The 542,229-nt window shown below is 42.7% G+C and overlaps 13 protein-coding genes and 3 long non-coding RNA genes across 52 annotated transcripts; 8 read left to right on the top strand and 8 right to left on the bottom strand.

The window, feature by feature from the left end:
- Positions 1–39,939: 39,939 nt before the first annotated feature.
- Positions 39,940–53,390, bottom strand: LOC310702120. 4 transcript variants are annotated; one of them, XR_014523262.1, is made up of 4 exons: positions 53,092–53,390; positions 51,051–51,134; positions 47,431–47,493; positions 39,940–40,367 (listed from the first exon to the last, which is right to left on the bottom strand). It is a non-coding gene; the product is annotated as an uncharacterized lncRNA (long non-coding RNA). The 4 variants fall into 4 exon arrangements; XR_014523265.1 differs by lacking the exon at positions 47,431–47,493 and having other exon boundaries at positions 53,092–53,373; XR_014523264.1 differs by lacking the exon at positions 39,940–40,367 and having other exon boundaries at positions 46,432–47,493; positions 53,092–53,379.
- Positions 53,391–53,423: 33 nt separating this feature from the next.
- On the top strand, positions 53,424–76,244 carry THUMPD3 (THUMP domain 3 tRNA guanosine methyltransferase). Of its 7 annotated transcripts, none has more exons than XM_083492654.1 (10): positions 53,424–53,540; positions 66,055–66,361; positions 66,950–67,027; positions 67,554–68,054; positions 69,480–69,610; positions 70,160–70,229; positions 71,359–71,474; positions 71,666–71,773; positions 74,145–74,268; positions 74,756–76,244. In XM_083492654.1, the coding sequence occupies exons 2-10, from the start codon at positions 66,104–66,106 to the stop codon at positions 74,864–74,866; spliced, it is 1,497 nt and encodes a 498-aa protein (XP_083348780.1). In that variant the 5' UTR covers positions 53,424–53,540; positions 66,055–66,103; the 3' UTR covers positions 74,867–76,244. The 7 variants fall into 7 exon arrangements, with proteins under 7 accessions (XP_083348780.1, XP_083348774.1, XP_083348775.1 ...); XM_083492648.1 differs by having other exon boundaries at positions 53,481–53,540; positions 66,086–66,361; XM_083492649.1 differs by lacking the exon at positions 53,424–53,540 and adding an exon at positions 61,218–61,642.
- A 10,018-nt stretch (positions 76,245–86,262) lies between these two features.
- Positions 86,263–90,685, top strand: VHL (von Hippel-Lindau tumor suppressor). Its single transcript, XM_083493571.1, has 3 exons — positions 86,263–86,693; positions 88,013–88,135; positions 88,740–90,685. Exons 1-3 carry the CDS (start codon positions 86,480–86,482, stop codon positions 88,946–88,948), a joined length of 546 nt encoding a protein of 181 aa, XP_083349697.1. The 5' UTR covers positions 86,263–86,479; the 3' UTR covers positions 88,949–90,685.
- Positions 90,686–93,106: 2,421 nt separating this feature from the next.
- On the top strand, positions 93,107–126,537 carry IRAK2 (interleukin 1 receptor associated kinase 2). Of its 14 annotated transcripts, none has more exons than XR_014522949.1 (14): positions 93,107–93,559; positions 97,146–97,325; positions 107,507–107,614; positions 109,677–109,786; positions 110,340–110,534; positions 111,810–111,859; positions 113,292–113,406; positions 115,496–115,605; positions 117,109–117,304; positions 118,972–119,034; positions 120,874–121,074; positions 122,450–122,951; positions 123,058–123,624; positions 123,828–126,537. XR_014522949.1 is itself a non-coding variant. In XM_083491821.1 (14 exons), the coding sequence occupies exons 1-13, from the start codon at positions 93,337–93,339 to the stop codon at positions 123,087–123,089; spliced, it is 2,085 nt and encodes a 694-aa protein (XP_083347947.1). In that variant the 5' UTR covers positions 93,107–93,336; the 3' UTR covers positions 123,090–123,117; positions 123,925–126,537. The 14 variants fall into 14 exon arrangements, 11 of the variants coding, with proteins under 11 accessions (XP_083347947.1, XP_083347946.1, XP_083347945.1 ...); XR_014522950.1 differs by lacking the exon at positions 123,058–123,624 and adding an exon at positions 123,673–123,752 and having other exon boundaries at positions 122,450–122,959; positions 123,925–126,537; XR_014522951.1 differs by having other exon boundaries at positions 122,450–122,959.
- Positions 126,538–127,278: 741 nt separating this feature from the next.
- TATDN2 (TatD DNase domain containing 2) lies at positions 127,279–137,831 on the top strand. 6 transcript variants are annotated; one of them, XM_083491319.1, is made up of 8 exons: positions 127,383–127,432; positions 127,494–128,005; positions 128,233–128,745; positions 129,581–130,951; positions 131,893–132,774; positions 133,939–134,066; positions 135,198–135,381; positions 136,271–137,831. In XM_083491319.1, the coding sequence occupies exons 3-8, from the start codon at positions 128,251–128,253 to the stop codon at positions 136,409–136,411; spliced, it is 3,201 nt and encodes a 1,066-aa protein (XP_083347445.1). In that variant the 5' UTR covers positions 127,383–127,432; positions 127,494–128,005; positions 128,233–128,250; the 3' UTR covers positions 136,412–137,831. The 6 variants fall into 6 exon arrangements, with proteins under 6 accessions (XP_083347442.1, XP_083347444.1, XP_083347441.1 ...); XM_083491316.1 differs by lacking the exon at positions 127,494–128,005 and having other exon boundaries at positions 127,279–127,399; positions 128,369–128,745; XM_083491318.1 differs by having other exon boundaries at positions 127,293–127,997.
- A 1,609-nt stretch (positions 137,832–139,440) lies between these two features.
- Positions 139,441–143,503, bottom strand: GHRL (ghrelin and obestatin prepropeptide). The gene is made up of 5 exons (XM_083493665.1): positions 143,406–143,503; positions 143,046–143,194; positions 142,673–142,786; positions 140,687–140,795; positions 139,441–139,596 (listed from the first exon to the last, which is right to left on the bottom strand). Exons 2-5 carry the CDS (start codon positions 143,151–143,153, stop codon positions 139,577–139,579), a joined length of 351 nt encoding a protein of 116 aa, XP_083349791.1. The 5' UTR covers positions 143,154–143,194; positions 143,406–143,503; the 3' UTR covers positions 139,441–139,576.
- Positions 143,504–149,488: 5,985 nt separating this feature from the next.
- On the bottom strand, positions 149,489–160,488 carry SEC13 (SEC13 homolog, nuclear pore and COPII coat complex component). Of its 2 annotated transcripts, none has more exons than XM_083493262.1 (9): positions 159,937–160,488; positions 158,321–158,365; positions 157,108–157,223; positions 155,797–155,948; positions 154,760–154,893; positions 153,931–154,064; positions 152,419–152,539; positions 150,709–150,855; positions 149,489–150,263 (listed from the first exon to the last, which is right to left on the bottom strand). In XM_083493262.1, exons 1-9 carry the CDS (start codon positions 159,937–159,939, stop codon positions 150,153–150,155), a joined length of 963 nt encoding a protein of 320 aa, XP_083349388.1. In that variant the 5' UTR covers positions 159,940–160,488; the 3' UTR covers positions 149,489–150,152. The 2 variants fall into 2 exon arrangements, with proteins under 2 accessions (XP_083349388.1, XP_083349389.1); XM_083493263.1 differs by having other exon boundaries at positions 159,584–159,939.
- A 2,046-nt stretch (positions 160,489–162,534) lies between these two features.
- On the top strand, positions 162,535–184,099 carry LOC310699365 (cullin-associated NEDD8-dissociated protein 1-like). The gene is made up of 15 exons (XM_083487050.1): positions 162,535–162,919; positions 167,330–167,473; positions 167,960–168,114; positions 168,686–168,809; positions 169,162–169,418; positions 170,187–170,292; positions 171,255–171,403; positions 172,304–172,596; positions 174,140–174,281; positions 174,938–176,443; positions 178,393–178,488; positions 179,817–179,986; positions 181,276–181,440; positions 182,004–182,111; positions 182,978–184,099. The coding sequence occupies exons 1-15, from the start codon at positions 162,852–162,854 to the stop codon at positions 183,203–183,205; spliced, it is 3,711 nt and encodes a 1,236-aa protein (XP_083343176.1). The 5' UTR covers positions 162,535–162,851; the 3' UTR covers positions 183,206–184,099.
- Positions 184,100–185,150: 1,051 nt separating this feature from the next.
- Positions 185,151–189,388, bottom strand: RPL32 (ribosomal protein L32). The gene is made up of 4 exons (XM_083487051.1): positions 189,257–189,388; positions 187,493–187,593; positions 187,154–187,335; positions 185,151–185,332 (listed from the first exon to the last, which is right to left on the bottom strand). The coding sequence occupies exons 2-4, from the start codon at positions 187,586–187,588 to the stop codon at positions 185,203–185,205; spliced, it is 408 nt and encodes a 135-aa protein (XP_083343177.1). The 5' UTR covers positions 187,589–187,593; positions 189,257–189,388; the 3' UTR covers positions 185,151–185,202.
- Positions 189,389–191,920: 2,532 nt separating this feature from the next.
- Positions 191,921–209,395, bottom strand: EFCAB12 (EF-hand calcium binding domain 12). 4 transcript variants are annotated; one of them, XR_014523013.1, is made up of 11 exons: positions 209,022–209,359; positions 206,009–206,522; positions 203,823–204,011; positions 203,033–203,195; positions 200,521–200,717; positions 199,460–199,673; positions 198,398–198,542; positions 197,599–197,697; positions 195,411–195,512; positions 193,427–194,181; positions 191,921–193,321 (listed from the first exon to the last, which is right to left on the bottom strand). XR_014523013.1 is itself a non-coding variant. In XM_083492087.1 (10 exons), exons 1-10 carry the CDS (start codon positions 209,138–209,140, stop codon positions 193,923–193,925), a joined length of 2,001 nt encoding a protein of 666 aa, XP_083348213.1. In that variant the 5' UTR covers positions 209,141–209,395; the 3' UTR covers positions 191,921–193,922. The 4 variants fall into 4 exon arrangements, 2 of the variants coding, with proteins under 2 accessions (XP_083348213.1, XP_083348214.1); XR_014523014.1 differs by having other exon boundaries at positions 200,521–200,711; positions 209,022–209,336; XM_083492087.1 differs by having other exon boundaries at positions 191,921–194,181; positions 209,022–209,395.
- Positions 209,396–211,778: 2,383 nt separating this feature from the next.
- On the bottom strand, positions 211,779–222,329 carry MBD4 (methyl-CpG binding domain 4, DNA glycosylase). 4 transcript variants are annotated; one of them, XM_083481189.1, is made up of 8 exons: positions 222,193–222,329; positions 220,049–220,309; positions 218,063–218,865; positions 217,170–217,244; positions 216,101–216,235; positions 215,031–215,180; positions 213,474–213,577; positions 211,779–212,060 (listed from the first exon to the last, which is right to left on the bottom strand). In XM_083481189.1, exons 2-8 carry the CDS (start codon positions 220,288–220,290, stop codon positions 211,980–211,982), a joined length of 1,590 nt encoding a protein of 529 aa, XP_083337315.1. In that variant the 5' UTR covers positions 220,291–220,309; positions 222,193–222,329; the 3' UTR covers positions 211,779–211,979. The 4 variants fall into 4 exon arrangements, with proteins under 4 accessions (XP_083337315.1, XP_083337312.1, XP_083337314.1 ...); XM_083481186.1 differs by lacking the exon at positions 222,193–222,329 and adding an exon at positions 221,045–221,270; XM_083481188.1 differs by lacking the exons at positions 217,170–217,244; positions 222,193–222,329 and adding an exon at positions 221,045–221,272.
- Positions 221,251–278,904, top strand: IFT122 (intraflagellar transport 122). 2 transcript variants are annotated; one of them, XM_083481165.1, is made up of 30 exons: positions 221,251–221,715; positions 223,806–223,872; positions 225,447–225,531; positions 225,861–225,939; positions 226,549–226,625; positions 227,308–227,374; positions 229,445–229,591; positions 231,502–231,669; positions 233,176–233,251; positions 233,860–234,051; positions 235,408–235,546; positions 237,541–237,743; positions 238,813–238,950; positions 239,806–239,970; positions 240,319–240,516; positions 246,098–246,238; positions 249,710–249,763; positions 259,174–259,335; positions 262,857–263,023; positions 263,867–264,038; positions 264,888–264,990; positions 266,917–267,057; positions 269,223–269,320; positions 269,668–269,768; positions 271,310–271,475; positions 274,252–274,363; positions 274,700–274,828; positions 276,280–276,359; positions 277,297–277,461; positions 278,301–278,904. In XM_083481165.1, the coding sequence occupies exons 1-30, from the start codon at positions 221,675–221,677 to the stop codon at positions 278,388–278,390; spliced, it is 3,723 nt and encodes a 1,240-aa protein (XP_083337291.1). In that variant the 5' UTR covers positions 221,251–221,674; the 3' UTR covers positions 278,391–278,904. The 2 variants fall into 2 exon arrangements, with proteins under 2 accessions (XP_083337291.1, XP_083337292.1); XM_083481166.1 differs by lacking the exon at positions 231,502–231,669 and having other exon boundaries at positions 221,356–221,715.
- Positions 278,905–281,208: 2,304 nt separating this feature from the next.
- RHO (rhodopsin) lies at positions 281,209–293,749 on the top strand. The gene is made up of 7 exons (XM_083493640.1): positions 281,209–283,357; positions 285,327–285,495; positions 286,131–286,296; positions 287,719–287,958; positions 288,979–290,206; positions 291,822–292,016; positions 293,650–293,749. Exons 1-5 carry the CDS (start codon positions 282,997–282,999, stop codon positions 289,099–289,101), a joined length of 1,059 nt encoding a protein of 352 aa, XP_083349766.1. The 5' UTR covers positions 281,209–282,996; the 3' UTR covers positions 289,102–290,206; positions 291,822–292,016; positions 293,650–293,749.
- An 8,296-nt stretch (positions 293,750–302,045) lies between these two features.
- On the top strand, positions 302,046–426,440 carry LOC310702235. Of its 2 annotated transcripts, none has more exons than XR_014523386.1 (3): positions 302,046–302,158; positions 304,588–305,197; positions 425,781–426,440. It is a non-coding gene; the product is annotated as an uncharacterized lncRNA (long non-coding RNA). The 2 variants fall into 2 exon arrangements; XR_014523387.1 differs by lacking the exon at positions 302,046–302,158 and adding an exon at positions 304,039–304,395.
- Positions 309,125–312,028, bottom strand: LOC310702271. The gene is made up of 3 exons (XR_014523423.1): positions 311,781–312,028; positions 310,488–310,577; positions 309,125–309,746 (listed from the first exon to the last, which is right to left on the bottom strand). It is a non-coding gene; the product is annotated as an uncharacterized lncRNA (long non-coding RNA).
- Positions 313,988–464,487, bottom strand: PLXND1 (plexin D1). The gene is made up of 36 exons (XM_083491025.1): positions 458,780–464,487; positions 419,417–419,593; positions 415,515–415,646; positions 410,768–410,868; positions 408,520–408,649; positions 403,923–404,097; positions 401,715–401,823; positions 399,815–399,917; positions 392,790–392,894; positions 389,586–389,675; positions 388,886–388,979; positions 385,311–385,474; positions 382,979–383,130; positions 379,406–379,505; positions 376,276–376,415; positions 374,816–374,983; positions 372,099–372,189; positions 370,426–370,692; positions 368,865–369,014; positions 362,594–362,708; positions 361,489–361,596; positions 360,229–360,341; positions 356,911–357,018; positions 354,637–354,767; positions 352,738–352,936; positions 337,926–338,072; positions 334,956–335,112; positions 333,716–333,819; positions 332,521–332,584; positions 329,686–329,720; positions 328,554–328,658; positions 326,450–326,613; positions 325,135–325,282; positions 320,906–321,046; positions 320,379–320,453; positions 313,988–316,651 (listed from the first exon to the last, which is right to left on the bottom strand). Exons 1-36 carry the CDS (start codon positions 460,367–460,369, stop codon positions 316,535–316,537), a joined length of 6,069 nt encoding a protein of 2,022 aa, XP_083347151.1. The 5' UTR covers positions 460,370–464,487; the 3' UTR covers positions 313,988–316,534.
- Positions 464,488–542,229: the final 77,742 nt, after the last annotated feature.

Below are 542,229 nucleotides of genomic sequence, written 5' to 3'. Positions count from 1 at the left end.
GTTTAAAACTTTCAACATTTGTTTTTGAGACTAAATACTTTCTTTTTAATCACCTTCTCAATGTCCATCAATCAAAGCTCCAACGTGATGGACCTATCATACAGCAATAAGGAAAAGTGGTGGTTGGAGTGTTCCCCATGGACACTGGAAGACGCTAGAATCATTCTCAAAAGAGAAATATAAAAGGTAAAAGTAAAGGGACCCCTGACCGTTAGGTCCAGTCACGGACGACTCTGGGGAGAGATATAGGAGTCATAAAAACAGTGGTTTTATTTAATCTCTACAAGTGCTGTTCTTGAAAGATATGTACCGTATTTTTCGCCCCATAAGACGCACTTTTTCCTCTCCAAAAATGAAGAGGAAATCGGGGGTGCGTCTTATGGGGCGAATGCCTGCAAGCCTCGCGCCCTCGGCAGGAGGTCCCACCGGGTGCGCGAGGCTTGGGGCGGCAGCCTGTCGCCCGAAGCACGGGGAGCCCTCGGGAGGGCTCCCCCTGCTTCGGGGGAGTGTCAGCAAGCCTCGCGCACCCGGCAGGAGGTCCCACCGGGTGCGCGAGGCTTGGGGCGGCAGCGGACTTCTAGCTTCTAGGTGCGCGCAAGCAGTCCGCTGCCGCCCCAAGCCTGGCGCACCCGGCAGGAGGTCCCACCGGGTGCGCGAGGCTTGGGGCGGCAGCGGACTGCTTGCGCGCACCTAGAAGCTAGCAGTCCGCTGCCGCCCCAAGCCTGGCGCACCCGGCAGGAGGTCCCACCGGGTGCGCCAGGCTTGGGGCGGCAGCGGACTGCTAGCTTCTAGGTGCGCGCAAGCAGTCCGATGCCGCCCCAAGCCTGGCGCACCCGGCAGGAGGTCCCACCGGGTGCGCCAGGCTTGGGGCGGCAGCGGACTGCTAGCTTCTAGGTGCGCGCAAGCAGTCCGCTGCCGCCCCAAGCCTGGCGCACCCGCAGGAGGTCCCACCGGGTGCGCCAGGCTTGGGGCGGCAGCGGACTGCTTGCGCGCACCTAGAAGCTTGGGGCGCACTGAGCTCAGCACGCCCCAAGCTCCTGGTATAGCGCAGCGATCCGCTAGCCCTGGGAGAGCCCCGGGGCTCTCCCAGGGCTAGCGGACTGCTTGCCGGCACGCAGAAGCTTGGGGCGCGCTGACCTCAGCTTGCCCCAAGCTTCTGGATTAGCGCAGGAGTCCGCTAGCCCTGGGAGAGGCGCCCGGCTCTCCCACGCTAGCGGAGACCTTGCCTGCACGCAGAAGCTTGGGGCGCGCTGAGCTCCGCACGCCCCAAGCTCCTGGTGTAGCGCAGCGCACCTGGGGGGGAAATAAAATTTTTTTCCTTTATTTCCCCCCCAAAAATCTAGGTGCGTCTTATGGGCCGGTGCGTCTTATGGGGCGAAAAATACGGTAACTGTTTCCCTCATTGGACTGGCTACTCTTTTAAGGCCAGAAGTGGCCAGTGAAGACACCTTCCTTTCTGTGTGTCTTTATAGCGCTTTTTACACTCCATTCTGGAGCCTCCAGATCCTACAACCATAAAAGGTGGCATGGAACAGTCTGCCAATCCAGATAGCTGGCCATATTAACTGTTCATACAGCCAGCCTGTGACTTCAGCCAGAGAGACTGCCAAGAAAAAAAGAAAAAAAAAGATTATTTAGGAAGTGTTTCAAACTATTTCTTCAGATAATAGTCTTCTAATGTACGGAGTACAGCATATAGACTCATATGGCAGGAAGTGTTCTTTGTGGAAGTAATATATGAAGCTAGTTATTTTGTTTACTTTAGTTAAAAGGAAAATATTTGTATTTTAGAACTTGTTTTATGGTTTTAATTGCCTTTGGGGGCCTAAACTGTGGCTGGAGAAACCCAGCCAGATGGGCGTGGTATAAATAATAACAATAGTAATAATTTTATTTATTATTATTATTTATTACTAAAATGCAGTGCATTAAGTACTTTTAAGTAGGGCTTGTTCACACTTCCACTTGTCCTGTGCCTAGAAAGCATGGGTTACCCCGCTCCTTTCCCAGGGAAAACCCACTCTTTAGCGATAAGTTGGAACAAATGGCAATCTACAGAATACCTGAGTTGCTGTTTGCTCCAATCGAGCCCTAAAGAGCAATTTCCCTTAGTGGAAAGCCACAGGACAAAGGGAAGTTTTTAAGCCCCTTTTTAAAGCAAAACATAAACATAAGGAATGCTTATTATATAAAATCAGACCAGTCTTCCATCTAGGATAGCACCAGCTATCCTGACTTACAGGCTCTACACCAGGGATGGGGAACTTCAGTCCTCCAGACGCTGTTGGAATACAACTCCCACAATTCCTGACCATTGGCTATGTTGGCTAGGGCTGATGGGAGCTGAAGTCCAACAACATCAGTTGGTCCACAGATTCTCCATCCCTGCCCTAAACAGACTTAGGCTTGATCATGAAGCAGTACCAAGTACATTAGTTTTTCCACTGAGCTATGCTCCTAGTAAATTAGAAAAATATAAAGGAAGCTTGTTATGTCGATCAAATTATCTTATATTTTGTTTTGGAAAAGACAAAAGAATTTCTTCTCTCTGAAGGCATTTGTTCAGTTTTGAGATAGCGATACACTTTTTACAGAAGAGTCCTATATCCAAGTTCCACAGGCACAGCAAATGCATATCTCATTTTCCGGCCCCAGCATATTTAGAGTTTAGAATTGCTCTGCCTGACTATCTAAAAAAGATGTACAGTGGTGCTTCCGGTTACATACGCTTCAGGTTACAGACTCCGCTAACCCAGAAATATTACCTCAGGTTAAGAACTTTGCTTCAGGATGAGAACAGAAATTGTGCTCCGGCGGCGCAGCAGAAGCAGGAGGCACCATTAGCTAAAGTGGTGCTTCAGGTTAAGAACAGTTTCAGGTTAAGAACGGACCTCCGGAACAAATTAAGTACTTAACCCGAGGTACCACTGTAAAGGCATTTGCTGAGGTGAGGACACCTGCATCAGATTCTCCAGCTAACAAGCAAGCTCTACTGTAGTCCTGGATTTGATTTCTTCTGGCAGTCCAGACGCCAGACTCAGTCCATGTCTCCCCCGCCCCCACCCCATCTGAAGCATAATATCCAAGGCCCATCCACTTCCTCAAAGATTTGTGACTATTTTACCAGGAAAGCAAAATCAATATGAAGGCAATAACATTGCAGTTATATAATCTCGGCGAGCCTGGCTGCTCTTCAGACATCACTAAAAATAAAGCAGCAGCATCTGGAAAACTTGTTACTTTATGAATCAGTGGTCTTGACTAAATATATTAGTATCTGAAAAGAAAAGGGAAAGAAAGGGACACTTTGCATCACTTACCAAGCAGACAATTTTCAAATAAAGGAGTGTGGGAGGAGAGAAAAGCATCTCGTTGTAAAAATAAATACTTTACAGCTTCAAGGTATAAGGAAGCCAATGGTAGCTATAGCAACATGGTCACTCCAGTAAGGCTAATACAGATTACTTCCAGGGCAGTAGCCTTGATTATGCTCAAGAAGCAGAGGTAATGCTAGCTCCAAGTGAGTCCTGAATGAAGGAGAATTCCTGAAGCTCTGGCTGGCAAGCATTGTATATGACTTCAGAAAGTAAGTATTCATGATATACAGATCATGCACACTTTAGAGAACGAGGCAAAGGTTACTTGAGTTACTTGCGTGGATAACCACACATGCCTGAAGCGCTCCATCTCCTGACACTAGAAGAGAGAAGAGTTTGGATTTGATATCCCGCTTTATCACTACCCGAAGGTGTCTCAAAGCGGCTAACATTCTCCTTTCCCTTCCAACAACCACTCTGTGAGGTGAGTGGGGCTGAGAGACTTCAGAGAAGTGTGACTAGTCCAAGGTCACCCAGCAGCTGCATGTGGAGGAGCGGAGACACGAACCTGGTTCACCAGATTACAAGTCTTAACCACTACACCACACTGGCTCTCTTAGGAAAGTATGCTAAGACTGAAGCGCACAGGAGAACCCTGTCATAAAACAGATGACAAAGACACATATCTTTGATCAATCCATTCAGGTTCTAACGCAAGCATTAATGACGACATTATTATTGCTCCCACTTGACGGAAGACGATAAGCTGGGACGGAAGAACCTTGATTTTTCCTGATTTGCGTTTCCAGTCACAGCGCCCGCCTCCCTGTGCAGTGGCTAGAATGTGCTGAAGGTGCACTGCAGTTGGATTTCAAGTGTCAATGGTGGACCAGAGTGGAAACATCCGATCCACAGCCCACTAGAGGACCCCTGATTGGCCATTTCAAATTAATACTTTTGGCAGGGAATTCTGTCCTGCAATGCAGTTGGCTGGATAGAGTCTCAACAGGCCATGCTCATGCATCCTGGCTGCTGGGGATGGTGACTGTCCCACAAGGGGCCGCAACTGCCACTCACCTGGAATCAGGTAAGTGGCCAGTCTTTCACATGCATAGATATTCAGGCAGTGCACAAACCCCCAGTGTGACCATGTTTCACAGTGTCTTGCAAAGGGTTAACTCCAAATTGTGATTTGCCATCTCCACGGGCTGGTATGTGTGTGTGTGTGTATGTGTGCGTGCGTGTATCTCAGTTGATTGCCCTGGATGATTACTGCACACTTTTCGTCTGGCAACTGAATATATATGCACCAAATGACTCAGTGGGAATGCACACCATGTTTGAGGTGATATAAAAGTTCCTGTACATGGAATATATAGCTGTGACTAGGGATGGGGGAAGACATTCGCTTCACATACGGTATATTATATTATTATTATTATTATTATTATTATTATTATTATTATTAGAATTTATATACCACCCTATACCCAGAGGTCTCAGGGTGGTTCACAGAACAAAATCAAAATACAAAACCACAAAATACATAAACAAAATAAAAATAACCCACTAACCCCCCCCCAAAAAAACCATATTTTACAAGGGCGTAGGATTTTAATGTGAACCTACCTAATATGAACTTTTTGAATCAATATGCAAAGTGAAAATTTAAAATTCACACTTTTCTGAATTTTGCAATGCAGGTCTCCTGCCAAATGATGTCAATAAAATGCCTATATAAGGGGACAGTATACTTAAAATGCATATATATTTGTGAAAATAACATACATATATTGGGAAAAAATGCTTGCAAAAATGTGTGCATTAGGCAAAACTACAAATAAAATGTGTCTGTTAAGTGAAATGCATATTGAAATTATGCTGGACTTTTCTGAGGACCTTTTTAAAAAATAAAAAACAACTGATGCAGAAATATGATGAAGCAAACAAGACTGGAAAAATAAAAATCCAAGAAAAACGGAAAACAACAGGTTTGACCATTCCTACTTGAGACAACTCACTGCTGCACACAAGTCCTCACTTAGCAGTCAACCTACCTATATGAATATGCATGTGTGAATCCACCCTGTTCTACAACAGAGTCATTACAATCAATATTCATGGAGGGCTAGTTTGCCGTTTCTCCACTTTCAATCATCTTGGAGAAAAGAGGAACAAGTCCAGTGCTCCTCCCTCCCCCTTGCTCACTTCGAGTTATTCGAGCATCTAGCCACAGGCCCTGCAATCACTGCACAGCAATCTCCAAATAAAAAGGCATTTAATGAATAATACTCTGTTTTGTAGCACACTTCTGTGATTAAAAACCTTTCCTGCTGAAGTGCATCTGCTTAACATGCTACCCCCTTTGGAGAAGAGACCACTATTTTGACTGTTCTCCCATCATGTTTGCAGTCTGTTCTATGCTCTGTGTCTTCTCAGTCGCTTGATTTTTTAATTCCTCCCCACTCTCTGCAGTTGTCCCATCTACTCATGAGAGTCTGCTAATATTCAGAAGTTAGAGGTTACTTACTTGTGTTTGACAACTGGCTGGTGGACACAATAATGCAAAACAGGGAACTTTCCCAAACTCTGAGGTCAGACGTATACAATTTTAGGAAAATGGGAAGCTCCTCGAAAACATAATATCCACAATGGTTTGCAGGGCTATGATGTTATGGAATAAGGGATGATGTCTTCAGATCATGAAGGGAGAGCTGGCATCATTTGTGAGGTACTCCACTGCTTACCTTCTAAAATGATAAGATGCTGGGGTTCTAAAAGCTCTGCAAAGCACACCCTCTGCTTTGGAAGCCTCCAATTCTCTAAAGTTGTCTTGCTGATTACAGTTCTTCAAAGCCAAAGTGGATAAAACATTAGAAGATCAAGGGTGAAATTTGATTGGCACTGTGACACTGAAAAGGAGCAAACCATTTTCCCCATACTGTTTTTCTGATTAAAACAATACCACCATCCAATGCGCTATTTGCTCTATGGGGCAAAGTATACAGGTACCACATTAGTTAGGCTAAAGTATCCTAAATATAGCGACGCGGGCGGCGCTGTGGGTTAAACCACAGAGCCTAGGACTTGCCGATCAGAAGCTTGGCAGTTTGAATCCCCGCGACAGGGTGAGCTCCTGTTGCTCGGTCCCTGCTCCTGCGACCCTAACAGTTTGAAGGCACGTCAAAGTGCAAGTAGATAAATAGGTACCGCTCTGGCGGGAAGGTAAACGGTGTTTCCGTGCGCTGCTCTGGTTCGGCAGAAGCAGCTTAGTCATGCTGGCCACATGACCTGTAAGCTGTACACCGGCTCCCTTGGCCAATAAAGCGAGATGAGCGCTGCAACCCCAAAGTCAGCCACGACTGGACCTAATGGTCAGGGGTCCCTTTACCTTTACCGATCCTAAATATATTTAAAATCTTTCTCTTATTTATTACAGTGGTACCTCGGGTTACATATGCTTCAGGTTACATACGCTTCAGGTTACAGACTCCGTTAACCCAGAAATAGTGCTTCAGGTTTGCTTTAGGATGAGAAAAGAAATTGTGCTCTGGCGGCGCGGCAGCAGCAGGAGGCCCCCATTAGCTAAAGTGGTGCTTCAGGTTAAGAACAGTTTCAGGTTAAGTACGGACCTCTGGAACGAATTAAGTACTTAACCCGAGGTACCACTGTACTTCTAAATATGGTAGCTAAAGCTTGACATTGGAAGAGGTTCCAGCTAAACTTCAGTCAGTCCTGGCACAAACTTTTGAGTTTATCTGATTTTGCAAAATGTTCTGTGATTGCCTAATTGTATTTTTTCTTTTCTTTGAAGAGTGCTGTAGAAATGAATTGATCGAATGGACAAAAATCCATAAGGAATTTGCACAGGCAGGATTGCAGAAGACTAATTACCATGGTTATGTGAAAACTAATCCAGAACTGAGAGATGGAGGTGCCATTAATATTAGCAAAGATAATTACTGTGAGTCAGTATCAAAATCTTTCTCATTGTTGAGTCTGTGTTTGGAAGGCTTCCACCTTATTCCTCAGAGAGATATGCTGAGCTCCACATGCCAGTTGAAAAACTGTTTATTAGACTGCAGGCATGTCATGTCTGTTCATTTCATTGCTATTGGATCTCAGGAACAACAGAAGCTGTCGGCATCTAAGGTCAACCTTCAGTATTTTTCCCAGTTTTGTGGCAGGGAGATTTTCAGCTGCCTTTAACTCTGCTTCCATTGAGAGACAAGCACTGTACGGCTTGCAAGCTGCATATGATGTCTCACTAGACCAATTATGTCGCTACAGGAAAAGTATATTTCTTTGTTGATCCTGAAATATTAAATTTTGTCATAATCACAATCTCGCTATAAGGCTAGGAATAGCTTTTAATCTCCAAGAAGCAATATTCAAAATTAGTTTCTAATCACACAACTTTGGTGTCTCTTGCCTTAATCTGAGCAATCTACCAGTGTGGTGTTTTAAATTAAATTTAGGTATTTAAAATTAGCAAGCAAACCATAGACAGGTGTATCAGAACTATTATTTTAGACAGAACACCTATCTGATATTCCCAAATCCTCATCATTTTGTTCCTCTGATGCAGGGGTGGGGAACCTCTGGAAGTTGGACTACATATCCCATCATCCCTGACCACTGGCCATCTGGAAGGCTAAAAAAATCCCATAGTCTGCTCTAAGGCCAATGTTTTGACAGGATAGGTCTGAAAGCTAATCAATCTCATTTTTTTTATTGTGCAGTAGAACTGTAAGTGAAAGCTGGACCATAAAGAAGGCTGATTGCCGAAGAATTGATGCTTTTGAATTATGGTGCTGGAGGAGTCACTTGAGAGTCCCATGAACTGCAAGAAGATCAAACCTCTCCATTCTGAAGGAAATCAGCCCTGAGTGTTCATTGGAAGCTGAGGCTCCTGTACTCTGGCCACCTCAAGAGAAGAGAAGACTCCCTGGAAAAGACCCTGATGTTGGGAAAGATGGAGGGTACAAGGAGAAGGGAACGCCAGAGGACGAGATGGTTGGACAGTGTTCTCGAAGCTACCAGCATGAGTTTGACCAAACTGCGGGAGGCAGTGGAAGACAGAAGTGCCTGGTGTGCTCTGGTCCATGGGGTCACGAAGAGTCGGATTTGACTAAACAACAGAACAGTAAGAAGAACCCTCTGTATAGAATTCAGAGTCAATCTAGTTCAGAACTCTATGTTAATGTGGGGTTGTTTATAAATTCTTAAACAAAATAAAAATAACCTGTGTCTTCCACATTGTCCAGCCAAGTTGGTTCCAGAAAACAAAGGCCAGGGCATGAAGAGAACAACCTGCCCCTGCTGTCTGCATTCATTTTCCTGTGAAATCACAGTAGACTGAATTAGGCACTTCAAATAACAGAACTATTGCTGCCCCATAATATCATGCTGCCTATTTTCTCAGCTCTTTCTTCCCACTTCAGAATAAGACAACAGTCTATTATCTGATGCACTAGTGAGGAAATGCCATAGGTTGTATCCAGTGTTCCACAAACAGATTTCTACTCTCCTCCCAATTCCCCAATATCTGCTCCAGAGAGTCCTTCAACTCTTCAGAGCGAATTTTGAGAGCATGGGGCTGGGGGGCTGCAGGGGAGAGGAAGGGAAAGTTCTGTTCCACAGGTGAAAGACACTTGAACTAGTGGAACAGAAATGTTGAATACAGCCCTATGTGCTGAATTACACCACATATTACTAGGAAGATGTGACAAGTGTCTGCTCTATATGCCATGTAACATGTCATCCCACCTTAAGTGATAGAATATTCTAGGTACAACCCAGCAAACCTTTGTCCAAAATACTTGTTTCATGGGGCTCCATATAGGTTTCTTTTAACATTTTCTTGTTTTAACCATAAAAAGTTAAAGGTAAAGGGACCCCGACCATTAGGTCCAGTCGTGGATGACTCTGGGCTTGCGGCGCTCATCTCGCTTTATTGGCCAAGAGAGCCGGCGTACAGCTTCTGGGTCATGTGGCCAGCATGACTAAGTCGCTTCTGGCGAACCAGAGCAGCGCACGGAAACGCCATTTACTTTCCCGCCGGAGCGGTACCTATTTATCTACTTGCACTTTGGCGTGCTTTCGAACCATAGCGGCCTTCAATACTTTAGCAGTAGAGAGGGGTGGTTGATTAAGTCTTTCCCTTCTGATTTTCCAATCAAAATCACACACACATTCCCAAATTGCTTTTCGCTCCACGTAGGAAGGGATACAAGCCCCTGGATCTTTTCCCCAGCTGTGAAAAGCAGCTAGAGATGGGACTTTGAACAGAAAATAATCTAGAAGCAAAAGCCTATTTTTTACTTAGAAGGAATAAGCTCATTGAACTTCTGAGTAAACACACTTAGGACTGAACAGTAAGGTACCCAGTGGGACTTTCTTGAGGGGAAAACTACATGCAGGCTTAGCACATAGCATGAAGCTACATGTTCTGTTTCACCTTAACTAATAGCACACACATAGGCATCTGATTTTCACTGTGATGGCAGCAAATGGGAGGGGAGGCTTATTCACCCCTCCAATGGGATCACAACAGAGACCCCACAGGCAACAGTACTTTCATAGCGAGAGACAAAACCATCTATCTCTTTTGAGGATATGCTTGGTTGAGAGCAGCACCCCTCTTAACATCTGCAGGCAGTGATCATCCTGCAGGTGATCAATTGCCTATAAAGAGTCGTTCAGAAATGATTAAAATAGCATGGTGTGTGAAGTACAAGAGCTCTTCTTCTCCTGCTCCAGTGCTGGTTCCTTTTTTTGGTATGTTGTTGCTACAGCAACTATGCACCAAGGAAAAAAAGATGACAGAAAGTTATTAAATTTTGTAGCAATTTAATTTTCTCTGGAGGGTTTTCTTTTTCCTTCCTAGGAGAGAATCCTACTCAACTAATCACGTTACAGATTGCAAATGGAAAATATGAGGCACAAATTCCCTGCACTGCTTTCCCCTTCTTCCCTTTAGAATCCAGTTAGACCAGATGAGCCTTGGTCAGAATCCTCCACCGGTTTCAAATATCTTGGGGGTTCTGTGTGTGTGTGTCCAACCAGTCTTGATACCCAATATTAGAAACAAATCGTGTTTTCATGCACTTTAGTCTGTGTTAATGAAACTGTTAAAAGTGCAGAATAATGAAACTAGATATTATCAGGTTTGTATCCAATGCTAGACCCATTTAAGTTAGTGGACCAGATGAACTTAGGTTCCGCTGAGAAGCACTTAGTTGGATACAACCCATAGACTCTTTAGTGTTTTTGAGGAGTCAGTCAGGACTAACAAAGGGCTTGCCAACACCGCTTCCATTCTCAGTGTGCAAAAGCCATACAAGAAGGCCAGAAAGCATAAGAAAGGATCCATTCTGCCAATTTCCACCCATGTTAAGGGTGTCCATTGAGGGTGCGTTTCCTGAGAGCTCCCATGCTCAACAACTGGCATTACCTCAGCCCCAACTGCTACTGAATACTTGGAATTGTCCATGTTGGAAGAGCCACATTTTAGATGACTACACACATGATTTCCCCTCCACGCGAGTTCAAAGCAGCTTACAAATATAAAAGCAAAAATTAAAAGAATGATCCGATTGTTAAAACTCAAATTATCAAGAACACAAAAGAGCAGCACTCACAGACCACTAGATGAAACAGCAACATAATAAAAATTAAGTTTTAAAAGGAATGTTTTCAACTGCTGGTGGAAGACAAATGAAGAGGAAGCTCACCTAACTTCGGGGGGGGGGGGGAGTTCCAAATACAAGGGAGTCACTGCAGAAAAAGCCCTGTAGAGTTTGCCACCGACTGTGCTTCAGAAGGCAATGGCACACACAAGAGCAGTATAAGAGTTTATCTTAAAGGATGGACAGAATTGTATGATGGAAGATGGTATTGGCTAGATGGTCCTGGAGGTTGAGAAGGAGGAAGGGAGCAATTAGGAGTAGAAGATAGCTACATGTTTTTTTTTTCCTTTAAGGCTTAGTATGATACGGGCATACCAGACTTAATGAAGGTTGTAAAAAATTCAGAAAATATTATTGGACTTCTAGGATGCACAGACAGCCTGATTTGGTAAGGATTTGTATGTGTGCGTTTCCAAACAAGTGCATCTGATTATGTTAAGTGGCTACAGCATTGTCCATAAAACTGGAAGTCTTCAGCTTCAAGTCCCTGAATTGCTATGGACTTTCTTGCTTTGATAAAATCATTAGCTCTCAGTCTTTCTTCAACATCTGCAAAATGGGGCTATTGCATTACCTACATTATAGGGTTGTTCTGGGGGTAAATTACAATGTGTACTGAAAAGTGCTATATCATTATCAGCACTGCGAAAGAAAATATTCCTTTGTAGGAGGAAATTTTAAACTACTAGTTAGAAAGAGAAAGGCAAAGTGCTGAAGTTTTCAGTGATAGAGCTCTTGATAAAATGTCACAGCAACTTTAAAAAGAAAGGCAGAAATGTGAGGAAAACAAAACTGGATTAAATAACTAAATACTGAACCTTTCAGCCTTCATGAGAGTCAGAAAAAATGGAAGCATATAACAATAACAGAATTACTGTTTTGTTCTTTCATATCCTTGAAAATATTGGCAGAGGAAAAGCTCACCTACGCAAAATGTAGGATAACAGAAAGAAATCTGTGGTGTCAGGACTGCCTCTAGGGTTGCTCTTTTGAGATTAACAACCCTTTCTTGAAACTACAGAGAGCTTTGTTGCATCATAACAAATGTATGGTTGCATAAGTTTTCATGAGCTACAGCCCACTTCTTCAAATTTATTAGACACAATTTATTAGACATTAAGATCCTACAAGACATTTTGCCATTTTTGCTACAACAGACTAACACAGCCACCACACCCCTGTCCCAGAAGCCAGTTATGGTTTACCAGTTTATGTACACAACGTGAAACATAAATGCACACTTAACATTTGTGTGTGTGTGTGTGTGTGTGTGTGTGTGATCATCTGCAAATGGTTTGCATACATTTCCCTATACAGAAATCTTTTGCTACATAATCTTTAGACTCAGAGAGTTCAATATAGCGAGCTTTTCAAACATTTTGCCCTTAAAACAACTTTATGTAATATTTCTAAATTTGAATCTTGACATTGTCACTGATATTTACTGCAGAAATTTCTGAAACACAAGTCACTCAAGTCAAAACACCCAACATCTGTAGAGTCTTAACTTTTAGGCTACAACCCTATGCCCTATTAGGTAAAGGTAAAGGGACCCCTGACCATTAGGTCCACTCGTGACTGACTCTGGGGTTGCGGAGCTCATCTCGCTTTATTGGCCGAGGGAGCCGGCGTACAGGTTCCGGGTCATGTGGCCAGCATGATTAAGCTGCTTCTGGAGAACCAGAGCAGCACACGGAAACACCATTTACCTTCCCGCCAGAGCGGTACCTATTTATCTACTTACACTCTGATGTCCTTTCAAACTGCTAGGTTGGCAGGAGCAGGGCCCGAGCAACAGGAGCTCACCCCGTCACGGGGATTCGAACTGCTGACCTTCTGATCGGCAAGCCCTAGGCTCTGTGGTTTAACCCACAGCGCCACCTGCGTCCCTTTTACCAGTGCCTTTTACCAATGCCCTATTACCAGGGAGCAAACCCTACTTAACTTCTGAACATACGTGTGTGTGTGTGTGTGTGTGTGTGTGTGTGTGTGTGAATTGCACTGCTAATCTCTTTCAAAACTCAGCTATTTGCAATTGCACAGATTAATTTCGACAGTGCTCTAGCCACCGTCTCCAGGTTAACAATAGCCACGTGCGAATGTAAAATTTTCTAACTTGTTGTAGGAAACCTGGTTTTGTTTTGATGGTAAAATAAACCTTTAGTGGATTCTGAACTGTTGCCTCTAAGAACCTGCAACAAAAGCCAGCAGCTGTGGGAGGGTGAGCATTCTACAATCTGGCTGAAGACCTCAGGATGCCCTCTCAAACTCTTGGAAGGCCTCTCTCTTTTGTCTAACAGTAAATCACTGCAATACACTCCCTTGGTTCCCCTCATTACTAGGCATCTCGGGGCGAAAGAGAGAGAGAGAGAGCGAGAGCGAGTGGGACGAAGGGAGCCTGGGAAACTGTGACTTCACTGTTTTTATCCTACAAAGCTCTATTGTTCAGGGGCTTCAGCAATTCATTTTAGTAGGCCACAGTGTACCCTTTGCTCACTCCAGCCAATGGGGCGCACACAAAATGAAAGGAAGCTACATGCAGGGGTCTTCTGTTAAAGTGACAGCAATTGAAAAATGAAAAAGGGGCTGAATGGAAGACGTGCTATTGAGTAAGAATTTTGCACTCTCATTAGACCTGAATTAAACTGGTGAAAGGGGCCTTCCCATGGCAAAACCCAGAAGCTTCAGTCACTCTATTCACAACTTCATTGTGAATTCAAGCACGATAATGTCATTTCCTGAAACACAAAAAATGCAAACTCCCCCCCCCCCAGCCGCCCAGTAAAACATGCCTGTTTTATTAAGAAGACCTTCGCTTTAACACCCTCCACACAGAGTTCATACAGAATCAAAATGGGTAAAGTTTTGCCACTTTCTTTTTCCAGTATTGATAGTGCATCTCTGCTGCATTTGGCATCAGTTGAAACTGGGATACTGCGAGACACCTGCTGCTAGGGCTAACTCCAGCTGGTTTTGTTCCATCTCTCTTTCTAGCAGCCTACAAATTACGAAACCAAACTGGGGCTCTTCCTTGCAAGCTCCACTCAGTTCCCTGTCAGACTCCAATGCCCCCAAACCATAGACATACCTGAGCCTTTTCACTCCTCAAAAGTCCTTGCAAGGGAGACAGGTTTGGAGGTCTCCTAAATATATCCCTGCTTTGAAGTGGATTGTCACAAATGACAAAGTTTCTAGCTATTGTATCAGGTGAGTGGGAGATGGGCAAGAGCAGAAGCAAGCGCCAAGGTAGATGACCAACTCACTAAGTCATTTACCTGTGTATTACAGACAGCTTTTTATGCACTTGAGCAAATACACACAATTCGGATGTTTCTACGCACCCATGGGCATCTCTCCATCTAGGCAAGCAAGAGGCATTATCACAGTTCAAATACACATTCCAGCCAGGCCAAAGCAATTGAGGAGGCCATAGAACAGGGCCAGTGAAGCAGGGTGGCCTTGAAGAGTCCTGGGAGCCAGACAGAGAGGCTTTGAAGGCTGCATTCTTCCTCCAGGCCTGAGAGTCCCCACCCCTGCTGAAATTCTAAATTAGGGTTACCATATTTCAAATAGTGAAAATCCGGACTCACACACACAAAAATGCTGTTTTTAAGGGAAATTGGCAAAAACAACATTGCCGACATGGGTTGCCATGCACCCAGATTTCTCTTGATATTTTGCTGATTTCTTCTCGGAAACTGCTTCCAACTGTAGTATTCTAGGTATGTCCGAGAAATTCCGAACATATGGCAACCCTATCTATCCTATCGTCCATTTCCACTATACATTAAAAGTACTATTATACCACTTTAAACAGTCATGGCTGCCTCCAAAGAATTTTGGGAACTATAGTATGTTAAGGGTGCTGAGAGGGTGTTCTCAGCACCCTTGACATACTATGTTGTTGTTGTTGTTTAGTCGTGTCCGACTCTTCGTGACCAGAGCACGCCAGGCACTCCTGTCTTCCACTGCCTCCTGCAGTTTGGTCAAACTCATGTTCGTAGTTTCGAGAACACTGTCCAACCATCTTGTCCTCTGTCGTCCTCTGTCGTCCCCTTCTCCTTGTGCCCTCAGTCTTTCCCAACATCAGGGTCTTTTCCAGGGAGTCTTCTCTTCTCATGAGGTGGCCAAAGTATTGGAGCCTCAGCTTCAGGATCTATCCTTCCAGTGAGCACTCAGGGCTGATTTCCTTAAAAATTGATAGGTTTGATCTTCTTGCAGTCTTTGGGTCTCTCAAGAGTCTCCTCCAGCACCATAATTCAAAAGTATCAATTCTTCGGCGATCAGCCTTTTTTATGTTCCAGCTCTCACTTCCCAAAATTCCTATTTTGGGAATACTACCCAAAATTCCTATTCCTATACTATACTATACTATACTTCCCAAAATTCCTATTCCCCTCAGACAGCTACAATTCTCAGTTCCCTAGGAAGATGAATTGATTGTTAAACCACTCTGAAAATTGTACCTCTGTGGCATGAGAGGCCTTCTTGCATCCCTACTTTACAGCAGGGTTAGAATTACTTTCTTAGACTATGCACAATGTTTGAGGTGCAATAGCAAAAAACAAACAAGATAACTGCAGTATTGAGAGACAGTTACAGAATTTATTAAAGAAGTATTAGGAGATGAATTAACAAGGAACCCAATTGTGTCATCATTAAATTATTTAAAGTATAGGATTGAACAGTGCAATCTGAAATTTGTCACATTTTTTATATGAGCTACAAGCAGCCAAATGGAAATAGAATGAAGTACCCACAATTGATGGCTGTTTGAAAAAGGTTTGGCCTGGCAGATCACAAAAATGTTAAGCTAACTAATTTTGTTAGAGTCTGAACAGCATAAAGATAATTTTTTGAAAATTTGATAGCCTGTTCTCCATACTGTACAGTCATATCTTGGATCCTGAACGCCTTGGTACTTGGATGTTTTGGCTCCCGAATGCCGCAAACCCGGAAGTGAGTGTTTTGGTGAACATTCTTTGGAACCCGAACATCCGACAGGGCTTCCACAGCTTCCGATTGGCTGCAGGAGCTTCCTGCTTTAGATGTCAAACGGACTTCCGGAAAGGATTCCATTCGACTTCCAAGGTACAACTGTACTAGTATAATGAATCTGTGTATCCTTTTTCTTGTATTACTATATTCTGTGATGTCTGACATTAATGCATCCAGACCTCAGTAACTTCAAATTTCTGATGTTGTGGTTCTAGAATGGTTAAACAGGCTTCAGATAAGAGATCTTTCCCGGTCCTACCTGAACCTTCTAGATGCAAGTACTTGCTCCACCACTGAGCTATGGCCAGTAATAATAATATACAGTGGTACCTAGGGTTAAGTACTTAATTTGTTCCGGAGGTCCGTTCTTAACCTGAAACTGTTCATACCTGAAGCACCACTTTAGCTAATGGGGCCTCCTGCTGCCGGCGCGCCTCTGGAGCATGATTTCTGTACTTATCCTGAAGGAAAGTTCTTAACCTGAAGCACTATTTCTGGGTTAGCGGAGTCTGTAACCTGAAGCGTATGTATCCTGAAGCGTATGTAACCCAAGGTACCACTGTACAGCCAAAACAGTTACTCCCAGTGGTAGACTACATTTTGGGGGCCTTGGAGTTTGAACTGTTATGGGGGCCCCTTCAAAATCAGCAATAAGTTCTGGGTAGACACTGTTCTCTTCTTCAGTGGGGTTGTTCCATGACAGATCACCACAATCTTTTGGTGGGTTTCTGATATTTGCCATGGAACAACTCAATTGAAGAAGCTAATAGTGGTTACCCAGACTTCGTTGCTGGTTGTGAAGAGTCCTCCCTAACAGTTCAAGCTTCAGGGCCCCCAAAATGTATGTCCACCACTGTATGTGTTTGAGGGTAGAGTTGCAGAGAGTGTGAGGTGGGTCAGTTGCTGAGATGCAAGGCAGTTCCTAGATACTTAAAAGAGTATGGACACAAGCCCATTTCATCTCACAACACATGACAGCTTCCAAATGCACATTCCACTGGCTTCCACCCACCAACATCCATCAGCTTCCACCCGATCCATTGTCCGTCAGCCAGATTCCAGTCATGGATATCTGCTTCCTGCAGTCTGCAAATTGGCTGACCACTATCCTATGCACATTCCAGCAGCTTTCATTACCAAACTTGCCTGTTCACCCCCTCCAGTGCATGAGACACATCACCCTGTTGAATGATCACCTGCTTACATGCGCCAGATCATCTCCTCCATATTACGGCATCCCTGTAGTCTGCCTGAGAGAGATAGGCAGAATGGGTATTTCAATGTGGCTCATAATAGGCTTATCAAGGAAGGCAGGGGTAGCTCTATCTTTGCCATCTGGATAACAGACAGCACACCTATGGAGAAGAGGCTCCCATGGTTTAAGCATTCTTGGAAATCCTTGACTAGGAAGAAGACCAAGCGATGCTGATCAGCACATCCATTGCCCACGGTGTTCTTTTAGGGAAGAGCAAAGGAATAGAAAGAAGGCCTAGCAACCTCAAGGAGAACGGGAGCTGTCCTCGCATTGCCTAATAAGCCTTGTTGTGGTTCTTTTCATTGCTGGCTTCAGATAACTCTGGAAGGCACACACAAACACACATGGTGACTGGGACAGCTCATCTGCTGCCACCCTCCAGCATTACCCAACCATATCCACTGGCTTCCATCCGGCAATATCATCCTCTAGCTCCTGCCTGCCAACTTCCACTGGCTTCTGCTCACTAATATCCACTGGTTTCCTTCCATCTACCACATTCCCTCGGCATCTGGAGGCTCACCTCTGCCAGTCTCTGAAAGCACACATGTTTCCTGCTTGGCAGGGGGTTGGACTCGATGGCCCTTGTGGTCTCTTCCAACTCTATGATTCTATGATTCTACATACACCAACATTCACTTTGACTACTTATGTTGCCTCCCATATATTAACACAAACACACCTGAGAACATTCAGCAGCAACCAGCCACTCCATCACCACTCTCCTATCCATTGACATATGTGTTCCAACCTCAATCCATGAAGATTCAATGAGCTTCCATCAGCTCAGTTCCAAAGGCAAACTTCCACTAGCTTAAATCCACAAATATCAGCCAGCTTCAACCTTGTGACATCTTTCAACTTCCAAATGCACACTCCATCAGCTTCTGTCCACTAACATCCACCAGCTTCTCCCAAATCCATCACCCAATATCAGTCAGATTCCAGCTGTGCATTTCTGCTAGTTTCAGCCTCAAACTCACCACTCCTATATGCAATTCCACTGGCTTTCGCTAGTGAACTTGCACTTTCACCTCCTCTGCCATGAGCCACATGCCACTTCCAGATGATTGCCTGCTACAATCTGACAATTTGTCTCTTCCAAGTGGTGTCACCTCCACAATCTGCCTGCAAAAGAAAGGTGGAACAGGCACATTAAAAATATTGCAGGGGCAGCTGTGTTTCTACCTACCAGATAACTTATAGCACACCCAAGAAGAGGTTCTTGTGACTACATGTTCTTAGGTATTCCCATTTGCCTAACAATGGAAGAAGCTGTTGCTGTCAGAACTCTTCCTCCTTTGTATTCCAAAATGGTACTAGACTATTTTCTGCGCTGGGTAACCTAAACACTATCCCATTGCCTCAAACATTTACTTGACTGCTGGTTTCTGCTGATGATTGGCATATGATGCCGATCCTGGCCCAACTGCACTGGTGACCATTTCTGGGCCCAATTCAAAGTGCTGGTGCTAACCTATAAAGCCACACACAGCTCAGGACTGCCTTTCCCCATCCGAACCAACACTTGTCATCCAAAGGCCTTCTCTATGGCCCTGCTCCTTGAGAGGTTTGGAGAGCGACAAGAGAATTGGCCTTTTCTGTGGTCGCTCCCCATTTGTGGAATGCTTTCCTCAGAGAGGCTCATCTGGTGTCATCATTATATGACTTTAGGTGCCAGGTGAAAATATTCCTCTTTAACCAGGCCTTTGGTCATTAAACAATCAATAGCCTTTTAAAAGTGGGCAGACTGTTACTGAATATTTTCTGTGATCTTTTTTATTGTTCTTTATTATCATGCTATGTAAGTTAAATTTTTAATGTTGTACACCACCTTGGGAACTTCAGAAAAAGGGTGCTATATAAATTGAATAAATGAAAGTATAAATAAATAAATGAATAATGATGCAAAAAAGCTTGTAATTTGATTTTATGTGCTTATTTTCCCCAGACCCAATCTCTCCTTGGCCCTGTCTTTTGTAATGGATTTCCTATCAGATTGCTCTAATCATGGCTTTCATTGTGGACTGCCCTAAAACCTGGCTGAGATCTCATCCATGGCAAAACTATGTTAATAACCCATATAATATCCAGGTTGCCTGTCTCCACAGGAAATCATCCTTTATTAAAATGTTCCACTGGAAACTAATATAAACTTCTACTGAACTATTCTTACATTAAATCCATAGTGGATGATTTAATACGAGCCAGTGCCACTGAGCTGTGAATTCTCTTGCCTCCCCTGTCCCACTTCAGTTCCTTATTCCATACAAAAAAATGCATTATGTATAACTTAGTTTGCCATTAAATTATTGTATTTGGTGTCGGAACATGCCGGGGGGGGGGCACACGCAACCCCTAGTATGAAACAAACCTCTCCGGGCATCTTCCTGATGCAGCACAGCCCGGGACGTCCATAAATCTTCAGTCCCAGCATGCACCAGCAACACATATCAGAAGACTATGTGCATGCTCATTCAGCAGAGTATAGCAGAAACGATCATGGAACGTGAGTGTAGCATTCTAAGTAATTATTAAGCAATATATATAGGACAAAGCAATAATGGCAACCTCTCTGTTGTTCTCCGAGAGAGAGAGAGTAAAGAAAAGTACAAAAGTACAGTACAGACTGACTTCCGTTCTCACACTTTCCAAGCCTAGAAAGTAAACACTGACATGTGATGTAACACATCCAGCAATGGAGGAGTGAAATGCTAACATCTGGTATATTAAAAATATAATTTAGTCAGTCAATAATTACAAAAATAATTATTTTTTTTGTTAGTAATGGAGCTATAAGTTGAACTCTTTCATTTTGCCAGTTTATGAGGAGCTGGCAAAAATCAATAAGCACAGGAGACACCATAAACATTATAGAAAAAAAATATTCTGAAAATTATAATGGGTTGTATTTAACCAAGTCCTACTCAAAGCAGAACCACTGAAATTAATGGACCTAAGTCTGTCATGTCTATTCACTTCTGTGGGTCAAGCCACCGCTTGTGCTTTGTTGGTATGGATCACACACCAATCCAGGTTTAAGCTTTATAGAGCAGGTTTTCACAGGGAAAACTCCAGAGCAAAAAAGGGTGCCTGGACACAGAGCTTTAAATCACAAACCATGCCTGAAAGGTTAAGACAAAATGTAAGTGTGGATAATGTTGTGGAGTGTAGGAGTGATTTTTTAAAAGATCAATTTTCCTGTCAGACTGGGAATAGCCCCTCACTCAACCAAGTTGAGGATACTCCACCAGTCTTTAGCAGAGTTTCTTTTCTTTCAGCGAAGTAAGCGGCTCACATATATATCAAGCAAAGTTTTAGTGATAAAGAAAATTGAAACACAATAACATACTGCCTGAGAGAAACTAAAACAACATCATGAGGCAAGAATGACAGTTGGCCTCTCTAACTGAACTTAAGTGAACACCCAAGGGGAGGGGCTGATTCTGAAGCACAACGCAAAAGCCCCACCCACCAGATGCCAGACATTCTACTAATCAAATTAGGCCCCAGGGTTTTTCTAACAGATAAGCCCTAACTTGTTCCATTAGTATGAGTTCCACTTCTACAAGGGAACATCCTCCTCTTTCCTCTCTCCGCATGGTGGAATGGGAACCAGTTATAAGTCAAAAGAAAGAAGCTGAAGAGAGAGTCAGGTGATCAGAACCCAAGAAGAAGCTAAACCCAGTAAATATTATTGTAGCCCAAATCCACTCTCAACCTAGGTGGATGGAATCACTCTGGTAATTGGGAGCCATCTACTGTCTAGGAGAAATACTCCAAACTATAGCTCTGGTGGCTTGCCACAACAGTCAGCTGTGCATCAGTTTCCACTTCTAGCTTCTCACAAAGGGATATAAGCGTCATTCTGGAACATGTCCCAATTCTTTTGGTAAAACATGGGGGTTTCTTGGCTGACAAATCAATGTGAAAGGGTTCCCTGAGGATAAGAAGCATGAAAATGAATAGTCTAGGTCAGGGGGGTCCAATGCGGCGCCCTCCAGACATTGTTGGACTACAGCTCCCATCAGCCTCAGCCAGTGGTTTTTTCTGGGGGGGATGCAGGGGTATGCATACCCCTAAACATTTTGCGAATCTTTGTACTTTTGTTCATTTACTGTATTTATTTTTCCCGATTTGAACTATAAAATGGTGGTTTTCTTGAGTCAAAATGAGAGTACCCCTAAACATTTTTTTGGGGGGGCAGTATGGCCAATGGTTGGGGGTTATGGGACTTGTGGCCCAACACTATCTGGAGGGCACCTGGTTGACTATCCTAGTCTAGGTGATTGACATAAAATATACATCAGTAGAGAATCAGGCCGGCACATCTCTGATGTTTGAAATTAAAGCATTGCACTTAGTAATAATAGAAAGCTTTAATTATTGTAAATTAGTTGTGGCTGTACTACTGTTGTCTGCCTAGAGCTTCATAGTTGGGGGTAAGCTGGAAGAACTGAAATGGCCGAATTATTCATTAATGTTTCATGCTGTGGATTAGAATGTGATTAGATCTCTCTCCAAACTAGAGACACTGCCAGTATTGAGTTGCACCCAGGGGTTCTTGGCTTCAGCATTTAATTTGCCAGGCATCGCTCTGTTGAATTCCTCCCCCCCCCCCCATTCAGTCAGATGTGAAATAGTATGCCATAATCACAATTCCATCTTGAGCCATAGACAGTCTTTTGCAAATGAAGAATGCAAGACTGGGTATAGATTATTCACTACACTGCCAAACTGAAGCAAATCTTGCTTTGAGAGCAAACTTGCTTGCATTCCCCTAAACACCTTATTTGCTTTCTAAAGCTTAAGTGTCTACCCATTCTTTTATTTGTTGGATTGAAGCAGGGGTCTGCAAAATAAACGTTTTCATTTTGTAATTCATTTAATTTTGCTTCTTAAAGACTTCATTCATTTTGTTATTCATAGAATCATAGAATTATAGAGTTGGAAGAGACCACAAGGGCCATCAAGTCCAACCCCCTGCCAAGCAGGAAACACCATCAGAGCACTCCTGACATATGGTTGTCAAGCCTCTGCTTAAAGACCTCCAAAGTAGGAGACTCCACCACACTCCTTGGCAGCAAATTCCACTGTCGAACAGCTCTTACTGTCAGAAAGTTCTTCCTAATGTTTAGGTGGAATCTTCTTTCTTGTAGTTTGGATCCATTGCTCCGTGTCCGCTTCTCTGGAGCAGCAGAAAACAACCTTTCTCCCTCCTCTATGTGACATCCTTTTATATATTTGAACATGGCTATCATATCACCCCTTAACCTCCTCTTCTCCAGGCTAAACATGCCCAGCTCCCTTAGCCGTTCCTCATAAGGCATCATTTCCAGGCCTCATAGGCGCCGACTCCATGGGGCCTGAGGGGGCCCGAGCCCCCTCAAAAATTCGTTTGGGGGGCTCTGCCCCCCCCAATAATCTCGGGCGCCCCTCCAGCAGAGCGCCACCGCCGCCCCTCCCCCAGCCCAAAATGCACAGGGCCGGGCTGCATGCCTCCTGCCCTCCCTCCCAAGCAAAAGCTCCACCCAATTTCCTTCGGAGCTGATTAATAGGCGCAGCACGCTCTCCCCTATTCGCTCACGAGGAGGCGGCGCCGCTTTATCTGCATATTCATGAGCTTATTTATTATTCATGAGCTTTCGCGGGCTCCCCCAATATTTTTTATAAGTCGGAGCCCCTGCCAGGCCTTTGACCATTTTGGTTGCCCTCCTCTGGACACGTTCCAGTTTGTCAGTGTCCTTCTTGAATTGTGGTGCCCAGAACTGGACACAGTACTCCAGGTGAGGTCTGACCAGAGCAGAATACAGTGGCACTATTACTTCCCTTGATCTAGATGCTATACTCCTATTGATGCAGCCCAGAATTGCATTGGCTTTTTTAGCTGCCGCGTCACACTGTTGGCTCATGTCAAGTTTGTGGGCAACCAAGACTCCTAGATCCTTTTCACATGTACTGCTCTCAAGCCAGGTGTCACCCATCTTGTATTTGTGCCTCTCATTTTTTTTGCCCAAGTGCAATACTTTACATTTCTCCCTGTTAAAATTCATCTTGTTTGTTTTTGCCCAGTTCTCTAATCTGTCAAGGTTGTTTTGAAGTGTGATCCTGTCCTCTGGGGTGTTAGCCACCCCTCCCAGTTTGGTGTCATCTGCAAATTTGATCAGGATGCCCTTGAGTCCATCATCCAAGTCGTTGATAAAGATGTTGAATAAGACCGGGCCCAAGACAGAACCCTGTGGCACCCCACTAGTCACTCTTCTCCAGGATGAAGAGGAACCATTGATGAGCACCCTTTGGGTTCGGTCAGTCAGCCAGTTACAAATCCACTGAGTGGTAGCATAGTCAAGACTGCATTTTACCAGCTTCTTTACAAGAATATCATGGGGCACCTTGTCGAATGCCTTGCTGAAATCAAGGTAGGCTACATCCACTGCGTTCCCTTCATCTACCAGGCTTGTAATTCTGTCAAAAAACGAGATCAGGTTAGTCTGACATGACTTATTTTTCAGAAATCCATGCTGACTATTGGTGATCACAGCATTCCTTTCTAGGTGCTCACAGACTGTTTGCTTAATGATCTGCTCCAGAATCTTCCCTGGTATTGATGTCAGACTGACTGGGCGGTAATTATTTGGGTCCTCTCTTTTCCCCTTTTTGAAAAAAGGGACAACATTTGCCCTCCTCCAGTCTGCTGGGACTTCGCCTGTTCTCCAGGAATTCTCAAAGATGACTGCCAGTGGTTCTGAGATCACATCTGCCAGTTCTTTTAATACTCTTGGATGCAGTTCATCTGGCCCTGGAGACTTGAATACATCTAAACTAGCCAAGTATTCTTGTACTATCTCCTTAGTTATTCTGGGCTGTGTTTCCTTTGCTGAATCATTTGCTCCAAATTCTTCAGGTCAGGCATTGTTTTCTTTATCGGAGAAGACTGAGGCAAAGAAGGCATTGAGGAGTTCAGCCCTTTCTGTGTCCCCTGTTTGCATTTCACCATCTTCTCCTCTGAGTGACCCCACTGTTTCTTTGTTCTTCCTTTTGCTACGAACATACCCATAAAAACCTTTTTTGTTGCTTTTAACCTCTCTAGCAAGCCTGAGTTCATTCTGTGCTTTAGCTTTTCTGACTTTGTGTCTACACGTGCTGGCTATTTGTTTGAATTCCACTTTGGTGGTTTCCCCCCTTTTCCATTTTTTGTACACATCCTTTTTTTAATCTTAACTCAGTTAAAAGTTCTTTAGATAGCCACCCTGGCTTCTTTAGGCACCTTCCATGTTTCCGTCTCATTGGTATTGCCTGACGTTGTGCTTTTACTATCTCCCTCTTAACAAACTCCCAGCCATCATGAACTCCCTTTCCTTTTAGTATTACTGTCCATGGGATCTCACCCAGCACTTCCCTAAGTTTTATGAAGTCGGCTTTCTTAAAGTCAAGAAATTGAGTCCTAGTATGCTTGGCTGCTCCTTTCCGCTGTATAGTAAACTTCAGAAGAGCATGATCACTCGTGCCTAATGATCCTTCCACTTCTACCCCACTAACCAGGTCATCAACATTGGAGGGGACCAGATCTAAAATGGCTGTTCCTCTTGTTGCTTCTCCCACTTTCTGGACAATGAAGTTGTCTGCAAGGCCAGTGAGGAATCTGTTTGACCTTACGCTCTTGGCTGAGTTTGACATCCAACAAATATCCGGGTAATTGAAGTCCTCCATTACGACTATCTCCCTTCCTTTTGCATGCTTGGCCATCTGTTCCAGGAAGGCATCATCTATGTCCTCCGTTTGGCTTGGGGATCTATAGTAAACTCCCACAATGAGGTCACTGTTATTCTTCTCTCCCTTAATTTTGACCCAAATGCTCTCACTTTGGCTTTGAGGTTCTAAATCTTGGATCTCTTCACAGGTATACACATCCCTGACATATAACGCCACTCCTCCTCCTTTCTTGTCTGGTCTGTTTCTCTGAAATAGATTGTATCCCTCCATTATTACATTCCAATCGTGGGACTTATCCCACCAGGTTTCAGTGATGCCTATTATGTCATATTTAGTTTGCTGTACCAAGAGCTCAAGCTCATCTTGTTTATTTCCCATGCTTTGTGCATTAGTGTACAGACATTGAAGTCCATTAATCATTCCCCCGTGACTCTTATTTAAGGATTTTTTCCTCCCACCACTAGGTCTGTGTGCTGTTTGCTCCATTTGGTCTATGACATTTGGATGATCATCTTCATCAATTGATAGACTCCTACCTTCAGGAGCACTGTCTCCCTCCCCCACATTAGTCAGTTTAAAGCCCTCCTGATGAGGTTTCTGAGATTTTTGGCAAAAACATTTCTCCCAACCGTTGTGAGGTGCAGCCCATCACTTGCCAGAAGTCCATCTTCAAGAAACTGCAGTCCGTGATCTAAGAATCCAAACCGTTCCTGTTTACACCATTTGCGAAGCCAGCTGTTCACTTCCACTATTTTTCCCTCTCTCCCTGGGCCACGTCGTTCAACTGGGAGGACAGATGAGATGACAATTTGTGCATTTAGTTGCTTCAATTTCCTGCCGAGAGCCTCGTAGTCTCTTTTGATCTTCTGGAGGCTATTGCTTGCAGTGTCATTGGTTCCCACATGAACCAAGAGGAAGGGGTATTTGTCAGTGGGTTTTATGATTCCTTGCAGTCGTTCAGTTACATCTTGGATCTTAGCCCCGGGGAGACAGCACACTTCCCGAGACATCTTGTCAGGCCCACAGATCACTGCTTCTGTTCCCCTCAGTAGGGAATCCCCTATCACCACTACACGCCTCCTCTTAGGTTTGGTCGGGGTTCTTCCGTGAGCTGTCCGTTCCAAGGTCGCCTGCACATTCCCTGAGGACTGACTTTGCTGCTCGTCTTCATATACCTGATCGACTGTAATGAGGGAGAGATCCTCAAATGGAGTCTTCTCTTCGTCTTCCATGCTAGGGGAGAGGACCTCAAAGCGATTGTGTATTTCTAAACAATCAGAGCGAACCCTGGGCCTCCTACTTCTTTGAGTCACGTTTCTCCATATATCTGGCTCCTGTGTTGGTGAACTAGCCTCCTTCTCAGGGGAGTCCCCTGTCTCCTCCTTGGTGGAGACAGTGTGCTCTGTTGCTTCCAAGAAGACCTCCAGCTCTCTAATTCTTTGGAGCGTAGCCACACGTTCCTCCAGTTGCTGGACTTTGTCTTTTAAGAGGGCAATCAACATGCAATTGCTGCAGGTAAAGCTGCCTGCAACAGCTTTATTAATTCATATCACATTAGTTTTCATTCATATTTTTATTTGTTTGGGTTTTTTGCTGCCCCTGGTAACAGTGACATCAGGATTTTAGGAGGCAAAAGTTGATTTTCCTGTCATGACCAGGATATTGCATCATTCTGGGACATTCTACAGAAAAAATGGTAGTCCTTACTGGTGCCCATCATTATTTTCCCAGAATGCCTCAGAAGTATATGCCATGTGGGAAATTCGGGGGGAGAGAAACATGACTGGGGCCTCTTAAAAGAGTTAAACCCCAGCAGCCCTAAAGGACTGACAAAAGAGATAATGTTACCCATGGCAATCTTTTATAATAATGGAAATTGAACCAAATTGGGTCCATTCACTTCCATGTATAATTCAAACCTGGTGGAGGTGTCAAGTATTGAACCCTGGGGCGTGCTGCATGCAAGGGAAGTGCTCTGTCACTGAACTATTACCCTCCCTTTACATTTGTCATTGCTAAAGTTCAGTTTCTATCCGCTCAGCCCCACAACAGATCATTTTAAAATTTTAGTCTATACTTGGTACAGCAACAAAAGCCCTTTGTAGACATTCAGTGTGCTTCTAGCTATTCATACCTGAAGGAGCGTCTCCACCCCCAATATTCTGCCCGGACACGGAGGTCCAGCTCTGAGGGCCTTCTGGCAGTTCCCTCCCTGCAAGAAGCGAAGTTACAGGGAACCAGGCAGAGGGCCTTCTCGGTAGTGGCGGCTGCCCTGTGGAATGCCCTCCCATCAGATGTCAAAGAAATAAACAACTGACGTTTAGAAGACATCTGAAAGCAGCCCTGCTTAGGGAATTTTTTAATGACTGATGTTTTAATGTATTTTTAATTCCTGTTGGAAGCCTACCAGAGTGGCTGGGGAAACCCAGCCAGATGGGCGGGGTATAAGTAATAAATTATTATTATTATTATTATTATTATTATTAATGGAGGAAGGCTCTCTATCCCTGATGGCAAGTCCTGCCTGCTCCATACACCTCACATTTGGACTTCAGCATGTGCATTTATTTCCATGCAAAAGGTTCAGCCAGTGTGGTGTAGTGGTTAAGAGCGGTGGACTAGTAATCTGGTGAACCGGGTTCGTGTCTCCGTTCCTCCACATGCAGCTGCTGGGTGACCTTGGGCTAGTCACACTTCTCTGAAGTCTCTCAGCCCCACTCACCTCACAAAGTGTTTGTTGTGGGGGAGGAAGGGAAAGGAGATTGTGAGCCGCTTTGAGACTCCTTAGGGTAGTGATAAAGCGTAGCTCTGAAATGTAGTAGAGTGGCTGCTTGCTTTTTTGTACAGGCATCCCATCTCATCTCCACAATTTCCCCCTAACCTTGTGCTACATTTCAGAGGTACTGCACAGAGTCAAGAACCTGCTTCTTAGAGGAACAGAGTTATGGGGGAAGGAGATAGATATTTTGTTGGCCAGAAAGACAGCTGAAAATGGTTAGCCTTTGGTGTAGACCCATGAATTCATAGGCATGTTTTGCATGAGCTGCTCGCTCACTGTGATCTGAAGCACTATGGAACTTGCTGGTTAACCCTCAGGCCATGTTGTCCTGATATTACTTGTGTACCTGACAAATCATTGATGCCTCTCCAGATTCTTTAGGCTCCCTTTGGCAGCTTCCTCTTGTCATTTATTTAAGCCGAGGGAAGTGAGCTGACACACGGCTTTGGCTTGGAAAGATTACATTATCCAAGTGTTGTCCTTGGCTGAGAGGTGCATTCACGATTTCCTGATAAAACAGTCAGCAATCACGATGCCAGGCCAGTGTTTTGGAATGCCTGGACCCTAGATAAAAGACTAACAACTAAAACAGTGAAGTCAGAGCCCTTGAAAAGGAAGAGCAGATGGACTAGCTCCCCAGGGAAGAAATCTCTGAGGATCCAGGGGCATCTGTGGAAACTGTTTCTTCTTGTGCTTACCCAACAGATCAATGGAGAAGAAAAGCGGGATATGTCTGATGGATAATCATAAGGAAGGGACTTGGCTCCCCTAGAAGTGCCACGCCCAGAAGTGCCCCATCTAAATCAATGGCCGACAGACACCTTCCTTCTTTGCAATAGCTGCTTGCCTTCTCCCCTCCCTCCTGTTTTTAGAGTTGTACTATCATTGTTTTAATTCTGCTATGATCAGCCGCCTTGAGCTCTGTCAAGGAAAGGTGCTGTGTAAATGGCTTGAATAAATAAATAATGGCAAATTGGAGCCTGAAATGAATCAGTTGATTTGCAAGGGGCTAGTGGGCGAAGATTTATAGCGTTGGGCCTTTTCATCTCATCCAACTTGGTGTAGACCTTTTAGTAGTAGTTGTTTCATTGAGGTGATGACATGAGCCAGTGTCGTGTCATGGTCGAAATGTTTAAATAGGACCTGGGAGCCCAGGGTTGAAATCCTCACTCACCCATTAAACTCACTGGGTGATCATTGGGCCAGCCACTATCTTGTAGTCTGATCTACCTCACAAGGTTTAGTGAGGAGAAAATGGAGAGTGGGAGATGTGTGTATGCCGCCCTGAGCTCTTCGGAGGAAAAGTGGGATATAAATATCAGAGATCAATAAACAGATAGACAAATAAATAATGCAAGTGGGCTTGAAGTATGAGGCAAACCCAAATACGCTGAGATTGTTAGCCAGCTTGAGATCAACACATCTCAAAAATTAAGCTGGCCAAATTTAGGTTACTTTTTATATTAAAGGAAGGTAAAGGGACCCCTGACCATTAGGTGCAGTCATGACCGACTCTGGGGTTGTGGCGCTCATCTTGCTTTATTGGCCGAGGGAGCCGGCATACAGATTCTGGGTCATGTGGCCAACATGACTAAGCCGCTTCTGGCAAACCAGAGCAGTGCACGGAAATGCCGTTTACCTTCCCGCTGGAGCGGTACCTATTTATCTACTTGCACTGGTGTGCTTTCGAACTGCTAGGTTGGCAGGAGCTGTGACCGAACAACGGGAGCTCACCCATCGCGGGGATTTGAACCGCCGACCTTCTGATCGACAAGCCCTAGGCTCTGTGGTTTAACCCACAGTGCCACCCAGTTTTTATATTAATGCATCTTTAATCCAAGCCAGCTCTGGACTGCAAGAAAACTTAGCGATATGAATCGACACAAAGCCAACTAGCAAATAGCAATGATGTGAGAACTTTCCCACTGTGCTGAGACACAGGTAAATCAGGTTCTCAGAACCATAAAATAAAATAAACAAAACAAAACCCTCTCAGTGTTATTCTAAGCCATTTTTAATGGTGCTCTGTGTTTCACAGTTAGGATCCCCACAGAGAGTGCCTGTCTTGCTTTCCACTGCACTTCTTCACCAGAGGGAACAGCAGTTGGCCCTCTCAACATGCTGTCAGGTTGTATCATGTGTATAAGACTATCACATTTGAAATGCATAATGCAATAAGAGGCTATTATGATGCACCTAACAAGATCCATAATATGAAAAGTATGTTTATAACCCAGCTGTATTGTCTTCACTTAATATCCTACAGCTAGCATAGTATCAAGAGAAAACTAAAATTAAAAAGGACGGCCTCTACTCGGTGTTACAGCAAAGCACAGCAATATATATGTATGCATCACATTAAAAAAAAATATTATTCAAAGGCTGCTGGGAAACACTTCTCTTGGCTGGCATCAAGTGGAGCCTTGCTGTTGTGTTTATGATGTTAGGAACAATTCCTTTAGGAGAAATTGGGCTCAACAGAATTTGTTAAAAATGATCATATTCAAAATTGTGGAAACTGTTTTTGAAGGAGAAGACCATAGGATAAGATCCGGTATCTTACAACCAGACAGTGTTGTCAGAGGTTCTAAGGTTTATCCCTCACAGAATTACTCCAATGTGATTTTTTTAAATCAAAAGAATGAGAATTAAAGACCCTGGAGCACCTGGAAAAAACCTTTTAGTTCACCCAGGCTTTTGGCCCTTAATTTGAAAGGTACTTAGGTATTTTAGGCCTCTTTTTCTGCTTGTCTTTTCAGTGGGGTGGCTTGAGTTGGATCTGCCATTTTATATATTGCTATAGGTTTTGAGTGCCTGAGTTTGTGGGTGCAACACACGCTTACTGCCTACATTTAGTGAATGTTAGAATATAAGCAATGCTTGGAGTAGTAAGAGAATGTGCCAGACATTGAATTTAGCAGTGCAAAAATACAGGCTAAACTTGTATTTTCCTGACCAGGGAATTACCTGGAAATAAGCCATTATGAAACAAAGACAGAGTCATGACCCATCAAGATTGGAAGAGACCCAAGGGTCATCTAGTCCAACCCCCTGCAATGCAGGAATCTCAGCTAAAGCATCCATGACATGACCATCCAACCTCTGCTTAAAAACCTCCAAGGAAGGAGAGTCCATTACCGCCTGAGGGAGAACATTCCATTGCTGTACCAGATGTAAATGGGGGGGTATTTAGTAAGACAAAAGACCAGTAGTTTCTGTTTAGGACTGCAGTTTGCCTGATGTAGGTGAACAGAGGAAAAGTGTCAGTTTTGCAAGCCAGAGGACCAGAGTACAAGCCAGGCTATCTGTTTTATGCTGTAAAGAGGGTCAGACCCAATATTTAGGGTCTCTTGGAATCTGAGGCTGCAGCAACGGAAGGAACAGGACCCCCCTGGGATATGAATGCTCTGCACTCTCTCCATCCTGGCTCAGGTTGTAGGTATGTATAAATAAACCATATATCATAAAGACACCACAGACTCTGCTGTGCCTCAGTGTTGCAAAATGAAACATGTACCCTGGTTAGCGTGCCTGATAACCCTGGAATCTCATACCGCTCAGAGAATGGAGTAGAGTGCATTGTGGATGAGCAGTTTAAGTTCTTATTCTATTTTCATTTTTACACCTGATTTTAATACCTGCTGTTATTTTGTGAGATGCTTTGAGTCACTTTTGTGAAAAAAGTGACAAATGCAATTCTAACTAACTAACTAATGGAGATCAGGAACTGTATGTAGTGGAAGGGCAGGCCTCCTTTCATATTCTAGGAGCGGACCCAAATGAAGCCTGCTGCTCAGTTGGGCCAGCCCTCCGGATGAGTGCCTGCCCCTAAGCCTGCTCACCATTGGCCCATTTGGCAGCAGGCTTGAGGTAAGTGGGCTTCGGCAGGGATGAGGAACACCTGTGGTTCTCCAGGTGTCTCCACAGTGGCAAAAAGAGAGACAGAGAGAGATTTGGGAAGGTGGGTAGGCAGAAAGGAAGAGTTTTGCCAACTTTGGCTTTAGCCCTACCAACCACAAGCTCAGGCCTTGCCCACAAAGGACCTCTGAAGGGTATGCAGCCCTTCAGCAAAAAAAGGTCCCCCCAGCCATTTGCATGGATATGTTTAGAGCTAATGCAGTGATTCGTGATAAAAGCTAATGCATATATTTATCTACTGTATAATATGCAATATAACCGTAGAGCTAATCATCATGAAAGCTCTATCTTACTCAACCCACTGTAGAAAATGACCCCTAAAAAGTGGGTGAGAACAGCCAAGTCTGTAGAAGCAGGACCACAGGAAAGATCTCGTTATAAACAGATACATTTTCTCCCAGACCTTGAAATCTAATCTGTCGTTTCAAGGAAGAAAGCAAATAGAATGAATGTTCCCATTCTTATAGTCATATAATTCTGAAGAGCTCCTGCAGCATCCATATTTAATGTAGCAACTGGAAAAAAGAAACAGCACATTAGTGTTATGGCTTTGAGCTGCAATTAACCCATTAAGTCCACAGAAACAAGGCCAAAGGTCCCAGAAAAGCCACTAGAAATTTGCAAGAGGAAGAAAGGGTTATAAATCATAAAATAAGTTGGTTTCTGCTCTGACTGACAGACGAACAAGATATTTTAAAATGGCATTGTTCTCAAGAACCAAAGTCTCAAAGATGTATTAATACTTCACCTCCCATCAGCCCCAGTCATAATGGCCAATAGTGAGGGAAGATGAGAGTGTAGTTCAGAAATGTCTAGAGGGCCACAAGTTCCCCATCGTTGCTTTAACATGGCAGAGATGTGAGCTAAATTATAGACTGACGGAACTGAGGAAAGAACTTGAAATAATTTAATAAATGCACATCTGTTACCTGATTAAAGAAATTTCAGCTAACTAATTGTGTGAGCTTTAATGGGCTAAATATCCATGCATTTGCATATAAATAAAATACTTATGAAGGGGAAGCTTTTATTACTTCCATATTGTTGTGGTGGTGGTCTCATTTATATACTGCTCTTCATGAAATATCACAGAGCAGTTTACAGAATAAAACCATACAATACAACAACTTCTAAATAATAATTAAAACACAAAATGGCTCAAAAGCATGGGCCATCCACACTTTTGTTTTTTCTGTAATTTCAAGTTAGTTATCTGGGAGTGTTTCTTCTCTCTCTCTCAGTGCTTTCCCTTGGAAAACCTGCCATATACACCAGTAAGCAGTGGGTTTTCTTGGGGAAAGTGATGGGACAAAACAACAACAACAACCCCATCTCAGGTGATGTGACTTAAAATCACTTGAAATCATTGAACAAAAGTGTGGATAGGCCCTAACAGTGGTTTTGCAGAAAAAACAAAGAAAGAAATAAACTCGAAAGAGCAGTGTGTATACAATGCTATAATCATCCTATAACAACAAATGTAATACAGACTCCTTAGCAGTGCCCAAAGGTCCTGCTCTGCAAACAGGACAAAGATCCAAGTGTACAGAGATTTCAACAGCAACAGAGATTTCGTAGATAAAACTGTGTGCACGTCACAGCAGGTGCATTGCGCCTCAAGCGACAACAAAGGATCCAGACAAGCTACATACCAGCTTCCATCAAGAGCAGGCAACCTCCCATTTATCTGGATAACCACCCACTAACAATGCTTCGGTCTTATCTGGATTGAGCTTCAGTTTGTTGGCTCTTATCCACTCTATTACTGAATCAAAACAACAGTCCAGCACATCCACCGCCTCACCTGCAGATGTAAAGGGAAAGTAGAGTTGTTTGTCATCAGCACATTGCTGACACCATACCCCAAAACTCCTGATGACCCCACTCAGCAGTTTCATGTAGATGTTAAAATAGCATAGGAAATAAAATTGAGCCCTGAGGAACTGCGCAGAGAAGGCTTGATGGGGCTGAAATGAACTCCCCAAGCATCACCTCTGGGAACAACCATCCAACTAGGACCAGAACAACTGCAAAGCAGTGCCACCTACTCCCAACTCAGACAGCCACTCCAGAAGGATACTGTGGCTGATAGTATTGAAAGCCACTGATAGGTCAAGGAGAATGAACATGGATATATTTCCCCTATCTCTCTCCCAACAAAGAAGACCAAAAGCAGGGCGACCAAAGCAGTTTCAGTGCCAAAACCAGGCCTAAACCTCAATTTCATATCCTTCTTTCCCAGATTTGTGGTAACATTAAAATGCAAAAAACTAATCAACAGGGACATCAGTCAGCCTTTTGACCAGAAAAATACATTTGTGTACTGAATAAAAATCATATTTTTTAAAAAATCATGAGTCACGTTCCACGTGGCCCAGTGGTCATAAGAGTGCCAAAAGTTACATTAGTCACAAACATTCTTAGCCAGATTGTGAGCATTATTTGAGAATACATTCTCCATTTTGACTTAGGGGAAATGATGCAAATCTTTCAGTGTTGTTTAAAAGTCTTTGCATAAAATCAGACTACATTGTATATCAATAGCAGGGACTTTTTGTGCTCATTGTGTCTGTTTTGATTCCTATAAAAAGCTGTCCCAATTTGGTCTCCCTTCTCCACCCCAAACCACAAAAGACATATGAGCAATCATAACAGATGGTTCATTCAAATTTGTTTTGTATTGTTTTGGCAACATCTAGCTTTCTGACACTGCCAGAATGGGGTGGGAGAGGTGGGAGAATCCACACTGGTTTTCAATTAATACAAATTTGGTACAAACGTTTTATGTCTGCATGTGCGTGGTGTGTTTATAGAACTTCCCCCGTTCCATTCCAAGTGCCATCCAGGAACAATATGTCTGCAGAATGCAAGTTGTATTTAATTTTATGTGACAGCACATGAATGTTTATCTTTCATTTTTATAAATACGCTAGGGACTGCACCCCCACTCACTCCACTGCCATTCCAACCACTTTAACCCCCTAGAGTTTCCGCTTCCCACCCCATGCAGCTACTAAGCTTGCTTTTCACCACCCCAACCCCACTTCTGAAGTCTCTTCTCTCTTCTGTTTTGCAGCCCTGCTATGTACCCGGGTATTCACTTTCATCCCTTCATTTTGTGCACCCCCTGCACACAAACCAACTCCTGCTAACCTCCTGCATCTTTTTCCTCCCATACATTCCAAATACAGTGGTACCTTGGGTTAAGTATTTAATTCGTTCCAGAGGTCTATTCTTTACCTGAAACTGTTCTTAACCTGAAGCACCACTTTAGCTAATGGGGCCTCCCTCTGCTGCCGCACCGCTGGAGCACGATTTCTGTTCTCATCCTGAAGCAAAGTTCTTAACCCGAGGTAATATTTCTGGGTTAGCGGAGTCTGTAACCTGAAGCGTATGTAACCTGAAGCATATGTAACCCAAGGTACCACTGTACCAAGCACCCTTTTCACCTTCTGCCTCATTATGAAGCCACCATCCTCTCCTATTCTTCATGCCCGCAGTCATTTTCAACCAAAGGCATACCTAGGCTCCCTTGCGCCCTTGGCAAGGAGCTGTACTGGCACACACAAAGACGTCCCTTGCATTCCTCTGCCAAGGCACCAAGATAAGCCTGTGTGCCTCACCTGGCCATCCAGAGTAGCGTCCTGGAGAGCTCATGGACATAGCCACTCCAAGCCAGAGTGGAGAGGTGTGAATTTTTTGTTTCTCCAATGGGGGCTGAGTGATGACAGCCTTACATTCGTATATCTATGAGAAGATATGGCAAACAAAAATAATGGGCCACTGGATTTACAGAACGAGCAAAAACAAGCTAGCTGCCTGTCATCCTCCCACAATGGAACTATTCTCATACTGGATATTCATTAACCATTTGGAGGGAAGAGTTAGTCGAGGAACATTATCCATCAGTGTGATCACTATGACAGAAGCAGAAAGTCTGTGAGGCTAATGGGGAAAACCCACACCGAGCATGGGGATAGTAATGGGAAGGAGCCAAAGTGGTGAACCAAGGAAGTAAGGCGGCTTTCTTGGAAAGTTGGGGGGCTGCATTTCACACACTGATGCAAATAATTGGATGATTTCTTCCCTACAGGGCATTAACAGGGATATGATATCCAAGACGAAGTGCCACTAATACATCTCTGTTGTATGTATACAGCACCGCCAATGCATGGGGCAGCACTGAGAATGAAAGGATAGGCTCCTGCTTCAAGGGCCTTACCATCTAAAATCTGACACAGGAAAAACAACAGAGGAAAGGGGGTAGGAAATGCATGGTAAATAGGGTAGGAATATGCAACTCTTTCATTTACATATGCTTAGGTTTGGTTCCCTATAGTACAGTATGAGAACTTGGGGGTGAGTGAAGGGCTATAATCTCTATTATCTTCACTACTACCCACTTAATTTCCTAATTGAAAAAACCCTGAGGAGATGGCAGTTAAATAATAATAATAATAATAATAATAATAATAATAATAATAATAATAATTTACTATTTATCTGCCACCCGTCTAACTGGGTTGCCCCAGCCACTTTGGGCGGCTTCCAACAAATTATAAAACCACCGTAAAACATCAAAATCACCCACCAGGTTCTTGACGGAAGAAAGAGGCCAAAATGTACAACACCCTCAGATAATTGCATTTTGTTGGGAAGTTTTCCCCACCCATGCTGGTTGTGGTCACTCCACCATGCTTCCCCCCTTGTCTCTTGACCTTCTTCTGCCTTAGCCCCAACAGTCTCCTTCTCTCTTTTGCCTTTGTTCCAGCCCTGCATGCTTTCCATCTTAATGGTCCACTCCTTCCAACTCTCCTTTCCTCTCCTCCCATTCCTTTCCTTCCCCTCAGCTGGAGCCAGTCAGAGCCAGGCTTCTTTCTTCTTCTTCTCTACTCTTGTCTTCTCACTGCTTCATTCACTTGTCTCCTTCACCCTCTATTCCTTGCTTTCACCTCGTTCTCTACCTTCTACTTTAATGTGTTCCTAACATCCTCTTATGTCTTCCATAGCTGTGGTCCCATGGCATCTTTGAGACCTTGCCCACTCTGTAGCCAACGGTTGCTGTCCAATGACCTTGTCTCTAAGTGATAGCTGCCACAATCAGGCTGGCCTGCTTCTTCCTTGCTGTATACCAGTGAGGATATCTTGATGCCAATCGAGTGAACTGCATTCTATAGAAATGAGTGCAATGTAGGCCACCAACTGTCTGAACTTTCACTATGCTAACACCTGCAAATATGGTTTCCATTTTTATCCACAACATTTTTAAATGAGCTTCCCTGTAATCTTAAGATCAGCTGATACAGCCCTACAACTTATTTGCAGACCCTTGTTGGTCTGCACTAGAAATAAGACCTTCTCAATTTCCACCACACTGCTTGGAAAAGCTTTCTGTCCGAGCAAGGCTCTCCTCATCCAATATCCTTATGTCTGTTAGGTTCCTCTTTTTGCTTTGCTTTTGGTTTCATTGTGAATTTGTTGTGTTGTCTTGAGTCTATTCAGAAATCTGGTTTTTAAACCACCCTGAAAACCAGTGTGTGAATGTTGGTATCCAAAGTTTGTCAATTAATTAGATTAAAGAGATTTTTTTTCTTCTCATATAACCCAAGTATCATTCAGTCTCTTCCACCCACAGAAAAGTTCCAAAGGATACGTGGCTGCATCTGGTTTTCGCAATGTTACTTTGCACAACTGCTTCAGAAGCACACAATCTGCAATAAATTATCCAAAGATGCAGCATACGTGCGTATTATCTTCCTATGACTTACCTCAGTAAAACTGTACAAATACTTGATAAAAGAACTGCTGGAATTCACAAAATTAAAATCATAGCACACATACCAGCTTAGCCACATTACCGGTTTTAATCAGAACACCCATGTGCACAAAAATGATAACGTACTTAAAGCGTATTCATATTTAACAACCAGGTTCAGGGAGAAAAAGGGGGTTCTTGTGGTCAAAGAGAAAGGTTTAGCAGCAGAACACACAGAGCCTTACAAGCAATGCATGCCAAAGTTTTCAAATAAAACCTACTAAGAGAATGTAGAGGAAATATATGAGTCAGTTTTTTCTCAACTACTCAAAACGCTTTCCAGCTGGGCATTACAGGCATCTTCCATCTGCTTCAAAGATTTTGGGTCATGTGATTTGGCAGACTGTGGCTCTCTCCCCGCCTCCCCCCCCCCAACCCACCCACACTTTCCACTTTTTGTAAAGACGATGGACTGTTATTACACCCTTGGATGCAACTTCTTCAGGCAAGCATTCTCTTCAATTTACAGTATCATGTACTGCTCAAAAGATAAGCAAGAAGGGTAATCTTGTCACATGAAGGGAAGCAGCTGAGCTGGAGGTCTTTTCTTACTAAGCTCGGAAAGGCACAGTTTACACATTAGCAATGCTAACATGTTCTATGAATGCCAGGACAGGATTTGGAATCAGATGAGAGGATGGGACTTCCTCCTCAATCCCTCATTTACTGCCCCAACCCCAATCTTAGTTTTTATCCCAGGTTTATTTCCATCTGCCCCCCATCAAAAATGTATATCCCACCTTTCTCCCATTTATAGAGCCAAAAGCAAAAGGACATGCGATGCTGGAAAAATGAAAGTGTGTTTGTGTCCTTCTTAAACTGACAATTTTTTTCACTCCAAATTACCCTATAAGTGCTTTCTGGTGATGTGAGTGTTTTATGAGGGTTCAGAGCTCAGTGGGGCTTGATCTCTGCAAAACTACATATGATTGCAGCAAAGAAAAATTTATTCCCTACATGCACACACTTTTTTCAGACATCTCTTTGATCTTATTGACACATGGATCATATTATTCCCTTTTCATATATAGATGGCTTTCAAGTTTTTAAAAAAACCTCAATTACCTTGGTTGTCTTCCATACGCTATCTATCACTTTTAAATATTAAGATAAAGGTAAAGCTCCCATTGCTCGGTCCCAGCTCCTGCCAACCTAGCAGTTTGAAAGCACGCCAGTGCAAGTAAAGAAATAGGTACTGCTGCAGCAGGAAGGTAAACGACGTTTCCGTGTGCTCCCATCACGGTGTTCTGTTGTGGCAGAAGTGGTTTAGTCATGCTGGCCACATGACCTGGAAAGCTGTCTGTGGACAAACACTGGCTCCCTCGGCCTGAAAGCAAGATGAGCACCACAACCCCATAGTCATCTTTGACTGGACTTAACCGTCCAGGGGTCCTTTACCTTTTCAATATTAAGATGGTTTGTTAAGAAATGATCTCCCAGCTTTCAGAAGGCTCCTAGTTGGCTTTGTATCATTTATGTTTATTGTGATTAAATGTGAGGTGCATCTCTATTGCAAACACAGTTTGCAAATGAATTGCTCTGGAAACATTAGATTTAAATAGTAAACAGGGAATGGAGTCTGTCATTTGCACAGCAATGGTGGTGGACAATCATTCTTATTCCAGGGTGACATAATGTAGCCCCACAAAAAAATAGGTAAACTGATAGAGTGTTTTGAGCAAAGGAGGCTGGTTCATAAGGGCAAATGGGGCTCTACTCCACCAACCTCAGTCTGCCAGTCAGGGGTGGTTCTGCCTGTCACTACCTGTGGTTCAGCTTTCTATTGGCCTCCCTGACTTCTGCTCCACCAGTTCCAATGGGCACCAGCCACAACTGATTTTCAGAAAAACCTGGGTAATACAAGACAAATTATACACACTCCTAACTATCACTGGGATGCAGGTGGTGCTGTGAGTTAAACCACAGAGCCTAGGACTTGTTGATCAGAAAGTCGGCGGTTCAAATCCCCGCGATGGGGTGAGCTCCGATTGCTCGGTCCCTGCTCCTGCCAACCTAGCAGTTCGAAAGCACCTCAAAGTGCAAGTAGATAAATAGGTACCGCTCCGGTGGGAAGGTAAACGGCGTTTCCGTGAGCTGCTCTGGTTCGCCAGAAGCGACTTAGGCATGCTGGCCACATGACCCAGAAGCTGTACGCCGGCTCCCTCGGCCAATAAAGCAAGATGAGTGCCACAACCCCAGAGTCGGTCACGATTGGACCTAATGGTCAGGGGTCCCTTTACCTTTAACTATCACTAGCTCCTACCTGTTGATTCCCTTTGTCAGCCCCAGGCCATCAGATTATTTTGAGGAAACTAAGTTGTTAGTGAACTGCACCATAGCTGTCAATGTTTCCCTTTTTTTAAGGGAAATTCCCTTATTCCAATTAGGATTCCTCGCAAGAAAAGGGAAAAGTTGACAGCTATGAACTGCACTGAAGGAGTGTGACTCTAATATTTGAGGAGTGTCAATTGTGGACCCTTGGGTATTTAATGATGTTCACCTATTGCACTGTGTGCTGATGCGGCCTCTTAAGAGAAAATAGTTTGCATTTGTCTTGGTTCACTTTTCTTCTTGTTGTTGGTAGTTATAATTTATTTCCAGGCAGACTCATAAATGGTTCGGCCTGGTTTCAATACAGGTCTCAAAGTCTTTATATTAACAATAGGGTTGGCATCCATTTGCTTCAGGAGTGCACCTTTGGGGATGAAGTTAAACCACTGGAGATTTACAGTGCCTGCTGTGGCTGTAGAGACCGATACAGGAGAGACATGTTTTGTTGCAGGTGGGGCAGATGAAGGCGTCTGGTTGTGCTGCTGTAGATGCACCATGGCATTTCTTCTCTTTGCACTCCTCTCAGCAGTCATTTCTCCTCTGGTCACTGCTATGGATTAAACAGCAACAACAAAATAATATACCACTTACTTTCTCACTTGCCTTTCTGGTACTCAGCTGCAGTACTTCAAGAACAAATTCGAAGGAATCTTTAAGGAACAGTGAAAATGCCAGTGTGTGCTGCCTTATTTACAATCCTAGCTACGTTCTGTGTGATAGTTCTAATAATAATAATAATAATAATAATAATAATAATAATAATAATAATAATAATTTATTTATACCCCGCCCATCTGGCTGGGTTTCCCCAGCCACTCTGGGCGGCTTCCAAAAGAATATTAAAATACTGTGATACATAAAACATCAAAAGCTTCCCTAAACAGGGCTGCCTTCAGATGTCTTCTAAAAGTCTGGTAGTTGTTGTTCTCTTTGACATCTGGTGGGAGGGCGTTCCACAGGGAGGGCGCCACTTATCCCAACCCTGAGGCCTGAGACACTTGGCCTTTCATGGTTGAAAGGTTTTTCATTGGATGGATAGCACAAGGCTGTAATAAAGAATGAAAGAAATTTAATGTTGAGAAAATGTGCATAAAACTTGATGACTAATGGTTTCATCCAATCATGTAGGAGGCTGAAGCCTTGGCGGTATTAATGAGGGTACCACGTAGTTTCCGTTAGAGTTTCCAGATTACTGTGATTACATTCTGGCACAGTAGCTTTCTTGAAGCAGTAAAGCAGGCATAGGCAAACTCGGCCCTCCAGACGTTTTGGGACTACAACTCCCATCATCCCTAGCTAACAGGACCAGTGGTCAGGGATGATGGGAGTTGTAGTCTCAAAACATCTGGAGGGCCGAGTTTGCCTATGCCTGCAGTAAAGTCCAGAGAAAAACTCAGTGCAAGACAGCTCTGATTAAGATCCCTTTTTATTGGGATCCAAATTTAGATTCATATACAAGCGGGGGCAGGAAGCAGCTCATAAGTTTTTACTTTAAGCCATTTATGATGCATTATACCTGTGCACAAGAAAGATTTTACAAACAAAATATGTTTTGTGTTTTTCTGGACCATCTTAGTTTGCAATCTACATATGAAGCAAAAATCATGCAGTGCTAAGTGCCACCCTGCTCTGCCGCTGGCACCACCACTGTGCCACCCGCAGCTGCTGGCACCACACGCCTCTGCCAGCACTGCCACCAGAGAAGCGGTGCCAGTATTGACAGCGGTTTCCAGCCAAGATCTCATGAGATCGCATCGGAAATCAGCTCCGATGCTGGCACTGCTTCTCCGCCGATGCCAGAGACAAAGGGGCGCCCATGGAGGGACCACTTCATAAATAATAATAATAATAATAATAATAATAATAATAATAATAATAAGAGATACAACGTCAAGAGACTAAAGCTTATGCACATTGCTCTAGTCTTCTGTGTTTGAGCACAGCTGTGTCTGAGACAGTTTCAGTCCATGCAGGTCCTTGTCAACACACACAGGCGTGGCCTAGTTTATACATCTGGCTGCAAGTGGTGCTGTAATAATGTGATGGTGACATGCAAGCCTGTAGTTTGAGCTGGGCCCTCAAGTGGAGGCCTGCCTATTGACAGGGGGAAGCACCCAAATTGGGCATCTATGTAATTAGGTGCTCGCATGGAAAATTCGGTTCATATTCCAGACCCATCTGCATGATGGAAGGAAGGGGCTTCTGCCATTTCTCTACCACACCACTGCAGCGCTGCAACCCTTCACCCAAGCCCACCACTTAGAGCAAGAGGGGACTTGAATTCAAATCACCAATCCCTCTCAGCCCACCTGGCTTCCTCTCCCCCGCCCCCCTTTGCTTTATAGGGTTTCCACCTCTGGGTTCCCAGCTGCCACCATATAGGCACTACTGTCTCTGACTAATTTTTGTCACATCCTTGATAGCTTGACCAAATATGAGACATACCGTATTTTTCTGTGTATAACACACCCCTGTGTATAAGACTATTCAGGGGGACTCAAAAATAGTTGTTGAGCTTTTGGGGGGAAAGGTTGCCCACAATTGTTGAGCTTTTTGGGGGGATGCCAAAAAAGGCTCACCCGACTGGCCAACGCTTCCGATCGAACGCAACACAGAAGCCTCCATTTCCTCTATTTCTGCTCACCACAAGCAGCCGCTAATCACCTGTCCAATTGCTGCAGCAGCGCCCAATGGACAGCAGCCATTGACACAGCCTCCAATCTCCCGCTCGTCACAAGCAGCCGCCAATCACCCGCCCAATTACCACAGCACTGACCAATCGACAGCAGCCATTGATGCAGTCACCAATCTCCCACACTAATGCCAGCAACAATTGACTGCTCGTGGCAGGAAACAATACACCCTTTGCCACTACCCTTTACCTGTATAAAGGTAAAGGGACCCCTGACCATTTGGTCCAGTCGTGACCGACTCTGGGGTTGCGGCGCTCATCTCACTTTATTGGCCAAGGTCATGTGGCCAGCATGACTAAGCCACTTCTGGTGAACCAGAGCAGCGCACGGAAACGCCATTTACCTTCCCACCGGAGCAGAACCTATTTATCTACTTGCACTTTGACGTGCTTTTGAACTGCTAGGTGGGCAGGAGCAGGGACCGAGCAACGGGAGCTCACCCCGTCGCAGGGATTTGAACCGCAAAGTCCTAGGCTCTGTGGTTTAACCCACAGTGCCACCCGCATCCCTTTGACGCCCCCAATTTTTAACCACTGTTTTATCATTAAAAAACCTCATATTATACACAGAAAAGTACAGTAGTTTGAATGAACAAACTTTTTTTATAATCTAACAGCTGAATGTAACATGTTCTTATGTGGTTTGTTTTCAAAAACAGCGTTTGGATTTTTTTGTATGTCATGACATGTGTTCATAACTCTATTCCTAATGCAAATGCAAATCCTAATCTTGTCCTATTCCCTGCTTCTTGGCACCCACACCAGCCCCCTGCCCCCGTCTCCTCCCTCCCGAAATCCAACTCTCCCCTTTCCTCTCGCACCCCTCTTCTAACTGTCACACTCCACCCTCACCAAATCAACACATGACACACTCCTTCATTCCACCCCCTCTCCCCCACTTGCTCTCACTCCTTACCTTACACCTTATAAATATCTTCTTAGCTACATAACATTTTATCATATATCTCTTAGCATGCAAATCTATAGAAGTCAGATATCATGAGCGACGCCACACTGCCCTTATCTGAATGTTCGAAGTGGGGCAAGTCTTGTGAGACACATGACATGCTTTCTTTAAGACAATTCTGTTTGGGTTCCTTTTGTAAAACAGATTTTATGCCCTCCCATCAGATGTCAAGGAAATAAACAACTATCTGACTCTTAGAAGACATCTGAAGGCAGCCCTGTTTAGGGAAGTTTTTAATGTTTGATGATTTATTGTATTTTTAATATTTTATTGGAAGCCACCCAGAGTGGCTGGGGAAACCCAGCCAGATGGGCGGGTTATAAATATTATTATTACTACTGCCGCTGCCACCACCGCCACCGCTGCTCCAGTGGTACCTTGGTTTAAGAACAGCTTAGTTTATTAACTCCATTCTGAAGGAAATCAGCCCTGAGTGCTCACTGGAAGGACAGATCATGAAGCTGAGGCTCCAGTACTTTGGCCACCTCAAGAGAAGAGAAGACTCCCTGGAAAAGACCCTGATGTTGGGAAAGATGGAGGGCACAAGGAGAAGGGGATGACAGAGGACGAGATAGTTGGACAGTGTTCTCGAAACTACCAGCATGAGATTGAACAAACTGCGGGAGGCAGTGGAAGACAGGAGTGCCTGGTGTGCTCTGGTCACGAAGAGTCGGACATGACTAAACAACAACAAAAGTTTATAAACAACTTGGATTAAGAACTCTGCAAACTCTGCAAAGTTGGTGTTTTGGTTTGTGAACTTTGCCTTGGAATAAGAACATGTTTCGCTTCCTGTCAAGTGTGTTCCATTTGTAAATTGAGACCCCCACTGCTATGGGAAAGCAGGCCTTGGTTTAAAAATGCTTTGGTTTAAGAACGTACTTCTGGAACAGATTAAGTTCGTAAACCAAGGTACAACTGTACTTCACTATATATAGAAGCATTTGCCATCACTTCATTCTTGACTCAAAAAGTGTTTTGTCTGGGTGCAGCCGTGGTTGGAAAGTTTAGGTTTGATCGCTATCATATAACCCCTTTAACCATGTATACATAGGATTAACAAATATAATTCCAACAAGCTCTTAAGTTAAGAATCAAGAACTTTGCATGAAGGGTTTTAATAGGCCTTGAGTGCTGCTCTTACGGTCTGCCAATCTCATTTTATCTTCACTCAGCATCTAAAAATGCACTTAACCCACGCTCATTTTTCAGTGCTGTATGTAGGAAGTTTTCAACAATGTTGTAAGGTTTTGATTACCTGACAAAGCCAACAGTCGCATGAGTAATAAGAGAGTGGCTTATTAGCGGGCAGTGAACGTGCTCAAAAATTTCCTCAACACAGAACTCTGAATTCAACCTTTCCAGTTTAATACTGAAGGAGCCTTGTTGCGAATAGAAGGAAACTCCCCAGAGAAATATACTGGATGAATGAAACCAGGGCATTATTCACAGTGTAATTTTTCCTAGTTTATATAGAGAGACTCTCCCATCAATATGGTCTTTATGGGTGCTATCAGCACAAAATATGAAATTTTAAACAATTTCCTGGCCTTGCAACAGGAAATATTAAGGAATTCATAGGACTCATCTGTTTAATTAACATGTGTTGTGCCAATAACCATCAATCACTTCCTGCATGCTGGGCATGGCAGCATTATTAACAGGATACTGTTTTTTCCCCTCTCTCTCCCATTTTCCCAGTAAAGTTTGTTTAGTTAGCTACCTCTCAGTTCAACCTGATGTTCAAAATGTTATTAATAATTTTTATCCTGGTATAAAATTTGTCTTGATTTATTCTTTTCCTCTTTGGAGAAGGCAGATTTTCCAACCTGTTATTGTATTCTGGCATTTCTATGGGGGAAGATAGATACAGACACACATTGTGCTGAATCGCTGGTAAAAAACTAAGTTTGACTAATTACGAAAAAAGATCTGCTCACTAAATTCCAACCATAATTAATTTATAATTCCAAATTATTATTAACTGAACCTGATGCCCTCCATGCAGCTACAGAGCATGCAAGGATTTTATCAGCCTCTGGCCCATCATAGGACTTTTCTACTGCCGTATCCACAACTTCATGGAAGTCTCTGCCCTTGTTTGAAATATTGTATAAACATGAATTCCCCTTTACTCTTTGTTGCCATTGTTAGGGAAGTGGTTAAATCCTCTATAATGCTTCTTCTTCCTTGTCTGCTAAGAAACTGGAGCTATGATTATTTACCTCGGATCCACACAAAAGTGGTTTTAGGACAACACATATAGAAGGATATTCTTCCATTCTCTCACCAAAAAATCAGCTCTCATTCTGGAGGCAGTGCCATCAGGTACCACCATGGTTTATGGAGATAGCAAACTGGGTGGGAAACTGGGCAGAGAGTAGTAAGCAGAAGGAAACATTGGTCGATCACAGAATGCAAATGGATCACCTGGATTAAAAGCAGCCAGTCCAGCCCGATGGCCTGTTTCTTTTCACAAGGAGTTACGTTAGAGCATGTTGCAGAATGTGTTGAATTTGCCTTATGATTCAGCAGAATACAGCAAGACGTAGTGACTGATGTGATAGCCCCAAATCAGCACTTCAGTATAGCTGTACCTACACAGGGATGCGGGTGGTGCTGTGGGTTAAACCAGAGTCTAGGACTTGCTGATCAGAAGGTCAGCAGTTCGAATCCCCGCAATGTGGTGAGCTCCCATTGCTCAGTCCCTGCTCCTGCCCACCTAGCAGTTCGAAAGCACGTCAAAGTGCAATAAATAGGTACCGCTCCAGCGGGAAGGTAAACAGCGTTTCTGTGCATTGTTCTGGTTTGCCAGAAGCGGCTTAGTCATGCTGGCCACATGACCCGGAAGCTATACGCCAGCTCCCTTGGCCAATAAAGCGAGATGAGCGCCGCAACCCCAGAGTCGGCCACGACTGGACCTAATGGTGAAGGTTCCCTTTACCCTTACACAGCAGCTCTGGTGCCCAACACCCTTCAGGTATGCCCTGCCAAATCAAGTGACTCAGCGATCCACTCATGGAAATGGGCATGCCTGAACTAGAGGGAAGCATTTGCTGGCCTCGCCTACTTTTACATTCACCAGTCCTATGACCTGTACATTCTTGGAAATTTGGATTCGTCCCCTGAAAACATAGTTCTCCAGATACCTATAGAATTAAACGACTGACTCTTCGCCCCCCTCCCCCCTACCCACCCTGTGTGTCTCATGAGCACACGGCAAATGAAAACACCCATAGTTTCCCGCTGCAAAGACGCCACACGTTTCTGTTTCCAACGCTTCCGTGTTCTGTCAAACAAAATCTGGATGCCTGGCGGATTTGCAGTTGGTCCCGAGGGAGGGGAAATCAAAGTGGGAGAGGGAGCAATGGAGCCCTGACAAGCGCTGTGTTGCTTGCTTGACTTGCTTTTAAAGGCACTTTTGTGATGCAGATCACAGCAGAGCAGTTATTCAAGTACCACCAGAGATGGATATGAGCCATGATTTTCAGAGCATGGAGGAGGAGGGGGGAAACAAAGGCAAAAATGTGGGGGACGATGACAAAAGGCCTCTTCCCCTTCCTTCTACCTTGCTTTGAAATTAATGGGAGTTCCACCACTTACTTCAATTCGGGGCAAGGCTCCCCCACATAAGATCTTGAAATGTATTTTGGTTCACTGAACGTTGTATTCAAAAAGCTATTTGATATGGCAGACAAGGCGAGAGAGGAGAGAGAGGCAGCCGAGCTTCAGGAAGCCAGATGCCAAACAGCTCTTTCTTCTTACAGGCTCTCTGGCCGTGTTACAGTCCTCCCCCGACCCATCCGCACTCATTCACTTTTCCTATCCACTGAGCACAAACAATTCTGCATCTGAGCCTGGCTGCATTCCTCTCCCTCGAATCCTCTAGCAGTTTCCACACAAAGGGAAATCTCCTACTGTAAATGGTTTTTAAAAGCGGACTTCCTGCCAAACCTCGCAAGGGTGTTGATTTCTGTTTGGAGCCGATAAGTAGCTTTCCAGTCCTGAGGAGTGAAGCTATGGGAGGACAAAAACAGATCTGTATTAATCCTCATCCTCCCTGAGCTTTTAACCGTTTTCTATTTGTAATGAGTAATGGGTGTTCCTAGAATACAGAGAATGCTCTTTACTATCAGCTGGTTCGTATTCTGAGCTTTTAAACTGCAGCTGCTTTTCCTAAGAAGATGCATTTTAGACCTGCCTTGGGCTGGCCCAGCCAGTAGGCAGAGTGAGGTGACCAACTCAGGCAGCTGATTTTGGTAGCTCCACCTTAGACAGCAGAATGGCTTGGGCTTGCCCTTCTTCAAAGCACCTGTTAAAAGGAGTTCCAGACAATGAGACCTTAGCTTTGAACCTAAGGTACTCATAATAGGCCCTGCTTTGAGGCTCAGTATCTTTAATCAGCGACACAGATGGTGCTGTGGTCTAAACCATTGAGCCTCTTGGGCTTGCCAGTCAGAAGGTCGGCGGTTCGAATCCCTGCGACGGGGTGAGCTCCCGTTGCTTGTTCCCAGCTCCTGCCAACCTAGCAGTTCGAAAGCACACCAAAAAATGCAAGTAGATAAACAGGTACCACTCCGGTGGGAAGGTAAATGGCGTTTCCGTGTGATGCTCTGGCTTTGCCAGAAGCGGCTTAGTCAAGCTGGCCACATGACCTAGAAAAACTGTGTGCGGACAAATGCCGGCTCCTTTGGCCAGTAAAGTGAGATGAGCGCTGCAACCGCAGAGTTGTCTGCGACTGGACTTAACTGTCAGGGGTTCTTTACCTTTACCTTTTTTATCTTTAATCAACTTCCTAATGTTGGAGATACAACAGTGGAGGGTGCTCCAACTCTCTGGAGCCAATGTTTGGGTTTGGGGGAGCTCCAGGGGAACAGGGAATCGGTAAAAATGGCCTCCCCTCTACTATTTGTGGAGCCATCCACTGGATCAGATGCCCTTCAGATGCACAAAGACTCCACCCTACATTTACACACTGCTTTGGAGTAAAGATTAGCTCCCAAAAGAAGTTCACCATTAAAAGCCCACCATAAAAGTTCAGTGTGCTAGGGTAGAGAGGGTGTATGGTCGCTGGCATCTGATAACATAGTACAGATTCCCGGCTATTCCCTCCAGAGGGAGAGGACAGAAGGCACTGTAGACAGAGTATGTATGTGAAAAATTGGGATTATATCCAGACAGCAATAATTGTTTGAGCAAATGCCATTCTGACATCAAAGTATGCAAATAATAGTTAAATTAGATGCAAATTAAGTGCCCATCTTTTGGGATTCTGGCAACACTGGCAGTCCAAGTTAATGTTTTGTTCTCAAGAGTGAGCGAGTGATTAGGCCTTCTGGAGGAAAAGCAACATAAAACATTCTGGTGCCAACTTTAATGATTCTAGCTAGTCAACAGAACATGGGCCATCACAAGTGGAAATTCATGCATATATAAAAAAGAAACAACACATTAATCCAGGTTTTACTTTTGCAAAAGAATAATAATTGAATTCTCAGGAAAAATTCAACATAGAACTGTCGTATTTTAATGCCATTGTGTTCCTAGACCTAATCAGAAGGTAAGCATAATTATGTTCTGTGCTGAATGGTGACTAAAATGGGTGATTTATCCCTTCACCTCAGTTGCAACTCAGTGGGTCTTCATTTTCTAAGCAAAAAGCCTTCGCTGTGTTGCATCTGCTTCAGCTGCAGAGGTCAGAAAATATTCTCAAGCTCTGATTAATCTAATTGTGATGCAGTCAGGAGGCTTTTTTGGAGAGTAGATCTCTGATTAGACCCTGATTGGACTTCCTTCCCTGTGTTCAATTGCACAGCAGAGCTCAGCACTGTAAATCTGTGATTCATTCAACGGCTCAACCACTGAGCTCAGAAATCAATGCACTTCCAGGGGGGGAGAAATATGGATAGGAAGATGGCAAGAAGGGGGAGAATGCAAGAAGATCAATGTTCTGCTTTCATATATTGTAAAATCGATATTACCATGCTCATAAATTATAGTGGCTGATGTAGCAACCCTAAGTCAACTTCAGCCCCGGCAGTCTTCCTTTCTCCAGAACTAAGAAGGTAAATGAACAAGCCAGTTTAGCCTCTAATTCAGAGCTTTCCAAACTATGTGTCATGACACATTAGTGTGCCAGCTGCAATGTATAGTAGGTGTGTTACACAAACGCTCCTCACACTCCTCCCAGGGCTGGAAAGGGTTAGTTTAACCTCTGGTTTGCTAGTCAAACTGAATTACTGTGTCGTGAAATGATGCAAAACTGACTTACTGTGTCGCGAAATGATGCAAAACTGACTTACTGTGTCGCAAAATGATCCATGTCCAAAAAGTGTGTCACCAACTTGACAAGTTTGGAAAGCTTCGCTCTAGTTCCTTTTGGGCATTTCTTCAGTTAATAATAGAGTAAAGGGACCCCCCCCCTCTTTTTTTACCTGAGGTAGAAGCTGCTTTGTGTAAACTTAGCAAGTGGAGTGCTCCTGTTCAGGGTTCCACCAACTTTGCCTCTTTTCAGGATACTCCATTCCATTCTCCTTCCTCCTCCCTAGTTTTCTGCCCCGCCTTTCAGCCTGTGTTCTGTGGCCACAAAGCATGCTCAGTACAGGTTGTTCCATTTAGGGAATGCAGGTGGCCCACTTAAGTTTTTTCTCCTAACTCTCCCCCCACCCCCTGATTCTGCTGATACCTGCCTCTTGCTTCTCAGTAGTCCTGTTTTGGTTATATCACTGATTCACTACTAGAATACTGTATGTGACAATTAGTTGTCACGTTAAACAGGCACTACATGAATACTTCTTGTCCAAAAGTTAGCAGCAGTCCAAGTAAGCTGGACACAGTCATTTTCATAAGGCATTTTAAAACGCTGTGCTTTTGAACTGCTAGTTTGACAGGAGCAGGGACCGAGCAACGGGCGCTCACCCATCACAGGGATTCGAACCACCAACCTTCTGATTGGCAAGTCCTAGGCTCTGTGGTTTAACCCACAGCGCCACCTCTAAACACCAGCAGTGGAAACACACTGGAGAGGAGTAAACCAGTAGTAAGCTGGTAATGCGTACACAGCCTAATAAAATAGGTTTTGCTGCAGCCAGACTATCTAGTAGGAAGTCTCTACTATATTTTCCTAAGTTCTGATGTAAAATGAGAAACATTCATAGATGCTGTCTTAAAACATTGAAAGCAGACGTCTCATATCACCTATTTAAAGGATCAAATGTCAATATTTTTTAGAACTAATAGAGGCCGGAAGCCAAGCCTATGAAACATTACCTGGAATTTCATCATGAACAGATCTGAAGCCACAAACAGCCTAAACATTATATCAAAATACTTTTGAACAGGAGTCTCCAAAGAGCTGATAGCTCTCAAAATAAAATTCCACCCCCAATGTACCTTTCATTCCTAGACTTTTGATGCATGGCACTAATGAACTGGTAAAGGGGGGGAGAGAAAAAACTTTGTTCCTATGAATATGAGGAATTTATGGGCAGAAAAGGTGCCGTCCTCCAACCAGAATTCGTACCACCCTATCAACATTTATTACTTTTTTGTCCAGCAATATGATATGTGAATACCTGGCATGGTTTTAAATGAAGGCAGGTTTCTTTCACTCCCATAGCAATTCCTCCTGGTTCCATATCTACTCCTTGAATTCTAGACTAGTGAAGAAATAAACTGCATTAGATGTGCAAGTAAATGTATCTGAAGGTTAACACAAATTTAAGGGTAGGCCATTTGCAGGGATGGCTCTAAGCTATCTTTTTCCCATACATGTTGTTTTTTTCAGAGCCTGTCTGGATAGGAAATGATCAAGGGGCAGCATTTAAATCAGCCAATGTGGAGCCCTTCAGATGCTGTTGGACTCCAACTTCCATGAAAACCAGCCAGCATGGCCAGAGGCCAGGTGTGCTGGGAGTTGTAGTTCAGCAACATCTGGAGGGCATCATGTTAACTACAGCTGTTTTACTGCCATGCAACCTCATATATCCAACATACTGTCATGTGTTTGTGGGTGCCAGACACTTCTAAATTCCTGGATCCAGTAAGTGTTAGAATTTAATCAAGGCTTGGGGTGTTAAAATGAATGCTAGACACTTCTAATCCCCAGATTTCGCAAGTATTAAGAGCTAATTAAGTCAGGCTAGCCCCCTGGGTGATGGGCTATTAAGAGAACGAAGCATCAAACGGCTTGTGCAAGATGGCAAATGGCTGGAGCCCCCATTGCTCAACAGATAAAGGTAGAGAGGGGAAGGAGTTATATGACTGAGAAGCAAGGCAGCAAGCAGGAAAGGCAGAGAAATGGTAGATCTCAGCTTGAATCCAGGGCTGTGGCTATGGGAGAAACAAGACCCTTTAGGGTATTGATGCTGTGAACCCTTCCATCGTAGGCTCAGGTTGTATATATGTGTAAATAAACCATATATCCTAAAGACATCACAGTCTCCACTGTGCCTCAATTCCCAAGGAAACATGAACTCTGGGTAAGCGCCTGGTACCCCTGGAATCTCACACCGCTTGGAGAGTGGGGTGGGGTGAAACAACACTAAAATGTTTAGAAGAAACTGGTGGTTTGCCACTCTTTTTAAAGTGGGAAGGTATGTTAGAAGCCACCAATGTATACAAAAGGTGACCATCTTATGTGATGGGTGGAGCTATAGTTCATATAACTTTGTTTCTTTAAGGAAGCTTTTGAGTTTCACTGAGCTCTTTGTTCAGTTAGAACAGGTGGAAGAAAGGGGATTCTTCTTCTTTCTGGTAAGTTCCAGTCTCGTCTCCATTCAAGCTGGCTCATAGAAAATAATTTGTAGGTTCCATAGCTTCATTAAGTATTTTTAAAACCACTAATGAACCACATAGCTTCATTAAGTATTTTTAAAACCACTATTTTGAGACATTGCAACTTTTATTCTGTAAAGTTATATTAATAGATTAATCATTTGATATACTAAATCATTTGATATACTATGATATACTAAAAAAGGGGGGGGGGCTTTGGAAATCAGTTGTCATCAATTTTAAATTATAGCTGTCCAAACTGGTTTTCAATTAGCACAGCTATAATGGTGCTCTGTTGTAAATGGCTTCCTTGGTGCCAAATAATATGGCAATAATGGAGCAATTGAAGTTTTTACAATAGAACAGAGGAAAATGCAGAGAAATATGGCACCGTCACATTACAGTAGCTGCACACAGTCAGCAGTTGATCCTCTGCATAATAATCGTAAACTACATCTATATTAAAAATGTCCAAGGTATAAAGTCTAATTATTTGATGGCGGATGTGGTTTAAAAATGCCGGTGTTGCCTATCCAGTGGTATAAACACCAAATTATAAAGAATATTTCAAATCAAACGTTGAATGCCAAATATGCGTCAAGTATACTGTACTTGTATTTGTCTGCCTGCAGGGGAAAAAACAACCTAAGAGGGCAGAACAACTTTGACCCGGAAAACAGTATGGAAATGATTACGCATGCCTCCTTCCTTGCTGGAAAAGCAATAAGATTTACAGCCCCTGATAGTCATTGATGCAGTTAGGTAATTTTAGATTCTTTGCTTTGACTGCAATCATTCCACTCACCTGGAAGTAAACCCATTGAATTCAATAGAACTTACTTCTTACTAGAAAACGGTTAAGGGTTGTGCTATTTACTGTTTTCCTCGGCCCACCTTCTTTAGATGTTATGGAGAAATCCTGTTCATTTGTATGGGTATTGTATAATGCATAGTGACATTTGTCTTGCAATGTATTTGTCTGGTCCTGTAAAAATCAGTTTAACTGTCGCTTGGAGTCTTAACAGACTCATGCAAGAAAGGTTTGGTGTCAGAATTCTCAGTATGAAGAAGGGGGGAAAGGAGATTTTGATTAGTGGAGGGCAGTATAGAATTTTCAGTTAGACAGTGTGATTGGCTGGAGCTGAACTAGAGGGACCTGAGGAAGTGTATATATGAATGGGTGCTGATCAGCAGGGAGTTAGTTAGCGACGTTGGAGCTTGGTGTTCATGAAGTCATCTAGAAGATGAAGATGGAAGAGGACCAGGGAAGAAGAAGGAAGATCTCAGAGGCAGGCAGAGTGGCTTGATGATGATGATGATGATAATTGGTATTTATTAAATTTGTATACTGCCCTTCATCCAAAGATCACAGGGCGGTTTACAACATAAAAATATAAAATGAGAACACAAAATACATAATAAAATAAAAACAAATCAATAAGCCAAAGGCCTGGTAATAGAGAAATGTTTTTGCATGGTGCCTAAAGATATGTAATGAAGGCACCAGGCGAGCCACCAATGGGGAGCCACCTCAGAAAAGGCTTATTCTCATGTTACTCCCCTCCAGGCCTCTCATGGTGAGGGCACACAAAGGCAGGCCTCAGATGATGATCACATGAGGAACCCGGCCACCAAACCATTTTTGGAGGCAGTCCCACACATAATGCTTTGCAGTAAACTAACCTAGAGGTTCAAATCACAGGCAACAGAAGTTAGGTGAGGCATCCCCAACCTGTGGCCCTCCAGATGTTTTAGCCTACAATTCCCATGATCCCTAGCTAACAGGACCAGTGGTCAGGGATGATGGGAATTGTAGTCCAAAACATCTGGAGGGCTGAAGGTTGGAGATGCATGAGTTAGGCTATCCCTGTCCAGATAAGGGTCAGCTGGGCCACCAGCCAAAGCTGATGGAAAGCACTCTGCAGCACCAAGGTCATCTGAGCCTCAAGCAAAAGCAAAGGATCCAGGAGTACCCTCAAGCTATGTACCCATTCCTTCAAAAGGAATGTAACCCCATCAAGAGCAGGCAACCTCCCAGCCATGTGGTCTAGTGAACCACCCATCAGCCATGCCTCAGTCTTAGCTGGATTGAGCTTCAGCTTGTTGGCCCTCATCCTGTCCATTGCCAAGGCAAGACAACAGTTCAGCACATCCACTGCTACACCTTCAGATATAATGGAGAAGTAGAGCTGTGTGTCATCAGCATATTGCTGACGTGCTCCAAAACTCCAGAGGTCCAGCGGTTTCATGTAGATGTTAAGCAGCATGGTGGATAAAACTGAGTCCTGAGGAACCCCACATTGGAGGCTACGCAGGGCCACCCCCCACCCCAAGCATCACCCTCTGGGAAATGATCATCCAGGACCAGAACCACTGCAAAATCAGTGCCACCCACCCCCAACTCAGACAGCCATTCCAGGTGGTGTCAAAAGCTGCTGAGAGATTGAGAAGAATTAACAGTAACACATTTCTTCCATCTTTCTCCTGACAGAGGTTATCGTGCAGAGTCCAAAGCAGTTTCTGGGCCAAAACTAGGCCAAAACCCCAATTGAAATGGATCGAGATGGCCAGAGACTTGCTGGGGCCAATTGAATCACTTGGCTTAGATGGGAGAGACAAGGGGAGAAACTGGGGAGAAGAGAGAAGCAGCTTGGGATGTTGGTCTCTAGTGGCTGGTAGGAAGGCCAGAGGGAAGATTTCCAGGGCAGTAGCGCCAGACCAGCTTGAGGTTTAATAGGCCAGTAAAAGGCTGGGGGGGGGGGAGGCTTCCAGCCCAGCCCTCAGTGACAGTGTTTGTGAAGCTTAATTGGGGTGCATAGAGAGATAAAGGGAGCATTTTGGGTAAGGAGTTTTTATAGGGTAACTAACTGCTTCCTTCAAGCTGTCTTAGTATATCATTAATACGTACTGTAGTTGAATAGAAGCTGTTGGTACTTAAAAGGGCAGTAACAAGTTAACAAAGTGTGTGCTCGTTTAAATATGCAGTACTATTTTAAAATAACCAGATAAGCCTGTGCACTTAATGATCTTGTAACAAATCAGCATAAATACATTTGTTAATGGTAACATCTGTATCCAGCTGGCTTTGTACCACTCCTCTACCCCACAATTCCTAGGTTATTGTTAAGAGCTCACAGGGAATAAGTGAGACTGAATTGTGTAGTATCCTGGGTCTAGGAGAACCCATTGGAGTGGAACTTGAAGTTTGTTAGTACAGAGTAGGTAAGTAAGTAAGTAAGTAAGTAAGTGCCAGTGCCACTGCCCCTTTGCTGTTAGCTAAGCTATGGTTTGGCTTAGTGTCCTGTGTGAATCCAGGTTCCTGGTTTATCTCTCCCAGACAAATCAAGTGCATATTTCAAACATTTCAGCAATTTCCACCCAGACACTGCTTCCAACTGCAGTATTCTGGTTATGGCCGGGAAATTCTGGATGTATGGCAACCCTAAAACTATAAAACATATCTTGGGGTTGTTTTTGTCTTCCCTCCCTCCTACACTGCATCACTTCCTCATACCCTTTTAACTATAGCAAGCTTTCTTACCGTTCCAATAAGAAGCAAGTGTTTAGGACCATGGTTGTAAAAACAACAAGTCAAGAAGATGATATACCTCTCCTGTTCATCAGCATAATTTTCCTGAACATGGAGGCCTAGATTGTAGCAACCAAACAGACAGAAAGATCATCATAATTTTTTAAAGAAATAGCTCCAGCAGCAATCTGTTGTCATGGAAACAATTCTTCACCTTAAGGTGCTTGGTATTTGTCTTTCTGTTTAATGACATTGCTTGTGTGCCTCACAGCTTCCATTCTCATTTGTTCTCTAACTCCAACAGGGATTCCTTGAGGCTGCTATAAGTTAGTTCCTAATTGCTGTATTTTATTTCTTAATGTTGACCTTCAATATTTTTTTGTCAATCATAAGTGCTTCATTCTTTTTAGCATGTCTGTATTTCACAGTGGTAATTTTTTATGCTGAACAGAGAATAATTTAAAATTCTCAAGTGCCCAATTTCCAAAATGAGATGAGGTAAGCTTATGTTCCCATTTTAGTGGTGAATAAAGGATACACAGAGAGATTCATTCATTGGAGCTAGTCTTGCCAGGGCAGAAAAACTGACTAGCAGCTTTGTACCACCATATCTGTTTGACTAACTGGAAGATGAGTTAAAATTACAACAGTTTTACACCATCATTTGTAAACAGACTACTGGAGTATAAGGTTCTTTGATTGCAGAAGTACTTCTAACAGTCTTGGCATTGCAATGTACAGTTTCTCCAAGGCTATATATGCCAGCCCCCTCATCAATGGCACATTGCGAAAGCTGTCTACACAAGCTGCTTGATTAACAATGGCTCTGAGTACACAATCATTTGGATCAGAATGCTACAAAACCATCTGAAACCAACCGCTTGAGACAATAATTTTTCCTAATATTTGGCTTGGTATAGTTCCTCTTGGCACAGTACGCATTTTCACATTGTTCAAGAGCCAACAAGGGCTGCCATTCCTCTACATCGTCTGAATATTAGAAAGGAGATATTTCCAGTCTGAAACCCTCTGCATTTGAAATAAAAAAAATGCTATTGAGACCATTACACTGCAAAAGTCGATGAAGAAGCCAGATATATTAAGTGAGTGGAGTCTTTAATTTGATTGCGTTAACAACAGGGATATATTTTCTCATAATGGGCCTGATAAGGACAAGGTAATCCTATGCTTTGCTTTTAAGATAGCATATAGTCAAACCTGAGCACAGAATGTACATCTGATATAGGGCACGGCTTAAAGCAAAAACCAACTGCTGCCATTTTGGAATCTTATCAGACTACCTTTGATTAAAGTGTGACTAGAAATGCTGGACTTTATTATCTGAAGGTGGTGGCAGAGAGAAAGTGTGATTGTGCTGTAAATTGGCTGAAGACTGAGGCTGCAACATGGGGCAGCCTTGGCAAGGGCCATGGATTAAGAAAAGCCTACTGGCCCCTGTTTGGTCCCCCAGCATGAGTGAATGGCTTCTAAAAAATGTTTTAAAGGGATCCCCCAACCCAGGCTTAGGGGATAACATCCTTTGAAAACAGATAACAGCTAGATTGCACAAGCATGTGGTAATGAGCAAATATAAAATCTGGGAGTCACTGGGCCACCAAACCAAGCCACTTACTTCGAGAGGGTGGGGAGAGATGGCTGACAGGGGTGGAAGTGGGAATAAGCAAGAAACATAAGTTGAAATGAGTGGGGAGATGTGTGAGGACAGTGGGGAGAGGAAGTGAGGGGTACATTTGAGGCATAAAACATTGGTGGTTTTTTTAAAGAAAAGCCAGAGGCCAATGAGGAATGTTCAGTGGCCAAGGCATGTTATCAGTTGGCAAAGAAAAACGGAAAACCGAGGAGAGTGGAATGGGGTATCCTAGGGGATGCCTGTAGTCATGAACAGAAGCACTCTACACTACAGCTTTTACTGTATTTTTATTTAGTGGGCCACACTTGTTTTGCAACTGCCAAACTGACCTAACAGACCTATTAGATGGTAAATATCATGGAGAGTTGTCCTCAGTAAGAGTTTTAGATGTTCAAAGCCCTCCAGAATTAAAATCTCAGCCCACTCTGCTGGTTTTACCCTGGATACTAATTAGCCGGACCTATTGATGTGGTTGTGAGGTTTATGATTGATATATTCATGCAATACTGCCCTCTAGTGAGCCATTCAGTATCATTCTCAGAATAAATATCAGTTTTGAGGGACTCAAGCTGAAGTAAAACGAGCATTTCAGACTTGGAGCAATATTTGGAATAATCCTTTAACAAATCGCATGACTCTCAGCTAAAGTCAACACCTGTTTATTTTCCTGGTGGATTTCCAACTGATAAACTAGTCTTCAGACTGTTGGAACATATTCTCAGATTATAATGGTCTCCATTTTGGTACAACCCATTTCCTCCAGACTTCTGAAGATGTGATGAATGCTGACCCTGGACACGCATGTTAAATCATTCAGTGAGCATCCTGAGAGCCAAACCACATATTACACACAGGCACATTCAGCTGCAGCTCAGGTCCCCGTTTCTTGTTTCAACAGCCACTTTGTGAGGGTGCAGTTGATAGGGGAGAAAGGCCAGCAGGAGGCACGCTTATCCCTTTCCCCACTCATCATTTCCTCATTGCAAACAGCCACAGGTGGCTGCAATTAAAATGCTTTCTTCGTGCATCACCTTGGTGCAATCACCTTTTAGTGCATTTTTTAAAACAAAAATGTTCTACATGACCCTAAAAAACACTGAAAGGAATATATGGAGAAAAGGACTAGAAGAAATAAAACATTTTAGAAATATAGACCAGGACTTGTGAACTATTATATATGTAGCATTACACTGCATGTAGCATTTTACTTGTTACTGTGAGTACAGTGTTCTTTAATATATTTGGATTTCTGCATCTGAAAGTTGAGACTGTGTATTATTTCCACCTTTAAGTCAGAGGTGGGGGTGCTGCCCTTTCTCCCCTTTGATAAACGCATCTAGGCCAGCTGCTGCCTCCTTGCTTGTCTGCCTGTTGTCATGCTGGAAATTGATGTGTCTTCATATTGGCAGCCGCACAAACTACTGTGTGATGACAGCCTTACATTTTACATACATAGGAAGATAGTTTACAGAGCAACCTTAACCCCCAAATCTGGTGGCTGAAGGCATTAGGCTGTAGCTTAGGTGCTTTTTTGCTGGAGAGGAACATGGCTGCTGGAGGCTCCTACTATGTGCACGCGAGTGGTTCAGAGGGGAGGAATCTGTGGCCCTTCAAATGTTGCTGGACTACAGCTCATATCATTCCTAACCATTGGCCATGCCAACTGGGGCTGATGGGTGTTTGCATCCAACACCAGGAAGACTACTAGTCAGTGGCATAGTGTGGGGGCACCAGGGGAGCCGTTGCCCTGGGTACACATTGGGCAAACCAGGCACACACACCCCTCCCGCAGAGATCAGGTGCACGAGCGCCCACCGTCACCAGCGGGGGCTAGGGAGTGCAAAGGGTGAAGAACACTTTCCATGCCCCACACCCTCCCGGCAGCGGCAAGGGCTGGATAAAGTGTTCTGCCCACCCTGGAACATATGCACATGCAACCTCCCTGGGCGCTGGCAGATGGCGCTACGCCCCTGCTATGAGTTAGTCGGCCTTAGTGCTGTTTTCATTGGGAGTACTTTGCATTAGGCCGCAAAACAGGTGTGGCAGAGTCAGCCTTGGATTCGTAGCCATTCTTCCTAGAGGCTCAACCACTAGCTTGGAGCTGGCTTGGTTATATCCCTCCCACCCCATTGTCAGTGCTGTTAATTTTTCAAAATGGAGATCTGCTACGTAAAATGTCACATAGCCCCCTCACCTGCCATGGCCAGCACAAGCCAGCAGAGCTTTGGAGGACCATATACCACTTCACTGCCCCCTTTTGGCATTGCTATGCCCATGTATTTTTATTTGTTATATATTTTATTTTTCTGTTGGCCACTTTGAACATTGCTTGAAAAGCAGGACACAGATAACTTAAACAAATTTATGTAGGTGAACTTAGTCAGAAGTTTGGACAGAGAAGAAAACAACTTTCAATGTGATTTCAATTCAGTTTCATCAGAACACACAGGCAATCCCACCAGGCGCATTCTGAGGGATTGGGCACGTTGCTAGTCCCCATCCAGCCTGGCATGATGTGTGTTGTGGTGCAACAACATCTGTAATACCTCAGGAACCGCAACTCCCCATATTAAGTGACCTAGACTAAGCGATCATCATCTGAGGCCCTTCTTTGTGTGCCTCCTCCAGATGAGGTCCGGAGGGCACAAGAGAATGGGCCTTTCCATGGTGGTTCCCAACCTGTGGTATGCTCTCCCCAGGGAGGCTCACCTGGCACCTTCATTACATATCTTTAGGCACGCAGCAAAAACATCCCACTTCTCCCAGACCTTTGGCTAATCAGGCAATCTATGGCCTTACAACCTGAGGGAGAAGGGATTATTTTGTTTGTTACTATGTTACACATTTTTGTGTTTCTATATAACTCAAAGTGATCTTGGGATGAAGGCTGATTTAGAAATTTAATAAATAATAATAACACCTGGAGGGCCAAGCGTTCTCCATCCCTGTTGCAGACCCTGTCACAAAGCAACGAACATAGGTCGGGGGGGGGGGGGCAGATCCACACTGCTGCAACGACAGAACCTGGTGTCAAAGGTTGTGCAAATATGTTGTTTGATTGGGAGCAAACCTTGCCCAGTGCAATGGGGCTTGCTCCTCACAGTAAATGCAAATGCGGTTGTGCTGTTGTTGCCCGCAGAGGGCAAATAAGGTGATGCGGGGGCTCCAACGGGCCCTCGGCTTATTATTATAGGGTCATACGCAGGGCCGGATTTAGGTTTGATGAGGCCCTAAGCTACTGAAGGTAATGGGGCCCTTCATATGTCCAGCTGTCCTTTGTCAACAACAAATTGTCGCTGTGTTGTGTTGAATATATGGTATATAGTAATTTATGGACCTAATAGGTATCTAAAGCTATTTGCACATAACAAAATATGTATTTTATCAAAGTAATTGATGAACTGAAATGCAACCAGTCCATGCAGAATGTAGGCACCCTATATATAGAAATGAGGAAACCAGTGATATTTTAGGGAGCAGGCTAGCAGGCGGTGCCCATTACTTGCATCATAGGAGCCTTCACAACACAAGACACTGTTGCTGTATGTTGGTTTTATTTTATTTGTTTTTTATCTTATATTTTGGAAATGTACATCCACGGTTTGTTTTCTTTAAATTTGGGGGGTCTCCAAGAGAGTGGGGCCCTAAGCTACACAGTACAGCTTGTTTAGCTTCTACGTAAATCTGGCACTCACACGGAAACAAACGAGCGCCCCTATAAAAACAAAGGCAGTTGACAGCGGTTGAGCCAATGCCTTGGTATCGCGCGAGGTCGGTTTCCATAGCAACGCGGGCCGAAGTAACCGTTGAGCGCGAGCCCTCCTACAGGCGGCAGAGTGGCGGCGGCGCCGTGAGCGGAGCGCGAGAGCAGAGCGGGCGCCTCGCCGTGAGAGCCTCCGACTCAGTTCGCTCCGCAGGAAGTGCTTGCGAGCGAGCGAGCGCGCTCCTTTTCTTTTCCCCGGAAGAAATTCCCGGTGCTCCTCGTGTGCAGGCCGGATCGGATGCTTGCTGCCGTTTCGGCTGAGGGGAGAGGAGCGGAAAACGGGCCCGGCTGTTGCCTTACCTGAGAGAAGAACTTGAAATACGGTCTGTGTCTGTGTCTCACGTTTCGAGCGGCCCCCGCTCTCCCTCCGCGGCGCCTGGACCGCGAGGGCGTCGCGAAACGGGCTCTCGGAAGGAAAGGCGCTTCCCTCCCTGCCCCCTCCTTCCTTGTAAGACACGAGAAACTTTTCTTCTTCGCTATTCCTTTCGAACTTCGGTACCTATTTAAGTAGTTAACTTTTCCGGGTTTGCGGGTGTCACTCTTGGGAAGTTGTGGATATTTCAGCTTTATCGTCGTCGTTCTAAAAAATAAGGTAGCATCATTTCTATCACACACACACAAAAAGGTTTGAAAGGAATTTGTGTGTCTCATCTCTGGCCAGGATATTTTATATGCCACGATTCATCCAGATTTAAGCATTGTAAACCCATTTATTAAAATAGAAAGGGACTTAACAATATGCTTAACTTCATTATGAGGAAATCAGTGCTTAGCTTTACGTGGATCATTTTTTTTAAGTATACAGGTGAAACTCAAAAAATTAGAATATTGTGGGAAAGTTCATTTATTTCAGTAATGCAACTTAAAAGGTGAAACTAATATATGAGATAGACTCATGACATGCAATGCGAGATATGTCAAGCCTTTATTTGTTACAATTGTGATGTTTATGGCGTACAGCTGGTAGACAGCTACATTGACCCTGGACTCAATGAAGCACAGTGGACCAACACCAGCTGATGACATGGCTCCCCAAATCAACACAGACTGTGGAAACTTCACATTGGACTTCAAGCATCTGGCATTGTGTGCCTCCCCATTCTTCCTCCAGACACTGGGTCCTTCGTTTCCAAGTGAGATGCAAAAGCTGCTCTCATCAGAAAAGAGATTTGGGGAGCCATGTCATCAGCTGATGTTGGTCCACTGTGCTTCATTAAGTCCAGGGTCAACGTAGCCATCTACCAGGAGATTTTGGAGCACTTCATGCTTCCTTCCGCAGACGAGCTTTATGGGGATGCTGATTTCATTTTCCAATAGGACTTTGTCACCTGCCTACACTGCCAAAAGTATCAAAACCTGGTTCAATGCCCATGGGATTACTGTGCTTGATTGGCCAGCAAACCCACCTGACCTGAACCCCATAGAGAATCTATGGGGAATTGCCAAGAGAAAGATGCAATATTTTTGTATGAGACGGAGCAATGTAGAAGAGCTGAAGGCTGCTATTGAAGCTTCCTGGTCTTTCATAACACCTCAGCAGTGCCACAAGCTGATAGCATCCATGCCACGCCGCATTGAAGCAGTAATTGATGCAAAAAGGGCCCAAACCAAGTACTGAGTACATGTGTATGCTTCTACTTCTCAGAGGTCCAATATTGCTCTATTTGCAGTCCTTGTTTTGCTGATTTCATTTAATATTCTAATTTTCTGAGATTGTTAATTTGGGGTTTTCATCAGCTGTATGCCATAAACATCACAATTGTAACAAATAAAGGCTTGACATATCTCGTTTTGCATGTCATGAGTCTATCTCATATATTAGTTTCACCTTTTAAGTTGCATTACTGAAATAAATGAACTTTTCCACAATATTCTAATTTTTGAGTTTCACCTGTACTCTTCTGCAAGACTCAGTGGTTCATGTACTGTATATAGTATTAATTTTATTAATGTTTGATTGTTTTTTAATGATTTTTTAATGATTTTTAAATGTTTTTAGTGATTGTTTTTACAGTATCTGTTAGTAGCCTTGAGTCCAGTCAGGAAAAACGCTGGGGTATAAATAAATATGTAATGATAATAATTCATTGTGTTACTTGTTTTTGCTGTTATTCTGTGACTAGTAGCTGTAACTGCTTTTAAGTCCCATTAATTTTAGTGAAAGGCTTAAACATATTTAAAAACATTTTATGTGCACACATGAATAGAAGAAGTTCCACTATGTCTAGTGGGACTCACAAAGTTCTAAAGTTCCTCCCAGCCAGAATAGAATGTGGCAGCAGGTTTTTTTTTATTTAAACCATTTATAGACTTTCTTATGTTATAAAAACAACAAGGTGGTTTGCAAAATAAAGCCAACGCAATAACATTTATAAACAGATTGCCAAAGTTCAATAGTACTGGTACAAGGGATCGTTGCCCAGGGATGCTGGCATGAAGTTTTTAGCAGCTGGTAGAACACCTGCACCATAGATGCCTGGCACATCTCTAAAAGTCGGTAGTTACACAGTGTTGAGCGAACCACAGAGAAATTTCTCCTTTCAGTCACCATATGGTGTACTTCCACTGGACATATTACAGCTAGAAGAGCTTCTGATGATAACTTTTGTGAGTGAGCTGGGCAGTATGGAAGGAAGCAGTTCAAAGGTAATGTAGCTAGCACCAAGTTGTGCAAGACCTTGTAAGTCTATGTGAAAACCTTTGAAGTATTTGGTTGTGAGTTTAGTTGTGCCTGCTCCACACTTGAACAGCAGTGGACCTGGACTGGGTCCCTTTTCGGGACTTGACTGGCTTAGGATTCAGTAGGGCCTTCGCCAGCCTAGGTTCATCCCAGTAGGGCCCCAGTTCAATTACTTGTGCATATTAATTCCATTTATTTGGGTGTGTAACTTAGTGTATATTTCTGCCATGTTGAATGCTACCTCCTCTTAAGTAACTGCACCTAGGAGTGCTGAGTTTGGCTGTAATTTGGCATGAAGCAATATCAAATACAGTGGTGCCTCGCAAGACGAAATTAATTCGTTCCGTAAGTTTTTTCTTCTTGCGAGTTTTTCGTCTTGCGAAGCACGGTTTCCCATAGGAATGCATTGAAAATCAATTAATGCGTTCCTAGGGAAACCGCCTTCAGACCAGGTCCGGGGACAGTCTGTCCCCCGACCTCTTCTGAAGGCTGGGGGGGGGGGGACAAGGGCTTTTCTTCCCACCCCCAGCCTTCAGAAGGCTGTTCTGAAGGTTGGCGGTGGGAAGAAAAGCCCTTCTTCCCACCTCCCGCCCCGCAAGCTCCGGGGACAGGAGGGCTTTGCTGCCGACCGCCAGCATTTTAAAAGCCCCTGCTGTCCCGGGGCGATTTTAAAATGCTGGCGGGCGGGAGCGAAGTCTCTGCTGTCCCGGGGAGATTTTAAAATGCTGGGGGTCGGCAGCGAACGCTTCGCTCCCGCCCGCCAGCATTTTAAGATCGCCCGGGGCAGCGGAGAAGTCTCCGCTGTCCCGGGAAGGCAGGCGGGGGGGAGCAAAGACTTTTGCCCCCCGCCGGCCTTCAGAAGAGGTCCAGGACCTCTTCTGAAGGCTGGCTGTGGGCCAAAGTCTTTGCTCCCGACTGCCAGCAATTTAAAACAGGTCCCCGGAGATTTCCCTATGGGCTTTCGTCTTGCGAAGCAAGCCCATAGGGAAATTCGTCTTGCGAAGCGCCTCCAAAACAGAAAACCCTTTCGTCTTGCGGGTTTTCCGTCTTGCGAGGCATTCGTCTTGCGGGGTACCACTGTAGAAAGCTGTTGCCAAATAAAGATTTCTAGTATCCAATATACATTTTATTGGACTATCTATTTATCAGGTTTCACAGAGGTTTATTTTTTTGTGCAAGTATCTGAATAAGCAGATAGGTGGGAATTAAAATAGAAGTGAAACACAACCCTGTGTTTTTGGAGTGCTATTGTCAGAGGAGCCTTATCCTTGTATTAATTTGCAAAGCCCTGAACTACTTAGGTCTAGGATACTTCAGGAATCACCTGACCCCTTCTATCATAGCTCGATCACTGAGATAATCTGCAGGAGCATTGTTGCTCATTCCTCGAGTTGGCGAGGCTCACTTTATAACAACATGAAATAGAACCTGTCACGTCATTGTCCCAGTATTGTGGAATGCTGTGCCAATAAACATTCAGCAGGTGCTTGCTGTTTTAACTTTTGAATGCCTGCTGAAAACATCTTCATTCTGCCAGGCCTATGAAAGAAATTAAGAATACATTTTTATACAATGGTTAATTTATACCTGTTACTAACTTTTTAATACAGGCAACTTCTCATTTATGCACATTCAATATGTGTGTGACAGTACTAACAAGCATCAGCCCAAACCCAGAAGTGACCTGAAAATGTCACAAAATAAGGCAGGGGTGGAGTGGAGTGTTTGCAGGCTTTTTTCAGTGGTGTACCTCAGAACGTAACCCCCACATAAATTGGGGGGGGGGGTTTGCCTGTACGTTTTTACTGGATGGTTTTATGTATTTTTGTTGTAAACTGCTTTAATCCTTTTAATTAAATAGTGGTCTATAAATATTTTAAAAATAAATAAAAATAAATTATCTTGAGATTATGACAAGTATCTACTTGCTTGAAATTTAGGCAGCAATCCTGTGAATGCTAATTTGGAAGTAAGTCCATCGAATTCAATGGGATCAGATGGCTCTACGTAAAAAAAGGTGCTGTTTGTTACAAAAACATCTTTTAAATTGTAATATGCCTATAAATAGGGAAGAAGTAATGGCTTTGGAATCTGTACTGTTTACTGTTTCAAATACCTCAACAAGTGAATTACTTGAATTACATTTGCAGATTTGCTTAAAGACTTATTGTCCTTTACAGAAGTTCTTCTAAAACATAAGCCTCTGTGCAGGCCATATATGCTACCAGAATGTCTGGAGCTGAAGATGCTGCTGCTGTGCTATCTGAAGTGAACATTGGTGATTCATGCAAGCCATTAGATGAGCACAGAGAAGCCAATCCTGATGCAACCCCTAAAGATATTGTGGTCACTATTGGAGCTACCGTGCCAACTGGCTTTGAGCTAACTGCAGCGGATGAAGTACAAGAGAAGCTAGCATCAAAGTCTACAATTAGCAAGGACCGAGGGAAAATATATTTTGAAATTCCCGTAACCAGCCTTCCAAAGGTTTGCAGATTTTATTATTTGAATAATATATCCTGTTAATCTGGAAACAGCCAAATACCAGCACAACCGCCACTGTATGTTTCGTTTTCCTGGAATGGGGAAATGTGTGATCACTGTGTGATCAATGTGTGATCACTGACACGTACAATGACCCAGAATGCAACCTTAGGGAAAAAAGGGAGTTGTTTGCATTTTATTTTGAAATAATGGTACTTTTATGCCAATCCTTACACATCTACATTCTGTCCTATGAGGCTTACTCCCAAGTAAGTAGATACAGGACTGAAGCATTTAATACCACATCACACTTAATTCTGAAGAGAGGTGCATGTGCATTATTTATGCATTTCTGCAAATAGAAACTACAAAAATGAAACAAAAAATTGTATTTAAAGTTTACAGTGATATAACACAAAATGTCCTCAAGACATGAAATGCCCTCAGAGACAACACATGTTTTGTTTGACATTTTTTAAGATAAAGACAGCCACTACAAATTGTTGGCCTACTGCAGAACTTAAGTACAAGTGACAAATATCAGAAAAGGAGAATACAGCATTAAAGAAGATTGTCTCTAATTTCATTTAGGTTCACCAGTTAAGGTCCGTGGACAATTTATTTGTTGTTGTTCAAGAATTCAAAGATTATCAATTCAAGGAAACTAAGGTAGGTTGTTTCTCTCTCTCTCTCTCTCTCTCTCTCCCCCCACCTTGTATGTAACCAGTATGTAAAGAGGTAGCCTAGTTAGTCTCTTGCAGCAAAAAATTGTTCGTCGTTTTTCTTTTTGTGTATATGTACCCACCACTTTTGCTGCCTCTTTGACACATCTGATGACATTGACATCCTATGAAAGTATTCTAAAGAACTGCAGAACATTATTTTCCTTCTGAACACACCCCATCTGTGCCACATGTGAGAGTGCTTTTTAAATACAGGATAATTTCAGTAGTTGTCTTTGTGATATGAAGGTGTGGCTGTTGGTGAATGGGGTTGAAAGCTTAATGACATACACGAACCATTTCACGTACCTAAACTTCCACTATGGTGGGCCCAATCTCTAATGTGCCATATCTGCAGCAGGGCAGCAGCTGCTCCAGATAAACTCAGCTACTCTTCTGAAATTTAGCAAACATAGAAAATAATAAGTTGTATTAAATGACTTTTATGGATACTTTCTCCTGATACGTTTTAGGAAGAAGCTCTGAAGGATTTAGAGGACTTGGTTAAGAAACTGCCATGGACTGACCCTTTGGACGTGTGGAGGTTAAATACAAGCCTTAAGAAAAGAAAAACAAGGCGGAAAAAGGGCAATCAAACCAATGCAAAGAAAGAGAAACAAGAGGATGATGGGAGCAGGGAGCAAGCTGTTGATAAAAAACTGCACGAACCTGTGCAAAATGTTTTCGAGGCTACTGATGTCCAAGACCCAGAAAATACAGATGAAATTGTGCAACCAGGTGATGATGAACTGTCTGATTCTAAAGAAGAATTGACATCCAATGGCGAAAGCAAAGATGGATCAGGTGACTGCAAGAAGTGTGAAATGAAAGCTGAGACGCTGAAGTTCCGGGTAACATGCAACAGAGCTGGTGATAACCACAGCTTCAAATCAAATGAGGCGGCGAGAGATTTTGGAGGAGCTGTGCAAGATTTCTTTCAGTGGAAAGCAGACATGACAAATTTTGATGTGGAGGTGCAGCATACTTTTCTCTCCCCCGCCCCCATTAAAATATTACTATTACTGCATTAATAGTAGGGGTGGGTTAAAATATGACAGAATTTACATGTTTTAGCAATAAGCAGTAGTCTGCTTCTGACATGATAAAGTTCATGTGATCAAAGTTTTTGCTTATGTGTGCTATTAACTGCAATTTTAACATTATGCCCTAACCCTAAAGTGGGGTTATCTTAACAATGACTTATTTGGAACAAGCTAGCTTCAAAATCATTATAATTAAGATTAGCCAGAGCCTATTGTATTTGGATTAAAAGACAAGCTACAGTTAACAAAAACAACAACAACAGATGTGAAAACATCTGATCTTGCAGCTGTGTCAAATGAAGAGAGGAGAGTGGGGGAGCATTGAAGCCCAAGGCTTGCTGTGTTCTGTTCCCATCATGGAAAACCATAGCTTTTCTTTATCTTGATGTCTGAACCAGCTCAAACTAAAATGGAGGTGGCTATGTTAGTATTAATTTATGTTGAGATTTCATACTGGGACCACTGGTCACATATACTGGCCAGTCTAAAATTACATCTTTTACATTAGATATAACGTAGCCTTCCCAGTTCGAGAGATTTAGGGTTGGAATGACTGACAAACAAGTGCTGACTAATGGTCTCAAGTTTGCCCAACTGCAAGATACCTCATTCTATGTTACAAGGAAACATAGTGGAGGTTGGATATAGTGTTTTCTATCTCACTTCCTTGTAATCTGCAAAAGTGGGGTGGGAAGAATAAATGTTCTAAGAATTAGTTGGATTGCTGTATATTTTAGTGGTTGGCATATGTTTTCCTAGTTTCCCCCCCACCTCAGACTCCACTTCACCTAGCAAAAATACACCAGTAGATGGTCATTGCTTTCTTTGCATTACCTCAGGCAGGGGTGCTAACTTGAATAAAATATTGTGGGGGCCCAGGGAAGCCCTGCCCCGCATAATAAATCATGTGACACAGTGCACACACACCATTTGAATGGCAATGCCTATCAACTTCATGGGGACCCAGCCCCCTCAAATATTTTATTTTGGGGCCAAAGCCCCCACAGCTCCTAGAAGTTGGCTCCTATGACCTTAGGATTTCTAATTCCTAGAATTCCTAGCCTGGGATGTTTCAGCTGTTTGCCTTTTTCAGCTATCCTGTCATAGCTGTTGGAAGGGACAGGTAGCAAAGGATGAACTAGATCCTGGGAGACTAAACAGGTTATGTGGGTCAGATTGTTCATCTCCCAAGTATAGGAAGACTATGGAAGATAGCTGTTTAAAGGATAAAAATTTGGAAAATCCTACATTAGCACTTCAGTGAGGTAGTCTATTCTGTTTTTTGTCTATATATCATTGTTTACCTACAGTGAAAGGGGGAATGTCTATATTAAATGTAAGGGACTTTTACTCTAGGTTCTCCTCAACATCCACAATAATGAAGTGGTAGTGGGGATTGCCTTAACAGAAGAGAGTCTTCATAGAAGAAATATTACCCATTTTGGACCCACAACTCTTCGATCTACTCTAGCTTATGGTATGCTCAGGTAAGGAAACTGGAACAGTTGCAAGATCTCTTAAAACATATGTTCTCTGTTCAAACTTGTTGTGTAACTGCATGTTCTGCATATTCTGCTACTTTTAAACATCAAACAGAAGACAGCCTCGGTGTACCTTACATTAGCGGGCAATTAAGTATTTATTGTGGTCAGTTCCTGAGTGTGGAACTCCTTTCTTTTAGAAATAATCCTCCTCAAATGAAATACTCCTGTGTATCTCTTCCCCTTTTTGTAAAAAAAAATTATTTTAATGTTGTTAAGGGCATTAATTTTTTTCTATTATGTCCTACAGCCTATAGGGACCATATTTATACAGTATGCTTGGGATTTTTAAGATCAGACATGTATTTGGCAGTGTCTTTTGTGTGATTCACTATTTAACACTTTTTCCCTTGATTTCTGCCCAGAAATTCAAAAGAGGAAGTTGGATGTATTTTTCAAAGAAACAGCATTTTTTCATTTTTTTATGTTTGTTATAATATTTTTATATTTTGCCTTTGTCTTTATTATACAAACTTTGGTCCTAATTTTGTTTAGGCTTTGTGATCTTCAGCCAGCGGACATAATAATTGATCCAATGTGTGGTACAGGTGCTATACCAATAGAGGTACTGTAGCTTTTTATCTTTTCAGTTTTAAAGTAAAGCATAAAATACCTTACCCAGCTTGGGTTGCAACCCTATTATTAGGAAGTACGTACTGTTAAATCCAGTGGTACTAGGTTGTTCTTAGACATGCATAGGATTGCACCATGTTTACTGACAATCTGGGGCAAAGCAGTCTGATGGGCAGGGTGCAAATAATAAAATTATTATTATTTATTAGTAGCAATATCTTCAGATTTGATAGTAAACTACGAAATCGCCTAATCCCTTGAAGTCCCAGAAATGTCCTGGCATGTTAATGTATTATTGTAACACATTGTGTAGGATTTGGTGTACTGGAACAAAAGGCTGACAAAACAGCCTTAAACATCTCTACATGGAAATCAGACTGGGTTCAAAGGGATTTACTCCCTTGTTTGATTAGGATTGTAGACTTTGATTCCTTATGCTATGTTGTGTAAACATTATGACCAGATAAGTTGCACATCCTCAGGATAGCATGATGTATAAACCATTTCTACTTCCACAACTATGATTAAGTATAAGTGCTTGGTCATCTTTAATGTAGTCTTGGAAATCTTTGTAGCACCCCTAGGAGATAGGCCAATATTACTGCAGTGCTGGTCCTGTATAAGATCCCACAGCTCAATGTGGGAGGTATTTTCAGCAGGTGTCAGATACAGAATTTTCTCTCTACCTGTTGTGACTCTCTGGCTTAAAGGTCTTTCCAGAATCTAAGCAAGGTGAAAGAACAAATTGCTCTCCTCTGAGCTGGGATCACAGTGTGGAAACCTCATCTTGGTTAGCTTGGGCTTTTGTCTAACGATCCTCCCTCCCACAAAGGGAATAATTTCTTAGCTGCCATGCAGAGACATAGAGTAAAAGTTCCAGTCCAAAGTCATTTTACGTGGGTGGCTTGCACATCTGCTTTCTGTTTGTTTGACCCTTGTGATTTCCTTGGCACTACAGCAGAGAAATCCCCACCCCCTTACTTGGGGTCGTAGACTAAGGATCAGTTCCCCTTCTGATAATTTGTGCCATATAATTCATTCATAGATGTTATCTCCTAGAATTAGATTTCAGTTGCGTTCTTGCATTGCTGCTAAGTTTGCTGTTTCTTTCTCATTGATAGGGGGCTACTGAATGGCCTAACTGCTACCATATGGCTGGGGATAACAATCCACAGGCTGTGAAGAGAACAGCAAATAATATCGCCTCTTTACTGAAGCAAATTCAAAGTAAAGAAAGGTGGGAATTAAGTACCCAGTGGTGGTTTATGCCATATATTTGTTTTGCCGTTTGTTTAACTTTTTCATAGTCACTTGGATATTTTTTTAAAAAATGTTTCCCAGTTCATTAACTTGGGCTTGTTGGTATGGTATGAAAAATTTCTTCCAAGTAATAACTCCTTAACTTATCTGGTTTTTTGTTCTTAACAGCACACCTGCAGGCAAACCTATAGATAGTATTCAGTGGGATATCTGTAGTCTACCTCTGAGGACTGGCTCTGTGGATGTCATTGTAACAGATATGCCATTTGGAAAGAGGTAAATGATGGGTGTTTTGCAGCCATGTTTCTGATCCAGAGCCTTACAGGTACAATGAAGCTTCCAAACGAGGAAGGAATTGCTGGATTTGAGTGTAGAACTGCATTGTAGAGTTACCAAGTTGAAAACGATTGCATTTCTATAGGTCTCCATCTCTGTTCAGGTGATGGTCAACATAGCTTTGGGTCTTGATCTTTATTCCTTTTTTCTTATTTTTTAAAAATTCTTTATTAGCTCCAATGAAGTAAATACATAAATATTTGGACAAATAGTCGTAATATTACAACAGGCTGAAAGCAGCATAACGTTGAACATTATCATTAAGCTTATTATTCCAAAATATTATGAAGAAAACCCACAGATTAGGCTGGTTCATATGTATTCTTTTATAATAAGTTAATGTAATTATTGTTACTATAGACCAGATTTTTTTCCAAACCATGCACATAAAGTAGGAGATAAACATTTTTCCAGATTTTGGCTATAACAGTCACAGCAGTTACAAGGTTGAATAATATTTCTCAGCCATTTTCCTGGATAACATCATTCAGATACCCAAGTAACAGTATTTTAACTTCTAAAGGTATGTGATATCCCAACATACCAGAAATGTAGCCTGTACAAATTTCAGAAAAGTTTGTATTTAAGAGCAGTTTCAAAAGGTGTGTACAGTGGTACCTCGCTTTTCTAATATCTCCGTTGACGAAGATTTTAGTTTTTGCCGTAAATCCGGAAGTAAATGCTTCGGTTTCTGAATACGCCTCAGAGGACTTGCTGTCGGCTATTGAGTTTCCGGTTTTCGAACGTTTCAGAACTCAAACTGTCTTCTGGAACATATTACGTTTGAAAACCGAGGTACTACTGTATATACCTTGCTTTGCTCGATCCTCATCACCAGCGTTTATCTGATACCCACTTATATATAAAGTTTCTTTTGTGGGGTGTTAAGTAGCACTGATAAATGGTCTTAAAATAATTATTTGGATCTGCTGAAATGCAATTCAATTGTTTCCTAGTTATTCTTTGACCTGAATCTTGTTGCCATTTTTTCATGTATGGAACCTCATTCCAATCTAAACCAAAGGTCATTAAAAAATCCATTTGTTCTCTTCCTGGTTTCCCCATATTTATGTACTGCGTAAGAGGTTGCACCTCTGATCTGAAAGTATTGGAACAGTATGACTCTTTCCTTCCATAACTCCTGTAAACCCCTCAGTGGTCAAAATGACCCAACCCTGTAACATCTTATTTATACACTAGTGGCCAAAATTGTGGAAAGTGTATTTCCAAGGTTTGATGGCTCATAACACCACTTTTTAATTTATTAATACCATAAAATTATATATCAATGGAAAGATAATTTAATGAAGAATGTAATGCAACAAGGTTTGTTCAGTTATCTTTATTCTATCAAAAATTATAGCCAAATAACAAAAAGGAGTGTTTAGAGAGCCAATCAGGTATCATCTTGTAATGAATAATCCTTCATAAAATTTATTGCATTACATTCTTCATTAAATTATCTTTCCATTGATAAATAATTTTATGGTATTAATAATAAAAAAGTGGTGTTATGAGCCATCAAACCTCGGAAATACACTTTTCCAAAAGGTTTCCACAATTTTGGCTACTAGTGTACTTTTTAAACTGGTATTTTGCCATTGCTTTAAATCATTTAAGTACTGTATTCCTATTTCTGGATTTAGAAATTCATTGTAATATTTAATTATTTTATTAATAATAACATTCTGCAGTGAAACTGTCTTAGATAGGTTCATAATCTTCTTTAGAAATGTGTGCGGATTTCCAAGACATTGTTGGGCCCATTTCTTCATTGTACGTGGCTGATTTTCCAGCATGGTATTTAGTGTTAAAATAGCTCCATAATCAGTTTCTCTTTTGCACCTTAAGATGGGAGGAACATTCCCTGCAAATATTCAGTATTTGTTCAGGAAATCCCTTGCTTTAAGATGCTTAAAAATTGCTTATACGGGAGGTAGAGGGTAGGAGCAAACAAGAGGGTAGGAGCTGCTGACTCAAGATAGGAAATTCTACCGTCTACAAATCTTTTTTGAAGTTTAGTTAAATGTAAGATTATCAAGGTTCTACATAACCAACCAGATTCCAAACTGGAGACCTTATTCTTCACTTGTATTCATGCAACCCTCTACGCAATGTTCATTCGATAAATTATTAAAAGCAAGGCAGTATGAAAGGCTTGGATTCTCTCCCCACTCCACCTCGTTAATTTGAAAGGAGTTGCCGTTGATTAAATATATGGATAAACTCACTACTATGGGCAAGAAATACTGGACAATAGACTATTTGTACTTCTAAGTTTCCTTTCTGTTGCTTCTCAATTTCACTCTAGGATAGGGTCTAAGAAAAAGAACTGGGATCTCTACCCATCCTGCCTTATGGAGATGGGCCGGATCTGCAGACCAAGGACTGGCAGAGCTGTGCTGCTGACTCAAGATAGGAAATGCTTTGCCAAGGTAGGTAGTGACTAGCTAACCCCCAGGCATTTGTTAACAGTGCCGTTTGTTCTTCACTGCTGAAGGCAGGACAATGGTATTGCTGTTACCTAGCATAAATGCTGCCAAAACTGAAAGTCAAATATTACTGTTACAGTATAGAGCAATTTGCTGCCATTTAGAAAAGACTAACTCTCTTACAGCATTATCAATTTTCATTGCTCAACTGTGTAATATATATTATTCTAGATCCCAAATTGTGCTTTTAAACTAAGGATAAAGAGCTCCCTCACCTTCAAAAAAAAAAGTCAAGAAGGGGGGTGGACAGAGGGAGAAACTGATTTTTCTTGTACACTATGTGACTGACAAAAAAAGAAGAAAGAGTTCCAGATAGGGGCTGAAGTAAGTAACGTATAGACGCATTTTCAATAGCAAGTGAAAATGGAAAAATATCTGTAACTTTCATATCTGCTTGTCAAGGGAAACTTGCCACTCGTTTGCATTTCAGGCCTTGTCAAAAATGGGACACCTATGGCGAAAGTCTCACACCATCTGGGTGAATGTTGGGGGACTCCATGCTGCTGTGTACCTTTTGAAACGCTCTGCAGAAAAAAATTAAAGAGACAAGATCATACTGGTAACATCTTGCTCAATTCACTGACCACACATGCACTCTTTCTGAGGGCTATCTGTTTATTGTTTCCCTGTGATTCTGAGTCAACCCATCCTTATGATATTGAGTGGAGTAAAAAAAATAGGAGCAAGTGAGCAAGCTTGCTGGTCCAAGGATCAGTTGTGTCATACCTAACTAGAAACTCTTGAAGGAGTTTTCAGGGCTTAAATAGAAAAGAATAGCCAATTTATTAGTGAAACTAGTAACTCTTCAATGTGCCTGTGAACCTGAGTTACTGTTTCAGTTTGGGTGCAAAAGTATTTTTCGTATTCATAGAGCAAGTTATCCAGTTTCCTACTACAGGACAGCTAATTTAAGATGAAAATATTTTGCCACTGGAGAAGCACCTCCGCGTTGTTTTGTTTAGTTGCCAAAAGTAGGCAACTCGTTAGTTGCTTCTGTTCATTATATGATAAGCTGTATCCCAGAATCCATTTGTTCAACAACTTCAGAGCTCAATAGTGCTGCCTGTTTTCTCACCTGCTACCTCAATTTATGCCTCAATTCACTTGTTTACTTTGATCTGCCATGTATATTGCTGAGAATGTGTACTATCAGCCTCAGCATATTTCTGTAGTCGTGGTTTTGATTTGGAATAAGACTTGAAAAATGCTGTAATAGCCTTCCCTGTGTACTACTACTGTTGGTTTTGGACACAGGATAGATTTAGATGAGAATATTTAGTGTGGAGAATATTTAGTATTTAACCTGATAATATAGCTAGTTATGTCATCTCTTAACAAATAATATACTCAAAAGTTCCCTAACAGTAACCTATAATAATGCTTATGCACCATCCAATGACCAAGGTTTATTACAGCTGTGTTCAAGAGATGTTGCCTGTGGGTTGTGTCCATTGTTTATATGTGTACTGAAACTGATTTGTCAAATTTGGGAGCCTTTTCCTGTGAGCTTGAAAAGAATAGCTAAAATACTACTCTAAAATATATGTTGAATGCACTGTTCTTCAGTCTAGAAAGCATTTAGGCGGGTGAAACATATTATACATGCTTGAAATTTTTAATTCAGATTTTGAGCTAAAGGTTTAGGAGGGAGAGAGGAATTAATGCTTGTGAGATAAGAGATGAGCTACATGCAGCTGTAAAAGGCTATGAATGAAGTTCTTTCATGAGAAATAAAGCACCAGCACTGTTCCAATTACTGTAAAAAGGTAGCTCTTTGTCATTAGAACACTTTTGCCCTCCCAAGTTGCCATTTCTTTCCTATCTATGGGGGTTACTTTGGTGTTTCTCACTGTTGTTGTAGCATTTGAATTTTGATGTTATAATTTTACCTCTGTGTAATAAAGTTTTTACCAGAGCTATCTGCCTTTTCTTCTGCTGTTCACTTGGGTCACATAAAATGAGGTTAGTACCGTATTTTTCGCCCTATAGGACGCACTTTTCCTCCTCCAAAAATGAAGGGGAAATGTGTGTGTGTCTTATGGGGCGAATGCAGGCTTTCGCTGAAGTCTGGAGAGCGAGAGGGGTCGGTGCGCACCGACCCCTCTCACTCTCCAGGCTTCAGGAAGCTCTCCGCAAGCCTTGGGAGCCCGCGGGAGTTCCCGCCGGGCTCCCAAGTCTTGCGGACAGCAGCCTGCAGCCCGAAACCTGGGGAGTGCAGCGGAGCGCACCCCGGGCTTCGGGCAGCTCTCCGCAACCCTTGGGAGCGCGGCGTGACTTCCCACCGGGCTCCCTAGGTTTGTGGATAGCAGCCTGTTCTGGGGTCTGGGGAAGCTCGGGCTTCCCCAGCCCCACGCCTGGGGGGAAATATTTTTTTTTCTTTATTTCCCCCCCCCAAAAAAAAAACTAGGTGTGCCCTATGGGGCGAAAAATACGGTAGTTTATTTTCAGGAAACTATATTTAATAATTTCTTAAGCCGCAAAGATTATCAGTGGAAGTCTATCATCTATTCATCCATATTTATGACTAGCTCAAGTGACCCTTGAGTCTAAGGCCCAAGCCTGCAGTATTTTAAACATAATGATACAATTGTTGAAACCTCCAGGGGGTGAATCTTAAAACTTTCAAGTTAAAAATAAAAACCCTGCTTCTCCCCCCCCCCCGAAAAAACTAACTCGAAGTGACTCACAACAATAAATTAATAACACATACATTAAAACCAGCATAAAAAATCTGAAACATTCATTTTTTAAAGGCAGAATTTAAAACATCTTATTAAAATATATTACTGTCAGTTCTGGTGAGTGTTTGAAATTCCCCAGGCGCGTTTTACGACTGGCGCAGGTCTGATTGTGACCACATGGAGAACTCTGGGTACCAGGTTGCTGACTGATATCTACATGCTGGCCCCTCCAGCTTTCTTAAGCAGGTAAGCAGAAGAGTTTATTTACTGCATTTATATCCCACCTTTTTCTCCAAAGAGTGCATGGTTCACCCCCCCCCCTTCTCAGTCAGTCCCTACAACAACCCTGTGAGGTAGGTTAAGAGGCTGTGACTGACCCAAGGTCACCCTGTGAGCTTCATGACTAAGCGAGAATTTGAACCCTGATCTCACAGGTTGTAGTCCGGCGCTATAACCAATACACCACACTAGCTTCCTAGAGTACTTCTGCTATTGGACACCTATATAAATAAATATGGGGAAAACAAAATGTCACTTAGAGAAGGATCTGAAATATTTTCCTTGGAACTCAGGTTTGTTTTATTCTGGACTGTTTTACTTGATGCTTTAATATGTTGTAAACTGCTTTGAGATTTTTTCTTTATAATGTGGTATAGAAATGAAAATTATTATTATTATTAATAATAATAATAATAAACCCCACTGTTGATAAGGCACCTGGACATCCCATTGTGGCGACCGTAACCTATGTTTAAGGTGCCATTCGATAATTAGCTTATATATCTGAGCTTCTAACATTGGTTCTGGTAGACTTCTGTAAGTATAATGGTGACAGCCACAGTGTAACAACTACAGTGGTACCTTGATTTTCGAACAGCTTAGTTCTCGAACTACTTGGAACCCGAACACTTCAAATCCAGAAATGAGTGTTCCGGTTTTTGAACTTTTTTCGGAAGCCAAACATGCTCCGATTTGAGTGCACACTTTGGTTTTGAGCGAGCGGCTTGGCCCCAGCAGGGACTGCCGCTACTTCCCTTCCCTTCCCTCTCCTCCCCTCTGCTGGGAAGCGCCTCTTTTCGGTACAAAGTGGAGTTGGGCGGCTCCTCGGAATGTAAGTGACTCCGGAGTAGGGAGACTTGGAAGTTGGCAACTTTACCGCAGCGCACAGAGAGACAGGGGGGGGGGGATCATGTGGTCAGTGTGGGTGCCGCATTCCCGAGCGGGGGATCAGGGCGGTCGCACAGGCTCCACCCCACCCAGCTCAGCGTCAGCCAGCTAGGAGCACAACTGAGCAGCCTCTGCCTCCTCTCCACGCTTTGTTGCTGCTGCCGCTTCCTAGTGCTGCCATGCCAAAGACATGCAGGCAGCGCCGCCCCAACCAGCCTGCGGCAGCCGCTTTATCATGCTGCCCAAAGTGGAGACGGAAGCCCTGGGACTTGCCCGAGCAAATGGGGAGCGTGGACAGATGCCGGAAAACATGCAGGGGGGAAAGAGAAAGAGAAAGGAAGGGCTGGCTTGGGTGCGGGGAGAGAACTTTTGCCTCACTTTCCTCCTCCCCCCCCTTAAACTGCCCCCCCTGCCTCGTCCCTCCAGTGGCAATGGGTAGAGGATTGGGGCTGGGAGAACACCTGGGAGAAGAACCTTCCTGCATGAGAGCAGAAAGGAGATGCTCTTGTCTTGAAGTGGGCCAAGCTTTCTTTGGGAGCAATGTCAGGGCAAGGGCACTGGGCATCCATTCCCCATGTCTGCCAGGAGGATACCAAGTCCTCCTTCCTTCACAGGGCCACACTTCAAGAGAATGGTCTCCATCACCAGCACCCAAGCTGTTGGACAAGAGTGAGACTCCATCATCCGTGGCATTCCAGTCTTTCCTTTCTGGATTGTAAAGCCCTTCCAAGTCGCTGGAGGAATCCATGCTGCTCAATGCCTTGCATGTCTTCTGGGATGTCACACATGCTGTCTGAATGTGCCAGTCCCTGACAAGAGGAGAAGGGCATCACTGGCATATGTTAAAACTCAATAAAGAAATTGGAGGAACTGGTTGCTTTCGATATGCCAAAGATTAAATAATATATTGTGATAAAGATTGTTAAAAAGAAAAAGTAACAAGCACTTTCCTTTCCTTCTCTGCCTTCTGCTGGGAGCTCTGCTTAAGAAGGCTGAAGCCAGCTGGCTCTCATCAGCAATTTCTCCTTGGAGTCTTTGAAGCTGCAGGTGAAGTCACTCCCCCTTCTCCCCCTTGAGACTGCTGTTCAGCAGGGGAAGCTGATTCCTGCCCCATGACACTACCCCCCTCCCCAAGGTGCACCTCCACCTGCCGGATGGGTGCAGCATTTCAGGGAGCACGACAGTGGAAGTGCTGGACCAACCAGACGTTGGGGGAGCATGGACATGCAAGGCATCTTCCCATGAGGATTTTCCATTAAGTCCATGTCCATTAAAAAGGCCGTAGCCCCCCAATTTCTATCATCTTTGGCGAGCACACGTAGCCGAGTAAGATTGTCTTCCATGAACACGATCTCAACAGTGAGTCCATAATGGACTGTGGAGGCCAATTCTGGGTCCACACATCCTTCCACAGTGGGGACATAGGTTTCCTGGCGGGAGTCGATCACAGTGAGGGTTTGTCGAATGTGCCTTCATCTTAGCATGTTTCTCCCTTTCGTCCTGGTTTTGAGCGTCTTCAAAGTCCATGACACCTTTGGTAAAGGCTGTACTCCAATTGGAGATCTCGCAGGCCAGCCTTTCCTGACTGTTTATACTACATTTCTTTTAGATTTGCCTTGAGAGAGTCTTTAAACCTATTACGTTGACCACCAGCATTACATTTTTAAGTTGCTTGGGAATACAATAATCAGGTATAGCCCAGGTCTGTAAGCCAGCTTTCCAAGTAATTGGAGGGGGTGGTGTGAGGCATCTGGGCCTCAGCAGTACAAGCCAAGCCCTAGCTCCATGGATCTCTTAAATTGACGGAATTCTGTTCCCGGGCAGCTGGCAGAGCCCCTCTTGTCAGGGAACGGCCACATGCCCTGGGCAATGGCGACTGGACTACAGTGGTACCTCAGGTTACAGACGCTTCAGGTTATAGACACTTCAGGTTACAGACTCTGCTAACCCAGAAATAGTACCTCGGGTTAAGAACTTTGCTTCAGGATGAGAACAGAAATCGTGCGGTGGCGGCAGCAGCAGCAGGAGGCCCCATTACCTAAAGTGGTGCTTCAGGTTAAGAACAGTTTCAGGTTAAGAATGGACCTCCAGAACTAATTAAGTTCTTAACCCGAGGTACCACTGTATTGATCCTAAGCTGAATAGCTGACCTGCTCAGCTTCAGGTCCTCCACCCCTTCTAGAACCCACCGCTCTCAACTGCCCCCCCCCCCCCGCAACATTCAAACTCCTTTTCCAAGCCTCCTCCAATCTTCTCTCTCCACCAGAATTCCACTCTCTCCCCCCTTCCTCCCTGCTTGAAATTCCCTTTGGAATTCTAATATCACCTCAATTATCCTCTTACACAATTTTTTAAAAATAGATTTGGGGGGATCCCACTAAACCCTGGAAATTGAGAAATGGTAGAGTTTGGGATTATTTGGGTTTTCAAGGGAGAAATAGAAGCTGCAAGGGCCATTAAGAAACAATTCAAGGCCCCTGAAAGACTAACTCAAAATGAAAGAGAAGTCCTTCTGCCTTGCCCTGCAGTGTGAACAGAGACAAGGGATCTGGAAGGGGGCCAGGATTACTGGGTGTGAGGTGGCAGGAAAAGAGAGGCTTTGAGCAAGGGGTGCTGAGGAGGAGGAGAGTCTGTAATCCAACTTGGGAAGGCTGGCTGCCCTGCTGTGGGGAACAAGTCCCTCTTGAAAGGACCCTGCTGTACTCTTTCCTAAAGCTACAAGTCTCCGCCATGTCTCAGTTCTCCAAAGGCGAGAGCCTGGAACCCTTTGGGCTCTTGCCACCACTCAGCAGAGAGAGGGGAGGCACCCAACTTTTGGAGCAATACTTTCTACATCCTGCTCTGTCAAGTTATCCTATTAGATGCACATAAGCTTCCCGTTTCTGCTTCCTAGGAAATTGGGGGAAGTGAGCTGCAGGTTCTCCTCCCTGTTCTAAAAAGCAAGTGTCTTCCCCCAAACAATCTCAGGAATTGTGGTTTGTCAGGGGTTCTGGGAATTGTAGTTCTGTGAGAGGGAAGCTACAATGCCCAGGATCATTTGGCGGATGGCATGTGCTTTAAATGTTCATTGGATGCATTTTTAATCCTAGGATCATAGAATTGTAGAGTTGGAGAGACCCAGAGCATGGGTTACTATAGCAAGGCTGGCTTCATCCAAGATTGACCATAGCTGGCATAATGACTGGAGCTGAAGATAGGCACAACTTGCCATGGATGACATATCGGGCTTCCAGTGATGATGTTGAATCAAGGAGCACTCCCAGGTTACAAATAATAAATCAGGTGGGAGTGCAATTGAAAGTTACAGAAATGAAGTTCCTCAAACTTTCCTGAACAATTTTTCAACCAAGTAACTTCCTAAAGCTAATATATGCCCTGACAAATGGCATTTGCTGCAATGGCACTTTGGAGAGTGGTGAATTTTGGTAGTGAAGTAAGCAGGGGTATTCTGATAAACAACAGACAAATAGAGTTCAAGGAAAATCACCTTTATTTCATAAGTTATGGTCCCCAGTCCAGGCGGACTGAGGCAAAGTATGCAGCTCAGTCCAGGATTTTATAGCCTGTAGTCACTCTCCCTCCTTCCTCACAGAGTAATTGTGGAAAACTCTTGTTGGTCAAAAGACAAGCCGTATATGATGTGGGAAGTCCCAATTGGTCAAAAATAAGCCGTCTATGACGTAAGAGCAATTAAAACAACCATTCTGATATGATTTATGACACAAGAGGCACATGCTGCAAGTACACAGTGCCAGTTTTCTCACATGGCTTCCATCATTCCTTTTTAGATCCTTTGCCAAGATTCTCGCTTGTTCAAGGGGTCAGGTGGGCTTAGTTCACTCACAGTTCATTCCTCACATGTTTCTAGCCTGGGTCTTGCATAACCTTTGCATGAACTTTTTACCTTAAAGTGAACTGTAAGCTACATCAGAGGGAATGTTTCTCGTTTTACATCCCCGTTTTTATAGGCTTGGGGATCATTTGCACTCAAATTGGTGGTTCAAAATAAATTCTGATCGACATCACCTACAGCAGGAAAATAGATCAGGGAAAGAGTCTAATCTTCTTTCCCCATATATTAAAATCTCAGTACAGATTACAATGATCTCTGCTGTTGTTATTTTTAAAGGAAAAATAAACCCAGGATAGATTATCATATGGTAAATGTTTCATATGTTCTGGATCTTCGTAAACCAGTCTTCTGTGTCATCCAATTCCCACCAAGTAGTGATTTTTTTTTTCTGTTCAGGTTTTTGACTTGTGGCAAAATTCTTCTAATTTATCAGGGGCAATACTTACTGTTACGCCTATGTCATGGGATCAATTACCATTTGGTACCTAGTCATTTGTACTTGCCCCAAGTCAATGACTAAGTTAGGATAGATGGTCATCCTATGTTCCGACATTTAAAGTGCAACCCTCTGCATATATAAGGTAAAGGGACCCTGGACCATTAGGTCCAGTTGTGGCCTACTCTGGGGTTGCGGCGCTCATCTCACTTTATTGGCCAAGGGAGCCGGCATTTGTCCACAGAAAGCTTCCGGGTCATGTGGCCAGCATGACTAAGCTGCTTCTGGCGAACCAGAGCAGTGCACGGAAACACCGTTTACCTTCCCGCCAGAGCGGTACCTATTTATCTACTTACACTCTGATGTCCTTTCGAAATGCTAGTTTGACAGGAGCAGGGACCGAGCACCGGGCGCCCACCCCGTCACGGGGATTCGTACCGCTGACCTTCTGATCAGCAAGTCCTAGGCTCTGTGGTTTAACCCACAGCGCCACCTGCGTACTCAGATGTAAATTCCTTTACCTCCCACATAAGCATACCCAGAATTCCAGCCTGAATTCAGGGGATTCCCTTTGTTGTGAATTCAGATCTCAGCACACTGTTTGCTTATGCAAGTTTCATTAATTTCAATAAATCTTGAAACTAAAGTCCTTTACAAATCAAACTCTGTTTTGAAGCCAAAAAAAGCAAATAAAAATATATTTTAGCAAAAAAAGAACCACTAACACAGTATGATGCTCTGTAAAGCAAGCAAAGAATGACTGCATTTGGATGCCTTTTAAAATCTATGCAGAAGATTTGACTGAAATGAGAAAGCAAATAGCATGTCACTTACAATTGGATATAGATTAATTTCCAGAAGCACCCCTGTACACAGATGGGACAAACTGATTAATTTATACCAATTATACATATGAATCACCAACCAAACTTCAGTGCTAAAAACACTTTAAAGGTTTTAAAGTTGGCACCTCCCACCCACATACCTCATTGCTAATAGCATCCAGATAAATTCATTCTATTTCCATACAAACAGGAGCCCTTCATTTCTTCATTGCCAAGCTTACTGCTGTTAAAACAGACTTTGGAGGCTACTTCCTCATTTACTGCAGAACTGCCAGGCTACGTTCACTTTTTGCCCTGTAAAAATGTGCAGGCATCCGCATGACGTAGCCATCATAATGTTCTGCTCCAACATCTTCCCTAATCAGACTCAGGAAATACGTTAAATTTTTTAATTTTTTAAAAAAACAACCACAGCAACCACAATAGCTGGTTTCCACAGGTGTAGATGACCCATCACATTTCTTAAATTCTGACTATACAGGCTGCTAGTTGCTAGTATGCTCTAGTCATTTCCTTCTGTGTATCTCCCTGCTCCCTCTAGGAATCAACTCTGTGCAATTAGCATTACTTTTCCAAATAACATTGCTTTTAAAGATTTTTAGAACATGCGAATAGCCCTGCTGGATCAGGCCAGTGGCCCATCCACTCCAACATCCTGTTCTCACAGTGGCCAACAAGATGCCAATGGAAAGTCTGTAAAGCAAGGTCTGTAAGCAGGACCTGAGCACATCAGCCCTCTCCCCATCTTGAAATTAGGGACTGGGTCATGATTGGGAATGGATAAAGGGGCAGCATGGTCCCAATGAAAATTCAGCCCACCTCAACATTTGAGCCTGTGGGAAATGGGGCAGATCACATGGATTTGGAAGAACAGCCGCTAATCCACTTCTAGTTTAAAGAAGAACAATGACTGGGTGCTACTAAATCATCCACCTCTGGAAACACCAAGAGAGACCTCTGTAGCAGAACAAGGAAGTGCTATGTTACAACAGCAGGAAATTCTGCTAAATTTAGGCCTGAAGCTATGAAAATGTTAAGTAAATTGAAAATTAACATCTTGGAATTACCCTACCTTTTGAGATATATTTGCCCCACTATCAATAAAGCTAAAGAACCGCACCCATGTTTCACAGAGAATAATGCACACACACAAAAAGCCTGCAGCAAGATTCTGAATTAATACTGTCTGGTCTTGGCGACATATAGGGTACTAAGACTCCATGATGCATAGGATTGCACTGTAAAAGAGATACTTTAACCCAACCCTTCTCCAAACAGCCTGCTTATACATTCTGATTTGTTTGCACAACCGTTATATTCTACTGTATTAATGGAAAAATCCGAGGGCTCCCTTGGACAAAAACAAAGACACCAACCAGGATAACTTGGAGCAAAACAGCAGCCTGTAGGCTTAGCCTTTATTGATCAGTTGCAACAGGGTGCTCCCCTCACTTGCAGGAGAGAGGAAGGACCCAGAAAAATGGTGCGCCAGGCCTTATAAAGACTTTTGAAATTGCCACCTTGTAGATCAAGACCACCCCCAGAAACATCATACATACATCACAGAAAGGAGGGGTTGAGGGAGGAGTTGTGGTGGTAACATGAGTGTCCTGTCACCTGGCTGGTTCCCCCTCCCCACGAGTACTTTCCAGGTGACAGAGGGGAGTTTGCAGTTTCCTGCCCCCAGAGGGAAGAGCTGATTATTGTCCTTTGTTCCAGTCCGTGCTGAATCCACTCCCATATGAAAGTTCTTTGTGATCTTGGTGGTCTTCTGTCTAGGACTATCAGGGTTGGCATAGCAACTGGGCAGGGCTCCTGTGTATGTGCTGGTATGCTCAAGGGATTATGGCTGCCCTGTATCAAACCCCCATTTTGTAGTCCTTCCTTCATGGAGTAAAATAAAAGTGGAACAGTGCAAATCCGATGTATGGTTGATTTTCTATGAATTTATAGAGAAAGCGTAGCGTATGTAGTGTGTGTGAAGTTTGTACAAACTGAATGATTGGGGGGGGGGTTCCTGCAACAACTGTTAAATTGCACATCCATGTTGATCTGCTTGTGCAGAGAATATACAACTCCCCATCCTATGATTGTTACTTCCCACTTTATATTGCATTTTATGTCACTTTTCTTACTGCAAAAAGCCCATTTTTAATTTCCAAAAAGCTTTATCAGAACAGGGTACAATAAGCAAATGCCTGAAATAAATAGAACAAAGACTAAACCTTTACTGTAGTGGATACAATAAAGGTTTCTCCAGTCCATCACCAGGCCAACAAGGACAACTAAGTCTCAGCTTCAGCTGATCTAGGAATCCTAAAAGGGAATTTAGTCAAATTCAAGAAGGATAAGGTTATTAATGACTGCTAATCATGACTATATGCCACTTCCAGAATTGGAGGCAGCATCCTTGTTGGAGCATGTTGTTGTCTGCTGTGGTAAGTGGGATACTGGGCTATACTCACTGACCTGGGAGTAAGCACTATTGAATTTAATGGAGATTTATAGGGCAGCACTGTAAGGACGCTGCCAATATCGTCATACAAATCTCCTTAGCTAAAAGGGAAACCATCACTATGTGCTCGAAACCAATGGATTGTTGTACTTCTCGAAAAGAGGTCATACAATGCGTCTGCAGCCGTATTTGCATATCCACGTTCTGCTTTTGACACGCACACATATTATATAGAGCAACTCATTGAGGAAACTCTAATTTCCCCAGCCTACTCTCTGTTTCCTGAGGTTAACATCCCTTCCCCTCCCTCATCGGTTTTAATGGAACTTTTACCCCACCCCAGCCCCCGCAAAAAAGAAAGAAAAACCTCAATTTACCATTTTCAAAATGGCTAATTATGAAATGACCATATCATAAACTGGCTTGGCATGAAGCTAAGGGCGCAACAGAGACCCTTCCCCTAAACAAACGAAACGCCGAACTGCGCAGGCGCCCAGAGGAAGTGAGCGGCGGCGGCGGCGGCGCCTGCCTCTCTGGCTCCCCCACAAAACAATGGCCGCTGAGGGTGCGCATGCGTAGTGTTGCTCTGGTTCCCCCCTCCCTCAGCCTCTACAAAGCAATGGCTGCTTGCGCACGTCTAGGCCCGGCGTGGTAGGCCTCCGCTTCACTTGGGCTGCGCGGCGGAGGTGCTGTTTCGTGTGGTTCCGAGTCGCCAGAATGCCGCAGAAACCCGGGGAGGAGGACGAGGAGAGAGGGGCGGGAGAGGCCTTGGGGCGCCTGCGCTCGGTGAACACTCGGGAACCTTGCCAGGTCATTTTCTGTAACCGCAGCCCCCGCCTGGTCAGCCCCGTCTGGCTGGACTTCGAGGGGAAGCCGCGCTCCTATCCGAGCCTGAAGCCCGGCACGGGCCGACGGATGCACAGCTACCTGGGTGGGTATTATGACGGGGAGAAGAAGGGCGACGGGGGCAGCTCAGGAAAGCATCGCCGCTGCTTCGGTGCCTGAAGGTTAGGCAGGCAGATATTCAACAGGTGGAGCTTCCTGGCACGAACCTTCCAGCGAAACCTGCGCCTGCAGCCGGGCTTCTGCTCCCTCTTCCCTCAGACGTTAGAAGGGCCTCGGCCGTGCGAGAAGCCAGGAGCGGAAGGGTCCGGAGTAGGGTTAGAAAGTGGGGCGGCGGGTGCAGGAATTGGGGGGACACCAGAGTGGGGTGGTTTGGCCACGTTGCCTTTGGAGAAGGAGGCCTGGACTGCCTCGAAGGCAGTGGTTGGGATGGCCGCTCCTGTGTGCAGAGGAGCGCAGCTGGGTGGATCTCGGAAGACCTCCTTTCGGCCCCAGGAAAGTGGTGGGAGCAGCTGTGAAGGGGATTCGGCACCTTCCAACTGATCCAGGATGCGGCTGCCAGATTGGGGACTGCGAGCCTGCATTGGCTCCCAGTACTGTACATTTCCGAGCACAATTCAAAGTGTTGGTGTTGTTGACCTTTAAAGCCCTGAACAGCCTCAACCCCTGGATCCCTTAAGGAGCGTCTGCAACCCCATGTCCATCCCAGACACCGAGGTCCAGCTCCAAGGTTCTTCTGACAGTTCCCGCAATGCGAGAAGTGAAGTTACAGAGAACCACGCAAAAGGCCTTTTTGGTAGTCACAGTCGCCCTGTGGAACCAATTCCCTTCATATGTCAAAGAGATAAACAATTATATGGCCTTCCTTAGACATCTGAAGGCAGCCCTGTATGGGGAAGTTTTTAATGCTTGGTGTTTAGTTGTGCTTTTATATTAGGTTGGAAGCTGACCACAGTGACTCGGACAACCCAGTCAGATGGGATATAAATTATTATTGTTGTTGTTGTTGTTGTTGTTATATTTATTGATAGGAATACTGTATCCCTGTGCAGCTGCTCATTTGTTTTTCTTTAAACCCAGTACTGTATAGCCTTTTCTGCATTCTTTTTGCAACTTTCATATACAGACATAAGTTTCAGTGAACCACATTTGACTCATCAGTAGTTGCATACCATTTGGAATCAGTCTGTAAACATTGCTGAGCTGTTGAGCTTAGATCCTGCTTATTTGTTTGTTTTTAAAATTTGTTTATTAAATTTCTATACTGCCCTTCTTTTCTGGCTTTTCGTGGGCATCTGGTTGGTCACTGTGAGAACAGAATGCTGGACTAGATGGGCCTTTGGCCTGATCCAGCAGGGCTCTTTTTATGCTCTTATGCCCTAACTTCATTTGTGATTTGTTTTCTAGAACATCTTTGGCTGTTCAGAGATGCTGGGACAGATGATAGTCTTCTTGTCAACCAAGCAGAGCTGTTTGTGGCTACCCGCAATATGAATGGGCAGCCTGTATTTGCAAATATTACACTACCAGGTAAAAATCCAATTATAATACTAATGTCTTTATCTCTTTACACTGTGAATAATGTTGTGCAATTATAGTCAGATTCCCGTTTGACTAAATAGTAATCAAGTAAAATGTCTGATTATTTTTATTTGTAGCAGTGTGACACCCTCAAAACAGTCCTTCCCACCTACCCAAGGTTCATTTAAGATACTCCCAATTCTGTCCGGTTACAAATAATTTTAAATCATTTGATCTTAACCATAAGAAAAGCCAGTAATGGGGCATTTCAGAAATTAAAAAGTGATGTTTCTCAAACAGTGTATTCCAGTTGCTGCTATTAAAGGTTACTTGTATAGTTTCTCATTCTGTGCCTTCATAATGCTTCATGTTTGCCAGATGTTATTGGAGTACAGTTACCATTAGCCCCAGCTGGCATGGCCAGTGAGGATGGGAGTTGTAGTCCTGTGACATCTGTAGGGCCACAGTTTCCCATCTCTGGTCTATCAGATTAAGAATGAATTGTATTTCTTTTTCTTACTGATTAGCAAAACATGGTATTCCGGTATTTGTGATCCATGCCTCAATATCTTCAGCATGACATTTAAAATCTCACTTTACCATCTCTCTGCAGTGTACACTCTGAAGGAAAGATGTCTCCAAGTTGTCCGTGCTTTAGTAAAACCAGTGGACTACAGGAAATTAGACATTGTTCGGTCACTATATGAAGATTTAGAAGATCATCCAGATATTAGGAAGGATCTTCAGCGGCTTTCTCTGGAAACAAATGATAGGCTAAGGAATAGAGTTGGAGGGTCAGCAGTGGAAAACTACTCTTACTAATAAATTGTTGGGTATAAGAGGCATTAACTGCTGTATGAACTGAAAAGACATTTACATTCCATAGTGTTTTAGGAAGCAGACATTGCTTTGGTTTAGAACTTGTAACTTCATAACTTAGAGACAAAGCCATGGGACAATGAGGCAGAGTGGTAGAATGCTGCGGCTGAAAATACTCAACGAAATCCTGTCCTGGGAAAACCTATACAAATTGTATTTTACATTAGACCAAATACAAACACATATGTCAGTTGATAGAAGATTAGATTGGCAAAAGCCGTTTCATGTGATTTTCCACTTATTTAAAATATCATTTTATTATATATGTGTTTAGAAAACACCCTGTATGTGTGGTCTTTGGAATTTGGGCAACTTTAATTTAATTATCATACCAAATGATAAATTATCTTTAAACTGCAATTTGGTGTGTGTCCCCCAATAATTCAGATTGCATACTGTAAATTAGAACTCTCTTGATTTACTTTTTCTTGTGCCAGCGGTTTCCTACAGGTCATTATTTCCTATGGTGGACCAACATACTTCCAATGTGCAGGAACTGCACTCTGTCACACATTTGCCCTATGTTTGTCTATGCTGTTATGGGAATTTTGGTGTGATGGGAGCTACTACTGTTCCCACTTCAGCTAGAGAAAGAGCCTGGCAGCTCCGTGGTGCAGACAAAGTTTTTTCTCAGATCACAATTTCACCCTCAGTCAAAGGTTGCTATCGCATTGAAGGTGAATTTTGTGAGTATGAAAAGAATATTCTGTCGCTTAGAGGTCCATCAAACTCATTCTTTGCTACTCTTTTTTTTTTAACACTCCCCAAGCTATATATTGCCTTCTTAAAAATTATCTGCAAAATTTTGAGGCAACAGTTATGAAGCTGACTACTTTAGAACCTATTTTTGCTTTGAGCTACACAGATGATCAGTGGAACACTATTTTCCTATTTTCCAATATCCTGTGTTTGCAACTATTAAAAATTGTTGGTTTTGGGTGTCAACCCAACATTTTTACTAGTTGATCTTGTACAGTTATTTCCAAGTATCTTAATAGGACTACTGTGAAATGAACTTGTTGAAGACATTACGGTGTATTGAATGTGTTGTAAATTGTTACCTTTTGTAAAGTCACCGGTTTGTGATGTAGCTGTGTACTAATTTTTTTGTATACTTTGTAAATTTCTTTCTAAAAAGTTAAAGCTTGAGAGATTTCTGTATATATGATAAATCTGTACTTTTGATGTTGCCAGACAAATATGTGCACACAACCAGAACTTTCCCTTAGGAGTTCTGCAAGAGGAGGGAAGAGAAAGGTTTACCCTTCACAGAGCTACAGTTCCCAGCATCCTTAACAGACCTACAGTTCCTGGGATTCTTTGTGGGATTCTGTGTGTTCTTCCAGGTCTAAAGGAAGAATCAAAAATGGCAAAATGAAGAAGAAAGTCTGTGAATTCCATGCAAGATAGATTGCAGTAGCTAAGCTGTCAGTTTTGTATCTGAATTTTTGAACATGCTGGGGCACATTTGGAGCATTGTTAGATTTATATGGTTCTTTGTTTCTGATAAATACCTAGTGAGAAGATCAGCTGCCCAGACCAGATTATTAGAATTGCAATTTTGATATTTAAACATTGCTTTTATTATGTATTCAGCTATTGCTCAGCATTCCATACAATGCCATTTCATGTATTATTATTTTTTAACCTATGAGGCATTAAAGCGGTTTTTTCCCTTAATTGCAGCACTATTATTTCCCCCATTCTTTACTTTGTCTGGTGCTTTATTATATGTAAGCAATGGTGGCAGCCATTATGTTTGCTAATAAAATATACTAGGATGCATGCCTGTTCTTAAAGTTCATGTGTGACTCTCAGGTTCATTTCATATACGGTGGTACCTCGGGTTAAGAACTTAATTCGTTCTGGAGGTCTGTTCTTAACCTGAAACTGTTCTTAACTTGAAGTACCACTTTAGCTAATGGGGCTGCCACACCACCACTGCGCAATTTCTGTTCTCATCCTGAAGCAAAGTTCTTAACCCAAGGTACTATTTCTGGGTTAGCAGAGTCTGTAACCTGAAGCATCTGTAACCCGAGGTACCATTGTATTTTGTTTTGTTGGTGGTAATGTGTTACTCCCTTTTCAATGTCTTATTTAGCAATGACCCCCCCCCTTAGAATAATAAAACTGTAGAGTTGGAAGGGACCATGAGGGTTATCTAGTCCAGCCCCCCTGCAGTGTAGGAATCTTTTGTCCAACATGGGGCTTGGAACGCATGACCCTAAGATTAAGAGTTTCATGGTCTGCCAACTGCCAAAAATGACCAAGAGGAAGAGCAGCTTCTTTTTCTTAACCAATGTTTCAATGTTGATTGCCTGTGGAACAGATGGATTTTTAATGTAGGAGTCATTTCCCCCTTTTGTTTTGCTACTGTATTTTCTTTTCTTAAAACAGTGCAAGCTTGAGAGTCTTAGACTTTAGGCTGGTATGCTTGTTATCTTAAACATTACATGGGTATCTAAAATGGAATTGCTACAATCCTAATCCCACTTCCCCAGGAATAAGCCACATTGAATTCAATAGCACTTATTTCAGAGATGGCATGATTAGGACTGTGCTATCTTTGACCACAATAAAGATTGATGGATGATTGCTGTTAGTCTGGAATCTGTCTCCTTTTTAAAAAAGAAATCTCAGACGAAGATCCTTGTGTATAAGCAAGAATTAGGTTAAAATCAGCAATATTTACATTTACTATTCACAGCCGAGCACTCCTAACATGTGGTTCTTGATGCTGGAGAAGGGAAAATATGTAAGTGATTCAGTATTAGATTACGGTATGTACAATATTAGAATATCCTATTTGGAATATTTTTCATAGAATATTTTAATGGCACACAATTTATGTTTCTGTATTTTTGTAATCAGAAGTGTGAAAGTTTTACACGCAGAAGCAAACGGTGTATTATGATGGATTTACTAAATCAGGGCCAGTCCTACCATTAGACAGTGGGGCGGCTGCCTCAGGCAGCAGAAGCAGAGGAATGGCACAGAGGTGTCGGCGGGCAGAGCTATATATACCACATGCATCCTAACCAAGCTAACCTGCTGTCCTCAGCTGTAGTGGGGGATAGTGGCCTGTCACTTGTGGTGAAGATTAAATTACAAATCAGGTTGACTGGTACATGGAAAGGGATGGGGTGCAAGGTTGCCATCTTGTCCTTCAGCCGAGTAAACAAAATGTATTGGGACTAGTCCTGAATACACCAGAATGGATAGGTGAACATCTTAGGACAAGCCTTCTTCATTCTAATACCATACCTTTTAATTTGTGTTCCTCTGTTTATATGTTTGTTTTGACCATTGCATCTAACGATGGGCTTCATATTGTAAAAAAAAAGGGGGCTTGCTACAATAACAGCGCAATCCTATGCATGCCTATGCAGAAGTAAACCCCATTGGCTTAAACCCACTCTAGCAATGTAGAGAAGGCTGCAGTCTAAATTGTTTTCCTAGCAGCTGCTGCTTTTTCTATTTTTTCTCTCGCCTTTCTGGTGCCACCCTTTTGCTGCTTCTTGCTGAAAAGTTGGGCGGAATGTTACTTGCATAGTTTTCCTTCTCCACAATTCAATCGACTAGTCACTACTGTTTTCTGTCCTATATTTTCCCCATTTTATGTTTAAAAAAAGAAATGAAAAGATTGCACACTTCAGTTTAGACGCTAATAATAATAATAATAATAATAATAATAATAATAATAATAATAATAATAATAAATATACCCCATCCGTGTGGCTGGGTTTCCCCAGCCAAGTTCAAGATTCGCCCATCCTAGCTCCCCATCCTAACTCCTTCAACTCACAACCAGTTGATTGTTTCCGGGAGCTAAGTTTTTCGCCAGAATACTGTAATTTGCTCGTCTATTCACAATCGTGCACCTCCTTCCTTCCCTATTTATTTTATTTATTAACCTTTCCTTTTTAAAAACCACACATGCCCTGAAGCCAGGGAAGTCGAGGCTTCAGCTAGATCAGCCCGTTCCCTTGTTTTTTTTTACTGCTGCGCACCGATCGGCTGGGAAAAATCAGGTGCGAGCTGGTTCATAAAGAGTCCGGCCGCGGGAGCGCAAAGTGGGAACAAGCGCGCAGCCCTCGAAGAAGGGAGGCGAGCCAGTCTGGTCCTGGCGTCATTGAGAGAACTCCCCGGCGTCGGGAAACGGGGCAGGACAGGGCGGAGTCTGACCGACAAAAATAAAGCCGCTGACAAGTTTTGTGAAGCGAGGAGTGGCTCCTTCAGACGGGGAGGAGACCAGGCTTGCTGGCTGGAGTCAAGGAGAAAAAAGAAACCCATTTCCTTCCTCCTTCAGGCCTTTGGGTGGACAGCCGTCCATGGCCAAAGGAGAAGAGAGGGGAATTCCCGCGGCTGTGACACAGCAGGAGAAAGACATGGCCCTGCAGCAGCGGCAGCCGCCGCCGCAATATCCCTCGACGCCGTTTTCCTTGGGCAGTTCTGCTGCGCAGTCTCCTTACATCCACAGCATGCCCGCCTGGGTGCTGGAGGATTTCTGCCAGAAGATGGACTGCCTCAACGACTACGACTGGATGCGCTTTGGTGAGCCCGGGATCTCGTCGCCTGGCGGGTGGGGGAGCAGCAGCGCCGGGTTTGGGGGTCCCAGGGCAACTTTTTTGGCCTGTCGGATTTTGTGGGACTTCAGCTCCCATCGGCGGGAGCGAGTTCAGGGATGTGGCCCAGTAAGAGCAGTGGGGGGGGGGATCACACCCGGAGCCCCCGGTGGTGGAGGGAGTGCTGGTTTTAAGGAGATAGATAGACGGTTAGATCTATGACAAGCACATGTGTCCCTATGTTTTATCTGAACCCTGAATCAAATCTATCCCAGGGACCCTTCTCCTCCCAAAAGCCACAGCTTTGATAGCACCGGTAGAGTTCACAAGCTGCTGGGTCTGATTCAAGGCTTGTGAACTCTACCGGTGCTATGAAACTTGTTGCTTCTTGGATAAAAAAGGGTCCCAGGGATAGTTGATTCAGGGTTCAGCTAAAACATAGGGACACCTGCACTTGTCATATGGAAGGTGAAAGGACAGCGCTTGCCAATAGGGGAACCTGTGGCAGCCCTTCATATTTCACTGAAGCACATCTGTCCGGCACTTAAAAACTCCACACATCATACAGGCCCCAGATTTATGGATTCAACTGTGCACTGTCACATTAAACTCTGTAATCAAAGGTTAGGATAGACATTGGTTTATTTAGCTTTCCAAAGCATTAGAGCAGATTACGAGGCGACTGATAAATCATTTTTTTCAAATAAGTACATCCATTTAAAATATAACTTGAAAGCACTGTTAAAACATCTTCTGGCAAAATAATTCATCTGAAGCATTTTTAAAGCTATAGTGCATTTATCCAACTTGTCAAGTCCTTCCATGCTCTGTTCCTGCCCTCTGTACGCAATTCTTACTGCTCTTGCCCTGCGTCTGAACATTACTGCTAAACAGCAGCTATTGGTGGTCAGTGTCCTGTGTTTTAGTACTTCCCAGTCCCTGGCATCTCCAGGTAGAGCTGGGAAAGGTTCTGTCTTGCCTGGAATCCTGGAGAGCTGTCAGTCAGTATATACTGACTGGTGTGATGGATAGATGGCACTGGGCTAGATGGAGTGATGGGCCGACTTGGTGTGAAGCCACTTTTTCTGCCTGGCTGTGGAGGAAGGGATATTGGTGTGGAAAAGATGGATACAGAGACAGCTTCATAGAATTGTAGAGTTGGAAGGGACCATGAGGGTCATCTAGTCCAACCCCCTGCAATGCAGGAATCTTTTGCCCAGTGTGAGGCTTAAACCCACAACCCTGAGATTAAGAGTCTTATGCTCTGTTGACTGAGCCACAGTTTCCTCATCCCACTCTCCTAAGACTAGAAACTCAGGGTCATCCAATGGAAATTATAGGCAGTAGATTCAGGACAGATGAGAGAAAATACTGCTTCTTTCCACAACACATAAGTAAATATATGGATCTTCTGCCCCAAGACTATTACACCTTTAAAATATTAGACACAGTGGTGTCCAGTACAGGTAGAATAAAGTCTCTGAACACCAGCTGCTGGGGAGTAACAATGTGAGAGCTGTGACCGTAAGTCCTTTTTATGGGCTTCCGGGAAGTGTCTGGCTGACCATCAAAGGAAGTGTGATGCAGAACTCGAGAGACCCCTGACACTGTTGTGCAATATTGCGAAGGAGCACTGATGTAATCTAATGCTGACAGCCTGCTCTGGCTAAACTATATTATTTATCACATGCCCTGCACCCTAAGGTCCTGGGGCAGGTTACAGCAATTAAAAGACAGTGTTAAAAACCATTCAGAAAACTTATAATAACAGAAATAAGTTGGGTCCTAAAAATATTGTTATGTGCCACCCCAATGTCTGAGCAGTGTGAGATTCCAGGGGCACCAGGTACACTTGCTAGGGTCTGTGCTTTCTTTTGGAAATGAGGCACAGCAGAGACTGTGGTGTCTTTATGATACATGGTTTATTTCCACAACCTGAGTCTAGATGGAGGGAGCGCAGAGCATTCACATTCCAAGAGGTTTGGGCTTCTTCCATAGCCACAACAGCTTTAGTCACCAACCATTCCTCTGCCTTTGCCCCCCCCCCCCATCCCATTGCTTACTAACTCCATTGCATAACTCGGGTTTATTGTCTAAACCCTTTGCTAACCTAACCTCTAGTTTTTTGTAATACAGGGAGAGGCCCCACACCTTTGATGTGCTAGATGGCTCATTACCCCCAGGCTATTATCTCAAAGGAAATTAGCTTTTACACATGTTGTTTGCCTAGGATTAAATAGTTAAAAGATGCACAGTTTAAGCAGTTTGCCTAAATTGCATTAGAAGGATTAGAAGTGTCTAGACTCCAGCACATATTTCTTAATAAACACTAATGCACGCAGGTCCAATTTATATTCTGGCACTTGGTAGTCTGACCCACAGTTTTACATGGAAGCCTTAATTAAAATCTAGCACACCTTAATTAAATTCCAACACTAACTTGATCTGGAATTTAGGGTGTCTTGAACCCACAGCTTCATAACATTATACATCCCGAGTGTGAAAAGCCAGGGAGGTTAGATCTCATGTGGGTTTTTACATAAGTGCAGTATATTTTGTGGAAGAGGTTTAATGCATTTTTTGGGTAATCTTTCTCTTCCCCGCAGCTACTGTTAGCCGTTTGGGAAGAAAAATGCAGATACCTGTAAAAGCATACCTGACAGTGTCATGGAGTACTTTCCTAATGCACTGAATGATTAGTCCTTGCAAGCTACACTGCGCAGAAAATCTTGTATTGTGATCCCATGCCAGGGGGAATCTAGCCTGGGACAACAAAACAGTGGCTGAATGTGATTGATTGATTGATTGGTTGGTTGGTTGGTTGGTTGGTTGGTTGCTTAATTGCCTACCCTGCACCCTAAAGTCACTAAGTCTGGGTTACACCAATTAAAAATTCAATAGTCACATAAAAAGTACCTCTGTCTAGCTTCTGATGCAAAAACCTGCAATCCTACAACTGCTTGTCCCACACTGTTTATTCTGAAGCTTCAGGAGTAATAAGTCATCCAAAGATTGCAGCATTGTCATAGAAACACCTAGGCTTGTTACTGTTTATAGTGCAGGACTCTCATGTTAATTATTTCCACCTCTGTCACCAGGTTTGGTACCTTTTACAAAAATTTAAGGTAGTGGACTCCCGATTAGAATTAACCTAAGAATCCTTTAGCTGCCAACATTTTTGCCTAGGTTATCACATTTCTGTTCTTCCTTGGAAAGAATGAAGCTGCCTTGTGTATAGAGCAGCAGGATGTGTTTGAGACTTTCCTTTTCATTCACTGTGCAATATGAGTCAAGAGGTAGGAGTTGCTGGACTACATTCCTTGAGGGATGAATGATGCGAAAGATAAATGCTTGGTTTGCACGTGTACAAGTATCTCTCTAATTTAGGGTTGCCATGTTTCAAACAGTGAAAATCCAGACAGAAAAGTTGTTGGACATATGGCAACCCTGCCCTAATTACAGAAGAAAAAATGGGTGCCAAATTCATACGAAAGGGAATGTGTGTTTCTCCTTAAGCTACACTTGTGATGCCTTGGATTTTACTTCTGAACCAAATCTGCCTGGTTTTCTTTTAGCATCCCATGTGATAACTGACCAGACCGAGCTGAGGAAAATCAAGTGCATGGAGAAGGCAGGAATCAGTGTAACAAGAGAGCTGATGTGGTGGTGGGGAGTGAGACTCGCAACCGTCCAGCAGTTGTTTGAGCTTCTGCAGGAACTTCAGCTCTATCGGGCAGCACAAGTAATTGCAAACTGTGAGTAGCTGGACTTCTTTCTCTAGAACTACCTAGCAGTTGCTTATAACAATTTAGTGAAAAGCTTGTTCGTCAACGCCCATTGCCATTGTCGTTCCTTCTAGAGCTGAACTCCATTCCAGCAGGGGCTGCTGATTTAGCAGCCAGAATTGGGTCACTAAGCAAAAAGGGAGCCTGCTTAGGTGAACCCTGAAAGCAAAGAACTAGGGGACTACAAACAGAAAAGAGGAAATGTACATATGCTTGAGGCCATGCAAAGGAAAGGGGAGGGGGAAGGAGCAGGAAATGAGTGAAGCTGAATGTTGGAAGAATCAGTTCACACAGCGTACAGTGGTACCTCGGGTTACATACGCTTCATGTTACATACGCTTCAGGTTACAGACTCCACCAATCCATAAATATTACCTCAGGTTAAGAACTTTGCTTCAGGATGAGAACAGAAATCGTGCTCCGGCGGCGCAGCGGCAGCAGGAGGCCCCATTAGCTAAAGTGGTGCTTCAGGTTAAGAACAGTTTCAGGTTAAGAACGGACCTCCATAACAAATTAAGTGCTTAACCCGAGGTACCACTGTATAGTTAAACTTTTGAACTTGTTCCCCTATGGCGCAGTGATGGCCACCTACCTAGATGGCTCTAGAAGATTAGAAAAATTAATGGAGGAGATGGCTGTCAAAAGCCATGATGGTTGGAGACAGTAACGCTTCTGAATACCAGTTGCCAGAAATAAAAATCCAAGCAATATTTTGTTAGGGGTTTCACTACTTCTCTCTAATAGCAAACTCAGGAGGTTATGTGTCGACAGGTTTGGAGCTAAAACCAGATGACTGAGAAACAAGTGGAAGATGTTTGTATGCTTATGTGAAGCTCATGATATGCCAAAGTATGAAACATTTAAAAACAAAAACAAAACTAAACGGGGCATGCACTCCAAAAAAACAAACAAAAAAAACCAGCCCTGTGAAGACTGAGCATGCTGTGGTCTGTGGAATGTTATGTTTTAGTTGGAAAAACAAGATAGAAGGCTTGGAAGCGGAAAATGAATTGGGCTGATTCAGTGGCGTAGTGTGGGGGGTGCCAGGGGTGCCGGCCGCACCGGGCGCAACATCTGGGGGGGGGCGCGCTCGCTGCCTCCGGAGTCGCCGAAGAGCCTCGGGCGCAGGCTGTAGCGGAGCCGCATGTCTCGCGGAACCGACGAGCTGTGCGTGCGTCCGGGCTGAAGGCACCCGGTAGGCAGCGGCTCTCAGCGCTCGCCGCGGAGGACGCGCCAGGCAGCCCCTCCTCACAGCCCCGCCTCCGCCGCTGCTGCTGCAGCTGCTGGGCCGTTGCATTTTCCTCGCCTCTCTCCCCCCTCCTCCTCCAGGCAAGCGGCGTCGTTTGGGCGGCAGCGCCAGCGGCAACTCGCAGGTTAGGGGTTGGGGGGGCGCAAATTACTTGCCTTGCCCCGGGTTAGGGGGCGCAAATTACTTGCGTTGCCCCGGGTGCTGACAACTCACGCTACGCCGCTGGGCTGATTGTAGTTTGTATGGTATCCTTGAAGAATATGTAGCTATCCTGAACAGTAACAGTTCTGTTGGAGATTGAGGATACACTGCAATGTTTTTTGCTGTATTGAGTTTTGTTTATTATTCATACCTTCCTAGCGTGGCCTTTTATAGCCCCTCTTAAAGGTAGAGGTACCCCTGCCCGTACAGGCCAGTCGTGTCCGACTCTACGGTTGTGCGCCCATCTCACTTAAGAGGCCGGGGGCCAGCGCTGTCCGAAGACACTTCCAGGTCACGTAGCCAGCGTGACGAAGCTGCTCTGGCGAGCCAGCACCAGCGCAGCACATGGAAACGCCGTTTGCCTTCCCGCTATAAAGCGGTACCTATTTATCTACTTGCACTTAAGAGTGGTTTCGAACTGCTAGGTGGGCAGGAGCTGGGACCGAAAGACGGGAGCTCACCCCGCTGCGGGGATTCGAACCGCTGACCATGCGATCGGCAAGCCCTAGGCACTGAGGTTTTACCCACAGCGCCACCTGATGACAAATATTGTTTTCTTTAGGCAGACCTTTGGTTTGTCAGGTTGATTGCTTTCCCCTGTTGTTGGTTGGCAGTTTTAGTTAAGTTGGTTGCTTTTCTTTATCTGTTCTTTTTTCTGTTTGTTGATCCATTTGTTTTCATTATATTGTAATTTGTTGTTTTACTGTTGGCTCCCCTGCGCTCTTTATAGTATGGAAAAGCAGGGGGAAATACCCAGGGTACAAGAACCATTGTTTCTAGGTATGTCTGTATAGGCACCAGGGTTGGGGTCAGTTGTAACAGGAACTGTGGTTTCCCATTATGAGCATGAACCGCAAAAAGCTTCAGGCTGCCCCCCTCCCCACTCCTCTTTTGTACACCAGAGGAGAGTGTATACCTCTAAATGTGATTTTAAACTAACCACAGTTCCTGTGAAGCTAAGCCAGACTATGAGCCTTCTCTGTGGAAACCTTATGTTGTGTAACTCCCCCTGCCACACACACACAATTACAGTATCCGTATTTCAGTGAATGCTGAATACTATTTTTTTGTACATAGAAATATGGTTTACTGATATAAATCCCCCCTTCACTGCTTTCACACCTGCACATTGGTTAAGAAGGGGAAGTAGCCCTTCTTTGAAAGGGGAAAGAGGGCTGCATTGCCATGCTAACCACAGAAAATAATTTTCTGTTTAAAATATTTTAGATCAGCTTTTGCTTTAACCATTTTCTGTTAACACCATTTTTTATTTGAGCTCATCGTAGCATATACGAATTCCTCTGCATTGTCCTTTTTTGAATGAAAAATAATGTGAATGTGGCCATTGAGAGTGATGCAAATTGGGTACATCTGATTTAAATTTCCTGTAAACTTTGATACACACACACACACACACACACACACACACACACACACACACAGTACTAGGAAAATATTGCATTCATGTAGAAATGCCCATAGTGATAAATTTCAAAAATTAGACAGGAAACATGCTGGGATGTTTTCAGTCTTTTCATTAAAAAAATCTGTCATCTACTGGGTTCAAAATTGTTGCAAAACATGATTAGACAATATGGCAGTGTGCCTTCAATGCTAATGTGAGACACTAGCAGCTAGAGGAAGAATGGATGGTGGTGACTCATGACTTCCCTATTATGCTGCTGTTCTTCGTTGCAAAATCTAGAATCCCCCAATTAGATTACTTCCAGCATGCCAGCAGAGCATTGCTTTCTGGTGGTGAAAGAAGAAAAAAAGGGTGTCATCAGGCTGACAGAAAAATCTTATACGTACATCGATTATAAGGGAGGGCAGTTTCAGATTTCAGTGGCACCCTGTGTGATGCTGAAATCTGGCTCCCCCCTTCCTCTTACCTTCCATTGGACTTCACAGTTGGTGTGTCCAAGAAGCTCAGCATCCAGTGCAACCAAACCAGTCACCCTCCCCTAGATCCATCTTTGAGGGCAGGGAGATACATTGCTATTATCCCAGTGGAATGGCTGCCCTATTCTGTACTTGCTGAGACCAAGTGCAGAAAGGAAAAACACCCTACAAGAAAATGCAAAATGGCTTAACAATTCTGGGTATGCCCTCCGCATCTCTAGATACACCGCCAAATTCCATAAGTCAGGGACAGGGGCATCTATGTCACCCACATGATGCCCACCCACAGTGGGAGCCAGTTAGCACAACAGACATGCACCCAGCACATACCCATTGAACAAAACACACACACAATACGCAATATGCTACTAGAGTATTCCCCAGGACGTATTTGCTGTTTTGTTGTATGTGGTATTTTCTAGAACATTTGTCCACACTGTTGGGATTGGATTCTGGGTTACATCCAGAATAACACTGTAGACCTGTAAGCACTTCCCTGGGAGTGAGTTCTGTTGAATTTGGTTGGGCTAACCTCTGAGCAGAATAGGATTTGGGTTAGTTGTACAGTGGTACCTCGGGTTAAGTACTTAATTCGTTCTGGAGGTCCGCTCTTAACCTGAAACTGTTCTTAACCTGAAGCACCACTTTAGCTAACGGGGCCTCCTGCTGCCGCCGTGCCACTGGAGCACGATTTCTGTTCTCATCCTGAAGCAAAGTTCTTAACCCGAGGTACTATTTCTGGGTTAGCGGAGTCTGTAAGCTGAAGCGTATGTAACCTGAGGTACCACTGTACAACTAACCTTGAAGGCCCTGGTTGTACTTAGGGTTCCATTGAGCCGGTTCTGGAATCCCCCACCCTCGGCTGCCTGTTTTGGTGGGTGGGTGGGGCTCATCTACCTATCAGCCACCTAATATCATTAGGGTGTCAGGTGACCCACTCTAGCAAGCCATGCTAGGAAGGAGAATCCAAGTCCAGTCAAGTGGTGCTTGAAGTTACCACCGATCAGTTGATAGGCACTGACTTCAAGCTCCCCTTGCAGCTCTGGTGTTTTCTGAGATTGGCTGCATTTTGGAATTCCCCAAGGGGAATTCTGTAGCAAAGCCTGTGCCAGGTGACAGCAAGCTTCCCTTGGCAAAGCACAGTCTGGAACTCGTGGGATGTTGGGTGTGGAACAAGTACTGTATTGTGGATTGATGAAAATGGCTTAGTGGGCCATACTGGGTTTCCCACTGCCAGTCTTGATCCACTGTTTTTGCGGAATCCACCTAGGAGTACAAAATAAGAAGCTTCATTAACAGTAGCTTCATTATAAAAAAATTCCTTCCAGTAGCACCTTAAAGACCAACTAAGTTAGTTCTTGGTATGAGCTTTCGTGTGCATGCACACTTCTTCAGATACACTGAAGAAGGATTTTTTTTATTTTGACTATGGCAGACCAACACGGCTACCTATCTGTAACAGTAGCTTCATTGTTCATGCTAACTCTGAGGTGCCAGGGTGCAAATGAGACTGCATATTTAAATTGCAACTATTTTTAGTTTTAAACTGACGTTTAAAAAATGGAAACTCGTTATTGCCCAGGCCTTAAACAGGCCAACCAATGTGACCATTGCAGTGATTTGACAGCCCATGCTGAGAATTTAATTGTTCCAGTTACTTTTCCAAATCAAATTGCTCTCTGTGCACACTCATCCCTGATGCACAGAAAAAGAATTCTATTATCTGTTGTAATTCACGCTGATTCACTCCTAGAAAATGTGAACAATGTTTCTGAGTACTCTTAGCATATAAAGCATGCCACTTTACCTCTTCGAGAAAAATAACCTGCTTTTCCTGCTTTTTACATGCATCTATACTTCTAAACATTTTTGGCATATAGTGGAGAGGATCTATTCAACAAGGTTTCATATTCCTTTAGCAGCATGGGACTTCTTTCTTCTTCAGATTTTTTAAAGTTCACTACAAGGAATGCAGCACTTCATTAAAGATGTCAATAGCTGCACAAATGTTGTTGTGTTTGCTTGGGCCACACAAAGAAGGCCTTAGCAGAGGGACTAGCTGACCTCTGCAAAAATATCGGAGACACCGGCCAAAGAATTATATTTGCTGTTCCACTTTGCTTTCCTCAAGGGAAATTTATTTGGATCCAGCTGAAAGGATTGAATCAACTCAGTTCAGCTGAGTCCGTGTGCTCCTGATGTGTACCTTAATTAGGAAAATGTTGAAAGCAAACACAGGGTTGTACTGATCCTCATTATCTTTTATGATTGCAAGTGCCTCAGTAGTCTTAAACCTCTGGCTTCAGGAGAGATACTGTAAAAGTCCAGTTTATTAAAATATTGTCCCTTTTTTAAAAAAAGCATCAACAATAACGGCAAAGAGCGATGTACACGTTTTTACTTATGTTGTAAAGTACAGTGTCCTTGGCAATTGAAGTGTAGGCGGGTTCATGCATGACCCAAGAGGTCTGCAATGTCATGCATACAATCTGGCTCCGGCCTACAATGCCTGGTGTCAGGAATGAGCCAGCTCCTAGTGGAACTTTACAGCCGGCTGCAGAACAGAGAGGGTTAGAATTGACGCAGGCTGAACAGTGATCAGCACAGACTCTCCCGGACTTTGGAATGCCAGTTACCAAGGGAATGACTGAGAGCGGGCTGGAACACAGCCAAAGCTCTCGGGAAGTCAAACAGGCGCGAACAGAGATGGAAGCAGTCTGTCAGAACTGGAAGAGGTTGGAGCTGATCCAGTCTCTCCTAAAATTCATTGAATGGGAGGGCTGTTCGACAGGAAGCAAAACAAGAGACGTAAGGGGTGATGGTTCAATATATTCTGTAGGAACCGGAAGGAGTCTTCTGAAGGGTCATCTTGAGTGATAATGTAGGCGGTTTCGTCCAGAGCCGTCCAGAGCTATCTGTTTTTGCAATAAATATTCCTTTTTAATTACCTACGCTTACTGTGTTATTAAGCCAGGAACTGGACTCCTGACACCTACATACATAACAGCAATCATTATTTTTCATTATATGATGAGGAACACCCTGTGGAATGCCCTCCCATCAGATGTCAAGGCAATAAGCAACTATCTTACTTTTAAAAGACATCTGAAGGCAGCCCTGTTTAGGCAAGTTTTTATTGTTTAATGCTGCATTGTGTTTTTAATTTTCGGTTGGGAGCCGCCCAGAGTGGCTGGGGAAACCCAGCCAGATGAGTGGGGTATTAATAATAAATTATTATAAATTACCGGTATTTTTATATTCAAAATATTTTTAAATTGACTGTAACAGGGCAGAATGGGGGCAAGGTGGGCTTATGCATTCTCCACTGATGCACGCAGGGGCCAGGAATGGAACTCCCATACAAAATTGTTCCCGGCTGTATGTAAAAGTATGTAAACTGGTTAAACATTCATTTTGATACCTTACAGCTAATTCATTATGCTCTGAACAAATAAGCGGTTCATGATACTCCCCTCAACTCCAAACCTCACAATTTGAGAGATTGCTGTTCATTCCTTGCGCTACAATTTGACAGCAGCAGGACCTAGTATAAAAAAAATTAAGATGACTTTGTGAAGGTTCCCTAAACATAGCAGACACGCATTGTGTTAACATAAATAAAAAGAAGAAAAGCAGAGAATCTTTCATAACTATAAAACTGAGACAAAACTCAAACCCTCCCTACCAGTGATAAACACGTATCAATATCACTCATAATAAAACCACAATCCTGCAAACAAAAGCTCGGCAGTGTTAATCCAAAATAACAAATTATATTTTAAAAGCAAATTCTAATGAGAATTGCAGTTTATGATCTTCATTTCACATTTCTCTTTCTTGATTGTTTTCCTGTCTTTTTGAGTCTTCAGTCAAAAAATCAATTGTATAAGCAACTTGGCCAAGTAAGGCTTTGCCAGTGTCCTTGGTCTGTGTTTGATCCTACCCCATCTCTGTGAGACTTACAATGCAACTCAACAGAGGCATAGCTGGGGGTGGGGGGGGAGGGGAGAGCGCTGGGAACGCCCCTGCCCCAGGGGCCCAAGCGGCTAGCTACACCACTGACTCAACCTAGGCACCTCCGCTATGGACCTCTGCAGACTTCTAGGGAGGAAAAGCAGAGCTCATGCGTGATTTTTTTGAAAGCGGCAAAACCAGCATACTATACTGTTACATGCCACCCCCAATCTCCACAGCAGTGTGGGATTCCAGGGAGTTTCAGGCGCTTTTTACCCACCAAGGTCTGAGTTTCCTTTTGGACAATGAGGCACAGCAGAGACTTACACATATTTACAACCTGAGCCTCCAATGGAGGGGTTCAAAGCATTGCACTCCAAGCAGGTTTGGTTTCTCCCATAGCTGCAGCCTTGGATTCAAACTGTCAACCTACATTGTGCTCTGACTCCCGCTTTCTCCGGCCTGCCACCACTTGCAAACTGCAACTCTCCCCCCCCCTTTCAGTTTACATCATCCCCAAATGCAATCCTGAAACTCCCTCCTAGAAACTGGCATTGTGTTCTGCTCCACCTGTTTGCTGGCTGGCACATAGTCTTAGCTTTGCTAATGCGTTTCTTAATGGCTCATCACCCTTCACTTTGTTAATGGCCATCTCTCTAGGCAATTACTTCATCAGTAAGGCAGCCTGGCTTATATTTGAATGTTTGCTTGGTTCAGGGGTTAAAAGGTCTGTAACAATACCTTCTTCCTTCTGTTAGCAATTCTATTGGAATATCTTTATGCCTAGGCCAACCAGTGTGGTACTGATGGGAAGAAAGGCTGGATGAGTGAGATCTTGACTGCTGGGGGGGGGGATTGCATAAACATTGCACAAAAAATACCTGTGTGTGTGTACACCTTTATATCCACCTTCTCCAACCTGGTGTCCTCCAGATGTGCCAGCCAGCATGACTAATTGTCAAGGATTATGGGAGTTATAGTCCAAAACATTTGGAGGGAACCAGGTTGTACAAGGCTATACAGTGGTACCTTGGGTTAAGAACTTAATTCGTTCCGGAGGTCCGTTCTTAACCTGAAGCACCACTTTAGCTAATGGGGCCTCCTGCTGCCACTGCACCGCCAGAGCACAATTTCTGTTCTCATCCTGAAGCAAACTTCTTAACCCGAGGTACTATTTCTGAGTTAGCGGAGTCTGTAACCTGAAGCGTATGTAACCCGAGGTACCACTGTATGTGTGTGTAAGAATAAATAGTTATGCCCTTCCTCCTATTAGTGGTAATAAAATTACCAGTGTGGACCCTCAACATCAAAACAACCCCAAGACCTATGTTAATTTGATCAAATATACATACATAAGCTTCTTACCTCAGGCTCTGACCACTCCTGGAATGTAGCCCCTGCCAGGTTGTCCAGAAGGGAAAGCAGCCCTCAGGTTGGGAAAGGTTTCCTACCTCTGATGTATAGGATTACAGTTAGTCATCCAAAGCAAACATTAACTAATTGGTACAGGTGAAAGATTTCAAGGTGCATTGGATCATTGTCATATCATAGATAATTATGCTTGACTCTTTTGATTGCTTCCTTGCCTTGAGGATAGTGTCAGAAATCTCTACTGGATTTAAGTGAATTCAATATATGGTGATTTTCCCTCACTCATTCTCTCTCTTTTTCTCTCCATCTCTCCTGACATGCAGTATTTTTTTAAGTTGTTGATTTTATGATGTAATTCTGGAATTTCCAAAGTATGCTCAGAAGGGCAGGTGACCAGTTTTCTTCCAGCGTGGTCTTTGGTTGCTGCGGGGAGGAAAGGAGGAACGAATGAATCTTCAAGCTGTTTCTCCCCTCAAAAATATATCAATGTACATTACTTCTTCTCTGCTTTTCTAAGAAACTTGCATTAAAAACAAAGCCCAGACAAATTGTAGAAACAATAACCTACAATACAAAGATAATTTAAAAGTTGGCAGAGAACAATAAAAGCATTGGACACAGCCATAAAACACCTTATGAGATGGTTTCTTGTGCAGTAAATGTGCTGCTGCTGTTCGTTGCAGGGAATCCAAATGTATTTCCCAAAATAGCAGTTGTGCTTAAAAAGAATCTGCATTTAAATTACAGCATTTTGTTACTGGAAAGATTACGCCCCCCCCCCCAGTCAAGGATGTACAGTGGTACCTTGGGTTAAGAACTTAATTCGGTCTGGAGGTCCGTTCTTAACCTGAAACTGTTCTTAACCTGAAGCACCACTTTAGCTAATGGGGCCTCCTGCTGCTGCTGCGCCACGATTTCTGTTCTTATCCTGAAGCAAAGTTCTTAACCTGAGGTAATATTTCTGGGTTGAGTGGAGAACCCCACCTGAGGGTATGTTCACATTACCGCTTTAAAGCTCAAGTTCTGTGTGTTCCCCTGCTGCCCCATGTGTAGGAACACTTAGCAGGCTTCCTCAACCTCAGCCCTCCAGATGTTTTTGGCCTACAATTCCCATGATCCCTAGCTAACAACAGGACCAGTGGTCAGGGATGATGGGAATTGTAGTCTCAAAACATCTGGAGGGCTGAGCTTGAGGAAGCCTGACTTAAGGACTCCAAGCTGGTTTGAGAAAAAACCTCTTTATACAGTAGTATTTTATAAAATAAAAAGGAAGTACAGGATGCATATGTATTTTGGGTGACATTTGAACACGGATTAGAAACAGCACTGGAAATGTGCAAGTGCAAAGGAACTGAAAACGCGAACACAGCCTGAGTCACATTTCCATTTCTCTATGTAAGTCTGATCCATATCCTGCTACTTTAACTCTGTGTGGTATATTCACTCTGCGTGTGTTTTGATGCTGCTTTCACAGGGAACTCACTTTCGTTACCTACTGATTCTGCAAGGACTCCTTTAGAGACCCCTCAACAGGAAAATGCATCCCTGCATCCAACTGGGAACAAAAATAAGGCCACAGCAGGTGAGACAGAAATGCCAGCACTGCCAAATTCAGGTACAATACCGGCAGGGATGAAAACAAAACAAAAAATGTTTTCAAACTTTGGTGAAGTTCTACAAGGAAGTGATTCTCAACTGGTGTTAACCACATGCGTGCAATGACTTAATTCCCAAATGTGTCATGCCCTAAAGTTTCAAGAAAGTTCTGAGTATTCTCAGCTGACTATTTACTTAACCTTTGATTCTGCTGGAAGAAGTGAGAAAGTTGTCTGTGCTGCAGTAATTCTACAGATGCAATACTGACCCTGGTCATTTAATAGTTGTGTAAAAGAGAATTTCAGCAGATGGTGCAGAGCTGAGAAAGGCTCAAAAGTTCTTTTTTCTATGTGACTGTTGAAGGTACAAGATCCCTAAATATAGTAGCACCTAACCTCTCCCTTCATCAAAGGAGGGTTATTGCACCTTACACATAGTACCTGAGTTTAAATGGCAAAATAATTGTGTTGTTGTTTAGTCGTTTAGTTGTGTCCGACTCTTTGTGACCCCATGGACCAGAGCACGCCAGGCACTCCTGTCTTCCTCTGCCTCCCGCGTATGATTCATCAAATAAATGACACGTGCATATTTAAATTTCCTGAAATAAATATTTGGGTGCTCATTGGGAAAATAATAGGCCCTTACCTTTTCATGAGTTATGGAGAGACTTAGCCATTTAAACCAGCGGTGGGGAGCAGGTGGCCCTCCAGATGTTATTGGACTCCATCTCTCATCAGCAGCGTCAGTGGTTTGGACTGACAGGACTTGTAGTCCGACAACACGTAGAGCATCACAGGTTTGCCCATCCCTGTGTTTAATTTATTTATAAAATAATAATAATAGTAATAATTTATTATTTATGCCCCGCCCATCTGGTCCAGTTTCTCCACCCACTCTGGGCGGCTTCCAACCGAATATTAAAAGCACAATACAGCATTAAACATTAAAAACTTCCCTAAACAAGGCTGCCTTCAGATGTCTTTTAAAAGTTGCTTATTTCCTTGACATCTGATGGGAGGGCGTTCCATAGGGCAGGCACCACTACTGAGAAGGCCCTCTGCCTGGTTCCCTGTAACTTCCCCCATGCCTTACAAATGTCATACAATGGTGATCAGTGAGGGAACCTCCAGAAGGCCCTCGGCGCTGGACCTCAGTGTCCAGGCTGAATGATGGGGGTGGAGATGCTCCTTCAGGTAAACAAGACCGAGGCTCTTTAGGGCTTTAAAGGTCAGCACCAACACTTTGAATTGTGCTCAGAACTGTACTGGGAGCTAATGCACGTCTCTCAGGTCTGGTGTTATATGGTCTCGGCGGCCACTCCCAGTCACCAGTCAAGCTGCCGCATTCTGGATTAATTGCAGAAATAATAGTAATACAGTCATACTTTGGAAGTCTAACAGCTTAGTTCCCGAATGTTTGGACTCCCAAACGTTGCAAAGTGGCTCTTCCAGTTTGCGAACTATTTTTGGAAGCCAAATTTCCGATGGGGCTTCCGCAGCTTCCGATTGGCTGCAGGAGTTTCCTGCAGCCAATCAGAAGCTGCACTTTGGTTTTTGAACATTTTGGAAGTCAAATGGTCTTCTGGAATGGATTTCTTTCGACTTCCAAGGTATGACTGTAGTGATCTTTCACTAATCTGAACACATTTTTTTAAAAAAATAAAGTAATAAACGCTACAGCTAAGCAGCCATGAAGTGGTTTGTAATACTGTACTTCAAATTAGTGCCTTAAGGTTTCCCCGCTAACCAATATGTCTGAAAGGCTACAAAATGGTCAGATGATATGTAACCACATTGATAGCAGAGAATGTTCCATTTCACTCTGTGGACATTACTTCCAAGCAAACATGTAGAGGATCAGAGTGGCAGAGAACATGATAACGTGTTCTTTTGTTGGAACAACTGCTGTGAAATGCTGGAGGACTTCTAACCCTGTGATTTTTTTTCAGCGGACACAGATGTTCAGAACAAAACAAATCTATTTCTTGTGGGGCCCTCGAGGTTGCACAAATAGCCTGTTCTTAAAGTACCTATTTTTGTCACTTTCAGATCCTGCTCTAAAACCAGAGGCACATTTGTTTCCTCTATCCCCACCTCCAACTTCTATGGACCTTCCACATTCTTTACGTTCAAATCCACCAGTATTGCCGAGTGTCAAGGTAAACGTTAAGATTCATAGATTTAGAAGGGAACCTTAAAAATCATCCAGTTGACCCCGCTGAAAGTTCTGCTATCAAAGCGGCTTGCACCCAAGTTCTTCCTAATTTTCAGTCAAAAATCCTTGTTCTTGTTTGAATTTGAACTTGTTGGTTTGGGTGCCGATTTATACATATAAATAAGAAATTGGTTTTTTTTAAATCGTGTCCAATATTTTATATATTTTTGTAACTTGTCAGGAATAAGCAAGGACCAAACTACATGTTATATTATTCACTCCTTTTTAAAGGCGTGACTAAACTAGCCACTGTTGCTTAAAAGAAAAGAAGCCACATGGCACCTTGATTCAATGTCCTCTTGAAGTGGATCAGAGCACAGCAGTGATTTCCCATTGAAATTCACCCTCCCTCCCCAGGTGCTATTTGCCAATAAAAATGCTGTTTCATATCCTTCAGGGTCAAGTAGCAATGGATCTGTTGTTTGACAGGTGTGACATCCCCTTGGTGGTGTTCAGTGGAGTAACCCTGCTATGTCTTCTCTCTCTGAAATCTCTAGCCTGGCAGTTCTCCTATCGCTCAACAGGAAGCTATTCCTAATCTCCTCACTGCAAGCCTTTTGTGGGCTCCAGAAGAAGTGGAAGCTGTCACCAGTGGCTTCAGTGAGGAAAACCGAATCAGTGAAGGCATGTTTGCCATTGCCTACAAAGGTTGCAGGGACAACAATTTATACGTGGTTAAAAGACTAAAAGAGGTGGGTGACTTTCTTCATTTAAGCCATAAATTCAACAAAAATTAGAAAAGCTGGTTAGAAATAGGTGTGCCACTGAACGCTTACAGTGGATTCTTGAAACTCCCCCTCTCAAGACCTCTGTTGATTTGGTGGAAGCCCCACAAGCACAGAATTGGAAAATCCTATGGAAAGAAAATAAGTACAGTGTAATTAAACCCAATGTTAACCATACAGCGAGGATGACTTAGTGTCCAGGCCCTAACCAGTCTGACAGGTTAGAAGTGCAAGCAAGTACATGTGAAGCTAAGTACACGCTAAGGTGTCAATCCAGCAAGCAACATGCTCCCCTCCGCACACTTTCTTTTCGATACGTTGGGTGGGCACAGCTGTTAGCACAGCAAGCAGCTGGAGTCCTGAGATATTTGGGGGGTGGGGACACACACCTGAGTGGCAGAAGGAGGTGGCAAAGGCTCAGCAGAAGGCAGTGAACTGAGTGTATCTGGAGGGATGGCATGCTCCTCTGCTAACTGCCTGATCCTTCCCTGGGGTCTTCCTCTCCATGCCCGAGGCCACTGGGTTCCCCCTCCCCCTGGATCAGACTCCTATTGAGGTTTGGAAATAATAACCTGGAACACATTGGGACATTCCCTAAGACTGTCCAGCACCAGCTCTTTGAGTTTCCCCACTCATCCTCCGGCTCTGATCACCCCCTCTATGACACCTCAACAGGGCTAATGGCACTTAGTTGGATATCCTCTGTATGGATTAAATGACATTTGTAAAGTGCTACAGGGAACCAGGCAGAGAGCCTTCTCGGTAGTGGCACCCGCACTGTGGAATGCCCTCCCATCAGATGTCAAGGAAATAAGCAACTATCTGACTTTTAGAAGACATCTGAAGGCCTGTTTAGGGAAGTTTATAATGTTTGATGTTTTATCACTTTTTAATTATTATTAATATTCTTTGGGAGCCGCCCAGAGTGGCTGGGAAAACACAGCCAGATGGGTGGGGTATAAATAAATTATTATTATTATGCACAAAGGAGCAGATTTCTAAGGGGTTGGCATACTGATTAAATTAAAAGATATCAAAGTTAAAATACCAACTGCATCACCTCCATTCTCAACTCAGCATTTTAATATTAGGCTCAGATTAGTGCTACTGAAGCTTAATTATCTGCTTAAGATAGCGGACAGTGGATATATGGTTTATTAGAATATATACATATATTCATCATTTAAACGGAGTTGACTATTGGGGCAAAAAATAAATGTATTCTCTTTTTATGCTTCACAGCAAAATCAGACACAAAAACTATTCCGTACAGAGGTACAGATCTGCTTCCGGTATGTAGCTACACAAAACTTGATGGTGTCTGCTCAAATGGCTTCAGTTTACTTTGTTTTTGAATTATGCAAATGAGCCTTCTTCTTTTTTTAAGAAGCTCTAGGAGGCATTGGATCTTTTAGCCCCTGCAGGATATGTGTGTGTTTGTGTGTGGAAAATTTACCATTACATGACAGAGAATGGTAAATAAGTGGAAGCTGTTTTGGTGTTTCTCTCCTTTGTAACTCAAATGCGCACATTCCAGGCTGTTACGCAGTCTTTGAATATTTATTGCTGTGCCTTTGCTTGTTTTAAAATCTTTGAAAATAATTAACTGCGATTAAAAGCTACTTGTCTGTCAGAATCAAAGATTTTCCCCATTATGTCCACTGCACTCAAGCTCTGGGCATTTCCCCAGTCTGCTTGGAAGAGAAACAGATGTGCATTTTTTGGACAGCCAATGCTCAAGGAATCCCTGATCTAGCAAGATCCAGCTCCAAAGCATGAGACCCTTCTCCGACTCATCCAGATTGTCCCTGTAATTCAGGGTACAAGAACTGATGCACACCCCTAACAAATACACTGAGATGCAACTGTTTATTTATTTATTTGATTCCATTTATGAATCACTTCCCGTGAAATATCTCCAAGTGATCTCACAGTAAAAATGTTAACAATGAAGACAGTTTTTAAAATCCCATATCTGTCTGTCTGTCTGCCTCCTTGTGCACACTTCATATGTAAAAATATTTTCAGATTCAATACAGGTACCAGCTCTTAGTAACTATAAGAAATAATTTTGTGGTTCTTCTGTAGCATGCAGTAGAAAAGTGTCAAGTAGGTATGTGTGTTTGTATGCACAGTTTGATGGAGCTCCACTATGGTCTGTATGTAAAAATAAGTCCCTGTGCTGCCTAAAACACTTCAGTTCAGTTTTGACATAGCAGTGAAGTTGTAATGCAAATATAAGCATGTCAGAAGGGTTGCTGACATACACATATTTTTAGACTTTGAAAGTCATTTCAGTATTTGGAGCAGAAGTCCTTGACTGGTTAGTTTACTTCACGTGCAGGAAGCAGTAGTGATGAATTGAGGTGGGGTGTGTGTGCATAAGCCTGAGGCATATTTCCGTTCTAATCTCACATGGCAGTGTGTAGAGCGAGAGAAACATCCAAGACTTAGTACTCTCTACTGATTGAAAAGATTGCATACCGAACTGTGAAGATCAGAGCTGGCATAACCCATTTTGCCGCCTGAGGCAGAACAGGAAATCTACCCCCACCACTTACCTCCACTGTTGCAGTATGCCTCTGAATGACAGTTGCTGAGCATCGCAGGTTCAGAGAGTGCTGTTTTGCTCAGGTCCAGCAGGCCTCTTCTTATGTTCTTAAGTAGGTATCTTAAATTCTGGCACATTACGTTTTCTCACATATCTGTTCAAATACCCTTTAGGAGTTGCCATCCTAACATTCTGCGGTTGTTAGGCTTTACTGTAGAAAGTGGATTTCACTGCCTGATATACCCTTACATGCCTAATGGATCATTGATGGACAGACTACAGTGTCAGGTAAGCAACCAGTTTGCATGCTGTGTCACAGTTCCACAAAAATACTGTGTTAAAAGCTGACATACTCTAATGTACTATACCAGGAATAGCCAACATGGTGCCCGCCAGATGTTGCTGGACAACAACTCCCATGATATCCAGCAGCTGGTCTTGCCGACTGGGGCTGATAGGAATTGCAGACTTCAACAACTGGAGGGCATCATATGACTATCCTTGTACGATGCTAATGTTGCCCTGGCTGCACAGATGAGAGGAAAGGCACTTTGGCCACAGTCACTGGCCAGTTATTTGCTTCCCTGTTCCTTTTAGAAAGAAATCAGCTGCAGTGCCCAGTCAGTTGCTAATCACTGTAGCTGTGGAGATGAAGGCAAGAACAAGAACACCGTGGCCCCAGGTGCTAGCCATAGGGGCTGTCTCCTTTTCAGCAATTTATTTATTTATTTATTTATACCCCACCCATCTGGCTACGTTTTCCCAGCCACTCTAGGCAACTCCCAACAGAATATTAAAAACACGATAAAACATCAAAGATTTAAAACTTCCCTAAACAGGGCTGCCTTCAGATGTCTTCTAAAAGTCAGTTGTTTATTTCCTTGACATCTGTTAGGAGGCCGTTCCACAGGGCGGGCACCACTACCGAGAAGTCCCTCTGTCTGGTTCCCTGTGACCTCACTTCTTGCAGTGAGGGAACCGCCAGAAGGCCCTCAAAGCTGGACCTCAGTGTCTGGGCTGAACGATGGGGGTGGAGATGCTCCTTCAGGTATACTGGGCCGAGGCCGTTTAGGGCTTTAAAGGTCAGCACCAACACTTTGAATTGTGCTCAGAAACGTACTGGGAGCAAATGTAGGTCTTTATTTTTAGGACTTTAAATTGAGTCTCCTTTAAATGTAATTGTGTGTGTGTGTGTGTGTGTGTGTGTGTGTGTGTGTGTGTATTGCTCAGAACTTTTGAGATGGAGTGGGACTGTTGAATCAATGAATGATATTAAACCAAGTAGACATGCTGACCCACATTCTTTTCGTAACACATTGTCTGCATACATACCATACATTTAAAGCACATTCTCTCCCCCCCCCCCGGCACCAAAGCATCCTGGGAACTGTAGTTTGTTAAGGGTTCCAGGAATTATAATTTGGTGAGGGAGTAAACTGCAGTTCCCAGGATTCTTGTGTGTGTATAGCTGTGTGCTTTAAGTGTCTGGTTTGTACACAGCTCCGGTCATTGGTCCATCTAGCTCAGTGTTGTCCACACGGACTGGCAGCAGCTGTCCAGGGTTTCAGGCAGGGGACATTCCCAGATGTTGGGGATTGAATTTGGGACCTTCGGCGTGTAAAGCAGACGTTCTGCCGCTGGACTACAGGCCCTTTCCCAAAGGTCATTGAGTAATTGGTGGTGAAAGGGGCAGAAACAAGTTCAAACGTTTGCCTGCGTCAGGTATTGAAAAGGTTACACGTACTTTTATGTGGGGAAAATATTTACTGCCACAAGGTGAGTCAGGGCAGGATTTGTCTGTCAGCTTCTGCTTGTACTTTAAGAAACTAAAGAAGTGTATGACTAGTTCTTTGGACTTGTGATTTGTGAAGTGTAGCAGCCCCCACCTGAGCCAACATTTTTTGAATACTGGGGGTGGGTGAGGTTAAAAAAGCAGGTTGTAGCATAGAATCTACTGATTAAACCGGGGAAATACCATAAGAACTGGGCAATCCTAGGATGTGCTCAGCATAGTTCTCTTGATGCCCAGTTACGGAATCTGTGCAGTATTGGAGTTCGAAATCTGTTCTGCTCAGATAATCAATCCAAAAGTAACAGAAGTGTAATGACTTTTATTAGGTATTGTACTGCTGTTACCTTTGGATTGTACTGCTGTTACCTTATTCCCCTAATGAACCAACAACCAGACAAGTCCATGTCTGTATTTTAAAAGAGAGAAACTATTCCCTCCAGTCCTGTGAATTGTTTGATTCCTGCGTTGAACCAGCATGAGATTTAATTGTCCACCTATCAGAAAATTTGGGCCAGCAAAGAGCTTGGTTACTCCTACAGAGAAAGGTACGTTGATGGTCACACAATCTCTATCCTTATGTTGCAGGGTGGTTCTGAACCACTAACATGGGAGAAACGCATCAAAATTTCTTTGGGACTTGTTCAAGCTGTTCGGCACTTGCATCACTTAGGAATTATTCATGGAAATGTGAAAAGGTGGGGAGCTGACTTTAAAACACCGTTCTCTTCTTTATGCTATCAAAATATATATTTTAATAAGCTAGTGAACATTTTCAATTGGTTAAAGATTTTGTTGCAAGACAAGAATGGAAATTGGTTCCATTTCAGTTCATTATTGGTTTTTGGATAGAAAAGCATATGTAATTGCAAACTATTTGTGCAATGATGGACATGCCTACAGCATCTCTTGCTTTGTACTACAGTTATAATTCAGCTGTATTGAAGAGCAATAAGCTTGAAATGTGCTTGTGATAGGATTAGATATCTTTGCACTTACTGGAACTTTCTGTTTTCTACTTCTTTGAAATACTTCTTTCTTTTACTAGGACTGGAAATCAGAATTTATCATCAACAGATTTAACATCAAATAGTATACTTATTGTAAATGAAAAGTACATGTTTCCCTCATTTGGCTGGCTGAGGGTGCGTTTTCCAATGCAGAATCAGCAGGCAGCGTGGAAGTGGGAGGAATCCTTTTCCTCTGACTGATTATCCCTTGCTGGTTTTAGCCCATTTCCATCCCAGTCAAAAGTAAGCCCCGCTCAGGGGGCAATGACTATAGGACACTTATACAGGGAAGAATTAGTGGTTGCCAGAAGAGTAACATTCATTTCTTCTGCCCACCAATTATTGCTACAAATGTTCAACTACATTCACATTTTCTTAGGATCCAGGTTTTGCAAAATCCACCATTTGGGGTGATGTATTATTTGCCCTAGGGACGTGGGTGGCGCTGTGGTCTAAACCACTGAGCCTCTTGGGCTTGCCGATCAGAAGGTCAGCGGTTCGAATCCCTGCAACAGGGTGAGCTCCCGTTGCTCGGTCCCAGCTCCTGCCAACCTAGCAGTTCGAAAGCATGCCAAAAAAAAAAAAGTGCCAGTAGATAAATAGCGGGAAGGTAAACGGCGTTTCTGTTCACTGCTCTGGTTTTGGTGTTCCATTGCGCCAGAAGCGGCTTAGTCATGCTGGCCACATGACCCAGAAAAACTGCCTGCAGACCAGCTCCCTTGGCCTGTAAAGCGAGATGAGCGCCGCAACCCCAGAGTCGTCTGCTACTGCGCTTAACTGTCAGGGGTCCTTTACCTTTACCTTTTTATTATTTGCCCTACAATTAATAGGAAAATATGTGTAAATAAAACACTGTTCAATAAGACTGATACCATTTCTTCCTCAGTATATCTTTGCAGTATTAGCACTTTGTCAGGACACTCTTATTAATTAAAAGGGTACTTAAATTAGTTTGCATTATCCCAGGCTACGTTATCACTTTCAGATGTGAATGACTACAATTTCTTGTAGCTCAGTAGTCTTCAGAACTGAGACCCACATTTGTTTGTTTGTTAAGATTCATTTATATGCTTTACTCAAGGCAAATATTGCATTACACTTCGATTTTATTTTATTTTATAAACTTTATTGAAACTTTAAACTTGTGCTTTATTGAAACTTTTACTTGCACTTCTTATCTTGCTTGCACAGTTCCAATGTCTTATTGGATGAAAACTTTGCACCACAACTTGGACATTCTGGTCTCAGGTTGCAGCCTGCAGAGAAAAAATCTGAGCGCTCTGTGATGAAAACCAAAGTCTTGCAAGCTTCTCTCGCTTACTTCCCGGAGGATTTTGTCAGGCACGGGCAGCTAATGGAAAAAGTGGACATATTTGGTTGTGGAATAGTAAGTTGCCCACCTGTTGTGTGCAATGCTATATATGATCCTCATCTCAAGAGTTTGGCAAGTTTTCATGGAAGTGAATTTCATATATTGCTTTCTCCAAATGAGTTAGCATAGTGTCAATTTATTTTAAAATCAGATTCTGGGTCTGGAAAATTATAGGTCATAAATCAGTGATAGGACACACTCTTTGCAGGCAAAAAGCCAGATTTTATTCTAGACATTGCTAGTGAAAATTTTTTTGGCAGATGGCTCTCGCCCTGACCTAGCCACTGTGATCCACGCGACGGTCACCTCCAGACTGGATTATTGTAACTCACTCTATGTGGGGCTGCCCTTGAGACTGACCCAGAAACTCCAGCGGGTACAGAATGCCGCGGTGAGACTCCTTACGGGGTCCTTGCTGCAAGGTGCTATACCAGTTGCACTGGCTCCCGGTGGAGTACAGGATCAGGTTTAAGGTGCTGGTTTTAACCTTTAAAGCCCTATACGGGCCTAGGACGCTCGTACCTATGGGACCGCCTCTCCTGGTATGCCCCACAGAGGAACTTACAGTCTTCAAACAAAAACATCTTGAAGGTCCCATGCCACAGAGAGGTTAGGCTGGCCTCAACCAGAGCCAGTGTTTTTTTGGCTGTGGCTCCAATCTGGTGGAACGCTCTGTCACAAGAGACTAGGGCCCTGTGGGACTAGGGCTCTGCAAGACAGAGCTGTTCCACCAGGCCTTTGGCCAGGGCACAGCCTGACTCCCTCCTTTGGCAATCTTCACAGAATTCTAGCCCAATGGTTGCCATTAATTTGATTTGAATTAATTTTATAATGAAATGATTTTAGAATGTTGTATTATTTTATTGTTGTTAGCCACCCTGAGCCCGGCTTCGGCTGGGGAGGGCGGGATATAAAGAAAAAATTATTAGTAGTAGTAAAGAGCTCTGCCTGAGATGTAGGATAGAAACTGTGAGTCAGAGTAGATAATGCTGAGCCAGACTAATTGGAACACTTACACTGAGTGGTGTAACCAACACCAGTGGTTTGCAACCTTTTTGGTATGGCAACCCACAAGTCCAGATTTAATTGATATAGTGACCCATTGATTCATTATTACATGAATTCTAGACCTTAGGTCTCAGCAGCCATCAGTCGCATGCATTTTAAATGCACATTAACCAATTTTATAACTTGAGACATCCAATAGGAAAGTGTTCTTAGCAACTATGAGCACAAGTATTTGGGGCCTGAGTCATGTGAACACCTTCAATTGGTGTGAATGGTTGTGAAAACAGACTAAAAGTGCTGGAGGCAATGCTTGGTGAGGTCAGGAAAAGGGCTAAGTAAGACTTGCCAATTTTCAGAGGCAGGGTTTCAGTGTTCTTAGTGGCTGTGGCTGTCAGAATAATACATTAGGCAATATTAAACATCCACCTGCAAATTGGCATCCTTTATCCACAGATTTCAATTTCTCTGAACACTGAATTTATTTGTTTACTTCAGTTCAGAAGCTGTGCAATATACACATCCCTCAATATAGTAATTGCACTACTTGTAATGACTGTTTGCTTAATGGACATCTCGTTTGAGCGCAGAGAATGAATACTGATATTCCTTTGATCTTAAGGAATAATCCATTCTAAAAAAGGAAAGTATGTAATTATAAAAATAATGTTTTCAAGGTTTTAGCAGAGATACTGACTGGCATGAAGGCAATGGATGAAGGAAGGCATCCTTTTTACCTGGTAAGTTAAGTGTGTGTGTGTGTTGGTGCTTGAAGCAGGATCATTCCCAATAGAAGATCTTCAACCTGGTCCAAAGAATACAATCCTTATGCCAAAATATGTTTTCCCATGCAGATCAGTTCTGCAGTATATGCCAGATATTCTCTTTTTAAAATTATTTAGTATTTATTTAACTTACCGTATACCCAGAGGTCTCAGGGCAGTTTCACAGAACAAAATCAAAATATAAAACCACAAAATATATAATCAAAATAAAAACAATAACCCAATACCCCCCCACACACACACCTACTGCTAGCAATGGGACTGCCACATCCAAAATCCTAGTACTGCCTTTACAACCCTTAGACAGCTGAATGCTGAACTGGATCTGATTGAACATTTTTTTAATACATATACTTAGCAAAGTAAACAAAAAAAAATATTATTTTTACATGCTGCATAAATACAGGGTCCTCTTAAACATATCCTGCGCTGTGGTGTAAAGATCCCTCCAACACCTCCCCCCCCCCCACGTTTCCCAGAGTTGTAGACCTTTTTTAAGGGGGAGGGAACCCCAAAGTTGTAGGAAAGGTTCCCCAGAGTTGTTGACCTTGATAAAGACACAGAGAATGAAGTTCCCAGCCAATTTGTGTTTAAGTACAAAGCTGACGTTTTCAGATATTGTGGAGGTGGGGGGGAGTGTAAAGTGAACCTAAAAAGGACCTGAAACTTGGGTCACAAAGGCTGCAGCTGCACTTACCTGAGAGTAAGCCCTGCTGAATCTAAAGGACTTTTTGTTGGTGTTTGTTTGTTTCTAACCACTAAATGCATGGAGAGCATGCTCTCGAATCTATCCTTACCTCTGAACTGAGTCCTAATGGTAGTGCGCGCCCCCCCCCAGCTTTCTCCTCCCATGCCCCAAATCTGACTGAATCCCTCCTCCACCTTTTTCCTCAACGGACGGGGCAATGTTCTCGGTGCCCTTCCGCCTCGCCGTCCTCCTCGCACCCTGTGCTGGGCAGCTCAACGCTCACTTGCCGGGCGGGCTTCCTCAGCAGTCCCACTACTGTCGGGGGCAGACAGGAGGGAGATGGGCGCTGCGTAGTTTTGCACGCTGCTGCCTCTGCCTCCTCTCCTAGGCAGGAAGCGAGAGAGTGTGGCTGGCCGTAGGAAGAGCCGCTGCCACCCAGCGTTCCCTCGCAGCCGTTCCCGGTCAGTCCTGGACTCCCGCTGCTGGGCACCCTGATGGGTGGGCGCCATGGCACAGGGCGCCACTAACCCTAATGGGTAGCACGGCCCAGCATAAATATTTTAAGAGTTTGTTTCCCGCAATAACCAAAAGTACTTGAACTGGAGGGGAAATCAGTTTGGAAACTCTCCTCCCAGTAAAACACACATAGGACTCATCCAAACTTCTGATTGTTCTGCCACTTTCCCTGGGAAAACCTGATATTTACTGTTGAATCATAGCACACATTAAACGGGTTTTCTGCAGATTGATGTTTGTTCTGATTCAGTGCTAAAGAGTGGGTTTTCCCTAGGCAAGCTATGGGGCAAACAGAAAACTTATTGGACCCATGCTTTCTAAGCACAGGACAAGCGAAAGTGTGGACAAACCCTTAGAGAGCAATCCTATGTCGCTGGAACTGATCCATAGTAGTTTTTAAGTTCTCGTGACCTTGCCATTTATTTTTTGTATGACCTGCCTTAATTATATGAAAATTAAATATGAACACTGTCCTCTGCTTCATAGTGTAATTTTGAGGCAGTCGTCTGAATTAGCTAGCCAGCTTAATATTGTTCTCGTACAAAAGAAGCTGAGCACACTGCATTTCTCCTTCTCATTTTCTTCCATAGAAAGATGTCTTCCTTGATGAAATCCAGGCGGCAAAGGAACTATCCAATTCTAAGGAGAAAACCTTTGAAAGACTCGCTGCCACAGAAATATGTCACAAATATCAAGACAAGCTTGCAGGTCACTTACCAGAAATGACTGCTGTTTGGTTGGCCACTGCTTCCTGTGTTTGCCTGCGGAAAAAAAATGCTAACATGGCAGAGGTAAGTGTCCTTCTCTTTCCACTTCCTGCAAAGCTTTGCCCTGCATTCTTATAGCTTTGCAGCCGAGTAGTGCAGGTCTGTATCTCTGCTATTGTCCTGCATCTGGCTATTATTTGGGGTAGGGGAGCTAGTTTGTGCAAAATCAGCACACAGAACAGATTCTTGATTTATTGGACACCACGAGTACACACACTGGTCTTAGCTGCAAAGAGTGACAGGAAGATATATATCCCTAGACTTGAGGGACGTTTGTTTGTTTATACACTGTTCCTTAATAAAAAGATTCACGAGACCGCTTATAGAATAATGAAAATATCTGTTGCGATAAAGCCACGAAACACGGCAACAGATAAAACACTAAAGATTTGTTTGATCAGAAAGGAAACCAGAATCTGCAAACAGACTCTTTTCTTCACATTTTATGCATTTACTACAATAAGCACCATGATGCTACACAAACAGTGACTTAGATCATTGTAGAAAAGGTGGATGTAAGATTGTCCAAGTTTTTTTCCATATAGTGGGCAGACCATACATCTATAAAGGATTGAGGCCAACAGATGTAGGGCAGGGGGCCACCACCCTCACAGCAGTAGATACAGGCTGTCTTGCTGGTGATGAGGTGACAGCATAATACTCCAGACTCGTTGCTAGAATGCCAGCACTCATAATATGTCTATAAACCATATCCCTCTTCATGAATGGGGTGGGGATGAGGGGTCACACATGGAGTGGGTTGAGATCGCAACCCCTTGGCCTCACTTCTGACCTGCTGCTCCTATGCCTCTGATCTTTATGAGTTTGTCTGGACATCTGCAAAGGGTCACCTACACACATGCAGTTGGAGGCCTTTCACACAACTGGGGCTCCTGTGTGTTGGTGGGCATCCCTTACTATACAGTGGATGTACGCTGGAGATGAGGCCAGCAGGACAGGCAGTGTCATGAGTGGAGGCAGCAGGCAAAGTTCCACTCCTTTCATTTTCTTAGTACTTACCGTATTTTTCGCTCTATAAGACGCACCAGACCACTTTGGAGGAGGAAAGCAAGAAAAAAAAATTCTGAATCTCAGAAGCCAGAACAGCAAGAGGGATCGCTGCGCAGTGAAAGCAGCAATCCCTCTTGATGTTCTGGCTTCTGGGATTGCTGCGCAGCCTGCATTCGCTCCATAAGACGCACACACATTTCCCCTTACTTTTTAGGAGGGAAAAAGTGAGTCTTATAGAGCAAAAAATACGGTACTTTTTTGCTTAAGTACTTAAGTACTTACCTGTTTGCTTAAGAGTGTGTGTCCCTAAGTGTTGAAGGAAGCAGTTGCATTCTTTTAGTGAGGAAAATCTGAATAAGCTGTTTTAACATTGCTGTTAAAAAAACAGATGCATGAAATAATCGAAATGGCAGATCATCAAATACAGTGTCAGAAAATGCCCGAGTGGAACAGATACCATGGACTCTCCATGAATACTCCAGAAGAAAACGATGAGTCCGCCAGCCCCCTTCATTTTGGTCTCTCAAATGAAGCAAATCCCGGGTCTTTGAACTGTGGAGATTTGTTGCCACCTTTGATGAGCGCCATGTCTCCTGAAACATACTCTGGGCAGATATTACGGGTCCCTTGCGAGTCAGATGAATCAAGTAACTTTTCGTGGGACCCTACAGATGCTGCTGCTGCCTGCCAGCCACCAAGCAACAACTCTCAATATCTAGAAAATGTTTCTCCCACAAAGCCTCTGGCAAATGATTCAGAATATAGCAGTGTCTTCTCAACAAAAAATATGGACTCTAATAAGGAGCCACTAGAAATAACTGGTTCTTTAAATAAAACAACTCCATCAAATACAAATACGGAAAGCTCTGGTGCTGCCTGTTCTTCACAAGGTAACAAGGTAACTTTTAAATATTCTTTGAGGAAAATTAGGAACATTTATGAAGTATATAATAACAGTAATACAAATATTATTATTTCATCAATTTGCATGGCAAGATGATCCCTGTCCTGAAAACCTGACAGTCTAAAATTGGCCACAGGGCAGCCAAGAGAAAGGTGAGATAAGTGGATGAAGGGTAAACAGGGAAGGAATATGCGGCTGTTTCAGATGCTTAGGCGTAGTGAGAGTATTTCATTAAGGCTTGGGAACTAGATAGTTGTGTCAAAGGCTTTATGGAAAAAGTGGACTTATAGGAAGGATTTGAAAGAGTAAGAGAAGTGGTATCATGCAAGGGTTCTAGGATAGTTCCAAGCACATGGGGAAGCAAGTTCAATTAAAACAAAAATAGGTAACTTCAGAATTATACTGTGACCTGGACTGTTGGAGCTAAATTATGTGACATGTAATTAACACCATTTTGGTATCATGTAGGATGTGGTAGATGGGTTTCATGTTGTCATCATACTTCGCTTATTCTGCAATAGTTTCGATTTTGTAGTGGCCCTCAGTTTTTTTTAAAAAATGAATCAACTCTTGGGGGGAAATGGATTCCTTAGCAGTAGTTTCTCCTGCTGTATAACATAAAATCCCTGGGATAGATCATCCAGGGATTGGGCAATGGCGTCCTGAGTATGCCGATGACATCCACCTCTATCTCTCCTTTACATTAGACCCAAGAGTTGAGGGTCTGAAAAAGTGCCTGGAATTAGTAATGGACAAGAGGCTGTAAACAACTTCTGGAGGGCCACAGGTTAGCCCCTCCTAAGTATAAGCAACTTTTCAGCAATTCCTTCAGGTTAACTCAAAGAAAATCAACATTCTATAGCTTATTCAAAATAACTTTTACCTCAGTAATTAGTGATTGTATACATTGTTTGTAATGTCACTATATTACATTGCTTATTTGCGCTTTCTTTCAGCAGGGGTGAAAGAAATAAAAATCAACGATAAAAAGAAAAAGATGATGGAACGATTTTTATTGTATGAAGAAAATAAGATAAATACTTGTGAACTCCTTGAAGATTTGATGTAACTAAATTATCATCCATGCAGTTTGCAGAAGATTAAACTTTACTGGCAGTAGAAACAAAAGCACGGTGCATTTTTTGAAGTTACATTGGGTACCTATACAATATATAGGATAGGATGGGGAGAGCATCCACTTGAGGTGATTAGTGTCAAGAAGATTATATTCACAGCTTTATGGCTGTGATTGAAATGTATTTTGGTAGACACAGCTCTCTTGAAACCAAAGGCTGCAGCCAAAGTGAAGCACAGAACAGAACAAGAGGGAAAAGCATCCTTCTCTAGCCATTGTATAAACTGAATTTTATGGTACATTTATAGTGCTTGCCTGCACTATGAATAAAATGCTTTGGGGGGGGTCTTCTCTTGCTCATGGTTTTATCATTGTCTTTTTATTTTACACAAACCTCCTCTGACATGGCAAGAGAATTATTCTTTACAACATGAAGACTCAAGTTACTTGCTTAAGGAACTGCTATGGTCAGAATTCTATTTGTATTTAGATTTTATTTATTCATTTCTTACATGTATATCCAATTACTCAAGACAGCACACATGTTTCTTCCCCTTTTATCATCACATCTCTGCAAGTTAGGTTACATTGAGGGATGATGACTGGCTCAAAGTCACCTCAGTGAACTTCATAGACAAGGAGGTTTGAACATAGGTTACCCTAGTGTGATGCAATATACAGAACTGATGTTGTGCTTTGCATCCAAGCAGACAAAACTGGTCAGAGTTCTGATTGCTCTAAATTTAAAATGCATCTATAGCAGCTAAAATAATATACATTTTGCAGGACTGTCTAGTTTGTACATTCCTTAGAAATATAATTCAGAATACAGTAACTCACACTAACAATGCAGTCCTATGCATGCTTATTCAGAAGTAAGTTCTACTGAGTTCAATAGGACATATTACCAGGTAAACCAATAGGACATAATTCCAGGTATTAATATTGTAGCCCAAATTTGGCAAAATCCTGTGAATGAGACATATTTCAATACTATAGAGATTTAAGCAGTCCTAAATCCAAGATATGCAGATGACACAACCTTGATGGCAGAAAGTGAGGAGGAATTAAAGAACCTTTTATTGAGGGTTAAAGAGGAGAGCGCAAAATATGGTCTGAAGCTCAACATCAAAAAAACAAAGATCATGGTGACTGGGCCCTTCACCTCCTGGCAAATAGAAGGGGAAGAAATGGAGGCAGTAAGAGATTTTACTTTCTTGGGCTCCATGATCACTGCAGATGGTGACAGCAGTCACGAAATTAAAAGACGCCTGCTTCTTGGGAGAAAAGCAATGACAAACCTAGACAGCATCTTAAAAAGTAGAGACATCACCTTGCCAACAAAGGTCCGTATAGTAAAAGCTATGGTTTTCCCAGTAGTGATGTATGGAAGTGAGAGCTGGACCATAAAGAAGGCTGATCGCCGAAGAATTGATGCTTTTGGATTATGGTGCTGGAGGAGACTCTTGAGAGTCCCATGGACTGCAAGAAGATCAAACGTACCCATTCTTAAGGAAATCAGCCCTGAGTGCTCACTGGAAGGACAGATCGTGAAGCTGAGGCTCCAATACTTTGGCCACCTCATGAGAAGAAAAGACTCCCTGGAAAAGACCCTGATGTTGGGAAAGATGGAGGGCACAAGGAGAAGGGGACGACAGAGGATGAGATGGTTGGATGGTGTTCTTGAAGCTACCAGCATGAGTTTGATCAAACTGCGGGAGGCAGTGGAGGACAGAAGTGCCTGGCGTGCTCTGGTCCATGGGGTCATGAAGAGTCGGACACAACTAAACGACTAAACAACAACAACAAATCCAAGATTACTCTAGCTGATAGACTTGGTACTTCTGTTTCATGTAGCAACAACCTTTTGCTTCTTCAGCAAAACTGCATTATTTACCTCCTAATGGTAAGTGGTTCAAAGGGATGGTTGTATAGAAAATATTAATGCTGTATTGGTGATTTTGGGGGTTTAAGTTTGCTAGTAAGCTAATGGTATTATTATAAAACTATTTATTCACTGACAGTGTTTAGCTTTTGAAGCTATTAATGAATACTGTATATTGGAAATATTTTGTAGCATATTTTGTATTTTATGTATTTTCAGAACTTTGATATTTTTTAAAAAACTAAGTTTTGAAGTATATTTGCATCTATTGTGTTCTATCCTTTTTGGCATTAATAATTTTGCTTGCTGGAGTTTTGGGGTTGCAGGGGCAAGTCTTGCAGTGCAATCTTAAGACTTGTGTACTGAAAAATAAGTGTCATTAAGTTCAGTGGGGCTTACATCTAAGTAAATTTGTATAAGCTTCCGGTCTGAAGCATCCAAAGAGATGACAGAAATAGATTATTATGCAGTTCCTTGGCTTTATTGAATAGCTATATTTCCCCCCCCCCTTTGAGCTCCATAACTCATCATTGCAATATACGTGCTTTTCAGGTTTATTGCTCCAAATGCTTAAAACAAATTATACATTTGAAATAAATTATTGAAAAAGGCTGTTTTGTGAATGTGGTCCTTTTAATGGTCTACGGTGTTCTGTCTCCATATAAATTCTTTCTCTAGTTATATGTGCCACTGTTTATGGTACTGAACATACATTTGTTTTGTTTATAATAGCCTGCTCTACATCTATCGGGACCCCTAGCGGGTTGCAGCACACAATCCCATAAAGTACAATACAGTACACAGTAAAACTCAACAGTAACATTTCAAAAACCATCTTCACAGCATTTCAAGCGGTTAAAAAGGTCAGAATTCCACAATGCTGGTAAATCAAGTGTGGGCCATATATAGCTATCACTAAAGTGCCTTGTATTTTCATACTCCACACTGTAGGGCCCTAGCAAGATGGTTCAATTATCTGAGTGTCTCTCTGCAGATGGGGTTGCTTGGATCCCAATTGTTTGCTCTCAGCACGTGACTAAGGCCCCAGTGGTCATCTCCAGTTGCATAGAAATGTCTGAATACCACAACCAGCCACAATTCCCCACGGAATTGGGCGTTCTGGAGAGGACGGCCTCTCTCTGCGGGGTCTTCGCCAGCCGGCGACAAGAACGGAGCCTGCGTCCGGCGCGGCCCCATTCACGCCCAACTTTAACCAGCTGCCGAACAGGTTGCGCAAGCGCGCTTCTTCCCCCCGCCAAGCTCGCTTCCTCTTCCCGTTATGTTGCCCTGCGCTTCAGTCACGCGGACCCCTGCGCCGGGCACGCGCCCGCCCCCTGACCCTCCTCTCACCCAATCAGAAGACGAGCCTGTCCAACACCTTCCCCCTCCCCCCCCCCGCTTCTCCCGGCGTTCGGTTGCCGCCCCTAAGCTTTGTGAAGAACAGGGCGGCTGCGAGCGAGAGGAGGCGCGCGCGGTACTGTACTGAGCGACGAGAGTGGGGCCCTGGGCGGGGTGGGGGTGGGGGAGAGGGAGGCGCCGCGCGGCCTTGTAACTGCCAACCGCCCTAGTTTGAAAAGTGGAAGCCGCGCGTGGGGCAATGTTCCCCCAAGGGGGGGCGGCTGATGCGGGGAGGGAAAGAAGGCGGCTTCGTCTCCGAAGGGGCGGGCCCCCCAGTGAAGGCAGCCAATGGCTGCCGGCGCTTGGCAAGGAGGGAGGCCGCTTGCAGCCCCTGAGGAAATCTCTTCCTGGCCTCTTTCCTCCTTCCAGGAGTTAGGCGGGCTGTGGCTCCGGCGAGCCTCTTGGTCAACTGCCCCGCCCTCGCCCGCATTCCTGCTTCCCACTCAAGGCAGGCTGGGAGCTCCGGCCTCTTCCTCTGGTCCTCCTTTATGGGTGTTCAAGGGGGGGAGGATAGAAAGAGGCGCCCTGGCGAGTTGCTGGTGACATGGGTGGATCAGGGCCTTGATAAGCACAGGTACCTGAGTTCTGTGGGCACTAGCCTGGGTGCGCTTGAGAAACTCTGTGGTGGAAGTCGGGGAGCATGGCAGTCTGTTCTCCAGTCTTTGCATACACATGTACAGTGGTACCTCGGGTTAAGTACTTAATTCGTTCCGGAGGTCCGTACTTAACCTGAAACTGTTCTTAACCTGAAGCACCACTTTAGCTAATGGGGCCTGCTGCTGCTGCCGCGCCGCCGGAGCACGATTTCTGTTCTCATCCTGAAGCAAAGTTCTTAACCTGAAGCACTATCTCTGGGTTAGCGGAGTCTGTAACCTCAAGCGTATGTAACCCGAGGTACCACTGTATAAGTTCATACTTTAAAAGGACATGTTTCTAACGCCTTGCTGTTCTCACACATTACAGAAATGTGCGGTCTCTCTGCGGCGCAAGCTTGGGCAGCGTGTATGTGTTAAAAACTCTGGCTTTTCTCTCTTTTTATGCTCAGGTAATCCAGCCTCAATGCAGCCAAACAGGAGGCGTAAAATAGAGTGGGACAGCTTGTCTGTTGGATCGCCCGCCAAATATCGCAGACTCGCCAAAGAAGCGCCGTCACAGCCTTCCCCTAGCAGTAGGTCTGCTACATCCATTGAGACAGCTACATTCAGGAAAGCTCCAGAGTCTTATAAAGCGTTCTCGAGAACTTCCTTCGCTGCAGCGGATTCTTCCTCTGATGAGACTGAAACGAATGATGGAATTGACAGCATTCTTAGAGAGAGCCCAGACCGCCCTCTTTCCAATAAACTGTTCCTTGTAAAACGTCCCGCCTGTGACATGTCGGAGGAAAATGTGACGTCTTCGCCTCAAGAATCCTTGAAACAAAAGGTAGATAAGTGATGACAAATATTGGAATATCAGACAGGGTCGAGGGGAATTGCATTTGTTTATAATGTACTTGTGTTTGTTTGTTTTTATAGTTTTTATCATGGATGATGAAATCCTACCTTGGGAGTTTTTGTTGAAGGGTAGGATAGAAATTGTATGAATATTTAAATAAAATGTATTCAGGTTGCAATTCTTTGTCCCTTGGGAAGTGTCTTAGAGGGAGCCATATATACCAGAGCTTCTCCAGTGCTAGAACTTATGTCTGATTCCAGTGCCACAGTGCCTCTATAACTCTGGCCCTATTGTAGTTGTTGGGCCAAACGGGGCATGTTTAAGCTGTTTGTGGGCATGTTAGGGGAGGACTGTGAAATACTTTGAGTCTTTGGATTTACAGTCTTCTCAGCAGCTTTGAAGCGCCTCCAAACTGGAGAGAGAGATATTCCCACATGGGACCTGGTGTAAGTCTGTCCTGTACTGTTTCCAATGAGAAATCTAGCCAATGGGAATCAGTAGCAGTGTGGATTCATCAGTGCTTTAAATATGATGGTTAAAACACATTTCTCTCTCTCTGCCCCTTAGGATTGCAGCCTTAGTGGAGCATCCTTGGTAGCTTTTCATACTTTTTGAGGATAGTCAGGTTTTCAGAAATTTGTTAACTTATGTCCAGTTGCTTAGGACTAATTTGCCCTAACCAACCCCCCCCTTTTTTTTTTTTTGCAAACTATTGTATGGTTCTTTTAGGCTGGCCTTTTTAACCTACAATGTGAAGATATCATTTCTATGAAATGGATACTAGGTATGTTGTATGAAGTTTACACTGTTATTTACTGTTTAGATTAAACAAGATGGCTGCAGTGAGACAGGTCCAAGCCTCACACCAAGCACAGAAAGAAAAGGTGCTTCAAAGGAAGCAGGTGCTGAATGTGGCAGGAGGAGAATGAACGACCAGGACCAAGGATCTCGACTAATATACCGCAAAGCTCTGCTTGCTATACTTGGGGGACCACTGCGACCTAGAAGGGAGGTGGCACCTCCAAATGGAACCCTGGAAGAAAGCGTTCCTAAAAAAGTGGCATCTGAATCAACTGGCCACCTGAGACGTCCCTCAACAGCATCAAAACTTGGAGAGCAGCAACCTGGAAAAGAGTCAAACTGTCTGAAAACCATAGAAAAAGAGCACATTAATATTTCTATCAGGCAGGATAGAAAAGAGTCTCATGGGTCAGATGGCAGCTCAAGACGTGTATCTGTAGTTTCAAGTTCAGAAAGAGAAAAAGACTTTAAACAGGAGTCCACCTTTCGGAAAGCTGCTGCAGAAGATGAACATAATATCTCTAGGCATTGTGGAAAAGAGGCTTCCAGATCAAAGGGTAGCTTGAGGCATATTCGTGCATTATCAAGATCTGAAGATGAACCAGAAGTTGAACAGGACTCTGTCTTCCAGAAAGCTGCTGCAAAAGAAGAAAAGAAAACCTCTAGGCATAGTGGGAAAGTGGCTTCCAAACCAGGTGGCAGCTCAAGGCACATTCATCCATTAACAAGATTTGAAGATGAACCGGAAGTTAAGCAGGAGTCGACCTTTCAGAAAGTTGCTGCAAAAGAAGAAAACATTATTTCTAGGCATAGTGGAAAAGAGGCTTCTAGACCAGCGGGCAGCTCAAGGTATACATTATCAAGGTCTGCATTATCAAGATCTGAAGATGAACCAGAACTGGAAAAGGAGCCAAAAGACACCAACATTTCTGTTGGACGGAGTAAAAAAAAGGATTGCAGAGAGCATTGCAGATCAGATGGTAAATTTAAAAGCACATCTCACCTTTTACTGGTTGAAGAAGAACAAAAATATAAGCAAGAGTCCAGCAAACAGCAAAGTCAAACTGATGATGAAAATGCCTGTGCCAGTCCATCTAAAAAGGAGTATGGGAGACCAGGAAACCAGCTGAGAAGTGTGTCTGAAGTGTCCAGGTATGAAGGTGAAGAACTGTTCAAGCAAGGTTGCAGCAGTGAGAAAACTACAACAAAATACAACAGTACCTTCACAAAGCAGAAAACTGTGCCAAAAGAAAAATATGTTTGCCCCAGTTCATCTGATGCACGTTGTGTTACTGCTGCAAAGGAGTTTGTGAATTTCCAGAGGACAGTTATTGTGGAATCTTCTCCAAAACCTGTGTTTGTGGATGACCACAGTTCAGAAGTAAATGAGAAGGTGAGGCATTCTGTTGTGGAATAAGGTTTTCAAAATGAAACCGTAGCTAAATGTTCCTGAAATGTAATTGATTTCACACAAATGAAGAGCCAGCACTTAAAAGTAAACACATTCCCAAAAGTTTGAGAAATCCTTAAGATAGCTTCAAGGATTCACCCTTGAGCTAGTAGGAAAAGAATGTAGTTTAAGGAAACTTTAAACTTAAATTTAAATTACTAAAAGGTGCTATTTAAACACAGAATCCTTCCAAATGGTTGTAGAAATGTTTAGTAGCGGTTTTCAGAGGTGCAGGATGTAAGACAAAATAGTAGTTACAAATACAACCTTTGTTGTTTGTATGATTCAGGATTAAGAGATAGTTTTCTGAATTCCATTAACTTAGAAATTGCCATGTAGCAATGTACAAAACTGATTTAATCCTTTTTATGATGTCATGTGGCCTTTTCTGGATGACACTCATAATAATAAATTGTGTCCCATATAGCATTGCTGATCAATACAGAAGTCTTCAGTGATCCTCAAATTTTACTTACCTTTTGTGGTCGACTACCAAATATCCGAAACAAAGTGGTGTTTGCTCTCTGTGAATAACAAACGCAAGACTAACATGCTTTTATTTCAATGTGCCTTTTCTACCAGTTGTCTGAATGGCATGTTACAATTCTTAAGCATTTTTCACATATTGTTGCCTTAAATTATACAAAAAATCCCTCATATCTTCCTTTACTTTTGTTACAAACCAGTATAGGTATGGCAGGCCTAACAGAGATTAGCTGGAGAGCCATGTCTATTTTTCTTTTAAAAACAAAATCTGCATACCTCTTGTATTTTTGTCCTCTTCCCCTGTGACCTGGTCATCTTCCCTTGCATATAATTTAAACTAATCAGATGCAAGATAACCAAGCTGAATTGATTTTTTCATTTTATTTCATGACTTGCAGTTAATGGGGAAAGAAAGAGAGTCCTCGGCTGAAAGTGATTGGTCCGACATGGAGGATGCAGAACCACCTAGTACTTTCTCCCAGGAGGATTCTATCCCAAACCACAGTACGCCAAAAACAGTGGAGACTTCACAGTTGGCAACAGAGTTGGTGATGTATCCTCCTCATTTGTACAATCGCAGAATGAGCGACTATACAAAGTATTGGACAAGCTGCAGCAAGCCAGTGGATTGTTCTTCTTTTTCATGTTCTTCTGAAGATACCTCATATGCCACCCATCTTTGTGATGTTTCATTAGATACCTCAACTGATAGCCCATCAACTACACCAAGGGATAAAGAACCTTGTATGCGTATTAGGCCCCGGTCACTTGGTTCTCAACTGGGCGATGAAGAGAAAAACAGACGACGGAGTAAAGAAGTAGCATCAAGTGTTCCTATTTTCTCCACATCTCGCAAGTCAGAGTCTTTTGTCAATCATTGTGCAAACCAGGATTTGCCTGATGACCTGCCTAAATATTTAAAAGAAGGGTTTATTGATACTCACTGCCATTTGGATATGTTATATACAAAGACAGCTTTCAGGGGCACTTTTTCTAAGTTTCGAAAGACTTACAGTAGCAGCTTTCCTGAAGAATTTCAGGGATGTATAGCTGACTTTTGTGATCCTCGTACATTGAACAACTACTTATGGGAAGATTTATTAAAGGAAGACATGGTTTGGGGGGCATTTGGCTGTCATCCTCACTTTGCACGTTATTACACAGACCTTCATGAAAGAAGTATCTTGCAGGCAATGAGGCACCCCAAAGCTATTGCCTTTGGCGAAATGGGGCTGGATTACTCTTACAAATGTAGCACTGAGGTCCCAACGCAACATAAGGTAAAAGAGAGTGCTGTTACTTTCTGTGCTCAGTGTCTCTTAAGATTTGTGAAGAAAAAAGTCATTCACTTTGTAAGATGTCATTGGTCTGTAAAGTTGTGAAGCAGTTGTTCAAAAAACCCACTAAGTTGAGATGACAGTAGCTTTCTTTTGGGAAAAAAAAAACCTTTCCAGTCCATTGCTCGGAGTATATTGCAATCCACAGAATAAGAGGATTGGTGGCTAAATCATTTTGTAGTGCTGGTTAAATGTATTAATGTGCAGTGCTGACCTAGAACACAGGGGTGATACGAAGCTGAAATAATTCTTAAGCATTTCTGTTATCTAATCACTCGTAATGGGCTTTGGTTTGAATACATTAGCAAAAGAGACATACCCCATATTTTGGAATTTCAGCAGCACGTGATTTCTACATCCAAAAAGTAGTATTGCAGTGGTGTATGGTAGCAAACAACCTACTAGCAGAAATGTTTGGTCAATAGCTCAGGTAAGTGGTCAGAACAGGAAGAATGCAAGAAAAATGCATCATCGTGTGTAATATTTGTTGGCTGCAAAAGAACAATTCTCAAGAAAATGTGTTCGAAAAACTTGCTGTAGACACAGAACTATACATTGAACGGCTTGGATCCAGAGTTGCTGGTTTCCCCCCTTGCAACCCCCTGGGACTCTTTTGAAGAGTCCCTAAGTTTTCTTGAGCAGCTGTTCAGTGGCTAGGGAGCTGCAGGGAGGAAGAGGAACTGGTAAAAATTGCCTTCATTTCCTACAGCAGCTGTTGCATGAGTGGAAATCTATTGAACATGTCAGTATCTACAATTTGATCTGTTTATCCAGTGTTAAATTATTCATACTGCTTTTAGTTTAGTATGTGGTGTTTCCTAATTGCATCAGCATCATGTACAATACTGACACTGAAGCTCAGCAAGTCTGCTCCTTTAATGCCTTTTAAAATGAAATAAATGAAAATGTGCTCCTGGACAGTTTTCTCTCTCTTATGTCCCCCCTGCCCCACTCCCTAACAAAATGGACTGTGTTGATAAAAGTAGTAAGATTATAAATGGTAGTGGTGGAGTGAGGTACTAGATTGTTTTCCACACATCTTACAGTTTTGTTCTCGGGGCAGTTCTAATAGCATTTGAAGATATACTCCTTTCTTGCTTGCTTCAGGTATTTGAAAGGCAACTGAATCTTGCTGTTTCCTTAAGGAAACCATTGGTAATTCACTGCAGAGATGCTGATGATGACTTGTTGGAAATCATGAAAAAATGCGTACCCAAAGACTACAAGATACACAGGTAATTGTATTAAATAATTTTAAGTCTACCCATCCTTGACTTTAAAAAGAAGCTGAAGGCCAGAGGTCCTAAAATTCTGTATGGCTGTGATTCCCTGGTTATGACTTACAAAGACCTATAGGGCTTAGGTACAAGGTATCTGAAAGAATGTACAGTGGTACCTCGGGTTACATACGCTTCAAGTTACACTCAGCTAACCTAGAAATAGAACCTCGGGTTAAGAACTTTGCTTCAGGATGAGAACAGAAATTGTGCTCTGGCGGCGCAGCAGCAGCAGGAGGCCCCATTAGCTAAAGTGGTGCTTCCGGTTAAGAACCGACCTCCAGAACAAATTAAGTACTTAACCCGAGGTACCACTGTATTCCCTCGCAGAAACCCGCCTGGGTTCTGAGATCCTTGGGGGAGGCCCTTCTCCTGGTCCTGCCACCCTCAGACATACTTAGTGGGGATGCAGGAGAGGGCCTTCTCGGTGGCTGCTCCCAGACTTTGGAATTTCCACCCTAAAGAAGTTAGGCTGGCTCCCTCATTGTCTTTCCACTGGCAAGTGAATACTTTCTTGTTCGAACATGCTTTGGGGAACTGGCTGCTTTTAATTTGGGGGCTGGTGCCATGCAGTTTGTGTTGTGATTGGATGTTTTTAGTACACATCTCAAAAAGCTATGTGTTGTGTGTTTAATTGTTTTTTAATTATTGTTCCCACCCACCCCAACATTTTTAGCTGTTCTTATTTTATCTGTAAGCTGCCATGATTTCCTGTCAGAGAAAAAGTCGGTGTATACATAAATAAAATCTCCCTTTCTATTTAAAAAGTTACCATTTAATTTTTCAGACCAGCATTCTAAAATCATAAGTGAAAATTAAGACATAACTTGAATGCTTCGAAGGTCTCTATTTCATTGAAATTAGATTCTGTAATTCCTTGAATATAGTATTAAAATTATAATCTGCAGCTTCCGCAACCAATTTTGGCTGAAGTGTGGCTTTTATTCCAAGAAGAAATTAACAACATAGCAGCCACCATTCTGTGTCCAGCTTGCTGTGTGGTCTTTAGCATGGCCAGCATTACTGTTTTCCTGTTGCTGGTTGGCCATCGTATGTTGCAGAATGACCATTGTTTTCTCTCTATCTTAGGCATTGCTTTACTGGCAGATACAGTGCCATAGAACCATTGTTGGACCACTTTCCAAATCTTACTGTTGGATTCACAGCACTGCTGACATATCCATCTGCTACAGAGGCTAGAGAGTCAGTTCAGAAAATCCCTTTAAGTAGAATAGTTGTAGAAACAGATGCGCCATATTTCCTTCCTAGGCAGGTAAGGTATTTTGTTTTATTTGGGGTTGTTTGCAATCCTTTGTCCCTTTATTGTGTGCTGATTGATACTTCATTAAAATAATGTCCTTTCTTGTTTTGGGGTGTAGTTTGAAAGAAAATGTTAATGGTTTAGGGTGAAGCAGGCCCTTCATATAGCGTAATGCAGTGGGGTTTTTTATCACTCCTTCCTGTTGAAAGTCATGGTCCAGGAAGAGAGGGGGAAATATCAAAAGTCAAATCACTGCCCACACAGGTGGGGTCATCAGGAAAGGTTTGGGGTCTTGGACCATGGTCTCCATTTCCTCAAGGAAGGACTTCTGGCAAGAGATAGGCTGCACCTCACAGTGGTTGGCAAGAATGTGTTTGGTAAGAATCTCACAAACCTGATCAGAAGAGCTTAAAGTAAATCCTGAGGGGGAGGGAGACAATATTACAGATGACAGGGAAACACCTGGTACTGGGGATAGTAGCTTCATAGATGCGCAGAAAACTGAGGCGGTGCTACCTGTTAATGGGCAGGAAACTACAAGAAAGAAGCAGCTGCAGGAGGTCTGACATGCCATCTGGACTTTAAGAAGGCTGATTTCAAAAAGCTAAAGGAGCTACTGAGGCATAGCTCAGTTGGTAGAGCATGAGACTCTTAATCTCAGGATCATGGATTTGAGCCCCGTGTTGGGCAAAATATTTCTGCACACCAGGGAGTTGAACTGAATGATCCTTGTGGGCTCAACTTTACCATTCTATGATTTTGTTGGGGGAGATCCCATGGCCAGAAATACTCAAAGATAAGGGAGTCAAAGATGGATGGGAGTTTGTTAAATGTGAAATATTGAAGGCACAAATGCAGACAATAACCTTATCTCCTAAAACTCTGCTGCTTCTTTTTCCAGGTTCCCAAGACTGTATGCCAGTATTCACATCCAGGAGTAGCTCTGCACACCGTTAAAGAGATTGCTCGGCTCAAGGAAGTGTCATTGCCTGCCATGTTAGGCATTCTAAGACAAAACACAAAAAGAATATATGACTTGTAGGGAAGCACCAGGGAGTGTGGAAAAGAGCTGATGAGGAAATACTTTTTATGTAAATATAAATTTGGAACTTGCACATTAATGTTGACCAGCTTGGATATTGTGACTTCTGGAAACAAGGAAAATATTAATAAGTGCTTAATTGAACCACAGTCCTTTAAAGTTCACACCTTTTCCTGCTGCTTCCCCTCCCCTCTGCTATTTGTTCCCTTCCTTTTAAGGTGCCTTAGTGTTGATTTTATTCATAAGAGTGGCTTTCTTTTTTAATTTTAAATTATCTTGGGCAGCCAAAAAATTGTCAGCATATTGATTTTTTAAATTTTTTATTTGCTTTTTTTAATGTATCTGAAGGAGATTATAACTGAGCATTTTTAGAAGGCCAGTTTCCAATAGAAAGGAGAAAGCCAGGGATGCCTTAGTACAGGGTAGTCAATATGGTGCTCTCCAAACGTTGGACTCCAACTTCCATTAACTCCAGCCCCACCATGGCCAGTGACCAGGAATGATGGGCAGTGGACCCTGATGGCTACCCCTGGTAAGGCGAGGCTTAGCCTTAAAAAAGAAAGTGCTCCTAAATTGTCTTTGCCTTGTCTGATTATTTCTCTTGAAGCTGCAGTCCATGTAACTGCAATACCATATATTCTTAGTTGAAAACCTTCCATTTGGTATAGCATGAATATACTCAAAGAAGTAATGACATACATTACCAGTATATGATAGTAATCCCCCCCCCCATATGCATTAGCACAAAGGATCATTTCTAAGGATGTCTATAAACTATATGGCAAGAACCTTAAACTGAACTGAATTTGCATAATAACTCAGAGATACTGAAAGGGCTGTGAAATACTCTCTAGATCTAACCTCTAATCTGGTGTCATCTGCATGTTGTTGGACCACCACTCCCATGCTGGCTGGGACTGATGGGAGCTGGAGTCCCAACAGCATCGGGAGAGCCTTAGGGTGAGGAAGGCTACTCTAGATACACTGTGTTCTCCAGAAACCGAAGCACACACAAAGTAATTAAACAAAGCAAGGGAGTGAAATAGGCTCTCAAGATTATTTTGTGGTAAACCATGATTTGTTTTTGTTTTAATTAGGCAGTTTTAACCTCTGCAGTGGGTTCCTTTTTAATAAAGAAAAATGATTCCATGTTTCTATATTGTTCTATTATGTATTATTTGGACTTAAAAAAGATTACTTGTAAATAAACATATTTTTATATACATATTCATACATGTTGTATACATGACTCTTGGGCAAGAAATTAAAGTATTGCAACCAATAACATGGAAAGCAAACATTGTTGTTCTCTGCTCTTCCTTTGCCTTCAGTTCAGCAGTGTCTTCATGTTATATGGAAAGGTCCTTCTGTATATACTTCTATTTGTTTTATTAAAAGTGTTTCCTAATGTTTGTGAAAATAGCATTCTAAGTAACTTTTTCCTTCTGCACACGTGTGTGAGGTGTATGTATGTATGTATGTATGTATGTATGTAGGAATAACAATAAAACCATGCTCTCCCTTTCCAGTCATAAGACAGCTCTCACTTTTCCATCTTTAAAACATCACCGGAGCACAAACTTAGCTGTTTGACACCTTGAAACTCTCAAGCCCAGATTTGGCTTACTATAACCACATGAATGATTTGGCTCTCTGGTTGGAGGCGCTATGCTTCTGAAAATCAGCTGCTGGAGACCACAGAAAAAGAGTGTGTTCTTGTGTTCTTGTGATAAAGCTCCACTTGTGGGTTTTCCACGGGCATCTGGTTGGCTACTGTGAGAACAATGCTGGACCAGATGGGCCACTGGCCTGATGCAGCATGCTCTTATGTCCTGGCAAAGAGGAACTTGACCCATTTTGCTCCTCCCTAGGCTTTTTAGGGCAGTGCAGAATGCTAGCAGTGTGGTGGTCTAACCCAGAAATATAGTTAAGGTCTCTCCTCCTCAATCACTGCCATTCTGTACTGACCTAAAAAGCCCAGGCTGCAATCTTCTTAGGAGCTAGCATGTGTAATGGCCTGGGATTCAGACTCAGAGGCTGAACCTGAGGAATCCCAGCCTGCACAGGATGGGTCCTCACCTGTGCTGGATCCTCAGGTGCAGGCACCAGCTGAGTCTGCTCTGGCTCCTGAGGTGATGGAGGACCCATTGCCTGCAGGCGCTGCACTCTCAGCTCCGTCAGGGGAAGAGGAGGTTGCCTCGGCCTGGTAACCCTCCAGCCTCCCCTGAGCTGCAGAGGCTCAGGGCAGAGAGGCGGAGGGAACTAAGTTCCCGCAGGAGGAGTGTTCGCCTCCAGGCCAGGAGAGGCGAGTCACCTGTGGACCGGGGCCGCCCTATGCCTCGGGGCAGATAAAAGCCAGCCAGCCCCAGTGCCAGGTTGCGGGAGCACCATTTGTTGGTAGCCAGTTCCTGCCTGCACCCTGTCCTGCCGGAGCTCCTGACCTCACCCGACTCCCTGCCTTGGACCCAGCTTCAGCTTTGATGGATTGCCTTCAGACTGGACTCGGACCTCGCTTCACGGTTAACCCACAGGACCAGCACAGCATGTCTGCATGGGACATAGTATAGTTTAGCATGATATGCTAATGTGGCTCAATTGCCTTGAAGTAGAATTTAGGAGTCCCTTGACCTGCTTTTTTAAAATGCATGCAACATAGCAAAAAAATGTCATTCTTTGCAGTTATGCCTGCGATCCAGATCATAGCTAATAAACAGGAAGCCTCATCCTTTTTTGTGGTAGCAATTGTATTCCCTAGTGTCAACACAGTTCTTCCTTTGATGAAAGAAAATTCCACACTGTTTTAGAAACTGATAAATAAGCACAAGCTCAGATATTCTTTTCTCCTGCAAAAAATGCATGAGGCAATCAATAATATCCAGCTAAATTTATTCTAGTCTCCCAGCTCTTTCCCCTGATTACAATCTTTCCGCTAACCCTCTTATTTGCATATTTTATTTTATTTCTTTACAAAGCTCTGTAGCTTTGCCATCACAGAATCTTCCAATAAGTTGCTAGATATGCTTTTAACATTCTGTAATAAAGGCATTTATTAGGTATGTCAGATAGCATAAAGTAAGATTTGAAGCAGTAGAATTCAAAGCATGAAACTCGTTTTAATGTAAAGTTGTTATGTTAACTCCAGCATCTCGATTTTCAGCTGTTTTTTCACTGTGTTTCTTGGCTTTCTGAAAGGTCAACAGGGCAGTAGTTAATATAAAAAGCTATGTTAATGTAAAATGATTTTCAAGGCTCTACCTGTTAAAAGAGCAAGTAATATATGAATGAAGGTAGACATGAGAAGCTATATATATATATTGTCCCCATACATAAAGTGTTAACTCCATGGGATCAATAGCAGTAAAGCGGGTAGAGAACGCTTCAGCAAAATAACAACAACAACAACAACTCTGAAATCTGTTCTTAGTTATGGGGGTTTCCCCAACCCACTGGGGCAGATATAGACAAGCACATAGGAACTCTTGTTGCATTAATGGGTGACTTCATTGATAGAACACTTTGTCTTTTAGCAGGAGTGCTACCCTACAGGATTTCCTGAGCCTTATGCTTTGTTTAGATTGGGTCTCCTACCCCACCACCACTTCCAATCTGAAACATAAAAATAGGTTTGTTTTCCACTGTGATGGATAACAGCTGGAGTTCATTTTGCCACAAAGATTACAAGTCCCATACATTCAAAATATGATTAAATCATGACATGGGTTTGAAAATGCACAAGATTTACAAATGAAAAACATGGTGGCCGCCTAGTTATTCTGAATGCATAATCCTAAAATATTCATGTATACAGTCCTCCTATCTAAGCATATTTACTTGGAAGCACTTGTTTAAGAGGAATATTCTCTAGTAACTATTTAGGATTGTTGGTGTGCAACCAGATCCTAAGCATAATTTACTCAAACAAGTTATGTTTGTTCCCATGTAGATGTGCATTTGTGTGCAGCCTTAATTTCTGATGACTTGGGCTAGAAACAGAACTGAGGTATTTATCAAGTAGATTGAAAGGAACCTACAGCTTGTACAATAGCAGGGAATGCATTGAGTTGCCTTTGCAGCTGATGTCATTGTTTTATCACTGCATGGACTGATGTAGTTAGGGGAGGATATTCAAAATGTGTTATACGGGGTATATTAATAATAATAATAATAATAATAATAATAATAATAATAATAATAATAATAATAAAGTTGATCTCCAAATACCTTGTGGAGTGAATTTGGGTAAAAACCCTGGTTCCTTGAATGAGGAGATGTTACCTTTATTGCCTTCAACAAGTATGTCTTCCAGAAGCTTCTCCAGTATTGGGCCATAGTCTTTGTACTGATCTTCTGAGATTTTCATGCCAATTTCAAAGGGAACAGTGAACTAAGGAAAGTTGCAGGATGTTAAGGTTAGACTTTATTACTACTATTTATTATTACCATATACCCGCACAACTCAGGGTGGTTCACAACATAAAAACACAATATAAAATCATTCCAGGCTATTACACTTTGTAGGCAATATTTACAGAACTAAAGACTTGTTTTCTATATCCGCTTTCAAAGCCTAAAATAGCCAAAGAACTAGTTGGCCTCAGAAAAACCAGGCAACAGCATTCATATGCAAATTACAAAGTGCTCACCAGGTAGCTTGGTCATTAACCATTTTTCAGAATCTGTGTGTACAAATGATTTCCATGAAGGACTGGCCCAAAACATTTTGCTGCCTGAGGCAGGGGACAAGATGAAAAGATGACTGGACTGACAACTGAATCTTATTTCAACACTAATGAAGGGATAACATCCTCCACTGAACCTCTGTCTTTCAACAGAAAGGGTTCAGGGGTTATGAAGAACAGCCATGGGAGTGCTGCTGTGCCCCGTCAGCACCTGCTGCCTGTGGCAGTTGCCTCACTTTGTCTAATGGGAGGACTGGACCTACTTCTAGAAGAAAGGGCCTAGTTTCCATTATTTATAATTTGGAGCTTTGTGGTCAATATGGAAGGGTTAAGAACTGTGTGGGAAGCTGCCACATAAGAGATTCCATTTCAGAAACCAGTCTGAAACAATTTTTAAGGACAACCTCATCTGCAGTGCACAAGTCATTTCTGCAGACATAGCGCCTTACTCCTTCATGACTTCGTTGTGTTTCTGGTGCAAGAGAGACTAGAAATCCCTATTTTACCTGTGGTGGCCCTGCGATACTGTCCCAACGTTCTTGGAACAGGCATTTGACACTATCCTGGACATTGTATGACAAGACTGTATAGACAGACCAGACCCTGCTCTATTTCGTCAGTATATACAGAGAGCCACAGAAATAGTTTATCCATGCCACAAGGACATTATTTTGTTTCAGACACAGCAAGAATGCAAAGCAGCCAGTTATCAGCAAAGCTTACCCGACTCTTCTGTTCATACCTTCTTCTCTCAAGGTTATTGGAAAACCTAAATACCAAATGAGGTGGTAAAGAATGTCCCGTTTTCATACACAGAGAGTAATTTCTGGGTCCTGTCCTTCATTATCTCATTCTTGTTGCAAATAAGAATCCTGTTCAGTGGCTAGATACTAAATACTAAAAAGACTTCAGTTACAACCCCTAGCTGCCTTGTAAGCAAATGAAAAATAAAAGTTTTAAAAGTGAGTAGAAAGAGGCAAGAGATCCGAGACCCAACATAAAAGATTCAAGGTTCGGGCCCTTTGGGTTACCCATACTGTGCATGGGGTTATCTGTATATGCACTGATCTCTGACTGGAGTATGATTTTGGGCAGTGGCTATTTGTACATGAAAATGCTTAATGCTATGTCTTAAATTATGGGGTTCCCCCCTTTTGTTAAGATACTATGTACATCAGTAAAATGTTTTAGGAGGAGGGGAAATATTTTACTCTTAATTTGCTTGGTACAAGTTGATTTGGGGCAGCAGGGGTGGGGAGTAGCAGACCCTCCATGTCCCTATTTTCCAGGGACCATCCCAGTATCTGATTTGACCTCACTTTTCCTTAGGATGTCCCTATTTTCACTGGAGAAATGTTGGAGGGTATGGAGTTATCTGACCCGCAAGCTATCTGAGGGCAATCCTGTACAGGGAAGGTTTTTTATGTTTAATGTTTTATTATGTTTTTATATATGTTGGAAGCTGGTCAGAGTGGCTGGGGCAACCCAGTAAGATGTGTGGAGGATAAATAGTAAAATTACCATTATGAATGGGACGTCCCTATTTTTATTGGAGAAATGTTGGAGGGTATGGAGTAGTTACCTTTATTTCTATTTCATTGCTGTCTTTCTCAGTCTCACTTCCATGAACATCCAAAAATGTTTCTGCATCTCGGCGGTGGAACTTTGTTGTAGGTTTTGGGGAGACTTTTCGCTGCTAAAAACAAATCACATGCAAACCCAATAGGCAAATGATTAACTGTCCAGGATGAAACACCTTTTGATAAAGTATCAGCAGTGGCGTAGCGTGGGGGGTGCAGGGGGGGCCGGCTGCACCGGGCGCAACATCTGGGGGTTAGGGGGCGCAAATCCACGGGTTAGGGGGCGCAAATTACTTGCCTTGCCCCGGGTGCTGACAACCCACGCTATGCCACTGAGTATCAGTGTGGGGACGTAGCGATGTGTTCAGCATTTACCTGAGTTTTTGGTTGTTCGGGACTTAAAAAACTGGAACCGGCTGTGGTGGTCTCTGTCCAGAGAGAACAGATAAGAAGCATTCCTACCACCATGTTTCTGATAAACATGGTTGTCTTTAAAAGATGCCTGTGATTCAAGCTGTATCGACCTGCAACACAAAGAAAAGTGGTGCATTCTCAAATAAACTATTTGTTTTAAACTCAATAGGTGAATCACATGAACTGCTAAAGTTTTAATTAGTCCATCATTTAATAAAATTTGGCACATAGAGCCAGGATCCCCATACATTAATAAACTCGGTATATAATGTTTTTAACAATGTAAAACAATGCTAAGCAAGAGGTAGAAAAATGTCTTACCCAATACTTCCTGCACATATGAATTAATGGAGAGCAGTGTTGAAAGCCTTTAAATAGTCATCAGTAATGTTTGCTTTGTGTACATAATACCTTTCAGTCCAAGTAGTATTAGGCATTCCTTGGAAACACATTTCAATTAAGTTAAGCAGTAAACGTAAGGAAATGCGTTTGATGCATTAGCTTCAAGAATCTAATGCTTTTGGGGGGAAAATCTGTTTGATTTGTCTAAGAATTTTTATATTGCAAGGGTAAAATAATAAGATACAGCTGGCACAAATACACACACGCGCACGCATATATACACATACACATGTTTTTTTTCTGGGGGTGTGCATACCCCTAAACATTTTGTGAATCCCAGTTTGAACTATAAAATCACTATAGTGATTTTCTTGAGTCAAAATGACAGTACAGTGGTACCTCTGGTTAAGAACTTAATTCGTTCCAGAGGTCCATTCTTAACCTGAAACTGTTCTTAACCTGAAGCACCACTTTAGCTAATGGGGCTTCCTGCTGCCGCCACGCCTCCGGCATGCAATTTCTGTTCTCATCCTGAAGCAAAGTTCTTAACCCGAAGTACTATTTCTGGGTTAGCAGAGTCTGTAACCTGAAGAGTATGTAACCCGAGGTACCACTGTACCCCTAAACAATTTTAAAGAAAAAAGCAGTGTGTGTGTGTGTGTGTGTGTGAGAGAGAGAGAGAGAGAGAGAGAGAGAGAATGAGAATTCCTGGGTGGCAAGATCCAAGTTTGAGACAAGTACTAGTCTTTGGTCAGAGAATCCCAGTGCAGATTTTAAAGCCACAAAACAAAACGTGGAAATATAGGCAGTTAGACCTTTAAAATATGCCCCTCTGAGTTCCAAAATGTCCCCTCACAAATAAGTCTCCCTCTCACTACAGCATAGGAAAAGACCACACATTTGGCAAGTTTAAAAATGGTTTGCTTACAAACTATCCAAAGATCAGATTCAGAAAAGTTTCACAGGCAATAAAACTCGCTTGGTTGCAAAGTGGTAAAAGTTCCTAAATGATTGATATAAGAACACCAGAATGGCTGGTGAGAGCCATGCAGTTGAGCTGCAGCAACCTAATCAAACCTCTTCCCATGCTGAGCTTCTCAGGTAGACTGGGGAGATACAATAGGCTTGATTACCTATTTCCTCCCAAGGTAAGAGAAGTGATATAGCTAAGCCTGGCATGACAGCTCACTCTGGTATTAACCTTTAAATGCATTAATTAGATTTTAGCAGGTTAGTTATATGAGACTCGTTACCCCACAGATACCCTCATAAATAGAAAGTTCCACACAGAAATACAATGCAAATTAATTCCTCACTCTTGTGCTCCCAATGCCCTTCTTCCTGAACCTGCAGCACTGGTTGATGGCTTCTGAAAATCCAGTTTTGGGGAAATATGCTAGAGATCCTCTGAGATCATTATCTGTTGAGCCAGAGCAAGCCTTAGTCTGGTTCCTTCTCATTTCTCCCTGCCTCCCCTTCCTGCGCTCCTTTTGTGCATTGCTCTTCAACAGGTGGGCCAGGACGCACTTCACAATGGGACCCAAGGTTGTTCACAACAGTCAGCAGCACTAACACTATACAAATATATGGTCTGATTAAGAATTGGGTTCCCAAATGCAAAGTTTGGGTTGAAGGTGGATCTCAAGTCTGAAAAAGTTGGAGACTACTTCACTAGAGTGGTGGGTGGGATGGGAAGGGGTTGTGCCATGTTGATCTAGTGGCAATCAATATAATTCTTATTATCATGGTGTGTAGGAGTGTAGTGTACACTTTTTTCCTGCTGGTTCTTACCTCCCAAATCTTAAATGGTATGAGGCCAGGATATTTGAAAGCACCGCCTCTTCCCATAGAATCCTGCCTGTCCATTAAGGCCTTGCTCTGCATCCAATCTCATTCAGAGCTACAGCTGCATGCGCCATGAGACTGGCGTCACATCCACACCATGCATCTAAAGCACAGTACACTTTATACCACTTTAAGGCACAACTTGCCTCAAAGAATCCTGGGAACTGTAGTTTGTTAACAAAGGAATACCTACAACATATTTAGCTATAGGACAAAAATATACCGTATTTTTCGCTCTATAAGACTCACCAGACCACAAGACGCACCTAGTTTTTGGAGGAGGAAAACAAGAAAAAAAATGTTCTGAATCTCAGAAGCCAGAACAGCAAGAGGGATCGCTGCGCAGTGAAAGCAGCAATCCCTCTTGCTGTTCTGGCTTCTGGGATAGCTGCGCAGCTTGCATTCGCTCCATAAGATGCACACACATTTCCCCTTACTTTTTTAGGAGGGAAAAAGTGAGTCTTACAGAGCAAAAAATACGGTAAATATTTTTTTTAGCTAGATAACATGCTTTTTTGGTTCTGTGGGAAACTTAAAATTCTACATATTCCTCTTTCATTTCCCTGTTTGTGTGATAGTTTCAATATGGTTAAATTGAGCCAAACTACTCAAAAAGCACTTATTGGCTTTTCCCAGTTACTTCTTATAGTTTGGCTGTGATCCTAAGCTTACTTGTTGGAAGTAAATTCTTTTGAACTGAAGGATAAGTAGGATTGTAAATCATGGTACCAACAGAAGGCAATAAAACATTTTTCATGCAGCAGAATGCTCTAGTAAAGACCCTTAATGTACCCAATATATTACCTAGCAAATTGCCTATTATGTTCCACAGCACCATAGGTGGTTTTTAAAAAATTGAATATTAGGGTACAACCACAACACTGGCAAATATGCCTCCCTCTTTAGGGAGGGAAGTTTGTACTTTCCCCAGCATGGTAGATTTCTCCATTCCATTTTTCACACCTTTAAAAAAAAACAGAGACATATGGCTTGGGTGATGAGATTCTGAGCTACTGATGGAAACTGTAGACAGAAAGGTAACAAGTAAACCTGACCTTTTGTGAAGGTTTTGCTATTAAAACAAAGCATTCGCTTTGGGCTGGGTTTCAGGGGCAAGAGGGCAACATTTATCAGCTGAAAGCATCTCTCTTTGCTATGGCACTGACATAATAGCTTGATCTATAAGTGTTCTCGGAAATACTGGCCTTATATTTATCCCCCCAGTGAAACAGAATGTTACAGTTGTTAAGTGTTTAAGCCAACATCTATAAAGGAAAAAAACTACTCAAATCTGAGATACGTACAAATAATGCTAATAGCAAAATTAGCAGCGGCTTTGGCATTCCCTTTCCGGGGGCCTCCACTGAGCCAGCGCTTTGGTGATCTTGCACCAGCCAGTGAAGGTCATCTGAATTTAGACAGGCCAGTCTGCCAGGGTGGTTTATTTTGCTGTTGCTGATCTTATCTGCTCTTGCTTTTATCATTGGCTTTGTGGCTTGATTTGCTTTTATATTGTTTTAATATAATTGTAGCCAGCTTGGGTATGTAGGGCATTATGAGGGATGTAAAGTGGTCGAAACTATTTTGATATGATTCTTGATCAATCTACACCCCTGCATCCCTGTTCCATTCCTCTCTTCCTCACATGTCACTTACACAGCGGTACACAGCAGTTGCTTCGCCAGGCAGGCATCCTGGGCCATAAAGATAGTGGGCAAGTTTCTTTGATGTATATTAATCTTAGGGCCTGGAAATAGTTTCACAGGAAGGTGATAAAGATGCCTATCTCCTTGCCATCCTTCCATCCTCTCTTGTTTACTCCTGTTTGTGATCTCCGGAGTTTCTCTAGTCCTCTTTTATTTACTCTCAGATTATGCATGCATGCTCAGAGTAGTAGTCTTTGTAGTTAAAATAATTTCTTTTGATCTGACTTTCTCCCCACGTGGGTTTGTGGAAATGCTCAGAAGAAATCTGATTGGTTCTTACGAACACTCTGTAAAAAGTTCTTTTGTGAATAAAAACTACCTGGCCGGGGGCTGCAGACACGGACAAGCACAGAGAGACACAATTATACGCACCCTTCCCAGAGTCTTGCTGGTTCAAGCCTCTGTGTGTATTCTTATTAATCAGAGTTCAATCCTTCCTTTACTTTGCGAACGCAACAGTCACAGCCGAGGTGAGATTTGAACAAGGCACTTCTCTGCTCCCAACTCAAGCAATTTATATACCGCTCAATTACTATCTTCTCTAAGTGGTGTACAGATAATACACAATAAGGTTAAAAATCAGTGAAAACTATTAACATTAGAATTCAGTTAAAGTGCCTGCTGGAATAAAAGGCTTCAGTAGGCATTAGATATTCAAAAAGGGAAGGGGCCTATTTGTCGCAGCTGGAATGGAGTTCCATAAAAATAGACCCACATGAATGCACAGTTGCTGGTGGATATAAGCCAGGCTTCCTCAGCCTCAGCCCTCCAGATGTTTTTGGCCTACAACTCCCATAATCCCTAGCTAGCAGGACCAGTGGTCAGGGATGATGGGAATTGTAGTCTCAAAACATCTGGAGGGCCGAAGTTGAGGAAGCCCGATATAAGCCATGGGTAGGCAGACTAAGGCCCGGGGGCAGATCCGGCCTAATTGCCTTCTAAATCCAGCCCGTGGACGGTCCGGGAATCAGCGTGTATTTGCATGAGTAGAATGTGTCCTTTTATTTTAAATGTATCTTTGAGTTATTTGTGGGGCCTGTCTGGTGTTTTTACATGAGTAGAATGTGTGTTTTTATTTAAAATGCATCTCTGGGTTATTTGTGGGGCATAGGAATTTGGTTTTTTTCCCCCTTCTTCAAAATATAGTCCGCCCCCCCCCCCAAGGTCTGAGGGACAGTGGACCAGCCCCCTGCCGAAAAAGTTTGCTGACCCCTGATATAAGCCGTGCATCCTTGTCATGGGGGACTACTAACAGTGACTCCCCTGAAGACCTCAGTGATCAGACAGGGTTATAATGAATCAGACAGTCCTTGAGGTATCCTGCACCGAAGTTGTCAAGGGCCTTGTAAATTAACACAAGAGCCCTGAACCAGGCCTGTATGCAGCCAGTGCAAGCTTTTGAGCGCCTCAGTTGTGTGCTGGTGATATGCCTGTCCCCGTCAGCAATCTATCCATAGCTTTTTGCACCAGGTAGAGCCTCCATACTACCGTACTTTTCCATCTATAAGACACCCCCATGTATAAGACGCCCCCTATTTTTGGGGACTCAAATTTAAGAAAATGGGGGGAGATGGCACACAGTTGTTGAGCTTTTTTGGGGGGGATTGCTGAAAATCGCTCACCCACACACATCTCGAGATCCACCTCCTGTCTGTCCCATCACCAGTAGAAGCTGTCAATCGCCCGCCCAACTGACGGAGCGTTGGCCAATCAACACCACCCATTGACACAGCAACCAATAACACACACAATAGCTACTGACAGCCGCAGCAGCAACCAAGCAAATGTCCACCCTATGCACTACTCATGTATAAGATGACCCCCACTTTTTAGCATGATTTTTAAAGAAAAAAACACCATAGTCTTATACACAGAAAAGTACGGTAGTTCAACCCTGTGCTGGCACAGAAAATTCACTCCTACAACGGACAGGCAGAAACTCACCCAGTGTTTAAATTTGTTGCTTCAGGTCCTACCCTCTGGAGCATCAGAAAAAAATGGCTCAAACATCTGTATGATAGATTATCATATCACATCTGAATAATCTCTTCTATGGTGAAAAGTTGAAGGAGTTGGAGGAGTTGCTCTCCAGACTCCTCACCTTCATTTGGCTTCCTTCTCTGTACACATTCCAGACTGTTGATACCCTTCTAAAACTCCAGACACATTACTGCACATGATATCTGACCGAAGCAGAATAGGAGACTGAAAAGAACTAGCCTGCTTGAAAGACAATAGACTTAAGAAATGATCGCTGTCCTCATATCTGGCTCTTTATACTTTTGACTTGGTCAGATTTTACTGCTGTCCCATCTCCTTCCCTGTCACACAGGCAGATTTTGCTCTTCTTAAGCTCTTGCTGTTTTCACTCTACTTGTGTATGAAGTAACCCTTTGGACAAAAGGAAAAGCAAGCTTTGGACCAATAACTTGATGATACATATTTACAGGGGGGGGGGGATATATAAAATAACCTCTGTAAAAAAGTAGCCTTCTTTCCAAACAGTTGAGATTGTTTTGATCAGACTTTATTTAGTTTTTCTTTTAAACAAAAAGAGGTACACAAAGTGGCTTAGAGTTTATTAGCTTGATAATATTTTGGAGGTCAATTTCACAAGTACTTGCAACCAATAGAAGGGCAAACTGTAGAACAAAAGCAACTTTGAATTTCTGGTAATCCTTCTCCATGTTTAAATGGCAGTCTCCATCTCTCTTGCTTAAGTTCAAATTCTGTATTAGGTATCTGATGCAGAGTTTCTTTCTTTTTATTGAAAGAGAAAACATTACCAGGCTTTAAATGATAAGAAGACTGTAGTAAGCAAAACAAGTCATTCTGAAAGAGATACTGATCCATAGAAACTTTTCATCTCCTCCTAATGGAGAGGAGTTAATGGAAGGCTTATCAAGAGTTTCCCAGCAAATTAATGAAGAAAATGAAGTGATGCTTAAAAGAAAAAGAAAAAATCTCACTGCAACTGAGCAATACCTTTTGATGTACAGTTTACCTTGAATTTTACCAACTGTCAATTAAGGCAAAATGCTATGGTATGTATAGCTTTCCTGAAACGTTAGCTTTGCTTGTGCCAGATCAAATAAATTTGGTTTAATAAGAAAAGTAGTAAAAATCATGTCTATTTCCTTGCATTGATAATTTGGGATTGATGTTAACCCATTTGTCACTGTTCATTCTGTTGCCCTTCTGTAATAGCAGATACTGCTCCCTGGCCCTTATTAACATCGCTGATGCATGCCCACTGTCCATCTACAGATTCTTTCCATAAAGTTACCTGTAAAAGATCAGAATAAGAGTGTTTAGTTCTTGACCAGGTTTTAGAATGGCTTGATTTGCTTTTAACTTTTAAACAAGTTATTAAACTTCTAGAAAAAGTAGATCCCATCCCACCCCCCACTGCTAGAACCTCGGAAGATATAGGCCTGGTTTAGATATGATGATCTTGGTATAGTAAGCCTTATCTTGATTTAGTAAATCAAGAAGAAACCTTGGGTTTGTGCACTCTCCTCCTCTGTTTCTCACACTGAAGTGCAAGACTTGCAACCTTTTGTTAATTTAGTTTCCCTATATATCCAAATTGGGGAACTGGTTTATTCTCTGACTACAAATAAGGATCAGAACTGAAATATTTGGACCTCATGAGCATAAGAACTAGTTGGATTAATACCTGCATATGGCCATGTGATTGAAAGTATAAGAATAAAATGCTTTACACTCACTTTATTATCTCCTCCAGACACTGCAAGAATATTTGCAGTAATGGACCAGCTAACATGCCAGACTACGTCATTGAACTTGTGTAGCAATTTTGGTGACCATGAATTTCCAGAGGGATCATCACACATCCAGATAAAAACTCTGCCATCCTAGAAAAACAACAAGCAAAGCTGTAAGGACAAGGGCAAGCTCACATTCAGCACTAAATACAGCAAGGCCTCCTTATTTTCAGAACCACTCAGGCAGCATCCCAAAGGCATGTGGCTGCAGCATTTAGAAGCCCGTAATTGTTGGCCCATAAAAATACTGTATACATTTCCAACAAGCAAGTTTACAGACATAGCATATTGACACAGGTCAGAGGTGAGAAACTTGTAGTATAATAATATATAGAGGGTACAATTCCCATCATTCCTGACCATTGGCCCTACTGGCAGGGGTTGGTGGGAGTTGGTGTCAGACAACATCTGGAGAGCAAAGTTCCCCATCCCTGGATAGGTTTTACCTGGATTATATTGCTTCAAACTTTAAGTGTGCCATTGTACAATTGAAAATGGGAGGCTTACTTTTACTATTTTTACTATTACACTGGATGCTCGGGATGCGAATGTGTTCTGTGTGGGAGGCACATTCGCAACCCGCAGCGCCACGTCTGTGCATGCGCGGGTTGCTATTTGGCGCTTCTGCGCATGTGCGACCGCCGAAACCCGGATGTAACCCGTTCCGGTACTTCCAGGTTTTGGCACGTCCGTAACCTGAAAAAACGCAACCTGAAGTGTCTGTAACCCGAGGCATGACTGTATTAAATAAATATCACTGAAAACATGCCAGCTTTCCATATGCAGGGAGATATATATATATATATTTACATGGTACATCAAATATGCATCCCCAAATCTGAAGACTATGTGGTACAGCCCAGAAAGGACTGTGCCACAATGAATTTCTGCAAGCTTGAATCAGTTATCTGTTGCAGAGCTACCCAAACTAGCCTGATGGATGTATATGCCTTGTCAGTAGTGTACTGATAAATCAGATTATGAATTTTTTAGATCAGTGAGACATACATCTTTTGCTAGATGAAATAAAGTGAAAGTAAAATATATGATTTTTTAAAAAAGTCAGTTGGATCCAGACTCTTTCCAGTTGGTGTAGGGCCTGAGATCTAGTGGAGACTCCTGGAGGAGGAAGGATTGGGGAAGTGATTTTTGCTGATCTCCCCTTCTTCCTGAAGCCCTCTGCACCATTTCCCACACTACCTCAGGTTAAGAACTTAATTCTTTCTGGAGGTCCATTCTAAAGCAGAAACTGTTCTCAACCTGAGGTTCCACTTTAGCTAATGGGGCCTCCCATTAGCTGCGCCGCTGCCACGCAATTTCTGTTTTCATCCTGAGGTAAAGTTCTTAACCTGAGATACTATTTCTGGGTTAGCGGAGTCTGTAACCCGAAGCGTCTGTAACCCGAGGTACCACTGTACTCTGATTTTGGGGAGATACAGGGGAAGGGAAGAATTGGTGAAAACCCCCTCTCTCTCTCCCCCAACCCTATCTTCCAAATAACTTTCTATTAGCCAAATTTCACTTATGGAAACTCTGGATCCAACCACAGCTTCTATAAGCAGAGGGTGGCGGTCTCAGGGGCTTTTTTTGCCTATAGTAGCTAAATATTATGTGAAAAGTAACTGTATATAATTTACTCCATTCAATCTCTACCTGTGAGCAGCTGGCAATAGTACTTGTTGGCAAGCCTATGGAGGGGGCCCAGGCTACATCTCTGACCCAGTCACTGTGAGCTTCAAGTTTTTGTTCTTCTTTCCACTGGCCATCTTCTTCTCTGGCATGATTCGAGGGCAAAAGGTGCAAATTTAGAAAGAGCAAAACAAAACATATTCTCATTGTATTTCCCATGCAGAAGCTTAGTGTTGTAATACTGGCTGCCAGTTATCTGGGCCCAATTTAAAGTGTTGGTTTTAACCTATAATGCCTTAAACGGCTCAGGACCACAATAACTCAAGGACTGCCTCTCTCCATATGAACCTGCTCAGACCCTGAGATCATCCTCTGAGGCCCTTTTTCATGTGCTTCCTTCCATGAGAGGACTGGAGGGTGGCAATATGAAAACAAGCCCCTTTTACAGTGACTCCCTGTTTGTGGGATGCTCTCCCCAGGGAGGTTCGGCTTGCGCATTCATTATACACCTTTAGGCACCAGGTAAAAACGTTTTTCTTCAAGCAGGCCTTTGGCTGATTGACATCCCATGTCCTTTTAAATGTATCATGCGATGGGGGGGTGTTCTTGGTTTGTTTTCGTTCTTATATTTAATTACGTATTTTGTGCTCTTTATATAGTACAGTGGTTCTGTGATTCTCTTCGTCTAGCGGTTTTTTCGTCTTGCGAAGCAAGCCCATTGACGGATTAGTGGATTAGCGCTATTAGCGGCTTATCTGCTGATCGGATCAGCTGATAAGCGGCTTAGCGGCTTAGAAAAAAGGGGGGGAGGGGAAAAAACCAGCAGGAACTCGCAAGACATTGTCGTCTTGCGAAGCAAGCCCATAGGAAATTCGTTTTTGGAAGCACCTCCAAAACGGAAAACTCTTTCGTCTAGCGAGTTTTCCGTCTTGCGAGGCATTCGTCTTGTGGGGCACCACTGTAATTTTATGTTGTGAAATGCCGAGATCTACGGATGACTATATAAATTTAAATAATAACAGTAATAACAATAAAAAAGCTAACCTTCCACAAAACAAGAGCAAAAACCTAAAGCTGGGACAGCCATTCTGTCAAAGCAACACTACAACACTACAAATAACGGGCTGATCCTATACCCAAGATACATAAAGGAGAAGAATTTCATAAAGCCTTGTTCCAACAACCCACTTCAATGATAACATAAGGGTTTTGCAGGACTTTCTGTTTTAAACAGCAGCTTCCCATGCCATATTTGAAGCTACCTGTGAATATGGAGGTAATTTTTTGTAAGTCTCTTCAGAACACAGCTTCTGTTTGAAACTCCAGATAAAGCCATTTGGGCTCCAAGACATGGAAGTGCAAGCACAGATGCACACATTGGAATGAAAGTGAGCGAGGTTAGAGTCAGAAATAAAGCCTTTTAAGCAATTTTAATACCTTGGAAGGTGTGTGGGTGGGGGGAGGTTGAAAAGAGGAAATACAAAGAAAGGTCTGTCATATAGGAAGACTTTAGGTAAATTTGTCAGGACAACTTACTTCCAAATCTTGATAAGGTTATCACAGCCGCCTGATGCAAAACGCTTAATGTAGTTTGGTTTTTGGCTTGATGGCGGTTCTATAAGGCTTCCTGGTACAACTGCAGGGGCCCAGCTAACAGCATTGCAGCCAATCTATGCAAGAACACAAATTTATGCAGTTTCTTCCTATTTGTAGCCAAAGCAAGCATCCAAATATTTCTTAACACAACTAACATAATGACAGGATACTTGCTGAAGTAGCATACTAAGCATACCATTTATCATGCTATTCTGAATACTTTCACGTTAAACTGAACAGTATAATTATGTCGAGAAATGAAGGCCCTGAGTCAATGCCAACTTTTTCATCTTATTTGTTTGGACGTATGAAATTGCCTTTCACTGCCAGATGATCTAGACAGCTACTGCCTATTGTACTAGCACCAGCATTCTGCTTTTTATTTTATTTTAAGGCAGACATATTTTCCAGTCCTGTTACCAGGATTTTCTTAAGTGGAAACATCAGCAACTGAACTTTGGACTGTCTTATTCCACGTATGCAGCCTAACCACTGGGGTATGGGCCTTCCCATATGTAAACATATTAACTATGTTTTTGGACATCTGACATTTCATCAAAGTGGCTTTTCGTTTTAACTTCAGTTCAGTACTACAGAGTAGCAAAACTTTCTGCAATAAAATTGTGATTATTATATATTGATTTACATGCAACTTAATGTCAAAACGGGTTTCTATGCAGTTTACAAAGAATAAAATTGTTGCACAGACATTAAAATAAACATCCATATCTGAAATGCACAGTAAAAGAATCCCATTAAAATTACTCACTGTATGTGCATTGCTGATCTTTTTCACTTCCCACGTTCCATCACCACTGCAGCTTAGCAGAGAGATGGCCCCATCAGAGCTGCCGCAAGCCAGGATCAATCCAAAGTCTTGTGGTGCCCAACATACGGAATTCACTGCCAGAAAACACAAAAATTGGTTGAATTATTTATAAAGGCTACTTAAAAGTTGAGGGGAATTCATGTGTACCTTGACCTGAATAGATTTGTCAGCAATGACTGAGGCAATCAGAGCAGAAGCCTAGGCTTGTTAAGTGGATTAAAAGTCTGTCACATTATGCTTAAAGCTTTTGTTTTTAAATAGCAACTAAGTTTTAGGAATTTTAGATGGTACCAAGGTAGATTTCTCTGTGACTGCACTTAAGACAGTACATAGTTTATTGATCCTAGTAATGCTTTACCAAAATTAGTATAATGTAACATCTGGAAATGGGGTCGATAGCAGACAGTTGCATTGTAATAACAGAAAAACACTACAGATGTGGGGTTTTTTTTAATGCTGCATTCCAGGACTAAGAGCCTTTCAAACTGGCTCACAATCAGAATGATAACAAAAAGCAATAAAATGCCATTACCATTCCAGTCGGTATGGTTCTGTTACCTAAATAAATTATTTTACTTTCACTGTCTGTGAAGTTCGGTCCTTACTAGAGCATTACACAGAAAAGGACAATGGACATGCAACAGAAGCTCAGCAGGCTCAATTAAGGAAGACCAAACAAAGATCTGGGACCAGCATGATTGCATGAAGTCTCTAATCAAGGCATGAAAATTATAACTGAAGCAACAAAGTACAGTCGTACCTTGGAAGTCAAACGGAATCCATTCTGGAAGTCCATTTGACTTCCAAAACGTTTTAAAACCAAAGCGTGGCTTCCGATTGGCTGCAGGAAGCTTCCAAAAGAATGTTTGAAAACCCGAACAGTCACTTCCAGGTTTCGATCGGGAGCCAAAACGTTGGCTGTTTGACTTCCAATTTACGACTGTACTCAGCTAGCTAGCAGGAAGAACAGCCAGTACCTGAAGAATCGTGCCCTGTGTATTCATGTGCCTTTTCCCAGGTACCGTTCTCCTCCTTCCAGATAATAACCTTTCTGTCATAGGAACAGGAAGCCAGGATGTTTCCATACATGGGATGAGCCCAGGCAACCTGCCAAACAGGGCCTTCGTGTCTACAAAAAACAGAAGGAAATTAAGGGGGGGGGGGAATATTACTGAACCAAGACTTTATTATCAAGAGCATTTACAAGCCATTCAGTGTCATGGAAATATTTTCAGTTATGGATACATATTACCACTAAAATATCAAAATGATATTTTGTAGTCAGAAATTCAGTATCTTTCCATTTATTTTTATTTTTAAAATTTCAGAGTATGTACCTATTAGTATACCTTTTATAGGGAAATATATGGAATTTTCAGTTACAAAAATAGTCACTGTCTGGGAAACAGGGGCAAGTGATTTGCTGGAAAAATCAGCCAAATTAACAATAAATTCCTCAGAATCTTTTTCATCTTTTAAAATCCCTTTCATCTAATTCTTCTAAAATAAATATTTCAGCTCTCTAGTTCCTCAACCAAGGGTAGTACTCATTATGCCCAATGCCTTTTACTACAGCTCTTCTGGTGTTCATTCTTTCACTCTTTCCTCTGCCCCACCACTATCCTGATGATTGTATGCTGAAATCTCTCCCCCCCCCCGAAAATTAGGGATGGGGAACATGAAGCCTGACAGTTGTGTGTAGTCCTTAGATTAATTTTGTACAGTCCTTGGTCTAATTTCATGGGGGAGAGAAGACTTTTGCATTTGATCTGGCAAGAAGTGCTGGCAAGGAGAGGAAAAACTGGGGGGGGGGAGGCTGAAATTGGTAGAGTGATGGAAGGAGGGTGAGAAAGCCCCCTGTGAGAGTGATCTGTCCCTCCTTCCTAGCAGTGTGCTGGGCACAGTAGGACAGAGAGGGAGAGGAAAGGGGTATCAGAAAAGGAGTTTGTGCTGGCATGCAGTCCCAATAGATACCCCCAAAGAAATGCAACCCTTGAAAGAAAAAGGTTTTCCCTCCCTCAGACTGTGGTAATTCACAACTGCAAAATAAGAGACGTGTAAGTAATTCTGAGGCTTATTTTAGCCAATCATAAATGATACACTTTCGAAGAAGTGTTTTGCTAAACAGCTTTGAAGGAAGACATTATCAAGCAAATTGAAAATTGCGTATGTAAACAAAGCACATTAAGTTTTCACCACTCTGCCCCCAAAGCCATTAATTGTACCCCTAAGCAGAAGCTGAAAATGGGGAAATTGTCATAGGATTATGTTGTCTTTAATTGACTCACCCTCTTAAGTCAGCTATGAGAATTTGCCCTCCATTCCTTACATCAAATATTTTCACTGATCTGTCTGAGGAACAAGTTGCCAACCGCATGCCATAATAATCCATCTGAGCATCATGCTGGGAAATAATAAAGAAGTTTTCATGATCATCTATAAATTCTGGATTGATTAATTAATACAACTGGTTCTAAAATCTCAAAAGCAACAAATCCAAATGTGTAAAATGCTGAATAACACAGTGCAGTATGATGAAAAAGTGTGATCACACAGCATTTTCCTGGAAAACCCAAATGCAGCCAATATCGTACCCAGATTGAGATAGTGATGACTATCAGGCAAAACGGGGCTAGAGTCTCAAGAAGGCAGAAATTGCCCTGACCACCTCAGCTTCTAGTGGGAACAGGTAAAATTTAAGGATGGAGAGTATAAAGTAGTTTAGAATTATTGGGAAGGTCATGTTAACTTTATGCCACAATATTATCTGCTATTTTGATACAACATGGCTAAGCTGCAATAATATAGAATAGAACCTGCACCAAATAGTCAACTAAATTAATGGTAGGAGCAGGATTGGAAAGCTACTTACTACTCACTCAGAAAGTATCCATTATTTACCCTGGATAAAGCTTGTAGCAAGATGGCCATTAACAGCTTTTCACACCAGATGTACACAACACTAAGTCCTGACTGACACAAATGGGAATTATGACAGAGCAGAGTTCTGGAAGAAATTGCAATGCAGATAATGTCGATGGGTTGTGCCTTCCTCTGTTGCATTTTACCTACTCAGCCATATAGCTCCTACTGCTATATATTTTTTTCTTTTTTTAAAAAGCATTTTCTGCTCATTGTCACCGTTTCCAAAAACCATAACGCATAAAAAGCATTGTATCACCCTCCTCTATATACAACTAAATGCTGGTTCTATTAAAAAGGTCACTAAGCAAGACTTTTGCTAAACATAAAATCCAAAGGGAACTTAGCCACAGCATGCTCAACTCTCTCCCTGGATTAAAGCTTGCAATTTCACTTTGTCCCTACCATTCCCACCACTGCTTCCAAGCTCATCTCACAACTGAAATAGGTGGTCCCTTTAAGACAGTTGCTTAGGACAAACGTTCTGTCATTTACTTCATTCTTTTAAAATAAAGTTAATCATTACGATTTCTTTCTTTTTTGAGGGGATAATTTTTTTTAAAAAAAGCAAATACTTACGATCATGTCTTCATGAGAAGTGTCCACTGTATTAATTACAGACACCTAGTAGGAAAATATACAGCAAGACATTTTAAAATAAATAATAGAGTCCGACCCTAGAGTTTCACTCAATGATTAAAACATGCCATCATCTTTTGCTTCACATTTTTATGTAAGGTTTGACTGCATTGTTTAATGGGTGTCCAAAAAGTTGAAATTGATTTAACCCTCAGGTGACTTTGCAGCATCCCCATGCGTACAATCACTTTCTGAACTCAGCAACCTGTGGAACTTCATTGACATCATACTGAGATCAGTAGAGGTAGAATGTGACATAGCAAGTTAAAACTTGCACTTCTGAAAGCTTCCTGCTGCACTGTAAATTTATATATATATAACAACATAAGATGAACCCCACTAGATCAGTCTAAAGGCCTATCTAATCCAGCTTTCAGTTCTTGCAGTGGCCCGTGAGACACCTATGCTGTAATATTCCCACAAGGAGGACATGAGCTCAATTGAATTTCCACCAAGATTCTCTGCAACCAATTCAGAGACAAATTGTCTCCGATACTAGAGATTAAATAACTGCCATGACTAGTAAACCCTAATAGCTTTATCCACCACATATTTATAGCACTGGGCTCCATTCACCCCAGCACTACCAACTTTATTTTTTCTTCTTTTTGCAGCCAGGGGTGGGGGGCAGAAAATTGGAGGGGAGAGCTGGATCAGGCCCCACATTTGGGGTAAGTCTCCTGACTTAGATTATTTAAAGGGGAATTAGGCAAAAGCATGGACCATAGATCCTTTAGCAGCTATTGAATATGGCAGTTAAATGGAACCTCCAGGAAATACGTCTGTTAATGTGGGAGCAGGGGTGTGCGCTAAGCACTACTGCCTTCATGTCCTGGCTGTGGGCTTCCTGTTGGAGACAAGATACCAGACCCTTTGGAGCTGACCCAGACCTTGGGTAGCCTTTGTTCTTAACAGGCACCTTATGCTTTTAAAGCGGCGCAGCTACTGCGAAAATAAACACACGCAAACAAGAAAAGCCAATCCTTTGCCGATGTAAAACCGTGTGTGTGTGTGTTTATGTGTCATGCTCACTGACCCCCCTCCTATGGGAAAACAGGGGTGTAACAAGTACATGAGGGTGTCCCTGTTGGGTAATAGGTGGCCTGCTCAGGAGATGGGGCTCAGCCAGCGAGTGGGCGACGACGCTTTCCCCCGAGCCTGCCCCCCCCAATCAACAACAACAACAATAATAATATTTTATACCCTGCCCATCTGGCTGGGTTTCCCTAGCCACTCTGGGCGGCTCCCAGCAAAAATATTAAAATACAATAATTCATCAAATATTAAAAGCTTTCCAAAAAACCATGTGTGGTGGGTGGCGGCGGAGGGCACCCTTCGCAGGCTTGACATCCCTTGGGAAAAGGCGTGCGAGGATGCCCCGTTACTAGGGGCAAGCCCACGTCCAGTACCAGGGAAGCGCGTCCTCCCCACCCCCGCCCAGGGCACCCCCACCCCCTGGGCAAGCCGCGCCGGGGGCTAGCAAGGCCGGGCCCGAAGGGCTCAGCGCGGGAAGCGGGCGACGGCCCCTCTTTATCCCTCTCGGAGCGCCCCCTCACCATGGTGACGACCGGGGCGGAGGGGAGTCTCCAGCTGAACCAGCCGCTCTCTCGCTCTCAGCCGCTCTCAGACGTGGCAAACCGCCGCCGAGACGCGCGTCCCACGACGAAAGCCTCCCGGCCGGGGGAAAGACGGTCTTCCTGCTGAGCGCGCAAAGGTTCCGCTTGCCGCTCGTTCCGCCCTCCTTCCCCATCGGCTCCTCACGGGCGGAGGCCGCTCTCCGTTGGCGCCGCCCCTGGCCCTTGGCACTCCGTTTTCTCCGTTAATTCAGCCACTGGCACGTGCGGGTGCTATGCTCATGGCGGGTCTTTGGGGAGCCCCCAGTTCAAATTCCACCTCAGCCCCCCCCCCATGCTGCTTCAGGTTGTTCTCGCTCAGCTCCCGTTCCAACTTTTGTAAAATTAAGAATTGTTTCCTCGTGCTCTCACGCCGCCTTTTCCCCCACAAAGGAAATTACACTGGCATTGTTCCTCTCTCCCACCCAACTCCCTGCGATTTCCCTACGAGGTAGGGCAAGGGTGACTTACTCAAAGTGAGCACAGTGGCTGGAAACAACATTTGAGCCTCCCACCTATAAATACACTTCCCTGGCTCCCAAGGGCAATCGTGACTTGCCTCATAACTGCTGCTAAGAAGCTAAAAATGGGCTATGCATTTGTATATTGGAGTAAATGTATGCAAGAGAAGCTGAAATTGCTTTCTTCTTCACAGCAGGAGATGTAGGATACAACCTCTGTGCCTGAATGAACTTATTTCAAGAATGAGAAAATGAGGCAAATAGCACTGAAAGAATTTTAGGACTTTTTGGCAATAGAAAAACTCTCAAATCTCTGGGTCTGGATGGCATTCACTGGAGATTGCTGATCTTTCTGCCAGAATATATATATAAAATTTGTCAGCCTCACACCTGCAGACTGGAAAGCAGGGGAATCTGAGAGATTACCAGTCGATTAGTTTAATATATGTTGTGAGAAAACTGGTGGAGAGTATTGTTAAAGATGTAACTACCAAGCATAGAAGAACAAGTGCTCCAGAAGTAGAATCCGCATGGGTAAGTCCTGCCTCACAAAACTTTCAGAAAGTTGTTTGACAGTGTCAACAAGCATATAGATAGAGATGATCCTATCAACATGGTGTACTTACTTTCAAAAAGCTTTTGATAAAGTACCTCACCAAAGACTCTTCAGAATAAGAGAACTTGTGTTCAGATGACTGTCTGTAAACAGTCTTTTCATATTTTTTCCAAATTCATATTATATATTGCTTCCCATAGAAATGTAAATTTATTCCTACAAAATACTAAACTTATACTGAACAGTTTTGTGTACTGTAAGCTGTATCGTATTCAGAAAGTTGAGCCCACAAATCAGCAAACAAGTAGCAGCTACTTAATGCTCATTTCAAAGAGTAGAGTGGTTTATTTGTTTGCAATCATTAAATATTTTCAGTTTGTAACCTGCAATGAGAACGTTTTGAAAGCACTGGAAAAGCATGTTCTCTGGGTAGGGGTATGTACAGTATTTGACGCCAGGTAAGTAGATTCTAGATCCAAGTTAAATCAGTCACAGAGCTAGTGTAAGCTGCCACTAGAAAATCAGTTTGTGGCTATTGGTCTTACATGCACTTACTTGTGAGTAAGTCCCATTGCACTCAGAGAGACTTCTGAGTATATACACACATAGGATTGTGCTAAGGTACTTCCTCTGCCATGGATGCATTATGTGGCCTTGGGAAATTCACTGTTCCTCATCTGTACAACAGAAATAAAAATGGCTTACCAAGAAAGGATATGGGGGAGGGCAAGAGGACCCAGCAATACTTTCCCATTGAAATCCCTGTGGGCAATCTGGTCCTATGCAGAGTTCTGCTACAAAAGCTAGTTTGTTTCAGTAGGTTTAGCTATGCCAAATTTTTCAGGGGGTTGGTTTGTAAGTAATTTATAAATAAACCGCTTCCATAGGAACATAGGAAGCTGCCATACACCGAGTCAGGCCATTAGTTCATCTGAATTAGTATTGCTGACACTGCCTGGAAGTGACTCTTCAGGGTTTCAGGTAGGAAACATATCCAGCCCTACCTGGAGATGCTGAGGACTTGGGACCTCCTGCATGCCAAAGCAGATGCCCTAGCATGAAGCTGCAACCCTTCTCCTTTTTCATACTATTTCACTTAAATATTTTTATATTTATTCCTTCAGAGATCTTAGCTTGCATGTAGCTGGCTGTTTTTTTTTTAAACAATATTGCATATTATTTCTTCTTCAATTTAGAAAGCGCTGTGCAGACAATGAGTAGTTGTGCCTGTTCTTCCATTTGGGGGAACAGTTGATTAATTTCTAGAGAGAAGTTGATATTCAAGACAAGCCCACCCCCATGTCAGCTATTAATTACAGCTGGCCCCACCACGGACCCAGCACGGAGGGGGTGATTTATCGCTGGTGCTTCTTTCATTGCAAGAAGATGCAGGATGTTAGCAAACACCTGCAGTCCCACTGCAGCAATATAGCAGAGCATCCTCTGGAATGGGGTGAAAAGACGCGCAGCAGCTGCTGCCTTCTCTTCCCCCCTCTCCTGTAACTTGAGAGGCTGCGGATATCTGCCAGTAGGTGGCGCCCTCGGCCCAGCCGTAGCCCCGACTATAGGCTATATATATCCTATGATAACAGTGCAGGGGCTCAGCTTTTCCAGCGACTTCTAACCAGGGGAGGGGGTAGGAGAGGGAGGGAAAAGAGAGAGGAAAAACACTACCCCCGTCTCACGGTGTCCCTCCTGTCGCCATATTCTCCATGCAGATCTCCAGCAGAAGGAACCCCTTCTTAGGGCAGCAAGAAACTTCAACTCCTTCGTGAACACCTATATAATATTTTAAAACAGGCTGCACAGAAGAGATCGTCTTCCAAGGCCAGCTGTCCAAGATGACTAACATATCCTATCACATCTCCAACCTTTTGGAGAAGATGACATCCACCGACAAAGATTTTAGGTAGGACCCAAGCTTTGGTAACATTTGGTGCATATAATGTTATGCGTGGGTGCATGTTGTAAAGTCATGTTTTGAGGTTTCGTATGTTGTTGGCTTTTGGATTGCACACACGTGTGTGTGTTTCCTTGCAAGCCTTTTAGAGGGAGGGGGTTGTGGAAGAGGGGGAGGCTTTTTAAAAATACCTACGCCTGAAAAAGGACGCCCTTATAAAGGGGATGATGTGAACTAAGGAGGCTCACTGGCTGTAGTCAATGCAATATCGCCCCTCCCCCCTATACCATGGGGCCTGTAGTGATTGCTGTATCTATAGACAGGGTTAATAAGACGGATATGAAACGTACTGCAGGCTTCCAGGGTTGAGAAGGAGAATACTGCTGTCCTAAAATTTCTCACTGGGTAGCTGATGTTATGATAACCTTTTATGTTCCTCCTCCGAGACAGAGGTAGAGATGCACTGCTGCTAGACAGCTGCAGTGGGCCATGGTGGGAGTGGGTGGGGAATCTTCCTAATCAGCTGTTACCATTTGGGAGACGATTGGTCGCCTTCAGTGCATTTTTAAAGAAAAACAAATCTGATCTCGCACAGCTGGGGAATAATAGCCAACTAAGCCCTTGTGTTTGGAGGAAACCAAACTGAAGTTCAGTTGTAACTGGAAGAAGATGCACCCAAGTCTTGCAAGCAGCAGCTGAAAATGGGCTGTAGGTTACGGCTACATAGAATGTATATTTGAAGGAATCACTGTACAGTATGACTAAGTAAGAGGAGTGGGTGGGAAATCAGCCACCAAATGTGTAAAAGAGGATTTGTAGCTCTGCCCTCCAGAGTATGGTGCTAATAGAGTTGAACATTCCCCAGAGGGAAGGAAGGAAATACCTTTGATTTCCATGGAATGTATGGCCTAAATTGGTCTAAATCCAAGCACTAGGATTCTTGTTAGGATTACCTGTACTTGAGGGATGCAAAAAAATATGTTCTATGTTCAGAATTGTGAGGAGGAATCAGGGTATCTATCGTGTGCTTGATGTGCCAACGGTATTGGGCTGGTATGGTGTCCCATCACCTTCTAATACCAGTGTGATTTATACTTGACTACTGCACTCATGGGGGGATGCAGGTGGCGCTGTGGGTTAAACCACAGAGCCTAGGGCTTGCCGATCAGAAGGTCGGTGGTTCGAATCCCCGCAACAGGGTGAGCTCCCGTTGCTCGGTCCCTGCTCCTGCCAACCTAGCAGTTCGAAAGCACGTCAAAGTGCAAGTAAGATAAATAGGTACCGCTCCGGTGGGAAGGTAAAGGGCATTTCCATGCGCTGCTCTTGTTCGCCAGATGCGGCTTAGTCATGTTGGCCACATGACCCGGAAGCTGTACGCCGGCTCCCACGGCCAATAAAGTGAGATGAGTGCTGCAACCCCAGAGTCGGTCACGACTGGACCTAATGGTCAGGGGTCCCTTTACCTTTACTGTACTCATGAATAGAATTTGATTCTATTTGGGGAAATGATATTGAAATATGTTTACATTTCAGTGTGGTGATATCCTGGTGAATAAACATAATTGTTTATACAGTACACTTATTATTTTACTGTGTGTATAATATGTGTTGGAAATAAAGTATTCCTGTAAACACTTACATGGAAGTAAGCCCTATTGAATCCACTGGGGCTGATTTCTGAGACAGCATGCCAACAGTTGCACTGTGAATTTATTAAAGGCCCTGAACCAGTTTAACTCATTTTTCTCAGTGTCTCAATTATATATCTGAGTTGTGTATTTTGAAAGCTTACTATTTTAACCTTATTTCTGGTGGTTACTTATAACTGAGAGTTCAGCTCTTTTGAGATTCCAGTTTTAAGCAGAAGTCCTTTTTTAAAAAAAGTCTTCAGAAGGAATACTGTAGTTATTAAATATTTTAGATAAAACCTTAATGGGATAATTAACTCCAAACAAGTATTTTTAAAAGTTCTTATATTCTGATCTTAAATGAATATATTCTGAACAAAGCCCAACTGATTTCAGTGGAACTTGCTTCTGAGTAGGTGTGTCTAGGTGGCAGCTTTAAGGCATAAACTTGTGAGGTTCTGTGATTAGTCCATGTGTGATGAGAATGAAGAGTAACGACTTCTACTCTGATAGAACATCCCACTCTGAGGCGTTAGGAGCAGGCCAAGGGCATCACATTGGCACAGCATTGAGTGTTGGGTGATCTCATTATTATTATTATTATTATTATTATTATTATTATTATTATTATTATTAAATGATATTTATTACTTTTCGAACAGTTTCAACACAACACTACAAACAAGAAGAGAGAAAAAACCCAATACAAATACAATACAAAAACACTACATACAGAACAAAACAAAAACAAACAAAAGCAATTTAAAAACACCTCAAACATTTTCAATATCTTATCTTTCATTCGCTTATTTTCAACGACCTCCTCACACCTCCCCTTTTGTAATCCACTTCTATTAATTGTTTCAGCAATTCCTTTCCATCTTCCTCTGTTTTCTATAGAAAACAGAGGAAGATGGAAAAGAGTGTTGGGTGATCTCATTAATGCCACATGTGGAGTCACTATACTCAGGTGAGGTATGGGCCTAGGTATACCTATAAGGTTTTCAGCAACCACAAAAAACAGGTATATTGATGCTGACCTACAGCACAATCCTATCTATGTCTATTCAGAAGTAAATCCTATTGAATTCAGTGGAACGTACTCCCTGGTAAGAGTATATAAGATTTCAGCCTTATATACCTAATTTTTGAAGATCCTACCTGTGTGGCTTGCAGCTAGCTAACACAGTGGATAATATTGTGGTTGGCGACTAGTTTCATGATGGTGGTGGTGAGGCAGCTGCAGGACTAAGGTTGGAGCAATGGGCCAAATGTATTTATGTTTCCACATATTGCATACTTCTTTGGCTCTGCCTGCCCTTTCCAGGAACTATGTGTGGGAAGAGCTCCTCTTATTTCCTCTTCTCTTTCCCCACTTCCCTGTTCATGTTTTTGCAACAGCAACAAAGGGGGTAGGAGAGGTTGATTGGGGCTTTGTATATTTTCATATACAGTACATTTCAAATAACTCTAGGTTCCTAAGGAAGCCTTTCATTTCCATTTATTCCATCTCTTCTCCCCAAAGTGGATTTAGACAGTGCTACTTTTCTAGAAAAAGAGGTGCTGGAACTGAGCTCCTGTGAGCTTTGGCTGGAAAAAAAAGCCCTGGATATAGATATGGAAGAGAGTAAAAAATGCAGAGAAGATGACAGAAAGAAGTTCAGGCAGCTTAGATTGTGGCACAGACCAGCTGTGAGGAATTCACAAGCCAGGCTTGGCCTATGAAATGTGATAACGCCTTACCTGTAACACCACAGGTTCTTAGTAAGCACCTTGTGGGTGCCATTGAAATGGTCAGCTCTTTAGTGTGCCTGGGTCTGCTCCCTGTACGCTACTTGTTCACTTTTATATATGGAGCATTTGCAAATAATGCCTTTCTGTGAGTTTTCACCCTATCCCCAAATATGTAGAAAATCCTGTCCCAATTCTCAAGGCTAATCCCTCACTGAAAGCTTTGGAGTCCTTTGCATCTGATTTTGCCAAATATTAACAGCTTCCCCTGCCCTGTCCAAATTATGTGCTAATGATTCTCAAGCAAAGATAAATGGTACATTAAGAATGGCTGTTTAGGGCTGGAGATTATGCAGCATTGGGAGCTGCACTTTGTACATGATCCCGGAGAAACGATGTTTTGCAATAGGTATTAGTATCTCTAGGGAAGTGCCAATATTAAACACTGAGGTGTGGACCAAGTTTTGTTTCTGTGTAGCACTGCCTCTTCCAGCACCCGTTGATAAAGTGCTGGCTTTGTGTCTGGCATAGCACTTTGGTATAAGCTAGCACCCGTAGCATTCTGTTAATGAAGGAGAATACTTAACATTCTCTAATTGTAAACCATGCATTTGAGAATAGATGGGAAGATAAATATAACTATTTCAGCTAGTGAAGGCTCACAGAGCTGCTTCCACTTTTGTGCAACAGATGGAACATGCCATTGTCCCATTGGTGTTTTGCTGCTGTAAATACTTAAACCATGCACATCTCTTCAGTCATGTAGTATGTGCAGAATTAAGTGTGGTTGTGTTGGAAAGATTGAGGTTTTTTAAAATAAAAAAATGGTTTAAGCTAAGTAAATACTTTGCTTCCATATGCCTGGTTATCTTTAGTTAAGGGGATTCTGTATATTGATTTAACTAGTAGGCAATCTATGGATTGGTTACTGTTGGTAAAGGTTTGTTCTTCCTTTCACTCCAGCTCTATGGATTTTAATCTTTCATTCCTTTTAAATTGGAACTGCTTCTGCCAATCAGCACAACCTATTGCTGATGTGTGTTTCGCCCCCCCCCCCCAGGTTTATGGCTACCAATGACCTGATGATGGAACTGCAGAAAGATTCCATAAAGCTAGACGAAGACAGTGAGAAAAAAGTTGTGAAAATGCTTCTAAAATTACTTGAAGACAAAAACGGGGAGGTGCAAAACCTGGCCGTCAAATGGTAAGACCCCTCTACATCAGCTACAGCAGTACTTGGGTTTTTTACGTAAAACTGCTAAGTAATCCAAAGGAGGCTTGGACAGGTTTTGCGTGGGCTATGTCATCTTGTATTTTGCTTTTCACCCTGTATGAAAACTTGCTGTTTCACACAATGTAGGTTCAGTTTCTTTGCCTGCTGATCCTGTCCACAGACACAACTCTTGAGGGGATTATGGATGATCCTACAGCATATGTGTGTGCATATTTGCTTGCAACAGAAAGCTGTACTTTTTTTTGTTTGACTTGCCATCTCCCAGTGTTGCCTTGTGATAGATGCCGCTGGTATAAGGCAAGTTCCTATGTTTGCTCCCATGAGTACAGTATTTCCTTTATAGCTGTCATCTTCCAAGCCTTGTCTGCAGAAGATTTCTAATGGAAACAACTTCATTTCATGTGTGATACCTCTTCTCTCTTTCTTCCTTGCCACCCCCTCACCCTGGCATTGCAGTTTGGGCCCTTTGGTGAGCAAAGTAAAAGAATATCAGGTGGAAACAATTGTTGATACACTGTGTACAAACATGTTATCGGATAAGGAACAGCTCCGGGACATCTCCAGTATTGGGCTGAAGACGGTCATTTCTGAGTTGCCTCCTCCATCTACAGGTAAAACGCACAAAACCAAAACCCGAACTCTCCTATTTGAAGTTTTGTAAAATTCCTTTTCCAAATCCTAGAAGCTATTAAACAGAAATGCATTCATGTCCTGAGTGGAAAGGGTTTATTTTACTTTTAAAGCTAGAAATGAAATGGTTGAAAATTACACTAGGACTTAATGCAAATCTCACCACTCTGACTAAAAATTGTCGTAGTCGAAGGAAGATAATCTACATTTGAAGCATTGCCAGATATATTTCCTTGTTCTTTTTCTAACCCCTTAATTCCCCTCTTTTGTTGACCATTCCGGGTCGCCCAACCACTGCCACAGTGTCGTTTCTCTTGGCAGAACAAGAGGAGATGATGACTGCAAAGGTTGTCAGGTTTCTAGCTGGGGCAATCAGAATAAGGTCTACTATTTGACTGCTGATTCAGGAACCTAAACTGTGTTTTATAGAATTTACTTTTTATTTTGTTCTGTGTATATCACATTGTTTTTTTGTTGCTATGGCCGATGGCTGATGCAAATAAAGTTTCATTCATTCACCCCTTAATTCTGGTTTTCTCCCCACCCTAATAGGTTCCACTATGACAGCCAACGTATGCAAAAAAATCACAGCCCAGCTTACTGGAGCCATTGGAAAGCAAGAAGATGTCTCTGTGCAGCTTGAAGCTCTTGACATCTTGTCAGATATTTTGAGCAGGTATAAAGAAAATGTTTCAAACAGTTGTGTAGTAGGGTGCATCTGCAGCAGCTTTCTAGAGATGAAGAGCACAGAAGCATTATTACGCTTTACTAAGTGTGTTATTTCCTGGCACCAAGCGAATGACACGTTAGAGAAAAATCAATTCAGGCAGTATTCATAACTCGGTTTTAATGAACTTGTTCTTAAAAACTATGTTGATAGGAAAATATGTGAATTCTGTTCCTCATTTTGTTGTAGAAAGGTGTAGAGAAGTGCCAGCAAGTTGTTTCTTCGTGGTGTTTATGTGGCCGCTATTTGGCGAGGAGTTATGCTGACACGAGTCTCCTATGTCTCTTGCCCATGGCTGCAGGTTAGGGGGGACTCTGTATTCCTTCCATTCCTCAATCCTGAACTGCCTCCTTCCTCAGCTGACAAGTCCCAGGTTGGCCGTGCGCAAAAGGGCCATCATTGCCCTTGGCCACTTGGTTTTGACTTGCAATGGGAACATCTTTGCAGAGCTTATGGAGCACCTCTTAGCAGAGCTGAAGAGAAACAACTCCACATCTACCACCAGAACATACATCCAGTGTATTGCTGGAATCAGCAGGCAGGCTGGGCACCGCATAGGTAAGTCTTCTTTTGCGAAGGCTTTGCCACTTGTGACTGCTGTTACCCAAGTGGATTTCTATGCCTATATTTCCCCCTTAGCTCTTGGTTTCATTCCTCTAGTGAGGTGGGATTTTTACCTGGGCCTATTTTGAACTCCTGAGTTAATATCTTGGGGATCTACCGGTAGTTGTACTACCATAACATCTTTTCCTGCTGTAGCAACTTTGAGTATGTTACGGCGTAAGCAGGAGCCAAAGGCAGTGTTTATTGCTTGGGTAAGCTAAGAACCTTTTACACTAGGATCAATGGGGCTGGAAGATGCCCAGATGTATGAGAGCCCAGCTTTCTGGCCTAAGATTCTAACAGGCCACTAGCAAAGAATAGGAGTGAAGAAAGTGTCAAAGATATATACAGAACAGATCAATTCAGATGGCTCCAGCAAATGAGCTGGGAAATTGCTCCAAATGGATAATTGTAAGCAATAAAAAAAACTTCAGCAGGTGATTTAAATTGAGGATGAAGGAGATATTCTCACTGCGGCTGCTACTATTTTCTTGGATTTATGTGGTCCCAGATCTACTGATTTCTAACATGCAAACTGCCATTGCACTGCTGTAACTGGATAAGGGCTCCCTTTCACGTTGTAGAGATAGTTATGCATTATGATATGTCTGAAAAACTGATGATATTTCAGATTTTACTTCCAGCACTATCTGGAGCCCCCTGACTACTCACTAGGCCTAGGAAAATTTATGTTTAATGGTTCACTCCTTCGTTGTCTTCTAGGAGACTATCTGGAAAAGATGATCCCCTTAATTGTTCAGTACTGCAACGTTGAGGATGATGAGCTGAGGGAATATTGCTTCCAGGCCTTTGAGTCTTTTGTGAGAAGGTTTGTGTATGTTTATCATGGTCTGGTTTTCCGTGACATGCAAAGTTCAGCATGCCGTGTTGCTTTGTGTATTTTTTGGGGGGGGTGGTGTGGTTGTGAAGGGTCTGCTTTTCAATAAGGTGCTATCCAGAAATCTGTGCTATCTGATCTGATTTTATTCTGGTTAAGGGAATTGTGTCTCAGGAGCCCTCCAGTGATGTTTTCTAGATGGTTGTCTGGCCCCTTTGCATGGCTATGTAATGACTTCCTTATGTTATATAACCACACCTGCTGGAAAGGGACTTACCACTGAATGGAGACCTATCAAGCAGGACACATCTGGTGGATCTGGAAATTTTGTAGTGAAGAGTCGCAGTTCTAAAATAATTGAAACTTGAGTCATGTTTCTGCAGCTGAAATCCCCAATAGTTTGTTTTCAGGGAAGAGTATAACTTCCTTTTCCTCATTGTTCTAAAGCTTAAATAAAATGAAGAAAAGGGCTTATGTCATTTAAAAAAGACAGGAATAGAGTGAGATTGAATCGGGCATTATGAAAAGAGATCGTGTGCTTTGAATAACTGTTAAGGGAAATTTTGACACACTGAACCTCTCCTGTGATCCTGCCTAGAGTGGTCCAGTTGTGGAATTGTATCTGGTCCAGATAATGATTTTATGCAAATATCAGTTTCCAGATTGATTTCAGTAGAACCCCGATTGCATACATATTCCTTTGTGCATGTGAATCTGGCCTTTTTGTTGAAATGAATAGGCAGCGCTTCGAGAGGGTCATGTGTGCATTTGAGACCTCATAGTTGCAATCATTCACAGTTAAGAAGTATGGTGATGTTTCTGAAACTGATGTAAGGTGTTTCAAGCCTTGGGGGTGACAGAGACTGTTATTAATTGGTTGTATGGAGAATACTATTTATTGAATTAGGTATTTTATTCCATTTTCATTTGAGCTTTTCTTGCTATTTTCAAAGGTGTCCAAAAGAAATTGGCCCTCACCTTCCTAGCGTGACAGCATTGTGCCTCAAATATATCACTTATGACCCAAACTATAACTATGACAACGAGGAGGAGGATGAAGAAGAAATGATGGAAACTGAAAATGGGGAGGATGAGGAACAAGGTACGGCATGCTTAGGAATCTGATGGTGATATATTCAGAGAATCCTGGGCTGCCCCATCAGTATCCTGAACAGACCTTTCAAACCTCTCTGTCTCTTTCCTGAGCCATCCAACCCAGAGGCTGGCATGGAGAGACTCATCTTTCCATGGTCAGCAGAACATGAAAACAACATGTTCATCGCTTTTGAAGTAACTGTAAATTCACTCTCCAAAAACATGTCCAAGTTGATTTTGGAGCACCTGCAAGATGGGTTTAAATAGATCAGCTGAAATGAATTATTTTCATTTTTAAGCAGGAGAGGCAGTGAGGCCTGGCTTAGCTATAATCAACGGCCACTTGGCTCCTGTTTCTCAGATAGGTCCTCCAGTGCCTACTTTTCATAGAATCATAGAGTTGGAATAGACCACAAGGGCCATCGAGTCCAACCCCCTGCCCTGCAGTTGTTTGAATGAGAGGGAGAGATAGCAAGCTTCTTCCCATTGTGTTGACTGAGACTGGCTATTTCTCAACTCTGTTCCTCCATAGCAGGATCCACTGAGAGGCCAGTCTGTCCAGCAGCTAGCAGAAGGAAAGAGAGTGATTCCCCTTCTCTTGTTCTTGCTGGGACATGCAACCAACTTGACCTTTTTCCTTTTACGTTTCTTTTCTGTACTGAAGTATGTCCAACACGGCCCTCTGTCCCTTTTCCTTGTAATTCTAACTGGACGGAAAACTATATCAAAATCCTATTGTACTGCAGTCTTACGGGAAGATTTGAAGCAATGGTTTATTGTCCCATTGTTCGCCTTGTGTTTCTTTGTTTGAAAAAGAGAAATAAGATGTAGACCTGTTACACCCTAAAGTAGTCAAGATCTACATTTCCACTTTCCTAATGCTTGGTTTTCCACTTTTCCTCCTTAGAAAGTGACGATGAGTACAGTGACGATGATGACATTAGCTGGAAAGTTCGCAGGTCTGCGGCGAAGTGCCTTGAGGCTATTGTCAGCACCAGGCACGACCTCCTGCAGGATTTCTACAAAACACTCTCACCGGCTTTAATAAGCAGGTTCAAGGAAAGGGAGGAGAATGTTAAAGCAGACATCTTCTGTGCTTATATATCTTTGTTGAAGCAAACGCTGCCCATTCAGAGTTGGTTGCATGCTTCAGATGAGGCAAGCAAGGAGGATATACCTCTCACCATGCTCCAGAACCAGGTGAGTGATGGAGCAGGGAGCCAGGGGCCTGAAGAGATGACCCTGCCTCGCACAGAGATGGGGAACCTGCGACCCTCCAGATTTTGCTGAACTTCTACTCCCATCATTTCTGACCACTGACCTTGCTGGCTGGGGCTGATGGGAGCTGGAAGGCCAAAGATTCCATATCCCTGGCTTAACAAGGTTGTTTCAAAACAATGAACTTACATTAGACTAACTGGCTTGGTTCAAATGGAACTCTGTTGGTTCAAATGGAGATCTGTTGCCCTTAAGACAACTGATGATGAACAAGCTTGCTCTGATATGATGATCTGGTTCCATAAGTAGATAGACAGCAGCAACAGGAAGATGCAGCCTACTATTTTGTGGAGGAGCCCTTCCTCTCTGCAGACGCCTTGGAGGAAAGGTGCACTGGTTTAGCATGGCGGGGAGGTCATGGCAGCCGTGGTCCAGGTGCAATTTTTATGGGGGGGGGGGAGTGACCAGGCAACTCCACAGCAGGCACCTTCATTGGAGCTTGGCTCTGTGTGCTAAGAAGCTGTGCCTGGCTGTAGCTCTGGTCTGGGGTCAGGTCTCGCATAGGAGTTGGGGGGGGAGCAGGAGAGTTGGCGGCAAGGCTCCAGCCCACCCTCCTTGGCTGTGGCATGCCTTGAGCCTGGCTGAAGCAGCTCCGCTCCTGGGTCAGGTGTGACCCAGGGGTGGAGAGCAGGAAAAGAGTCAGTGGCAGTTTCGCCGCCCCTCCCCTCTCCTCTCCTGAACTGTGGTATGTGGGAGGTAGGCTCCGCCCCCCCGCCTCCCTTGGGGGTGCACCCCATGCGCCCACCCCAGGCGGTGTGGGCATACGCTCTGCCACTTGAACATTCACGTAATTCTGTCAGCTTATGAAAATGTGGTGTGCTGTGAAAATGAAGTAAGAAAATAACTCGTCGTCAGCACCCACTGCATTGTTTTCAAAACAATATGATTTCTCTAGCAGCTGTAGCAAAGCAGCTACTATTCTGAAGTGAGCAAAATGTTAGCTGCCATTTAAAAGTTGTGTTTCACTTTCTGAATCCATATCTCAGCTTGATAGCAATGGGGTCTTTGGCTATTGAGTGCCTGCAGAGATAGGGCATGCATTGATTTGAAATGTACTTGATTGGAATGATCCTACTTCGTGGATCTTGGGGGAACATTTTGGTGGATCTGAAGTTTTAAAAATGGCTCCTGTCCAAACGTTTGGACACACAGTACACTTGCTATTGTTGTTTAAAAAACATCCCTTTGGAAGAATAGTTCATGTGAAAAACCTTATCTGAAAAGAATTGGATCCCCTATGTGTTTGCTTCCTGCCCCCCTCTGAGAAGCTCACCCATGTCCACATAGATGAATATTATGAAGAAACAATCCACGACTATAACCTTTCCTGCATAACAGAAACCATTTGCAAATTGGCTCCCCTTCCCATTCCATACTAAATGATTAATGCCTAGTCTTAGACTTGGATCACTTGCTTCTTTAGCTTCGTGTTGGGTTACTAATGAGTTTCTTTCTAACCTTACAGGTTCCAAACATCGTCAAGGCCTTGCACAAGCAGCTCAAAGAGAAGAGTGTCAAGTCAAGACAGGGGTGCTTCACTCTCCTGACAGAACTGGCTAATGTTCTTCCTGGTTGCCTTGCAGATCACATACCTGCACTAGTACCTGGTAAAACTTGTCAGGAGGGAGGGGACGTAGCAGGGCAAAAGGTTTTCAGTATAGAATATTTTTCATTCTCAAATGTGATGCACCTAAACCATATGACAGTGGCTTCTTTTACATACATAGCTGACCTTCTGCTCCTTCAGAACAAGTTGGTGGATATTTTACCATTGGCTTTGCAGAAGCCAAGAGTTGGTACTATCTAGTCCTTTAAAAATCCATTTGAACTTCATGGGTTGGGGGTAGATTGCCTTTCTTATCTTAAATTCTCATACAAAGTGGAGGCACACATCACTTCAAGCCAGAGTGTTTGCTCAGAGCTGTCACTGGCATAGACATGGCAGGTGACCAGTTCTGAGGTGAGCTTGTTCCAGCACACCTTTGCTTTAGATAGAATTGGAGTGTGGCGAGAGAGCAGAGTTTACCTGCCCTCCGAGGAGCTATATAGTAGGGGAATGACTTCTGTAAGCTGTTATAAGGCACCCAAAGGGATTTGTACATGAAACAAATTGTGCGGAAGGTGCAAATTATTAAAGAATGCAAATTTATCTGTGACTAAATCCCCACCCTGCCAGTTCTCTTTTGTATGAGTTTAATTCTGTCTGAAGCTAACTTTGTATTCTAAAAATAGAACCAAGCTGACTAATACTTTCTCCAAACAGGCATTGTCTTCTCCCTGACTGATAAATCCAGCTCCTCCAACATGAAGATTGATACGCTGTCTTTCCTTCACGTCGTCCTTTGCAACCACTCCCGGGATGTGTTCCACCCACATGTTAAGGCCCTGTTGCCCCCCGTCGTGATTTGCATAGGGGATCCCTTTTACAAGATAACTTCGGAAGCTCTGCTGGTTACGCAGCAGCTGGTGAAAATCATCCGGCCCCTGGATGTGCCTTGTACGTTTGATGCCAAGCCCTATGTGAGAGACCTCTTCTCTGCTACTCTGAAGAGGTTGAAAGCTGCTGACATTGACCAGGAGGTGAAAGAACGGGCCATCTCTTGCATGGGGCAGATTGTTTGCAACCTTGGAGATTACCTAAGCAGTGATCTCCAGCCAACCTTGAAGATTTTCCTGGAGAGGCTGAAAAACGAAATAACCCGACTGACCACAGTCAAAGCGCTAACTTTAATTGCCAGCTCCCCGCTCAGAATAGACTTGAGGCCCATTCTTGCAGAAGGATTCCCCATTTTGGCTTCCTTCTTGCGAAAGAATCAGCGTGCCTTGAAACTGAGTACCTTGACGGCTCTCGACATCTTGATCAAGAACTACAGCGACAGCCTCAAGCCGGCCATGATTGAATGTGTTCTAGTAGAGCTCCCTGATTTAATCAGTGAGAACGATATGCACGTTTCTCAGGTGGCTATCGTGTTCCTTACAACCTTAGCTAAGGTTTATCCCTCGTCCCTGTCCAAGATCAGTGGTACAGTTCTCTCGGGACTCTTTCAGCTTGTTTACTCGCCTCTGATGCAAGGCGGGGCCCTGAAAGCTATTGTGGACTTCTTCCAAGCGTTGGTTGTAACTAAGACAGTCAACATGAGTTATGCAGAACTGATGAAGCAGCTGACTAGCCCTATATACTCTTCGAGCCCTGGTGGGGCACCTGCAAATTTACATAAGCAGGCCTATCACTCTGTTGCAAAGTGCGTGGCAGCCCTTTCTTCCGTGTGCCCCAAAGAAGCACCCGGGGTGGTCAACCAGTTCATTCAGGATGTGAAGAATCCCAAGTCCAGCGCTGCTGTCAAAATGTTGGCCTTCCTTTCCCTGGCCGAAATAGGACGCACCACGAACCTCAGCGCTCAGAAGGAGCTCAAAGCTGTGATATTGGATGCGTTCGCTTCGCCCAGCGAAGAGGTGAAATCGGCAGCTTCCTACGCTCTGGGCAACATCAGTGCGGGCAGCCTGAAAGAGTACCTTCCCTTCATGCTCAAAGAGATTGGAGGCCAGCCTAAACGGCAATACTTGCTGCTCCACTCCTTGAAGGAAGTCATCAGCTCCTCTCCGGGAGAGAGCCTGAAACCCTACGTGGAGGACATCTGGGCCCTGCTCTTCAAACACTGCGAATGCACTGAGGAAGGGACCCGCAACGTAGTCGCCGAGTGCCTGGGGAAACTGACCGTGGTGAATCCTTCTCAGCTGCTGCCCAGGTTGAAAAAACAGCTGTCATCAGGTAACAATGAGGCCAAGCCCAACTGTAGCACTATTGAGATGCTGTCGGCACTAAGGCCCCCTGTGCCTTTCCTGACTCCTGTCATTGAGCCAGTGCTGTGGCAGCAAGGGCAGCCCACTAATGAAGTCGAGTGAAGCAACTGCCTCAGGTGGTAGAAGCCCCCAAGGTGGTGTCTCCATGGGCAGGCCTTAAAGCTGGAACTAGTGGCAGGGCCTCCCTCTCCAGTAGATAAGTGATTTTGTTTGGCGTATTTTAGTTAGAGGGATTTATAGATGGCTTAATCAAAGAGCTCTCGGTGGATAATAACCTTGGACATAAAAACTCAGCTAAAACTCACAAAACTTACTAAAAACTATGCATTTGCATTCATTTTTATAATATTAGTAGATGGTCGCTAGATGCTGCAGCAAATTATAATAATTTGTTGGTTGGCTCTTCTGTATATTGATGCGTGTGTAGCTTCAGAGGAGAAAAGGCAAGAGAGATATTCCAGCTAGGAGAACAAAATGACAACAAAAAAGGGTGGGGGAGACTATTCTGGTATATAGATGACTCGATGAAGAAAAAACTACAGTATTTGTTTTTAAGAGAAAAAACCCCTTAGGTTTTTATTTAAAAGGGCAAACACTCGTTCTCTTCTACATTTGTACGTTCCTAATGAAACCATATTCTGTAGGGTATTAACAAAGTAGGTTTTCTTCAGATGTCTTAACATTTGCCTGACAGAGGGGTGTCAAATATAATGGGCAGTTCTGGGTTAACCACTAGGCCAAGTCACCTTAAAAATTATCTGTAACCCCCCCCCAAAAGTATGTTTATCAGTGTACGCTGTCTTGCTATTTTGTGATACATTATAGAAATACTTCTATACAGTGGTACCTCTGTTTATGAACAGTCCTGTGAACAAACCATTTGGTATACGAACTTCACAAAACCAGAAGTAGTGTTCTGGTTTGCAAACTTTACCTCAGTCTATGAATGGAAGCCGAACGATGGGAAGGCACCGGTGGTGGAAAGCCTCATTAGGGAAAGCATGCCTTGGTTTAAGAACGTGTTTGGTTTAAGAACAGACTTCAGGAATGGATTAAGTTTGTAAACCGAGGTACCACTGTATATAAAGTAAGCATACTGTGGAAGAGGGCTCCAATTTTATTTGGGCTTGCTATTGTGACAGAATTGTCTGAGTGCAGCTCTGTGGATGACTATCTTTATATAATGGGGGAGCAATTGGCTATATTCCACATTTCAAGGGGCTTCATCTAGGAGGGAAATTTCTGCATTGCAGAAAATGGGTGTAGGCTCTTATCGCTGTGACTAATGCAGAGGGAAATATTAAGGAGTCATCACAGAGGTGTGGGCTTCCAGAATGAAATTAAACAGAGATTTTCTTTTCTTTAAACCAGTGTTTATGTTTGGGAATAAAGCACCGGAAAGGTTTTTTAAATCCCATTTTAGACAATACAGTATTACTTTGCCAGGCTAAATGTTCCCAGTAAAATTCTGCTCATACTGTTAAGCATATTTGTTTGTCACTTTACCCTACCCTTCGTCTGACAGTGTGCAGCTGCTGCCAGTCTGCATAAATTTTTTATTTCATTAGACCATTAGATGACCACCCTGCTTAAACTGCAGCTGTCTGCCAAGTGGCTTAAGCAGGGAGATGAATGTAAAGTTAGTTATAGTTTTAGTCCTCCAGCTGGTAACATCACTTGAGTACCAAAAAAGGTATGTCATGCACACTTAATATTCCTGTTTGCCGGCTTAGCTTGGATTTCTCTCTCTCTCTCTCTCTCTCTCGGTGTGTGTGTGTGTGTGTGTGTGTGTGTGTGTGTGTGTGTGTCTGTCTGTCTTTTGGAGTAGCGGAATCTGAATAGCAATCTTAATAAAATGTTGTTATCTGATCTCTATGCTCCTTCTTAAGATGGTTCTTTGCTCTGTTTTGATTGCAGGTTCACCATATGCTCGAAGCACAGTAGTAACTGCAATCAAATTCACCATTTCAGATCATCCACAGCCCATTGATCCCCTTCTTAAAGGGTGCATAGGTAAATCTTTGTTTCATACAGAAACCTCCCTGGGTGATCAGAATACCAGGCATTGTTTTGTTACGATAAACAAATACACAGTGGCTGTACAAGTGGTTTGCTTTAACTGCCTGCAATTCCCATTTACCGGTACTCAAAAATAAATAATCTAGGGGAGTTGTTCTTTAACCACAATCAGTGGAACTGCAAGGCTGAATGCATGTTTTAGAAGGCCCCTTCAATATATTAGCCATTATGCTTTAGAGCAGAGAAAGGCATACTGGGATTGAGTTTACGCCTGGTTCCTCCTCGCCGCCTCCCTGGTTTAATGGGGGACTTGAAGAGCACTGATTACATTGCAGGTAGCACACACATGGTGCCAGAGCACAACTCAAAACAACCCTGATGATAGTAGTGCCCCCTGTCCTTTGATGCTGGTTTTGTCATGGAAATGCTCCTTGTGCAGGAACTTGTTTGTTTCTATACATGGCTTGGTTATTTCTACAGTAATCTATCCACAGATTAAGGATGGGTGAATTTAGTAGTTTTTTGGAGCCACCTTATAGGTGAAGAATTAAGAAATTTTTAAAAATCATGGATGGAATCAAAGGTTGTACAAGACGACTTTTGCTCATACAACAGGACCTTGGCTTTCTCTGCACAGCCCTAAAATCTGCTCTGGAGAGTCCCTTAACTCCTTCAGATCAGACTTTGGAGGGCCCATGAGAAGAGAAAGGCAAAGTCCTGTGGTTCCAGCCATGCACAGATTTTGCTTTGGACAAAACTTCTCATCTGCAGTTCAGTTTATGTGGAGGCTGCTAATTTCAATACTGCATGATCAGGTTTGTCAAAAGGAAATTGCTTCCTGCTATATATTCTGACATTTCGAATACATTTGAGTTCTGTTTCCAGTTTTAGTTTTCAGAGAATGAAGGAAAAAGGGAATGGTGTTAATAACAGATGCAGCTAGTCTAGTCACTGCAGGCCTCCTCAACCTTGTGCCCTCCCAATGTTTTTGGATTAGCTGCATGTTGGCTAGGGCTACTTGTAGTCCAAAACATCCGGAGGGCATCAGGGTCAGAAGTATAGAAAAGAGGGTTTAAGGTGGCTTGTTTCTACAATGCCAACACCTTGTTTTCACAGTTTCTGTAGGTGTGACTCAGTTGATGGGGTATTGTGTCTTTTATGGAGTGAGACTGTCATTTCATAGTGACGTTCCCATGCTGATCAAAGGTGACCATGCTGGATCTTGTGAGAATATTTTCTTCCACATCTGCGACAAGGTGACCAGTTGCTGTTTCCCAGCTGGTTTTGAAGTAAAAGCTGCTTTTTGTACTATTACTATGCAGGTGACTTCTTAAAAACACTTCAGGATCCCGACTTGAATGTTCGACGTGTTGCTTTAGCTATGTTTAATTCTGCTGCTCACAACAAACCTACTCTGATCAGAGACCAGCTCAGCACAGTACTGCCCCACCTGTATAATGAAACCAAGATTAGAAGGGAATTGATACGGGAGGTATGGACCAATGTAGATAATATTATCCATTTCAGTTTCATATTGTGATTTGGCTTTTTCCTGCAAAGTGTGTGGATTTATCTAGTTTAACTCCATAGGTTCCGTTTGCCTAAAGTCTGCATATATTGCATAAACAGAATACATAGATTGACATTTGGTTTAGCAATTTCACTGTAAAAAAAGGAAAATATGGTTTGGCTTCTAGTTTCATGGACCCGATAGCATTTTAATGCCCTTACGAGTAGCATGAAGTAGCATATGTTTTTCTGACAACTGAAACAGTTCAAACCCCAGCTTACACACACATTAAAAAATGCTTTGCTGATAATGTCTTTGCTTTAATGTCAAAAGTAATTACCAACGTAAATAGGCAATAATCAGGATAAGGATAAATGGGCTTTAATACAGTGGTACCTCGCAAGACGAATGCCTCGCAAGACAAAAAACTCGCTAGACGAAAGGTTTTTCCGTTTTCGATTTGCCTCGCAAGACGAATTTCCCTATGGGCTTGCTTCGCAAGACGAAAACGTCTCGCGACTTTGTTTCCTTTGTCTAAAAACAAAGACATGTTTTGTTTATAAAGTTAATTTATTTTCCCTTTAATTTTTGAACTGCTCTTTACAGTATGTGTGACTTTAAAGAGCAGTTAATAAACTGTTGTTGTACCAAATTTGGCTTTGTTTGGACTTTTTTTGACCATAGGAACGCATTAATTGATTTTCAATGCATTCCTATGGGATTTCGTGATTCGCAAGACGAAAAATTCGCTAGACGACAAAACTTGCGGAACGAATTAATTTCGTCTTGCGGGGCACCACTGTATTTTGTATAGCAGGGGAGTGCAGACATTTGTGATTATTATTGGTTGGGTGGAAAAGTCTAATATAGCACATGTAAACTTTAGCAGAAGTTAGATCTGTTCATTTCATCATATATAAATTTTGGCATCCCTTCTAATGATTTATAAAATTCAAGAAATTATGTTCTCCCCATGTAGTACAACTTGTCTTAAGCTTTACAGTGCAATCCTATGCACTTAAGTTTCAGTGTTAAACTGAACTTTCTTCCTGGTGTTTTTAGGATTGTAGCCTCAGGGCAACTATGTGGTATAGTTCACTGTTCAGGATAGGGACTGTGTGTTTTCTGGGGAATATTTGAGGCAGCAGCGGATATATAAGAGAGGATTTAAATGTTGTTGACACTGGTGTCATGCAGATATTGCCTACTGGAAAGCTCTTCTCTCTTTGAATGACCAGGTATAATAGCATTTCCCCTTTTTCTTTTTTTAGGTAGAAATGGGCCCATTCAAACACACAGTAGATGATGGCCTTGATGTAAGGAAAGCTGCTTTTGAGTGCATGTACACACTTTTGGAAAGCTGCCTTGACCGACTAGACATTTACGAGTACTTGAATCACGTGGAGGATGGCTTGAAAGATCATTATGACATCAGGGTAACTACCTCCTTTTCATTAGCAGCAGAGCTTATTTCATTTGTTACTACTTCACTAAGGGCTGTTTGGAGGTTGCTCACCTCCCACACCATGTAGAGAACAAGGCTGTTTTCTTCCTCCCTGTGCACAAGTGAATGCCTAAACTTGGGTGTTGTTTGAACATGAGCTCTTCTATATATTCCTAAATACTGAAACCCTTTTTAGTGGTTTTGAAACTCAGGAGATCAATGTTTGGACATCACTTCTACATAGGAAAGGGAAAGTAGGGAGGGAAGTGTTGCCGGCCTGCAACTCACTGCCATTCTTGTGGAGTTTTTAGGAGTAGGGAAACAGCCGAACAATGCAGTTCTGTCATTTGCTTCCCTGGTTTATCATAGAAAGATCCATCGTTTTAAAATACAATGGGAACTTTGGTGCAGTGATCCATTTGAGGCTGATGATGGTTGCTTGAACCTGTTGTGTGAAAGTGATCGTATGTTACTGGAAATTGTAGCAGTGAAAATCTTCAGGGGGGAATAGTTCATGTAGCCTTTTCCTTTTTCTCCCCCATATTTTTTTTTTAGATGCTGACTTTCATTATGCTGGCTCGCCTTTCAACACTCTGTCCTAATGCAGTCCTACAAAGATTAGAACGACTAGTTGAACCCTTGCGAGCAACTTGCTCTACAAAGGTAATACACTAGGAAAGCTCAAATATTTCATTTCCTTGAGCAGTTTGCTTCCAGGTCTGTTTGATCCCCTGTCCTCCATTCTCAGGCTAGACAGAATACCTACCTTTCAGTGCTGTAAGCCAGGGATAGTTAACCTTTGGCCCTCCAGAGGTTGCTGGAATACAATTCCTGTATTCCCTGACCTCTAGACCTGCTGGGATTTGGAACACCTGGAGGGTAATCCTGTATGTAAGCCAGTTGTTTTAAACCAGAGTGCTGTGGCACTCTGGGGTGCCTTGAATGATGATCTGGGTGCCACAGGCAACACTGGCCTCTGTCCCTCTTCCCTTCCGTCCCTCAGATGCCCCATCTCATCTCTGCCTCCCAAATGCTTGCACAGCTGTTTGTTGCAGCAGCCCTGGCTAATAAGCTCCACAAGCAAATGGTGCCTCTGGGAGGCACCTCTCTTTGGAGTGGGGTGGGGTGGGGAATTCAGAGACCAGTGGTGACAGTAGCAGCTGGCCAGAAGACACTAAGGCGAGAGGCTGACGGAACACTCCACAATGAGGTTGTTTGAAAAAGGGTGAGAGGCTGCCAGCTCTGCAAGCAAGTAGTGATGTAATTGGGCTCCTGGGCCCCACAGTGGTGCTGCAGAACGAATGCAAGTTGGCCAAGGGAGTTGTGGACTCAAAAAGGTCGAAAATCTCTGCTATAAGCCATTGTAAGATCTCTGTGTTTTATTCAGTGCTGCTGTTCCTCTCACACAAAGACTTCTGCTCGCTCAATGCAATTTCTCCAGTTACAGGATTGGTAGTCAGTTTGATTTTTTTATTAGCGTATTTTTGTTCTGCCTGAAGTTCATTTTTAAAATGTCTTATTTTTCTTAGGTAAAAGCTGGTTCTGTCAAACAAGAATTTGAGAAGCAAGATGAACTGAAACGCTCGGCAATGAGGGCAGTAGCTGCCTTATTGACCATCCCTGATGTAGATAAAAGCCCTGTGATGGCAGAATTTTACTCTCAGATCAGAGCAAATCCAGAAATGTCTTCACTTTTTGAAAGCATTCAAAAGGATTCTACTTCATTGTCTGCTGCAGAATTAATGGACTTGAGCTAGAACTCCCAATGTTCTCCTCCTCCTTACACTCCACTATGCTGAGGGTGGACAATCATATTCTAGAGCTGATTTTAGATGCAGATGTCATTTTAAAAATGACAACTTCCTATATAAACAGGCATGATTTTAGAAACATAAAAATGACAGTAAGGCCTGTTGATATCAATAGGGTAACACCACTTTTAAGGTCACTTATTCTTTAGCTCAAATACACAATCATGATTTTTTGCCAAAAGTTGTGCATTGACAATTATATCTCAAATCACTGATGTGGTGGCACTATCATGGAATTTTATAAAGCAGTGATGATAAATGAAGTTATGCTATAAAGATCTCATAATTGCCTCAGTTAGTGACTTTTATGTGTGCTAATTTTACACTGACTTGAGTGACTTTCATAGTAGCAGGTGAACTGAAGTGCTAAACTATGAAAGTAACCCAACTATCTTCCATGATGGAATGCCTTATGCTTAATATTCGTCTGTTACCACATACCTCTTAAATGCAGCTGCTGGGTATTTACTATTCCCCCCCCCCCATGAGAGCTTGATACCAAAGCATTTATTTTAAAATACAAAAAGTTAGCATGTCACTCCCAAGAACCATTGATCTTTCTGGTATGAAGTATTTAATAATGAAATGGCACCAACTGGTTATAAAAATGCTAATACCAACATACTGCTGTTTAAATCTCACAGTACAGCAGAGAAAATGTTAATTTCTTGCAACCGTGGATTATTAAGCTTCACTTATAGGATTCCCCCCCCCATTTGAGTCAGTCTGTGAATCACTTAAGTGCTTCTATTTATAAAACAGGGTGTCACCTTTTTTGTTCTACATGAAACACATCCAATGAAAATAAAGATCATAAATGCATCAGCAGTATTGATTCAATTGCAGCTTTCTTTTTTTTTGCAAGTTGATTTCTGTAAGGAGTTCAAGTTAGTTGCTACAAAAATACTGCTTGTTACTAGTCATACCTCAGGTTAAATACGCTTCAGGTTGAGCGTTTTCAGGTTGTGTTCCGTGGCGACCCGGAAGTAACAGAGGCGACCCGGAAGTAACGGAATGGGTTACTTCCGGGGTCCGCCGCTCAAAATGTCACATGCATGTGCAGAAGCGGTGACCCGTGCACATGCGGGTTGCGTTCTGCTCAGGATGCGAACAGGGCTCCCATTCGAATCCAGAGGTACCACTGTATGCAGATATGGAAGTTCCAAGATACCCAATATTCTACCCATCCAGCAACGACTAAGCTTGTGCTCTCAACTTGGATAAAACAGAATGTAGGGTTGTACAGGATTTGAGGTTATATTCTAAATTTTAAGCAGCATCTGCTTTCTTCAAGTGAGGAAGCAGGAAAGATCACAACACATAGACAAAGAATAAACAGGTATGCTGCCTTGTAGCAAGTCATTTGGTCCATCCTAGTTCCTATTGTCCACCGTGCCATGTAGCAGGCAGGGTTCCCTCCCAGCCCCTACCGCCAGATGCCAAGGATTGAACCTGGCATCTTCTGCATGCTAGTCAGGAGCTCCACCACTGAGCTATGGCCCTTCCCCAACTTCTCAGAGCAAAACACCTTAGTAATTACCATTTCACATACTATGCATATGCAAATGAGCTTTCATTGAAGCTGGTTCCAAAGGAGGTATACCTGTTTGGCACAGTCACTCTTTTTAAGATGTATGTTTTAAAGCAAGCTGTGAAGTTACCTTGAGCATACAGCTTAGTGACTTAAGAATTCCTGCTTTTTTCTCACTGCTAATGTACACCTCTTCCGTGATAGTAAATTGTTAATTGTGTGGGTTTGCAAATACAGTATCTGTTAGCAGAAGACAGTAGTTTATAAAATATTACTACCTTTCTAACAACTGATCTTCATATGAAGTTACAAAAATTGCTTTTATATACCCTCACAGCAGGAACATCAGTTTTCCGACACTTTTTTGTTTTGTTTTACTTTTTATTAAATACAGTTGTACAAGAACAACTATTTATTCATTTTCCTCACTGCGCAGTCGGGCATTTGGATTGGTGACTTTGATAGCAAGCTGAGCTGCTCTTTCCACAATTACCTTCCGATTCTTGGATGAAACATTGTGAGCAATCTCTGCACAATAGGACCTGATAAAAGAGAATGGCATTGTGTCACGAACAGTTCATTACCATTTTAAATCTAATTCTAGCAAAGGCAGAGTGAGAATCTAAGATGCTGGAGGTCCGTGAAGTAGTCAAGTATGTATTGAGGAAAGTAGAGGGGTAATTACATTTTAAGGAAAATTGCACAACAGTCCTAATGTAAATGTTCCACCTGCAAGTGGGACATTATGTTGAAATGCTACTGTACTATTATGTCAAAAACAACATGCCTTTGTTTAAAGTCTATGCGCAGGAGAAATGGCCTTTGCATTCAAATGTCACTTTCCACAGGCAGGATGCTTTTGACATAGGGGTTGGATGCATTTAGATATGTGGAAGCAGTATGCTTCCAAAAGGAGTGCCTAGTTTTTTTCAGTTCTAAATGCAACTTGAAGACTCCAGAAAGGATAAGGGAGTCATTTGTTACAATACCACACACAGGCTTAAACGAACTAGAAGACTGAAGGAAAAAATGTGTAAGGAGCTTCCAGATCAAGGTAGACCATGGGATCCTTAGCTCCCAAGGACAGTCCAGATGGAGGATTATTGTGCAGCAGGTGCTGCTCAGGTTTCCATAGCATCCATGCAACATCATCAAAATCCCAGCATACCATTTTAGATTTAATCTTATTTTGTCTTGCCACAGAAAATTCATTATGTGAAAACAACACATTATACAACTGCCGTCATCACTGCTGTGCAAGTTTCGAAGTACTTTTTTTGGTGGCCAGTTTGTAATGGGTGTGATGTTTCTGTGGGTGGTCTTTATTGCTACACCAGAGTTGTTCTTTTCAATGGTCCAAACAATGAGTGTGTGCCTATTTCCACTGCTTGCTGAAGGCACACTGAAATTCCAACAACCCAGTTCAGAGGAACTATGTTCTCAAGATCGCAACATTGTAAGAGATTCCCTTGGAGACAAAATCCAGGTACATCTACTGCAGTTAAACGTTTTTAACTGAGGTTTTGCACAAAAACTATACAAAAAAATTAATAGCCTTGATTGGGCCCACAGGTACAGAAATACCCACTCATATACTCAGACGGAGGAAAGATAGGAGTAATTTGAAGGGAGGGACCACAACACCAAAGATTACCCGCTGGTGTGAATGGAAAACAGCAGTAGAGTTATGCACATTTTGATTGGGTCCAGTAAGAAAACCTGCCCGAGCTGTGCCGTTCCCCATTTGACTGAGCTGAATAGATACTGGGGAATCAATAGGACATTATAACCTTCCTCAAAGAGCTCTGTGTGGCATTTTAGCCTACTAACACTGTGATAGAGTTTACAGAGAACCTGTCCCAGGCTGCCTAACAGGAATCTGAACCAGGATTTCCCTACATCAAATTTCAACCATCCCTAAACCTCTACAGAATTATCTTTGAGGCAGATACCTAAATGGTACCAACTGATACTCTGCTGTACTTTGAACACTATAATGGATGCAATGACCTTCCCAAGCGCGAAGACAATCTTCCTCCCCTCAGCATTATGACATTAAAGAAATATTAATATTGTAATATACAAGGAGATTTTCTAGTGGTAAACCTTCCAGCAGTGACAGATTGAGTTCTAATCCTACACAGGAAAAGCGGAAGATCCAAAAGGAAAAAGGAAAGAAACGGATGGGGAAGAGATGGCTAGTAGCAGTATCCCATTAAAGAAAAGAAAAACAGGTATGTGAGAGATGAGCTAGATCCCACAACTCCCAAAATCTTTTTGCATTCTGTGACTACTACTCCTGCAACCAAGCCAGAAAATCTTCAAACACAACATGGCATCCCTGAATCCCTTTTCCAACTCACTTGTTGCTCATCATCAGCACCTCCAGCTCTTTGACGTTGTGGACAAGGAACTTTCTGAATCCTGAAGGCAACATGTGCTTTGTCTTCTTACTGCTACCATACCCAATGTTGGGCATCAAGATTTGGCCCTTGAACCTTCTGCGGACTCTGTTGTCAATACCTCTGGGCTTCCTCCAGTTACGCTATAGAAATCCAGGGAGAAAGAATATCAAAACCTCAACATCTGCACCATCTTTTCAGAGATCTAATATATTACCATGTCAGTGCTGCAAAACCAAAACACAAGCTGGCACTCTTGAGTATTTTAATATCTGGTGATTCATCAAAAGGACACCTTACCTTAATTTTGACATAGCGATCAGATTGATGGCGGATGAACTTCTTGGTCCTCTTCTTGACGATCTTAGGCTTGATGAGGGGTCTGAGGGCTGGCATCGTGTCTAACAAAAACAGAGCACACCTAAGGAATCAACACACTATAGGAAATAATTACCCTAAAAAACAAAACAAAAACCACCCTGTAGCAGCGCATCTTTTCTCCCTACCATGTCCAAAGCTGGAAGAGCATGAAAAGCTCTCCAGTCCTGGGAGGTAATCAAATTAAGAGCTGAACCTCTGAATTATTTTCTCCCACATCTATTTAGTGCAGAGAAACCTTTAAAAAATGCCAGTAATGTCCTAGGCCTAAAATACATATTATGAATGGGCTTTGTGTAACATATGCTGTAAGTAAACCCATTACTAGTAAAATGAGCTGCAAGATTTCACAGAAATTATCCTCTTGCTATTATCTTTCCATGTCAAGTTTTCCATTTTAAAAAATATTTCATAAAATTAGTAACATTAACCAGATATAATACAAGCGGACTGGGCTGATTCAAAATGGTAACTAACTGTAGACTTTTTCTCATGATGTTTTATTTGCGTATTCCATCACTTGGGAGTTGTGGCTGATGGCAAAGCTCCTCAACTGTGCCTACAATTGTAGAGTCATACCTCGGGTTACAGAAGCTTCAGGCTGCGCGTTTTTGGGTTGTGCACTGCGCCGAACCTGGAATTACCAGAATGGGTTACTTCTGGGTTTCGGTGCACGCACATGCGCTAAATCGTTTTGTGCATGCGCATAAGTAACAAATTGCGACCCGTGCGCGCGCTGTGGGTTGCGAAACGTGCCTCCCGCACAGATAACATTCGCAACCCAAGTGTCCACTGTACCCAAATAGAATCCTCACACCTTCCACCAAATATATGGAGGTTGAGCGAGGGACAGTACAGTAATTTAAATCCCACTTCACATGCTGATTGAAGGTGGATGGTACACAAATGTTCACACCTATGAAATATTTATGGGTTGCATCCAACCAAATTGTACTCAGCAGGCTCACGAAATGAATGAACCCAAATTACTCGTGTCTATTAACAAATATACATTGATCTGCTACACCTTTATGAATTTTCCCGATAAAACTGACTTCCGAATAAGTACCACTGTCAAAGATTATGCCAAAGGTGCTGCATTTTGCACGTGCGCGCGCACTCACAAAAATCCAGCCGAGGTAAATCAGGGCCAGAACCTTATGCACACTTAAGCCTCAGGAGAAGGCGATGGGGTTTACTTCGGCCTAAATGCACATTATGACTGTGCTAAGCGCTGTGTTACAAAGGTCGATTTAGAAAGCTGAATTATCCGCGGCGAAAAAGCTCAGTTTGTGAGCAACTTCTTTATTTGAAGCCAAGCCTTCCACCTTCGATAAAGATTTACTCGTCGGAAAAGCTCAAACCCTATTAGGAGTTCTGTCCAGTTTCCCCTCCATGGACCACCACGGAGGACCCATGGTGCTACTCTGGCGAGCGAGGGCTAAGCCTTCAGGCCCTTGTGCTTGTCTGCTTTGCCCTCGCCTCCCGCCCTCTCCATGCCAAGTTAGCTCAGCAAAGGGAAACCGAGCTTCGCCCCAAGAGCGCCCCCAAACTCCCCGCCCCCCCCAGCGCGCCTGGAAATAGCGACCGGCCCCGACAGAGAAGGCCTCAAGCTGCCCCTGGAAGCGGCAAAGTTCTCCCAGGAGCCTCTCCCGGCAAGGATGACAACGGATCTCCCGGACTTACCTGCTGGAGAATGGCAGCACCCGCGCAGGGAGCGAGCGCGGAGAGAAAGAGCGAAGGCGGAAGGCGCAAAGGTTGATGGGACGCCGCTGTAGGGTCCTGGCAGATCGGGTGAGAGCCACACCGAGAGCACAGAAGGACATAAAGGCGGAGTCACTCAAGCCTCTGCTCCTCCTAAACAGAACCCTAACGTGTATTTTATCATCGAAAAACGTCCTGGCTGAATATTTCAGACTTTAATTGTTATATTAGCTTCTGTGAGGTTAGCTAGCTAGGGATATTAAGGACCTGGAAACGTCACTTCCGGCAAGCTGTAGCAGAGGGGCAGGAGCTCAGAAATAAGAAAGTGCTAGAGAAACCTGGGCAGGGAAATTTCGGGTTCGCATGAAAGCTTTTTTTAATGCTTCCCACCTCAAAAAGGGTCCCATAGATAGCAACGAAGGAATTGAAGATTTTGGCACGGATTGGACAGCTTCATGTTAGGCATTAATAAAAAGTAGAGTCAGAAGTTATGGCGTGGTGGTGGTGCGGCTTAGAGAATCGGAAGTGAAATCCCGTGTATCAGTCCCACCTTAAAGTCTAGGAGCTGAGTGGTGGGGAGCTTGGAGGCGCTTGAGCAGGGGCTGCTGCTACAGGGACACCTGGTGGTCTTACATGGGTAGCGCAGGCGCAATCTCCATGCCGTAGCTTCTGCGGTTGGTTCTGACCGCCTCGTGGAGTTGCTCGCAAGTTTCGCTCGCTCTCGCGTTAAAAAAATAACCCCGTTTCTTCTACGGCAGTTTTCTGCTAAATAAAACGCTCGTCTTCCAAAGGGACCACTTTTATAAGTTTAAAAACAGACTATTACACAGACCATTGTACATCTGCAGTGTGCAATCCTGGACAAGTCTCCTCAGAAGCAAATCCCATCAAGGTCAATGGGATTTGCTGTCAGGTTCATACAGGGAACAGGTTCTTAGTTATGATCATCATCTCTTAAAGACATGCTTGTTGATGATTCAGAATTTCCTGCTTATCCCTGTGTCTTGGTTTCATATTAAAAGAGATGTGCTTAAAACTTTGCAGCACGGGGGTTTGGCAAGGCAGGTTCTCATGAAGTTCACATAGATAGTCTACATGAAATTAATTGGCATTCATTAGTTCCCACGGTACTATGTGGAGGACAAGCAAATTGCCTTGAAAACCCTCTAGGGAAATGGTGCAGTTTTAGATAATAGATGCAAAACGTGCCTTTGAAAATATAAGGAGCTTCGTGGATGCTGGAATTTCCCACCCCAAATACATACCAAAGCATTTTTTATGCATAGCCACTGGCAACCGTATCTGAAATTTTATTTGCAAATAATTAATCCAACCTTCAGTATCAGAAGTCATCAAGTATATATTTTTCTAACTGATATTTCACGTTCCCTTGCATTCTACACACCTTGAAGCACTCTGAAGGTGCTGGGATATTGACAGTAGTTTACTGTATTTTTCCGTGTATAACACACACACACCCCACCCCATGTATAACACGACCCCTATTTTTTGGGACTCCAAATAAATCCCCCATACGCACTATCTGTGTATAAGACAACCCCCCAATTTTAAACTTGAAAAAAGAGGGGGGAAATAGTCTTATACACAGAAAAATATGGCAATTGCTTTTTGTGCAATCTAGCAGTAAAGAGCAAACCCTTCTTACAGCTTTTCTAGACGATCAGGCTATGAATATAATTTATTAACTCAGTAAATAAACCATTTGTTTTAAGGGGTGCCAAGCATTTTATTGTGGGATACTGTGTTTCGTTAACACTCTACTGCAGTAAAAATTTGCGGGGTGTGTGTGCATTTCTTTATGCAGGAAGAGTTGCCATTACTACTGGAACGTCCAGAAAAGGAATACCTATTGGACAGTGTCTGGCACAGCGATTAGCATTTGACTGTGTACATACTATGGCTTTGAACCACATTCGAGGCATTTTCTTTCTCTCAAAGAATTCTTGGGCCTGAAGTTTGTTAAAGGTTTCTGGGAACTGTAATTCTGTGTGCCCAGAATTGCTTGAGAGGGGAAAATGCGAATCAAATTTGCTTTAAAGGCATGCAGACTGTGAATAATTACAAACAGAGTTCCTGATGCTGAACAGGCAACAAACTGGTAAAGGAGATTCAGTATAAGTAAGTAGAAAGAGGTGCACAACAGTGCACCCCCAATTTCATAATGTGAATAGCATGAACTAGCAAATGTGTGGGATTGTGGTTGCTGCAGTCCTCCCTGGGTCCTCGCGCTGCCAAGGTTTGGCTTAGTGTTACATCTATACCTGGGCTGTTTTGTCTTGCTTGACCTGTAGTCAAGCTTTGTTCATGGCTTATTGTTTGTGTTATTTTCCAGGGGAGATTGCGGCTTAGCTCTGGGTGTCATGGCAGCAGAAGCTAAGCAGCTGTGAGTACTGCTGTCCATCTCCACACGCTTGTACATGCATAGCCATTGTTTGGCTGAGTGTCATGGGCCACCATAGCCAATATATGCTTATAGGCTCTAAACTGACCATTAGAAACTAGGAAAGAGATCTTGTCGTTATGGTGGATAGTTAAGTGAAAGATCAACAGAGTGTGGTTGCGTTTTTGGAAAAAAGACAAATTCAGTGCTAGAGATTATTAGGAAAGAGACTGAAAAAACCTGCCGGGATTATAATACCTTTATATAGATCTATAATGTGACTGGATTTTGAATACTATATAATCTTCTGATTGCCCATCTCAAAAAAGGAATATATTGATTGCCCATCTTAAAAAGGAATAGATATATTGCATTACATTTCCCCCCCATTCCCCTCTTCAAGGACTCCCAAAGTAGCTTACAAAATAATAATAAATAATAATAATGATGATGAAACCATAACAATACAATCAGGAAACAAAGAGCAACAAACTTCTAAAGAAAAGAGTGAAACCAATACAAGCAGACTTAAAACTCCACACAAAGGCCTGGGAAAATAAATGGGGGTTATCTGGCACAAAAAAGATAAGACAATGTTAGAAAAACACCAGGGATAGAATTTTAAAGATAGGAATCCACCACACAGAAGGAAGGCAGATCTTAAGCTGATTGCTCATTCATGGGGTGATCCTTAAGGAAGAAGTGCAAAGAAGGAAAATGATGATCTGCTGGTGGACCTCTGGATGATTTGCAAATGTTTCTGGCTCCCAACTCTTTTAGCTATAGCAACAATTAAGACCCCCCCCCCCAAAAAAAATTACATGCTAAAATAAAGATTATGGAAGAATCAGGTGTTTTTGTATTAAAGGATTGTGAGCTTAGCTCGGGGGCAAATTCCTGGGCTGAGCATGTGCTCAGGGGCATTCTACTAAGTTTTACTCAGAGTAAACCGGTTGAAATGAATGGAAGTAACTCAGTTATGCTCGTTAATTTCAATGTCTCCCCCGTCCCCCCATCTACTATTTCACCCTCTAGTTTGTGAAATATAAAGACCTGTCTTATACTGAGCCAGACCATTGGTCCATTTAGCTGTTGCCTACATGGATGCTAGTGCCTCTCCAGGGTTAAAGGCACAAGTCTTTCTTGGTCCTTTCTGGAGATGGCATGGGTGGCACCTGGCACTACAGCTCTTCCCCAAAACAGATCCTGCATGCCTGACGTCTGACCACCCAAGTTTAAGGCCCTTGGATTCTGAGCCATTTAGGACGTTACAGTTAATACCAGCACACTGCATCATGCTTGGAAGCAAGGCATGAGCCCACTCTAGGACTCCAAAGTGCTGGAAGAGGTGTAGAAAGAGGATTTCAATGACCAATTAGTCAGATCACTTTCCCTATGAGAAAAGGCTAAAGTCTTTGGAGCTTTTCAATTTGCCGGGGTGCTGGGAGGTGACAAGAGAGGACCTTGACTGTGATGTATAAAATTATGCTGGCTGGAGCTGATGGACCTGGGAGCCAAACTACACCTGGAAGGCCCCAGGGTGCCTATCCCTACGCTAGAACCTGCCTCCTGTACCTGTAGTCTCTCCATACATTTAAGAACCCTGATTCTCCATAGATACATAAACACTCCTGGTGTTTCCCAAACTTGGGTCTCCACCCGTTTTTGGACTACAATTCCCATCGCCCCTAGCTAGCAGGACCCATGGTCAGGAATGATGGGACTCGTAGTCCAAAAAAACAGGTGGAGACCCAAGTTTGGGAAATACTGAGACAATACAAGGGTGACAAAATCAGCAATGGGGCCTGGGGGACCTAGCAAGCATGTCCCCGAAACCCATGCATTTACTTTTCGGAATGCCTAAAGTCAGAAAATGCAGAAAATATCTGAAGGCAGCCCTGTTTAGGGAAGTTTTTAATGTTTGATGTTTTATCACTTTTTAATTATTATTATTAATAATAATATTATGTTGGGAGCCACCCAGAGTAGCTGGGGAAACCCAGCCACCAGATGGGCGGGGTATATTATTATTATTATTATTATTAGTAGTAGTAGTAGTAGTAGTAGTAGTATTAAGTTTACTGACAGCCTTGAAAAACCCCTTTAACCAAACAAGACTGTTGCCATCCATCTTTCACTGCAATCTTCTTACCATGTTCTTGTTTCGCTTAGGATATTGGCTTTGCACAGCAGATCCGCCAGAGTAGTCATGTGCTCATGAAATGTCAGGAACATTTTGAAACACTGTCAAATATAATAATTATGCTTTTGGGATTCTGGATCCCCGTACGACACGTATCCCTGGTCATTGACTGGCCAGCTGCGGTCAGGATTGTATCTAGCAGGATAGGCTGGGGACGTGCGAGGGACATGGCTGAATATAGCATTCCCGTTGTCGCGGGCTTCCAGGGGTAGAAAGAGACGCAGCTGGCTAAGAAGATGTCCTGGCCAGAAATTATTTGGGTCAGTCTTGGGATTCAGGTGGGCAAACATCTTCCTTAGTTCACTGAAAACAAAATCCAAGGAAAGAAATACTGTTAGCGTGAAATACAAACCAACATACAACTACATTATGCAGGCTTTGTGACATGGAGACTTCATGAAAACATGGTTCATCGTTCTTGCAAGCTCAATATGAAAATGCACAGGTCTACATAAAATGGAAAGGAGGCCTAGCTTTGGAGTAGGGTAGCGTTAGAAACTCAGATATATAAGCTAGGCGCTGAATGACTCCTTCAACCAAGGTTACGGTCACCAAAATTGAATGTCTAGTTACCATTTGGGGGCAAGGTGGCTCTAAAGTCTTATTTTTCAAATGGTGGACTGACTGTGATTGATTCTCATGTAAACATCTGGCTCCTTCAGATGACAGCCTTGAGCTAGGTTAAGAGCTTTGTGAACTTAAGGAAGAAAAGTCACTTGATCCAGGGACAGACACTCTCTCTCTCTCTCTCTCTCTCTCTGCCTATTCCAATATGTGCCTATCCCAACCTTTTTCTTAACGGTGACTGCTCCTGCTCTGGCTGCACAGAAAAAGCACTTTGGCTCCTGAAATTCATTATGATTGTGCAGATTAAATATAACTGATAGAATTCTACAGGATGTGGTTTTAGTGTGTGAAAACAATCTCGATCCAAGGATCCCCAGATGATGGAGATGTCAGGCACCATCCTGACACATCTGCACTAGACATTTAAAGCACTATGACACCACTTTAACAGTCATGCCTCCCCCTACAGAATCCTGGGGACTGCCATTTGTTAAGGGTGCCGAGTGGTTAGGATACCCCTATTCCTCTCACAGAGCTACAATTCTCAAAGTGGTTGAACCATCAACTCCAATTTGCAGGTGACTCTGAAAACTGTTGTTCTGTGAAGGGAACAACTCTTAGCACCATTAGCTACCACAGTTCTCAGGATTCTTTGACTGTTTATACCACACTACTTTAAAAGCATGGTGTGGACACAGCCTTAAATAAAGATGGGATGGGGAGTTTGAGGGAATGCACACAAGCAGGGAGACAATAAAAGAATGAAGCAGAGTTAAAGAATATTATCGTTAAAACTGGGAACGGGAAGAAACCAAAGCAAAGTGGGAAAAAGGTGAGGAGAGGGAGGGAGGAGGCCAACCAAACCTTTAAATCAAAAGCTTGCCTGAGGAAATTCCTTCAGGTACGAGACTATAAATTGTTTTAAAACTCTTCTAAAAGAAAAGAAGAAACATTGTGTGCCATACCTTTCCACATATTGTTCCACAAGTATGCCCATTGATTCAGCTAAGGTGAAGTTATAAGCAGTGAAAAAATTATCTGGAGGAAGCACTCTTTTTGAGTGAGGCCTGCAAAAAGAAATACATTGTGAGCTTAGAGGTGGCCAAGCTGGAAAGGATAAATCTGACAGGATAGAGGAGCCCCAGACCCAACACCTATTTCTACCCAAACAGTATATCTGAAATATTTCAGCCTGATTTCAGATCTAATACCTGGAAGCAAGCGTAGCCTAACTTCTATGTAACACACGTGGAAATATTACGCACTCATTCACACCAACTGAAGCAGGCTCACTGAATGCGGTGGCTGAATTCAAAGAGAAGGCAGTAGCAACCGGTTCTGCCAGCACTGATCACCTGACAAGCCCCTGACTTATTCAGCACACTCGCCCCGCGAACACTCTTGCTCGTGTTTGCACTGGTGGTGGGAAGAAGCACCTCGGCCTCCAGAATAGAGGGAGCAGCCAGCAGGCTGGCTTTGGCTGATGCAAAGCAGGAGTGGACAGCTTTTCTTTCAGCCCAAGGACCGGGTGGCGAACTGGGCCTCCTTCCATCAAGCACCTGACACCATCACCTGAGGCCACTTCGAAGGGGCTTGCTGCCTGTGCCAATCAGCTGACTGACAGCGAAGCCCCTCTTGGTCAGTTTGCAGGTGTGTTTTGGATTCAAACCACGCCTGTACGTGGATATATTTCCTCTGCAGACCAGCAAAGCTGCCTGCAAAGCTGCTCTGCAGAGGAAAAAACATCCGTTTGCGAAGCAGTGGAACCACAAACCAAACCTGCGAACAGGCAACCGCAGAGGGGCCTGCTGTCCGTGTGCCCCGCTCACCAAGGAATGTCCAGCCTGTGGGCCTGCTTAGGCACAGCGGGAGACCTCGTTTGGCTCACAAGGCAGTTTTTCAAACTATGCATGTTTGTCCCACATCAAATGTCCTACGTGACATCAGGTGCGAGGGCAGGTAAGGGCGCGGCTGCAGAGCAGCAACCGGACGCTTACAGTGCTCTCCGTGTCCTCAGTGGCACAAGAATGCCTTCCATCAGCTTCAGCTGGTGGCCCAGCTGTGCTCTTATTTAGACAGGGACAACCCATCTACTGTTGTTTGTGCTTTGGTAGCTTCTAGGTTAGATTACTGCAGCACGTTACACATAGGGCTGCCTCTGAAGACGGTTAGGAAGCTTCAGCTAGTGCAGATGTCAGGGGCCAGGTTGCTCACTGGGGCAAGATGGTTTGAAAATATTACACCGATACTGGCCAGACTGCCAATTAGTTTCTGGGCCCTATTAAAGTGCTGGTTTTGATCTATAAAGCTTAAATGGCTCAGGGCCACAATAACTCAGGGACTGCCTCTCCCCAATCTCTGCAATCATCACCTGCAGCCCTTCTTCATGGGCTTCCTCTGTGTGAGGTTCAGAGGGTGGCAACACGAGAACAGGCCTTCTCTGCAGTGGCTCGTCGTTTGTGGAATGCTCTCCCCAGGGAGGTTTGTCAGGTGCCTTGTTCATACACCTTTAGGTGCCAGGCAAAAACGTTCCTCTTTAACCAGGCCTTCAGCTGATGGACATCTAATACCCTTTTAAATGTGTTGTGCAAGTGGGATTATTGGGTTGTGTTTGTTTTTATTAATATATTGAGTTTTATTAATATATTGTAATTTTATGTTGTGAACCACCTTGAGATGTGTGATAATAAGGTGGTATACAAATTTAATAAACGAAAAAGAGGCAGCCTGTATGGGAGAGGTTTTTTAAAATAATAATAATAATTATATATTGGTCTCAGGGCACTTCACAGAATAAAATCAAAATATGAAACCACAAAATACATAATCAAAATAAAAACCCAATAACCCCGCCTCTACTTTAATGTGAGGTAAACATTTGTCCCATGTGGTTTAGAGATAGAAGCCCCATCACTAAGACAAGACACCAATCAGCTTTTGCAGAGTGACCAGGTCAACCTCAATAGGAAGGGACAGTAAGGCTGTGAAAGAATAAGGCTACAATCCTCGCCACACATACCTGGGGGTATACCCCTTGCTTCTGAGTAGACATGGGTAGGATTGCAGCCTGAGACGGCCAAACTCAATGGCACAGCTCTATATTACAAGCACTGATAAAAATCTAGGATAACACCCAGCAGATTGAACACATACTTCATTAGTTTCCAAAACTCTCTGTATGACTTCCAGCGGGTGTTAAGGGTCTTGTCTGTTTTTTGGACCTCTGGCTTCTTAACCTCTGCCTTCTTCTTTCTAGGGGAGAAGGAAAAACAATTTGTTTAGAGACACTAAGAGGGGAATAGAGGGAGATGACAAGAAAACACTCAGAACGGCGTTTGTCCGCAAGCCTCCTAATATTTTTGCAGCAGCAAAAAAGCTGTTCAAATGTTGATGAGGAAATGATTTTAAGCCAGTGACCCAGTATGGGAGCCCGTAAGCAGCCCATAATGGCTGTGCTCTGAGGCAGGGGCATGGATGTGGCATAGAAATCCTAAGACCTTCCCGTCGAGCGTTCTGGACTTTGCATCCTATAGTGCCTTTCCTTTTGCTTGTGCCAGGTGCTCAAAGTCTGCCCCCTCACTTACTATAAGCCTCGGTGCTATTCAAGCCTCAGGAACATTTCCCGCAGTTCTTGTGGCCGCATTAAGGTATGGTACTTCAGTCAAAACCAGGCGCCCTAACTTTATGCAGCTAACAGCCTACATTCCATGTGAAAGTTGCCCAGAACACCCATGGACAATTAAGCCAGAGAACTGTGGACTGAAAGTGCCCAATTGATTCAAAATGCCCAGTTGACTGGCTTTGGTTGTAGCAAGGAAATTCCAGCATGAGAATTTGCAAAGACTTCTCTGCTGCTTGTACAGGAACTGTAATAGGATATTATCTTCAAACCAAACCAAACCTATTTGTATATCGTCTTGATTTTTTTTAAAAACCCAAAAACCAAACAAACCCTTTTTTGTCCCCCGAAGTGCTTATGGGTTGTGCTGATGGCAATCTTGGTTGGTATCCAGATTGGTCATAATAACCTCCAGGTTGTCTCATCTTGCGGAAATGGTTCCCCTCTCTTACAATTCTGTCCGGTGGGTAGAGCAAAGCTGATGGTACAGAAAACAAAAATTTTAGAAGAAAGAAAGAACTGTGGCATTACAGTCAACCCACATAACAGCAAAATTTCTACCTTAGCTATACAGTGGTACCTCGGGTTAAGTACTTAATTCATTCCAGAGGTCCGTTCTTAACCTAAAACTTTTCTTAACCTGAAGCACCACTTTAGCTAATGGGGCCTCCTGCTGCCACTGTGCCGCCGGAGCACGATTTCTGTTCTCATCCTGAAGCAAAGTTCTTAACCCGAGGTACTATTTCTGGGTTAGCGGAGTCTGTAACCTGAAGCGTATGTAACCCGAGGTACCACTGTACAAAGAATCTTGGGTAGGTTCAAGCAACTTGTGGATTTCCCCATGACTCACTTGAGTGGTGGCCCGCTAGAGCAGACAGCTTTTCTGAAGGAGCCCAACATGAGCCGGTGCATCTGAGTTAACTGGGCGTTGCTGGCGTAACTCTGCACCAGCCAATCTCCCTCCTCCCTTTCCCTAGCTTACGGAACTTGGATGGGCATTGCCTGTGCTCTAAAGCCTACCTTCATAAGGGCTAGAAACGCAGCCAAGTTGGTGTGCTTGTGGAGCACTTGTACGGAATCGCAGGATACCGACAGGCTGTGTGTTAAGTTCCGCAGCGCAACCCTACACATCTTTACTCGGAAATAAGTCCGCTAGAACATAACTCCCTAAGCAAGTGGGTTTAGGGTTGTAACCTGAGTCGACTGTATTCTTTATTATACCAGACCCACCGCCCATCAGACCTGAACAACTACGTAACAGTGTTATTCTGCCTAGGTTTTGTTTTGTTTTTTTGTGGGGGGTTAGCAGGCGACTTTGACCCTGAGCCAGTGTAAACACCACCCTGCTTTGATGATATATACAGCATTCCCTCCAGTCCCCTTGTTTCACCATACCCCTTTTCAGCATCTTCTCAGTAAGCGGGACGCCGTATTTTTCACACAGCTTGAGACACTGAGTGTAGACCAGGTAGCAAGCCAGCCGGTGTTGGTCCACCAACTCTCCCATTTCACCCTGGATGGTGCTCGGAAAGCAGTGGCCGTCCACAACTGCGTCTCCGGATTTCACAAGCTTACACTGTTCTGCATATTCTAAGGGGTTGGTCTTTCTCTGCAACAAAAAGACATTGCCTCTTTTGTTACAAAACACCTGAATGCCGCTGTGCTGTGCAAAACACCATAGTGTGCCGAGGAGGATTTTCTACCTGAGAATTAAAGGACCTACTAATACAGGGCTTGTGGGAAAGTGTGGTCCTCCAGGTATTGTTGGGACAGCAACTCCTCTCAATTCTAATCAACAGGACTGATGGCCAGGGATGATGGGGATTCTTGGTTCAAACGCAGGTTTCCCATTCCTGACCTAATGTACATTCCTTTCTAACTCTGAGGAAAGACTGCTGGCCTACACACTGTCAGGGTGGGGAGCCTGTGGCCCAGCAGGTGTTGCTGCACTCCAACTCCCATCAGCCCCAGCCAGCATGGCCAACAGTCAAGGATGATGGGAGTTGGAGTCCAACGATGACAACAACAACTGCAGGGATACGAGTTCCCACCCCTGATCTGTGAAAAGTACCTGAAAATGGTCTGAGAAGCTTCCCCCCCCCCCGAAAAAAACCCTCCCTTCCTCCTGCAGCCTTTTAGTGACCCCAAAATCTGCTCTGAGGGAAGGGGGAATCAGGACAGAAAATGGAAAGAGAAATTGCTGAAAGGAGCATCCAGTTAGCAGGGGGAGAATTTCCACTGGATTTGACTCACTGCTGTGAATGGAGTAAGTCCTTTAACTTGCAAAACCCAAGGTCTGGCGCCAACTCAAGAGAGTAAGACAGCGTTTGAGGGGTAACTCGACATGTCTTTTTACAGCATCGAAGGTGGCTTGAAAGAGGGATCACTACTTATGGCCTCCAGAGTCAAAGCAAGAGAATGAAGGCGCAAAGAGTTCTGCCGCAGAAACACGGTACCTTAGTCCGTCGTCTCATTTCCTTGTATCTTTTCCCAGCTTCCTCCATCTGAGTATAAGATAGATGCATGCGGTCTACTTCTGTGTTGATGGGAGGAACTTCAAGCCGGCATATCTTTGCTTCACCAGGATGTTTGGAGAAGGTACCGCTTCTCCTATAAGACTTCTGTGGTGCGGAAGCTGGGAGCTCTTCTGTTTCTTTCAGAAGGGGAGAAAGGGGGAAACAGACACGGCATTAGAAACCTGTCAGAATTTCTCACAAACACGAAATCTGCACCATGACCACCAGCAAGCACCTGTCGCCTGACAGTTTAATGCCTTTTCACGCTAGATCATGCTGGCTCATTCTCTTTCTTCATGGGAGGACATCATGAGATATTTTTCCTCACAAGGGTTTTCAAAGTGAACAATAGCCATTCTTGTCATGAAATTCTACTCAATATTGATCCAAAGCAGAACTCCGACGTTTAGTTAGTAGAGTAAAAACTTAAACATGTTGCAGGATCCCCCCAAAATAGACCAGAGGCAATTAATACAGTGGTACCTCGGGTTACAAACAGTTCAGATTACAGACTCCACTAACTCAGATATAGTACCTCGGGTTAAGAACTTTGCTTCAGGATGAGAACAGAAATCATGCTCCGGCGGTGCGGCAGCAGCGGGAAGCCCCATTAGCTAAAGTGGTGCTTCAGGTTAAGAATGGTTTCAGGTTAAGAATGGTCCTCCAGAACGAATTAAGTACTTAACCCGAGGTACCACTGTATTGAATCCAGCAGAGCTTTACTGCTACTGAAGGCAAATGGGCATAATGTTCACAAATCCAATACATTCAGGATTGGCACCGTCCATAAGAAATCCTGTTGCAGCAGACTTAACTTAAACTTACAATAACTTACAATAAGTCTAAACCTTAACACTAAGCATACTATGTACAGAACACCACACCAGAAGGAAAAGAGATAGAAAGAGAAAGAGAAACCCAGGCTCCTTCTGGTCTATATTTATAGTCAGCATGACCTTGACTGAAAGAGAAAGAGAACCAGTTTAAACCAGCTGTACTCAGCTTCTCAGAAGGAATAAGCCAAACATCAGTAACCTTCTGCCTGTTTCTTTCACACAGAGAAGCTTCCAGAACCCTCTTGAATTAATTAGAATAGGAAAGATCTCTACACATCAGATCAATACTTTCTGCACTAAGAAATGCAAACTGACAATTCTGGCCTGTTGTACAGTGGTGCCCCACAAGACGAATGCCTCGCAAGACGGAAAACTCGCTAGACGAAAGAGTTTTCCGTTTTGGAGGTGCTTCGCAAAACGAATTTCCTATGGGCTTGCTTCGCAAGACGACAATGCCTTGCGAGTTCCTGCGGGGTTTTTTCCCTCCCCCCCTTTTTCTAAGCCGCTAAGCCGCTTATCAGCTGATCTGATCATCAGATAAGCCGCTAAAAGCCCCTAATAGCGCTAATCCGTCAATGGGCTTGCTTCGCAAGACGAAAAAATCGCTAGACGAAGAGAATCACAGAACGGATTCTTTTCATCTTGTGAGGCACCACTGTATTAAAAGAAAGTAATTCCCTTGCAATACTTATTCGAGAGTAATCACCTCAAATCCAGTAAGGCTTACATCTGCACAGCACTGGGAATTCTAATCTGAGGTACAGACTCATAGAACTGTGGAACTGGAAAGGAACCAAAGGGTCCTAAAGTCCAAAGCAGGTAGCTATGGTGAAAACCAAAACAAAGCAGCCCTTATTTCTGATATAATTCAGAACGCTTTTGCCTCTGGCTCCACCTCTACTGGCCTGCAGCCCCTAACAGATTACACACACATCACTGAAGGAAATACAGCTCTTGACATAAAAAGCCTGTCCATTTGACTCTGAATTGCATTTGTTGGGGTTTCCTTGGAGTAGTAGGAACAGCAAAGGAGAACTTTTCCCTTCACCTTTATCCCTGGCCAGCAGGGGCTGAAGGACTGCGGCGGCAGCTGCACTGCTCCATCAGTCTCCTTCACTTCTGACCAGGGGCTAGGATGGCGGCCTTACAACATACTGGACAGCAGAGTATTTTTTGAAGAGGAGCGAAAGCATGGACTGAAAACTGAGGGTGGCCTTTCCCCCACCCCCTCTGGCAGTGGTTTGCAGGTTGGCCCAGTCATGCCGCTCAATTATTTTATGTGAAGATTGACTCCGCAAGACCAATGCTGCTGGAGGTGAAAAGTACTACTAGGGTTATTCAGATATGACTCAAACCTGCCTTTCAAACATGTATGCCAAACATGCCTTTCTTTCCCATCTGTAATCAGCTTGGGTTAGCAAGGCTCTTAGAAACTCTTGGAGGTGGGACTCGTAGCATCAGGATACACACTGGAGTGCCAACTTATTTTTTGTGTACAAGGAATTCCTATGATAACCTTTATTACAACCATCAGCAACTGAAGCTGAAAACTTCATCCCCGTTAGCGATGTCAAGACAACAGAACCACGTCTTAACACTGTTGCTTGTTTGTTTACCTGGCTTTGATTCTTTAGGCTGCCTCCATTGCTCTCTTAAGTTATCTGCCCATATTCTCTGACACTCAACCAGGTCATCATTGTTTATATAATTCACTTTCTTTGACATCATGAGGTAGGTGATCACGTCTTCCAGGTCAGTTGTACTGAGAGGAATGTTGGTCTGCAAACGAGTATAAAATCAAAACTGCAATCATCAGGTCCAATTACAGTAAGATTGAAGATGTTTGACCACCAAACTGAAGAGAGAGAGAGTGTCACTCCTTATTGCAATAATCTGCCTTATCTTTGTACGTTCTTCACAAAATATGCATGTTTGAAATGCATCATATCCTAAAAATACACATTATGTATGCATTTTAACCTAGCATGTGCTTATTTTTAATGTATAGTTTCTGTGCTGAGAACCATATTAGCAAAGTGCAAAAACGGAAGGGGTGATTTCATTTCGATCTGTATATTCTCCCAGGAAGCAGAATTCAGAACCCGTTATATTCAAATGCTGACCCATTGAAATCCTTGAGCATCTGTACTGTGTGTGCAAGTGAAATTATGTAGGCCAATAGTTAGTGTGCAAGAGGATGCCTGCGCCCTGATTTGGCTAGAAGCATAAGCATATAGAAGCTGCACGCACATCCTTCAACGTAAGAGGAATCAAGTGTGCAAAAAAGGGTTGAATATGTGATTCCCATGGCTGAGAAGCAACTACCGAAAATCCCCACCCAGGAACATCTACCCCATCTCTCTGTCTAAACAGGGAAATGGTTTATAAATAGTCTTTGCCACTTACCTCTTGGATTATTTTAATGAAGTCGGCTCTGCTGAACCTCATCGTCTTGGTCCTGTCTGATTTCTTAAAGAGGTCCACCAGCTTGAGTTTCTGCTTGTGCAGAAGGTTTTGCAGCGTCATGAGGGACTTGGGGTGAGGAGCGATGACACGAGGGATGACAATCTTGTGTGGTGGCTTCGGTCTCACATTCTGAAAGACATTGGGTGGTGGGGGGTGGGGTGGGGAGAGGATAGAAAAGAACATGTAAAACTTTCTTCCTGTGAAGAAGAAACATTCCCATTGGTCATAGGAACACGAAAGAACCAGCCAATCAGTCATCACAATAAACACAACATTATGAAGCCATGTAGCCAATCAGAGCTGGCGATGTGTTGATGAAAACAATTCTCCTTGACCTCACTCTGAATAGAGGGAACAGTTAAGTGTCCCTTTTGATCAGGTGAGTGAGCTGAACTCCCTGTCATGCTGCAAGTTTTCTTACCAGCCAGGATTGCAAAACAAGCCTGTTGCCCTGATCCCAGTGCAGTTTGTGGAGTTGCGGGTGATGAGTTGAGGCAGAATGTGGATAGGGATGCAGGCAACGCCCAATTAACATGGGGTTTGTTGCAAGGCACCACACATTTAAGTGAAATTGAGTATATTTGAAGAACCACCATTGAAAAAGTCTGCAAACACCCCGCTCAGCCACCGCACCGCCCTTTTTCTGATGCTTCTGGGTCACTCCTGGGTTTGGCGCGATGCATGCACACAGGGTCACACACATATTGGATGCACGTAAAACAGTCGCTGCCAGTATATTTAGATTCACATCCCATTGAAGAGGATACACTGTAAATAAACCCTGTCTACTTTTGGATGTGCTTCCAGATACACATGGTCATGCATATTGCATTACCTTAACAAAATGCCCATTGGCTGCACATCCCTGTCCCCATCCTGCCCTAATCAGGATCTATGCTTGATGGGATTGTGGTAGGAGAGGGTTACGGTTACCTGCTTGGCAACAGAGACACGCTCCCTCTTCCCCCCAATATCATTCCCAGTGCAAAGGTTTTTAACCTTTCGTGTGGGGGGGGTGTGACCTTGTTATATTGCATAATTTCATTTGTTACATTGTTCTATTTTTGTTACTGGATATTGGGAAAGAGTAATAGCTGAGATGGGGGAACATTTTTGTTTGCAAAACGAAAACCTCCATTTGGGGTCTTTACTACCTTAAATCAGTCAGTCAGTCAAATTTATCCGAGCTGCTAAGGCACAGGCAGAAACCTTATAAGTAGAATATTTATCCCAACCCATCAACAAATTACGTATTTCTCCCATTATTCAAAACTGAAACTCCCTGGAGAATCCTATCCCTATAAGATAGCACACAGGGAGCAAAACTGCCTTAAATCTCAAAGAGCTGAGTCGCTGAGGCCAGCTGTGGCTCTCTGTGGCACTATGAACTTGCAAGTTCCTAATAAGTTCCAACGCACTGTCACACAGTCAATCCCTCATTTACCCGGGGGTTGCGTTCCGGATCATTGCGCTCTTGCGTGAAACCGCAAACCCTCTGAAAAAGACTGCAGACACCCCATATCGCCCTTTTAGTGACGTCTTTATGACATTTCTGGGTTACTTCCGGGTTTGGCGCTGTGTGTGTGACAGCACATATATTGGTCACACCTAAAACAGGAGGGACACGGGTGGTGCTGTGGTTTAAACCACAGAGCCTAGGGCTTGCCGATCAGAAGGTCGGCGGTTCGAATCCCCACGACGGGGTGAGCTCCCGTTGTTTGGTCTCTGCTCCTGCCAACCTAGCAGTTCGAAAGCACGTCAAAGTGCAAGTAGATAAATAGGTACCGCTCCAGCGGGAAGGTAAACGGCCTTTCTGTGCGCTGCTCTGGTTCGCCAGAAGCGGCTTAGTCATGCTGGCCACATGACCCGGAAGCTGTATGCCGGCTCCCTCAGCCAATAAAGTGAGATGAGCACCGCAACCCCAGAGTTGGTCTCGACTGGACCTAATGGTCAGGGGTCCCTTTAACTTTACCTTAAAACAGGAGGAGAGGGAATGTGGCAGTCAGAGTCAACCCCCTAGGCTAACTGTAAGTAAGAAGGCAGGCAGGTGGGGGCTAGCTAAGGGCAGACAGAGATGGGAGGGGGCTGCCACACCAGCCCCTAAAGGACCAGCCTCCACCGCTTACCTCAAGGGTGTCATCTTCCCACAACTTGGCTTGCACTTTAGTCTTCAACGCTTCCTTGTCTTCTTGTATCTTCCTCAGCACATTTTGTTCCTGCTCACTGACGGGCTCTTTCCCCATCAGCCACTGCTCCAGGTCCACACAGTTCAGCAGATTCTGCAGTTGTATTCTTCCCTGGATCCAGGCTTCCAGCTCTTGCAGGTCTGCCTCCTCTTTCGCAGAGGTTTTATCTTCAGCCTCTGGAGGTTTTCCTGAGCCCACAGGTTTCTGCTCTGGAGCGGGAAGTTCAGGCGGGTGAGGCCTGGGCCCGCGAACTGCCATTTCACTCATCGGAGGGGCGATGAGAATGCGACGTCGAGATCTGGGGGGCCCAAATCTGCTTGCTTTCACTTTGAGGAAAACATGTGGATAAGCCTCTCTGATCTTGAATTGTTTAAAGCAGTGATCCAAAACCCAATCCAGGTTGTCGGCGGGGGAGTCTTCGAGCAATGCTGCATTTGACAGAGCTTCGCCTTCGCTGAGAAGAGAACAAAGGGATGAGGAAGTTAAATTTACCCCAATAAAACAAAACAAAAATAAAACAACCCCCCCCAAGCCAAGTCTCTTTCCATTAGACCTCCACCAGGAATGTATAATTCTGCTGTTTCTGCACTGCATTTGATCTGACCAGTCAATCACAGTTACTCAAGGGCACAATTACAGGCTCTCTCTGAGGCACACCATAGCAGTGGCTCATGAAGAAACAGGAAAAAATAAAAACAAAAAATGAAGAAACAGAAGGGGCTGGAGTGTCTCTATGGCTGGGCAGTTTTTTCTCTTACACATACGAGATAAACTGTTTGGAATACAACAAAATGTGCTTGTTTGTTTTTTTAAAAAAATATTGCATGTAACCCATGTTCAGATTAATATGTGTATGTGGCGTGGGGGGGGGACTGCTTACTTTATGTAATGGCCTCACCCACTATTGTTTTTAGAAAGGGATGGGGAGGGGGACAGTAATTTGACAAAAACTACAGGGGGCTGGAGCTTGCAGATTTCCTAAAGGGCTCTCATACCTAATTGCCCCCCCCCCCACATCCATAAACTGGGCACCATATTTCATTAGTTCAGTGTGCAATTTGCATGCACGGCACACTACTGTCATATAGAACATGGGGAAGGGATGCATTTATTCATGGCATAGGAACTACATGTTACTTGTTTCACCCAATGAGCGGATAGTTGAGAAGTCAACCCAGAACACATGTCTTCAAAGTCTGACAATCCAGCTTGGGTTGCCTGCTGGGTGATTGTGGCCCTGTGTCTCAGCTATCACTGTCTGGGAAACATCAGTGTACAGAAAGAATGCCTCTTTCAGTTGCTCACTCAGTGCCATTGTATCATAGCAGGAAGCAACTTAAAAGCCAAATCCCACACTATGCTCATGAGAAAGAACTGCGAGGTAAATTGTACCAGATAGTTTAAGATTGCAAGTTTTAAAGGTTTTTACATATCTGCACACCCTTCTTTCTTTTTTAAATGTATTTTTATTAAAGATTTTCTTGGTTTACAAAAGTATGTGCAATGTCTCTCTCTCTCTCTTTTTTGCCCAAGTAACATTTTTTACAGATCAGTTTCATTTGTTGAGACATTAGGAAGAAGAGGGGGAAAGAGATGGGGGGGGAGGTGAGTGGGAGTGAGGTCGGGTGGCGATGTTTCTATTATACTTAATATTTTTGTGTCAGTGTTGCTTGTGCAGGTTCTCTGCTATTCACTTGTGTTCCTTTGATGGTGAGAGAGGTTGGGGTTGGCCTAGGCCAGTGTTTCCCAAACTTTTTTGGGCAACGGCACACCTGTTTACTGAAAAAAAATCTCGCGGCACACCACCATTAAAGCCCCGCCCCGTGACGTCAGCGCGCAGCGTCACGCCGGGAGGGACGCACGAAAGTGAAAGTTTTTTCCCTCCCCCCTCAGTCCCTCGCTCGGAATTCAGCTCGTTTGGGGCATCGCTCCGGCTGCTCCCTCTCCCGCCGCGCAGGAGCGATGCCTCTCTCTGGCTCTCCCTCCGCGCAGTCTACGGAGACAAAGCGAGAAATGTAAGACTAAATCTAAGTGAATCAATAAGAAAGGAGGATATGATGGTATGTAAATTAGACGGGCAGGTTGAGATGACAGGAGGGGCTGGGATGGATGCGGCTCTGTAGGAGAGAGGGGCAACCCGGGCAGCGGCTGAAAAACCCGCTGCGTCCGCCGGTTTCCACTTATTCTGCCCCGCGTGGGGAAGAAGGCGGGAGGCCTGTGGCAGGAGCTCCGCCCCGAGGGTTGTCTTCTGCTGCGCCGGGTGAGAGGATCCGTCGCTAAGCCGGACACACGCACGCTCTTCTCCGCCCAGAGGTTCGGGAGCGCACGCAGCTCGGGCTCGGCTGAATCTCCCACCAAGCGCCTCCTGCTCGCCGCTGCTCTTGGCTCCAGCCTCCCTCGCTTTGCGCGCCGAGTGGCTCCTCGCCGCCGCCGCCCCGCCTCTCGCTGCCCGACTCGCCCGCCTCCCTCCAGGCATCTCGCGGCACACCAGCCGATGTCTCACGGCACACTCGTGTGCCGCGGAACACTGGTTGGGAAACACTGGCCTAGGCACACCCTTCCTTCTTAAGGAAAAATAAACCAGATTTTACAAGATTAAAATTATTCTACCCCTATTTCTTTACAAGCAAAGAACAACCCGGAGGGGGGGGGTTGTCTTTTATATGCTGTAAGGGATGTTGATGTTTTATATGAATGTTTTTCTGTTGTTTTATAATACAGTATACGGTATTTATGTATGAGTTTTTCTATGTAACTCGCTCAGATACCTTTCAGTTGACAACTTTTGGCCCATCTTGAGGGCACCACGTTGGCCATCTCCAATAAACAATAACAGTTCCTTAAATTCTGCACTACTGAATTCACACCTCCCCAAAACCCTACTGAACTAATTGTTTATAATGTTATCTGTGGGAAACGGGCTCCGTAAGGCCTCATGCTGCAGTCTACAAACCTCTTGGGCGGAGAAACGACACTTAGCCGAGGTTGCGACGAAGTGCTAAATTGCCGCGATCGACTCCGAGCGCCTGATGTTCCCGATGACCAGCTCGTCTGATCCATTTTGGTCAACATTTCGGTGTAGGATCGGACGCCTCCTAACGAAAAAAAATCGTCCGGTAGGTTTTTCAGAAGAAGCTCAGAAAAGCCTTCTCATCTCAGATCGGCAGAGGGGAAAGAAGAAGCCGAGGACGATCCCTCTTCTTTCTCTTCTGTAGCCCTCAAGCGGCCCTGGGAGCAAAAAGGCAAGGTCCCCGTTGTTCTTTCTTACGCATCTGCATTAGAGCACAAGGCAAGAGTTGCATTTTGGCGGGCGCCAAGGAAACGGCCGCGGACGCCGGCAGCTGATTGGCCGAGAGACACCGGCCCGAACGTTGTGTCGGCAACCCTGGGAAGCAGCTCGCGCCAGTCCCGGGCGGCAATGAATGGCTCGGCGTCGCTCTTGCGCCTGGAGAGGGGATTCTCGAGACGGGGGCCGGGAAGCGGGAAGGAGACTGGACGTGGCGCAGGCTTTTGGTTTGCCCGCAGCCTGATCCTATTCAAAATCCCACTGAAGTCAACGGGGAGCGCGCGTAGCTCTCAAGGCGAAGCACAAGTTAACACTTAAATCGGTTTCTGTGCTTCCCCGTCTATGCAGTTGGCCGAGCAAACAGAGTAAGCTTCCCGGAGCGACTTTTTAATAGTCGGTTGCCATATTTCAAACTGTGGAAATCCGGAGCTTTTGGGGGGAAAGTTGTTGAACTTTTTTTAGTTTTGCGGCCCCCCCCCCCCGTTCTTGAGCTGTTTTATGGATAATCGGCACGGGCTGCCGTACGTCCGAAGTTTCATGGGTGCCCAATCCATTTCCACCTGGATGCCGCTAGAGACAGCGGTATTCCGTATATATTATATATAACTGGCAAATTCCAGACGTATGGCAACCCTATTTCCATAGGAGCCAATTTCTAGGGGCTGAGGGGTCTTCGCTCCCCTCAATAAAATATTTGAGAGGGCCCACCCACCTCCAGTTGATGGGCATTGCCATTCAAATAGTGTGATGTGCCATGTCATGTGATCCAATTTTGCGGGGCAGGCCTTCCCCCATATTTTATTCAACTTTGCACCCCTGTCTATTTCACGATTCATCCTGTAGCTCCTAAATTCTAAAGCATGAACACTCTGCCCATCATGAACTTGTTTGGTTATATAATAAATCACAAACAATCTCATTGTTGGCACAGTCCCGCTAAATGTTTCTTTGGCAACATTCATGAATATTTCGTATGTTTGGCACCAATGAAAACCTTGTACTGTATTCCACTATGAAATATATTTTATGGCACTCATTCTTTTCTAAGTTTTATATGATTATTTTATTCTCCCCTTTTTATTATTGCTTTCAAGTACAGATAGGGTGAACCCACAGAATCAGCAAGTTGCCACAATCAGCCATTTGGAACTATGTTTTCTATCAAGGCCACTGACTTTTATTTAAGGAAAGGGCTGGTGCTGTGATGTTTTCACTCTAACAAAGACTGCTCTTTGCAGTTTTCTTTGCCATGTTCATTTGCTGCAGAAAATGCGCCCAAGAGTCTTACAGCAACTTAAGGATCAATTTATTATGTTATACCCCTTCATGGCATGGAACCTTCACAAATGCAGTGAGCTATGGCCCATGTTAGCTTATGCAAGAGTAAATTAGACTTTGTGGACCAAGATTCTTTGCGATTTTTCTTTGAATGATGTTTGATTATCACTGAGCAAAAATGGCCCCACCATAAATGAAAGGCAGGCACATAAAAATAAGTGAGATTCACGTGTTGTACCATCAAACATAACTTCTTTCCCCTCCTTGCCCCCATGGTCTTCTGTGCTCCTCCAGGAGCATATTTTGGGGAGCAAGAAAGCCTGTGAGCAAAATGAAGCCCTGTTTGTGAGAACAGAAGTCCGTTTCCCAAGTAGTTTGCAATCCACACCTAAGCACAGATGAGCAAATGTGGAATCCTGGAGCAAATATGGCAAGTACTGCATTCCTCTCCCAGTCTTGCTGCCACCACACTGCCCAGCACTAAGCTATGGTTTGCCCTGGTATTATGCCCAAACCTGGGCTTCTGGTTTGTCACCCCAGACAAACCATGAGTGATAGGCTAAGAACAAACCTTGTTTACAGCTTGTGGTTTACTTGAAGCAGGACAAACCATAAGCGAGGGATTTGGAAATAATCCTAAACCAAACTATGTGTTGTATTCAATTAGCTAGAAATCTGTGCTTAAGAAGTTTGTCCTGGGCAGGACCTATTAGTTGAGAGAATTGGGAGGAAATAGGAGGAAAGAGTTTGCTAATAATGTGTTTTATTGCTATGAATAAGGATTTCCTTAAGAATCAGTTGAATTTATTTCTTATGGTTAAATGGGTAGATATAAAACCATGGTTTACCCCAGCTAGTGAAAATCCATTTACGCTTAAACTTTGCTCCATTTATTTCAGTGGGTCTACTCCAATTATGACTTAGTTGGTGATGTTTAGAGAAGTTCCTATATATTGAATTTGTAACAATCTAGTATTATATGCTATAGGGACTTCACTAAATACAATACAGAACTGCATCTATCATAGAACAAATTGGAGGATTATTCAGCAATTATGTTGCATTCTAGTAAGGTTAAGTAAGTTTCATGGTTGTTTGGTACAGTATTTGCAGTGTTGAAGGACTGAACAATTTAGAAAGTGTCACTTAATATTAACACAAGTCTTAGTCAACTTTAATTACAAAAGGTCTGAACAGGATTATGTACATAAACCAATGCTGAAATTTAATACACAGTGTCCAATATACAATATATATATTAAAATGTTTACATTTATAGTTACCAAGAGGGATGATTGAAAGAATTTGATATTAAAAACCCCCAGTAGATAGTGTACCTTCACAGAGCTATACATTAATTTTCAGTTTATCATGATTTTCCCGCAGCCAGGCATGATATACATTCAGCTTATGGTCTTGTGGCTGTACCTGAAAAAGAATAAGGATGTTAACCATTTTAATTAAGAAATACAAAATTTGTATTAAGCTCAGAGTCTCAAGCACACAAATGGAAACCATTCTTTGGCTTATTGCCATTTCAAGTACATTTACTTGGAAATAAGTCCCACTGAACAGCTTTGGGCTTACTTTTGGGTCAACAGGAATACAGTCATACCTCGAGTTGAAGTAGCTTTGGGATAAGTATTTTCGGGTTGTGCGCTGCGGCGACCCAGAAGTCATGGAGTGCGTTACTTCCGGGTTTCGCCGCTCATGCATGCGGTCAAAATGACATCATGCGCAGAAGCGGCAAATTGCAACCCGCACAGACACGTGTTGCATTCGCTTCTGGATGCGAACGGGGCTCCGGAATGGATGCCATTCGCATCCAGAGGTACCACTGTATGCTCACGCTGCAATTGTGTTTGCAACTACAATAAAAGGCAACTCGGAATCTTCGCGGTGAAGGGTTGAAGATAGTTCAGCTTTCTCCTCTATTCTGATGCCTACAAATTCTTCTGCAGAGCTTATGGCTGCATCTTCTGCAAGGCATGAGCGCAACCAAATGGCAGTGCTACATTGCAGGAAGGAAACATGGGACTCTGCACACCCACCCCATCCCAATGCTGGTTCTGAGACTATTGCTTCATAGCAGATCACAGAGCTGTACCCAGTTGCTTTGTGCAGTTCTGGTTCATGCTCATTTACATGCGAGGGACTGAAGGGAAGCAGAGCCATCTCAGCTTTGCGGAGAGGCAAGCTCTGTCAGGCTCCTCCTTCCAACAACTGCCACATGGCAGCAGCCGTTACACCAGAGGAAGATCGTTGGCTGACATATCAGCAACTTTTGGCTCTTCTCTCTTTTTTGTGACTGCTTTTTGCTATAGAACAGGGTAACCTAGAGCTAGTGCCTGTGTTTGCTTTTCCCCTCCTCCCTCCCAAATGCTTTTCCTTTAGTGTCCTGTCTTTTAGGCTGCAGGCTTGAGAGTAGTGTCTTCTTATTGATTGCTCCAGGAAGTTTTTTTGGTTTGGTGGATGAAAAATCATTTAATTAAAAACAAATAAAGGAGAAAGGACCTGCCCTCATCCTAGGTCTTGTACCACATGATTAAGGGCTTCTTGTTTAAGGGCCTTGGTCATTCCATTATATATTTTTAGTTATTTATTACATTTGTATACTGCCCTTCATCCATAGATCCCAGGGCAGTTCACAACATAAAGATACGAGATAAAAACCACAAAATACATAATAAAAAGAACAACAACAAACCAATAACCCCATCCATCCACTCCCACAACACATTTAAAAGGGTATCAGATGTTATTCATCCAACAGGCATTACAAAAATCAAAAGCAGAACACTTAATCTTTCATTGATTTAAGAAGATGGCAGCATCAGTTACCTCTTTCCACTCATTGATGCAAAAGATCCTGTAAGAGTCGTTTCCGTATTTTCCAATCCCATGCAACTCAATAGGATACCTCCACTGTTTGACCAAGTATTCATCTAGGGAACAAACAAGCAAAAAACGTACAATAAAATATCCAAGACTGGATTCATTAAATTCACCTTTAAAATTTGTGAAAACATGCATCTTTAAATAAGAGGTGAGCTACACAGAACTTATTTAAAAAACCAAAAAGGGTCAAAAAATGGGTGACATCTAACATTTGTCACTCTTGGGAATAGTCCCAGTGAAATCAATATACTAGATTCCAATGGGTCTACCCTGTGTGTGACTTAGGCTGTGTATGCACTACACCTTTAAAGCACCTTTGAAACACATTCTTTATTTCAGAGAACTCTGGGCACTGTGATTTATTAAGGGCTGCTGGAAATCGACACACTGTGTTGGGGTACACAACCCCTGGTAGGCTGATACTACAAGGAATCACAGCAAGTTATTACTAGCATGCTACATTGGTGCTGATGGAAGTGACTAGAACGACATCCAGTGGCGTAGCGTGGGTTGTCAGCACCCGGGGCAAGACAAGTAATTTGCGCCCCCTAACCCGTGGATTTGCGCCCCCTAACCTGTGGATTTGCGCCCCCTAACCCTAACCCCCAGATGTTGGGCCCGGTGCGGCCGGCCCCCCCTGCACCCCCCACGCTACGCCACTGACGACATCTATAAATAAAAGATACAAGTTTAGAGTTTCAGTTTTCTAAACTGCAAGACACAGCATAGAAGACATTAAAATGTAGTGTCACAGATGCAGCTCTATTGTCACAGATGTCAATAAGATCAGCAGTCTTTTTACAGCAGAAAGGAAATGTATAAATGCTGTATGTGGACTTAGATTTTTTTCTCAACTTCCCCACTTCCTCATTTGGTAACCTCTCAAAACTTTTTTTTTTTAATGTTCTGTGCTTGGGTAGTTCAGCAATTCAATATGGACGGTTTTCAAAGGGGAAATGTCACCACTGTTCTCCAATCTTTCGCCTCCCACTCCAAATGTTGCTTCAAGGTGACAAGTCTGTGCCCACTTACTGAGGAGGAAGCCTCATACAACACAGCAGAATATAAACCTAAATAGGATTGCACTGTTAAAAATAAATAAATCCCAATGCCAAATCTCTCAAATATATTTTGTGTTAGTTCTATGGATCTGAAGAACACCCAAGCTTATATAGAGACAACCTTGGAAAAAGGAACTACCAGTAAAAGAATAAAATAGAAATGAAGTTTCATGTGCAGAGCATGTGTGTTCTCATTCCTCTGGATCATAGACTTTAGTGTTCTAGCTCAGTGGCAGCTGGAAAATCTCTAGATCTTGTCTCAGTCATGAATTCACTAAGTGGCCTTTAATACACCACCATCTCTCAGCCATGGCTTCCCATCTGTAATATGAGGATAACAACACTGATCTACTCTGCAGGGCCGTAATTAGGATTTTATGAGATAATATACTCCTTCTAAAACAAGCTATAACATACATTACATGCCAAGAGTTGCTACCTGAAAATTTGATGATGGTCTTTGCTCTGAGTTCATAAAGGCCAAGAGGTTTAAGCAACTCTGACATTTCCTTCCAGTTTGCAGCTCTTGCGATTTCAGGTGAAGGATATTTCTTGAAAAATTCCCACAGCACAGGGATGGCCATCTTACCTAGTCAGATATAAGACAGTGAATAGTAGGGTTCCTACTGAATTTCTTGGCAAGGCTGGCATAGGCACATATGCTGAATTGCTAATACAGATAACGTCTAACCTCATGTAACAGCTACTAAAAGTAACAAGACTAAGAAGCATCTTCATGAATCCTGCTGCCAACGTGTCTTCTGGCCACATGTATGTATAGCAAAACAGACACATGTGTTTACTACACATTACAATCAAATGACTTCCACAGGAGAAAATTAAGAGTTGTGTGAAGAACTCCCGCGGCACAGAAATATATTTTGTGTTCCAATACAGACACAGAAGATGTGTCATCTCAATTTTTAAAGGTATGCATGATCCCAAACTTGTATAATACGTTCAGCAAATGGCAAAATTTAGGTCCATTCTAGTCAACCTGCTTATTGAACACTCATCCTGATTTGTTTAAAGGGCAGCTACACAACAACAAACATTCATACTGATTTGCATCATGTCTTCCCATTAGTCATTATTTCACCCCATGCTTTTCAGTGCATTTCCCATCATTTTCCTAACCGCAAAACAGTGTTTTTTATGTATTTGTTGCACTAGGATGACAGAACTGCAGAAACCCAAAGTTCCAGTATGTGTTGGAATCCCTCTTGCACAAAATGGTGTCATCATTTTAGTAACCCTTTTTCCACTTCACATAGGTTAAGGTCAACATTGGCCCTTTTCTCTCTTCCTGGGGAATGTGTGTGAATCAAGCAGAGCCATTTACCATCTAGCCAACCCTCCATGGGAAAAACTGAAGTAATCAGTTCTGCCCACATATGAGATTCATGAATGCTCCCTAGCAGCAGTGTAGGACTGTATAACTGGAAAGATGCTCAACACTGGTGTGTTTGCAAGTGAGGGGCTGGGCGGGGGAGAACATAAGTCTTGTACCTGAGGTCTTATTCAGAAATATAGTTGCAACGAGAAGTTTCCATGGATCATGAAAGAGTGTTTCTTGGACCAAATTAAAAGGAGAACGAGGTGGAGTCCATTTCCGAAAGGCCTTCCTTCTAGGTGGGCTTGGAGCTATACAGAGAGAGAATCAAAATGTGAAATTCAATTGCCTATCTTTTATTTAAATACATTGTTTTCCTTAAATCAATCTGTGTCTATAGACAGAAGCAGAAAGAGGATCGTTTTGACTGCCTCTTCCGGCTCTAAGGAGCCTGCTTGCTACAGAAACAGCTCTTTCAAGAGCCCAGTGGGATCAGCTGCAGTGAACAAGATCTAAGAGATGCCTGTCCATGTTGCAAGCCTTCATCTTCATTTGCCCAACTAAGACTGCAATCCTTACTGGGAATTGTGGTTTGTTTAAATCTCACTTATTAAAGTTGGCTTCTACAATATCAGTCACCATAGTTTGATTGTAGTTTGTCCTGAAGCAAGAGTTTTAAACAACTACAATTCTCCCAAGTCTCGCTGTAATGAGGAACTAGGGTTTGTTTAACATTGGAAGAAGCTTCTGATAGCCTCTGGTGCACAAAAAGAGAGAACACACAAGGCAGTGTCTCACAGTGGCTTATTTACATAGTGAGAAACCATAGTTTCTTAGGCTCACAGTTAGCTATTTTGATTGGATATCTTACTATTCAGATTTAATTTACTCTCCCAGTACCAAACATTTATGAAGTGCTCATATCAACCAAAAGCTGGTAATAATCTGACCCATTAATTTTACCCACTACATGGAAAGGAGTAAGAATTATGGATAGTTGCTGTGTAATCTCTTCTTACCTCACATAAATTCTACCACAATCTAAAGCACTTATATTTGGAACCAAGTACCAATAGGTTAAGTGGGCTTATTTCAAAATAAATGTGTGTACTTTTAGCTATGCAAGTGAGAAATGCCGGTACATTGTATTTACTTCTGACTAAATATGGCTAGGATTGGTGTGCAAATTATATTGCTAAATCTTGTAATCCCCCACAAGGCATTTTCACAGAAAGCATTTTTTACCTCCTTGAATGAATTTACTAGAAAAATATGGGCTGGTTTTCCTTCTCTCTACGTGAGGTCTTCGAAAATGGTCCTCTAAAATGTTGAAAAGCAAAGTAAAAAACAAATGCAGATATATATATATATAAAATTCATTGCGAATTCGTATAAAACTAAGTACTGCACTATCTTTGTATGTGCCATTCTCCTACAGAGGATCTTCTATCATTAAAGAGTGGTGGATTGGGAGCCCACTGTAGTCTATTCCAGCAACTACACTGGCTATGTTTGGAAGATCGTTTCTCAGCTTAATAAGCAAAGATGTGAATAAGTCTTCCTTGCTCCTTTCTTTGGGCTTTATCCAATGTAGTGTTAAGTCAGGGTTCCATCAGCTCAAGAATACCTGCAATTGCAATGTGACGTGGGCCATGCACTGGAGGGGGGGATTTCTGTCGCTCTAGCAGTAATCCTTGCACCGATAGGACGAGTTAGTAGAATATCACCTTTTGTGCAAGTGGGAACAAATCAAGAAGTCTTCCATTAACTATGATTTCCCATTTTTTCTGGACCAGGGAGCTATGGTTAATGAGTTCAGAGCCATGATTTGAAGCTGACTTATCCGGGCAAGCAAGAGGCATTTATTATGGTTCAAGGAGAAAGAGAAACATTCTAGCCAAGCAAAAGCACTCGAGGATGCAGGGACACTGACAGGGGATGGCAGACTGGAGAGAGTCCCAAGGACCAGACAGAGCTTAGACGGTCACATTCAGCAAAATCACGTGAACACACTCAGGTAGACAATACTAGCCACACCAAAAGCATAGAGCATGAGGCAAAGAAAGTTCATTTGTACCACTGGCCTGTGATTATCTCCATAGGAAATTTAGAAAAGAGCTCTGCTCTGAAGAATATACCTTTTACTGATGTAAAATGGCTCTCATCACTGGTCTGTGAGTCAGTAACTTCCATATCGGAAGCAATGTTTAACTCCTGGCTCCCTGAAGGCACCCTGTTTCTCTGGTTTTCCAATTCTGAAAAGTTTTCATCAACTGCTACAGAAACTACGCTGGTGGGATCCTCATCACATTTTAAAACTTCTGTGCTTGACGTGTGTTCCAAGACAGCGGCTACCGGTCCAACGTGCAACTCCACTTTTGGTTCAGAAACCAGCAGCTCATCCTTTAAGCATGTTTTCCTTTTTCTTGAGCCTCTCTGGCACACTTTATGGACACTGTTAAAAATGTATGTATCTTTTTTTCTTCTGGGATTTTTAACAGTTTCTGCCCTTTGACTTTCTGGGGGTTGTTTCCTCTGTCTTGTGTTATAGGCATCATCCAGATTCCCCATTTCTGAACCGCATTTAGCTTTCTTAATCTGGGTCGTCCTCTGAGCAGCACTCCTCTCTTGGGCTTTGAAACAGGAATCCTTTGAGGGGTCCTCTGCAGTAGGCCCATTCTGCAAATCTGGCTCACCAGCACTGGTTGGAAGTTCCAAAATCTTATTTTGCTTTTCTTCACTGCTTTGCGGTCCAAGATCTAGAGTCTGGTTGCTAGTGATACAGTTCTGTCCTTCGGACCCCAGAGCCCTTGTGCTTGATTGAATACTGTCCCGAACAGAGACAGAAAAATCGAAGTCCTCTGATTTAAGAACAGTCTCTCCATTCTTTTTAAAGTAATCCAAAAGTGCACGTCTGGATCTGACCTTCACTCCTTGGGGACTAAAAGGGAAAAAGACCATCAGGTAAAAAGAAGTCAAAGGGCAACGTTGAGTGGAATGCAGCGTTGCACAACAGGACTTCACCTGCTTCTTCTCCCCTCTGCAGCAACTGCACCCCCAAAATCAGCTCTGGAGAGTCGGAGCAGGTTCTGAGGGCATGCAGGGGTCAGCAGGGGGAAAGAGAGGATGGTGAAGTCCCATTGTAGGAGTGTACTTTTATTCCACTCTCACATGGAAAGGGTTGGATACAAATTGTCAATTGTAGCCACCCTATAGATTATATTGTGGAAAGACAGACTATACATTTTTCAAATAAATGTATATTTTGGAAGATCAAAGTTGAAGCTCCAATACTTAAACTATTTGTAAGCTGTTATAAATGCATTTACAGTTAAACAGTGGTGCAAGTACATCTGCCTTGGGAATTGCAGCAGAAAGATGAGATACAAATATTTTAAATGAACACGAACTTAGTATTTGCAAATATTATAAACACAGATGTTTTATATAGCATAGAATCCATCAGCATGATGCTTGGTTGGAGTACTAAAGGGGAACACAAAACTGTGTCCTGACCGGATATGTGTTTCTAATCTTAAGGAAGGAAGGCTATATGGAGGATTTGAAGTTGTTGCTCAGCTGAACACTATTATTCTTTGGAAAAAAGCTGTCCAATGCCCTCTGCTTCTGGAGAGCCATGGGGGCAGGTTACAACAATGCAGACTTTGAGTCTGATGAGAAGAAAAGAGTGATTATAATGCAGGAGATGGGGAGAAAGAGGGGGCTCAAACTGTGGTTAAGAAGGAGGAACGGGGGGCTGCTGTGTTGTGGGGGCTGCTGTGTTGTGGGGGCTGCTGCTGTTGGTGGGTCACAGCCCCATTTGTCTTGATAGACCATTCACCCCTGGATATGTAGATGAAACAGTACAGAAAATTGCATCTGTCAAATTTCTGAATGCCAGGTTATTGTCAAAGCCATGAGAGTTCTGTCAGAAAACAACAGCAATCCCACATAACTTCTTCCTCGCTTTAGTAACACTTCAACAAGCTTAAACATAAAACAGTATATTTACACTTCTCCCTTTTATAAACATAATTATGACACTATGGCTCTCAGTGCACCAAAATATCATTTGGATGACATAAGATGTACAATGTCAAAATTTACCATCAGCACTACTGTACCTGACAAAATAGATGTCATATCTCCCTTTTGTTTTGCCAGACTGTCTTTGCTTTATTATCCTTTCCCATCCTTCAGGAACAGCTCTGCGACACAGCGGAGGCAGGAAAGATACAGTTGCTTCAGACTCTTTGCACCAAGTTAGACTTTCTGTGATGGTCTCAGTATCTTCCTCCTTGGGATCAACACATTCCCCTCTTGCTGTTATAAGATGCCCTTTCTCTTTGTCTGCATCTTCAGTCATGTGCCTATTACCTATATCACTGAAAGTGAATTATCAGAATATCAGAACAAGCTTCACCTTTTTGTAGCCTTTCCTTAAATAGACATTCTAACCTCTCAATCATTTTTAATGCTTTTTTTTTTTTGCATCCCCTTCACATTTCCTTTTCGGTTGTTCCAAAACTGGTTTATTTCTGGCAGAGTAAGATGCAATAAATTTTGCTCCTAAATGTAGAAAAATAAGGTACAACTTAAGCAACGGAGAACCCTGGTTTTGTTTTTTGGCGTGAAACACCAATTGCCTAAAAGGTCTGGGTGAATAAAGAGGTCTCCACTGGTGCTGGAAACGAAGAGGGTGCCAGGCAAGCCTTTCTGGGGGGGGGGGGATTTTCTATAGCAAGGGTGCCATCACTGAGAAGGCCACCTCGGAGCAGCAGCCCACCTTTCCTCCTCATTTGGTGGGAGCACGCAAAGCAGTGGGAATGGGAACCAATGGGGCAATAGAAGCAGGAGGCTAAGAAGTTAAGAATGGTTTTATTCCAGTTTGCAGTATTGCCATAGCCCTCAATCAGATAGAAGACCGTCATGTCAAGACAGCAGAACACCGGCCTGCCATTTGTCAAATTGCCGTGACATCACTGCATGCAAACCAAAGGTGATGATGGTGAGGGTGATAATAGTTGCTTGAAAAGGAGGATCGCAGCAACTGGCCGAGGGGGGCGTTGCCTATTTCAAAAACCCCGCCCTCGCCACTCCCTCCTGTGTTAAGTCCTTACCTGCCGTCAGGCTGCCCCGTCGCCCCTTGAACCAGCGCCAAGGACATCTTTCCTCTCCTCTCTTGCAAGGCGCAAATTCTCCCGCGCCTGCTCGTACGGCGCGTGCGCATTCCTAACACACGCGCCGCCAACCCACACAATGACAGTAACCAAGAGATCGCTCTCTCCTCTTCGCGCCGGGATCAAACCTCGCGAGCAGCGCGGATACACCTGAGCGGGCTTTTGCGCACGCGCACTTTCGACACAAGCTCCTCCTCTCTCCACACCCTCGTCCCACCCGCCCCTAATATTAATATTGCGCGTCCTCCCCCGGGCGTCATAGAAAGTGTGGTTGGGGAGAGGGGGGCGGGGAGGAACTCGGTGGAGAGTTCAGACATGCGCAAGAGGCGCTTCTGCGCGTGCGCACAACCAAGGGCGCTTCGCTCGTCGCTTTTCCCCCTTGCGCAAAAGGAAAGGAAAAAAGGAGGGGAGGCGCGTGGAAACTGCGCATGCGTGTTGCCTTGGGTTGCAGCCCGGCGTCCTATGTACACAAATAAATAAATAAATAAATAAATAAATGAAAGCGGGAGTTGGGCGCTGGGGGAGGGGCAGGCAGGGAGGTCGCGAAGGGGATGCGCCGGAGGGGGAAACATGCGAGCTGCGCTGACCTGGAGAGATAAGGCCGAGCAGTGGTAAGAAGAGGAGAGGCCTCCCTCTGACAAGCCTAGAGGGTGGAGTGGGTCCGTGGGGGGGGCATGGAGGGAAGGAAGGAAGTGGGGGCTTCGACCTCCAGCCAGAAAATAAGGCCTCCTCAATCAGCTCTCCCTTCCAGCATCACCAGCAGTAAGCGAGTCGTGAGGGGGACGGCGTGCAATTTTATCCCGCTCGCGGCAGGCAGCATAACACCCCCGCAGCGTCCCTCACGCCCGTTTCTGAAGGCAAATGAGTTAATGCAACCAACTGCAGCGGCAGCAGCAACAGCAAAAACAACTTAGAAAGATGCTTCCACGTTTAAACTGGAAGCCACGAAGCTGTTAAGATAACGCTTTTGCTGCAGAAAGGGAGCGCGTGGGTTTCCCCTTTTGGTGGAAGGGACACAAAGCGGGACCCTGGCAGGTTTCAGTTGTGTGTGGGGGGGGGTGCGCCTCCTAGAGCCTGAGGTGCTTTACCTGCATTCGTTGCCAAAAGGGGCTTGTGGGGGTTTTTTTTGAGGCGGACAGGCCCCTCTGTCCCCTCGACGGTCCTGTTGTGTCCGTTGATGTAACGTTAGATCTTCCCCGCTGAGTTGATGTTCTTACGGTGCTCCATCGGTAGGACTGGAACCCAGTCAGATGGGCGGGGTACAAATAACAAAATAATATTAAAAATCCGCAATGGCCTATACTGGTTGTTTTACTCGCTTCCTCAGTACTTGTACTGGGCAGGTGGGTTTCATGAGGAAACTTTAACAAAATAAACAGTTGATGCAGGTTCGTTTTCCCCCTAACCCCGTAGGTAATATATATTGCTGCACATCATCTTAAAATTCTAATGCTTTGGTTTAATTGGGGTGTATCTTTTTTCTTTTTTGGTACTATCTGTGTACGCTTTGTGACATTGGTCTTCAGCTGGTGGGTTGGGACTCACCTGATCACCACACCAGCACCATTACTGCTGGGTCAGACCATTGTCCTCCTGTAATCCACCACCTTTTCCTCACAGTGGCCAACCACAATGTCCTTTGCAGCAGGACATGACAGCACTCTGCCCACCTGTGATTGCCTCTAATATTGGAGGTAGAACATAGCCACCTTGGCCAGTCACCGTTGATAGCCATGTCCTCCATGAATTTGACTAATTCTCCCCTTTTTAATGTATTTTTATTAAAGATTTTCTTGGTTTACAAAAGTATGTGCAATGTCTCTTTCTCTCCCCCCCCCGTAACATTTTTTACAGATCAGTTTCATTTGTTGAGACCATCACTGCCCTCTGTGGAAGCAAATGCCATAGTTTAACTGTGCACTGCATTAAAAACACTCTCATCTGTCATGAATCTTCCAAAATTCAGCTTTGTTGGATGAGCATGATTTCTAGGGGTGTAAGAGTGTGGGAGAAAAAAAACATATATCTAGCCACTGTCTTTATACCATGTGTAATTGTGTAAATGTCTATCTTGTCACCTATTACCTTCTCTGGAAACTTTAAAAGTTCAAAATACTGCAACCTTTCCCCTTAGGGACCCTTCATCATTTTGGTTGCCCTTTAAGTATTTATAACTCTCATTGGATACTTCAGTACCACAGCAGAGAACAATAAAATAAAGCAATAATAAAAGATACATCAAAATATAATATACAATAATTACAACAGCCATAAAAACAAGTGTTTGGCTGAAATGTTGATTTTATTTTTTTTTACTATTGGCTGTGTGGGTGAATAATCCCCAGTTTTGTCTAGAATACGTACCGTACATTTAACATAGATAAATCGCAATGGCTAGAGTGGCTAAATGAATAAAGTCAGTGTTTTGATGTAGTGCTTTGAGTATGTCAATTGCAGCCTTTTGATTTGGCAGATATGAAATGTCTTAAAAATGGTATGATTGAGGAAATGTACGAATGACAATTGTGGTATATGAATATTACTCTGAACCTACATCCACAAATTGAATTCTTTTTAAAATACTCATTCTGTAGGGTAGTGATCTATATCTAGAGATCTTGTTTTTTATGTACCATATGGGAAAATATTGGGGATATGAGGAGTTTGGTGTGCCATTTAATACCTTCCTTTGTTTTCACAGTATATATGACCTTGCTTTTAAACCTGATGGAACTCAACTAATAATTGCAGCTGGAAACAGATTACTGGTACGAGGTTTTCTTTAAAAAAACAACCCACCCACCTTTATTTGTTAATTAACATCTTGAAATATTTGGTAGATTAATTTATCAAAAGAACTCTTATTTCTTTATTATTTACTATAACACATATGGTAATCTATTGAAAGAACTCTTATCCCTTCTCTATTTAATGTAACACATTTTTTTAAAAAAACTTACAACTGTGATGTAATTTGACTATGTTAAAAGCTAATTACTTTTTAGCTATTTAACATCTTTAAACAGAGAGAAGGCTCTTGTCTTTGTTTTGATAAATTAAGCTGAGCTGGAAGAAGTCAATAGCTATTTTAAGTAGATACGCAAATTATCTGTCTGCATATTTCATAGATGCTTTTTTTCAATTTCCTAATGTTTGTCATCATTATTTGTAAAGATTGCCTCTAATTTCTTGGTGTGGATTTATGAATGGTTTCTAAGTACATGATGTAAGAAGTTAAGTGAAGGTAGGTCTACACCAGCCTTGCAAATAAGCCCATAAAGATACTAGCCTGTGGCTTTTGTTTTTCATGCCTGAAGGCTGGTGGCCTGAATTTCCATGCTGGTTATGGAGAAGGGGGAAGTTCCTTTCTCCAGGTCAGTATGGAAATACAAGGTACAAGCCTCTGCTAGAAAAAAAAGCATTCTAGCAAGAGTTTATGGGAAAGGGATGGGTTCCCTTCTTTTGTGACCAACATGGAAGCTAAGCAGACTGGCAGAGGTGGGACAAAGAGACTAATTTCTTCTCTGCCAGCCTGCTCACTTACCTGTATGGCAGGGATGGAGAACCTCTGGATATTGTTGGACTACAACTTTCATTGTCCTTGGCCAGTGACCATGCTAGCTGGGGCTGATGGAAGCGTAGTTCAACAGTTATCTGGAGGGTTGCAGGTTCCCCATTCCTGGTGTATGGAGTTTCATGCACTTTCCTCCATGGAATTTTTTCTTGCTTATGACAGTCAGGAGATTTATTAAATGTAAGGCTAGTCTCTACACTCCTTTGATAAGAGGTTGCTATGTGCACTATGGAAATTGGTTTGGAGGGGTTGGTGCAATGGTATTCAGAGCTTGCTGAAATAAGACTTTCTCATAACTTTTCAGGGTTGGATTGTCCTTTTGATACCTTTCATTTCTTTCTAAGCCCCATGGAGCAGATTCACTGCTCCTAATGTCAGCTCAGCCTGGCGCTGGCTAGAAACTTTAACACAGGAATTTATTCTTGTATCTAGAAGAAACAGAATAGACCTGCCCAGCCCTACTCTGCTTTACCAAACCCAGGATCCGCAGTGGCCTTTATTTGTAATCACACTGGATATGAAAAGAATAGGGTTAGGCTGTTTGTCCTGTTATAATGCTGGCTTCTATGTGTCAGTCCATTAAAAAAAATTACTTGTTGGAGCTATATTTTAGAAGTCATGTAACTGCCACTTAAAAAAAAATGAATAAACAGAAGAGAGCCTGTATCTGGACTGAGAAACATAGGAAGCTGCCTTGGTTTGTCTAGGGCTATAGCGTTAACTTGTGCATCTAATTCTTAGACTTATCTCTCTATTTTATCTCTACAGGTATATGACACTTCAGATGGAACATTAATCCAGCCCTTGAAAGCACATAAGGATACAGTGTACTGTGTAGCTTATGCCAAGGATGGTAACTTAAACCTTCTGGATTTTTTCAAACCATTAGCATTTGATCAGGTTTCATAGGAACAGAGTGTCATTTGCATTTATATCCAGTCTATTATTCATAAATATTTTTAAAGAAGAAAATTTGTATTACCAGACAATGTCAGTACAGTCCATACTATGACAACTGAGTTTCATGTCAGACCAGAGTGTATGCAAACATTTGTAGATACAGGTTTGATTCTTGCTCACCTGAAGGCACTCAACTAATAGTAAACAGTGTCATTGCTTTTCTGTGTGCTTTAGACTTACCAGTTGCAATAAACTTATGTGAGCTTCCATAACATTCCCTAGGCAAGCGCTTTGCATCAGGAGCTGCAGACAAAACTGTGATCATCTGGACTTCAAAGTTAGAAGGTATCCTGAAGTACACGTAAGTGGATTGCTTCATGATTATTTTGCATGCCTTAAATATCATTTTTGAGTATCAACAGAAAGAGAGCTGAGTCAGATCAGGTCATTATACTAAAACCCAGCATAGAAAGGCTTGGGCAAATAAAAATACATTCCTGTGCTACCAAGAGGACAGCAGAGTCAATGCCAGTCAAATGTGCTTGCACTGAGCATTCTAGAACTGGGATGCCACAACTGAAAAGGCACTTTTCATGAGCTGCCACTCACCTCTTTTCTGAAGGTAGGGGGACCACTCAAAGAAGGTTCTCTGAATGGGGTCTTGGTAACCAGACAGGCCTGTGTGGGTAAGGTTGTGCTTAAGAGACTCTGGTCTCTGGCTTTTGAACCAGCACTGGTGCAGTGTTGAGAATCATTATAGAAGTATCTCTGTAGTCCTCCCCTCACCCCACACAATTTTTGAATGCTTTATATTTTCAAAGAACCATATTGCACCTGAACTATTTTTAAAGCCTGTTGGATTTTTGTTTGATTTGCACTGAGCTCCTGATAGAGTTGGGTGAGGCTTAAAAAAATAAATATTCAAAGTTATTTGTTTATTATTTCAGTGTTTCTGGTTAATTTGTTTTAGGCACAATGATTCCATACAAAGTGTATCCTACAATCCTGTCACTCACCAATTGGCATCTTGCTCCTCCAGCGATTTTGGTACGTCTTCCTCATCCTTAGTTTCTTAAGACCAAATCCTATGACTTCACATAGCAGTTAGGAATCAATCAGATAGAAATGCAATGTGTGCTGTACCATAGGTATAAGCAGTTGAAGGACCACAGGAAGTTGCAATACAGCAGCTCAGACTGCCTATCTGACTCTGATCTCAGGCAGATCTCAGGTATCCAGAGCTAGTCTTGGCCACTATGAGAGCAGGATGCTGGACCAGATTGGCCACTGGCCTGATCCAGTAGAACCATTGATATTAATGGACCTGTGTTCATCATGCTCCTTAATTTCATTGGAACTACTCTGGCTAGGTCTAGACTTAGATACAACAGTTGGTTTCAAATAATCTATCATGTAGAATGCTTTTGACCAAAGAGATAACTGATTAGATGTGGAACCTTCTGGTGCAAAGCATGTGCTCTGTCAATGCGCTGTGGTCCCTTTCTTGGCATTGCTGTCAGATGGTGCATTGTGGCATCATGTAAAGCCATTACGCAGCACATAAGCTAGCAGAGAGAAGGTGTGGCAAGGGGAAGGACTTTGGGGAGTTGTATTTTGTTAAGATTTAGGAGCTCTTCTCTTTCACATTCCCTCGTTGTTGTTGGTGTGAATGTTTTCTTATAATGATGAATGAATTGGATGGTAACACTATGCTGCTGTTATTTTCAAGGTCTGTGGTCTCCTGAACAGAAGTCAGTCAATAAACATAAAGTTAGCAATAAGATCACCTGCTGTAGGTATGTAAATACTGCGCTCAAATGTAGTTATTTTGTTATTGTAAATATTAAAACATCTAATAAGTTGCCACACGAAAGATTGAGAACTCAAGGCAACATACAAGAGAGGTAAAAACAAAACTGAAACAAATCTGACAATACACTAGAATGGACAGCAAAATTGTCCTCTAATGAGTTTGTAGAATTTTATTATACATTTAATTATAAGATATGGTTCCAGAATGGGTTGGAACAAAAAAGTAAGCAATTAAAGAAACAGATAAAAGCATTAAGTTATAAGGCACGTAAAACACTTCAAAATTGAACAGAACACTACAAATATGTGTGAATAGCTTGCTTTCTCAGATAAAGAATATGTAGGCATTTTCATTTTGTGGAAGACCTTTCAAAATCATCTTATAATAATTTTTTATTTGTTTTCAATTACAGTCCAATAATAGCCTCATTATAACAATACCAATTTATAACACAATTATTAATATCAATCGTTCAAATACCAAATTATATAATTTAGATAATGTGGCTCCCGCGTGCTAGATTTGATGGTTTGATGATTTTCTTCATTTCTGTGTTCCAAAATCTTATTAATTTCAATTACATTCTGGTCATAATAATCCTTATAGAACAACTGCAATATTAATAACTTCTATTCATGTTCACACCTTAAATGATTTATAAAACTACACGTGAGGAATTCAAACTATATCCTTGATCTTCCTGTGTGTGGCAATTATTCTGTTCGTGGTGTTTCTTCCTTTCCTTGTAAGATGTTACGTTTTTCTTTCCCCCGGTTATTGCTGTTATCCATCATGCCTTGAATGGAGCTGATAATCCCAATGTCGTTCCAGAAATTTCTCCATCACTCCGCCCCATGCTTCATTGTTTTGCAACTTTAACAACAGCTGCAAAAGTCACTCTGTCCCAGTAAATAACCTTTGGTCACCATTTCCCCTCTCAGCCTGGGAAGATAGGTCTGTCAAACTGCAGACGATTCAATAAGGAACTGTATCAGTTCCTTGGCAGTTCACAGACTCCTTTCATCCTTCCTTCCAACTGAAGACATATGAACAATTATTCTTCCAATTAAATTAAATTTCAAGTTCTCTTAGCTTTCTTCAGTTCACATCATTAATAATAAAGGATGGGAAAGTTTCCATCGTAAACGTTTTGCAAAATAGAGCTTCCCTCCCCTTTTCCTTTTTTTACACAGTTCACACAGTTCCGTTTGATGTTATATTCTATATTTATAATCCAATTTCTTCCATCCTAACTTGTACAAATAAAATTTGAACTAACATTGAGAGGAGGGTTGCCAAATCATAAATGTAGAGAATGAAATTTAAAATAAAGAAACCGTAAGCTCCCCCCGCAACCATCTTTTGCACTGAATGAAGTCTTATCTCAGGTTCAAACCTTAAAGTCCTTGCAATTGGTTTGTTCTGTACTTTGTCATCTCATCTCTTCTAGCATGTGCCTGTACTTTAGTCCAATTAAGCTCTAATTAACAGGAGAACCTCTGCTTCTTAATGGCAGCGTTGGAGGGTTTTCGGCAGGCTTTTGCACTCAGTGCCTCCCTGCCTCCCGCATTCCATGCCGGAGTGAGAGCCAGGTACCAAGACGAACTGCGAGTGAAGCCCGTTCCCCCCTCCATCCCTGGGGGAAATTTGCAAGGATAATTACCCTCAGTCACCCTTGTTTTTCCTTCGCCAACGATCTCCTGCTGTCATAGGGGCTGGTTCCGTTAAGGCAGAGCGGGACTGGAAGCCGACCTTTCAAAATCACTATTCAGTTAAACAGAGGTTGCCTTATGCTGCTACTGCTCCATATTCCTAATTAGCATGTCCTCTCCTTCTCGGCATGTAGCTGCAGTTCATTTGGGCAAATGTATACTTTAAAAGCCATATTTGTCAGTGCAGTGGAAGAGTTCAAGGAGTATCCTCTTGTGTCCTCTTGAGCCTTTTATGCCCACCTCTAAGTAAAAGGTATAATTTCTGTAGGCCTTGTGACTCTCAAATGTTGAGGAGAGGGGAATTTTTTCAAACTGCTGTTATGATTCTTGCCCTTTCTCAGTTGGACTAATGATGGCCAGTACCTTGCTTTGGGGATGTACAATGGCGTAGTCAGCATAAGAAATAAAAATGGTGAAGAAAAAGTCAAAATTGAACGACCCGGTGGATCTTTATCTCCTGTGTGGTCCATTTCTTGGAATCCATCAAGGTAAATGTTCCTGTCCCTATATTGTTTGTCTTTGATAGTTTCTGCACACTAGTCTGCATTTGACTTTTAACAGTAGTTCTATAAACATAAATAAGAAATCATTTTGATGAAGCTCAGAAGACTGGTTTAATGTTTTCATTTTCTTGGCAATATCAATAAAAATTCTTAAACTTTCTTCAATTTGAAGGGAATTGCTAGTTGCCGAAGTTGCTAAAATTAACTGTTCCTGAATCTTAAAAACCCCCCCACAGAAATAAAGCACATTATAACTGATCAGCTCCCTCTTTGTCTCCTAATACAACATATGGGATGTGGGTTGGAGGTTGGCTTTGGAATGAAGAATGCCTAATGCATTCTTGGATTGTTGAGACTCTAATAAAATATAAATAAATTTTACGTATTGAAAGGCTTTTTGATGATATTTGTTGCTTATGTGTAGCCCTCTAGGTCAAAGATTCAATATACTCTATCTCAAATAATATACTGGATTTTAAAGCAAATGTAAAGTACATCTCGTATAAATTAAACAGCTGGAAGCATAATAAAACTCTGACCCTACAACTTAATCTAGCCACACACACACACACCCCAGCTACTCAGTGCTCTTAGAATGCCCCTGGAAGATCTTTAGTGCTTTGATGAATGTTTCTGGTAAGTGAGTTCCATAGTTTATAGGGAAGCTGTATTTGCATAGGTATCCTGAGAGATAATAATCTCAGGAGCATGTGTTTGGTTAATTTTAGAGCTTGTAATACAAAGTTGGGAAGGAGGCATATATTTAGATATACAGGGATTGACTGTTGCATCAAATGATATTTGTTAGCAATTGCACGTTTACCATTGTATGTACACACAAGAGGGAGCTGCAGCAAATTCTAGCTCCTTGGTATATGTACCTGTATGGTTCTTATGCTGTGCATACATCAAAACAGTTTTATAAACAATTTAAGGATTCATATAAAGTTAATACCCTATTTCCTACTGTTGCACATTTCAGTACAGTCATACCTTGGTTTTTGAACAGTTTAGTTCTAGAACGGTTTTGCTCCCAAACGCTACAAACCTGGAAGTGAGTGTTCCGGTTTGTGAACTATTTTTGGAAGCCGAACATCCGATGGGGCTTCCGATTGGCTGCAGGAGCTTCCTGCAGCCAATCAGAAGTCGCGCTTTGGTTTTGGAAGTTGAACAGACTTCAGAACAGATTCCGTTCGACTTCCAAGGTACGACTGTATTTGGAAACAGCTGTATTTTGAGACCATACATAAGAAGAACCCTACTGAACCAGAACTAAAGGCCTAGTCCAACATCTTGTTCTCACAGTAGCCAACCAGATGCCTCTGGGAAGCTTCCAAGCAGCACGAGTCCAACAGCTCTCTCCCTGCTCATCATGCTCTCTAGCAGTGGGTGTTCAGAGGCACACCATCACCAATACTGAAGATGTTACACAGCTATCATGACTAGTAGCCATTCATAGTCTTATCCTCCATGAATTTGTCCAATCCCCTTTTAAAGCAGTCAAAATTTGGTGGCTATTGCTGCATCCTTTGGAAGTGAATTCCATACTTTAACTATGTGCTGGGCAAAGAAGTGCTTTCTTTTGCCTGTCCTGAATCTTCCAACATTCAACTTCATGGGGAGGCACTGAAGAACGACAAATTACTGGTATTTTCTCCAACCTTATCCTTCTCTAGCCCATAGAGGGAGGGTCATGTTTTCCTAAAGCCTGACAACCAACTGAGTTTGCACTGAAGAAGACTTACTGTCCCTTTTAGTAAATCTGGGGAAGAAAAGTTTCAAAAACTACCTGGGCAAAGTGTTTTAACACCAGGAGAGTTGATCTTGGGCTAATCTGTTTTGAAATTTGAGTTTTGTAGCAGTAGGTCATGTGAATGAACAATTGATATTTGCAGTCGATGGGAGAATCTCTGGAGTTCTAGAGAGAGCGAAGAGGAGGAGGAGGCAGGTCACGCCTGTTTAGAGGATATACCAGTTCTGAAGTCCATCACATGCAGTAGTCAGGGTAGTGAGGCAGAGGAAGAAGAACATGAGGAAGATGACAGCCCTAGGAATGCCAGCTCGTGAGTGCAAAATCAGAGAAATAAAACTATAGTATGAAAATAGACATATATTTAAATCTTAGCTTGTTTCTCTCATTATCAATTTATAATTATTGCTTCACAGTATATAAACAAAACAGTATTATATATATATATTTGTGGCATTTATATTCTTCTATTCAGGTGGACTTCACAAAGCAGTTTACATGAGATTGCTACAACAATAAGCATTGCGTGTTTATTTTTAAAATAAGTTATAATAACATGGAAAAGACAGCCACTTAGTCAAAGCTGTAGTTGCTTCTCTCTGCTCCCCGTCAGGGCAATTTGTGGTGATAGAGAAGGGAGGGACCATTACTGGGAGCTGGAATATAGTGACTCACCAGACTATTTCTTTTTTCTCCACTCCACTCAAGCCAAAGTGGAACCGCTATCAGGGCAGATAGAGGCTCCTGTGAAGACTGTTGGATGATAGGGAAGGGCCCCCGCTGGAAACTGGATGATAGCAGCTCATCAGGCTATTTTGTGACTGCCTGAGAGTCCCTTAAAGCGACCTCACAGTGTTTGTCCATACTTTCCCCTTCCAACAAATTTCTCCATTCTTGACTCTTAAGGATAGTATCCAACATTTCTCGGCATAAGTTCTGGCAGTCTTCAACAGAAGTTGAATGTTTTCTTGAACTCAAGTTTGGGGAAATTTCCATGTTTGTGCAGCACACCTTGACTCTAGGGATCTGTAGGCCACACAGATGTCTGAAGAGATTCCTGGAGTTCCAGGTAATTGTTGAAAAGGACAATTAATACAGGTCGACAGTGTTGCCCCCCGTGTTTTTTCCTGCTAATCAGAAACTGGCATTTTTTCCTCTTGAATAGATTGACTCCTACGGCTTATGGCCAAATAGCATTTATTTTAATAGACGGAATTTTAATTTATTTTAATAGAAAGGTTTGAACAGCAGTTTGCCAAGGATCATTTTGAAGGAAAACATGGCAGCCTTCTGTAGATGGTGGGATAAGAGGTATATTTAGGTTTTGGAGTTGTATTGTCTTTTGCACTTGTGTGCAGTTGTGCAAGTGAAAGGGAGCTCTACACATATAAGAATGAGGCTCAAGGGACAGTTTTAGGTAAGGTGGGGTGGAGACTCCTTTTCAGACTGAGGAGTCACAGCCCCTCCTGGCCAACCTTCCATGTGCTGCATGCCACTTGTGAGCGCAGCCAAAATAGGCATGGCCATGCGCCTGTCTTCATTGCTGCTCAGCAGTATCAGCTAAGCTGAGGGAGGAGGAGATAACCAGAAAGGGTTTGAACAACCCCTCCTCGCGATCTCTCTGAGAAACTACACACATCTCCACAACACAGTCCTTGCCTTTGTATCATTGGGGGCAGATGGGTGGAAGGGGATTAGAAAACTCTGTTTATACAGCTGACAGCCATAGTAGAGAACACTAGGGGCTATCTGTTGCTTTGTAGTTCATCAGAACTGTTTACAACGTATCATAATTGGCTTCTCCTTTTGTGCATGGTAGAGATGAACACAATGACATCTTAGCTGTGGCAGATTGGGGACAAAGGCTTTCGTTTTATCAGCTCAGCGGCAAGCAAGTAAGTGTTATATTAATACAATGCCTTCGAAAGTACACTTTTTTATTTTCTTCCTGGGAAAGAACTGAGTTGAAAGTTCCACTTATCCAGTAAGGTGTGACTTTAAAATTATAGGCCTGCTTGCTGGCCCTTTGTACAGTAAAGCATTTATATTTTTCTATATAAATCATTAGCAGCTCATGGCTTGGATTTGCAAGTTGCTAAGGAGATAAAAAGCATTGTCTCCTTGATCATTAGCCAGTTCAAGCTGTACTGTTTCTCAGGTACGCATTAGAGTAGCTCCACAGCTGTGCTGAGTGGTGTCACTTGTCAATATCACCATGTGCTTCAGAGCCAAGAACTGCTGAACAAGAATATCCTGACCAGGCTCCATTGACTGGTTTGAAGAACAAAACTGGTGTATGAGGTAGACTTGCCACCTGCTACCAGAGCTAAAGACCAATCGTAACCTAAAAGCATTAATTAAGGAAGGAAAAGGAAAGCCTGTGATATCAAACAGCAATATTTGACAGATTTAATAGGAACGTGTATTTAATTACTGTGTTACCTGTGAACTTTAATATATATATATATATATATATCTGATGTCTTCTTTCATATTGTTCTAGATTGGAAAAGACAGAGTCCTGAACTTTGACCCCTGCTGTGTTAGCTATTTTTCAAAAGGAGAATACATTTTAATTGGAGGCTCCGACAAACAAGTCTCCCTCTACACAAAGGATGGTGTGCGCCTTGGCATCATAGGGGAACAGAACACATGGGTGTGGACGTGCAAAGCGAAGCCAGATTCCAATTACGTGGTAAGAGTGAATTGGTAAAAGCCTTTGCACATGTGGAACTGCATGGGGTCCCTCCACTTTGGGGTCATGATTTTGTTTCTACTCTCCTTGGTTCCAAAACCATCAAATGTGAGGGATAAGTTAGCCATGAGACATACAGTCGTACCTTGGTTGACAAACACCTTAGCAGTTGAATGTTTTGGCTCCTGAACGCTGCAATCCCGGAAGTGAGTGTTCCAGTTTGTGAAAGTTCTTTTGGAAACCGAACGTCCAGTGGGGCTTCCATAGCTTCCGATTGGCTGCAGGAAGCTCCAGCAGCCAATCAGAAGCTGTGCCTTGGAAGCAGTGGCAGAGGAACCCTCTCTGGCAGCCAGGACAGGATGCCAAGGGGCAGGGCAAACCGCCCGGTGACACACACACGACATCCTTACAGAGTGCACATGTGTGGCATCCTGCATGGAGTGCGCACGCACGGCAGTGCATATGGTCGCCGTGCAAGAGGCAGCCCGTACGGATGCCTGTATGGACGGCGTGCGAGAGCAGCAGCCTGTACGGTTGCCGTGCGAGAGGCAGCCCGTATGGACGCCCGTACGCACGGCGCCTGAGCAGCACCCATACTGACTGCATGCGCCCTCGGCCGCATTACAGCTGGGAGGAGGCTGGGGCCATCTTGTCCCTACCCCCAGAGTGGCCTGCCCACTGTGCCCCCCCACTTCGTACGCCTCTGCTTGGAAGTCGAACGGACTTCCGGAACGGATTCCGTTTGGCTTCCAAGGTAGCACTGTACTTCAAAACAAATGGCATGAAGGTGGCTTTTTACAGTTCTTGGAACAACATGTGTCTTAGGGACCATTTCATGCGTTACAAAGAGAGGCAAATCTGAGAATACAGTCAACAGGACAACACAGCTGTTCACAGCTGGTGTTGCCGTATGACTCCTGTTTTTTGGCAGACATATTTGTTGCATTCTCCAGTGGTGGCAAATGGATGGCATGTGGATTAAGGTCTCCCGCAAGTGTAGTTAGCAGCCAGATAACATGTAATATTAAGAACAGGTCTGTGCTAGGAAAATTACACTGAGCTCTGTGGCATTTTGCCTTAACTTTAATAATACTACTTCAAAGCTAACATGCACATTTGGGACATTTAACAGATGAATAATGCCTCCAATCTCTCCAGCCTTTTTCCGTTTCATTTTTCCCTTACGTGCTGAGATTTGTCTATTTGAAAGGCAATCTCTGCCTCTTACTTGGCCCAATGATCTTTAAAAAAGGTCAAGTAATCTAAGAAGGTTGCCACCTTTTCAGACTGTTTTATGGTTCAGATACATAACCATATGGTTTTTTGACTTCTGGTGATCTTTTGCTTTTTCTTCAGGCAGTAGGATGTGAGGATGGAACAATTTCATTTTATCAGCTGATTTTCAGCACAGTCCATGGCCTTTATAAGGACCGCTATGCTTACAGGGACAGTATGACTGATGTTATTGTCCAGCACCTCATCACAGAGCAAAAAGGTAGCTTTTGAGGGGGATGTCTCTCAACTTGGGTGGATATGTACAGCTTAATTGCTGTCTGCATATTTGACAGTAAAGGTCAATGGACCACTGACCATTAGGTCCAGTCACGGATGACTCTGGGGTTGCGGCGCTCATCTTGCTTTATTGGCTGAGGGAGCCAGCTCAGCTTCCAGGTTATGTGGCCAGCATGACTAAGCCGCTTCTGGCGAACCAGAGCAGCGCACGGAAACACCGTTTACCTTCCCGCCGGAGCAGTACCTATTTATCTACTTGCACTTTGACGTGCTTTCGAACTGCTAGGTTGACAGTACAAAGTGTATTTAAATGAAAACATCGATCTGCCGTTTTATGCCATGAGTATGATGGTCAGGGGTCCCTTTACCTTTACCTTTGAAGGTTATAACAATCAATGGAGGCCTTGCTTTTTAATGTGGCAACAAAAGAGGTCGAGGCAGGGCCTTCTTTGTGATAGCTGCTCAGCTTCAATATTACTTCCCAAAAGAAGTTAGACTAGTGCTATTCCTGAGATATTCACTCTGGCTTTTAATGAAGTTTCCTACTCTCTTTACTTTTAATCCTTGCTCTTAGTTCTGTTAAATTATGTGCATAATATTTCAAATTGTCCAGTGCTAAACATTTTTGTGAGCCCTTGTTAGGGCTGAACAACAATCTAGAAATCGTCTTGTAAATATTTTTTTTGCCTGAAGGTGTTTTACGTAGAGCTCTGAGCTCTAGGAGACCCAGCGTACCCTCTCAGTGGGTATCTTCTGGCAGCTGTCCAAGATTTGTTGCTGCAGCTGCTTTTTTTGAAGTTTGCTGCTGCTGATTGGTTTTATTGCTTTAAATCTTAAATTGTGAGCTTCCCTGAGGCATAGGGATGGAAGGTGCAGGATAAAAGTGTTATTGCAAATCTATTTTTTTTAGAGAACATGATGTCACCTTCCTTTTGGATGTCACCTTCCTTTTGGGGTCAGTGGGCACATTTGGAATTTTGAGGAAGGGCTGTGGGCACCAGTCACAAAAATGGAAAGCAGATGAGGAGTCAGGACCACAAATGGGTGTGGGCAGTGCCAGATTTATGTATAAGCTAAACAAACTATAGCTTAGGGCCCCACTCTCTTGGGGGGCCCCCAAAAAAATTATAGGAAAAAACCCTGGATGTACATTTCCAAGATTTTAAGTTAGAGCTTAATAATTATTTCATTATTAATATACTTCTTCTTAATTGTATTTAACTATTAATATACTTCTTCTTAATTGTATTTCAGTTCAACGATTGTTTTGATAAAATACATATTTTGTTATGTGCAAATGGCTTTAGATACCTATTAGGTCCATAAATTACCATATAGCATATATTCAACACAAAAAACAGGGACAATTTGTTGTTGACAGAGGATAGCTAGACATATAAAGGGTCTCATTACCTTCAGTAGCTTAGGGCCACATCAAACCTAAATCCGGCCCTGTGTGTGGGCATATTCCTGCCCCCAAACCAGCCTATCCATTGCAACCTTAGGAAAAAGACACTTATATTAGCCACCATGGCACTTGTTCACAAAGAAAAGCTCTTTGCACCTCTCCTTTGTTTGGAACTGATGAGAGGGTGGATGTCCAATCCTAGCATCTATTATGAAATGTGGACATTTCTAAGGATGTGCATTCAAACAGGCTGATTCATTGTACCCAGAAACAGAGCAGGAAAAGGAAGCAGTTTCTCATTGATGGTGGATTTTTGAGGAGATAGTTATTGAAACCTTTCATGGGCACCATAGGAATACTAGTGGGCACAGTGGTGCCTACAAATGTCATGTTAGTGACATCTTTTTAAACTATAAAAAGAATGAGTACTAGTAATAAGTGGCTTCTAATAATTGGCACCAGATATCTGTCTTGTGTCGTATGAATCTAAATAGATGCTGTAATAGGATATAAGGCACTTTAACTTAACCCTGCAAATCAGTTTACTATTTTCTTTTCTTTTGTTCCAGTTCGCATTAAAAACAGAGAGCTTGTCAAGAAAATTGCGATATACAAAAACAGATTAGCAATCCAGTTGCCAGAGAAAATCCAGATTTATGAACTATATTCTGATGATTCTTCCGACATGCATTATCGTGTGAAAGAAAAGATAGCAAAAAAGTTTGAATGCAACTTATTGGTTGTGTGTTCTGAGCACATTATTTTATGCCAGGTAATTAATAAATATATACTTTAAAATGAACTATACACATATTGAAATATTTTTTCTAATAAAAGTTTCTTGGGCAGAAGTCATCCATAATGAGCTAGTTTACTTCAGAGATGGCTGCGAGATGAGCTGTGTATATTTTTTTCCACCTGTCCCACTCCAGATGTTATACATACATGGCTTGCCCAAAATGTGGTATTTAGAAGTAACATCAATATTTTATTGGGGGTTAGATTCCCTCCCTTCTTTAAGCATAGCAATATTATCCCTTTTATTTGGTTGCTATCAGAATGTTAATAAAATGTTGCCAGTAAATCATCTGTCCTTGCTTTCTTAGAGACACTAAAATGGTTTGCTGCAGACACTCAATGCAACAATCTAGTAGTAAAATAATCTGTGGCTATCCTTTAAATGCTGTCTGGCAGTTCTTTTTATCTCTCCTGAGGCTTCTGTCCTGCTTTGATGCAGTCTTGAATAATTAGATTATAATGTGTGGTTGTAAACATTTCTAATGCAGGATCCTTGAAGAATTGTAAATACTGCAAAACCAGTGTTGTTGTGTAGTTTGCTGGTGTCCAGGATGCAGAGGGTTCATTGAGCCCTCCGTACCAGCCCAGCTCTCACCACCAGAGCCAAGCGGGTCCACGCCTTGTCACTTGCTCACCCACCCAGTGAGGAGCCTGGCTGGCTGATGTAGCCCTTGGCAGGCAAAATCCCCTGACACTGGCCGGGCAGCCATTCAACAAGGGGGACATGGTGATGAGGCCAGGCTCTGGGGCTCAGAGACCCCTGGAGGCAGGCAGGGTGGGATGGGGATCCGGGGGGGGGGGCGCGTGCTTGGTTTGCGCCCCCTCAAATTCATGCACCTGGGACTAAGGCCCCCCTCATTATCCCCCTGTGTAAAATTTCCCTCACCTGTTGCAATGTAAGCGGTTGATGAGTTGAAAATCAGACTGATATCTGTACCTTGGCTGCCTAGCATGAAAAAGGCCTGGCATGTGTACAGCACTGTTAGGCTGAGAGATATGAGAATTACTTTAATGAGAATGTAACATGTTCTTCCCTCTTTTAGGAGAAAAGGCTCCAGTGCCTCTCATTCAGTGGTGTTAAAGAAAGAGAGTGGCTGATGGAGTCTCTCATTCGGTACATAAAAGTAATTGGTGGACCTCCAGGCCGAGAAGGACTTTTAGTGGGGCTAAAGAATGGCCAGGTGACCTTTTGTGATTAAGTTCATAGGACTTTGTGAAATTTGTACTCATTAAGGAGATGATTTAGATGCTAAAGGGTCCAGTCAATAGGCTGAAATTTGCTTCTTAGTGTCTTTGGCTGCTCTTTAAGTGACATTTTTTTTTGGTTTTTTGCACATTCTGTATTTGATGGTTACCAAGAATTACATGTTCACAGAAAGCGGCAGTTACTCAAAAGCTTCCTTCGCCATTTCTTTCCTATAATGGAAAATGAGTTGCAAGTAACTGGTTTGCAATAAGTTAGGGAAAAGTACGTACTTCGGTAAAGTGCTGTAGAGAGCAACATAGACTACTTGCAGCTTACTGTTTTGGATGAAGTTACTACACTAGCTTCCTGGTAAGCTGGTTGCTGTTGCTTACCAGTGGGGAGAGGGGAAGAGGCAAAGTGGCAGGGATATTGGCAGGGTGCAGTTGCACTGTGCCAGATTGGCTCCAAGGTATGTTTCCACCACATCAACCTTCCTGCCACTTTGCAACAGTGACCCACCTGTTGGGAAAGTAATGCCCCCCACCTAGGAAGCGGTTTCTGCTTTTATATTAAATATTTTAAAAAAAATGGGAAGAAGAATCAAAGTGTGGAGTTAATTTTTGTTTCTGATTCTTGTGACCCTAAACCTAGCCATCATCTTGCCTCATGTTTTTATTTTTATTATTTGTAATCAAGGAAGTAATTTGGGCAAAAGCGAACAGTCTGCTTTAAATTTGTTAGACTAATTATTCTCCTGAGTTTTTATTCTCCAGTGCATGAGACTGACAAATAAAAATAGTATTGCTTTTAAGAAGTATTTTATTAACTCTCTGAATTTAATCACATCCAGATTCTAAAGATATTTGTAGACAATCCTTTTGCAATTGTCTTGCTGAAACAATCCACAGCTGTGCGCTGCTTGGATATGAGTGCATCTCGAAACAAGCTGGCAGTGGTTGATGAAAATGACACCTGTCTAGTGTATGATATTAACACCAAAGAGTTGCTCTTTCAGGTAAACATTTGGAAACTCCATCCCTTCCCTCCCTTTGTCTAGCACTATCCACATGATCGCAAAGAGCTAAATCAGAGAATAGCTCTATCATGCTGCTCCTTTGTCACCCTGTATCTTAGAGAAAAGTTTCCCAAAAGGATGAGAAAGGAGCCTTAGTGAGACTGCTTGGATAGCTATTAGGAGTTGTTATCTACTTAAAAAGAGGGTGGGGGACCTCTGGCTAGCAGATCAATAGTGGCCCTCTAGGAAGTCCAAGTTGACCTGCCAAGTCTTCCTCAAGCATGACCATGTACCATAAATGAAGACCATTCATTTTTTTGTATTGCATGTTGTTTGATCATCCTCTAGGAACCCAATGCTAACAGCGTGGCTTGGAACACACAGTGCGAGGACATGCTCTGTTTCTCTGGTGGTGGATATCTCAACATCAAAGCTAGTAACTTTCCTGTCCATCAGCAGAAACTTCAGGGCTTCGTTGTGGGATACAATGGTTCCAAAATTTTCTGTCTCCATGTTTTTTCCATGACTGCTGTTGAAGTTCCCCAGGTAATCTTTAATCTTGTTCATTAATTCTTTTTGTTGCTGATGTCAGATTATCTTAAGTGCTCCTGAAACATGCCTACTTTCTGTCCAATAGAGTTTTAAAATATTTCTCCACCAGCTTTTTGGCCTTCCTTTCATGAATAATGTCTGTAGTTTTGTGCTTGGAGGAGAAAGGGATAGTTTTCACTGTCCTGTGAGAGGTAGGTGAAAGTTTATTGTGTTAATCATTTGACACAACAATACAGAATGAAATCAGGTAGACAAGAAAACTCCTAGTAAAAATTGGCATTACCAACTGCAATTACATATTATTCCATGGCATGCTTTCACTTTAATGCTGCTGTTTCTCCTATTACTATAGTTACAGGTAACTTTGCTCTCTCTGTTTTTTCTTTCGCTTTGGTGAAGTTCCAGCCAAATGCCAGTTATTCTCCTACACATTCTTGCTTGTGACTTGTTCACGTACCAGTTGTGTTGTTCAAAACATTTTAGATCAACAACAAATGTGATTTGTCCCTAAGAAAACCGTGTTCTCAACAAAACAATTGTTTGGACATGATGGAAAGTACTAGCAATAGAGCCACTGAAGTATTTAATATAATGAGTAAAAGCTGGTGGTGTCAGTCTACCAGCAGAACAGAGCTCCACAACAGGATTTCCATTTCTCCCCATTGCAACCCTCTGTGCACCCCCAAAGTCTGCTCTAGAAGTTTGTGGGGACTGCAGGTATTGGGAAGAGAGGAAAGGAAAATCTGGTTGCGTAAATTGAAGGTTGCTTGCACAGTGTTGGATTACAGGAATAGTTCACTTAATGGCCAAGTTCAGATGTATTTATTACAATTTTATAAGTAAACCTATGCTTAAGCCTTGTGAGTATATACTTGTGCCATGCCTTTCGTCCTCCTTGGTGCACTGCAATTAACTCAAAGTCTTCAGCTTATCATAGTTATCCATTACCTCCAGCAGGGAAACTATGGTTACCAGAATTTAAACCAGTCATGGTCTTAACTCATGGTTTGATGTTGGGTTAAGATCCTTGCTTGTTTCTACCCTGGCAACCATAGTTTCTTGATCTGAACAAAAAGGGAAATAATTAACTGAAAAATTCCTGAGTTAATTGTGGCATGCTAAGAAGGAAAGGGGGTAACATGAGAACAAAGTGTGCAGGCCTGAGGTACATGCACATCTCAACTTATTAAGGCGAGACACAAACCAGACCGTTAACTTCTGTTAAGAAGAGTGACTAGTGGGGTGCCACAGGGTTCTGTCTTGGGCCCGGTCTTATTCAACATCTTTATCAACGACTTGGATGATGGACTCAAGGGCATCCTGATCAAATTTGCAGATGACACCAAACTGGGAGGGGTGGCTAACACCCCAGAGGACAGGATCACACTTCAAAATGACCTTGACAGATTAGAGAACTGGGCCAAAACAAACAAGATGAACTTTAACAGGGAGAAATGTAAAGTATTGCACTTGGGCAAAAAAAAAAGAGAGGCACAAATACAAGATGGGGGACACCTGGCTTGAGAGCAGTACATGTGAAAAGGATCTAGGAGTCTTGGTTGACCACAAACTTGACATGAGCCAACAGTGTGACGCGGCAGCTAAAAAAGCCAAAGCAATTCTGGGCTACATCAATAGGAGTATAGCATCTAGATCAAGGGAAGTAATAGTGCCACTGTATTCTGCTCTGGTCAGACCTCACCTGGAGTACTGTGTCCAGTTCTGGGCACCACAGTTCAAGAAGGACACTGACAAACTGGAACGTGTCCAGAGGAGGGCAACCAAAATGGTCAAAGGCCTGGAAACAATGCCTTATGAGGAACAGCTAAGGGAGCTGGGCATGTTTAGCCTGGAGAAGAGGAGGTTAAGGGGTGATATGATAGCCATGTTCAAATATATAAAAGGATGTCATATAGAGGAGGGAGAAAGGTTGTTTACTGCTGCTCCAGAGAAGCGGACACGGAGCAATGGATCCAAACTACAAGAAAGAAGATTCCACCTAAACATTAGGAAGAACTTCCTGACAGTAAGAGCTGTTTGATAGTGGAATTTGCTGCCAAGGAGTGTGGTGGAGTCTCCTACTTTGGAGGTCTTTAAGCAGAGGCTTGACAACCATATGTCAGGAGTGCTCTGATGGTGTTTCCTGCTTGGCAGGGGGTTGGACTCGATGGCCCTTGTGGTCTATTCCAACTCTATGATTCTATGATTCTAAGTTTTTAGGGACTACTTTGGAAATGTCTTTCTTTGTATTGTTTAAAATTTTTAAAAGTATGGTGGTGGAATTTGTGCTTGATTTTGCCCTTTGTGTCCATTCACAACTGACTAACATTAGCGGAAAGAATGCAGAACTGGGGTTTAAATTTAGCTGTTTTGCATTTACATGATCAAAGATCTAGTAAATGCCACTCCTAAAACTAAAGGATTTTGGAATGCACTTGTTTTCCACTTGGCTTACATTCAAAGGAAGAGAAACTGAGGGGTTTTTATAGAGCTTTGGCTTGAAGCTGGTGGTCACCCTTTTAAATAATGACTTGAATAAGAGCAGACAACAAAGTTGTCACAATTACTTCTTCGCTTTCTGTCAATCTATATTCTGGAGTGTAGGATAGGATTAGAAATGAAAATCATCTTGACTGAGTGTACTATAAAGTTCAGCAAAAATTCTATTTACACGTAATTGTGTGTAGAGAACAAATACAAAAGATGGTAGACATGCAGAGGAGGATGTGAGGTTCATGACTGATCATAAACTGGACCTTTGCCAGCATTGTTGCAAATGCCATTTAGGCAAGTTTCTACGCAAAAGAAAAAATTGAACACAAAAGAACAATCAACACGAATCTGACATCAGAAATGGCAATATTCAGAAGCCAGTGGGGGAACATTTCAGCATTCTGGGACAATGTACATGCCCTTGAAGTGGCCATCCTGAAGAAAAGGAACTTAAAACAGACACTGCAAAGTAAAACTACTGAATTACATTCTGCTAAGAGATCCAATAATGTCACTTGTGGGTTGAACTGAGACAAAGGATTTTTAGCACCTTAAGGGGGCAATCCTATGACAGGATCCACTGGAATGAGTAGTTTAGGATGCAGCAGAGCTCCAGCTTAGTCAGGGTTAAGTTTCCAACCCTAGCTCAGCAGAATATACGCAGGTATAGCATGCTTGGCAGAACCAAGTCTGGTGTAAGTCCTGCAAAAGGGGCATTCTGGAGCCCTGGTGGGTGTGAGCCCAGGGAGAGGGAACCTAAGCTGAATCCCAAGGCCACTTAGCTCAATCACAAGACGTGGCCATGGAACATTAGTTTAAAGACTTGTTTTTCCTCTGCTAGACATAGGCAGATCAGCCGCAGCCGTGCTGCTTAGCTGAGTTTGGATACGGTATAACTTTACATTGGCTTAATTTACACTGGCTTGCTTTCCCTTAGTTCCTTGTTCATAGCATTGCTCCCTTAATGTGCTAGTTGGCTTAGTAATGGTAAGAAGTCTGTGTCATCAAGAACTGTGAATGTGAATTAGCCCTGTTAATTAGATCCTTTTCTGCATTTCTTACTACCTCACTTCTCAGAATCCTACTTCAGCCTGTGTGTGAGAGTATACATGTACGCCAGGGATGGGGAACACAGGCCTCAGGACCAAATGTGACTATCCAAGGTTCTTAGGACACTCCCCAGGCCACACCCCTCACTGGTCCTGCTCTGTGCCTGGCTTGAATGAATCCTTGAGTTGCAATAATGTCTCCTGCATAACTAGATGGATGACTTTTGCATGGCTGAAATGTAGCCTGCTGTACTCATCTGATGTCCCACCCATCTTTGTCTCTGGCACCATCCGCCCCTGGAATGTGGCCCCTAGGAGGTTCTCTCTGAGGCAATGCAACCTTTGAGCTGAAAAGGGTCCCCCACTCCTAATATATATCTATAATATGGGGTAGAACTTCATGTATCTGATGATGTGAACCTAGTTCACTAATGCAAATGGTGTAATATATTTGCTGGCATTTAAAGTGCCACCAGACCCTTTACCGTTTGGGCTGTAATAGTAAGAAGTCTTGTCAACCATAAATGGATGGGGAAAATTCAGTTGTTTGGCACTGGTTAGACCCATGCAGGACTCTTTCAACTAGATGATTAAAGAAGTAGATATGTACATGGGATCATGTTGGGTTTTGCGTTTCACAATTAAATTGTCGTGCTGGAGAAGACAGAAAAGTTTAGCAGAAGTGAAATAGCATAGAATACAAGAGGCAGGATAAAATGTTGAATGCATTTTAATTTATTTATTAGCACAGAGAACGTTAGCACTTGCTTTGTAACATGGATTTCCCACCAGCAGCTAAAGAATGGATTTGTTTTAGCAGAAGGAGAATGAAGTTGCTTGAAAACATCTTTTAAATTATAGATGGGTGCAAATGTAGCCTTAAGGAAAGGGATTTTAAAGGGGATCATGGAGCGGGAATAATTTTCAAACATTTTAAAGGTTGCCCTAAATGGTGATAGAGTAATTGCATTCTGTTTCTTTGACAGAGAGAAAACAGAATGCTATCTGCAAGAGTAGTTTGGCAAGAGAACAAGTTAGCCAGGGGATGTGTTTTGGAATTTCCTACACATGAAATGTTTTGTACAGAATTCTTGGTAAACATCTGTCGAAGAGCTTTCTTTAGTGAATACTGCTCTTAGAGAAAGAACACTGATCCAAATAATCACACTTAAAATGGTACTTGTTGTCAGGATTCCAGCCGCAGTCAGAGGTAACTGGCCTCACTCCCAGGCTTTCGGCTGGGATCCTTGTTGAGCTTCCGTCTGCGTCTCCCAGCAGGCAAGGTCGTAAATCGGCGATCCTCCTCAGACGTGAGCAGGACACACCCTCCTCCTTCTCTCCCTCCCTGCATTCCCCCAGGGAGGGGAAAAGAGACAGACAGGAGTCCTATTTACATGTTTTATTCCTGTCATTCAGCAGTACAGAGAAAACGTGTCTGTACCCTCCAGACTCCAGCAGTAGAGTCACAACTCCGCCCCTGCACTTCCAGTACAGGTCAGATGACACCCTGAGCTAACATCCGGTGCTCAGTACAGAGAATGGACTGCCCCCTTTCTCCACTAGTACAGTTGCAGACATCAACATCCTGTTTTGCATTCCAGCCACCTGCAGCTGGCTTTTGCATTGCTGCTTTTTCCTGACACTTATATGTTATTAATTCTGTCATAATGTGGATGGAGATGCACATTCAAACATGAAACCTATGGAAAGCAGTGCCATTTAGATGGGTGGCATTTGTTATTTGGTTTGTAGTCCAGAGGACATTTGAATCGGATGCATGTCTTTCAGTTCCTGATCCAGCAAATGATAGACATCCAAATTTCCAAATTGGGGTACTAGGGCTACATTATTGGGGCTACATTATTTTATTGTATTCTGTCATGTCTGAAATTTTCTTTATAGCATCTTAGTGGGAAATGCAGAAAATTTGGTTTTCCCTACAGTTATAGCCGCTGTGATATGATAGGAAGTTTATCAAGTGTAGGAAATCACACTAGTATCTTAATGCTTTACTTTGGTTTTTCAATTTGCAGTCAGCACCCATGTATCAATACTTGGAAAGAAAAATGTTCAAAGAAGCCTATAAGATTGCTTGTTTAGGAGTAACTGACACAGATTGGAAAGAGCTGGCTATGGAGGCTTTAGAAGGACTCGAATTTGAAACTGCTAAAAAGGTAAAGTGTTGCAGCTTCATAGCTGAACCTTCTGCAATTTGTACTGGCATGCAATTAGAGTAGACTAATTGTACATACATACCCAACTGTATCACTAGGAACTGTGAGCTGAGTGCTTTAAAAAAAATATTCATGGTGAAAACACGTAATTTGTTCTCTTCTATTTCTGTTCAGAATGCAGAATATCTAATGGACTAGGGGTTAGCACATACATTTTGCTACTCAGGCTTTTAAAGGCATGAGGAATCTATAAATTCCAAATGAATTCCAGTGATAGGTAATGATTTAAATGTAAGTTTAATTAGAGCAGCACTTTTCACTATGGGTAGGAAAAAAATCACCCATATTCACCCATCCTTGGCTGTGTTGACCACTATGTGGCAGTAAAGATTTATTTTGCTGTAACATAATAAGCCTGCTTAAAAAAAAAGTTACAAATTTCTTTGCCAGTCTTCTCTCCATTGTGAACTGCTTTAGCTTTGAATATGGACATTTATTCTATTTCCCTCTCATTCAGAAAAGCTTTGAACATCTCTTTTTAAATGCCCTCCTGTGTGTGTCTATGGGAGGGGGGTATACAAACTTCACATGTTCCAGACAGTATGCACTCTCTTAACATCTGGAGCACATGTGTCTTCTCATCCTGGCGGTGAGGAGTTGCATGGGCTTGGCCTTGGACATTGTAAACAAACCTAATAAGTGATAGCACATTTTCTTTCTCTTCTCCTTCTAATGTAAAGTCCCTTGCCATTAGGACTAGGTAACATTGTGTTTCCTAACATTTGTACTTAACCTGTTTTCAAGTTATTTCTGACGTAGCGTGGGAAAATGTACTTGCTGATCAAATATATTCCCCACCCTTGTCCCGCCATGGAATTCAAGGTTGAGTATATGGAGTTTCCAGATGATCTCCCATTCTGGCACTGACCACATCTACTTCACTTCCAACATGGTTGCTGTAGTGTGTCCCTTCAGACCATGCCCTGGGACCGTTATTTATCATTTGTCTTTCTGCTTCAACAACCTTCTATTAAATAAAGGGGATTGTTTTGAAATTAAGACTAGGTATTGCTTAAATACCAAGTTGTTCAAATGTGTGTCCTTCTTTCTTAATTTTCATTTTCACAGAGCTTCGATACGCAGAGTTTAGATACAATTTTCATTAATAGTAGATTTTGTCCCGTAGTGGCTTTGTGCAAAGATATTTCTGTTCCTAGAGGTGAGGCATATGATTTTCACTGATACCACCATCACCTACTGCAGCTCTCCTTACCATATCCTGTACTGTTCCAGAGGATTCCCCTGACCCTCAAGAGCAGCTTTTTCAATGGGGGGTGGGGACTGTGGTGACAACTGATGAAAAACAAGAGCCTTGCCTTGTGCAAGCAGGAGTGTTTCCTAGAAAGCCACCACTGACTAAAACTCAATATATGCTTCTTATTTCTTAAAGCATTTTTATCCTATTACTTGGTCAAAGAAAGGGTATTAGATCTAGTAATTTAAAGGGAGGTTGTTTTTACCATCTTGAAGATGTTAAGTAACCTGTCCACTAAGTATTAGAACAGATTAGCACGAAGAAAAACAGCTTCCAGAATACATAAAAAGAGAGAGACACAACTATCCTTGTGTAAGCACAATATATTTGTTTTAGATTAAATATCTCTATAAATGAGAAGCTATCGCTGCATTTATTCAAGCAGGTTATAGAAATGTAAATAGCCGTGATTTATTTAGTATGTTGAGATTATATTCTTAAATGTCACAGATTAGATTATTAAATGCTACAGGGTTTGAGATTTTTTTTTATTGAACTTTTCTCCTCTTAATTTATAAGCTATATCATATAACAGCGCACAAGGCAGCCCATACAGATTAAAGATAATAAAGATGAAAGATAACAACTTTTCCTTAAAAACATTTTTAAAGGAAGCCCCATGCAGCATGCTTAACCCTGGTCAAATCTCATTATTGTAATGGCATGGCTGACAGTGGCTAAATTCCAGTCTCTTTGGAAGGGATGCAGGAGGTGTCGCAGATTAGCTGACAAAGGAACCTTCTAGCCATAGCTACTACATTTCCCCCTGTACTGTGTTTGGATTGCACACCTGATTCAGCAGCGCCACCAGTGTTCCACGAATCACAAGTAGATCATATCCCCAGGAGCATCCATGTTACAAGCATTAACATCATCTTGTCTGTGTTCAACATCTGTTGTTGAGCCTCAAAGAATTTTGCAATATCTCACCTTTATGGTGTAAAAGCACCACTCATGGCTTCTTACAATATTTAGAAATTACAGTTTTTTAAAGACAGTAATATAAGATAAGTAACCAAAGGGCAGCAGTTCAAACCTGAACATGGAAGCAGCTACATACAATAAAAGCTTGCTGTAATTTGTCTTCAACTGGAGAGAAACAGCAAGGGAAGATGCCAATCGACTTCAGTGGCAAGTGTTAATTGGGCTAAGGATTGTAGCCTTGTACCTTGATCCCTAAACTTTAGCCGTGAGCTAAAGGATCAGTGAACGGGAACTGCCTGTGTTGTTAGGATTCCCAGCAATGTATTAATTTATTCATTTTTGCCTCCCCACCCCCGGTTCCATAGCAGTGGCTGGGTAGGTGTTTGGCTCTCTGCCCTCCTGCAACAAAAACTGGAAGGAAAGCTCTGACAATGTGTTTATTCTTGGGCCCCACTGAATTGTGGTCAGTACACACAAGAAATTCCCATTGATTTCAGTGGTACTTGCTTCCAGTTAATGCATTTGGGATCAAGTGTTAGACCAATTATCTTTCCATGACTATGCCCATACTTAATTAGTGCATCCAAGAGATCCTACAATAGTTTCGTCTTTTGAATACAAAGTAGATTAGTGGTCTGACCTGTTTTAATGTATGACCTGCTGTTTTCCAGTTTCTGGCCAATGCAATCTTAGTATTGCTGTACATTCATATTTTTTTTAATGATACCTCCTTATTATAGATTGGTTATAATGTATCCTCAGTGATAATGACTAAGGCAGTTCCATCTTCTTTTTGCTGCCAGATTTGTGTGTTGTTTTATCCCAAGAGTACATGACACAAGGGGTCCCGTTATTAATAAAGGCTATACACTGCACAAATACATTTCCCCCTTCACTGAATTAATATCGTATCTATACACATGAGGCTAAGTTTATTACAGAGCTGCATTTTAAAAATATGCTTGTTTCAACCTGACTCTGTAACTCAACACTTTGCACAGCATGCATTATGTTCATATTGGATATTCTGTTTAAATCTCCATATTTAGCTCATGCAAAAAGTACAAATAGTAATCTAATTCACTGCCACTTGTGGTACACAGTAATCAATTTTTGTCTAGTATGCATAGTAAGTAACCATAACTAAGTATATGTGGAATATATTATACCTGTTGACTGTTTGCCTACACAATATTAGGACATTGCTGATGCATTTTTCTTTGTTTCAATAGGCATTTACCAGAGTACGAGACCTTCAGTATCTAGAACTGATAAGCAGCATTGAGGTAAAGAAAAAAATAGGGGGATGCAAAATGTGAATTAAGGAAAAAGCTTACACGGTGCAGTATCCATATAACAGAATGTTAAATGGACAATGAATCTATTGAGAGTAAAAAAAATGCTGAGTATTTTTGATTTGGAATGATGATTGATATGTATTGACTTTGATCCACTCTTATGACAGAAACTTAATGAAAAAATGGGGAATGGCTTGAATATTCAATTATAATGCTGTAGATTCCTATGGCTTGTTTCAAAGTATTTTATAAATAGGAATTAATTAAGTCTTACATCACCCTCTTGAGATAGGTAATTATTTTTATCTCCATTTTCCAGACCAGGCAACTGGCACAGAGGTACTGTGACTTGCCCAAGGTCACATGACAAATCAGCGACAGATGGGAGTAAAATTTGGGGCTTGCAACTTTCATGTTGCGCTCTTAACCTGTTCAAATTCCTAGCCCATGACTTGATAGATTTTTTAATTATAGAATAATTACTAAGAAGAATCTAAAGGAAAAGCAAATCTATCACCACTCTGACCTTCCTGTAGGATGTCGTAGTAATGTAAAACATGTGGGTCTACAATGAAAAGTCTAAAGGGAATCCTTCATGTAGATGTTAATTGGGGTTCCTGTCTCTTGTGTAGGGATGCAATCTGCTCTCTGCAGCCACTGGTGGCAAAAATGTCCTTGTTTTATCACGGTGCTTAAAGGAAGTTTACCACTGACATGATGACATTGGATGCAGGAAGGAATGCCACAGTTATCGTTCTTTTTACAAACTATGAAAGAGCAAAAGTGTATTTGCATTACTGAATCAGCCCGCCATCTGTCCTGTTGTTGTACATGATCTCTGGGTTAGTTATCATGCCTGAAAATGAATGGCAAGGGACCTCGAATTGTGCAGACTACGCTTTTTGTGTGTAGCAATGGGGATAGCCACGTCTAGGTTTGAGAATGGCTACCGAAATGGTTGCAACTATTTTAGACCTTTCATGTGTAAATGTCCCCAGTTAGTGTGTTAGGCTTATTTTGAAGCTAGGTCAGAGCAGTATATGCCCAGCAGTATGTTAACTTGCTTGTGGCAGACCCAGTGAAAAGAGAGATAGCAGGGTCCCAGGGTCACATATAGTGCTTTAAAGAATTCCCACTCAGTTGCAGTTTTATGCAGTAGAGGTACATTTTATTAATCATTTCACATGGGAAGAGCCCTGCTGGCTCCTTCAGACCAAAGCTCCTTTCAGCCAAGCATCCTATTTCCCAGGCAATTCCAGGAAGCTCACAAGCTGGGCATCAACTCTCCAGCAACTGGTTTTCAAAGGTCTGCTGCCTCTTACTTGGACAGTCCACTAAATTAGCATGGATAATAGCCACTGATGGATTTATCTTCCATAAATGTGCCGGGTTCAGACATTTCATGTCATTTGCAGAGATGCTGCATTATCCTAACCTCCCAAACCACAGTGTTTTTAATACTTCTTGATACAGCACCTGTAGCGTCCCTTTTTTGTGCAGAATCTAGATGCTTGTTGTATCTAAAGATACTTGATGTTACTGATTCCCAGCACCATTTTAATTTGTTGCTCTGCTGCTGTACGGTTCATAAAACAGTAAATCTGCCTCCTCCCATTCTATCAAGCTAATTTTGTTTTAGGTGTGGGTTTGTTTTTTTCCATTTGAAGGCTATGTGCTCTCCCTTTTCAGAGTGTTGTGAAAAAGCTTTGACCATTTCACTTCTCTACTTTTGATAGCAGAAGCTGAATTGAGCTGGGAAGTTCTGGTTGCTGCCAGTATTTGCAAGCCTGCTCCCCAGCTGTCCTCTGATTGGCCCATTCTCACGGGCAAGTCCTGCTAAGCCGTGAAGGCACAGGGGGAGGCTCTGGTGTCCTCCAATGGTGGCGCCCCAGTGTGGATGGCCCCACACTTGCAGATTATTCAAAAGATAAAATGCAGTAGAGGGTATTCTTTGTAGGGTTGGGTGTCAGACAGACCATTAAGATACATGGGAGATTCTGTATCCTGTAGGATAAATCCTCGAGATGCGTGAGGGAGCTACATTAAGGAAGCAAAAGCTTGGGAGGCAGGGAGAGAATAGAAGATGCTATTCTGTTGATTTGAAACACCGACAATCAACAAAAAAGGTGGGCTGTAAGACCTCCGCACTAAATTAATTGGAGAGAGGTGGAAGCAAAAACGGGCTCTCCTGCCTCATGTTAGATACCCCATGAGATGGATGACAGATTAGTCCCTATCTTGTAATTCCCTGTGCTTCAGAATGTAAGTCCACTGTGGCTATATATGCAGTGGCGTAGCGTGGGGGGTGCAGGGGGGGCCGGCCGCACCGGGCGCAACATCTGGGGGTTAGGGTTAGGGGGCGCAAATCCACGGGTTAGGGGGCACAAATCCACGGGTTAGGGGGCACAAATTACTTGCCTTGCCCCAGGTGCTGACAACCCACGCTACGCCACTGTATATATGCACTGATGTTTAGCTTAATGTGGGTAGTTTAGAGAGAAGAGCTGTAACTCAGTGCTAGAGCACCTGCTTCACACACAGAAGGTCTCTGGTATAGTCCTTGTCATTTCCTGGTAGGGCTGGGAATGTCCCTGTCCTGGAACACTGGAAAGCTAGATAGACCAATGGTCTGACTTGTTACAAGGCAGCACCCTATGTTCCTTTGTAATTTGGCATTCTGTATGCATGCTATAACATTAAACCTTCCTTTCATAGATAACATGCCACTAATTAGAGAGAAACATTTGCCAAATCCTGTTTTTCATTATGTTCTTGTCAGATTAATTTTTCTTTTTAATCCAGATGGTATAAGCATAACTTTCAGCAGCCATTTGATAAATTTTAGTACAGCTAGATTTTATGATCTTGAAGTGGGGCAATTGCATGTGGTTTGAAATTGCTAGGCTAGTTTTTTGCACATTTGAGGAGCAAGGAGCAACAACCATATATAATAAAATAGTATATACTCACATGCCACTTGGTGTGTTTGCATATCTCTTTAGGTGCAGAACAAGTGGACTGAATTTCATTCTAGACTTGCTTGGTCACTGACTGGAATACTTCTCTGGAGTTTGTTTGCTTTCTCTTTAGGTCGTCCAGTCACAGTAAAAGTACATAATGTTGGGAAACCTGTGGGCAATGTGCTTCTTTGGCATAAAAGCAGGCAAAACTCTACCAGTGTAGACAGAATGAAGTAATTTTTGTTGTGGGCTGCCCTAGTTTATCCCTGGGAACCAACAACAGGATTGCACACTCTTTCCTTGCTTCTTCCCTCCTTACTTCCCCAGTGCCAATGTCAGTTTACAGTTTACAGACCAGGATCTTAAACCAACTACAAACATGATGTTAGACCATTCTTTATCGCTAAGTGGACAAGCCTCAGGGAGCCTGTGGTCGGCATGAGCCTTGCTCAATAACCCTTCCTCTCTGCTGCTGAGAGGAGGAATTCTGCTGAGTTAACTTTCAGTTCCAAAGATCCTTGGCTTATTTTTACATGCAGATGAGTAAACCTGGTTTAAAACAAACAATGCTTAGTTGCTAAGCAAGTCAGCTTCAAACCGTGGATTAGGAACCTGTCTTGTTTAATTAACTGCTGATTGTTTTGAACCAGGTTTCCTAGGTTGCACTTAACACTAAGCTCAAGCTTCCTTAAGACTGAAAGTAAACTCAGTAGCCACCCTCCTGTTTGTGTGAACACAACACTGATGCTTTGCTCAGGCTCATCGAGGCTTATCCATGCAACACTAAACTATGGTTAAGTGTTGCATGTGGTTTAAGATCCTGCTTCATATGCTAGTATTAATCCACAGTTCCCTGTTTCGGCAAGAATAGTTAATTGCTTAAATGAGTATGTGCATGCCAAGGAAGGGTGGAGGCAAGGGCAGCATGCTCATTCCTGGCTACTAAACTGTGGTTTAGCAAGATGGGGATTCAGCATCTGAACTGGGCTACTGACTTTGTAACATTTAAGCATTTAGCAAGTCTGGATGTTACATTGCTGGATGTTACATTCATATATTTCCAGGATACATTTAGAATGGAATCAGCCTCTGTGACTGGGTTTAGAGTTCTAGCTAATGCCAAACCATGATCTCTTCAAATGCAACAAGAGTTCAGAAAATGGCATCCTTAATGCCTGCTATCTGCCGGTCAATTGCATTCATGTTTTGTTCTGCCTCTTTTAATAATTTGTTTCTGTTTAGGTGATAGGCACTGAACACTCAACAAGCTATGGCAGTATTCATTGCTAGCAGTTACTATTTTGATCCATAAAGTACCTAAGTTACTAAGGAAATGGTGCCAATCCTGAATGGAATTCCAGTTAAGTGGAACATCACCTCCCTCTTCTCCCTTCAAATGTCCCCCAATTCTGTTCTGGCATTTCCCCCACCATCCAGGGCATATTGTGAGTAAGGTGGGAAGTGGAGGACACAGGGAAAGAAGAGGAAGGAGGAGTTCAGTTGTGCAAGCAGAAGGCCTTGCAGGGACGACCCACTGTTTTTCATTATTTATTTATTCACTTTCTTTTTAGCATTCCGGTTAGGATTCTTTGACAGAGCAATTCTTAATCTCTATATCCAGTTTTTCTCAAGCGGGGAGGGCTGTATTTCTGTTCCTGCAAATGATCAGCTCAGTATGCCTGGAGATTGATTCTGTTAAGACAGGTGAGGGGGGTGGGAACGGACAAAGTGACAGCTTTCCAAATTAAATATTTCTGCTTTGTAGAATGATGAGAAATAGGACAGAGAGAATGGGGTTTGAAATTATTTAGTGGATAATTAAAGTAAAGCGTGGATCCATTTCCATCTCCAAATGATGTTTGTGGAGGATTAGAGGAGAGGGAAGGGAAGGGAAGGGAAGGGAAGGGAAGGGAAGGGAAGGGAAGGGAAGGGAAGAATAGTAGGGTGGCAAATGCCCCTTTCCAAAGAGGGATATGCACAAGGAACCATATTGAGTGGTATATTTTAGTCTTTGTTCTAAGATACCAAGTTATTAAATTCTTGTATACAGCCAGACCACCTTTCAGCATAAGTGATGTAAATGCCAAAAATACTAAGGAATAAAAGGCTTGTAAGCGACACACTGTGCTTCTTAAATAACATAAATATCTTTCGACCCCGCTGCCGGTTCTGACAGGATTGAAAGACAAAGTGCTACTTTGAACAGTTAGAGTGGTAAACCTAGGTGGTCTGCCCAATCATTCTTTTTAGATTTTTGAGAGTATTTGAGTAATATTATTAAGGCCATTGCTTTTAAAAGTATGTGGTGTTCTTAGAACAGCCACTGATATTGTTTGGATTCTGACAGCACTTGTGTGCAGGCATATGCATGAGTGTGAGCACACACACACATGATATACACATTTCCTCCAAGAAAGCATATTTCCATGACAGGAAAGTGGTTTTATTTCCACTAATACAACACACATCAGATGGGCAGGGATAATATAATATGATAATGATAATGATAATAATAGCTGGCAACCAATTAAGGTTAGTCCTTCCTGAAGACGTAGATTTAGTTCACTGGGAGGGAGACATGTTGGCAAGTTCATTGTAGATGTAGCCATCCCATTGAAGGATATTTTTATTCCATTGTAGTGACTTTGAAAGTTCTTCATTAAAATTTATTCTTAGCTGTCTGTCAGAGACAACTTTTTAAAAAGTTACGCTCAGTGCCATGTTTCTTAACTAGAAACTATTAAATTTAAAATGCAAAGTACTTAATTAAAAATATAGGCATTTCCATGCTGTTGATCACCATAACAACAAACTGATAGTGCAGATGGTGACCATTAATTTTTAAAATAGAAATAAAAGCAACACCACCACTTTCTGATGTTTACAACCTTGGTTATTAAATCTGCATTATACTATAAAATCTAAGGCTACCAGACACTTGAAATTCCCTTTCATTCTTGTGTCTCTGTATTCGTTTTGTGTGCCTTCCATAACCTTGTCAAAGTTGTAAGAGCTTTGCCAAGAATCACACATGTCAGCAAGTAGAACAAATGTAAATAATACACATTTTTCAAATGTGTTCAGTTTGTATTTCTTTCCTGGCAGGTACTGGAGAAGGAGGAAGGACAGGACTCATGGGGCAATAAGTGAGCAGGGTAGAAAGGGAGTGGATAGATAAATTTTGTAGAAAGGCTTATGACAATTGTAGGTACAAACTTCAGAAACATCACCTGGGCTCCTAACCAGGGCTTTTTTACAGCCGGAACTCAGTTCTGGCCCCTCTCAGGTAGACGCCATTGCCGTTATAAGAGAGCAAGGGAGGCGTTCATGTTGAGTTCTGGCATCTCTTTTTCTAGAAAAAGAGCACTGCTCTTAACAATTGTTTTCACATATTTTAAAAAGGTGAAACTGAGATTTTTCAATGAATTCAAATGCACAGTCCAAAGACCCTGGCATAACTTGTATTATTTTCAAAGGGGCTTCTGCAGAACAACAGGATCCTAATGTCCAACATGAAATTCAAGATTTTTATATTCATGTATCTATCTTTGTAAGGCAGTCGACTGGCAGGATCCTTTTGGACTAATTTGCACTGCAATTTCCACTGCAGACTGAAGAGTCCAGTCATGGATCAGTAGGGTCAGCTGCAAATGTCACACCTGTAAACTTCATTGACCAAATGCCCCGCTTCTTAAACTCACATTTATCCTGCCATGGAAACTGTTTTACGTAGCAGTTTTGTATGCCTGTATCATCATTATCATTTTTATTTATATCCCGCCTTTTCCCGAGATTGGGACTCAAGGCAGCTTACAGATAAAAATACAAAAACACAGATTAAACAGAAAACCTAAAAACAAAGTCTACTTCATGTAGTTGCCATAGTGGCCCACTTAGTATTATGGTTATTTTAGGTCATATTTACAAACGTGTTTGTATCAGAGCTTTGGGCAATCTCGATCAACTTTTTGGTTTCTTTGTGTTATCTCTCTCATGCATAAGCCAGTACAGCCCTTGCTTTTTGAGAAGCACCAAGGGGCTTCATTTGTTGTCCTGGGAAAAGATACCCATAATGATGAACTGATCTTAACTCAGAAATGCAAAGATTACAATGTGAACTGTGGAGGTGGAAGCTGCTGAGCTTTCTTAACAACTGTAAGTGGATAATTTCTCGTTGACACGCAGGAGGGCAATGAGACATTTGGTAGATCAGCAACTCTGGCATTGTTCCAGGGACACCTCTTAAGCATGCCAAACTAAGGCGTGATCACTTTCCCACCGTATTTAGTCTTTCATTAAATTACAAGTTATCAATTGGTGCCGGGTAACAATTTATTAACTCCTTGAGGGTTATCCCAGCGCAGTCTCAGGCATTTATAGCTCAGGGAAACATTTCATCTGATATGACATGTGCTTTTATTTCTTGGTGATCCACTCGCTCTCTGCTGCCTTTGGGAGAACGGGGCTGAGAGTCCTCCTGTAGCCATAATAAAAAGCATAAAAGCAACTTGTATTTTGCTGTTCTGATCATTCCAGTACTGATTTGCTCAATATCTAGCTGCCTTTTGTACTGTGCTCTTTGCCGGTGAGTTCCTCAAGAATTTTTGAGCATGGATCATTGTGTTTGATTCTTTGCCTCAATGACTGGCACCATTTCATTTGAGTAAGTTTCAACCCAGTCCTTCATGTGACAGAACTGTTATCTGAAAGAGCTTTAGATGGTTCCAGCCATTTCCTTATAAGCCTTTTTTGTCTGGTTGGTAGGCACTAAACATCACAAATACACTCTTCCATCTTTAATGCTGAAAGTGTTGATATATTGCAATGTATCCATGGAATCCTAACCCTTTTGAAGTTCATTTTCCTTGGACTGTAGATAAGAGCAACATTGCAGCAAGCGTTGGTAGGAACAAGGTTTGACATGTGTTGCATAGGGTTTGTCTACATATCATGCCAATGTAGAATTGATGTCACCTCTCAGATCTTGGTTGTCATTGGGAAACCTGCATGTGCCTACTGCTTGTATGTGATAAATTTATTATCATTCTATCTTGAGGCGAAACACATGATAGTGCTAAACTGCGATTCTTTGAACGTGTTTCAAAATGTTTATTCTGAGATGCACAAAAGTTTCTTGTGCATCTCAGCTGTTACTAGCTGTTACTAGCTTTTTTGTCTTTAGCCTTTCCACCAGTCTGTGGGTGACACTCAAGGCTGGTCATCCGCAGTGTACATCCACTGAAAACTGCCTAAGTAATTTGAGCCCATTGGTTTCAATGGGTCTCCTCCAAGTACCACTTGGCTGGAGGTCACCTAGTATCCTGGTGGTTCCCTCCCTGCGAGAAGTGAAGTTACAGGGAACCAGGCAGAGGGCCTTCTCGGTAGTGGTGCCTGCCCTATGGAACGCCCTCCCATCAGATGTCAAGGAAATAAACAACTACCTGACTTTTAGAAGGCAGCCCTGTTTAGGGAAGTTTTTAATGTTTGATGGGCAGGGTACAAATTAATAATAATAATAATAATAATAATAATAATAATAATAACAACAACAACAACAACAACAACAACAACAACAACAACAACAATAATAATTCCTGAAATCCGCATCTTAGCAGATGTTTGCCTCATGATATAACCTGTATTAGAAATAATAAGGAATGAGAAACGTGATGAATTTGGGTTTCATTTATCTGGAGACATTTCATTTTCAAGTTTTATGAGAACTAGAAGTATTTTTAGAAATGAAATTTGGGGTAAATAGGATTATAAAAGGAATATATCATTAAGAACATCTTGGAAATTTCAAGACAGATAAAATGCTTCTTCACCCGGACCATAGCTAAATGATGGTTAGCCCTTTTCCAGGAGGCAGTGATGGGCACCAACTTGAATGGCTTTTAAAAAAGATTAGCCCAATTCACAGAAGACAATGCTATAAACAGCTAGTAGCCTCAATGGTTGTGTTTTACTGCTGTGTCATAAACCTTATGCCTTTGAATACCAGTTGCTGGGAATTTCAGGTGGGCTGTTGCGCTCACGTCCCGGTTGCAAGCTTCCCACAGGCTACTGTTGGAACAGGATGCTAAACTATGTGACCATCAGCCTGATCTAACAGGCTCATTTTATGTTCTTCTTGGGTACTGCATTAAGGTGTGAGCCTGCCTTGACTTTTATGTTCAGTTAAATTATATCTTACAATGGGATGTGTTCTGTTTTCTACTGGACTATTGAATGGGAGGGGCAGTAGAGAGACAACATAGAAAGCTTACTAATGGTGCTATTGATGTTAGCAGGGCTAAGTCAGTTTATGCGTCAGTAATCCAGTTTAAAAGCTTTGTGAATCACGGCTTAATATTTTCAGTGGCTCTAGCCAATCTTGTTTCCTGCCTGATTATGTTTGCTAAAACATTTCCTGTCCTTTATTATTATTTTTTTAAGGAGAGGAAGAAGCGTGGAGAGAGCAACAATGACTTGTTTCTAGCCGATGTTTATGCATACCAAGGAAAGTTCCACGAAGCAGCCAAGCTGTACAAAAGAAGTGGACATGAGAACCTGGCTCTTGATATGTACACTGACTTGCGCATGTTTGACTATGCAAAGGTACATGGATTTAGGATTTATGGGGTGTTTATTTAAACTGGCTCTGGCGTCCAAGAATCAAGCAGTTTCCTTTTGGCGTGTGCATTTTCTTTGGTTCTTCTTTTCTGGAAACTCCTGGTAAATATCACTGACCTAAGTAACTAACCTCTCAGGAACTTTCCCACACAGCACACAGTTAAACTATGGAATTCACTCCCACAGGATGTATTGATGACCACCAATTTGGGCAGTTTCAAAAACAGATTAGAGACATTCTTGGAGGATAAAGCTGTCAATGGCTGCTAGCCCTGATGGCTGTGTACTGCCTCCTCCAGTGTTGCAGGCAGTGTCCCTCTGGATACTAGTTGCTGGGAATCTCAAGTGGGGAAAGCGCTATTGAACTCAGGTTCTGCTTACAGTGTGTGATGTAGTGGTTAAGAGCGATGGACTCGTAATCTGGTGAACCGGGTTCGCTTCCCCGCTCCTCCACATGCTGCTGCTGGGTGACCTTCGGCTAGTCACACTTCTCTGACGTCTCTCAGCCTCACTCACCTCACAGAGTGTTTGTTGTGGGGGAGGAAGGGAAAGGAGATTATTAGCCGCTTTGAGACTCCTTAGGGTAGTGATAAAGCGAGATATCAAATCCAAACTCTTCTTCCAGGCTTCCTGTAGGCATCTAGTTGGCCCCTGTGAGAACAGGAAGCTGCTCTAGGTGGACCTTTGACTTGACCCAACAGGGTTCTTTGTACAGTCTTAGGAACCTACATGGTGGTATTGTGCTGCATTACTGTGCAAGAACGTGGTTTAAAAACTGGGATTCCCATTATATCTCAGCAAGTTTCACAATACCAGTTAACAGCCTCTGAAATAATCTTTGATTCCTTTGATCCTGTAAATGAACCCTGAAGTTGTTTTTGTATATGTCTGCAAATCAAATTCCCATGTAGAAATAAGTTGTACACAATATGAAGAATGTGACAGTTTTACATGCACTTTCATAAGTTTTATGTTGCAGACTTTTAACGTCTTCTGTGGTATTTTTCTTATCAAAAACCTTGAAAATCAGTACGCTTTATAGTCTCATTAATCACTCGTTACAGACTTGCTCCATCCATTACTGGACATAAGCTTTGCCTTGGCGCACATATTTCTAAATTTCTTTTCTGTGGGGGGGAAAGGTCATCTGAAATGCAGATGGTATTGTCAATGTTTGAGCAACACTGCTTTTCTCTAGCAAGTTAGACTAAAAATTGCAAGGTCTTAATATCGGTTTGTGTTTAAACTCCTCTGAAGCAGAAATCTAATTCATAGAGTAGAAATTTGTCATCATGCTAATATGAATTTTCACAATGCTGAACCAGCTTAGAGTAAAATGAAATTTTTTCAGGGTAGCAGAGCTTCATATAGAGGCTAATGACATATTACACACATTAAGCCCTGAAAGTTGGGTTTTCAGTCTGTTTATTTAATGTTAAAGAAATAGCAGCTCTGAAGAAGCAGTAAGGGATTACTTAACTCTTTCCCCATCCTCTCAGTCTCTCCCTCCCTCCAAATCCCTCCTCTTGAAATCTACTGTTCCTTTTTTAAAAAAAAATTACACAGCTGCCAGAGCTTCATTACACATATTTGCATGTAATGAAGTTAACTTCATGGACAAAAGAGCAACTAAACTGAGTCAATTTTATTCAGTGGTTGAACTTTGGTTTGCCAGTACTGCTTTTTAAAAGAGTATGCGGATTCTTATTTTTTGCCTGCTACCCTCAGGCTACTAGACATTTGCAGAGCCTGTCTCTTGAGCCTTGGTAGTTTCAAACGACCCTGGACAGTTCGTAATTGGGAGGGGGGATCCTATACTGTGGGGACAGCTCTGGAGATCATGTGCATATGGGACCTTAGATTTCTTATCAGTATACCAAATCACACATTACTGTCAACTCACAAGTAATTTATTGCAGTTCAGGAAACTGAACTTTCTGCTTCTAATTTATTTCAGTGATCTAAGCTACAAAACGCAATTACACAAAACAAACACTGTCTCTCTCATTTCTTGGTTCAGCTTCTTCACAGTCAAATAAAACAAAATGCTCTTATTTTTAACTGGACCCCACAGAACAGCAGAATGTTCTTAAGCAGAATTGAATTTAATGTTCCGTAAATGCTGTTCTGGGCTCACATTCGCTGCAATGATGCTATATACCAGTCACACTAATTCAGAGTGGTTACTTCATTCCACTTAGTGTCTGATCTCTGCCGAGTTCTGCTCTACCTTAGAGTCCTGTAGTGTGGTACAATCTAGCAACTGGATATATTTCCTTGCATTACATTAACACCAGTCTGCTGCAGGGATGTGCCAGGATGACTTACGACACTATTTCACCCAACACGATGTGATTCCCTGCAGGCTTGGTTACACTTGTGTCCCATTCTAAGTATGTGCTTACTCTGCTTTGAGCAACAGGATTTCTGTCACTTTTTGTGGCCTCCTAACTGATCAGTTTCTTTTCTGTGTTTCTCTGTTCCCTCCACCCCCAAATCCAATAGGTTGTAGCCATCATGTGCTGATAGGGTTGTATGCTAGATATGTGTCAGATTCACAGCCCTTCTCATACAGCAAACATTAAACTAGCACAACAGGTACCCAGCCATAGGCCCTTTTCTGTTACTTTGCCATAAGTATTTTAGTAACATCTGGGGTTTGTGTCAAATGTGTTACATCTCTCTAAAAACCAGAGGTGCTTTATGGTCTTTGTAACACATGTTTTCAAAACAGTCTAGCAACTTAGGCCTCTTTGGTTGCCATTTTGTAAATTTAGAACCTGGGAGAGAGAGTACAAGCTCATGGTGACTTGCAGAATCACAGGCGGTTGCCCCTTCACAGAGGTGCCAAAAACTGAATCAGAGGCATGAGGTGTGCAAACCATGTTTCCTGGCTCTTTGATGAGAGACCTTCCTCATCAGAATCCAGCACTCTGTCTCTTGAGCCACTTGTAGGAGAACACTAGTAAAAAGTAATGTTGCAATTAATGAAGTGTTTGGGTCAACTTTCACGTTCTAGTTTGCCAGTCCTTTCCTTAAGAGCTGTTGAGTAAGCCAAATTTGCCATTATGGTTTTCGACCAGATTTCATAATTGAATCCATTGGCTTTAGGACCTCTTAAATTGTAAGACTGACCTGTTTAGAGAAAACTGTCACCTGTCTCTTAACTTTATTTACAGATGTTGTTCTTGGCAAGTCATGGAAAGCGGGCAAAAACTGATATTTCATTGGTTTTTCCTCCAGAGAATTTCCTGCAGACATTCTGTTTTCTCTGTGTTCAAACTATGAGAGTTCTTGTGTATTTTGTAATACCAGTCATGCTTTAATCTAATCAGTTGATTTAGTAATTTCTTCTTCTTTTACTCCTCATGTGATGTAAACTGCAATTAAGTTACCAGAGTATATTGAAAAGTGAGTTGGTGGGGAAATGGGTATTTGGAATGGGCAGTTGGCACAGTGAATGCTACAGGAAGCATCATGATTGTCATCTCCTGCACTTTTCTCAGGAATTCCTTGGCTCCGGAGACCCCAAAGATACGAAGATGCTAATTACAAAACAAGCAGACTGGGCCAAGAACATCAATGAACCCAAATCAGCTGTGGAGATGTACATTACTGCCGGCGAGCACATGAAGGCCATAGAAATCAGCGGAGATCAGGGCTGGGTTGATGTGTATGTCTTGATTTGTTTTTTTCAGAGCTATATGCTGCCATTGTTCAGCAGAAATATTGCCATTTTTTTCTGATTGTGCTCACTCTATGGGTTGCACATGTTGAGGGAGGGAAATCCTATTTTGGCATAGTGGGAATGGGGTCTGTAACTAGTGAGAGATGTAGAGCGCCCCTGAATTACTTAGGGGCTCAGTTGTGCTAGTTGCTGTACAAATCTGTAACTGAAGATAGTTGAAGATTATGGTGCCTGTGTGATTTGCATGTTCAGCAACCCTGTTTTCAAAGCATTCATCCATTCGTTTGTACTTTTGTGTATGGCTGCTTTTACACAAAATTGCATTCCAAGTGGCTCTGAGCATATCAAATGAGTAGCAACAGATAAAAGAATTCAAAACCATGGTATGAAAAATTAAAATTACAAGAACAATTATAAGGACATTCTTCAAGGTTATCTATAATTACTCTGATTTGTTGAATGTTGGTTTCAGAGCCTTAAGAAAACACTGCTGAAGATAAAGCATGCATGAAATATGAATTTCTTAGGATTTTAATAGGATTCCAGAGTCTGCATCAAAGCTGCAGACTGGATTCTCTGTAGCAAGGCTGTGCCATGCACACTAGAAGTTGCAGTTTTGTATCTGAAAGCTTTTGCTTACAGTCCAGGAGTCCTTTCTGGTGAACAGGCAGGTTTATAGTTTGGCAAGGAACTTGCTGGACTATACATGTAAACAAAAGTGCTTTGCCTTCATACTTAGAACTCTGTACAAGTTGCATGCATATGTATTTAAGAGGTAGCAAGAACTAAGAGTTTTATAGCCACTGATAGGTCTTCTTCTGCATCTAGATTGATTGATATTGCTCGGAAGCTGGATAAAGCTGAGCGCGAGCCTTTGACAAAGTGTGCCTACTATTTCAAAAAGCTATTTAACCATGGCTACGCAGCGGAAATCTATACAAAGATTGGGGACTTGAAGGCCTTGATACAGCTCCATGTGGAAACTCAGCAGTGGGATGAGGTAAGTACAACTCATTTATCATCCTCTGGGTATCTGCATGTTGGATATATCCTAGGCCTTAAATATTTTCAATTGCATAAACAATATTTCTCCTTTTTTAATAACTTAAGTTGCGTGCATGTCAATGTTCTATCATGCATTTCAGAGTAACCTTGCTACTTGAGGAGAAATAAACCAATTGCATGAGAAGCCTTTCACCTGAGGAATTCCTCAATTAGAGTGAGCTATTTACCTCAGATGCTGATCTGTGACATCTTTGTGCCACATGGGGGTCATTTTGTCACAAGAAAAAGAGGTCAATGGAGGGGAAGAGAGAATGGTTCATGGGAGATGACATTCAACTTATCACAGCTTGCTACCCTTTTGCCATCTTTCCCTGTTGTTTCCCTGTTGGAACTGCAAAGCCACCTTTAGGATTTTCTGGTATGACTGAACTAATGCAGTTTACCAAAATCTGAGTGGATCTATGCAGCCCATTTTTACTCAGGAATCGGCCTCTCTGTTCAGTGGCAGATAGAGATGATGGAAGTCGTAGCCCAAACTGTCTGGAGGGCACCAGAATGGGGAAGGTTGGATTACAGAATTCATTTTCAATTGTCTGGGGAAAGCATTACTTACTGAAATGGCGTGCTGTTGATAAATTTCTGTCACAAGGCACCAGTTCTTGACTGTAATGCAAACCAGGTCTGAAACCCAAGACCCACATGTGGCAAACTACTTCACTTTGATTTCATTGTTTATTTGCCATCAGGAACAGTTCCTCAGATGTATTTGTGAATTGGAAAATCATTTATGTTCAGCTATGTTTCTCAGCAAGCATGTTAAGAATGATTTTTATCTGGTACTTAGGCATTTGCTTTGTGTGAAAAGCACCCTGGATTTAAGGATGAGGTCTATGTTCCTTACGCTCAGTGGCTGGCAGAAAATGATAGATTTGAAGAAGCCCAAAAAGGTAGGACAGCATGGCAAGTACGCCTGTGTGTGTGTTTGACTAAAATGTTGATAGCACTCAACATGTCCTGGGGAAGTTCCCAGGAACAAAAGTTCAAGCACTGTCTCTTTGAAAGTGATGCTAAAATTTGTATTTAAAAGCAAAAGAAGACTCTTAAATGGATCTTACTCAGTACTTACTTTAGTTGTCAGGTAAGCTTCTTGTTGCCACTAACAGCAGCAACAAATTTAATAAAGTATAAGTTCAGTAAAAAGAGCAGACAAAAAAGTAGATTCTACATCTAGTGTTTCTACTCACTTTCTGCTCCAACAGTCCTTGATAATAATTTGACACATATATATTCTGTTTTTTTTTTTAAAGGCATGTACTAGTATTGGGGGGATGCCAATGTCTAAACCACAGAGCCTAGGACTTGCCGATCAGAAGGTTGGTGGCTTGAATCCCCGCGACGGGGTGAGCGCCCGTTGCTCAGTCCCTGCTCCTTCCAACCTAGCAGTTCAAAAGCACATCAAAGTGCAAGTAGATAAATAGGTACCGCTCCAGCGGGAAGGTAAACGGTGTTCCGTGCGCTGCTCTGGTTCTCCAGAAGTGGCTTAGTCATGCTGGCCACATGACCCGGAAGCTGTATGCCGGCTCCCTCAGCCAATAAAGCGAGATGAGCGCCGCAACCCCAGAGTTGTCTGCAACTGGACCTAACGGTCAGGGGTCCCTTTACCTTTACTTTTGCTGGTATTGGGGAAAGGATTATCCCAGTCTGAATAACTAGAATGGCAGCAGGTCTCAGGAGAGCTAGAAAAGCATTTGGTAGTCTTGCACATTCATACCTAGTCTTTAGGAACAAAAAAAGTAATAATGAGCCTTCATGTCCTTAGCATATCAGTGGAACACATGAGGATTGCTTCTCTAGCCATAGGGTGGTGATGAGTCAGATATGAAAATCTATGAGAATTCAGTTTGTAGAGCTGCAGATTCTGTGTATTACCTTTCATAAGCAGTTCTGTTGTATAAGTTGCACATGGGAACAAGACCGTTAACAGAAAACGTAAGAGTGTGAATTAGCCCTCAAAGCTCATTCAGATTTCTGTTTTGAGCTTTTGTAAAGCATATATTTACTGAGTAGAATCTGGACCGAGTTTTAATTTCAGCTAGTGACTCTTTATATTTTGAGCTTATTTGCACTTTACATTTTGAACTTGGGTGCAAGGACCTGAGTTTAAATGGCAAATGCATATATAGCTTTGTTGATTTGGAAGTTGATGTGTGTGTTTTAAGTGACAGGGTTTCTCAGCAATGAACAGGAAGCAGCAGTTAGGAAAGGATCAGGACTCTGCTTTCACATATATTGCAGGGAATGTTGATCACATGTGCAATTCCTTGGTCATTACTGCCCCTGATGGGGTTTTTTTTGGCCATTTTAACTTGGGTTTGTACTGAACTCAAAAACTAAAGTGTGAATTAAATCTCTTATGTGTAGGCTTTCTTTTGATCAGAATTATTTTGCAGCTATCGAGACACAAATAAATTTGATTGGCCCCTTAGCTAGATAAACACCCAGTTACAGTTTTCCTCACTTCACTGCTTTTCAGCCCATTTAGTCCTGCTGCACAATCTCATTGGTTTCAATGGGTCCTTTCAGGAACCATACAAAGGCAACCTTGAAATAAATGGGAGTTGTGCAGCAGCAGTGCTTGGTGGATTGTGCCCACAAAGTACATGAAAGAAGCCCAAGACACCACAAAAGCCACAAAGTACATTTTTGAAGTATCTACTGCTACATTAACTTCCCCACAAACATGGAGAAGAATACTAGGGTGTAATCCCTTTCATCTGCTCCTTTGTTTACTTGTGGGCTCTGTTCTTAATTTTAATCAAGTTAATTGGTTTAATCACTTTGTAAAATCTTCTTTATTTTGGCCCCCTTTGCAGCATTCCACAAGGCTGGCAGGCAAACCGAGGCCGTAAAAGTGTTGGAACAATTAACTCGCAACGCTGTGGTAGAAAGCCGATTCAATGATGCAGGATATTATTACTGGATGCTGTCCATGCAGTGTTTAGATATCGCTCAAGGTAAGGAAATACAAGCAAGTTTACATGTAATCTGTTCATGCCCAAAGGCAGAACATCTCTCAAACTCTGATGGCTTAACTGAAAACTCATTGTGAATTGCGTTGTACAAGACTTTTGAGTTTTGTTATATTGTACATATTATGATCTTATCTTTTCATGTATGGCTGAGAAGAGAAACCTCATCCTTAACCCTAGCTCAAGCTCTGTCATCTAAGGAAACTAGGTAACTTCAGTTTCTCAAAACATGGAGGCACACATATCTGCTAGGGGAAGCCCAAGCTCAGTCTGATTGAAGGAACAGCATGGGTTTGGTCATGCCCAACTATTCATTTCAAGGTGGAGGGCTTGTCGACAGTCCTGCTCTTCCACAGGCTTCTTGCTCTTCTGGTATTCCTCCTTTGGGAACCTTAAAAAATGTTCAGTTATTTAAAATGTTTGTCTCCTGCCCTTCTTTTTTTTACTGATCCCAGGGTGGGGTTTAGATCATATCACAAACACAGCAAGAGCAGAAAATACAACAGTATGAATATGATTAAAGTTCCTGTTAAAAAAATAAAGTTCCAGCAAAATTTCCATAGGTTGATATCATGCAGATGCCTATGGAAACATAATCATTTGGGGTTGCTTCCAAAAAGAAACTACTGTTGGTGTCAACTGAATCTCCAAGCTGAGAGTATTCCACAACTGAGGTGCCAACATCAAAAAGGCCCTGTGCCATGTTACTGCTAAATGTACAATCCCTTGGTATCAGAGCAGCAGGAAGGGCCCCACCTTTAAAGATCTTAACATCTTGACAGGTCGGTGTCAAGAGAGGTGCTGTTGTGGACTTGATTCTTTCCCCCATCCATATGCTTTCCCTTCCAATATCCCAGGCACAAAATACAGGGACAAGTTTTGGGTTGAGATTTTGGTCTTCATTTAGGAAGGCTCACTGTGGCTGATGACATCTGCCGTACATCATTCCTTAGCATGCTGCTCAATGGGTGGCCAGAAGGCTAAAGCTCAGAGCTGCTGGTCTTTAAAAGTGAAAGTCTTTTACAGGGTAGAGAAGTTGACATTCATTAGTTCTTCTAGAATGTGATGCTTGTTCTGGCAATAGCATTGGGGAAGCTGAGCCATGGGCCCAGGGCCCTATTGGGCAAGCTCCAAAACTAGGGCTGCTGGAGAGGTTTCTCAGTCTAAATGCTCTCGATCAGTTTTACTGGAGAAGAGAGGAGGTTTCAGAAGCCATTTATGAATCTTTACATTTCACTGTTAGCAATCCTTTGCTTAGGGGGATTTAATGTGTAGTCAACTGTGCTGAGGAGCACAGCCTCAATACGCATCTCAAACATGTTTAACTGAGGATGGGTCCCACTGAGTTTCCTGCTGAGTACTGTAGGGATTGCAGCCTTTGCATACAAAGTAGCTTAAACTATTTCTTTAATGCATACAGTGATCTTATAAAGCAGGCAGCTTATTGTTCCCGTTTCACAGAGTGGGGTTTACACCAGGAAAGAGCAATTTGCCCAGGAACATGTCAGTCTGAGAGCTGATTTTGGCTCCATATTCATTATTCCCACTACCATAAGATGCTGTCTGTCCCTAGCTTTGTGCGACCCAAAATTAAGGTGGAGCAGGCATTATAATTTTTTTAACAACACTGTACAAACATTGATATCATTTTGCCAGTACTCTTTAATACTGTTCACTGAGTAAAGTCGCTGCCCTTCCTGTGCACACTTACATGGAAGTAAGCCCTATGGAACACAATGGGACTGCTGTCCAAGTAAACCTGTACAGCAGTGGCGATAATATTGTGTAAATTATTTCAAAAATGCTTGTTCAGTCTAAATGTAAACATGGAAAATGTTATTTCCTTTAGTTATAGCTTCTGCAGATGGTGTTGCTATAAATGTGCTCCGCTATTAGCTATGGCCCCTGGCTGTGTTAAAACTATGCATTTGTCTTCTTAATTTTCCTGCTTTTAAAGCCCAAAATGACATATAAAGCTCACCAAACTACATAAGCTATACTTTGAGGCACACTTGCTCAGTGGTGCTAATCTCTTAGGGGTGTTAATGCAGTAAGCAGGATGGGTCTGTGATCTTTCTTGAGTAAGTCTCTCACTGTAGGTTGGCAACTGATCAGAGGTTTTATACTGATGCTGCCTTTCCCTCCCTCAGACAACGAGCAGCAGAAGACTGAAATGTTACAGAAGTTTCACCACTTCCAGCACTTGGCAGAACTTTATCATGCCTATCACTTCATCCACAAATGCACTGTAAGATTTTCACATGGAGCTTCACAGTTAGTTCACTCTTTGTCCTTTGAAACTATTCAAAAGACTGTTAACTGATGCAATGTGTTTCTTAGGCCTCTTGTGTCTTACCCAGCATATCCTCTCATGGAGAGGCTGGTATAAGATTGTCCCCTGAGTAGCTTATCTTTGTGGCCTCTTTCTTTAAAGTTGAGATTAGATCTAATCTGTTTGGATTCTTCAAGTGTTGTTGCTTTCTGAATAAAGGAAAGCAGTGTGAGGCAAGATAGCAATCAACTAATGCTTAATTCTGTGCATTTCTTTATTAGCTTAACCTTTAATTTTTTTAAAAAAAATTTTTAACATTGCAGGAAGAACCCTTCAATTACTACCTGCCTGAAACACTCTTTAATGTGTCTCGGTTTTTACTTCATAGCCTGAACAAGGAAACACCTTTGGGAATTTCTAAAGTGTATCCTTTAAAAGGAAAAATCCAAATTCAAGAGCTGACAGGCCAAGCAGAAGGCTCATTGGTGTTGTCTGTTACTGGCGTGCTGCAAAAATCTATGTGATCCTTGCTCTCTCAGAGCTACATTACACAGAATATCAATAGGTTGCTATTCCATCCTCTGTATGATGTTTGAACCCCCAACCCTCTTTAAACGCTTGGAAGCATAAAACACTTCCTGCATAGCTTTGGAAACATCTGTGAACTGTACAGACATGTTGCTTAGAAAATTAGCCCTTCACTTGGGCAGATGAAGTTGGATCTTCACATTGCCACACAACTCACCATTGTGTTTGCTGCAGCAGACCAGCATGGTTACCTTTCTGGGGTTTGTCACTGTGAAGATTGTAGATACGTTACACTTGCCATAAGGAGTCTCTTGACTGGCCATACAGTTTAATTCAAGGCATGCAAAGTCCAGGCAAGTATCTGGAATGTAACCGAGCTTTTCCTCCCCCCTCTCCATGGATGAATGTCTGGGACAACTTGTTTCCTATCACTTCCTTTGGGAAGGGGCTATGCCTTGGTTACAGAGCATCTCCTTTACATGCAAAAGGCCCCATGTTCAATCCTTGGCATCTCCAGATAGGTCTAGGAGAGACTCCTGTATGAAATCTTGGAGAGCCACGACTGACATTGTGGACAGCGCTGAGCTAAATGGATCTGACTGGCTCTTGACAATCCTCCTTTTGGCCTGGCTCCAAATATGAAACTTCCTTCGTTTCTGTCCAGAATTGCTTTTCTGGAAGCTTGGTCAGCTTGAATTCAGGATGGCCTACATGAAGCTTAAGCTGCATGGTGTTTTCCCTGGGATTTTTGAGTTTCTAAGATATTCAGGCTTCATTACAATAAGAGGATGGCCAAGGTTTTAGGGTGGCTTAGTTTCTTGAAGGAGGTTCCTCATAACTTGCCTCAAAAGTGTTGCTCTTTTCTGTTGAGTGAAATCCAGTTAACCCAGCTTAAGTGAAAATATTTGAATTGAGGCCTGTTAATTTCTGTCAAATGCATTTAGTTTATCTAGACAGCAGATTTGGCCCCACTTGCTGTCTATTCGCCTTTCAACTGGAAGGAAGCACCCTTGTTTTTTGTAATGGACTTTGGTATGAAAAACAGACTGTAGTGATGCTTGTCTACTGGCTTCCTTTTGCATGCAATAATTTATGTTGCAAGGTGGAGGCATTTTGACCAACAACAAAAAAGGAGGTTCTTTAAGAAAAGCCATCTCTGTGTCCCTTCTTCTCTGTGCAAACATCACTAGTTTCAAAGAAGCACCCTTCATATTGATGGGATTTCTCTTTCAAAACACCATCCCCTTCAGCCATCTAGCAGTTGTTTCACATTTTGTTTATGTAAACATGCTTATGTAAACAGACTTCTCCAGCGGAGGCCTCTTCCAAGCCCTGGCTTTGGTTGCGCTTAAGCACATAGCTTCTCTGATTGAAAGCAATGTTGTGGTTTTTTTCCTGCTTGCCATATGTATGTTTTGTTCCTTAATTTGATTACAGCAATACATTATTTGCCCTGGCAAAGCAGAGCAAAGCTCTGGGGGCTTATAAATTGGCTCGTCATGCCTATGACAAATTGCAGGGGCTGCAGATCCCAGCTAGATTTCAGAAATCAATTGAGTTGGGAAGCCTGACAATCCGGTCCAAGCCTTTTCATGACAGTGAAGTAAGTTCCCATTTTGTATTTTCCCCATTTCCCCCCATATTTGACATAACACAAGAGACCACACTGGCACATGTATATAATCTGAGAGGTGTTGTGAGTAAATGTACTGCTTCTGCAGAAAAAATATGATGTTATATGTCGTCTCCTTATTAAAATGAAGATAGGTGCCTTGCATGTTCAAATGTATGTCTTTCAAGAAACTGCCTCACCCACTTAATCCCCACATGCTATCCTGGCTGATACTGTTGCACTGCTTGTTCCCACCACTCTGTGGCATGCTTCACCTTATTTATTTTATTTACAATATTATTAATAATCTTGCCGGCCCTTCACCATAAGTTCCCTGGGTGGGTAACGATACAGTATGCAAATATAAAAGCAGATAAAAGTGGTTCAAGAATAAAACACCTAAAAGAGCTCCAAATGGAAGAGAACAGTGTCTATCTAACAGTGCAGTCATGTCTAGTCAGAAGTAAGTTCATTGAGTTAGTGGGGCTTACTCCCAGGTTGCAGTCTAAGGGGCTCTGTTTTCATGTATTCCCATAAGCATTTAGTTCCTTTCTTCTCTCTGGGACTGTTCACCGTTGGTCTCTTATGTTTGGGCCTATCCTATTCGTCAGGCTCCCCCCTTTTCCAGCACTTGGGACTCGTTACTCTTTGTAAATCATGTTTTTAAAAGCTTGCCTTCCACTTTTTAGTCATTGTCTGAGTCTTGCCAATGTTCTATAAAATTCTATCTAAAGGGGCGTGCAAATCAAAATAAATTGTATGGTGCAAATGCTTAACCTTAAATGAACAGGAAAAAATGCACTCCATCTGGCCACCTGAAATAATATAAACACAATAAGGCCCTGGAGATCCATATAGCTGCCTGAAGTAATTGTGCAATTTAAAAGGACATGAAGTGAATGAATCAAAGGTCCCATGTTTCATCAAGACTCTGAGCCAAAAAACCTGTTTCAGTAACCTTTGTTCACATCTTTCTGGCAATGAGTTGTGTGTTGCATAGGACTCATCTGACGCTGCAACGTTTGAAAATAGAATATCTAATGACTCAAGCAGTCATACACTGGAAGAATATTTATGAAAGCTTAAAGGCCCCAATTTCACTATTTTATGTTTGGTTCTGTTCTCCCCCCCCTTTTTTTTTTGGTGTAAAGAAACTTAAGAAAATGAGAATTCTCATGTGGTTCATATAGCCTCGTTTTTTGGCTGCCAACATTGAATAGGCAGACTGCTTCAGGGAAGTTCACACACAGTCAGATGTATACAATATTTTACAGCTGAATGTGGCTAGTAGCCATTAATAGATCGATTTGTCTCCTTGTGTTCATGCCGTGGTAGCAAATGTGCTGCCATCCAGATGTTGTTGGACACTAGCTTCAGTCAACCTCAGCCAGCCTCGTTAGTGGTCAGGGATGATGGGTGTTGTAGTCCAGCAACATCTGGAAGGCACCACTTTGGCTATCCCTAGATTGCTTTCTTTTCTTTTTTTATAAAATATTTATTAAAGACCTAGATTGCTTTCTAAATCCCGACACATTGGGAGGCATTCATTCCATTACTCACTGATATTTTGTGGTTTAAAAAAAGGGTATGTCTGCCTTTTTCTGCTTTTGGAGAGAAGGTGAATAATTTCACTTTACTTAGGTGCTTTATATCAGACATGAGATTTTGCAATTTCTTGTAACTCCCTTAGCTGTTTTCCTGCCAAAGGTGTCTCTCAACTCTACTGAAACTCGGCTAAGCTTGGCATGAACAACCTGGGCCCTCTGTATTAAAGATGAACTCTTCTACTTTATTATGTCTTGATTGCTGCTATCTACCAAGGATGGTTCTTAATGGTCTCTTCAGCACATCAAACAAGAAACATGATGGCACATGCTTATAGCCTTGTTAGTAGTTGCTGTCTGCTCCGGAAATTTTTCTCTTCTGAAAGTTCACCAGAGTCTGAGCATGTTTTGCAGAATCCATGGGTTATATTTTTAATTTAAGATGTCATTTTAGGATTAAGGATATATGTTTCCATTCTGAACCTCTCAATACACGTACACATTTTGGTTATTTATAAAAGGTAGCTGGCTCGATGTGAAAATACACAGTGGTGCCTTGCAAGACGAAATTAATCCGTTCCGCGAGTCTCTTCGTCTAGCGGTTTTTTTTTCTTGCGAAGCAACCCTATTAGCGGCTTAGCGGATTAGCCCTATTAGCGGTTTAGCGGCTATTAAAGGCTTAGCGGCTATTAAGGGCTTAGCGGATTAGCGGCTAAAAAGCTATTAGCGGCTTAGCGGCTTAGAAAAAGGGGGGAAAGCGAAAAAAAATCGGAACACTCGCAAGACGTTTTCGTCTTGCAAAGCAAGCCCATAGGGAAAATCGTCTTGCAAAGCAGCTCAAAAATGGAAAACCCTTTTGTCTAGCGGGTTTCCCGTCTTGCGAGGCATTCGTCTTGCGGGGCACCACTGTATACTGTAACTGTAGTGATAACTGGTCAGATTCAGTAGCTGGAATCTAGAATCCTGCATCTAAGTTCTTCCTCACCAGCATCAGGCTTTGGGGATTTCCCCCTCTTCAACCCAGTTCCTTCTTTTCGAGGCTGCATTGGAAGGCCGTCTGATTTTTCTGAAGCAGATCTTTTGAGCAGGTGGGGGCATAAGGAGGTGCTAGGGAAGGAGTTATTAGGAGTTCTCAGACTGGCTCCCCACTGTTCTTACGATTCTGCCCAACATATTCAGCTGGGCTCTTTTGCTTGCAGTAACCTCTGTGTGCTTCTTTGCAGGAGCTTGTGCCTCTGTGTTACAGGTGTTCCACCCACAACCCATTGCTGAACAACCTGGGGAACGTCTGTATTAACTGTAGGCAACCCTTTGTCTTCGCTGCTGCTTCTTATGGTGCGTTGAAATATTACCGCTCTCCTGGATAAAATATGTCTGATATCTGTGGAGTCTAAAATTGTTGTGATTCTGCATTCTTACAGGAGTTTCTGGCAGTGCAGTGCCTGTTTCTACACACTCTCTCTCTCTCTCTCTCTCTCTCTCTCTCTCTCTCTGTGTGTGTGTGTGTGTTCTTCCTCAGGTGGGTTTCCAAGTATATGAATCTCATTACTAACAGGTTGTGTGTGTGTGTGTGTGTCTGTGTCTGTGTGTAACAACAATGTCTATCTCTTGAATGGATACAGCAGGCATTGTGGATTTTCTAAGTCTCGCTTTCACCTCTGTCCTTTTCAGATGTCTTACACCTGGTTGAGTTCTATTTAGAGGAGGGGATCACTGATGAAGAAGCTGTTGCTTTGATAGATCTGGAAGTGCCGAGACTCAACAAAAGAGACAATAAATGGCAAGAGCAGATGAGTGATGGTATCCTTTCACTCTTGAAAACGTCACTTCCCTTTTTCACACGTAACACTAAGCCAAACCATGTCTTAGCATAAAAGAGCATAGTGGGCTTCCAGAGAGGAGATAGTGGCCACTTTGGTCTTCCTTGGTCATTTAGCTTTTGTGTTTTGCTGAGCTAAACCATGGTTTGGCTTAGCATGCTTTCTGAACCTCAAGTCATAGATTAACTCTCTTCAGACAAACCACAAGCTGTAACCAAGGATTATCCTTTGGTTTACAGCTTGTGATTTGCGAAGAGAGAGCGAAATGTGAGTCCAAGTTCAGATGACACACTAAGCCAAACCAAAGCTTAGCTCACTGCAGCAGCAAAACAACCAAAGTAGCTTGGAGCCTGTATATTTATTCATTTGTGCTTCACCAGGTTTTGTTTGGAACAACTATGTAGCAACACTGTAATTTTTATTTTATTTTATAAAAAATCCACATGGTTTATTAGGGTTTACACATTACTGTACTACAATAGAACAGTACAAATCCTTAGTTTCCCTTCCCGCTCCCAGCTTCCTTCCCTCTCCCCAACCTCATGCACTTCTTAAAAAATATATTTTTAGCTACAGTGTTTTCACCTCTGATACTCAGTTGTTTAGCATGCAATGCAGTGTTCAGGTTTACATGCACAGATAAAGGTTACGATAAATGAGGATCAGTGCTCTGCTGCAGTCCTAGATTAACATCTGTTACATTGGAGAAGTTTCCATCCCTTCGCTGGGCTGAGCTTATCCAGCCCCCGCAACAGGGAAAAAAACCCAGCTGTGCAATTTTAATATATTTTAAATCCTTTTTGTTTGAACAATCACATCAAACTGTTAGGACTTAAAATAATTGTTTCCCTAACAGACTTTAAAGAAACTACTTTTTTATTTTTCAATCCTCCAGCCTCCAGCCAAGGAAGACAAGACTGGGCTTTCTTTGAACTCCACCATTATTGATAGCATTGCCAAAACTTGCCATTTTAACGGGCCATTCGCTTTGGGAGTCTCATTCTACAGGCTGCAGTATAAAGGCATGAAGCCAGAGAGATTGAATTGAGATCCATGTTGAGGCAGGATGCTGTGTGCAGCACTATACAGAAGAAAAGTGGGAATGGGAAATAATGAGAATAACACTTTAAATGCATGTTGGGAGAAAGGTTGAGAGTTAGCCTATTAAGCATCCTTGTTCAAAGGACTAACTGTGGAATAACTTGTGTGTGTTTGTTTTCCATAATCATCTGCTCTCGAACACTGTGAGGCAAACCTTCTGCATCCTCATCAAGACTTACATGCAGTTTTGATCGCAAGCCAGGGTTTCTATCACAATGTATGAGTTTTTCACCATTGGACATGCGGGGAATAGAAATCTGAACACCACACAGGTGCTCTCCCTTTGCACTCCCTACTTCTGTGCAATGCTTCCCTAACAAATGTTCCTAGATGTGCAGACAATGCGACTTCTTTACAAAGCAGACGAGATCGAAGAGGATGACCCATTTACAGCAAAACTGAGCTTTGAGGTTAGAAAATGTCTTTCCTCCAAATCCTTTCACCTTTGTTTTTTGCTTTGTGCTGCGAAAGAGCACCTAGTATGGATTTCCTACCAGCAAATGTTTTCTTCGTGTCACATCTTCATTCCATCTGTAAATATTTTGTAATTTCCCATAAACCATCTCTACCTTACTCCACCAGATACAGCCTTCCCTTGACTTGTCTGACGGCTTTATTTCTTAATCCCCCAACTGGTGGAGCGTAAGACCCAGCTGAGAATTGCTTATTTGAGTCAAATGGCCCAAATTGCAAGAAGACTCATGAAAATTTTGAGCCCCCAAGAAGGGTGGCTGGGAGGCCCCTGGATATGGCAATCCTTCCTCTCCATGGTCTCACGGGGAGGTTCACAGCTAGAGGTTTCCCTGGTGGGCTGCTGCCGTAGCTGAGTGAGGTAAGGGCAAAAAGGAAGCACCCCAGAGGCATGCCAGGAGCAGATCAGAGATCCAACACCCACTTACTCTCTGACCATGCACCTGGAATGGGGAGAAAACCTATGTCAGACCAAGAGTTGGCACAGTTATTTCAAGTTTTAAAATTTCAAAGCAGAGGTTGAATGGCCATCTGTCATGTGTGATCTAGTTGAGATTCCTGCGTGGTCGGGGGTTGGACTAGATGACCCTGGGTTCCCTTCCAACTCTACAGTTCTATAATTCTATGATTCAGTGCTTTCCAGCACCGCGTTGCAAGAGGACACGTGCAAGCTCTCCAGAACTAGGAATATTTCCAGGACTAAATACAGAACTGAAAAGAAACTGATAACTCAGTGCAAATGCTGCTTTAATGTATGCAGATTATTCCCCCAAAAAACCTCATACTTACTCCCTGAAAAAAACAACACCTTGCCTTTCCAGTGATCTACCAAGTTCAAACATGTTTTCCCTTTTCTCAATCACTTGTTTCCTGCAGCAAGGGGGGTCGGAATTTGTCCCTGTGGTTGTGAACCGCGCAGTTCTCGGGTCAATGAGCAGGAGAGATGTGCTGGTTAAACGCTGGCCCAAGCCGCTACAGTGGCAGTACTTCCGATCCCTGCTACCAGATAATCCCATTACCACGTGTCCTTTCTGCTTTCAGGTAAGGGCAATATTTTACTTCAGGAGAGTCTGATAAATGTTCAGTTGTACCACCAAATAAAATAGTACAGGATTATTATTATTTTTAAAAGCCCTCATACACTGCTGCTTAATTGTAAATATACCTGTGGCACTAATTCATTTTAATGCTTAAAAATAAAATAAAAGCCTTAAAATTAACTTTACTACATAAGTGGCAAGGCAAAGCATCACTTTGTGGCTGCTGTAAAGCCTTTGGGAGACCTAAATGAAGCAGCCAAGTTGAACTAAAGTGGATCATAAATTGCACTTCTGTTTGGGGGTTGCCTTCTCTTTTTCTGACTGTATTCAGGGCTGCTCCGGATGACCTGTTTATTGAGCATTTGCCTTGATTTGCTTGCACAAAACTCAAGCACACATTATACAACCACTCTTTATTGTGCATTCTTTCTGGTTTATCTTCAAATCAGGTTATATGACAATGAGGTTATATGACAATGGATGTTAATCCTGATTTGGGTGCCCAGAAGATACATGTCTAACCAGTCAATCATTTTTGCTAGTTTTCGATGTCAGACTTGTGTCCCTTTATTGTCTTTCATAGAGACTGACATGTCTGCTCAATGGAAACATTAGAAGTGCATTGTTGACATATATTATGTGGGAGAATGTGTAGGTGAATGAGTTCCTGGTGATATGGCTGATGTTACCAGGGTCATAAGAGTGTTGTAGTTTATGTGCACGTTAATACAAATGGAGAAAGCACCAAAAATGCTTTTAGAGCAACCCTGTCCACTCACTTTCTTCCTACACGGTGACTTAAATTGAGTCACACCTGACATCTGCAACCCTCATTTACAGATGTTTCATTCAGAAGATTACGAGCTCCTGGTGCTGCAACATAACTGTTGCCCATATTGTCGGAGGAAGACGGATGAATCCAGCCAGTGAGGGAAACCAGACGCTCATGCATCCTGCTGCTTGGTTTCTGTAAAGTGTTCCTGAGGTCCATTAGGCTTTCTTAACAGCTTGTTTGATGGCAGAGTATAAAAAAGAAAATTATATATGATATTCCTACTTTCCTACTCTTTGTATATGAAACTGGCACATGCCAAGTTTTGTTTTACCCCCCAAGAGAAATGTATACATATATATTTATTTTTAACAAGTGTAACTGCAGAATTTGTATGACTGGTGGGTGATTTGTACATCTACAGAGTAAAACAGAAGAGAGGATCTATGGAGCTATATTTTTTCTATTAAACAACCCCCCTGCGTAATGCTAGAATGTATTCTTGACATTTTCACAGCAGCCTGTCAATTTGTCACTGCTAACCTTTTAGGGTGAGATTCTGCCTGAAGAAAAATATGCTAGTTTTGCACCTGCTAGCACTAGTTCTGGACTGGCTCCTTAGCATTTGGGTTTTATGACAGTTTTCAATAAAATATCACTTTTTGAAAGAAACCTGTGTCCTTTCTTTTCGTATTTGTTCTCTGTCTCTCTCTGAACTGCTATTATGAAAAATGGGCTTCCACAATTTTGACAAAATAACCGTACTTACACGAAGGACATTTCTTTTTCAAGGTCTTATTTACTGCCAAATGCTTCCTGTTATTTTAGAAAAGAATTATTGTAGTGGGAGTTTCATAGAATTCAAGAGATAAAAGCTCTCATTTATTGAGGTATCAGAATCATTAGGGTCCTTCAGCATGACCCAAAGACCCTGACATTTGCCACATCTGTAGGCACCCTAATTATGAAAACATTTTGCAAGCCACATCTTGAGATGTGGGGCGTGAAACAGAAGCCAAAAGGATTTAAGTACTTTGACATCACTTACAGAGCTGAACTTTGGGGTGTGTGTGGGTGCAGTTTGAAGACACTCTGATTAGAAGCAAACAATAATGTGACATTTGTAAATATGACTCAGATGTAAGAATGAGTTGGGTCCCCTAATAGTTAAGCTGCTCCATTAGCTGAAACGCTGAATTTCAATACACACATTGTTGAAGACACACTGAAGGTTATAAAGCAAAGATGGGAAGCCTCTGGTGCTCTAGATGTTGTTAGACTCCAACTTCCATCAGCATCAGCCAGCATGCTAGGGGATGATGGTCCAGCAACCAAGGAAACTGTAGCAAGATTGAGTAAAAAAAATTAAGTGTCAATCAATGATACAGGTGCTGCATATGCAGGCCTCTGATCCAGCTGTGAGCATCAGCAGTAGCCAAAGCTGCACCCATGTGGGCTGGTCAGCAAAATTGGGAATCGTACTGGTCAGCTCTTCAGCAGAGAGGCAACCAGAGACTAGGCCAGAGCACTTCCAAAAAATGAGGTTTTATTGATGAAGTAAAATATAAGGCAAATTACTAAAGGTTGTCCAGGAGGGGAAGGTGAAAGATGAGAGTGATGCGGCAACAAGCCAAAGGCAGGTGAACAGAGATGCTTCAGCATTTGGAAGGAAAGGAGCAGGGAACACTGGAAACTAACGCAAAAAGAGCATCTGAATGAGATAAATGTAATACTGAGATCTTGTTTGATTTGATATTTATTAAATTTCTATTCCACCCCCTCATCCCGAAGGAAACTAGGGCAGCAAATATCAAAATGTTAAAACAATATCAAACACACCCTTCCATTAAGATCTGTCAGGAACATGCCAGAGGGAGGCAAGGATCACAGGATGATGGGCAGACCTGGACTGCCAAAGTCAGGAGATCTAAGAGTCAATCGGACTGTGTGCCTGCTGGCAAGACTGCTCTCTTGAAATCTCACACAGTTCAGGGGTCCAAGACCAGCTATAGCCTTTGAAAAATCAGTAAGGCAAGACACTGCAAAGTTTAGACAGTGCTGTCATAAATATACCAGCATACATGGAGCCTTGACATGTTTTGGCAGCAGACTTGCCACATAACATCAAAGGTGTCTTTTGGATCTTCATAACTGCTTGGACTGTCAGAAGTTCTGATAATATATAAATACGTCATGCTTAATCTAAAAAGAGCTTTCTAAAATCTGTAGTGGTAGCTCATAGATGTTAAAATATTAACTTTGGCACCACTCATTATCATTACTCATATATGGACCAAGTAAGCAATCTAATAAAAGCATCCTTACTCAGTCAATCTGATTTGCTTTATTTCCCCTTTCCCACTTTGTTGATGTGGGTGGTGCACTTAAAAAAAATACTTTTTATTGCCTTTCAAACCATATAGCCAAACAAATATCTACTGCTTCCATTACAAAAAGCCCTTAAAAGTGAAAAGTTAAAGACAATTAATAGGCCCTCATCTGTCTGGTCTTTGACCGCAAGAAAGATTGATTGATGATTGATTGATTGATTGATTGATTGACTGACTAGGCCTCATACAGAAGCTACAGTTATTCTGTGTAGTGACAATATTGCAGACATATTGCAATTAGTTAAGGAAAGTTGTAATGAAGTGATAATAAACCATATGCTGTGTAAATAAGCTACTGTGCATTAAAAATTTAGATTCTATTGGATTTGTTGACAAATTTTATTGTCTTTGACCTCAAAGCATTCCTAAGTTTTTTGAGTCAGTTTCCCCATCAACACAATGTTCCATTGTTGTACAGTGGTACCTCAGGTTAAGTACTTAATTCTTTCCGGAGGTCTGTTCTTAACCTGAAACTGTTCTTAACCTGAAGCACCACTTTAGTTAATGGGGCCTCCTGCTTCCGCCACACCGCTGGAGCACAATTTCTGTTCTCACTCTGAAGCAAAGTTCTTAACCTGAAGCACTATTTCTGGGTTAGCGGAGTCTGTAACCTCAAGCGTATGTAACCCGAGGTACCACTGTACTTGTTAGATCTCTCCAGTGTTTTGCTATGGATAATCGTTCCACCATTAGCAAATGTCCCACCAAAGCCTTACTCAACCTTTCCATATTCCAGTCATATAATGATTCCTTAAGGATGACTGGGGCGGAGTCCTGGAATGATGCAGTTTTGGCAGCAAGCTCTGTCCACCTCAGCAATGGCTTATTGAATCTTAATATAGTCCGTTCGTCCATCTGAAAGATAAAACCTTTAATCCCACAATGCCAGATCTATGTAACAGCTAAGTATTAGATATCTGGGTCATGTGTGCATAGCAGATTCCATGCCCTTGGACCAGCTATGTAGCAGGGTGAGCATTCCTGTACACAGTTTCCCAATTAGACACCCCCTTCCATCAGAGTAGGAAGTCAGGTGTGCAAGCTTCCTGTCCCACACTGATGGTCCTGTGGTCTCTTGCGAAGGACAAGGCATGACCTGATTTATCTTGCATTTTGTGTGTTTCTTGGGGGGTTCAGTTGTCTGCTTAAGAAATCAGAGTGCATTTGTTCAAATCCTGACATGAAGGTGTTTACTAATAAATAAACTCTCTTGTTCCTACTGTTATTATATGCATTTTATTTAAACTTAGGTTCACTAGAAAGGAACCAGTATAAAAAAGTATATAGCACCCATTCAAGGGTGCTTCACCCACCGTGCAAGTAGATTGTGCCCTGTTAATTTATGTACAAAGCACTGCTTTATTATTTCAGTGCTGCAACTTTACTGCTGATTTTTATGGCTGTTTATTGTTATGATGGTTTAATGCCGATTTTTATTATGTGGTTTTATTGATAGTTCTGCATTTGGGTTTCTACAGTGGCTTTCTATTTCGGATATGGTTGGGAGGCACATTATAAATGATGGATAGTGTGCAAGCATATTTAAATGCAAGGTGCTTCTGTGCCACAAGTGTAGAACAGTTTCATTCCCATTTTCCCTGCCACTGCTCCTACACACAGGAGCTTGAGGAATGTAAGGAAGGGACTGGGAATCTGTAACAAAAGCAATCTGAGCATCTGCATGATTCCAAGGGTTCTTTCAGGGAATCGATTGCATTTAAACCAATTTCGAAGTGGATTCAACTCAGTTGTCTATTGTATAAATAGACCTATTGCTATTGCCTTATGGGCTGTATGAGATTACATTCAGAAGCAGAAAAGTCTTAATAGGCTAGCTACACAGCTGAACTTCAGGTATGATCAGCAAAAGCATGCAGATATGTGTCCCTGGAACTTCCTTCCAAAGGAGACCTGGTTTTCCAGAAACGGTGCATGATGTTTCTACTCTAGCTGAAGTAAAAGGCAGGGAGCAGCCTCTTGAAGCCAAGCAGGTAACCGGTTATTTCCTGTATCCTATTTGACATCTTTGTGTTATATCTAAGCACTCTGTCAAATACACACACACACACACACACACACACACAATCTGTTCTTGCAGCAGCTTTGTAACACCATCACAAGTACTACCTGAGCGTCACCCCAGCAGAGAATTAACAGTTCCAATCTTAGCTTGGATTATTATGATTAATGTTGACCCAAGTCTAAATTGTGCTGACATCAATAACACAGGGCTTACCTGTGGTGGTGTTTTTTTTATAAAAGGAACAGTGCTAGCTTAGCTTGGAACAGTCCAGCGAATGTAAGAAGGCGATTTATAGAGAAATACAGAGATCTATACTTGTTGAAGAAGCCAAATACCTACAGAGCTGCCACCATGAATGGAACAGAAGGTGAAAATTTCTATGTCCCCATGTCCAACAAGACTGGCGTTGTTCGGAATCCATATGAGTATCCTCAGTACTATTTGGCAGAACCGTGGAAGTTCTCTGCGCTGGCTGCCTACATGTTTCTTCTGATTCTTCTGGGATTCCCAATCAACTTTCTGACTCTCTTTGTCACAGTCCAGCACAAGAAACTCAGAACTCCTCTGAACTACATCCTTTTAAATTTGGCCATAGCCAATCTCTTCATGGTCTTAATAGGCTTCACCACTACCATGTACACATCTATGAATGGATATTTCATTTTTGGAACGGTAGGATGCAACATTGAAGGCTTCTTTGCTACAATGGGCGGTAGGTCTGTTTTATGTTTTCCTTCAAGTATCATGCCACTATGAATTCACTGTAGACATAAGTTCCTATTTCAGATCTTCTAGAATTGTTTAGGTGGAAGAGACCCCATGTCATCTAGTCCAACCCCTGCAATGCGGGAATCTCAGCTAGATCATAACATGACTTCATTCTTCAACAGAATTCCAAAAGATAGTACTATTCAGAGATTCTACTTAAGCCTTCTTGTGTCGCATACCTGAGCTAAGGTAACCGTGCTGGAATAATGTTAATAGAATTGATGGGAAACCAAGCTTTTGATCATGCTGGCAAATGGTTAAAACTAGGTTCAACTTCAAAAGTGCAATGCGATATATGGTTCTGGGCACTATGCCTACTTCTCCTGTTTTATAAAGTTTGCAGTCGTGATTTTTCTCATGGTTTTGGTGGAAGACATTCCGAGAGCCTCCGGAGATGGTAACTTGTAAGATCTCACACCTTAGCTGAAATGGCAGGGCTTTAGCTAAGGCATCTTTTATTTCACGTGTAAATCAGGAACGGAATTAAGTTGTTAACAAAATGTAGACCAAAACCTCTTTCTGTGCTCAAGTCAGTTTCAATCATCATCCCTCGATCATTTTGATTATGTGATGTTATCTTTTATTTTATTTCTACTTGGTTTTCCACTTGACATACAGTCCTTAGGGTAGAGAAGACCTAAATTTGAAATAAACCAGCGAAAAGCAAACAAACCCGACCAAATTGGCTCAAGTCTCTTTAGGCAGTCTTTATCCATGATCAAGAAGGGCAAAAATCCAAGTTTTATTCCCTTCACTATTCAGTTTCAAAGCGTCTTGCTGTGGGCAAGGTCCACCCAGTGCTGTTTCCCTACAAGCCCATTCATTTCACTGAGGTTTGTAAAGAAGCGAAGCTTCAAATATGTGGCTATTCCCAGGTTATTGTTTGGCTACAGGCAGACAGCAGAGAAAATAAACCTTTGATCGAGAATTATGTGACTCGGGCCCTTACCTCTCAAGCGTCCCTCACTGGGAGGCGTCTCCTGCATTCATCCTGCTCTCCAAGGGCTGAGAAATGCCAGGAACAGAGCGGTGGGATGCCACAGCATCCTTTAAGAAAGGATCAAAACAAATGCGGAATGGTGCTTAAGGCGGCAGAGCTGTGTTGGTTTTCGTCATGCTGGGTGTTTTTTATGTCGCCTGTGTTTTGATCTGTTTTGTTGGGCTTTCAATCGTTACTACATATAATGATTTGATAACTCCGTTGTGAGTCACCTTGGGCAGCTGTGTTGAAGCATGAGGCATGCTTGTTTTAAATAAAATATATTAGTAAATGAGTGAATGGAACAAACTCAGATTTGCCTACAAAACAAGTGGCGGAAGTCTAATGTAACGAGAGAGGAAAGCAACGTCTTCCTCAACACTTTCCTCCCGGTATAATCTGGCCCCGGTGCCCCTTTTCCTCCCCTGGGCTTTGCTGGAAAGTGTACCTGGCTGAGGGAGAAGCACTTGAGGAAAGGAGCTACACAGGGATGTAAGCTATGACAGTGAATTATTGAAAGGCAGTATAAAAATGTTACAAATGAATTGACCAATGGTTGGCATGAAGAGGGTTCAGCTCTCTCATCCTCTGAACTTAAGTGCATGAATTTGCCACAGTCTTGTGTGAACCTGAAGAATGAGGGAACTAAAGAAGGATCTGATCAGACATGTAGTATGGTGCTGAGTAGACCATAGGACAGGGAGGTGAAACCTGATGCCCTCCAATTGTTTTGCACAACAGCTATCATGCCCAGCCTTTGGTCATGCTGACTGGAGCGGATGAGAATTAGAGTCCAATAATATATGAAGAATCACAAGAAAAAGAGGAACCCATTGAGTTGTTTGAGAGGGTGGCTTTTCCATCTCTCCCTCTCCTTCTCATCTTCTTCCTCCCCCCCCCCTTATTGACAGATGCTTCTTTTGTTCTCTTACAGGTGAGATAGCCCTGTGGTCTCTGGTTGTCCTGGCTGTTGAAAGATATGTGGTGGTCTGCAAGCCCATGAGCAATTTCCGCTTTAGTGGGACCCATGCCATCATAGGGGTGAGTTTCACTTGGATCATGGCCTTGGCATGCGCTGGTCCTCCTCTCTTTGGATGGTCAAGGTAGGTATGCATCATATTCCTTACAGCAATACAGACTGCGGCAAATTTTTTTTTTTGGGGGGGGGGTTGGATAAGAGAGGGATAATGGGGCCAGACCAACTAGTGAGCATTCCTTAATGATCAGAGGTGAGGGGTGTTATTTGTTGGGGGAGATGACAGATAAATGGCCCACAGTGACTGGAGATACTTCTGGAAGGTGAGAGCTGTTTTGGCAAAGGCATACTTTGCCAAAGTTGAAACCAGCACTTTAATTGGACCCAGAAACTAATTGGCAACCAATGCAGTAGGGGCCAGGACATTGTAGTATGCTCATACCATCTTCCTCCAGTGAGCAACCTGGTCACTAAAATTTGCACCAGCTGAAGTTTATTTATACTGTTAAAACATTAAATGAATGAATGAATGAATATGTTACATTTAAAGCTATTGGAGTGTTAAGATGTTTACCGCCAAACTATGCTCTGTTTATAAACCCAAATATTACAAAATAAAAACCCACTGTGACTGTGCTCTCTTCCTCCAAATGAAACCAGACCTGGGTTGCTGCTATTGCTGGAGCTTCTCAACTCTTGTGGAAGTGGGGCACACACAATAGATTACAATCCCACTCACTAACTCTTTGGGTTTAACTGTAGGTATATCCCAGAAGGTATGCAGTGCTCTTGTGGAGTTGATTATTATACACCGAACCCAGAAGTTCACAATGAATCCTTTGTCATCTACATGTTTCTGGTGCACTTTGTCACACCATTGACTATTATATTCTTCTGCTACGGTCGCCTTGTCTGCACTGTTAAACAGGTGGGTGACCCTACAAAAAGATAAAACTCTTCTCCCTTCTCCAGCGCAAACCTATCAAGGCTGAAAACATTTCTGACTTCATCATTCCCAGCCCAGTGCAAGGAGATTTCACAATGGAGGTACCAGGATAATCCAAGTTTTGACTTTGTACCCTCAGTGAACTTCTGAAACAAAACCACAGCAATAATTGCGGAATGTTGCATTTATAGTTTACTTAAGGTAAAGGTAAAGGGACCCCTGACCATTAGGTCCAGTTGTGGCCGACTCTGGGGTTGCAGCACTCATCTCGCTTTATTGGCCGAGGGAGCCGGCGTACAGCTTCCGGGTCATGTGGCCAGCATGACTAAGTCGCTTCTGGAGAACCAGAGCAGTGCACGGAAACGCTGTTTACCTTCCCGCTGGAGTGGTACCTATTTATCTACTTGCACTGCATGCTTTCGAACTGCTGGGTTGGCAGGAGCTGGGACTGAACAACGGGAGCTCACCCCGTCACGGGGATTTGAACCGCTGACCTTCTGATCAGCAACCCCTAGGCTCTGTTCTCCTTAAATGCTGTAAGCCCTTCTCAATGATGCCCATGCACCTGGTTACAAAACAATCTAAATAAATATTGGGGGCGGGGCGGGAATCAAACTGCGATTTGCATAAACAATGAAACCCCATGCAGTTTTCCACATCCCTGCTACCTGCTCTTCCCTCCAATGCCAGCCTTAACAATTCAACATATTGTAATAATAGTTTTCGATTGTCACTTGCTTCTGAAAAAGGATTGGGCACCAGCTTCACAACGAAGGGAACCAACTGTTATTCTTTGGGATGTAACAGAATGGAGGCCCAGAACCTTTAACTACAGTACCTGTCAGGGAACTGACATCGGAGGGAGAGGCGAAGGGGAGGCTCCCAGATGATGCTGGCGAAGGACCCAGCACCAGGGGGAGAAACAGCTCAGTAGAGGGGGAAGCCAATCAGCGCAACACCAGGGATAAAGGGGGGGCAGACGGGGGAATTGGAGGGAGGGCTCCAGGACATCAGTGAGGAGAGCCCAGGTCCTCCGCTACCCACGCCTTCCCTGCGCAGAAGACTCCCGCACAGTGAGAGGAGGAGGAGACTGGGTGTCAAACAACTTTTATGTTGGAAGAGGTTCAAGAAACGCCCACTGACGGATTCTGCCAGTGACTGAGGCAGCCGCGATGAGAAGGGGCTGTGCAGTCAGAAAGGTTTAACAAGGCAAATTAACCGAGAAAGGCACCAGCTTACGCACGAGTAACTCATACCTATTACAGTACCTAAAGAAGCCCACCCAGAGCTGTATCATCCCCCACCGCACTGGAATGCTACTAGTTTCTGTCCTGGTGATTAGCTGCCCATTCCCAAATAGCCCTGTTGCCTAGTCTTGACCGCCCTCTGTTGTCATGCTTCTAGGCAGCGGCTCAGCAGCAGGAGTCTGCCACCACCCAGAAAGCTGAGAAAGAAGTCACCCGCATGGTTGTCATCATGGTCATTTCCTTCCTTGTTTGCTGGGTGCCCTACGCCAGTGTTGCTTTCTACATCTTCACTCACCAAGGGTCAGACTTCGGCCCTGTATTTATGACCATCCCGGCCTTCTTTGCCAAGAGCTCTGCTATCTACAACCCGGTGATTTACATCTTAATGAACAGACAGGTAACTTGGCAACGTTGCCCTGGCTTTCCAACAATATAACAATACTTGAAGAGTTTATGGCACTCTCCCTAAGTGCTTAAAGTGCTTCCTTATATACATTAGCTTAATAATTCTTGTGGCAAACCCTGTAAGGTAGACCATTTTTATTACCCCCCGTATTACAAATGTGAAGTGGAGGGACGCTGAGAGACAGTGGCTTCCCCTACGTGATTGTGTTGCTGAGCTGAGATTTGAACCAGGCTCTTTAGCTCATGTGCTAAATTTATCTTGACTGCATTTTGCTTCTTATTAATGTGCCTGAATATAATGCGTCTTGATGCAGGTGCTGGTGGTTAATATGAAAAAAATCCCTAATCATCTGTTTTAAAATAGAACCGTGTGGCAAGGGACTGGAGAGGATGTTCTCACATTATCTCAAGGATGATACTTGCTCTCTGTTGGTTGCCAAAAAGCCTGTCCCCCTTCTCACCCATTTTTTAAAATTAAAACAGCAAGCTCCTAATGACTCTCACCATTTGTGAAGCATTTACGGCAACAGGACTAAGCCTAAGCATTTCTCAGACTATGAATTATAGTATTATCAATTACTTCCCTGGGAGCTGCGTTGTGCCAGGGAATCAACATATGGGCCCCAGAGGATTTTCACTTGCTTTAAAATACAGTACAGCTTTCACTGTGTGACTAGACAGAGAGGGGCAAGACAAAGCAGGTTGTTTTTTTAAATGTAGGATTACAGTGACAGAAGAACAATGGAAGGTACAGTGAATACAACTTTAGATGATTTGTCTAGCCATTGTCTAAATCAAGGTTTCCCAAACTTGGGTCTCTAGCTGTTTTTGGACTACAACTCCCATCATCCCTAGCTAGCAAGACCAGTGGTCAGGGATGATGGGAATTGTAGTCCAAATACAGCTGGAGATCCAAATTCAGGAAACACTGGCCTTTCCTAATGCCCAGATACGTCAGTGACTTTTTGGCATAGCCCCACATGCTGATTTTTGTTTGTTTGTTTGTTTACAGTTCCGTAACTGTATGATCAGCACCCTCTGTTGTGGAAAGAATCCGTTGGCTGAGGAGGACACGTCTGCAGGCACTAAGACTGAGACTTCCACCGTCTCCACAAGCCAGGTTTCCCCTTCATAGATCTACCAAGGAAACCTTGGGCTTCAGACTGTTTCATTTGCATGACCGCATTCTTTTCACCCCTGCCGTCTCTGTCACTCTCTGCAGCATGCCACCTGCAATTCACCTGGCAGGGCAGAATGGACTCTTCATTTTCTGATAGCTGCTATCAGAGAAAAGAGCCTGTATATATATTTGTGGCGCAAATCAACTCAGGCCCAAGGCTGCGATGTCGCATGAGTTCATGGCCCTAATATGCCTGCCTCTAAAACCATATATTCCCTGCAAATTGACTTACCTGCTTGGTGCAGCATTTGCATCTGATTTTCGTCTTCAGTCATATGGCCTGTGTACATAAGGTTGTCTGGGGCCAATTGGCTGTGCTGATGGATGCATTGCCATGGTTAAATTTCCATTTTCCTCCTAAGGTTCTTTTCTGAGCTTTGTACAGAATGAACAGCTGAACATTCAAGCGTAGCGAAGAGACCTGTTTTGTTTTCGTTGTAGCTGTTGTTGCTCATTTCTTATTACGTAGAGAGACTTATCAAAGCTTAATTTACAGAAGCGTAATCAAAGAAAAATGTATAATTTGAAACTCACTTTTGTGAACTGGGAGTGTGGGCAAATAGGAAAACCAGGACATCTCTTTTGTAGCATGAAGTGGGTTGGCCTTTCTTCAGATTGCTTCAACTTTCAATGCAATAAAACTGTGGTATACCACAATGCCAGTGCCCACATACTGTCAGCGCAAATCATAGCAGGCAGGATTTACATTTCACTTCAGGCATGTACTGCATTTGCCTTTGTTTCTTCCTAAAAAATTATAACCAACACTTTCAGAGCCAAGTGGCATTCCCAAGATAGATGATAGAAAACATAAAAACAATAGCTTGGATCCTAAGGAAAATTAGCAGAAGGAAAGTTTCCTTTCCACTCTGTCCTTGCAGCAGCTCTCAAAAAGCTCAGGAACACAGGAAGCTGCTGTATATTGAGTCAGACCATTGGTCCATCTAGCTCAATATTGTCCACACTGATTGGCAGTGGCTCTCCAGGGTTTCAGACAGGGTTCTCTCCCAGTCCTACCAGGAGATGCTATAGATTGAACTTGGGACCTTCTGCATGTAAAGTAATTATTATTATTATTATTATTATTATTATTATTATTATTATTATTTATACCCCGCCCTCCCCAGCCAAGGCCGGGCTCAGGGCGGCTAACAGGCAATAATAAAAACAAGTTGAATGAATACAACTTAAAAACAAGATTAAAAACACAACATTAAAATATTGAAACATTAAAATATTTAAATGCAGCCTCATCACAGGAGGAGAAAGGAAAAAGAAAAAAGAGGGGGAGGGAATCAAATTGGCTCCAAGCCAAAGGCAACTCTGTCTTACAGGCCCTGCGGAAAGAAATCAGATCCTGCAGGGCCCTGGTCTCATGAGGCAGAGCGTTCCACCAGACTGGAGCCAGAGTTGAAAAGGCCCTGGCTCTGGTTGAAGCTAATCGAACTTCCTTAGGGCCCGGGACCACTAGGGTGTTGCTATTTATGGACCTTGAGGCTCTCCGTGGGGCATACCAGGAGAGGCCGTCCCGTAGGTACGAGGGTCCTAGGCCGTGAAGGGCTTTAAAGGTCAAAAGCAGCACCTTAAATCTGACCCTGTACTCCACCGGGAGCCAGTGCAGCTGGAAAAGCACTGGGTGAATATGCTCCCATGGCAGAGACCCCGTGAGGAGCCTCGCTGCAGCATTCTGCACCCGCTGGAGTTTCTGGGACAGCTTCGAGGGCAGCCCCGCGTAGAGCGAATTACAGTAGTCAAGCCTGGAGGTGACCGTCGCATGGATCACTGTGGCCAGGTCGGGGCGGGAAAGGTAAGGGACCAACTGCAGATGCTCTAGCACTGAACGATGGTCCCTCCCTTTCTGGAGGACCTCATGAATAATGTGAGATGGGCCACAGGGCGAAGTTGGGGGTGGGCTTCAGTTGTGCTTTGGAACTGGATTTGGGTTCCAAGTTAACTCAACAAGTTCAAGGAAGGAAAATTTTCTATTCCCTTCTCTTGCAACAATTCAGTACTGTGTCCCACATTGTTCAGAAAGGTCTCCTAATCCTCCAGAAAGGCTTCTCAGGGGTCAGAAGTGCCTGTGGACAAGAGAAGTTGTGAACGGAACCCATGTGGACAGGTTTTACCTCTGGGTGGCTCCTCAGGCCTTCCAAAGTAACACAGAGGTGTTACAAACTGTGTAGAGAAGCTGTGTAGGGTTGTCTCATGCTGGGTGGAGGCAGAGAATATCCAGCAGTTGAAACATTGCAATGTGGGAGTGCCTGACCCAGATTTCAGTGGGGAAATGGACAGGAGCAACAGAGGAGGAAGACAGAAAATACCATGAAACCAGAACAGTTTGGAGGGTGAGGAGAGAGCTATGAGGGAAGAAGATGGATGACACAGGGGAAAAAGAGGTAAGCTACAAAGGGGATTTGTGCTGCCCCAGTGAAGAAACGAGGGAGGGGAAAGAGGAATAGGATGGAATGGTCTGGGGAACAACAATTGCAGTGGCAAGCCAGAAAGAGGGAGAGAGTACAAAAGGCAGAAGGAACAGGAAATTGTACAAGGGGAGAGAGGGGGTGAAAGATAGACAGGAGACAAGACCGTTCAAGGGAAAAGAGAGGGAAAAAGAAAGGCAGGCAGGAGAGAAAACAGCCTATGTAAAACAAAAATGTGGTATCTTGTGATTAAAGGGAACAGCCAAACACTTCATGCAGGTCCCCACCAGGGGGTTGTCTGAAAACAAGAGACCACCTGAGGGATTCAAGGACTTCTGGGACAGAAGGCAGGGATGCAGCTGACAAGAGTTTGTGTGCAATGGATGGCTTTGCAGTACATGAATGCTGGGGAAGAATGGGGACAGTGGCCAATAAAGGCAAAACAATAAGGTACCGACAGTGAGAGGAGGCCTGCATGTGATTTAAAATAGCCAGCCAAATCTTTGATTTTGGATAATACTTGAATTTCAGAGTAGTTAAAGAGGGCCCAACTCCTTTGCTTTTTGTAATGACTGGGTCCCATTATCTGCTGTTGTGTTTTGTTTTGTTAAGATGCAAGCCACAAGGCCCAGTACAAGCAGGCTGTGTGAGACCACGGGACGAAATTGTTTAATTTTTGCAGCAGAAGCCTGTGTAGGGTGTCCAGCTCTGCATTGCCAAAAAGGAGGATTTGCCTCCCCCAAAAAGAGGACAGCAAAGAATACCAATTTGCACATGGTAATTGTATTTGTAAAGACACTGATTTAGACATAATTTTTATAATCTAACTAGAAATAAAGTGCTTCTCGCTGTAATGAGGAAGTCAATTTGTGTGCCAGTTCAGCGTGCTGATTAGGTTCTGCAAACTGTTGAAGGGCAACGTCAAGACTCTTGCTGTCCCGTTTTATGATTCTTTATCTAAAGTCAAACTTGGACTGGACAGCCTTTCAAAAAAAGAAGAAGGATATCCTTAAATAAAGGCCTGTCATCTGACAGCCTTTCAAATAAGAGGCCTGCAGCCTGCCCGTCTAGAAGATAGAAACACATAGTCACCCTAAACGTGTTTGAGTGGTTGAGCCTTGGTAATCCTCGCAGAGAGGCCAAATGAACCCAGGTCTACATACATTCATAATTTTATTTGTATTTTTCCCTTCTGCAGTTCAAACCATGCTCGAAGCAGCTTACAACATGAAAAAACACATAACTACAACATAACAAAAGTAGTCACAAACAATAAATAAAACATTTCATGCACAACCAAACCGAACGATTCCAACACAATATCTATAATAAAGATTTAAAAAACCAAATCTCGACAGCAACAATTCTCTCAAACCCCCAAACAACCCCCAGCCCAAGACTCTGTTCAGCAGCTGCAGCTTTTGTAGCTGGAGTCGGTGGGGGCCCTGTCCTCCCAGGCCAGGTGAGGAAAAGCCTGCAAGGCGTCTTCAGCCAAGATGGTCTAGATCAGTGTTTCCCAACCTTGGGTCTCCAGCTGTTTTTGGACTACAACTTCCATCATCCCTAGCTAGCAGGACCAGTGATCAGGGATGATGGGAACTGTAGTCCAAATACAGCTGGAGACCCAAGGAGGGAAACACAGGTCTCGAAGCCAACAACAATTTCATTAAGGGCTATTCTAGCTTTCCTGCCTTGAACTAAGCACTGATTGTGTATGCCTGTCTCAAAACACATAGTAGCACAAACCAATTCATGTGCAGGAGGCCAGCGTGATGAGGCAAGGCGCCACCAGGGGGGAAAAAGGCTGTCTTCCTCTCAGCTCTGCAGACCGCAAAGGCATCCCGTCACCAAAACTGGGAGACAGAATGGTATTTGTTTACCCACCTATCTTCTTTGTTTTGTTGCCTCCTGACACCACACATAAATGATTCAAGAAAAGGCCTAGGCTAGGAGACTCTTAGTCAGCAGAGACTTTGCAATGTCTTCTTCGTGCTGCATGACACGTTTCCATGGCAGCATATACAGATTGTCATGTGGCCTCGTTTTTTTTCCGTTCCCTCTCCCTTCCCATTTTCCCACACAGACCACACAGCTTCTGACCTTGAGTTTCTTACCAGTCTCCAGCGGGCACCTTTCTTGTTTTCAGCTGCAATACCATTTGGCGGCTGCCCAAGTCGGAAGTTCTTGGCCAACACTCCCTCTTGAGAGGATTAATGGGCAGCTAGCTATTCTTCACTCTGTAACAAGCAAACCAACTGAGCATATGGACTGAGATTTTGACATATGTTTGAGGAGCCGCAAGATGGCATAGTGTAATTGTACTGAAGTATTTGAAACTTTATTTTTAGCTCAGTTTTTTTTTTAATAAAAAAAAGTCTCTTTCTCTCTCTCTTCTGCATTATCAATGCTGGAGACTACTTCTGTGCAGCATGATGATCCTCTCTCTGGTTTTTAATCCTAGGCAGCTTTGCAGGGAGTGATAGGGAAGGTAGCAAGAAGCACAAAAGTTAAATCTGCAATAAGGAACTATTTGCAAGGGCAGCCCCTCTCATTAATTTTACTGACATTTCTGCATGTTAAGCTCTCTTTACTTAAGCTGGCACCTAATTACTGTTTCGCACATAAGAGGGGTAATTTCTAGGAGGAATGGAGGTGAACCGAATACTTTTCAGTATTGACTGGGAATATTTTGTCTCAAATTTTATTCGTAAAAAGGTATATTATGAAATATATGGGGTGGGAGGGATTTAAGCTTTGATTGATTAATTTTTACAATTAACCACCCAGGGCATTAAATTGAGTTTTTCGACAGTCTTATGGACTTATAGATAACTGCTGGGATCCACGCTGTAAATAGCAGAGCTAACTGCAGACGCCTTACTTAAAATTCTCCAAAGAGGAAATACAGTGCTAGAAAAACAAGAATGAAGAACTCCCCACATACAGCCCAAGGCATAGGATTCCCCTACCCCAATGTAAGAGGCTTTTAAAATACAGAGCAGAAAAAATGTCAAAACCCATTGGCAATTTTGTCCTAACACACATAGTTTTGTTTGTAATTTTGCCATCTATCTATCTATTCATCTATGAAAGCAATTTCCTCTAATATAGTTATGCATATTATTTTCACTACTATGTGAGTTTTAATGCATACTTTACCCTGGCATATGCATTTTTGTGTACATTACTCGGCTGGGCGACTACATTGCAAGATTAGGACTATGGGCTCTTGTATTTCAAAGTTTACCACTGCACTACTTGGTGACCCAGAATTGACACGACTTGTATCACTAGAGAGGCAAAGACCAATTTTCTACTAAGAGTAGCAGTCACCACCAGTCTGCCACATAATTAAACCCAGGAAAGTAGAGATACCAAGGTCTCAAAAGCTGGTTCTTCAGCTGCTGCCTTACATTCATCTAGGCATAAGATAATTATTTAATAATTAAGAGGAGCCTTCGTTCTTCCTAGAACAGGCACAGAGTGCACTCCACACTCCCTTTCTCCTCTCCACAAACCTGTCTTGTGGGTTAGGCTAAGTAAGAGATATTTGTTATGTACTGAAGTTCTCACCCTGGGCCAGCAGGGGGATACTGTAGATAGTTCAGGTTCACATATGCAAATAAGGGATCGAAAGTGACGTTCAGTGATTGGATAGTTACAGAAAATGGTTACTGTTGCGTTCTAGTGGAGCTCTATATAAGCAGGCTGGCTGAACCCTTCAGTTCAGTTCTGTTCTGGCCTGTGAATAAACAAGAGCTGTTTGAAGAATCACTGTGTCGTCTGGTATGTTCACCCTCAACTTAACAATATTGGCTGGCCCAAGAGTTTCATGGTCTGTTCTGACCCATTATCCCCTATATTAACATGTTATTCCTGAACCATCTACTACTATTCTGATTTATCAGGTGACCTGCATTTGCTTTCCTGCATTCCCTTATGTTATCCATCCACTTACCGGTAATTTGTCTAACCTATGAAAGCTCATGCCACTTTTTAAAAATAAAATAATAATAATCTTGTTGCTTTCGTCACACCGAAGAAGCTGGAATGGCCTCCATGAAATAGTTTCTCGGTGCCACCTCTCTCTACTGTGTGTCGTGGCTGATCATGTAGCGCCCTGCCATGTGGACATTTCCCAAGCCTGTGCTGTTCATTCCCAGCTGGCACTGTTAAGGAAGCAACCCTCAAAAACAAGCCAGATTTCCCTTACTCTGCAGATCGGTTGTTCTTCTGGAATTCAGTATTTCAATTCCTGCGAAAATTAGGTCATCTCCAACTTTGTTTGACAGCCATGTTAAATTGCTCCCGTACATGAGGGATGAGACAAAAGGGAAACAGGCAAAAACATAGACAGTGGGTCTAATAGTGATGACCTGAATGTTCAGAGGTTATACAGTACATGTAGTAGGAATAAACCCTGCAGCTGTGCTGCTGTTTGTAGGGTTCCTAAAAGCATCTAGCTCACCTTTGTTAGAAATAGGATGTTCCTTAAATGGACCTCTGGTTTGATCTAACATAACTTTTCTTATGGCCTTATGGAACCTTAGCTGGTGATAACCCTTCTCTCTTGCTGTCTCATTTCTCCAAACCTTCTCCAAGCTACCACTTCCTCTATTTTATTCCTCAAATAAGCTATATGCTTTCCTGAATTTCACCCATCCTTTTCCAAAGGAAAAGTGGGGGAAATTTGAATGCTCTTGCATTTGTCATGCATATATATATATATATATATATATATATGCAGGTTTTGGTGTCTTCGGGTGTCTTCCCGTGTAAGAGTTGGGGTGTCTAGGCGACGTTTCGACGAGGTCTCACTCGTCATCTTCAGGCTGGTGCTTTCGGCTTCTTGTTACTGGAACAAGAAGCCGAAAGCACCAGCCTGAAGATGACGAGTGAGACCTCGTCGAAACGTCGCCTAGACACCCCAACTCTTACACGGGAAGACACCCGAAGACACCAAAACCTGCATTCCTGTACCCGTGAAAATCTACGAAAGCATATATATATATATATATATATATATATATATATATATATATATATAATCCTTTTGCTACCAAATAGGTAGAATGGAGAAAACGGATGTAATCACGTTTAAAAAGAAGTTGCTCTACGTTATTCACTCTGGATGTGAGCCTGGCTTCCCATTCACTATCTACATAGCCTATGTACATTCTAGCAAGCTGAATTCTGGGCCAGCTGTCAGTCTTATTTCCTCCTTGTTTCATGAGGGCCACCCACCTTGTTATTTCTAAAATAAATGCCTGTATGTTTATCTGCATGTTCATCTTTTGCCTTATTTCAAAATGTCAGTGTTAAAATCCCATTAAAAATAATAATTGCAAAACTACGGGGGGTGAGGTGGAGGGAAATATCTTGGTGACATCACAACAGCTAAGGCTTACCAGCTAAGCAATTGGTGCTGTTTATTCACCACTGACTTTACCCTAAGATCACAATTTTTATTTTTAACGAGGCCAAGCGTTAAATAGAAAAGGTAGTCAAAGATAAACTTTATTCGCATTAGCCAATGGCCATAGCAACACAAAACAAGCAATATATACAAATAAAACATATACATATAGAAAAGACAGCAATGAGTAAAAAGGGCAATCAAATGGCCAAGATTATCGTTCAGATAGTGGCCCTTAATCTCATTGCACCCTCGATAAACCTAGCAACCTTTGCTGTTGAATACAAAAGGTATATTTGTATTTAATTCAGTGTGGGTGCTTCTAGTACAGCCTCACTACTCTACAAATGTTATCTCTGTCCTCATCCAAAGATGCTGCTGGCTGTGGATGCTGTACTTGGCGGTTTCTAGCTGTCACTTTGCTTCTTCAGACTGCTGCATCTCCCAATTCTCGCATCTCTGTTAGATGTCTGAATTCACTGTGTGGCTTCCAAAAAGCTCTTTATGATTTTCTCTGTTCGGCTTCCAATACTGGAGTTTCCAACCTCTTCATTTCCAGTTTTAAAACTGAAACATCTCCAGTGTTTTAGCATGGTTTCCAATACCTGTGGTAAATTTCCTCCCCCTGATTATTTCGGTTCAGGGGAACCATTGGTTCGCTGCTTCTTAGAAGCCATTTCTCCCCCTGTGCTAATGACCCTCCCTTTGGCTGGGGGGTGGGGGGGCAACTGATATGATTCCATGGTCTTATCAGGGTACACTCTGGACTCAGAGCCACTAGAAGTATCCAACTTTAAACCTTCTTCACACTGTGGTCTATTGTGACCTAGCTTGGACAAGGCCTAGTCACTATAGCAACCACTTTTCTGTTTTGCTCCTCATTTCAGAATCCAGAGGCCCAGAGGCTGAGAAAAATCACAGTCTTCTCTTGCAACAGGAAAGAGTGAGGCTGTTTATGAGATGCAGTTCTGAAGGAAATATTTACCAGATTAGGCTGGAGGACATTCAGTGTTGAGGATGATGCCTCCCACTGGATAGGAAGAACCCTGCAGCATTTTAATTCATCCCACCCTACAGATCTTTCTGCCTGTGGCTGTGACAGCCTGGACCTTTTTCCCTCTGGGGGAAAAAAATCCCAATTCTGAGCATCTTTGCTATGAGTGTGTGTTTCCTTTTCAGTTCTAGCTTTTGTCTTTGTGTGCCCCCCCTCCCTGTTTATTGTTGGGTTGTTCTCTAATTGTGTGTTAGCGCTAGTTTCTCCCTCTCTCCCTCTGCTTCTTAGGTGCCATGTTGGACACCCTGCTGTCCTTTAGGAGGGTGTCCACCAAACATATTATTACACACCACCCCTATCTCCACAGCAGGGTGAGATTCCAGCAGTTCAGGTGCACTTTATCCTCTGTGTTTCCTTCAGAAAATGAGGCACATCGGAGACTGTGGTGTCTTTATGCTATATGGTTTATTCACACATGTATACAATCTGAGCCTATGATGGTATGTGGCCAGGATCTCTCCCTTTTCTCCAGGAAGGCATTGCCCTGGGGTCTTAATACTAACACCAATAAGCGGCAAGCGGATGCATTGAGCAGTGTGCTTTCTTGTTGGGGAAGGGGGTGGTTATCAGCTCATATCCTCTACAGGGGGTTCATGAAACTACTATGTAAGGAACAAACTATTATATATAACTACTATATGAGGATGAAGCAGGTAGTTGCATGGAATCATGTTTTTTTATGTTTAAAAAGGTAGTTAATCTACCAAACCAGGACTACTATGCAGCAAGCCGAAGCAGGCGGTTTCAGATGGCAGAATTTAAAGGGATATAGATGAAGGCAGTAACTGATATATAAACGGTGCAGAGTGATTAAAAATAAAATAATTGTTGGCCCCAGTGTCGGGGATGATGACTTACATAATGCTCCACTTCAGGCAGTAAAGTATCATGGGCCAAGCAGCCTCAGACTCCTGTCTTTTCAGAACGTGACTTCTGCTAGCAACTTGAGCCATCTGCTTCTCATAATCTGAGGAAGTCTGGTATGGTTTGTAGAAACAGAATCTAAGCGCCATGTAAGATGCACACTCATTACATCTCCAGCTATGGTTCTCTCCCCCCCCCCCCGTGTGTGTGTGTGTGTGTGTGTGTGTGTGAGAGAGAGAGAGAGAGAGAGAGAGAGAGAGAGAGAGAGAGAGATGCAAACATTCTCTGTTCTATATCAAAGAGGCTTTTGGATTCTGTTTGAATTTACATTTCCTAAGTGCAAATTCAGCCTGCTGTTTTGTGGATTGCATTGCCACTGCTAGCAAAGGGACTCCATTGCACATGTTTCTAAGAAGGGTTTGAATTAGGTTCACACAGAGCACGAAGATGGGAAGGAGCATGCAAAGAGACAGGCAGTTGCTCCTCTCTCCTAGTATATATACTTTTGCCATCTCTGCTCAGTTTTTACATACAGTACATTTCCAGAACAATCCTTACACCCATGGCTGCCAGATCAAACTTTTCAATATAAGAGGCTGCTTTGGAACTGTGTGGAGTTCACAATATGGGGTGTTCATTACGTGCTACAAAAGCATGAATTTACAGCAGGACCAATAAGTTCTGGATAGAAAGATCCTTTAAAGCAGGACACATCTGGCAACCTTACTCCAACCAGCGGTTGATACTCAATGGGAACTCACAAGTGTATGAATTCTGCCTATGTTATTTGGGAAATTCCTGGTGACCCAGAAGTTTCTTCTCTTCCTACTTGTTCTGCTATCTCCATGCACTCTCTGGCAGCCTGACAATCCACCCACTAGGCTCCCATGACCCAACAAAACTGAGAATGTCTTGCATATGCAAAGCCTGCTGTGAGTACACATTCCAGCAAGAAGGGAGTGCCTCTGGTTTGGATCTCTTACAGCAGCTGCCCTAATACAGTCCCCCAGTCTTCACGGCTACTCTATGATTTCCCAAAGCAATACGGTAAGTGGGTGGGGATGTTGTTATCATAGTCTGTTGTGTAATAAATCCTCCTCAACCTAGTTCATGCACCACTTTGTTCTTTATTACAAGAGTGGGAAACATCTTAAACTGGAGAGTTCCCTCTTGACCAACCTTCTGAGGGACGCATGCCAGTCAAGCAAAAGCACTCAAAAAGGGTGTGTAAGCTGGAGGGACTAGGGCCAGTGAGAGGTGTGGTCTATAGAGGGGGCAATGCCTGTGGAGAATCCCAAGGGCCAGATTCAGCCCTGGGCCTGAGGTTCCCCAGCCCTGGTTTACTCGGTTTATTCGGCTGTATGTCCCACTGTGTTCAACAGGGCTCACTCCCAAGTAAATGCACATAGGACGGCAGTCCTAATTATTTATGTATTCTTGCATTTCCCTCACCTCCTTTCAAAGCACTTGAACAGGAAACAGTGCCATTAAAAATAATTACACTATAAAACAGATTCCAATTAGAATGCAAAATGCCAAACATTTGAATTTCCACATGCCACCTTACTGCTAGTCGCTTACGGTAGTCCATACTGTAACGTCTCAGAGCGCTTTCTGAAAATGCCACAAACGCAACTCTGAGAGATTAAAATCAGGTTTGTGAAGGGATTTTAATATCCCATGTATCTTACATATCCCCAAGGCCTTGTTTACATGCTGCTGTTGGGTGCAGACCACATTTAGGCTGCCTGTCCCTTTAATAGTTCTGAGATACTGGCCTCTTCGCCTATCCCTTTCCCCTCTGCTAGCTGTGGGGCAAAAGCAAAATCCTTCCAGCTACAGATGGGGAGGGACCAGAGTGTCCAAAGAGATCCTTGAAATAGTGGAACAGGAGGAGGGATAACACAGCTGTATGAGCTCCTGGTGCTCAGAACTGTTAAAGGGACAGGCAGCCCGTCTTTCAGTGAATACTTGGTTCATGTGAGCTGCACCTATCATCACACCCATTCCAAGCGGAAAGAGTTCCCATTCAAAATGTTCTCTAGAGCAGCCACACATTTAGGTGAATACACTGGGGTTTGTGTGTGTGGGAAACGACCACACTCCATATCCTAATTCAATTGCCTCAGTGACATTCAAGAAGGAGATGTCAACAGGTTCAGCATCACTCTGAGCTTTGCAGAAGTACAATTTTTAAAAAGAAAAAAAAGAAAAACTCATGAGGGAGGGGGAGCCCCGAAGCAGCCCAATGAGGACTGAGCATGCTCACTGGCTGTGGAATTCTGACACTTGGGATGAAAACCCAGTGGGAGGCAGAGTGGATTGGGAGTGTCTGGAAAGGAAGAGACACATTGATGTAAAGGCAGCTGCTTATTCCCTCTTGTATTGCCTCCACAGCACTGGCTTAAGCGGGCTTTAGGGAGGAGGTGTAAGGCTCTGGCAGGGTCCTTCACAAAGCTCAGTAAGAGCTTGTCCGGCTTCGTGAAGGAACTTAGAGGCCTCTAGGACTCTGTGAGAGCCCTCATGCCTCCATCCCACAGCCAGGCAAGCATTTACCAGGCTTGATTGCTCCTTTGTTTTGGAGTATAACTCCCATCATTCCTGACCATTGGCCATGCTGTCTGGGGCTAGTGAGAGCTGGAGTCCAATAATATCCAGAGCATATCAAGTTGGAGAAGGCTTGAGGTAGGCTAGTGACTTGTTCTATTTCATCATGTGCCAGTTTTCCTGACACTGAAGCACCATGATAGGAAAACACGCACCTGCCACACACCTATCAGTTGGAAAAAAAGAAAAAGTTTCTGGTGACTTTAACTACAGCCACCACACAGAAATCTAGCAGGTGAAACTTTGTCCAGCACAGATAAAAGCCCCCGCCCCATGCTACATATGGTTGTGTGGAGATGTTTTCAGAAGAGGGGTGGCAGCAGCAGCAGCAGCCCTGCAAGGTAATTCCTCGTACAGTTTGTTCCGGTTTAAAGGTGGTGGCTAGAACAAGCCCCTTAAGAATTCTCTTTTATTGTTGAGATCTCTAATTATCCTTTCCCTCCTTCCTCACCCACACTCCTGTTTGCAAGTGCTGGCAAACTAAATTCAGCCCCACTGCCACCTGTTCGTAATCACGCTGGCACACTGACTTGAAGGAGAATAATTAGCAGCTGCCACTGCAGCCCTCTCAATTAAGATGCTAATCAGAAGCATTAAGAGGAAAGTGAGGAAAGAGGAAGGGAAGAAAGCAAACTTACTCTGAAAGCAAAGGTCTGTTTGTGCAATTTTGTTTTATGATAAGAAAGGCTAATTCTATTAAGGTAGGCAAGAAGGCACTGGCCTGAGTTACTGCCTTGGAAGCTGGGCTAGGCCAGTAAAAAGTTTTGAGAAACTGGTCCAGTTAGTACTGCCATTGTTGTTTTGGCAGAGCTGCTGCCAAAACAAGATTTGTAGAAATCAACAAGTCTTTTCCCAGGATGAAGTTGCAGTGATGGGGACTGCTTTGCCAGTTGCGCAGTAGTTCAAGGCAAAAGACATCCGCCAGAGAACCCTGTTTGTCCCTGGAGTATTGATCTTGTGTGAATAATAGCCTTGGCAAAGGCTAGTGAAAATGACTGAATATGATGCTTTGCTAGGTTTGTAGATTGGGCAAGGCACCAAAACCTCTTCTTGGCATTCTAAGGAGCTACATTGGCCCATCCTGCCAAGGCTGCCTTGAATACACAGGCACTCAATGTGACAAAGTGCTGGAGATGGAGCCTGAACCAATGAAAAAAATAATTTGGTTTCAGCTGGATTAAAATTGAGTTCTTTACCTGGCCTTTTTATGCCTTTACTTGTCCTATGCATGGACAAAGAGCTGGACAGGAAAATTCAGACCTGGCTTACGTATCAGAAATGCTGCTCTGCCTTACAGTCTCTGTTTCTGATGTTTCATTTATAGAGTCCTAAGGTCTTGACTTCTGTTTATTTTCTATTACTAAAAGACTAATATTCTCAGGGTGTTGCCTTATGTACTGGGCATCAACTGCAGAATAGAAACAACCCTATGCATTTCTGCTCCCTTTATCCCAAAATCTGTCACTGTGTTTTGAGCACTAGCCTCCCCAACTTGCCTGTGATTTCTGTATCGCAGAGAGCAATTGCTCTTCAGTGCCACCAAATCGCTAGCCATGTAGCAAAACAAGGGCAAATGATTTTGGCTTTCTCTGACTTCAGAGAATGGTGGTAGGATCAACATAATATTAAAGGGATTAATGCAGCTGTTAAACCCACCATTTTGCTCCCTCTTCCCAAGCAGGGGGATGTTCTGGACTGCTTTTCTTGGACTGAATTCATCTTTTCTCATTCTAGGGCTTATCTACACCTACCCTTTGCCCCACTTTCCCCAGGCATAAGTCTGCTTTAAAGCTCTGGGTATGAAAGCCCCACTATGTTGTTGCTCCGGAGTGTTCTCTGCGAAAACCCGCTCTTTAAAGCTGAAGCACAACAAAAGGCAACCAGAATTTTCTGTTGATTGCGGTTTGCTCCAATTCAGCCTTAAAGAGCAGGTTTTCATGGGGAAAGCTTGTGGGGGTGGGTGGGGTTGCTCAGACACAGAGCATTAAATCACGGACTGTGCCTGGAAAGAGCAGAGGAAAGGTAAGTGTGTGTAAGCCCCTGGTGCCCATCGACCAGTCCTAGCCACGGCGGAGAAAGCCCTCTTTATGATGACCACCAACCTGATAGAAGATGGAACTATTTGAACATTATCTGTGCTGGATCTTAATGAGTGGGAAGGGATATATGGGGAAATATGCTAACACAGGTATCCCAGAATCAAACCATAAAGGGCTTTTTAGGGAAGTTGTTGTTGTTGTTGTTGTTGTTGTTGTTGTTCTTCTTCTTCTTCTTCTTCTTCTTCTTCTTCTTCTTCTTCTTCTTCTTCTTCTTCTTCTTCTTCTTCTTCTGTTGGGAGCTGCCCAGAGTGGCTGGGGAAGCCCAGCCAGATGGGTGGGGTATTTGTTGTTGTTGTTGTTGTTGTTTTTTATTATTTTGAGTTTAGCCCTGAAACAAACCCATAACCAGTGCCACTCACGTTAAGATTGGTGTTTTGTGTTCCCCTTAGCGAATTCCAGAAATCTGGGCAAGCTGCAGCTTACAAACAACTTTCAAGCCCCACATCTGACACATTTCAGGGGGTTCTAGTGCACAACAATTACCAAATCTCTTTCTTCCTAGAACAGGCATAGTTGTGAAATCAGTGGCAGCCAATAAAACATGTTCTTGGCCACTCTCTCAACCAGGCAGCTTAGGTTCTGACTGATGTACTCCCAGACACTGAATTGGCTCTTTCTGGGGGGAGTGTTACCCCACTGGGCTATGATAGGCTTATTGAATTGGTCTCATCAGGCTCCAGTTCTAAATTATTCAGACACCGATACTTGACTGTGTTAAGTTCCCAAGCTCTGATGGCCCATTAACCTCCTTGATTTTGCACGAAAGACTGCCCATCTAAACTACTGGAGGCAAGTCTAGCTCTGCATCAGTGTGTTATGGCTTTGATTGACAAATTTGGCCTACTGGCTGATAGAGGGGTGGGAGGGAGATTAAATAGCCTAATATGGCACTGTTTCTCTTGTAAACAAAAGAAAATGACTCATCTGTGTTTCTCTCCTCTCTCCTCTCTCCCGGCTCCCCATCCCCAATCTTTTCAACAGATGCTAAGGAGGAGAAACCAAAAGCTGTGAGCAAAAAACCTAAGGCAAAATCCAGCAACGTTAAGTCTTGGATGCCAAATGAAGGACTCCCATCTGTTTGCCTTGCTCAGTGCTGCAAGCGCCTTAGTTGTGATTAGGAGCTACTTCTCAACAGTGTCGAAACTTGACAGTGTGGGGAATGCTGGAAGGGACCCAGCTTCCTGCCATGGAGGTCTGAAGTATTAAACTTTTCCCAAAGCTGCAAATTGAAGCAGAAAGTGCTGGATCCGATGTTTCCGCAATGACTTGTATTATGACAGCATGAGAGCTTACATTCCTCTGGTGAGAATCTGCAGTGTGTTAAAAGTGCTAGAACCCAGTTTCGTAGGCGCAAGCTTGCATACAAGCACATGCTGTTGCGACGATGTTGACCAAACTCTTGGATGCAGGCAGGCCAGCGTGCCTGCGAAACCAAAGGAAGCAGCCCACTGAAGGGGAAAGGTGCCAGGGCAGACAAGAAGCAGGGCGCCCTGGAGAAAGCTGGCCAGTAGAACAAAGACAACTGCCCTGGCCAGCGAGAAGCCAGTTACAAGCTTTTCCCTTTTCACGAGGTTCATTTGCCACAACAAAAGTAAGTTGAACAAGGTCAGCTTGCTCTGACTCCACCATGTTTAATTTTGCTGTGACTTCACAACCATTCTGTAGGCAGTACAATCACATCTTATGCTGGGGTTCGGTTCCAAGAGTTCCACATATACATGAAAATTACGTGTGCCCAAATCCTTGGAGCTGCCCTCATGCTAGTGAGCAAGAGGGAGCAAGAATCTCCTGTACTGTTAGGAGGGTGTTATATCTATAAGCAGTGGCGTAGCGTGGGGGGTGCAGGGGGGCCGGCCGCACCGGGCGCAACATCGGGGGGTTAGGGTTAGGGTTAGGGGGCGCAAATCCACGGGTTAGGGGGCGCAAATTACTTGCCTTGCCCCGGGTGCTGACAACCCACGCTACGCCACTGTCTATAAAAGGCATTCCTATTAGGGGTGCCAGCTCAGGGAAGCCAAGCCATTTGGGGGGAGGGGGATGCCCCCCCACATCCTGAAGAATTGGGAGAGCAGCTCCTCCTCCTTCCACAGAGGGGGAGAAGGGTCGAAGCAGCTCCCTGCCAGTGGTGGCGCCAGAAGGAGGCGGAGGAAGAGCTGCCAGCCATTGAAGCCATGCTGTTTCTGCATTCAGCTCCTCCCAACCTCCTGACGTTACCTGTGCAACATTGGCCTCCCAATTGCCCTTGCAAGCTGGCGCCTCTGGTTCCTATACAAGAGGCATCACCATAACCTCATAAGCAAGAAATGAGAGTGTTATGTACTGAAGTTCTCACCCTGGGCCAGCAGGGGGATACTGTAGATAGTTTTCACTCAGGTCCACATATGCAAATAAGGGATTGAAAGTGACATTCAGTGATTGGATAGTTACAGAAAGCGCTACAGTTGCATTGTAGTGAAGCTCTATATAAGCAGGCTGGCTGAACCCTTCAGTTCAGTTCTATTCTGGCCTGTGCATAAACAAGAGCTGTTTGAAGAATTGCTGTGTTGTCTGATATGTTCACCCACAACTTAACAGAGAGGGTGCCCAGAGCTACACAATTTCATTATACAGTGGTACCTCAGGTTACATACGCTTCAGGTTACAGATGCTTCAGGTTACAGACTCCGCTAACCCAGAAATAGTACCTCGGGTTAATAACTTTGCTTCAGGATGAGAACAGAAATTGCACTGCGGTGGCATGGTGGCAGCGGGAGGCCCCATTAGCTAAAGTGGTGCTGCAGGTTAAGAACAATTTCAGGTTAAGAACGGACCCCCGGAACGAATTAAGTTCTTAACCCGAGGTACCACTGTAGAAGTGAAGTTGAACTCAAGTTTCTCATCTCTAAGTTTCACCCTGCCAGGTTGGTTGACTGCCCAGAGAGTTGAAAGCCCCCCCTCCGCTTTGGGTAAGCTAAGGTGAAAAGTCCTTGTGGAAAGCTACACGAAAGTCCAAGGTCATTCTGTGGACTTGGCACCCTACCTTGCAAAATGAAGTATTTTATTTTTGTCCTGCATTGTCTTTACTCCTGCTAAAGGCTTCCTTGAAACCTGAGTGTGACCCCAGCTGTGATGCATTCATTTCTTCCTTTGCCCTTGTTAATTAGAACAATGATAAATGCCGTTTGGGTGAAATGGAGCTAAGCTGAAAGTATGTGGCAATCTTCCAGTCCTAAGGAAAGAATGACATGGGACTAATTAACAAAACTCAATCAAGGGTTGTTCTACAAGGGCAGCCGTGTTCACATCTTTTAGCAGTGGAGGACGGTGTCTGCTTACTCCAGTAGTCTGTGCGACATTACAGCTCGAGCTTCTAGATAGTTAATAGGAATGATATACAGTTGAGTAGGTCAAAGCAATGTACTTAACTTGTTGAGAAAGGCAGAATTTCAGCTTTTCTCTCCCTGCCTCTTCTCTGTTTCCAGTCTGTGCGATCGGCAGTTTTGCTGCAGGTGGAAAAATATCCATGACGGGTCCACACATGCACGATCTTTGCAGATCTAATGCCACATACAGAACATCCTTTTTAACAGTGTGATTTTAAATATTCAGCCAACATTAATTCACTGTAGAGAAGCCCAGGGGTACACATGAACTCATACATGAACAAGCCTTAACAGTGCAAATGCCCCATCACTAAGTACTGCAGAGGAAAAAGGGGCTCTCAACAATGTAGAGCACTCTTTTTTTTATTAGAATCAGAGAATTGTAGTGTTGGAAGGGACCACAAGGGTCATTTAAGCCAATCCCCTGAAATGCAGGAATTGTTTTGCGCCATGTGGGGCTTGAACCCATGACTTTGAGGTTACACTATCATGCTCTGCAGACTGAGCGGTCCTTCAGGCTGTGCATGTAGGCACCCACTATGAATGGAGTTAATGGTACAACAAAAATGGGCTTTCCCCCATAAAATGAGAAATAAAGCCATCTGTAGTTTTATTATTATTATTATTATTCAGGAAGTAAAGTAGGCAACATAAGTCTCTGAATTAGGTACATCAGTTGAATCTGGGAGAGGTGGGATTCTGCTTGTGATTTGCTTGTGTGTATGTCCCTGATGCCACTATACATTTTGTATGGTTTATTGATGCGTCTATGTGTACTATTATCTGACAATTGATATGGGAAACGGTATTTAATCTTTCGTTGTAATAATTTTTTAAATGTTTTTTTTGGAAATAATTTATTAAGCAAACAAAACCTAGAGTTTGAAATATATTTTAAATAGGTACTATCTAAAATACCTCCATGTTCATTCCCCCAGCTGCATAACCTGTTTTTAATTAAAATTAGAAGTCTAACAGCCTTCTAAGAAATGCTCAGACTAGGCCTTCAGTGGGTCTCTGAGGAAATGAAATTTCAGGACTATAGAGAGCAGAGCCTGTGACTACATATGCCGATGACGTCACCCAGACTGTAGTATCTGACTCGTTCCTCAGAGGAGCTGGAGGCAACTAAATGTATGGGGAAATGGCTGGAGTTTAAGGGACAGAAAACCGAGTAAGCGGAAGCTGCTGCTCATTTTTGAGCCTACTTGGTAGCGAGGAGGGCAACATACTTCTCCACTATCACTGTGTCTGCTCCATGTTGACCTGTGAAGCTGCTCTGGGTGGTTGGCAGTCCATATATTTTCAGTAATTAATGTGTTTTTAGCACCTCAAAGGCTAATAAATTTATGATGGCAAAAGCTTTGGTGGACTGAAGTCTGCTTCGTCAGACGACATCTCATTTCATGCATCTGAAGTGGACTGTAATCAGTGAAAGCTTTAAACTAACCAATTTATGATGGCATGAGGTGCTTCAAAAACTTTCCTTGTTTTTGCTGCCACAGAGCAGCACAGCTACCTCTCTGAAAGTAACTGAGGCACTGCTCTTCACAAAAACCCTAAGTGTTAGTGCTGTGTTCAGAGGCCCAGGACTCTTAGAAATAAGAACCTGGTCTTAGGATATGCTTATTAGATGGACAGGTTTTAGAGTTTCTTCCTTGCTTACAGACACAGCTTATCTACACTTGTGCTTTGGTCTGCTGAGTGGTGGAGCTACACTTTTTTCTGGGGCGGGGGGGGGGGGGGCTTTGCAACCAGCAGTGAGGTCTGGGTAACCACAGTTGCCTTCTTCAGTGGATTTGTTCCACGACAGATCACATTTTTTTAAATCAGCAACTACATCATAGATTTTGATTAAAATTGCTGTACTGGCTTATCTCACATGTCAAAAACACTGGTGTGAATAAAAAAATCCGCGTGCCTTATAATTTTCGAGTTATAGCTTAGTTGGTAGAGCATGAGACCTTGTGGTCCCTTCCATCTATTCTATGTGGTGCATGAAAAGTAGGAAAATGTGAGATGCGCTTTAAAAAGCAATCTTTTTTAATGCGAGGTGGACTAAAGTCGCTTATGGGGCCCTTCTGGGATTAGGAGCCCTGAAGCTTAAACTTCATTAGTTTCATAGTAGATCTGCCCTTGTCTCTTTCCAGGCACAAGTCCGCATTTAAAAGCTCCTTATTGGAGCTTTTCTTTTTCTTTTTCGCCCTGGAGCTTTCCCAGTGAAAACCCGCTCTTAAAGCTCAATCGGTCAATTTGGAGGAGTCATAAGTGTGGATAAGCCCTTAAATGTACTTAGCCTGGAGTATTGTGTAACCCTGGTTTGGCTCAAGGAATAGATCTGGCATAAGCTTTACAGGTAGGCCCCCATTTAATGCAATGATGAATCGGACTACAAACACTTACAATACGCATGCAACTGGCAGAGTCAGTGTGGAGTTGTGCCTACAGGGCTCAGAGTTTAGGACCGGGAGTTAGGACCAAACTAGGGCATGTCATTACAGGAATAAAATGCTGCATCTTTTTTTCAACATTTGTGATTGAATATGATATGCTATCTGTATCTTTGACACAGTCACAGTTGTGTGGTGGGCAAAGAGAGTGAGTTTAGCCCTGCAATAGTTCTGATGAAGCGCCTGTGGTATGGAAGTTTCCATTGGCACCCTTGTAAATAGCAGTTTCATGGGGGTGGGGGTGGAAGCAGATTGGGAAATGGTCAAGCTCCCTCTCTCTGCCTGCTGGCGTTCTGATCCTAGTGCCACTCCTTGCACCTGCTATTTGCTAAAGAAAAACGAGAGGGGGAAAAGATAAACTCAGCATTCATCAGCAATTGTTAAAAAGAAATACATGTCACATTTAACCGTGTATACACACGTTTTGACCCATAACTCATGAAACCTGGGTTAGAATTGCCACTCAGCCACAAAGCATGCTGAGTAACCTTGGGCGGTTTGTTGTGTCTAACCTACCTCACAGGATTGTTGTGAAAATAACAATCAGTGCCTTGTCTTGAGCACCTTACAGGAAGAGAGGAATAAAAAAAACACCAGGTTACAATAATGAAATCATTAGCTGCGCGTAACTTAAGGCTATTCAATCAGTATCAGGAAAGAGAAGGGTTTTCAACCCATGCTTCCCTAGTCAAAGATCAGTGCTCCTTTGGAGAGATGTTAAAAAGTGGAAAGGGGGGAGATGGAGACCTTCCACCTGCTGGGATTTCTGAAAGGCGATGGCTGTCGGTATCCACATATAACTGCCATCTTTACAGACTGATTGTGGTTTGCCCCAGCTAGGGTTCAAGCGAGAGTTGAGTGAAATTGTTTTCCTTGTCTGCAAGCTGGCTCAGTATCTTGGTTGATGGCGGTTTAATTGGACTGAGGATTGTATTCTCTTTAGGCAATCAGATTGTAATAACAGCAACCGGAGATGATCTATGTGACCTCTTCAGTATTTTAGCCAGCTGTTTGTGCTTTATAGCAGCAAAGTATTGACATATACATAGGTGAAGCTACACAGACCTACTTTGCTGGAGGTCCTTCTCATCCTACTTTTTCGTTGCAATAGTTCAGGAGTGTTGATGGGAGAAATCATAGAATCATAGAGTTGGAATGCCTTCCAAGAGAACGTAACAGATTGGTTACAATATTTTCAGTTAAATGAAATATTTAAGAATGATAAAAAGATAGGATTTGGTGTGAAATTTCAACCTTTCAGAGAGAAATAATAGAAAATGATGTGAAATTAATATTTAAAATGTACAGTCTGCTGCTGGAATGGGAAATGAAAGATGAAGGGGTCAAATCAGTTATGATTAAATGGGAACAAGATGTGGGGCATAATATTCATATGGCAGAATGGGGAAAACTATGGAAGAATGATATAAAATTTACAGCATGTGTGGCAATTAAAGAAAATTATATGAAAATGATGTATAGATGGCATTTAACTCCAGTTAAATTAGAAAAAATGTATAAAACTAAGGAAAGCAAGTGTTGTAAAGTAATAGAGGGAACATTTTTCCACATGTGGTGGGACTTTAAAATTATAAATAAATATTGAGAAATGATGATGTTTAAAACAACCTTTTAATGTTTAAAACAACCTTTTTCAAAAAACCAGAAGCTTTCTTATTAGCTATCATAGGAGTGGACCTATTAAAATCACAAGAGAACTTGTTTATGTATGCAACAACAGCTGCACGGACCTTATTAGCACAACATTGGAAAGAAGAAGGTGTCCCATCTAAAGAAGATTGGCAAGTTAAATAAATTAATATGCTGAATTGATTATGAAATTAAGAGGAAAAGACGACAATGAATTTAGAAGAATGGAAGATGTTTATTGCATATACTGTATACAGAAGCAATGTACACAGCTTACTACATTAGCAGGGTTTTAAGATTACCGTACTTGTAATTTTGTTATGAATGAATAGGGATTTAAATAGGTTAAAAGTTTAACAATAGACATGCAGTATGTTGATACATAATAGAACCAAGGAAGGGATTAGAGCAGGCATCCCCAACCTGCGGCTCTCCAGATGTTTTGGCCTACAACTCCCATGATCCCTAGCTAACAGTACCAGTAGTCAGGGATGATGGGAATTGTAGTCCAAAACATCTGGAGGGCCGAAGGTTGGGGATGCCTGGATTAGAGGGAAGTCAATTTGTTTTGTTTTGTTTTGTTTTTGTATTGTTGTTTTTACGTTTGTTATTTTTGGAAAATCAGTAAAATGTTATCCCCCCCCCAAGGAATGCCCTCCAAGTGTCATCTAGTCTACCCACCTGCGATGTAGGCATCTCAACGAAATCATACTTGGCAGATGGCCATCCAACCTCTGCTTGAAAACTTCCAAGGAAGGAGAGACCACCACCTCTCGTGGGAGTCTGTTCCACTGTCAAACAGCTCTTACTGTCGGAAAGTTCTTTCTGATTTTAGTCATAATCTCCCTTCTTGTCACTTGAATTGGTTCGTGTCCTACCCTCCTGAGCAGGAGAAAACAAGCCTGCAGCATCCTCCATGTGACAGCCCTTGAGATATTTGAAGATGGCAATTGTATCTCCTCTGCTTGCAGGGGGAGAAGATCAATATGATGGCTGTTGACTCTACTTCACATGCTCAAGAGTTCCAAGAGGCTGAAAGCCTGAGCAGAGACTACCATGTGAATTATTCCTACCCTTCATCTCTCCAAGGTGCATACAGAAGCCTGTTGTCGCAAAATGGACCCTTGAACACCACAGCAGGACCAAGATCAGCTGGTGCATTCCTCCTCCACACCATCATTTCTACACAGCTGGACACCCAAACAAGATTATCATTTCTGGTGTAAAATAAACGGGTGGAAGCTTATCTGTCTAACATGTCTGCTAAGGAAGCTGATGTGTCTGTTAAGGTTGGCCAGATGCAGAGGAGAGGACTCCAAACCTTTAATACTTGTGCAAAGGAATGAATTTCAGCAGGTTTAGCTTTTCCCACATGAACCACTTCACTGGACAATATCCTCTTCTATCCCACGTTTGAAGGCATAATGATGACCATAAAGTTGTCATCAGAATGCACTGAGTCTCTATGGACCATTGTGTATCTGCACCTCTCAGTTAACAATCCCCAATATCTCAAGAAGTGGTGATGAATGATGTTCCATAAATCCAGTGATTGAAGTGAGAGTAGCAATTCCCACATTAAAAAAGAGAGCAGTTCTCACTTTATTCTGAGCAAGGCTGGCCCTACCATTAGGTACAAGGAAGTGGCTTTCTTGGGCATTTTTATATCACGGAAGTGCAGCAAATTTGTTGTTGTTGTTGTGGCTGCTGCTGCTGTTGTTTTTCCTGCCAGGGACAGTGAGTGACGCTTGTAGAAAGGATTATTTAATGGGCACCAAAATCTCTTAGGTAGCTTTGTGTACCATACAGTTTGACTTGAAAGAGCCACTTTGGACCAGTCCGGTAGCTAATTTTAGATCCAAAACCCTGTGGCCTTTTGTCCATCAAAAGCATATTGTACCACTTAAAGAGTTTTTCTGACAGATGCCACCACTAACTTTGGGATTTCTAGTGTCATTTTTCTCCTCCAATTCAGCCTTGGTGAATAAGCTGTAGGTAAATCGCCCATGGTTAATTCTCACGCCTATCAATTATACAACCCATAATTCATTGGGTGCAGTGGTTGGTGCACTATTAAATCAAGTTGCCAGACAAGGAAATGGCCCGTTAAATTCTTTACCTGCACAGGATAGCAAGAAGAGGCCCTGGCAGATATCTGAGTGGGGGCAGGCAACCTGCAACAGGCTGTTGCCAAGAAGTGAAACGTTGAGCCTGAAGCACTAGGAAGGCTAGTCAAGGCTCAGGGTTCACAAAGGGCAGAAGAATGAATAGGGAGTGGATTACAAGGGACAGGAGGAGAGGCAAGGGAGCTGTGGAGGCTAAAGGAGTGTGGGTGTGAGAGCCTACAGGGTATAAAACCCTCAAGTTCAAACCTGAGAGCTCTCTAATTTTAAGAGTGGCACCGAAGAAGGCAATCTACCAAGCACATTCCCCTTTCCATGGCTAGAAGAAACACACACCTTGATTTAATTATCAAGGGATTCTCCCAGTGCCTGGTTGTGGCAGACAGTGAAGCCCAAGAGGCAATCTGAACTGATCAGTGAATCTGCTATGTAGTGATGTAGAGATATCAAACCAAGGACTGTCTGCTGGACTGAGGGAAGCAGGCAAGAGGAGGGCAAGAGACCGGCCTAATCCTGCTTTGGTCCAATTACCCAGACCAATAGCCCACAGTTTAAGAGATTTCCAATTCAGTCTTGTACTATCAGAACCCAAAGCCCTCTTCCTCAAGACTGGAGCAGGTAGCCGGGTTGGTTCTTCTTAAGAGTCCAGTTTAGAAACCGACATATTCCCACATACTTTTTAGTGGCTTTCATTGTGGGGGTGAGTGAAGTTTCATACTGAAGCTGGACACATGCCGCTCCAGTTGACTTTTGTTCCTTTCCCAAAGTTTTATGAATGGAAACACTCCGACACTAATTTTGATCACCTTGTTTTATTACAAAGATATTTCCCACCAAAGATTCTGCCACTTCCATTAAACAGCAGGTAGGGGAAAAACACACCCACAAAGAACATGACAGAATTAAAAATATATTACAATGGAGTTGGGTTCTGGGCAACAATACCAACCCTCAGATTCTAGTTTGTAGACAATTCATTTCAATGGTTGTAGCAAATATTTGGACAAAGAATTAAATAATAAAGCATATGCCATGATACACGTATGCTGCCAAGCACATTACTTGGAGCATACATACATACACACACACACGCACACACACACAAACACTCAGGATATAGTAATATGTGAGGGGGATACGGAGATCGGTCCCTCTGGCCTGGTGGCCTGTCCAGACAGTGGCTTTCTGCAAACCCAATTAAGTGCTGAAACTGTGCTGATGCTTTCCAAAATTACAGCTGTCTGCACTGACTGGGCTAGAAAAAATCTCTAATCCTGTCTCTGTTTTCCTTCAGCTCTCTCCTCCTCCCCACAACTGGTGGTCCAGCAGACTCTCTTTTCACATTCCTGAGTCAGCCTTCTCTGTATGTGTGTAGCTGGCAGCTCTTCACAGTTCAAAAAAGAAAGGAAAAGGAAAGAATTTGGAAGGAAAAAAAATCTCTTTCTAGGTTAAATGTAGCCCAGCTACATCCTTAAAGTTTCTCTTCTGCAGCCACTTTCTCAGCAAACAGATGTAGATTTCCTCAGTAAGCGTAAACTTCTGCAATTCTGTCTTTTTTCATGTCTTATATTCCTCTTTATTTTTGCACTGGATAAAATCTGTACTTTTAATATACCAATATATAAAATCCATCATGACATGTCGGTTCCCCACATAATATACTACACTATACATTTCTGATATACTTGACAAAGGATAACCACCCATAACAATATTGCAATGGGGGAAAATAAACTGCTCAGTTCCTACCCAAGTGATCAAATCTTAGCCTCATAAACTGTGGCAACTCCCCTTTAGACCTTGCCGTGGATGAGGTAGTGTATTTTTTTTTTAAAGCATTATTTGGCAGTTTGTGACCTTGGCATTGTCAGCAGCATCAGCTGGCTTCAGTGCTCACGGTAAATCTGGATTTTGTTGTATGCAACAGCCATTGCCTTCAGGCAGCTACCTATTATACTAAAGAGGAATTCAGAGAGAGAGAGAGAGAGAAAGAAAGAGAAAGAGACAAGAGACAAGAGAGCTAGGACTACTGTGTATCTTCCTCACAGTTGAGAAAAAATAATGCTTCCTAGTGTAGTCAGTGTAAAGGCATACGGGAAACAGTTAAGGGGCTTTATGTTTAAAACCAAATGATACTTTAATGATGCTGGCAAATATAGGATACTGCATTAAAGGATGTTACCTATGCAAGAAGTTGGAGCAGGAACAGACACTTTTTTGTCCTTTTTGCTTTTGTGAAGCTACCAGTGGTCTTGCATTAAGCCAATTGTGGATTTATGGTGAGCCAAGAGTTCCGCTTTGTACATTCCCTCTAAAATTGTAGGGGGCAGAACAAAGAGAAGGAAGTGCATCCCTTTGACCCCCAAAGTGTGTGTGTGTGTGTGTGTGTGTGTGTGTATATATATATATATATATGTATTTTTCTCCTTCTAGGGAAAAATTATTCCTGGAGACAGATGGGCATTTAGAGGGGGATTTGTCGACTGCAGTTCAGTGTGCATAAACATCTGGGAAGCTTTGGGAAGCGGGAACAGCTGCACTGATTTGTTCTTTTTCAACATTGTCTGCTACACAATAATGATCCCTCCAGCAAGGTAACAGCCACTTCCGTTTGGGGGATAAAGTGCTTTCACATGTCTCATGACTACTTAGGAAGCAACTGCATTGTCTAGCCTGTGAGTTCCCCACCTCTTTTCAGCCTCGGATGAAGATGTGGTTATGTTTCCATGTACAGTACAAAAATAAAAGGCACAAAATACATCTAATGCAGCAGGCTGTGTACAGTAAATGGGTTCCCTGATATTTAAAGTACACAGAAGGGAGAGGGGGCACTGTTTTGCAGGGGGTGGGGAGTCCCCCTGTTGCTCCAAGGGCCTTTTGAAACCTTCATTCAGTGTTTCCCGAGACGGCTCTCTGCCTTTCTCCAAACCACCTCAGCATTGTTTCCATACCCTGAGCTCTGGTTTACAAGAGTCTCTCTCGGAAAATGAATAAAAGGAAAGACGGCCACTTTGAATACGAGTAGGAGCTCTTCAGAAGGAACTACTACATTTGGCGGCGCAAGTATTGTGCCTCTGTCTGAAAGATCAAATAAATTATGGGTGCTGTGCAGTGCAGATCACATAAGGGATTTCAAGCTGTTTGGTGGCCAAACCCTCCCGTCGCCTGATGGTTCAAGGAGGCTGGCCAGACAGACGCACCATCAAGTTGGTTTCTTTATCATCACATACATACAACAGGCTGCATACTGACACACACAGATACTTTGAAAAGGTGTTCCCTAAAGGACAGTGCACTGTAGAGAAGGCCACTTCTAGACGTGGAGCAAAGTCCAGATTGCCACCTATGCCTCGCTGCAGCATTCGTAAATGTTGTCTTCCATGAGTGCAATCACTTGCTCAAATTTGTGCTGCAGCTGTGTGCGCCTCGTCGTGGGGTTGGAGTCCAGCGCATTCACTATCTGTGAGAAGAGGGATTGAAAGAAAGAAAAACAACAACACCAAGATTTGAGATTGCAGGGTTTGAGATCCTTGCATTCCGCCAGTGCATATCTACTCGGGAGTAAGCGCCGCTGAGTTTAATGGGGCTTATCCTCCGGAAAGTGTTGCAGGACTTCCAACAAATAATGGTTTCCCTTCCAAATAAGAACACATCTGTTTAAGTCCATCTATTCCCTCCTCTCCCACGGCAACATTTCCCATAATTTCGATTCTCCACCATTCACCCTCATTTTACCCTCTTCCACATCATTTACCACCCTAATTCCTAAATACTCTGCTCTTTATGGAAGGGTGTTGTGTAACAGAGCTATCGTTCTCGGTTTAAGCTCAGCCTCTCATCTTGCTATTTTGTGAACAGCATACTGCCACTAGATTGCAAACCAGGCTTTGTAACCCTGGTTTGAATGCCTGTATTAGAGCATAAACCACAGTTCCCTAGAAGTAATGGAAGACTGTGATTCTACAAATCCTGGATGTATTGCATTGCCAATGATAGTCACACTTGGAGGAGACCCACTAAAATAAATTGCTTTCACTGGGTCTACTCTGAGAATGACTAATGGATTTTACCCAAAGCATTTGAATTTCATCCTCGTACTGTAGTTCTCATAGCTTTCACCCATATTGCGATATACAGATTCTTGCCAATGATAAGTGAATACATTTAGGAACTGAATCATAGGTGTGTGAGTTATGTGACTTAATAAAACAGCCCCCCTGTCCGCCAAACATTTTATGCTTATTACTATTTTTGTAGAAAAGCTACACCATGTTTTACTTGTTTAATACAATTGTTTTGCATTATTAATTTGCATGACCTCTCTTAGGCAAGGGAGGAATTCAACGTCTCACTAATGCAAGTCTTCTGTCAGGGCAAGCATTTCAGCTTGCGAGACTAAACAACCCCTTCTCTCTCCCTGCCCCCCCGCCTGCTGTTCTGGGGGTTCTCCTGACTCCTGCAAGCCAATTTTGGGGTGCATGGGAGGGAGGAGGGAAGAACAGTGCCATTGCACAAGTGGAAGTCCTTGTGCAGGGTTTCTACTGGTAGACTCCTTACCTGAATAACACCCAATATGTTTGAAATACTGATGTTTTAAATCACTGCATATTAAATTGCTTTGGCCCTGATTGACTTGTAAGATAGGCTTGTTGTTTTTAATATCCACGTAATGTAGTCTCTTCTTGAGGTATCATTCCCTCAAAACCCACTAAACTTTGTGAATACGTAACTGCTAAACATGTCCCTAATATGACTTTCTTTAATATACAGTGGTGCCTCGCAAGACGAAATTAATTCGTTCCGCGAGTTTTTTCGTCTTGCGGTTCTTTTCGTCTTGCGAAGCACGGTTTCGGAAAAGTTTTGGAAAAGCTTCAAAAATCACCAAAGTCTTCAAAAACCTCAAAAAAGGCTACCACACCGCGTTCTATGAGTTGCTCCTCGAAGTCAAGTCACAACTGTATTAACGGTTTTAAGAAAAAGGAAACAAACTTGCAAGACGTTTCCGTCTTGCGAAGCAAGCCCATAGGGAAAATCGTCTTGCGAAGCAACTCAAAAAACCCAAAACCCTTTCGTTTTGCCAGTTTTCTGTCTTGCGAGGCATTCGTCTTGCCAGGTACCACTGTACTGGACTTGGGACTTTGGGTTTGCTGTTTCTCTGAGTTGGTGTGTTAATGGCCATTTAACATTGTGACAAGCAAGGTTATCTCCTGAGCAGTTAGAGTAACACCAGGATCTGTTTGTTTCTAAACATAATTAGAATTACTTGTTCCAAGGTGCAATATGTTTCACATCCACAATGAATCTCATCTGTCATCATTGTGCTTGACATTCTGTTTGTACGGATTGCTTCTCATTTTTTGGATTATACAATATCCTGAATGAATTTGTTTTATCTTTAAATGTTGCCTCTGATGTCTTCATATAATTTATGACAAAGTTCAGGAAATTGTGCCAGTATATCATATCATATATCATATCATATCATATCATATCATAAAAAGGGGCAGGGACCTAGCAAACCACTTCCCAAACACTAATCCCAAACACTGGCTCTCTACCCATTTGGCTTCTTAATGTGGGAAGATGGCAAAATTGTCACCCTGCACACTGCCCAACCTTGTCATTGTTCAAATAACATAGCAACAGCAGGTGTGCTTAGATACAAATGCTATAAAATTATAACTCTCTGGTACACAGCTGAACAGTTGCGTGCTTCCAACTGAATAAAAACAACATCTCCCGATTTTGGATAAAGTTTTGATCACATATCTCAACCTTTGCTATGAAATTCTGATGTGCAGGAATTGCAACTGGGTGGAAATTTCAGTTGGTGGTAGTAAGGTTTTAATTTAAGAAGTGCTCTAATTACACTAGGTTTATTTTTTTGTGTGTGGGAGCTCCATTGTCCTTTAAAAACCCATTTGTGGATGTTTAAGACAGAAAAAGCTGGCATTTGAAGCAAACTGCTTGACAATGGTTGGTTGGTGTTTTTTAACCAGCAGTAACACAGGTCTGCTAGAAAAAGAAGCAAGAAGAAGAAGAAGAAGAAGAAGAAGAAGAAGAAGAAGAAGAAGAAGAAGAAGCTGTGCAATATAAATTCAGCACCTTCACCTAATGCTTAGGACCCTAAGGGCACAGCACAGAATCACAAAAGCTGGAAGCCTGAGCAAGGTCTGCTTCCTGCGGCCTTCTTTGTTTTAGAGCTGCGATCCACTAGGCGAATTATTAAAAGTCATTAACTCCTTTTAGAGTTGATTAATGCATGCTGAGATATGGCCTTACTGTATCTGGACTAAGTTTGTGAATCAGTCATATCAGTCTAGATGCAGGCTTCACTCTGCATCTAGATCAGGGATGGGGAACCTCTGGCCTGTGGCTCCCCCACAAGGCCAGCTTTCCCAGTACTGAGGTGGGTGTGGCTTGGCAGAAATGGCCTTGTGGGCCAAATGGGGGAGCCACAGGCCACACCACATGTTGTGATTCCTGCATTGCAGGGGATACATTCCAACTCTACAATTCTATGATCCACCCTGGCATTGACTGGAAGCTGTGGGTAGAGAAATGCTGCCTTGTATTATCTCTGCCATGCTTAGGAGCTCAGATTGGGAGATAAAATCCCTCTGCTTGCTCTTTACAGATCTTTCTAGATACTCCCATCCCATGGCCTGGAAATGGCTGCAAATGCTGAACACTTGTGTATGCATGGATGATTGTGTGCCTGTGTGTGAAAGTGTGTGGCATGTGTGTGAGAGACACAGAAAGGGAGAGTGCGCAGCGGGCCTGCATACCTGGTGCATGTGTTTGTGACAATGGGGAGAGGGGAAATAAAAGTATGTGTTTTTTTTTTCTTTTGAGAGGTTGCATTTACCCCTGTCCCACCACTGCAATGTGTGCCGTAGAAGGTTGGCCAAATCTGAATTCAGCACTTAGGCTCAAATTGGTTCTCCATCTCTGGTCTGCATCAATAACACAATAAGAAAAATCTTTCTGATAGCTGGTTGTTAGTGACTTGATAATACCATGCACTGAAGAACAAGGATCTGGACTTTCAGTAATGCTTCAGTGCAGAGGGCACGTGTTGAAATTTCATACAACTGTTTCAACCATCCATGCATTCAACCTGGGTCAATAGCACAAGGTCATGTGAACTGGCAACTAAAAGGGAAACAGCGAAGAAAGATGCTTACCTGACTGCGGTATCTCTTGGCATATTTGTAAATTTCAGTCATGGCAACATTGGTGTTAAACTCATTCCGATATTTCTTCATAAAGGATAAAACAAACAGGGGAAGACTATTAATCAACATACACAAAATGATATCCATCCTGTTTGACGGAAATCAATTACACTAAAATGGTACTTGGATTTCATTGCGCTGTAAGCTAACATCAGCATATTTGAACTCTGGTTCTCTTCTAAGTTAGTTAATTAATATGTGACATACATAACTTCAGAGTTGCTGGAGAAAAAAATGAAACCAAGGTCAATCCCTTGATTTATACTTGCTTTGGCTCATGCATGGATTGGTTTGATCCTCCATGTTACTCTAAATAATATCACTTAGCATCTTTTGGCTACAGAACTTAAAAATATCTTTATATAGATTTGAAGTCAATGTTCTATATATTGGACATGACTAAAAACATTTGCTCCCACAATATGGGATGCTGATGTCATAAGCTATTGCTCTGAGTGGCAGAGCTGATTTCTTACCCTGGATTCCTCTGCCAAGTGTGCATTCATTTCCTGTTCACTGAGAGGTGGCATGTCATGGATCTGTTTGTAATACCTCTGCACTATTTTTCTATACTCCGGAATCTCCTTGGCGTACAGCAGTTTATTTGTAGGCGAGTCCTAGAGAGAGAAGAACAAGAAGAATCCATTATTTCACTGACTTAATGATTAGTTCCCTTGCTATCTGATCCTTAGTGGGCATAATATTGGCATCAGTTTATATGCACCTTGCTCTTTAAAACAGAGACATGCAACAGCACATTCAAGGCATGGGGTTGTATCCAACAAAGTCCTCCTGTTAGCTCAAGGATTTTCACCTGCACAATGAGACTTCCTCTCCTTGCATGCCTCCCTCTCTGCCTTCCCTAAGTCTGTTCTGGAGGTTCCTCCAGAGTAGAATGTGTGTGTGTGTGATTGAGGAGACACGGGGGAAGTCCCAGTGTGCTAGTGGGATGGCTTCACTGGATAAAACCCATTGAAACCACTGTATTGGTAAATACAATATAACTGTGCATGTATATTGCAGTATGTGATACATATAATTAACCAGGATCATTTGCTGACGTGTGTACCTGCAACAGCAAATGCCAAAGCTGTCCGGCTTCTAGATGACCCACCAGAAGTTTCATGTGGAAGGGCTAAAGAGCTTATATTACCAACATATTGCCAACATTACACAGAAACTGGGTTTGCCTCTCACTATTTGCCAATACACTGCCTTAGTCAGAGCTGTAAAAATGCAAGTGAAGCTGCCCACATTAAAAACTGACCAGCCGCATCAGTCTCCAACTCTGTTTCTTAGCTCAATCCACCAGTGTTCCTACTTACTGTGGATTAAAAAAAGAAAGAAAATAACTTTAAGACCCCATGAAATGAGGGGTCAGGGTCCTTTAGATAAGTCTAGTGAGGTACTTGACTGAAGTTAGCAGCTTTTAAATCATTGGGGTGGGGAGAACTGGGTCCAGTAAAATAATGACGTATTATAAACACATGTCACTGTATTTTGATGCATGGGGTTTATTTCCCCCACTTTACTCCACAATGCCGCCTTTTATGCTGTTGTATTCTTTGAAACCATTTCCATCTGCTGTCTGACCCCAGCCGACCCGTTTTCTGTCCTGACTTAGAGTTTGACAAGGAAAAACTGTAGATGTTTCATAACAGATGCAAAAATGTTCAGAAACCCAAACATACACAACCGACACATCTCATTACAATGTCACCTCGTGTTAATCTCTCTGGGCGAAGCGGTTCCCAGTGTGCAGAGGGGAATGCTCAGCTGCAGTGGTTCGCATGGGCCCTCTCTGCACCGCAGCTCTGCTGCGCATTCACTGCAGACGGGCCAGCATTGAGACGTATGTGATTTACAACATACCCTAATAAAATTTATTTATGCTAGAAAGTTTCAAATGTCAACACCAAACTCAGCAGAGTCATAAAGAGGACAATATAACACACACACACACCCTTTCTGCTTTAGAGATTGATCTTGCTCCTGAAGCTTGCTCCTAAAAATATATATTTATATGAGCCACTTCTAGCAGGATAAAGTCTGTGCCAAGTAGTATATGGCCTTATGAGTTCCCATGATACAGTTTTGTGTCCTGACTGCACAGCTTGCAACTCTCTCCTGGAACAGGACAAGTGAGCTAGATCAGAATATCTATATCATTACTGCATTACCATGCTTTAGCCTCAAACTTTCACACTATAACCTTTTTTGTAGACATCCGCAACTAAACATGGCACATACACAAAGAGGGGTTTCCTGCTGCATGGTTCCTATTGTTGACAGTTTCCTTCATAACCATGTAAGAATCTCTCATGAATAAATGGTGGTCTAAATCCATTCCACCACCACCAGAACGATCATTTATTATTACAGTCATAAGGCCTGAGAAGAATATATAGGAAGAATCTCTAAAAGAGCCTAGAGACTTTTGAGTCTAATCCAGCCTGGATTCTGCGAGCTATCAATCTGCTTAACTGGACACTAAGCTCCTTTTAAAACACGAGCCAATTGGTCAGGCAGTCTCTCTAGGAAAATGGGGACACTCTCTCGACTACTCAAGGACAAAACCGTGTAAGTAACAAAAAAGAGATGATGATGTATTAAAAAATGTGAGGATCAAAGCCCACTGCTGAGCATATAGAGGAAGTACATATACAAAATGGTCCCATTTGGTTCTATTCTGGCTAAAATGTGGAACAATGCCAAACAGGCCTTTGTTATAATTAATGGTTGTAAAACTCAGAGATGCATCCCATAAATCAGCTTCAGGCTTCCTGTGGTTAGGAAGCTTCCTGGACTTCATTAGAATACGGTACTTAACATCTACCTACTTAGACAAGAAACAAGGAGAGAGTGGAGTACATATGTTTTCCCCACCCCTTATTTCCAAGAGATTTAGCATTGGTATGGTATATACTGATTCCCAAATTACTGCTTCTGCCTTATCTTTCCCCCCATAAGATTTTTATTTTTATTTTTAAAAATTATAATACAATTAGGGAAACTAAGCTAAATAAAAACAAAAAGAAAATACAGAGTCCTGTCTCAAAGGTAGCTCTTAGCCCTTGTCACACACAGAGTGGGGAACCCTCCCAGCTCTCACCTGGGAGCTTCCCATTCTTCTCCCAGTCTCTCACCTTGGGGGAAAGGTGACTTAGCATGCCACTGACTTATCTTTGTGAAAGAATTTAGGCCGGTAGGAGGCAAACAGGAGATTTCCAAAAGGGTGCCACGACTGTTAAAGTGTCTCTAGCACAAAGTATCAATCATCCTAACAAAGAGAGGTTCATTTTTGTCACAACCTCTGCAAGGAATCTGGCACAAAAAAGACCGTTTGTCACATCAAACTGTAATGCTTTTTATTTCAACGGAGTGGAAATAATTTTAAGCCAACACTTCAACCTGAAACCCCACTTTTAGTTGTTCAAACTACAAAATGCTGAGATGACCTTGGAATACCAGAAATATCACACTTGAACAAGGTCTGCCACTTCCAATGCACAAACTGGCATACAATGCTGGGATTTCTGGGTACCATAATCTAAGAGTTGCCATGGAAAAGTCCCCGTTACCTCCATGTGTTAAAACGTAGCAAGATAAGACATCTTCAGATGACTGTACTGTGCTGGTAGGTTCAGGTGATCTTTCAGATATTCTGGACCCATACTGAACAAGGCAGCACCCTCAGCTTGGGCCAGGAAGCAAACAGGATATCATTGCTCTATGGTCAAAAGACTGGGTTCCTGTCAGCCACACTTTTGCATTTTGCACCAATGGAAGCTCCCGGGCACTATTCAAGGGCAATATAGTAGCTTAATCTTGAAGAGACATATGCATGTGTAACTGTGGCAAGAACACCCTTCTACAATATACGCTTATCACATTTATAAATTTTAAATTTATTGTTGTACATTGTTTTAAATGTTTGTTTTCCTTCTGGGATTGTACCCCCAAGTGTGTTTTATAAGCTGGTCTCCGACTGCAATAAATTATCTATATATCTATATAGTCTCACTGACTGACAGATAGACAGAATAGTCTATATAGTTAGCAAACTAAAGATGAGCAAAAGGACACAACCACCTGTTTATCCAGGAACACTCCCAAACTGTGTAGCTGCCAAACCTGCTCTCTTATCCCAGGCCGAGCAAGAAGCCTGAAAAGGGGTTGATCCATGTTTACTCTCCTAAGCTACAGTCTATTTTTGAGTTGCCCCATTGGCAGGAACCTATGGCAGGCTTGTGCCCCTACACGTACTTGCTGAAACAGTGTCAAATTCCAGGCTGCCAATGGCCACGCAGCTCCACTGCTTTTTACCCCACAGCAGATCTCAGGTCTTTCGGTGACAAAGCTGACCTGTCTGCTGCAGGAGCTGATCACTCAAAAAGTGTTTAAAATGTCTGGATGGCAATTCATTTGAGCGGTATGAGCCGGACAATTTATCATGAGTGATTTGTGCCATTAGCACTGCTGTACTGATAACACATCTGACACAGCTACATTTAATAACAATGAAATGAAAGAAAGCTTAAAGGGCCATCATATAATTCTCATTTTGTCGGCTGCCCACAATGGCCAGATTCGTCCCTCTAGTATTCGTGGCTAAGCCGACACTAGCTGCATTGCAAACAAACAGAAAGGAAATATTTGTGAGGGAAAGCAAAGGAAAAAGTTGTCCTTATTGGCAGTAATGTACCTTGCCCAATTGCAGGTCAGAGATGGAACAGGCATCGATAAAGGCCTGGGCTATTACAGAAAGGCAGGCATCTATGTGATCCGTTTTGTCAATGTCAAAAACAAACTGGGGGTTCTTCAGAATGTTGACCCAAAACCTCAGAGGTAGGCTGCAAAATAAATGTAAATGGTTATCTTTCTCTCATCTCTCCATTACAGTGTGATGGAAACATCTTAGGTCTATAGGAGTATCAAAATATAAACTGCTGAATCCGAATAGTGCAGTAGGGTTCTGGATTGATGTATGATATCATCTGACTGTCATGCTTTCTTCCTGGATTCTAATTTTTCTGTGTTTATGAAAACACAGGTTATTTATCTGTTGACAGCTATTTCCATTACAGTACTGCTCAGAAAATGACGTGGAACGAAACTGCTGTGGCATGGAGAGAAGGAGCACAAGATTCAGTGAATACTCCTCCCTTCACATATATAGGGTGCTATGGGTCATTAATCTCTTGGCTTTTCACCCCAAACTGCTGACACGGTTGTCAAAAAACATGGGTGTATCTGCCCCTGAAGAGCTTTGCTATGAGTACCTACTTATTTAGGAGAGATACTGTATAACTAATTGAGGAGTGGGAGAGAACCCTATTGATCACTGCCAAATGGGTTATGTTACCTATAAACCAACAGAGTCTGTTCTTCAGCTTTGACAAGTCTGTTTACAGTTGTCCTCAAATACAGTGAATCTGTAGAGCTCTCTGCATTTGCACAAATATTTGTGGTTGCCTATATTTATATGAAAACTTGCTGACACTCAATTTTGATTTATTTTTGAGCTGGAATGGTTGTTTCCCCTGCGACAACTTGAAAGGCATCTCTTTAATATTCTCTGAGGAGGATATACGTTCCACTGCTGAGCAGACCTGAAGCTATTTTCTGTTCCCTTGCCATTTCCCGCCATTTCCTTTTCTGTATATGCTGTCTCCTGAGAAACTACAATGGAAATCAACGAGATGTGCTCAACCATAAGCATACTTATAATTACAGGAAGTTCTCTCCTTTTGTTTATTTATTCTGATCAGCCTGTCTTGCACCTCAGATGTTGCACACATAAAATGTCTGTTGCCCGCTTAGTATGATTTACTCCATGCCCTCTCCTCCTCAATCTTTCTGGGTCTGGACACTTAAGTATTCCAGCCCCCTCATTGCATTTTCTTATTAATAATTCTACTGATAAATAATATAAGCCATGGTTATTTTGAAATACAAGGTTGTTTTTTTAGAAGTATGTGTTCATTCAAGGCAAAAGGATTGAAAATTCTATTCCCAACCTGTTTGTTTTCCAAATGTGCAATGTGTCTGGGTCAGAGATCCCTCTCTTTTCTGCTTGCTCTTCCAGGAAATCAAAGAAATACTTGATAGCCAGAGGAGGTTTGTCATCTCGGAAACTCAGAATGGCTTTGAATAAGTCATCCAGGAATTTTTGTAGTGTGCCCTCAAAAAAGAAGAACATTCAAGTTGGTTTAAGAAAGCTGCAACTGTGGTGGCAAAGATGCTGATGAGATATGACTATTTCTTTTTAAAACTAAATTGAAGAAATCTTGCTATAGAACGATTGAAGAATGAGGCAAAAATAAGAGCCTGGAATGGAGGACGGGTTAATTCTGTGCACTGTGATATAATTAGCTTTAGTTTGCATTTAATCTCTCTTGGCACGGAGAATCTCCTTCTCTGTTGCTGGAATCCAAGAGCACATCTGTGATTGTTCTGTGTGGTAAACAGTGGGAAAAGCTACAGACCCCTGGCAACTCTTATGATCTCTCCTCCAATTATGAATCACAAAGCACTGGAATTACAGGCTGGCTTAAAGCCAAGCTCTGTGTCCAAGTCTGTTAAGAGCAATGGTCTGATGTTGTAAGTCGAGTTTCTCAATGCAAACTGGACTGTTCTTCTCCACTGCTGCATCAGGCACTCCTAGGCTGCCTCAGACTCCGTTGAGGTTTAGCACTTTATCTGACACCCCAACGTGTGAAATCCTTGCAGACTTTAAAAACCACCGTCATAGTTCCCATAGTGTTCAGGTCCCATTTAAACAACAAAACAAGAAGCAGAATTAATGACATGAGAGTGCTTGAAAGCACCACTTGTGTCACCGGTATTTTGAGAACTACACTGTGAATAATGTAAGTTAGTAAGAAACAGCAAATTAAGCTTTTCTCTCATGTTATAGTCCAGCCTTCCAAGCATCCACATACCTTTTTTCTTTACTAATCTACCTGCCCAATCCATATATCCTTATGTTAAGTCATTTGTAAGTATGTGGAAGACCTAACTAAGTGTCATACGCACTACTATTACATGCATTGCAGGAGGACCATCATCGTTCCTTCCAACTCTACAATTCCATGTGATCGTCACTTCTAATCAACAAACATACTTTTCAGGGAGCTGATTTGAAGCCGAGAGGGGTGTGAAGCAGAGAGGGGTGGGTGCCCTTCCTTTTCCTCAACTACTGATTTTCACTACCACAACTATTTTTATTTATTCAAAATTTATAAGCCACTCTTTTGGGGTTTTGTTTTGTTTGTTTATTTAAAAGAACAAACTTCACAAATTAGTATCTTGAAACCCATGATGGAAAGGTGGCTGAGTGAGTGTGAATTATAGAGGGAAAGCAGCATGGAAGGGTTAAGCACCATTTTCTCCAATTCAAGCCATACCCTGGCACACTCCTGAAGTGCATTCACCTAAACCAACTGGCTGTTGGGAATTCCCTTTTTGCCCAGGCCCTCAAAGCATTACAATAAAACATAATATTATGAGGTACAAAATACAGATGCAGTCCCAGTAACTAAGCAGCCCTGGCATATTCTGTGTGGTTCCACTTTGAGGGCCCTGCAAGGAAAGAACCAAAATCCTTTCCCCATTAATAAAGCATTCTAAGTAAAGGATCTTTAAGGCCTGCTGATCTGAGTTGGTAAACTAGCTCTACAATCCTAAACTTTGTTTATTCAGAAGTAGGCTCCATTGTCGAAGGCTGCAGTCCTATGCATATTAGCTGGGAGTAACCTCCCATTTGTTTATTTTTTGAATAATAAGTAACCAGGGAGTAACCAGGATCCCACTATAAGCATTCTGTCCATTTTTGATGAATGCATTTGGCTACTCTGGGTATTGGTCATCAAAAGCCAGAGACGGGATGCTTCTTCACAGTGGCGTAGCGTGGGGGGTGCAGGGGGGGCCGGCCGCACCGGGCACAACATCTGGGGGTTAGGGGGCGCAAATCCACGGGTTAGGGGGCGCAAATTACTTGCCTTGCCCCGGGTGCTGACAACCCACGCTACGCCACTGCTTCTTCAAGAGTTTAATTTGTGCTGATTCACACCAGTGACAGTCACCATTCTTCACACTCAGCACAGCCATAATGTATCCTACCTTTGTGGACAGCAATCTAGTCAGGTAGATTTCAGGGAGGACTTTTTTTCTGTGACTCTGTCGATGAGATTTCTTACTCTCATTCAGGTCATCTGTGGGAAGGACCTGAACAATTGCAAAAAGACAGGTTTATACATGGTTAAAATGAATGTTTTGAAATAAATGCTGCTAATAAAGCATTTGTGTTAGAAGAAGAAAAGACTGTTAGCCCATGCTATAAACCAGACAATTCATATTATGAGTACTGGAACTGTGTGTGTGTGTGTGTGTGTGTGTATAAACACCAATTGTACTGTTTGCCAGCTGTGCTGCTTGATTCCTTTCCACCACCCTCCACCTTAATGAATGAATGATTTTGCCATAGATTCAGTTTGCAATGAATTCAGCTGTCTAAAACATCACCAGACACAATGTTCCCTTTCCCTTCTGGTAATTGGCAGTCATCATAAAGGTAAAATACATTAGAAATATATGCAAGATTATGACTGAGATTAAGATGAAAAATTGAGTTCTCCCCTTCTCTCTGCCAAACATAACGTGTGTTCAATTATTATCTTATTACACAAACAATGCAGGAACCACAAGGGTCTCAAACGCACCCCCCTTGGTGGGTCTGATCCTGGGCCAACAAGCTGGCCAGCTGACAAATGCATCAGTCGGCATATGCTGCACATATGGAAAACATTCCTAGATTTGTCTTTGACAATAAACTATGTGTAGCATTGCTGCCCTTTCATTGTACATTGCTAAACTGATGTGAGGTGGGGGAAGGAAAGGTGGAGGTTTGTTTCATAACAAACACACTTGGCAAATTTCATTGGACCAGACCAGCCACCCACCCACCCACCCACCCACCTATCAAACCATTCCGGTTAAGTAATTATTTCCACACGTTTGCATAAAGCTGTTGCGATTTGTGTGTGAACAGTGATTTACCCGTACCATGTCATTTGCGTGCGCGCGCGCACACACACACACACACACACACACTTTCCTTGTGTGTGTGGGTCCAATTCCCAAACAGACATTTCCTTACGGAGGAAAGAGAGGGAAACGACCCACTATGAAATCTTTGGCCCACCCACAGTGGGCGAGTCATTATCCCACACTGATTTTGGAATAGGATACTTACTAAATGAAAGTATTTTTCAGTGTCCAGATCTTTCACTGAAAAAAAAAGAAATATTTTTTGGAGAAAATGAAAGAAAATGGCTTAGCTTGCTACTTTCCACAGCAAGTCCCCCCCCCCCTTAGAAGGAATGTTTCTGCTGCTGAGGATAATCAGAGGTAATAACACATGATATACTTAACTGTGCTCAGAACTTAAGTAACATACCCCAACAAAACATTAACTGACCCAGATGACATTTACATGAGTATCTGGTAGTAAAATCCATGTTTTATAACTGGAGAACTTGACACAGTGGCTGAACCGAGAAGGAAATACAGAAAATACTGGCTTCCAGTCCTGCTCTCCAATTGCTAGGCTACATCCATGCCTGGCATTATTTGGCCTTTGTTCCCTCATCACGGAACACATGCCAGTTCCTTGAATAGAGTGGTAGAGAATTAGACCTGGACAAACTGAAATCTCTACAGTGAATTGGCACCACTGTATTTGCTCCAAGAGGAGGCTGCTGTAACAGAAGGCTGCAATCTTTAAGTGTTATCTGTGAATTAAGTCCCACAGAACTCAATAGGGCTGAAGTTTTGAGTAGGTATGTGTGGGGTTGCACTGTAGGTACTACTTCCCTCTCCTCTCCAGACTCTTTCCCTCTTTTATAAGACCTCATTTTCCAGTGAAAAGCAAAATAGCGCAGAATAAGTAGTGTTTTCCTCTTCCTCGGTGACCTTCCATTCTTTTCATCATCGTTTTATTTGTCAGCTTCGCTCTGCAAGTGGCCATTGTGACTGCTGAAAATTTGATCTGCCTACTGGTCGGCCACTTACCCAGCTAAAAGCCATTCTGCCCGGTGTCTGGAGTGGGCGGAGATTGGCAGCTGATGCGTTGCAGTAGAAGATGACAGCCATTCAAGGACAAAGGTCAACAAACAAGCCTATTTAGCAACAGTGAAGAGGATGACCTCATAACATCCAGTCTGATGATGGCCAAAGTATTTATGTACAGCTCCAGGCCTCGGTGCGTCCCCACCCCCGCCAGCTTTGCCAAAATACTGCTTGCTGCTGTTTGGACACCCATTTTTCTCTCTCCGGTTGCTGGCTGCCATTCAGAGAATGTCATGCACTGCAGGGAACAGGGCACTAAGTGTCTCCGCTCTGCTTTTCTGTCTCTTTGTCTAGCCATCAATCCTACTCAGTTCTGTGGTGGACGTTGAAGGCTTTCAGATGAATGGTATTATTCAGCAACATAAATTACTGTAGCTTAATCACTGTGATTGAGATAGGGATGTGAATCTTGCTAAGTCCCAGTTATAACAAAGTAATATCATGATGTGTTGATTACTTTCAAGCTGTAGAAATTTTTCATAGTATCATTAAATTGCTTTCACCTTGAACTGAAAAAAACAAAGAACAACTTCACAAGTGAGGCTTAATATGTGCCCCCCCCCAATTTCTTTTCTTATATCTTTAATGCAGAACAGAAAGTGGAGTAAATTTGTAATGTGAGTAACCAGTGCAGGATTTGTAATACAAATCCAAATGAAGCAAGGACCACTGTAAGCCTCCCATGTGAAAATACCCAAAGAGCCCTGTTACTCCTTAAAGACTAATGGGCTTACTGTGGCATGAGCTTTCAAAGGGAGGATTGGGAGGAAATGCTGTTGAATTCTGACACAGATGCAACAGCACTAGGATGGACTTCTAAAATGGAACATAGGGTTCAGGAATCCAAAATTGTTTCTGGGAGGAAGGGTCCAGAAGGTTTGGTGAACTTTCAGCTTTAAAAATCTGGCAATGGCAACATTAGTAAAATTGTATGGTCCATTTCCAACCGTTTTTACTGCAGCGAATTCCTTTTACTCTCAGAGTCAAAGTAGGAAAAGCACTGCTTCCTTTTGCTTCTACCCTCCCTGGAGAAAACACACCTGGAACAATGTGAATAGATGTTGGGAAGGGAGATCATATGAGATACTATCATTACATTATTACAGCAGATATGCAAAGGGAGTCTGCACCGGAGTGATGTTTCTATTGGGTTTTCCCCACGCCTGTGAGTTATGAGGTACAAAACCTCATAGCCCTGCCTTCAACTTTCTGTTTTGCTGGAGCAATGATAGTAAATGAACAAACACTCAAAAATCTAAGAGGACTAGGTTGGCCTAGCGATTAGAGTGTTGGCACCAACTGGAGCTTTTATCCTATGGCTAACGGCAGTGTGGGTAATTTTTGCCAGGATTGTGGCTGGGGAGGGAGGGGCTAGACTTATCATCCTAGTGTACTGCAGTCCCCGTGAAAATTGGAGTGGGTGGCCCACACCTGTCACTATTATAATGTTAAAAAACAAAACATGTTTCTAGTGAACAATTAGTATCAAGAATGCTTTGCTTGGTAAACCTTATAGCAAAAGCCTTCGCATGTGGAGCACCCTTCCTTCAGATGTCAAGGAGATAAATAACAATACAACTTTTAGAAGACATCTGAAGGCAGCCCTGTAGAGGGAAGTTTTAAATGTTTGGTGTTTTATTATGTTTTTATATCTGTTGGAATTATTATTTTCAAAAGATGGTAGCTCTAGTTTGATAAAACATACTAAATACAACTGAGGAATCAAACTACATGTGAAATATGGTAGCATATGGGTTCATTTTGTAAAAGAAAACACAAAATATCCCAACAATTGGGGGGGGGGGGGACGGGACGACGACAAATGACTGAGAGTTGCATGCAGTCTGGTCTCTAAGTAGCAATATGAAAGGCACTCTAATCCTGGCTTCGGTCTGCAACTTATGAAGGAACCCCTTCCCATCAAAAGGCATAAATTATTAGGAAAAAAGTAGTAGCTTACCTCTACTTAAAGTAGTATCTTTCTTATCAGTTAAACTCATAGCTAGGGAGGCACCTTCAGGGATCTGTGAGTGAGGGGAATACAAAATAAATAAATAGATAGACCAATAGAAAATAGGTGGACAGATGGACCATGCATTTCAAGATTTCCCCTCATTCCTGATAACACTGCAACAAATTTATTGTGATGTGAGTGAGCACACAGAAGCCTGCAAGTCTGCATGCTGATAGGAAATCTGAAGATTACTGCAGGGACAAATGAATGAAACGCAACAGGAATCCTGATCAAGATGCATCCTGGAGCCCGCAATCCTGAACACACTTATGAAGGGAGCAAGTCCCAAAGGACACAGTGGAACCGACTTCCGATTAAACATGTATGAGATTGCACTGCATGCACTGTTTTGAGTCTTCAGAGGAATTGCTTGTGGAAAATATTACATCAGAACGATAAAAAACTTGTGAGGATTTTTCACAAAAGACCCATTAACAAGAGATGATAGACGAATAATAACCAGTTTATAGATCCTTGCAGCAGAAGACGCACAAGGTTTCTTTGTTATGACAACATTCTGAATGTGGGTTCCTTGGTGGAAATTACTCCAAACACTGTGGTGGAACAATCACAGACCCAGGAGTGGTTCACATATGTAGCCATCCATATGATTTGGGTCGTGTGTGCGTCATAATGAGACGACAAGGGCCTAGCTCTACAATGCCACGCTGCTGGTGTTATGTTGCTTCCCCAAGCCCAAGCACATCCGTAGTAGTCCTTTGAATACACACTTAAATTCCTCGACTTTAACTTCAAATGAAATTATTTCCTCAAAAGAAGAAAGGAAGGGGGGGGGAACCCATGCTCCCATAAGCGACCAATGGGAACTCTGACACCACTCTCAGCAACAAAGAGGAATGGTATGATTTTAATTAGGATGGATAGCAGCCATTGGGAAAAAAAAGCTTCCCCCCCAGCACTAACTTGTTTCGCATGAAGAGTGTTTAATTAGTCTCGATGTGTTGCAATATTAACGAGTTTCTCGCCAGGGCAGATGTCTGTTCCCCGGAAGCTCTTATGGAGTTATGGCAACCTTCCTGCTTGCTTTTGCTAATTCTGCTTAGAAAGCAAATTGTGGCATCTCCCCGAGGAAAGGCAGGCCCAAAGGAAGGGAAGTTCACGGAGCATTCACACTTCTTACCTTATAATGTGCTAGCGTGTTCAGTTTCTTCCTGCCATCCTCCATCACTGAAGTGTCATCGAGGTCCCGGAGGATGTAGCTGTCAGTGCTTGTGGCAAACCATTCTAAATATAAAGAAAATGGGACAAGTGGAAACCCTCTCTGAACACAGCATGTGCTGGCAAGAACACAGAGTGTTTCCTTTTTGTGTCAAGTTTGACAAGGGACACAGGTGTTTTGGTGTCAAGCTCTGCGGCTCTTTGGGGGCACTTGTGCCATGAAACTCAAATACACAGACCTTTTATGTACCTATTGTGGGAAATCTTACAAGGATATGCCAAACAGGTAAGAATGTGACCACTGCATTTCATTCTGATGTCATGTATCTCTCACACTGTGAATAAAAAACCTGTTCAAGTACAACACACAGTGTGTAAAGAAAATAAAGGAACCTGGATGTAAAGTAGAAGCACACAGCTGATCTCCAATAATCTGGGCTTTTTTTTTAAAAAAAGGTGAGAAAATTCACTTAACTAATATCTCATTTTGAATACATTTGTATGGAAGTAGGTTCAGCAGATTTGGAATTATGGATCACAGCTTTAGAAAGATAATGTAAACAAAACTAACACCTTTTCATGGGGAGCAGATTTTACCTTCTGTTCCCACACATTTCGTTCTGGTTTCAACTGTGGCACTTTCTCCCCAGTGGGTAATTCAATTACAATTGTATCCTGATTTTTTTGTGACCCGGAAGGGAAACCGCCACGATTCCTGTGAGCTTCACCATATTCAAAATGCATTGTTATGTTGTGTTTGAGGGATGTTAAAACAGACCCAGGGGAGAGCAAGTGGTCAATCAGAAAGGGTCTTAAATTTTTCAGGTTCTGCTCATATGCAAAATATGCAACTGTTTTGAGGTTTTATTACAATCAAGTGGTATATGAATATTGCAATATAAACAAAACAAAACAAACACGGAAGTAACGTTCATTCTGTATCAATGTTCATTTCTGATGAACAGGGTGGGCTCCCAAAATATGTTTACTAGGCAAGTATTCAACCTGGGACTTGATCTTAGTAGCAGGTTATTATTTTTTTTAAAAATCAATTCACAATGTTCCTAAGGCACCACAGTTCAACAACACTTAATATACAGAATACAGGTGTTCCATGTTTGAACATTATGCTTGCGCATAATGAGCATTTGCATCCTAAAGATAATGACAGGTATTTCTGAACAGGGGAAAAAATGGTTTACCAAGATCAACATCTTCTACTCTAGGCCACTGGGAATATGGAATATTCTTGCAAAAGGCTTCAAGTATCTTCTCTTTAACCTGGCTGAGAGTGTCTGTATCCATGACCCGAACACTCAGTGAATCCATCCCACAGCCTTGGAAAGACACATTAAGATTCTGTGGAGAAAGATGGTTGCTTACAGTATGAGGTGATTTGCACAAGTTAAAAGACGTAAAAAGCCTGTGAGCTATAAGTGGAGGGAAAAAATCTTGGCACACCGTAAGCACTGTACTAAAAAGAGATGAATATTAAAGCTAGCGAAAAGTGCTGATTTACAGTCTCATAGATTGAAATTGACCATATTATTCAAAGAACTATGAGACCATGAGAAAGTACAGTCTAAGCTTCCCCAGAATTGTCCTGTCTATGAACCCAAACCCTGAAAAGCAGAAACTATCTTAAGCTGGGAGTAGGAAAAGTGACTGTTGCAATTTTTTTCCATGCACTCACTTTGTCACAGGAGGAGACTGAGTGCCAGTGAACCAATAGGTATAGTAGAGTGGCAGCTGGTTAACCTACTGTACAATGATGAACAGTGACATGAGGTAATGGTGCACTTTGAAGCCCTGCCTTTCAGGACTTCAAAGTGCAGCATAGGGCTATAAGGACTAGACAACTCAGCATACAAGCTCCCAAATTCAAGATTTGTAGAAGAAGGAATCATGAGTTCTTCATCATGTGGTGAGGAGCTGTCATTCATAGAATCATAGAGTTGGAAGAGACCACAAGGGCCATCGAGTCCAACCCCCTGCCAAGCAGTAAACACCATCAGAGCACTCCTGACATATGGTTGTCAAGCCTCTGCTTAAAGACCTCCAAAGAAGGAGACTCCACCACACTCCTTGGCAGCAAATTCCACTGTCGAACAGCTCTTACTGTCAGGAAGTTCTTCCTAATGTTTAGGTGGAATCTTCTTTCTTGTAGTTTGGATCCATTGCTCCGTGTCCGCTTCTCTGGAGCAGCAGAAAACAACCTTTCTCCCTCCTCTATGTGACATCCTTTTATATATTTGAACATGGCTATCATATCACCCCTTAACCTCCTCTTCTCCAGGCTAAACATGCCCAGCTCCCTTAACCGTTCCTCATAAGGCATTCATGTACTTTCACAAAAGCATTTTGACAGCATAGAATGAGCCATCCATGTTTGATAGATCTATTAATTTTGGTTTGTTTCATTTTTCCAATCTTAAATTCAGTTCTCCACATTTGCAATTTAAAAAAAATGTTCATGAAAATTCGTAAGCATTTTAGTGTGGATTTTTCTTAACATACACATTTTTTGTATGCATTTTTGCAAAGGAGTTTCCCCTAATTGTGTACTGGCATTTAGTATGCATGTGCACTTTTATGCTGACTTATTCTGGTATAAGCATTTTTTAACATATTCTTTGACTAAAGAACTGCATTGCAAAATTTGGAGAAGTGCGGCTTGTGTTTTGTTTTGAAAGAATTAGGAAAGTTTGCCTTTAAATGGAAGCTGACACGAATTTATCCCCCATCTGAATTTGATTGCAACCTTTTATAATGTGTTTGCAACAGACAGGATAGCAAGGTCTATATGAACCATTCCCTTGCTTACAGGATGCCACTGTCGCTTACTGCACCATTACAGAGTTTGAATTATGCCTATTTCTAGGATCAGAGTTTGCTTTGTAAATGGTAAGCAAAGGAACTTAAAAGTTTAATATTTTTTCCCCTTTTTCTTTTTAAAGATAACCAGGTTTACCCACAGTCTGGTTAACACTGATGTTATATTTGCAGGGACTTTTATTTACTATCACCTGGGAATTGTGCATTCGCTTAAGTTTCACTTACTTGTAAACAAAGAGTCAACAGCACTTTCCCAATTTGTTCTTATGGAGTTATCTCTGTAAAGAGAAAGTTAATGCCAAAAGCCCTGCTGCTAACCTCCTTAGCTCTGCATCATAAATTATAAATCAGTTGGTAATGTGAACCCACAGCAAGGAAACAAAGGACACCCAACCAAAAACCTGTTCTCATTTTTACACCAGCACAGCTCTTGAGTGAACCCCACTGATTCTGGGAGAGCTCCTTCAGATTTATGCTATCGTAATCAAAAGCAGAGCTTGGTTTGGACTTTGCAAAGGTCTGTCTACTGCATTTACTGTCAGGGTTGTAGTTAACATATTCCCTGAGACTCTACATTCTTTGTATGAGTTAGTCCCACAAGAGGCATTTTACAGCATCACTTTTCAGCACGACTTCTGTAACACCCTGCGTAAAAGCCTTCACACCGTGGACTCCGCTTTACAACCAGCAACCTTTGCTGGCAGTGAAGTCAGTGCTTTGCCAGAAGCTGAAAAGATGGGACACTCCTTTTTGATAATGTCTTGTTAATTCCCCCCCCCCAGCATATCCTGAACATCAGCCAATCAGATGGAATTTTCAATGGCCTCAATATATTCTCTGCCTTGAAGATCTTAGTACCCAGATGTTTTAAAATAAGATATACTTCCATATGTACTTTTCCAAGTCTAAAATATGCTAGCACAAGGATGGTAACTTTACATGGAGAATGAAACAATTTTGACAGTGAATCTGAAAACAAAGCTATCTGATATGCACAATTCCTAAGGAATTGTGTACTTAGGGCACAAGCCTTCCTATGGATCTCTTGACTTGTCAGCCTCAAGGTTTTTGTGACTTACTGTACCCATTGATTTTGGTCTATTTACAGGATATACTTGTTGGTCTCATCCACTGACTCAAAATACACTTTCTTTCTTTAGTACTGCCCCTCTCCTCCAGTTCTCATTCCCCAAGTGTCCAATACGTCTAGAAATAGGGCACACTGCCTCACCCCATTAAAAGAGCTTCAGTTCCTAAAATTGATCTGGATGACTCAACTTTCAAATATAGCCATGACACAAACAAATCCTTTTCACTGAAGAGCAGGAATCTCTTACCCTTGGCTTTGCTTCGATATTCTCTCTCAATAGCCATTCTTCGTTGAGAGTATACCTGGCTTTTCCAGTGATGGCATCTATGGAGCCTTTGTTGATCTGTTGCTTGATTGCACAGAGCAGGAGGAAGAAGGGCTCCCCAACAGTTTCCTAATAGGGGAAATAACAGGAAATGGTTTGGTGACCAAGAACCAATCTCACAACATACCCCCCAATGATTTACAGCAGGGGTCAGCAAACTTTTTTGGGAGGGGGTTGGTTCACCGCCCCCAGACCTGGATCGCACACATTGCGGAGGGCTTCTCTCGCTCCCCCTCTCTCCCCCAGTCCCAGCCTCTCCCTTCCCCCTGCCTACCTATGGTGCTGCTGGCAGCGGCAGCGGGGACACACACGAGTGGCCCCAAAGCAGCCCTTTCCATCCACTCGTCCCTCCTCCTCCTCCGCCAGCCTCTGCCGCTCGCAAGGGCAGGCACAGAAGCTGCGGTTGGCAGAGTGCAGTGCCTCTCCCACCTGTGGCTCCTGTGCCTGCACTTGCGAGTGGCAGAGGCTGGTGATGGCGGCGGAGGGATGAGTGGCCCAAAAGGGCTGGCTGGCTCCGGAGGGGCGCTGCCCAAAATGGTGCTCAACCAGCCCCCTTCCTCCACTACGCAGGGCTGGGAGAAGGGCGAGGAGAAGCCAGGAGGAGGGAGGCATTGGGGTGGGGATGGCGGCGCCAGGAAAAAAATTAATGGGAAAAAATAATGAACAGAATTGCCAATCCATGGACTGTCCGTGGGCCGGATCCTGAGGGCAATTGGACTGGATCCGGTCCGCGGAAAGTAGTTTGCTGACCCCTGATTTACAGAGCCATTTCCCTGCTGCTATATTTACAGAGGTCAATATTACAAGCAAAGTTATTGCAGGGGGCCTCCAGGCTAGTCATTATTTTGTGGGAGGGAATTCAAGTGCAAACTGAAACATTACATTTGTGCAGTTAAAGTGGATTAAAGTCCTCTGTTGTCCTAGTACAACAAATCTCACTTAAACCCCCCTCCCCCAACTTTTTGCAATTAGGAAAGTGATGGGGAAGCACATAGAAAACTTTGAGGTGAAAGAATGATTAACAGGAAGATGTATCAACACCCGCAAGCAAATTTGGATAAATGCTCATTGTCATCTAGCCACCCTATAAACAAATCAGAATGAATGCTCAATAAACTCAAGGCAAAGTCTAACCACCATGTAAACTTTGCGCAAGCAATCAGGATGAATGCTGAATAAATGGGTCGTCTGCAGGAGCCCTTAAGATCCTGGAGAGCAAATGCAGCTTTCAAGCAACCAAAAAGAGATGCTCATCATTCTATACAATCAAGCAATATTATCATAGAAACTAGAGCAGGAAGCAGAGTTGGAAGCAATAATACAATGAAATTACAGGAGGAATTTTAAAGAGTCAAAATGAAATTATCCTATTGTAAAGCCCCACAAATAGATGGGATCCTTGCTTAGTCTCTTCTGAAACCAGAACATGACATTTATATATCTCTATATTGGGAGGATAGGTAATATTATCAATTGTATAATCTGGATCCTATCCAGACATTAACGCCATGCTTATTTTACTTGGCAGTACTTCAATACTGATACCACATAAATTGGATAACAGTAATTTTATTCACGTTCTCAGTACAGTTTTTCAGAGATTTCAAAGGCAATTTTCTAGATTGAATCCATTCAGTTTCACTGTCAAATAACTGTAAGCTAACCCCAATGTATTTTAATTCAGAAATCCTTTATATGTCAGCCTTTTTAATATTCATAATTTTTTCTTCCAACTAAAACGTTTATATTAATTTACCATCTCTGTAATTCAATTTCACTCTTCCCCTCATGCATTCATGCACACGCACACTTCTTCCGAACTTCTTAATTGCTAAGGGCAAGAGAAGTACAATTACTGCAAAAATGTTTCAGGAATCCAAGTGGCCAGCGTCTGTTCATTCCGATTCCTCTGCTTGATTGATGCTAACGCTATTAATGCTTTCTCATCACTACAGCAGCTAGTTTAATGCCAGCTTTGGCTTTGCTACACTTGGGATGCTACTATACGGCTGAAGATGGGTACATGCCATCTGTTGTGTAAGCGCCAGGATTTAATTTGCAACAAGCAGCATTCTTATGCTAAAACAATAATCATACTAGCTTCTTATTTGAAGGTTTTGTCAACACTCTGCCAGATACCCACATCTAACTGGGCCTGTTGTGGTCAACAGTTTGCAATGTTTGAATTTTACACCCTCTATTTTTCTGCATGAGTCACACAGCAGTTGCATGAAGAGGAGAAACTATAGCTCCAAGCCACAGAGCTATCAAAGCATTGATTCTGAATGGAGATGTACTTTAGGGTGTGCTTAATGCTATACACATGCTTAATTAAGGTGCTTTGTCGAGTCAAGTCTCACAAAAACTGGAGAACAGACTGTGGTTTAGGGCTCATTGAGTTACAAGTGGGGAAATAGTGACACTTATTCAAAGTAGGGAGGGAGAAGAAAGTTATCAAGGGTCTTGGACCCAAGAATGACGAGGGCCATTGTTACAGAATAAAATCAGATTTATTTTTTTTGGTATTCACATATGTTCGTACAATCAAGCTTTAATGAAAGCAGACAATACTGAGAGTGCTCCAGATTGCCCTCTGCTTCTGATTTTTATAGCACAATCCTATGCATGTTTGGGACGTGGGTGGCGCTGTGGGTTAAACCCCAGATCCTAGGACTTGCCGATCAGAAGGTCGGCGGTTCGAATCCCCACGACGGGGTGAGCTCCTGTTGCTCGGTCCCTGCTCCTGCCAACCTAGCAGTTCGAAAGCACGTCAAAGTGCAAGTAGATAAATAGGTCCCGCTCCGGCGGGAAGGTAAACGGCATTTCCGTGCGCTGCTCTGGTTCACCAGAAGCGGCTTAGTCCTGCTGGCCACATGACCTGGAAGCTGTACGCCGGCTCCCTCAGCCAATAAAGCGAGATGAGTGCTGCAACCCCAGAGTCAGCCACGACTGGACCTAATGGTCAGGGGTCCCTTTACCTTTTTATGCATGTTTACTTGGAGCTCAATCCTACTGTGCTCAAGGATGCTAACTCCCTAGCTAATGCATTAAAGATTGTAGCCATGCTTTCGTCTCTGAGAAGGAAGAGTGTGTACCTTGTAAGGGAGTTGTTGAAAAGGCTGACCTTACTGTGAAATGCTAGAGAGGAACATAGGGTGGTTGTGTATTAAAATCAGATCCCCCCCCTACCCCCACCGCCTTGTAAGGCATGTAGCTGAGTCTCCACCACAAAATGCGTCAGAGTCTCAGCCAGAGACAAATTGCACCTGAATCATAAACCTGCTTCCAAAGCCAGTAAAAGTGTTTTGCGAGAAGGCCACAGTGACAGAGCTGATATTTACTGCCTTGGCATAACATGTATCGCATATGATTAAGCAGAGCATGTGAACATTTCTCCCCCGCTACGTCTGAGAGTGCCACAGCAAGAAGCAGTTAAGCAGGAATTTCAGTTGCAGCTACACTATTCATGCTGTAGACTTTACAACAAGAATTATTACACAAGAAATAAACTATTTAAGTCCCAGCCTCTGACATGCTAGTTCTTTCTGTTTATGAATCCCAGAAATAGTGGGTTGTTGTGAAAATCTGCAGAAACAGAAAGTCGGTATATTTCAAAGATTGGAAAGGAAGTGGACAGCGAGGGACTACAGATGAAGTGGATAACTTGGAATTTATTTCAAATTTATTGCTGGGAAATTGGTTTGGGAAGTAGTTGAAACCATCTTCGGACTAGGCTTTTTGGGGGGAGGGATGTAAATGTGCTTATTCGTGGGGAAAAGGGATGTATTGAATACATTTACCGTTATGTACTGAGCTGAATCCTAGAATAGGATCCAGAATGCAGCAGTCTGATTGATCTGCAGGAGCCACCCAATCCAGCTCCAGGTGGAAGTGAATCAGCAACCTCATTGGCCTGCAGGAGCAGCCAATTAGGCTCCTGGATGAAGTGAATCCGCAACCTGATTGGCCTACAGGAGCAGCCCGGAATTAGCCAATCACATGGGGCCCATTGTGTAAGTAATGTATATATAGCTAGCCGTTTTGGGGAAAGTTTCATTCATTGCTACTATGAGCTGAATAAAGAATATGAAATTCACACTCGACTCCGAGTATATTTCATTTACAGAGCACATTTTCTTCTCTATTATATTTGCTTTTTAATGAAATGTTTGGTGATTTGTAACTGCAATGTTATGGGCTCTTACAAGTAACCCTGGGCGGTAAAATCACTTTGTATTAATGAAACCCAAAGTTGGCATCCTTTGAACTGTTCCATATAGGTTGTATGAAGCTCTGTTTCTATATGCTGGGTTTAAACAACAACTGGGAGGGGAAGAATGAACTCTTGGGTTAAATTTACAAGCTACTCTTCTAATGAGACTGAAACAATGTTAGAGATGTCTCTTGGGAACATATTATAGACAGTTAAAATGCCCGAGGGCACAAGCAAAACTATTCCAACTACCCCAATTCAAAGTCATTTCTTACATTAAAAACATTGCTTTATGGAGGCTAACAATGGGAACATAACAGCAAACTCCAGTGTCTCAAGCCCACTATCTTGGCTTCACATTCTAGTTCTTTGGCTGGCTTTTGGGCCACAGAACCATAGCTGAATCCTTGCCCCGTTTCTCTGTGGCTAGGGGTGACTTTTACCAGCTTTGCCTGGTTTGCCAGGTATGGCTATTCCTGGACAGGGATGTCCATGCATCGGTAACCTTGAAGCTGGATTACTGCAATCCACTTTGTGTAGGGCTGCCCTTGGGCCTGGTCTGGAAGCTCCATCTGGTGCAGAATGCAGTGGCCTGACTGCTGATGGGGACACTTAGCAACACTGACAACATGTGGCACCATTGCTAGAATGTCTGCACTAGCTGCCTATCTGAGCCAGGTTCCAGTTATTAATTTTGAAAGCTCTGAACGACGTAGAGGCTCTTCTGACATCAGCATGAAATAAGAGTTTTCAGTGTCATTGGCCCAGTCCTGTGGAATACTCTGCCAACAGAGATTCAGCAGGTGCTTTCTGTTTCAACCTTTAAATGCCTGCTGAAAACTATCCCATTCTGCCTGGCTTATGGAGGCAATTAAGAATTCATTTTTCCATAATAGCTGATGCTCTCTAACTTCAAATGTGTGGATATGTTTTTTATTGCACATATATACTGTTGTAAACTTCATTGATATTGTTTATGATCTAGTGGTATATGCATATTTTTTTAATAAATAATAACAACATTTTCAAGGTGAAACGGCAAATTCTTGCACTCTGTGTTCATTTGTCCAGAAGAACCCCTGGCAACACCGTCTAAGGCTCCATCCTTACAACCACTAAGTTACTATTCCTACCTTGTCTCTCATCATACACTGAAAAGGTAAAAAAACTACCCTGATGATGAGTACAACTGAGTGTTTAAAAGACTAATCTGCATTATGCAACCTTAATCTTTGAAAAGAATCGCCTATCTTGCCCTATTAAGAGAAGATAAAGAAGTGCTGGAATCTCATTTGTGATGGGCTCGTATATTAGCATTTAGTTAGACTCCAAAGAGGACTCAGTTGATTCTTCCCCCTGTGGTTTCTGAAGCTAACTCCAGAGAACTCCAAACTGCTTCTCTTAGTGCCAAACTAGAAAGATGGTACCTATACCAGTGTTTCCCAAACTTTTTTGGGCAACGGCACACCTGTTTACTGAAAAAAAATCTCGCGGCACACCACCATTAAAGCCCCGCCCCGTGACGTCAGCGCGCAGCATCACGCCGGGGGGGGACGCACGAAAGTGAAAGTTTTTTCCCTCCCCCTTGCCGGGGAACCTTCAAGCTTTGGGGGTGGGAGGAGGCAGCAGAGCGAGGGACTGAGGGACGGCGGCAACTGAGGCGGCGGCGGCTGTTGTGGTGGTGGCGGCGATAGCGGGCGGAGGAGGGGGCGGCGGGGCTTGAGGAGCCGTCGCCGGGAGTTGCTGCAGCTCCTCGAAAGGCTTCTCTCAGCTGCACTCAATCCGCCTCGGAGAGGATTTCCCCTCCGGTCCCATGCGTTCGTTTGGGGCATCGCTCCGGCTGCTCCCTCTCCCGCCGCGCAGGAGCGATGCCTCTCTCTGGCTCTCCCTCCGCGCAGGCTGAGGGAGGTGCGCGTGTGACCCGTCTCTGCTGGGAGACCAAACCCAGTGAGGCAGAGTTGCGCGGAGGCGCCCAGGCAGCGCTGCCGGCTGCGAGGAGGAGCGCCAGGCAGCAGCAGGAGGCGCGGCCTCTCCTCGCCGCCGCCGCCCCGCCTCTCGCCGCCCGACTCGCCCGCCTCCCTCCAGGCATCTCGCGGCACACGAGGCAACGTCTCACGGCACACTCGTGTGCCGCGGAACACCAGTTGGGAAACACTGACCTATACGACTGCAATGAACATACCTAGTTTTAAACCATCAATAGTGACTGTACAGTGGGAGCAGGTGAGATGAGAATTGGGTAAACAGCAATGCAGGGAAGCACAGTTAACTCTCTCCCATCCCCATGTTGGAATCCCACTGAAAGTGCTCCCACCTGAAGCTGTAATTCAACCCCAGGAGAGACGCTTACATTGACAGCTTCCAATAGCAGTTGGGGAGGGTGTTATTGGGACTGCAGCATATGGAAAAGTGTCCACCCACCTTCTTGGTCCTAATTCTGATCCCCTGCAGCTGCTATTAAAAATTTAAAAACCAGACACGTTAATTGCAATCATGCAATAAACATCACAGCTTGTTTGGCTCTCATTGTATGACAAAAGGCAAAAGCCTTCTGGGGTTTCTCACTTATAAGTTAATAAAATCCTAAGTTTGTTACGACAAATCTAGGTTTTTAGTGAGGCACCTTCTCCTTCTCATGAAACATACAATAACTTTCTGGAAGTCACATCATATTTTTACTGGTACACTTCAGATATCATGCCAAACTATGTTTTAAAACCTGAACCATTTCTTACGATTCCATATCAACCACTATTTAGAGATGCTTGCTTGCTTTCCTTTTCCTTCTGTGTTTTTCATTTTCTATAAGAGTAATAGTCTCAACTATGGTTTCAGATTAATTCAGCAAAAGCATGCCTTGCAAATATACTTTTAAACATAATTTCAGACAAAGCTTTGCTGGCTGATTGCAAACCATGATTTATCACTTCAGACATCACACCAAACTATCACCTTCTTTAACCATGAAAATTTCTTCAACATTAATTCCTGTCTGAATTGAAGCAATGTGTTTCTGTGGAATTCTTTTCAGACTTGTGTTTTTGAAACTCTTTGTTTTTCTCTCCCCCAAATGTCTGAACTCTCAGACCTTGACCACAATGTGAATTTGTGCACAAGAACGAGACACGTGCAAATTGGGGAGGGGGGGGGGAGAAAGGACCCTGAAGCAAAATAAATTGTATGAAGTTGTTCCCTAAGGGTTAAGCTACGTGAGTCACTCTGTATACAAATAGCTGCATTTGTATGTCATGATAAACTAGGGTTGCAGGCTTATCAAAGTTTTACTGTGAATGAGTAACGTAATGGTACATGTAACCTGGACATTCCCTCTTCATTCTTCCCTTGGCATGGGAGAAACAAACCATGAAGTCACAATTAAAGCTGTTTGATTCCCCCCCAATGAGGCAAAATTGCTAGCTAGCTTTAAACCATAGTTTGCTGTTGTCAACAGTGTTAACACTCCTGGTGGCCATGCTGTGGCCACAGTATTCAGACATACACCCCAGCAGCATGGAACTGCACCACTGTGAAGTGGACACCACATCCTTGGGTGCCCATTTGAAGGAGGTCTGAGTCTAGCCGACTTGTGTTGCAGAGTAACCAAAACAATAAGGTGCTGAGTCTAGTCAAGTTTGTCTGAGTGAGTCCAAGTGCAATGAAAATAGCCTAATTACACCAGGCAGTTCTTTGTAAATTCTCTTATCTCTTGGGCAGCAGAACACATTTGTGAAAGCACCTAAAATCTGAGCCTTTTAATTTACACAATAGGGCTATATTTACAAACTGAACCAACTAGTCAGGCTCATCACTGGAGTTGCCCTTTGCTTAGGCCACGAATGGCTATTTGACTATTTTTGAATGTTTCCATTTTTAGATGGTTTGCTCTTCAACCCTCCATTTCTGCAATACAAATGGATGGATTGTTTGGCACAGAATTAATATAAAACAAATGTTTAAATCATGTAATGCTAACTTACGAGGGAAAATACAAGCAGCTGGAATTTTTCCACTGCACAATTGTTAAGGACCTTTTGCAGCAGCTGTTTCAAATAGATGTTGTGATTAATGGGGATAATTCAAGAACTAAAAACAGACCCATCGTCACATATGTCTCACGGCCCAGTGCTACAGGAGGGCTAGTAAATTTCTTTACCAAAAGCTGCCTGTAAGACTGGGCTTGGTTCACAAAAATGTGGTGCATAATGGAAATGGTTGACTTATAGCGGATAATTTAAATTGCAGATTGTGGGTCTCATTTCTTGTTGGTGGATCTGGGTGTAATATCCCTGAATACAGTAGGCTTGCTTTACTTTTCCAAAACCTTTGCAGCTAGAAATCAATTGTGACTTCCATTTTCTTTTGGTTGAGCAGACCTGGGCTGACATTCCATTGTTAATCTGAGTTGAAGTTAGTCTGTTGAAGTAGTCAAGACTCTAGTAGCACCTTAGAGACTAACACATATATTATGGTATAAACTTTTGTGGACCAGAGTCCACTTCATCTAACATTATAAAGTGTAATCCTAAACTGACAAATATACACACGTGATTTTTTTTGGGAGAAGAGTGAAGTCAGAAGATCATGAAATGCAAAAAGAATGAGCCTTGATTATTATACAGTTCGAACCTTGGTTCCACTGCACTGGACTAGGTTTGGATGAGGCTCTGTTGCTGCAGAAGTTTCCCATTGTGCCTAAAGAAAACTTGAGTGGGAGGAAGCAACCACCAGCAGTATACATGTCAAAAGGTTGGCAGCATAAATTATTGAAATGGTGCATCTGGGGACAGAGAGCGTAGTAGAGCTGAGCTGTCTCAGTCATCACTGGATCCTAAGCTTGTCCAGCTCCTGGCAGGTTGTGGCAAAGGGGCCTAAATTTGACCTGTTTGCTTGGTCTGAAGGTGGTACAGCAAACATGTAGACTTTGCTGCCCTGGCCAAGAAAAGCAGGGGGGCTTCAGAAGGAATGGTGGCTCCACCGCCCACTGTTGCCTGCCAGCGGTCAGGACTGCACCCTATGTAAGAGCAAAATGGTGATTGTATCACCAAAACTGCTTTTTCATTTTTTTACAATTGCCACAATGCTCTTTGTTATTTCCCTGTTCCCTGATATTCTCATGTTTTCAGGAGGAAAACACATCACGGGCACTTTTGAAGAAGGGTTCTATCATACCCTGCGATTACTCTATTGTGATGGCAACTGTAACAACGAGACACTGGTGCAGCATGACATTTAATGTTATGAATAATAAATTTATGGGCTTTTGCTACATTTACGTTTACCTTGGAGGCGCACACACCTGAAGAAATTAAACACAACAAGAACATGTTCTCTTTGGTCCTGCAAGCGTGCATGCAGAAATGGCCAACCATTTCAAAATGTGCAGCCACCTATCGTTTGTTTTCTGTGATTCTAGGAAACTGTTGAGTGGATTCAGGAATATCACCAGGAAATTCATGTGTGGGCAGAAATGTTCTCAGTCCTAATTGTCACCAGATTTAACAAAAAAATCTCCGAAGCCACCACAAATAAATGGATCACTGAACACTACAATCATCATACTGTGTAGCCACAACTGTGTAGGACAAATATGATTTCTGAAACTATACTTTGCCTTCTCATTAAGATTTCCCAAAATGCTTACAAAAAGAGAGCAGAGCTGATGTAAACTGGATGACTGAATTTGTCCTTTAGGACTAACCTATCAGCAAACCTATAGAGCTTGCTTAGTTTCCTGAGAGAAGGGACCATTCTGTCTGGTTACATTATCCATGAAGGAATGTGGGCTTGCAGTGGGAGCTTATAGTCTGAGACTGGAATCCAGACAGGTCCCAGAGTTATCTTCTGTCACATAAAGAATTTTTTTTTAAACTAGTCTAGATTGTGCTTGCCACAATCAATTCTGCCCCTCCTCCAATTTAATGGACAGGAGAGACCATGTTTCTGACATCGGCATCAGAGTACCCCCAATCATCTATGCACTTGAGTGATCCTACTCCTGGTTTGGGCTTGTGTTTTCCAGTTGTGCTGGACTTCAGAGGTGCTCCAAAGCAGTCAAAAGTCTCTCACTACTTCCAAGTGTCTCATAAGCAAATCATGAAATCAGGTGGTCCCTTACCAGTCTCTTATTTTGTGCTCACTTGATTAAAGGATGTGGTCTTCACTGGGGTGCTCATTTGTGATGCTCAGGTTTAGACTTACAGCTTCCAGATGGGGAGTGGTATGCCTCTGAATACCGGCTGAAGGGAATCACTAGTGGGAGGGTGCTGCTGCAGTCATGTCCTGCTTTAATGTATTTTAATTTAATGTATTTTTAACCTTCTCTTGGAAGCTGCCCAGAGTGGCTGGGGAAACCCAGCGAAATGGGCGGGGTAGAAATAATAAATTATTATTATTATTATTATTATTATTATTATTATTATTATTATTATTATTTTCTACAAACATCTGGTTGGTCAGTGTGAGAGGAGGATGCTGGATTACCAGGGCCTTTGGTCTGATCCAGCAGGACTGCCCTTCTGTACTTAGCAAAAGATGCGGCAATTCTTTCTATGTATGAGATAATACATGGTATCTTCACTTGGATGATTAAAAGCACTTCTACCTGAGACTGAGATGAGTTTAAGATCTACTGACTATGTTCCCTTAGGTCGCCAATTAATCCTGATTGTTCCTGACCACACAATTCATAGCAGCATGCCAGAAAGTCAGGGGTAGTTATCCTACTTTGTTTTTCAATGAGACATTTCCTCATCAGTTAAGACAAAACCAGAACATCAGCTGTATATTTCAGGACAAGTACTGCATGTGTTCGTTGTTATCACTTCGCTTCTAAAAGCAGTATTGTTCCTAATGAAAAGTGCTAAGCAATTTTATATGCATATACACAAAATATTTTTTAAAATATTGAACTTCATCACTGGCATGCTGCCTTTTCCTGTCCTCCGGTTCTACAGCTAAGTAGACAAGAGCTGATTTACAGCCGAACGAACAACAGCAGAAGGAGAGGTGGCACTGTCTCACCCTTGTCAAAACCAGCTTCCTTCCAAATTGTCTAATTTACTGGCAGGCTTTCCCCAGATTCAGCCAGTTATCGGCTGCTCCACAAAATACCACAGAATTAAAGCATTATCACAGCACACATGGAGAATCAATTTATGTTTATAACATCTGTCTTTTATCTTTCTCTTAGCTGGGACCATGCCAGGTTTAAAAGATGGGGGGCAGGCTGGGGGGGATGACAAATTATTTACAAGCTAGCTTCATGTTTTAGATTAACATTTAAGAGTCCTAATCTTTGCTTCACTCTCCTGCTATGAAAGCTGCATCCTTCACCCTGGCTGTGCAGACCAAACTCTTCCTCTGAGATAGCTCTCCTGCCCTCAGACAGGCGCAAGGTGGGATGTGAAGCCTTGGAGCGATAGTAAACAGTGGCTGTTTCTTCATGCGTGCCTATCTGAGAGCAGCAGAAGAGAGCTCAGAGGAACATAAAAGACCATATGAGAACTGCAGCCGTTGTTAATTTCTTTTGTAAGACCATCCTGCTCAGAGGTCCCGTAAGATAAAGCTCTATCCCCTCCCAAGGCTTTCTTGCACAACGTTCAGAAGAAATTAGGCAGCTGAGTTGGGTTGTATCGGATTCCAGCTGAGTTCTCTAGTCCCAAAAGAGGTCTCCACTTTCTTAACCGGGAGGCTAAGTATATGCAAAATCAGCAGATTTTAGCACCATAGCATGCAATTAAAAAAAACGCACGTCTCCTACTTTCTTTCCCTTCCCAGGCTTGTTGAATGTCTATCGCCGACCGCACATGAACAAACTGGTTTTGTTTAAATATGTGATGCAGTTCAGACTTTTAATGCCTATAGTCAAATGGCACATCATACAAATCATATAAATCAGAGAAATGGATGATCTAGTTGAGATTCCTGCATTGCAGGGGATTGCACTAGTTGACCATTGGGATCCCTTTCAAAATAGTCCAAACTTCTAAATATTGTTCACTTTAATAAGCAGTGCTATTTTTCTAGAAAATGGGGTGCCAGAACTCACCATGAACGCTTCCCTCATTCTCTTAGAATGGCAATGGCGGCTACCTGAGAAGTGCTGGAACTGAAAAAGCCATCTTAATGAGGGAATTATAGCCAAATTATGTCATTCGGGGGTGGTGGTGGGGGTGTTCAACATTATTGGTTAGAACGTAAGAAGAGTCTGCTAAATTAGGCCAATGTCCCATCTAGTCCAGCATCGTGTTCTCACAGTAGCCAATCAGGTGCCTGCAGAGAAACCAGGGAGCAGGACACGAATGCAATGGCACTCTGCCCACCTGCTATTCCTAGTGACTGGCATTCAAAGGCCTCTGGCAGTGGAGGTAGAACATAACCATTGTGGCTAGTAGCCACGGATTGCTGCTTACTGCATAGCTGTCAACTTACAGATTTGAAAATAAGGGACCAGCAGCCTCGAAAATAAGGGATCAGCAGCCAAAATAAGGGATTTTCCAAGCACAGGTATGTTCAACGTCTGAGCCCCTCCGAGCCAAAGGCAGAAAGCCCAGCCAGCAGCCAAATGAAGCCTCAAGCGGTGGTTCCCACAGCGCAGCAACCCGGCAAAGGGGATACAGCAAGGAAAACCACCGTCACCTCTCCGCTGGGAAGCGCTGAGCAAAGGTGAGTCCCCAGGCAACGCGGCCGATTTGATCGGCACAAGGCATGCAAGCCCCACCCCCCAGTCATTCTTAGACTCCTTATTGGGTGAGCAACACAGCCAAGCAACACAGTTGGAGCCTCCCTCCTCCCTGGCTGGCAGGGATGGAGGGAGAGGAGCTGCTTCTTTTGAAACCCGGGAAATTTAAGGGACATCATCAATAAGGGACAGCAGCGGGACACAGCACTGGGATAAGGGACTTTCCCACCAAATAAGGGATGGTTGACAGCTATGGCTTACTGCTAACTGCATACAAATTCTTTACGTCTCAACTTAAAAGGTCCTTTAAAGGATATAGTACTTTGAGTAAATTTAAAACTCTTTCTGTAATGGATGTGACATTAATTCAAGAAATGAACATACGTCAGGGACTCAAAGGTGACTAGTGAACGTGGGCAGTAGACATTTGTGCTAATAAGCATAAGAAGCTGAGGTAAGGCAAGACTTAGATGAAAGTATGGAACAAGAAATTGGGAGCTGAACAAATAAAAAGCCTTGATTCATGGGGCTCATTAATAAAATAGCTGAGTATCAGAAGTTTTGGTCATCACTGATTAAGTTTTGAAGCATAAAATTGTATTTTTTGAAAAAATCCAAAACTAAATTTGAGTCTAATTCTTGAAAGCAAACTCCAAGCCTCCAATCCTTTCTTGAAAAGCAACATTTGCAGACAGTATGCTGACAGCATTTGAGTCGAGCCAATTACAAAATTTGCATAAACAGGTGCAGCCTTTGTGTTCATGTTTGGATTTCTCATGTTGGGCTATAGACATATCAGCCTAGTAATTTTCTAGGATCAGAGGGAGCCCCTCGAAAAGAAATATGGCCAATATCAACAATCCTGGTTGAAACATTATGATAAAAATGCAGTTGTTTCGAAACAAAATCTGAGAGGCTAACATTTGACATTCAAACAGAAATTCCACAACAGCATCAATGGGAATAATTCTTCCCTAGAAAAACTTGGTGGATAAAGAAGTGGGAAATGCTGAATACGATGACATAGACAACTTCCCTCTATGCTAGTTATCACCTTAGTATGTTATTTTGCCAGAACATTATTATGGTAGGCTAAATGGACAATAATAATAACAATAACAACAACAACAACAACAACAACAACAACAACAACAACAATAATAATAATAATAATAATAATATATTTATACCCCGCCCATCTGGCTGAGTTTCCCCAGCCACTCTGGGCGGCTTTCAACAGAATATTAAAATACAATTGTCTATTAAACATTAAAAGCTTCCCTAAACAGGGCTGCCTTCAGATGTCTTCTAAAAGTCTGGTAGTCGTTTTTCTCTTTGACATCTGGTGGGAGGGTGTTCCACAGGGCGGGTGCCAATACCGAGAAGGCCCTCTGTCTGGTTCCCTGTAACTTGGCTTCTCACAGCGAGGGACCCGCCAGAAGGCACTGGACCTCAGTGACCAGGCAGAACAATGGGGGTATACTGGACCGAGATCACATGCATTACTGTTTTGGGACCTCACAAGAACTGCTTAAATGGCAGCGGTTCTATATACTTTTAGATATCTGAAAATCTCTGTTCAGCTGTGAAGTTTACTTGATGGCCTGGGACAACTCACTGTCCATTAACCTATTCTACACTGAAGTATTGCTGATAAAAAGTGAGATAACGCTATATCTTAATCTCTCTCCTGGGCCACCATTACCTAAAAAGAGAGCAGGGGGAATAAATCTAAATGCCCTGAGTAGGAGACAATGAACTATCAAAGGTGCCCTGCCCAGTTTCCCACAGCCACACCAGGTCGCAGCCTCCCCCAAAGCTATGTGGTCTTTCCTACTTACTCTAAGAAAGCTGTACATGCAGATGGACATCCAGTTGGTCAGCATCTTCTCAACTACAGATTCTGTCCTCCTCAGCATAAGCTTGGGGTTTTTAGAGGCAGACGCGTCAATGAGGTCCACCAAGAGGTCCTTCATGATGCTGGTGTAGTACTCCAGTTTCCCATGCAACGCAATGGTGAGCAAGGAGGCCAGGTTGCATCTGCAAGAAGAGTTAATGGACGGTTTTTGAGACTGATAGTACAACTGGGACCCATCAATCAACGTGAACAGAAATTAAAACCATGGTAACATTCCAGATTTTTTATTTTTATTTTTGCGCAAAGCCTTTCAAAATTGTTGAAGCTTCAAACCATTTGTATTGCAGCTGTGCATAATCACATTGTATTATGCCCCTCCGATAGAAATGGATGCCAATCGTTCAAAGAAAAAAACATTGTTCTGGCACTCTGTAGAATAATAGAGAAGGTTAACACCAGAAAGCTGGAAAATGACATAGTTGTATCTTTTAAAGAAATAAAGGAACAGCATGATGTTTAGGAGGATATGGTTGTTGTTTTTTGTATGTGGGTTATATACAGAGCCCTTGAGATGCAAGGCTACTTAGGTCCGCTGTACAATAACCATAAAATACAGCCAGGCAGCTCTACCAACTACTTTACTTTCTTCATCCTTTAAAAGCTCCCCAGCTGCCATTTCTTTATACAGGGTGCTTCTGAATTAAGCACCATATATTGTGTCTCTTGCTGACAGAGGCAGCCACAGAATGCACTTCAGAACAGGTTAATCCTCCTTGCTCCACGATAACACCGTGAAGACTACTTTGTGAGATGCTAGTGACTCAGGAGGAGGCCTAAATGACTACTAAGAGGGCCTAAATAGTTGTCATAGTGCAGAGAGGATGCAAGAAAAGCAAAGAGAAAATGATTTTAGCCACAGTGCTGTGGAAGCAAGCTTAGTTCATAAGGATATCAAATTCCTCCTCCTTCGACCCTCCTCAATTCAAGGACTGTTGAAGTCCAGTCCTCTTCAGGCATTCTGTCTTCACATTAACATGCAAACTCTCCCCACCCCGTAGGGACAAGCATGCAAGCCCAGCCCCACACTGCTCTTCCAGTTGCCCTCCGACCCTTCTGAAAAAGGGAGGCTCCCCAAACATTTTAGAACCCTGATTTTCCAGGAAGTTTTCTGCTTCAGATGCTTGTCGTCCAATCTGTGGAGGGTGATGAAAACTGCAATGGCGGCAGGTGTGTATGGCTACCTGCTTGTCCTTGCAGCATCCAGCAACCATGTGCAACTTAAGACAAAAATAGGATGTCTGAAGAGGATTTATGTGAAGATGAAATCCTACACCTGCTTTTTCCTGAGGTGTTGCTTGGCTTCCTTCTGTCAGGTAGATAGAATTTCTGTAATATGTTGAGGGTATGTCAAGGTTGATTTGAGGTACATATGTACCAAACTTTAAATCCCATCTGTAAGTGTGTGAATGAGCCCCAATGGTCTTTATATAAGCTATAAATATTTATTTCATGTAATGCATTCAAAACCAGCAGTCCAGGGCTTATTTAGTATTGCTTTAATATCTTTCTGAGTACACAGAATGTGAACAGGTTATCTACCTTCTTTAAAACTTGGAGTTGCTCTGAGTTTGGTTTTTTAAAAAACAACAACAACATCTGGAAGCATTCATTCCCCTATAAGCACAGATATCAGGTTTAGAAAAAGAACTCAAGAGAAAACCAAGTAATGATTCTGTGTTTATCAAACAGGAAGTACTTTTTGAATGCCCCAAATCAGAGCAGGGCTCATCCAGGTTTGCAGGGTGAAAGAGGTGTGTGGTCAAGTTAGGCTGAACTTGTGTGCCACCTAAAGTTATCTTAAAATCTTAAAAGAGAACCTTACCTGTCTCTAACAGCAAAATCTTTCTGCTGCTCAAGAGCATGGACGAAGACATTGAGAAAGTGCTTGTTGTTGAGTAAGGTTGAGAACAACGCAATTCCTTCTTCCATGTTGGGTCTACAATTTTCAGGAATCTAAGGCAAAACCAGCAATTTGGATGAGAACAGTCCCTCCATCTCCCATCACATACATCTTAACTAACCTACTTCATTTTAAGACTGTGTACAGCAGCTTAAAAGTGGCTAGCAAGACAAAACAAAAACTTTTTTACCACTGAAGGCACTCCAAATAGTTTATGACTACAAATTTGATAGGTATGAGCTACCTTGATACACAAAACAAAAACCATTTAATAAAAACCACAGTATACTTAACATATCAGCCACAAAGTAGGCACACAAAGGGAAATATGCATTCCCCTGCTTTGAGCCTGATTCACCTGATTCATGTGAAAACTCCCCCAAAGTTACGATTCTCCATCAAGTTAGACAGGCAGCTTTTTAAAGTGAGCCTAAAAGTGCTTCCTTGTGACCTACAACTAATGATGGATGGATGAATTTGTCAATTTCAGCTTGCCTGTCTCTCATTTTCCTAAACTAAAGTTCAGTTTGTTCGATTTCTGCATCTGTTTGTGATTGTTTTAAAAGAAGTCCACATGAACACTCATTCCCATTGTTATGCCATTGTTTCTAACAGGCACATTTTTGCATGTAATTTGGCACAGTACGCACATTTTTGCAAGCGATTTCCCCCAGTGTAATTATTTTTTATTACATTTATACCCCACCATTCCTCCAAGAAGAACAAGGTGACATACATAATTATCTCACATACCATTTAACCCTCACAACAACTCTGTGAGGTATGGCAGCCTGTGAGAGAGAGACTCAGCATAAGAATATAATAAGACCTGGCCAAAGGCCCATCTAGTCCAGCTTCCTGTTCTCACAGCAGCTAACCAGAAGCCTGCAGAGAAACCAGGGAGCAGGACACAAATGCAATGGCACTCTGCCCACCTGCTATTCCTAGCGACTGGCATTCAGAGGCCTCTGGCAGTGGAGGTAGAACATAACCACTGTGGCTAGTAGCTGCTGACAGCTGCTTATTGCAACCAGCATATACATTACAGGTGTCTCCCCACATGTGTGTCATCAGCATGTGTGCTCCTTCTGACATGCACACCATTTTCAGTGCTGAAAGGGGGAGGAACAGCGGAATCCATGGTGACGTGTGGCAGTTGGGAATGGAGCCTCCTCATAAGTACTTACTTCTCAACTTAAAAGGTCCATTAAAGAAAATAGTACAGTGGAACCTCAGGTTGCGAATGTGATCTGTGCGGGAGGCACGTCCACAACCCGCAGCGCCACGTCTGCGCACACGCGTGACGTGATTCGGCGCTTCTGCGCATAGTGTGATTTAGTGTTTCTGTGCATGCACAAGCGCCGAAACTCAGAAGTCACCCGTTTCGGTACTTCCGGGTTTTGGCATGTCCAGAACCTGAAAACGCGTAACCTGAAGCGTCTGTAACCCAAGGTACCACTGTACTATGAATTCAAGAAATCAACATATACCAGGGACTCAAAGGAGAAGATTAGTGAGGAAGTGGAGTGGCAAATGCTTAGTGTATCTGGGCAGTAAACGTTTGAGGTAATAAGGAGCTGAGGTAAGTCATTACTTCTTTGGATGAAAGTGTGGAACCAGAAACTGGGTTTGGAATAAATAAAAACCTCATTCACGGGGCTCAGAGGTCTGCAGGAAGTCTGCAAGCAGGTCTTGAGAGCCACAGCATTCTCCCCAGTTGTGATTCTCACCAACTGTTATACAAAGGCATAATGCCTCTGACAGTGGAAGTAGAACACAGCCATCGTGGTTAGTGGTCACTGGTAGTTTTATCCTCCATCAGTTTGTCTAAACTTTTAAAGCCATCCAAGTTGGTAATATCACTGTATCTTGTGGGAGCGAATTCCATAATTTAAACTATGCACTGTGTGAAGAAGGGTGTTTCTTCAGTGTATCCTATATCTTCTAATATGTGTGAATGCATATACATTTCTTCTAGTGCTCCCACCCATGAAATTATTATTTTTTCTACAGCTTTCTACATCCTAGGAGGACATTTCCTATTGTTTTTACTCCTCTGCGGCCAAACTTCATTGGTTCCTCAGCCTTTCCCTTTCCCTCAGTATGGAACATATTACTTATTTCTCATGCATTTCTTAACCACTATAATGAAACAACACACTGATCGTTACAGCTGTATCTGTAGCCAATACTCACCTTCCATTCTCCCAGCAGTAACGGGTGAGTTTCTTGCACCTGAGAGCCCATCTGGGAATTAAGGTGCTGGGAAGGCAGAATGTAACGCTCTTCATAGAGGGAGGAACACTATTTTTTTAAAGAAACACAGAAAACAAATCCAAAGCACATCTTGTTATTTGGCAAAAAAGGAAGCATGATCAAATCCCTCATGCCTTCTCCAAGTCCCTGTGCCAACAAAGCAGTATTGTTATGGCCAGGAGAGATGTCATCATGACTTGAGGCTACTCACAAGTAAGAAATAATGTGGTTTTATGGAGGTTTTAAATTATCGGCAAGAAGCTTCTGAATGAATGCATAGAAGAACTTTGGGGGAGGCATATTGTTTGAGAGAAACAAGGCATTCACAGTGTGAAGGTTATGAACTGCCTAATCTGACATTCATGGCTTCACAGAAAAGGGGGAATTATTTGGGACTAAGCCACAATAAGTAGTTATTGGGTATTTGAATATTTGCCTCTTCCAAGACAAAAGGCGCGAACTGTTTCTTTCTCCTATATTTATATACTCGCCCGAGGCTTTGCGTAATCTGCAAGACAATTCAAATTCCGCTCACAGAATTCATTTGCAAATGAAGGAATTGCATATATTTCCATTTCTTCCTCTTTTTTTGTTTGCTTTCATTTATTCTGCTTCTGAAATGTGGCTTTTCAAAAATTTGGGGCAAGTACTGGGATGGAATAGTGTAATGGGGAATGAAGGAAGAGGGGGTCGTGCATACTGTAGCAAGAGATAAGATGAGAGCATCCATTGGCAAAGGGCAAGTTGCTGGCAGAATATCATAGTCTTTCCCTATGACTACCCAAAATCATTTTCAGCCCCAGTTTTCCTTTTAAGCACTCGCTGCTCAGACATTTTAGTGCTTTTCCACAACTATGAGAGCTAGCAAATTCCAGAGCTGGAATTCAACAAAGTTCTAAGTCTCTCGTTCCATCAGCACCATATTTTTCGCTCTATAAGACGCACCAGACCACAGGATGCACCTAGTTTTTGGAGGAGGAAACCAAGAAAAAAAAATATTCTGAATCTCAGAAGCCAGAACAGCAAGAGGGATCACTGCGCAGTGAGTCTTATAGAGCAAAAAATACGGTACATGCTTTCTGTTCGGAAACTGAACGTTCTCTGCCTTGCCTTCCCCCTACACACCATCTAAATCTGTTCTAGGGGGTTTCCATAACCTGCTAGAGCAGTTTGGGGGAAGGCACGGGTGGTGTAGAGTGGATAATGTCCACTTGCAGAAGCAAAAATCCTTGATGGGACATGCCAATTGAATTTATTTATTATTTATTTATTCCACTTATATCCCACCTTTTTCCTCCAAGGAATTCAAGGTAGCATACATGGTTCTCCTGCCCCTCATTTAATCCTCACATGAACCCTGTGAAGTAGGTTAGGCTGAGAGTGAAAGGCCAAAGGTGAGCTTCTGGCCGAGAGGGGATTTGCACCCTTGTCTCCCAGGTTAGAGGTTCAGGTCCTAATCTGAACCTCTAACCACTACACCACATGGGCTCAGATTTACTTCCTCAGAATGTCAATTTTATCGTCTTGCTATGTAGTAGATGCAGTGAATGTGAGTGCTTACCTCCCTGCTTACTTTACTGCAAAACAACAACAACAAATGAAGCTCCCAAACAGAAATCACCCCTCTCTCTCCCACTATCAATGAAATGCAGCTGTTTCTAGGGTGCAATGCTGCTCTTAGATCAGCATATAATACATTATGGGCAGACGATAACAAGAACAAGAAAGCACAGCATTTGGTGTGACGTTCACTACCGGGTTTAAGTTAACATACTCGCTCTACGCGGGGCTGCCCTTGAAGCTGACCCGGAAACTCCAGCGCGTGCAGGATGCCACGGCGAGGCTCCTTATGGGGTCCTTGCCATGGGATCACATTCATCCAGTGCATTACCAGCTGCACTGGCTCCCGGTGGAGTACAGGGTCAGGTTTAAGGTGCTGGTTTTGACCTTTAAAGCCCTATGCGCCCTAGGACCCTCATACCTACGGGACCGCCTCTCCTGGTATGCCTCATGGAGGACCTTAAGGTCCATAAATAACAACATTTTGGAGGTCCCAAGCCTCAAGGAGGTTAGATTGGTTTCAACTAGGGCCTGGGCCTTTTCAGCACTGGCCCTGATGTGGTGGAACGCTCTGTCACAAGAGACTAGGGCCCTGCGGGATTTGACATTTTCCCGCAGGGCCTGCAAGACGGAGCTGTTCCGCCTGGCCTTTGGCTTAGACTCACTCTCACCCCTTATATGGGATTTGGTATATAAATTTTCCCTTGGCTTTTTTGCTGGCCCATGTAGGACCAGCATGGATAGATGACTCAGGTGAATATCTGATGTTTCCTCCCTTTATGGTCTTGATTTATGGGCTACTACTAAAATGAGGCTGCATTTTAAGCTGTATTTTATGCTGTATTTTAATTAACTGTTTGTTGTTGTTGTTTGTTTGTTTCTATTATGTTTTATTGTAATTCATATTTGAATTCATATAATTCATATTGTAATTCAAATATTTATTTATTTATTTATGCTGGATCTGGAACAGCTCAGTTAAAATGTATACACCTGTGAAGAGTCTGTAAGGATGTCATAAGGACACTGAAAGCTGATTGTTTCTGCCAAGAAAGTGTCTTACAGCAACTTCAATTATTGTTATATTCCTATCTTTGAGATATTTGGTTCTGAAAGTGAGCATGGTTGAACAGGCTGTCCAGTTGTGATTTGACTTAGCTGAATTATGAATGTAAAATTGAACTCCGTAACACAATTCCTGAGGCCAATCTCAGTGTAACACCAACCATCTTCTCACTGGGGAACTGAAGATATATCTAACCCTGATTGCTGTAGTGCATAAATCAAAAGTCCACAACTGGGGAAAATATATTTGCTTATTAAACATTTAAGAAACAGCACTCGATGCTAAGTGATGACATGCTACAGCCCTAGTTAATACTAGTTTGGACTGGAGATCTCTCTTCAATGCCACTGCCTGACTGCGCAGCCATTATTTTCTACTATAAACTTGCCTTCTAATTATCAACAAGGTCTGCTTCTGCTTACAAGACAAAGATCCATGGTGATGGGAAGCAGCTTCTGGGGGCTTGCTGTAGAACTAACATCACAATAACTGGACAATAGTATTAAACTGCACTCTAAACACTGAGTGTTAAAGGCAACATCGAGCATAAGGCAAACAGAAACACACACACCAGTGTACAGTTGGGAAAAACCATGCATTATTAGAACCTTTAAAGTGCCACATTATCTTACTTTGGGAAAGAATGTTCGTGTAACAAAGTACTTGTATTCCAGGAATGGGATTCCTTGACTGCGATTTAACTCCTTGGTAAGATCTGTCATATCCGTCTGGAGCTCTGCAAAACCTAATCCAAAGAAACCACAATCAGACCAAAATGTAATGAAAACTTTTTCTTCTTCTTCTGTATGTTGCAGCACGTTGGCAGCAGTTACGCCTACTTTTGGGGTCAAATCTTGCATCCTAATTATCTCTAGAACATCATGTATAGCGGAGGATTCTGTAAAGACTCATGGACTAAAAAATCTATATGTACTCTAACTTCGGCATGCAATATTTATATTTATATTTCTTAAGTATCTACAGTGCTCTCATAAAATACAGTGCTCTCATAAAATAGCAGGGCAGCGTACAGCAACATAAAACTATAACACCTTTCCCCAAATTAAAAGCAGTTTAGAACAATAATTTTAAAGACTGACTACTCAAGAAAAATGATGAATAACTGCATAGGCCTGTCGGCATAAAAAGGTCTCCAAGAGACACCTGAAAGTTAAAAGTGAGGATGCCTACCAAATCTCTGCTGAAAGTGTGTTCCACAGGACTGGCAACACTAACCACCTGACTTGTAGTTCAGGCCAGTCAGGCTGCTGTAAAATGGGGACAACTAACAGAACTCCTCCAGAGAATGCTATTTTAGTTTCTTTCACTAATGGATCCTAGAGCATCATTAATGCCTCACAGGACTTTTGTGAAGAAGCCATTTCACACATATGGAAACCAGCAACGTGAGAGCCTCTACCAGCCACCTTCTGATGGCGTTGGTAAGACAGTATTGAAAAAGAGCCATAGGCAGAAGTAGATCCTGTGCTCCTTGCTCATCAGATTATTTTACAATGCTAGTGAACTGGAAGCTTGCTATTTCCCCAAGTCCATGCAACAGGTTTCATTCAAAACTCCTGACCCTTCACCCATTAGGCTGTGGTTTGCCTACTTGGTTGCGATTTCGTTTACAAGTTCCCCAAATGCAGCAAACCGTTTCTGGAAGTTTCAATCACAGCACGAGGCGGCAGCTTCCCTTTTGTTAACAATAATACCATTTTGCAATCTCTGAGGAAGCTGATCTCCGAGTCACAGGACTTAATGCTGTTGGCACTGCTGTTTCTTCTGCATGAACTCTGAGGAGCATCTCAGGACTGCAAACTTCCCTCAGAGTATTTGAGAAGAAACATTTATTTGATGCCCTTGAACACTGACTCTTTAAAGGTACTTACCTTTACGGATTTCTTCTCGGATCTGGGACTCCATCTCTTCCATCTGCAGAAGAGTCTTTTGCCAATAACGCTCCGCCCTGCGACTCTTGGTGCAAAACACAAACAGGGCTGGAGGAATGGAAGGAAAGAAGGGCCCCAAAGAGAAGACAATGAGCAGTTGTGGCAGTGTTCAACACGTCCATTTCCTATTAAAATAGCACTGGTGTTGCTATTACGATTCACTGGGGAAAAAGAGTACGTAACGCTACCCCCCTAACCAGTGAGAACTGCTGCTCACCAAACATGAGCCAATTGGAATCAAAAATAATTGACAGAGCTGGGTCTGATGGCTAGTCCTTTGGATCACGGATGAAGGAACATGTCCAGAGGGTTAAGACGGTTCAGTTTATCTCAATACAGGAGCAGATGCTGCTTTGATATGCTACAAGCCCATTTGAGATATGAGATGGACACATTTGTGTTTGGATTGTGGTATGGTCTATCCATCCAACTTACATTAAAAACAATCAAACACAAACCCACCCACTGAATTATAAACTGTGTGGGTAAGCTAAATGCATTTCTCCTGTTTCCTTTCCTTTCTCGATTATTACATTAATCAAATGCATTAGTAGGGTAGCTTACAAAAGAACATCAAAACCCCATAAAAAACAGCTGGTCTTAACCTAGGCTTGGAAGGATAATACATGATGGAACACCTCTTCTCATATGAGCCCTACCCAGACTCTGAGGCCCCAACATAGTTCCTTCTCCCAGGTATTCCTCTGAAAGCAATCCCAACCATGGTAACAAGAGAACAGGCCTTTTCAATTGTGTCTCCTCCCCAACTTGTGGAATGCTGATATTAACATATTTTGACTCCCTTCTACCAGGAATTTGAGTGTTAACATTTGACTGTTATAATTCGTGTATTATCCCTTTCAGTGTGTTGTTGTACTGCTTTGCATTTTGAACAGTCTACTGCCTTTTATTTTCATATGTTGATTTTTCTTCCAGTAAGATGACAAATAAATAAAACAAAATAACTCCAATAAATCTTTGGAATCTCTGCTTGGAAAATGGTTATGTTGGATGAAGCTGCCTGTGACAGGCATTTGTCCCTTACCTACAACAGAGAGCAGCAGCAAGATACTACAGATGACTATGGAAACAGTGATTGCCGTCTCACTTCCTCCAAGGTGCAACATAGCAATTGTTTGATTGAATTTCCCAACCTGGATCTAAGAAAGAACAGGATGGAACCATCATGAAGTTATTTAATGAGAAGCTAGGAGCAGTACAGAAATCAGGTTACATGGGAGGGATGTTCTGCACAGACAAATGAGTTTAGCAAATCATTTAGTGGCTGGCTCTGCAATACTGAATGAATCACAGTTCTGTAGTTTAATAGTAGGACCTACTTTGATTAGCATTGCCGGGTCTGGTTGATGGTTATCAGATTGTCTGTGTGTCACATGCACAAAGGCAAAACTTATCCACTGAAGTTACTGACTTGGGGCCCAGATACTACTGTTTATATCCCTGCTCATCACAAGAATTGCTACAAGACCCTGGATGACTTCTTCAGATCCTGTTGTCCACTATGTTTATTTATAATGTACGGGTACACTTTAAGAAGTCATACCCATGCCTGAAAATGAACATCAGAACTAGAATAAAATATCAGTCCCAGAGAGACAAAATATGTTTTGATTTTTTTTAAAATGTAAGTGCACATGCAAAATGTACATCAAATGTAAGCTTGATACAAAAAAATAAAAAAATAAAAACACTTCACTTTGTTTCCAACATCATACTGTCATTAAACTTTGTGTGTCACCCCCAAGAATACACCTTTGTCTTTTCAATGCAAGGAGCCTCTGTCTCAGCCATCTAAATGGCTGTGGGAATGAGTTATTCAGACCCAGTTGATTAATATAAGATTCCACTGTCAGGTTTCTCCCTTCCCTTAGCAGCATGCTTTTTTCCCCAACAAACAACCTTTTTCATGCACAATAATATTTACTCAATCCGAATTCTCCAGCTCAGTTCACAATTAGCAGTTTTTCAAACATTTGATTTGAAACAGAAAGAGAAAGATATGCAGCAACCTCAACTATCTGCAAAGTACAGTTCCCCCTCATTAATTATATAAAGACTGACGAGCGCTTTGACCTTCCTGTGCTAGGTGAGCAATGTATAATTTTTAAACAACATAGTGGCGCACAATTCTATGTCTTTTTATTCCATGCAGTTTAACAAATCCCTTGAACCAAGAGTATTATTTGCCGTTTACTGTTGTCAGTTGTTAAACTCCTTTAAAATGGGCTGGAAATCTCCAAGTAAAAAATAGGACCAAGAAAGGAAATGAAGAGCCACAGGCACGTGCTGAAGAATTTGCGGCAGTGTTGGGGTTAAGACACAGTAGTGGGATGGGCAACTGGGGCCAAAGTGTGGCTTTAGGCAACCCACTTCTTCATCTCTGCACTAAGCGGTCCAGCGGAAAGCTGGGGACAGGGAATTTATTTGCGATTTAATGGGGAAGCATACTCTCAGAACAACAAAGAAAATGAGGCATTTTCACTTCTGGAAACTTGAGTTTCGCTTCCCCACAGAAAGGAGTGTGACCTGGAGGGAGCTGGTCTGTGCCAACCAGTTGTGAATCAGGGGTCAGCTGAGAATCGAACTCTGTTTTCACTGGTAGACTCTGCACAGGCAACTGCATACCGTATTTTTCGCCCCATAAGACGCACTTTTTCCTCTCCAAAAATGAAGAGGAAATCGGGGTGCGTCTTATGGGGCGAATGCCTGCAAGCCTCACGCGCCCGGCAGGAGGTCCCACCGGGTGCACGAGGCTTGGGGCGGCAGCCTGTCGCCCGAAGCACGGGGAGCCCTCGGGAGGGCTCCCCCTGCTTCGGGCGAGTGTCTGCAAGCCTCGCGCACCCGGCAGGAGGTCCCTCCGGGTGCGCGAGGCTTGGGGCGGCAGCGGACTGCTTGCGCGCACCTAGAAGCTTGGGGCGCGCTGAGCTCAGCATGCCCCAAGCTCCTGGTGTAGCGCAGCGATCCGCTAGCCCTGGGAGAGCCCCGCGGCTCTCCCAAGGCTAGCGGACTGCTTGCGCGCACGCAGAAGCTTGGGGCGCGCTGAGCTCAGCACGCCCCAAGCTCCTGGTGTAGCGCAGTGATCCGCTAGCCCTGGGAGAGCCCCGCGGCTCTCCCAAGGCTAGCGGACTGCTTGCGCGCACCTAGAAGCTTGGGGCGCGCTGAGCTCAGCACGCCCCAAGCTCCTGGTGTAGCGCAGTGATCCGCTAGCCCTGGGAGAGCCCCGCGGCTCTCCCAAGGCTAGCGGACTGCTTGCGCGCACCTAGAAGCTTGGGGCGCGCTGAGCTCAGCACGCCCCAAGCTTCTAGGTGCGCACAAGCAGTCCGCTGCCGCCCCAAGCCTCGTGCACCCGGTGGGCCCTCCTGCCGGGTGCGTGAGGCTTGGGGCGGCAGCGGACTGCTTGCGCGCACCTAGAAGCTTGGGGCGCGCTGAGCTCAGCACGCCCCAAGCTCCTGGTATAGCGCAGCGATCCGCTAGCCCCCCAAAAATCTAGGTGCGTCTTATGGGCCGGTGCGTCTTATGGGGCGAAAAATACAGTAATCCTGCTAGAAGTTACTAGAAATGACCAGGAATTCCACTAAGGGGAACATCTATAGGGCAAAGAAATGAGTGCAAGAGGGGTTATTTGGGCTTAAATCATTCCAACAGCAGGAAGTGTTGCTCGTCCCTGTGCCCTGTGAAGGCAGAACGCTCCCCATCACTATCCAAGAGGCCAGGCCTAGAGTTTATTGATATAATTTAGCTGTGGGTAATCTAATTTAATAGAATCTGTCACTAGAGAGTTTCCTGGATGGGATTTATTTCCTCTAGAAATGATATCAGGCATCGGATGATTTTGATATTTCTCATGTGCTTTAAAATGTTGTTTAGCAACATGATAACCCTGCCATATCTAGCAATGGAAAAGCCTATCAGGTGACCCTACTTTTTTAAAGCATTCTTTTACAAATAAGCACAGAATTCATGGTGCCTACTTTTTCAGACTTGGAACAGAAGAATAAATATGTACAGCAACCTTGCCTCTAATTAAAATAAAAGTTTCTATATACTAAACTTCATAAGCAAAACATAAACATATTCACATTTCCTGAAAATTCTGGAATATTCCACCATACATATATTCAGGTATCTAATAATGGTGGGAAACAGACAGAAAGCAGAAGCAACAGCTTGAAGTTTCTACATCCTTTGTCTATGAAAACTGCAATGGAAAACCTCTTGATTTATTTTTCTTTATTGGTTATGTCTTGTTACGCTGCCCTCACATCACTGTGAGTGCAAAACCCCACACTTTTTGAGCAGCTCTAGGTAATGAGTAGAGTAATAAAGGAGCGTCTCCACCCCCATCGTTCAGCCCAGACACTGAGGCCCAGTGCTGAGGGCCTTCTGGCGGTTCCCTCACTGTGAGAAGTGAGGTTACAGGGAACCAGGCATAGGGCCTTCTCAGTAGTGGCGCCCGCCCTGTGGAATGCCCTCCCGCCAGATGTCAAAGAAATAAACAACTATCCGACTTTCAGAAGACACCTGTTTAGGGAAGTTTTTAATGTTTGAAGTTTTATTCTGTTTTTAATGTTCTGTTGAAAGCTGCCCAGAGTGGCTGGGGAAGAAATAATAATTTTTTTATTATGATTATGATTATTGCCACTATTAGTAGCACCATGAACATACCACATAACATAAGCCAAAAAATGAAATCCCCTGCACAGCAAATTTTGATACTGAGGTAGACAATAAAGGAAGGTGAGAGAGCAATGAGAGAATTGTACATGCACTTAGGCTTAGTTTCTTAGTTGGACTAAGTGAGTTGCACAAAGCATGGTTTTAAAAATGTACCCATAGCCCTGGTGTGGAGCCAGTGCGCCAGACAAGAGTCTTCACACAATTGCTCCCCCCCCGGGGGGGAAATATAAATGGGGAGCACGAAGCATGCTTTTTAAAAAGCATGCTTAATGTAACAAGTAGTTTGACCCTAAAGGTTTCCAAGCTGACGAATTTATGGAAAGAGTAGCTTTTAAGCAGGGATTTGATTATGATTTCACCTAAGTGTTCTGGGAAGGGGTTCCAAGCACAGGGAGCAGCAAGAGAAAAAGCCTGGAGCTATTTAACGACTTTTGGGTGAGCGAGGCTGGTCGGGTTGGAGAACTGATGATAATAAAGAGGGATTTAGGGAAACAAAGGAAGAAAAAGATAGGGCAAGGCAAGCCTATGAAGACCAGGAGGCAGTGTTAAGTTGTTTGAGCTGGTTGCAAAAGGAAGTCAGTGAAGGGATTTGGGGGGTGGGGTGGAGGAGAGGGAGTGCATGGTGCACATGATAAGAGAAGCGAACAATTTTGGCAGTAGAGTTCTGGAGCACCGTGATGAAACTCAGCCTTGGTCTCTTAGCATCTTTCCTGCTTAGCTGGGTTTAATGGCTGCTGGTATGGGATAAGAACGACATTTTCCAAATTTGCTGCCTCTGGGTCATATGTGGGATGCCAGCCAGGCATTGTGACCTGCCAAATACTTGGTAGACCACCCATGTTTATCAAGGAGAGCTGCAACACATACCTAGTGTGGCACATCTACCCTGGGGGGGTTGACAGGCTGATAAAGTGGCATGAATTTAACCGACGGCACACTTTTTTTAAGGATACAGCAATTTACATGGTATTAAAAGATCTCTGAAGTAAAGGGGGGGACCCTACCAGCTTGCTTTTTAAAATATATATAGCTACCCTATATTTATAAAAGTTCCAATTAAAGATGGAATTTTCTCATTTTATAGTTCCCTGTAACAATGGGTGAGGAAATTCAGAGGCCTGCTATTTCTGCCTGTGTTTGTTTTGCCTTTGCAATGGAATTTCACGTACAAAGACCCAAATAACAAAATAACACCCTCTTCTCAGATGCAGTGCTAGAAGCATGGGTTTCTCCAGCTTAAAGAGAAGTTTCCATCCCACATTTGCAAAATGCTGTGCTTCTGGGGAAGATTTGGCCACAGGCTTCTCAAGTCCCAAAAGGCTCCCTCCCTCTCCCTCTCTCTAAGCCACATATTCCTGCCAACTTAATATTAATGCACTTACTGGAAAAAAGGGAACAACTGAGATTTGGGGGTAGGGAAAAAGAGAGAAAGCTGTAGGTTGTTAGGCCTTAGAGAGAACGTCTCCACCTGTCTCGATGTGTGAACAGCTTTAAAGCCACTCTGAAGAAGCTAAGGGACATGTAGAAGGTAAAAGTAATTGCAGAGAAATGAGTGTAATTAGTGACTCAGTCTGGGAAAAAAAACCAGAAATGAAGACTTGTAAAACCACAAAAGCAGACATACAAGTTGAAGAAAGCTTGCACCGAAGAGCAAAACCTCCCTGAATGTGAAATCAGCAGCTGGGACATGGCCCTTTTGAGGGCTGCGCAACCACTCCCATCAGACTGAGGAAGAGGGAGGAAAGGAGCCCTGGGCTGGGGAAAACACACACAAGACAGCCAACCATGGGAACTGGCTAAACTTTCTCCATGCTGCCTCTGTCCCCACAACTATACTCCCATCTCTCACATCCACTTAGTCTACTGCACTGAGAGCAGTAGCAGGAGTGCTAGCTCACAATAAACTACAGAGAATTGCCATACTCACTATACATGGGTGAAGGAAGACAAAGCACTTTTAAAGGAAAATATTCGATGATAGACAGGACCTGCAATTCAACACTGCAATACTGCGGCTTGGGAATTCACAAAACCATATACCCAACTTTATTTGTATTTAATTTGTTTATCCTCAGCAGAACTGGTCATTTCTTAATTGGACATGATCCCACCGGCCTGTCCTTAATGGGTTTCAGTTACTCTTAGCCTGCAGGGGAATTGCTGCCTTCTTTTTTTCTCTCCACCTCTTGCCAAGGTTCTGTCACACGTGAGCATTACATTTTAGAGTGACAAAGAAACAAAACCCACGATGAAGAGAATGGACTTCTGTCTGAGACACTGTTCAGAAACCAACAGTTCACAAACATGAATATCGCCCCAGATAATGAGGTCCCAAAGGGGTAGCGAGAGTCCATCTCCTCTGATGATGCATTCCTGAATGCACTCCTTCACCTTCTCCCACATAAGATAAGTGATGTAATTCCATTTTAGGAGGGGTGAAATGTTGGGGGCGGAGGTAAAATGCTACACTAAAGTAAAAGTGAGAATTCTAAAGATTTGGTTGGATTGCCTGTACATATAGTGGAAGCCAAAATCTAGGGTGTCAACAGTGTATGTATGTGGGTGAAGAGGCAGGTTAAATACAAGCTGGCAAATGCTTTCAGGCTTCTACTACTTACCGTAACAGGGAGTTGTCTTTCTGAGGTGCTCAAAGATTCATTGACTGAGCAGTGAATTACTTTATCTGAAACTATTTGGATCTCGCAGGAAATTAAGCCAATCTTAACTTCATACTCGTTGCTTTCCAGGCCAAGGTTGTCGGGCTCTTTCTAATTATGAAAAAACAAACCAAGTGAAAAATGACTATGCCAGTGAATCAATGCTGGTCTCCGCTACACTGTCTACTTCTCAAAAGGTCGACTAAACTCAAACATTTCTGAAATCTTTTAATTTAGTCCAAAGCTCTCTTTTCAGCTGACATTTTCCATTTTACCAAGGCACCACAGGAAACACACAGCTCTCTTTTGGATGTGATGGAGATACGGGGTGGGGGTGGGGGTGGGGGAATGGACAGGAACTGTTTTCCAGTTCCTTCCCAACTCCCAGAATGGAAAACATCAGAGCCAAAAAGCCTTAAAGGCCTGGGGAAACTGTCTTTGATCTTCCCCTGATTCTGCACATCAAATGGTATCTGATTAAAGATAATCATAAGCCTGTATAGAAACTGGTGACAGAAAGAAAGACTAGATGGTGCTTAGATCCTGATAATGGCTGCATTTGACTGGACAATGCTTTTGAAGTCCATGGTACTCAGTGAGAACATTTCGCAGAACATAAAGGCCTGTGACTAGCATTGTTCCAAATCATTCAATTCTGCTTTGTCTTGATTTCCTTGTTTATTTAACAGGAGGTGTCAAAATGATGTAGGATTTCTCTGAGCAAGTATAAATTTTCAGCCTCCATTTCTCCCTTCAAATGTTCTTTTATCTGTTGTCCACTATTTCCTTATTTCTAAGTCTCTCAAGGGCTGGATTTGGCAGCTGTTAGAGGAGACATAAACTCTTGCTTGACTCTCTGTGTCTACATTTCCCCTTGCGTTTATTGAATCACGAGGTGCTCCTTCTCACCCCAATCGATTGTTTGAGGTGCTGGGAGGTCCTATTCCAGGCTAAGTCTGCCTCTTCATGATCCCTCCTTTTGAGACGTTAAAGGATTTCACAAATAAGCACAGCCCTGCACCCTTTTCACTTTCTTCACTTATCTGCCTGCATAGGTCACAGAGCCATCCAGGCAGCCCAACTTTGTTTTGAGGGTGGTTTCAGATGAGACATGAAGGTGCAAGGAACAGGAAGTGCAAGTGTCTCTTCTCCACCTCCCCTGCTCGGAAGATGTAAAACTTGTCTGCCCTTCAACAACTTGCACATCTTCCAAGAGAGGGAGAGGTGAAAGTTCTGGATAAGCTGAAGATGCAGAGGAACAGGAAGGAAGACACATTTTCATGTAGTCCATTCCAAAACCACTCTCCTTAGGGGGATAAAATTGTATTGCTGTTTCTTAGCGTAAGCTCATTATGATGCTGTTTGAGAAACAACATTCCCCCTTACAATATTTCTTACCATCGATGGTGTATCACCATCAACTCAGTCTAGCAATATTCCCTCACCAGTTGAACAAAAAGGTAATATGAACCAATGGGAAATGCCACCACTGAAGCATGCTTCACATGCACCACATTCTTACATGTATAACTAGCGTCAAAGGCTCTCCTGGATGGTGTTTGATCCATTTCTCCTTCTTGGCTGTGAAGAACTGGGGGTCCATATAGTATTCCAAGTGGAACTTGCTAATGTGTATGGCCTCCTCAGGATGTTCAAAAGGGAAAAGGCTGTCGTCCGTATACAGGCGTCCATTGATGTAGAAGTCCACAGGTGCTGGCTTGCTCCCGGTGAGGTTGGAAGCAGCTGGAGAAGGGCAGGTAATCACAGTGTCCGTGTGAACCTTACAGTTCTGAAAGCAGGAGAAAGCATGCACATCAAATACAGATCAACTCAAGTGGTGTCGATGGGCAAGCAAAGGTTTCAAAAAGTCTGAAGCCATTTGAGTACTTGTTTGCACGGGGCTAGATTTTTCATCAAAGTGGACAGAGGAAGATGGCACTGAAAGGGAGCCCTGCTTACTAAAGGGATGCAAGAGAGGTTAGGGAGAAAGCAGCAATTACGAAATTATTGAATCATCTCTGACCATCATGTATCATAACAAAATAAAAAAAGAAATGGAAAAATCCTTATATTTTGGCAAAATAAAATAACCAAAGCCCACAGTCACAAAAATGATCCAAACAAACATTTTCAAATATGAGAAATCAAAATTCAGTTGAAAAATATTTCATTTTTAAAGAAATACAATGGTACCTCAGGTTACATACACTTGAGGTTACATACACTTCAGGTTACAGACTCCGCTAACCCAGAAATAGTACCTCAGGTTAAGAACTTTGCTTCAGGATGAGAATAGAAATCGTGCTCTGGCGGCGCGGTGGCAGCAGCAGGAGGCCCCATTAGATAAGTGGTGCTTCAGGTTAAGAACAGTTTCAGGTTAAGAACGGACCTCCAGAACGAATTAAGTACTTAACCCAAGGTACCACTGTAGTAGGATTGGTCTAATGAGAGGAGCTTTATAGCTTGACCCACAAAACCTGGACTGAGGGACACCACAAGCAGAGTGTAGGTGCACCCCAAGGTTGTCCTCCCTAACCAAGAGTTAATTGAAAGCCAGTGTGATGTACTAGCTAGACTCATGGACTTAAGACCAGTACTCACTGCTCAGCCATGAAATTCACTGAATAGTTTTCTGTTAGGCATCCTCTCTCAGCATAACTTATCTCACTGGCCTATTGTGAGGCTAAGGGTGGAGGAAAGAGAAGAACATGAGTGCCACCCTGAATAGGAAGGGCAATATAGCTATTTAAGTAATTTAACCTGTGGGAAAATATCTACACCAGGTTAAGGAATCTATAGCCCCCTGGGATTGTTGGGCTCCAACTCCCAGCGGCTCCAGCCAGTGTGGTCAATGGTCAGGGATGATGGGAGTTATAGTCTAATGATACCTGGAGGACAACAACCTACCCGCGACCAATATGATCCTACAGTAAATCAAACTCTAACCCACCCCAGGGGAAACAGGAATGGAATGGTAGCAATTCCCTGATGATCCAGGGGAAGAAAAATATTGTAGGAAGTTAGCTGGCGGAGGAGGACAGCCATTTTCAGTGGGTCACAAACTGAGGTGAACTAATATCATTTCCGACTTCTATGCAAAACTTATGCCTTCTATTTTGTCCACCATCATATTTGACTGAATGCTTCCATCATTTTCGCTCTTTTCTTTATCATGCTACTCTCACAAAGACTTACCGTTTGTTCTTTTCCAACATTGAGAACAACCATAGACACATTCTGAACCATCAAGAATCCATTTCCTTCCACGGTGATGATTCTGCCTCCACTTTTAAACAAAATGAAAACAAAAACAGTGAAGTAAGGGATCAGATGAAGAATGGGGCATCTTTCATTCATGCAAGATAAGAAAATGAACGAAAAGGAAATAGACACGGTCCTGTATTGAAGGAAGTCTGCAGTCCTGTTCAGCCCAGCATCAATCAACACTGTGACTGGCAGTGACTTTCAAAAGTCTCAAGCAGAGCCATTTTTAGGTTATTTGCTTTACCAAACTGTAGCAGAATAAAGGCTACTTCACACATTACCCAGAAGTAAATGCACACAAATTTAAGCACATGTGGTGGAAAGCATTGGTCAAACAAGGTGTGCAAGGACAATGATCAGACATGTGGTGGGAAGTATACTTTGCTGTATGTGCATCTTACAGTTTTACAAGTACGCACAAAATGCATTTCAACATGTATGGATAAAAGAAAATGTAAAAGCATCTGCTTGGACTAATAAGTGGACAACCTGCAGCCTAGGGGCTGCATGCAGTCACTGAAATAATTTTACGTTGCTCCCAGCATTACCTAATAACTTCAAAAGCACAATTCACTAATAAAATAACAAATAACTATTTCACCACTGAGGCTAAATAGAGACATGCTCTGAATATATTTTATTACCTCGGCTGCAAAGTACGAATAAATAGTTGCGCTGACATGAATCCTGGATGTTTCAAACACTTGTTATTAAAAAGCGGAAGGTTTGGATAGTCTTACCCCGTCAGACAAGCTGCCTGAGGAATGTTAAATGTGGCACCATCAATGTGAAATCAATTAAAGAAAATAATGAGATAGTTTTAGCACATGCCACCAATACAGAGAGGAGGAGAGAGGAGAGGCTTGTCTCCATTGGTTACCAAAAACTACATCCAGACTTTACCCCGCATGTGGCCTTTCATTACTTCAACCATTTCGTGTTCTACTTGCTTTAATTATACCGCAACATCAGGTGGCTCATCGGGGAATTCAGGAAGATAGTGATTTATCCCCTTTGCCTCCAAAAGACACTCAAATCCAAAGTGATAACACACAGGGCTCTTACAAGCACAGCCTTCGCAAGTCATTTAAGGCCTCTAAAGCCTCAGCGTGCTGTGGTTATGCATATTCATAGGCTCTCTGTAGTTCACGCTACATCTGCGATGTTGCTTGGTGTTTCCTTGAAGAAATTTAATTCCGAATGGTATTTGATCATTGCGGGGAAAAACTATGTTAGGTCCAATTACCCTTTTGATGAGGAAACCTACAGCACCACGTTCAGCAGGAGCGGCAGCGTGGTGGCAAAACGGAACTAGCAGCGAAGTGCTCAAGAGGAATCCTGCAGTATAAATTTCCAAGCACTTTGTTGCCCTCTTTGGTTGGCCTACAGTAACAGTGCCATTTGCACACCATGGTTTAAGGTAAACGTAAAGGAACCCCTGACCATTAGGTCCAGTCATGACCGACTCTGGGGTAGTGGCACTCATCCCGCTTTATTGGCTGAGGGAGCCAGGGTACAGCTTCCGGGTCATGTGGCCAGCATGACTAAGCCGCTTCTGGCGAACCAGAGCAGCGCATGGAAATGCCGTTTACCTTCCCGCCAGAGCAGTGCCTATTTATCTACTTGCACTTTGACGTGCTTTCGAACTGCTAGGTTGGCAGGAGCAGGGACGAATGGGAGCTCACCCCGTCGCAGGGATTCGAACCGCCGACCTGCTGATCGGCAAGTCCTAGGCTCTGTGGTTTAACCCACAGCGCCACCCATATCCCCTACACCACGGTTTAGAACAGCAATTATTTGCAGCTTAGCGATCTTGAATGTTTCTGTCCGACTCTTACGTTTTGCAGCTGCCACCCTGCATTCTGACCCAGTTCTGTCCTGCCTCGCACTCACAAGACTGACAGAACTTCCCGCCCAGAACTGAAAACTGGGTGTGCTGCTGCTGCTCATTTGCAATTCCCCACGTTGCAATTTGTGTTTTGGTTTTTGTGATGTCATGCGATCCCACTTTAAGAACGTTGCATAAGATCAGGGCAGTTGGCCCTGGTTGGACTTAAAACACTTCCTGAGTAACTTGGGCTTCATTTGCACTTGCAGACTTCCTCAAATTTCTTTGTTCACATTATGCTGTTACACTTCAAGACTGTACTAAGCAGGGAGTGATTTCACGGAGAAATTAAAAAAGGAACTGGAGCCCCAAGGGCTCAAGGGGGGGAATGGAATCAAAAGCATTTTTTTTCCCAAAAAGAAAAAAGAAGCCCTGAAATGTGTCTGCCTTGCAGGTTCTTTTGAATAATAAAAAAATTGCAAACTGTATCAATCAGTCGGAGCCAGTAGGAATAGTACGATACTCATGCGGACTTTGGCCTGAATTTCTACATCATTTGAAGCACATAAACTTAGGATTCTTTCCCCATTATTAGTTTGGAGTTTAGTGATGCTAGCTGAAACTGGGTTTATGGTGAACAACTGTTCTGCCCCACTCATCTGCTCTGCCTGTTTTTCACAGCAATTTGTCTATTTTACTACCCCAGCCTTAGCACAATATGCAGCCTCCATGATCCCAACCTAGATGACCGCCTGCCACCTTTCTAATCCTATTAGTCCCTGCTAACAGTTCTAGAAAATTGCACAGAGTAATGTCTTACCTGATCTGACTCCTTTTGGGGTTGATATCTCTTATACTTGGGTTTTTCTCATACTTGAAGGTGCTGTTATCACCAATGCAGGACTTCCTTTCAAACTGGACACAGACTTTCACAGTAGTAGTAAATTCCACACCTGGCATGGTGCAAGTGATGCTAGTGTCAGTGCGACTATAAAAAAAGAAGACACAATGAGCTGCTGAGTGCAATGCATGGGTATGCCCAGTTATTGTTCTCTACAGTGAGAATCCACACTACATGCCATTCATCCGAAGCTTTATAACACAATGGATGTTTATGAAATTATGAATGGTGTGTAGTGAGCGTGTGTGTTTGTCTCTTTTTTGTCTCTGTCCATCTGCCTCTTCCCTCAAGCACAACTTGGGGCCACCTAATGACTGATTGGCAACCAGCTGAGGACAGAAAAAAGGAAGCATTTCTTCATAAAACGCATAATCAACATTGAATTTCTCAGTATGGGGTGACAAACACTAGTCTTTATGGCTTTAAAGGATAGCTGGACAAATTCACAAAGCTTCTGTCAATAGCTATTAGCAATGATAACTAAATGGAGCTCTATTTCCCTCGAAACCACTGATTCTGGTGACAAGCTAAAGGGAAAGGTCGTTGCCTTCATGCTATCTTCTTAGTAAACTTCTGAAAGGCATCCTGCTGGCTGGCAGTGGAAAAATAAGGCTGCAACAGATGGACTTTGGTGTGATTTCAAGCAGTGCTCTTCCAGTGTAAGGTCCTGCCAGTTGTTTTGCTAGGGGAGGTAGGCTTTTTGTTGAGGGGGGGGGTAACTTCAGTTTGCTAGGTATTTTTATTGATTTGGAGGGGCAGCTGCCCCTCCTTGCCCCCCCCCCAGCTACGCCCATGGTCCTGCCTCATTCTTCCCATCCTTTACTGCTCACACCATCCTCATCAAACTGCTGTGCTGGTGAGCTTTCCTGTGGCGGTGTAGTTGGGAAAGCCCCATTGCACGAGAAAAAGCTATTTTGCAATCCATGCATCAAAGACTATATTAACAGAGCAAGATGTGCTTCTCCTACACTCCAGACTGGAGAACTGGGCTTTTTAATAGACTTGTTTTCTCACTTCTGATCAGGGCAGCTTCTGACCCTATTTTAATATTTGCAGCTCATGAGAAAATTCTGCAAATATAAAATTATCTGCTAGTTACATATAATTTGAAAGAATTGCTAAGTACCCTTCACAGATACAAAACAGCGGGGGAACCATACAAGACTAGTAGTGAGATTTTATGGCTACTCAGCATGTTTATATGTATTGCATTACAGAGAGCTGTGCTGAATTTGTTCATACTGAAGAATTTGTGTTTCCTTGGAAAAGCCATTGGACAAACACTTGGCATATGGCGTATGGTTCTTGTTTCTTGTCGGGTAAATTATAATTTCCTGCCTCCACTGCTGAATTATGGTTCATTCTGAGGCAGCACTTACCTGAGGTCTTCACATTCTTTTGTGTTATTAACCAAAACTCGGAGCTCAGATCCCACACTCAGGTTATTCCCTGTGATGGTTACTCTGGTTCCTCCTGCTTTAGGGCCAGTAGATGGAGACATAAACTTCACTACCGGAAGCTAAGTAAGAGAGGAATGTCAAGGTGAGGTATTCATTAGTTTCTTAGTCTGTAATTAATGCTAATGATACAGACATACCGCAGGCAGGGAAGATTCTGCATGTCAGAGGTTCTGCAACAATTCTCCAGGAAGAAACCAAGGGGGGTTGGTTTTGTGAACAAAGAAAGCAATTCTAACCACATTTGTTTGGAAGTGGGCTCCACAGACTTTGTAGGGCTTCCAAGCTTCCAATGGGACAATTTGTAAAACTCATCTCACAAGATGAAGATATGTAAAAGGATCTGGAGTAGGTTGTCCTCAGTATGCTGCTGATAATCAACTCTATTTCTCTTTTATGTCTGAAACAAGTGAAGCTGAGAAGGTGTTAAACTGCTATCTGGAGGCAGTAATTAACTAGATTATTGCCCCAAAGTTCAAGCTCAGAAATGAAAAGGTAGAGAGCTGCTGTTGGCCAGATTAAGGTGGCATCCCACTTGAGGAATACCCGATTTGAACTTTTTACTGGTATCTATTTTGATGTCATTTTGATACCACATACAAATTTCTAATTCTTTTCCTGACTGTAAAAATAAATAAATCGAAGCCATTGCTGCCTTATCTGCCTTGTTTTATCTATTCTGCTGCTTTCGTTGTTTTGTAATATTCCATATTTGATTCTTTGAAATTGTTTTTAAACTTTGAAATCAGAAGCTGAAGAGCAACACAGAAAACAAACAACAATCATTTCTCACTTCCCACCAGTGACTGGTTTTCAAACAGTGCCCCTTGAACTCTGAACCCGGCCTAAAACCGTGCTCGAATTTTAAAGTCCTCTTGAGTTTCTGATGCAGTAATACACTTACATTTTCAGTCATATTTGTATCAGACTGGCAGGCTCTGACTGCCTTGATTTGTAAGTAAGGATAATAATATCTGTGACAGTAAAACGGAGATGAAATTTATTGTACCTTTGAAGGAGCCTTTTTAAAGAAATGCCATAGGTGTTCTTTTTCTGGCTTTCTGAAATATATTCAAATGCTTTTTAGTTGAGTTTAATCTTGCACAGCAAAATTTAATACTGAGGTGTATACCATACAGTAACACTGCAACTTTGAAGGGGCCTTTTTACAAAAAAATACTGGGATAAGCAGAATGTTTTTAGATTTTTTTTAAAAAGCACATTAACTTTAAAAAAACCCCATAATCCTGTGAAAAAGTTTTACATTTTTGTAAAAAATACTTTGCATGAGATTTAAGAGCCAAACCATGGTGAACAGGATCTCCTCTCTAGGCCTCATTTTTAACACTGAAAACTAGTCACTGGTGGAAAGCTGAAGATTTGGATAAAGATTTCGATGCAAGGGAAGGAGTTAAACTCTCTCTCTCTCTGCTTTAAATTGCCTTTCCAAAGCTACTATTTACCTAAGAGCCAAAACATATTAATGTAATAGTTTGGATTGCCCTTTATTTGGGTTATTAATTGTTATTTTTGTTAATGCCAATTTGTTAATGTCTATCTCTTCAGAAAGTTATCTGAGCCTTCTTCTCTTGGGAGTTCCCAAACTGGTACCCCCCCCTTCTCTGCATTGAGCCAGACCATGATAAGCAGTGACCTCCAATATATAAACTGCCAAGTGGTCAAGTTATGAGTGGTACTGAAAGGCTTGAACCTTGGATGAGAGAGGTACTTTGAGGTCCAACGAGACAAGTTAAGATGGAAGATAATCTGGGTGAAGAACCCTCCACCAGAATTCAAGAGATGACCCACAAATTGCTTCTTTGGTAGCACTGGACTCCCGTGAGACTCTCCCACAGGAGAAGGACCTTGGTCTCCACTCTGCTGGGGCAGAAGTGAGGAAAGGAGAATCCTGATTCACATGGGATGCGAATGTGCCAAAGTAACCAAATTCTAGGTTTGGGTGTTTGAATTAGCCTCCATTATAACTGGTAAGATTTTATTCCCAGACGTTGTGTTGACGTTGCTCTTAGATGAAAGCAAATAGAACCCCCTTGGTGTTCTATAGTGAATTAGCATCACTAATGTTGCCAGCTGTTTGGATGGAGGCGGACAGATGATAGAAGACAGTGGAAGGGCACACGATGGAAGGGTGTTGGGCCAAAGTGTGCGAAGGAACTCTCTCAGAACACTTGAATAATCAGAGAAGAGTAACAAGAGGTGTAGCTAAACATGGCAAGTTTGACACTGTATAGTGCTGATTGTCAGCTTTATTAACAGTAGTACCTCCTAGCAGTCCCCAATGACACACACCAAGCTATGGAGCAGATATCTCTTGGCAAGATAATTATAGTATTGACGTGAGAATTGTATACTCTGTAAATTTCCATTGGTGTCAAAGCTGGAAGTGTTGATAAGATAGCTCTACCTGCGAGTTTCCATCAGTGATGGCATGTTTTTGTTGTTTGTTTTCTTAATCTTTTGAATTAATTAATAAAACATATTTTTTTAAAAAAACTGTTCAGACTTGTGATTGTTGCTGGGGAAATTTTGATGTGTTTTTCCTCGTGCAGTTAACGGACGTACCTTCAATTGCTTTCCCCTGTAGGAATGTTGCCTGACCTGAACAAAGGCCTGGGAATGTTAAATCCATCATTAAAGGAAGACTTCCAACCAAAGCCACTGGCTCCTATTTTTGCTTCTGTGCAGGTGTTTCCTGAAGATGCAATTTCCTCCGGCACCATCAATAGCTTTAAAACATCCTCATCCTTTTTAACTTCTCCATCACCACTATAATAGTTCTAACACCAGATACAGTTTTTTTTTGTGAGCTCTGATTTGCTACATTGCATCATATAATATGACTTAGTATTGCTATTTTAAAAAAAGGAGACTTGAGAGGAAGAGAACAAAGGAAGCTGCCTCATGCCATTGGTCCTAGTTCAGTATTGTCTCTACACTGACTGGAAGGGGCTCTTCAGAGTTTGAGACATGGGTATTTTCCCAGTGACAAATTCAAAGTTAAAACCCCCAGTAAGAACAAGAAACAACTTACCACATAAGAGTATCGGTCCCTGGATTTTCCTTCTCTGCTCAAATTAACTGTCACCACATCAGAAAATTCATCTGGAGCTTCTCCAGTCCAGCACACAATTCTGTGTAAAATAAAAAATAAAAAAGCAATTGTGACTGAGAAGAAAAATATGGATGAACTTGAAATAGCACCTCATAAAATAAAAGGTGGGCTGGATTGAACTCTATTCCCCACTCTTTAAAATTCTTTATTTTTATATTAAAAGCATTATTTCAGATTCCAACTAAGATAAGTTATACAGGAGAAAGAGTAGCTTCAAACTTAATGCCTCAAATGGAGTTGGGCTACCATTTCCAGTGCAGTGCAGATGATATTCCCGTACAGAAAGTCAGGTCAAAAGCACTGGAATCAGATTAGAGTAGACCCTCGGGTTACGTTACCTCCAGGTAACATAACTTTCCGGTTGCAAACGTGGCAAACCTGGAAGTGGGTTTCCTGCTCGTGTATGCGCATAAGCGCTCTATGGCACTGCACACATGCGCAGAACAGGCGCCTCCAGTTACAAAGATTTTGGGATATGGCCGGGCCTCCAGAATGGATCCTGTTTGTAACTGGAGGTACCACTGCATTTTGCTTGTGTGGTCACATGCTAAGGGATACTCCATTCTGCATGAAAGGGGGGAAGTGTCTGTTGGTCTCCCCACCAGTTTGCATTAAGAATTCAGAGCACTTTGGATGTTTTGGTAGGGAAAGCTCACTCGATGAAACAGGGATGCCCCCCAAAATGGAATACAAATGCCCAGCTTGCACATCATGGCTTACCAGGATCAAGCAGAAGCAGTGTGCTCTCTTCTATGGCAAGGTGTCTTGTCATACTTTCCTCACACAGAAGCCATTTCGACATCCAAATAGTCACAAGTTGGTGAATTCATGATGGCATAGCATGATAATAGGTAAGCCTCCAGAAGGGGGCATATATAACCAAGTGTAAACTATCCTGGTACAAATTATTTCACTAACCCTTTTCTGTTCATGATGGACTGAGCCGGAAAGAAGTAACACCATTCCTACTGAGGCAAGAGTCAGTTCAGAATTTTGGGGTGCCCTTCTCAGAATGAAGAATTGAGCTTATTCTTATTTAAAGTAACTTGACTGTGGAAATTTTGTTGCCATTTTTTTCCTGATCGAGCAACTACGTATTTCATTTTACTTGAAAATGTGAAGCTCATGAAACTCCAATTATGCTTTATTTCTTACGAAAAGTCACTAAAAATAAAAGGTATTTTGTGTTATAGAGAAATATGAAGTTTGTTCATGACCCAACAGGAAATAACTAGGCATTTATATTAGTAGTAAATAATCCTGTGATTTAGATTCGGTAGCATCTTCTATTTCAAACTTAAATAAAGTATTTCTGTACCAGCAACCTTTGGGCTTTAATTAATTAATCTTTGGTGTTTTAATTTGCTCCTTGTTGTCCCAGTGCTGCCGTTTATGCATTTCCTGTCCAGGCATGCATGTTCCCATTGGGTCAACAGACTGCTCTTCAGATAATTGCATTCATAAACAACAACAACAACTAAGAGCTGAATATGTCCACTGCAAAAGCTATGGCGTATCATACTATAGGGTGCAAGAAAGGGGGGGAGTGGCAGGGGGGGGAGGAAGCAAGAGGTCATTTCCATAGGGTAATACAACAGCCATCATCATTAAACACTGGAAATACCCCCTCCAGCACCACCCAACAAAGGAACAGCATCACTTTTTGTGGGGATTACTATTACTTTAAAAGCTTTAGTTACAGATAGGTAGCCGTGTTGGTCTGCCATAGTCATAATAAAAAAAATCCTTCCAGTAGCACCTTAAAGACCAACTAAGTTAGTTCTTGGTATGAGCTTTCGTGTGCATGCACACTTCTTCAGATACCTGAAGATACTTGCACACGAAAGCTCATACCAAGAACTAACTTAGTTGGTCTTTAAGGTGCTACTGGAAGGAATTTTTTTATTTTAAAAGCTTTGGAATGCTTATTCAAGATGGTGCAAAGGACACAATGGGAAGATTAATAAATGAGGCACTACTCAGATGTAGCGCACTGGGTGGGGTGGAGCTATTACTCTAGCTTCCCAGTGGATTATTGTTGCTTACTGGGAGGGAGAAGGGGAGGCAGCAGGGAGGTCAGCACAGTGTAAACGGAACAGCAGAGACACTCCGTTACGCCTGCTGGTGCATTTGCACTATGCCAACTTCTCCGCTGACCTGCCCCTCTCCTTGTGGTAAGAAACCCACACGCCAGGAAGCTCGTGTAATGGCCCCGCCCCACTTGGCGAATCACTTCTGGCACTACCTTTAATTCAAAGAAACCCAGGATTGGGAAGTTAATCGGAGTCAGGACTTGGGATAAAGTGTTCATTATATCCACTATTCCCACACGAAAAACAATTGGTGCAGGAACACCAATGCCTTGTTTACGTATTTTCTCCTCCTCCTCAGATGGAAATGGTAACTTCATAATTGCTATACCCAGCTATTTCCCTCAACTGTTCCAAACGGGTAATTTCAATTTCTTCCAAAATTAGATCTTGCTATGTTGCTTGTTATCAACAGCATGCCTTCAAGCACAGCCCTTATAGATTGCTTGATCTGCTGATCTTTGGTGGCCTCGGCTCATTGGCCTCCTACAACCGTTTTCCATAAGAAATTATCACGAGAATTTCTCCCAGGTTTTTGTGGATGATTTCATTCCAAAGTAACTGCACACAATCACCTCAGCTGGTCTCTGAAGCCTGTCTAGCAGAGATAACGAAGACAACTTTGCAAAAATGTATGCGAATGTGAAGCTAGTGAAAGGTCTGACAGCACAGAAGTTTCCCAGTTGTTTTAGATGGAGCTGCAGAATGGGTAGCAGCTGTGCAAGTTTTGATTACATTTGTCCTCCTGACCTGCTGAGGGCACAGGTAGGAGACAGGCGGGAGCTTAGAATATTGTGGAGATCAATTCCCTGGCACAGCCAGCTAACTAGAAGGCTAGTTAGTACCTGTCTTTTCCGCACTTCTTCACAGAAAGCGTTTGTCTCATGGTAACTTCCCCTCTGAGGATGCATGTGCCTCACTCAAAACAAAACAGATAGGACCTACGGTAATCTTCCAGATGGAAGTCCTCAGCAGAGAATACAATTCACAGGAACGACCTGAGAATTCTAGAATGTGACTTCTCTCAGCTGAAGTTATTACTGTGGAATGAATTCCTTGAGGGGATAAAAATCATTAATCAGTTTCAATATGTATCATACAGAAATCTGCCCTTTTCATAAATGAGCTGATTCAGAGTCAGCTTGGTTCACTGGGTCACAAAGCAAACAGTAGCAGCTACTATTAACAACTAGGAGGCCAGTGGATAATTGGATGCCTTACTCTCCATTTACGCATGCATGTGAATCCCTGCAAACATTTGCACGCTCATACCAAGCCCTCACATTCCTGATCTCTGAAGAAAGACCGCTGGAAGAGATCAATCAGCTGAAGAGGAGGAAATAAACGACAGCAATCCCTTTCCTTTCACTCGCTTTTAAATCATTCAGCATGAGTTACTCACTCCTCAGAGACGATATATCTGTCCGGGAGCGGCGAACACTTCACATTCCCTATTTTGACAGCGTTAATGACATCACTGAACCTACGGCCCAGATTTCTTCCTCGTATTGTGACTAGAGTTCCTCCTTCCAGGGGTCCATTCAGGGGCTCAATCTGCAAGTTCAAAGGGAACCTGATGAGAGTAGGTTAAAAGCAAAGGCATGGAAGGCAGCAAGGTGGGGAGCATTCATTTTTATTCCCGTCTGGGTACAAACATCAATTTTATGCTCCCTATTCTTCTATGGGGGGGGGAAGGCTGTGGGTCCAATAAATGAGCCATATGCTTAAGATTCATGTCCTACTTCGGTTTTGTGACTAATACAGTTTTTACAGTGCCTTTTACCTCATTCAGAAATAATTTCATGCACCACTGAAAATACAACTATCAGTATTCTTAAAAGTTTTGAATAACAGTTAAGGGAAGGGGGAAAGTAGTAAGAACTGACAAGTGGAGAAAACATAATAAGGATACCAACTCTTTGGGCTGGGAACAGTCAGCACAATCTTTTGTATAATCCTTAACAAAAGGGTTGGTCTCTCTAAACACCACCATGCATGTTATGAATGATAACAGCTATAAGTGGGCTATTTGTTCCCTGCCTTTTTATATACTGACCCAGCACTGATTCAGAGGGAAGACTGCCTAATTATCACCCTGGGGTTTTTCATTTAAACAACAATATCCAAGTCTTGCTGCAAAAAAGACTATAGTTTGTTTCAAAAAAATGTTTATCTACCTGCCTACCTACCTATGGCTTTTATATACTGCCCCAATCAACAATGTCCTCTGGGAGGTTGTGGTTAGCATCTACACAACAACATTTTGATACACATTCAGGGAAGATTTTTATTTGTTACCCTTTGTTCTGCAGTCAGCCACAAAGCCACTTTGATTTCGCTGGACATCTGGCCTAGCTTAATGCTCTACATTTAGAAAGGGCCTTTTAAATTGCAACAAACCTATTGGAAAAAAAATAAAGCCGCCGAAAGCTGCACAGGAACAGCAGCCTTCCTTCCTCAAAGTACAGTTAGAGAGGCTGCAGCTTGCCATTCACTGTAGCTGCTGCCAGCATAACATGACGTAAGCCAAGGGGCAGGAGGTCAAGAGTGGAGGCTCCTTCTTCCGCCAAGCTGCTTAGGGCTGATAATGTTCCCTTACTAAGCTCAGCGTCCCTCTCCAATAGACTTGTGGTCCTCCTCCCCCACAAGACAACTCTGTAGACACTAAAGAAAAGCTTGTTTGTTTTTGCAAATGGAGGGATTTGGACTGAATGTACAGTATCTGCTAAGAAATAGCATCCCAACCCCGTGACACGCCGTAACCTTAATTCTTGTGGTTTGCTTTCAATTCTTGATTTTGGCAGAGAGGCAGGAGGCTAAGTTTCCTATACAGTGGAGCGAGGCGGGCTCCCTAGCATTTCCTCTGTACAGCCAGGCCTGAGAAACGGGAACGGTAGATGTTAACAATAAAATGGCTATTGGATTATGAATGCAGTAGGGACCTCCCCATCCTCACCAACACTGCTTTAAGAGCATTTCTCTGGATTGTGATTTTTTATATATATACATAAAATATTTTTATTACTACTACTGTCCAATCACAAATAGCCCTTCATGAGCAAAGAGTAAAAGAGGACGGTGTCCAAGCAACTTCATATGTGCTTAGAGGAAGCAGATTTCTAGACCCATTTCAAACTGGGGTCAGGTCCAGTTTTAGCACTGAAGCAGCACTGATCACTCTGGTTGATGACCTGTGTCAGGAGAGGGATGAGGGTGGGAAAGCATGATCCTCTTGATTTTCCCTGACCTCTCAGCAGCTTTTGATACCACTGACCATAGCATCCTCCTGGAGGGGCTTTGCGGCATCAAGAGATTTCTGTTTGGTCCTGCATCATCTGTGTTAGCATTTTAAAACTGAGACTGGCGAATTTATTCCTACTTTTGTGTTGGTTTTAGGTACTGGTATTGCTTTAAAGTGGGTATTTCGAATGTTTTAATATTGTATTTTTGAAATACATTTAAATACTCTTAAACTGTTTTGGTACACTGATTAAATACATACAGTAGTTAATGGTTAGAATCCCTATCTTAAAATCTCTGCATTGGTGGGGTCACACTAGACAGTCTTTAAAGTTGGCTCCAATTCTGAATACCAAGCTAGCCTAATGCATCCACTGTAAAGTCCAGAGTACTGGTCCCTGTTCCACCATCCATTAATAACAACCAATTCCTGTTTACTGCGGCAAAATGACACTGAGCAGAATGCCTCTTTCTGTACTGTGCCCAAGACTTACCTTCTTAATCTCAGGAGGAGGACACATGCCTGGAATCTGGAGGGACTCAGTGTTTAGTCTACAATTAGAACTGCTCTCGCTCCAAATGCACTGATGACCCAGATCTTCTCTCCCAAGACACTGAGAACAGTCAGCACTTCCAATTGCACAATTATAAATCTCCACTAGAAAAAAAGAGATAAATATCCTAAGCTGGAAGCATATTATGACTTTGCTTAACTTTGTGTGTGCAACTGCCCCCCTGCCAGAGTAATGCAACATTTCCAGCAGCAGAGTCTGGACATACAACAATTTAAGAAGTTTTGGCCATGGTCCTAAAGATTTCCCAGAAGTTCTGGGCACTCGTTCCCACTGCAACGTAATTTAGTACTTGAAAATCCCTTTGTCAATTTGTGCTACATTTTTCTAATTCTAGATATCCACATGAGAGGCAGCTTTGCACAGCTCAATACATCTAGTTAGCAAAAACTTTAGTTTACAATGGCAAACAATTATCATTACAATACTCAGCATGATACGTACATTTCACCAACTTCCCCCAAATGGGAATCTTTTTACTTCTCTTATTTCTGCCTGTCCTTGTTTCAATGGCTTGTTACATTTTTATTAGACCAGGAATGGAAAATATGTGGGCCTTCAGATGTTGTTGAGCTCCATCTCTCATCAGCCCCAGCTAATGTAGCAAACAGGATGATGGGAGTTGTAGTCCAACAGCATCTGGAGGACCACAGGTTCTTCATCCCTGTGTCAGAGCACAAAGGGATTACCTGCTCTCCTAAAGTTTAGGCCTTTTGCCCCTGAATAAATAGGAAATCCTATTTATTAATCAACAGAATGTGGTGTCGAGAAACATTTTCACCACATGCTATAGAACAAAACTAAATCACAGAGAAAGCAAAAACCAAATGGGAGAAGGGAGGGAAAGATCCGGATTAATAACTGTGGGTGGGGAATCATACAGACTAGTGTTTCAGCCAAACTGGAGCCCTGTTGCAATGAAAATGCAACAACTGACTTTTACAACAAAAACATTACAGTATAATTCTGAACCAAAGCTTGATTTTGCCCAATATTTTCAACCCAACAGTGGTATTTTTCAGACAGCTATCTGAATGATTGCCTTCAGCACCCTCTGATCAAAGATGTATTACCTATGAACATTGATATTACATATGTGTATTACAGCTAACAGCCATTTATAGATCTAACTTCCATAGACACTTGCACTATGGGATATTGCAGGCGACTAATCTTTTCCTGATGCTGTTTAGCATCTATATGAAGCCATTGGCAGCAGTCATTCAGAGGTTTGGTGCCACGTACCACCAGCATGCTGATGACACCAAGTTCTATTTCTTGATAACATCTTAATCAGGTGTGGCTATGCAGTCCTGGACTGGTGCCGGAATGCAGTGATGGGATGGATGAGAGCCAATAAATTGCATTTGAATCCTGCCAAGATGGAGGCTCTGTGGGTGAATTGATCTATCAGTTGCTTGTTCTGGATTGGGCTACACTGCATCTGGAGGAGTGGATCTGTAGTCTGGAGATACTACTCGTTCTATAATTGTCACTCGAAGCCCAGGTGACCTCAGTGGCTAAGAGTGTTTTTCACCAGTTTGGCTGATACAACATCTCCAGTCATTCTTGGATGACTCATAGCTTGGCCACAGTCATCCAAGCATTGGTAAATTCAATCTTTGCTGAAGCAACTGCAGTGGCTGCCAGTATGCTACTGGGTCAAGTTTAAGTAATTGTTTTAAGTAATCAAACAACTTGGGACCAGGGTATCTCAAGGACTACTTATGTTCCTTCTTGGTCAATGCAATCTTCAGCAAAGGCACTTTTAGTGGTTCTATATGCTCCTGAGCAATGTCTAATGACTATCGGGAGCAGGACTTTTAGGGTTGCAGTGTCTCTTTTTCTGGAATTTCCTCCCTATTGATATTAGGCAGGCATCAACTGTGCAAAATTTTCAACCATTTTCATAACACATTTTTGTTTAGACAGACTAGTCCTGACCCAACCATGTACCACTGATATTGAACTTATTATTTGGATGTATTATTGCATTTAATGATTTTATATTCTCTGCTGCTTTAGTATTTTTACAAAGAGCATTACACATTTTTATATATAAATAATGCAAAATAATCACCATTTAAAAAATCTGTATGAAAATCTGTATTTAAATTCATGCCTAAATGTGTACTTAAATATTATCTGGTGACAAAATATTTTTTATTGCCCATTCACCCCTCACTTGAAAACAATTTCTTCTGAGAAGTAAACAATAAAATCAGGTTAGTTGATCTAAATATTCAGAACACTTGAATTCAGCTATCAACTAAACAAGTAACGCAAAGCTGATCATACTCCAGGAAAATCTTAGTTAACCCAAACTGTTTTTGGTGATAAATTATTGAATTACATACTACATAACTACATATTTTGTGAGAAAACATTTAAATATGTGTTTTATACAAATGGACACATTTCTTAATACATGTCACTTGAAAATGCACACTTTCCACATATTTTGGTATGTTTCTGGAGCTGAAAACTTTATTGCAAAATTCAGAGAAGAACAAAACCCAAAGGCTAATAATGGCCCAATCCCTATATTAGCCTCAGGGGTGTGAATGAGGTCAGTTTGCTAAAAATGCAGACCAAACAACATTCTCCTCCCTCCCTGGTTGGAAATAAATTAAAAACTTAAGTGGTTGCTCAAGAGTGTTTGCTTTGATTACAAATATATAGGCAGGGATGACAGAATTAGCAGAAATGTATTTACATATTTTGCTTCTTCCCAGCATTGAAAATACACATATTTCAAATGTATCCCACAGTGACACTGCGTTCCCATAAAAACTGCTGCTGGTTTATCTCCTTTGAGCTAAATTCCATCCCTGACCCTAAACAGTCCACACATTTTTGTTTCAATATCAATCCAGTATGATATTTACAGTACAACCCTACACATGCCTATTTGAAGCCAAGCCCCACTGAGTTCAGCAGAGCCTGCTCCCAGGTATGTATAGCGTTACAGTTTTAAGAGCTCAATCCTATACATGTTTGCATAGGAGAAAGTCCTACTGAAAACAATGGGACATACACTCAAGTATGTACGTATAAAACTGCAGCCCAAACTATTTTGTATTTAGTAATTGGATGAGTGCACATAGCAGAACATGTGTGAGTATACTGTATACTCACACATGAGTATTTAGCCGGAACTCACCAGAACTCAGTTCTGGCACCTCTCAGGTGGGCGTCATTGCCATTATAAGAGACCAAGGGAGGTGTTCATGGTGAGTTCCAGGTATACCCTGTATGTTATAATCTGCAGCTTATGGTGAAGGATGGGCAAGAAATATGATGACAAATAAATAAACGTTGTAAAACGAGATCTCATTTTTTGTATGTTTCCCTGATTTCAAAACATCTGCTACTAAGGTATGTAAAGAGACTCTAGAAGGTCAAAAGCACCAACTAGCTAAGAATCTGTAAGCTTTCTAAAGGACATTTTACCCTCTCTAAACGAAAAAAAGGTGGAAAATGTGTTTAGAACAAACCTGTCATCAGCGCTGGACTATCAATGTATCTATCGGGTTTTTCCTTCAGCTGAAGGTTTAGTGGAAAGAGGTGCCTTTTGTCTGAAGTGTGAAGCTGTACAAAGAAAGTGAGTTAAGAGTTATCCCATTTACAGAAACACCAGACCCCAGTGGCAAAATACATGTTAGCTTTATAGCTGTCAACACAAGGCATTTCTATAGTGCAACAAGATGTTTCTTGGAATATGATATTCAAATTCAGCAGGAGAAATCAGGAGCCTGGGGCAAAAAAAGGAGAAAAAGAGGTACTGCCCTGTCTTTGTTAATTAAACCTAAGTAGCTGAGTACCAAACCAATGAGAAAGTAAAATTATGTTTCCATATGGAAACCAGGCAAGCAAGCTCAATCTTAATTTTTTTTAAAAATGTTTCTAGCTCTCAACAATTAGCCAGAAAAGCCTATATATAGATAAGAGAGCAATTGGCTCCAATTTTCAATTGGAGTTTCATTGCTGGACATGTTGCACATCACTGCTGTATATTCATGCTAAAAAGAGCGTAAGAAAACTTGGAATGAACTTATGTCATGGAAATGCTAGAGTTCATGGAAGCAGAACCTAATGAACTTTGATAGGATGATATGACTTGATAAAACAGCATACACAGGGCCTGTGGCTCTGTCACTAGAACAGAGGAAACATCCCCACTAGCTGTGAACTCACCAGCACGTTGCTGCACTGAACAGCAGATGCATTCACCCACTGGGCCTCAAATATCCTGTCAGTTTGAAAATGACATTCCAAAGGCATCTCCTAGACAATTGGGAAGACAGGGAAGAATTTGCATAGCAATATCAATTTTTTAAAGTAAAAACATCGATTTTTTCTGTACTCCAATAAACCCAATAAAACAAATTCTGTTCTTAGTAGTGATGGATGTTTGATCAATTTCAGAAGATCATTTTCTGGTTAATCTCACATATGTTCATTGCAATTCCTAAATCTATTTCATCCCATTTCTGCATTCATCCTTTAAAAAAACAAAACTGCATGAAAATCTGTATTTAAATACATATGCAAATAATATTTTATCACATATTAAAAGATGCATTTTGTCTCAATTTAGGTACCTCTTAACATATTTTATCCTGAAATATGCATTGTTTATGCATTTGGTCATTTTTTTTTGAGCTAAGAACTATATTGCAAAATTCAGAGGTGTGAAATGCAAAGGGTAATGACATTCCAATCCATGTATTAATCAAGAGGGATGAACCAAGTCAATTCATTTAAAAATGTGGACCAAATGAAACTTGCCTTCAATTGCTAGTTCTCTGTGACATTAAGATTTCATTTTTCCCAGTAATAATTTCAGAAATAATAACTGTGACCAATAACTAGTTTCATAATCCTAATAAGCTTGATGAAAAAAATTTGAATGAGAGCATTTGATTTAGAGACAGTACTTATCCTGAACTAACCAGGAGCCATAACTCACTGGTAAAGATATATGATTTGAATGCATAATATGTTGGCATTCTAGATACAATGCTTACTTCTTGAGAAGTGCACGGAAACGCCGTTTACCTTCCTGCCGGAGCGGTACCTATTTACAACTTGCACTTTTTGGCATGCTTTCAAACTGCTAGGTTGGCAGGAGCTGGGACCAAGCAATGGGAGTTCACCCCGTTGCGGGGATTCAAACTGCTGACCTTCTGATCGGCAAGCCCAAGAGGCTCAGTGGTTTAGACCACAGCGCCACCCACGTCCCCTAAAGGCTCACCTTTCAATGAAATCAAATAGCCACGACTTCAGTTTCCTTCCCACAGTTGTGCAGAATCAAGCAAATATGTACCACTCCTATTTTCCTACACTCTGATAAATCAGTGAATCAAATTCTGTTCTTGGCTACCTTGGAAGTAATGCGAGACTAGGCTTGTAGTTCAATCTAATTTCAGAGGAGATTTTGAAACCCTGGATCTGAGGCATGATTTTGGGAAGTAGAGGCCTAAACTGGTTCAACTGGTTATTGTAGTATTGTGGTCGTATGAATGGTGGTATTGCAATTATTATATAATACTATAGGGTGGGAAAATTCATGAGTAATCATTAAAGATCTCAAAATACATGTGTGATTTCAGTCAATGGCGTTTACTTGTGTTTGTACATATATAGTGCAATCGTGAAGCATACATTTCCCCAAGAAATGCAGTGTTGCTAATCTTTCCCTTGTATTTGCAGACAGGCTGAGAGGAAACCAGACTGTAAGATAGTTGTCTGGATTTGCCATCTAGGAGTTGAGTTTCTTTAGTACCTTTCCTGTTTATTTCACCTCTTATCAAGTTACACACAGTATTTCTCCCCTGTAGCCACCTTGCAGCACCCCAGAGGAAGGCAGCTTCCCCCCACCTTCTCTTTTGCTGTAAACATAAGGGCATATCCTTATTTACCAGTGCCAGACCTTAGGGAAGAAACTGTAATAAAGCTACAATATAAAGAGTTTTCTTTGCTAGTGTTGCAAGCCAACTGTGCCTTTGTCTAAGGCTTGTTAAGCTCCTCTGTTGGGTACTGCAACTACTTCAAAAACTGTCAATAAAGGCCCTTTAAGAAGCTTTTAAAACACTTATTTGCTCTGAACAAAAAAGGACAGGCTACATGCATGCACAGCTATAAGCAGGGGAAGTGCTTTTCACACAAACCCACATTTAATTTAGGCCTGTAATCACATGTGATCATTTAAAAATCATGCACCACTATGAGACACTGAAATGCTCTACAATGCTTGCTTTTATGGGGGGGGGAGTTTTCTTGTCTTCATTAATTCATGTGGCATTTGCTGATTAAGCACCTAAAACATTGAGCTCCATCTACCCCAAAAACTCGAGAGGAAGAAGAAAGGTAGGATATTTGGTACATCCACACTATAGCTTAGTTATCCCTAATATATTAAACTACTAGGGGATCAAGATGGACAGGTGGGAATGGATGACTAAATTAATACCATGTGTACATAAGCACCCTAAATTACCCAAACCTGACCAATGAAAGAGAGGATACTGGGCAGGACGAAACACTATATTCTAATGCAATACATGAGCTCTCATATTCTTTTTAAGGGTTCATATAATAGCAGCTTTCATACACTTCAGGGGGAATGCACAAAAGCATAAGATACAAATGAAGTATTCTTCTTTGTCATTGATTCCTAGACTCCTATAGAAACTAGTCTATGAATGTACCTCAAACACATAATGCTGTAATGCTAAAATTATTTGTCTGACCCAATTCATGTGTCAGGAAAGTACAAAGAGCATGTATTTCCGTAAGTGCAAAAAAACCCAGATTGCCAAACTCGGAGTGTGATTTGCAGAGCAGAGAGGAATTATGTCCATGTTTCTGGTCTTGATTCATTTCCAGTCATAGTTTTTGCCACTTGTTTTTAACAAGCTGCTTTTTCTCTTTTTCAAGCACGGCTTGGAGTACATTCCCCTGTGAGAGTTGCACACCTGCAAAGTACACTGAGTGAAATATGGGAAAAATATCTTCAAGTCTATGAAGTTGATTTGCCCCCAAACAATCTGTTCAAGTGAAAGTTTTACAATATTATAAAACCACCTATTGTATAAATACCATGAAGGTTCTTGCATTACATGTAACAGACCCCAAGAGAACGTCTGCATACACAGTACATTTTCTTCTTTCTTTTTAAGCCCACCCAGTCGCTTGCCAAAGTGACTGCTTTCTATTAAAGGTCTTTCCTCTTATGCCTATTCCTGCCATTATGGCAATGGGAAAAGGCAAGTTATGCATTAACTTCATTTCATTTATGATAAGAGATTGCTACCCCATTAGTAATCTCAGTTTTCTGACTCGCGGTGTAAATGTAGACTCTACCTGCTTTTCTGCAATGCCTCTCTGTTTTATTACCTTTATGAAAGCAGTATTCATCAAGGTGATGACAATGTCCTGGGAAGTCCCTGTTGGTGCTGGAGCAACAGAGGAAGGTACAATCTGTGGACAATCAGTGCTGTTCTGTAGTTCAAGAAGCAAGCAAAAGAAAGGAAGGTTAATATGGGAAACTTGGGGCCTTCTTAACACTTGAGGCAACAGAATTTAGAAAAAATGGCATGGCTGATACATCCTTGGCATTCACTAATTTTTAGTCCCAAGTTATAACAGGTAAGGGTAAGGTAAAGGTAAAAGATCTGTGGATGGTTAAGTCCAGCCAAAGGAGACTATGGGGTGCGGCGCTCATCTTGTTTCAGGCTGAGGGAGCTGGCATTTGGCCACAGATAGCTTTCTGGGTCATGTGCCCAGCATGACTAAACTGCTTCTGGTGCAATGGGACACCGTGACAAGAGCCAGAGTGCATAGAAACACCATTTACCTTCCCGCTGCAGCAGTACCTATTTATCTGCTCACATTGGTATGCTTTGAACTGTTAGGTTGGCAGAAGCTGGGACAGAGCAACGGGAGCTCACCCTATTGCATGGATTCAAACCGCCAACCTTCCGATCGGCAATCCCAAGAGGTTCAGTAGTTTAGACCACAGTGCCACCCACATCCCTTCCCCAACTTATAGCACCCTTTTGAAGGCAGTTCTTTGCCTCACAGCCTTAAAATCCAATCCTGCAAAGTCCCGTCATGGCCAATGGGACTTAATCACTAGTAAACATGCTTAGAACTGTAGGCTTAGTAATTTAATTATATGCATTTCATCTCTGCATCATCAGTAAAAGCCCTCTACTTTACATAGAAGATAGCCGTCAATCCTGAACTCAGTGGCAGGTGCCAACTGCATGTGTTGTGAGCTGGCACCTTTGCTTGCACAGACCAAGAATATATTAGTGCGAAAACCGAGGAAACTTCACCAACAACCTCCTCCCTGGAGTGTGACCGTGTGAGGCTTGCACCATTCCTTCCTATTCATCTTCTGTTCTATGGATAAACACTGTGCTTTCAGACTTCAGGCAACTGTGTTATCAATCTGGGATTTTTCACAGCAAAATTAATTTCCTCACAAATTAAAAGGAAAACCATATGCTCTCATCAGCTGCCATGTCTGAGGTAGCTACTATACCCGTTATTTGACTAGAAGAAATGAAACCAAATAATATGATACAGTGTATTTACAGAAATTCCAGCAACAGTCCTTGCAAAAAACCGAGCATTTTGCTGTGCTTTTTGTTTTTTAAGTATGCACTTGATGCTAAATTTAAGCACTGCATGCATGTGGCTATGTACAGGCAATAACTCTTATCAGTTTTAGAGGTGGAATTGAAGGGCTGTCATTGCCTATCTCACACACACACATCATCATCATTATTAAGGCATGATTTCTGCACAAATCCATTTTGCAGTTTTGTAACTCTTCTATAACTGCCCCGAAAAAGCAGAAACAAACAATCAGAAGCATGACTAGCACTGTTGCAGTAGTTGGGTGTACAATATGAGATGGCTGTGAATACTAAGTACCCATAAAGAGCACTGCATTGCTGCTGTATAGCGCATGAAAGAATGGATACACATTTCTGCCCACGTTCACGTAACCATTTAAATGATGGGGGGGGGGGACACATGGAAGCAGTTTCCCTTAGGAGTAAACAGACTAGGATAAAAGCTGCTCCTAAGTTGGCCTCATCTTGTTCATGTTCACAACTGTACTGATATGTAAAAGACTAGGCTTGCTTTTTTTTATGAAAATGGATTAAGTTATTAAGGTTCCTCTGCTGGATCAGGTCTAGTGTCATGGGAGCCATATAGAGAAAGTCATTCCCATTGCTCCAAATGAAATAACCATCTGTATAAAGACTGTGTGTATGTTGAGTGTTTACATTGAAGACAGGCTATTGTGGAACATAAGCGAAAGAGGACAACCATTGGTGTGGTGACATGTGCGTTGTTTGATTAAGCAAGGGCTGAATATGAAGCAAATACAGTGGTACCTCAGTTTTCGAGTGTCTCGGAATCTGAACGCTGAAAACCCAGAAGTAATTGCTTCTGTTTTCGAATGAGCCTCAGAGGTCAAACAGCTTCCACTGCATTTTTTTCTTTTTTCTCCATTGGCTTTGCCCACTGCCCTTTGCGCCTTGGTTGTCGAACGTTTCGGAAGTCAAATGGAATTCCGGAACAGATTACATTCAACAACCGAGGTACCACTGTATGTTATCTATTATTCCACAGCACCCAGCTCTATTGGACGACTTTCATCACAGTTCGAACAAGGGCTCAAACATGCATGAAGCCATACGTACAAAGTTGGAAAATATAAAAGAACCCTCTCTCCATCTTCTCAAAAGTGCATCACATAAAACTGATGGATGGACAAAGGATCTGATTATAACGAGCCCAACTTTCGCGATTTGGTTCATCTAAAAGGGTTACACCCCCCCCCGAAAAGTCAGGCTAAATTCTTATCTCACTAGTCTACCAAATATGCATAAATAGATTACATTAGCTAACTGAGAAAACATTATGTCCCACAGTGCACAGAGGTTGATTCTCTTGTCATTGACTGACTTCTAATTTACACCTGAGTGAGACTAAGACCTGGGCCTTGTAACACTTAAAAAGATAAACAGTAGAACACTTCTCTCTCTCATATGCTGCAAGCACTGGGAACTCCTTGCACTTAAGACTCGCTCTCCCCTGGTTCCTGCTAAGCCCATCTTCAAGGCTTCTCAATTATCTTAAAGTGCTTGTTTGATGGGGAAAAGCATGTTTCATGGTTTATCGGGACACTGATCTTAACCATGCACCTTCCCTGGGCTGCCTCAGCACGAAGATTAAATAAGGGTGATATGCAAGCAGAGAAGTAAATCAACAAAGAGGGAGTGGATTGATTCTGGTCCCCGAGTCTCCTTAATGTGAGCAAGAAAAAGGAAAAAAAAAGAGGGCAAGCAAACTCAGCAGGGAAATGAACATAGCTTTGTGTGTCCCTGCACAGCAAAGAAGCTAGCTCAGATTGCTAGAAAAACAAACAATAGCGAACAGATTAACTCACTACCTCACAGTGCCTTCTTCTGCCTTGTGCAAGCTACTACTTTCATTTGCGGCTGCCTAGGGGAGAAGAGCCTGTATCCATGTTTGTCCCCAGTCTGTCCACTTTGCTAATTGTAATTTCCGCCATCCCTGCTCCACCACCCTCTTGTCGGACAGACCCTGAAAGGTTACCAAAACAAGACCCCCTCCCCCATTTCAGCAGAGGGCAAAAGTTTCAGTGAAACAGATCCCTCCCTTTCAGCTCATGACTTGCCTGCACGGCAAATGCTTATTAAGGGTTAAACTACTAAATCCTGGTTATCAACTAGTCCCTTATTTTCAGTGTTCCTGTCTTTAGTTTCCAATCCAAGGAAACCAAATGAATACTGCAGCCCACGCATCCTGATGTTTAATCACCCCAGCAAACACATTCTAGATGGATGAACCTGGTACATTCAGTTGCACAGCAGGGACAGCTCGCCTGAGTGTACCTGAGACAGAAAGGGCCTTTTCATATTTGGTGTTTAATCCTTTAGTCTGTTATTACTAAGCATAGAAACAGCGCTTTTCATCTTTTGCTATGAAGCAGCTCTCTAAAATGGCACTAATTCTTTCAGCTGGATAGGGGGGAAATGTTTTTTCTCCATTTTGTACTGGGCACACAGAAACACGGGGGGAAACCAGTGGTGCATTCAAACAAGTTAGCATCTCAGAGACAGGGAAGAAACTCCATTTGCCAAATACAGTACATGCTTCGTACTTCCAGCATAGCTCTCTGGGCCTATAGTTTAGCAAAAAGTATTGCATAATTTAAACAATACACAATATCTAACTGTATCTGTGCATTCATATCTGTTATTCAAACAAATCAGAGGAGTTCCCACATTGCATTTTACCAAAACAAAAGTTGATAAGTGTCAGTTTATAATGTGAGAACAGTTAGGCAGAGTGTCTGCTTCAGGGCTGCTGAGACATGAATTTGGTGAAAGCAGCCTGGGATTTTGGTGTCTTAACAGTGAAGCAGTCGTATGGTTTCTCATATCTATTACTAGGCCTCATGTCTTAATATCAGAGAGGCACCAAAAATAACACAGAAGATGGCACACAGGTGTCTGTGAATACAAATACGTGTGTTTATTTGAATGCAGAATGGTTTTTTAATGTTTGTGGGACTGAGGCAATTATGCTTTCAGATGGTAAGGGTTTGCTGGCACACTTGTCTATTAAAATTCAGTTCATGCCCTTGAAACTTCATTTGAAATCTTGCTTTATTTCCTCCATCCCCACCCACACCCACCCCTCAGGATGTAACATCTGCTAACTAAAACCATTCTGTGAATTTCAGATTAATGCAAATCTTTGGGGCTCTCACCCACTTCTCTTAGTCCATCTCATGGCAGCAAAAATTTCTACCTATTCCAGAAGGAGATTTAAAAGGTATATAAAAAGTAAGCGCAGGGGTTTCTAGATTAGCCTTGCCAAGCCTTTTTGAAGATGATCCCTTCTGGGTGCCCTAGATGCATCTGCTTAGTTTAATCCTCAACAGTTTAGGAGGCTCATTTTGCTGACAGTGCAAGGATCTTAGTGTCCTGAAAAGGTGAAGCGGTGGTCAAAGGGCCACTGAAAATACCGTACTTTCCCAAAATGACTTGGTGTGGAATTCTAAGGCAGGCCTAACATATGTCTTGTGAGGGAAGCTTTCATGGAAAAGACAGTTTGTGGAACTGAAAAGCTGAGTTTTCCTCATCTGTGTATTCAGATTCCCAAGGAACCGTACAGATAGCAATGCAAGTGTATAGACAGTTATATTTTCTATATTTTCTTCTGTTCGAAAGAAAAGCAGACAAATTCACACAGTCCTTTCTACCCTATTGGGATTTCTTTTTCATGTAATGGAAATTTGTGGCAGTCGGTATGAAGCAAAGGGCTTGGCTACAAATGCTGCTCCACAAAGCAGACTTGGCAGCTGGACATTAACAGAAGGAACCAGAATCCAGTGGGTACTAGGGTCAGCAGTGGCGATGGAGATGCTGAGACCAATCTAGCAGCCTCTGAGGAAGCCCGAATTTGAAACCTCAGGATATCATGTTGGAAGAGGTGGATTGTAAGGACAGCTTCTAAATCGTTTAAAGTTATGATCAAACTAGTAACAGTTGGTTGTCACCTTAGTTCTGGCATAGGCAAACTTGGCCCTCCAGATGTTTTGGGACTACAACTCCCATGATTCCTAGCTAGCAGGACCAGTGGTCAAGGATGATGGGAATTGTAGTCCCAAAACCTCTGGAGATTGCCTATGCCTGCCTTAGACTACCTATAGACCAAACTACTCATGTGCCTATTTTTACTATTCATTCTGCTTCAGAAAAGGCCTACAGGCATACTTTTGCAAATGTGTAGATTTTAACAACCATCAGTTCAATGTTATGTTGCTGTGGTGAAAATGACATTTACTGAGGAAAACATAACTGAACAAGCAAAACCAAGGCCAATTTTTTAACGAAGCCATGCATGAAAATCCCTGTATCTAATAAATTTACACCACACTGATAAGATCTGATTTGTCTAATGTATTCTTTCTGAATATTTTGCACTTATATATAATTGAGGCAGAGTAAAAACTGGAAAGTGAAAATAGAAAGTATGACAGGAAGGCCAAGGCCCTTTCTGAATAAAACACTCAAGGAGAGACTCAACACGCTAGAAAATTTTCAAAGCTACAAAGAAGTAGAATGGTATTTAAAATGTAAATGATCAGTAAACTGACTGCTAAAAGGCCAATTTGTTTAAATTAACCTCAGGAACATTATGCCAAATTTCACTATAATGACGAGATGTATTTTGGATAACAGTGATTTCCTGTTCAAACTGGTGATTTTACTAATGTTAGCTTGTTTTATTAATATCCCACAATAGACTAGTAAAAGGTTAAAAAACACACCCTGCAAGGTATTACTAGATTTATTTTATTGCTAAAATCCAGGCATTGCAACCCATGTGGAAATAAAGATACTGTTCCAGTTTAAAATGGTAATAAAGATCCAATGGATAAAACCTGATTGAACAGCCAGGAAATGTGAATGCTTTTGTTAAGCACATATAACTGTCTGTATTATTATTATTATTATTATTATTATTATTATTATTTAAAAATTGTCCGAACTTCCAAATATCCTGCACCTGGATAAACTACTTAAACAGAAATGCTCTACTCTCCATGCATCTGAGTAGGAAAGAGGTGGTTTTTTTTATCAATTAACACTACAGCACAAGTTTTAACAACAGGAATTGCAGTGCTCATTTCACACACATGGAATGTGAGACGCAGAGGGATGAGGAACCTTACATTTGGTCAACGAACAAGGTCAGTGAAAGATGGGGAAAGCATGAACACAAACCCATCATGATTAGGAATGACTTTTGAAAGTCATCTGGCCTTCCATGTGGCTCACTTGATCAGGCTCACAGAACTACTACCTGGGACACTCAACAGCTAAATAAACGGGCCACAGAAGATTTATGTAATCCAACCCACTGTCCATTTATTTTTCTGCACACACATGTAGAAATGTTGAGTACTAGAGGTTTGAATACCAAATAGTGAGCAGGCTCTGCAACCTATTATCATTTGGGGGATAACTGGAAATCAGTGTCGAAAGACCTTGTCCAGGCTTCCTCAAACTCGGTCCTCCAGATGTTTTTGGCCTACAACTCCCATGATCTCTAGCTAGCAGGACCAGTGGTCAGGGCTGATGGGAATTGTAGTCTCAAAACATCTGGAGGGCTGAGTTTGAGGGAGCCTGACCTTGTCCTTCAAAACGTCACCACCACCACAATACGCAATGTTTATGCACACCATACTCTGTAAGATTTGAAAAAACAAGGTCCTCAAATTTCTACCAGACAAGGAGAAAAAGAACCCTAGTGTCATTAAAACAAAGAAGTATGATGAACTATCAGTGTTATGTGCTTACATTCATCTGTATTGAGTCCTCACATTCAGTTGAATTGGAGACACAGGTGTATTTTCTAGTGCACCAGTAACACTTCCATTTAGCCGAGAGGCAGGTGATACATCTGAAATGCATAAAAAGTATGTACACTTACTAATCCACACCAGGGCAGGTTATAGACTCCTGTCCGGAGCTAAATTTCTGTTGCAAGTCTGCAGACTCTTCATTATGGCCTTGTGGCAAGTCCTTCCACTGAAGGTTTTTAAAAGTCTAACACTCCATTTTCCCCCCTGGTGAGAAGGCCCAGAAACTGCTCTTCTGCCATTCCACTTAATCCACGGACCAGAGAGCTAATATAACATCTGGTTTTGAGCTACTTCCCTTATTGTTTTTCAGGAATAACTTTCTTCAATAAATACGACTTCCACCATTGCATAGAGGCAACTTTGCCATTGAAAAGCAGCAACCCAAACTTGCTCTGAGTAAAGACTCAACACCACCACCGTTGCTCCCTCTCGGGACTATTTTACTATTAGATAAAGAAATCTTTAGTCCAGTGTTAACATTGCGGCAATCCTGTCTGACCTGCCAACATGAGTTGTAAAATTTTATCCTGTGCCTTGTAGTTCATGCATGATATTAGCTAGTGATAGTGACTTTTCAGCTTTGGGGGATATTTTGCAGAGTGGTAGGTAAGAATCTAAACCTTTAGTTTCGAAAAGATCAGTTTGATTGGCTGCAAAGTATACACTAACAGTCCAATCGTAATGTAGGTCTTAATCAGCATTTCTCAAATCGAGGCAACAAGACCATATGTGAGCATGAATAACATTCTTGCATCAACAAAACATTTCTTAGCATGGGTATGCTGAAAGCATGATACTGACATGCTTTCAATGCTGACCCAAGCAATCAGATTATTCTAGAAGAAGAGTGAATCTGTTCCCCTAAGTCATTAACTCTATACTGCCTTCAAAACCCATATCCTTTTAACTTTGCACATCCACAACTGCCTCTTCACATCCCTTAATTACTGTTTCCTTTGATGCTACCTGCAGAATATATCCCCCTTCCTATAAACAAAACAAAAGGGATGGTTATACTTGGGGAACCAACTGTGTCCAACTCCGGGGCTGATAATCCAGTCAACAGAACAGTTGATCGGCTCTTGAAATTTTACTGAAGTAATGCCATTTCACATACTGCTGTAACTATTCCTAAAAGTTGTCTCCAAAGATTGATTGGTTAAAGAGCATGATCTGCAAGCACATGGAAGAGAACTTCCTAGGGATAGTGGCAGTGGCGCGTGGAAGAAAAACCAGGCCTGACAAGCTAACACCTAGTTGTTTCCACAGCTCCATGAGCTGCATAACCTTCATGCTCACTATGTTTACTGAATCCTGGGAAATTGTATTTTGTTTTACAATAGACTGATCAGTCTATTAATACGTAGACTTTATCTCCTGGAAATCAAGCAGAGTTCTGAGGGTTAACGCTAAAGCTTTCAGATAAAATGAAATAAAATATTAAGCACGTTTAAGAAACTTGAAAGGAAAAAATGCCAAAAGCCGTCAAAATTGTCCAGATGGTCTGAAATGCTCTAAGACCCTTTCTCTGTGAATCTTGGCAAGCTGCACAGACTTCCCTGCCAAATCCTGCCCAGGGTCTAAAATATCTGGTTGACAACTAAGTGGTTCCTGCTTAGTTAACCCTCTACAATAATTGCTCCTGGGTGATGAATGTACTTTTTTTTTTTAGGACTACCTAATTCACAATCTCTCCCCTACCAAAAACAAAACAAAACACGAAAAGGGTTTCCCAGTGTCAGATTCTGATGCAAGTCATAGCCAAGCAACCTACTGTTTGTCAGCAAGCTGCCATCTCCCCTCCACTGTAATTTACGGACCATGAGATCACTTACGCTGTCTTTGGATAAATGTTTCCAGTTCTCTTGCAATCATAGATGGTGAAATTGGCCCACACAATATTTTTGCCGTTGACCTGTACAGCGGTTTGAACAATCACATGATCTGGGGGGAAAACAAGCCAAAATATAACAGATCACAAGAGAGTTGCTTTTATATTTTTCTAAGCTTTCAAGACAAGATAAATGCCTGGGCGGGTTGTCTCAAAACTGTTTCTTTTCCCAGGGGAAGGCAAGTCCTAAGTTTGCCCTACCCCCCAAACTCAAAAGTTTCTCTTCACTTAAAATTACAGCTTTCAACACTATTTCTCCAAACTAGGTAGTCACACAACAAGGGGGTGGTGTGTAACACTGATGTTAGCAGTGGAATTTGTGTTTCCTGGAGGAAATTTGGGGGGGCATGTAACATATAGAACAAAGAAAGCTGCAGGGTTCTGCTTTTGTCATGTAACCCCCTTTTATTGCACATTCATGATGATTTGTGCTCATGATGCTATTAGGTAGGTCATATGTGATCTCACTTTCAATACTATTTATGCCTGCAAATGTTCTGAGAAACTCATACTGCTTCCTTTCTAGTCAATGCATTTTCAATAACCTGCTGATAAAATCCCATAACCTCTCATACCCCAAATATTCTGGGGTGGGTTTTTTGTCCTGTGCTTGTTGCACTATAGTTCCTCCAGGCCGTAATTGGGGAAGCACTGCAGAACAACTAATAAAGCAGGATAAATCCACCACTACTATTATTGTGTCAAGACCATGTTACAGAATAGACTTGCAATAAAATGCCAGTCTGGAGGGGCCCCATGGGCAACTTTTTCAGGATGAAGGAAAATTTGGTACCAAACATTAACACACCTGTGAGAAAATAACGCATTAGTAAGAAAACATTTCATAAGTTCTGAAGCATTTTATCTTCCACACATGTCTACACTAACAGGATGCCCAGGGAATCATCCAATTTGAAGGTCGCAGAGATTTATTTTACAGAAATAAGGTAATCATCTGACTTGGTTCATTGTGGCAAAGTTCATGTGCCGTACTCAAGAAGTTAGGATACAAAATTCTACACAATTACTTATTCAACATCAGAGTACCAAAAACACCCACAAGATACAATATACTATTTCTGTTAAGCACAGAGTTGCAAAGTATTACAAGTGATTAGAACTAGGCCACATTTAGACCGACAAACCGTGCTTGGCAACTGCTGGCTAATGAGCAGAAAGCCACATGGCAAGCAGTTAATCAGCAGGTAAAGCTTTTCCCAATGGCTTTGCATGTCTGGAAATGCTTCTCCTGCAGAATTTCTGCTAATCACACAGCTGTTGAAGACACAGGCGCTGCTGCGCTGAGGGGGAAAGGCTGGCAGTTCCCCGCAGAACTTTACAGGTGTCTGGCATATGGAAAATTGCAGCATAATGCACAAGTGTGGCATTCATGAATTGTCAAGGTCCAGCAATCAATACCAGATGGAGGAAAGAGGTGGTTGCTAAGGCCAGAGGGAATCCATACCACCATTTGGATATGGCGATGACAAATGAAGTCACCATTAATTGAGACTTTTTTCTCCCACCAAGGCTGGTGTTGCAGATGCTCTAGCATGTGCCGAAATCACAGCTCAGTACTTCCTGGGTTGATTTATATTTGACAGGAGATGGTGAGCTGCAAATTCCAATATATTCAAGACATATATGAACACGCCTAAGACTTAACACCATGCTTGTGGTGGGCTTATCACCATGAACTGGTTCTTATATGCACTTATACTATTTGAATGATTTAGGAACAAATATGCACATCCTTCTCTACCATGCATCTATAGTGATATTCAACCTGAGGACTCTGTGACAACCACCATGTATCCAAAGTCATACTGGATCTTCAAAAAGGAATTGTCTGAACCTGCATGATATAGCAAGGTAGCAGATAATGTGTTTTCCCCTGGCAACATGTTGCTGTTGTTGTTACAGAGTTCATAGGATTGTGGCCAAAACCTACCAAGGTAGTACACATGAGGACTTCAATATTTCCTTGATAATGCTCACACATAAATGAACACACACACACATTTCATGCAGTAACCCAGTTTTCCATATCAAATAAATATGAATGACTATGGAAATAGTGGAGTTTCTAAGTCAAAGTCACTACTGCTCTCATTTTTTTAAAAGCATGTTGCCTCTATTCTTTGTTACATACCTTGATTGTATGGGAAGGCTGGATATTTTTCTCTAGGAAGAAAATTGCAATAAACAAACTGGCTCCAAGAGTGGGCAGCAACTTTAGCTACAGTGGATATATTATTTCCATAATTGCAAGACATCTCCATTCCATTCAAACTTGGAATATTCCCATTTATTTGGATTATCATGCCCTAATACAGACAAAAAATATTGAGTTATTGCTACAAACAAAAAAGGGACACAGAATTTTGAATTGCATTGACTATCTGGTTTAGGAAACAAATGGCTACAATTGATTTTTCATTTTGCATAATATTTGTCAGCTGGAAAATAATGTATGGAAAGCATGGCTAAACTAGTACATCTTTCAGAAAGGTAATAAGCAGTCAATGAAGGAGATTTACTCTTGGCTAGTAACATTGCTTTCTCTTAGGTTTTTATTGCAATTTCTATTCAGACATTTTGAAAAAGGAGTTAGTAATAATAATAATAATAATAAATTTTATTTATATCCCGCCCTCCCCAGCCGAAGCCGGGCTCAGGGCGGCTAACAACACTAAAATAGTGCACCATTATAAAACATCATAAGAATTAATTAAAATCAAAATTGATGGCAACCATAGACTAAAGTATTGTAAAGATTGCCAAAGGAGGGAGTCAGGCTGTGCCCTAACCAAAGGCCTGGTGGAACAGCTCTGTCTTGCAGGCCCTGCGGAAAGATGTCAAGTCCTGCAGGGCCCTTGTCTCTTGTGACAGAGCGTTCCACCAGGTTGGAGCTGCAGCCGAAAAAGCCCTGGCTCTAGTAGAAACATTTTGCTTAGGGACAAAAAAGTATATTTATTTAAATTTATTTTCCAATTAATTAGCATAAACATTTTTCCTTTTAAAAAGCCCTGAAGTGTTTTGCAACAATATTAATATACAAATTATATACACACACACAGACAACATACATAGTTGCATCCTACTACATTTATTGAGAGTACACCCATTGGAAGTAACATATCTATTAATCAGGTTCATTCATTTCAATTAATCTACTATGTGTAAGACCAATGCTGGATACAACCTATAGCCTCAATAAGCAGCAAAAATATTGTGTGGACTCTCCCCAGCCAGTTGTAACAGTTGTGTAACAGCTTTGCTTATCAAGTGTAATGGAATCACGTGTACCAAATCCACCCCTTTGCCCATGCACAATGGCCACACCTCTTGCTGTCAGTGCACACAGCAGAAACACTTCCCTGATGTCTGCATATTTGGATGGTGTAAGAAAAGGATGCTTCCCAGATACTGATGTTCATGGATAGAACTTCTCTATGTAGGGTACTTTGGTTCAATCGGGGTCCTTTCCAATGCTGAGCTCTGTGTACATCAGACAGTACTTGCGGAAAGCCCTTTCCTATACCACTCATTCTACGCAAGCCACAGGATGGAGGAATGACCAAGGTGCACATCAGTGGGGAAGAACTGACGCATGAGGTCTTGTAACCATCCTCACCCCTCTGTCTTGGTGTGTTGCGTGAACCTCCCTTTTAGAACCAGTGAAAAGTGGGACTGAAAAACGCCACACTGTACGCCACATAATTCCCAAGGGGGCAAAGCTCTAGTCTTGGGAGAGGGGATGTAGTGCAGCAAAGCAACCTGTTCTGGTGTGGTGCTGTAGCATTTCAGTGGTGGCTAACCAAGTGCAACTGAAAAGGAGTGTGATCAATAAATCTGTTCTACTAGTACACAATCCGGTGGCATAATGTAATTCACCCCACCTGATCGGTGCAACAGAACTATTTCACAAATTCAAAGCTGAAAGATTAAGCTAAATGTATTACTTAACATAATTTCCATTGTGTGCTTTTTACTGAAGAGCCAGGAAGCAGTAGCTTACTAGTCCTAAAAAATAAACTTTAAGTGAATGTTTGTTGGTTTATTTTAACATTATTAATGCAGTTGTGTAAAGGGTTAGAGGTTTCTAGGGGAAATGGTTTAATTATTTACTGGCTCTTATAGTAAGCTAATCCTGATCTCCAGAGAGGAATGACAGAAGTTGAACAAAGATCTTCTGCAGTTTACTGGCAACCAGCAAAGGTCTTTGGATTTGTCATTCAAACCATATTCCCCTCAAACTCTAGGGAAGTGCAGATGATGCTGTTCTTAAACATAAATAAATTCAAGTCTGCTTAGCATTCAGTGCTAAAGGCATCTACACTCTTCGTCCAGTGAAATGTACCACAGTACTGGCCTTGTGTCATTAACAGTACAATCCTGCACGTAACTACTCAGAAGAAATCCCCACTGAGTTCAGCGGAATGCACACCCAGAGTTATTTGCACATTAGCTAAAAGTGGCCCATTATCACAATTATATTATGTTATGAATAATTATATTACCACATAGAACCAATCATCATTTAGGCATAGTTTCTTCAGCAGAAAGGAAATCTTGGGGAATGATTTGACGAAAGGCTTCAAAAAAGTGAAAAACCATTTTAACTCTGAAATATCAAACTGATGTTTGTGTGCAAATAGGTATTCTGAATGTTTAAACTTCAATTTTTCATCAGTTCAACTGGTTCAGCCTTTTGTGTTCAGGTAGTACTCTCCTTAGACTTGGCCTGAGTGGTATGTTAAGCCAGTTCCTCCTTGCACAGGGACGACATTGAAAACACACTGACGACACTGATATCCCCAATGACTACTTGATTCCATAGGTGCAATATTTTGAATGAAATTGCTGCTTCACAGAGTCAAAAAATCCAAAATTACCAATGCTGTCTCAACTTTCAGAGGAGGTAACATGGCAAACATTCCTTCTAATAGTGATTCAAGTCTTGAAATGTGCACCATTCTGTAGTCAAAATTGTACTGTCCATGCAAAAGGGTGATGCAATAGCAGACCTGTGGTAACCCCAAGGTTTGCAGTTGCTCAAAAACTCTTTAAAAAGAAAAAAGAAGAAGACTCCTCAAACAGCCCCATGAGAACTCAGTGGCTTGAAGCACTGAGAGACTGAGAAGAAAAACAATGGGGGTGGGATGTGTGGGGGTGGAGGGGGCAGATGGAACGGAGTCCGATACTGTCAATCCCTACTCCCTACTCAGAATCTGATTAGTTCTAACTCAGAGTAGTCCAGCTTAGGTCAATTGATTTCCATGAGGGTGTGCTCTGAGTTTCACTTAGTCAGATACAACCCATAAAGGATACAATCATCACACTGTCAAGAAAGGTCACTTCCTGGTTCATACTGAGAAGCCTTTTTTTAAAATGTCCCCAAGGATGTACCGTATTGGCCCAAATATAAGCTGCACCTGAATATAAGCTGCACCTTTAAAATTCAAGGGGGGAAAAGAAAAAAATACAATACCCGAATATAAGCCGCTCCCTTAAAATTCCGCAGGCGTTCACACCCGTTCCGTTTTACCGTATGTGTGTTTCAGCAACGATATTGTAAAAGCCAATTTTTGTAAGGTCACAAATTTAAGATGCACTTTAACTTTTCATGGTCGGAATTTGGAAAAAAAAAGCTTATGTTCGAGCCAATACGGTAGCAAAGAGAAACCATGGAAACTCATGGATAAAACAAATAATTTCAAGTAGGTTGGATACTGTGGGAGGATGGGTGCCTCTCACAAAAAACCCAATCCCCCCCCCCCCAAATGAGGAAAAAACATAGGAGGAAAGAAATGGAGGACTCAGTATACTCAAAGTGCATGGAACACTGACAGACTGATGGGGGCGGAAAGTGACAAAAATGGGGAGGGGTACAGAATGAAAGAACAAGCTGTGGTAATTTTGTTGGAGAGCACCGCTGGTGACATCTATTTAAAATGCACACAGTTGAAGATGCCCCTGGCTGCACCTGAAGTCTGATAACAACAAAGCCAAGTGATGTATGCCTACCAGCATACATAAAAGTCAGATTGCAAAGTTCTGTTCTTCCAATAATAGCAAACTCAGTTGCTGGTGTGATTATGGCTCCTGCAGGGTTGTGGAAACCCCATGGTTTACAGGTGTAGATAAAAGTATTTATGGAAAATACCTGAGGGAGGAAAAAAGGGGTGAAACAGTTTCATGAGGGTGGAGCATACTCAGTCGCCACGGAATGCTGTCGTGGAGAAGAAAAGGAAACCGCGATGAAATGGAAGTATTCTGAAAGAGGGCATGGCTGGCTGGAACAGTGAAACCAAAGCACTCTATGCACTGCAATGTTTTGCTGAAGGTCCTGCTTTCCCTCATAATTTCTGAAGCTCAGAGGTGGCTTGGGTCATTATGCAACCAAAACAGCACAACCCACCCACAAGAGGATTGTATCTGCAGGCTCAGGAAAACAAAAAGTTTGCAAAGTACAAAAGTCTCGGGGGGGGGGGAGCCTAATGGGGCAGACCCTCCAAAACAGCCCAATGGAGACTGAACATGCTTAGCGGCAGCGGGATGCTGACAGTTGAAGTGGGGATAGAAAATTGGGGCAGAGAGGGAAAGGAGTGGTGTTTCCTGGCTGTTTGGAACCCTGAGCATCACACCATTTATTTTTTTTGCAGGTTCCACTTAGAATGGTTTGGAATAAATCCCGCTGCTTATGACACGATATCAACAAATAGCACAATTCTCATTTGACATACTTTGTTCTCCTTCTCAATGTTTATTTCAGAGGGCAGTATGGTCATTGACGGACACTGCTGCACTCCTTCGCTGGCACTTATCCAGAAATTGGGTTCAGAAGAATTAGCGCACTCATGTTGCAGGGAACACCTAAAACAATTAAAAAACAGTCATGACCCCAGACCCTCAAAATTATTAATAATGTTGCTGGGAGAACTGCAACCCTCCTCATATTTTTCACGGCGCTAGCATCCATTTTATATAATCAACATGATCTCCATGATATAAACAATTTAGCTTCAACACCCAAGTCCACAAGAGACAAAATTGAGAGATACTTCACACATTATGCTTTCCTTGTGTTTTCCACATACTCTTTTTCTGTATCGGATGCTGAAAAATCGACTCACAAACCCATGGAAACGAGAAAGTAAGCTTTTGAACTATGTTGGCTTAGCAGACTCAGAGGAGACAGTGTATCAGCTAGCCTTGAAAATTACTTTCTCCCCCTCCCCTGCATGTTCTATTTCTGTTTTATCAGATTTTCCCTTAAAATAAATATATTGTTCCAGCAAACTAAATTGATTGTTCTGCCTTGGTTATCTTTACTACGTTCTGGCTTGTTTCCTATAAATACTTCTGTTTAGTCTTTTGCTCCTATGATTGAGTTAGGAAAGGCTTGAGAGAGCGGCAGGATTCTTATTAGTTGTAGCATTACTCCTGAAGGGGAAGTGCCATAGCTCAGTGGTAGAGCATCTAGGCTTGGCATGCAGCAGGTCCAAAGTTCAATCCCCAAGTGGGAGAGACTCTTGCCTGAAACCCTGGAGAGCTGGTGCCAATCAGGGTTGACAATATTGAACCAGACTGGCCAATCGTCTCACTCAGTAGACGGCAACGTCTTATGTTCCTATGATGTGGCAAACTAGCAACCTATGTGAAGTTGGGTGAGCTTGGCCAGTTTTTGAACCATTCAAAACCACACATAAGTGTGTGGCAGTAAAAATAAAGAGCTGTTGCTAATCTCCAATTGACATTCTTCAAGTGGTCTTCCATGAAGTTGCATGATTAGGTTCTCCACCTACAGAACCTTCTAGAGATCTTCCTTTCGGTGCTGGAGGGAAATTCATTCCACACATGCTCTGATGGGCAAGGCAGGCACTCTCCCTTCCATGTCCTTCTGCACAGCCTTAGGAAAAAACTTTGATCTAATGTTTGGCAAGTAGGGCAGAGCTATCTAGCTTATTCTTGTTCATCAGACTATTTTACAGCTTAGAGAATTGCAGGGTTTTATGAGGATATGTTGTTCTGGGACATGGTGATTGCCCGTAATAAATAGCCTATGGCTGACTTTGCTCCCTCTGCTAAACCATTAACTTGGGACCATTAGTTCAGTTCTCGGGGCGGGGGATGCTGATTTCATGTTTTCAAGACCTATAGCTGACAAACTTACTTAAAAAAATAAAATTATTATTTTCAAGACTACAGATTGCACATGACCTGATTGTAGGTACTGTGCTCAGAATAAGACCAACAATATTCAGTTGTAAAATACTCTTATCATTTTCCCAAGGGGTGGTGTAATCCTGTTAGCTTCACTCATGAATCCCATGGTTACAGTGAACATTGTATTTGACAAAGGAAAAAAGAAAGAACACTCGGCCATTTAGTCCTATGTTGTCCCTTCAAAATATTACCTAGCAACATGTTTTAAAATAATCTTAATTTTCAGGTATATGTGTTATCAAAGAAATGTTCCTAGGATTTTGGTCCCCTGCTTAATGGAAGCCACTTGAATAGGACCTTGAAAGGTCTCTTCATAGATCTTCTATTTTACGGTACGATAATAGAAATACAGATGACAAAGCACTTCTATACTGATTTTAATTAGAGATGCTTTTTATTCTTGTCAAACTCAGCATCTCATAATGTTTATTTTGTAAAGTATTAATTTTTTTTCTATAAACAATTATGTGTTTGAATTATGAATTATGAAATTACACTTGTGAAAAGTGTACCTTGTTTACAAAATATCTTTTAAATGGCTTTTGAATGCTTAGGTTTCAGCCATGGCAATGATTTCTTCAAAATGAGCTATTAAAATTAGAAATGACTTTTGAAGACTGCTATCAAACAACCCTAATCTTGTCAAAAGAGCAGAAGCAGAGTAATGAAATAAAAAAGACTAGTGATTTCCCTCAACAACAGACAATTATTTTCTGCACAGAGCAGCCTATTACTAAGAGGCATGTAGTGTACAAAAATACCCACCTGGTCTCCAAGGTGCACCATCCACAGTAAGCATCGGCTGCAGCCAAGCACTCTGTACATGTGGTATATTGATCACAGGCAGCTACTTTCACACGGGCTATCTGCATAATAACAAAAGTCCAAGAGAATAATATTTTTTATAAAAAAGCTTTCAGAGAGGCACTCATCTGTTAATAGGAAAGAAGGAAACCACAGTTTATTAACATTATTGTTTTATGTCATAGGTTACTGCCACCACAGAGGTCTTTAACTATTAGCATAGATCATGACAGAACACTCTGCTGCAAGAGACCTTTAAGGAGAAAGTGTTAGCAATCCTAGCAGTTTTTAGAGACAGGCCCCAGAACAAGCTAATGAGCTATAAATTCCTCACTTGGGTCCAAATCTGACCTCCTAGGAGAAAGCCTTCTCTCCTGTGTGATATTCCCAGTTGGGAATTATCTCTTACACCTACAACCAGATTTATACAAGGTTGCATAAATAAATGAGCGATTGGTTATTCCCAGGGTCATCTATAGCAAGTATGGGCCCTAGGGTGAATCAGCAGACAAGTGCATTCTTCTCTTTTGTGTTTTGCGCTGTCGGCTTTTATGCCTCGCCGAGGGCAGGAGTGCAGCCAATGCCCTATCAGCATGTGAGGCACACCCACTAGGGAGGCCACTGACTGGCCCATTTGAGATGCTGCAGCAGGCAGGAACTTCAGCCGGATGTCCTGGTGGCCGGAGGAATTTCCCTAATGGCCGCCTGGCCATGTGTGCTCTGTTCTCATTGCCCGGGGATGGTGGCCGAGTGCGAGAGCCGCAACAGGCGCCCACCCAGGAAGGAGTAAGCGTCCAGTCTCCTCTTTTGTGTTTCACTACAATCTCCCCTCCACCTGCTGCCGCCACCTCACCCCTCTGAAAATTCTGAGATTTAAACTTTATGCATCACATAGAGCAATCCCACACACAGGTGGATTTATAACCAAAATCTTTACTCTAAGATCAAGTAATGGAAGTGCTTACTCTCACCAAGTGAAACGTCCACCCGTTATTCATGTCTCATAACATTTTAACTTTGTTTTAAGAAATACAGAACATCACTAATATTGACTAAAACATTTTAACTTTCTTTTCTGTCTTCCTCCTAATCCTTAGCCTGCAATCTCCCTCTCTAACCTCCTTACATCTATAGTAGACAGCAGCTTCATAAGTGCAACTCTTACCCATTCACTGTGTGCTCAGTAGAGAGCACTCTGACTCCTAGCTTGAAAAATATGGAATGTTTCACAAATTTATGTGTCCTTCTTGCACAAAGGCCATGCAATTCTTCTCCGTATCATGCCAACTTTAGCTTATGTGCTGCCCAAGCTAACCAATTTTTAAAAGTTTTATAGGCTCAGTGACTCCCTGCAAAGGGGCTTCTGGGTGAGCATGAAGATGCCAGCCAGCTGTTGTCTGCTGCCTGAGCACCACTGGGGACTGCTGCTGTTGGTACAGGTACTGCATTAAAAGGATGGCCTCCAGCTAAGCTAATTTGGCCAAATTTAGCCTCCCCATTCCCCCACACACCCTGGAGCAGCTCTGTATTTAATCTAAGAAATCCCCATTCCTGGAAACTCATTAAAAAAACAGAGCAGAGGAATTCTGAGAAGTCTTGCAAGAGCATTTCTGTGGGCTAAGTTTCTGTAGAAGCATCTAAGATGGAAATGGCAGTGACAGTTCAGTGTGTTCTTCTGTTGTTTTAAATATTCTATTCCAGTGCTGTTTCCCAGTTGAGGAATTTTGGATGAGTAAGGCAATAAATCTATACGTTTTTACTTAAAAGATGGTATTTCTCTTCTATATGCAGAACATTAAGATCTGAACAAGAGAAGATTGTCAAGATGCCTGAAAAGAAAAAAAGTCTAGATTTCTTATTACTGAAAACGGCATCCTTAAGAAAGTTGCAGGATCAATTCAATGCCTTTTAGTTCTTCTGTTGTTATGACTCCTAGGCTGTTTTATTTCTAATTTGATTGTTTCTGTATTTCTTTATGTAAACTGCTCTGGAAGTTTTTGCTGAAAGGTGAAAAACCAAAACATTGGGTAGTGCAGAATGCTGCTGACAATAATACTGACCAACACTTCCATGTAGGTCTGTGTAAAGCAGACACCCCCAAACTCGGTCCTCCAGATGTTTTGGGACTACAATTCCCATCATCCCATCATCCCTGTTAGCTAGGGATGATGGGAGTTGTAGTCCCCAAACATCTGGAGGGCTGAGTTTGGGGATGCCTGGTGTAAAGTTTCCCTGATCCCTCCCTGATTTGGCAGAAATCTATCCAGACCTGATCTGACCTAATCTGGACTCAGGAATCCTAATCGTGTAATTAGAAAATGCAATACTTCAGAGACAATCTATCTACCTTTTTTGGAGAATGTTTTAAACTCTGGATCAGAACAAATTGCTACAAATCAATATGGCTCCATCTGGCCGACTCTGTAGCAATGTATAGTTGCTTTGAGCCAACTTGTACCAGGCACAAATCAGCATGATCTGGTTCAGGATTTAGCCAGATTGGTTGCACAGCCAGACTTTGGTGAAGTATCATGTAATACCTATCTTCCCCAGTCTGGGATGGAAATATTCAAGGAAGAGTAGGCTAGAGAACATCCTTATAATCACTTCCATCATCATATTTTTGTGGGATGTGCACTGGTTGCCTCTATGTGACAAAGTCCATTTCAAAATGCCAACTTTAAAAATACACAAATTGGTACCTAGGTACTTAACAGTACTAGGGCTACCACGAGGTCTATTCAGCATTGCTTGACCCAACCCAAACCTGCATAACTTCAGCAAGGCTGGTACATTATGTAATTTCAAACCATAGCTATGGCTTGTGTAGATTAAGTGAAACTTTTGACATATTGTTCGGAACACCCTCTTACCTTGCCTAAACAAATTTCCCCAAAGCTAAATACCTCTGGAGAAAAGGAAACAGAACCAAGTTAGCCAGAGAAGAGACAAATTATATCACCTGATGCCTTGCAGACTTAGTGTGCTTGACGGAATGATAAGGCCTATCCTAGGTAAACCATTTTGATTTGTTAACGCTAATGGGATACAGTAATGGCATGATATATTATCCCAAAAAGAATCTTGTAAGAGTCTGTACAGTGATATATGGATATTCTGTAGGGAATTGCAGCTGGAAAGTTTAAATACCAAGTACAAAATTATTGGTTGCACATCTGTTTCAGTAGATTAAGAATGAATGTAGCTTGCACCATTGATGACTGGAGCACATACCAAACTTGAGTTTCTCTTCAACTAGGCAGTTTAAAGGCAACAGGAAGGGAATAATTATACAAGAAAAGAACACTTTATATGCTGAATAGTTCTCGCTCATGCACTGTGGTATCCAATAAATTAGGTACAACTGTGTACTGAGAAAATCTCCAGTAGTGACAACTTTAAACTCTAGGCAAAATTGTGGTGGAAATTCAGTGATACCTAGATAATTATTATTTTGCTTTCACTATAGATAGGAAAGGAAGGAAGGAAGGAAGGAAGGAAGGAAGGAAGGAAGGAAGGAAGGAAGGAAGGACTATCATTCAGCTTTCAGGAAAATCCAAATGCAGAATGAACAACACAGATAAAACTTTAAAGTCCTTTAAAGAGACAGAGTGAAATTATCCTAAATAATATTAACATTCCATAAGATCAATACTGATAACAAAATGTGAAGTCTTGTTAACATTTTGTTGTGCATTTTTGTGATGCCCCAAAGCAGAGGTTTTCAACCTTTTTGAGTCCATGGCTCCCTTGACCAACTACGTTCTTTCTGAGGCACTCCTGTGGGGCTCAGGAGCCCAGTTGTGTCACCTCTTGCCTGCAGAGCTAACAGCTTCTCACCCTTTTTTTACACCCTCCTTTGTGGGGTGTTTCCTCAGCCTCCTCTCCTTGAGAGTCCTCTGGGCGGCCACCCTGGTCTCTGAGCTTTCCTCCCCCCCACCCCAAAGAGAGGCACCTCCTCACGCTGCCCAACAGGGGCCTGGGACTTGTCTGTCTATTCCCCACAGCAAGGGCTGGCGGACTGGCTGGCTGGGCTCCCTTGCCCATTTGCTTGGTTATTCCGAGGCCACCTCAGCTCTTGGCAACCAGCACCCTCTGACCAGCCCCAGAGGCACCATTCGCCTGCTGAGCTTGGAGCCAGGGTTGCTGCAACTAACAGCTGTGCAAGCCTTTGGGAGGTAGAAATATGAGAAGGCATCAGAGGAGGGAGGTAAGGAAAGAAGGCCAGAGGCCAGTGTTGCCTGCAGCACCCCTGACCATCATTCAAGGCACCCCAGGGTGCCATGGCACACTGATTGAAAACCACTGCCTCAAAGCATTTGATTCTAATCAATGAACAAGTTATGTATAAGCCCCTTTTATATAATTTATACTTTTAGGGTTTCCATGGGTGTACAGGTTTCTACCAAGAGACTTATCTTTTTAACAACAAGGTATTTAATACCAAGTTATTAAAGCAGACAAATATTCCGAAAATATTTATTTACAGGATTATTTGTTTTAAAAAAATCTCTTGGCATAGACCTGTACACCCATGAAAACCCCAAAAGTATTAGTCATATAAAAGGGGCATGAACATAACTTGTTCATTGATTAGAATCAAAACTTCTACAACTTTTTTAAAAAATCACCTCATCTCCAGAACACTGTTTATTCCTCCGTACTCACCTAATGGCACTGAGAAGGTATGTCTGTAAAGGAGTCTTACCTGGTGGGAAGTCATTAGATACAGGTAGCTGGAGTCAGAAGGATCAAACTGCATGATGGGATGGACAGGTTCACCATAAGCCACAGTAATTGACTCCCTGCTTATCTCCTCCATAGAACTGTTCAGATTAATCTGCCAGGGAAATAAATATTTCATAAGACCACCACTTTGGGTTTTTTGGATGAAGAAAGGGAATCATTGTTTATAGAAACTTGAAAGTTATTAATTGAACAGTTAGCATGAATTAACATAGTATTACTGTGTGTTTGATGATTCAATAAACCAGTTTTTAAAATGAAGAATAGCCCAAAAGTTTAAAAAGGGGGGGGGGGACTCAGACTGTAATACTATTAGCTGTTTTCCCCAAACCACACCAACAATGACATCAGGTACTTGAAAGATGGATTGTCCTGCTCACCTGCCAAAGTTGGCTGTGGGTTGGGGACTGATAAGTATCTGTCCCACTGGGCCAAAAGGATTTTCCACCCCTTGCTTAGAATTACATCCAAAGCCACTTTAGCTCAACATCATGATTTATTTGGAGTGTAACAAACCACAATCCCCAGTTCTGATGTATTGCTAAAGCCAGAGATTGTAGTTTGCTGCACCCACTCGCTTACAGGGTGCAGTGAAGCAAAAGTCACGCGCAGATTCGCTGCAAACCAGACACGGAAACCCTGCTGCTGCAACACTAACCCCAGAAGCACGGAGGCTTTACACATACTGCTTATCCATTAATGAATCTCTTGAATATGCCATTGATAATGGCCCTTGTAAAATGCCCCTCTGCGGTGTACTTTATAACTTACCGGATCAGATTAATTCCCTATGTGATAGGAAATCATAATTGCTGCTTGGGGAGCTGGCTGAACATTGCTTATGCCCTTTTATACTGTCTTGTCTTGGATGGGAAACCTGAATTATAACTCACACCAAGTATTCTGTATGCAATGCCAAGTAACAAGGAGCCCCTAAGGTATATATATAAAAAAGCGGGTGGTGGTGCAGCAGCAGCTGTGTAGCAGAATTAGATTATAGCTATCTGAGCAAATTATCCCAGCAAAGAGCAGCCAGGAGCCTTTCTCTAATGGAGGTTCAGCAGATAAGGCTGCCTTTTCTGATATGATAATGGAAGCAGATCTGTTACTATTGTGTGAATACAAGCTCTGTAAGGAATGAATCTGCACCGACTGCCCTATGGAGCTGGCTCTGATGCCGGCTGCCTGCCACTCTGCTGTGTAGCCTGTGCCTCTGGGCCAATGTCAAAACAGAGGACCTCTGAGATCTTTCCCACCTTCCTGCTAGGAACATTTGTAAAGCAAAGAAATTGGATTCCCTTCTGTCCTCCCTCTCTTCTGATCTAATATTCTACATTATGTGTTATTATCTCCAGACTGATATAAAACAGGTTTCTAATAATGCCCTTTCCTTTTCTTAATGGTCGGCATCTCATCAATTGTAGCAGCTCCACTGAATGACTACTCTGATTGGCCAATACTGAACCTTGCTTTGGCAAGTGGGCATACACCCACTGTGGTTATTGCAGCTGGTGGCTGTTCATGGCTTGAAGACAATTATAGTGCCTTAAATCTTGGCCCCTGATGTATTGTTTTGACACAGATGAAACGGGCATATCACATGCATTGGTTTACGTCTCTTCTCCAGCTTAGCAATACCGGGGACCAATCAGGGAATATTTATTCAAAATGGAGGGTGTATCTCTCTATGTGCTTTTTTACAAGTGCCAATCAAGACAGGGAGCATTTCATATGAGGAAGTTGTTAATAACTAAAAGCTGTGCCATAACACTTCAAGTATGGGCATTTATTTCTACAATATATTAAATGACATCTTGATTGCACTGTAGCCTCAAATGCTGATTAAAAGTTAAGAATTAGTAGATATTGTATATCACTATGCAATTTAAAACCAACATCCAGTTGCTTCTTTATTGTAGAATGAAAGCCTGTGCAGTGCGCTTGTCAAGTGAGGGAGTTTCCTGTTTAAATTAACAGAATCATGGATTAACACGCCAATCTTACATTGCACAAGTATGAATTCTTTAATTTCATCATCAGTAGTCTGATCAAGTGTGCTGCATCAGCACACTTATGCCCACAGTGCTTTGTCAAGATGCTTTTAACTCTGAACTGAACACAGTTATCATTAGGCTCACTTAAGCAGTTGTCCAGCTCTGTTCTTCAAATATGGGTTCTCAAGATATTGTTAGACTACAGCTCCTACCATCCCTGGACATTGGTTCAGCTGGCTGTGAATGGTGGGGGTTGTAGTCCAATAACATCTGGGGACCCAAGGTTGATGAACACTCTATGGAAGCATTTTGTTTGAGACATTACTGAATGGGTCACGGCACAAGAGCTATCGTGGTCCATGACTGAATGAAAGACTTAGGGAAGGGTGGAAGAACTGCAGTGGAAGGCTAACAGCTGAATAACAAGGGGAGTGAAGAAAACTCAGCCTGGACCAACTGTAGTCTAAGAAATATGTGATAAACCTCCAGCAGCAGTCAGGCAAAATTTATTTGCATGATGAAAGAGCTGTAGAGATTCCTAGAGCAGCCTCCCCAGGCTGATGACATCATCTACCCCGTTGCTGGGAAACTGCAATTCACTCCAATGCAAGAGTGACTTCTGGGCAGCATCATGCCTGGACTGGACTCTCCCACTCTTATCTCCTGCCAGCTGACACACAAAGATGGCAATCACTAAGAATAAAGGTCTGCTGCATTGGCTACCACAGCAATGACATGACATGCAGCCTGCAGTCCCACCCCCTTCAAAACAGGCCTTGACTGCCAAAGACACAAAAGCAAACTGAATGGTCAATGGTAAGGCAGTGTGCGTATTGTTTTAATTTCCCCCAGATATTAAACTGCCACAGGCAGGCCGAGTTCCTTGCTTGGATAGGAAATAAAACCACCAGTTTATGATGAAGGAAATTTCTACACTCCACACCTGAAATCTACAGGTTTAGGGCAGTATACAAATTTAAGAAATAATAATAAAGAATTCTATTGTTGTGAGGATCTATCACAAGCCATCATTTCACAAATGCTAACCCAAGTTGTTCAGACAGTCATATCAGCCTTTCATGATCACCCAGTTCCTCCCATACAGGGATTTCAAACACTTAAATATCACTCAGCAGACCTCATAACATCCCTGCAGCCACCTATGAGATAAAAAAAGAACAGCTAGTACAGAAAGCAAATGCCCTAGGATAACTCTGATTAACAGACAAGCTAGAGCTGAACGAGCCAGATAATTGGCATTGCAGATAATCATAATGTTCGGTGCTTATCTACTGTTTAGCACTGATAGCACATTAAACAGTGCTTAATCAGCCTGTTTGGAACAGTACAGTTTGGTGGAAAATGCAACTGAAATTCAATTGATCTTAAACTTTCAAGAGAAACAGTCAGACAATCAAATATGACTGTACATGCAAAGAAAGTGGCTGGGGAATTTGGGGTTTAGAAAGTACAGTTGCACAAACTGTTATTTAGCCAAAGTGCACAAATTAGCAATTTTATTGTTTACAAAAAAGCACCATGAAATCTTTAACAACCACAAGCACTCAGGACTTCTTCTGTCTTTTCTCTGAAAAACCATGCCTTCGGTTCTTTAGCGTCCCATAACATTAGAAGGGAGATGAATCATTAAAACCACTTCCTTCTGATTCAGGAGCTCCTTGGCAGTCAGTCATTCAGGAACTGAGCCAGCCTGACTCAATTTACTAAGCATGATAGCTACATAAAGGTGAGGTGGCAATTTAAAAAACAGCTTTCCAAAGGTGGTTACTTATTGTCAAGCATTTCACCATGTAAATATATACTGATTATTAACTACGAAGTCCATTTGGTTACTACTGTTAAGTTTTACCTTGAGCAGTCTTCCATTGGCTGTTCCCAGAAATACAACTGTGTAATTATTGACACTGGTGACAGCTACTGATGTAAGTCCTGGCGAAGTGAACACTGGCCTGGCCTTGATAGGTTGCAGGATTGACAATGGATGCTGGAGATGCGCTGCTCCACAGTCCAACTGTTCTGGTTGCAACTGAAAAGGGGGGAAAGGTACATTAGTAAATAACTATTGGGACACTGTAGGTATCTGTATTTGGTTTTTGCATCCCCTGCACTCTGCATTGCAGACAATGCAATGGAGGTGGCCTCAGGGGTGGGTGGGTGTGCTGAGATTCCTCAGGGGAAGCAATTTTTGTATTACTTCACAATGTTCCCAAACAGAGACATATCTATTTTTCATGTTCTATATTTCCTGCTTCCCCCACATAACACTACTATGCAAGATAGGTATTGAGCATATATAATGTCAAGGGTTTTATCTTGAGGCTTCTTTTTTCTTACCATCTATTTATTACAGGTATTTTTAGGCCATCCCAGGGCCATTTACAAGAATAAAACAATTAGAACATGATTACAGAAAACAGTAACGTAGGAAATGAAAAGGTCATAAAACCATAAAAGCAGGAATACTATCAAAAGTGAACATCACTGTCTGCCTTAATGTAATCATAGTTGAAAATGATTGATCTTCTACTTCTGTTTGAAAGAGTGTTTGGTGTAATACAGATCTGCATAATCTGTCACCAAAATAGCTTGCCCGATAAATTGTATCGTAGTCTCATGACACTGATGGATTTTCTCGAAATTCATAAAGTCCATGGGGGAAAACAGTGGCCTTATACATGAATTCATCAGCACCAAATGCACTTGCTCTCACAGGCAGGATGCAATGCAGAGAAAAGACTAAACAGGTTATCGTATCATTATTTGTATAAGTCTACAGGGTTTTATTCTTTGTCACACTTGCAGGTGGCTTTTTTATCTCCCTGACTTAAACATATGTAAATATTCTGTCCTCTATGTTTGGCAAATTTGCATATATCTTTACAACACTGCAATATTACTGAAGTTAAGCAACCTAATTCCCTTAACATTTCCTTCCAATGGTTTTAGGTTGAAATCCTCAGCATATTGAATAAACTCCTCTGAACTCATGCTTCTCAGTAGGATTATAGCTATCCTACTGCACTTTAGGCTCAAGGTCCATTTAAGGAATGAAAACAAGCAATGTCAGTATCTTTCAGGTAAGAGTAGTTTCCTGAATTCCAAGGCAAGAAATATTAACCTTGCCAAAGTTGCTTTTTTAAAAAGAACAAAGCAATAAAGGTTGCAGCACTGAAAATAAAAACTAATAACAGCTGCACTGCTAATCTCAGAATCTGCTCAGATACCATTTAAGTAAAAAACAGCACTTCAGTGTATGCTACAAGTAAATTTAAAATAAAGTCCTCGGACTAGAAACAAATGAGTAATATGCAACTTTTTTTTCTTCATAGCTCTGTTTTGTTTTGATGGCTTACAGAATTGTTCTAACTGAGCATGGAAAATGCAGCAACTTAACAGACTCTAAACAGAAGACTCCTGCACAACTTATCAATGTTTTTGGCCAGCCGTCACAGGCTGTCTAGCAGGAGATGGTCAGAGATTCTGAGCAAGGAAACGGTGCATGTTGAAGAAACACACGAGATGAATCATAGAAGGATTCACACTAGTGGAATGGCCAATAAAGGACTTGGGTCATATACTTGCTGAAAACTCTCTGCTTTCCATGTTAAAACTGCACCCCAATTCAAAAAGACACTAAATTTCAGCCTGCTATTATTAAAGTCAATGTCCTGGTTTACACAACACACTAACCCAAACTTTGGCTTAGCAAGATCGTGCAAATGCTTGGACTCCCCAAGGGGAGTTTGCTGCCACTTTGCTCTGCTTGGTCCTTGTTGCTGAGCAAGGGAAAGGTTTGGTTTAGCATGCTGTCCAAACAAGGACTTGAGGCTAAGTTGCAAACACAAGCACAGCAGGTTGGAGGTCGCTGGGGAGATGGGTTCCGAAGTGCTGAAGCAGCAATCATCTTGGGATTGAGATGGCCACAGCTTTATTGATTCAGATGTAAATCGGTTTGGGCACAGACATTGGGTATGTATCCCGAATCAGTCAACCTGAATGCTGCCTGATAGGCCATCCGGGTTGATCCTGGGGTTAAGGATCCCGCCCCCCAAGGATGCAAATCAAATAGGACAATCCCACCAGGTCGCCTCTGAATGGGTCATTTTCAGAGGGAGATTGGTTTTGCCATTTTCACTGCAAATTTTAATAGATCTGGGGTTTTGGCTTCAGGGTGTTATTGTTCCTAAGGAACTGAAACACAAAATCATATTTGATTAAGCAGGTATGGTGATAAACAATTCCCATTCAGAACATTCCCTTGGAGTTGTTCTTTACAGATGAAAGTAAGTGTTGTCATCCATGGAGTGCACCTCCAGGATGGAGTTAAACCGCTGTGTTAGCAACACCAAAGTGCCCTCCTGAGGGCACAAGCCTGGGCAGTGTGTATGGAGGTCCTGAGTGGACTAGGACTAACGGATGGGCAGGCAGTATCCCCCATAGGTCTTCACAGCCTTTAGATGCACTTAAGCAAGTATGGAAATAGTGACCTATAATGTTCTCCTTGATCAAATGCACCTCTTATCATCTGTTTTGATCTCGAACCATTGCCAAGGCAGAATTGAAGAGTTGCAAACCTGTTTTCGGAGCTTCTCTCTTCATTAGCACGCAAATGCAAATTTGTTGCCACAAACTGAAGGTTATGCTTTATCCAAATTAATGAACACTATGTCTGGTCATTCTCCCCTATCCTGCAAAGGCATTAGGCCAGGAGTTAACTGACTTTGTAAGCCACACTAAGGCAAGATGGAAAGGGCTGATTTAAAAACCTTTTATGCTGAGAACAAGTGCCAAGAAAGACTAACATAGGCTCAACTATATGGCATGGTTTATTAGAGACCAAACAGAAGAGATAATGTGTTACAAATATGAGGATCTCTGCAAAATGTATTTTGCAGCTCTGCATTATTAAATGCTATGAAAAACAAAAATCCAACCCCATCTCTGAAGCAATGCTTTTATTTCTTCCTGTAATTGGGCAACACAATTGGTTTTTACTATGTACATCCCTTTCATTTTTCTTATTTAATAGTCCTTCCCCAATTTAGTCTACTTATACAATGGAACTTTGATTGTTGAACGCTTCGAAAGCTGAACAATTCAGAACCCGAACGCTGACATTTTCGAACGCACCTCAGAAGTCGAATGGCTCCCGAGGCGCATTTCTCCATTTTTTCAATGAATTTTGATGACTGGCAATTTTGCCTCGGTTGTCAAATGTTTCAGAAGTCAAACGGTCTTCCAGAACAGATTACGTTCAACAACCGAGGTTCCATTGTACATATTTTAAGTCAAATTCCTAGGTCTCTCTCATAGTGATATCTGAATCAAAGTCGTTGCCACTAAATATAAACTACAGATACTCAAGTATAGTGGTACCTCGGGTTAAGAACTTAATTCGTTCTGGATGTCTGTTCTTAACCCGAAACTGTTCTTAACCTGAAGCACCACTTTAGCTAATGGGGCCCCCTGCTGCCGCTGTGCCCCTGCTGCACGATTTCTGTTCTCATCCTGAAGCAAAGTTCTTAACCTGAGGTAATATTTCTGGGTTAGCGGAGTCTGTAACCTGAAGCGTATGTAACCTGAAGCGTATGTAACCCGAGGTACCACTGTACAGTTAATGGCTATAGATCAGAATAAGGGAGCAATCCAAACAAAATATCTCCTGGATGAGTGAGTTAGGATCAAACTGGAACAGCTAGACTAAGCATAGGCAAACTCGGCCTTCATATGTTTTGGTACTACAACTCCCATGATTCCTAGCTAACAGGACCAGTGGTCAGGGATGATGGGAACTGTAGTCCCAAAACATCTGGAGGGCCAAGTTTGCCTATGCCTGAGCTAGACTATACACTGGCGTAAATCCCTCATCCCAGCTCAGATGGAGTTATGCTGGTTTAACTCCTTCATATGGCTCAGCTGAGGTTAGGGAAGCTGGAGCAACACTGAAGGATGGAAAATGGGGGAATGGCAGGGCAGAGGACTGAGCAAGGGCGACTGATAGTGAATCCTAACTCCATTCAGCTCAGCCATGTGCTCCGGCATCCTGATGGGATGTACACCAGCAAAAAGGAGGTGCGAATCAAATTATTTTAAAGGTTTGTTTTCCCTCTGCCAGGCTTGGGCCAGATTAGTTAGCAGTAGCCTCACTCCTGAACAGCATTTCGATCAGAATACCTTACCCGGGCTTAATTTAAACCAGCATACTTTATGCCGGCTCCCCATACTAATGATAGTTGATTAGTCCCTTGTAGTCCATGCAACTGAACTGATTCAAGTACTTTGACAGCACAACTCCTTTCTATGAAATGGAAAAATGAGCCAAAAACCAGGATAAGCAATGTGTTCTTAACTACAGAATGCAAAAGGTTGTCCATGGATAAGTATATTGATTCTTATATACGTCAGCAATTTTTGTGAATTCTGCCGTACCAAGCAGGGGAGGCTGATGCTTTTGTAATACCAGGCACCAGAAAGTGTGTTTCTTCCACACCAGAAATGGGTTCAACAAGTGAATCCTTTCCAAACGCAACATTTCTTTGCAATCAGTACAATGGTGGAGGCTGTCTGTATATAAAACAGCACATATCGCTCTGAAATGAGATATCCCTGTAACAAAAGTTATACCTAGGCAAAACACACGCAGACAGCACACTACAAATTGGAAACAAATGCACATGGCCTTTTCAGAAAATGAGAGTATGGAAGGCCCTTGGGAGAGGCAGGAACAGCTGCTTTCTTTATTTAACAGTCTTGGATTTGGCAACCACTGGTGAAGATAATTGTTTCCTGAACTAGAAGGTCTAGATTTCTTCTTTGAATGCTGTAGAGGACAACTTTCATGCCTCATCGTAAACATATCAAGAGCCAGGAGGGCTGTTTCTAATTCAAATCTATATAATAATCTACATTTCATTTCCCTGCATGTACTAGATATAATGGGCAGAGGAAGATAAACTCCAAAGCTTGGAGGAACCTCAGTCAGAGGTATACATCAGATCTTATGTGCGTTGAGCTGAGACCAAGTGATGTCTGGATCAGAGCACATATTTGGCTTCACCTCCACAGTTCTCCCCAATACATTCTCACTCTCTCCCATTCCTTTCTATAGGAAAAAAAGGACAACCTTCAGATAGAGAAAAAAAATTGTCTCCTGCATGTGACATAGGGCAAACACACACCACCCCAATGGTGTGCCTGTGGATACAGAGTTTTATTTTATGGCAAATGAATAAATACCTAGTCATTTCAAAAGGCTAAAGTAAAACTGAAGAACACATGTGTCAGGAATTTAGAAGGCTACCATGCGCAAAATTTGAGTTTGGGCATATTTTTGCACATCTCAACTTACACTAACTGTTTATTAATCTTTTTGTGTCTTCCTTCTATTGCACATAGGCTGGCGCAAAACTTCTAAGTTAACATACAGTAAAACCAGATCGGAAACGAGAGTTTGGTAACTGGGGTGGGAAAGGTATGAAGCTGAAAGAGGAACTAGGATAACAGAGGATAGAGAATAAGGAGAGGAAGGACACTGGATGGGTTGGGTCTATAGTCTTTGGTTGTTGTAATTTTCATCAAAATCTTCTAAATATGATGGGGGTTTTTTCATATTTCTCTGGGTTTATTTTTTTGTGGAGCATTGTATGTTTCCTCTCTGCAAAATTTAGCTTATTATCATGCCATTTATTTGCTGATGACACAATGTTGTGGCCTTCCTATACGGGGAAGCCTGGTTATGATGCTTGCGTGTTCCAGAGATACTGTGAGATAGTAAAAGGATGGTAAAAGGATGTGATCCTTTCCTTTCTGTCCAGAGTAGTGAATAATCCTGAATCTATATACCAATTTTGGTATTATACTACAAGATACATATCAGAAGAGTACTTTAGCAACTATAAGACTAACAACTTTATTACGGCATCAGCTGTTGTGGATTAAAGTTCACTTCAAGTTCATTAATTAGAATCCTTCACCTTCTGTTGTCATCTGTATTTTATTAATGTGATTTTAGGGTGATTTCCTTCCACACCCCTACAAAATTATTCCCCCCCAAAAGACATAAACATTTGTAGGGCCTACAGGACTTGGGGGGGGGGTGTGGTAGCAGTTTTCTTTTTCATCATCTGCTACTTAGCAAGGAGGGTAAAGGAGGCAGAGTAAACGATGGTAGTAGGAGTCCATGATATTTCAACTGACTAGTCGTTCTTGTTTAGGTTCCTGTTTTGTATGGAATTCTGCAACATCTTTATGCTGATGAAGAATGATGAGTAGGGGAAGAGTTGCATGACAGTGCTCCCTACTGGGCTGCTGTTATATCCCTGCCAACAGGGTTGAGAAGCTCCCAAGCACCTGATTACCTATGTGATGCCTGCTCCTAACAGCTGATACCAAAATCAAGAATGTGTGATATTATTCCAGTCTCACATAACTGAATAAGGTCCAGGGAAGACACAAACAAGACACCCACCCTTCTTTCTGTCCAAATTAGAGAACTGCATATTTTGTACACCTGTAAGCATATATAACCTGGCAGAGAGGTATTTCAGTGTATAGTATTCTTATTGCAATTAACAAAAATGGCAAAACTGTTTCAATTCATCTAGTTCATACATATATAAATATATATGAGATATGAGAAGAAGAAAAAGCTTATTCCCTCTAAAACCATAAGGCCTTATATGGCCCCAATGCATATTTTTTTAAATCTCAAAATTGGAGTATAGTATAAGATAGATGATTAACCACAGCCATGCGGAAGATTAATTAAATTAAACAAGGAGAGGTTAGTTTTCAGGAAGTCAGTTTCTGAAGAAACACAGAAAAGAAGTGGTAAGGCAACGCTCAAGGAAACAATGAATTTAACAGATTTGGGGTCCTGTATTTTGTGAGCTTGAACGTTCTTGACCAAATTGAGGAGTGTGTGTGTGTGTCTTACAAATCAAATGTAAAGTTATTTGAACAGGAAATACTGTATTTCTATTAAAACTTTTTTTGCCACAATGCGAAAGGAAGTCAGAGGGTTTCTTCTGGTCCTTTTCATGCAACTTAGCAGAGGATTAAGCTGTTGACTCCAAGCATGCATGAAGTCCTGGGAAAATGACATTGCTAGCATTAAATTATTCTTTATGAATTTATGGGACATAAATATGGAGCATATGAAGACTCATGTCAAAAGCCATTTTTACTACACAAAAAGAATTTCTATGAATTCTTATGAAAGAGACCCACTTTTTAAAAGTAAACCCTTAGCTATCATTAGAATTAAAAGGAAAAACTCTCCAAATATAAACTACAGTATAATATCCAGTGACATAAATCCAGTGTAGAGAAACGTTTCACCATCATACAATTTGACAATAGTTATGAATGTGTAGACTTGTGCAGTACTCAGCCTTTTACATCAAAAATAAATAGCCCACCCTATGCCAATAGGGTTGAGCAAAGGTAATAATGTTGTGTAATACTAGAAAATGTAGGTTGGATTCTCCCCAAATGAGCACTTCCATTCGTATCCAAATATACTGCAGCTATATTCTCATTCATGCTATGCTAGTCTTTTATTTCTGCTAGGATGCGCTGTGTTCACATGTAATATTAAAAACACAGGTGGGTAAACTGCAGACGCTGACCTAATTTTCTGTGGAAGCTGCCCCCTTCTTCCGTCCCATCAGAGTTCCTCCCTTCCTATTCATTTCCCCCTTTGCCCTGGCACGAAAAGTATTTTCCGTCTCTCATTGTAGTTTCAGAATACGTGGAAGGAGCTGTATTTTACCCGATCAAGATAAAGTGATTTAAAACAACTGGCACTTTGTCATATGCATGGAGTCCCAGACCATTTCCTCCAGATCCAACTAAAAAGTGCCGGTTGTAACTTTTAAGGCTCAAAACGGCTTCAGAGCAGGTTATCTGAAAGACTGTCCTTTCTCATCTATAACTGCCTGGTTTTTAATATCTTAAACAGAGCCCCTTGTTTTAACATAGGGTCCCTGGTTCAAGTGAAATGAAACACTGCAAAAGTCCTCCTCCTTGAAGAGACATGACCTCAATGCTTTGCTCAGGCTCAGCCACCAGCCTTTCCCAACCTGTGCCCTCCAGATGTTTCGGACTACAACTTTCATCAGCCCAGGCTAGGATGGGCAGTAGTCAGGTACGATTGGAGTTACAACCCAAAATAGCTGGAAGGAAGGGAAGGGGGAAGCTGGTTTAAAGTGATTTTTGTTCTGCCATCAAGTATTTGATCAGAATATGTATCTTCCAAAGCATCTCAACACTACAAAGTTTATGGTTTTTGCATTAGCAGATGCAATACAGTTACCATTCATTGGATTTTGTAGTGCATAAACTTCTCTTTTTTTAACATTTGTATCTTACATGAAAACTGGAAAGGTTGAAGGGACTGGTTATGTTTAGACTAGAGAAGAAACACAAAGGAACATGATAGCACCTTTCAAATTCTTGAAGGGCTATCACACAGAGAAGGGCTGCACTTTTTCTCTGCTGCAGCAGACTGGGGCTGTGGGGAAAACATATAGACATATATTGTGATGAAGTTACAGAAGGATTAAGTTACAATAGATTTCAGTTAAACATTAGGTGTAATGTCTTCACAGAAAAATCAGCTCAGACATGGCCCTCCTGTTTGCACGTCCTGGTAAGCCATAGTCTGAAACAAACTATGTTTTGCTGTGCATGAACAGTGTGCTGGTGTGCACTCCTCAAATCACACCTGCCCTGCTCCTCTTTGCTGAGCTTGGAGGGCACCGTGCTGGCACAACATGACATGAGAACCAGTGCGTGCAGTTTGCTTCTCCTAAACACACCACGAGTGGCAAGCCAAGGCCTAACCTTCATTTCTGCTCATGGTTTATTTGACGAAAGGAAGCCACAAGTGTCGGTGATCATACAATGCTAAGCCATCGCATACAATGCTAAGCAATCATAGCCATAGCCATTGCTATGATTAAATTCCCAAGACCCAAATCATCTTATCTGCTTTAGTGTCGGATGAAGGTGTCAATAATGAACAATGCTATCTGTTCTTAACCTGGACTCTAAATCTGCCTGTTTCATGAAAACCCTGTTGCACAGATCCTGAGAGAAGTAACAAGCCTGAGATGTATAAACTTGATCAAATGCAGTTTTTGTTATTCACAGTAAGTAGGTCACAGATGACCTATAAGACCCCCTCCAATGATATGGATTATAGCCTACACACAGTAGACCCACAGAAATTAATGAACCTCGCTAGCGCTGCCCATAAACCTCACTGGGTTTATTCTGAGTAGAACTAGCAATGAATATACCACCCTAGTATGCAATCTACACCATCTTTTAAAAAAACAGATTGACAACTGTCCTGTTTTCTAGGATTATTGTTCACTAACATTTATAGACATTAATTTTAGTGCCTTCGTCATTTTATTAGGCTTTTAAGTTATCAGCATCTATCTAATCCACATGCTGAAAAAAGGAATCTTGAGTAGCTGCTTCCTTTGCAATCCCTATTAACAACTCTGAATTCTTAAGAAGTTTAATGCACAATTATTTCCTGTTTATAATATCTAAGTATTTTGAAAGGAATGGCTCATATATAGAATATATTTTCTTCTCCATGAAACTAAAACTCTCTCAACGTATCTGGATGCAAAACTGATAAAACTTAAATCTGTCATTAATTAGAAGCATGTTTCCATCCCACATGGACCTCTTTTATATCTAATGCCCAAATATTTGTTCTGATGAAATTCCAATTGGATCTATTAAGAGAGATTTCCATGATTTGATCCGAAATTGTTGTGAACTGAAAGGGGAACATAAGCACTCTAATCAAGGGGGGGGGGATGCTAATGAGTAAAGAAAAACAAACAAGAAACAGTGAAAGCAAACACTTTGAAGTCTGCTCAGCTAACATAATTCTTTCATCTATTGTAGTAGCTAGACAGAAGACAATGAACTGATGAAACAGCTATTCGTTTTTCTCAACTAATTCTACTGATTTTTCTTGATGTCACTGGCTTTTGTGCAGTGAATGCTCATTTATAATAACAATGATGATGCGTCAGGGGTCGACAGAGGAAATCAGTTAATGATTTTACGCAAGCAGCTACATTCATGCACTTAGCTCAGTCTTCTGAGTTGGGGTTGAAAGTTTCCATTTCAACTGAGTGTTTGTAATTTGTTTGTTTTCATATGGTATATCCTTACATTCGGAGCGTCTCTTCTTGTACAAAAAAGCTTTCCCTGCTCTTGAAATTCCTTTTGCATTTCAGTGTAGCTTTTTCTAGCCCCCATCACAGAGTAAGAAAAAAGTAGTCATCGGTTCAGCAGTATAGTAAACATTTTGCCTCTGAGCTATATTTTCCACCATACATATAAAAAAAGTTTGACTTGAGAGGGATATCCAAAATTCATAGTAGGCCAATACCTTCCAAACGCTGGGGTATCTTGTTAAAAGTGTGGCTATGAGAGTTTAACTTGTGGGGTGGCCAGGGAGGCAGCCTCATTTGTCTCCACTCTAGGGATCTCCCAGCCCACCCACCCTCTTTTCTTGCATGGATTGACTATGGCCTTGCTATGACTTATGTCTGTCACCTGGCTGTCGGGACCGGGTGGGAATTTTTCCACTTGGCAAAATTGGCACTAGCCATTTGGTTTTCACCTACCTAGTAGCAATCGTCACAACTTTGTAAGGTTAGGCATTGGGTAAGCCTTATTATGGGAGGGAAGGTTGTTGTCTCCAACTGCCCCTCCATGTTAAGGGTATCCTGTTAAAGGGATCTGGGGGTGTGGTTCCTGTCCAAAGCCTGGGTGTGAGCTAGGGCCATGCCACGACCCAAATGGTGACCCGGGGGGGTGGGGCTCATTTGATGTATATCATAGGGCTACCCCTTCCGGTGGTTGACCCTTAAAAAGACTTCCTGCAGTCGGGCAGGAGTCAGGATATAGTCTTGCTTCACCCAATTGCCTAAGCCAAACCGTTCACATCTGTAACCAATAAAGTTGTGGCCTTATTTATTCCATTAACCCAATATATTTGTGTTTGTGTATTGATTTCGGAGGGAGCTAGGGGGTCTGGGTGCTCACCAATCAATTTAACACTTGCTGAATGTAAGTGTCTGGCACTCAGTTTAACACACCAAGCCTTGATTAAATTCTAACACGATCCAGGAAGTATTAGGAAGTATAAGGAGGGAATACTGTTAAGTGAATCTACTTTCTTTTCCCATTAATAATACTTTAGCACATGACGAAGGCTCTCTGATCAATTCATACATCAAAATGGCAGAATCTCCTTTCAAAGAGATCTTAGCTGTCAGAAGGGCACGTTTTTGTCTCATAATGCATTTTTATTCATTGTTCAGATTACACAAAAAACAACAAAAAAGGTACACAGTATACAAATAAGAATATCAATAAACTTATCAGCATACAAATAAATATATGTTTACATATCTTATTATTTTCCTTCCTCAAATTATTCAAAAAATCCTAAAAGAAAAATTGTAATGTTTCGAGCTCTACCGAGCCCTCGACTCCCCTCCACCCTTTTGGTAAGAATCAAATCAATTCCGCAATCACGCATTTTGCTTTAACCTTAAAAATTTATTGTTCACTGTTAGGTTTGTTTCAGCATGTTTTTGAACAACCAGTTGAAATCTTTCTCTATAAAAATCCCAATATTTCTTTTCATCACTACGCAGATTTCTCAACTATTTTTCCTCACAGGAATAAGTTAAAATCCACACTATCCATCACAGACAAAAGTCATGATCTCATAAAACCTCTTGCTAAGTTACTTTGGCAATGAAGTATTCCATCAGCTAGAACCACTAATCAGTTACGAGGTGGTTCAGTCCATGGAATAATATATCTTAAATCCAATTTGTGTTAAACTCACTCCCAAACTCAAGGCACTAATATTCAAATTAGCTACTCCAGAGTAGCTGTGTGGTTTTGAAAAGGTATCTTAGAGGGTAGCCTTAGATTAATATTTTCAGGATAGATCTTTAGCAAAATGCTTCCTGTTAAAACTGAACAATTTCCATGTCCTCAAAAACCCAGAGGTTGAAAATACATAAGCATATAAGTTAGGGGAATCAAAGCTAGCATCAGCTCTAATGCAAACACTGCTATACAAATATTTCATCAGTTGTCTGTTTTAGAGTTTTTAATGTTCCTCACATTTTCTTTTGAATTAAAAAAAGTTCCAATAACAAACTAGTCATAGGGCAAGTTAAAATGAATGCTAATTTGACAATCCAGCGGGACTTGTTTAACAGGGTTTTCTTTTTGTTATTGAAGACTGCATATGTTTTTTTAAATAATTAAAGAACTACTCAGCTTCATTACACAAGTTTCTCTACGCTATCAGCACACCTAAGCCTATGAATGTGGCCAGGGTGGGTGTTTTATGTCAAAAAGGAAAAGAAGGAATGGCTATAATCTTCATGCAACTAAGACAGCGAGTGCTCAACTGATTAAAGTTGTTGAGGGAAGTGTTTGCCCTTTCCTGAGAATGCACATCCTTTTTACTAGCCATGAAGACGGATTATTCTTCGTTCTGTGTTAAATACAATACTTTAAGATTAAACAATGAAATCCCCGAACAATGGCTAGACTGATGGATTAATGAATAACAGTCTCTAGAAGGCCTCTTATAGCCAAAATATTGTATGTTTAAGCAACTAAATCCTTTGTGTCCTTTAAAATCACCCTTTTTAGAAAACGCTATTTTTCTGCCCATGCTCTCCTGGGACAGGAGACATAAGTCAAAGCACCTCTCTGCAAGGGCATCCCACCAATTTAGAAAGCGCAGCTAAAATGTCGCTTTTGAAATTGTTTGGAATAAGTCATCTGATTTATTCAGACTATACTACATTATTCAAGCTATATTTTCTTAGCTGCTCAGTTCTCAAGAGAATCCCCCTTTTACCATTCAAGCTGTGTTTCTCATTTATGTTTAGCTTTGGCTTTGCTAACGGACTTCAAAAATATCCTAACTTTCCCAGAAGACAGAATTTTGGATTGACGGTAAATTTGGCTTCTTACACTTTGGAGGATATATTCTTAATACTGCTACTAATACAGTGCCCCTCTGATCTTCAAAGTGCTTCAGAAGCAATAAAATACAGCTCTGTTCTGAAAAATACCCATGTACAAATAACATCTTTGTAGTCATTAGGACTATTCCTTGCTTGTACTTAATCATGTGTCTGCTTAGTTTAGTGAAATGCTGGATCTTTGCATATCTTTTCCTGCTAATCCTGCACAGCCAATAGAATTATGGGAAAGGGCAGAGGAATTCATCCCCGCTCAAACTTGCATAATTTACTCAACACAGAGGACAGCTGATGTGGCACACATTTTATTAAAGCCGTTTTTGAAACAACCTTCTCGCGCACTGATGTATGTAAGAAAGTTTGAAGAATAGGAAAGAGAAATATTTGTTTCAGATTTACTGGCAAAGTGAAGACTGGCCCATCTTCTAACCCAGTATCTTATTTCTGATGAGAGTAGGGAGTTTGAAAGCACAGCATGCAAGTAATGGGGCACCCAATGCTTATTTTTATAAGCATACCAAAACAGGCTTTTATAAGCAAACAGAAAACAATCATCCATTGATCTCAAACCTAAAATTATTATTTTTAAAAACTGACACAGGTACAATCATTTCCCACTGGACTGGCTTAGGAGGAAATAAGACACCTCGGGGTGTCAAAGTTGGTAATAAGAAGTAACTATATCACATATCCTGGAACTGTGAAGTGTTTAAAGACCTTGGGAATGAAGTAACCAGCAGATCAAACCTGTTCATACAAATATGTATATGGGAGTTTGAAAAATTGTTATATATCCCAACGGTGAGGAAATAAAAGTGTGGAGAACAGGAGGAAATAGGAAGATGTGCAGTCATAAATCAGAACTTGATTCAACAGATACCCCAACATGGAATGAATAGCTTTAGCTTTACATGAAAAAGTAGTGTACAGCAATAGGCAAATGTAAGGCAAGTATGAGGGAAAATGGGGATAAGGAAAGATAAAGCCAGAATGCTGTAATACAGGGATGAGACATGTGGATGCTGCTTGTTGATAAGTGTACTTTTTAAAACATGTCCTTTGTCAATACTTTTTGGATTATTTGAATAAATGAATGGTGCATCATGGGGAAGTGAATTGGGAATATATTAAAGCATCACACCAATACCAGAAAGATTAGACGATTCGTCTGAGGCCATATGGAAAGTCCACAAAAGGGCAAGTACTCAGAGATTTCTGATACCCTGATTTGTGCACAGCCAGTTTATATCAAACTTCTGATACCTCTCTAGATCAGTTTGGACTATGGCTCCTTCAAGAATTCTGGAAACTGTAGTTGCTGAAGTATTGAGACTTCACGACACCGCAATTCCCAGGATTCTCACAAAAGAGGGACTGTTAAGCCAATTTTATTCTGTAGGGTGGATATGCTCCAGCTGTGCTGAGCTATTCTCAAAACAATCCAGGACACAGCAGTATTGGTGATGAAGGACAAACCTCATTATAAGGCAACCCCAAATTAAAAGGGTTTGGATTCACCTCACATTGGGATTAAGAATTTTTGGGGGGAGTGGGAACCAATCTGAAGTATACTTCCACCACTAAATCATATATCTCCATTTGCTTAAACTGCCTCACAAGGATGTAGTGAGCACAAGCAAGATGCTATATAGCACTGAGCACATTGATTAAAAGTAAAATCCAAAGTAATCGGACAATTGATTATGATTAATAATATGCTCAACAATTGTAGTCTATAGTCATATGATAAAACACTTTGCCAAACATCACTGTACTTTCATAGCTCTTTCCAACATTCACAGAAACAGATGTTTCAAAGAATCTTTGGAAAGATCAAGTAAATATATCAAATCCAGTGTGCGTCTTGTACCAGAACTCAGTAAAGTCAGAAAGTGATGAGAGGGATGAAAGACAAAGTTACATTTCAGATTCACTTCTTAAACTTTAGAACTTTCAGATCAGTCACATAAACCATCCGGTCAGATTCACTCACTTTAGTGAACAGTAAGAAAGATGGAATGTCTCACCAGACAGTGGTTGTTAAGAGTGAAGATTTTTGTTCACTGCTCCAAATTAAAGTTTCTGTTTTCAGATTATACATTCTCAGAGCTAATAAGAACCTGCTTAGATCACTCCAGGAGATAAAACTCAACTAACGTTACAGAAAAGGACAATGGTGTAGTAGAATAAATGTACACTCTCTATGTTCTCTGTAGGATGTATCCAATATTGTGTGAATGGAAGGCAAGCTCTTTCCTTTACCTCCCCATCCCCTGCAGTCCCCTGTACTACCAGAAAGGTCTCTCCATAGGGTTGGGGACCAACCAGACATTATGGTCTGTGTCATATGGAGTGGCAGTAAGAGGAAGAATTAACCAGAATCTGCTAATGGAATCTTGTACCACAAGAACACAAAGATTCCTCTGACTGATTTTGGGCAATTTCTCCTTCCCACTGTGGCCTGGCCCACAATGTTCCATAGTCTACCACCCCATGACCCTCTGGGGAGGCTTTTGTGAGAGGCTGAAGGAAAGATCAGAAGCACAAACCGCCTCCCACTTATACAATGCTAGAAACACCACATTTTGCTTCTGGCTTGGCTTGTGTGTCTTTTGTTTTTCCTGGCATGGACATACAATACTGGGAGATGCTTACCTGCTGGACTTCAGTCATTCTGCTGTTTAAAGGCACACAAGTCCTGCCAGAACAAAAGGAACCACAGGCTCCTCTCTGCTTTCTTCTTCTTCTATCACGGCTATTATGTATTAATTTATAAACATTGTTATCCCACCTTCAGATTAAACTCCCAAGGGTATCTTAGAGTTATGAAACAAAATGAGAAAGCAAGAAACACACAGCATATGAAATAACCAAGCAGAGCAGCAGACTAACAAAAAACCAGGGGAAACCAGCAACAACAGTAAAACCAGATTAAAAGATAAAAGGCTTGCTTAAATAAAAGGCTGTTTAGTGCTGAAAGAAAAAAGCTTTGGGGATGGGGGAGAGTTTCACAGGTGGGACACCACAACTGCAAAGGCCCTTTGGCCAGTCACCCACCTGCCTCCCTCAGAAGGTGGCGGCACACAGAGAAGTGCCTCAGAGGATGCTCTCAACATTCAAGCAGGTTCACTACAATTTAGCTCAGAGGTAGCCAACATTTTGTGTTCACCTCCCATCAACCCTGGCCACTGGGCCATGCTGGTGGGACTGAGGGAGTTGGAGTCCAAAAGATCTGCAAAGTGCCACCTTTGTTAGCCCCGATCTAGATAGTATCTTTCTCCAGCTGCTAGAAAGGTAATGTTCCCAGTGTGATTATACATTATATCAAACTTTTACCTGTGGCCCTCCAGATGTTGCTGAACTACAGCTCCCTTCATTCTTGACCGCTGGCCATGGTGGTTGGGCTGAGAGAAGCTGCACTCCAACAGCATTTGGAGGACCACAGATTAAGCACTGCTCCCTTATAACATAATTGTTTCTCTTCTTACCAAAAGTGTGTTAAGTGGAACTGTTGCACTTGTGGGGCTCCTGTAGTAGGAACACTGTGTTCTAAATGGCAACTCTCTTTTACCCCATGCAGTTGGTGTGTGCGGAAAGGGAGGTTGCACAAAAGGGGGGGGGTGGAATTGGAAGGGGGGTGGAAACGGGGCAGCAAAGTGGGGCTGCAGAATGGAAGAGAGAAGTGGTTTGGGAAATTGGTTTGGGAAAGTGAATGGGGAGCTTAGTAATTATATGGGGTAGGAAAAGGAAGCTCTAGGGCAGCCTTTCTCAACCTTGGGTCCCTGGATGTTCTTGTACCACGACTATCATCCCTGAGCACTGACCATACTGGCTAGGAATGCTGGGAGTTATAGTCCAACAACATCCAGGGAACATTGACTCTAGGGGGTCAATGTGGGGGATGATTTCAGAAGATTCGCAAATGGAGCAAGCAGGGGTGCAGTTGTGTGTGTGTGTCTGTATCGAGAGATATATGCACCCATACACTTACAAAATTGAGCAGCAGAGGGTTTTTGCAGAGGGTTAATTTAGTTGATGGTAATGGTAACACACATTAGCAAATGACGAAATATCTTAACATTTCAATAGAAAGAAGCCAAGCCAAAGAACAGATATCCCTTTGAACAGACATGGATTTAACTGGATCCAACACCGTATATTTTGATTTCAGTCTGGATTTGGAAGAATTCTTTCTCCATTTCCACTTTTGGTTCATATGTTTCTGGAGTCTTTAGATTCCTTGGTAATTTAAACCAGAGGCATAAGAAATGGTGGCCAACAAGTGATCGAAGAAGATCACTATCATTCAAGAGAAACTCATCAAAAGCAGCTTGCTGAAATCTGAAGTTCATTTCTCTCTCATAAATCTATTAAACCAAATAGATTATATTTATGCTTGAAATATTTTCAAATGGTTATTTTCTAAAACACATAAACATGTATTTTGTGGAAATATGATAATGTCAGCAGTAGTCAACCAAGCATGTTCACTTTTGAGCACTTTTTAGCTACAATAATAAAAAAGTTTCTTTGGCATCAAAAATTAAAGAAAGAGTGAATATATTTGATATTCTGCTACCAAAATATAATGAAAGCCAATCTGCTTAAACTGCTAAAAGCGATATAATTCTTTTTTATCTTTAAAAATTCTGAATATTTTAATAAAAATGCTATTCTACTAAATACTAACATAATCATTTGCACAGTCCTTTTTTACGCAGAAATTTGGATCAGTGCTGTTGAGAAACTACCTGCCAATTCCACAAGATTTGTGACTGCAAGATTTATAATGTCTGTAATTTATCGTAAGATTTTTTTGGCAGCACTTATTCCTTAACAGCCTTAACAGAACTGAATCTGGATTCTTCCTAGGCCTAAGCTTCCTATAATCTGGAATCTACCCCCAAACTTTGTTCACAGGTCGCTCATTTTTTCATTCCAATATATTTTATAGTTTTAATAGTGTGTAGTCTAAAATCATGGAAGGATGTGAACTAGATGACAGCACATTCAACGTAACCAATAATAAATCATCTATCCCTTCCACCTAGGGTAGCCAGGGTGAAATAACACTACAAAACAGAGTTGGAAATACAGAGAAAAGGAGCTTTCTTCATTTCCAGGGGAAGAGAATTCCACAAAACTGGTGCCGCAATGCTAAAAATGTGTGCTGGGGTCGCAGCCTGCTTTATTGCAGGGGCATGTTGCATCATCAACAAATCCTCATCCACAGAACTAAATTAAATTAGTGGAATACCCTGCATAAGGCTCTTTATGTACCAGAAGTAACGCTTTTAATCTAGCACAGTAGCAATTGACAGGCAAAGCAACACTTTCAAAGGAGGTGTCGCATGTAGTTGTTAAGTTACTGTAGCTTCTGGACCAAAGCCCCATGTAAACTGCATTATAACAATCAAGTCTAAACTCTCCCTGTCCAGGAATGGTCATAACTGGCATATTAGTGAAAGCTGGTAAAAGGCACTCCTAGACACTGAAGATACCTGGATCAAGGAGTGCCCCCCAGTTGCCAATCTCTCCTTCTTGGGCAAGGTTCTTGAGTGGGTGGTGATGGACCAGATCCTGGTGCTCTTGGAGGAAACTGATTTTCTAGACCCATTTCAACCAGGATTTAGGCCTGGCTTTGGCACAGAAACTGCTTTGGTCACCCCGTATTATGGCCTCCATCGGGAGAGAGACAGGGAAATGTGTCCTTGTTAATTTTCCTCAACCTCTCAGCAGCTTTTGATACCTTCAACCATAGTATCCTTCTGGAGTGGTTGTCCAAGTTAGGGGTAGGTGGCACTGCTTTGTGGTGATTCTGGTCCTACTTGGATGGTTGTTTCCAGAGGGTGATGCTCGGGGAAAGTTCTTCAGCCCCATGAAGCTTTCAGTGTGGGAGTTCCTCAAGGTTCAATTTTATCCCCTGTGCTGTTTAACATCTATATGAAACTGCTGAGTGGAGTTTTCCGCAGTTTCGGAGTATGTTGTCAGTAATATGCTGATGACACACAGCTCTACTTCTCCTTTACATCTGCAGGTGAGGCAGTGGATGTGTTGGACTGTTGCCTTGCCTAGGTAATGGACTGGATGAGGGCCAACAAACTAGAGGAGAAATAGGTCCTTTAGGTGTTGTAGGCTGGTAAAGGTGACAAGCTGGAGAGAGGCTTAGAGCATGATAGTTGATTTCCTTTTGGCTCCAGAAGCAGGACCCTCTTGGGATGTTAATGCTGTCAGCCCCTCCCTTGTTGTATATTTGTGTAAATAAACCATATATCCTAAAGATACCACAGCCTCTGCTGTGCCTCATTCCCGAAAGGGAATTTGTTCTCACCTGATAGAGGCTAGAGAAGAGGCAATATAGGTGTGAAAAGTCCAGAGCTCTAAATCTACACATATCAATAAGACCACACTGATTTACAGCAAGGGGGAAGAGATCATAGTTAATTATGCTTTATAATTTATCACCTTTCCCTATAATTTATTCCTGCTTTCCCTGGTCACAGTTGCAATGCGCACCATTGCTGATCAAGGTTCACTTCAGCAGTGAATTCGTATCCTCTCACAAGAGGATGAGAATTATGGGCAGAACATGAGCATAGAATCAAAAGTATTTACTTTCCATGTGTCACACACGCTTGTGCAATGTATCAAAATGCAGTATTTCATAAGAAACAACAGGGCAGATACAGGATACTTATCCCAAACAAGTGTTGGGAGCACACTGGATGCAGAATAATCAGGAGTGTACAGCTAGATTTGCAGTTTCAGGTCAGCCCATTCTGAGGTTGGAGCTTCACAGATTCCAGAAAGCCTCACACAGTTAGAATCCATCAGAATTCTTAAACAGATGTTTGATATGAATGCTGCTCTTTCTGCTGAAATATGTCAATAAATTCAATCAGTCTCCCTAAGAGAGAGATCATTTTAAACAGATTTTTCATTTCTTCAGTTACTTTTAAATTTTTTCTCCCCACTCGGTGAGGAAAGCAGAGCTGAAACTGCTACTCAGCAGATAGAGAAATAATTGTTGAGCATGGGAAGAGCTGCACTTGAAAGTTAATTATCTTGATGCTAAATTCACAACTGAATTCACTTTATTTTTAATCACAAACTATTGATATAGTTCAAGATCTACAGAGAGGACAATTGCTCTCCATTGACAGAGCACATGGCTTGGAGTTCTCAGTTCACAAACTACTCAATGAATAAACAAGTGACTTTCCTTTAGATCTGCAGCTTCACTACTGAGAAAGAATTTTTTACTTTTCAATTTGCCTTCCCCCAAGAAGCACCAAGAGCCTTACAGTGCAATCTTATTTGTATATAATCATAAATAAGCCCAACTGAGTTCAATAGGACTTATTATCAGAAAAGTATAGGATTGTAGCCTTAACTCCTTACTATATCTGTCCCCAGGACAGGTTGGGGTTGTGCAGAGTTGTTAAGGCAGCAGAGAGCATTGTTGGCTGCCCACTCTCCACCTTAGAGCAGATTTATGCCACAAGGTGCCATAGGAAGGCACTGGACATAGTAAAAGATCCATCGCATCCTGGTCACTGTCTCCTCGAGCTCCTGCCGTCGGGACGGAGATACAGGACGATGAAGACAAGAACGAGCCGTCTTAAGAACAGCTTCTTCTCCAGAGCGATCTCGGCCCTGAATGGGAAGCCTGGACTTTGAAAGTCATCTAATCTTCCTTGCTGTATTATACTGTATTGTTTTAATTAGTGTTTTTATAGTTGTTTTGATTTTGTGTGGAGTGCCCTACCTGGGTGGATGGAGCAGCCAAGTAATTTCATTGTCCCCGAGAGGGGGCAATGACAATAAAGATATTATTATTATTATTATTATTATTATTTGCTAACTGTCTTGAGAGCAAATGTCTTGAGAGCTGGTGGGGCTGTGGTCTAAACCACTGAGCCTCTTGGGCTTGCCGATCAGAAGGTTGGCAGTTCAAATCCCTGCAACGGCGTGAGCTCCCGTTGCTCTGTTCCAGCTCCTGCCAACCTAGCAGTTTAAAAGCATGCCAGTGCAAGTAGATGAATAAGTACCGCTGCAGCAGGAAGGTAAACAGCGTTTCCGTGCGCTCTGGTTTCCATCACAATGTTCCGTTGCACCAGAAGTGGTTTAGTCATGCTGGCCACATGACCTGGAAAGCTGTCTGTGGACAAAAGCTGGCTCCCTCAGCCTGAAAGCAAGATGAGCGCTGCAACTCCATAGTCGCCTTTGACTGGACTTAACCATTCAGGGATCCTTTAACTCCCCCCCACACACCTTTTTAGTGCTACAAATTATTATTGTGGTAATCCAGAGAAGAGTACCAAACTTCATTATAATTTCACTTGTCTTTGGCTTTATGGCCATTTCCTGAAGCTGAACAGAAGGAAACCAATCTTTAAAACCAGTATATCTCAGTGTTATATGAAAGGCCCTGTTAACACATACTGCAACTTTAATCTTTTCAAGTAGGTACCTCAACCCATGCAAGTCTGGAACTAAGAGTTAAAAGTTGTGCACTTAGGTCAAGAGGTAATAATTATTTGTTTGCAAGGAAAGTACTCTAATGTGTGACATGTTGTAGGAATTATTGCTTTAATCTTAAAGTTTAAGTTAAGCGTCGAGTTCCAGGTTCATTTTTGTGGAAATTTCAGCTGGAAATGGAAAAAAAATTCATTGTCATGTTTTGATTTTCTGGATTAGTATAAACTAGAACTTCAAAGTAGCACAATTCCTTAAAAACCCAATCCAGCTGAGAAAGGCTTGAGTATATTTGGACAGTAAGTAGATGTTCCGTCATATTCCCATGTGGATTCAACTTTTACTCTGGGAACATTTTCTTGGTTTATGTTCAATTTCTAAACCCAAGGGTACACATACCAGAAATGTTTATATAATTTACTCAAGCAATACACTTTATTCAACAAGTCATTACTGTAAAAGTAACTATTGGCTATTCAGTTGCTGAACCACAAAACACCATTTTCAAATGATATGCAAAGCCTGACAGAAAACCACAAGAGCCAGGAAATTCAAAGTTAACGCTAAAATTGCCCTTGTGCATTTTACAGCATCATCCTATGCCTGTTTACGTAGAAGCAAGTACCACTGTGTTCAGTGGGACTTACTCTGGAGTAAGCCCTGAAGCTGCTTAAGTAGAACTGTTTGGACTTGGAGCATAAATATTTTTGCTTGAAATTATTTCTCTTGTGTAGAAGATGACCATCTTCAATCTTCACTCACAGCAGAGGACATCTTACTCAAGGGGCTATCTGAAATGGCATTAGGTTGTGACTACACAAGTGCCAGACCAGGGGTTGCTTACATGTTGGAACCATCCCCAAATGCAGTCATTCCATGCAATATGCACCTTCTGGTGAGTTGATTGTTCACCAGATGCATGACACACACCCAAGCCTCAGTAACTTCATTGGAGACTGGTGAGATCATCTTAATGAGATTAGCTCAGTGTCAGAAATGGTGTAAGAGCAGTAGAATCCACTGTACAGCCTCATAAATCAACGATACTGCACAGTTTTGAAAAGACAGACAGAACAGTAGCTTAAATTGCCTCTGCTGTTTGGTGCAGCATTCTGCTGCTTTGAATGGGAACTAAGAGACCTTCAAACAGTTTGTGAAGGACTGCCAATGAGTCACTCTTATGAAGTTCTGATAATGTTTAATGTGCTATCCAAGTATGCACAGATCGATCATGTCTTCCATGAAATGAGTACCCAACTCTCCTACCTGCAAGAAGGAGGCTGATTCCATTTTCAAGACTTGCCTACACAGCCTGGTCACTTAAATATTATTCCTGCTGCAGAGGCATAAGTCAAGGAAAGCTGCTCCCATGCATGTAAGATAAATTTTAAAGGTCCTTTTGATTAAAAATAGCTTTCAGTCTACTCTAACAATTATCTAATTAATAGCACATCCCCGTGGAAAGTAAGAACGCTGCACCGGTATTCTAGCAACGACATTCCACTTTCAGTTTGACAGGGCTATTCACAAACATAAATTAAGCATAAAACAAACATTTTCCTGAGGTGGCGCAAGGAAGACAAATGGTTCTCTGACAAAAGGTTACAATGTGAAGTACAATTCTGCAGTTCATTGTTCACTTTATGTGACCAGCACCAAACCTGAGTCCTTTCACACTATTTACTACTGCGGGAAAACCTTTCAAGAGAGCCTTCCGTTTCAACCAACCTCCAATTCCACCTGAGTTCTAACTGTCTGGGGCTCCAAACACAAACAGTCCTGTTAAGCGCTAGAGATACTATGCTATTCTGGCAAAGCATTGTATTGTAATAATAATAATAATAATAATAATAATAATAATAATAATATATCCTGCCTTTTTCCCTGACAGGGACTCAAGATGGCTTACATCTAAAATAGAAATGGCTAAAAACATAGAAAGAAAGGCAATAATTAAAAAATAATTAAACATCAATATAATGTATGTATAAGATCCATTAAAACATACAGATCATAACAATAAAAACATCGCAACACCAGCCCTTTCCTTAAGAGTGGTTGGGGCAACCCAGTCAGATGGGCAGGGTATACGTAATAAATAATGATGATGATGATGATGATGATGATAATAATAATAATAATAATAGAGTCAGTTCCCAAAAGCCTTCCTTCAAGGAGCTGAGGGCAACATACAATATTCCCTTTATCCTCACAAATAACCCTGCAAGGTAGGTTGAGAGAGGGTGGATGGTCCAAAATAATCCAATAAATTTGGGGGGTGAATGAGGACTTGAACATAGAGGTCTGTAATCTTAAATACAACACTCAAAATCACAGCCTTTTTTTACTTCTTCCTTTGCTCAAAATTGTCCTCAATGGACAATTTTGCACCTCAAGTCATTTAGGGCTTGACAGACAAGTACTTTTTGCTGGAACACTGTGTTGATTCTTTGAGGGGAATGATTTGAGGCCTAAGATAAGGGGTATCTTTTTCTCTAAACCCCACTGAGTATTATGAAAAGTGAAAGCAACTTAGATTTCCTGCTCCTTTCTTCTTTTTCTTTAGTGTTTGTAAAAGCAGGGTTTAGTTTGTTATAAGCAAACTCTGTCAGTTGATAAAAATAATCTGTGTTAATGAACCATCATTCCTTAGCTGCCCTTAATTGGGCTGTTAGCTCAAAGGCAGCAAGTGTAGTGCCCTGAAGATAGAGGCAACATACTCTCCTCAAACTGTATATTAACTGTGCAAAATCATTCTATACTAACTGCGGTTTCTTGATCCTCTCCAAGCTTCTGGATCTTCTTCATGTAGAGGTCATTAGAGAGTGGATCACTGCAGGCAAACTCAGTTGAGGAATGGTTGTAGCTGGTGAACCAGTCATGGCTGGATGTAAGCATTCCTTGCCGCTGAGGCCACCTGTGCCTCTACCAACAGTTTAGAAAGACTGCTTCTCTTTCCAGGGATATGGCGATTGTGGCCAGACGTGGCCAATGGGAGCCAGAGGGTGGGACCTTTGTTCCTCATAACGGGTTTAGGATCAGAGTTTTCCTTCTCCTAGACAGGCTACCTTCCCAGGTGGTGGAGCCCTAACAGAAACCACCTTCCTGACCATTGGACCCACTATTAATCTAGTCCACTCAATCATTGCGGGATAAGGATTTGAACCAGGGTCTCCCTGGTTATAATCCTACATGCTAAGCTCTGGGTTACACTGGGTGTAACCAAACAGAACAAAATATTCTAGGCTAAAAAGGAGTTAAGCACTTGAATTGTGCATGAGCAAAGAAATACTTGGAAGTTCACTAACTGCTGAAAAGTGGCATTGCAACAGAAAGGAAGACAGACCCTTAACTCCAACACCATGACAGCTGCTCTTAGAATATATTTTTCCTACTGCGTATTCAAAGCTGGGACACAAAATGATTTAAAATATTTCGCTGCCTCAAAGGTAAAAACCAAGGTAACAGGCTTAGTGCAAAGAAACACAACGGTACAATCCCCTTTTTCTCCAGCAGTTCAAGGAGTCAGAAAGAAAAGCAGCTTGTTAGTTCACCGGCATTCATGATCATTAAGGAAAATGGGGAGGGGACATGAAAAACACTTTCCAAGTAGATGGTGAGCAATGAGGTGCCCAGTGGATCCAGTCAATGTTTCTAGAGGCCCAGAGATCAAATTAATGGGACATATAAAAACAGTAAGCAAACAACAGTAGCATGTTTCACACTGCGCACTGAAGTAAAATCTTCAATCCAAAATTATCAAAGGACTTTCAAAACGTAATGCTTTTCAGCCACTAAGGCAGGCTTGGTGATAAAAACATGATATTTTAACAGATCTGAAAGCCCGAACATGTAAGAGAATGAACTTTTAGTAAAGCCCTAAGTAGCTCAAGGTGTAAACTTCAAACCTCTTCCCCCAGAATACTTCCACTAGCTTCAGTAAATCTGCTCTGAAGTAGATACTTTTCATGCATCAAAGCCTAACTGCCTGGTCCTGTGCTTGCTACTCAGATGTAACAAAATCCAGCAGAAGAGCTCTGGCACTAAAAGTTATGTGCAAAGTCTAAAGACAAATCCTTACATGGTAGAGAAGTGAGGCAGTTTTTTGTGTGTTTTTGAATGGAAAAGAAGAGAGAAGGGCAGAGATAGTGTGAGCAGAGCTTTTCACCGCAGTAGTTATGATCAGGGTCAGGTTCAGATCTCCTGCATCATTGTTTATACAATGAACAGAGCAATCCTAAATGGGTTGTGGGGGTGGGGGGAGTGGAGAAATACAAATCCACCACCATAGCCCAAGCACTGTCAGCTCACACTAGCCAGGATATGACATTTCTCTCCCTCTTTTTTGCTATGTCAGCTCCAGGTTGGTATAGCAGTGGGGCCTAAGGATCTGTGGAACTTTGCAGAAATACCAAAATTAGAACCATACTTAATAAACATACAGGGTTGCATCTAATGCCAATCCTACTCAGAGTAGACCCATTGAAATAAGCGACATGACTAGCTTAAGTTCATTTATTTAAATGGGTCTACTCATTTAATAGAATGCAGTGGGATACAAGCCATGGGCTCCAGACACTGTGCCATCCATGGGCATATCCACAAGGTAACTGAGGAGAAACTTGGTCTGTCCTTATTTTTTAGTCTAGGGCAGGGGTAGTCAACCTTTTTTATACCTACCACCCACTAATGCATCTTTCTTGATGGTAAAATTTCCTTACCGCCCACCAGTGCTTGATGGAATGAGGACTCAGCTTGTGCCGTAGAACCCCCTACCGCCCACCTAGAATCCTGAAACACCCACTAGTGGGTGGTAGGGGCCAGGTTGACAACCCCTGGTCTAGGGCTACTCCTGTTCAGCTTCCAGTTCCCAGGTCTCAATTCAAAGCCCTGGCCTCAGGCAACTACCCATCCAGGGTTAAAGAACTGTCTTGCTCCCTGTGCATTTTCCTTAGCTGGTGGCATCTCCACTTAGCTTCACTGTCAGTCTCCTTCTATAAAGAAAGTGGGACCCACAACAAAACGTTGCAAAACTATTCCAGATTGTCATCCATCTCATCTTTATGGTTTCATCCCCCTTCCATGCAGTTCCCCACCCACCCCCATCTGAGTTGCCAGCCAGCCTGAGGTGGCCACTGAACATACATAGTTCTCAGTGCTCCCCCCCCCCCGCTTGGGGGCTTTTGTACTTCTACAAATGCAGAATAGCTCTCTAGCTTGTTGCTTCTTTTCTGTTTGCCCTGATCACTTTGAAGCAATCACCTTCTCCCAGCTGGAAGCTGGAAGCCTTGACGCAGAGAGGAAAATGTGAAGAACAAACATATAAGAGTCTGCATTTCAGACTTCTGGAGCTATGCACAAATTATATCAACTGGAAATATATATATATTTTACATTTTAAAACAGAATTTTAAAAAAACTAATTATTTATTTAAATTTCTAGTATGCCCGGTTGCAAAGGCTCAAGGCAAACCACAGTCTGAAACAGAACATCAATCTAGGTCATTGGAAAAAATAATAATACTGGTTCCCATAATGATTTTGATGAATTGTACTGAGATAAATGTTTCAATCCTATGTTTACTGGGGTAGTGCTGACCAGGAGAAGAATTAATAAATTCTTGTGGTTGCAGATTAACTTACATTTGCTTCTACAGAGAACTGTAATTACCCTCAAGGCAACACAGTAAGGGGATGGTCAAGTACGGAAAGGAGAGGAAAGTGTGGTCAAGAGTGGAGTAGTCACAAAAGCCGCTCCTCCATGAGCCACCAATGCTTGGATTATTACTCCCCACCCATACTTCCTACAAAACCATGCAAGTCTTCACATAAGAAGAGTCTTGATGGATCAGGCCCAGAGCCTATCTTGTCCAACAACCTACCGGTATTTCCAACAATGGCCAACAAGATGCTTATGGGAAGTCTAGAAGAGGAACATGCAGGCCTCTCCTGCAGCTGTTTTCCATCAACTGATATACAGAGGAATGGTGCCTTTGATGCTGGAATTAGCATACAGTTTTCATGACTAACAGCCAATGATTATTCTTATTCATCATGAATTTGTCTGATTCCATTTTAAAGCCATGAAAATTGGTGATTCCTATTTCAAGTAGTGTATGAAATAAAGAAGTAATGAGGTATAGTTTTAACTATGCTCAGATAAAGTCCTGTTCTTTGCCCTTTCTGAATCTCCCACTGTTTAGCACAGTGATGGCCAAACTTGGCCCTCCAGCTGTTTTGGGACTACAACTCCCATCATCCATGACCATTGGTCCTGTTAGCTAGGGATGATGGGAGTTGTAGTCCCAAAACAGCTGGAGGCCCAAGTTTGGCCATCACTGGTTTAGCATCATTAGGTGATCCCAGGTTCTAAAGTTATGAGAGGAGAAAGACTTCTCTCTACTTTCTTTACACAATGTCTAGTTTTATAAACTTCTAAACTACATAGCTCCAAATGAATTATCAGTAGCCCTTTCTTGCACCTTTTCCAGCTCTAATATTGTGATTTTGCCAGGTGCTGAACAGAAACCCAGGATCCTTGAATATGGAACTGTGTAATTGTCAAAGAATTTCTAATTGCTATGACAACTAGATGAGATACAGAGTTCTGTTTTTATATCTATTAAATTTTACGGGTGTTATTTTCAAAGGCCTCAAAGTAACTTTTACTGCACGCCTAAACACATTGACTTGGAAATATGTACCATTAATATCCATGGAACCTACTTTAAAATAAAATCACTTAGGAGAGCAGCCTTAGGGCTCTAGGTTCTACTGAAAATTGATGGACTATATAGTCTAGAAATGACTCTAAGTCATTCTTGATCACTATAATATTTCTCCCAAAGATAATCAACTAATCATAAAAAGCCTACACTTGAGCACAAATCTAGCCACTTCTTACAAAGATGCGGTAAACCTTAATCTACAAACTACTGATGCATTCATTCTTTGATCCACACTACACATAGTGTACACACTACACGTAGTTGCTAGTAAGTTTTTCCTAACTTAATAATAATAATACAGCATGCACAGAAGACTGTGAATTTCACAAGAGGACTGGCAAGGAAAGAGTGTGTATCCTTTTTTCATCTAGTGGTTTTCTGGTTTTGTTTTTTTTTTTAAAGCTGTCCTTCCATTCTCCAGGAAAAAGATATAGGAACCCATATCTTTTTTTCTGGGAAGTGGAAAAGCAATTGGGTTGGGGAAGAGATTAAATACCCAGTCTACTGCTCCACCATTAAAATTTGCAAATTCCCATGACTGTGTTTTATTTAAAACAATAACAACCAGGGGTAATTGTGCCATCAAATGTAACATTTTAACAAAAACTGGTGTAAGGTAGTAGCCAGCTGAGCTGTGGATAAACAAATTCCTGGTTTGAATTTCACCAGTAGCTTACTATTTATTTGAAACATTTATTAATGCCCTTCCTTATATTTGGATTTCAATGCAATGCACAATTAAAATTACTGTACTCTCCGTTCCCCCCATCTACAACACAGAGGAGGATAATAATAGTAACTTATCTAAAAGAGCTGTTCTAAAGATCACAGCTAGATGAAGCACATGATGTGGCATACTTAAAGGTCACATAAAAATGTGAAGCATGTAGTTTGAGTGACCCTTGCAATATGTGTCTGGCTGCATCTCGCATGGAATGTGCCATGCACAGTCCTCACCTCACCCATTACTGTTCTGACCTATATCTCCACTTTCAGTCCTTTAGCATGAATTAGTACTTTTCTGTTCAAAGTCTTGCCTTTTTAAAATTGCAAAAAAGTATTTATTTGCAAAGATTTATTAACTTTGGTACTGAAGTGTATCGCGAGAAAAGTTTTAGCCTCAGAAGATTTTTGAATGGGGAATAAATTTATGAAATAAAATTCTACCTTGCACCCTGCACACCCGTGAGTACACCTTTAGGGCCAAACTAGATGTGACTATAACATGTGCAAAAACATGGGCCATATTTACAAAATATCAACACAGACTTAGCAGAGAATGGAGGAAAGATTTAACCCGTTTACCTCCTATGCTCTTTTCCTGCTAAAAAGTACTTGCATCACTACTATTTGTTGACACAGCTTCAATTTTCGAATGGAAAAAACAGGAGATGTCTATAAAACTCTCCCTCAATGGATCTGGTGGCCACAGAAGTGTTTTGCAAGAAAGAAAGAAAGAAAGAAAGAAAGAAAGGGCATGTCTAAGCATGTGATTCAATCACATGCTTACTTAATCACATCTTTTTTGAGTGGCTTCCTTTTTTCTCTCTCTCTACCACTCTTCCATGGTGCATGGCGGACAATTTTATCTTCTCAAAACTCCAACACCAAGGATAATGGCTCTCTTGCAGGATGTGGTTGCATTTCTGCGGGTATGTTAAGTTTGTTATTTCTGAGTCTGGTGGTGCCAATATAGGTCAAGTCACTAGTTGGCAGAACTGCTACCAGTTCTGAAATGGCTTCCTGTTCCCTGGAAAAAAAAATGACTGCCCCATTCAAAGGTCTTGAACAAATATTCTCAGAGCAGATAGTTCTTATTATTCAAATTTCTCAAACAGAATGAAACTGAATTGCGCTGCTATTATTATTATTATTTCAATTTATACACCGCCCTATACCTAGAGGTCTCAGAGCAGTTCACAAACAAGACCACAACATATAAATCAAACCAAAAACAATAACCCAATTAAAACCTCCCCCCAAAAGAGCCACATTCTAAAAGGATGTTGGATGTCAATAAGATCAACCAAACGCATGGTTAAAAAGGAACGTTTTTGGCGCCTAAAGGTATATAATGAAGGCACCAGGCAAATTTCCCTGGGGAGAGCATTCCACAGACGGGGAGCAACTGCAGAGAAGGCCCGTTCTTGTGTTGCCACCCTCCGGACCTCTTGAGGGAAGAGGCGGTCCTTGAGATATTGTGTAACCCCATAAAGAGCAGGTGACCTCCCAGCCATCTGATCTAGGGAACCACCCACCAAAAGTGCCTCAGTCTTATCTGGAGTGAGCTTCAGTTTGTTGGCTCTCATCCAGTCCATTACCGAGGCAAGACACTGGTCCAGCACTTCCACTGCCTCACCTGCAGGTGTAAAGGAGAAATAGAGCTGAGGGCCATCAGCATACGGTTGACAACTGACTCTGAACCTCTGGATAACTCTACCCAGTGGTTTCATGTAGATGTTAAACAACATCGGGAATAGGATTGAGCCCTGTGGAACCCCACATTGAAGGTCCCATGGGCTGAAAAGCATTCCCCAAGTAACACCCTCTGGGAACGACCATCCAAGTAGGACTGGAACCACCACAAAGCGGTGCTACCCAACCCTAGTTCAGAGAGTCGCTCCAGAAAAGATACCATGGTCGATGGTATCGAAAACCTCTGAGAGGTTGAGAAGAATTAACAGGGATGGTTCTCTTGTCTTTCTCTTGATAGAGGTCATCATACAGGGTGACCAAAGCAGCTTCTGTGCCAAAACCAGGCCTAAACCCTGATTGAAATGGATCCAGAAAATCAGTTTCTTCCAAAAGCACCTGGATCTGGTCTGCGACCACTCGCTCCAGAACCTTGTCCAGGAAAGGGAGATTAGCAACTGACTGGTAGTTAGTTAGGTTTTCTGAATCCAGGGAAGATTTCTTAAGGAGTAGTTTTACTACTGCCTCCTTCAAACAGGCAAGGATCACCCCCTCTCATCACCTCCCTGGCCCGGCCCAGCTGTTCCCTCCCTGCTGGTTTTTATCAGCCAAGAAAGGGAAGGGTCTAGAGCACAAGTGGTCACCCTGACTGATCCAAGCACCTTGTCCACATCCTCGAGCCTTACCAACTGAAACTCACCCAACACAACAGGACTAGACTGTGCTCTGGACACCCCATGAGATTCATCATAACAGCAGAGTCAAGATCTTGGTGCATGCAAGCGATTTTATCCTCCAAATGCTTTGCAAACAAGTCACAGCATGCTACCGTTGGTTCTATCACCTCCTTTGGGCCAGCCTGTAAAAGGCCCTGTACAACCCAGAAAAGCGCTGCCAGACGACATAATGAGGATGCAATGGAGGCAGCAAAATATGCCTTCTTTGTTGCCTTCACTGCCACTAGTTAGGCTCGATAATGAGCCCTTACCAGTGTTCGGTTGCATTCATTTGGATCCTTCCTCCACTTCTTCTAGGTTATCTGTTGTGCTCAGTCATCAAACGTACTTAAGGCAGTTAATATTTTTAAATAACTAGTTTGAAGCAGCATTGAAAACAAGCTGCGCTTCAGCAACTGGGTGACATAACTGATAGTCTTAGTCTAGGAGAGCCAGTGTAGTGTAGTGGTTAAGAGTGATAGACTCATAATCTGGGGAACCGGGTTCGCGTCTCCGTTCCTCCACATGCAGCTGCTGTGTGACCTTGGGCTAGTCACACTTCTTTGAAATCTCTCAGCCCCACTCACCTCACAGAGTGTTTGTTGTGGGGGAGGAAGGGAAAGGAGAATGTTAGCCACTTTGAGACTCCTTCGGGTAGTGATAAAGCGGGATATCAAATCCAAACTCTTCTTCTTCTACTCTTCTTCTTCTTCTTCTTCTAGGACCAGGAAGATGGGTTCTACGCTGCTTAGACACCTAACTAAAAAACCTGAGCCCAGTTACTGCCTCTCAACCTGCTCCACCTCACAAGGTTGCTGTGAGGATATAAAAGGGAGAGAAGGATATAAGCCATTGTGTGATTCCTGAAGGAAAGGCAAGATACAAATGCAGCAAAAAACAAAAAAACCTCGCAAAGAACCCAAAATAAACAACCTTAGCACAAAGACTTATTGCTGTAAGTAGCCATAACAGTTATTCTAAGCAGTTAACACCTTTTAGAGGCACTTGAGCTTGAAAGCATTGAAAGTAAGCTGGTTAGCTTTTTATATTCAAGCACACAGTGCAAGTAGATAAACAGGTACTGCTCCGGTGGGAAGGTAAACGCCGTTTCCGTGTGCTGCTTTGGTTCACCAGAAGCGGCTTAGTCATGCTGGCCACATGACCCGGAAGCTGTATGCCGGCTCCCTTGGCCAATAAAGCGAGATGAGCACCGCAACCCCAGAGTTGTCCACGACTGGACCTAGTGGTCAGGGGTCCCTTTACCTTTACCTTACTTTTGACTATGGGTTAAAAATTCAACTGAAAGGCAAATACCAAGTACGTTTGGAATACATTTCTACCCTAGACTGTATTTTTATTTACAGAAAAGTGTTAAAGGGTTTGGGCTCTGACTGTGGAATGCCCTCTCAACAGAGGCTTGCCTGTTGCCCAGGCCAAAACTTTTTTCTTTGCCCTGGAATTCTAACTTGGGTATATGTTTTAGTATTGAATCATAGAATCATAGAGTTTGAAGCGACCATAAGGGTCATCCGGTCCAACCCTCTGCAATGCAGGAATCTTGTGCCCAGCGTGGGGCTCAAACCCACAGCCCTGAGATTAAGAGCCTCATGCTCTACCGACTGAGCTATCCCAGCTACTGTAAAACTTGGTTACAAACTAATGGTTAGCAAGGGAAAAGTTAAACCATGAGCATGAGTTCAGATGACACACTCAGCCAAACTTTGACTTAGCTAAGTGCAGCATGGAAATTAAAAAAAAAGAAAAAAAGACCAAGGAGAAGCAATGCCCTGTGAATTCCTCTCCAGGACCCTCACTTTCACATGCTTCTAGTAAGCCATGCCATGTGAACAAGTCCATTGTATAACGAAGTGCTGGTGACAAGACCCAAGTTCTAGAGCCACTAACTTGGAATGTGTCTGTAGAGCATGGGGTAGCCAGTGTGATGCCCTCCAGATGTTGTTGGCTTCCAGCTCCCTTCAGCCCCAGCTGGTATGGCCAATGGTCACATATGATGGGAGATGAAGTCCCAGTTCATGCCAGTTATTCCTACTCTAGATTAAAAGGAATACCCCTTAAATTTCTATCTACGTGATGTGTCCCATATAAATGTTCACTAATATATTCTGAAAAGTTCCTCAGCCCTCAGCCCTGCCATTTCCTTGTTACGCTTCTATTGAAGTGTTTTTCCCATTAGTTTAAATAATGCTGAATATATGCATTTTCATCTCTTCACCCAGGTTCACAAAAAACAACAACCTCAAGTTGCTTTGTGTTTGCATTTTTGTATTGCAGACGTCAAGGTACCTTTGAATTTTAAAAAGAACCTCCCCACCCCAATTTTCATACTAAAAAAGTTACTGTTGTATATGTACAAAGGTACCCATTTGTTTGGACACATATTTATTGTTGTTTTAAGCAAGGAAAGAAATGAAACAATCCCAAAGCAAGTCAGTTTTGGGCATACTGGTTGTGCTGGATGGCTTCATTTTGCTTTTTACTCCAGAAGCATGATTTTCTTTCTTTCTCTTTCCCTTTATTCCCTCCCAATCCTGTAATATCAATGTCTGAATGCTTACATATCTTTATCTACCCTATTATTATATCAGCAATATACCCTACAAGTCTAAACTAATTTAAAAAGAAGAACAGTGTCCTTAAATTAATCATTTTTAATATATAATTAAAGATGGTTAATTCAAGATGTGGCCGGTATGCACCAAAGAAGTCAAAAGCCCCAGGAAAACAAACAAAATGTTCAGTTAACCACTGCCCTCTTTTTAGGCCCCTCTTAAAGTCCAAATATGGGCTTTACCCAACAAAGAGCTTCACCCTACAAAGAATTGAATATCTGATTCTAAAAGCAGTCGACAGTTCAGCCACTGTAAGAAGCAGAATCTCAGCTTTAAAAAATTAGTTACAGTGGGACATGTGATTACATAACGGTGCAATATTTAGTGTATTCACCCTTAAGGAATTAACTGAAACACCATCCAATTACCAAATGTCTTGGCTGTAGCAGCTTAAAACCTGTACTTGATGATTACTGAAGCATATCTATGAATTAACTGCAGTGAGGCCGCAAACTTTAGCAAAGCATTGAAGCTGCCATGCCAAATGCATTTGGTTAACAGAAAAACTCCTTTCTGACACTGCCAGTGGAAGGCAGACAGAGAGAGAAGACCAAACTTTCATGGTCCAGCTTCTCTGTGAAATCAAACAGATGTTTCATGATCCCCGGGAAGAAATGTGTTGTGCATCTTTCCCAGAGGAAGAGAAAACAAGGCAGCCCTGGTAACTTTTCAAAAAAGGAAAAACAGGCACTGACATTCAGCCGACACTAACATTTATGTCCAGTTGGTAACAAATTTTGACAATAGCAAACTTTCACCCTGAAAGCTGTAAAACAAGGCCGCCTGTGTCCCTTCTCTCTGAACTTTACACATACAAGAGCTGCCCCACTGCAGGAATATGTGGGAAGAGAACAACTGTAACGGAACACACATTCTTAAGAGAAAAAACCCCAAAGTGGGTGAGCAGAGAGTGGGGGTGGGGGGAAGCAAAACTATGAGTCACCAGTGGTTCACTTAGGACAGAGAACATGGGAAGAAAGGCACTTCTTGATTTAAAAAAAGTGTGTGGGGGGGGGTTAAATTCTTTATGCATTTGTGTGCACAAAACCACTGCACATTTGGCTTCATTGTAAACTGCAAAAGAACCCAGCTGACTTTCACAATGTACCTAGGGTTGATATATGATACTGCATGGATATAAGCTATGTGGGGGGAAAGATGATCACCATGCTTCACCCATCTTTCCCCCTAAAAGATACTCCCTATGTTGCAGGTATACAGCACACATTTAGCAAGTACTTATAATGTACTACTACTACTACTACTAATAATAATAATAACAACAATAATTTATTATTTATACCCCACCCATCTGGCTGGGTTTCCCCAACCACTCTGGGCAGCTTCCAACAAAATATTAAAATACAATAGTCTATTCAACATTAAAAGCTTCCCTAAACAGGGCTGCCTACAGACGTCTTCTAAAAGTCTGGTAGTTGTTTTTCTCTTTGACATCTAGTGGGAGGGTGTTCCACAGGGCGGGTGCCACTACCAAGAAGGCCCACATGTAAAGTTACCATATGCTTTTTATTTCACCAAGTGTACACAAAGAAACTTAACTGGGAGACCCAAAGTCATTGTTGCTCTCCAGAGCATGTCGCTCTCCATAGCTTGAGTTAAAGTAGACACATACATTTAGCTTCAAACATTTTGGGGGTACAAGACGATACACACTCTAAATCTGTAATATGTAAAGTGGCCTTAAGGACCCACACAATACATTAGGAGAACTGATAATGGATTTAATAGTCATCATGGGTATGAAAAAACCCAAATGTTTTCAGCAAAAAACAACTCAAAACTTCAGGGAACATCCCTCCCCCCTCTTTCCCACTCACAGCATCACTTTTGGATATGGATCTTAACATGTACACTCTCACTGCAGGGAGTGCTGAATGCACCAGTAAATCTGAATGTGGGGTGTCCCTGACCTAGGGAAGAAACTGTACTTTCCACCAGGTTCACTGTTGCAGGTTATGTATGTGGTGTTAGGGGGTGGGTAATACCTCTGGTAGGCATGCTCCTTCTGGGTTACTTAGTCCATATTTAGTTCCCACCCTGTACTCAGCACTCACCTGTGCAAAGACAGGCTCCGGCGGATTGAGTAGACGAGACTAATAGTGTGTCCAACAGGCAAGAAAGCGGTTTCTGCACATGCTGTAGAGGGAAGTGAGAGGCAGGTGGGGCTCGTCAACCCAGGAAGGTAGCCCATCTAGGAGAAGGAAAACTCTGATCCTAAACCTCTGCCCTACACAAATCCAGAGTGAAGACTCTAAGACAGTTGGATGGTGCCTTGTACACCTCCTTCTGGCAACATCTGCAGTCAAGCTGGTGCCAAACGTATTGCTCTGCTTTCCTTTTGACCACATCAGCGAGGCCGAGGGTTGGGTGTGTACTGTCGTCTGGGCAGCCCAGGACCCCCATACGCACTGCCCAGGCTTGCGCTCCAGGGAAGTCACTTTGGTGCTGCTAACGCAGTGGTTTGACTTCACCCCCGAAGGTGCACTCCATTGGCTCTCAAGACAGATGCCAACAACAACAACTGTTGCAGGGTTGATCACTGAGATTCTGTGTTCAAACTAATGTGGAATCCCCTAATTAATTATGCACGTTTATCCACAGGAGTTGGAAAGGGATTAAAAGAGCCTAAGGCCCCCAGCACCCATTACTCTGTCCAGCTGCAACCATTGAGGAGGAAATGCCAACGAATAGAACTTTAACATGGCTAAATTGCAAGTTAGAGATATAGATTATGAATTTAGGTCCCCTTTATACATGCATTCTAACAGACACACAAAAACCAATGTTTAGAACAATCTAAGCATTGAATGTACTATTATAAAAAGCCAGTGTAAGTGTTTAAGACCCTGGTCTTGCAAAACCATGGTGGCTACATTCTTTCTCAATGGTTGGAGGTAGCAATGCTTCTGAATGCTAATTGCTGGAAACCTCATGATGAGTCAGAGCTCTTGTGCCTGGTTCCTGCTTGTGGGTTTCCCACAGGCATCTGGTTAGCCACTGTGAGAACAGGATGCTGGACTAGATGGGTCACTGGCCTGATCCAGCAGGCTCTTCTTATATTCATATCACACCCTAACCTACCTCACAGGGTTGTTGCAAGAAGAAAACAGGAGAACCATGTGTGCTGCCTTCATTCCTTAAGTGAAAGGAGGGGTGCAAGTGTAAATAATGATAGTAAATAGAAGAAAGCAGGCATTGCACACAGAAACAGATTTGCAATTTGTTTGGGATGCAGAATCAAACCTACAAAGATTAAAGATGCTGGGTTCTAAATCAATCTGTCAAAGCTCAGTGATATTTGGACCCAATGTATTGATTTAGTCTATTCATGTGAAGGATACCGTCAGCAGATACATGAAAGTTCATTGTTTGCAATACAAAACAGGACAAAACAAAGGAAGCCTTGAAGAACTGGTTAGAAATTGCTTTTTAAGCTACACTACAGATTTACAGTGCAATCTTAAGCATGTCATCTCAGAAGTATGTCCTATTGAATTCAATGGAGCTTGTTTGCAGGTAAGTAGGGTCACGATGGCAGGCTAGTACTGTATGTCTTTTTAACTTTCATATTGCTTTGGACATGATATAAATGTTTAATTTTTTAGAAGTTAGCTCTGTACAAAAAACTATATCCAAGGCTTACACTGACTGTTTAAGGAGCTTTCCCTGTGCAAAATCTGCACAATCAGCATTGTGGAGAGATGACAACATAAGAGAAGGACATCTAACTAAGGGAAACACAGCACCATATTCTACCAAAACAATGTACCTTGATTCCAAAATTGCCTCAGCAGATTGCTTCATCAGAGAGATTTCTCTTTTCTCCATCACCCACATTGTTTTCCCAATGGAAAATCTGTACTTTGCTCTCAAATAGTAAAATGCCCAGGAAACAGGATTACTATCACAATGAGTCTTTCTTCAGAGATACACATGATGCAAATAGACCTCTTAAGGACCACCTTGCTAGATCAGCCCACCTAAATCTATTACTCTGCTTCCAACAGTAGCCAAACAGACGCTTTCTAGCAGGGCCTGAAAACAGCAGCCATTCCCTGCTACTTCTTCACCAGCAACTGATTGCTGACAGCAATGGGATAAAATCATCTTCCACGAATTTGCCTAACTATTCCCTTTTAATAGGGATAATGGGAGTTGAAGTCCAACAACATCAGGAAAGACAAAAGTTCCCCATCTATGGTTTTTACAGCAGTCACAGTTCAGATTCCCATGCCTGGATAAACTGAAGATTTAACTGTTAAACTAAACATCCAAAAAGTGTCTTCTGAAGTCAACTAAGCCAGGATCTAATTGCATGGCAGCAAATCCCAGACATTAATTATGCACTGTGTGCCCGAAGCACAGCAGACTGTTCAAAGAACGTTCGTTACAGGTAAGCAACCTGCCATTTCTTTTGCCTGCCCTGAAGCTATTTGCAATCCATTTCATCTAGTGACCCCAAGTTCTGGACTTCCAAGGGAGGAGTAAAATGTCTCTCCACCCACTTTCTCCACACGCCATGCACAATTCTATAAACTTCTATCATGCCCCTATCCAATCCTTCGGCCACAAAGTAGGTAAACTGAAAAACACTGCCCCCATTTAACCTTTGCTCAATGGGGACACAGTGCTCCATGACCTTGATGGTTTTGGTTGACCTTTCCTTTTGCCTGGTCAAAAGGGACACTCTCCAATATAACTCTCTGTGCTGCAGCTACTTACAGAGGGGCTCCCTAGTAAGTCATCACCAGCCCAGCCCAGCCCCAAAACACACCTGAATGACGCAGTCCTCTGCTTCTAACATTGGAACTGCTTTACCAGGCGCATCCCACAAAGTCTTCCTCCTAATCCCTATGGAGGGTGGCTGCCCTTGCTCAGCTTTGTGGACATGCTCAGCTGCACTCTCTTTATCACTGTTGGCATCATGCTACAATTTATTCCCCACGCTTCACCCTAAGTTCCCAGGGCTGGTTGCAGCAAATTAAAACACAACATTGCTATTAACAAGCACTATGGAAAACAAGTTTAAAACCACTTAAAACTACAAAAACAAGGTGGGCCCCCAAAATACATGGCAGTGAGAGCCCGGGCACTAAAAGCAGGCCAAACTTTGCCTAACTGTGGACACTGATAGGCAGGCCTTCTGGGTCGCCCGCCTTCTCCCTTACCTGGATTTTCCTCTTCTCGCAGGCGGGCCCGGTGCCTTGCACCACGCTGTCCAGCACCGTGACCAGCCCGGCGTCGGGAGCCACGAAGCAAGAGTTCCTGGCCACCCGGATGGCCTCCTCAATCTCGGCGAAGCGGAAAACACACAGCGCCGAGGGCTGGGGCGGTTGCCGGCCCCCAAACCCCGTCCCGGAGGAGGACGAGGCCTTCTCGAAGACCCCGAAGAGCAGCTCCTCCGGCCGGGGCGGCGAAGCGCTTCCCGAGCCCACCTGCAGGGCGGCGCTGGCGGGGAAGACCGACACCAGCCGGTTGAAGAGGTCGCCGCCGCCGCCGCCGGCCGCCCCCGACGCCGCCCCACCTCCGCGCCAGGCGCCGCTGCTGCACTGCAGCCCCATCTGGATGTAGGACTCGGTCAGCTTCTTGGTCTCCGCGCCGCCGCCGCCGCCGCTGCTGCTGCCGTTCAGAGTCGTCGCCTCGGCCGGGTCGCCCAGGCAGATGCGCGCCAGCAGGCTGTGCGAGTGGCTCTCCTTTTCCCGCGCATTCGCCTCGCTGTTGAGGGCCAAGTAGGCGTAGCGGCCGAGCGGGGCGCCCGCCGGAGGCGAGAGCGGGAGGCCGCTCCGGGCAGGGGCGCCGCCGGGGAGAAGGGAGGCCCCAGGCCCGGCGTAGGGGCTCCGGCCGCTGGGGGTGCCCTTTTCCTCGCCGGGGCGAGAAGGCGGCGGCTGCGGCTGCGACGGCGGGCGGGCTCCGCGGTGCAGGAAGGCGCGCACGAAGCTGAGCTTGTGGCGCTCCTTGGCGCCCTGCTTGATCTTGAAGATGTTGTCGTCGGAGGGGTTGATGTCGAAGGTGAAGAGGCGCGCCAGGTCCCCGCGGGCGTCCAGAGCGCGGATGGCGATCTCGGGCGTGTTCTCGAAGCGGTGGTCCTCCAGGCTGGCGTTGCGCGGGAAGAAGGGGCTGCCCAAGCCCGTGTAAGTGGCGGCCACCAGCAGGCGCGTGTCCTGCCCGGCCTGCTTGAGCACCAAGCCCACGGTGGACGCGTTGGCGTGGTTGGCCGCCACGTTGAGCATGCTGGGGAACACCGTGACCTGGTCCCCCCCGCCGCCGCCGCCTCCACCTGCCCCGGGCGGGAAAGCGACGGCCACGACGGAGATGTTGTCCATGCTGCGCAGCTGGCAGAAGCCCTGGTAGACGGAGCCGCACACCACCAGGATGCCTTGCTCCGGGTCGGGCTGCAGCAGCTTGTTGTAGTTGTCGGTGGGCTTCCGGGCGTGCTCGCACGACGCCTGGGGCAGCTGCGGAGCGTGGCAAAGCGGGTTGTCCTCCTTGGGTCCCACCTGCTCCTCCACCTCCAGGGTCAGGTTGGGGCCCGACAGCTGGTAGAGCCGGTTGACGGCCGCCAGGTACACCTTGCCTCCCGACGCATCCAGAGCGAAGTTGTTGGTGGCCGTGAGCGAGACGAACTTGTGCTGCACTTCCAGCCCGGGCACTGGGAGCACCGGGAGCAGCAGCAAGAGCACGAGGGAAAAGGCTGGGAGAAGGCGATCGCCCCGCGGCAGCACCTGGCTAGCGCCTCGCCGACCCGGCGAAGAAACCATCCTGCCTCCTGGGCTGCTGCTCTGAACAGAGCATGAGGCTCCTCGGCGAAACGGGGCTTGGCAATCGCCAGGAAAGGAAAGAGCGGCGGCGGCGGCGGATGAAGCAACGCAGCGGAGCACGAGAAAGGAAAACCTGTTTCCTGCAGAGGATCTAACACGCCTCAGCTCCGGAGTGACGCCAGGAGGGAAGTCCCGAGCCTTTGTTGCAAGCGATCGGCAGCCTTTTGCCTCCTTACTGGACCGACGTCTCGAATGGGGTTAAAACGGCACGTCTGAGAAAAGCTGCGCCCTCCCCTAAGTCTGACAGCTTCTCTCTCTCTCTCTCCTTCCTTTCTCTCTCTCTCTTTCTGTCTCTGCCTGAGGACAAGCTGCCGCTCTCCGACTTCTCCGTGGTCCTCTTTTTTTTTTTTTTTTGGCATTACCTCTCCCCCCTCCTTTATTTAGGGTTTGTCATGTGAATATGATTAAGTTGAAGCAATTTTCCCCCAAAGCTGGAAGGCAATCACCGCACCAGCCCCAAACACAAAGAAGCAGCTCTTGATAGCAGCTCCTTTGCTAACAAATAACTCTTGTGTTTTGCGCTTTTCTCCTTTTTTATGTTGGGAAGCAAGAATGTAGGACTCCACTAGCGGGAGGCGGAAGGAAAGGGTGGTGGTGGTGGGGAGAAGAGTAGGAGATAGAAAACTTTTCTCCTCTAGCCATAAAGCAACACTGCAATCAGTTGTAAAAATAGACCTAACCAAACAACATTAATTTCAGGAAAAGGCAACACTAAGCGACCCCTTCTCCTTGCAAGCTGTTATTCTCCCCCTCTCCCACCCCCAGCAATGAAAATAAGTTAACTCTCCATCTGCTTGAAGTGCTGCCCTACTCATAAAAAGGGTTTTACCAGAAAGGATAACAAAAAAGAGAAGGTCGGGCTGTCTGGGGTTTGGGGGTCAGGAATAAATTAAGAGGACAAGTATGCCGAGCATGTAAGATGAGGGAGGGGTGAACTGGTTCAGTCCCACTGTGTTTTGCTCATTGACACCATAGAGCAGCGAGAGTGTTTGAAAATGTACTTCAGAGTGTGCTGAACTGCAGAGCACTGCTTGTGTTCTCCCAAGTTCACAATCTCAGGGACCTCCTTCCCCACAGATCAGTTGTAGCACACTCCAGGTTTCCTCCTCATCAGTCCACCACTTGGAGGAATCGTCTCTTGACTATCATTATTTTGAGAAGACAGTGCCTGTTTTAGATCACACTGCTTAGCGCACTGTTAATGATACATGCTTTTTTCAATGGTTTTATTTGCTTCTTGGGAGGAAAGCAATGACAAACCTAGACAGCATCTTAAAAAGTAGAGACATCACCTTGCCAACAAAGGTCCGTATAGTAAAAGCTATTGTTTTCCCAGTAGCGATGTATGGAAGTGAGAGCTGGACCATAAAGAAGGCTGATCGCTGAAGAATTGATGCTTTTGAATTATGGTGCTGGAGGAGACTGTTGAGAGTTCCCTGGGCTGCAAGAAGATCAAACCTCTCCATTCTGAAGGAAATCAGCCCTGAGTGCTCACTGGAAGAGAAGACTCCCTGGAAAAGACCCTGATGTTGGGAAAGATGGATGGCACAAGGAGAAGGGGATGACAGAGGACAAGATGGTTGGATAGTGTCTTCAAAGCTACCAGCATGAGTTTCACCAAACTGGGGGAGGCAGTGGAAGACAGAAGTGCCTGGCGTGCTGTAGTCCATGGGGTCACGAAGAGTCGGACACGACTAAACGACTAAACAACAACAAATTTATTTTTAATTTTAAAAAAAATAGTGTAGTAATAGCTTTTTGTGAAGAACGTCTGTTGTGTAAAGCATAGACTTTTAGACTTTGGTCTGGGATGCCTGGTTAGATACCGCCACTCTGCCACAAAGCTTTCTGGACATCACTGGAGCTTTTGTCACATACTCTGACCTGAGCTGCTCAAAGGTGATGGGTTACAAATGTAATAAAGTGGCATGTCACAAATGGAAGCTGTTGGTACATCAGAGACACTTGAAACTCCTGGTGCCTACACACACTTCAAACATTTCCTGCTTCTCTTGTGATTTAGAGCTCTTGCAACATTCCCACTGCCATCATTCCCCAGCACTCTGCTCCCATTGTTCCATGCCAGCTTCCCAGACTCTTAACATTTGATTGCCTCACCTGTCGGATTCTGGCACAGATTTCTGCCCCTAAGATCTGGGTATCTTCATGCAAACAAAGGCAATTCAAGCCACTTTACACCCCACCCCACCCCGCAAATATTATTCAGGAGCAAATGCCCCACACCTACAGGAGTGCACACCCTTCTGAGTAAACAAATATGAGTAGGGGGATACATGTCCTGAAAATCACTTTTCACTCAGCTATATTTAGTATGTAGAAACAAAGCAAAAAGAACACAAGTTCAGTTCCTAAGCTTATTGTGATATGCAGATGGTTAGTTAAGGCCTGACCAAATGACACGTGGCTGACATGTTCGGCAGTCTCATGATCACTTCTTCAGTTCTGGGGTGCTGGGAATTTAATTGAGGGAACTGAAAGAGTAAGTTTTATGCTTTACCGTCTTGTCATTTTTCTTCTCAGTATTCCCCACCCCCGTGCTTTCTACCCATGTGTATCTTTTCTCCTGAGGGTGGAAAAGCAGCTGGGGTAATTCCCCAGAAAGGAAATGGTTAAGCCACTCCACTGTCTCCTCCATTCATCTGATCATAGTCTTACCCTTCTACATTTTACTTTTATTGCCTTTTTTATATAGAAAAAACCCCCAGAATGACACAATTACACACAACTGCTGTGTCACATTGGCCTTCAGCCACCCAGACTAACTGGTTGAATGCCCCTTCATAGTTCAAGCTCACACAAAGAGTGGGTGGCTGATTCTCCAGTGTTAATTTTTCCTGTAAGGTTCTGTATCTATAGAAGCAGTTGCTGGCATTGGGCCAGAATGTTGCCCTTTAGGAAATGGGAGGTGACTAGTAGATGGCATATCAAGCTTTCTTACAAGATTGATTCAATCAGAGGGGAAACAGCAATCATTTTTTAACTCTGAGCCTTGCTGGCTCCATGGAGTTGACAACGTTCCCCCCCCCAAAAAAGTCACATGATACAGAGATTCCTTAACCTTAAAATCACGATTCAATGTTAAATCACAGGAACGTGAATTGTTGTTATTATTATTTTATCTTTTCTAATTCAGCCTTTTAATGCTCCAAAGACATGTGAAGGAAAAATTAATAATGTGCCTGTAGTGTCCCCTAAAGGCTCAGAACTAAAAAAGAATGGGGGAGAGGGAACCACGCAACTGCATTTTTCTTTATCGTTAATCTTATAGTGTTGATGTAGTTTATTATGATAGCTATAAGGACATGCTTTCCTCCCTCCCAAAGGCTGGGAAACTGACATCCATAGTCCCATGCTTTGTATTCCACACACCTCATTAGATGCCAGGACCCTAAGCAATGGGACAGCCTTATTTTGCTAAGAAAGACTATGATTTTAGCACTGACTAGCAAAAGCTTCCCTTTGGTGGAGCAGATTTGCTGCTTTGTTGGTCACCCGCCTGCTAGTGTTGAAAGGCTCCATTTCCTATTTTATTTCCTTGTGCCCACTCTAGATCTTGTGTCACCCAAGCTATTTCCACGTGTAGAAGACATCAGCAAGGGTGATGGGAATTCTGAATGATCCATGCTCAGGATGGGGAGCGAGCCCTACCTCGTTGTCTAATCTTATTTCTACACCTGCCAGCTTGTTTCACCCGCTTTCCTAGCCTTTTCTCCTCTTCAGAGCATTAATTAATACATCGGAGCAGTGGCTAGCCAAAAGCTTGTGTTAAATGAAATACAGAATATCCCTTCCTCTGTTTGTCCGTCTATCTCATAGTTCATGCTAATCATATTCCTAATGGACAGAGTTATTAATGTGGAACTCCTATAATTGCTGGGATTTTACATTTTCAGTTTCTGAGTTTCAAATCCAACTGTGAGCAAGGAATAAACACCAATGTTTTGAAGATAATAACACCTTATGTTTAACACCTTTTATTGGAAAGTGCCAAAGGAATTTATAAGCATAAGTTAATTAAACATTACGATACACAGCTGAGCTACAGAAGAATCATTAGCCCCATTTCACAAAAGGATAGCATGAGATACTGGGCCTATAATTTCCAATATCTTTACTGAATTGTGATGCTTTCATTTTAGGGTCTTCAGCCAATTATCTGATAGGGTAAAACTTTGGGGGAGGGGAAAAAGAGAACAGACTTCTTTGTATTAGAGGCCCAAACTCTGGCACCATAAGAAGGAATCTAGAAGAAACAGTCATAGCCATTGATTCTATGGTCTTCACACCAGGCAGCTGCTAAACTGGAATCACACTAGTGTAATATATGTCCCATTTGCACTCTATATTTCACTCAGTATGATATCACTTTAAACAGTCATTGTTTTCCCCAAAGAATCCTGGGAATGGTAGTTTGTTGGGGGTGCCTAGAGTTGTTAGGAGATCCCTTTTCCCCTCAAAGAGTTGCAATTTCAAAACTGGTTTAACAGTCCCTCTTCCCAGGGGACTATGGTTATTATAGCTCTGTGAGGTGAATAGGGATCTCCTAACAACTAAGCACCATTAACAAACTACAGTTCCCAGAATTCATGGGGGGAAGCTATTTTAAGTGGTATGGTACTACCATTTAAAGTGGTATGGTACTGCTTTAAATGTATAGTGCAGATGGGGGCTTAGTCACAACTTTGTGCTCAAACAGAAGGAGAGTCAACAGTACAACAGCAGAAGCAAAAAATGCCAGTAGAGAAACAGCAACAGTCACACCTAGTATCCATGGAAAATACCTCCACCAACCCCTTCATGGATAACGTTCACTTAATCCTTCCAGAAAATGGAAATTGTGCACATTTCCAAGTCAATGTGCACAATCTCCAACTAGCCTTGGGGAATGTGCATATAGTGACTGAATTTTGTACATTCTCTTGGCAATGTGAGATTATCTGCTCAGTATGTATAGTCTTTTTAAAACAAAACAAAACAAAAACATGCCCCCTTTTGGGTATTTATGTTTCAGAAGTGTACCATCTATGCTTCCCAGGCTTTTCCTAGCCCACTGCCTAATCCCACAACATACCATCCCACGGATCAGTCAAGCAGTTGGGTTGCATTGTGGGGTTCCAGATAAAGAGTTTTTTGTTTGTTCTGTTTTTTGAAATCCAGCCTCTTCACCCTCAGATGAGCAGCACAGTCAGCTGAACAGCACAAGGGGCACTGCAGGGAGAAGAAAATTTTGAACTTCCTCTCCCACAATTCTGATGGAAATCCCTCTGGACTGCTATAACTCTTAGGAAAAATCATCATGGGGTCTGTCATCAAGGGAATCTTAGGGGAAGAAAGATACAAACAGCTGAGGAAAGAAGCAGACCCATGCTCTCTGCCCTCTGGAGTCCGTCAGGTTTTTGTCAGGACTTCCTCTGGTCCAGCAACTGCTGTTGCCTCAAGTATTTAGGAATCCTACTGACAGCTGTCTGTAGAACTCTCCCAAGGGCTGCCTCCTGAGCCACAAGTTTCTCTCCACAAACCTCAACTGTAGCCCAGTGATGTCAGCTTTTGGTTTCTGAAGCCTCTCAAAGCCAGTTCTTAAACTTCCCGACTTACGCTTTCAGCTCTTCCTTCGGTTGACCAACAACCACACATCAGCCATTCTCCCTTCTCCTTCTGCTCTTCCTTCTTCCTCTTTCTCCCTTGGATCTGAATGGTCTTGTAAGGTCCTATTACTATCACTTCATGGGCTACGACATTTTTACTAGTCAGTTATAATCATTTGCAAAGCTTAATAATTTGCAAGAACTTCCATAAAATTGCCAGCATTGACAGATTTCTGTCCTGAAAGTCGGTCCCTCAAGACAAACTTATAACATCCAATACATTAAGTTTGCAAAGTGGGGCTTCCCTTTCATTCCTCTTGGAGGAATTTAACATAGCACTCATGAGATTGTTCCAGCAGCACAAGCATTTCAACTTGCCGGAAGGAACAAGCTCCCCTCCTCTCCCTTCATGCGCTGCTCTGGGACCACCCCCTCCCAGCCAAGTTGGGGGGGGCACACAGGAGGAGGAGAGGGGGCAGAAAACCCTGATGCACTAGTGGGAGTCCTTGCACTGGTTTCCACTATCAGGGCTCAGCTGAATCCAGTCCAATATCTCAGACAAACGCATCCTATTTGATCAATTTGTTTCCTTCATCCCATGAGCTTCATAAAGGTCAGTGCCAGTCCTTCCAACTTTGAACAAATTACCCTGAAGAGCAGCATTCTATCAAAATCCAAAACAGACTTGCTCGTTTCATCCATTCCCTGCAGCTTTAAATTTTGAAAACCTAGAGCTGGACAAAAATGAAGAGACCCTCCTACCCATGAAGCCTGGTTCAAAGTATCTATGCTGTTCACTCACAAGCTTCTACTAAACCCATTTTAATTCCAGGGAGGACAATGGCAACACAATGTCAGTGCCCTTATCTTTGAGTGCATTCTTAGCAGCCTGGTCCACCATATCATTGCCAACAATTCTCACATGGGCTGCATTCCAAGAAAAACAGACCCAAAGACCTATGATTGTCTGCAGTTCTGAATACAAAAACCGTATTCCATTTACCAAGCCACATTTGCATCCTATACCTCTCTCTGCTTGACCAAAGCCTGGCCTTTGTGAAAAATGTGCCAGGACCAAAGTTTCCACTTGCATTCTCCTGTTTCTCTATATGTGGGAGTTGGAGTGGCATCCAACATATATTGAGATATGAAATCTGTGTGTCCTGGCTGGCTGCAGAGTTAAATGGGAGGCAGTTGCCTTCGGCTCCCAGTCTGGTTTTAGTGCAAGTGCTTTAACTTATTACGTCACACTTGCAGACATAGCAATATGCCATTATTATAGGCAGTAAGAATCCCAAGTGAGCATAGCACTTCCGCTAGGCCCATTCCTGCCCACCATGCCCCCAGTTCCACTCAGGTTCCTTTTGCTTTGACGTCATCCTGCCAACATCAGGGTAACATTGGCAGAAGCCTCCTGCTGACACCAGAGTATTGCTATGTTGCCATATTTATTTCCCTGTCGTAACCAGTACAAGGGGATTTAGGAGCCATCCTATCTATCTGGTGGGTATGATTACTATGTTAAATATGTGCAACTGACTCGTAAAAAACACGTGCAGAGTAGCAACACATTTTTTTTCTAATATAAGGGTAGAAAAACACATCTAACCATGTTTTGCAGGAATACGTGTTGCAGGAAATTCCCTTCATATATCTATTAGAAAGGGACGACAGAGGACGAGATGGTTGGACAGTGTTCTCGAAGCTACAAACATGAGTCTGACCAAACTGCGGGAGACAGTGGAAGACAGAAGTGCCTGGTGTGCTCTGGTCCATGGAGTCACGAAGAGTCGGACACGACTAAACGACTAAACAACAACAACAACATCTATTAGTCATTTGGAAGTAGATGGCATGGCAAGCAGAGTCACAGAATCTTTGTGGGACATATTTCACACTGGGACATATTTCACACTGGAATTTGAAGACACCCTTCTGAAACCAGACAGGAGAGTGTAGAACTAATATGGCCAGAAGCTCTCATACATTCTCTGCCTCTCTGGATGCTTTGCCTATGGCAGGATCCTCTCTTTCTGGATGGGCTTTGCTCTTGACCACTCCTTTTCCAAGTCACATTGCACATTTTGCACACAGGGGAAGCTGCTCCCCCATTTCTGACCCACTGGACCAAATGCACATAGTATGTCAGGTGACAACTGGCACAGCAAGATTTGGGGATTCTAACAGACAACAAAGTGACTGTGAACCAGTATACTGGCATAATTTGTGTTGAAAGAAAATACTGTTTCCAGGATTTAGGATATAATAGTGCTAATCCCACTTTCAGTGCTGAGGAGATCCTAGATGAACCACTACAGTACTACAGATAAAGAAGAACATTTGCATAAGTGCAAGATGAAACCCAGTCTAGATTGAATATAGGGAGCAGGAGTGTGATTCTGGGATGTTTTGGCCAGAGAAAAGACTGAGGAAGCAGAAATATCATAACAATACTTGGGTTTTTTAAAAATACAGCATTATAAATATGGTGCGGCACTTTATAAAGAAACATTAGCAGCGTGTTGACAGCTTTCAAACATTTAAAAGATCTCAAAAAGGGAGATGGTTGTTCAATTCATCCAATGTGCAAAATGCAGTAATAATTTATTTAAGCTCAAGAAAAATGAATTTAACTTTAAAATTAGGGCAGAGGCAATTCAGTATTAATATAAGTTGCCTGGAGATGCTACTTTTTCATGTTAGGAGATCTTCAGAAGAGGTGTGGAGATTTTTAGTAAGGGCTTAAGCAGGCATGTATTGTGTATGCTTCAGCTTCCTCAATGTGGTGCCCTCCCTATGTTGTTGATCTACAACTCCCATCATCCCTGACCATTGGCCATATTGACTGGGACAAGGGAATTTGAGGCCAGAATGCCTGTAGGGCACCAAGTTGGAGAAGCTAATTTAAGGATATGCTTTCTTGGTCACATGAGAGTGAGCTAAATTGATCCACAGAGTCTCTTGCTGCTGAAATACAGAATTCACAAAACACAAGAGGCACAAAATTCTAAATCCACTGAAACACATTAGAGACTTGGCCACATCCAGCACAGAACCCAGTAATATTGTGGTCTGAGCACACTAGCAAGCACAATTAGGACAAATACAAGAAGCCTGAGTTTTTGCAGATATTCTGTTAATTAACCTTTCACTGTTCTTCAGGAGCTGCTGTGAGATTCATGCTTCCAAATATGATTTCCCCCCATATTACTATTTGTGGAACTGGTAGCAGCCATGGAAGATGGGTAATTAATGAGATAGCCAAATTTGCAGATGACACGGCAGGATCCATGATAATAAAGCCTAAATACAACTTGAAGAGCTCCTGAAGGATCTCTCCAGAATGGAGGTCATGGCAAAATTTAGAAGATGAGATTAAGTGTTGATAAGTGCCAGATAATGAATTAACATTCAACATGCAGCCCACATTTAATTTATTCTACTCCTCTCTCACCCTCTTATCTTCTTAACCCATGTTTAAGAAAGAATGTGGTGGTATTGCTGTTGACATCCTCCTTAGGTCAAGATAGAAGCTAGCAGTGGGTTATGTGACCCACCAAAAGGAAAGCCAGTGAGTGAAATAATACACCTAAAGGTTCTGGATTTCATGAAGCTGCTCAGGAAAAAAAGGGAGAAGAGAGAAAAATAATGGAAAACTGTCCATTTTGCTCTGGCAGTATAAAAGGTAAGCAAAACAGCATTATTAGGAAATTATTAGAGGAAAATGACATGTATAATATGTCCATCTTTCCTATGAGAAAGATTAAATAAAACAGCCTTTTAGTATAGAAAAAAGGACTGTGTATCTAAATAAGGTCTACTCTTCCAGTGAAATTAATGCATCTCAATTAGTTATGTCCATTAACTACAATAGGTCTGCTCTGAGCACTGGAAATCACTGAAATGTCCGGGAAAATCTGGACGCATGGCAAAAACACACAGAGGCTGCATATGCATTAACCTGTTTGTAGTGCAAAAATGTACTATTTCTCAATGCAGAATGCTTCATGCTTGTCCTCAACATGCTGTTTTCAATCTGTTCTAGATGCTACTGTCACAAAGGTAAGTGTGGTTACTTGAAACATGTTTGAAAACCCTCCCCTGGATTAGGTAATCCACGCCTTTTCCTCCCTGCACATGCCTCCACCCCCGTGAATGATAGAGGATGTGGTGGTCGTGATCTTGGGATACCCACCATGTCATTGGCCAGGGTCATCTACATCTCTTTTCCAGTGGACACACTGCAGGGTAATGCAGACTCAATCTGCCACGACCTTTCATTTTTGGAATGAATCCAGTTTCTCAAGAAGCGTTTTTCAGGGACCCAAAAACGTGCAAGCGGTCTAGACTATGTGCGGACTATGTAACAATATCAAGTGCCCAATCTCTGTTTTTGAAATAAAAACCCATGTGTGTGCAGCGAGAGTCTCTTTCTTCGAGATAATTTATCCTTTCCTGATTGGGAATTGCAGCAGACTATTTTCCTAAGCCCTTTAGTGCAATACTTTACTCCAGAAACCAACAAGTTCTTGTTGTTGTGCACGTTGTACCTGGGAATGGCTGGCAGTTCCCCCAGCCTGAATTCAATGTTGCTAGTGTGTATGTGTGTGTAGGAGGGATTGCAACAGAGGTATTCTAAATAAACATGTGCAGGTTTCAGTTGTTGCTGGGAGAGAGGGAGTGGGGAGATATGGCCATATGGTTCTGTCCCATCTGGCTGGTGCACTTGTCAACACAGGGAGGAAATGTTCATTCTAGGCAATGTTACCATTTGGGGGTTTGGGGAGCATGTTACACAGTAAGTATACTGGTCCTTTCCTAATGTGGCTTGGACCAGCTCTAATGACCCATGTACCTGCCATTCTCCCGTCTGCCATTCCAATTGCAAGAGGACAGCACGCATTGTACACAAGTGCTATTTGGCTTGCAGGGATCAGATGTGCTGAGTCAGTACATTAAAGCTTTTTTTTAAGGGGGGGCTCTGTGGGGGCAGGCCATTTATGCTCCTGAGCGCTAACAGCTCCAGCTCCCCCCAACAGTGCCTAATTTGGTTCTACTTTGTCCTGCTAGATGCTCAAGAAAAGAAACCCAGCATGAGCCGCATTAAATCAGGGAGAGCAGAACAGTTCCAACCCATGCAAGCAAGTTTTAAAAGGTATGTTTGGAGTGGCTAAAGCAACAGTTTTTACTTTGTCCATTTCCCTTATCTGTGCGAGTGATTAGCAAGGAAAAAAAAGAACCTTTCATTCGAAAGCCACACAAAATTGAATGTTTATTAATTTTAAACGTATTCCCAGCCCTATCCAAAAGGCTCAAGGTGGCTTATAGTTTATTAAAAGATAAAACTATAACAGAAAAAAATAAGATATCCTTCCCCTAAAAATAATTCTGCTAAAATAACCCCTTGCTTATCATCAGCCACCAAATGCCTGCTCAGAAAAGACTCAGGTGGACCTCAAAGGGAAGGGAAGGCCAGTCCTAAAAAGCAGTCACTGAAAATAGTTTCTCTAAGTGCCTTGCCATTTGAGTCCTTGAGATTCAATTTCCCCATGAAAACTCTAATACAATTTGGGGAGCAGCAACATGACCCCCTCCAAAACAGGCACTTTGAATGTTTGCATATTAGGGGGGGATCGGAAGCAGTTTTCTATGTCAAAAATAGACAAACAACATGTGCTGTATTTGTATGTGGGGGTGATGGAATTTGTAGTCCAAAAGATCTGAAGGGCACCAGGATGGTGAAGATGAATTGAGGTTGTAGTGTAAGGTATGATATTATGTTGTAGGATGGTTATCAAGAAGAAATATGTTAGACTGAAGAACTTAGATGGACAAACAACAGCCATAACTCAGGCATGAACACTGCGCATGTAACATAGATAAGGCTAAGGGCACAATGTTAGGAATGATATGTTCACCCCTGACCACTGGTCATGCTACCTGGAGTTGTAGTTCCAACACCATCTCTAGGGCACCAAGTTGGGGAAGGTTGACTTAGCAGATGGACCAATGTTCTGACACAGTATAATGCCATTTCATAGGTTCATATTACAGTGGTACCTCGGGTTACATACACTTCAGGTTACACACGCTTCAGGTTACACACTCCACTAAGCCAGAAATAGTGCTTCAGGTTAAGAACTTTGCTTCAGGATAAGAACAGAAATCGGGCTTTGGCGGCGCGGCGGCAGCAGGAGTCCCCATTAGCTAAAGTGGTGCTTCAGGTTAAGAACAGTTTCAGGTTAAGTACGGACCTCCGGAACGAATTAAGTACTTAACCCAAGGTACCACTGTATATATGATAAGGATGGGCCAAGAGAAAACATTATTGTTTCTAAAACCCATGCTTTAAAATTAATGTTTAGGGCTCGATCCAGATCTTCTATGAGCAACATTGGCTGCACACTTCCTTTCTATGACTGCAGGTTCCTCTATATGGCAGGGGAGGTTGATGACCAGAAACTCCCACTTTCAAAGCAGTGCTTATAGGAAGGGGAGGTGTGTTGCAGTGCGAGACAGTACCATCCATTTCCTTATTGTTTTTGCTGGAATCACATATGATGTTTTCCTGGCCCTGCTCGCATACTTATTTCTGCTCCATTACCTTTTTTTTTTTTTTTAAAGACCATGTTTCACAAGAGCTGTGCCAAAATGCAGTAGTCAGTGTGGATTGTTTTCTTGCACTGAAGGGAGTTTTGCACAGTCCTATGAATGTAGCTTGGGGAAAAAATACGTAGCCAAGCTGGTATTTTTCTTAAATTAAAAAAGAAGGAAAGAGAAAGAAATAATTGTCTGGCACATGGCTAGATATTCAGAAATCTTTTTTTTTTTAAAAAAGAGAGACGTAGTTGTCTGGTTGATTGATTTGCAACCCTTCAGCTGAACACAGCCATAGAATCTAGTGTATTATTAACCTTAATTTTCATTAGAGTGTTAATTTAGGGCTAAATCAGGCAGATTTCGTGAGTTGTCAATATTAATGATTTATAAAGCCCCAGCCGTGTGCAAGGCACTTAGCGGTAACTGTTAGATGGGGTTCTTTTCCCAGACTGTTTCCAGTCTAAACAGACTCCAAAGTGTGGTCTTCTTGGGCTGTGTTACAAACAAATCACGCAGATGTGAGCTCCAAGGGCAGAGGAGTCACGTATGATCAGTGTGGTTCCAGTGGCACTAAGCTGCAGCCTGCGAGTGCTTCTTTGAACAAGATGGTGATTTATTGGGGCCCTGAGGAGATTTCTGAGTGGAATCATGTTTTTCCCTCAAAAGTCCTTGTATTTAAAAGATGAGCCTTTTCTGATGCAACACAGAGACTTACAAACTGTTTAATGCCAAGAATCAGTCACAGCCATGTCTCCTGGACACAGCGCACTAATACATTTAAAAGGGAAACGTTTGACCGTGGGCAAAGCTGCACGTATCTTGATTGCTACCAAGCAAATGTTTCTCCTAAGCAATCCACTCTCAGTGGAGTCTTAGTAAACAATTAACAGCATTACTATTTAATAGTAATACCCACCTGGCTGGGTAATACTAATACTAATACTAATACTAATACTAATAATAATAATAATGTCTTGTTGTTGTTGTTGTTAGATTTGCTAGGATACAGTATTATGCTAAATCTTAACAGCTGGGGGAATGCTCTAGCAGCAGACGGAATGCAAACTTTCCATTCTGTCACAAGTTCCTGACATGATCCAACCTCAATATGGTAAAGAACGAAGATACTTTTAACATTTTCTTGCTTTTTAATATTCTGTGATCAAAGTGGACGCATGGCACACTAAAGTCCTACACAACAGAGTGATTCTAAGAACAGTTGACTTCAATGACTATTCCATTTTGAGATCATGAAGGCACGCTTAGGAAGGAGATGTTTAATATCTTGTAGCAGCAAAATTGCTGGAAAACAGGAGAGCCAACATGCAGGCTAGAGGGTCAAAGAGGGGCTAGAACAGGAGTAGAGTGACTTGCAGAAGAGTGAATTGCAAAAAAAATGGCATGGATAGGTCCTTGATCTGCTCCTTCCTAGTTAATATACAGCCAAGATGATAAAGGGTCTGGAAAACAAGCCTTATGGGGAATAGTTAAAGGAACTGGGTATGTTTAGCCTGGTAAAGAGGAGACTGAGCCATCTCCAAATATCTAAAGGACTGTCACATGGAGGGTTGAGTAAGCTTGTTTTCTCCTGTTCCAGGAGGAGAAAGGAGATTCTGACTGTTATGTACTGAGTTGAATAGGATCTAAACTGCAGCAGTCTGATTGGTCCTAGAACAATAGGAATCAGAATGCAGCAGTCTGATTGCTCCTAGAACAATGCAGCAGTATGATTGGTTGGCAGGAACCACCCAATCATGCTCCAGATATAAGTGAATCCACAACCTGATTGGCTTAGAGAGCCAGTGTGGTGTAGTGGTTAAGAGCGGTAGTCACGTAATCTGGGAAACGGGGTTCGTGTCTCCGCTCCTCCACATGCAGCTGCTGGGTGACCTTGGGCCAGTCACACTTCTGTGAAGTCTCTCAGCCCCACTCACCTCACAGAGTGTTTGTTGTGGGGGAGGAAGGGAAAGGAGAATGTTGGCCGCTTTGAGACTCCTGAAGGGGAGTGAAAGGCGGGATATCAAATCCAAACTCTTCTTCTTCTTCTTCTTACAGTAGAATTCCAGAATTAGCCAATCATGTGCAGCCCATTGTGTAAATAATGTATAAAAGAGCTGAATAAAGAGCATGAAATCACTTTGCGACTCTGAGTATATTTCACTGACTAAACACCAGAACTTTCTGACAGTAAGAACTGTTTAACAGTGGAACAGACTCCCATGAGAGGTTGTGGACCCTCCTTCCTTGGAGATATTTAAGCAGAGGTTGGATGGCCACCTGTCATGTATGATCTAGTTGAGATTCCTGCATTGCAGTGGGTTGGATTCGATGACTGTTTGGGTCCCTTTTAACTCTACAATTCTACGATCTTCTGTCCAGTTTATTATTGTTTCTTGCATTGCACCTTTGTTTTCAGAAGAGTAATAGGATAACTTGGCAACATCTGCCTTGAAACTTGCCAGACAGTGGGTACTATGTGCCAGAAGCAATTTGCTTGCATTCTAAAGAAATTTTTGCCAATTGTGAATTTAATTGGTTTGGCATTTAAAATCAAACAAAATCAGTTATTGTGATTCAGAGATTATTGAGGTGTTTCCCAGAATTAGGAAAAGAGAATGATAACAGACATCTGGTAACTGAGTGGCAATGGATCTATTTTTCCCTCGGCCCTTTCAAATTGTCTCTTCAAAAGAACCATAAAGAAGCACCAATTCTATTTAAAACAATAAATATACAAGCTTCACTTGGCTAATGTAGTGCTATCTATACCCTAATGTTCAGGGGATTTTGTGAGTGCGCAGTGAAGCCTCATGCAGTGGCTGGCTGAATTACTGTGATGTCACAGAATGTTCATCAACATTCTATTTGCTGGAGAAATGACACAGTTGACAATAGAATATGGAGGTGGGGAAATAAAGATCAGTTGGTGTGAAACTGAAATTTCAACCAGGCTTGGGGGAGAATGTGAAAAGGAATCGGAAGGGGTTCATGGAATGGGAAAGATTGTGCCAAAGCAAGGCAGCTGAAAGGAGGAGGGGAAGTGGCAGCAGGCAAAGCAATATGAGGGCAGAAGAGGCTGAAGGGAAGGGAGATCAGCAGAGATGATGATTGGACAAAAAAAATGTCAGTCAAGGGGAAGCAGCAGGGAGGAATGTAATAATAATAATAATAATAATAATAATAATACAGTGGTACCTCAGGTTAAGTTCTTAATTCGTTCTGGAGGTCCGTTCTTAACCTGAAACTGTTCTTAACCTGAAGCACCACTTTAGCTAATGGGGCCTCCCGCTGCTGCCGTGCAGCCGGAGCACGATTTCTGTTCTCATCTTGAAGCAAAGTTCTTAACCTGAAGCACTATTTCTGGGTTAGTGGAGTTTGTAACCTGAATCGTATGTAACCTGAATCGTATGTAACCTGAGGTACCACTGTAATAATAATAATAATAATAATAATAATATTTTTATTTATACCCCGCCCTCCCCGGCCAGAGATGGGCTCAGGGCAGCTAACCCCAGTAAAATTACAATAAAAACATAATAGGGGAAAAAACAACTGATTTAAAATACAGGTTAAAATACAATTTAAAATGCAGCCTCATTTTAATAGTAGCCCTAATAATAATAATAATAATAATAATAATAATAATAATAATAATTTATTATTTATACCCCGCCCATCTGGCTGGGTTTCCCCAGCCACTCTGGGCGGCTTCCAAAAGAATATTAAAATACTATGATACATCAAACATTAAAAGCTTCCCTAAACAGGGCTGCCTTCAGATGTCTTCTAAAAGACTGGTAGTTGTTGTTCTCTTTGACATCTGGTGGGAGGGCGTTCCACAGGGAGGGTGCCACTACCGAGAAGGCCCTCTGCCTGGTTCCCTGTAACTTGGCCTCTCGCAGTGAGGGAACCGCCAGAAGGCCCTCGGTGCTGGACCTCAGTGTCCGGGTAGAACGATGGAGGTGGAGACGCTCCTTCAGGTATACTGGACCAAGGCCGTTTAGGGCTTTAAAGGTCAGCACCAACACTTTGAATTGTGCTCGGAAACGTACTAGCCCATAGATCATAATAGTAGCCTTTAGGAGGGTAGCTGTTCATTCTTTCCACCTGCTAGGACACACTGCTGTGACATCATTCAGGCACAACTCTTGAGGGGCAGGAAACATGGTACTTTGAAGGAAAAGGCTACTGCTCTCAGATTTCTCCCAAGAGCTGGCATGCCTCGCGAAATTGCCCTGGCAACCACATAATCCCACCTGTCATTGCATTTTGAGAGGATGCCCTTCTAATCCCAGTCAAAAAGGCTATAGTGGTGCAGTAAGAGATGACACCCCATCTTTGCGTTTAATGCTATGATTCTAGGTCAGGCTAAATAACATGCCTAGTTCCTTGCAAGTTTTAGGCGGAATCCACACCATGTTGTGGACAGCTAAAAGGTGGGATATCCACAGAGGAGAGTGCGGAAGCTAATGTGCCAACTGCGCATACAGAGAAATCAGGTCTGGAAAACTCATTTGCAGTACAAAGGCCCCTTCTGGAAGCACCCACAGAAGCAAAATGCCCTATTGTGGCAGTGTTTCCATCTCAAAGGAGTGTCTCCACAATTCCACAGTGTCTCATCATTTCCGCAAGAGCAGAGACCTCTTGGTTATTTGGGAGATGATCCTAAACGTTTCCATTGGTGTGTAACATCCGATTCTCTAACATCATGCTGGAGTTCATTTACATGCTGTCACCTCAAGTCTCCAGACAGAGTTGTCAGCCATGCTGTCTTCTCAGTCAGAAGCTGTGATGTGGTGCCTCTACCCAGAACACTTCATAATTGATCCTGAGGGATTATTACTCATTAATAACAGCGTAATCATCAGCATGTTTATCTAGAAAGAATCCCCAATGAGTTAAACGAAACTTCGCTCTTATGCGTTTGCTGATTTACCCAAGAGTAAGCCCCACTGAAGTCGGTGTGTTTTACTTCTGAGCAGCCTTGCACAGTGGTACCTCAGGTTAAGTACTTAATTCGTTCCGGAGGTCCGTACTTAACCGGAAACTGTTCTTAACCTGAAGCACCACTTTAGCTAATGGGGCTTCCTGCTGCTGCCGCATTGCCGGAGCCCAATTTCTGTTCTCATCCTGAAGCAAAGTTCTTAACCCAAGGTACTATTTCTGGGTTAGCGGAGTCTGTAACCTGAAGCATATGCAACCTGAAGCGTATGTAACCCGAGGTACCACTGTATAGAACTGCACAGGATGTGTTCTTAGGATGTTGGTGCCTAATTTGTATGAAAGGAAGCTTGAAGTGCTACTTAGAACTAATGGGCAAAAGTGCAAGCTTACTAAATGGTATCTCATATATAACTATATATATATAGTTATATATATTATATCTATAAATCACCAACATTAGCCAAATGTTTCTCACTGACTACTTTTCTAACTGCACATGATGGAAATCAGGTATGGAAAAGAAAACCCAAAATAGAGCAGGCATTCATTATTTGTGTAAGTGGCTGGGCTTTTGTAGCTTTTGTTATTGCATTATTTTGTATTTTTAAATGCTTTCCATGTATGCTATAAATTCAAAGTAATTTGGCTTTCTGGAATTTTTACATTGTCCTACTTGCCTGCCTGGTAGAGCAATTTGATAGGGATTCATTCATAAGCACTGAGCATAATTAACTAATAACAATGTATGTGTGCCTGAGGTTGCTCATCTAATACAACAATGTTCATATAACAAAGGGGTTTCTTTTTGTCTAAATTAATAATAAGGACCCCCATATCTGAAAGATGCTAAATTGCATGTTAAATAGGAAAGAGGCAGGTGCTTCTTCTTTTTCTTCTACTTGTAAAATGCTTTTATATTAATTTACTTTTATATCACATTTAATTTTCAAGTTCTTATTGTGCTCATCTTCATTACAATTCAATGAAGTGGGTCACTGTTATTCATCTTCTGCAGCTGGGGAAATGTGGGTGAGGGCTGTCTCTTTCGTGTGATTTGCCCCAGGTCACACCATGAATCTCTGGCAGAGACAAGACTTCAGATCTATCCAAGTGGCAATTTGCTACTCTAAACAGTGGGAGGGGGCTATTGCCTTTATGTCCTAGCAGGTCTGGTCCGTCACCCAGCTCTTCACAGTGGCCAGCCAGATGCATCTCGTATGAAGGAGTGGCCTTAGGTCTGATCCAGGGAGGCACTTTCTATGTTCTTATGCTCTTATTAGGGGCCACGGCCCTGCTCACATCGCTTGCAAACCCCACTGACATTCCCTCCACATTAACCCCCTAGAACTTCCCTTTCCTACCCGATGCAACTTCCAAGCTTGGTTGTCACCTTCCCAGCCCAATTTTGAAGCATCTCTCTTTTTCTGCAGTCCCACTTTGCACCCATTTTCACCTTCACTCACTGTTCAGGTCTCTCCCTGCCTGGTTCTGCCTGTACTTTTAGTGTCAGCTTCCTGTGTCTTCCTCCTCCTAAGCATCCTTCTGCCCAATTATGAAGCCACAATCCCCTCCTATTCGTCAGACCCTTTAATGCAGGCATAGGCAAACTTGGCCCTCCAGATGTTTTGGGACTACAACTCCCATCATCCCTGACCACTGGTCCTGTTAGCTAGGGATGGTGGGAGTGGTAGCCCCAAAACATCTGGAGGGCCGAGTTTTCCTATGCCTGCTTTAATGCTCCTCCTTTCATCTTCAGCACCATTCCTATGCCTCCTACTCCTTCATTTTTTGCAACATCATTTGCACCCCCATTTTCACCTTCACTGCCTTTCCCCCTCCCCCTTTCTTCTGACTCCTGTCCGTTTCCATGTCTCCTTCTCTCTCCTGTTGTATAGCCCCCTTTGCACGCACATACCTTTCACCTTTTACTTTTTCACCTTTCACCCTCACCTCCTTTTTTCTACCTCTTCCTTCCTGCTTTTTTCAACTTTCCTTTGCACCAGACCACCACTCATTCCCAATCTTAAAAGCAAGCCTGCCAATTAGCTTGTTCAGATAGAGGAGATTAAGTTCAATTGGTGTGTGTTTTATATATATAAAATTGCTCTTTAACATGGAACATCACCACAAGAGAATAATCATGGAAGCCATCGAGATAGAGAAACACCCTCACAACATGAACAAGCGTGACGACACATCCCGCCTGCCAGACATCTGGAAATTAGCCCTCCCCACAAAAACCGACACCAGATCCAGAGGCACACAGAACGCCATCACCAATCAACCACACCAGACCCAAACCCAGACCCTCTCCACAGATAAATTACAGACACCATCCAGTAGCCAAACCATGGTGGCACCTCCGGATGCTGCACCCCCCTGCAATCCCTACACAGATCTGGCTGGCACAGGACACAAAACCACAGCTCGCCCCTATACACGAAGCCAAGCCAGAGCACAACTAAGTGCAGTACAGCCATCTTCTCAAAAAAACTCTTCACAAAGCTCAAGATGTCAAGACACAAAGGCTTTAGCAACTAATCCACACCTAATGACCCACCTAAGTGGTACTCAGAATATCACCCAAGAAATCACTCAAGATATCCCTCAAGTAATTAAGGAACAAAAGAAGAAAAGGCACACTAGCCTGGGAACTTCCTCTCTGCCCAGAACATTGGAGGCTATACACCACACCCCCTCAACAGTATTTATAGGAACTCAAACACTGAGATCCTGCTCTGTTCCAGTAACAAGAAGCCGAAAGCACCAGCCTGAAGATGACGAGTGAGACCTCGTCGAAACGTCGCCTAGACACCCCAACTTTTACACGGGAAGACACCCGAGGACACCAAAACCTGCATATATATATATATATATATATATGAGTGAAATACATTGTGGGAAGGTACTATGGGATATTTGAGGGTTCTGCATCCTTTGCATCTCATATGAGGTAGCTGAGGAATGGAAGAGGAAGAGCCTTTTTTATCCCTTTCAGTGTTGCTTTCTTCTTGCTTTACTCAAGCAACAACAGAAGTCTGAGTAAAGCAGGGGTGGAGAGACACTGATATGAAGCTTGGGGATTTAAATAATGACACCAAGCTGTTTAACAAGGACAAATAGTAGTGGTGAGTACAACTCAGAAGCTAACACAACAGAGCGTTTCCCAACTTCCTTCTCACTCTAATCAAATCTTGTTTTAAGCTGCCACTTCTCCCACTCCCATGTCCTCCCCTGCTCCCTCTACTGAAACCTCCACCATTGTTTAAAACCACCATTTTCTTCTCAGTCCTCTCCAACCCTACCTTCTTTTTCACTTCCCTACTCTGAACTGACTTCACGTGACAAGGCAAATCCTCCAATAGGGCTGTGCTCTGATTTCATACTAATCCAATATTAGGATGTGGAACTACAATGGGGGCTGCGTGATGACAGCCTTACATTTCATATATATATATATGAGGAAAAAAATGTGCCGCAGCAGTTCTTATGAACAAAGGTGCTCAGCCAAATAAAGAGTGTTAGATGTGTGCCTTTAGAATCTCATTGCATGTATTGAGCTTTTGTTAGAAATATGTGCCCCTCTGTTAGTTTTACTAAGAAACGTGAAATGTTTTCATTCTTAATCTTGGGAGACGCCACTATCTCCAGCTTTGAGATAAATCCTTGACCTTTCAGAGCCCAGGCAGCATGTGTTTTGCATTCACACTAATAGATGTTCCACATTGTAATGTCATTTGTAGGGTGTCATCTAATGTTGCGTTTCTTTTTGACAGATCTGAATAGCTTGATCTTTTCCTTGACATCTCCTCTGTGATTAAGTCAATGGCTAGAGTCATATCTGGAGCGCGAGCTTTATACATTTATTCACATTTGCTGCCAGCATATTAATGGGTGAGGTATTAAAGAGACATTGCCAGGTGGCATCAGGCCACAAACGTGGGGCTCCACTCGTTAAGGGTTTGATGTGTATCTACAATGTAATGTCTTGCATACACAACTGACTGTAAAATGAGTAACAAATGCTTAAGTGCTGTACATGCACATTTGACAGGTGTACAAAAAGGGAATGAACATTTCTAATCATTTCTCTTCTGTAAGTTAAATCAGCTTTTTATAAAAACACACACACACATTAAAAATTGAAAGCATGGCCTGGTTTAGCTAGTAATGAGAGCCTAGAACAGTGGTTCTCAAACTTTTCCCCACTTTGATAAGAAATTCATTGGAAAACATAAAGAAACAACTCATAGAATCATAGAATCATAGAGTTGGAAGAGACCACAAGGGCCATCGAGTCCAACCCTCCTAGCAGTGCTTGATTTCTAACACAGAACACAACTACTTTATAGTATGATCATGGGACAGCCAGAAAGTATAAAACATTGCAGCTACATAAGAACATGAATCATTCCCACACACTTGATGTTCTTGCTCTCATTTTGAAAAGGTATCCATCCATATTCTGCAAATAAAAAATATTGTTCTGATACTATATTACACTGAAATCTTGTCACACCAGTGTGGCATGCCACACCCTTTGAGAACTACTGGCCCAGAATCTTAAAATGAAAGCTGGAAGATGCTGTAGGACCCCAATATTGCAAAATTCTTGAAACTGTAGGTTCAGCAAACAAACCAATGCGTGGATCCCAGCCTTCATTACTGACACACTTGACTAGTACAGAGTTACTAGTATGCTACACACCAGCACTTTTATCAGTAGGATTTGTGACACAACACCCTACATGCCCATTTGGTTGATAGCTCTAGTATGGACTTAAAACTACCTAGAAAGGCCTTCTCCTTCATGTACTTTCTCTGTGTTAACCAGCCTCATATAACCAACAAGCTTAAGTCTAATTAATGCATGAAGGGGTTAATATCATCAAGTAAGATGTCATGCCAGGCTTAACGAGGTCACTTCCCCTTACCTTTGAAGGAAACAGGTAACCAAGCCAATCCCCCCCAGTCTAGTAGAGAAGCTCAACATGTGATGAGGGCTGGGTTGGTGGCTGCAAGATCAGACCACATGACTCTCACAAGCCACTATTCTGTTACTTTACCAAAAATCTAAGAATTGTAACTAAGCCAAGATTTACTGTTTGTGCAACTTTCTGAAACACGTAAACCTGACCTTTGAAGAGTTTGTAAGTACAGTGGTACCTCGGGCTAAGTACTTAATTTGTTCCGGAGGTCTGTACTTAACCTGAAACTGTTCTTAACCTGAAGCACCACTTTAGCTAATGGGGCTTCCTGGTGGTGCCGTGCTGCAGGAGCAAGATTTCTGCTCTCATCCTGAAGCAAAGTTCTTAATCTGAGGTAATATTTCTGGGTTAGCGGAGTCTATAACCTGAAGCGTATGTAACCTGAAGCGTATGTAACCTGAGGTACCACTGTAAACTGCTTTTAACTTACCAAACAAACCATAGAGGGAAACTTTGGAACTGACTTTAAAGGGCACATTTTAAGGTTTCCCAACCTATATTTCCATGCATGTTTTGTGATTTAAAATCTCTGCCAGGGTTCTCTCACCAAAGAGTACTGGCCCCAAACTTGGATCTTGGCATCCGAGAATTCTCCTTTTGTATTTATTTCCCATCCCCTTGAACCATCACTTTCCTCATGCAGGGACTTGTGTTGACCAGCCTGGTTGTTGTTGCTTTTAAGGTGGCAAAGCCACCTTAAATCTAACCATGCAGCTCACTTCTGCATTCTGAAATGCTACTGACTCAGGGGAGGACTTTACCATGCCCTTTTGTGAATATTTAAACCAGCTCTTTGGAACTTCAACTATCTCTGTCTTTGTCATCAAGGAAGAAGGGGTAAACAAAGCCAATAATAAGTAGGGAAGCACATTAGATTTTTTTTAAAAAAAATCTGTCAGAATGGATCATCGTTGGCTCTTTAAATGTATGAATTTTAACTTCATGCCATTCCTTGTAAGATTCAGCTGTCTGCAACTGTGGCATTTGACTGTTCCTGGTGATGATGGGTGACCTTTCCTGAGGCTCTTTACTGTGTATATAGCACTGCTATGTGCAATCCATTTTGCTGCAGAGTGAGGTCTGTGAGGCTACTGAAAAAGTTTCCAGGGTTACATATGACTCTTCCCCTCCATCTCCCTTTTAAAACTACAGCTGCACTCCAGAGCTAACGGAACATATGCAAGAGTTCATGCATGCATGTGCGTGTGTGTATGGACATAATTGAGTTTTATGATGCAGCAGCCCCAAGCAGTTTTGGAAAAAATGTTTTGGAGAAAAAGAGAAACCCAATGTGGCTGGAAGCTGTTGTGAAAACCGCAGAAAAACCTTGATGTAGGCACATGCAGATCTGGGAATTGTGGTCAATATGTTCCAAGTAGGGGCAGGCTGGAATGTTCTCAGTATCCCCAAGCAGGAAATAGGATCAGTGCCGTGTGGACAGATAGATGAAATGTTTAGAGACACCAAGGTACAGTATGAGTTATGAAGGAACCCACTGTTACAGCTGAGAGGGCCTTCGAGCAGAGGTAAGCCACACAACGTGTGTAGCGTGTGTTGGTGCTGTTTACTGATCCCATTTGCCCCACACAAATGGGTCCTGTCTTGCCTGCTTACTGGTGGAAATGACAAACTGGAAGCTGCTTCAGCCCTTTGTGTATAGATCTGGAGGTTGCCTTCAAGATTACAAAATGGGAAACAATTTATTTAAGATGCCCCTCTGCCATTAGGTCTACTATGAGCCCGCAGGAGACACGAACCAGCCTGTCACAAAGATCACTCTCCTCCTTTATCCTGAAAACAAAGTCAGCTTTTCTGCCGCAGTGGTGCTAAGCAACCAGCCCGCAGCCCCAGCAGCCCTGTGTTAAGCCAGTGGCTCATTTAGCTTTGGCTGGAAGCAGTTAATGCCTTGTTACTTTTGTTCCGGGAGATGTGAATTGCAAAGAGTCTTTCCCCACCCCCCACCACCTGAATTTAGAACAATCCCGCAATCAATTTTGATCTACATAAAGTTGCATCTAATGCTAATAAAATATGACAAACCAATCTGAAGTCCTCACTTAATCAGGGCGCAAGTTACATGGACACCAATTTCAGTAGTAGCTCCTGGATTTAATGCTAATTCTGGACTACTAAGAGTTCATTATTATAAAAGTTTGCCTAATAACTTATTATCATAAACATTTGCATATCACCCTTCCTCAGGATAGCACACAGAGATGTGGGTTTCCCTCACAACAACCTGGTGAGGAAGGCTAGGCTAAAAGAGAGAGACTGCCCCATGGTGAGCTTCATGATTGGGTCGGAATTTAAATTTAATGTTCCTTAGGCTATGTACACACCATACATGTAAAGCCCCCACAAGTATAGTGGGAACTGTAGTTTACTCCCACAAAACTATAATTCCCAGCAACCTTCCGCTAAAGTTCCCAGGATTCTTGGGTGGAGAAATGTGCTTTAAATGTTTAGTGTGTTCTAGGGATTGAGGGGAGGAGAAATTTGATTTAGTTCACATTTAAAGGTGAATCCACCTCATTCAGTTTTCAAAACAATGTGTGAACTGAAACAGGACTATCCTTTGAAATCTGCATTTCTCTGAATTTTGCGATGCAGTTCTGTTGCCAAGCAATGTGTACAAAAATGCATAGATTGGGAGGAATTGCTTGCAAAAATGCGTGCGTTTGTCAAAACTGCATATTAAAAAGTATTCCTGGGGAGAAATTCAAACTAAAATCTTGATGAATTTCCACGACGATTAAAGAAAACACCTGCAGAAATGTCAAGAGCTGAATTTAACATTGGAGAAATGAGAAACTGAGAGGACCAAAACTGCCAGATTCACCTGTCCCTGGCATGTACACAGTCTTGGTTAAAATTTAATCTGAAGACAATCATGCAGTGTTTGTCAGTGGCATAAAGATTCCAAAGACCTGCCAGTAATTTGTAGTTAGATTCCCTGTCCCCATAATTATTTCTGTGGATATCCTTGGCAAGAAGTACTGGAGAAAGTCTGTTTACCAGAGGGAATGATTTATTCTAGAGTGTTATTACTGATTAACGAAGTGCACTTGGCAGATTCAGATATACAGCAACCAAATGCCAATAGGATTTGGCAATACGGGCAAATATGTATTGATTGGCAGTCTTCTTCATCTCCTTTGTATAACAGCTGGTTGGAAGGAATACGTCTTGCAGGCAGAGAGAAATAAACTCATCTTTTCAGTATTCACATGGTCTAGGCAATCTGAGCCGCCATACTATAGGTTTCTTCCCTGTTGCAAAAATTGTGCAAATGACAGGAGTAGCTAGAGATGGTGTGTTGTTGTTGTTTAGTCGTTTAGTCGTGTCCGACTCTTCGTGACCCCATGGACCAGAGAATGCCAGGCACTTCTGTCTTCCACTGCCTCCCACAGTTTGGTCAAACTCATGCTGGTAGCTTCGAGAACACTGTCCAACCATCTCGTCCTCTGTAGTCCCCTTCTCCTTGTGCCCTCCATCTTTCCCAACATCAGGTCTTTTCCAGGGAGTCTTGTCTTCTCATGAGGTGGCCAAAGTATTGGAGCCTCAGCTTCAGCATCTGTCCTTCCAGTGAGCACTCAGGGCTGATTTCCTTAAGAATGGAGAGGTTTGATCTTTTTGCAGTCCATGGGACTCTCAAGAGAGATGGTGTATTAACTGCCTAAAACGCTGCATGGTGTGACTGGAGGAGTGTATATTTCTTCGTATTATTGAAGTTGTGTGGCCGAAGCAAGGCAAGGAGTTTCCCATGAGACTTGTTGTTATTGTTTTCTTCATATATAAGCATTTATCACCCACTTAATATTTCAAAACATCTCCAAGCAGTGTGAAATATATAAACAAGCAATATCATTGAAACAAAAATGCCACCTAAAACCAATAAAACAGTGGCAAAGAAAGCCTGATAAAATTTATCTAGCCTTCAACTGGCATCCAGACAAGTAGGCAAACTGGGACTGTATGTACTCAGTGTTTTATTTGCGTGTTCAGACACAGAAACCTCCCCCCTAAATAAATTATCACATGAATCGAATTTTAGTTTTGGTTTTTGGCAGAATTTAGGCCACAACTTTATTGATTACAGAAAAGTGAGTGGTTGCATAGGCTCTGGTTCGACTAGCTCCCTGCACCCTTGCAGGCAGTGCTGACCCAGGGCACCAGTATAGGTCACCCAAGGGTGAACACCTGGGAAGGTGAAAAGCCGGGAACAGACTCTGTTTACCACCCAGATGCCCCCCTGGACTCAGGTACAGGCACAACCCCCTCACAGGGGTTGACCAAACCAGCTGAGTCCCTGGATTCCTTTAACAGAATACCCTTCACATAGGAATGGCGAGACCGCTCCCCCATCCCTATCACCTGAACCAGTGCGTATCCGCAACCTTAGAAGCTGTGATGATTTGCTACGCAGCAGGCAAAACCCAAATGGCAACAGCCAAGTGGGGAAATTCCTGCCGTGCCCCTGTCCCGATGACAGACGACACATGACGGCATAACAAGGTCAAAGCACAATGCCCTCAAATTAGGGAGAGGTGGGCCCCATTGGTCAGATTGAACCCAACATTGAGGGACCCACCAATCGGGTGTTGTGGCTAACCAATCAAACCCACCCACAACACAGGGGGTCAGTTTCCAGGTCTCACCGCAACACGTGCCCTCTTTTACAGAGGACATGATTTAGGCATAGAGTGAAGCAGTGCAATGCAATATTAGCCCTTGCTATTTGTCAGGCAGTGTCAAGTGTCTGGATTGGCTAGCCCTAGCATATATACAGGAAGCTTGAAGAGCAGAATCTCAACCCTGTTGGTGGCTGCTAGTTCTAGTTTCCAGTTTCTGTCTGCTACATTGTGGTCAAACCCACCCTCAATCGAACTCAACCAGCCCAAATCCAACTTCAATAAATAAAATGTCTGTTAAAGATTATATTTTACGTTGCTGTCTCTCACCCATTTTGTCCTTACCTCAGTGGGAGAGGAGAAACTAGTTAACAAATGAATCAAAATGTTAACAAAGCATTATATGAACAGAGGTGAGAGGCTGAGTGATGTTGACTGGTCCAAGATTACCTACCAAGCTTTCTGCATGAGTGGCAATTTGAACCTGGTTCTTACTAATTCTCCTCTGACTTCCTAACTATCAAACTGTACTGGCTTTAATCTATAGTACATCATAATGTATTTACAGTGGTACCTTGGTTCTCAAACGCCTTGGTACTCCAACACCTTGGTTATCAAATGCCAAAAACCTGAAAGTAAGTGTTCCGGTTTTCGAACGTTTTTCAGCAGCCAAACATCAGATGTGGCTGTCGGCTATTGTTTCTGGGGCGCCTGCACCAATCAGAAGCTGCACCTTGGTTTTTTAACATTTCGGAAGTCAAACAGACTTCTGGAATGGATTAAGTTTGGCGCTTTTGTTTTTGCTATTTATTTTGCGTTTTTGTTTTTGAGGCTTTTTCAGTTAATTTGTTTTTGTGACTGTGTGGAACCCAGTTCAGCTACTGATTGATTGATTGATTGATTGATTGTGTGACTGCAGAAATGGATAAAAGCCCCCCCATCCAAACAATGACTATCATCAGTGCAGGTAAGGGGAAATTTTTTTTTTTTTAGTTTTCTCATCTAAAAATACTGTATTATTTATTTTATAGTACAGTACATTGATTGATTTCATTTTATGGATCAATGGTCTTGTTAGATAGTAAAATTCATGTTAAATTGCTGTTTTAGGGGTTGTTTTTAAAAGTCTTGAACGGATTAATCCATTTTGCATTACTTTCTATGGGAGCAAGCGCACCTTGGTTTTGGAACGCTTTGGTTTTGGAACGGACTTCCAGAACGGATTAAGTTTGAGAACCTAGGTACCACTGTAGTTGTGACATCATTTTGGTACAGAACTCACAGTCACTATTTCTGAGAATTTCTCAGATTTACAGAATTTAGTGTATTCCTTTCGGATCTCAAAATGTAATTTATTGTTATGTGCTCCTCACTTCCCTGTTCAGTTTTAGAAGATGTACTACTGGACCTAGCTCCATTTGGATGAGAGCTCACTGGGAAAATATTTGCTTTATTTACACATCTACAAGCAGAGGATAAAGGGGCAAAGAGACAATTTGACAGCAGATTCCCATGCTCCAGCTGTGCTCCAGGAATGCAAGAGGTGTGCAAAGTCATTTGTTTTATGGAAGCGGGTTGTCAACAAACTTGCGTGCACAGAGAGTTTTAACTTTCACATTCGTATCTCTGGAGGCAAAGGCCAGGGTGCTTGAAATGGAGGGTCTGACAGACAGCTGCGTGCAACTGCAATCGTATTCCGATACAGATGTTTCTATTTCCGACTCAACAACAACTTATAATGTAAGAAGCTGGCACAAGCTACAGTCATTCCAAAACATGTTGTGCTTTCATGTCAAAGACAAAAAAATAATAATGATGGGGGTGTTATTAAATAGAACATACTGATATTTTGCCAAAAGGGTCTCTCTGTCCTCCTAACTGTGAAACATAAGAATATCATTTCTTTCATTCTGTTATTTTAACACTAAACCCCTCAGACTCTTAAGAGATCAGAATTTCCCTCCCTGTTTTAAATAAATAGACTCCTGTTCATTTTGATCACCTAGTTCTCTAGGTACCTCTGAGAAAAAGCTTTTACCTCAGCCTCTGGAGAATCACTGTGGAAAATTACCTGTCAAGTCAAACTTTACTTTTTTTGCTACCCATTTACCTGAATCATTGATTATCCTAAAAAGCAGTTTTTTCCCCCTTTACATTATTTTAAAGCTAACTAGAGCTGCAAAATTATGGTAGGCTCAGCATTTAGTTACTAAGCATGGAGAACTTTGTTTGGTTTGCAAAGTGCCCCAATTTACACCTAAGAAACAGAACAGAGTGTAATTATTCTTTGGATTTCACACTTCTCTGAATTTTGCAATACAGTTCTTGGCTCATGAAAAGTACCAACATTTTTAAAAATATTATGTTTTGGTACAAAATATGCTTATAAATGTATATATTGTGATACATATATATGTTGTGATAAAACATGTATTGGCATTCCATTCACTTATGAATTTTTGTATAGATTTGTTTTTTTAAAAAAAGGTTGCAGGTTAATACAGAAGTGGAACAGAATGGACTTATGAATAAGTGCATGCAAAATGACAAGGTCTGAAAATATACAGTGGTACCTCGGGTTAAGTACTTAATTCGTTCCAGAGGTCCGTACGTAACCTGGAACTGTTCTTAACCTGAAGCACCACTTTAGCTAATGGGGCCTCCTGCTGCTGCTACGCCGCCGGAGCACGATTTCTGTTCTCATCCTGAAGCAAAGTTCTTAACCCGAGGTACTATTTCTGGGTTAGCGGAGTCTGTAACCTGAAGCGTATTTAACCTGAAGCATATGTAACCTGAGGTACCACTGTACTGACTCCTGCACCCCTTCTCTTGACTCCTGGGGCACATCCACACTGCAACACAACTTGTTTCTTTTTGCTAAGCTGCCAACTTGCAACACTTTCAATGCAGGTGAAACTGAGCTCTGCCTAATCATCAGCACTTCTGTTCTCCCACGGAGCATCCGGTCACAACATATCTGGGTGGAATATGTACCTCGCCGGGAACTCTACGCTTGCCTTGTATACTAAGGGAGTATTTTCTACAGCATCAACCTTAGTATAATAGCAAGGGATGAGGAAATTATACAGCTGCTGGAATCTCCCACTGGGTGCTTCTGTCTAATTCCCTGGCTCTGAGATTTGTGCTAATTTTCGAAGCACAAATCAATCTTGTAATCAACCTACTTTCGATATGAAACATTTTTCTAACATCATGATTAAAGCAATTTAAAGCATTGTGTGTGTTTGGGGGCACACATGGAACTCCTGCAAGATCTGGCTTTTCCACACACACCCCTCCGTCCCTTCATTGAAATGGATAGGGAAGCTGTGTGGGCAGAACAGTCACCTGCTAAAAGACCACTGAGTAGGGTGAATAAATCCAGTGCTTTTTTTTAAAAAAAAAGTTTATAGGTAGTACTCTCATTTTGACTCAAGAAAATCACTGGGAAAGGAAATTAAGCCACCATTGGAGGTGGTAACAACGAAACTGACCAATCACTGTGCTAGATTCCAACTCCTACTTCACACATTAAACGCTCGCTTCCATCTGAGATTCAGGAAACACTGTGACAGGAAATGAGGCCGCCATCAGGGGTAGCAACAGAAATGATGATTCCCTTGCTATAGAAGAAACTAAACAAATTAAAAATTTTAGTTGCTTCTCCCGTTAGATTCACAAAATGTTTAGGGGTATGTGTCCCCCCAGGAAAAAAGTGCTGACTAAATCTAACCAAAAACACCAGCAGTTTCTAATGCAGGTGTCTTCAAAACAGTCCACATAGAACTCCACTGTCTCCTAAGAGAGTTTGTGTACTGGTCCAGTAAACGCTTCCGCTGCGCCACCAGCAACAGCTCTCTTTGCAGAGTATTAATTAAGTCCAGTGCAGAGATTCTTGTTGCAGTACAGGCTTCAGAGTCTCAGCAGCAAAGAAATAACGACACAGGGAAGCCTGTCTTTCCAAAGACAGGTTTATTGCAGAAAGATAACAGAAACACCTCCGGAGCTTTCGGACATTTTTGCTTCACGCCCCAAACACAGAGAAAACAAACACTCTTTATATACTGAGCAACTTAACAACTTAACGAGCTTGACTACTTAAAGTCACATCACATTGCTAACTTGCCAGCGTCTTAGGTTTCACACCCTAACACCCCCTCTCGCTGGCAATACAAAAAACAAAATTACTTCAGACCCATTTCTTCACAAAAGTTTTCATGCCGCTGAAACCCAAGCGGTTTTGTAAAACCATCAGCTTGATTTTCATGACTGGGACAGTAATTTAATTTAACAATTCCTGCTTTTACCGTTTGACAAACATTTTGAAAGCGGATATCCAAATGTTTTGTACGACCTTTAAACTGCCCATTTTGTGCTAACTTAAGACACGGTTGATTATCACCCCATACAGTGATTGGAGTGATGGCCTTTTCATACATCTCTTGTGCCAAGCATTTGTAAAATTCTAGATCTCTACATAACTCAGATAAGGCACAGAACTCAGCTTCTGTTGATGACAAAGCAATCAGGTTCTGTTTCTTGGATCTCCACCCAATCAGAGAGTTACCAAATTTTATTACACAGCCAGACACTGATTTTCTATCCTTTAAATTTGCCCAATCACTATCTGCCCAACAAGTAATCTGTGCTTGTCCTTCTGAAGATAATTCAAGGCAAAAATCTTTGGTGTATTGTAAATATCTTAACACTCTTTGAATTCCTTTCCAGGCATTTACACTAGGTTTCGAAGCTTCTCTGCTGAGTAAGTTAACAGCGTAAGCAATATCTGGTCTACTCCATTGCGAAAGATGAAGTAAGCTTCCCAGTGCTGACTGAAAGATTTCAGCACGCTTGAATTCAGCACTATCCTTGAACTCATTGTCTTTTACAAAACCCATTTCCATTGGTGTTCTAACACCTGCACACTCCGTCATGTTAAACTTTTTCAACATTTGCAATATCTTGCCTTTTTGATTCAGTAGAAAACTGCCATTTTTGGTCCTATCCATCTGAACACCAAGATAGACCTTCACATCACCAAGATTCTTAACTTTGAAGTGTTTATTTAACTCTTTGGCTAGTTTTTTTACTTGTTCTTGTGTCTTTGAAGTATAAATCAGGTCATCTACATAAACAAGCAAAGATTCTTGAGCATCTCCTGAACCTCTGAAATATAAGCAATTGTCAGCCTTGCTCCTGCTAAAACCAATGCCTACCAAAACGTCATTCAAACACTCATTCCAATTATGAGCAGATTGCTTGAGTCCATAAATAGATTTATGTAGTTTCCATACCTGATTTGATTTACCAACTTTCAATCCTGGCGGTAGCTCCATATAGAGCTCTTCAGCCAAGTCTGAATGAAGATAAGCTGTAGAGACATCAAATTGATTCACTTTGAACCCTTTCTGAGCAGCAACTGCTAATAGTGCCCGTAGGGTTTCACTCCTTGAAGTGGGTGCATAGACTTCGGAATAATGTAACCCCTTTCTTTGCATAAAACCTCGAGCTACAAGCCTTGCTTTGTACTCTGGTTTCCCCATCGCTGTTGTCTTTATCCTGTACACCCACCTACAACTTACTGCCTTGGTACCTTCTGGCAGTTTGGTGATGGAAAACACACCCAGTTCTTTCATAGAATTCAACTCCTTTTGCATGGCCTCACGCCACCTACTGGCCTCCTCCTGGGGTAATTGCTCAACCTCCTCAAAACTTTCAGGTTCACAATTTGCCAAACCAGCCCAAACACTAATAGCTTGGTACCTTTCAGGAGGTTTACCTTTGTTGGTACGCTGAGAACGCCTTAACAGTTCCTGCGATGTTCCTTCAGTTTCCCCCTCTGACCCAGAATCACTAGTCGTCACCTGTTTGTCACTAGTAGTTGAAGAACTTTCTGATTCTGACTTTACACGTCTCTCTTGCTGTACAGGTGAACTTTTAGAGCTAGAAGATTCTGACTTTACAGACTTGGGTGAACTAGGCGATTTCTCACCCTCGTCCTCAGACTCAAATTCCTCAGTCTGTTCTGGAACTAACACCTGCCCTGGGGCCTGAGTTTCATCGTTACTGTTCACCACATCAAATAGTATGTCAGGATTTCCATGAATTTTATTCCAACCATCCTGTTCACAAAATTCCGCACTTCTGCTGATTGTGATTTTCGTTTGATTGCCTTCTACATTTACAAATCTCCAACCTTTTGTGTTTGCTTGATAACCACAGAAAAACATTTCTTTAGACCTAGGATCGCCTTTCCTACGTTGTGCCCTAGGCACCAGCACATAAGCACGACATCCAAAAACTCTTAGATGATCAATTTTTGGTTTTTTCCCAAATAGCATGAAGTAAGGAGTGTTGCCTACTGTGCTATTGTACACTCTGTTAAAAGTATAATTCGCATACAGTGCAGCCTCAGCCCAAAAACGCTGTGGAAGTCCAGAATCAAACAGCAAAGCAGCAATGGCTTCCTGTAATGTTCGAAATTTTCTTTCGGCAACTGCATTCTCCTGTGGTGAATAGGGATTGGTAAGTCTATGAACTATACCTTTCCTTTTTAACCACGTCTCCAGCGTGTGGTTCACATATTCCCCACCACGATCTGATTGTATTTTACGTACCCTGGTGTCAAATTTACATTCAACTTCTTCAATCCAGTCCATCAGGATGGAAGCTGCTTGTGATTTTTCTTTCAGAAAGAAAACCCAACTAGCCCTTGAAAAGTCATCCACCAAAATTTGCATAAATCTCGCACCTCCAAGCGATTTGACTGGCATAGGGCCACACACGTCTGTGTGCACAAGTTCAAAGGGTTTCTTGCTTACTCTATCAGATCTAGGATAGTTACATGTCTTAACCTTAGCATGTTTACAAGCACAACAATCCAGAAAATTTGGACAGGGTTTAATGTTACACTCCTCAGCTAAATCTGGCATCTTGCTTACATACTTAAAGCATATATGAGCTAACCTTCTGTGTAGTAGATGTGCACAACCTGTATGAGGAGCCTTATTTACACATTTAGCTTGCGCTTCACCTGTTGAACATCTACCTGCTGCTAACTGCTCTTCATCCAAAACAAAAAGCCCATCCTCACAGGGAATTTTAACTAGCTCCTTCCCCTGTTTTGAAATGGTGCACACATCATTTTCAAACTCAACCTTAAAACCACTTTTTACCAGGCATGACACACTCAAAAGTCCATTCTTCATTCCTGGAAGAACAAAAACAGGAAGGTTAGTTTGCAAACAGTTAACATAAATTGTGCCTTTAAGGTTCATTTCTCGTTTACTATTGTCTGCTATAGTCACGGTTTTTGCAACTGGCAATGTCTTGCAGTTCATCAAGCAGCCACTAGATGTCGCTGGGACTAAACTGTGACTTGCTCCACTGTCAATTATCCACTTCAAAGTTTGTTGGCTCCTTTTAGGACTCTGTTGTGCTGCCATTGCAGATAGTCCCTTATCAGCACCTGCTCCCCCTCTGGATCGTTGATTCTTGTAGTTCTCACGTCGTCTTCCTCTGTAGCTCCGGAAACTGGCCTTGGACTGTTGAAATTCCTGTTGCTTTTCTGGACACTTTGCTATCAAATGAAACCTGCTGCCACATCGAAAACATGACTTGCTGGCCATAGCAGACACTTGTGAGGCTTCCTTACAGCTCTGCCTGCTTGTTTCCCCATGCTGGGAATTATCTGGACATCCAGCCCTTGGGACATTTGAATTATCAATATGTTTTCGATGATGTTGATATTCTTGCTCACACAATCTACCAGTCACATAATTCATATTCAGCTGGTCCTCTGGCAAAACTTGTAAAGTTAGTACTAAGTTTTCAAACCCTGCATGCAGGCTGCTAAGCAGAGTATAAACTTTAATATTTTCAGGAAAATTCACACCTAAAGATGACAGTCGGTTGAAATACTCAGTCATCTGTGACGTGTGTTCAACCACACTATCCCCTGGCTTCAGTTTCAACTCATACAAAGCACGTATAATGTTCACCTTCTCTCCGGGCGTGGCTCTATGGTGAATTCGCCTAAGAGCTTCCCAAATTTCAAATGCAGACCTTAAATTTTCCACATGAGGTAATTGGGAATCGTCTATCGATACCATCAACATGCATCTAGCTTTAGTGTCCATTTTATCATGTTCCCTGTTCTGAGCATGTGCAGCAGCCTGTTGCTCTGCTGTGGCATCTGCTGCAACAGCCACAAATGGCTTTCGCCTCTGGACATAGTCAGCCCACACTTCTTTGGCTTCCAACCAGACTTGAGCCCTCTTAGACCACTGCACGTAATTAGCAGAATTCAACTTTGTAAAGGGAACCTGGAAATTTTCCATTGCCATTCTTGGGGTCTGCTGCTACTCCCGCTGTGTGCCCTTGCTTCTCTTTCCCCTTGGGATTTGTCTTACTCACTTTTCAGATGCCTCCAGCCTCCTCTGAAGCCTTTAAGAGCTGGATTTACGACCAAGCCGGTCTTCTCTCATCCGAAAGCTGCTTTCACTTTCTCTGCACACAATACAGCTGTAGAAACGTAGAAGGGGTCCATAACCTAAGAGAGTTTGTGTACTGGTCCAGTAAACGCTTCCGCTGCGCCACCAGCAACAGCTCTCTTTGCAGAGTATTAATTAAGTCCAGTGCAGAGATTCTTGTTGCAGTACAGGCTTCAGAGTCTCAGCAGCAAAGAAATAACGACACAGGGAAGCCTGTCTTTCCAAAGACAGGTTTATTGCAGAAAGATAACAGAAACACCTCCGGAGCTTTCGGACATTTTTGCTTCACGCCCCAAACACAGAGAAAACAAACACTCTTTATATACTGAGCAACTTAACAACTTAACGAGCTTGACTACTTAAAGTCACATCACATTGCTAACTTGCCAGCGTCTTAGGTTTCACACCCTAACATCTCCTCCAGTACAGGTGTATTTAGTTTTGATTTAAAAACAAAAAAATCTTGAAACTCATAATCTACCATGGCTGTAGCTCCAGCTGTGGTAGCTTGATAACTGTATAAACATAATGCAGAGGGAGGTTTGCTGAAGCGATGCTGGGAAATCCACTCCTTTGTTTCCTTAGGGCACAATCCGAACCCTAGATCCACTGGGATGAGTGAGTTAGGATGTGGTAGATTTCTCAAAGCTACCAGCATGAGTTTGACCAAACTGCGGGAGGCAGTGGAAGACAGGAGTGCCTGGCGCGTTCTGGTCCATGGGGTCACGAAGAGTCGGACACGACTAAACAACAGATTTCTGACTCAGCCAGCAGGTTCCTTGCTCAGCTGGACTACCCCACTGCAAGGCCCCCAACCGCGGCTCAGCCAGAAATACAATGGTGTAACTCCCTCATTGTGGCTCACCTGGGGCTAAGTTGGCTGAGCTGAGGCTGGCAAAACTTATGCCAGCTGAAGCTTCTGAAAAACATGGTGAGGACCAGACTGGCGTTGTATCCTAACTCCATTCAGCTCGTTCACAAGTTCACAACCCAGTGGAACATATGCTGGCAAAAAGGTTAGAGTTAGTCAAGCTCTATTCTATAGGCTTGGTTTTCCCCACCTGGCAGTAGCCTTGCTTCTGAACAGAGTTTGGGTCAGGCGTGTTTTATGCCAGTTTAACTTCCCATTTGGCAGAGATAGGGAAGGTTTCCCCCCCAAAAGAGTCCCAAGGTTCCACTTGAAGCATTATGCAAGCCTGCAAAACTGAATTGATTAGAGACACAACAGAGCACCCGATAGATAGACAGATGATAGATATAGATAGATGATAGATAATTATTAGACCATATGTGTTATAGTTAATGACATCCCTATGAAACTGCTTCCAATCTCCAAAAACATACTAGCAAAAACCTGCTCGCAACAATAATTGCACCGATTTAAGCACACTTAAACTCAGTAATGTAGACCCATGTATTCCTCAAGGATCTTCTGGATTGCCAGTTCCTGGGGTATAACAATGGGAGAGGGCCATTGCCAGAGTGTGAAACAGGATGCTTGATTAGATATTCATTTGATTTGATCTAATGCAGCTGCTTTGGTGATCTTGTTTGTGTGTGTATCTAATTGTCTACTTTGCATTTCCCAGTGTGAATTCAAACATGCAAGTATGACAGTGGTTTCATACCATACACTAGGGATACTTTGCAACTCCTCCTCACACCCAACTCATGTTTCCTGTTTTGACTTTTTTCGGAGCAGGACTTGAAATTCCATTATTTCAACCATCAGGTGAAGTGTTGCAGAGATCCAAACGAAATGTGACAACAGCAGTTCCTTCTGTTTAAATACAATCACATGCAGAAAAAAGAGAGATTCCCATGGCTGAAAGTAATCTCAGGGGAAAAGTACTTGCGAAGGTATAGCAGTGGGTGAGGTAGGGATGGGCGAATCTGTCAATTTTGTTTCTCTCAGTTTCTCATTTTTACAATCTCAAATCCAGTTCTTCACATTTCCGCAACAATTTGTTGTTGCTGTTATTTAAATTATTTGTGAAAATTCACCTGCCTTTCAGTGTGAATTTCTCCTAAGAAACATATTTTTGATTGCATTGTTGACTAACGTACACATTTTGGCAAGTCATTTTCCTTAATACAATGTATTGTTTTGTATGTTGCTTTCACTCATATACGCATTGATATACAATCTTTAAAACACCATGTGTAGTTCTGGGTGGAGAACTACATTGCAAAATTCGGAAAAGTGTCTAAGGATAGTTGTAGTTTTTGTTCACTTCTTGTTTTGGGAAGCGCAGCTTAGGTACAGTAAATAGATCTTAAATACCTACTGAATCTAATTTCTCCCCGTCCCTTGGGAGAGGAAGAGTTCACCACTCCTCACCTATACGTCCTTTTGCTGTTACAATTGAGCTTTGCTGCCCTCTTTCTATACAGCTAGGCCAATTTTAAACATGGAACTGCCACCAACACATATCCTTTGCCCCTGAAACACACAATGGAGAGATGGAGAGAGTCAAGCAGCCGGCATCAAAAGCACAAATGTCCCCTTTTCTTGCATTGTGGGTCAGCAATATTTGATATCTCTGCTGTAACATTTCATCTGGGCAGAAGGCACACTGAGATTTGATGCCTGCATCTGGAAAACAAAATGAAGGGTTTCCGGTTTTTTAAAAACCTTTAGACAGTACACAGACACCTCCCCCACCCACACTGCAGTTGATACTCACTGGCAGCAAAATGACGTCTCTGCCACTGGTGCCCTGTGGTATTTTTACTCTGTGGAGAGAAGTTTCATCCTCGGGGGGCGTCAGGCTGGCACCGTCAGCTAGCATTATATCCCTGCAACACCCACTGGGAACTGAAAAGATATTAATGTATTCTCCTTGCTATTATCATTCCCGAACTCTATCATTTTCTCAGCCACTTCCTTTGGGACTCTCCCACCACCGCTTTCTCTCTATAGTTAATGCCCTTCGGAGTTATACGCACATGTAAGGAGAGAAGACATTCCTCTTTAGGGAGGAAATCAATCTAGACCAGAGAAGCTGTGATTACACCTTAGTGCAAAACTGACCTGCTGTACCTAAAAAAGGAATTAGGAATGGGATTAAGGCTGTTCTACTTGCCCTGCTATCATTTAATACTCCCAAGTCTGAAACTGACTAAGTGGGAAAAGAGAACTAGGACGTACAATGACTTGCACTTCCTGTTTCCTGTGCATATCTATCTTGACCTTTTCCCCAAATCCAGCTCTCAGCAAAATGTCCGACCTTGTCTGAATCAAACACTAAGAAATGCTATACAAAAGAATTGTGTCATTTCATTTTAACAAGTGCTAAACAACCATTCTTGCACACACACCATTTCCCATTTGTTCATTAGAATAAATGATGGGCCTTACTTAACTGTGTTCCCTCACCGTCTGAGGTGAAGTGAGAGCGTTTTTCAGAGGTTGCCACCAGATCCTAGAATTCTCTCTCCTCGGAGGTTCATCTGCTTTCCTCCATTCTGCCCATCTGAGAGATGAAAAATAACCTCTTCTTTTAGAAAATCTTTGGTGAGAGGGCAATCCAATTGCCTATTATATGGATGCTGATATTTAATATGTGGTTAGCGGTTTGGGTTTTAAAAAAATTAAGTCATTCGGTTGTATTAAACTAACTTTGATATTCAGAGCACAGAATTAAAACAATAGACTTAGGCATAGCCACTGATTTCAATTGGACTACTGGGATGAGGGTGGGACGCAGTGGTCTAAACCACTGAGCCTCTCAGGCTTGCTGATCAGAAGGTTGGCGGTTCAAATCCCACAACAGGGTGAGCTCTCATTGCTCTGTCCCAGCTCCTGCCTACCTAACAGTTTGAAAGCACACCAGTGCAAGTAGATAAATAGGTACCACTGTGGCAGGAAGGTACATGGCGTTTCCGTGTGCTCTGGTTTCCATCACGGTGCTCCGTTGTGCCAGTAGAGGTTTAGTCATGCTGGCCACATGACCCAGAAAGCTATCTGTGGACAAACGCTGGCTTCCTCATCCTGAAATGAGATGAGCGCTGCACCCCATAGTTGCCTTTCACTGGACTTAACCGTCCAGGGGTCCTTTACCTTTTTTTAAACCGTACTCTGGATACAGCCTGTAACGTTGCTGTCTTGTTTCTTTAATGACATTTGAAATTTATTGTTGTTAACTTTTTGTGATTGAGTTGCTTGGCCATTTTGGTTTTGTTAGCCACCTTGGCCATTTTAGGTGGGAAAGTGGGATAAAAATACTGTTAATAAAACAGAACAGTATGGAATCTGTGGCAATAATATTAATAAGAAACCACCACTGGGATTTATAACAGGGACCCGTAGAAGAAGGAATGCAAAGAAGGCAATAGATATGTGTGACTAGGTGGAGGGGCGGACATGAGGTCATTCAGGATGCAGGTGTCCTGTCTGTTTCATTCCTATGGGCCTGTCCACCCACTTCCCTGTTTGGTTTCTGATGAGCCTTTGAATGGCCCCTTTGAGCAGACAACTTCTCATATATATTTTCAAGGTTTCCTCTTCAAGCTTAAAGTGGGAAGTGGCTTTGTGCTTGAGTGCTTTGTTTTGATTTTGATGGTTTGTTTTTTTAAAAAAAAGGATTTTGAAAGGCTCAGCATATTCCATGCACACACAAAAATAAAAATAAAATAATGTCACTTACTTTCTGTATCCAGTGTAGGAGGAAAGAAAAGGAAAGAAAGAAGAGTGCAGTTTTAAGAACATTGTTTACAAACAGTTATGTGACCAGAAAGGTTAAACTCTGTGATAAATGACAAAATGTGGGAGAACTGTGAAATAAAAAACTGTGCTTGTTTAATTATGATTGCAGCATCTGGTTTCTTCTACAGTTTTGATTGAGAGTATATGCCATCAGCTGACGGGCAGAAGGAGCATGCATTGAAACTGTTGCAAAAATGGAGGGAGAAAGCCCTATTTTAGCAGTGCTTTCAATAAGAACTTTGATGTCACTCAACTGATATCATTGCAGTCTGTGGGAGAATTTCTTGAGAAATTTCCAAAGGTATCAGAAGCCCTTTCCACGGTAACTTGGAGCAGGGCTTTTAATGTGGCTGCGCCTGTTCTAGCATTCCTATTGAGAAGCGACAAGTGACAACTATCTGCAGAAACAGTTAAAGACATTCTTGTTGCAATGGGATTTCCCAGCTAGATGAAAGGGCCTTTGCCATGGGGTGGGAGGGGTGGTGTGGTAGGTCTACTATGCATTGTTTTTAAAATAATGATATCTTGCGATTGACAGGTGGGTTGCCCCTCCAGCCTGTCAGAGTTGGCCCATGCAGCAAATAATGATCTGGCACCCTGGGCCAAAACATTTCTCCACTTCTGGTATCTTGTGTCAGGAGTTAAATGAAATGGACAACTAGATGGGCCATGAGAGGGCAATAGATATCCACATGTAAGGAAATGCAATGGGAAGAAGTGAGGCAAGCAGTGTTGGAAAATTCTATTCCACCTTCAGGAGCAGACATGGGATTGTTACGTGTCACATGTCTGTTTACATTCCAGCACAGCTTGCTGGGAACTTCCGTTGTGTCTTTTGACTCTCTCTCTGAGGAGACGACAGAGAGACAACATGTTTTCTTTGTCCTGATTTATGCTTAATAAATCTGTAGCTTGTTAGTATGCTTCCACAAGCCTCACGCTTGTTCTGTTTGCGCAGTATGCTCTGCTGATATAGTGTGCTCAGGCTTTGAAGTCTGAGTTGCTGATTTACGTAACACCAGAGATCGGGGGATTGTCATGGCTAGAAAGGCTGGCTTCTCAACCCCCGAAGGATGCCGACAAGCAGCTCCCAACTCTATTAGCTGTTTCTACTGCATGGTCCCAGATATAGTACACGAGAACACACCCAAATTCACCCATCAGCTTCATCCCACAATAGGACCATTAGTAGTATTGGACAGCTAGAAAAGTAACAATGGTAGTAGAACTGGGCCTCATTGGCCTTTAGCCAGGAATAGGGAACCTGTGACCTTCCAGATGTTATTCAGCTCCCCATTGGTCCCCACTAGCATGTCTAATGATTCAGGACAATGAGAGTTCAGGGTTCAATAATACCTGGAGGGCCACAGATTCCCTACACCTCCCCTAAATGGTTTGGGACCCAAGGATTTGAAGGACTGTCCCTGTCCACTGAAATCTACTCTCCCTGCTTCAAGTATCCAAATACTTTCAGAGGTAAGGTGAGTGCTGACAGGAAACTGGGCCTTCACAATTGTAGCATCCCATCTCCAGAATATGCTCTCCTGGGAATTCTCATTAGCACCATCTTTGCTTTCTGTTAGGCTTTTCTCCTGGGCTTTTTTGTGTGTGGAGGCAAAGGACTTCACAGCTGTCAGTCATCTGATGACACTGTGGACGAATTACAAGTTCCAAAGATATCAGAAGCCTGCTCCACAATAACTTGAAGCAAGGCTTTCAGTGTGGCTGCCCCTGTTGTTTACTCCCAGATTTGGCTTTATGCTTTTATTCCACAGCTGTTTAAGTTTGCTATATTAATAGATTTTTGTTAGCATAGTTTTACATAACCCACCCTGGGTACTGAAAACTGGAACAGGAGGACACAAATTTCGTGTATAATTAAATAAAGAAACTGGGGCCCATGGGAGAAACGTGGGGAGCCCAGAGCTGTGAGTTTTAGCTGGGGCTCAGGCCAACTGCCTGGAAGACTTGACTGCTGCCATCATCTCTGTCACAGAAAGATAGCTATGTTTTTGAACACATGCACTCTTGTCACTGGCCACAAGAGTAAAATGAAACAGCAATTTAAAATTCTAACGGTTGTGTGCCTAGCGGTTAATTTGAGAACAAAGAAAGTTTCTGTATGAGCGATGTTAGCTGAATGACAGTTCTGTCAGCATTGTCTAGAGAGAAAAAATGAAGTCATGGCTTGGGTATCTTTTAGGAACAAGGTTTGCAAGAATATACAAATCTAGAGGTGGGGAATTGTTTTTGCTTTTTAAAAAGATTTTTGATGGTTTGAAAGAGAGACTCTATTTCCCACAGTGTACACACCCATGTTCCTTTTGTCCCACTGTCACTGTTTCATCAAATAGATTTGGAGGGTTTAAAGGGGGGGAAATGTACAAAAAACCCTATAAAACCTGATTACCAAGGTGAGGGTGGGAGGAATGTACAGTATATCTGAAGGCAGCAGCCCTGTTTAGGGAGGTTTTTAATGACTGATGTTTTAATGTACTTTTAATCTTTGTTGGAAGCCGCCCAGAGTGGCTGAGGAAACCCAACCAGATGGGCGGGATACAAATACATTATTATTATTATTATTATTATTATTATTATTATTATTATTATTATTAATTCCAAGCACATATTCCTCTTTCAAACCTCTTTCAGCTGCTTTTAAAAATATCTGCATCCAGCCTACTCCACAGACCAAATTTAACAACTGACAAATTAGGATCACATCTCTCTTTCTCTCTGCTCTTAAGACTGCTCAGAATTTTTGCAAGGCAAATAACAGGTAAGGCGAAACAAAGTTTGATACTGAATTAGCTACTCTAGAAATGACTTTGAAAGGCAGATAGGCAGGCAGGGGGACACACTGACAGATCTGCTTGCATGCCAGTTCTCTGTGCTTCTCTTCAGGCCACATGACGAGGCAGGATGCACATTTGCATTCAGTCCCTGACCCAAACTTCCAATTGCTGGAGAGGGAAAGAAGTCAGGACAATTACATTCATTTGTCTGACTTGCTTTTACTGAAATCATTCAGACAAGGAAAATTGCATTACGTTGATTCTCTAAGGTATAATTTAGGCATGAGATGTTTACAATCAGGCCTCATTTGCATTAGTACAGAGGGAGGAAATATGGGTTTCTGTGGGATATTTCAATTGGTGGGTAATTTGCCAGTCTAAACACTAATGTTTACTTACATTGCTGCACTTAAGCAAATGATGGGCCAGATCCTGCATGTGTGAGTGAGTGCATGATTGAACAATGCCCATTAACCTTTGGGGTGGGGAAATAAAATAGTTTGCTGCAGAAAATAGTTTACTATGGAGGATATTTGTTGTAACAAACTGTTTACAAATGTCTAGGTTGAGCAGGTAACAAAGAAGCATGTCTACACAGGCAGGCAGCAGTCAATTTCCAAAGGAACATCACCACCAAGGAAACAGTTGCACCCCAGCACACACTCTGCACTGTATGTTTAGAACAGTCATGGCTTCCCTCAAAGAATCCTAAGGGCTGCAGTTTATTGAGGGTGCTGAGAGTTGTTTGGAGGCCCCTTGTCCCAGAGCTACAATTCCCAGAGTGGTTTAACAGTCATATCACCTTCCCAGGGAACTCTAGGAGCAGATGGGCCACACACAGAGCCTGGTTGCTTTTTTCCAGCCAATTCACACACAAGATTGCCCTTTCCTGGCCAAATTCACATATTTTTGGCACAAGTTCTTTTTAATCATTTTGGACTAGATGGTTTCCCAGCACCTTCTCCCACTCCAGATATTAGACAATAACGGAGCTGCTGGTGGGACAATCACGACCATTTTATTAAATACAAGCTGTTTATAATCAGCTAGCAGATTTTACAAAAGCCAGTGGAGTAAGGGTGATAGTTTCACTTGGTCATGCAGAATAGCAGAATAGTGATGGCCTAAATGCCCATCTCCCCATTAAACAGCAGACTGGACTGATACCTGTGAATCACCATGAGATCTTATGATGAAGGGCAAATATACAAATCTAATGAATAAAATAATAATAATAGTAGTAGTAGTAATAATAGTCATCATCATCATCATCATCATATCAAACCTTTCAAGTGCACATCTTCAAATCTAGTTGAAGAGAAAATTGTGGGAGAGAGAGATGGAGAGCAGGAAAAGAACCCCAGATATTAAGAGGCTTTTTAGACCCACTTACACAATTATCGCTTATGTGCACAGGGGCTTGGAACGTAACCTGCACATAAGTATGGGGGTGCCTGTTCTTGAGAAGTGCATTTAAGCCTTGTGACTGCAACTCAATGGAAACCACACATTGTGCATGCTTCCCCGCCGTAACATCTTTTTTTATTAGCTCCCGTCGGTTAACCCACTGAGTGAAGGATAAGGTGTGAATCAGAGTGTGGGTGTCCCGCTAGACAGGAGGAAACTTTTCTTTTTGGATGTTTGGGTGGAAAATACGGTGGCTAAATGTTGGGCCACTTAGGGAAGCATTTCTCAAACTGCTCTGTGGAGTCTTTGGAGTTCTATGAAGCAGCCCCAGGGGTTCCCACAAAGAAGAAAAATGTAATGGTGGGCAAGCGTGTGCAATGCGTTCTTTCCATTGAATTGCAGTCATGAGGCTGAAATGCACTGCTCAAGCAATTGTCCTGACTTCTCCTCCATTCCTTCCCTTGATGCCCTTTCCAAGGGTTAAATCAATAGCAGCTGGTGGGGTGAGCATGTTGCCACAGCCTACCTGGCTTCTAAATGCTGTGCATCACTGCCAGTTACTGTCAGGAGGATGGGCAAGGCAGCAGGGAGTTTGGGGTGGTGAGGATGCAACAGTGGAGCCAATCCAACTCTTCGGATGCTCCCTTTTCAGTATGTGACAGTGACGTGTGACTTTGAGGAGCCAGGTGAGCAATGCAGCCTTGCCCTTGCTGCCCCACTACTGGGTTAAATGTGCTGTTCAAATGTGCATTTGTCATGGGAATACCTCACCCCCTCTTAGCTTCTCCTTTCATGCTAGTGGAGAGATAAGAACTCTCTCTGATAAGAGCTGGAGCCTTAAGGGTGACAAACAAGGTGAAGGCTTCTCCCATCGACAGCAAAGTTTTTCAAAGTCTCAAAGTTGTTGTTTTTAAAAGCTGGCACTTTGTCTAGCTCTCCTTTACAGGCTCCCCCAATAATTGACACTTCCGGCTTTTAAAAAATAAATAATTTTGAGTTTGTTACAGCAAGTCCTGGAGTTATTTAAAACAAATACACAGCAGCCTTTGGTGATCCTGGGAATTTGAGAGGAGGAGGATAGAAAGGATTTGGAAATGATTACCAGCTTGCAAATGCCCACAATTCTGCTTGGGGCCTGCAATTTAAACAAGCCATGAAGTCTAAGGGTCAAACTGGAAAGGGATGTTCGATGACTTACGGTACTAAGGGTTGTACATCAGACACCAGAATAATAATAATAAAAAAAATCAAGTGCAGCCCCGAATCCCTGAGGTATTTTATTCAGTCACACATTCCTTCCCATTGATCCAAGATCAACAGGTTGATATCGCTGCAAAGACTTTACAGATTTTTAAGCAAAGAGAAACATATTATTATTTGCCGATATTCTTTACTGCTTTCAAGGAGGTAACTTCTTAGCTCTCTCTCGACTTTTTTCCTTACTTCCTCTTCTCAAGTTCTTGAGCATCATGGGGAAAGACCGGAAGCGTCCCAGAACTCTGAGGCATTCAAATTTGCTCCATCACTTGCTGTGGCCAAAGGAGAAAAATAGAATTACACTCTAAGTAGCCAGGCCATCAAAGAAGCCTCTTGAACAGCACTAGGTTGGGGCAGATTGTAGGATGAGACCAAACATAAAAGCTTCCAAATGAGGCTTTCTGAGGCCACTTCAACTGCTGCTACCTTCCCTCCTCCTCCTCCTGTTATAGATTTGCATCACCTCTACCTCACCAGAGTCATCGCAGCTAGTTTTGTCATGCTTCAGTTGCCCCCTGACTTGGCACAGTCTGGATGGATCTGACAGAGAGAGGTAGGAAGAGGGAAAGGGTAGACTGCACACAGTTGTAGGTTACAACAGAAGGTGGCTGAGGCCTCAAAACATCGAAGACTCCTGGTTTAATCAACAGTGACATGAATGAGCCCAACAGAGCAACGTGGTAGGCAATGACTGTGACAAAACAGAAGGAATCTGATGAGAGTTGACTGAAGTTGGAAAGTTTGGAAAGGGAACACAGCTAAAATGGTAAAGCAAAACCACCTAGAGGCTCCCCTGAAGGAAGGAAGCACTAGAATCTCAGCGGAATGAAGCTGGCCCTGATGCAAGCATGTTCTTGGTGACAGAATGCAAAAAGAACAGGATGAGAGATAAGATCTTGGGGACACCATGGGTCAGATCCAGGACTTTGGAAATATTGACACCTTTTCCAGTTCATGGCTCCATCTGCAACAGTTCTAATTTATGCCAGCTGCCAAGGTCTGTGGTGATGTTGACACTTCTCTGCTGGGACCTGACCTGAGGCCACTAACTAATATTTCATCAGTGGGATTTGGGCTGTAGCAGGTTTTTGTCTTTCTCAAGAAGGCTTTTCTTGAGAAGGAAGGATCACTGAGATGTGGGAAAGAGACTCCAGGGCTCCTCGTTTGCCTGCACAGCCGGCCACCAAAATGTGTGTGTTTTCATAAGATAACCTCGAACACTCATTCTCATCTTTGCAGAATGTCTAGCATGACAGAAACATTAGTCAACATTAGAACAATGAGTTCAAACTGAAAAGGCCAAGGGAAGTTTTCCATGGTGGTGAAGAGAAGCCTGGTGGATATGGGTTGTTATAGCAGACTTCACTGGCCTGGTGTCCTCATACAACTCTTATCAGAGCCGGATGGGAGTTGTTATTCGAAACATACAGAGCCCACCATGTTGGTGAAGACCGTGGCACAGGATTTTTTTTAAAAAAATATCGCATCGAATACCTGAAATTGTGCAGCCATATTTCTGCAACATATGAGAGTTTCTGAAAGGGCCCATCTCCCTTAGGAAACAGCTGCACTGTTTTAGGAATGCTCTTAGACTGTGTCTGTTATGTCCAGGAGTGCTTTGCATAGCTTTGGCAGATGCACCAACTCTGGTGTTTGCTGGTCATGGGTTATTATGCATACTTTGGTCACCTCCAGGATGCACTGTTTGTGGGGCTACCTTTGAAAAGTGTCCCAAGACTTCAGTTGATATCTAATGTGACCACTAGGTTACTAACTGGAGCTTGTCTGTTTGTGCATTTAATAACTTTGTTTTATCAGCTCCACTGGCTTCCAGTTTGTTTCTAAGTGCTGGTTTTAGCCTTAAAGTTTTGAAAGTTTGGGACCTAGATACCTGAAGGACGACCTCAACACAGTACACACCAGTGTTGAAGGCAGTTCCTGATGTAGGCCCCATCTGCATGTTGGAGGGCACAAGGAAAAGGATCTTTTCTGTGGTAGCACCAGGGTCATGGGACATTTTGCCCAAGGAAGTTTTACAAGCCCTTGCCCAGGCTCCAGTTACAAACTTTTAAATGATTATTTAGGATCACTTTCCAACAACTTGTTGCTTCTTGGTGGCCTGATGTTGTCATTTTTTAAAGTACCGTACAAGATTTTTGCTGCTCATTTTTCTGTGTCTTGCTGGTTTGTTTGTTTTATTGCTGTTTTAAGTTTATGTTTCTAATGGAATTTGTTAGCCGTCTTCTTGGCTCCAGCGAGGAGCTGAGAGGCAGGATAGAGATGTTTTTGATAAATAACAAATAAATAAATAATGTGAGAAGGAAGTAGCAAGCCTGTTCAAAAAGCAGTACTTTCCTTCCTCCTGCTCCATCTACCCAGTCATTAGTACTCTAAAAAAATAATATAATGCAGGATTTTGCTCGTTTCTGTTTTCCCACCCACCCTTCCATTCAAGCAGTTCATCAGAAAATACGCTGTAGATTCAGAACATCAGCACAGTTATAAAACATGTGTTTGTGTTCCCAGAAAGAAAACTCTTGTTGTAACGTAAAAGAATGTGCTTCAAAAGTACTGCACAGTGCGAACGCAGACTCAGTTTAAATGTGAAGCTGGCTGTGTAAACGACAACAGGCCCTTACCCTTCAGGGACGGTTTCTTGCAACTGGGTAACTGCACCTAGTGACTGAAATCCATTTTAACTGATTTTAATTATGAATTATGAATTTTGAACTGCTATAACCCACCCTGGGACCTGCAGGTTAAGGGTGAGTGATGATGACGACGATGATGATATAAAATAATACTTTCCAGCATATGCAACCACTCAGGCATATTCCCAACCATGGATCTCTGTTGTGATAACCCTACTTTTGCAACCACCTGTGACCCAGTTTAGATGTGATATGGAACCTGTCAGTTTAGGGAGGTTTTGTTTTGTTTTTTAACACAGCCATGTCTCAAGTGACCAACTGAGGCGAGCACTTTTAGATCTGGGACAGGATATTACAAAGTCATTTTTTCAGAGCCTTTTAGTCACTGCCCTTCCTGAGCACCTGGAAAATGCTCTACTGTAGCGGAGCATATTCACTTCACAAAACACAATATTTTGAGTGACTCTAAGATTCCAAGAAAACAACCTGTTTACTTCCAGCTTAATGTATTGTCTCATGCTCTGGGCTTACTTTCCCCCCCTACACTGATAGTCAAAACAGCTGCAACATTGGACCAGCCATTAGCACTGTTTATTAGAACAAATGGTTGTCAGTTGCTGTTAATTAAGTGGCAAGTTCAGGTATGAGGCATCAGTGTTTTGCTTTTGCTTTCACCACGATCAAATCTGAAAGGGCAGGCAGGCAGGCACCTTTCAGAAGATAGGTCATGTGTTTTCTTTTTGCCACTTGCAGCAACAGTGAATAATGGAGCACAAGATACGCTTGATCTTGGCACACAGCCACTTCAGAAACGCTTGGATGTTTATTGCTCTGTCTGCTGAAAGATCCTTACAACCACTTCATAAAACCATGGCAATGGAAATGCTTGTATTGACAGAGGCCTCTTGGGTTTTTGCACAGAATTCAAAAGAGCTGCCTCATTCAAATTCACTGCCTCATGGCCAGACTAAATATGCATGGCTTCAACTGAAAAGGGCTCCTCTCTGTAACATCTAGGAGAACTCACCTTTCGTGGTTGTGATGTCACAAAGTTGCTCTGCTCACGCTCCATGTCATGGGGAAATTATCATGATGTCAAAACACAAAATAGGTTCTGTTAGATGTTACAGAGGGGAAGAGAGGAGCTAGATGTACACCTATCATTTTTAGTGGCCGCCAGCTGTTTGTCCTGACATCCATCTTGACTTTCATCATCATCATCTGGCCATGATAGCATTATGTAGAGGAAAGCAGATTGAAGGTGATGTAAAAATTGGAGTTTGGCTTTTGCTGGCCAACTCCCCATGGGACTCTGAGCCCCCCAAGTCCATGATCAGTCATAGAAGAATGGGTAGAGGCAGGATCCAGTGGAAAGCTTGGCAGATATTTATTTTTCTGTTCCAACAGAGTTCCCTCTCCTCCTTCCAAGGAGGGAGAGACACTGACCAAAAGTGTGCAGGAACCTTTAAGACTTTTGACATTGTCCAACCCCCTTAGCCAAAGACCAGCCCAAAATCATCATACATACATCACAGGAGGCGATCTACAGCAGAAATCCTGTCTGCCAGGATATCTAATAATGGTTGCTGATTGATTCCTGAATGCAGGTCACAGGCTCACCCTATTCATACACAAATATGCCCTTAAGACAGAATTTGTAAGTGAAAAGACAATGGGGAAGGCTTTCCCCATTTGCCTCCCTTACTGCAGAGGAATATTTGAGGTCATTGGGAGCGTCAAAATGGCTTCAGGATTGCTCTCCTCTACTATTTCAGCCAGAGGATTGGAGAAGATCAGTCTACATCCCAATCCCAAAGAAGGGCAGTGCCACAGAATGCTCCAACTACCGCACAATTGCACTCATTTCACACGCTAGCAAGGTTATGCTTAAAATTCTACAAGGAAGGCTCAAGCAGTATGTGGACCGAGAACTCCCAGAAGTGCAAGCTGGATTTCGAAGGGGCAGAGGAACCAGAGACCAAATTGCAAACATGCGCTGGATTATGGAGAAAGCTAGAGAGTTCCAGAAAGACATCTACTTCTGCTTCATTGACTATGCAAAAGCCTTTGACTGTGTCGACCACAGCAAACTATGGCAAGTTCTTAAAGAAATGGGAGTGCCTGATCATCTCATCTGTCTCCTGAGAAATCTCTATGTGGGACAAGAAGCTAAAGTTAGAACTGGATATGGAACAACTGATTGGTTCAAAATTGGGAAAGGAGTACGGCAAGGCTGTATATTGTCTCCCTGCTTATTTAATTTCTATGCAGAATTCATCATGCGAAAGGCTGGGCTGGATGAATCCCAAGCCGGAATTAAGATCGCGGGAAGAAATATCAACAACCTCAGATACGCAGGTGACACAACCTTGATGGCAGAAAGTGAGGAGGAATTAAAGAACCCTTTAATGAGGGTGAAAGAGGAGAGCGCAAAATATGGTCTGAAGCTCAACATCAAAAAAACGAAGATCATGGCCACTGGGCCCATCACCTCCTGGCAAATAGAAGACAAAGAAATGGAGGCAGTAAGAGATTTTACTTTCTTGGGCTCCGTGATCACTGCAGATGGTGACAGCAGTCACGAAATTAAAAGACACCTGCTTCTTGGGAGAAAAGCAATGACAAACCTAGACAGCATCTTAAAAAGTAGAGACATCACCATGCCAACAAAGGTCCGTATAGTAAAAGCTATGGTTTTCCCAGTAGTGATGTATGGAAGTGAGAGCTGGACCATAAAGAAGGCTGATCGCTTCTTTATGGTTTTGAATTGATGCTTTTGAATTATGGTGCTGGAGGAGACTCTTGAGAGTCCCATGGACTGCAAGAAGATCAAACCTCTCCATTCTTAAGGAAATCAGCCCTGAGTCCTCACTGGAAGGACAGATCGTGAAGCTGAGGCTCCAATACTTTGGCCACCTCATGAGAAGAGAAGACTCCCTGGAAAAGACCCTGATGTTGGGAAAGATGGAGGGCACAAGGAGAAGGGGATGACAGAGGACGAGATGGTTGGACAGTGTTCTCGAAGCTACAAACGTGAGTCTGACCAAACTGCGGGACTTTAACTTACCGCGTTCCATCATACCTCTCCTCCCTTTCGACTGTTGCCCATAGGCTGGCCTTCACCAAAGCGAGGTTTAACGTTTTTCCCTCCAATGTCCTGAGACATAGATTCTCAAAGGGCCAAGCCTCCGCCTTGTGCGAATGTGATAAGGAGACGCCAGAGTCGCTTCAGCACATTATGTTCACTTGCCCCTTATTCAAGGTGCCACGGGCAAATTTGTTGGGATCAATCATTCAGAAACTAGAGGGTACCCCACCAAAATTCCACCTTGCCCAAATCTTGCAGGATAAGGATACCCATACGACCCTGAAAGTGGCTAGGTTCCTGGTCGCTGTCCTTACCCAAAAGCGTTGCCAAGGAGCACCACAAGCTAATTAAGGCGTAGTATGCCATTCCATCTTATAGTATTTTATTGTTATAGTAGTGTTTTAGCGGCTGTTTTTTCCCACGTGCACAAGCTGTTATTTATGTCTTGTTTTTATCTGTATGGGCCTATGGCCGTAATAAATTATTATTATTATTATTATTATTATCACTATTCCCTGATTAGCATGATAAGGAAGGGTGAAAGAAGATGCTCAGGAATGATGAAATTGAGTCTCTTCTTGTTAGTAAGATTCAAATTTCTCCTCAGCCTCTCTCACTGACTGGCTTTAGGCAAATGCAGTGTTCCTCAGCTGCAACCTCCCACTGCCTACTTTACATGGTTGTTGTAACTAATGAGGAATTTTAAGAAGTTAGGAAAAAGTGTCCTAAAATACTAAATATTATTTAACTAGGGGTTGCACTCCCACTCACCAACCCCCTGCTGTTTGCTCACATTAGCCCCATAGAGCTTGCTTTCCTCCTGAGCTTGCTTTTCACCTTCCCACCCCCATTTCTGAAGCCACGTCTCTCTTCTATTCTCCAGCCCTGCTTTGCACCCCCATTTTCACCTTCCCACCCATGCCCTCCTGGCCAGAGGGCACACCTCCTGCCACCACCATCTGACTCAGAGGTCCTCCAGGGAACTCATCCTCTACCTGCCCAGTCTTGCAAGGAAACAGAGCCTACCACATGCCGGGCCTGACCAGGTTGAATAAATTGGCAGTAGCTCTCTGCAGGAACGGCTTCTTTTGAACTTGCTTTAGCAGGGTGCCCTTGGGGCTGCCTAAGGTCCTGTGGGCTCTTTGCTTGACGTTGGATTCTGACTGGGCATGGCCTACTTCCTTTGGAAGTACTTATTCTGTTCTTTTCAGAAGCTGCACTGATGAAATGGAGCAACACCTTGCCTATCTAGCACCTGTACTGTAGAATTTCCCTCCAAATGTGACTCTTCTAGATCAGATTGAGGAGGTGACTTCCTTGTTGTTTTTTTGTTTAAAGAAAGTTGGCGCAGAGCTTCGTATATTCAGCAGGTCTTTTACAGAGGTAGACTGGAGGATGAGGCCTTGTTGATAAATGAGTTGGCATGTGTTTCCTGGAATTTGCCGGACAGTGTTTTTTTTTCTTCAAATTTTTATTTAAGAAAATACCTTGCTCTGTCACAGCCAATTTGTAGTTTATATGATATGATGTTTATTGGTATTGTAAACTGATATTGTTTTTAAGACTGCTTTTACTGTTGCTTTATTATGTTAGCTGCCCCGAGGGCTAGATGGAGACATGTTTAGTGGGGAAATAGATTTTAAAATACAGGAATGAATAAACATGTTTGTGCAGAATTCATGGCTGAATGGTTAAGACAATGGATTGGAAAATTAGAGCTCCAGAAGCAGGCTGATCATGACTTGAACTTAAATTTCAGACCCAAGAAAGTGCCGTGAGCAAAGTCAGGGAAGGGCATGAGAGTTCTAAGTTCAAATTGTTGCTGAGGCAGGAAGATAACTGAGTGGTCACAGGCCCCTCATTTTTTCCTCAGCCTCATCTACCTTTCGAGAGTCAGTGTGGTGTAGTGGTTAAGAGCGGTGGACTCGTAATCTGGTGAACTGAGTTCGCTTCCCCGCTCCTCCACATGCTGCTACTGGGTGACCTTCGGCTAGTCACACTTCTCTGAAGTCTCTCAGCCCCACTCACCTTACAGAGTGTTTGTTGTGGAGGAGGAAGGGAAAAGAGAATGTAAGTCGCTTTGAGACTCCTTAGGGTAGTGATAAAGCGGGATATCAAGTCCAAACTCTTCTTACCTCTGTCCTGAGGAGCCCTGGCTACGCCTGAAGCAAAACAGCAAACATGGTTCAGAGGCAAGAAAGGGATGTAGCGGAAGTGGTAGTACCATGATCCCTGTTTCCATTTCTTTCAATGGTATTTAGATGTTGCACCAAGTCCTGGGTGCCACTTAAGATTCAGTTCAAGGTCACCTCCCCTGTCATTGGCTCCAAGCCCAACTGTTCTAAGACAGAGACATTTAGGATGTGCCTGGTACTTGCCATTTGCCCAGTCAATATGGGGTTAATCGAAATATCTTGTGATTGCAACACATTGTCCTTTGGGTGCTTCCTTCATTTCATTCTTCAATTCAGAATCATCCTGGGCTTTTTATTCAGGGGCTGGGGACAATAGCCATCTCCAACTCCTTGAAAGATTCTATCAACGGTGTCTCCAAAAATTTTTATACATCACTTGGGAAGACAGGCAAACTAATGCCAGTGATCCACTGGGTCTTCTGCTTTTTTTTTGTTGAACTTTATGAGACTTCTGTTGGAATCTACAAATTGATGCAATGAATAGTATATCTTATTTATTCAAAAGTACAGCCAGTTACGTCTTGTGTGTTTATAGTATTATAGTGTACTGGAAGAAGTAAAGATCACCAGTGGTGAAGCAATGATGCTTCAACATCAACTTCACTGGACTGGTCATGTTGTGCGGATGCCTGATTATCGTCTTCCAAAGCAACTACTCTATTCTGACACAAGGGAGAAACATGCTAAGAGGAAGGCAAGCTTGGCAAACCCTCACTGTGATCAACTTCCGCCCGGAAACCTATGTCCCCACTGTGGAAGGACATGTGGGTCCAGAATTGGCCTCCACACTCACTTACGCACTCATTGTTAAAACCGTGTTTATGGAAGACAATCTTACTCAGCTACAAGTGATCGCCAAAGAAGAAGAATGACACTCCAATTAATGAATAGCTTTTATGGCCTGGTATTGCCACTTACAGTAACTCTCTGGAAAAGCGTGTCATGTTTGAGATTTCTATCATGTTTGACTCTGTGTCCTCATTGATGTACAGAGCAACGGTGCCTCCAGTATGCCCTTGTTTGTTTATTTGGTAAACTTAAGACCACTTCTCAGACAATAAATGCCTTCCAAAGCAAATCAATAAAATATTAAGACCATTTGAGTCATATACAAGCTCCTTCATTCAAAGATCAATAAGCAGCATCCCATGCCATAAAATAAATAATACAAACAGTAATAACTTGTCAGGGAACTGCCATCAGAGGCACGGGAGGAGGAGAGGGTCTCTGATTCTGCGGGGGAAGGTCCAAGCGCTAGAGGGAGACTCAGCCGGGAAGAAGGGGAAGAGAATGAGTGTAACACCAGGGATCAGGGAGAGCAACGGGACAGGGAGGTGCAAGGGCTCCAGGACTCTTCATGGGAAGTTAGCGAGGAGAGCCCAAGCACCCCACTGCCCATGCCCACCCTGCGCAGGAGACTCCCACGCAGTGAGAGGCGGAAACGATTGGGTGTCAAACAACTCTTATGTTGGCAACGCTTTAAGAAACGCCCACAGACAGATTCTACGAGTGACTAAGAGCAGCCACGCTAAGATGGGCTGCGCAGTCCGGAGGGTTTAACCAGGCAATCCGATGCTCACACGGAGCAGGATTACGCACGAGTAACTCCCAACCACTACATAACTAGTCCAAGTACAGCAGAGACAAAGTCAGCCAAAGGCCTAGGTAAATAAGTAGTTGATGTCATATTTTGGGGTGCAGTGAGTTTGATAGTTAGAGTGCTTGTATGTACTGAGCATGCCTTCTTTTGGGTTGCCACATAATAAATTCCTGGCAGATACGGCAAGAGATCTTAATGTCCAGGCTAGTGCCAGTAGGAGAAGACACTCTGTGTGTTTAGGACTGTAAGCCATATAAGACTTCGTGTCAATAATGAGCACTTTGTACTTGGCTCAGTCGCATATCTGTGCAACTGCTTCAGAACTGGTAGAGTCTCCCATTTCCCTGCCCTTCCTATAAAGTTCATATCCTGAGATAGCTGGTTACTGAAAGAATGGAGAAAGAGAGAGAGAAAGAAAATTCAGAGTACAAGCACCCAAAGTACGGATGTTTGCCCAAGCAAAACTCATTATGGAAATCCCATGATCTCTACTGAATCCAGAAAAATCAGAATTTCTTTCAAAAGGGAGTGTTGCTAACCATACTACATGTTTTCTGAAGGAAGTAGACCCACCGATCTGAATGCAGAGGTGCTGATTATTCTCCCCACAAATTGTCATTCCAACCCAATCAGCTTACTCAAGAGAAAGCCCCACTGATTTAAGCATAACATACTTCCAAGTAAGCATTGTACTGTAACCTGATCCATACATATGGCTCATCCCTAACCCTGTTTCCTGCAAAGCAAATTCCAGTGTTTTTAATGGGACTTACTTCCAAGTAAATAGGCTTGCAGTCTTAAAGGAACAGTGCCCTGGTTCTTGCTAGAGTTCAGCAGGCAGGCAGATTACTTGGCAAAATGTCAAGGTTGATGACTGATAACACCCAGTCCTTTTAGAGTTAGGATATGACTCAGAGCCATGGGACTTCCTATGAGAATAAGAAAAATGGAGCAACAGAATCTAGTTTGCTTGGCTTTACTTTTGCAGCTGCTCCACTTGTTAAAATCCACCAGTGGCAATCTTCAGGTCGGTTAATATACAGTTCAGAATTTCTGCTTTAAGACTGTGTCCTCAATGAGTGAAGGTGTATTCTGATTTATTTTCTAATAGCAGTGCATCTTAAGAATCATATTCGAAAAAGCAGTAAGAAATGGCTGCACCAGTGTTTATGCTACTGCTATGATAGGCAAACAACAACATGTTGCAATGTTTTATCAGATGAAGTGTTAGATTTAATAAACTAAAGCTTCCGTTGATTAATCAATTAGACTATTTTTCTTCTGACTTGTTACTGTAACAGGGAATGAAATAGATGGACTTTAATACTAGTCATCTCAAGTTCCCTTAAGCTAAAGGTAAAGGGACCCCTGACCATTAGGTCCAGTCGTGACTGACTCTGGGGTTGCGGCGCTCATCTTGTTTATTGGCCGAGGGAGCCGGCGTACAGCTTCCGGGTCATGTGGCCAGCATGACTAAGTCGCTTCTGGCAAACCAGAGCAGTGTACAGAAACACCGTTCACCTCCCTGCCGGAGCGGTACCTATTTATCTACTTGCACTTTGATGTGCTTTCGAACTGCTAGGTTGGCAGGAGCAGGGACCGAACAACGGGAGCTCACCCTGTTGCGGGGATTCGAACCGCCGACCTTCTGATTGGCAAGCCCAAGAGGCTCAGTGGTTTAGACCACAGCTTATTATTTGTTTAATTAAAACATTTCTGTGCCACCTTTTTATTTCAAGTTCCCTATTGGTTCACAGTGATATAAATACATTCTGAATAAAATCAATACATTACAATAAATATAGTAAGCCAGATGATTACTACAAAGCTTGTTTTCAATGCCTGGGTTCTTAGCAAGCATCCTTCAACATTTCAAAAAGATACATGGTTTATCAAGTACAACATTATTAATGAAGTGTCAGCCACAGGGGTAAAAAAAGAAAGGCATTTACTGGAGTTAAAAACTGGTATGTATGTTCTTAAGTGATGCACGCCTGCGTCTTAAGATTTGTGACTGTGTGTGACTTATCTGTGGGAATAGACTGGGGTCGGTGGCAGAAGAGCAGACAGAAAATGGAACTGCAAAAAAGTTCAAGAAAAAATATTGATTTATGTGGCATCCTCTAATCAGCTTAAGATGGTTTTGTGCAGGAAAGTGAGTTCAGTAGTAGCTGGAAACTAGAATGCAACTGTCTGATCAGGCTTTGTGTTGATTTGATCAAGGAAATAGGGGCATGTGCTTCAAGAATAGTGCCCAAAGTTAGATTTGGAGGGATTCGATAATGTGTTTGGATGGCATGCATATTTATGGTATGATAAAGTAAAGGCCCATAAGGCTTTTAAAAACCATGTAATTAGGAAATCTCTGTACAATGTATGGATAAAATATAAAGATCTCTTAGAAAGGGAGACACCCAGATGGCTCTCGCCAATGGAAGCTAAATAAATATGGATATCAAGTGGTTGAGATACTCAGATTTATTATTGGAGGATAAAGAAGGTTTTAAATTAAAACCATTTGATCAAATTAAAGATAAGATAAATTGGTTACATTATCACCAGATTAATGAACTGTACAAATTAGATAAGAAAAATGGTTTTGCTTCAGAAAAATCTAAGTTGAAAACGGAGTTGTTGGATTCTAAAGTTAAAAACTTGTCTAAAATGTACAATTTATTATTGGAGTGGCATACAAAGGATGATGATGATGAAGAAGAAGAAGGATACAAAGGATGAACAAGTTAAATCAGTGATGATAGATTGGGCAAGAGATGTGGGACATAATATAATGTTTGAAGACTGGGAAAGACTGTGGAAGAAAGGGGTTAAGTTTACTGTATGTACGGTGTTAAAGGAAAATATAATGAAAATGATCTATAGATGGTATTTAACTCCTGTAAAACTAGCAAAGATCACAATTATCACAATTGTGATAATTTATGCTGGAAATGTAAAGAAAAAGAAGGTACCTTCTATCATATGTGGTGGACTTGCCCCAAGGTGAAAGACTTGTGGGAGAAGATTTATAATGAATTGAAAATAATGTTGAAATATATATGTCTTAAGAAACCAGAGGCTTTCTTCTTAGAATAGCAGGTTTGGAAGTGGCCAAAAAAGATGTTAAGATATTTTTGTATGCCACAACTGCAGCAAGAATTTTGTTAGCAAAGAACTGGAAAACACAAGAAATACCAACAGTGGAAGCTTGGCAAATGAAGATGATGGATTTTTCGGAGCTAGCCGACCTGACGGGAAGAGTCCGTGACCAGAAGGAGGAGAATTACCAGGAGGAATGGATGAAATTTAAAGACTATTTAGTTAAATATGTTAAGTTAACTTAATTGGAAAGCTTGCAAATATCAGATAGGCTTAGGATTTAAATATGTGATGTGATTAATTAATATGTTTAATGCCAAATTTGGAAGAAAGAAAGATGTTAAGTGATTAAGTTAATTTTATAAGAACATTGGTTTTGGAAAACTGTTAAAATGATATACGTTGAAATTCAACCAGGGGGATACGGGGAAGTCACTTAACAATGTTACTAAATAGTCTGAGATTTACGTTTGTTTGTGTATTCGTTTGTTTGTTTGTTTAAAAAAATTATTGGAAAATTAATTAAAAAATGGGGGGGGGGGAGAATAGTGCCCAAAATTCATTCATTGGGGTAAAACCCCCCGAACAAACAGCCCTTCATACACATTGTGGTTTGTGGAGAAAAAGTGTTGTGCGATTTTTGAATACTAATTGATTGATATTCGGATGAACTATCAGATTCTATGCATTATCCAGATGCATTTCTGAATGCTCAGGGGTATTTCACTAGCTCCATTCTCTATTGGTAGAACTACACATTACATGATTAAGCATGTTTGCCGAACACGCGTTTCCCAGATGATGTTTCCGGGGAGAGTGAGTGTAATGTTCCTGTCACCCATCATGCTTTCCCTAACGTGGTGGGGGGTGGGGTAAAATGTTAATGGAAAGTGAATGTACGTGGTAGTTGGTTAGTGGGAGAAGGGTTAAATATCTCCCCATTCACCCACTAATTTTCCTCTGCAAATGGCTTCCCACCCTGCATTACTGTAATGTGCAGATCTGTGCTATTCTGCTTCTACGGGGGTGGGGGATGTCTGCAAGGTCAAAGTGGCTGTTTCCATCAGTGCCCTTACTTTATGACAGTTGAAAACTCTATTCATTATTAGATCAAAAAGATTTGTCCCAACTGCATGAAATTTAGCATGCGGAATCCAGCAGGTGCTATGAGCAGCAGGCCAAATTTCATTGGGGGTGGAGGAAATCGAATTTAAAAAAATACCCGAGAGAAATACCATTTTTAAATGTTGCTTTGATTTCCTTCCCCCTTTTTTTGGCACATCCAAAATATACCTTCTGTTTCTCCTTTTGCTGCTTTAAAGAATTCAAGAATGGTGCAAGAATGGTGGGGAGGGGTTGAGTCTTGCCTTTTACAGCTTGGTGAAAATCCATTGTGTTGTGAGGTTTAAATCCAAGTAAGGGCAGCCATAGGCTTCTTAGAAGGAGGTGTCAGATAGACATGCCGGACACTAATAAATCAGTGTCAGATTCACTTTTCCCAGGGAGAGCACAGCCTCTTCAAAGCAGAAAGATGGCAAGCATAAAACCAAGGAGGTTTGCAGCAGCAGAATTTGGGAAGTGGTGGTGAGGACAAGTGTATGTACCATGGTTTTTGGTGCATGAGTGAAATTTTAAAAAGCCTCCATTTCTCTTAAATCAAAAGGTGTTTTGATCTGTGACTTCAGTATTCCCATCTACACTTCTCTCATTTCACACAGGCAAGGAGCGATGACAAGAACATTATTGTGAATTTCTGGTATTCATTTACTCCTTGCCCTCTTCTGCTCTAACCTGTGGTATAAAAATAGCAACAATTAAATGAAACTATATAATTTACCACACCTCTCCTGACATATTTTTTTTTGAAAAAAGAAACCATAGAGTATTGAGTCCTGACTTTATATACTTTACAAATCCAGGGGAGCAGGAGGGTCAGTTTAAACCAATGGGAACCGAACAGGGATTGGCTCACATCAGATAGAAACAAACTGGAGTATTTCTCAGTTACCTCCAGAACAGCAGAAGACAAGCGTTATCTGGAAAGGCTGATTTGATATATTTGCCTGATAAAAAAAACAGTGGAGCCTCTAGGCAGCATTAATGGAGCCAATAGACAACCTTTGCACTAACAGATTGTAAATCAAGATGACTAAATCAGCCATCCACCTTTCGCTCTTGGACCCGATCCTGTAAGTCAAACGTAAAGCTCATTGAGTTCAGAGGTGCTTACTCCCAGGTAGACAGGGGTAGGATTTTGCTGCAAGAAACTTACCAGCAAATGCCCCACTGAAACCAGTGTCACTTCCAAGTAAACAGAGAGCTAGGCTGTTAGTGTGAGAGGCCCCTTAGGGTCAAGCACATGAGATGTGTTTCTCCCCAAGGTATAGTGTGATAGAGTATAATGCGCCAGTTACTCTGGGAGTAGTGCAGTGTTACCTTAAGAGATCAAAGACCTTATTTTAAGTTTCTTTTAAACCTGCAGTGGTGTAGCGTGGGTTGCTGTGCAGGGCTGTGCAGAGGGTGTGGGTGGGAGGGAAGCAGACAGAGTGCACATGCACACTCAACTGCCTCAAGGCCTCCATGTCACCCAGGAGATTGCAGCCGCAGAGGTAAGAAAATAAGAGGTTGTCTGGAGATGTTACTTCCCGGTTCACATGGAAAAGCTGTCTTCAACAGAGCCCAGCGACAAAAGAGCACAGCTGTACTGAGACAGCACCGGGTGTTGAAACTTTGTGCCCAGGGCAACTGCCCCAGTGACTCTACGGCTATACCACTGTTAATATGGGACAAGTAGAAAATACGGACTGCCCCTGGTAAACAGGATGGTTTCAACATATACCCTCTCATTGCTGCTTCTCTGCTTCCAATACAGTGGTACCTCGGGTTAAGTACTTGATTCGTTCCGAAAGTCCGTTCTTAACCTGAAACTGTTCTTAACCTGAAGCACCACTTTAGCTAATGGGGCCTCCCGCTACCGCCGCACGATTTCTGTTCTCATCCTGAAGCAAAGTTCTTAACCTGAGGTAATATTTCTGGGTTAGCGGAGTCTGTAACCTGAAGCGTATGTAACCCGAGGTACCATTGTAGCTTCCTCCCAAAGCAGTCTCTCCTGCTAAAAGGAAGACATTGTGTTATTGCTACATACACTCAGGCCATGCCATGCCCTAATTTTTTTTTAGCTCCAGAGCCTAAATTCAACTAGGTCTCCCATGTTAATGAGCTAAATCTATTTAGTTTGAAACCTAATTATGGGGCTGGAAGTTGAGTCTTGCTCCCTGTTAGCTGTGAGGATTTTCCTTGCGTTTTCCTTGATATATAGGTTGCGTGTATGCTATGGAAGGGAAGGGAAGTGTCTTGTCTGAATTTTCCAGGACTTCCGGATACTATGTTTAAGAATCTAAACATCTGGGAGCAGCCTCCACAACAAACTAAAACAAAGCCAACAATAAACGGAAGCTAGCCTGGCTCAGCTTCAGAAACCTGGAAGTCCAGGTGGGGAGAACGCTCTCTGCATCCTGGTTCCATCTTTTAAGTCCTGGCCAGGGAGTTACTTAACCTCTTCACCGGTTGCAACAGAAACAAAACAAAAGCATGTTGGGTGGTAGGTAATCTGCCAGACATTTGGATGGGAGGTCTATTTTAAAATTCACCAAAGAATGAAAAACAACAAAGAAGGAAGTGAGTCATTGCCAAAACACACACACACTAATAAAGATGAGAAAACAACAATTTTATCTGGTATTTCAGCAGACAAGGGTACCACAGATGGAGGAATGGAAGCATGGCAAAGGGGGAAAATGTTAGATGAGTATGTGACATCCCTGCCACCAAACTGCTTTCACTGCTTCCCACAATGCCCCCCTATGATGGAGCCTAAAGGAGTGACTGAATACCAGAAATATATATTTCTTATCAGAAGACGGCAAAAGTGTGCCTGACATGGCAGCTGAAAACCATTATGCTGATGGTATAAACACAGTTGAAGGGAATATAGGGGTGGTAGCACTGATTTGCCTATGGCGACGAGCGCGTCCTGCCCTGGCTACATCTCTTTCAAAAGCGCTAGCATTTTACTTCAGTAATGAAGAAGCAGCTGCCCTATCTCATTTATTCACCCTTAAACTCAGTCCACATTTGAAATGTAGAGGAGGGGAAGATCTTAAAAATAAGGATGGGTTATCACTGCAAGATCTGAAAACCATCCCAGAGACTTTGAAAGAAGTCGTCTCACTAGTGCGCTTTTGTTCCACTGAACTAGACAGCTGGTCAAATAGGAGATTCTGAAAGCTTTTTCCAAAAGTGTCCAAACAAATGCACTTCACTCACAGCAGGAATGGGAACCTGTGGCTCTTCAGATGTTGCTGGACTTCAACTCCCATCGTCCCTGATCATTGGCCCTGTTGACTGGGGCTGTTGGGATCTGGAGTCCAACATGTGGGGGACTGCAGGTTATCCACCTCTGACTTACACTTTAGCCATCAAAAGATATATAAAAATAAAAACATTGTACCGTAGCACCTTAGAGACCAGCTAAGTTTGTTCTTGGTATAAGCTTTTGTGTGCATAGAGTTGGTCTCTAAGGTGCTACTGGACATTTTTTATATACTGTATTTTTTGCTCTATAAAGACACACTTTTCCCCTCCTAAAAAGTAAGGGGAAATGTGTGTGCATCTTATGGAGTGAATGTAGGCTGCACAGCTTTCCCTCTCTGCGCAGTGCCCCTTCAGCAAAGCGGGAGGAGAAATGGAAGGGGCTCCGCTTCTCTTGCTGCTTTGCTGAAGGGGAGCTGTGCAGAGAGGGAAAGCTGCACAACGCCCCTTCAGGGAAGTGGCAGGAGAAACAGAGCCCCTGTGCTGGTCCAGGGGGGAGGTTACCGTGGGGCGAGGTCCAGGACCTGAGTTGAGGGTCAGCAGACAGTCCTCCTCGGGCGAAGCGGGGTCCACAGTGAGAAGCCGAGCAAGGACAGGAACTCTGGGGGAACAGGACTGGATGCTGGCTGAAACAGCTCTTCAACGACGTTGCTCCTGCAACCTGGGACCGGGCTGACTGGCCTTTAACTTCTCTGAGGCCAGGGGCGGCCCCGGCCCCCAGGAGACCCGCCTCTCCTGGCCTTAAGGCGAGCACTCCTCCTGGGAGAAACCAGTTCCCTTCGCCTCTCTGCCCTGAGCCTCTGCAGTTCAGGAGAGGCTGAAGGGTTACTGGACCCAGGGGGAGACTCACCTGTAGGCACTGAGTCCTCAACCACCTCCGGAGCCAGAGTGGATTCACCTGGTGCCTGCTCCTGAGGATCCGGCACAGGTGCAGGCGCTTCAGAATTAAGGCCCTGCCCCAGTTCAGACAGCCCCGGAGGCGGGGGCTCCTGTGCAGGCTGGGGTTCCTCCGGTTCAGCCTCTGAATCGGATTCCCAGGCCATCACAGCCCCTTCCATTTCTCCTCCCGCTTTGCTGGAGAGGTGCAGAGCAGAGAGAACATTTTTTTCTTGTACATCTGCAAGGCCTTTTTTCCCCTGCAGGGTTGACAGCTATATGGAACGATGCCTGTACACACAGACGTGCTGCAGACATGCAACGGGAGGTGAATATGGTGTGGCATGTGGGCAGAGTCTGCTGCCACAGTGCTGCCTCCCCCCCTACCACCATAAGTTTGCTCAGCATATGTCCAGCCTGAATGTAGGAAGAGGGACTGGTTTATTGCCCTGCTTTGAGCCACTTTGCAAATTGTGCTTTCCCTTTACAGAAAAGCCAAAGCAGGAACCTGATCTCTCCCATCCTGCTGCTTGTAAGTGTTTTGCCGTGGAAAGCCGTTTTGAACCGACGCCTTCTGAAGCCGGAAGTTCAGTTTTCTGAGACAATTATTGCTCTGGAATGCGTATGGAGAGTCATTCCCCTCTGACCTTTGATGATTGTGCTGCTTCGTTCAGCACTTTCTGGCAGGAAGAGCACCGGTGTGAAGCTTGTGGATTCAGCATGCCCATCTCCTCTTTCCTGACACTTGGGCTGGGATTGGTTCAGAATCACATGCCTTCTGCCCTAACCCCAGGAAGACATATCCATTAAATGCCTAGCAGTTGCAACTCTCTTTTGTTTTTCTTCTGTCCTGCAGATCTTTTGGAAACTGGGAAAGATCCATTCCAGACACAGGGCCAAACTAGACATGACAGCCACAGTCCAGTTTCTGGAACCACATCTCTGCTCCATAGGTGGGCACTCCCTGGGCATTGCCCCATCCACATGAAAAGTTGGCAAGCAAAATAAGCAGGAGCAGCAGCCCCTAGTAGTAGTAATGTATCACATATATGATCGTTGACAGTCATTAGTTAGCATGCTTTTGTGCTTATTTTATTAAATGTCTCATTTTCTGCTTCCTTCTGTTCACCTTAAATACGTGTTAAGATGTGCCTTAGGAATTTGATGTATCTGACCTGAGTCATCTTGATTCTTCTGTAGTTTAGTTCTATAGCTTTAGCAGTTGAATGATGAAAAGGGCACTCCTTTCAGGTCCCCTGGTTTGTAGTTCCAAAATTTAGGGTTGCCATATGTCCTCTTTTTCATGGGTATGTAAAATGAGAGTTGTCATAGTGATCCATAGTTAAAAGTTGGCAAATGTGTCCTCTTTTTTGATCTTCAGAATATGGCAACCCCACCTTTACTCACACCTGGGAAATATGCAGTAGTGGGAGCAGCAAAACTATACATTTATGTATAAGTATGGCTTTGTTTTAAAACTATTTCTGTAACTCTGCACTGAAAGTCTTTCCTGATTTGGGTCTTAATTGGAGAAAAAACAATTTGGCTTGATTAAACTAGGTACTGGCCTCCTAGGTACTGGAGACAGGGGGTAAAAAGTATTCCAGTTTCTCTCACATCAGTTATCCCCAGCCATTAGACATACGCACATTCTACTAAACATTGATTAATATTTTTATGAAGTATTTTTTAATATAAAATCCATTTTCAGTCAAACATTTCACCTGTGAAAGTCAGTCTCAGTCTAACGTACCTTGCAGCATTGTTAAAAAGATAAATGAGGAAAAGCTATATCATTATATGTACTCACACTGTGCTCTTAAAATACAGATTTATATGTGCCAGCTTCTTTGTAATATGTCTTTTGTGTCTGCATGATAATTTAAGAATGAATATTTTACATGCCATCGCTGAGGCCAAAGACTATTAGCACATATTGGCTTTGATAAATGCCTTGGCGTGCACGTCAAATGTCTAATATTCCATGGAATGTTGGTTTTCAGAACAATTGAGGTAAGTGGGTTCAGTGCCTCCAACGCTACAAAAATATTGGGCCTAAAGGGTCAGTCCCACCTCAGGAAAGCCAGCCTCCCATCGGCGGTACCATGGCACTGTTGGAGCAACCTACAAAGAGATATGAAGGGTTTTCCAGTGATTTTAAGTCTTGAGGAAATGAACAAGTGATACATCTATTGATGAGCTATACCATCAGGGGAGCAAGACCAGGGACCCCATATTAAATACTTTCTAAATATCAGTGCCTGCCATCAGGAGTCAGCATCGCTGGATACTGGTCAAGGGCCTTCTCTGTAGTGGTGCTCGCCTTGTGGAACGCGCTCCCATCAGATGTCAAAGAAATAAACAACTATAGTGGTACCTTGGTTTACGAACTTAAACCGTTCCGGAAGTCTGTTCTTAAACCAAAGTGTTCTTAAACCAAGGTGTGCTTTCCCATAGCAGCGGGGGACTCAATTTACAAATGGAACACACTCAACAGGAAGCGGAACATGTTCTGCTTCCAAGGCAAAGTTCCCAAACCAAAACACCTTCTTCCGGGTTTGCAGAGTTCTTAATCCAAGTTGTTCATAAACTAAGCTGTTCTTAAACCAAGGTACCACTGCATCTGACTTTTAGAAGACATCTGAAGGCAGCCCCTGTTTGGGGAAGTTTTTAATGTTTGATGTTTTATTGTGTTTTTAATATTCTGACCAGAGTCTCCCAATCCTGCCCTTGTTCCTCTTGTCACTTGCTAGGACACTCTGACATCTGGCACAGAGGGAGAGTGCCAGCAAGCAGGAAGAAACAGGAAGAAATAACCACAGTTGCTGCTGCCTCTGGTTTGCTACTCTGCCCCCTTTTCACTAGGAAGCAGTGGGGACTGGCAGGTGGAGAATATGGAAGGTTGCAAGGAGAAAGCCCACTGAGAGCATCTTGCCCAAGCTGGCTCTCCCCACAAAACCAGGAGCTTGCATTGCTACATATAGAAGATGAGTTCTTCAAGGCAAATCTAGGGTAGCCTTTTCCTGGAGGTGCAAGTTTTGTATGCGTAAGGAGTTTTGTTCAAATGTGTGTGTATGCTGGGTGTGGGGGCAGCATTCTGCCTCCCCCACCTGCAGTGGTCTTGCCCAGCACCAGATACATCATGCAATGCTTCTACTCATTTGTTTCGGTTCTAATTTAGGATTTAAAGCATTCTCTGTCAGAGGCGACGTTGCACAAAGTTATGCGGACTGAGAGAGAATACAAGAAGGAAGGGGGCCATCCAGCTTAAGAATGCTGAATTGATGAATTTTCTCCTTTGCCTATAACTCAAAGTGAAAGATGAATAATCCTCCTAATTTGCACTTATTTGTAAGGCACCTGTTATTTGTAAATTGAAGCTCTGCGCAGGAGACCAGCAATTCATCGTGGACACCTTCCGTGAGATTAATTAAAGCGAAGGAAGCACGACAGCCTGTTTTAAAAATAAATAAAAAAATGATATGGAGCAACCTTGCCAGGTGTTTCTTCTTTAGAAAAACAGTAGGCATTGCGGCAACAGAGCTGGCAGTGCTGCTTTTGAGATGTTTTGTGTTTGTTCTTCCTCCACAATGCTGTCTTGACATTACAGCGACCTTGTGAGGAAGATTAGGGAGAGAGATAGTGACCCAATTAGCTTCATAGCCAAGGATTTGAACCTGCGTTGAAAGGTAAAGGTAAAGGGACCCCTGACCATTAGGTCCAGTCACGGACGACTCTGAGGTTGCAGCGCTCATCTCGCTTTATTGGCCGAGGGAGCCGGCGTACAGCTTCCAGGTCATGTGGCTAGCATGACTAAGCCGCTTCTGGTGAACCAGAGCAGTGCAAGGAAATGCTGTTTACCTTCCCACCGGAGTGGTACCTATTTATCTACTTGCCCTTTGAAGTGCTTTCGAACTGCTAGGTGGGCAGGAGCAGGGACTGAGCAACGGGAGCTCACCCCGTCGCGGGGATTCGAACCGCCGACCCTCTGATCAGCAAGCCTTAGGCTCTGTGGTTTAACCACAGCGCCACCCGCATCCTGAACCTGCATTACCCACATCCAAATCCACATCCCTAGTCGCCTCTAAATGGAACCATATATGAGAGTTCCTCGCTTTTATATAAATCCTCAGGATTAACAAGGTTGGGGTTGGGGAAGTGCGCCATGTGTTGAACATGCAGCAGCTGCTGCAAATGGCAGCCTCATGCCAAGTCTCCACACACACCATGCCAATTTCAACCTACCTAGTGCTCTGAGAAGAAGATAAGAGCAGCCCTGCAGGGTCAGGTCAATGGCCCATCTAGCCCAGTATCCTGTTCTCACACTGGCCAACCAGATGTCCATAGGAATTCCATAAGCAGAACCTGAGCACAACAGCACTCTGCCCACGTGCCTTTCCCAGCAACTGGTGTTCAAAGTCACCATGCCTCTTAATCTCAATGTCATGAGTTCAAGCCCCACGTTGGTCAAAAGATTCCTGCATTGCAGGGGGGTTGGGCTAGATGACCCTCGTGGGTCCTTCCAGCTCCACAGTTCTATGATTCATGTACCTGCATGCACGACCGCAAGGAGAAGCACAGTAGCACAGATGGAAAATCGTACCAGAGAATAGATGGAAGTCAAGTTAGAAAGGTTTTACCCCTCCTTTTCTGTACATTTGTGACAATTAGGTCATGTCCTTACCTACTGCTCCAGCTGCTTGAGCTATTATTGCCAGTAATAAAACTCCCCCCAAAAAATGAACAAAAGAGCTAAGATTTTATGGTACTTTATGCCTTATAATGCGGGAGTGATGAGGCTTTGGCAGCGCTGACACTGTTCCAGATCTCGTGCCATGTCCAGAAAGCAAAGACCGTTCAGTTCTGCGATTCAGATTCAGAGGTTTTTCCTGCAACGTAGCCAATGGAAAGTGATTGTGCATGCACCCAGGGAGTCACACTGGCCCAAGACATGCCCTCTTCGCTTCTGCTTGTGAAAATGAGAGACTTTGTCCAGCAGCGTGAATGGATGGTGTCCATATAGACATCCCTCCGAGGCCTCCCTGCTTGCCTTTTATGTGCCAAGTAAGTGGATAATCCCAGAAAATGCCTCTCCCTCAGTTTCATCAGGGCTTGGAAACAGTGGAGCAGCATTGCTTGGTGGATTGAGCCCAGCGTTCCTTTTGGATTCCACGAGCTCCTCGATGGCTGGGCCAGCTTTCATCTACTATCACAGAAACACACTGTCTCCTTAGAGATAAGATGGCTTCAGCTTCCAGCCCAAAGGGTCTGACTAGCAGGAGCTGAGCATTACTCAGGCTTTATCAATGGGACTCTTGTTTCGGGTATTATTCTTGATTCTCTCCCCCACCCCCTTGCCCCCGCCCCCATCAGAGTTGTAATCTCATGATGAGGTTACAGAGCTGAGCCGAGCCAAGTCAAGTCAAATCAGAGAACTTTCTTTTGTTGTCAGAATTATGGTGTGTGTGAGGAGCTTTTCCAGTGATGAAAGTCCTTAGGTCACAGCAGTGAAAGGGGATCTGTATCAGGAGGGGGAAATTAGCTCTGAAGTGAATAGAGATATTAGAAACCATCCCCCTTTCTAATCTCTAATATTGGTTCCCTTGTGGGCTTTTCTCTCTCTCTCTCTCTCTCTCTCTTTCTTTCTTTCTTTCTTTCTTTCTTTCTTTCTTTCTTTCTTTCTTTCTTTCTTTCTTTCTTTCTTTCTTTCTGGATAGGAATATATTGTGGTCATGGCTGTCCTATCAATAGCAGCAACTGCAGCCACCTTTCATTGCAGATGAAGGGTGCTTTCACATATGGCACGAGCGCGTTTCAAGGGCCCCCGCATGCGGTGGTGATGCACCTGGGAAACCCAATTAGCTAGGCTGTACAGTCATCCTAAGAGCAGCCGGCTCCTTTGTGCTCTCGTCTCCCTCATTAATCATGTTCGCAAACGGCACAAGCCCAAGAGGGCCAGAGGTTCCCGGCTGCTTTTCAGCCGTACGTGGCGAAATGGTTTGAGGGGGGGAAATAAGGGCCAGAAGGGCTAAGAGAAAACATCCCCTGTGCCCCTTTGAAATGCCCTCCCGGCCATGAGAAGGACATGTGCAGGAAGGAGACTGTGTCTAACAGCCAAACTTCAAGAGGGGAGCGGGGTTGTTTTTTCCTGGGGAAAATTGCAGAGAATGGTAGCAGCACCGCTTTTGAAGTGCTTATGGCTGTGGCAATGCTTCTAATAGTTGAGAACTTAAAAGTGGGGAAAGGCTCATTTTTCAGAAGCCAGCAACAGCAGCTGAAAAATACAGCTGATGGTCAGGAAAACCTGCTGAAGAATTCAAAGGTATGTTCACATTGGAGCTGGATCTCAATTGGAATCCGTGTTTTCCCCCGTTCAGATTTGACCTCCTCATTATTATTCTTTTATTACTATTTATTAAATTTTATACCGCCCTGATGATGAAGGTTTGGAGTGGCATTTTAAAATTTATTGGATTATCCCCGGATGAGAAAAATCTGAATTTACAGGGGAGAACCATCATGATAGGAGTTGTTTATGCAGGCAATACTACTTAAATGGGAATGCAAACCCTTCCAGTTACCCACTAAACTCAGGCGTGGACAAGCCCGGAGTGTGCTTGTTGCTCCTACCCTTACAAACACCCCTCACACAACCTATTTTTTTGGGAGGGAGAAGCTACATTCAAGGGCAGAATATGCAGTTCAGTTTTCTGGTTCAGTTTGCATTCCAACCCCCCTCCCCTTCTTTTCAATGTGGAAATAAAAACCACTGTGGTAAAAATAATAATAACAACAGAAATCAATGGATTTATTGTGAAATTTCATGTCTTGGATGCCCCCTCCCCTTTTGCATACATTTTGCAATTTCTCACAAGTTGATCCACATCAAGCGGTCCTAAAGTAGCGTTGCCATGGGCGGGCTCTGTTTGGCCTGCATTGCAAGCTCTCACCACAGCTTCTTATCTCTCTCTCAGCCCACCCCCCTCATAACAGACCACCAAATTTGCTTGGGGCAGGGGAAGGCAGGGCCAGCAATTGTGGGGAGGGGATGGGCAAAAGGGCAATCTTTTGCCTGTGCATGGAATGCATGCCCAAAGGCCTGGACTGCGTACCTTTATGGCAGGTATGGGGACACTGGAATCCCTCACTGGAGGCTCTCAGGCAGGACACAAAGGTGACAGCCACCCTCTGTTTTCTGTACTTCAAAGGATCTGGCATTCAGAAGGATACTACCTTTGCATGTTTCTATTTAACCATCATGGCTTGTAGCTAGAAATATACACCTCCTTCTGTATAATTTATTTACAGGATCTAAGCCCCCAAACTGTTCCTTCGCCACTAGACCACAATCCCTCTTTGATACAGATGCATATGGTTTATATGCTAGGAAAGGTCATCAGCCCCAAGTCTTTTTCTTTCTTGAACAAGACAAAAAATAAAATAAAACCCAGCCTCTTCTGAGAGCCTGTCCTTTGATCACATTTCTGCTAATTATGCCCTATTTTATAAAGCAGGCAAGAAAAGCTACGAGCTGATCCTGCTCAAGTCATGATTAATTTACATGTAACTAGTTGCGCGAGAATGTCGATGCTCACGCCCTCATGCAACCCACGGAAGGCCATGCAATGCAATACAGGATGACAATGCCCATATTCAAAAGGCACATTTTCAATGTGCGTTTGATTTAAATCCATGGCTCCTAATCCAAGAAGCGATGAATGAGTGACAGCTTGCTTCTGCATGGCGATCTTAGCTAGGCTGAGATACTGGGAATGGTTTAGAGGCAACTTTCATAGTGAAAGTGCACAAAACATAGTGCCCCAACTGTTCTTTCAGTGATGCCACTACATCTAGCCCTGGAAACGATAAATCAGTGGCTAAGCACAGTCGATAATTTCATTTGCACGGATAGCAGGCAAAAAAATAATTCACACTGCAGATATGTGTGTTGAGCCTTGACTGTTGAATTCAGACTCCACACAGGTGTTTGCAACTTGATTTATTTACAAGGTTGTATGCAGCTCCTTGGCAGGCTCCGAAGTCAGCCTTGCACATGTTTTCGTCTAGCGAGAGCCTGGAGGCTGGGCTCTGCTTAAGAGGACAGAGCACAATTCAATCACTTTGCTGGAACAACATGGCGTAGATATTGTTGTTGTTGTTGTTTAGTCGTTTAGTCGTGTCCGACTCTTCGTGACCCCATGGACCAGAGCATGCCAGGTACTCCTGTCCTCCCCTGCCTCCTGCAGTTTGGTCAAACTCATGCTAGTAGCTTCGAGAACACTGTCCAACCATCTCGTCCTCTGTCGTCCCCTTCTCCTTGTGCCCTCCATCTTTCCCAACATCAGGGTCTTTTCCAGGGAGTCTTCTCTTCTCATGAGGTGGCCAAAGTATTGGAGCCTCAGCTTCATGATCTGTCCTTCCAGTGAGGACTCAGGGCTCATTTCCTTAAGAATGGATAGGTCTGATCTTCTTGCAGTCCATGGGACTCTCAAGAGTCTCCTCCAGCATCATAATTCAAAAGCATCAATTCTTCGGCGATCAGCCTTCTTTATGGTCCAGCTCTCACTTCCATACATCACTACTGGGAAAACCATAGCTTTAACTATACGGACCTTTGTTGGCAAGGTGATGTCTCTGCTTTTTAAGATGCTGTCTAGGTTTGTCATTGCTTTTCTCCCAAGAAGCAGGCGTCTTTTAATCTGCAGTAATCATGGAGCCCAAGAAAGTAAAATCTCTCACTGCCTCCATTTCTTCCCCTTTTATTTGCCAGGAGGTGATGGGACCACTGGCCATGATCTTCGTTTTTTTTTATGTTGAGCTTCAAACCATATTTAGATATTACAAAGGGCTAAAGAAAGGGAGCGGGGAGTTCAGGAACACAAGCTCTGTAGGTTATTATTTCTACATAGCCCAGCTACAATTTATATTTTACTGTCTTGTTAGCAAGCCCGTGGACTAGAGGAGCACAGAGCTCTCAGAATGGTCTGTTCACCTCCTTAGCTCAGGACCTTCAGATTTCCTGTGGAACCCTCATACCACAAACACACTCAGCATTTAAAAACAATTTAGTCACCTGCCTCTTGCTTATTATGTAGTTTATATTCCTTTTACCCTTGGGGAAGAACGTTGAGCTTCCAAAACGTGGAACGGCTTAGGCAGAGATATGGATTCTACCATACGCAAACAATGCATTTCATGGATAGGCTTATCAGGAAGGCATAAGAGTGTAAAATGGCCTCTCCACCAAAGCCTGCAGGCCAGGCTTTGCGGAATATAAGAAAGAACGTGGGGCGGAAAAGCTCACTGCCTTCAAGAGCTCTTTGGGATCAGAGATGGGAGAGCCCAAAGGGGCTGCATTCAGCTCTTGGCAGGCTTATAGCTGAGGAGAGTCAGAACTCCAAGCAGAGCTGTAAAAAGAAACGTAAATGAATAAATATTTGGGAAGGGCACCAGATTTGGAGTCAAAAACTCTGTTAGCACCATAATAAACAAACAAAGATGGTCCACCAGCAGCTGCAAGTGGAACTTCTGCAAAACAAGAATGTGGGGAACAATATATGTGGGGTACCTGTGGACCTTTAGCTGTTCTAGGAAGCTGTCAGACCCTTGATCACCGCAGCTCAGCATTGTTGCCGGCCCACAACTCCCATCACCCCTGATCTTTGGGCATGCTGGCAGGGGTCCAACAGTATCCAGATGGCACCATGCCAGCTATTCTTGGGACTGTGTGGCCTAATGGATAAGGAATTAGGATCAGAAGATTGGGGGTTTGAGACCCTCCATGGTCAATACATTTTGTATAAGATGGATAGCTCACTTGGTTAGAGCGTGGTGCTGGTAATGATAAGGTTGCAGGTTCAATCCCTGTATAGGACAGTTGCATATTCCTGCATTGCAGAGGGTTGGACTAGAATTCAGTGGTTCTCAACCTGTGGGTCCCCAGATATTGTTGGACTACAGCTCCCATCATCCCTGAGCTCTGGCCTTGCTAGCTGGGGGTGATGGGAGTTGTAGTTCAACAATATCTGGGGACCCACAGGTTGAGAAAGGCTGGACTAGATGATCCTCAGAGTCCTTTCCGACTCTGCAATTCTAGGATTCTGTGCACTGACTGGCAGCAGCTCTCCAGTGTTTCAGACAAGCACTGGCACCTGCAATAGCACTGGGGATCTTTGGCATGCAAAGTACATGCTCTACCCCTGAGCTACAGTCATGTGGAAAACGTATGGAGAAGTTTATAGGCAACAGCCACAATACACTTGGCTCTGTGCTGTGCTGACAACTATGCAGTGAGAAAAAGACAGCATGGGACAGGGCATTTTGGGAAGAACTAACGACACAGGTCCAAAGTACCTGAAGGAAATAAATGTATGTCCTGCCGCTTCCTTTTTATTGTGTATACTTCCTAAGCGGACACCCACAAACTTGCTGCACACGCAAACTTTTATGTGCTGCAGTCAACAAATACTCCCACACCCATTAGAAAATGTGATCATTAGTTTTAGCAGATGGGTAGTTTGGGGGAAGAGGAAGGACAAGGAAATATCTGACAAAAAAGAAGCATGTGGTTTCAGGGATGGTGGGAAAAGTGCTGAGCACCATTACACCTACACATGTTGCCCCTTAGGGTATCAAGTGCTCTCTTTAGACAGAGTCAGGTGGTCATCTCGGACAGCTGTCTGAGGGTGTTGTCAAAGGGCAGCAGGTGGTTAGGTTTTTTCATTTTTCGTTGTTGCATTTTAACTGCCCTGAAAAGACACTTGGGGATTTTCTGCCTCAGATGCCCAAATAACTTGGTCTGCTTCAGATAGGATGCACTGTGACTCAGTTGTGGTGGCTGGGTATCGTTTGCTCTTCTGCCTCAGGCAGCAAAATGCCTTGGGCTGGCCCTGTCTCAGAATTAAGGCAACCCGTTTTATAACTTTCTAATGTATAGTGTAAGATGTACCTTTATTATGTGCCACACTCAGGTTTTCTTTGCCCATTAGTGTTTCCAGCATATTTTTCCATTGTGTGGCCTAGTTTCACAATAACCGCCACTTCTGAGGGTGTGTGGGAAATAATGTACTTCCTGCCCCATCTCTCTTCCACTCCCAGACCGGACGTCAGCTTGCTACACTACTGCCCTGGAAAACCTCCTTGAGTTCTGGTGGCTGGGTGGAAACGGCCTAGGGATGTTGGTTTTTTTGCTCCCGCATGCTGTGGGGCACATCCCTGCCCAGCCAATCAACAGGAAGCAGAGTTTCCAGACATGTTTGGAGAAGTGCGAAGATGGCAGGACCTGTGGAAACAAGATGTTTGGATAACTAATGGGTCAAGGCTAGAAATGTAATCTTTAGTCTCACAGCTCCTGCATCCAGAGGAAAAGCATGTTATAAACAAGGAGGAATGGCTCTGCCGGGGAATTTGGATTTGCTCGGGTGTGCCCGGATAGAAACAGAGGAAAAAGTCTGCAAGCTCATGCACATTACTTCCTCTGGCATTGTGGCCGATAAAGCAGAAAGGTTTATTTACTTACCTCTTTACTCAAAAGATCTTTATCCTGCTCTTTCCCAAGGCAGCTGAGGGTCACAACTACAGTAATAAAATACAGTACAATAATATAAAATAAACAAGTACAATGCCTGGTAGTTCACACGGGGAAAAGTAAGGGTATGGTAATACTATTAAGAATATAAGAAGAGCCCCGCAGGATGAGGCCAATGGTCCATCTAGTTCAGCGTCCTGTTTTCACAACCAGATGCCTGTGGGAAGCTTGCGACTGAATCTGTGTATTGTGGGACCTCACCATGATTCAGCCGCACACAAACAAGCACCAGAGAGCACAAACAGCACACACAAATAAGGAAGAGAAGATGGCAGGGCATACGAGACAGGCAGGCCTTTAAAATGTTCGTGCCAAGCAATAGGAGTGTTAACAGAAATATGATGAAAAGACAGACTCGCAGAAGAGACGGCCTTCTGTTTGGTTCAAAAGAAAAAGAGAGAGAGAGAAGCAGACTTTGGGATGGTGACATTTCACTATCTATAAATCATATGTCTTTATTTGAAAGAGGAAGCATGATCTAGTGGCAAGAGAACAGTTTGAGGAGCGAAGGCTGTGTAGTTGAATTAGGAACGAGGAAATGCCTGTTGTTAGCCGTTGTGAGTCATGAGAGCTAAATGGAACCATTCAAGAGGCAGGATATCTCTGGACATCAGATTCTGAGGTCAGAACTTGGCTTAGGGAGAGATCCATTCGTTTACCAGTCCATGTCTCTGTTGCACGTGCTCATTCATAAATCTGCTCTCTCCAATTTTGGCATTAATCTGTGATTCTTTTTTATTTTATTTTTTTGACCTTTTGGTGCATTTTTAAAGCGAGAAATGTGTAACAAAATTCAGAGGACTGTGAAATCCAAAGGATCCTTATGCTAAATCTGTGTCTTAGTCCAGGAATCAGGTCGGTTCACTAAAAATGTGGAGCAAACAAAACTCTCCCACATGGCCTTCCTGTCCTGCCTGAGAGCATCTAATATTAGGGATGCACAGGTGTTCCTGTGCTTGACTGAAAGGGGCTCCCACTTTCATGTACATTCCAAGTGCACATGTGCAAAATAAAGATCTTTTGCACATTCCCCCTTTGCTACCACTGTCTCCCTCTGCTCTTGACCTAGTAGTGCTATACATTTGTATGCACTGTGTTAGCACAGGTTAGGATCTGGCATTTGTTCAGTCCTCCAAAAGCTACAGCTAGAAATCTCAGGTGGGGCAATCAGAATATAAATCAGCAACATTTGCCAACCAAACCTTCCCTACTTCTCCCATCTGCAACGTTTGGGGTTTGACAGTAACTGAACGTTTTGGATTGACCTGGAAAGAAACAAATAAATGCCTGAATAGCTCAGCCGGTAGAGATTGAGAATGTTATTCTCTGGGTTGCGGATTCAAGCCCCACATTCGATTAAAGATTCCCGTATTGCAGGGGGCTGGACTAGATGACTCTCATGGTCCCTTTCAACTCTACAATTCTATGAAACAGGCTAAAGCTTCGGAGTAGTGACAATGACACATATGTGACAAAGGAGTCACAGTCTCTGTGAGGCAGACAAATGTCACAACTGAAAAGCATATTTCTAGCATTCGGGCCTTCAGTGCAGAGTAATTCATCTCCAAACCCCGCTCTCCTCTACTACCACCAAGTCTAGACTTTTTTTGCTTTTTCGAAATGCAAGCTGTGGTCGTTAAACTTGACTCCAGTGCATTCACTGTTACACAGATTCTTAAACCTTATTTCTATGAAGCAAAACGGCCTGAACTCAAGAAGATATTTCCTGTTTGTGTGCACGGCACATTTCCTCGCTCAGAGAGAATGGGGGATCATGACACGTCCTTCGGAACCACCACCACACAGCCTCTGGCACAGATAAGGTGACAATAACGCTGCACCTCACAACTATTCACACAAATGAAAAACCAGAACAAACCCAGGAATGCAACACCTCGTGGTCCCTCTCGTAACAGAAGCATGTCTTCCAGTCAAGAAGAAGAAGAAGAAGAAGAAGAAGAAGAAGAAGAAGAAGAAGAAGAAGAAGAAGAAGAAGAGTTTGGATTTGATATCCCGCCTTTCACTCCCCTTCAGGAGTCTCAAAGCGGCTAACATTCTCCTTTCCCTTCCTCCCCCACAACAAACACTCTGTGAGGTGAGTAGGGCTGAGAGACTTCAAAGAAGTGTGACTGGCCCAAGGTCACCCAGCAGCTGCATGTGGAGGAGCGGAGACACGAACCTGGTTCCCCAGATTACGTGACTACCACTCTTAACCACTACACCACACTGGCTCTCAGTCAAGAATGAAAGCTGACTTCTAAACCAAAGTGGAATACCATAACCCTCCGTCTGTCATCCTTATATTATGAATTCTTCTTCCCGACCTGAGGAAGAGAGCATTTGGACTACATGGTATACTCAAGTCCTGTCCGTGTCCCTAATTCCCAAGAAGCAACAAGCTGAAGTTCTGCAGCAGTGACCCTTAGCCCTGGCACTTGGATTAGCATCATTTCCTTTGAGGTCTTGTGGCTGAGGCCCTTTAGCACAAAACCAAGCAGTCTTCCTGCTGCCCCTCTGCTATCTCACCAGCCCCAGAAAGACCCTTATCACCCTCCCCATTGTTATCAGCCATTCACACCACCCAGGCAGGGGAGGAAGGGGGTGCTGCCTGGCCCCCGACTTCCTCACCGCCCTCACCCAGTTGTTTCCTCCAAGATAAAGAGTTTGCAAGTGTCAGGAGAATGTAATGGAAATTTGCTTTGTGAAGCAAGGAGGCTGGGTTTCTTCTAAGATTTGCGGTTAACCCTGCAGTCCACGGGGAAGTGTCTGGGCTAAGCTGGTCCGCCAAAATTATTCAAGATAGCGCAGAGCTTTCCATCTCTCGGTTTAAAGGAGGAGAAGCACAGAGCAGAGCCTGGTGGTAGGAAGCTCAGCTTTTGGAGCCAAAGGCTAGATTATTACCTCTTCCCAGAGGATCAAGAAAAGCTGTGTTTCATTAGCATATGCTAATCATCACAGCCAATGATTGATGCCTCTGTTTCTATTTTATTATGCATTGGCTTTAATGCTATCAACTGTTGCTTTGAAATAGGGATATGCTGATTTATTGTTGGTTTGGGATATATCAGAGCGTATTTGGTTTTTAGCACACTGCTTTGGATTAGGGCTATGAAAATCCAGGTAAAGAAATCAAAATAATTTCATACGTATGTGAATTTAATTCTTGACGATGTTACAATGTCAAGCCCAAATCCTCATGCTGCAGAAATTCAGGGGTGTGGGCCTGCCCAGCAGATGGAAATTAATGCAAAGCCACGAAAAGTCTCACCAAAATCAAGAAAGAAAGCAGGCCTTTAGCAACTCAGTTCTCTTTTCTCTGGCTTCTTTTCTCCAGAATCGGAGGGAGCTACATTTCCACCTGCACAAGCGGCCCCAGTGGGGCAATACAAAGAAAACAGGTTGTGTGATAATGAAAAGACACGATGTAAGACATTTGGTAGCAATAAGCAGGCCACCTGCATTTAACAGCGTTGGGATTCACATACCCAGACAGAACTTGGAAAACAAAAAATAAAAACACACCCACCAAATTAGCAGCCGGACGGTTTACGAGTATCAAGTGTGGGTGGTCTAATGTCTAGGGAAAAGGTCAGACGAATGCTTGTTCACACTGCATTGCTCATGAGGGTCCCCATGCATTTTTATTTTATTTTTACATATACTCTATATTATTCATTAATATATAAATGCTTCAAGATGTGAACACCACAGTTCTAACTTCAACATTATTTTCCACAACTGTGCTGTAGGTTGTAGTTAGGTCACAGTGGAGTCCCAAATCCCAAAACAGAGTTCACTTAGTTGGTCTGTTCGGAAGATATAACGTCTAAAGATCTGCATCTCTTCAGTATGACTTTTGCTTTCCTTCTGAAAAGTTTTCATACCACTCGGTGGCAAGGTGTAGCAACAAATGACCGGCTCCTGTTTCCTCTCACGGGAGTCGTTTACCTGAACCATCGGTGTAATGCATGAGAAGGGAGCTCCATTAACACAGAGATTTTAACTGCTAAAAGCACAGAGAGGGGGATGACACATAGCTCCATGCGCTGTTTGCAGAAGGTCTCAGGTTCAATCCTCAGCATCTATAGTGAAAAGCAGCTCCTGGAGAAAAGCTGAGAAAGACGCTCTCACTTACATCCTAGGAGTATGACCACTATTCAGAGAAGAAAATATGGTGATAACAACAACAACAACAACAACAACAACAACAACAACAACAACAACATTTATACCCCACCCATTATTTTATTTTAATATGCCAACAGAATATTAAAATACAATAATCTATGAAACTTTAAAACCTTCCCTAAACAGGGCTGCCTTCAGATGTCTTCTAAAAGTCTGGCAGTTGTTTTTCTCTTTGACATCTGGTGGGAGGCCGTTCCACAGGGCGGGTGCCACTACCGAGAAGGCCCTCTGCCTGGTTCCCTGTAACTTGGCTGTAACTTCCCTGTAACTTGGCGAAGCAGAGCCAGGTGAGTCACATTTGTATTTCTACTACCAGGGCGTGGGAGAGGCCCTTGTGGAATTTTCTGCCTTTGGTGCTTGAGTAACTTCGCTGCCTTCGGGTTTGACTGGGAAATTTTGACTCCACCCTTTGAGAAGTGGTGGTTGGTGGGTGATGCCATTTGCAGCAAAATGTACTGAATTCAGAATTTAGTTCTTAGGTACGGGTTGGGTTGTACCATCAGTCAATGGAAGTAAAGGAAAATGATATGACTGCAACCAGGCCCATGTGGGGAGGTGGGGCGGTGGAAGCCGGATACACTTGCCACAGGCCTCGGAGGGCTCAGTTGCCCACCAGCAGCATGCCGGACTTACAACTGTCATGGCAAGAACTCCCTGTGCCTCTCAGCCGACGGGGGACTTAATGGGAAAAATGCCCGTGCCTCTCCTTATGTACTGCAAGCCTTCAATGGTACACAGTGTACTAGCCATGTTTGTGGGAATGTTCAGGGAGGCAGGAGAGGATATATTGTTTAATGATGTCCTTCCTAACTTGCGTTAGCAAGTTCTATGTTTCAGCAGAGTTTAAACATTCCCCTTTAAATGCACAATGGTTTGCTTGTTGCAGGTTCGTCTGAACCTCTCTATATAAGATTCCTGGTAAGATCCTTTCTTGTCCCTCTTAAAAAGAATATACATGGCAATCTTATTAAAGTGAATATAAAAGTAGTTTACTCACATTCATTCAGTTCACAGTTAGATCCCTGAAGTCAGACTTAGGTTACAAAAGTATATATACATGTGGAACTATCCCATTAGGGAGTTAGTCCCAAGTGACTACAGGCAGGCACACACATAGAGAAAAACAAAATGGAGAAGAGAGGAGCAAAAGAAGATGTTGTGCTCCTCTTCCCCAGATTAGGCCACACACACACTCTAGTCACATGCAGAGGAAGTTTGTCCCACCTCAGGAGGAAACAAGAAGTTTTCTCCCGGCTGATACAAAGCATCTCCTAGCATGTCCATTCTAGGAATGTTGTACTTGACTGCTATGTGTTTCACATCCCACAATGTTGCCTCATGTAGCGCATCTCATGGACTGTGAGTCTGAGGGTGCCATGTGTCTGCTGCCAGAGTTACCTTGCCTCAGCAGGGCTTGGGTAAGAATGAGGTGTGTAGCATTAGTTTTGCAAGCAAAGACGAGAATTGCACGATGACTGAATAGATCGGAGCAGAATAGAACGTCAAAAGTTTTGGAACTTTGGGGGGTTTTTTCTGTGCTTTTTTTCTGGGTTGGGACACTGAAATGGGACACCCCCCCCCCAAAAAAAACCCCTGGAAACCATCATGCCACAGTTATGTGTGGCTCTCTGGATCTTTCTATCTATTCCAGCAAGTGTCGCATCGTGTGAACGAAGTTTCAGCAAGTTGGCTGTCGTCAAGAGCTCACTTCTGCCAGCCATGGGTGATGAGCACTTTAATGATCTTCTTGTTCTCAGCATCAAACTTCCATCCTGGATCTTGTTGACCACAGTTCCATTATAGAGGTTTTTTGCTGAACAGAAAGCTAGAAAAAAGAAATTTCAGACTGAGTTGGTATTTATGTTAATATATTATGCCAGGGTGAACCCAGGGAAATGTCCCCTGAAAGCTGAATTCATGTACATTAACATACATATTGTATCCATCCCAGACATTCCCTATGTGCTTCTGTTTCTAATCCTGAGCTATTCAATCTTTTATTGACAAAATGAGCTCCTCTGTGACTAAAGGTTACACAGTAGGCGGGTAGTCAGGTAGGATTGCTTAGTGATAACTAACTTTTGAGCTTCTAATGTATAAACAGCTATGTAAAATATACTGTGTTGGAGATGTTGCAATAAACTGGATTATCTGAACTCTCTTGCCTTCTTATGTAACTGAACTGGCTGTTTGCTTTTTGAGCTTAAAACTTTATTCTAACAAGACTCCCGCCCTGGGCCTCAGACCAGCTCTGCAGGGGCCTGACTACAGCTAGACCACCCTCCTTCTGTTTTTGTACTTCCTACATGATTCCCTTCTAAACAACCCCATGTTAAAAATATGTTAGTCCGTACAGGATGTTAAGAACTCTGGCCTCTGTTTTCAAGCAACATAGATTACATGTACCGAGACGGCTGGCTTTCCCAGGGGCCAGGGCAGGAAGCACCTCACTCTGCACAAACACCTTCGGCCCATGAAAAAAGAGATGAAAAGCTGGTCCTTGGGACAAGAATAACTATGACTCAATGGGAAGGAAGTGGTGGAAACTGACTTGACTGAATATACACACACACACAGTGGAAGGAGGATCTGCCCATTGTCTTCAGATGAGTTCTAAACTATGAAAAGGATTATTAAAAACATGTAAATGATTGCTTGTGGGTTTGGTTTTAACTGCTGACTAAGGTGGGCGGTGGAGCTCTTGCCTAAGAGAAGTCCGT

The sequence above is a fragment of the Podarcis liolepis genome, assembly GCF_965112155.1.
Source record: "Podarcis liolepis genome assembly, chromosome: 2".
NCBI classification, from domain to species: domain Eukaryota; kingdom Metazoa; phylum Chordata; class Lepidosauria; order Squamata; family Lacertidae; genus Podarcis; species Podarcis liolepis.
The sequence above is the reverse complement of the archived record's forward strand: the minus strand, read 5'-3'. Positions and strand labels throughout refer to the sequence as shown.

Coding starts and splice junctions, on each gene's coding strand:
- IRAK2 (XM_083491813.1), top strand. CDS start 93,337: ATGGCCAAAGGAGAAGAGAGGGGAATTCCCGCGGCTGTGACACAGCAG. Junction 107,615..109,676: donor CAAAAATAAGGCCACAGCAG/GTGAGACAGAAA, acceptor TGTCACTTTCAG/ATCCTGCTCTAAAACCAGAG. Junction 115,606..117,108: donor ATTCATGGAAATGTGAAAAG/GTGGGGAGCTGA, acceptor TTGCTTGCACAG/TTCCAATGTCTTATTGGATG.
- RHO (XM_083493640.1), top strand. CDS start 282,997: ATGAATGGAACAGAAGGTGAAAATTTCTATGTCCCCATGTCCAACAAG. Junction 285,496..286,130: donor CCTCTCTTTGGATGGTCAAG/GTAGGTATGCAT, acceptor GTTTAACTGTAG/GTATATCCCAGAAGGTATGC. Junction 286,297..287,718: donor TTGTCTGCACTGTTAAACAG/GTGGGTGACCCT, acceptor TCATGCTTCTAG/GCAGCGGCTCAGCAGCAGGA.
- TATDN2 (XM_083491318.1), top strand. CDS start 128,251: ATGTTTCTAACGCCTTGCTGTTCTCACACATTACAGAAATGTGCGGTC. Junction 128,746..129,580: donor AAGAATCCTTGAAACAAAAG/GTAGATAAGTGA, acceptor TTTACTGTTTAG/ATTAAACAAGATGGCTGCAG. Junction 132,775..133,938: donor AGGTCCCAACGCAACATAAG/GTAAAAGAGAGT, acceptor TGCTTGCTTCAG/GTATTTGAAAGGCAACTGAA.
- VHL (XM_083493571.1), top strand. CDS start 86,480: ATGCCGCAGAAACCCGGGGAGGAGGACGAGGAGAGAGGGGCGGGAGAG. Junction 86,694..88,012: donor ACGGATGCACAGCTACCTGG/GTGGGTATTATG, acceptor TTTGTTTTCTAG/AACATCTTTGGCTGTTCAGA. Junction 88,136..88,739: donor TGCAAATATTACACTACCAG/GTAAAAATCCAA, acceptor ATCTCTCTGCAG/TGTACACTCTGAAGGAAAGA.
- GHRL (XM_083493665.1), bottom strand. CDS start 143,153: ATGTTTATCAGAAACATGGTGGTAGGAATGCTTCTTATCTGTTCTCTC. Junction 140,796..142,672: donor GCAATGAAATAGAAATAAAG/GTAACTACTCCA, acceptor AACTTTCCTTAG/TTCACTGTTCCCTTTGAAAT. Junction 139,597..140,686: donor ACTTGTTGAAGGCAATAAAG/GTAACATCTCCT, acceptor TTGACCTTTCAG/AAAGCCAAGAAACACAGTGA.
- LOC310699365 (XM_083487050.1), top strand. CDS start 162,852: ATGACTAACATATCCTATCACATCTCCAACCTTTTGGAGAAGATGACA. Junction 162,920..167,329: donor TCCACCGACAAAGATTTTAG/GTAGGACCCAAG, acceptor CCCCCCCCCCAG/GTTTATGGCTACCAATGACC. Junction 169,419..170,186: donor GCAGGCTGGGCACCGCATAG/GTAAGTCTTCTT, acceptor GTTGTCTTCTAG/GAGACTATCTGGAAAAGATG.
- PLXND1 (XM_083491025.1), bottom strand. CDS start 460,369: ATGGTTTCTTCGCCGGGTCGGCGAGGCGCTAGCCAGGTGCTGCCGCGG. Junction 392,895..399,814: donor AGGACTCAATACAGATGAAT/GTAAGCACATAA, acceptor CTTGAACTACAG/AACAGCACTGATTGTCCACA. Junction 321,047..325,134: donor CTGACCTGCAATTGGGCAAG/GTACATTACTGC, acceptor TTCTCTCTCTAG/GACTCGCCTACAAATAAACT.
- IFT122 (XM_083481165.1), top strand. CDS start 221,675: ATGCGAGCTGCGCTGACCTGGAGAGATAAGGCCGAGCAGTG. Junction 264,991..266,916: donor ATTTGAAGAAGCCCAAAAAG/GTAGGACAGCAT, acceptor CCCCCTTTGCAG/CATTCCACAAGGCTGGCAGG. Junction 269,321..269,667: donor ACTTCATCCACAAATGCACT/GTAAGATTTTCA, acceptor TTAACATTGCAG/GAAGAACCCTTCAATTACTA.
- MBD4 (XM_083481186.1), bottom strand. CDS start 221,154: ATGCGCACGCGCCGTACGAGCAGGCGCGGGAGAATTTGCGCCTTGCAA. Junction 218,866..220,048: donor TATGACATCTATTTTGTCAG/GTACAGTAGTGC, acceptor TTTCCCTTTTAG/TCCCCAAGGAGTGAAGGTCA. Junction 212,061..213,473: donor GCATCAATGAGTGGAAAGAG/GTAACTGATGCT, acceptor ATTCTTTTTCAG/GTACAGCCACAAGACCATAA.
- EFCAB12 (XM_083492087.1), bottom strand. CDS start 209,140: ATGTTGACCAAAATGGATCAGACGAGCTGGTCATCGGGAACATCAGGC. Junction 200,718..203,032: donor GCCTAAAGAATCAAAGCCAG/GTAAACAAACAA, acceptor CCCTTCTGAAAG/AAACAGAAGAGCTCCCAGCT. Junction 198,543..199,459: donor TGAGAAGATGCTGAAAAGGG/GTATGGTGAAAC, acceptor CTGTACCATCAG/CTTTGCTCTACCCACCGGAC.
- THUMPD3 (XM_083492648.1), top strand. CDS start 53,496: ATGAAGATGGAAGAGGACCAGGGAAGAAGAAGGAAGATCTCAGAG. Junction 66,362..66,949: donor CCGTAACCAGCCTTCCAAAG/GTTTGCAGATTT, acceptor AATTTCATTTAG/GTTCACCAGTTAAGGTCCGT. Junction 71,774..74,144: donor GATATGCCATTTGGAAAGAG/GTAAATGATGGG, acceptor ATTTCACTCTAG/GATAGGGTCTAAGAAAAAGA.
- SEC13 (XM_083493263.1), bottom strand. CDS start 159,730: ATGTCAAGCCTGCGAAGGGTGCCCTCCGCCGCCACCCACCACACATGG. Junction 158,366..159,583: donor AACCCAGCCAGATGGGCAGG/GTATAAAATATT, acceptor TTTTCCTACTAG/GTGTCTGTAATTAATACAGT. Junction 154,065..154,759: donor AGATCAGCAATGCACATACA/GTGAGTAATTTT, acceptor GTTCTTGCATAG/ATTGGCTGCAATGCTGTTAG.
- RPL32 (XM_083487051.1), bottom strand. CDS start 187,588: ATGCCAGCCCTCAGACCCCTCATCAAGCCTAAGATCGTCAAGAAGAGG. Junction 187,336..187,492: donor ATCGCTATGTCAAAATTAAG/GTAAGGTGTCCT, acceptor GGATTTCTATAG/CGTAACTGGAGGAAGCCCAG. Junction 185,333..187,153: donor GTGCTGATGATGAGCAACAA/GTGAGTTGGAAA, acceptor CTCTTTTATCAG/GTCCTATTGTGCAGAGATTG.